Source organism: Panthera tigris, chromosome C2, assembly GCF_018350195.1.
Source record: "Panthera tigris isolate Pti1 chromosome C2, P.tigris_Pti1_mat1.1, whole genome shotgun sequence".
Taxonomy (NCBI): Eukaryota; Metazoa; Chordata; class Mammalia; order Carnivora; family Felidae; genus Panthera; species Panthera tigris.
Genome location: NC_056668.1, coordinates 104,583,913 through 105,160,628, shown reverse-complemented (window position 1 = coordinate 105,160,628; position 576,716 = coordinate 104,583,913). Strand labels below are relative to the sequence as shown.

General features: G+C 38.0%; 2 protein-coding genes, 1 long non-coding RNA gene and 1 pseudogene across 5 annotated transcripts; 2 read left to right on the top strand and 2 right to left on the bottom strand.

The window, feature by feature from the left end:
• Positions 1 to 36,474: 36,474 nt before the first annotated feature.
• On the top strand, positions 36,475 to 62,674 carry MFSD1 (major facilitator superfamily domain containing 1). 2 transcript variants are annotated; one of them, XM_007086256.3, is made up of 16 exons: positions 36,475 to 36,738; positions 39,000 to 39,052; positions 40,644 to 40,756; positions 42,654 to 42,696; positions 43,004 to 43,071; positions 44,601 to 44,709; positions 50,083 to 50,185; positions 52,374 to 52,472; positions 52,922 to 53,033; positions 54,370 to 54,426; positions 54,759 to 54,915; positions 56,331 to 56,428; positions 57,015 to 57,127; positions 59,260 to 59,307; positions 60,442 to 60,499; positions 61,807 to 62,674. In XM_007086256.3, the coding sequence occupies exons 1-16, from the start codon at positions 36,567 to 36,569 to the stop codon at positions 61,808 to 61,810; spliced, it is 1,407 nt and encodes a 468-aa protein (XP_007086318.1). In that variant the 5' UTR covers positions 36,475 to 36,566; the 3' UTR covers positions 61,811 to 62,674. The 2 variants fall into 2 exon arrangements, with proteins under 2 accessions (XP_007086318.1, XP_042855016.1); XM_042999082.1 differs by lacking the exon at positions 61,807 to 62,674 and having other exon boundaries at positions 60,442 to 60,503.
• Positions 62,675 to 72,539: 9,865 nt separating this feature from the next.
• On the bottom strand, positions 72,540 to 73,712 carry LOC102960931 (annotated as a pseudogene).
• A 22,202-nt stretch (positions 73,713 to 95,914) lies between these two features.
• Positions 95,915 to 554,157, top strand: IQCJ (IQ motif containing J). Its single transcript, XM_042998932.1, has 5 exons — positions 95,915 to 96,058; positions 494,662 to 494,726; positions 500,847 to 500,927; positions 514,035 to 514,170; positions 554,023 to 554,157. Exons 1-5 carry the CDS (start codon positions 95,996 to 95,998, stop codon positions 554,044 to 554,046), a joined length of 369 nt encoding a protein of 122 aa, XP_042854866.1. The 5' UTR covers positions 95,915 to 95,995; the 3' UTR covers positions 554,047 to 554,157.
• Positions 406,690 to 410,434, bottom strand: LOC122242016. Of its 2 annotated transcripts, none has more exons than XR_006222149.1 (3): positions 410,190 to 410,434; positions 408,112 to 408,222; positions 406,690 to 406,930 (listed from the first exon to the last, which is right to left on the bottom strand). It is a non-coding gene; the product is annotated as an uncharacterized LOC122242016 (long non-coding RNA). The 2 variants fall into 2 exon arrangements; XR_006222148.1 differs by having other exon boundaries at positions 406,690 to 406,916.
• Positions 554,158 to 576,716: the final 22,559 nt, after the last annotated feature.

Here is a 576,716-nt window from a genome sequence, read left to right as displayed (position 1 = left end):
GACCTTTTTCTTTGGCTTGCAGATAGCTGCCTTCTTGTGTCTTCACATGGTCATCCTTCTCTGTTTATCTATGTCCTAATATCTTCTTTTTATAATGACAGCAGTCATATCAGATAAAGTGCATCCATATGACCTCATTTTAATTTAATTAACTCTTCAAAGATCCTATTTCCAAATACAGTCACATTCTGAGGTACTAGGGATTAAGACTTCAACATATGAATTTTGGGGACACAATTCAACTCAAAACAACTGCTTTGGTGCTAAGTCCAACATATACTTTTCCACCCTTATGTCGCTTAATCTCTCAGCATCACTAGACAATGTTGTCTACCCACACCTACAAGTCTAGCTCCCTTGTTTCTGTGACTCCTGGTTTTTTTCCCCCACCTCTCTGGCTGTTTCCTCTTAATCTATGCCATAGATTCCTCTCTCTCTCACTCTCTCTCTCTGCTTATTTATTTATTTTGAGAGAGAGAGAAAATGAGAGCAGGGGAGGGGCAGAGAGAGAGAGAATCCCAAGTAGGCTCCATGCTGTCAGCAGAGAGCCTGAATGGGCTCCATCCAATGAACCATGAGATCATGACCTGAGCCAAAATCAAGAGTCAGATGCTTAACTGACTGAGCCTCCTATGCTCTCCCCATCTCTTTTTTAATCTTGCTTTTAAATATTGGTGCTCCTCGGGGGTTTGTCCTTGAATTCTCTTCTCCTTTTACATCTACTTCCATGGTTTTTGTTACCTTCTTTGTGCTGATGCTGTCCAAGTCCATGTCTTCAGCCCAGATTCTCTGATGAACTCTACACCTAAACACACAGCCATCTAATGGACATTTACTTGTCTCTTCTTGGCTGTTCTACAGGTAACTCAAATTCAACAGGTTCAAACTGAATCTATCATCTTCCTACCTTCTTCAAATCTGCTTTTCCTCTGTGAGCTCTAGCTCAGGGAATGGCATGTCTGTTTATCCAGCTGTTAATTCTAGGAGCCTGTAGCTTCATCATGAATCCCCCGACCTCTCATCCACCATATCCATTCTCCTCACAACTATATATTCTGTCTCCTAAAAGACTTAAATTCTGCTGTTTTTCTTCATCTCCACAGCTGCTCTGTTGGTTTGATATTTCTAAAAAAAATTTTTTTTAACGTTTATTGATTTATGAGACAAAGAGAGACAAAGCATGAACGGGGGAGGGGCAGAGAGAGAGGGAGACACAGAATTGGAAGCAGGCTCCAGGCTCTGAGCCATCAGCCCAGAGCCCGACGTGGGGCTCGAACTCACGGACCGTGAGATCGTGACCTGAGCCGAAGTCAGACGCTCAACCGACTGAGCCACCCAGGTGCCCCGGTTTGATATTTCTAAAATGCAAATGTAATTATGTTCCTAACCTGCTTAAAATACTTCAGTGACTTCCCATTTCTCTCAACATGAAGCCCAAACCTCCTAACATGCTTCCTCTGTGATGTGCCCCCTCTGTGATGTGTCTCTCACCCTCTCTCATCTCTTTTTCCTCCTTTTGCTTTCTCTGTTCCAGACTTAGCCCCAATATGTGACAGCATCTCTTACCTATGAGCCTTAACACATGCTGTTCCCCTGCTGGAGCTCTCTCCTGGCCCACCTGCTTTGGCCAGGTTTTAGTTCTTAGAGGACACTGTCCATGCTTGTCTGGGCCAAGTGTCCCTCTGGGTGCCCCACAGGACTCTAACTTCTAGCCTCTTCCATGAGACTACAAGTTCCTTAAAAGCAGAGATTGTGTCTGTCTTGTTTCTCACTGACACATAGTAGGTGCTCACCCCCCAGAGCAGAATCCTTAAATGGAGCATGGTGGTGGCTGACCTTCTTCCAATGAAATCTAAGGGGAGAAATCCAGCTGCTTTCTCCCACACAGAGATTTTCCTACACCACAAACCATGCTAACGAGCCTGTGCAGTTCACGGAAAATGGTAGCTGGAGCCCCATCCTCCTGGAGCTGGCCTCACAGAGGAGATTATTTGGAAGAGCCAGGAGACAGGCTTTTTTCCTTACACTTGAGACATACAGGCACTAGATTAATCAGCGTAAGCTGGTTCCCAGCCTCAAACAAAATAGGTAGAGTCTATGTAAGCTTGCAGGACGGCCAAGTATATTTGAAGAGAACACAAAATAGAACTCTCCAATGTTTTCATATTGTGGTAAGATAAGCTTATGGCAATCAGATGAATCATTCATCTAAAAATAATTATCCAGGGACTTTTTTATGCCAGGCTCTGTTGTGGATGCACACAGAAATGAGCACTCTACACACACAAAAGCAACCAGATCCTCAGAAATAACCATCCTATAGAGTTCAAGGGCCTTTTAAAAGTTCAGCTCCTCTTGTAATGATCTTATTTCCCAAAGGCAGGGACATTTAAATGCCAAGGGTATGCATTTTGTTAAAATGAAATATTTATAAAACTTAAAGAGTACTGTATCTCTGGATATTTCTGCAAAAGTAAATAATAGTAAAGTAGCCAGAGCTAAGGAAATGAAGACTTTATGTTTTGAGGTCTGAACCTCAAGTTCTAAGCCTCTAAATATGAAGTACAGAGTGAGACAAAGAATTCTCCTTTATTAGGTTATTCCTCCTAGGACATGGAAGGGGCTACTCTCGTGGGACCTGGTGGGGCTGGCAGTGGATGTGGTGCCATGGGAGGACACAGGAGTTGAGGCAGAGTTCCAGAATTTAGAAAAGACCAAAATGAGCTCAAAGCAGTGAAAGTTCTCTTAGTTACTCATGTATAATGGTTTGATCATTGTTCCATTGTTTCTTTGGGAAGAAATACCCCAAAGGGGGAAATCAATTGGCATCTGCAGCCATGGAGTAAGCAGAGCTGGAAAACAGCAACACCTCTGTCATTGCCCTCCTGGCAGCAAGACTGGTGATATTTCATCACCAGAGGAACTGTTATTTTCCTGCTTTAAAGAGAAAGCACTAAGGCAAATATGAGAATGATTGTAGGGCGCCAGCCAAATCTGTGCTTTGTTGACTTTTTTTTAGTATTTATTTTGAGAAAGAGAGAGCACTGAAGGGTCAGAGAGAGAGAGAGAGAGAGAGAGAGAGAGAGAATCCGAACCAGGCTCTGCACCATCAGTGCAGAGCCCTATGCAGGCTCAAACTCAGGATCCATGAGATCATGACCTGAGCCGAAATCAAGAGTCGACACTTCACTTAACTGACTGAGCCTCCCAGGCGCCCCAACGTGCTTTGTTGACTTTTGTCAACTTTGTTGACTTTTGTGACACTCTCTTCCCATCTTCCCATTTCCCATCTTCAGTGTGAGCAAAATACTTGGAAACAACTCTTTTCAGCTAGTATTGGGAAATTCATGCCTCCTTGCATCAGACCCTCATTCAGGTTATGAGTTCAAATCCCATAGTAACATCTCCTCTTGCACCCACTGTCTGTGGCTAATTATTTAAACTCATCTATTTACATTTTGCCTTCCCAAACAGATTGTAATATCTTTGAAAGCAGGAGTGTTCTTTGCACATTAGGGGTGCCCACTTCATATATAACAAAGCACACAACAGGCCATTAAATCTGAGTGAATCAGAAAGAAGCACAGAGGCAAAATAGTGTTGGTCCTAGTTTGTTAGGCATTCACAATGCATGAAAAATAATGAGTTTTCTTGTTCATTCATTCTTTCTTTCATTCATTCAAACATGTACTGAGTGCCCGCTATGGTGGGTAGCTAGTGAAGCCACTCATAGTTCTTCATGTTGATGGGAAACACAGATGTGAGAGGCTCAGGGAATAGACCTGCTGTGCTAACACCCCAACTATCTGTGTGGGCTCTGGCTCTTTCCCTATTTGTTATGACACTTTTGGCTTAGAAAAAAAGGATGAACAAAGTTCAGATGAAGTTCATTGTGTGTGTTTGTGTGTTCCTTAGGGCTTCTACTTGGCAAATCTCAAGGGAGTACTTTGGCTGAACTCAGTGAACTAGAGAGAAAGAATCACTAAAGTCTGGGATTTTTGACCAGAAAAATCCCCTGTGGTCTGACAGACTACCATTTCCCACATGGCCCTTCTCATCAGAGACACGGAAGTGTCACTTTCAACTAGCTAAGCTGTTTCTTCTGGATCTTTCTTCCATGTGTCTAAATAATATGCTTCCCTATTGATTTTTAAGATTTAGATATAAACTCTTGACTTCCTCCTATGAAAGATGAGGATTTAGCACCCTTGTTCTCCTCCTTCTTCCAATATAAATATATCATAATATTTGGTTAAATCACTCTTCAGTTAACACTGTTGTGATTATTGTAAGTATCTTCCCCAGTTAAGGCATGCAGCAACTAATAACAAAACATTATTATACAAAGGAAATCCCTGGATTTCAAAATAATCTTATGTCTTGGTTAATACCTGTCCCCAATGCTCTTCCAACTCTTTGTCAAAACCATTAATCTCATAATAGTTCAAATATGTCAAATAATCTGGTTATTTTTAAATTTTTATCATAATCCCTCTGGAGCCCACTGGCCTGTTCTGATGTATTATCTAACTTCCCTGTGTTGGATCCCTTATTCTTGGATCCTGTGTCTTCTTTTTTCCTGGTTTATTCCCTCATTTTGGTGGAGTACATTCTCAGGTAGTTTCTTTTAAAACATGGTTGGATTCTATTGAAAAAAATTTTCTTGTTTTTACATTTTTTTAAAACTGAGAAACATTTTTTCTACAAGCCAGTCTATTCTTTTTTTGCTGATACAATTATCTTTTATTACCTCTCTGAAGATACTGTGATTTTCCTGACAGTTTATTCTGCTCTTTGTGCTGTCTTGGTTTCCTCTGAATTTCTATATTTGATTAGGATTCCCAATAGTCATTGCCTGTAAGTTTTTTCTTTGAGGAACTCAGTTTCCCTAAGAAGGAAACTTTGAGGCTGCTGCCTCAGGTGTCCAAACTGGGCCACCAAGATTCTCAGAAGCAATGGGGAAGAGTTACTAGTGATTGTCACCATTCATTCAGCATGCCACCTTGCCCTCAGTCTCCTTCTCCAGTATGTTTTCTGTTGGATGAGGGAGATGCCTGGTTGGTGGGGTGAAGAAGTGATCTAGGGATCTCCTTGCATTTAGTACAGGCTTTGAACCAGGACCCCACTTCCTGAGCAGTTCCTGGTGCCTCTGATCCTATGCCTTTCAGGGGCTCTATGAGGCTGATCTGTTAGCTTTCTGCCTCCTCTCTGCACCCCATGCCCAGTCTCTGAGTCATTCATCATTGGCTATCTCTTTTCCAGTTGCCAACACTGTGTTCACATCTCTCTTTCCATTCTTGTTGCCTTTAACAAAATCTTTATATTGTAATGAGGTTTTGGGAGGAAATAGAGGCAAAAAAGTGTGTTTAATGCACCATGTTTACTTGGATGGTTACCCCATCCTTCCTCAATGGAAAAAAAGAGTACTTAAAATAGATTCTATGGAAATTCTACCCACTTTGAGAATATTATTAAACCTTCATGTTTCTAGTGCCCAGTTCACAACTCTCATAGAGCTGGTGTCTGCCATTTAAAAGGTGAGCAATTACTTTGAATGAATTCATTTGAATGAATAATATCAGGTGATCACTGATAGTGCTGCTAGTTCCTGGGGAAGCTAAAGGGCTCTGAACACTCAGAATAGGGGAGAGCATAGCAGGTGCAGTAAACTAGGGAACAGTGGCTTCCACATTTGGTTGCAAATTAGGATTGCTTGGGAAGATTCTAGAATTACAAATCCCTGGAGATCATTCCAGAACTAACTGAATCCTGTTCTCAGGGACTGGTTCTTGGGGAATCTGAATTTTTATGAAGCAACTGCCCACCTCTAGCCTTTTTGTTACATGAAAAAACAAACCTCTGATGTTTAAGGTACTGTTGATCACATTTTTTTTTTGTTGCTTAGAGCGGAGAGTATTCCTAACATATACAGTAAAACCTTGGTTTGTGAGTGTAATTCATTTCAGAAACATGCTTGTAATTCAAAACACTTGTATATCAAAGTGAATTTCAAGAAACATTGGCTCATTTGTGATCACGTGACATCCAGCATCAAGTATTACTCATATTGCAAGACATCACTCATTTATCAAGTTAAAGTTTGTTAGAAATCCTTGTTCATCTTGCAGAACACTCACAGAACAAGTTACTTGCAATCCAAGGTTTTAGTGTACATGGGGCTCATGAGAATCTCAAAACACTTAGTGGAAAGGGTGACCATTCAGGGGAGTATGAGAGCAAACATCTCCAGGGATATGCAGCCAGCTGAGGGCCTCCTGGGGGAAGGGGTGGTAATGGGAAATGCTCCAAGATGCTCCCCAGGTTTTGAGTGCTGACCTACTCTTTCCTGTGTGCTCCTCCCTGTCCCTCCCCTCACCCATCCAGGAGACCTACACTAGTGCCTCTAGAGACACCGGGATGTGGTTGTTTGACAATTCCTCTAGCCTCTCTCCTTGTTCCATGTTTCTTTATGTGCTTCATGACCCAAGCCCCACCTTTTGATTCTCAAAAGCTATTTCAGCATTTTGAGAATGCTGAAGTCACATTTGTAATGCTGAGTCACAAAGCTCAGCATTAACCATTCTCAGCTCTTCTCAGTTCCTCTCTATAAACTTTACTCTTCCATGGGGTCACTTGCTCACTGTACAAGGAAATGGGGAAAAAACTCCACAGATGAATATCTCAAGATAATATCTAGCCATGTTTATTAATAGCCTGCCCACTGTTGCACCCACCCCCCAGACCTACCCTCAGCAAGAGAAGCTGAGCTTACTCCCTGAACCACTAGAGGCAGATTATGCAGGATCCTACAGAGATGGCAGAAATACAAAGAATTCTGGGGAAAGGGGAGTGGCTAGAACCCAAGGGAGGTCCCAGGGACTAAAGAATAGTAAGGGGAGGAGGCTTTTTTTCCTTGGGTGAAAGGAAGTAGGTGAACTCCAGGATCAAAGCCCCATCTCAGAGAGGCAGTGGGAGAAGGGATACCCCAAAAGAATGGTCCCCATCTTTGAAGATTAAAGTTAGGCAAATGTAGCAGAGTAATTTACTCCTCCTGGGGAAAAAAGTTTTGATGCAGAGATTATGACCAATCACTTGAGAGTTTGCCCAAGTGGGCAATGTATATTAGGGTCATATGTGTGGGGTGACCACAGACAGGATCGAGAAGTCAAGGGATCCTCATGAAAAACAGCTCTTGGGGCAGAAATTAGTGATGACACAGGGAACTGAGTAATGTGCTCCTTACTGGGGAAGAGACCCACATTTTAAAATCCTCTACATATTTATGATCCTTTGGACCATAATCCTGGAGCTCTTCACTGTTATGAGTCTCTGATGAGGACTCCTGACGGGCCAGGTACCAAGATGCAACTGCACATTATGTTTATCTTTTGACAATAAGACCAGGACTGGAGAATCCTAAGGCTGGGACCTGGCCTGGTGATCTGCTGATATTGAATAGAATTCACTTAGAAAATTGCAGATGGAATGTAACAGTCTTGGTAAGGATGTAATATTTGCATAGTGTTTTATTATTTTATTTTTTTTCTTCCTTCATCTTCAAATAACCTAATCTTTCATTTGTTAAATTTCAGAGGATCTCTTTGAACAAATTTTGTGTTTAAATTTCATTTTTTTGAGGAATGTAAATTATTTATTTATTTTTTTGATGTTTTTACTTTTTTTATTTTTTTTCTCTCTGTATGTGTTTTTTATTTTTTTTATTTATTTTTTTCAATATATGAAATTTATTGTCAAACTGGTTTCCATACAACACCCAGTGCTCATCCCAAAAGGTGCCCTCCTCAATACCCATCACCCACCCTCCCCTCCTTCCCACCCCCCATCAACCCTCAGTTTGTTCTCAGTTTTTAAGAGTCTCTTATGCTTTGGCTCTTTCCCACTCTAACCTCTTTTTTTTTTCTTCCCCTCCCCCATGGGTTTCTGTTAAGTTTCTCAGGATCCACATAAGAGTGAAAACATATGGTATCTGTCTTTCTCTGTATGGTTTATTTCACTTAGCATCACACTCTCCAGTTCCATCCACGTTGCTACAAAGGGCTGCATAGTGTTTCAACTGAAGTGCTGGAGATGTTTTCTAGAGATCTCACTAAGCAAGAGATCTAGCAGGATGGATACAGCTCACTGTCCAGCTGCTGCCCCTATCCAACTGTCCCTGAGGCAACTTCATGGCCGACTGGTGCTTAGGCAAGTCATGTGCTTTGTGATAAAGAGTTCAGAATTAGTAGTAATTCACTCAGATCAGTTTTGAACTTAATCAGTGATTTCCTTCAGTGGATTTCAGATCTGTCAATTTTTCAATTTTTGTATTTTGAAGCTAAGTTATTGGATGTTCAAGGATTTGGGATTGTGTTATATTCTACTGGATTCACTCCCTGATCATTATAAAGTGTCCCTCTTTCTTTGGGGTGTGGCTTCTTGCCTCACAGTTTACTTTGTCTGATATTAGAATAGCTATACTAGCTCCTTAGGGTGAATGTCTGCATGATGACTCTTTTTCCAATATCTCAGTTTCAACATTTCTGTGTTATTGTATTTAAAATGTGTCTAGGGGTGGCTCAGTTGGTTAAGCATCCAATTTTGGCTCAGGTCATGATCTTGCAGTTTGTGAGTTCAAGCCCCGCATTGGGCTATCTGCTGTCAGCACAGAGCTGGCTTTGGATCCTCTGTCCCCTTCTCTCTCCGCCCCTCCCCTGCCCATTCTCTCTTTTAGTTGCTCTCAAAATAAATAAATAAATAAATAAATAAATAAATAAACTTAAAAATGTGTCTATAGTTGAATGAGAGGGTCCAACACAGGGATGTATAAAGACCCTGAACTCACCTCTCACTGACACATCAATTCTACACCTATTTCTAAAGCAATTCCTCCTGAAAAAGAACTGAGGTCTGACTGAATAGATTGTGCACAACAAAAGGTAGAGAGACCACATAGACAATGGCAAGAGAGATGGAGACACAGTAATGAAGGGAACCCCCACCCCTGATGCTATGAACTGCAGTGGTGAGGGATAGTACCTAGGAACCTTGAGTAGGTTCATCTGCCCTATAGCACAGGAAAAAAGAGCAGTTTAAAAGAGTAACTACAGTATAAAAGAACCAGCCCTAGAACCTTGCCAAATGGCAGGGGAGGTGCTGGAACTCGCTTCAGGCTCAGAGGGGCTGGCGAACACCAGTTTGTGTTCCTTCTCCACCTTAACAGTACACATGGGAACAGGGTCCAGGTGCCAAAGTCAGCCTGTCACCTCAGCAGCCCCTAGATCCGCAGTCTATACTAGCCCGGGTTGCTCTGGGGCACAGGAAAAAAAAAAAAAAGCCATGGTTTAAAAGAGCAAGTAGACCCAAAGCAATCTACAGATTTGATGCAATCCCTATCAAAATACCAAACAGCATTTTTTACAGAACTAGAAAAAACAATCCTAAAATTTGTATGGCACCACAGAAGACCTCAAAGAGCTGAAGCAATCTTGAGAAAGAAGAACAAAATTGGAGGTATTATAACCCCAGATTTGAAGATATACTACAAATTTTTAGTTATCAAAACTGTATGGTACTGCCATAAAAAGAGACAAGCAGATCAGTGGAACATGATGTATAGTCCAGTCATAAACTCATGCTTACATGGTCAATTAATCTACGACAAAGGAGACAAGAATACACAACGGGGGAAAGACAATATCTTCAATAAATGGTGTTGAGAAAACTGGACAGCTACATGCAAAACAATGAAGCTGGACCACTTTCTTACACCATATCTAAAAACAAATGCAAGCAGAGGTGCCTGGGTGGCTCAGTCGGTTGAGCGTCCACTTAGGCTCAGGTCATGATCTTGCAGTATGTGGGTTCCGGCCCTTGTCGGGCTCTGTGCTGACAGCTCACAGCCTGGAACCTGCTTCCGATTCTGTGTCTCCCTCTCTCTCTGCCCCTCCCCCACTTACAATCTGTCTCTCTCTCTCAAAATAAATAAACATAAAAAATGCAAATAAAATGGTTTAAGGGCCTACATATGAGGCCAGAAACCATACAACTTCTAGAAGAAAACATAGTCATCTCTTTGACACTGGCTTTAGCAACATTTTTCTAGCTTATCTCCTCAGGCAAGGGAAACAAAAGCTAAAATAAACAAATGGGACTAAATCAAACTGAAAAGCTTTTGCCCAGAGAATAAAGCCATCAACAAAGCAAAAGGCAACCTACTGATTGGGAGAAGATATTTGTAAATGAGATATCCAATAAGGGGTTAATATCCAAAATATATAAAGAACTTATACAACTCAACATCAAAAAAACAAAGAAGCAAACAAACCCAAATAATCCAATTAAAAATGGGCAGAACACCTGAATAGACATTTTTCCAAAGAAGACATACACAGATGGCAAACAGGCACATGAAAAGATATTCAACACCACACATCATCAGGAAATGCAAATCAAAACCACTATGAGATATCACCTTACACCTGTCAGAATGGTTAGAATCCAAAAGAGAAGATATAACAAGTGTTGGTAAGGATGTGGAAAAAAAAGGAACTCTGGTGCATTGTTGGTGGCAGTGTAACCTGGAGAACAGTATGGAGGTTCCTTCTCAAAATTAAAAATAGAAATATCATAAGATCCAGTAAGTCCACTACTGGATATTTACCTAAAGAAAAAGAGAACATTAATTGGAGAAGATATATGCCTCCCTCTGTTCATTGCAGCATTATCTACAATAGCTAAGATATGGAAGCAACCTAAGTGTCCACTGATAGATTAATGGATAAAGAGAAGTGATGGATAAAGAAGTGTATATATACATATATAATATTATGCAGCCATTAAAAAGAATGAGATCTTGTCATTTGTGAAAACATAAATGGACCTAGAGGGTGTCACACTAAGCGAAATAAGTCAAACAGAGAAAGACAAATACCATATAATTTCAGTTATATGTGGAATCCAGAAAACAAGACAAATGAACAAACAAAGCAGAAACAGATCGATGAATACGGAAAGCAAACTGGTGCCTGCCATAGGGAGGGACTTAGAAGGGTGGGCAAAATGGGTGGAGGGTAGTGGGAAGTACAAGCTTCCAGTTACAGAATGAGTAAGTCATGGGGATGAAAGGCCAGTATAGGGTATATAGTCAGTGGTGCTGTAATAATGTTTTATGGTGACAGATAGTAGCTATACTTGTAGTGAGCGTAGCATAACGTATAGAGGTGTCCAATCACTATGTTGTACAACTGAAACTAATGTAACATTGTGTGTCGACTCTACTTCAATAAAAAGAGTGTCTATTGCTTTTTTTATCCAGTGTTGCAGTTTGAGCTTTTTAACTTGGATTTAGAGAATTTATATTCATTATTGACTTAGTTGAGTTTATAGTGACTTATATTGTTTTCTAATTAACCCACCCGCTTTGTATTACATTTTTTTCCTTCCATTTTTTGGATTAGTACGTTTTTTTATTATTCCATTTTGCCCCTTTACTAACTTGTGATAGTCCTCTTTATTGACTATTTTCATTTCGTCAGTGCTGATGTCTGACAACATATTAAGGCATTAGTTAGAATCCATGTTCTGGATTCCACAGATTAAAGAGGAAAAGTAGCAGACTTTCCCAGTTCTAAAAGGTGAGCAGTAGATGGTTTAAGCTTAGAAATTAATGGCTGGATGGATAAATAAAGATGGAGGGCTGAATCTGGTAATTCTTTGGAGGGATCCGTGAGATACACGGTTTTATAATGGAGGGGACTGCATTTGCAACAACAGAAAACACTATCAATGGTGCTTACTACAGTTGATTCCTTTAATTTGTATTTTGGTCTTGATCCATATAACCAATTGCTACTGGAAATTGCCAGCAGATTACCTATGAGCATCTCAAATGCAACGTATCCTCCCTTACTCACTGCCCCAGCTCCCTCTCTCTCTCCTCTTCTCTCAGGCAACAGCACCACCATCCGCCCAGATCCTGGGCATCATATCTGACTTCTCTCTCTTACTCACCCATTTTCAGCACCAACTCTGATTCCTTCTGTATCTTAAAGGTTCCTCACAGTTACTCACATCTCTCCATCTTCACTTCCTCACCGACCCCACCTCTTCTCTGTTGCTTAACCACAGAATGCTGTGAAGTGGAGCGGTAACTCCATTTGCTAAATGAAGGAGCGTCCACGTCCACTACTGGCAGAAAACAAACATTTTAAGATACACAGTGAATACCTTCTAGCTCTATCAATTGGCCTTTTTTTCAGATGCTAAAGAGGCGCCCACAAGGGACTGGGGCCGAGGGGTGTGGGGGTGGGGGAGAGGCCAGATTCGGCAAGGTGGAGTAACAGAAGAGCATTGTAAAGGATTCAAGGTTTTAAATCTGTGGGTCCTATGCTAGCCTGTGCGCCTCTCTTCATGTTAGGAAACAGAAGATACTGTCTCTGGAGGTCATAATAACCAAAGTGAGCAAAACTCTGAAAGCCAATTTGCAATTCCCAAGTATATTGGCTATCTGGAATTTTCAGTGGACTTGATGGATCAGAGTAATGCAAAAATCAGGACCTCCAGCCTCAAGATTTTATAGCACCTATAAAACATGTTTTACAGTTTCGGCTCAATTTTATGCTGTTAAGCTAAACATTTGATATCATATGGCACTTTAAGCACATTGATTTATGGTAAGCCAGCAATTGCATCTGTAATAAAAAGTCCAAAGTATGGGTTTTAAAAGTAATCTACTGTATTTATTATTGACATAAACAGTTACCTGCAGTCCATTTGAACATCATCTTAGATTTAACTCATGTATTAAAGATATTATGTTTTCCACCCAGCAAGGTCATCACCAAGGTGAAAACTATATATGGTTGGAAATGAAAAAGATCAAATGGGTAATGATAAATATTTTAAAAATAAGTGACATATAGGATTTCATCTTTCTCCATTCCTGATTAATAATCATATTCTGTTTATTTTATTTTTTTATACCCACCTCCTTCCCCCATACCCCAGCTCTGGCAACCACTAATCTTTTCTTCATCTCTGTAATTTTGTTATTTCAAGAATGCTGTATAAATGGAATTATACAGTCTGTAACCTTTTGATATTGGCTTTTTCTTTTTTAATTCAACACAATTCCTGTGAGTTCTGTTTAATTTTATGTGGACTGTCTCATTCTTATTTCAGCATCATGGTTACAACTAGGGTGGCATAATTCAATTAATTTAAGAACTATTTCAATATATACCAAAGTAGAAGAGTCTAAAGTCAAACTAATTTCATAACAGGGAACATTATAGTTGAGTCCACATTAAAGAGTGAGAGATGTTTACTTTTAGGCAGTGTCAGAGCAGGTCTGGACAAAGTGCATCTGGTTCATCTAAAGGACAGTTGGCAGCATAATTAAAAAACACACACTTTCCCTAATGTGAATTTAAGAGCTGCTTTAGTTACACATTTGGAAAAATTTATGAAACGATTCCATTTTCACTTTACATTTGCAGAATGTATGTTATTCAGTTTGTAAGCATTTATTGAGTTCATCCTGTGTATACAGAGTAAGCCCAAAAGTCATGGAAAAACAAAACTTGCATCAGCTAGCGGCACAGATTTGTATTGCCTTCTATTTTTTTAAGTTTATTTATTTATTCTGAGAGAGAGAGAGAGAGAGAGAGAGAGAAAGACCAAGCAAGTGAGGGAGGGGCAGAGAGAGAAGGAAAGAGAATCTCAAGCAGGCTCTGCACTGTCAGCGCAGAGCCTGATGTGGGGCTCAAACTTTGACCTGAGCCAAAATAAAGAGTCAGGTGCTTAACCAACTGAGCCACCCAGGTGCCCTGTATTGCCTTCTTTGAATATTGTTCTTAAGATACAGTATGTGGGTTTATTTTATTTTGGGGGGGAGGGTTATTTTTGTTTTCACACACAAATTGAAAGTTTGACAAAGGCTCTTTCTTTTCAAATAACCCAACAAAGGGAAGGCTGCAATTTGAGGTAAGCTTATGTCAAGAATTGTTAGCAGGCCATGTCATGAGGTCCCCAAGACCAACCACGTTCAGTTATTCTCTAGGAGGACCCATAGGACTCAGCATAAGTCAGAGACATGGGTTTGATTTATTACAGAGAGAGGATAGACAGCACAATTAGCAAAGCAAAGGGAAAAGGTGCATTGGGTGAAGTCTGGAGGAAACCAGGCACAAGCTTCTAAAAGTCCTCTTCCAGTATAGTCACACAGGACACTCTAAATGCTCCCAGCATCAAGTTGTGACAATACATATATAATGTTGCCAATGAGGGAAGTCCATTAGAAGTCAATGCTTGGAGTTTTTCTTGAGGGCTGGTCACACAGTATTCTTTACCTAGCATATATTCAAATTCCAGACTACCAGAAGGAAAGCAGATGTTCAGCATAAGCTACATTATTTGCACAGTTGGGTTCAGTGAGGCACATTTATCAGTTAATGGGTGGGAACCCTCCTGAAATCTAAGTTCTAGATGCCAGAGAAGGAGCAACCTTGCAAGTTGGAGTTTTTCAAGGATAGTAGCTTAGGCCTGCCATGTTAACTCTTTTCTGTACATACTACTTATCATTCTGATCTCCATATGTCTAACTGCTATATCTTAGAACACAGGTGGGTAAGAGACAAAGGTTATCTGTTGACTCTCAGCTAAACTGTATAGCAGGGACAAATGAACATGTAAATGGCTAGGCAGACATGCCTCTTTCTCCCAGTGAGAGAAAAAAGAAAACCCGGCAACAAAAACCGACACACAAAACTTTTAGGTTAAGAATACTATCTGAAAAATGGACTGACATTTACTATCCTTATTGACAAAGTCTAAACTGTGACTTGAGATACTGATAATGATACAGGAGGTATCCAGCTAATCAGACATTTAAAATATTGTTTTCATTTTAAAATCTCATCCTTTAAAATTTTCTTTTTTTATTATTTACTTTGAGAGAGACACAGCATGAGGGGGGAGGGGCAGAGAGAGAGAGAGAGAGAGAGAATCCCTCTGCTGGTGCAGAGCCTGATGCAGGGCTTGAACACCCAAAGCTGAGAGATCATGACCCGAGCTGAAATCAAGAATCAGACCCTTAACTGACTGAGCCACTCATCCTTTAGAATTTTTCTTATGTGTTTGTTTATTACTATGAGATACCATAGTACCTATGAAATACCATTCAGCCTTACAAAAGAAGAAAATCCTGCCATTTGCAACTAGATGGATAAGCCTGGATGACATTATGCTAAGTGAAATAAGCTAGATACAGGAAGACAAATACACATGATCTCACTTATATGTGGAATTAAAAAAAAATGGAACTTACAATAACAGAGTAGAAGTGTGGTTATTAGAGGCTGGGGTGGGGGGGGGGAGAAAATGGGAGATATTGACCAAAGGGTACAAACTTTCAGTTCTAAGATGAGTGAGTTCTGAAGACCTAATGTACAGCATGGTGACTATAGTTAATAATAGTGTACTGTATACTTGACATTTGCTAAAAGAGTAGATTTCAAATGTTTTCACCACACACACACAAAACGAAAACTACGTGAAGTGACAGATATGTTAATTAGATCAATCGTATTAATACGTTCACAATATACACAAAATTCAAAACATCACATTGTATACCTAAATATATAGTTAGCCAAATCATAATTAAGCTTGGAAAAAAATAAGGAAATTGAAGCCTAAAGAGGTGAAGTTGACTTGTCCAAGGTGATGTAGAAGTTAGTTGTAGGGACAGGATAGAACCTGGATCATCCGTGAGCCACACAAGAGTATTTGACAAGGTGTGGGAAGCATGACAGCCACAGTTCTTTTGGGGAAAAGAATGAATGAGCTACATTTCTCCTTGTCTCTATTTTGTGTCATCTTGCGTTGACATCTTCTTTTTTTATATTCTTCCTCCCAGGGGTACTGACCTGTCACAGTTTGTCTTTTCTGGAGAGAGGGGACAGAGGGATTTATGCCCCCTTTTTTCTCTGGTGAGTGTGCATGGGATATTGCTAGTTAGACAATGGTTAGGAATATGTTAGCTCAGAACGTTTCATACTGCATTGTGTTAGATGTTATTTTACTCCTTTCCGAGTTAATAGGCTAGAATTAGAAAAAATTAAATTCGTCTGGATTAAAATTTTTTTTAATGTTTTATTTATTTTTGAGAGAGAGAGAGAGACAGAGTGCAAACGGCGGGGGGGTGGGGGGGGGCGGCGGGTAGGCAGAGAGAGAGGGAGACACATATTTGGAGCAGACTCCAGGCTCTGAGCTGTCAGCACAGAGCCTTATGCAGGGCTCAAGCCCACGAACCATGAGATCATGACCTGAGCTGAAGTTGGATGCTTAACTGATTAAGCCACCCAGGTGACCTGGATTAAAAAAAATATCAGTAGTAATAATCTCTTATGTTTTCACAAGTCTTCCCCAGTTACAAAGTATTTCTCTCTGTAGTATAAATTGGTTATTGCTTAAACTACTGAATTTTGGTATAGTTTGCATAATCAGAAAAGAATGGAGGGTGCCTGGGTGGCAGTTGGTTGGGCATCCTGCTCTTGATTCAGCTCAGATCATGATCTCGTTTGTGGGAAGGAGCCCAGTATTGGGCTCTGCCCTGACAGCCTGGAGCCTGCTTGGAATTCTCTTTCTTCCTCTCTCTTTCATAAAGAGAGAGAGAAAAAAAAAAAGAATGGATAAAATTATTGATTCTGTCCAGGAGAAATCAAGACTCAGAGATTTTGTTAAAAAAAATTTCTTTTTCTTTTTCTTTGTTTCTTTCTTTCACAGAGTGTGTGTACAAGCTGGGGAGGCACAGATAGGGAGGGAGAGAGAGAATCTTAAGCAAGTTCCATGCCCAGCATGGAGCCTGATGTGGGGCTCTATCTCACAACCGTGAGATCATGATGTTAGCCGAAATCGAGAGTCGGACACTTAACTGACTGAGCCATCTAGATGCCCCAAGATTCAGGAATTTTAAATGATGAATGTAGCAGAACTGAGTCCCAAACAAGGGCTTCAGATTCCACCCCACCACTACACTACAATACTTCTATGATTCTGCAGTATTAGTCTTTACACAGACTCTTACAAAAAGGGTGAAGGACTGATTCCAGGTAAATGATTTTATATCCCTCCTTCCTGTAATTTCAGTTTGAATTTTATGGTATTCTTATAACATAGGCATCCTTTGTATAATTTAATGAGCTGATTCTAAAATATATGTGGAATATCAAAGGATACAGAATAGCCAAAACATTTTGAAAAAGGAGAATAAATCTGTAGAATTTATGCTCCTAATTCTAGGATGTACAAAAAAGCTTCATTAGTCAAGATGGAATGGTTTTAGAATAAGGATAGACTTACAGATAAATGGAATACAATAGATAGTCCAGATGTAGACCCATGTATATATGTCCAATTAATTGTTTACAAATGTACTAGGGTAATTCAATGGGGAAAGGATTATATTTCCAATAAATACTGGAGCAATTGGATGTATAAAAAGGAAAAAAAAAAAAAAAGAACCTTGGCCCTTACCTCACTCCACATATAAAAAAAAGTTAACTAGAAATAACCCAGATAGATCTAAATATAGAGGCTAAGACAGTAAAACTTATGAAAAGAAATAAGAGGAGAAAAGTTTTGTGATCCTGAGTAAAGGGCAAGATGTCTTAGATAAGATACAGAAAAGCAGAAAGCATAAAAGAAAAAAAAATAGATTAACTGGGATTCATCAAAATTAAAAATATATATAATCTTAGAATATAGACGATGAGACTTCTGGAAAGGCCATGTGAGGAGGGGAGAAATAAACAATTCAATAATTATAGTTGGAGACTTTAATACCCTTCTTTCAATAATGGATAGAAGAATTAGGCAGAAAATCAAGAATGACATAAAAGATTTGAACAATAATATAAATCAACTAGATCTCAGTATCTCTAGAACACTCCCCCCAACAACAGCAGAATACACTTTCTTCTCAAGTGCATATGGTGCATTCCCCAGGATATATTATATAGTAGGCCACGAAGAAAGTGTCAGTAAATTTAAAAAGATTTAGGTCATACCTAGCATGTTTTCTAAGCAAATTTTCTAATAAAATTAGAAATCAGTAACAGAAGGAAAGTTGGGAAATTCACAAATATGTGTAAGTTAAACAACATATTCCTAAATAACTAACAGGTCAAAGAAGAAATCACAAGGGAAATTAGAAAGTCCTTTGAAATAAATAAAAAACATAATACAATATGTAAAAGCTTATATGAAATCAGTCAATGTGATACAGCACGTCAATAAGAGAAAGGATTAAAACATATGATTATTTCAGTAAATGCAGAAAAAGCATTTGACAAAGTACAACATCCATTCATGATAAAACTCCCCAACAAAGTAGGTTTAGAGGGAATGGACCTCAACATAATAAAGTCCTTATATGAAAAGCCCACAGTTAATATTATACTGAGTATGATATATTAACTCTCAGGAAAACTGAGAGTTTTTCCTCTAAGGTCAGGAACAACACATGGATGTCCATTCTCACCACTTTTACTCAATGTAGTACTGTATGTCCTGGCCACAACAATTAGACAACAAAAAGAAATAAAAGGCATCTAAATCAGTAAGGAAGAAGTAAAACTTTCATTATTTGCAGATGACATGGTACTATATACAGAAAATCCTAAAGACTCCACCAAAAATCTGCTAGAACTAATAAATGAATTCAGCTGCAGGATACAAAAATCAATGTACAGAAATCTGTTGCATTCCTACACATTGATAATGAAGCAGCAGAAAGTGAAATTAAGAAAATAATCCCATTTACAATTGTACCAAAAATAATAAAATACCTGGGAATAAACCTAACCAGAGGTGAAAGACTTGTACTCTGAAAACTATAAATCACTGATGAAAGAAATTCAAGAGGACACAAAGAAATGGAAAGACATTTCATGCTCATGGGTTGGAAGAACAGATGTTGTTAAAATGTCTCCATTACCCAAAGCAATCTACACATATAATACAATATCTATCAAAATACCAACGGAATTTTTCACAGAAGTAGAATAAACAATCCTAAAATTTGTATGTAACCACACAAGATCCCGAACAGCCAAAGAAATCTTGAAAAAGAAAAACAAAACTGGTGGTATCATAATTCCAGACTTCAAGTTATATTACAAAGCTGCAGTGATCATCTCCATTAACAAAATAGTTATTACATTGTGTTCATATGTAAATTACATACTAAAATATATTGGTGTATATTTAAATGGAGCAACAACAAAAAAAAGAAGACTCAACTACCTGCTGTCCAAAGAAACACAAATCCCAAGTGTGACTATTTTTTTTTTCAATATAGGTTCTTCAGCTTCATAGGCTTTGAGTGCTTTAAGTAGACCCTCCAGGTTTTCAGACTATCATGGTGCATATAGTTTTCTTCACTCAATCAATGAAAATACTTTTTTGTTAATAAGTTAACATTGTTTTATCAATACTAACTATATCTTGATTTAAAAAGGCAATGTGAACCAAAAAGATTGAAATGATCTCTTTTTAATAGAAAAATGTATTTCATTATGTACTGTAGCAAATTATCAAGGGCATATCTCATCTACATGACACAATGATCAGTCACAAAAGACTGAATTCTGTAAATATGTGATTTTAAATATGAACTGCTTTAACACTAATAATTAAAGAGTCTGGTTTTTGTTTTTGGGAATGATGGCATTTGCTGATAGATTAAAGTATTACAACTTTCCAAGCATTAAAAAAACTCAAAGCTATAGTAATCAAAACAGTATGGTACTGGCACAACATCAACACAGCAGAATAGAGAGCCCAGAAATAAATTATTATATGGGCAATTAATCTTTAACTAAGTAGGAAAGAATATCCAATGGGAAAAAGACAGCCTCTTCAACAAATGGTGTTGGGAAAAGTGGACAGCTACATGCAGAAGAAATAGGAAGAAATATAAGAGGATACCTTAAAAAACTGCATGCCAACGAATTAGAGAGATAAAATGGAAAAATTCCTAGAAAGACCCAAACTACTGAAACTAACTCAACAGAGAAAATCTGAATAGACTAACAATAAATAAAAGCTTAGTAATTAAAAAAATTTTTTAATGTTTATTTTTGAGAGAAAGAGAGAGAGAGAGAGACAGAGCACAAGCGGGGGAGGGGCAGAGAGAAAGGGAGGCACAGAATCCAAAGCAGGCTCCAGGCTCTGAGCTGTCAGCACAGAGCCCGACGCGGGGCTCAAACCCATGAACGGTGAGATCATGACCTGAACCGAAGTCAGACACTTAACTGACTGAGCCACCCAGGCGCCCCAAAGCTTAGTAATTTTAAAACTTCCCACAGGGGTGCCTGGGTGGCTCAGTCAGTTAAGTGTCCCACTTTGGCTCAGGTCATGATCTCATGGCTTGTGAGTTCAAGATTTGCATCGGGTTCTGTACTGACAGCTCAGGGCCTGGAGCCTGCTTTGGATTCTGTATCTCCCTCTCTCTCTGCCTCTCTCCTGCTCACACTCTGTCTCTCTCCCTCTCTCAAAATAAATAAACATTGAGTAAATAAATAAACTTTTCACAAAGGAAAGCCTAGGCCCAAATGGCTTCAATGGTGAATTCTACCAAACATTTAAAGAGTTAATAACTATCCTTCACAAACTTTCAAATAAAAAAGGATGGAATGTTTTCCAATTCATTCTATGAGGCCAGGATTACCCTGATACCAAAAACAGACAAAGACATCACTAGATAACTATAGACCCATATCTTTTATGAATACAGAGGCAAAAATCTTCAAAAAAATACTAGTAACCTGAATCCATAAACATATAGAAATAATTATAAATCATGTACATATGGGATTTATTCTAAGAATTCAAGGTTAGTTTAATTTATGAAATTTGATTAATGTAATATAATCTATCAATTGGATGAAGGGTAAAAATCACATGATTCTCTCAATAGACACAGAAAAATTTGACAAAATTAGTATCCTTTCATGACAAAACATGATAAAACATGATAAAAACACAACAACCAGGAAAAGAAGTAAATTTCTTCACATGATAAAGGACATCTACCAAAAAAATCCTACAGCAACATTATACTTAATGGTAAAACAAGACAAGGATGTCTGCTCTTCCCACTTCTATTCAACATTTTACTGGAGGTTATAGTCAGGGCAATTAGACATGACAAATAACAGGCATTCAGATTAGGAAGGAAGAAGTAAAATGATCTCTATTTGCAGATGACATGATCTTGTGTACAGTAAATCTTAAGTAATCCAGTAATACACACTAGAACTAGCAAATGAGTTCAGCAAGGCTGCAGGATAAAGTATCAGTTCTATATATAAAAATCAATTATACTTATATACATCAGAAACAATCTGAAAATGAAATTAAGAAAACAATTCTAATATCATCAAAAATATCATCAAAAATAATAGAATAGTAAGAAATACATTTAACAAGAGTACAAGATTTGTACACTCAAAAGTATAAAACATGGAAAAAATTAAATACAATCAAAATAAATAGAAAGATATCCCATAATCATGGATCAGAAGACAATATTGTTAAGATGTCAGTATTCCTCAAATTGATCTACAGATACTGTGCAACCACTACTAAAAATCCCAGATGGCTTTTTTTGTTTGCTTGTTTGCTTTACAGACACTGACAAGTTGATACTAAAATTCATACAGAGATACAATAGACCCAGAACAGCTAATACAATCTTGAAAAAGAACCAAACTAGAGGAGTCACACTTCCTGATTTCAAAATTTACTACAAAGAGTATAGTATTGGCAGAAAGATAGAAATGCATATCATTGAAATAGAATTTATAGTCTAAAAATAAACTCTTACATTTATGATCAATTGATTTTTGACAATTCAATGGGGGGAAAATGATCTTCAACAAATGGTGCTAGATAAGCTACATATAAAAAATGCAAAAAAAAATTAAGTTATGATCCTTCCTTGTATCACACACAAAAATTAATTCAAAATAGATCAAACACATAAATGTAAGGGGTAAAATTATAACCCATAGAAGAAAGTAAATCTCTGTCACCTTGTGTTAGGTAATGGTTTCTTAGATATGACACCAAAACTTTAAGAGAAAAGAGAAAAAGTTTATAAATTGAATTTCATCAAAATTTAAAACTTTTGTTCTGCAAAAAGTATGAGAAAAACCTACAGAATGAGAGGAAATATTTGCAGAGCATATATCTGATAAGGGTGTTATATCCAGAATATATAAAGAACTTTTACAGCTCAATAATAAAAAGATAATCCAATTAAAAATGGGAAAAGGCTCTGAAAAGACATTTCTCCAAAGAAGATGTATTAGGTCTAATCAGCACTTGAAAAGGTGCTCAATTTCATTTGCCATTAGGAAATGTAAAGCAAAGTAATATGACTTCATGCCCATGACGATGACTTAAAATAAAAAAGACAAGATAATAACAAGTATTGGCAAGGATGTGGAGAAATTAGAACCCTTATATATTACTAGTGATAAGTGAAAACATATGTCCACAAAAACTCTTATAAGAATGCTCATAGCAGGCTTATTCATAATAGTCCAAAAGCGGAAACAACCCAATGTCCATAAACTGATGAGTGGATAAAGAAAATGTAATATGTTCACGCAATGAATTATTATTGGCAATTCAAAGGAATGAAGTACTGATACATGCTACAACATGGATGAAACTTGAAAACATTTTACAAAATGAAAGGAGCTAATCACAACATATTACATATTACATGATTCCACTTGTATGCAATGTTCCAAATAGGCAAATCCAGAGATACAGAAAATAGACTAGGGATTACAGAATCCTGGGGTGGGGGTAATGTGGGATCAGTAAGGGGAAATGGGAGAGTGAATGCTAATGAGTACTAGGTATTTTTTTGGAGTGTTGAAATATTCTAAAATTGGATTGTGCTGATGCTTGCACAACTTTGTGAATACACTAAAATCCACTGATTTATATACTTTAAATGGTAAATTGTAGGATATGTGAGTTATATTTTAATAAAGCTATTTTAAAGGACTTCATTAAGAAAATGAAAATGCAAGCTACAGACTGGGAAACATTTACAAAATATAATCTGATTAAAGGACTTATATCCTAAATAAAGTAAAGAACTCTTACAACTAAATATTGGGAACACAAACAACTCAATTTTTAAACATGGGGAAAAGATTTGAACAGATACTTCACCAAAGAAGCTACATGCATGTCAAATAAATACATGAAAAGTTGTTTAATTAATATCAATGATCATCAAGAAAATATATAGTAAAATCACCATGAGCGCTTACTACACATCTATTAGAATGGCTAAAACTAAAAGAAAAACACCTGACAATATACAGTGTCTAAGAGGATGTGGATTTCTCATACATTTCTGTTGGAAATGCAAAAGACACAGCTAGTTTGCATAGTAGTCCTGCACTTCTTAAAAAATTACATATATACTTACCACACAACTCAGCAATCCTACTCATAGGATTTACTCAAGAAAAATAAAAACATATGTTTTTACTAAGTTTTTTCCAAGAATGTTCTTAGCAAGTTTATTCACAACAGCCCAAACTGGAAGGAACTCAAGTATTCATCAACAGGTGAATGGATAAACAGACCATTGTATATTCATTCAGTGGAATACCGCTCGGCAATAAAAAGGAGTAAACTACTGGTGCTCACAACAATATGGGTGAATCTTAAATGACTTATGCCAAGTGAAAGAAGATAGACAAAAAAGACTACATATTTTATGATACCATTTACATGAAAATTTAGAAGAGGTAAACTATAAAGAAGGAAACCAGATCAGTCAATGTCTAGTATTTGGGCTAGGGGTAGAGGAAAAGATTGACCGTAATGGATCATGAAGAAACTTTTTGGGGAGATGTCTATTTTGTCTTGATGGGGATGGTGATCACATAATTGTATAAATTTATCATGAATCATTGATTTGCACATTGACAAGGGATAAATTTTATTGAACGTAAATTATACCTCAATAAAGGTAATTACAATTTTTTAGAAAAAAATCAAAGAAATATGAGGTTTATTGTGGGACAGGATTTCTGTAGATTGTTTGCTTTCCCTCTAAAATTCTTATGTTGAAATCTAGTCCCTAATGTGATGATATCAGGAGGGAGAGCCTTTGGGAGGTTCTCAGATCAGGAAGGCAGAACCCCCACGAATGGGAGTAGTATCTTTACAAAAGATAACCATGAGGGCTCGCTTGCCCCTTCTGCCATGTAAGGCCACAGTGAAAAGAACCATGAGGTGGACTCTAACCCAACACCAAATCTGCTGGCACCTTGATCTTGGATTTGCCAGCTTCCAGAACTGTAAGAAATAAATTTACATAATTTTTAGCTACTTCATCTACGGCATTTTGTTATAGCAGCCCAAATGAATGAAAACAGGAATTAACAAGGGGTCTTTGGTGGCAACAAACTGAAATCCATTGATGTTAGCCAATCCTTATGTGAGGCATGAAAGGACTAAAGTCAAGATCCCTACTCCCAGAATAGAGATCTATCCATTATACTACATTTTCAGTTCTTTTTGGTTTGTATATTATTATTATATATGAATTCAAAGAATTTTTAAAAAGAGTGACACATTAGTAACTTTCAAAATCAAATATATTGAGTTTACGACATGATTACTGCCCAGTAATCTCAGAGGAGGAGCATACTCCAGGATTAGTATGGATTAAGTGAACCCTGACACAAAGATCTGAGGACAAGAAATTTACTTGGGATATCTCTTGTCCTCAGATCTTTGTATCAGGGTTCACTTTATGTGGATAAAAGCATTAACACACCAGGCCTAAGACTGCTATTCTGCTTGCAAAGTTGGCCCTTGGCTGGCATCAGGGAACTAGGATTTTGAGACGGTTCCCAAAACCCTGATAAGTGGCTCACTGTGCCTAAGTTGCATGTAAACAATGTGATTTGTGCTAAACACCTTTCCTTCTGGGAGTCTGGGATTTGGGCACATAGCAAGCAGAGGGTGTCTATATGATCAACTTTTGTTAAAGACTTTGGGCATGGAGTCTCTAGTGAGCTTCCCTGATAGACAGCTTTTCAAACACACTGTCACAATTTGTTGCTGTGGGAATAAAGCACATCCTGTGTGATTTATTGGAGGAGACATTTTGGAAGCTTGTTTCCTCTGGGCTTTATTTCATGCACCTTTTCTTTTTTGCTTTTTGTCCTTTAGCTGCATTAAATCATAACCATAAGTACGACCATATACTGAGCTGTGTGAATCCTCCTAGAGAATTACTGAACCTGAGAAGGGTGGTCTTGGAGACCCTCAACACAGGAGGTGATCCCAGAAGACACTAAGAAGGGAAGAAATGATGGCCCTTAAAAGGATATATTATCATATATTACTAGAATGGGCAATTAGAGCAAAATTCTTCTGGGGAATTTTGGAACAAGTGTAGAAGATGTACTTCAGAGTTATCCACTCAAGTGGCAAGAAGGATGTGATATTTATCACCCAACTAAAGAACTGGTATTAATTGTCTGGAATTTCCAGTCCACCCTTTGCACAGGCCCAGTGGGCTCTGGTGTCCATAACCAGCCCTGAAGCAAAGAGCTGCAGTTGGAGGTTGGATTTGCATGTATGGAAACTGTATACTCTTGTGGAGAATATGATGGGACACTTCTCCCACAGCCCCTAAAAGGCATGAAATCAAACATGAATTTAAGTTATTTCACATGTGACCCATTGCTTTCCCTAGGATGAGTTTCTTGTACCTTATTCCCATGAGGGAGGCTTTGCCTCCCAGGAGAGTCCTTTAGAAGTTGCAATCTGGCCCAGTATAGTGAGAACATAAGGGAGAGTTTGCCTTATCCATAGAAGACAGAAATAAGGTCTCTATTCTCCCCTCTCTGCTTTCAGGTCCTGGTCATAGGAAGTTCTGCTAGGGTTTCCTGTTTCTTTTGTTTTACCTCTTTACTAGCCCAGGCTAATTAGTAGGGTCGATCGGAGGCTTTTTCTCCCATAGAAGGGGCACCTAGCATGAACCTCTGGCTTTCTATCCTCAGAACATAGGCTCCTCCATTAGGCCACATACTCAGGGATACTCTTTTATCTGGGTATTGTGTAGGTCCACTGGGCTGATCCATCTTGCCTGCTCTTGGTAGAGTCCCTACATTTCCCAGAATCTCTGGATTACTTAGTTTCCTAATTCTACCTTTTATTACTTACATAGCCAGAAATACATCATTTATTTAAATTCTTTTTTTGAGTATAATTAACACAATGTTATATTAGTTTCAGGTGTACAATATAATGATTCAACAATTCAATATATTGTTCAGTGCTCATCGATAAGTGCATTCTTAATCTATTTAAAGTGTACCCCTTTATCTATTTCATCCATCCCTCCACTCACCTCCCCTCTGGCAACCACTAGCTTCTCTGCATTTAAGAGTCTGTTTTTTTTTTTTTTTTGGTCTCTTTTGAAAACTTTGTTCATTTGTTTTGTTTCTTAAATTGAACGAAATTGTATGGTATTTGTCTTTCTCTGACTTATTTCATTTAGTATTATACTCTCTTGGTCCAACCACATTGTTGCAAATGGCAAGATTTCATTCTTTTTGATGGATGAATAATATTCCTTGTGTATATATATTATATATAGTAGTATATGCTATATATAGTATTATATATAGTAGTATATAATATATATACTACTTCTTCATCCGTCTATCTGTGGATGGACACTTGGGTTGCTTTCCTATTTTGGCTATTGTAAATAATGCTGCAATAAACATAGGGGTGCATATATCTTTTCAAATTAGTGTTTTCATTTTCTTTGGGTAAATAGAGGAATTAATGGATCATATGATAATTCTATTTTTATTTATTTTTAATTTTTTAAAAAGTTTGTTTGTTTAATTTAGCGAGACCACAAGCACGAGTGGGAAGAGTAGAGTGAGTGAGAGAGGGTGGGAGAGAATCCCAAGCAGGCTCTGTACTCAGTGCAGAGCCTGATATGGGGTTCAATCTCATGAACCATGAGATCATGACCTGAGCTGAAATCCAGAGTCAGACTTTTGACCAACTGAGCCACCCAGGCTCCCCTGGTAATTCTATTTTTAATTTTTTGAGGAAATTCCATACTGTTTTCCACAGTGGCTACACCAGTTTGCATCGCCACCAACAGTGCATGAGGCTTCCTTTCTCCCCCCACATCTTCACCAATATTTGTTATTTCTTGTGTTTTTGGTTTTAGTCATTCTGACAGGTGTAAAATGTTATCTCATGATGAGTTTAATTTGCATTTTCCTTATGATTACTAGAAATTCATCATTTATAATATGAAGATATTAAAAGTACCTATCTCATAGGGTTGTTGTGAGGATTATGTCAGATAATACCAGTAAAGTGCTTAAAACTGCCTGGAACACAGTAAGCACTTAATATTATTATGTATGTATAAATAGTTGGCATATGCGTATTTATTAGAAAAACTGGAATGTCTAGATTGCTTCAACCTGCTCATTGAAATGCATTCGCAGACTAGAAAGGCAATAGATTGTTCAGGAACTCAGCTGATTTTCAATTTCAGCTTCTGAAAAATTTCAAGAGTTCTATGTAAAATACTATTCCTCTCAAACAGTTGTGAATGATTTAGCAGTTCAACTTCTAAATTCAAGGTTGCTAGGTAGACTTAGTGAAATTCTTGTTCAAGAAATGGAAGGTAATAAAATGGTAACTCTTCTAAGCTCACTGTCATCTTCTACCACCTATACAATTTAATCTTCCCTTTAAAAAAAGAGCTCAACATTTACAGAGCAGAAACTCCTCCTTCTATAACTGCTTGTGGGGAGAACATAGAGGCCATGGCCAGAAAACTGAGAATTCTCAAATTAGACACACACAGAAGCCACAGGGCCACACACAGACAAGGAGATGAGCCACTCCTGTGGTCATGTATGATGAGCAACAGACATTCAGCAAGCACAGTGGAAGGAAGAGGACACTCCTGGGAATTCCTTTTTGAAAACTGCACTTCAGGTGACCTTGGAATAAGAGCATAAGCAGGAACTCAGGACTGTGTGGCAACTGGAACACAGGCTGTAACACCCAAATGGTACTAAGCCAGCAGGTGACAGTGTGTGGCAGAACTTCCGCAGTGCAGAGAAATTCAGAATGGAGATGATTTCTTAGGCACGCTTGGCTGAAGGTTATAAGAGATTTAACTGTTGGTATTAGAACTCAGTGTGTATCATGTTGCCAGTTTTATTGATCATGGTTCTGTTTACTGAATATTGTGCTTATTTTAGGATGGGGAGTTTGGCTATTCTCAACTCATCTTTGGCGATCTTTATTAAGACTCTTAGAACCTTTTTTGATATATCCTCTAGTCCTATGCTCTCATTTTTCTGGTGGGACTCTGCTGATAAAATATCTATTTAAAAATACAATCTATATGACATGTGATTAATTTTGATAACAAATATGCCTGATAACAGCTCTAATCTGTGAACTTATATCTTTTCTTTTTGATTTGAAAATTACCTGCTTTTTGAAGTAATGAATATTCAAAATCTATAGTTTAACATTCTAGATTTGCTAAGATTTCTCTCTTCTCTTAGTCCACCAAGTAATGCAAGGATTCTCCGGTCCTTAAGATCATCCTTGCCAATTTTTCTTAATGCATAAATGCTTTAGGAATTCACATCAAGATCAATTTTATGAAGGCAGTGTTAGCAGAGGGAGTGCAAGAGCTAAGAAATTTGCATTTCATGTTTGGAGACTGTTCTAAGTGAAAAACCCATTGTGTTCGGCTGGAGAGGAGTCTGCTGAGTGAAGGTAAGGCCACCCTCTAGTTTTTCTGGACCTGTAGAGGTCATTTCATCAAGGACAAAAACCGCAACTCTGTTAATATTTATATGTATTAATGAGCCACACGATCACGGTTTAGTTCTCATTGCCCATGAATTTTGTTTTTAATTTAGCTAATTTTAGTTATTAGATCAAAACTTACCACACAGTTTAATCGGAACATGCTAAATTATTTTTCTTTAGCTCTTCAGAAAGCTTTTTCCTGCTAAGCATATTAATCTTGGGTTTTTTTAAAAAAGACTTATCCCTTGGAAACTCTTGCCTAGTTTATGTAGTGAATACATGCAGTGGAGTTTTAGAGTTACTGTCGTAAGATACCTGAACTTAGAGGGCTGTACCAGAATCTATCCTTTAAAGTAGCACTACAGTGACCCCCACTGGCCAAACAGCATTAGTGGCTGTGAGAGACAGCTTATCTCTGATGAGCAACAAAGAAAGAACATTGGGAGACAGATGCTCTAAATAGCTGAATATGCCAATCCAAAAGCAAATGATTTCTGCCTTTAAGAATTTATATCTACTACTGTATACATTTATTCATATTATTTTTATAAGTCTTGTGTTGCATACACTGAACCAGATAGGCAAAAATTCAAAAGCTTGACAGTATACTCCCTTGGTTAGGCTGTGGGAAAACACATATTTTCACAACACAAAATGTTACAACCCCTCTAAAGGGAAATTTTGAATATCTAACAAAACTATATATACACTTATCCTTTGATCAACAATTTCATGTTAGCCTGAACACAGACTTCCAACACACACTTCCAACGATATGAAAACATACACGCACAAGATTATTCATTGTAACATGATTTGTAATTGCGAAATATTGAAAGCTTAATAAATAACAAATACAGAATAGTGGTTGAATAAACTACAGTACGTATATACAATACAGTGTTATGCAGCTATAAAAAAAGAATAAGTAAGATCTTATAAGAACTGATATGGAGGACTTTTCAGGACATGTGGTTAGACAGGAACAACTTTTACCAATTGACATCAGTATCAATGCTTTTTTTTGACCTAACCCAGGTATAATTTAAATTTTTAGTAGTAGAAATTTGTGGTGAATCAGGAATGGTAGAGATGGATGAGGAAGGCATTTTAAGACAGGTATACCTGTCTTTGCCTTCCATGGGCCAGCCCTCCTGACATATTCACTAATGTACTCTATATGTGGCAGGTCACTTTCTTGCTCTCTCTTTCTCTCTCTCTCTTATTGTGATTTCCCCCCATATTTTTATTTAAATTCTAGTTAGTTAATGTACAGTATAATATTGGTTTCAGGAGTAGAATTGAGTGATTCATCACTTATGCATAACACCTACTGCTTATTATCACAAGTGCCCTCCTTAATATGCATTGCTCATTTAGCCCATCCCCTCCCATCAACTCTCAATTTGTGTTCTCTACAGTTGAGTCTCTTATGGTTTTCTTCCCTTTTTTCCTTCCCATATGTTCATCTGTTTTGTTTCTTAAATTCCACCTGAGAGGAATGATAAGGTATTTATCTTTCTCTGACTGACTTATTTTGCTTAGCATAATACACTGTAGCTCCATCCATGTCACTGCAAATGGGACGATTTCATTCTTTTTGATGGAGATCGCTTCTCTCAAAAAAGAAGTACATACATACACACACACATATATACATACATAGGGATCTGAAACAGATAATAAAAGTGTGTTTAGGCTTAGATGTATGAATTGAACCACACATGGACTCTGCCAATGTTGCAGTATTCACAGACAAATCACACTTGAATAGATGACAGCAAATGGCCCAGTGTCTAGTAAGTTTGTTCATTCTAAGATTTCACAATGATCTCTTTGACATAGGTGTGTGTTGATTTAAATTTCAACCCTAGAGTAGAGAAGACCTTATTACCTCCCAAATTATAAAATCTTCCCTGCTTCTGTACTGGTATGCTCATATGTCCTTATTGTTCTTCTAACAGGCTGGTTAATTTTTACTCATCCTTTTTTTCTTTTTCCTCTTTAAATTTCAGAGGTATCTTTGTTGTATACTTTTGTTACAGTAATAATTTTATAGATTTGTTCTATTAAGCTGCAGGTTCCTGGATATTTTTACCTGCGCTGCAGGAACCAGGTGCTGGAGAGGCTATGCACACACCAAGCCCTGAAACAAGCACATGCCAACTGCTGGCTAAATCCTTCCAGCTTGAGATGTCTCTCCTGCGCCATCTACCGGCAAAACCTCACATTGTGCGAGTTGAAATGGAAACATTTTTCTTTAAAAAAAACCTTTTTTTTAATGTTTATTTATTCTTGAGAGAGAGAGAGAGACACACACATATTGCAAGTGGGGGAGGGGCAGAGAGAGAGGGAGACACAGAATCCGAAGCAGGCTCCAGGCTCTGAGCTGTCAGCACAGAGCCCGACGCGTGGCTCGAACCCAACACGATGCAAGATCATGAGCCAAAGTCAGAAGCTTAACCGACTTAGCCACCCAGGCACCTCTGCAATGGAAACCTTTAAATTATCACAGACTAGGTGAAGACAATAAATCCACAACCTGTGTAAGGAAGGTCCGTATACATTTCCTATGGCTATGCCTCCAATAGCTTAATTTTAAAAATATTTTCTCATTCTTTGTCTTTCTCTTCTCCAATATGTAATTCATAATTATGTGCAAAGTTTTTGTTGCTTAGTATATATTCATGTATATTTTCCCAGGTTCTTTTGAGTTTTTCCCATGATAAAATTTAATATTACATATTCTTTCCTGAGCCCTTTCACCTGTTATGAGGAAAAATACGGTGAGTTAATTTTTGCAATTAGTCTATAAAACAGACTTCCATAACCATGGTAGATAAATAGATAGACAAATGTATAGGAAGAGGTAGGCATATGGATGAATGCATAGCTGGAAACACAAAGAAAGAGGAGAACATAGAAATAGGTTGAAAGAGGAATACATACATAGATTAAAGACAATTACAGTAAGATAGACATATTTTTATTAAAAATTGAAGTCTGTAGGGGATAAATGTAGTCATTGGCATTAGAAATTTAGGGAAATTTGGGATGGTCTCTCATCTTGGGCATGGTACCTATCTGTGTTCCCAATATGCCAGCCTTTCTCCTCTTCATCCTGACATACTTATGAATTTCATATCTTAAGGGGAGGTCCCTTCTCTTTAATTAGTTTTCAAAACATAATAAGAATGTACCCAATTGAGGGTCTTCATGTGAATAGAAACATATTTTTACTCTTAACACTTCACACTCCTGCACATGCAGCTCTAACAGTCACACTGGGATCTGAGGGTCAGTGGCTCTGACCTCTTAGTGTAAGAGCTCTCTCCTTTCCATTTTCTAATTTTCCCAGTAAGAAATCTCTTGTGCTTCTTTAGGGGCATGCTCATCTTTACTTTCTAATGCTGTTTTTCCATGGGGCTGATTTTGTTGTTATTAATTTCTTATATTTTCCTCTTATCTTGTTATTCTTTATTGCCTTTCTCTTTATTGTTTTGTCATATTGCCTCATATATTTCCAATATTTCTATAATTTTTTTATTTGTAATAAATATATTCATTCAGTGGAATAGCCACAAATATTAACACAGTAGCTTTTGTAATCTCTCCTTTTTTTAACCAGTTCTTTCAAGATAGCAATTTACTATCTAATTTTTGTTTACTTACTAATTTGTGTTGAAACCCCAGTGAATTATGTATTCTGCTCTTTCAGGACTCAAATTTGCCATAAACAAATGAGGAAAACAGGTAATAAAATAAATCTAAACACTTTCTAGGTGTTTTCCTACATGATAAAAAACATTATTTATTGAGCATGTAAGCATTCTTTCAGATCTTTTAAAAAAGTTTGACCACAGAGGGTCAGATCCATGAAGACTACTGTTTGGCTTTGGTTATTTTATGATTTTATTATTATTTTTAAAATATTTATTTTGAGAGAGAGAGAGAGCACGCACATGTGTGCACAAATGGAGGAGGGGCAGAGAGAGAGGGAGAAAGAACCCCAAGCAGGCTCCACGCTGCCAGCACAGAGCTGGATGCGAGGCTTGATCTCACCAACTGTGAGATCATGACCTTAGCCAAAATCCAGAGTGGGAGGCTTAATCGACTGGGCCATCGGCACCCCTAGGCTTTAATTATTTTAAATGCAAGACTCTGTATCTAAAAAACATTAAGATTAGTATTTACTGCTCATTGTCATTCATATTTTTTCCATATGAAGATGTTAACATGCTTAAAATTCTCACAGTCACCTTGACATTCAAATAAAGTATGCAGGGCACAAATATGATTTTTACTGATAGAAAAATTAAGGTGCAGAAATGTGCAATGAGTCCACATCACATACTGCGTATCTTTTCTCACTGAAAAATCATTTCTATTTCAATCAACTTTTAAAATCATGCTTAAGGAAGAACATCATTTCAACTTTTTTATTCTGGACAAAGGAAGTAGATATTGGGAATGGACTTCTTTGCAATCCACTGCTGAGAGAAATGTTAATGAATGAAAAAGAGCAATACCTGAGTCCCAGAGTTGAAAGGTGAGGAAGAGCTTTCTCTACACTGGAGACAGTCAAAGGCAGGTACCAAAATGTGTGGGAGACACAGATTCTCAGACCATAAATGGTAATGCCCCAAAATACCCCAAAAAACAACAAAAAAAAAACCCAAAAAGCTAAAGGAAGCAGGTAAAGAATGATTAGGAGATGAATTAGCCAAGGCTCCCCCAGACCTCCTAGTGGGTGCCTCCCCATTATCTGGGCCAGTAGTTTTGCCAATTCAGCTCTAAAATATAAGAGCAATTTTATCTTACGCTACTTAGTCCCATGGTTTAAATCAATGTAGTTATTTTTTACCAGACTTCCAAAGTTTTCATTTACACATCTTCCACACAGAATATAATGAAGCTGATATGGCAGTTGATGTGATTTTGTATCCCTTTCTTAGTCTTTGTATATGGTGTTGCTTTTGCTTTTTGCTGTAAATACTTTAACAGGGGGGTTAAGAGATCAAGCTCACTTATTACTGCTTTTGGGCTCCCAAGCAGAACTAGACACTCTTCACTCTTGTCCCACATTAGAAACTCACACTGCGAGGGAAAGGCGGCACTGAAAAGGACTATGGGATTTCCAGCTTGGCTTCCACATAAGATGGAGGTAAGAGGAATATTCTGAACCACACAGCCCTCTGGAGGAGTGGTAAGAAGTAAAGGCATGTGAAGGCTGAATCTGGACCTTAAGATTTTGAGAAAACTCTATCCTCTCTTTTTTCTGTGGGGCTAACTTTACTCTGAAGACTGCAGCCATCCCCACACCAATGAAAACGGCTGGTCAGTCCAACTGTGTCTATGCCCTCATTCTTATTTTTCCATCACTTGATAATTATAAAGTAAGTCAAATTACTTGACTAGTAAAAGGTCATACAGTAATATGACTCAGAAAACTTGTAACACTAATACAAAGAATTTCCATATATCTGGAACCAAGGTCCCCTAAATGTTAACATTTTACCACATTTCCTCTCTCTCTCCGTATACATATATGTGTGTAAACAACATACACAATTTAAAATTTTCTAGCAGTCATATTAAAAAAGGTAAAATTGTATTATTTGATCCAATATACATCTGTTATCATTTCAACATGTAATCAGTATAAAAATTAACAATATATATATATTTTTTCATACTAAGTTTTGGAAATCTGGTGTGTATTTTACAGGTACAGTACATCTTAATTAGATAGCCACACTCCAAATGCTAAATAGCCATACACAGTGATGGCTACTTAATGACCAGCACAGAGATAGTGATGATCTTTCAAGCTATGGGATTGGATGAGAGAAAGAGAGCCCAGGACTGAGTCTTGGAGCACTCGAAAATTTAGAATTCAAGCTGAAGAAGAGGAGCTGACAAATGAAACAGCAAATGAGAGCCCGGTAGACTAGTAGGAAAACAAGGCAAATGTAGGGTCAAAGAAGGAGACTGCCAACTGCATCAACAGATGCTGAAAAGTCAAGTGAGATGAGGACAGAGAATTGACCACCGTAGTTGGGAAGATGAGAGTTGTTAGTCATCTTGGCAAGACAGCTTCATTAGACTGGGGGCTCCTCTTTTGGAACTGAAGAGAGACTGGGAGGTGTTAAGTGGAGGCCTCATGTACAGCTATCTCCAAGGCAACAAGTTCCAAACGGATCTATCTCCTATGATACTCTCCTTCACTCTCTTCTCTTCTTACTTTGGATCTCTATTTGGGGCCTATGCTGGATATGCAGGAGACATTCTCCAGTCCTTCCTTTCTTTCAGACCTCATATGCTATTATTCACAGTGTCATCCCGATTTCACCTCCTAAATACTTATTCTGTCTTCTTTGCTCTATCCGTATTTCCCCATTGTAGGCCCTTGCCACCTCTTTCTAATCTTCCTAATACCTAGTAATCCTCACTGTAATTATACCTCTAGGATTGTCATCCTCAAAATTCTTTTTGCAAAGCCTGGAGACATGCAAAAAGGGGGCGGGGGTTAAGACTGAGTGATGTTGCCAGGTTGATTTTTTAAAAACACCAATCTTGTATCCTTGCTATTCTGCTAGAAAACTTTGCATGGCTCTTCATGCAACAGGTTCACTGTCCCTTCTCTTGAGTTCCTTCTCCCTTAATCCCAAAGTAACACTCTCTCTCTCTCTCTCTCTCTCTCTCTCTCTCTCTCTCTCACACACACACACACACACACACACACACACACACACCCAGTTCTGTTTCACGTTTGCAACGTTATTATCCCTCCTGCCCATCCCTTACCTCCCAGTAACCCATTCCCTGGAACCGGCAGCACTACTGGCTCATTTTTACCAATACTAGTTTAGACACCACCTTCAAGTAGCTTCAGCATTTTCCCACTCCCCCTATGGCCACTTTCTCCAAAACTAGTTAAACTGTGCACCTGTTCTCCTTTCCCAAATGCCCTTCCTGGGCATTTCAACAAAATTCAGGGCTTATTTCAGCCACTGTTCTCATCACATTCATCCATTCCTCTAGTTTTTTAAAGTACCAGTATTTGGCACTATCTCCAACTAAGCCGTAAACACCTTGAGGTCTAAGAGCTTGTCTCATTACATTTTGTATTCCCAGTACCTGGCATGTCACGGCACATCATTAGGCGCTCAATCAAGTATGTGAGTATTAAGAGCAGCCAAAGTGGCTGCGGAAAGCAATGCTGCGAGAAGGGCGGCTGGCTCCTCTTTTCGTGTCTCCAGCCCACATCCGATCACGCAAGAGGAGCCTGGCATCGAACTGGATGCAAGTCCCGCACTATCTCCCGGTGGAGCTGCGCAGAGTCTGCAACAACAGCAGGGCAGGAAACAAAAAGATAGCGCTGCCTGTGGTAGAAGGCCGGAGCTGAGCACCTCACACAGCTCCCCCGGGGAAAAGAAGCGGCGAAAACCCCACCTCTTCGTTTCCTACCAGGCCAGTTCTGCCCACCATGTGATCAGGGCGGCTCACGTGAGCGTAGCTCCACGTGACCTGCCGCGGTGTCACGTGAGCTATCGCAGTGAGCACATTCTTCACTGGGCTTTTGGCCGCGGAGCTTTATCTCGGAGTTACCACTCTAGCGTCGATATTTCCCCGGTTCCATGGGAGAGGACGATGAGGAAGCGCGGGCGCTGCTGGAAGGCAGCCCCAGTGAGGCTGGCAGAGGTGCCTCGGCCGTCCCCGCTGTCCCCCGGGCGCTGCCGGCCTTTTGCGACCCCAGTCGCCTGGCGCACCGGCTTTTGGTGCTGTTGCTGATGTGCTTCCTAGGCTTCGGTGAGCCTCTGGCTGGGTAGGGTGGGGCTGATAATCAACAAATTTCCGATTTTCACTCGGAGCCCGGAGATCCGCCCTGAGCTGACAGCCGCCACACGGCCTCAGCGCAGCTTCTGGCTTCCTTTCGCGCCCCTCCCTCCCCACGTTCGCAACCGAATTCAGTCCTGTGGATGTTGCCAGCTCTTCGGCATCTGGCTGGTGGGAGTCGGGACTGAGCTGGGCGAGTTTTGACCCACTCTTTTGCTTTGCAAGAAGTCCCAGAGGCTAGCAGCTCGCCTCCTGGGGCCATAGATGTGAAGGAATCCCTATGTCGTCCAAGCTTCTGTCGTTATACTTTTGGTTAAGAAGGGATTCAAAAAGATTTACCCACCCGTAAGCACCCACCACCACCTTTTAAATAATACGTTAGCAGTCTATTGTTTGTTTCTCACCGTCTTTGGGTAACATGTAGGAGTGTGTCTGGGTGATAGCTTCAGTGAGTAGATGTGTGGTTAGTCTTCCGCTCTGCCACTAGTGAAGTAATCCTACTGGAGAAGATTTGTGTGTGGTAGTCTTGGCGGTATTTGGTTTCAGTTACGAAATCTGAAGACTCTGAAAGCAGTTTCTTAAGATAATTTTTAAAACATCTTGTATTCCAGCAACTGATGTATTCCGTAGCATTCTCATGTCAGCTTGGTACGGAAGTAATAATGTGTTTTGCGGAGGGATTGGCTAAAACTGGTGTCATTGACAGGTTTAGAACATTATTATGGTGGATAGCTTAATGCTGCTGCTGGAATAGTAAACAGGTATGAAGGATGGTTTGGCCTTAGTTTCCTTGTAACTCTGTTCACCCCTCTCCCCACACTTTGTGGAAAGATGATGCCCATCAAAGCTTTAAAGCATGACACTGGTATCCTTTATCGCAGTTAAAGCAGGAATCACAACTTGCTGGGTTTAGAAACCAAAAAGAAGAACAATACAAAACACTTAGAATTGCCCCACTCAAGCAGACAGATTATTTTTGGTAAATTATGGTTAACTGCCTGGTTTCAGAAGCCAGATTCATATCTTTATACTGATAATTTGCTTTCTTTTGAACTGGTAGCTTCTAATGTGTACTTCTAGAAAGTGAAGAAGTGAACTCACTATTATCTTGTATCCCATTAAAAATCTGTTAGTTATATTACTTTATTTTTATTTTTTAAGTTTATTTATTTTGAAAGAGAAAGTGGGGTAGAGGTAGGGAGAGAAAGATGGGAGAGAGAGAATCCCAAGCAGGCTCCACACCACCAGCACAGAGCTCGGTGCGGTGCTTAAACTCAAGAACCATGAGATCATGACCTGAGCTGAAATCAAGAGTCGGATGCTTAACTGACTGAGTCACCCAGATGCCCCTAGGTATATTACTTTAAATCTGAGTGCATGTATATCAAACCTCTCTACACTTCTTTCATATCCATACAGACATTATCATCATGTTTTAATTTAGTCTTTTAGAACTCTGTTTCTTCTTCAATCCTGGTGCTGTATTCACTAAATTATTTGATCTTGGGTATTCTGTTTGCAGAGTTAGATTCTTACTTCAAACAAACAGAGTAGTTAAACTCCATTCCTGTGCTCTCATGGTAAGTGGTGAACTCAGGTAGCATTATTAGGAAACTGCTGAGGATTTTTGTTAGATACTGTGTGTGTGTTTTGGTAGCTTTAAATATGGAAAATATAGCTGCTTCATGAAAATGCTAAAAAAAAAATAGACATGGAGCATGATAATAGTAAAATGGAAGAACAATTAGTTGTTGATTAACTTCTTTTTTTTTTTTTAACGTTTATTTATTTTTGAGACAGAGAGAGACAGAGCATGAACGGGGGAGGGTCAGAGAGAGAGGGAGACACAGAATCTGAAACAGTCTCCAGGCTCTGAGCAGTCAGCACAGAGCCCGATGCGGGGCTCGAACTCACATACCGTGAGATCGTGACCTGAGCCGAAGTCGGATGCTTAACCGACTGAGCCACCCAGGTGCCCCGATTAACTTCTTAATCTAAGGTCCCAATATTTGCTATATATGCACATAAGTAATTTGCAAATGTTTTGGCATGTTTTCTCTGCATTGTTTGGCTATAACTTAAAAAATATTAGTGGAAAGGAAGTGGTCCACAGTGTTAATCCTTAAGCCCCTCATATAAACATTGAAAATCACCATTTGAGTAGTATTTGCAGCTTGAAACTTCTGTATGGGCAGTATTATCACCTATGAAACATTTGTCGTTTTTTATTCTAGGCAGCTATTTTTGCTATGATAATCCTGCTGCTCTTCAGACTCAAGTCAAACGGGTAAGTTGACTTTTCACCTCGTTTCTTTCCTTGGCTTTGGAATAAGTATTGTTGTTGAGGCATGGTCAGGTCTCAGATTGCCTAGTCTGAAACATTGTCCATTGAGTCCATGTTAACATCTGTAGTCAAATCCATATGTAGCAAGGAGTGTTCCTGAGTTAGAATGAGTGGCCACAAAGACTTCATTTATAGCACTTGTCGCTTGATATTGTTTTATACTTTAAATAAATAATTAAGTGCTATTTCCATAGAAATGCCAAAAAGTATTAGCAGATTTTTGTTTGCATTTCACTTTCCAGTTGCATAATCATCTGAATGGCAAATGATTTGATAGCAATAACTTTTTACTTTCTTAAATATGTCTTTGTTATTGTTCTTTCATTTAAAAATTTTTTTCTTTAATATTTAGTTTTGAGAGAGAGAGAGACAGAGTGGGGGGAGGCAGAGAGAGAGAGAGGGAGATACAGAATCTGAAGCAGGCTCCAGGCTCTGAGCTGTCAGCACAGAGCCTGACATGGGGCTGGAACTCCTAAGCTGTGAGATCATGATCTGAGCTGAAGTTGGATGCTTAGCCAACTGAGCCACCCAGGTGTCCCTGTTCTTTCGTATATTTTTTTAAAAATTTATTTATTTTGAAAGAGAAAGAGAGCAGGGGAGGGGCAGAGAGAGAAGGAGAGAGAGAATCCCAAGTACGCTCCACCCTGTCAGCACAGAGGCTGATGTGGGTCTGGAACTCACAAACCATGGGATCATGACTCCAGCTGAAACGAAGAGTCGGACACTTAACCGACCAAACCACCCAGGCTCCTGGTTCTTTCATTTTTTAAATGTGGATGCTGATTGCAGAGAATTCTGCATGTCAGTATTTTTAGTCTGGTTTTGTAAAAACACATTTGATATTTCCCTTTTCTTGTGTATTTAATTTTTTTAAATTTACTTATCTATTTTGAGAGAGGGAGAGCAGGGGAGGGGCAGAGAGAAGGGGAGAGAGAGAATTCCAAGCAGGCTCCACGCTGTCAGCACAGAGCCTGATATGGGGCTCGAATTCACAAACTGTGAGATAATGACCTGAGCTGAAACCAAGAATCGGGCATTTAACTGACTGAGCCACCCAGGAGCCCCTATTTTCTTGTGTATTTAGATTTCTGCCTTTGGACAGGAAGAAATAGATTTGCCCCTCACATTCTAGAATGAAAGGGAAAGAAGATAGGAGTTAGTTGGAAGGGGTATGGATAGGTTAAGATAATTTTTTTCCATGTGTTGGTGGGGGGCACCAATGCAGATAGTATCATGGGAATAAGAGTGTAGAAGATACAGGCAAATGCAGATGGAGGTGGTCCCAGTAATGGGGGATCTAATTAACCCTGGACACCATGAAGCCTCTGAAAAGGCATGTGGACCCAGGAAGTTCCCAGGGAGCCCACGTGTGACCATTTTTTCTGAGGCAGGGGCCGTAGCAGACATGAGCTTCTCAAAGCAGTTAGTGACTACGAATGATTAAGAAACGCCTGCCCTACACAAAAATAATGTTTTGATTTGTTGCTAAACTTAACTGTTTGGAAAAAAATAGTTTTATTTTCTTTTCATATAGGATATGCAGGTGAATACCACGAAATTCATGCTGCTGTATGCCTGGTATTCTTGGCCCAATGTAGTTTTGTGTTTTTTTGGTGGCTTTTTGATAGACCGAGTGTTTGGAATACGGTAAGCTTGAAAAACATCTCACCTGTGGGTAAAATATTATTAGGAAAACACAGAACTAGTTAAAATATTTCTAGGAAGAAATGAATAAAATTCTGTACCGACTATGATTTTATGATTTTTTTTTATGTCCCTGGAATTGACTTTTGAAATTTGGTTGGTATTTCAGTTAAGGTTGGGACTAGTAATGCTACTAATGGAATATGGTAACTCAGTTATCTAAAAGTGTAAATTATGTCCTCACTTGGGACCAGGCAAACCAAGGTCTGAATCCCATTGCTGCCACTTGCTCAACTTCTTATTGTGAGCTGTCCTGGCTTCCTGAGCTTTAGGTTCTTCATTGGTAAAGTATGGGTAATAATTCCTGCTTTACAGGGTGGTTATGAGGATTGAAAGAGATACATGTATGGCATTTGGCTCATACGTAGTATTTGCCTCTCCCAGTCCCAGTGATATTTTCTCTTTCTGCCTTTGGGCATTGAAATTTTTGTGGCCACTTCTGTGGCTGAGGAAGGAATAACATAATAAGCTTTGTCACTTTTCATCCTTAGGATTATGTATGTATTGTTAGTGGAGACTTTAAGGGGGATGTAGTCTGGGAATATTTTCAGGAGGCAGAGTGGAAAATGATGAAGGATCTTCCAATCGTATCTGATGGGAAAGGATTGAAGAGACTAAAAGTGTTTAGACTTGGGGACTTAAAAATTTTGAAAGATTAAGTATAAAGGAGAAATTAAATTTATTTTGCTTGGTAAAGGGATGGAATTAGCATGAAACTTCAGGGGGACAGATTCTACTTATTATGATGAAGACTTTGCTTGGTCAAGGTTGATGAGGGACCATGAATTGCATTGGGACCATAGCAAGTTTTCCAGTGCTAGAGAACATTCAGTAGATTGAGAGGGACTTGAGTTTCAGAAGTATGATTTCCTCATAGGATTTTTAGGGACTGTTATAATACTGGTGTTTTATTACTCTGGGGAAACATTAATCAGATATTCAAAGTGTAGAATGTGTAAGTAGGCCGATTTGTAATTGTATTAACTTAGCTGATATTTGTCCTTTTAAAAATAGTTATACTAAGTGGAATAAATCAGACAGAGAAGGACAAATATCATATGATTTCACTCGTGGAATCTAGAAAAAAAACTGACAAATAAATAAACAAACAAAAAGCAAAATCTTACCTAAACAGAAAACAAACTGATAGTTGCCAGAGGGGAGGGGGATGGAAGGTTGGCCACAATGGCTTAAAGGGAGTGGGAGATAAAGGCTTCTAATTATGGAAGGAATAAGTTACAGGAATAAAAGGCACACCATAGGGTATATAGGCAATGGTATTGTAATAGCGATGTATGGTGACAGATGGTAGCTATATTTGTGGTGAACGTAGCATATGTATAAACTTGTGAAATCACTGTGTTGTATACCTGAAAGTCATATAACACTGGGTCAAACTATACTAAAAGAACAAAACAAAACAAAACACAAACAGGAAACAAAATAAAAATAGTTTTAGTTATCAGGAATTGTAACCACTTAAAATTAATCTTGGAATAAATTCTAAACTATTAGTAGTAATTTTGTAAAGAATGTCCATTTTTAAGTGGGAACCCTGGGAACTTCTTAAAGATTATTTAACAAGTTTTGTTTGTTTAAGAGATGAAAATGGTTTCAACTAACATATGCCATTGCTAAAACTTCTGGAGTCTCCTTAGAAGTCAAGACTTCTGTAGATTAGTATTTAGCTGGGGAAGCTGCTCACTTAAGAGGCAGACCAGCACTTTGTTTTTCTTTCCTTGGAGGAAATGTATGGGGGTAAAGAAAACTGAAGTGAATTATTACTGAAGGACTTGGTGACATACTCTTAATTCATTCTCTTTCTCTCTGTCTCTAACAGATGGGGCACCATTATTTTTAGCTGCTTTGTTTGCATTGGACAGGTAAGAAAATCCAAAACATTCATTGATTATTTATTTAACAGTGACTTCTTGTCTAATTCTACCAGCAAAAATGTGTTTATTGAATGCCTGGCTTAATTAAGCAGGGTCCAGAAATGCTCATGTGGCATAATACCTGGTCCATTTTAAGCCTTGAGCTAGAGGAACATTAATATCTAAATTTCACGTATTTACTGAGAAGGGATGTTAAAACCATTATAGAAGTTGTTATTCATTGTAAGTTACTTATTTCTCTTGAATACTTGAAATTCACTTTTTCATTGATTCTACGTTATATTCTACGTTATAGGTAGTTTTTGCTCTGGGTGGAATATTTAATGCTTTTTGGCTGATGGAATTTGGAAGGTTTGTGTTTGGGTAAGTTATATATAATTTCATTCATTCTAATATATTATAGTTTTAGTGTTCACCTATCAATTTATTGAAGATTTACAAAAATCTATTATTGTCTCTTCTGGAGAATTACCTCAAATCCTCGAAATCTAACTACATATACACAAGACTGTTTACTTTTCCTTTAAACTAAGCAACAATTTTGAGTGGTCATTGTTAACTCTGGGGTTTGAATATTAAATAGTTCTCTAGAAATGATATTTTTGCTGAATGTTTTGTTTTTTGTTGTATTGAAGACTGATTTAAACCTCATTTAGAAAAGTATAGACCATCAATTTGTAGGTTGGTGATTTTGCTGTTTCTTAGTGGGTAATGTGTAGGTCCTTTTGAAACCTGTTAAAGAGGCTTGAATGGGCAAAATACCAATAGATTGATTATTCTTCATGAATTTCAGTGTCTGTTCAGTAACTCCATTCTGAGTCCAGCCTTGGGCTTCCTGCCCTGAGGATGCAAATGACATAACTTATTTAAGCTTTTAGAAGTACTGGAGACATGTAGACTAATGTGGCAATTCCATATGTAGACAAAGTGCTCTAAGTGAGAGAGAAGGAAACAAAATGTATATGAAAAAAGAAAGGGATTCAGAGATGGAAATGTGGTCAGAAATGGCCTCAGACATGAAGTATGTTTTGGCATCAGTATAGGATTTGGATTAGTAGAAGAGAGAGGGAAAATTTTGGATTAGGACAGAGCGAGGAGTCAGTATTAGGATATGGAGGAGAATCTCCTAACTGAAAGCCTAGAGGGGGCGTGGTCAATATGTAGAACTTACAGAAAGGAAAGTTAAAACCCAGGAAATAGGAAAATGTCGAATATGGAAGCGATTGGCCTGAAAAATGAATTTTTGTGTTTCCACAAAGTATGAACCACTCTTCCCACATAGGCATTTTGTATAGCATAGGTGGATATTTTATTACAGGTCATGGTTGTTATTGCAGCACACCACATTCCCCCAAATTTACCAGTGTCATACAGCAATTACAATGTGCTTGTGAACGTTGTGGATCACGTTGTGGATTTGGGCAGGATACAGCATAGATGGCTTGTCTATGCACCTGATGTCTGGAGCCTCAGCTTGAAACATTCATGTAAAGTTGGGGGCTGGAACCATCTGAAATCTTGTTGACTTATATGTCTAGTTCTGGCATTGGGATGACCTGAAGACTAGCACTGCTGGATGGAGTGCCTAAGTATGGCCTCTCTGTGTGGCTTGGCTTTCTTATAGCATGGCGTACTGAGGGTAGTTGGACTTCACACCAGGTGGTTCGGGGCCTCCAAGTGTGAATGAGTGAAAAGGCAGATGTCACCTTTGAGAACACAGCACCATTTCCACCATATTACGTTGCTTGAAGCCGTCTCAAGCTCACCTAGATTCAGGAGTGGGAACGTAGATCCCATCTTTTATTAGCAGGGTTTTCAAAAATTTAAACTTGGATTGTTCATTGTGGTATTTCCGTAAAAGCTGTGACTTTTCTTCCTTTCCTCATTTTTAGGATTGGTGGGGAGTCCTTAGCAGTTGCCCAAAATACATATGCTGTGAGTTGGTTTAAAGGCAAAGAATTAAACTTGGTGTTTGGACTCCAACTTAGCATGGCTAGAATTGTAAGTATGACAAACTAATGAAGCCAAATGCGAAGCAAGGGATTTAATCTTGTAGTTATCTCATAAAAATTTGTTTTTTTTTTTTTTTTTTTTTTTTTTTTAGGGGCACTTGGATGGCTCAATCGATTAAGCATCCGACTTCATCCCGTGTCATGATCTCACAGTTCATGAGTTTGAGCCCCATGTTGGGCTCTGTACTGACAGCTCAGAGCTTGGAGCCTGCTTTGGATTCTGTGTCTCCCTCTCTGTCTGCCCACCCCCCACTCACGTTCTGTCTGTCTCTCTCAAAAATAAACATTAAAAAAAAACACTTAAAATTTTTTTTAATGTTTATTTATTTTTAATGTTTATTTATTTTTGACAGAGAGAGAGAGACATAGCATGAGTGGGGGAGGGCATAGAGAGAGGGAGACACAGAATCCAAAGCAGGCTCCAGGCTCCGAGCTGTCAGCACAGAGCCGGATGGGGGCTCGAACTCACGGACCTCGAGATCATGACCTGAGCCGAAGTTGGATGCTCAACCGACTGAGCCACCTAGGCGCCCTAATGTTTATTTATTTTTGAGAGAGAGATAGAGTGCAAGTAGGGGAGGGGCAGAGAGAGACAGAGACGCAGAATCCGAAGTAGGCTCCAGGCTCTAAGCTGTCAGCACAGAGCCTGCTCGGGGGCTCAAACTCACAAACTGCGAGATCATGACCTGAGCTGAAGTTGATGCTTAATCAGCTGAGCCACCCAGGTGCCCCTGTAGTTATCTCTTAAAAATAACAGGATGAAGTATGTTTTTGCTTGATAAATTAGGTATTGATTTTTTTCTGTATTTCTCTAGACTACAGTATAGCATTTACTTTCCTTTAATTAAGGCATTTCTAACCTTATTTCATTTAGAAAACAGCGTAAAAAGACCAATTGAGTTTTCATTAGTTCAAAGAATCTGAGCATTGGGAGGGATCTTACAGGTTTTGTTATCTAATTTCTTTGCCTACCTTTGGCATCCCTGCTATGAAAGTCTTCACATATCGTCATCCAGACTCTCCTTGCACATTTCCAGTGATTGGAAGCTCACTGTATGATAGGGCAGCTCATCTACTTCAGTTAACTTTATAAAGTTCAATCTCATGTAGAGGTGAAATCTGCCTCCACAAGTTTTTTCTGATTGCTCCCACTTTTGGCCTCCAGTTAATGTTTATTTCCTCTACTCTGCACCAGACCTTTCTTGTAAAGACAGCTCTTAAGTTCTTGGTCAGACGTGCTCATTTCCTGTGGTTGTCTAAGCCACATCACATGGGTTTCAGCTCCCTGACCATGGTGCTCCCAGCTGCCTGGGCTTACTGCAGGTGGTCATACTTTTCCCAGCATTTGAAACCTGGAAATGTTCGTGGTGTTTCAGGTTTGGTTTGATGGGAAACATTATACTTTTATTAGTGCAACCTGTAAGGTGTTTGGCAGTCCCAAACCCTGTTAGGTTTTTTTCCCTCATAAACTCCTATGAATGGAAGTTTTTAAAAAAATCCTTGCGATTGAAAATCAAGGTTCAAAAGACCAAGGTTCCAAAAATGGCATGAAAATGCTTGTAATATATTCTTAGGAAAGAAGAAATCGAGTATACAAAAAGTTTTTAATGTACTGCTTCATTATATGAAGTGTATGAGACATATGTGTAATCTATAGAACATTTTTGTGATTTTGTGCATGCAGTTCTTTCTAATTTTTCACCACTATCAACAGTGCTGTTGTTGTGTGACATTGCGTAAAACTTGCCTGCATCTCTGATTGTTTCCTGAGACTAGGTTGCTAGGAATGAAATTGAGTCTAGAGGATTTGTTAGGGTTTGTTAGGACATATTCTCATATTATCCTTCCAGCGATATTTACATCCCCATTTATGGGATATGGAAGGATCCTTTTTGTTACAGCTTTGATAGTACAGACTATTACTACATTAAAAAAAGTCATTTTAGGGGCGTCTGGGTGGCTCAGTTGATTGAGCGTCTGACATTGGCTCAGGTCATGATCTCACGATTTGTGAGTTCCAGCCTTGCAGCAGGCTTGCTGCTCTCAGCGCAGAGCCTGCTTCGGATCTTCTATTCCCCTCTCTCTCTGTCCCTCCCCTGCTCCCACTCTCAAAAATAAATAAAACATTAAAAAAATTTTAAAAAGTCATTTTATCAAATTGATTAGAAACACCTAACTATTACTTTAATTTGTAATTTTACTTAGTGTGGTTTCCCATATTTAGACAATATCCACAAGGATATTCTGAGTACTTCATTATGTATCTTGTGCAAGTCAAGACATGTCTGTGGCAGTTTGTGGGACTTGTTGTCTAATAACTTGTCAAGGATGTAAGATGCAGTCTTTGTGATACCAGTGTGATTACTAGTGATCTTCAGGTTCTTTTCTGTGCAGTCCACTCAGCTGCAGTCTTTTCCCAGCTGCATTCTGAGGAGCCCCCAGTTTCTAGATAGGAATCTTAGGGGCTTCTAGGATGCAGGGTGGGGGTTATTGGAGTAATGGGAGGACCTGAGGAAGAGGTGGAGCAAGCCAGACCTCAAGCAGCCACCTCTTCTTCAGCCAGAATGGCTCAGCTTTGACCTGATTTCTGCGCTTAGGGTCCTTGTGAGATGCATGAGACCAAAGGATTCCATTACAGAGCTGTAGGGGTAGATGGAGTTTCGGTGTTTTTGCACTTCCCTTGTCCTTGTGCATATTCAGAATGGTCAGAGAGGTTCTGGCTTTACTTCTCCTTTTCTGTAGCCTGAGCTGAGTTTGTCTGGTTTTGGACACTTGATCTGTTACCATTACACCTTCAGGCCGTGGACTTTTCATTTTTATTATTTATCTCTTACTGGGGGTTGGGAGTCCAGCACCCTTTTGATGTTCATTTGTAATGTGTTACTTTTAAACTCATTATTTCAACAAATATTTATTGAGTACTTGCTAAGCCATGTCGTGTAAAGCATTTTAGAATTAAAGGATTATTAAGGTGACATCCCTATCTTCGAGAAGCTTTTATTTTCTACTATAATTCTAGGAATGTTTCCAGTTTTATACCTATGCCCCATTTATACGTTGTTGCTCATTTGAGTAATGCCATAAGCTAGCATTCTGTAAGAAGTAGCCATGTGTAGGGCACCTGGGTGAGCATCCTATCTTGATCTTGGGTCTCTCGGTTCGTGAGTTTGAGCCCTATGTGGGGCTCTGTGCTGACAGAGCAGGCCCTACTTGGGGTTTTCTCTCTCCCTCTCTGCCCCTCCCCCGCTTGTGCCTTGCCCCCCCCTCCTCAAGATAAATAAACTTTAAAAAAAATTAAAAAGAAATGAATAGCCATATGAAATTTGCTATTGTGTTTGCTGTGAGAATATTGTTGAGGACATATTCATTTCTCTGTCTTCAGTGTCTGACCTATTAACAGCATTTAAAACAGTTAACATTCCCCTTACCTTGATTTCTTCTCTTGGGTTCCAGGACACTGCATAGTTTCCCTCTTGCCTTACTATCTACTCCTGCATGTTTTGCTGGTTCCATTTCAGTCTTCTCAACTTGTAAATGTGGGAGTGCCCCAGGGCTTGGTTATTGGACATCTTCTCTTTTGACACCTCCTTGGTGATCTTATCTAGTTTTTAACTTTTTTTTTAAATACAAACAATAGCATTTATTTACCATTTTATTTATTATTATTTTTAATATAATCTGTCAAATTGGCTAACATACAGTGTGTACAGTGTGCTCTTGGTTTTGGGGGTAGATTCCTGTAATTCATCACTTATATACAATAGTGCTTCATCCCAACAAGTGCCCTCCTCAGTACCCATCTCCCATTTTCCCCTCTCTCCCACCCCTCCATCAACCCTCAGTTTATTCTCTGTATTTAAGAGTCTCTTATGGTTGGCCTAGTTTTGAACTTTTAAATAGCATGTCTTTGCTCCTGAATTTATATCACTTGTCCAGGTCTTTCCCCTGAATTCCACACCCCTATATGCAACTTCCTACTTGACATTTCCATTTAGATATCTAGTAGGCATGTCAGACCTGACATGGCCAAACCCAGCTGTTGCTTTTCTACCAGTTATCCCCCAAACCAGCTTATGCTGTAGTTTTCTCATCCTCAGTTATGAGCAACTCTTTTCTTCCAGTTGCTCAGTCAAAACCTTAGATATTATATTAACTTACTCCTTGCCCTTCAACACACATTTTCCAATAGCAAACCTGAATAGCTTTACCATCAAAATTCATCTATTTTCTGACCACTTCTTATGATACCCACTGCTAGACATCCTAGTCCCAAGACCCTTCATCTCCATTCTGGATTATTGCACTAGCCCTCTAATGCCTGTTCTTACTTCTGCCTTCATCACCCCTTGTAGTCTCTTTTGAATACAACAGCCAGGGCAAGTCTGTTAAAACGTATGGAATCCTGCCACTTCTCTACCCAAAACCCCAGTGGCTTCCCATCTCACACAGAATAAAAGCCAAAAGTCCATATTATAACCTATAGCCTGTCTCCCCACCATTTCCTCTCCAGGGATCTCATCTCATTTTCTTTCTTGTTCACTTACACTGTTCCAGTCTCTGCCCTTCCTACTGTTCCTTGAGCATGCCATGTGCACTTACTGGCGATTCCTTCTGCCTGAATGTGCTGTCCCTCCCAGTTCACCTGATAGCTAGCTTCCTTCAAGTTTTTACTCAAAGGAAAAAAAAAAAAACTCAAGTTTTACTTAGTGAGATTTCTGTTCTCCTTCCCTGCTGTATTTTTTCCTTATTTTTAGAAGTACTTTTCACAATTTAATATACTTCATATTTTCCTCTTCTACCCCACTGAAGTCTAAGCTTTATGAGAGCTGGAGATTTTTCTGTTTTATTCTTTATTATATTTGCAATATCTAGAGTAGTGACTGGTTCAATCAGGGCCCAGTGATTGCTGAATGAAGAAGTGAATGAAGATGATATTTTCTATATTTTTATATTTCTGTAACCTTTACTGTCTTCTTATGGACAGGATGATTTTTTTTTTTTTAGATGTCAATATCAGTAAAAGCTGTGCTTTTTCTGAGCTAAAGTTTATTTTATTCATAGGTACCGTATGAATTTTGTCACTCACTGTGTTTCATTTTTGCTTTGGCTGCTAGGAAATTCTAGCATTGTGTTGTTTTCCATACTAGCATTTTCTATAAACTGGCATTTTTTTGTGTGCAGTAATCTTATCTGTGGCTTTATCTTAGTTTGTTAGTTTTTTCCTAGTAGTGTTTAAAAAAAAATCTATCTCTTATTTAATCTGAATCCTGTTTTATCTGTTTCTCCTAGCCACCTCACATCCTTTTGGAATAAGGCAGAGTATATACAAGTGAAAATTACGTATTTTTTCCTTTTCTTTCAGGGAAGTACAGTAAACATGAACCTCATGGGATGGCTGTATTCTAAGGTTGAAGCTTCGTTGGGTTCTGCTGGTCACACAACCCTTGGGGTCACACTTCTGATTGGTGAGTGGATCCTGGTGTCCCACGTTTTGTCTCTTCTGAAAGCATGTCATAGGAAGTACTGTGGCAGAGAGGGAAGAACACTGGCATCAGGGATAGGCCACTTTGGTTATAGTTTTACCTGAACAGTTCCCTGGTTCTTGGACCTAATTAGAAATAGTGAATCCTTCACCCTTTCCATTTACTTAAAATGGGGATCTTGTCCCACCTTGTCTACTTTAATGTTGTCATGCTGAGCAAATAAGAGAGTGTGTCTGAAAACTCTGAAAACAGAGACTTTATGCTTGTAAGGTGTTACTAGTCTGTAGCAGAGAGATAATTACTTCCTTTTGATCAAATTCAATTGTATACCCATAGAGCTAAGATTTTATAGAAGTCAGAGGTAATATCATATGGTGGGAAGTCTACTAAGTTGGGAGTCAGGAGTCTGGGTTCTAGTCCTGCCTCTAACTAGTTCTGTCATCTTGGACAAGGAAGTTAAACTTTGTGTCTCAGCTTTCTTTTCTGTAAAATTGCAAGTGTTTGACCAAAGCTGTGTAGGTCCCTTCTGGCCCTAAGTTCCGTTAGCTAAGGCTTGGGTTATGCTGGTTGCTTGGTGGGTCACTGGGAAACATATGAGGCCTTCTGGAGTTACCACCTGTGCTTTTTCTCTGAGCAGCAGATTTTTGTAACTGAGCCCAGTGATGGGTAAGAGGTCCACTTTCAGAGCCCTACAAAGACTTGTGGGATGGTGAGGTGAACATTCTGTGCCATCTTTTATTCCTTATAATTCCTTGATAATAGCTTGGTAGAAAGAGGGCATTGGAGAGGAAATCTTGGACATGCAGCTTATACCTAGGGATTCCTCTTTTCCTCCCTGCATTCCCAAATCCCATGCTTTATTTAAAACTTCTTTTTTTGATGGGGGGTGGGAAGGAGGGGAGGGTGGGTGATGGGTGTTGAAGAGGGCATTTTTTGGGATGAGCACTGGGCGTTGTATGGAAACCAATTTGACAATAAATTTCATATATTTAAAAAATAAATAAATAAATAAAAATAAAAAGAATAAAACTTCTTTTTTACTCTCAGATGCTCTTTAGGATTCCTTCTAGTCCTCTCCACAATGGAGAATATGAGAATTTTAAAAAATTTTAAGCCAGGAAAGATCAGTGCCATCAAGTCAAAGCCTCTGATTTTACAAATAGAAGTTGAAGCTCTGAGAGATTAAGTTCTGTGTTGAAGATCATTCAGCTTGTTAGTGGCAGAAGTAGAACCCATGTCTACTGACTCTCATTTTAGCAATTTTCAGCTAGACCACATTATGAAACTAAAGATTCATTTATTTTACTGATCTTCTTTTTAAAAATCTTGAGAAGTATAAACTTTATTCACTCTTTATCCTGATTTGCTTAAATAATATAAGATTAGCATTAGCAAGTGATGCTGAGTATGCAAAGGAAAGAGAGCCTGGGTGAACTGTGCTGTGGGGAGGGTGGGCCCTTTGGGCTGCCAGAGGTAGGATCAAGGGTTACAGACTTGAGAAGGAATCTAGAGGAAGATGAGATGATCACAGAATCAGACTTTGCTTTTATAATTTTTTCCCTCTGGCATCTGTCAATAATCAGTGCTTAGACTGAGTTAAGGAATTAGTACTGATTTGCTAGTTGGTCATCCACTTTCTTAAGTCTGTATTCTGCTTTATAAGCCTAGACTAGTATGTTCTAGGCTTTTCCTTCTAGTGTCCAACCTTCTATTGGGAAATAATATTAGTAAGAGTGATTATTGTTTGTTGAGTTCTTACCACATGCTATTCCTTTTCTTTTGTCCTGATTTAGTACTTGTAGGATTTTCTTGTATGTGTCTAGATGCTATCCCTTTTAGTTGCTAAGTTTTCTGCTGTTAGGTAAGGTGCTGCCTCTTGGGAACCTTCAGTCTGATTCTCTTTTAAAAACGTCTTTTAAAAAATTTTTTCTGGGGCGCCTGGGTGGCTCAGTCGGTTGAGCGTTCGACTTCAGCTCAGGTCACGATCTCGCAGTCCGTGAGTTCGAGCCCCACGTCAGGCTCTGGGCTGATGGCTCAGAGCCTGGAGCCTGTTTCCGGTTCTGTGTCTCCCTCTCTCTCTGCCCCTCCCCTGTTCATGCTCTGTCTCTCTCTGTCTCAAAAATAAATAAACGTCAAAAAAAATTTTTTTTAAAAATTTTTTCTATTATAGGAGGTATAACATGTGTTCTTTCACTAATCTGTGCCTTGGTTCTCGCTTACTTGGATCAGAGAGCAGAACGAATCCTTCATAAAGAACAAGGAAAAACAGGTAGGTCTAAACGCAAGAAAAGTGGGGCTTTGGGAATTGCAGACCTTTGAGGATAATTTACAATGAGATAAGTTCCTAATGTAGTGTTATATCCCAGTGAGGCTTAATACATGTGTTTTTTTTTTTAATCTTTTATTTCCCAACGTATTTCTACTTGTCTAAATTTTGGGGTACATTTTTTTCCCCTTAAGCATTGACAGCATTTACATTCTTATATTTAAATGCAAAATGATGAGTGTTCTTGAAGGGGAGCAGGAAAGTAGACACTAATCTTAGATTTTGCTTTTTCTAATGTCTTTTTAAGTTTTCCCAGAAACTATGTTCCAGTAATTTACTGAGAAAAGTATTTTGTAAACTGAATGGTAAAGGTTAATCACATGATAAAAGAAAAATAATCTTGACCTAGATATGCAAAATTATGCTGATAGTTTCTTCCCTTTCTTTTTAAGGTGAAGTTATTAAGTTAACTGATGTGAAGGACTTCTCCTTACCCCTGTGGCTGATATTTATCATCTGTGTCTGCTATTACGTGGCAGTCTTCCCTTTCATTGGACTTGGGAAGTGAGTATTCTCTAGGATTCCATTTTTGTTGGCTAAATTATAATGAGAATTTAATCACATAAATGTAATTTTTTTAGCTATGAATCTTGCTTTTCCAGTTACAGTTTATATTTACACAGGAATTCTTTTACATCCTGGCATACAACTGATTTTCTTTGCTTTAAGATTTAGTATTTGGCTTAATAGTTTTATTTTTTTTGATGAAATACTTAATGATAGTTTTTGATTCATAATATAGCTTTATTTTAGTGCTTTATATTGGACTAGCATTCTTTTTTATTTCCTCTTTATTCCTTTGTTTGGAAGCTTTTTCTTGAAAGTGGAAACAGTACTTTGGCTCATTGTGCCTGGGCACATTTCCATTTGCTAGGATTATAATTACACCAGGGTTCAAAATCATCCTTTTTTGCTCTGTCACCTGCCTCTCCCTTTCTATTGGCAGCTGCTTAAACAGAGCAGTGTATGAGTGTATATGTACTGAGTGTCTTTGTAATCAGAACCTTTAAATTCAGACTGTCTATGTGACTTTGACACAAAGTCACATACATTATTTTGCAAAGAACCTATCCGGTCCTACTTTAAGGGAAAGAAGCACTCTTAATATCATGTAGTAATACAATTGATTTTCTGAAAACTTATGTATACTGTTTGCTGTATTTTTAAAATGAAAAAAATTGGGGGCGCCTGGGTGGCTCAGTTGGTTAAGCATCCTACTCCTGCTCAGGTCATGATCTCCCAGTCTGTGGGTTTGAGCCCTGCATTGGGCTCTGTGCTGACAGCTCAGAGCCTGGAGCCTGCTTCGGATTATGTGTCTCCCTCTCTCCTGCCCCTCCCCAGCTCATGCTCTGTCTCTCTCTCTCAAAAATAAAATAAACATTAAAAACATTTTTTCAAATAAAAATAATGAAAACAAAATGGAGCGCCTGTGTGGCTCAGTCAGTTAAGTATCTGACTTCAGCTCAGATCATGATCTCGCAGTTCGTGAGTTCTCTGCTGTGAGCACAGAACCTGCTTCGGATCCTCTGTCTCCCCCTCTTTCTCTGCCCCTCCTCCACTGGTTCTCTCTCTCTCTCAAAATAAATAAATACACTTAAAAAAAGGAAGTAAATAAAATACAATGAAAAAAATTGACATCAATATATTTTATTTAGTTAGTGAAGTATTTATATAAATACTAAAGCTTTAGCTCCAGTTGCTTGAAGATGAATGTTAAGTAAGATGGGAAAGTAGTATCAAGAAGGAAAAGTTGACTAAACTTGAGTTTTTATTTAGTTTAATTATTATAAACAATAGTTCACTCTAAAGTGCTTATTTCTCTCTCTCTCTTTTATTTTAGAGTTTTCTTTACAGAGAAATTTGGATTTTCTCCCCAGGCAGCAAGTGCTGTTAACAGGTATTTCATTAATTCTGTAAGTGCTTATTGTGTGTTTAGTGTGGGTCTATAATTATAACCAAATGTCCTAATAGATAAAAAAGACATGCGACTTAACATCCATAGTGTGAAACCAAGATTATATTGGTACTTGATCCTGAGAGGCCATCTTTGCATTAATGGAAAACCAAAGAAATCTTGGACCACCCTTTATATCTTTAAATTTCTGTTTGTTGATGACCATTTTAGAAGAATTCTAAATAAAATGAGCTAGGATTTGCTTTGTCTAGTGATTTTAGGGACTTTCTGGATGTGATATATTTCATTAAATATCTTTTATATTCTCTGGACAGTATTGTGTATGTCATATCAGCTCCGATGTCCCCAATATTTGGGCTCCTGGTGGATAAAACAGGGAAGAACATCATCTGGGTTTTGTGTGCAGTGGTTACCACTCTTGCTGCCCACATCTTGCTGGCCTTCACACTGTGGAATCCTTGGATTGCTATGGTAATATCATTGTTGATGTTTGTGGGGATCATGGCTTTAGGGAAGACTCTGTAGAGTGCAGGTCCGGAGCCACACTCAGCTCTTCTGATAGCAGAGCTTGTGACAGTGAGAAAAAACATGCCTTGATTTTAATTTCTACAAAATAACTATGTTTAAAGTAAATATTAATTATTAATGCATAAGGTATTTTTAATTTATTTGGCTTATTTAACAGTAATCTCAATGCTGAAATTGAATTTGAAATAAAGTAGTCTTATAAAAGCCAAAATGCATATTAGTTTCATTTATTCTTCTGTACTTTCATCATAGGTGGCAAAAAAACAAAGAAACATACAAAAAACCTATCAGCCCAGGATTCATGATTTTGCATTCTTTTGTCCTTAACTCCTAGAAGGTTAAAAAGTGACAACGAATTCATCAGATTTTTGTTATTGTTCTTTAGAATGTCATTTTAAAACTTTTTTTTTTAACTTTTATTTATTATTGAGAGACAGAGACAGAGCATGAGCATAGGAGGGGCAGAGAGAGAGGGAGACACAGAATCCGAAGCAGGCTCCAGGCTCTGAGCTGTCAGCACAGAGCCTGACGCGGAGCTTGAACCCATGAACTGTGAGATCATGACCTGAACTGAAGTTGGACACTTAACCAACTGAGCCACCCATGCACCCCAGAATGTCATTTTAAAGACCACAGGCTTAATGAGTGTATATGTTTGCACACTTAGTGAGATTTCCATAGGACAGATTCTTGGAAGTTGAAATGCTGTAACAGAGGATTTGTGCATGTAACATCTTGATAGACATCGTTAAACTTATCTAAAAAGTTTTTACCCACTTATAGCTTTACCAATAATACACAAATGTGTGTGTTTTTTAGTATCCTAGCCATGTTAGGTGCTGGCCATGTTTTAATCTTTGCCAGTATGATAGGTTTAGATGATCTTATTTAAACTTAAATCATAAGGTTTCTTTTTAACTAAAGAAAAGTCTGCATTAGGTGATAGATAGTTCTCTGCCATGCTGTTCAGGTAGGTGTTGGTTACCCAGAGGTAAGAAAATGGATTGTTGGTGTGATGTTGCCTTGATTGCTTAATTCGTAATTAATCAGTACTGGAAAATTAGCTTCCCTGAAACATTGGTAATAATTTTTTGCAATTTACCTTTATTTTATTATTTACTCCTTAATTGTACCCTGGGCCCAGTCAGTTATATAGGTATGTAATATAAAATGGTTAAGACTCTGTGTGTGTGTGTGTGTGTGTGTGTGTATCAAATGTGAATTTTAGCATAATTGCAATAAATTTTGTATGAATGTTGATATATTTGCTCTTATGTCACTCTAGCTAATCTGCATCAAAGGAAAATCACCTTTGGTTAATGTTAAGCTTTTTTCCTTTTTGGTATTGCTTTCTACAGTGTCTCCTGGGAATCTCCTATTCGTTACTTGCCTGTGCATTGTGGCCAATGGTGGCGTTTGTAGTTCCTGAACATCAGCTAGGAACCGCATATGGCTTGTAAGTGTTTGCACCATAATGTCTCTCTCTGCTGTATAAATTTAATTATCGTATATAAAACTCTACGTCTCCTGAATCCAGTCACCTTCAGGCTTCTGGGACAGCTCTGAACCTGGAAATCACTGGAGAAGTTGGTTTAATCTATGGGTGATATTGTGGCAACAGAAATGCTCCAAGCCTCCACAAGAAAGCTGGAGTTAAGCTAACCCATTAGAAGTGATTTCTGACATTGACATTGGCTGCCTGTTTATCTGAGGCCTTCTGAGTGAGAAATTGAGGCCTGGTCTCTGGCCCAAAAGGCAGAAGGGGGAAACTGCTCCCATGCTGGTATTCACTTAGCTCTTTCTTTCATTCAGCAGGAAAGTATTGAGTTCATACTTCACTTTATAAGACAGGCTCCCTTACCTTTGAGCATAACATCTAGTAGCAGAAACAGTCATGGGATAAAAAACAATTCTAATCAGGTCGTTCCTGGTTGAAAACATCTTTTGACACTAACATAGATACTAATGTTTAAAGTGAATTGTTATTCTGTGTGTGAAGACTTTCTAAATTGAAATGTGTTTTTATTTTTCTTGAATTGTAGCATGCAGTCCATTCAGAATCTTGGGTTGGCGATCATTTCCATTATTGCTGGCATGATATTGGATACTCGGGGATATTTGTTTTTAGAAGTTTTCTTCATTGCCTGTGTTTCTTGTAAGTGTGATGTGGCAACATTTAGTTTCTTATAAAGTGTAGCAGAATGTTTTATTTATAATTTTAGGTTTTTGTTGTTGTTCTCATTTTCCTTCTTTTAAACCAAATCCCTAATATGTACCTCTCAGATTTGCCTATTTCTTAGTTTGTACATCGAAGTTTTCCAGCCAGTGGTTTTCTAGTTCTATGAGGATTCCCAAGCATTTTTTAAGGAGATGCCTATTTTTAAAAGTAGTAGTGGAATCTGCTTCATATTCTGTTTTAAATACAGTTTTTAGGAAACATTATCCTCTTTGAAGTGGAACCATTTAAAGGGTGCCAGGTATGTTCCTGGTGTGAGTGTATAGAATTTGGTAGGATTTAGGTGTGAGTGCTCATGGTTTATTCATTAGGCAGCTTTTAATTGCTTTTATTCTTAGTCTTATAATTTAATTTTTACCTGTAATGATTTATTCGTTAAAAATAGGAAATACTAGGAAACTGTTGAAAACTACAAAAATAAACTAGTATTTTTCCTGTGGTAGGCTTCACCATACATATAGTTGTATTTACCTGAAAAAAGTTCTTATATAACATACCAAGTTGTCTATTATGCTTTATTTATTTTTTTCATCATGACATTTGTTTTTTTTTAATATAATTTATTGTCAGATTGGTTTCCATACAACACCCAGTGCTCATCCCAACAGGTGCCCTCCTCAATGCCCATCACCCACTTTCCCCTCTCCCCCACTCCCATCAACGTTCAGTTTGTTCTCAGTATTTAAGAGTCTCTTATGGTTTGCCTCCCTCCCTCTCTGATTGTAACCTTTTTTTCCCCTTACCACCCCCCACCATGGTCTACTGTTAAGTTTCTCAAGATCCACATATGAGTGAAAACATATGGTATCTGTCTTTTTCTGACTGACTTATTTCACTTAGCATAACACCCTCCAGTTCCATCCACATTACTGCAAATGGCATGATTTCATTCTTTCTCATTGCCAAGTAGTATTCCATTGTATATATAAACCACATCTTCTTTATCCATCCATTATGCTTTAACATGTGTTTAATTGGCAAACCCTAGTGATGATTTTTATCAGACCTCATTTACGGGGATTAAAGACAATTTATACTTGAAATGTGGTATTTGTAGATAATTGTTATGCAAAGCCTGACTATATTATATTATCTCATACTCTTAGAGTAAGCACATCATATTTTAAAAATGTATTTATTTGTTTTTAAAAAGTAGATGATACAGAATTCACAACTAGGTAATGAAAGTATTTTTGTCTGTTTTTGATGCTGCAACATGTGGTTTAATTTCAGTCCACAATTCCACATATATTTGATTCTCAAACCTGACACCATGCCATTTAAAAATGTTTTTGTTGCCATATTAACTTAAAGTAAACTAAGTGTGCCTCACCTGTTAAGGTAAAAAGCCAAGTCCTGACTTTCTGAGGTTTTCCCTGGCTCTGGGCTTCTGGGATTCAAATGACCACGTTCTCATGTTTGGTGAATTTGTAAAATATGTAAATTTTTTTTGGTGAATTTGTAAAATATGATGTTTTCAGACTAGAAGGATTACTTCTGTTTGGTTCTCTGTAAAAAGATAAGTAGGGTGCTGGCAGGACTTTTTGGAAGTGTAAGGAAGGACTACCACTTAAAAGGGAGAGGAAAGAGCTACAGGGATGATCCTTGGGTAGATCAGCCCCTTCTGTCTCAGCTTCTTTGTTTCTGGCCTGCCATGCCTGGTCTCATGTAGCCCATGGGAAAAAATGGTGTGTAAATAATTTTTAGTGATTTTTGAAAACTAATGTGAATAGTGTTTTTTTTTTATTATTTTTTTGAGAGAGAGTATGAATGCATGTATGGGGTAGGGAGTATGGGGGGAGGGGAGAGGGAGAGAAAGAATCTCAGCACCAATATGTGCTTAATATTATGACCTTGAGATCATGACCTGAGCTGAAATTAAGAGTCCGACGCTTAACTGACTGAGCCACCCAGGTACCGCAGTAGCGTTTGTATTTTTAAATGCCGGTCAGTAAAGATTTCTCTAAGTTTTACTTTGTAATTATGATTACATAGGAATCATTGGGAAGAAGTACATGTTTTTTAAGGACCTGTGTTTTTTCCACTTTCAGTGTCACTTTTATCTGTGGTCTTACTCTATGTGGTGAATCGTGCTCGAGGTAAGTAGAATTCAGACATTTTCTTCTTAAACCACCGTGGATCATCTTGTGGGGTCACTGGATTGTCTACATGCCTCTTTAGAGCCCAGTGCTTTAGTTATGTAATAATGACATTCCATTCGTATTGGAATAAACGATTTAAACAATTCATTATTTAACATATAATTATGTGTTCTGGAACTTCAGATTTATTAAAATTGTTGTCGTTTTCTTTCTGGCCAGTTTAAGTTTTGTAATATAACATTTTAGATGTTCTTTTTTATGTTAGCATAAAAAAAGTATGGCATTTTTAAAGTAACTTAAAGCCATTATTGTCTCATATTTTAAAAAAGTACACATATTTATAGCTACAGTTTGCATTTTAAGGTTGAAAGTGTTTGATACAGAATGAGGTGTTACACAATTTTTCTTTTGCTGTATCTTCTACATGCATTCATACTTCTTTTAAAAAATTTTTTTAATGTTTATTTATTTTGGAGAGAGAGTGAGAGAGAGTGAGCGGGGGAGGGACAGAGAGAGGGAGACAGAATCCAAAGCAGGCTCCAGGCAGGAGCTGTCAGCACAGAGCCCAATGCAGGGCTGGAACTCACGAACCTTGAGATCATGACCTAAGCCGAAGTTGTACGCTTAACTGACTGAGCCACCCAGGCACCCCATTTTCTTTGTTTTTTATAAGATTTTGATGTTACCTTTATTACTTTTTCTAACTTGCTTGCCCTGAAAGGTTGTTATGTACCTAGAAAAATGTGTGTACTTGCTAATGAAATTATTTTAGGTCATTTCCTTTAGTTTCTCTTAGTTTTCGCTATTATTGAATATTAATATAATGTCCCAGTTAACAAGATGTAATGAAATATGTAAGTCCAAGCTTAAAAAAAACAAAGCTCACATTATACAGTGATTATTTGTATTTGTATCATATAAAGATTCTTAAAGTACATTCCGCCCCTGCCCCCCCTTGGGAAGGTTCCAGGAGATAAACTATTTCTTTCTCATCTTCTGTAGCCTTTTGTGTTACTTTAAGGTATACCAATGTAAATGTGGGGGGTGTGTGTGTGTGTGAATGTGTGTGAATGTTTGAATTTTAATTTTAGTAGTTTTATAGAAAAGGTTCTGTGCTTATTTGTGTTTTAGGGGGGAACCTAAATTATTCTGCAAGACAAAGGGAAGAAGTAAAACTTTCTCATGCTGAGTAAGTATTAAAAGAGAAAAGTTGTTTTTCTTTTGCAAATCTCAAACGTTAGCATTTTATTTCAAAGTATGAGGTTTGGACTTTTAAGAAATTAGTCTTCTTGAGATTTGAGAGCTAGAAATTATCTGTGGAACTAGTGTAACAAAATTCTTACTTGTTCAGGAAATTTAAATAGGGTCGATGTCAAGGGTTAAAATGAAGGGGGATAAGAAGAATTGGGCTTTAAATTGCTTTCTGAGAGAGAGAGAGAAAGACTTGCAGTATTTGTCATTTATTGGAGGAAAGGTCTTTGTCCTAAGCTCTGGGCTTACCCTTCCATTCTCTCTGATGTTGTCTTTTTCTTAATTAGTTGAGATAATTTTTCATCTTCTGCTACTAACATTCTGTGTCTTCTGACTCATTTGGAACAGATTAAGTATATAGTGTGGTGTTTAAGTTAAATTAATTTTTTCCACAAGTGTATGCTAAAACATAACTGATTCTATTTCCTGTTACTATAATTTCTGATTTTTTAGATATTAAAATTTTTATGATTTAAAAAATGTACTTATAAACATATGCCATGTAATTATAAGTTTTGTGAATTTTGTATAGCTTAAAATCTTGTAGAACAAAGCTGTCTTTTAAGGAGGTGATTCTTGGCCATTTCAAATTCCCTTTTAACATAGTAATTCTACTTCTTGAAATACATCTTGAGAAAATAATCAAAACTATTACAGGTTTTAAATGTCTTTATGACAGCCTTGTTTGTTATATCAAACAGTTGGAAAGAACATGAATGTCCCAAGGTAGGGAAATGGTTAAATAAATTATGACACATCCATATAATATGTTGTTAAAATCATGTTTTAGAAAGAATTTAAAAGTCAGGATGACTTTTTTTCCGTCTCTGCACCAAGTCAGAGATACCTACCCTACCACATGTTAAGTAGGCAAAAGATTAAAATGAAAACATAATATCCAGTTTTGTTAAAGAAAAAGTATGCAGGCATGTGTATTTCTTACTTACTTACTTGTATATGATAGAAGAAATACTGAAAGGAAAAACCCCAAATACTAACAATTCCATTTGAATGGTAAGGTTACAGGCATACATTTTCCTTTATCCATATTTTCCAGATTTTCTACATTGATCTTATGTTACTTTTACAATCAAGAGGAGTTAAGAGATATTCAGCAAAGTGTGCGGCCTTCAATATTTGGCACTACATGTTTTGTAATGCTTATGGTTTTTATTTTGTAAACCAGTTGAGACCTCCTGTGTTTTCCCTCTCCTTTTTGATAACTTACTGCATTGTGTTTTGCAGATGAGAAGCTTAAATGACTGTGTCATGAGATGGGCTGCACACATCATTGGTTTGAAAACTTCTATTTTTTTTTTAAATCTAGAGATTAATCATTAGGAAAAATAATGGTGTGGAAGGTTTTTATATTTATATTTCAAAAATACCTAATTCAAAGTATATTTGTGATGACTATTTTGGCCTCTGTCTTATGAATTGTGTATTGCTGAAGAATTCTACTTTGGAATGGGCTAATCAACAGTGAGGTTTAGAAAGTTTCTCTGGTATATACAGGTGAACTTTAGTGAGGACAGTAAATAGTGGAAAACTTGGATCTTGTATTGAGATAATTTTCAGAAGAAGCATCTTTAAATCTTAAAGCAAAAAAAAAAAAGGCTTTTGAAGGGTAGAAGGGATATTTTATACAGAATAAACAATGGCATGTTCATAGGCATTCCCTATTTTGATAGGGACTATTTGAAAGATATTTTTTATGCAGTCTTTTCATTTTCACAAATAGCAGATTGAATTCTGCTCTCTTTAGTTATGAGAGGTTGATGAGCAGTGACCCTTTTGAACTTCTTTGTATCTCCATTACTCAGGACCCTGATCACTTAGAGATGTAATTTTGTGCTAGAGTTTTTTCTTACAATCTAATTAATTACTAAGCAGTATCCTTGAAATTATGCATATCTACATGGATTAAAACACTGCAAAAAGAATACTTGATGTCTTTTAAAACTTGATTGTTTAAAAAATATTAAAACACTGATTTTAACTGTTGATTATTTGGAAGATGATCTCTATAAGAAAGTCTAAGTTGGAGGGGCTCTGGGGTGGCTCAGTCTGTTAAGTATCTTGACTCTTGATTTTGGCTCAGGTCATGTACTCAGTTTGTGAGTTCGAGCCCCATATCAGGCTCTGTGCTGATGGTGTGGAACCTGCTTGGGATTCTGTCTCTGCTTCTCTCCCTCCTTCCCCAGGTTGTGCTCTCTCTCTCACTCTCTCTTAAAAAATAAATAAACAAACAAATAAATAAACAAACTAAAAAAAAAGATCTAAGTTGGAATAAAGAAAATTTGCTTAATTAAAGTCTTTATAAGTCAGTGGAGCACCTTTTTCTCCAGAGTAGGACTTTAAATCACATTTATATATTTCGGATTAAATATGGTTATAAAATTTCTTTGACAAACTTAAAAACTTTTTAATTGACTTAGTCTTAGCATATTATATGTTAAAGTCAAGAAATTTTTCATGTGATTTGCTTTTCAGGAGCATATAGATATTTTAGACAACTATTAAACTGTCATATTTAGCTAATTATATTATTTGAAATATATGACATTGTATGCTTGAAAGTTCTGGAACACATTGAAAATGCATTCCTGATTCAAGTTAAGTTTTATTTACATCAATTTTTCTGATTTACCGTTTATTGTGTCATTATTCATTTGTGAGTTCTTTAGGTTTTGATTGCCCTGTGACTGTTCTAGCCCGGATTATTGAATGTTGGCTTTACCAGTTGGTGAGAGTGGAGGAAGCCAGCTGCTACTGTTGCTGGAGGGTTTGTGTGGTCCAGCCTCTGCCTTACTCTTTCCACCACCTCTGTGCCTCAGCCACAGTTAGCTGCTTAATTACATTTTTTTAAATGGGTCGTGTTCCTCCCCTTTTCAGGGGCCTTGTCCATGCCGCTCCCTCTGACTAGAATATTTAACTCAAAATTCTCCACAGGCTGGTTTCACCTCATTCACAACAGAAAACCTTAGCCCCAGCTCAGAACCATTCTTCCTGTGGAAACTCTTCCAGGCCCTTTAGGTTATATCAAGTTCTTCTAAAATTTCTGTGATCTTTGAAAAGCCCTGTGCTTTTTCCTTCTTAGCTTACCTCAGCTTATAATGAAGAATTTGTGATAGTGTGGGTTTTGTTATCTACCTCTTCCTTTAGATTGTAAGCTCCATGAGGGCAGGGACTATGTCTATTATGTTAATTACGATTGTGTCAATAGTGCCTAGCACAAAGTAAGCACAAAATAAATATTTTTTTGAATGATGCATAAATAAAAAGGAGAGTAAAGTGGAATAACCTTTTTGGAGGATAAGTTGGCAATATGAATAAAAAGACCTGAAAAGGATGGTGATGGGCTCTGTGCCTTTTGGCTTAGCAATTTCATTTCTAATAATTTATCCCAAGGAAACCATTAGACAAGTACACACATAAATGTCTTTTAAGAAAGTATTTTCATTGCAAGATTGCTTGTAATAGCCTAAAATAGGAAACCACCCGTGTTTATAAGAATAGAAGTTTTGTTAAGTACTTGGTATCATGTGCTTAAAGTGAAATATTAAAGTAGTCATTAAATGGTTTCATTGGAGAGCATTGACATGGAATGATGGCATTATTATGTGAAGATTCAGAGTGCTGCTATTTTTGTAAAAACACACAAACGTGTCTGAAGGATATGTATGTAAATGTCTCTGGGTGATGACTTTGTTTTGGCTTATTTATGTTTTCTAATTTTTCAACAATAAACATTATATAATAAAAGTTGAAAGAAACCCACAAAAATCAAAATTTAGCACAAGTTTGAGTGCTACTTTTGAGAAAAGTGGAACTTGGTGTTCAGAAGGGAGAAAGGTAACAAATAGGTAGAGTTTCCCAAAGAACTTTGGGGATGTAGGTGGGAGTTAAACAGGGCCCTGAGTTAGAAACAGAATTTGCATTGACAGGAAAAAAATTGAATGTGAAGGGAACCTTGAGAGACAGAATAGAGAATGGGGTAAAGACTAATGAAATAACACATATTCTGTTCCCAGTAGTGTCAGAGAACAGCTTCAAATTGTCTGCAAGCTCTCCATGATTCTGGAATGCCTTCCCCTTCTTCATCCCCCTTCTTCCATTTGCATGTTCTTGGAGTGCAACATGGGAAAACTGAATTTAGGTCCTGAACACAGATTTGCTACCTAGAGGTTAATGGGGAAAACTCTGATGTTTTGTAAGAAATACTGAAATGTCCTTGACGTCATACAGGTAGGTGACAACCAAACTTATTACATACTTATTACCACTTACCCATGAGGTATTCCTATATAAGGTCACATACTCAAGTACACACTTCTTTTCCTTGTGGATCTTTATCAGTCCCACATCTTGTCAGCAACCCTGCTTAACTCCCTCAACTTCCTAAAATGTTTTTTTTCCCCGTAGGTTTGACTGCACATCAGTTGTGTAATGAAAAATCAGTAGACCTATGAGGCATTCCATTTGGGATTAGTGTGTACTTTGTAGGAATTTGTCTTTTTGAAGATCATCTTCCATGCTTGTCTTCTAAGTTTTACTAGGTTGTAGTTTCCTGTGCTTCCATTTTCTGATTAGCGAAATGGAGTATCACTAGAATTCCTTCTGGCACTCACGTACTTAATGTATGAAACATACAGATATAGTTTATTGCCACATGTTAGATATATATTCATTGATGGATGATCTAAGACACTGTCGAGAGAAATATCTGTCCATTCCTTGCATTTAGTTGATAGATTGGAGAAGATGGACTGTCTTACAATTATGCTCAGATTCCTTTGGACACTGTGGCAAATAAATGGAGCATGCTTGGAAATTTCTAGGGTATAGTGGGTTGTTTACAAACAGCTGAAATTGTGCACTGATGACACTTTCAAGCTTCTTGCAAGATTTGTCTAACTCTCCTGCCCGCTGCCCCAATATTGAGGCTTGTTCGTTTTTTTTTTTTTAAGGGAAATCTGATTATTTCAGGGTTCAGTGTCTTAGTATGTTCAGGCGCGACCCTATCTGCCCTGGGGAAGAGGTAAATAAAAGTGTCAGGACACAAGGTGAACCCTCTTCTCTTTTTCCCCTCCTTAATCCAATAGAGCCTAGATTTCACAGGGTATGGTGGACAAGAGGTGGACAGTTGATGGGGTGAGGTGGGAAGAGGATGAAAGAGGGGAGAGTCTGGGCTTAAACAGCCACTGGTTTGGGAGAGAAATGGCTGGAACATATGTCTCAGGCGGGGACATAGAGTGGGCAGGTGTGCCTGGAGAGAGGTTAGCTCAGATTTGAAAGTCACCGATCATGAAATGGAGAGTGTCAGAGGAGAAATAAGCATCCTCTTTGGGTATTAGTGGGGTCTGGGAAGGTGGAATCCAGGCTTGGTGAATGGAGAGTGGGGGGGATGGGTCTAAGAAGGCAGGCGTATTTAATGGATGTTTAGAAATATTTTCCATAGCTTTAATTTTATTTTAAAGTTCTATGAATTTTAATAGAGATTTGTGTTCAGACTACCACAGTTAGGATACAGAACAATTCCTCAATTATCATTTTAAAGAAAAAATATTGTAATATTTTAAGGTAATGTAAACGTGTTCCCTTCATTTAAGAGTTGTTTGGTTTATTTTTTAACACTTCAACTGCTAAAATGCTTTTCTAGTCTGTTGACTAAGTACATAAAGTTTTTATGATCATGTTACTTAAGTTAATATGCTGTATTTCATAGACTACAATATTTCATCTTTAATATCTCGAAATTGGGAGATATGTTTGATACCATCTTATAATTCAAAGAAAACCAGTTGTGGGAAAAACAAAGCAGGATGCTGTAATAACGTGATGATGCTTGATGATGTAAGATATGACAGACTTCTGTGTCATCACTTGTTTTTGGCATCACTGATCCTAAGGCTCTTCACTAAGGATGACGATTCAGAGATGTGGGAAATGTAGACCATCCCCCTCAAGGGTTGCATAGATGCATGGAGTAAACAGACAAAGGCTCAGTGATTCTGTGATTGTGATACAGTGTGATGAGCACTGTCATAGAGCAATGGCTAATGGGGTTCAGAGGACCTAGAATACTTCCAAGATTCCCGGAGGAGATGGTCTTTGAGCTGTATCATAAAGAATGAGTAAGATGATTCACCTAAGCAGGGGAGGAGTGGGGCAAGAATGGGGAGGACAGGAGGTCCCAGAGCTAATCCCGAGCGAGCTTGCTGGTTAATGAAAATGGCGTGAAGGGGTGCCAGGGGAGTTTAGCTTGAAAGTTTTGTTTGGTACAAGGCAGATTGCTGAGGCCCTTTCATTCCATGTTCAGCATGATGTTAATCCTGAAGGAAAATGGGAGGTTCTTTTGGAAGATTTTTCTGTTGGGGATTCAGATAGGGTTTACATTTCAGAAAGATGACCCTAGAAGCAGAAGGAAGAAAATGAAGTAGAGGTTGAGGGGAACAAATCTGGAGTCAAGAGGATGTTTAATAGGTTGGAGCAGTGGAGTTCACGAGAGGTAATGAGGATTTGAACTAAGGCAGTGGCAGGAGAGGACAAGTTCTAGTGATGCTTAGAGGCTGAACTGACAGCGTGATCATGATGTGATGTTGGGGAAAGGCTGGAATTGAGGACAACTCCCAGATTTCTGGCTTGAATGGACGGTGGTGCCATTTAACCAAGAAAGAGCAGCCAGCTTGTAATGATTTGGAATAGGAATCCAAGGTAGAAATTAGGATAAAAAAGGTAGCCTACTCTTGGAAGAAACTAGGTTATAAGAGAGAACATAAGGAGTCTTCAGCAGCTGTTTTTGTTTTTGTTTTTAATTGTGAGGTTAATGCTTTAGAAAGGTCTTGTTGTTAATGTGTTTTTCTACTTGTAGAGTGGAACATTCTCATACTCTGCAATTCTTTAATTTTCTTGAAGTGGCACTTTTTGGTTTCTGTTCATGGTTTAACCACTAAAAATTCCCAGCCACAGCTTGCTGCAAGAACCTAAGTTCTACTTCTCATCATGGATTTCTTCTTGAGGCCATTATCTTTGAAGTTTGATAACATTAAAAAAAACAAAACCTCTCAACAAAACAAAAAGTTGAGAAATTGAAATACTAAAGGAATTTGGCTTGTTTACAAGAAAGTAAAAGATAATGAGAATATATAACTTTATAAGGTTAGGTTAAGTTATGTTTAATTGCAAACAACTTTGTGAAACATTTCCCCTCTTTATTGTCTTTAAAATGTGGGCTGCAAAGTATGAATGCTTGCAGGTATTGTATATTCTGGAATTGCTTTGAATTGGAGTTGGTGAGTGTTAGAACAAATAAATCCCAGGCAACTTGTGATTTAATTTTATAGGCACACATTCATAAATTGGATTTAGGCAGTAATTCCAGAAAAGCATACACAGGAGAATCATTTGCTTTGTGTTCATTCTACAAAGATTTAGTGAGTACCCATACGTTGAAGCCTTTGCTACATCCTGTGGCAGGGGAAGTAAGAGGATTTAAACATTGCCACTCATGCTTGGTAGAAGGGATATGTGCTTGTGGCATGGATAATGGGTCAGAGAAGGGAAAAGATGTTCTGATGCATGATCAGGGAAGGCTTCTTGGAAGAGGTGGCAATTGAGTTATTTGCCGAGAGATAGCTGTTCATTCTCTTTGACTAGTCTGTTTCATGTGACACTCTTTTTAAATTTTTTTTAATTTTTTAATGTTTATTTGTTTTTGAGAGAGAGAGACAGAGTGTGCGTGGTGAGGGTCAGAGAGAGAGGGAGACACAGAATCCAAAGCAGACTCCAGGCTCTGAGCTGTCAGCACAGAGCCCGACGCAGGGCTTGAACTCATGAACTGTGAGATCATGACCTAAGCCAGAGCCAGACGCTTAACCAACTGAGCCACCCAGGTTCCCCTCATGTGACACTCGTGATTCATTACCCCCTTTCTTCAAACTGTTCCCTCATTTGATTTTCCAGTGCTCTATAATCCAGTACCATTTCCTCTCACTGTGTTACCTGTCAGGATTTTTATGGTTCCTGTATCTCCTAGGTCCTCTGTTCTTTCTCTTTCCTCCTTTCTCAGAGGTACCATTTACATCTGCAGCTTTGAATACTTTGCTGGACAGATAACTCTAGACTCAGAGCTGAGCCTAAGCTGTCTCTGAACCTCCATCCTGCATTTCCTGCTGAGGCCTCCCTAGCCACTCACATTTAATTTGTCTGAATCTGAACTCTCCCCTACAATGCACACCCTCCCTCCCTCTCTTTCTTTCCCCAATGACTGCTGAGTGCCTACCATGTGCTAGGTGCTAGTTTATCCTTCTTTTGATTTCTCAGACTTGGAGTCTCAGAGTCATTTTTGTTCTGTCTCCCTTACCACTCTTGTCTAAATAAGTATTTTATTTCTGTTCATTCTTTCCAATATGTTTTAAAATATTTTTAGTTCTACTCATGCCCATTATCTGTGTGCTTGGATCACTGCAGTGGTCTTCTAAATGTGGATTGCCTTCGTCTTCATTATCAGTGTCACCATTGCTTACTGAGTGTCTACTATGTTCAGAATGTTGCTAGCATGCCATGTTCTATAGACTGGAAAAGGGAGTACTGGGGGAGAGAAAACAGACCTGGGATGATAAAGGAGCCCGTCATTAACTCCAAGGTGATAAACCAGTGGGAGAGTCAGCAGTGCAGAGTGAGATGGGAGGCAGCTGGAGGAAGTAGAATCCAAGGCTTGGGAAGATGAGCACTTAAGCATGTGGAGAAGGTTTTGGGCAAGGTGTTGAGTGGTAAACATGTGAGGGCTAGAAATCCACATGGAGTGGTAGGAGAGCTGTGAGCTGAAAAGTTAAGCTGGGAATAGACTCTGATGGGTGTAGTACGCCCATATGGGAAGTCTGGGCTTTGTCCTGTGGAAGTGAGGGTATAGGAGGGGCATGGACAGAATTGGGGAGAGTGTGATGTATGGAAAATGCTCTTGTAAAGAAAATGTGGAGGTAGTGTGTAGGCTGGCTTTGAAGGGAGGGAATTAGGAGACCTCACAGAAGTCTTCTGTGACAGTTTGTTCCTCTTCCTTAATTCATTCAAAACACGGGAGCTGCCAGATTAAGTTCCTGAGTCACAGTTTTGATCATACACTCTCCTGCTCAAATGACCTCGAAGATTCTCTGTGCCTTGAGTGGTTCTTTGCTGGGTTTGGGGTGGCCTTTGTAATCACACTTTAGCCCACCTCCTCCCCTTCAGGAACCGACATTTGGCTCTCATACAGATTTTCCGTTTTCTTGAACCTGCGTGGGAAATTGTGCTGTTTGAAATTTCACCAATCTTCCGCATGCTCATAATGCCTTTCATGGCCTCTCAGCCAGTAGTATTCTTACCCCTGCTCGTGAAACTTCCCTAATACTTACTGCGTGTACTGTTCATTTTTGATTAATCAACAACTGACATTTCTTTTGTAGCTGCAGAAACTGTTTAATTAGCATTCATGTTGTTGTTTGTATGTTTTTGTTTTGTTTCTTCAACAGTCTGTAACATCCTTGACCCTTTTGTAGGTGGCTACGGCCATTATATTGGTATCTACTACTGCCCCAGTTATGGTATTTTGAACATGGTAATATTTGCTGACCTTCAGTTTTGTTTTAGCTTGTCAAAACAGCCAGGCAGATTATGCAAGATTCGTGGGGCTCAGGGCAATAACACATTTGAAGGTCCCAGCTTTTATCAGGGTGGTGGGCATTGAATGAGTAGATCTAGGAAGAACTTTCGTTTCTTCTAGTCTTCTTGTCCCTTTCTATAGATGGGTTTTCAATGACCACAAGGGAGTCAGGAACATCCCCTTGACTTATGTTGGGCAGTGGGTTCCCAGCTCCCCTTACAAGGCGGTCCTGTTTTCAAAGGGAAGAATCTACTTAGATTCTTGTCTTGAGATTTTTGTCTTGATATAATTGTCCCTGAAAACCGGGATTTAATATCAACTAAGTTAAACTTTTTTGATCCCAACTATCCAGAAGTAAGTTAAAAATGGATGCTTACACTTTGCTGTTAAGTAGGTCAGAAGGTCTGCAGAGCAAAATTAGCATTATATGGATCAGAGAAATAATTGCAAGCACCTAAGTTAACAAAGACTAATGGCTGGAAAACTTTGGTCAGGGGTGTTGAAACACTTGCTTTTTAGATGAAGGTGATATATTCTGAAGATTTTAGATTAGTTTTCTTCTCACCTCCAGGGTTGGCAGGCTGGTGTGCATTAGAGGTAAGGACTAAGTGGGGAATATGGGGTGGCTTTATGCTTTTATTGAGGAACCTAGTGCACCAATTTTCCATTAACATAAGCCATATTAATTTGTAGGGGTGATAATTGGGACTGTTGGCTAGCTGATTCTTCCCTGTGTGCTGCTATGCAAAGAAAGGGACAAAAATGAAAAATACAAGCAAGAGAACTGAGAGAATGTTCGAAAGAGCAAACAGTTGTAAGTTCTTTTAGCTGCAACAGAGGCACTTATGTGGAAACAGCTGACCTGCTAATTAGAAAACATCCTTGCCTATTCATTAAATTAATTATCCTAAGGAATTCTGCTAGGCAACACTTCGTCTAGTTCTAATTATTATGTGCCCTTGAAAGCAATAAACTGCACTTTTAGAATAAAATTTTATAATTTAGACATCTACATGGCTTACTCAGACACTTCCTGTAATTAGAGTAGGATAGTAATGAGGGGTTACATTTTGGTTTTTATTAAAAAGGCTTATCCACCTCTTCATAGGGAGAGTATAATGAATTATTAAATAATGTATGTTTAGATTTGAGAACTCCTTGGAGATCATTATTGTTCAAATATGAGAGGTTTTTAAGGTTATCTTTTTGGATTACTTTGGATCTTTATTTTTTTGAATGAACGTCATATTATGATTAAAGATAGTAGTAAAACTTTTCTGTCATAAACTGACATTATGTTCAAGTAAGAATAAGGTGAATTATCATTCATGCAGCCACATTATCCTGTTTTCCCCACTTTATCCTGCAGAGCGTTTTCTAACCTTAATCAGAACTCTGTAAGAAGTGTAGGAAAAGAACACCTACTGTATACCCCCAGTGGTCTGCCCATGAGAGCAATTCTGTGAAAGGTGAGCTGATCTAAAACAATGAGCTGGTGTTATTGAGGAGAACTTGGCTGGCTTTTGACCAGTGTTTGGATTGGGCCATATATGTTTCAGTCTTAGGAGTGTATGCTTCAGAGGTCAGTGCCTGGGTCCAAAGCTTCCATCTAGCACTGTGATCTGGGCATTCTCCAACTGGCTGACCTTGGACAAGTTACTTAAAGCTCTGTGCTTCAGTTTTCTTATCTGTAAATGGGGCTAACATTAGCTCCCACCTCCAAGGGTTGTTGTGAGGATTAAATGAGTCCCTTCATGTAAAGTGCTCTTACATAGTAAGGGCTTTATTCACTTATCCATCCATCCATCCATCCATCCATCCATTACTTATTCATTCCACTCCTATTTATTGTGCACTTACTGTGTGCTGGGCCCTGCTGTGGAGACTGGTGTTAGGGGTACAGGAGTCAAACAGATGAGGTCCCTGTCCTATTGGAACCTAAGTTCTAGGGGGAAGAGACACACTATAAATAACTAAAATTAACAAGTTCAGGTACTAAGTGTTAAAAAGACAATAGCTAGGGAAATAGAGAGTGACTGGGTTGTAAGGAGAGAGGTCATTGTTAACTAGGGTGGGTAGAAATGGCTTTTGAGGAGGTGATAGTTAAGCTGAGGCCTGAGTGATGAGATAAACATCAGCTTTGATTAAAATAAAAAAGTTTTCTTTTGTGTTGGTGGCTGTTTCCATATTCTTATTTTAAAATTTCTTAACATCAATATAAAATCCTTTGTAGCAGGACACCACTAGGAGACCTTGAGCCCCTCCTAGTAGCACATGACTGTGTTCAAACCAGTCATTGTCAACATCTTGGAGCTCATTGTCTCCAAACTTCATCTTGTCAGTACCCAGATCTGCCCATCCCTGGGTCTCTCTCCCTTGGCTCCAGCTGGGTGCTCACCCACCTTGTTATGCCTGAGTTCCTGAAAGAGCCTGACTCCATTGTTCCCCACTGATAGAAAGTACAGGATTGGGTTGAGGCAGCTGCTCATGCTCACCAGTGGTCTCCATAGCTTATAGGCCAAGCTGGCCACCATCAAGAGCTGGCAGTCCTCTGAAGATAGGAAGCGGAGTGTGAGGTAGAGGGAGCGTGTGATGTGGAAGGGCACAAAGCAGACGGTGAAGAGGCCGCACACCAGCAAGATGGTCCGGATGGACTTGGTCCGAGCTGCATTGCCTGTCCTCATGAGGGTCTCTCCTGGCTTGATCAGTCTCTTCACCATCAGCGAGTAGCACACCAAGATGACCAAAGAAGGAAAGACAAAGCCAGACAACGTTAGAACCATGCCGTAGGTGAAAAACCGATCAAAATTTTCAGGGCTTGTCATGTCGTAGCAGACCATCTGGCCGTCGATGTAGTCTGTTTGGGAGAAGAACAGTGTGGGCAGTAGCTGGAGGACCACCAGGGCCCAGGTGGTGGCAGTGCCCAGGAAGGCATGCCAGCGGGTCCGGTAGGGCAGTGAACGCAGGGGGTGGCACACGCCCAGGAAGCGGTGCACAGAGATGCAGGTCAGTAGCAGGATGCTGCCATAGAGGTTGGTGTAGAACAGGAAGCGCACCAGCTTGCACAGCAGCTCCCCGAAGGGCCACCTGTCACCCAGCGAGTAGGTGATGATGAGAAAGGGTAGCGTCAGCACATAAAGCAGGTCAGCTACCATCAGGTTCACCAGATAGATGGTGGCACAGCTCCAGCGCTTGCTTTGACGGCAGGAGAGCCACAAGACCATGACATTCAGGGGCAGCCCTAGCACGAGGATGATACTGTAGGTCAGGGAGAGGTAGATTTGCTTGTAGTCCTCCGAGAACTTGCAGAATCTCTGTTCCTTTGAGGCATTAGTATCCAGCATCTCCATCTCCTGGGAAGCTCCCTCTGGGACCATAACTGCTCCTGCTTGTGCTTCCCCTGGGAGGAAAGAAAATGGGCAGCATAGCATCATGACCTTGGCTGAGTGTCAGCCTCTCCCTTGATCTGGCATTTTACTCTGTGTTCCCAAAGTCTGGTCAGAGTCCTTGTTTGAAAGAGGCTAACTCCAGGAAAGAAAATGTAAATTCAAGGGCACAGCAGCCTTTAAAAGCCGAGCTTGTAGACTTACCAGATCCAGAGGGCTGGCCCTACACTATCTTGTATGCTTGCTGCTCTAGGCTGGGTTGTGACAGGAGGCTCAAACACACATGGTGCTTCCTGTCATTTAAACAGGGCATACAACCTGGAACAGTGTGACTGCTCCTCTGGCTAGAGTCTTTTGCATAGAGTCAGGAAATCTCCAAGGGGATTTTTATTTGTATCTCTTCCAGGATTTATTAACTGCCTATTTGAATACTGAGGCTGATTTGTTTATTAACCATCTCAGCATCCCGAACATCCAAGAAAACAGATGTGAGCCATGAAGCCAGGTGCAACTTCTTCCATATTCCCATTTCTGCTGACAAAGCAGACCTAATAGATCCATGTAGCTGAGGAAGCTGTGTGTGGAGCCTGCCGGTTTCTGTCCCATTGGGAAGTCAGTGGGTCAGTCAGCCAATCAGCATGGAGTCTACAGAAATGAAAAGTTTATTTCTAGGGTCTAACATTGAGAAAGATAAGTTAATACAAGGCAAGAGAGAGGTTTAAGATAGGTAATTTTGGGATAAATTGAGTGTTGCCTATATAACACATAGCTTTATTCACAACAAAAGGAGCAGAGACCTCATTCACTCTGTCAGTCAACAAACATTTATTGAGCATATCTATTGGGTCTGGCACTAGGGATACAAAGATGAGTAAAATATGGCTCTTGCTGTCCAGGATTTCACAGTCTGGTGGGGAAGACAGAAACCAATACAGCTAATTGTAACAGTGTAAAGAGTGGTCAACAAAATGCTGTGAAGACCAGCAGGATGCAGCAGTTCTCTGCTAAGGGAGTCGAGTGAAGGCTTCCTAATAAGGTGCCATTTGAGCTGCTTGGGAGAAGAACAGAGACAAAGAAGGGTAAGAGGCCTTCCCAGGGGGTGGGGGAGGCAGCTCATGAAAGGGAATGGAGCTTAAGAGCACGGTGTGTCCTGGGGTGGCAGGAGAGCCAGCGTGGGGGATGCCATCATAAAGAGGATGGATGTTCTTCAGCAGGATGGTGATGGGATAGGCTGTTTGAGGGAGATACCCAGCAGCCTGGAACTGGGCCTGGAGCAGTCGGGCTGTAAGGGACTGTAGCAACGCATGCAGGTGAGAGATGCTCAATACTCCCAGTGAGGCCGTGCAGCATGGATGGAGGGGAGGGACCTGTCCCCAGAGATGCTGCTGGGGCAAGAATGACAGGACTGAGTGGACTTGGGGCATGCACGAGAAGAGGAGTTAAGGGTGTCCCTCAGACTGGGTGAGTGGGCGGTGAGGCCAGTGTCTGAGCTGAAGCCTGAAGCTTGAAGGTTGGGACTGATGTTCTGAGGTTGCAGGACGGTGGCTGTCTATGCTGCAGCTTGCGCACGGGCTCGCCACCTTGCTAACTGGCTTTACAATCTACTTGAGCAAAGCAGAGCAAAGCTTTCTGGCTAGGTGAGTGAAAAGAATGTCATTTTCTCTCATTTTGTTCCCCGTAATCTTTCATGTGAGGTGGGGGGGGGGGGCTGGAAAATGCTTAGTTATTTCCAGCGAAGCTGCCTTCCCAGCTCGGTGTGGGCTCTCAGAGGGAAGCCAAAGAAGGGAACCAGCCTGGCTTAGTATAGGTTGGCCAGCCAGTTCACACTGTGATCTTACTTAATCCTCAGAATAACCTTGTGGATGAAGTGTTATTAGCTCTAGTTTACTGCTGAGGAAATTGAGAGTCAGAGAAGACACCCCTATAGGGCTCACTAGGCCCTCTAATCTAGTATGCTTGTTCCTGATGTGGATTGTGGGTTTCTGCTCCCTCAGAGCACATTGTAGTGTGGTGGAAGGTGCTCAGATCTGGCTCTCCCAGGAACTGATAGTATAGTTTGAAACAAGCTACCTTGTCTGTCTCAGCCCTGGTCTCCTCAGCTATAAGACGGGACAGTCTCTCTAGTGAGATTGCTGAGAATTAGCTGGAAGAAAGGCACACAGTCCCCACAGGCCTGCCACAAAGGAGGGATCTGATACATTTTAGTTCTCATCCCACACCCTCCTCCCTCTTGCCCTAGAGATTATGGTGCTCTGAAAACCTGAGCTCTATTGTTTATTTGGGAGGACGGGAGGGCAAGTGTGACTTTGCTACCCTGTAACTAGAGAAAGTGACTTTTCTTCATGGCTGTTACCTTCTGCTATGGTCTCAATTGTGTCCCCTACAAATTCATATGTTGACCCTTTAACTCCCACTGTGACTGCAGTTGGAATAAGGAAATGATTAAGGTTAAATGAGGTCATAAGAGTGGGACCTTAATTCTGTAGGATTATTGTCTTTGTAATGAAGGGCAGCAGAGAGTTTGCTTTATGTGAGGACATGGTGAGAAGATGGCCTGCAGGCCAGGAAGAGAGCACTCACCAGAAACCAAACCTTGCAGTTCGTTCTTGATCTCGGACTTCCAGATCTCGGATCTCAGTTTCCAGAATGGTTTCTCCTGTTTAAGCCCTTCAGTCTGGTATTTACAGCAGCTTGAGCAGGCTAAGACACCTTACTTAGACTTCAAGGCCAACCTGGTCTGGAGGGATAGCTGTTTAAGTGAGAGGATTATCATCTTAGTCAAGGCATAAGTGTAGAAAACTATAGTGTTTGGACTAGTGCATTACTGAGGTTGCTGTTGTGGAGAAAGAAAGAGGGAGAAAAAAGTCAGGCCATAAAGGGGTAATTGGCTTGGCAAAAGCTGTGACAGTCTTCACCACCTCCTTTTCCTTGAAGCTTCTCTTCTCTGGCTTCTGTCATCCGCTGGCTTTTCCTCTCCCTCCCTACAACGTCTAACTCTCTCCATTCACTGGGATGAAGAACTGAAGGGCTATGTAACTTCATAGAAGAAAGGAAAAGAGTGGAAGAGAGGCAGGTTGGGGTTTTGCAACAGAAGGGAACGTGAGGGACATTTGCCACGATGAATGGGATTCTAAGGAGAAGTCCACACATCTACAACATATGTATTGCATAATGCAGTTTCCCCTCTTTGTCGCCATTTCTTCAAGAACTTTCAACAAGACTGACACAATTTAGAGTTGGAATTTGTTTCTTTTAAATGGGCTCAGTGGGAAGATGGACCTCGTGAAAGAATGAAGCAGGAGTCCTCAATGTGCTATTAAATGGGTACCACAGTTTCTGACCTTGAGCCCAGGGTTCTTCCCACTGTGAGTCTCCAAGAGCCTGGGGCTGTTTCTGGCCCTGCTGAAACAGGGGCCTCAGCAAGCCATCCCAGGAGCAGTCGTGATGTCTGCAGACCACACTGGACATCTTCCAAAGGGGATGGGGAAGTCTTTGTCATCTCAGTAGTCTAAAATAGTTATCACCACCCAGGAAAATGACACACCTACAATGAAAGAAGTGTTCTCCTTCCTTTTAGTGTTTAGAAGTGTTTATGAGATACATATTTTAAGAGTTCAGAAGAGGGAAATTTATGAATAAATGTGAATAACTGCAAAGTGTTACTGCCTTTCAGTTGTGGAGGAGTGGTTGTTGAAAGAGAATATCTTTAAAAAAGATTTTGTGCCAAAGGAGTGGGCATTGCTCATTTTCATTTTAAAATGCCACTATTGGGGCACCTGGGTGGGTTAAGTGTCCAACTCTTGATTTCCACTCAGGTCATGATCTCATGATCACGTTGGGCTCCGAGCTGAGTGTGGAGCCATTTTTTCTCACCTTCTCTCTCTGCCCCTCTCCTCTCAAAATAAATAAACAAGGGCGCCTGGGTGGCTCAGTCAGTTAAGCGCCCGACTTCAGCTCAAGTCATGATCTCATGGTTCATGGGTTTGAGCCCTATGTTGGGCTCTGCTGACAGCTCATAGCCTGGAACCTGCCTCGGATTCTGTGTCTCCACCTCTGCCCCTCCTCTGCTCACACTCTGTCTCTCTCTCAGAGATAAACATTAAAAAATTTAAAAATAAATGTTAAATAAAATGCCACTATTGTATTATACATGTTTAAATCAGTGAATCGATTTTAAAATTTAATATTTTACCTATATTTGGAGACTTTTTGTTTAAATAGCTGAAGTTATGTAATGGAGTCTCAATGCCTTCAGGCAGTAAAAGTTCATTTATACAGGTTATTCTGAAAAACTGTTGATTAATATGTGTATTTCTTAATTTACAAAGATAAAGTCAGGATTTATTATTCATATCACAACATAATTATTTGATTTTTCAACAAGTTTTTAATTTTTTTTTAATTTTAATTTTATGTTTGGGAAATGCCAGTGGGGGGAGAGGCAGAGAGAGGGGACAGAGGATCCAAAGCAGGTTCTTTTTTTTTTTTTAATGTTTATTTATTTTTGAGACAGAGACAGAGCATGAACGGGGGAGGGTCAGAGAGAGAGGGAGACACAGAATCCGAAGCAGGCTCCAGGCTCTGAGCTGTCAGCACAGAGCCCGACACGGGGCTCGAAGTCACGGACTGTGAGATCATGACCTGAGCTGAAGTCGGACGCTTAACCGACTGAGCCACCCAGGCGCCCCAGCAGGTTCTGTGCTGACAGCAGTAAGCCTGATGTGGGGGCTTGAACTCATGAATCATGAGATCATGACCTGAGCTGAAGTCCGACGCTCAACCGACTGAGCCACCCAGGTGCCCCTGATTTTTTAACAAGTTTTTAAAATATGAGTCCCCTAGGTACATTTAATTAGGTGGTGGATTAAAGTAGTTGGAGGTTTACTTTGAATTGCTTTTCTGAAATGTTTCAAATTGGCTCAATAATTTGGTGTAATTTGGCCAGTAGACCACTGGGTGGCAGATGAAGACCGACAGGTTACAGGCTCCTCCCCCTCGCCCCCAAGGAATTAGGAATCGAGGTTGGGCTCACAACAATAGCAGTTGTGGATGAGGTACAATTCATCGAGGACATAGAGAAAACGCCACCAATCAAACCACCTCTTATTTTTGTCTTTTGTCTACAGTTAACGATGCTAGGTTCACACAATGATACAGAGTTACAGTCTGCCAAAAGCACCCTGTTATTGTGATTGATTTTTAAAAAGAGTGGCAGGCATTATTTACCCCATTTTACAGCTGAGCAAACTGAGTTTCAGAGAGACTCAGCAAAAGTCCTATCTGCTGTGATTTGGGGAAAGCCTGCATTTCTTTTACAGAGCAGAGACTCAGCACATTTCCAGATTTCCAGGAATGGTTTCTTACCTACGTACCTCCTCTTCCTGCCCCCAGGTCATAAAACACAGAAAGAAGACATGGAAATAAAAGAGCAGATCATCCCTGAAGTTCTATATCTAGTGCCCTTGCTATAAGTGATAGAGCCCCAGTTTAAACAGCATGATCTGAAAATAACGGTAAAGAGAGAACAGTGAATAGAAAAAACAAAACTATCAAGAATGGGACCTACATAGAAACCCTCTACCCGGTTTTAAACTATACCTTGGGTCTGAAGATAAAAGACACTGACATTAGCTTTTTAATGATTTTATGCTATATTTTTACAGTGTACTGACTTCTGCTATATACCTGGACCTGTCTCACGTATTTGAATTGTCTTAACACACCGGAGACCAAGGGCCTTCCCCCCTCCGTCCCACACTCAAGGAAAGCAAATTGGATCCTTTAAATAATTTAGAGGACTGTCTAGAGACAGTGAGTACTTAATTTCAATAATTAATTTGTATAGCGGCTTGCACATTTTTGTTTTCTGTTGACAAGGATCTGACATAATTGGCAGCTTTAAATTAGTGTAAACATGGGGAGTGATAGGGAAACATTGCTCTGACATTGTACCATCACAACAGAAAAGGTGGCTGTTCTGAAACTGATGGTACTTTGTCTAGAAAAATAATCACTGTTGAAAAAAATAACCTTTTACTCCATCTGCACAATTGTGTGATTGCTCAAACTGACTTTGAAATCCAAATTTTTAACATTAATGATGCAGTAAAAATAACTGTAGCTATATTGTCCTGTGGTTGTGGAAGTTCATCGTTGCCTTTGGGCTCCCAACCTTGAAAGGGATCTTTATGAAACTTTTCCTTTTCCTTTCATTTGGCATCAGACAAAGATCTTTAAATGCACCAGGACTGAATCTATCTTTCCCTGTGTTTTGTGTCAAGAAATGTAGAAAGCTGGTTTGGTTTGGGGCAAGAGCAGAGATCAGTAACAGAGCCTGGGGCTCTCTGACTAGTGGTAAAGTTGCCCAAGGCATCTGTAGAGTGGAGGGCTTGTGTCCCAGGATACCTCCTTCCATCCACTCTTACCCTCAGGCAGCAGGTTCCCTTCACAGCCTTCGCCTAAAATGCTGCTTAAAGCAGTAACGTGCAGACATGCTGTCCATTACCAAAGCCTTTCCTGTTGCTAGGGTGTTGCTAAGGTGGGGGGCAGTGGTGGAAACAATCCCCAGTGGCTCTGGACACTCAGCACATGGGGGAGGTGGAAGAATGCTGTTGTCTTAGCTTGAGTCACCGAGAAAGCAGAGCCGAGGTTTGGTGTGATACCATTTTATTAGAGGGTACAGTCCTAGGGAGCAGGAGTGAGGGACAAAGGAGAATAACCTGGTGAATGAGGGAGAACTAACAGGGGGACTCAAAGATGGGTCATTGAATTGGCCCCCACAAAAGGCAACTGAGTACTCAATCCCAACAGACTGTCATCTGAAAACCTGAATCAACTGCATCCCAAAAGGCCCTCCCCGGGCCAGAAAAAAAGTAGGCATTTGTCCACCAGTTTCTATCTCCCACTGGCCAGGTCATGCTGGTGGGTATGTCCTGTGAGCACAGGAGAACATCAGAAAGAGGAGACACACTGAAGAGAATGCATTTTCTCACCAAGCCCCATTTTTCTTTTGCCTTAAGAGGTGTTACCTCTTCCTTTACACACACTTCTGTGTTGCTTTTGCATGGGAGATGAGGGACTCCTTCTGTGTCTCATCCCCCCCATCCTTTTGTGTGAACTCATTCTGCAGTTTTTTCTTGCTCATTTTTTTCTATTGAGTTGTCTTGCTTTTGTTGTTATTGATTTTTAAGATTTAAAGAGTTAAAGAGTTTTTAAGATTTAAAGAGTTCTTTACATATTTTGGATAAGTCTTTTCAGCTATTTATGTTATACATATTTTTTTCTACTCTGTGGCTTTGCTGACTTAATGACTTGTATATAAGTGTGTATATATAGGTATGTATATATATGTATTTTTTTTAAGGAATAGAAGTTGTAAATTTTAGCATAGTTGCAATGATCAATTTTTCTTTTATGGTTTGTGATTTTTAAAAAATTTATTTTATTTATTTTGAGAGATATTTATTTATTTTGAGGGGCAGAGAGAAAGGGAGAGAGAGAAACCCAAGCAGGCTCCATGCTGTCAGTACAGAGCCCAACGCAGGGCTCAAACCCATGAACTATGCGATCATGACTTGAGCCTAAACCAGTAGTCAGACGCTTAATCGACTGAGCCACCCAGGTGCCCCAGTTTGTGCTTTTTGTATCTGGTTTAAAAATCTTAATTTGGTGCCTGGATGGCTCATTCGGTTAAGTGTCTGACTCTTGATTTTGGCTTAAGTCATGATCTCACAGCCCTAAGATCAAGCCCCTGCTTGTGTTCTCTCTCTCAAAAATAAAAAAAATCTATCTTGATATCATAAAGATAATCGTCTATATTAGCATGTGAAAGATTTTCCCAATTATATCTAATTGATTTTGTCCTACTAATGGATTTAATGTGTGTGTGTGTGTGTGTGTGTGCATGAAAAACACAGGAAAGCATGATTAGATCAGATGCTTTTTGGAGATTGGAGAGCAAGGGGCATTGCAAATTAGTTAGGAGGCATTTGCTCTAGTTTAGGAGGAAGAATATGGTAGCTTTAACTTGAGTCGTGAGGGGGCAATGAAGAGAAATGGACAGATTCAGTTGATATTTAGGAGGTAAATGAACATGACCTGGCAATAATTAAATATGGGAGTGAGGGAGGGGTTAAGGGTTTCCCCAGTGACTTTATTATCTCCTGCTACCAACCAATGCTTTCATTCTTTTGTCTATTATTTCTCTATTTTATTGCTTCTCTCTTTTTAGTTTCTGCTTCTTCTTTGCTTCTTCTGACTTGGCTTTCCCTCTGGGCATCCTTTGGCTTCTACTACTGTTGCAGATGGCTAACTCTGCACCCGGAAGCAAAGAACTTTTCCCGAGACTCTGATTCACCCAGGTATTTATCGTTATTCAGAAAGAGAAGATACACGTGTGAGAATGGGTTTTCTTTTCCACCAAACCCCATTTTTCTTTAATAATGTCTAAACTATGAACTTGCTTTCTACAATACATACTTATAATAGAAGCTTCTTATGACTCTAAAACAATTATGGTAGCAAATATAAAATTTGAAGCTCGTCTCCAACACAGAGTGTTTTATTTGTTAATAGTATGCCTGTCAGAACTTTGAGATATTTTGTTCATATGTAAACCTTAAATTTAAATTGACAGTCCTATTAATGATGGAATGCAGCTATGTATGTTTATGGTAAAAGAACATAGTGAATATTTTTGAACCTTATTATATGAAGACAGATTAAAAACAGTAGTCATAGAGAATGAAAACAGGCCTTGATGTCATGTTCAGTAAAACATGTCAGAAGTGATGTCTCAGAAAGCACTAGGGTGAAATACGAGGGGAAGATGTGAAGTTGCAAGGGGTTTCATTTAAACACGAGGCTCCTGTATTAATATTTTCATTGATTTATTTTCATGCCAATATGTTCTGACATAAATATGGTGATCTATAATGTATCGACCATAAAAGTCAACATTATTTTTAAAGCTGACTCAGGGAAATAAAACCTCATTGTTAGTGCTGATATATATGGTATGTTACCGTGTTGAAAAATTAACCTCTCCTGCTCTGCTCCCGATTGAGCTAATAGGAGAGATGCATTTCAACACTGCTGACCTTTTGTGCATGTTTTTCTTCATGGCCAAAGTTTAGTTTGCAGTGGGACTGGCCCATGGTGTGAAGTAAAGAGCAACGCATATTCATATTCGACTTCCTTCTGAAAAGAACTTTGACAAGAATGAAACCTAATCAGCAAGAATCTTTGCCTTTCAGAGGATCAAAAGGCCTGGAAAACTCTCTGGGTTAGATGCCTTGGAGCCCATACCTTGTATCTTCAGTAAACAGAGTGGCATGAGGCCCCAAGATGTAGAGGAACTTGGGGACAGTGTTGGCCAAGGGTGACCACAGAGGAGAGACTCAGTCTGGAGTGCCAGAGGCAGGTATACACCCTTGTGTTCTGTGCAAGCCAACCACAAGAGTGATAGGACCTTCTATGAAATGGTTCTACCAAATGGAGAGTGAGCCAGGGAGAGTTTAATTTAGCAGCAAAGGAGAGTATGCTTGTAAGACCTGAGTTCCAAGCCACTAAGTTCCAGAACAGAATAAAGTTTGCTGAAAATAAGAAAGTGCTGAGATTTTTAGAGCCAGAGGGGCCCCTGGGTGCCAGGCAGCTGTAGTCACTTGATAGATGAGGAAACTGTCAAGTGAGCAGTTTGTCCAAGGTCATATAGATGGTTAGTGGCCGAGCTGTGTCTAGGTTCCAGATCTTCTGATTCTCTGTCCAGTGCTCTTTCTGTTCCGTTTTATCAAATAGGAGTCATGACTGATAATATATGTTCATGGAGGATAGTCTACAGGACGTTTCGAATCTGGTTTCCAACCCACCACTGTACTGCAACTGATCTTGTCAAGGTTCTCAATGGCCTCCATGTTGCTACATCCTATGGAAACTTTCTGACTCCATTTAAACCTCTAATCAGCATAGGCCACATTCGTTGAAACAGTCTTCTCTTGCTTTCTCCATTAGTTAGGATTTCATTGCTGGTGAGGGAAGCCCGTACCATAGGGGGGACCAAGTAAAACAATAATTTATTGCTCATATAATCACTGTCCTGGTAAGTGTGGCTTTAGTTACAGATGTGCTACCAAGACTGCTTTCTCTATATTTCCTGGCTCCATTTTCTCCAAATTGGCTCCATTTTCATATGTACTCTTTTGTCATAGTGACAAGATGGCTGTCAGAGACTCTACTCTTTCATTTAATGATATGCAGATCCAGCAGGAAAAATTATGCCTCAGCCAGGGATTCCTAGGATTAGCACTGATTGGTCCTATTGTCTTGTTCTAAGTTCTGTGTCTATCTCTGAACCAACCACTGTGGCCAGGGGAATGGAATGCATTGATTGGAGCAGGCCTTGGTTAAATGCTCCAACCCTAGGACCCTGAGGAGAGAATTGGCTTCATCCAAATCCCATGTATTTAGAGTTGAAGGAGGGGTGGGTCTCCTAAAGCATAGTTGGGGTCCTCTTACAAGAAAGGGAGTGAATACCAGGCAGCAAAATTAACAAATACCTGCAACAACTTCTCTGATGTGACAGTGCCCTAATATGCCTCCTACTTCACTCACCTGCCCTCCTCAACTTGATCCTCAGGGCCCAGCTCCAGACCTTCTCCCCTTCCATGTCTATATTTGCTCTCTCAAGGTGATTTTATCCAGTCCATGGAATAAAATCTTTAACCCTGAGGCTGTGGTTACTGCAAAACTTGTTTTACATATTTGTTGTGGGGAATTGCATTTATTCACTATGTATCTATTATAAGAAATTGTATATATTAGAGTATGTCTGAGTAGGAGATTGGATTTATGCACCCTAAGGTGTTACAAGCCAACCAGCACTGTTAATGACCTCACTAACTTTATTCTATAACTCCATTTCTGCATAAATTCATAAACCCAGTTTCTAGTCAGGAACCATTAAAACCCTTTGTCTTGGCTTTCTTATTATAAGTTTACTTGAGAAAAATAAATTTGTGGCTCTATAAGAATAATTTCTAACTAGTATGTGAAGCTTGTTTTTTTCATGCTACCCATGTCTTGATAAGTCCCCAATCCATACTCACAGCTCAGTTCTGTGAGCTCCAGTCTTGTGTATCTAACTGACCGTTTGGCACTACCTGGATATTTACAGGTTCCACCAACCTAACCTGGCTAAAAGTGAGCTCCTGATTTCCTCTTCCCTCCCCACCACCCCACCAAATCTGTGTCTCTGTACAACATTCTTCGTAAGTTCAGTAAATAGCATTGTTTCCCCACAGTCCATTCCATTACTTTCACTCCGTCTGGATTATTCTGATGTTGAGTTTGGTCCTAGGACTCAAATCACAAGTCCATTTTTCTGAAAACCTGTGTGTTCTTTGATTGTATCATGCTCATTCATGCCCCAGAGTCTCTGCGATTCCCCATCCCCCTCCCTGCTTGGAGCACACTTTCCACAGCTCTTTCTCTGCATGGCTGAATTCATCTTATCCTTCAGATCTTAGCTAAAATGTCATGTTCTGAGAGGGCTTTGTATTATCTAAAACAATTTGTACTGTAATCCCTTACTATAGCGCCTTGTTTATATGTATATGTGTATATACATATACATATGTGTGTGTATACATATATAAATATACACATATATAAATATATTTATACCTATACATATGCACATATATGTGTGTGTATACATATATATAAAAATATATAATTTTTTTTTTTTTTTTTACAAAATCTTTGCTTATAGTTTTGCTTGGTTTTTGTCCATTTACCACTAAAATGTAAATTAATTGAAGTCATGGACTATGTCTGTCTTGTTCTTTATATCCTTGGGCCTAGCAGTGCCTTGCACATAATTAGCATTCAACAGATCTTAGTGGAATGAGGGATTGTTCTGTTTACTGTCTTAAAAGGGAGGGATACAAGTGACTTGCTCTATTGAGGGTGATGCCACCTTTCTCACCCCAGCAGGATGGGCTTAATTGCTGGATTCATACAGGTGGTGATAGGCTGGCTTCTAAGACAGTGGTTGTTGGATGACTACCATCATGGATAGGCATAAAGAGAAGTAGCTTGAGCCTCCAGCCCCCAAGGCCTTGACTCTGGGAGTGTTGGGCCTCTCTATGGCCTGTACTCTTTGGGCTCCTTTTTAAGAGCAAATGATGCTGAGATAGAACATCTTAATTTCATGCAAAGGTTTTGATTCCTTTGATATGAGATATGCATTCTTGAGAAAGGTAAGTAAAAAGCACCAGTAGTGATCCCATAACCAACTTTCAGCACTGCTCTTGGAAAGGAAGTTCTGTGCAATGTGGAAGTGAATACATAAGAGTAGAAAACATGAATTATGGCTTGTTCTCATCTTTGGAAATGGTGTATGAGGTTAGTTTCTCTATTCACAATTTTATGAGTTGTTTGTGATGACTGAGTAAACATTTTTGTTGTTTTTGCTTTTTGTTGGTAACTGTATCAGTCAGTTTTTACTAGGTGTGCTGCAATAACAAAGAACTCTGAAATCTTCCTGGCTTACAACAGCTAAGTTTTGTTTCTCACTCACAATGTGTTAATTGTGAGTCAGGTTCAGCTTTTCTTTGTGTCTCCTCTTCATCCTGGGATCCAGGTTGTAGGAGTAGTCCCAATCTGGGACATGCTTATCTTACAGCAGAGAGAAAAAGAGAGATAAAGGAAACATGAAATAGCTTTTAAAGCTTCTGTTTAGAAATAGCATGCTTCACTTCTTGTCACATGTCATTGGTCAGAGTAATTCACACAGTCAAGCCTGATACCAATAAGGTGGTTTAATCCTCTTGCAGAAAGGTAGAGCAAATGATTGGAAATGTTAATATAATCTTTCACAGGAGTTTTCTAATGAAGACCTAAAATACTGCTGCTGGAAAGTTTTGGCAATATGTAATGAATGAACATTTAGTAAAGAATGAATGTTTTTTAAAATCATGCTTTATATATTTTTAAATGTTTATTTTTGAGAGAGGAGAGAGAGAGCAAGCCAGGGAGGGACAGAGAGAGAGAGGGGACAGAGACTCTGCAAGTAGGCTCTGTACTGTCAGCCCAGAGCCCAATGCAGGGCTTGAACCCATGAACCGTGAGATCATGACCTGAGCCAGAACCCAAGAGTAGAACGCTTAACTGACTGAGCCACCCAGGCACCCCAAAAGAATGAATGTTTTTAACTGTTCTGATGTGTTAGCATTATGTGCAAGTCACATAATATAGGACAAAGAACCTGAAATGGAGAATTTGGAGTCTTTGTATACCAACAGTTTACTGTGTGAGCTTGGACAAGACATTTAGTATCTCTGGATTCCTATTTCTGCAAAACAAGGGGTTTAAATTAGATGACCTTCAAATTCATTATAAACAAAAAATGTCTATGCTCTTCTGGTTCCAAGTACATGATGAGTAGTGTGTCTGAGTGATGGCAGTATTGAAGGCTCAATTTGTGGGGTGTCTTAGGGCTGTTCAAAAGCATTGCTCTGCACTTTACTGGCAAGTGAGGATATCTAAGACCTTCACCCTCAGCCAACTTCGAGGGGATGGATCCTGTACCTGATTTCTTCCCACTGAAGTCTTGCCCCTTGCCCACATGAGATTACTGTTCAGTTTAAAAGGAATTTTCATTCTCAGTTCACTTAGCCAAAGGGCAAGTTCTGACAAGGTGGCTGTTTGAGTACTGTCGATGAGTGATGATGAAAAAATGCAGCAAGCAAGAAGATGTGAATGGAAATCCTGACTCTATCCTGGCCCTAAATTGTTAGTTTTTGAAAAGAAAAAATTAAGAAAAAAGAAACCTTGCTTTGAAAATCTCATCTATCTGCAGCTAATTCTGTATAACTCTTCATGTTGGATGAGCTTCAGGATTTATGGGAGACTTGTTCAGTGAGCAGCTAACCTGAACCTGTCAAGATTTTTTTCTCTCAGTACATCTATTCCTGTTTTTCCTTGCTATTTAGATCTAGTTGGCATATGTCTTAAATTAGAAACACTCAGCTCTTTTCAGCCAGGTTTTCAGCTTAGATCAGACTCTGTAGAGCTTCAGCCACTGAATTTAAAACTTGACCATTCTTGTTGACCTCTACATGCTCATTCATCTCAGTATAAGTGATTTCATACATTTTTGAATAGGTTTCCTAAAAATGGTGGCTTTGGACTATTCCCTGTAACCTAAACATATCGCTGACATTCTTGTCACCATAGCAGTTAGGATATTACTTCAATTTCGTGCACTACTTTCCTCTAATGTGTTAAAACTTTTTACAAAGATATTATCCCTCAGGGACACTCTCACACATGTGCATCAGGAGAAAGATAAGGCCAAGGATATCCACTGCAATATTGTTTGTGATCAGAAAAAAAAAAAGAATGCCCAAATATCTATCAACAGAAGAATTGATAAATATATTGTACTATAATCCTACAATATTCATGCAGCAGTTAAAGTGAATGAACTAGAGGGGCACTTGGGTGGCTTAGCTCATTGACTGACTCTTGATTTTGGCTCAGGTCATGATCTAGCCCTGCATCGGGCTCTGCGCTGAGGGTGGAGCCTGCTTGGGATTCTCTCTCACTCTCCCTCTGTCCCTTTACCTGACTCGCACGCACTGTCTCTCTGTAAAATAAATAAATAAATAAATAAAATAAAGTGAATGAACTAAAACTACATGTATCACTATGAATGTATCTCAAAAACATGTTGGGTTAAAAAAAGCAAGTTGCAGAATTATACATACAGTATAAAACCATTTACTTAACATTTAAAAACATAATACAAGACTACATATTATATATAGATACATTTATAATAAAACTAAAAAAATGTAAAATAAGGGTTCACAAGAATTTTGGAATAATGGCTACCTCTGGGGAAGGAGGAGAAGATATACACAGAGTGATCAGTTTATGTCTGTAATATTTTATTTCTCAACAAAAAAAGGAAACCTAAAATCTTGTAAAATGTTAACCTTGGCTAAATCTTGCTGGTGAGCATGAAGGTACTAGTTATTTCTTTATACTTTGGGTATATGGGAAATACCCCAGTTCATCCCCCTTCCCCATTATCCCCCTCTTCCTCCTACCAACCTCCAAGAGATGTAGTAGCATTCCATGTGAAAAACAACTTCTAGAGGACCGGATTTACTTCACGTGGTTTGGAGAAGGTGACTTCTTTCTGTTAAGTTTAAAAACATCACCTCAAACTCAGATTTGAGATTGGTTTTGAAAAAGAGCTGGACAGTCCGGGCCTTTTTGTTCACAGTGGTTTGTTGCATACATACCTGAGGCTCTTCCCCCACTTGTGCCGCCTCCATGCTCAGAATCCTCTGATGGTCTCCTCTTGTCCTCAGAATAAAGCCCCAGATAGTCTGCAGCCCTGCAGCATCCGGCCCAGTCTCCTCCCCTCCCTGTTGGGCATCAGTCTTCTCCTGTCACATTCCCTGTTCTCTTCCTTCAGTGTCTTCACAGGTCAGCAGCTCTGCCTGGCTTACTCTTATCCCTCATCTCCCTTCAGCTCTGAGTGCTTCTTTAAAGACATCTGCCCTGACCCCCTCTCTGGGGTCTGTGTTGGTCTCATTCTCTGCTCGATCCCCACAGTTCCTAGGACACATGATCAATACATATTTATTAACTCTCACTAACCTGAAATTAGAATTGTAGAGATTAAGTGAATCAGGTCGCACCCTAACACCCACTTATTCCTCTTTACGAATGGTGATATGTCTGTTTATTCTTGCTTCATTTTTGCTATCATAAGACAATAATAGGTATAAAGTTAATTATCTTACCAGATTAATAGAAATTCCTACCATGTTTTTTAGACATATCTAAATTTAGTATTACTTAGTAAGTGACACCTAATATAAAGGGAATCATGAATTCATGATTATGAATTATCTTTAAGTCAGTACCTGTAAAATAGATGTGTGCTCTCATTCAGGAGAATATATTGATAATAAAAAATCCTTAGAATTTCTCTTGAGTTTAATACCAGCATTGGCAAGCACTATGCATGGGAAAAAAGTCACTGAAAATTCTACAGGAAAGGAGAAGTCCATCTGAAGCAGACTTGTTCTGTTTTTTTTTTTTTTATCTTATTTTTTTAATGTTTATTTATTTTTGACAGAGAGAGAGAGACAGAGCATGAGCGGGGGAGGGGCAGAGAGAGAGGAAGACACAGAATCGGAAACAGGCTCCAGGCTCTGAGCTGTCAGCACAGAGCCCGACGTGGGGCTCGAACCCACAGACCGTGAGATCGTGACCTGGGCTGAAGTCGGACGCACAACAGACTGAGCCACCCAGGTGCCCCTGTTTTTATTTTTTTTTAATGTTTATTTTTGAGACAGAGAGAGAGAAAGCGGCGGAGGGACAGAGAGAGAGGAGGACAGAGGATCCAAAGCAAGCTCTGCACTGACAGCAGAGCCTCGCGTGGAGCCTGAACTCACAAACTGTGACATCATGACCTGAGCTGAAGTCCGATGTCAACTGACTGAGCTACCCAGGCACTCCATAAACCAGACTAGTTTTAAATCAGAGAGTTTGATTACTAAAGTAAAGATAATTTTTTGATGGTTTTATTGTATCAGGCAGTTCTTGGGAAGGATTCACAGGGTGGTGATAGAATCAGAATCTTTTAGCTAAATAGTGCAAGTGAAAATTTACGGAGTGTGTCTCTTGCTTTTGTGCAAGGGGCTGGAAGTCTGCAAATCTTAATAGGGTATGTCTAATAACATGTTAATAACTCACAAATTGCCAGCTTTGGACTACAGATCTTGAGTGAAAGGGTCTTCATAAATTATACATGTCTGACAAATAGGTGATACATTTTTCAAATCACATAAGCTCCTCAGAATCAAGTCTGCTCTATGGAGATAATTAAAGAAAATCGATGCGTGTTGATTGATAGATATTTGACTTGAAAACATTCTCCATGCTGCCTCAGACAATGAGACGCCCGAGCTTTAAGGCCGTTCTCTGAAGATGGTAGGAGTGTGGTGGAAGGCTTGAGCATGCTGGGTGTAGTGCTTATTACTTTACATGCTGAGTTCTCACCTCATTGCTGGCCCTGACCCTAACTCCCCACATTGCTGAGGGCAGCTGATTTGACCTATCTCTGTCTCCTTCCCTGAGTGAGAGTATGACTCTCTGTTTTAGTCTCACTGGGATGGTGAGGGGCTTAATTCATCAATGCTGGTAAAGTGCTAGGAAGATGAGAAGTGCTGTGTCCATTCTAAGCAACATTATTGATTCAATTTTTTCCTTGTGGTTAATATAAAATTCTCCACATATCAGATAATGGCTCAGCATTGCATAAACAGCCAAGAATTGCTGGAAGAAGAGATGTGGCCTTTGTTTTCCCCTAGGAAAACTGATGTCTGTAAAATGCCTTCAGTTTCTCTGAAAAAACATTATTGCATGATTTAAACTGATTATGTATTGTTATTGCATTTTTATTTGCCTATCAGAATATTTTTTTTTTATTTGTTTGTTTTGGTTTGCTTTTCAGTAACCATCTATAATAGTGTTGAGCCCAGTAAATGCTTTACATTATGGAAGGTCTGGATTGGTAAACATTTTGCTTTTCCACTCAGCATAATCCTGTTCATCAAATGATAGTGCAAGTATATATATATATATATATATATATATATATATATATATATAATTTATAATATAAAGTATATATATATATAATATATATATATAATGGTATATACGTGTGTGGTATATGTGTAAACATATATGTTTATATGAACATAAAATCTAACTTGCATTATCCATAGTGCATAATCCTGTTTATTAAATAATAGGAATAAATAAATACATATATCATGTTAATATCCTTGTATATATCTTTATTATTATTCTACTGAAGTAATAAATATGACAAGTAACCACTAATTGTAACATTTAGCTAATTCACCATTCTTGAAAAGATTTAGGAATTGTCTTCCTAAATGACTTTCCACAGGTATTTTAAAAAGTGTATGAGAAATCTAGGCCAGTTACTTTATCATTATATTAACAAATCCCTTAACTGTAATAATATTGTGATAATATAATATCATCTAGCTTATAATTTATCAGACTTGGTTCTGGATCACTTTTGCATGCTTCCAAATTCCAAATATCCCCTCAGAAGGTGGAAAATTCAACAGAATTGGTTATCGTAAAATGTAATGTGCAGGGGGCTATACAGACTGCATTGAAGATAAAGACTCTCATTTGGGTACATAGGGTCTGGTTTATTTGTTTAAAAAATTGTTTTTTTTTTTTAATGTTTATTCATTTTTTGAGAGACAGAGAGAGACAGATCATGAGCAGGGGAGGGGCAGAGAGAGAGGGAAACACAGAATCCGAAGCAGGCTCCAGCCTCTGAGCTGTCAGCACAGAGCCTGATGTGGGGCTCGAACTCACAAACTGTGAGATCATGACCTGAGCCGAAGTCAGATGCTTAACCAACTGAGCCACCCAGATGCCCCCCCCCCCAAATTCTGTTTCTAATGATATTATGATTATGGTGCTAGAAAAAGTCTTTATCTTTCCATGATACATACTGGAAAAAGAAATCCATCTCATTATCATATGGTTGTACTATTTACGTATAGCTCACCTATGAAAATAAAGCCTACCAAGGAATGAATTTGCTTGTTTTATTTTTTATTCATCAATTTATTTCCTACTTCATTTATTGGATGCTGGGTATGTATGAGATGCCATGAAATGCATTAAAGGGTAGAAGATAGTCTTTACTTTTAAGGAAGTTGTGATCTAGTTGAGTCAAAGAAAATGTTCTAGAGACAAGAGATTATATAAATTACTATGGACAGGGGCTGGTAGTTGTCCCCCAACATCTATTTTCCTCTTCTTTTTCAGTAACAGAATTCCTAGTTTTTAGTTGGGCACATGGCCACCCAGAGTAAAGATGCATCTCATCAGCCTCCTTTGCAGCTAGATGTGGCCAGTGCCAGGTTTGGACAGTGCTGTGTAAGAGGAATTGTTCTCTGGCAGTTTCTGAGACCCTCCATTATTTGTCCGCTCTGCTCCCTTTGGCCATTCTTTTTCACATCTTCTTGCTCACTGGATGTGTATGTAACTGTTGAAGCTCCTGTGACCATATTGGAGCCTGCAGATGAGGGCCTCACCTAGGGATGGAGGAGTGAAGTCTGGAAGGAGACTGGGGCCCTGTGTTTATGGGACTGCCATACTGCCCTGGGCACCCTCTCTCTGGATTTCTATGTGAGGAAGCAATAAACTGCCTTCTGTTATAGGTATTTGGTACTTCTGGCCAAATATAATCTTGACAGGCACATCCGGCAAACTGTGCATTTTAAGTGTGGAGGGGACAGCATGCGGAGCAGTAATCAGAATGGGGAATTGCGAGGAGGGAAGGCCTCCTGGAAGCGTTTGCTATCCCCGCTCCAACTCCTCTCTTAACCTACTCATTATTTCTTTCACCTCATCATTTCTTGAATGTGACAGCACTCTCTCACTTCCTTACCTTTGCTCATGCTGTTCCTTTTGCAATGCTTTCTGTATGCAACTTCTGCGCACTGAGTTAATTTTATAATTATATTAAATTACATAATCTCCATAGGCACTGAGCACAGTTAATTAAACTGAGTAAACACTCAGTACATTTAGCTGTTATCCTCATCGTTATTACTGGCCAGCTCAAATTTTGCCTATGTTCTAAAACCTTTTTTGAACACTCGCCCACTTTTCTCAGAAAGAACTGTCCTCTTGGTATCCTAAAACCTGGCACTAAACGATCGTCAGGGAACTAAACTGTTTGGGGGAAGTGACTGGCTAGTTATTTGTGTAGCTACCTGTCAGGAACAATGGAGGGGCAGGAGAAATATGGCCTTCCAGCATTCTTTCTTTGCATTCTGGCTGCTTCTTTGCCATTGTGTCCCCTCTGTATCCCCAGGTTGCTGCTTCTATGGCCACTTTTCAGAGGCAAGGCCATAGCAACACAGCTTCAGCCCTGCTTTAGTTTTGCCTCCTGGATCCTGAGCTTTGCAGACATGAATTCTTATCTTTGTTACTTGGGGGTCAGGAGAACAGATTAGAGTGTAGGGCTGGGGACAAGTAAGTATTTTAAGACCAACTTTAATACTATATTGTTCTGCTCTTTGGTTTTCAGGTGTTTCTTTCCAGGTGATTGCTGTGCCAGCATGACCCAAGTGTGGGGCTTACTCTCAGACACGCCACTGTCAGCTCTGCTCAGGTGTCCACCTTGTACTTTCCTCCTTGCAGCCTGTCCTGTTGCTGTCCTGCAGGGTGGGGCATGGTCACATTGGGGTCGGTACAGCTGAGCAGGCACTATTCTGAGGTCTTGGTTGGGCTGGCACAGAGATTTCTTGGTTAGTCTTTGGGAGTTCAAACACACTAAAAAAAAAAAAAAATCTTCCCATCGATGAGGGCCTTGACATTCACAGGATGAGGTGGATTTCACTCCAGATCATGGTCTTTAGAAAAAGAAACTAGTACTGTCAGATATGAGGTTTTCAGTCATTGAAAAAGAAGGGCTGATTTTGAGACTCATTTCCACAGTCCCTTCCCCCTTTCTTGGTCTTGTCTCTGTTTAGAGAACTGAGTGAAGGAAGATGTCTGTTCAGCTTCCCCCCATTGGTGCTGACATACCTATGCTGGTTACTTTTTGTACCATGTTCCACACTGGCATGTCTCACATCCCTGAGGCCAGCATACACAGGACTGTATTTCATTGTAATGGCCTATTTCATTGAGGGCTTTTTAATCTTACTTGCTTTACCCAGTAGGACAAATGCTTACTTTCTTTAAAAGCTGTCTTCTGATAATAGGTGATTATAATATATTCTTTTATTTTTTAATTTTTTTGTAATGTTTATTTTTGAGAGGAAGAGAGACAGAGCGCAAACGGGGGAGGGGCAGAGAGAGAGGGAGACACAGAGTCTGAAGCAGGCTTTAGGCTCTGAGCTGTCAGCACAGAGCTGGACGCCGGGATGTGGGGCTCAAAATCACGAGCCATGAGCTGAAGTTGGACGCTTCACTGAGTGAGCCACCCAGGTGCCCCGATTATAATATGTTCTTAATCTAAGCATATCCACCTGTGTTTCCCAAAAAGCAAAGTCTCCAGGTGAATATTGGCTACCTTTTTTTTTTTTTTAAATAAAGAGGCTGGGAACATTAAGTTCTAACATTTCTTTTAGTACTATTGCTTTTTGAGTCTACATTAAGAGTTAAGGGCATATTTTTAAAATACAGTTAGTCCATGATATATATATATATAGATAGGTAGATAGATATAGATATAGATATATATAGATATATATATGGCATAACTTGCACTTAGTAAACAATGTCATTTGAAAAGTGGAATGGAAAGTGTTTCTGGAATTGTTAAATTAGAAAATATGCTTTAAAAAATCCTGAGCATATAGTGTATAAGGAACCACCTAATAGCTGATGTTAGGGTGACCAGTGACATAGGTGGCAAAGAGTTGCACAGAGAGTAGCGCAACAAGCAGGACAATTAATTCACTCTCCAAAGGAAGAGAGGGGCCAGATGTCAAAAGAGATGTTGGCCCCAGCTTCTGTTGGGTAGGGCCTTTTAAAGTTTTTTTTTTTTTTTTTTTTTTTTTTTTTTCTCAAGGTTGTGAGAGGGTTGCAGCTGCCCATGAGGGGTGAAGGGAGGGGGTTGATTCTTGGCCAGGTAGAGCAGGAGGTGGCAGGTTTCTTGAGGGGCTCTGCCTGTGGGTTGTGGTCTGGTCAGAGGAGCATGTGTTTTGTTGTTGTGGTCTATTTTCTGATAATGAGGGGGGCACCATGACCTGGAAAAACAAAAGAGGGCCAAGTACAGACACCTGTGAGTTTTGTCTGCGAGCTTGACTGGTGAGGGGGGCTTTGAATAGAACCCTTTCAGCTGAAATGCAAACTAAGGATATCTGATGTATTCTTATATGGTTTTTTTTTTTTTTTTTAAACCTGGATTAAGTAGGGTTTACAGAGCCGGGGGCAAATCTGGCCTCCAAATACTTGGGAAATGCTTTTGAGTTTCACTGCTTAGATCTTACAACCTTGCACAGAAACCACATGATCTAAATAAACAGCTCTCCTGGTTCATCAGAACAGATAACACACACAAAATCTCTGCGTTTGTTACTTAGCGAACTACATAAGATTAGAGAAACTAATCATTTCCGTTTCCGAGGAAAGGCTCCCCCTTCGCGCAGTTGGAACTGGATGCTGTGCCCGGTGCGGGGCATTGTGGGAGTAACGAGGCAGCAGCCCGTGTGGGGGGCGGGGCTCACGCCCCACTTCCAGGAGCAACAAGCGCTTGCGGACTGGACGGAGAGCGCTACCACCTCAAAACTCTGTGACTGGGACGGAGTTCATGGCTTTAGCACGTGCGGGGTGCCTGTTTCTCTGGAAGGCCTCCTCCAGGACGGAAAGGCAGGTAATCGAGTTCCTTTTTTTTTTTTCCAATATATGAAATTTATTGTCAAATTGGTTTTCCATACAACACCCAGTGCTCATCCCAAAAGGTGCCCTCCTCAATACCCATCACCCACCCTCCCCTCCCTCCCACCCCCCATCAACCCTCAGTTTGTTCTCAGTTTTTAAGAGTCTCTTATGCTTTGGCTCTCGAGTTCCTGTTCGAGAATAAAGGATCCTCCCGGAGCAGGTGTGGTGTCGGGGTCAGAGGTGGAATGAACATGGTATTCTTAGAAACTGTCCCTTGTTGGATTTCGAAGTCCTCCCTACTTGCAGTGAAGTGAGGCCAGCAAGAGTTGAACCCGCCTGGGTTAACCTTGCCTGACCAGAATGACCCTCGAAGGTGACTTCGTTGGCACTGCCAGTGCACTGCCCTTCAGACCTGGTCTTTAATGAGACCTGAATCTCAGAGATTGAGGGGAAGGCTGGGAAATGCAGAAGATCTTAGTTCTTTGTTAGGAAGCCAGGTGGCTGGGGGCCGTGTTTGCAGCGGTCGTAGTTTTGTCGTCCTGCGTCAAAATACAGGGACTTGTAGGCAAGAGGTAATGGTACTACCCTAATCGGGGCCAAAGGCAAACACTGGGAAACTGCTTTCTCAGAGGATCGTGAAAACTGGCATTTTGGTCAGTCTTTTCAACACCCCTGCCAGAGTGTTGTTAGCTGTAGTTTACAGGCTGGCTATCTTTTTTTTGTTGTTTTGACATGACAGTAGAAAATGGCTGAGAAATAGCCTTCTCCCTGTGATTCGCTTTCTCTCCCCCTATCTCATAGGTTGGTATAATAGTGCTAAAGTAACAAAATGGCAGCTGTAGAATGGCATGTGGCCCACAGACTTGGTTTTTATTTGGCTTGCAGAGGATTTAACATTTTGGGGGGAATTAGTTCCTAAATAATAAGTGGGAGATTTCACATAAAAAATGATTTCCAACTTTTCCTGCAAAGTCAGTTCTCATTTGATGACAGCTAGCACTGGGTGATGGCTGCCTTTGTTAGCTGAGGCATTTGCTCACCACTTCAGCACGGCCCCCATTTGTCCAGTTTTGTTCATTGTCCATTCAGTCCCAGAAGGCGTTTGGGTTTGAGACCCTTGACACAGACTGCTCCTCAGCGTCCACACTTTTCAGTGTCCCCTTTGCTACCCCTGCTATCTCAGGAGCTCCCTCAATGAGCCTGGCCCACATGTCCCTCTATAATAGATCCTATACTGCAGCCTTCTGTTCCCATCCTGGGGAAAAGCTCCATGCTTCATTGTGCTGCAGACTTTGTTGCAGGTGTAGGAGTTGGGAAGCCAAGTGATGACCCCACGTAACTATTGGGGTGAGCTCAGTTACAACCTAAAATCAGGGGCAGAGAAGTATGTTTTTTTTGTTTTGTTTTGTTTGTTTTTTAATCCTCTTGGAGAAATGTGGACCTTCCCTCTATAAAGGTTATAATAATAATAGAATTATTATATATATATATATATATATATATGTATATATATATATCTAAAAAGCTTTTTATAAATCATTTCTTTACACCCGACTGTGACCTACTTAAATGAGGATTATTGTTGCCCCTGTTTTGCAGATGAGCCCTAGAGAAGGGTCAGAGCACCTGCCCCAGGTCTCAGTCACTCAGCCCAGCAGGGCATCAGAAGCCTTTTAACATTTTTTAAAAATTTAAAACTAAAATCTTTTATCTGTATCTTGCAGGGTCACAATTTTAACCTTAAATGTTTCTGTATAGAGAAATGTGTGTAATTTCTATGTATTTACATATATATGTATATATATGTATATATAGCCACAGTTTAGTGCACAGAAATTATCAGAATTATTACTCACATTCACCTGTCAATGAATACGTCATTAAGGACCCTAAGGAGGAAAAATCCCCAGGACTAATACCTATAAATTTCTCAATTTAAACTTTTGGTATCCTGAACTAAATATCAAAAACAAATGAACTTTTAGTAACACAAAAAGGCTTTGGCACTTCTAAATATTCAGAAATTTGCAAATCACCATCATTCCTTTAACCATATCCACATACTGTTATAGTCTTAAAATTTTTAAATTAAAATTGACACCTCAAAAGTTAAAAATGTGTCATTTTAAATTTGAATTAAAAAAATTAAGAATAGTCACATCTCAATAAAAATTGAAGTTAGTTTGCTAGTTATATTTTTTTAAATGTCCATGAAAATAAATATATAACTATTTATTTCATTTTAAGGTTCATTTGTGTATTATCTAAAATTATGGCACCTTTACCACCCTTTGGGAAACTCTGCTTTTGATGGAAAAAAATCATGCAAATTGTAGCTCTTTATATTTGTGTAACCACTGAGTTTCCCTGGCTCAGTGTTGGAAATATATAATGTATAATACAAGAGGCATGGAACAAAATCATTGGGGGACTTGGCAACATCTGTGTAGTTCTCACCATCTGTCACGTCTTCCTAGGATTTTGTGTGGTGATGGGCAAAGCTGGTGCTTTGGTGGATATAGGATGTGCTAGGCACCTATAATGACCTATATCCTTATGGTGATCCTGCCTCACGGGTGGGGACCTGCATTCTTCGCCTGGTTTTGTGGAGAAATCTGAGTTTATCCCTGGTTGGTAACCTCTATAAGAACTCATAATAGGAACTGTCATATGAATATTTATTTTCTCTAATCCAAATGTTAATTTGATTGATTCAAGAGATGGTAGGAAAATATTCCTCATGTCTTGAATATTGAATTTAAATGTACTTTAGAATTGTAGCAGTAATTCATTTATTTTATTTTATATATTTAGACTTAGAGCCTTTTGAACTCAATTAAGCAAATTTATGCACATCATAAGCTAGTTATTAATTTGAACAAAAGGTCCTGATCTTTTTTTAATAGATTTCAAGTACTGAAGATCAAGTGAGGAAATTTGTATGTATTTATTTAAAAATACTGAAGGCAGCACTAAAACCAACAGGAACTCTTGTGGCTTATGTGCCAGAAATTCACATTGCCTGGATCCCAGTGTCTTCCTAAGCACTTACTTTATTGAGTTATCTGTATGGTTCATATTGGTAGGCAAAGATGGGGCCATCTTACAAGATCCAGGAAAAATAAGAGTTTGGGAGATGCCCTTTGGGCTGCTTGTAAAGAAGAAGGCTCTGATAGCTCAACCTTTGTATATACCAGCTTAGCCTTTTGAAAACCAACAAAGGAATCACTGTATAACATTTCTTAATACAGTTTTTGAAAAGCTTATATTGTTCTTTAAATATGTTTACCCACTATAGTAGCCCTTGTAATCTTCTGAAAAATAATTCATAATTTGTGATTTTGGAGTGATTATATTTTTTAAATAATTTTAAATAATTCATCGTAATGATTATTTCTACAGGATACAACTGCAGGATTAAATGATAATTTTATTTGACTTACATAAAGGGGAATTATTACTGCAGTTACTTTTAAAGAGCTCCCTGGGTTTGCAGGGAGCATCTGAATTAACAGAAAATTGAGTACCATTACTTATTAATGGGGTCTAGCTGATTTATTGGTGGTATATCTGGCAATTAGCCATTCTGCATAGTGTCTTTTGTTTGGCCATTACTTTTTCCCTATTGAGTGCAAGCTCAGAGATGAGCGAGCACCTTGAACCAATGGGGAAGTCTGCCTGTCAACCTAATAGGGCCTTGCATCATCTTAATGGTGAGTTATGATCTGTCTTGAAGGATATTTGGACACACTTAGTATCTTCTGGATGACAACCATTGGAAGCATAAGTGAAAGTACATGTTGTCATTGAACCACTAAAAATCTTTATTCAGTCACTAGATAGCCATTATATTATCTGACTCTCTTTGGACATTTATTTTATTTCTTAAAATTACACAATTGCTTTTGGCTTTTGTGGCACTTATAGAATGAATTGCTGTGAGTGAACAGTAGCACAGCAAGGTATGGCTAATAGTATTTATTTGCAAGAGTCACTTTGGGGTGCCTAATTTGTCCTCAGGAGAAATATCTTTTTGCTCAGCCTGCAAAACGTTGTAATAAAAATTGATGATTGATGTTGATTATAAGATTAAATGGCTGGGCCACAGTGGCCAGTGTCATAAATCAAAGCAGCCCAAAGTTGTGATTGGCCACTAGAGAAGGTTCTAAGTAGGAGTGTTTTTTTAATGAGTCACTATATTTCAAGTCTGTATAGTATTGACTCCTACAGTTTATTGAAACTGTATTTAAAACATCATTCTACAGTGGTTCAAATAAGTTTCTAGTGCAATTTGTTTTTGCCTATCTATGCAGTAGTGAAAGAAAATAGACGGGAAAACAGTTTAAAAGATGGTTGGCATAATGTTGATTGTTTAGCGAAAAAATTGATCTTCTCAATCCACATTTGTTTTTTCTTATGTGTCGTGAATAATGCTCTTTGGACATTGAAAGGTAGAATACACAGTGTTAAAAGATGTGGAGGGCTTGAGATGGGAGGTGGTGTTTCAAGAATACTTCTGGCTTTTTGAAAGTGGTTGTGTTATACTTAGGGTCTTAGAAGAACTTCCCTGTGAATTTTTCAAACTGGTGTTCACAATTGCTGAGGAATTATTCTGCTCCTAGATGTAGCTGAGAGAGTTAATATATAAATAAATGTGATATCAAACAGGGGTTAGCAAACTATGGTCCATGAACCAAATCCGTCATGCCACCTGTTTTTGGAAATAAAGTTTTACTGGAACACAGTCATGCCCATTGATTTATATACTGTCTATGGCTGTTTTCATGATAAAATGGAAGAGTTGAATAGTTGCAACAGAAACTCCCTAACCCTTTACTGAAAGTCTGCTGACGTGATATAGAGCAAAATTGTTGTTAGGAATCATACTCAAAATGCTATGGAAACATGGAGAGAAATCAATTAATGGTGATTAGGTGAGTCTTCAAAAAATGGGAGCAGTTGAGTTGGATCTTAATGATATGATGAAAATTCGTAGAAGGCCATGGCCCTCTCCCTCTCTTTTCTCTTTTTTTCATGCTCTAGCCTTCTTATTCTCTATCTCTGCATCTCTCTCTCTATAATTTTGTTAAATTTGCCTTTTCAGTATTACATAAAGGTTTGATTCTGTATACTCCATGTTCTAGTCAGCTTGGATATGGAAGTCAGCAAAAGTCTATGAAGTATAAGGCCAGGAAGTGGTATTACTGTGGTGAAGTAGGAGTTCAGAAATTCTTCATTTCAGTAGGCAGATATCCAGAGAGGGCTCCAGAGTGGTATCTGGAAAAATGATCTGAGGGTGATGCTATAGCCTGTCCTTGAGTCGACTGTTGGTGCAGAGTTGGGTGCTATTCTTGGCCATGGTAGACCAGTACGGCTCCAAAATTTCTTGAAATTCGATGTTGTAGTACCTGCTGTAACTGTGTCAAATTAGTGAATCATTTCATTAACTGTATTTTTATAAGCCTGCTACTGAAGCCATTATCTAATAATTCTAACATAATTCCCTTTAGAATTTCCTTTCCACTTCTTAAAAAAATGTTTTTGATGTTTGTTTATTTTTGAGAGACTGAGACAGAACACTAGAGGGGGAGGGGCAGAGAGAGAGGGAGATGCAGAATCCAAAGCAGGCTCCAGGCTCTGAGCTCTCAGTGCAGAGCCCGATGTGGAGCTAGAACCCACGAACCATGAGATCATGACCTGAGCCAGCGTCAGACACTCAATCGACTAAGCCACCTGAGCGTCCCTCCTTTTCACTTCTAACAGAAGCCAGAAGGAAAGGTGACATAGCAGTGGTAGCTTCCTGGTCTCTATCTTCCCCAGGTACTCTTTTTCCCAGTCAGTGGGATAACTTTATAATCTTTTAGCAACGGAGAGAAAATTTTCTTCTCCCTTCCATCTTGCCAGGTGCTAGTTGAAATTTGCAGATAATTTAAGTACAATGGTTAAGTGTACCCATTAACCACTTCACTGAAGCTCAAAACTCATAAATGTTCAGAACACAAACAACTTTCTGTTATAGGGGGCCATATATCTTCTTAGTAACAAATCCAAGCTTAACCAGCATGTATATTTCCAAAACACATTCAGAAGGAGTTTAAACTTTTATAATAACAAAACTATAAAGAGCTTTCACCCCAATATATTATTATTTATCCCAGATTATACTTTACTTTTTTATCCGAAGCTGTCAGGGATTGAGTTCAAAGCAATAAACGGTGGGGTGATTTTCTGGAATCTGGAAGGATTATAAATAAGGTTTCCATAGGAAGGATTTTGTTGCCCTTCAGTTGCCACTTTGGGTTGTTATTTACTCATATCCAGGTCTTATTTAGAATCCCAAATGTTAACAGAGTAAAAATCCTATTGTTCATGCTTCCTGAATCAAATGAGAGAAAGCCACTGGAAAAACCCCAATGGTTCTGTGGCTCTACAAAAATAGAAGTTATATCGGTTAGAAAACCTAAGGAACAAAGCCTTTCTTTTCTTAGAACTAAACCACCAGTCAGTCTGGCAACAGCATATTCCAACTAGAAACAAACACATTTATCTTTTATTGTTGAAAACAAGGAAGAAAGCCTAGACTGCTGAAAAGTTTTCTCCCTCACCAAATGAGCATGCCATGTAGGTTAATCTGGTGAGCGTTTATGAATACCAGCTTTGTGCAAAGGCTGCAGTGGGCAATGTGAAGATGTGAAGGTGAGTCCCCTGTGAGTCCTGAAGAAGTTTTCTTAGTACATGGCTTTGCTTTGTGTGGTTCCTTACGAACCTGGGAAAAGTGAGAGGAAGGTCTTGGAAGTTGAATCAGTAGATCTTCTCTTTGCATGAAGAGCAAGTCAAATGTAATTTGGTGGCTTTGGTCTTAAGGGAATGGGACTGTCAGAATCATGACATTGGTCTGAGCAACAAAGCGAACTAGGCTTTCATTTAGCCTTGCACATCGCTTCTTCCAGTGCACTAATTGTTCATTGTGATTCATACATCGTTCTGACAAGATGGCAAATGGAAAATGTGGGAAGTAATTAAAATAAGTGTGTGGCTTAAATTATAATAATATATTGCCCTGAGCTGAATGCCATTATCAGGGGGAAAAGGGCTGCATTCAGGCATAGAGGACTAATAGTTTCTGGGCTTGTCTTTATAACAGAAATTCAACTCCAGGAAATGGACTGAAGAGAGACTTGGAGCTTAACTTGATAGTTCTTGGAAGTTGGAATAATAATTATATTTATTGGTTAAGATCAAATTTTCTAGGGTGTTATCCATGTATATAAACTGATTAGGAGGGCTATGATTGAATTTATACATGATTATCATATGACCATGTAAATTTTGGCTCTTATTGAAGTAATATTGGAATGTTGGTCTTGTAAATATTCCTTTTTACTTTTGTCAAGTTTTTATTTAAATTCTAATTAGTTAACATAAATGGTAAAATTAGTGATTCATATAATACCCAGTGCTCATGACAATGTAAATATTCCTTACAAATACAACTATACATCTTGGAAATTGTTTCCGATAGGCAAAATTTTTGGGAAATCAAATATTTGCCTATTTGGAAAGTTTGAAATGTGCTTTATTACAAATAGCTTATATTTATTATTACAAATATAACAATGCTTGTTACAGATATTTTAGGAAACAGATAACTGTACAGAAAAACATTTCTTTGCATTCCCATTAGGCTAACTTAATAATCTCTGTAAATTTTCTGGTCTTTTTTTTAATTTATTTTTTATTTTTTATTTTTTGGTCTTTTTATTTTTTAAAAGATAATGTGTATATGTGTGTTTGTATGTTTACATAATTATGTTCTACAATGTTTTGTATCATGATTTTTCTTTCCATTTCATTGAAACTTGTAGAAAAATATGTTTTTAATGATTATGTAATAACTGATTTTGGGTCTGGGCTGTAACTTATTCAACCTATATAGACATGTGGGGTTTGCCCATGTTTTTGATGCACAAACATTTGACTGCAACCTTATGGACTTCTCTTACATGGATTCTTTAAAGCAGAATTTCTGGGACAAAAGGTTTGATGTCATCACAAGAGGTTACTTTAGTACAAACAGACAAATGTTGAGCAGTTGAATTGAAGCCGATCTCATTTTTAGAGTCAGGGTATTATTTTTGGATTATTGCTCCTTTTTTTCTGTTCTGATTTGTTTTTCATGGTGCTAGAGTTATTGGGACTTTACCATGAAGGCCAAGATTCAAATTCTAGCTCAACTGCTTATTAGCTAATTGATGCTGATCAAATGACTTAGCTCCCCTGTCTAGTGTTCTCATCTATCGAATGGGGTCAGTAATAGGTTTTCTGTGAGGATTAAGTGCCTGTCTCTTGTTAGAGGCTCATGGAATGCTTGTTCCCTTTTAAAGGAGTATATGGAGCTGATAAAGATGTGAACATCAGTTGGAGGATGAGGGCACCAAAAATGCTTGCAGAGTGGTATTTTGAGATTTTTGCCTTATACCATTTAAAATTTACTCTAATATGAAAATTTACAGTAGACAGGGATCAAAACCATATATCATTCAATTTGATAACCCCACTCCAAGGAACTAAATAATTTGAAAATTCAACCTACTGATAAACACACCAGTTTACTCCACACTGCTTGACTTCTTTCAGAGGGAAGTTGAGTCTCTGGAAGTGATGAGAAGCAAAATTAAATGAGTATCTAATCAGTATCCTGTTCTTTGGGCTGTGAGGCCATCTTTATGACAAGTCTCATTTTAATGAATTATAATAGAAAATTATAAAACTGATAGTAATGCATTAACAAAAAAGAAAAAATGGTAACTGACTTCTGAATGATCTCATTCTTTCAGAGTAGACACTCATTGTGTTTTTTTTAATGTTTATTTATTTTGAGAGAGAGAGAGAGAGAGAGAAGCCTTGTGTGCACACGTGCACATGAGCTGGGAAGGGGCAGAGGGAGAGGGAGAGACCCTTTCACGGCTGGATCTCATAATCATGAGATCATAACCTGAGCTGAAATCAAGAGTTGGAGGCTTAATCAACTGAGCCACCCAGGCACCCCATGAGGTTAGAAGTCACAAGCCTTTTGACAGCTAACTCAAGGATTAATTTGGAAAGTTTTACAAATTTACTAAAAATGTATAAAGAAAAAATAAAATGCACAGTATTTCAAATATTATTTTCCGGTAATTCCTACAATGAACTGCGGCCTAGATAATGGAACTAATTAAGATTTCTCTAATTAAGCTTCATAAATTCACTATACAGAAAAGGGACAAAGCCTTTTGAAGAAAAAAAAAAGGCTTGGTAGTTGGAAGTTGAAGAAGAAGTATAGTATTTTAACCCCTAAGAAAGGGAAATGACTAGGGGTGAGAACAGAAATATCAATTATAGCCCCTTAGTTTTCCATCTATAGCTTTCATGTATGAATGAAATGTTACAAATACTGATGTTCTATGAGCAGAATCAAATAGTTTGGAAAAATATAAGGATTAGCACATTTTTAATCCAAAAATAGGTTGTATTCTTTAACATACTAAAAAGTATGATGAACATGTCCTCCAAAGATAAGGCATTTGTGTGTGCCTGGCTGGATTTGCAGGGTCAACCCAGGAGTCAGAAACCATACAGTAATTTGAAAAGGACAAGTTTCATATAAAGAATTAACAACTATAACAGAGGATTGGAGCAGTGAGGAATTGGTTAATAAGAAATAAATAGAACTCTGAAAAATTTGGGAATAGCAGTTCTAGAGGTAATCACTATATCCAGGATTGAGGTAGAATACCCAAGGAAGGTGCCCATCTAGCCCAAGAGCTGAGATACAGACTTCGTTGGAGAGGGAATGACCATGGCTAATGGATGCTAAAGTCACTGAGGTGCTGTGCTGGCAGAATTCACTGGAAATCTGCCCTCGGGGGTTCAGGAAAGCATCCATAGGAAGGGACCATATCTTGGAACTTGCCTTAGGTCACCCAAGAGGAGGTTGGGGAAAGCCATTCATGGACAGATGCCTTGCCACTGTGAAGCTGCCTGTAGGGATACTGTTGAGGGAAGCTTTTGGCCACTGGGAACTGCCAGATGCTGTATGTTCCAGGAGCTGGGTGCTGGAGAAGCTGCTTATGGTGCAGGAGTGGATGCTGGTGAGACTATGTATGCTGTAGGACCTTCATGAGAGGAGCACACCAGGCTAGAATAGGAATTCCTTCTTTCTGCAGTGTACCTCCAGCACCATCAGGTGACTTAGCCTATCAGTCCAGCTGGCAAAGGAGAAATATTTACACATCTCAGTACCATAGAGGAGGCAATAAAGGGTGGATCTGCCCCTCAGGCAATACGTTGATAATTGCCACAGTATAGGCCTTTGGTTACTTAGCTTCCATATACACTCTTCTACACACATTTGAATTTCTGTACAACAATGAACAAATCCTTCTTGCAAGGGAAGAAGATTTTATCCTTTTCCCAAAATGAGGGGACACACAGTCCCAACAGTCATTGTATCTATTGTTGGCTATATTAATTAGTCATCATTCTGTCAAAGACCCACAGCATATTTTGTTACTTACAAATGAAATTGTAAAGTTAACCTCTAACAACTTCTATATAAAATAAAGACGAGAAGGAGGTAGAAGGAGAAAACTGTTAGCATATGTAGATATACACATACATATAGCAAGCAAAGAGAAAATATGCAAATATACTATAGACCTTGTTTCTCTAAATGGTCAGAAGGCTTGTACTTGATATCAGTGGTTTCTTTTTTCTACTACCTTTCTTGTTACTTTCTGTTGGAACCACAACTGGTTGGGGTTTCTTATCTGATAGAGTAACCCACATCTCCCCAAGGGTCTGGCTCCTCAGTTCTCCTTCATTTTTTTTTTTTTTTTTTTTTTTGGTTGCTGTGATTTTACATTAAACTTTTACTGTTGTTTTTGGAAATACTGAGAGACACTGCAAAGAATCTCCTGTGTTCCAGAAATAGTTCTTTTTGCTCTCATTTGTACCAACAGCCTAATTTCCCCTTGGTAATTGGGATCAATTACTTCAGCCAGAAACATAAGTCTTTTTTTTTTTTTTTTCTTCTCCCTGCTTGTTGGTTCAGGGCATAGGTCTAAAATGGCCAATTTCATTTTCCAATCCAGTGGAATCATTGTTGTGCCCTCTGATTGAAGCATTGTCCCCTTGTGAACTAAGACCTCTAAACTAGCAGAGCTCAGGTTGCCAGGACAGGAAGCAACAATTCTTAGAGTGATTGATTAGCTATAATAATAGGTGGAGCCACTTCCATGTGCAGGGTCCTAACTGGTGTCATAACTGAGTCTTCAGTAAATCATTCCACCTTTCAACTAGCCAGTTTATTTTATGGGAAAAACCCATTGCTATACTTCCCTGTGGAATAAGTTCATTGATCAGAAGCAACGGTATGGAGATTGCTATGACAATGTATAACACATTCTTTGGGTTTATGGATGGTGATCTCCACTTCCCCTTCAGCAGGGCAGGCAAATCCTTACATATCCAGAATAGGTGTCTATTGCAGTGATAATGAATCTGTGTTCCATCCATGTTGGGTGGAGTTCAGTGTAATCAACTTGCCACGTGGTGGGGGTCTGTACTCCTGGAAATGGTGCCTTAACTGGGGATCAGTGCTGATCTCAACTATTGACAGATTAGTTACACTTAGCCTGGTCATTTCTAGGTAAGGTCTATGTTGTTGAGCACAAGCACAGCCTCCAGAGTCACTTTATCGATGGGCCCAGTGAGAAAGCACTGGGTGACTGAGGAAAGAGAATGATGGGCATTATTTTGCCATCTGATTACTAAGCATTTCCTCTGCAGCAGATAAATATGGGGACTCTTGTGGAACACAAGTATCTTTCTCAGTCACTGGTCATAGGAAGCCATGGATTGAGAAGCCATGGATTGAGCCATGGATTGGAGGCATCGCAACTAGAAACGTGTTGAAGGAGTCTGAGTGACTTGTTAATACAGCTTGTGGAGTAGAACACTGCAGTGTTAACCAATGCCAGGAGAAGACTCCAACTACATGGATGATAGCAAAGATCATCACAAACTCTAGCCACCAGGAATGGAACTCAAATAGTTCTACCCCAGTATATCTTAGCATTGGAATCACCAAGGAAGACATGACATTGTCACATACTGGATGGAACAGTGCTTTTCTTACATAAAGAAGAGACAGAGCAAGATCAATTCAAGATCAATTCTAGTAATGTGCTTTGGTCTCTCATCACTAGTGGGTGCCCTCTGGCAGCCAATGAAGGGCAGTTGGCTTATGCGCACCTCTGTCATGCCTTAGCACAAGGACTTCTCCCCAGTCACCATGGAATCTGAAATACTGAAAGCTAGGACCATGCCTTTGGGCTGTTAATGCACACACTTAAGGAGAACAAAGGAACACACATTGAGCCTAAAACAGGAGAAGATATTACCATATAAGGCAATTAGCCCAGCATAGGCTGCATGAGCTCTTTATCTCTTGAGAAGGACATGTTCTGGACCCAAGGCCTATTCTGACTTGGCTAAGGTGGGGTCAAAAGATTGTGCACATGAGACTGCCTTTCTCAGCACAACTTTTTCAGACCTTCCAAAGTTGCTTCATTTTTGTTTTATGACAGGTAGATTGTCTACTGCACGTGCTTAACCTGTGACTAGCTAGCACTAAGTTCATCATGGGAAGCTCAGGCCTCATGGTCACCTGCTTTCCCATGGTTAGGAGTTCAGTCTCTGTCAAGGCCCAGTAGCAAACCAGAAGACGTTTCTCAAAAGGATAATAGTTATCCATAGAAAAGGGCATACGTTTTCTCCATAATCCTAGTGGTCTGCATTTTGAGTCCCTGTTGGTACTTGTCAGAAGTTCTAAATAACATCTCTGTTTGCCTCGGAGATTTCAAGTGTCATTGAATTGGCTGGATAATAAAGGTCAAGTGGTAGAGAGGCTTGTACTGCAGCCTGAACTTACTGCAGTGTCTTTTCTTGCTCTGGTCCCCACTTGAAATTGGTAAACTTGTGCATGGCTCTCTAGAGGAGCTGAAGTAGCACACTCACATGTGTGTTGCTTCCAAAATTAAAAAAAGGCCTCTCAGTCATTGTGACTTTTATTTGGTGGTAGGTGGTATGAAGTGCAAGATCTTATTTTTAATCTTGGAGTATATATCTCAACTTGTTCCAGACAATTAAACCCCTAAAACCTTCACTGAGATGGTGGGGAGGAGTTTTAAAATTTTTAGGGTTTTATTGTCCATATGTTATACCAAGACATTAAGTACTTGTTCCTTCCTGCTCATTAGATCCCATCAGTATAATCTTGTCAGTAAAGTGTGAAGTTAGTGGAACATCAAGACAATTAAGATCTCTGGATATTATATTATGAAGAGAGCAAGAAAATTGATTGGGTATTTCCTTTTGTCTAGTATGCGGATACTCACTCTAGTCAATGGCCACATGTCTTCAGGGGAAGAATTGGAGAGGTATTTATAGTGAGAACTTAAGGTCTCTTTTGAGGCAAATTCCATCACAAATTTAAATAGATAAGAAATCTATAGTTGCTCTGAAGCAAGACGGTGAAGATATACTTATCTTCCCTTTGAAGAAAAACAATTTCTTTTTTTAAAGTTTATTTATTTATTTATTTTGAAAGAGAGAGTGAGTGGGGGGAGGGGCAGAGAGAGAGGGGGAGAGAGAATCCCAAAAACAGGCTGCATGCGGTCAGTACAGAGCCTAGTGTGGGGCTTGAACTCCTGAACCAAGAGATCATGACCTGAGCTGAAACCAAGAGTCAGACATTTAACCAACTGAGCCACCCAGGTGCCCCAAAACAAACTATTTCTGATGGTCTTTGCACATTACTATGGAAAGAAAGGCATTTGTTACATACCACATGACAAAGGCTATTTATTTGCTTAGTAAAGATACTACATCTAGGTCAGCATCTGCATTTATTGTCACTACTTGATTAAGATTGTGATACTCCACAGTCATTCTCCAGAATCGATCTGATTTCTGCACAGGCCAAATTGGTGAGTTAAATGCACATGTGATAGGTACAACCATCCTTGCTTCTTTCACAGCTTTGGTGGTGGCATTAATTTCTGAAATTTCCCCAGGTTTACTGCCTTGGTAGGGAGGGGAAGTTCCAATAGCTTTCACTCCATAGAGATATACTTCCAGTTGCCAAATGTGTCTATTCCAATTACACATTCAGAAATTGGGGAATAACTGCAAGCTAGGTCCATAGACCAGATGGGCCCACTGTAATTTGCAAATAATGTAAGACTCCATCTATCATGTGAGCACTGTGAACCCCTCCATAGCTCATAGTGATATTGTTGTTTTTTAAGAAATTAGTGTCAGCTCAGAGCCAGTGTTTAGTAATCTTTGAAATATTTGGGTATTTCCTTTTTTTCCCAGTATACAGACATTCTAATAAATGGCCACAGTCTCTTGGAGAAAACTTAGGGCAGTTTTTATAGTGAGAACTCATGGTCTCTTTTGAGGCAAATTCCATCACAAACTTAAATAGCTAGGAAGTATATAAGGATTAACATTTTTATCTGAAACTAGGTTTTATTGTTTAATTTATCAATAGCATGGTAAACATTTACTCTAAAAGATACAGCAACAGGAGAAAACATTTACCTGACTTTTCTAGCTGAAATGAAGGTCTGGGGCATTTCAAGGGCATCATCGCTCAAACCCTCGTTCTTTGCAGACTTACAGAATCATATTTATAATGACCTAGACCTGATATTAGAAACAATAAAATGAAAGCCAAAAGAATCATTCTCTTACAGACCAGAAAGCATCTGATTATTATGACAAAGGTCTTTGTAGCCAGCAAAGGTCGACTTGTCATCACCTTTGCTCTAACTGCAAATCCTGTCAACAAGTTGCCTTTGAAAAGTTACTTAGGACAATAGACCAAACGTGTTTCCTGACTATCTGAAAAGACAAAGCAACAGTGAGTGTAGACATTTCAAACATAAAATCTGACCAATTTAAGGTGAGCAAGATGCTCCAAAATGTTGCCGAGTTAAGGAAAACCTCAAATCCACACTTGATCCCTCAGTCCAGTTGAAAACTGCCCCATTGCCCATTTTACTAGTTCTACAAATTACACCTAGATAGCTTGGCTTGAGGGTGATCCTTCCCTTTCTGAATGTACACTGTTACTGCTAATGAGCAAGAACATAAGGATATGGCTCAAAGTGGGCAAGAAGCAAAGAGCTTTGGAGAAACCACAAACTAGAAAACCTGACAAATAATTGACAGTTTAGCAGCCTGTGCAAGCATTGTCCAGAAGCCTGTTTCTGCAGGTACAGGGGGCACAGCATTACTTTCCTGGGAGGAAAAGCAACCTTTAAAATTATGTGCTAGAAGCTTTTACAGTTCAGACAGGCTCCCCATTTGAGGGAATAGCTTACTTAAAATGGTTCATTTGAAATATTTTTTGCTAAGGTTTATGTGTCTAAGGTCTTTTTTTAAATATCTATTTTTTTTGAGAGAAAGAAAGAGAGAGAGAGCATGCATGGGAGGGCAGAGAGAGAGAGGAGAGAGAGAGAATCCCAAACAAGCTCCACACTGTCAGCACATATTCCAATATGGGGCCGGAACTCATGAACCATGAGATCATGACCTGAGCTGAAACCAAGAGTCAGCTGGTTAAGCTGGCTCCAGGGGAGCCACCCAAGCACCCCGGCCTAAGGTCTTTTTTAAGAATAAACTTGTTTCTAGTTTGAGATAATTTTAAAATCATTGGTTTCTCTTCTTTCCTCGAATTTAATAATAGATACTAATACTTATTTGATATTTTACCTGATTAAAGCTTAGGTCTGGCTTGCTTTCTAAGATACTTCCATGTATTTAAAAATAGTAAACATTGGTGATGTTGCATTACTGGAATTTTTTCCCCTTCACTCTTCATCTCTCACCACTCTCACTAATTACAAAATATGAAATGACCAAAAAAGATTAGGAAAATGAATTCTATGACATGTCATGCACAGGATGTTACACTTTAGAAACCCATTTATATTTTTAAGAACCAGGATCACATTAGAATACTATGGCATATAGCTTTAGTAATCAGCCTCTATTGATTTTGAAAATGATAATCATACAGAGACAGTTTTCTACACTTAATTTTTCTCCTAATATTTTCCAGGTAAATGTCTATATAATCTCTGGCCATAATGTATATTATAACTTTCAAATAATTCCATGTGTTGGTGCATTCATTTCAGAATCATATATTCAATAGCTTTGGACCTGTGCTTAATAAGATTTGTCACATATAATTCTTTCTTAAGAAATTTCTTTCTTTTGGCTTAGTAGCATTGTGGTCATTTGACTCTTATAGGGTAGAGGGAGGCATATCATAATAATATAAATAAATGATCAACTTGCTACTCAGTTATAGAAATGCCTTAATATTCATAATATGAGGCACTGTAAAATGCCATTTCCTACTTCAGGAGGAATAGGGATACTTTGGGGAACGCTTATGTGTGTATACAGGTCTCTGTAGAGATAATCGTCTTCAGGCGATAAATGGTAAAACACTAGCACAAGGAGAGCCCAAGATACACATGTGCACTCATAGATCACCTCTCAGTTACATTAAATAGGGTGTGGTCTCTAGGTTCTAGAAAGTGGCATCCTAAGTGAAGAAGGAACCTGCACAGGTAAACTGTTAATTGGAGAAGACTTGGGCAAACACCTTGGTTTCTGAGGTGGAAAATGGTAGATTCTGGACATGGTAGAATAGAACCAGTATAGATTTTCTAAGGAAAGTCTTGATGACTTAAACAAAACATTACCTAGCTATTAGAGGTGATTTCAGTTAGGTTGGATTGCATGAAATTGGTGATGCTGGGAGATACTTGTCTTAGAAAAAATAGTAATTTCATAAGATGCAACCTACTAACTACTGTGTTTTGTTATTAAAGCATTTTTAAAAAGTTTTCCAAGAGTGAGATGATGGAATCTCACCTGGGTTAGCTCTTTCAGCACTAGGTATGGCTAATGGCTCAGTGTCCCCTTGACTGGTGTCTCTTGCTGAGTTCTAAAATAAAGTGCTCTGACTTTGGCTCCAGCCTGTCCAGTGTTTTCATCAGTATCTTAGGTAAAGCTAAACAAAGCAGACTTATTAAATTTAGAGGGAACATGAATTAAGAAGTATAACTAATGCTGAGTTTAGACTGCAAATGACCTCAACTAACTGAATTTCAAGGCTGATTCAAAAATTAAGTAAACAGCAATGGATGGAGATTCCTAAATTGAGATTTGTTTAGTTCACTGGCTCTTATTGAATCCCTACCATGTGCTAGACACTGTTCCAGGTACTGACTTTATAGTGATGAACAACTCTGCTAGGGTCCTGCTTTGGAGGTTGGGCTGAAAAAAATAGACAAAGACCAAACTATCCCTTACCCAAAACAGTAAAGGAAAAGAAAGATCCTTAGTGCAGCAGGTTCTTGTGCAAAAATTTTGGAGGCTTTTGATTATCAGGAACTTCAGTGCCACAGACTTTCTGGATGTGTTAGGAATTGTACTAAAATTGTTAAGCATGTGGTATATTTGCTAGAAGAAAAAGAGCCAGTGAAATCTTAGGATTCGTTGTCATAAATGCAATGTTCAGCCCTTTGGAAGTGATTTGACCATGGTTTTCTGGGCCTTTCAGACCACCACAAGGGTCATTCAGGGGTGGGATAGGTGGGAGGGATAACATTTTAAAAGGAATGCTGACAAACGAGAGTGTACCTAGACAAGGGGAATCAGGATATCAGTGGATCTGGAAGTCATGTATTTTAAGAAATAGCTGAAGGAACTATAGAAAAACACACACTAAAGGGAGACGTGGTAATTATCTTTAAATATTTGAAGAGCTGACAAGTAGACAGGGAAGGAGCTTATTCTTTGTTGCTCTGCTTGGCAGAAATAGCATGAAGCAAAGGAAGTTTCAGGACGAGAAATTTTTATTTGATATTATAATGACACTTCTCAGATATAGAAGCTGTCCTTCATTGGGACACATGGTGCTTGAGGTAGTGAGCTTCTTGTCTCTGGAAGTATTTAACCAGAGGCTGGTTGATTCTTGGTCAGGGGCAATAACTTAGCATTCTTGCATTGGACGAGAGATAGGAGGAGATGCCCTGGCAGTGTATAGGAACAAAGATCAGTTTAAATTGGAGTTGGAAGTAGATTACCTCCAAGTTTTTGGGACCAGTCTCAGAGTTGGAGAGTCACTACAAATTAGGTATAGGAATGCTAGGAATGGGTGAGGAATGGGCCACATGGCTGTTGGCCACAAGCCAACTAGCTTGTGTCTATGATCATAACTGGGAGCAGGCAAGGCCCCAGTATAAAAAGGTGAGATTTTACTCTAGTTACCAGTCCTAGACTCTGGGGTTGAGAGTGGGATTCTGGTTAGGACTGCTGGTTGCCATAGACAGAAACCCAACTCAAATTGCCTTAAACTAAAAAGAGGTTGATTGACTCATATAACTAAAAAGTACAGGGGTTGATCTGACTTTAGGCTTGACTGAATCCAGATGCTCCAACCATCTGTCTTCCTTCTGCCCTCTCTTTTGTATTCCTGTGTGGCTTACATCTACCATCTACTAGGGTACCTGACAGGGTAGATATCTAACAAAGATTTGCTGAATGCATACATGAATGAGTCCGCCATCTTGGCAACCCTACTTAAAAGCCTCATAGCCAGAGTTCCAGATGGGCTTCAATTTGGCCATACTTTGGTCATGTGCTTGACTTTAAGCCAATCACTAGCATTGGGGAGGATGGAACACGCTGATTAATTAGGCCATTAGGCTAGACTGACTAGGCCTGGGAGTTAGCAATATCTAGTTGCATTTTATTCTCCATCTTCTGTAGGCTCATTAAGGGGAGAAGGAAGGCCCTCATACTTTTCTTATATCCCCATAGAGACTAGTACTAAGTGCATCGTTTTTAGTCAGCAAGTGTTTATGCTTTTCCTCTAACCCAGAATGGCTCTTAATAAGCAAAGGTACTGAAATAACTGAATTATGGCACCTTTTTTGAAAAAGGTACAACAAAAGATTTGAATGAATTCAGAATTTAATGTATTGCTTCCAGATAATTTTCATGTGCATGAATATAAGTGGTAAATAGGAATTCTGAATTCATTCCACTCACCACAGAAAGTTATCCTTTCAGCTTTTTTTTGTGCAATTAAAAGATTAAAATTGAGTGGATATTCCTGCAAAAGGAATAATTTTCATGGAAAAGCTTATCTTTCCATCAAGGGTATCTGACTTCTGCCCCTGGAACAAAATTAAGGAATGAGTTATTTTTTATATTCTTTCACATAATTTTTAGCTCCTCTAGTCAGGACCTGCCGCCGAGGGTGGTGCTGCCTTGTTCACCAGGAATAGGGCTGGACTGTATGGATACAAGAAAATGGTACAGAAAATGAACTTGAGCAGATAAAGAATACTTTACAAGTAGGATTGTTTTTAAATGTTTTGTGGGGGCAGCCACCCTGGCCTCAGGCCACCTTGCCCAGCAGCTGGGATAGTGGAGTCAGTGAGCTCTTTTTAAACCTGTGGGGAGCTGATTTTTCTGAAACACTGGAATGTTTCAGTGATTTGGTCTGGCAGGGATATGATGGAAAATATCCTGATACAGCATTCAGGGACTATCTTTTTGTAACAGCAAAAGGAAATGATTCTTTTTCCCTTCGAGAATCCTTCCATTTTATATTTGAAATGGCTTTGCTGTGATATAACAGAACCATAGTCTGTATGGATTCTTTTTCCTTCTGGTCTAATTTAACAGAAACTGAAATATACTCATGTGTGGTGGAAATTAAGTGTATTTGCAGTGTATTTATCCTACCTGATCTCTTTTTAGTTTTTTAATTATGTTCTTCCCTTGTCATTATTATAGCATTCTCTTCTGATACTATAAGATATATGATGATTAAAAAAATAAAACCCATGAGACTGACACCTCTAATGAGAACAGGCCTGTCATTATTTTATAGGCAGACCTAGTATTAGAGTGTCTGAGAATCAACAGAGACTACGTTGATAAATATAACTCTAGCATTCAAAATGAACAGATATTAAACATCATTTTACTTGTGTATATATTTATCTTTTGTTAAATCTTGTCTTTCTCTGTCAGCTTCTCATAATTGAGATCAGATAACTGTTGGGAGAGAATGAAAATGTGGATAATATTGTACTGCAGTATAGCTAGAACATGTTGGGAGAATTTTATGAATATTGTTTTATTTGTATTCTTTATTTGTATGATGGTGACAGATGTTATCACTATTCTCACCTATTAAGCCAGATGACATTTGTGGTGGAAAACACACCTATATCTATCTATCTATCTATCTATCTATCTATAATTAACCACTTGTAAATACTGTATCTGTCTTGTGTGTGTGTGTGTGTGTGTGTGTGTGTGTGTGTGTGTGTGCGCACGCGCACAAATAACTATTTTATAGCTAGATGGAAAAGTCTGGTTAACAGGTCTAAGTATCTTATAATTTTCTATTCAAAAGTCTAACTATCTAAAGAACATCAGAACCACTACTACCAAAAGAACTGAACAGGTTAAAGGCATGACTAGTGACTCCCTATTGGTTTCACAAATAATCTTACCTTAAGGAGCAGAGAAGCCTGTCTAGGAGATTGACTGAGCGGATTGCTTGTTCAAAGCTTCCACTTTTACGCTTGTAGCATTTTGGAAGGGCTGTCAAACGACACTTTCCACTTGAGAAAATCTTAGCTTAGTGCCTTCAGAATCTCTACAATAGCCACTTGGGCATTCAAATACTTTCCTAGCTGGATTTTAAGCTATCGGTGCAATAGGTGGAAAGGGGCAAACGGAACATTTTATAAACTTGAGCATTTGTTTTTTACAGTAGCCTCTCTCTGAGGATTTTTATTGTAATTCTGAGCATTAGATGCATCATGGTGAATTTTAGTAAATACAAAACACTGCTAGTTTAATTTTTGAATCATTCAGATACCCACCTTTCTCATATAGACTAAAACCAACACATTACTATTTGAAGCTTCACTGATCTCCTGCTAAATAATGAAAATTTAGTCAATATTCTTTAGCATTCCTCTTGCTTAGTAACTTGTATTCATTTGTGGCTTTCTGATGTCAACCGGATGGGTTTTGCATAATTTGGGTGCCTGTGCATCTTTTAGAAGGAAGACATGCTTTCCAGAATGTATTAATATTGATTGTCACTATATTATGGCCAGAGAGATTAATGTGCGCTTCTTAGAATTTCACCCAGTTTAGTCCTGGTTGACAGAAGTTGATTTATGTACAGTCATTGTAGATGGTCCCTTGCAGATATTATATGAGGGCAGTAGGAAAGTTCTGCCTAGAAATCTCTCCCATTTCTAGGATATCTGAAATTCCACTTTACATTATTTGCTACTTTGGGTTAAACATTGTCTTCTTTGGCTAATCCTTTAAAACTAAAAACTTAGTAGGAATTAATTTCTCCCAGTTGTATTTGTTTTAAATTATGGGAGCACATGTTATTTTAGGACTCTGAAGTGAAAAAGAAAAGTATATAGAAAGAGTTTTGCTGAAGGTAAATTCAGGGTACTTCAGAATTTTTGCTAATGGTCAACTTTGATGTGTGAAAGATTTTTTTCCAGAAATATTGTCTTTCTCATGTTTTCTAATTCCTTCTGTTTCAAAACAGAAGGAATACAAAACCAGAATAATCCCAATGTTGCAAAAAATAATAATAAAGTAGGTTAACAAATACTGCATATTAGAACAGATTGGTCCCCTTTTTTCTTTTTTCCCTTTTTCTGCAAATAAAAGAAAACTTCTTAATGGTATGAGATAGATTGAGCTTTGGGTGAACAGTGATAGAAATAATAATACACTGTATACTAGTTAAAGAGTAGCATTTCTAAAATAATATATAAAAGCATGTACATATCAGAGACCTCTGTCTTTCAGGCATACATAGTAGCCCAGTCATTCTGTGACAGTAAATCAATTTTCTAGTAGAGAACAGTTATGGAAATAATATTAATTTGTGGCTTGAGAGAGATGGCTATGAGTTGAGGTTTGAGGCACTGAGGGATAATGATGATGTTATCTCTGGCCTGGAGTGGTCCTGGCCTGAAGTGGATGGAAGCGAATGATGCTATGGTGGGCTCTTGATGGGGGTTGGAGGTGAATACAGCATTCATGAGAATGGTACTCAATGGTGGCCAGTGAGTAGAAACAGGGTCATGCCTAATTCTGGCTTTTATTGTCTGGACTATCTTGCTGGGTTCTTGAGAAAGGTGAAAAGGTAATTTGCTTACTGATAAATGGATGCTGAACAGGCTTCATCTGAAATAAGGACAGATCAGCTGTGAAATTGAGCAACAATACAATTTTATAGAAAAGCAACCACAGAATAGTATGTATTAAAAAATGTTTCTATTATTAAATAATTGTACCTCTTGTTGACTTTTTTTTTCTCTGTGATTTGGGATGGACCATTACTTCTTTTCCTTTTCTCCAGACTCCTGTTATTGTTAATTATGTGCCTAGTATAGACAACAGAGGGAAATGCACCAGAAGGTTTGCAGTGGTTACCTTTGGATAGAAGCATTATGGGTGATTTTTATTGTCTTTGTTTTTGTTTTTCTCCATTTTCCAGATTTTGTCATGAACATTAATTACTTTTGTAGTCTGTAAAATAAAAGCTGTAATAGTAACAGAGTGGTTTGATCTCAACATGAACATGTTTAATCTAGTTCTGCAAGCCAAGGAAGCTGCTTCCTTTGCACAAATTGGACTAGTGGGAAGACAGAGTTACAGTCTTCATAAATGTGTCAAATCCCTCTCCACTACTCTAATTGCTTCCCTAAAGGGCTGAAACTGTTAAATTATCAAATGCTTAATTTACTGCAGGGGGTAATTTACTTGCCATGTAGGATTATATCAAACAAACATGTTTTATAATTTGTATTAGAAACCTGGCCCATTTGTAAAAGACCACCTCACTGACATTTGGATTTAGAATTTTATTTATTTATTTTTTATAGTTTTATGGTTTTATTAATATAAATATGATGTGCACATAAGCTGTGTATTCATTTTCTTTGCTGCACAGCCTGGCATTGGAATTGGTGACTCTGATGGCCAGCTGGGCTGCTCTTTTCACAATGGTTTTACTGTTTTTGGAGTAAACATTGTGAGCAATCTCTACACAGTACAATTGTTGCACATTAGGAGCGCTTTAAGCTCCTTGACTTTGTGGACTAGGAACTTCTGGAATCTACTGGGCAGCATATGCTTTGTTTTCTTGTTGCCCCTGTAACTAAGGCATCAAGATCTGGCCCTTGAATAATCTGCAGACCTGTTATCACTGCTTCTGGGTTTCCTCCAGAAAATGTTGACACATTGGTCTGACTAGTGCCAGATGACGTTCTTGGTCCTCTTTTTAATGATTTTGGGCTTCATCAGAGGTCTGAGGGTGGCCATGATGGGGAGTAGGAGATCGCTGCCACCCCCAGAGGCAGCGCCAAGGAAGAGTGATTTAGAATTTTACAACACACTGATAGAGAAAAATTGAAAAAGGGGGAGGCTTTTCATTGTGTTAAGAAATATGACTTTTAAGCAAGTTAATAGTGTTAACTTAGTTTTAAAAAACTGTTTTAAAAGAACTTTTAGCTCACTGTTAACACAGATGTTTGTGTAGTCTCTGAATTAAAAAAAAACAGTGAAAGTGTTATTCTAGCTTAGGCAAGATTCTGCCAAATTTTATACAGATATGTATAAGTACACATATTGAAAAACTTCCTTTATAATTTATTCATATTCTGCTTAACTTTGGAAAAGGATTCGATGAAGGTTATATCTGCTTCCTATTGAAGGAAAGTTGTTTTACTTCTTCAAGCAAAGATGCAGTTAGTTTATTCTTATTCATATGCCAGAACTTTACTACTTTTAAGCATAAGTAGCCAGAAGTAGGATTACTGGGTCAAATCATGGGCTTACTGGGCAGTAGTTGTGGTTGTTTGTGTTCTCATAGCACAATCCGAGAGAGCATTTCTCTGATTTGCCATGCTAGGTATTACTCCGCTTACAGGTTTGTGCCAATTTCTTCACTGAACAAGAACATCTCACTTTTACCTAACTTGCATTTTTTGAATAGTGGTCAGGTCATTTTTGTGGCCATTTATTTTGTTCTTCTGCCACTTACCAAGTCATACATAGTTTTTGCCCCGTTTTTGATTACATTTTCTTCTTACCAATATGTAGTAGCCTTATGTATTTTATGAACAATAATCTGTTGTTGGCTATCTGGATTGTAGTCTTTTTCACTGCATATTGTTTGGGTCTTTTAATGGTATGTTTACTAAAACAAATAGTTTAATTTTTCTGTCATCAAGTATTTTCCTTTATGGCTTTTAGATTTCCTGTCTAGCTGAGAAAGGTCTCCTCAACTCCCAGTTTATAAAAATATTTTCTTATGTATTTTCTATATTTTAGAGTAATCTGTTAATTATATATATAAACATTTAATTCATTGGGAATTTATATTTTTAAGTGGGGTGAGGTAAAATTCCACTTTCTTTTTTTCCAAATGCATAACCAGTTGTGCCAGCATCATTTATAAATAAATCACTTTTTAAAAAATTTAAATTTAGATACTATCTTTATTATTCCTCAAGGGCTAATGCATACTAGAAGAGATAACACCTGTTGGGATGAGTGCTGGGTGTTCTATGGAAACCAATTTGACCAATGTATAAATTTCATATTTAAAAAAAAAAGAAATAATTAAAGCTCAGGCTCTGAAATATGTATTTTTTTTCCATCCAGTTGACTAATGCATTTTAATGGTAAATAAGATAAACATGCCTGTATATAGACACATTCTCCCAATATAACACTAGCACTCTCTTTTACCAGTTGCTCTTGAAATTTATATAATGCACATTGTTCACTAATGAACCTGGCTCACTAGTTTTTAATCCTGAACTTCCTGAATTATAGCTCGTCCAGAAAAGTTTTTTTTGTTTTGTTTTGTTTTGTTTTGTTTTGTTTTACTACTGGACACTTTTGGGCATAGTAGCCCATGTAGTATTTCAATCATAAATTTTTGTTGACACTATATGAATTTTAAACAACAAAATCCATCACCTAAGCACCTTAAAGGAGGGAATTAATGTCTTTTTTATTGCTTATGTATTTCCTTAATTTAGCTTTATCCAAGTTCATCAGATATATTGTACACAATTTGCTTTTGATTTAATGCTATTTTGTGATATATAGTGCTTCAAGTAAATGAAGTTGTATTGACAATATTTCTAGACATAAATATAACCAAAAGTCATGAGATTTTATAAACTGATAGAGGTTTATAAATGGCAGAATTCTTATTTACTGTAATATTCTTGATCTCATTTCAGAGGGTAAATTGACTTGAGATTATTATTTACACCACTGTAGCAATTGATTTAATGGACTGTTGTCCCACAGATTTATATATTACCCATGTGACTGGGTTAGAACAAGTCCTTAAAGAAATATTTCTAAAAATTAAGTAGGCATATATAGGATTTTTTACTATAACTTAAAAATCTTAATTTTATCTTTTTTAATTTTGAAGATAGGTAATATAAAAAAGTATAATTAAATGATTTTTGGTTGTTTATTTTATCCCCAATAACTGAGGAATAAATGAGATGAAAAGAAAGGACTGGAACTCTTTTTAAAAGTTTTTTTATTGAAGTATAATTAACATATAGTGTTATATTAGTTTTTATATTTATTACATATTAGTATATTAGTGTACAATATGATTCAACAGTTTTATGTATTACTCAGTGTTCACCACAAGCGTTGTCACTGTCACTGATCAACATAAACACAGTATTATTGACCATATTCTTTATGCTGTACTTTTCATCTTTGTGACTTATTTATTTTATAACTGGAAGTTTGTACCTTTTAATCCATTTATCTATTTCATGCATCCCCCTACCACCTCCCCTCTGGCAACCACCAGTTTGTTCTCTGTTTTTAAAAGTCTGTTTGTTTGTTTCTTTGTTTTTTAGATTCCACATGTAGGTGAAATCATACAGTATTGTTATTCTATGTCTTTCTTACTTGACATAGTATAACACACTCTAGGACATCCATGTTGTTGCAGGTAGCAAGATCTCATTCCTTTTTATGGCTGAGTAATATTCCTGTGTGTGTGTGTGTGTGTGTGTGTGTGTGTGTGTGTGTGTATACACACACACCACATCTTTCTTTATTCATCTCTTGGTGGATCCTTGGGTTGCTTCCATATATTAGCTGTTGTACTTAATGCTGTGATAAACATAGGAGTGCATATATCTTTTCAAATTAAGGTTTTCTTTGGATAAGTACCTAGTAACAGAATTACTGGATCATATGGCAGTTCTATTTTAATTTTTTGAGAACTTTCCATACTATTTTTCACAGTGGCTGTACTAGTTTGTAGTCCCACCATTAATTCATAAATGTTCCTTTTTCTCCACATCCTTGCAGTACATGTAAATGGGTGTAGCTGAATTCTAGCTTTTCTCCTGGTATGATGTTCAGTGGTTTTTCTGAATAAAGGTGTTTTCTTACCCCTGCATCCTTGTCATGAGCCCTTATGGTAATCATTGTTACTGCTACTTATAGACAGCCTACCTCTCCTCCTGCTGGATGCATATCAGGATCATCTTCTCTGGCTCTGTGAAATTAGGTGTTACTATGTGACTTGCTTTCACCAGTGAACTATGAATAGAAGTGACATGTTTACTTCTGGGCTAAGCAGGTGAGAACTGTGTGGCCACCATGTCCCTGTCCTCCATTTGACCAGAGATGTTTCTGAGGTTGGAGGCACTGTCAGCCTGGTTCCCGGAGTGAGGTTGGCATGGGGAAGAACCCCATACTGACCTGAAGTGGGCAAGGAGTGTGAATGGAAATGAAACCTTTGTTGCTTGAAGACTTTTAAGATTTGGAGGTTGTTAGTACAGCATAGCCTAGCTTATCTTTCTAGACACAAGCCTCTTATTAGTGTTGGGAAGCTTTGCAAGGCAATAGGTACATATTTAGGTTTCTTTCAAGCTCATTATGACACACTTTCCCTCATTCTGATCCCCATAGGGATGAGCACCTAACAGCCAAATTTTTCCTATTTGTTTGACCTCAACTTTTTGGCTATAGTTGATAGGATACCTCACCCAAAGCCGGGCCAATCAAATTATCTTTCCCTGAATTTAGAGCGGACACTGAGAGAAGTGCAGTCCTCGGTTTGGGTGCATGAAGGAACAAGTGACATTGACCAGGGGTCTGCTGGACCCTTGTATGCAGAGCAGCAGAGGGCAGCGGTTTCAGAGAAAGCCTCTTGAAGTACTTGTGCAGAGAGCAACAGGCCAAGAGACTCTGAGAGGGAGGAAGGCGAGAGGGAGAGAGGGAGAAGGAGGGAGAAAAGGAAAGAGACGGAGCAAAGAGAGAGAGGGAGAAGAGAGAAAGAATCTGAAGGAGAGGCTGCTGCTTTCTGATTGGTCTTGAGTTTCTAAGATTCTGTGAGACACATGTGTATTGTAGTTAACCCTCCTCCCCTCCCCCCTGTCCCCCTAAGATGGTTTGAAAGGGTTTCTGTTAGTCGAAACCAAAAATCTTTGGACTGTTAGGGCAGCCCATAGCAAGTGCTGCAGTCTAGCCCTTCTGCCAATGTTAATGTTCCGAGGAAGGTTCAAGGCAGCAATTTCCATTTCTATTTGAAAGTCTGCTTTTGTCCCTGAGTGAGGGTGTACCACTGTGCCACAGGGCTGCCAGTCAGAATGCAGTAGTAAGTCTGCTGATTGTGAAAACAAAACTAAAATAGTCTCTTAATAGTCTGGATTGTGAGGAAAACAGGGTGTGCCTGTTGCAAACAGTGAAGACTGTTGAGTTTTGCTACCTGTCCTCAATAGTATCTGAGAAAATCTGACTTGAAGACATTAGTGTTATAATACTGTCCTATGGCTTATAATTTCAGAAGACTCCTGTTGCGTGTAGGGTTTCTCATTAAAGGGAAAGGAGGGCATCACATGTACACTATATCCAACATAGACCCACAGAGTGGTCAGCTCCTTCCTGATACCGGGGAAAATTTGGGGGATTAGGTAGGGAAAGCATTGCTACCTGTAAGGTTAATTTCTACTAAGAAGGGCTGGAGGAAGAAACACGAGTATTCAGTGTTCAAATTGTGAAATAAATAAGATCCACGATGTCCTACCCAAATCCCAGTTGCATGTTTGAGGCCTTCCCAGAGCAGGTAGAAAAGTGAAGACTTTCCAGAAAGGTGGCAATAAAGCTGAAAGTGTATATTTACAGTCAGATCACTGATTGCTAATGTGTCGTGGGCCAAAATTAATAGTTTTTACTTTAAATTTTGAAGTAAAGGTGTACAACCCAGGAAGCAGGTGGGGTAGTTAACTATGAATGAAGTGGGGGCAGAGTAAGAATTGTAATTAGGTTTGATATTTCGAGTTTTGTAAAAACAAAAACAAACCTCAAAAAAACCAAAAACAAAACATTCATTGAAGTTGGGAAGACTGCAAGTAGATCTTACACTCTTTTTAGGACTGTTTTCAACTGAAACATTTTATAGTTAAATTAATTAAAATTTTTGTCCACTCAACAAGTTTTTGTTAAGCCTATACTTTATGCTAGATGCTATGTAGATCCTAGGATTATAACAGTTATGAATTCTTAGATCTTTTTTGTCTAATTTGAATACAAAAGCTATAAAATTATAGTCTGCTAAAAAGAGTTTACTTAAATCTATGCAGACCCTACACTGTTCCAAAAGGGATTTAAGAAGTCTCAGAAATTATTATAATTAGCTTCAGATGTGGACTGTATTTGAATTATTTAAGCTCCATTTATCAGAAGCAATGCAGACTGCTGTTCTAAACTTCCAGGCACATATGCTTGTCATCTAGTGGTGATAAATAATGAAAAAAGATACAGGATCTTTAAAATTCACAGAAGTCTTTGTTCTGACAATGTTCCCCAGTACAGATGATATCATATGACTATAGAATAAAAGTCTATATAATTGTGATATATATTTTTAAATTTACTTTTGAATGGGTAATGCAGGTGCATGCCACACAATTCTAGGTATAAAATGGCGTATAATAAAAAGCGAGTTTCCTACCTTCTGTCTCCCAGTTGCCTGCTTAATGGCTTGCTTAATGGCAATCACTTTGTGTGTGTGTGTGTGTGTGTGTGTGTGTGTGTGTCATTCTTCCTGAGATAATTTTTGCAGTTTACAAACATAGGTGTGTGGGTGTATGTATTAGTCCCTACATCAGTGATAGCAAATTTTATACTGTTTTGCACCTTACTGTTTTGTTTAATATATTTTGCAGACCATTCCTTAATACGTCATGCTATCCATTTTTTTTTTACATGGCTTCATTGTATTTCATTTTAAAGATAAACTAGAATTTATTTACTAGTTACCTATTATTTTTTTAAATTTTTACATTTATTTATTTTTTGAGACACATAGAACAAGTTGGGGAGGGGCAGAGAGAGAAGGAGACACAGAATCCGAAGCAGGCTCCAGGCTCCCAGCTGTCAGCACAGAGCCTGAAGTAGGGCTTGAACTCACAAACTGTGAGATCATGACCTGAGCCGAAGTCGGACGCTTAACCGACTGAGCCACCCAGGTACCCCTACTAGTTACCTATTATTGATGGATGTTTAGAGTTACATTTTTTGTTTCTACAAAAAAGATGTTTCATTAAAGATCCCTGTATAAATATCCTGCGTATAACTGCCTAGAAATAGAGTCAAAGGGTGTGTACACTTTAAATTTTATTACATATTGCTACATCATCTTCCAAATACGTTGTTTCAATTTCCAATTTAACTAAAAATGTATGGAATTCCATTTTACCCACACTGTCTTTAATACTTTGTGTTTTCAAATATGTTGATTTTTGCCTCTTTAACAGATTAAATGGGGTTTCATTATAGTTTTAACTTATATTTCTTTTAATATAAGTGAGGTTGAATATCTTTTCATATGTTCAAGATCATATTTCTTTTTAAGTGAGGTATCTGTTCATATTCTTTGCTTCTTTTTCTCTTGGTTTGCTGACTTTTTTATTGTTTATAAGACTTCTTTATTAAAGAAATCAATTCTTTGGAATATGAGTTGCAAATACTTTTCTCTAGTTTGTCATTTTTGAAAAATGTTGTTTAACAACTCATAAATTTTAGTATTGGTCAAATTTATTGCTTTTTTTTTTCTGGATTTTGTATCATGTTTAGAAAGATCATTCCCATTCTGAGACAAAAAAAAATTACCTGGGTTTTCTTATGCTGTTATGGTTTACTATTTCAGATTTATATCTTTCATCTATTTATAATCAATGTTATTAGAGAGTATATAAAATTTTATTATAATTTAATTAGAAAATTAAGTTTAGCAAGTGTAATGCCCCTATGTTCGTATTTTTTCCACTGTCTGGCTAGCCAGTGGTGTCACCATGCAGTACTTTGTAAGATGGTTTTAGAATGGTATAAGAAATTTTTATGGCAGTGAGAGCAAGTGGAAAGACACTCTGGAGGATCCATGTGATGAATTCCGACACTTTTTTTTCTTTTGCCTGGACTGTTTCTTCTTTTTCCTCCTGTTCCCACTTGGGTTACTCTTGATTTTTGTTGCTCTAATCTGATTTCTGAATATTTCTACAAGGGTCTCCTACCCTGAGGGTGAATTGAAGTAGCCTTTCTGCTTCCTTTTGGAAAAAAGGAGCAAGCAGTTACAGAATATACATATGTTTATGTGGTGAGGCTTGACAAAGCTGAAACTAAACCTAACCTACATTTGAGTAAATAGTACCTACTGTTTGACATTCAAGCTTCTTGGGCTTTTGAGTAGAGGCTGACTTCCTGAGGAGATCACAGAGATGCTCTTGAGATCGAAGACTCCATGTATTTTTCAGATCATTTTGCTATTGACCTAAATAGTTATTTATTATAGGACATGGTTTAGAAGTTGGTATATCCTATATTTAATGAATGTATTTGTATTATTTCTGTGTGCATATATTGTTTATCACTACAAGTAACTTGTTTTTTGGATTTTTAAATTCTTTGCATAGTTTTTAGTCAGTAGGGACTTGAAGTCAGTGCTGAGATTGACCTTATTTCTCTTGTGGCAGCAACTTTCCTAGGAAGGCACAGATGACTTAAAACAATAATTTGGGGACCACCTGGGTGGCTCAGTCGGTTAAACGTCTGACTTCAGCTCAGGTCATGATCTCATGGTTCATGAGTTCAAGCCCTGCATTGGGCTCTGTGCTGACAGCTCAGAGCCTCGAGCCTTCTTCAGATTCTGTGTCTCCTCTCTCTGCCCCTCCCCTGCTCACACTTTGTCTCTCTCTCTCTCTCTCTCTCTCTCTCTCTCTTTCTTTCAGAAATAAACATTAAAAAAACATTTTAAAACAATAATTTGGAAGAAAGCATGGCATAAAGCATGGTATCTAGAAAGCTGAAGCTGGCACCAGACTTAGTTCACCCATTTTTTCTCTTGGCACAGCACCTCCCACCTCCTTTATGACCCCATGCACAGTCTCTCATTCCCCTGAATCTGGAACCTTCAACCCTCCTCATCTTCATAGCTTCTACCCTTCGTTTATAAACACACTTCAAGCCCCTCATGTTTATAAAACAAAGATGTAAAACAACTGCTTTCAGTCTTTCCAATTCCCCTTTGAACTAGAGCATAATCTCTTATCCCCCTTGTTATTCAAATTTCTTGAAAGAATAGTCTACTCTTGTTACTTTATTTATTTATTTTTTTAATTTTTTTTTCAGTGTTTATTTATTTTTGAGAGACCGAGAGAAACAGTGTGAGTAGGGAAGGGGCAGAGAGAGAGAGGGAGACACAGAATTCAAAGCAGGCTCCAGGCTGTGAGCTGTCAGCACAGAGCCTGACGCGGGGCTCGAACCCACGAACCGTGAGATCATGACCTGGGCTGAAGTTGGACGCCCAACTGACTGAGCCACCCAGGCACCCCATACTCTTGTTACTTTTAAAAAAAAATTTAATGTTTATTTATATTTGAGAGAGACAGAGGATGAGTGGGGGAAGGGCAGAGAGAGGGAGACACAGAATCCTAAGCAGGCTTCAGACTCTGAGCTGTCAGCACAGAGCCCAACGCGGGACTCAGACTCACAAACTGTGAGATCATGACCTGAGCCATTGGATACTTAGCCGACTGAGCCACCCAGGCACCCCTACTCTTGTTACTTTCAATTACTCTTTTCTCAACCCACTGTTGTCCAGGTTTACCACTTTCATACCATTGATATGACTCTTGTCAGTGATTACATCCTCTAATTGCCAGATCCAGTGGATATTTTCCAGTCTCTATCCTTATGGAACATTCTCTGCTGGATTTGTATATTTGGCATTGCTCATTACCTCTTTCCTTTCAATTATGACATGTTCCTCTCTTTCTGTGTTTAGTCTTTGTCTTTCAAAGTTGGGCTTCTTTTCTTCTTCACACTTCTTAAATATCAAGGAGTCCCAAGGTTCTGGCCTCAGCTGTGGTTCTTACTGCTTCACATGCTCTTTGTGGGTGATATCATGCATGTTTGGGTACCAACTGTTATACAGTTGGGGAAAAAAACCCTTCTCTATATACCAGCAGACCTCTACTGTAAGACCTAGATTAAAAAATACAACCATGCTGGTGGTCACATAGGTCCTCAAACACAGATGATGACTGGACTCCTTATTTTCATTCTACATTAGCTTCTCCTCCTCCTCCTCTCTTGTCCATCTGATTCAGCAGCATCATCCTTCACTCAATTGCCAGGAACCCCAAACCAGAGGCCTTGTTGCCTCTTCTCTCTCTCTCTCTTTCACCCTTACATCCATTGGAGCAGCAGCCTTTGGCAGTTATGCCTCCCATGTTTTTAATCTTTTCTCTTCTCTGCCATAGTTCAGGTTCTTCACGTTCTTCTGGACTATTTTTAATTGGACACTTTGATTCTGGTCAGACCATTTTTCATACAGTTCCCACAGGGGTCTCTTAAAAATGCATATCTTATTAGGCTACTCTTCTTCTGTGGCTTCATACTGCTTTTGGTTAAACCCATTTTTGGGCTATTATCACAAGACCCTCTGATCTGCGCTGCCCAATTCTCCACAAAGCTCTTGCTACTCCTTGCCTGGCACTGCTTTCACATTCCACAATGTGGAATGGCTCTCTTCTCCTCTGGTCTCTGTTTGTTTAGGCTGTATTCTTAGTACACTATACTCTATCTTTGAGTGAAGCGATGTTTGTTCTCCCTTAGGATGGCTCAGGTGTCACCCCCTGGGAAAGTGTCCTCTTGAGGACTTCTCATTTTGTTTAGGTAGTCTTTATAGGAGATTCAAAATAGTTAGCACCTATCTCTATCATTGCATTTATCCTACTTTTTTTTTTCCTTCTGAATAATTAGTATTTAAGCATAGGGCAAAGATAAATGTTTTCATTTTGTATCTCCTGTGCTGAACTCAGAGCTTACCACATGCTTTAACATGTTGTTGAATTAATCTTGAATGAATAGATGATCGAATGACTGAGTGATTGAAATTCAGCAACTATTTGTATACAGATAAGCATCACATTGTTGACTTAGAAAATATCTCAGGAAGAATTTTCTATTAAAGCACATATAAATACAAATGCACATTTTTGCTCATATTTATCAAGAATCTGAAACAGAGAACCTTAGAGCCTTAGAAATACATTTCTCTGCCATTCCATTTTTTCATTGGCCTAATTTTCTTTGTAGTTGGTGTTTGTTGGGAACTGTTAGGCATACTTGTATCCTTTTATTGATGCTACTGAAAGATACAGATTGAGGGGAATGGAGATATCGGCAAATGTAGGTGGGGACAATGAAATGGTTTCTTTACAATCTGCTTTCAAGGCTGTTCTAGACCATTTTGACTGAAAAGTTAACCATCTTTTTTTAAAGCTTTTAAAAAAATGTCTACGTATTTTAATGCTAATTTGTTTTTTCAGGGAAAGAGAGAGGGAGGGAAGGAAGGAGGGAGACACAGAATCTGAAGCAGGCTCCAGAATCTGAGCTGTCAGCACAGAGCCCAGTGCAGGGCTCAAACCCACAAACCATGTGATCTGAGCTTAAGTTGGATGCTTAACCAACTGAGCCATTCAGGTGCCCCTCAGGTTTTTTTAAATTATTTATTTATTTTTTATTTTTTTATTTAAGTAATCTCTGTACCCCACATGGAGCTTGAACTCACTACCCTGAAATCAAGAATCACATGCTCTTCTGACTGAGCCAACCATATGCCTTAGTCAATCAGCTTTTTTAAACATCCAGAAGGCATAGATAGCTTACTCCAGTGACAGGTGATATTATGTGAAGGAAGGCACATAGCAATTGTGGTATCTGTGAGTTTCTCTGTGGAGCAATTATTCTGTATACTGGCCCAGCTCTTGAATTAATGTGTTACTAGTAGAGTCTCTTAAAAGACTATGTTTATTGATTGACGCTATAATAATAGTACTGCATGCCCAGTGGTTGATATACAGTCTTTGATCATTGTTCCATATTACTGAGCCTTCATCCACACTCAATCAATCATCCAGCACAGTCAAGTGCATTAGGAAATGAAGGCCAGCTTTTGTTCAGCAATGCATTTGATAAGTTCAATCTTCGAAACCTGGAACTAGGTGATGATATGGCTAGTCTGTGTTCAAATGGAGAATAATTTATTGTGATTTTTGGCATGCAATTTCACCCCTGTTGGTCCAGAAACTCATTACATGGTGGAGGTGATTGCTAATCAAGATTCCTGGGCTCCCTTCTGTCCCTGATAAGTCTTGGCACCCCTCCCACTCTTCATATTTTATCCCAATTTTCAGCTGATATCAGCATGTAGCATGTCTTGCCATAAGTAATAAAACATTAGGGAGGGTTATGTGATATTTTTAAATATTAGGGAATAGTTGTAAATCATATAAAGTGATTTTCCTTTGTGTTTTTTAATCATGACATCTCTGTAATGGGGAATGTCTGAATCTGAGGCATTGGAGTACTGAAATGGCCCATTATCTGGAGACCTTTTTTCTCATTGGTCTATAAAAGCTTGAAAGGTATGTTATCATGCCTATTCCATAGCCGTCCTTTAGCAGGGTAGCACTGGTTGGTATGGTACTGTGGTGGAAGCTGACATGGCATTTATGACTGATAACTGGTATGGGATATTTCCAGGGCATTGAGGAATATAGAGGAGGGGGGACATCTGAAATGGGATTTAGAGTGGGACCATATAGGAAAAATGTCACATGTATGTTACTCAGTTATTTCAGTCATTATTATTAAAAAATAAAAATTGAGATTTGTGTAATTTGATACTTAAATCCATTAAAATGAAATTAATAATAGTTAATCGTATTTCCCAGAGCACAATAACATTTATACTTTTGTATATTTTGCCTTTTTGTATAATATCCTTTTATTATTATCTTAAACAGCTAGTTATTTGGCAGATCAGAATGTGACTATTCTTTATACTTGGAGGATTTTGTTGTTTTGATACCTATGTTTTAGCAAAGTCTTAAGGAACATTATTACAGCTACATAGTGGGCGGATGGTGTACTCACCTAATACCTTAGCTGTGTGCCAGATTGTGTATTATATTTAAGTAATTTATTTTTAAATGTATTCAGAGAAAGTTGTTAAAGGAATCCTTAGTGAGATTTTTTATAAAGCAAATTCTCCCTAATCAGGATGTTTATTATGTGTTGGGTTTCCTTAAAGCAAGGCATGCAGTTATATGTAAAATTCAAATAGAGTTTTAGAATCCAACAGAAAGCATTTTTGAATTGTGGATAAATTCCAAGGTAAAGTTGTTTTGTTTTAATTCTCAGTAAGACTTTATAGCACATTCCAAGTGTTCCCCCCCACCCCCCCCCCCCGCCAATAGAAAATAAATCTGAAGTTGAGAGTCTCTTTAGATGAGAATATGGGAAGCCAATTCTCCTCTGAGAACATTGTGTGGCCTTTAGCCCTTGAGGCCCAGGCGGCAGGTCCCTTGGCACACACAACTGCACTGCCTGTGCCACGAAGCTTGAGCAGAAAGAAACCAGTTTGGATGTGGGCCTGTGACTTGCTGGGCCTTTCCCTCTGCATCCAGGAGCAGCACTTCTAGTTGTGGCTGCTTTAAGTTGAAATTTGAAGTCATAAAATGTTCAGGATATTTTCTTTTCTCAAGTTAAAATGTTTGCTCCAGGTTTTACCTAACCCCACAGAGAGATGTGCACGTCAGAAAGGCAGAACCACATCCAACTTCACTCAAGATGCTGCTTTGAACAGTTAAAAAAATAAGGGAACTCAAATTATAGTGTGAACACAAATGTCTCTCATAAGGAGCCAGCTGACAGTTCTGTCAGGGCTTTGTTGCTTTAGTAGGTGGCTGATGTCACCTTATTTGACATTTGCTAAAATGTCATTGCATTTATGGCAGACCACGTCCCCTCATCAGGCCCCATTAGTAGAGTTGCTTTCTGAATGGCCTTGCCCCCTCTCTCTGAGTTCCCTTATCCAACTTTCACTGTGGCCACATTTGAGGATTTTGCTAGAGTGTAGAAAAAATGCTGATTGGTGTGTATGATCCTCAGCCCCATGGAGGTGAAAGAGCCAAAGATACACAAAGGTATTATGTGTGTGTAAACTCATAATGAATGTTTGGTTGCCTTAGGATAAGGCAATATGATTTATTTACTATTACTACTTAGTGATATTACTCTGTAATACTAAGTTTCAGTATTACTTGGGAATATATGTACATATGTATGATTTATAAAACAGTAAAAGGTAAAAAAGCAATATGATAAAATGCTGGACAATTTAAACTGGAAGAAAATACATCATAAAAGCAACATGTTCCCCTTCCACTGGACTTTCCCAGGGGGCATGGAGGTTAGTGATTTAGGGCCCTTGCCCCTCAGAACAAGCCTAGCAGACAGTTTGCAGAGAACCTAGATTGTCCCTCCTGGATGAGGTCTTTCTCTAAATTTAGGTAGAATGAGAAAGCTAACCTCATGTTGACAAATGGCAATTTATTTTAATGATTGATGGAGACAATTTCTCTTTAAAACCAGTTATTCTAGGTTTGGAGTTCATGTATGGAACTAGGTATCTCTGACTCTTGAAATTTTATGCAAACTTTTGTAGGTATTTGTATTTGTGCATATTTCTGGGGATAGTTTTGTATGTGGGTACATTTTTCTGAGGATAAATTCTGTACTTTTTATCAGATTCTCAAAGTGGTGTGTGAACACTCCAACACTTGTGAAACAACTGTGTCCTAAACCATTCCAGGTTTTATAACATAGGAATGGTAGATTGTATTGTAAAAAAGTTCAGAACTTTTTTCTACACCTCCCTGTGACCCCTTCCTGCAGGAAGTATTGAGTCCCACCCCACAGATACTGGAGTTGGCCATGGATTTGCTTTGGCCAATGAGATGTGAGTGGAGGTGACACATTCCACTCCTTAGCAAAAGCTTTAAGAGCCATTGTGTGATTCCACCATTACTCTTTTACCCCTGTGTAAGACTGACACGTTTCAGAGAAGGGTTGTGCATACTGCCTGGGCTGGGAATGAAGATAGTAGAGCAGAGGTTAACTTCTGAACATGGTATGTAAGTGAGAAATAGACCATATTGTTGTAAGTCACTAAGATTTGGATAGTCTTTGTTGCTGGCAGCGTAATTTAGTCTGAGCTGACTACTCCAACAGGTAGAAGCCTGAGATACATTCAGAATCTAACAAGGCACACTGGAAATCCCTTGTATAATGAGCTTCCTCAAGTTTGATGCGTTTAGAAGTGACACATTTTTCCTATGGATTATGTGTGCTCCTTCAGGTTTTCCCCATGGAGTCAGAAAGAAGATTTTAGTTCTGTAGGATTAGTCTTTTAAGGGTCAGAGAGCCCATTCTGTGCAGTCAAAATCCTTCTTTCTGGAAGAAGGGAGCTACTCTGGGTCTGTTTATTTCACCTGCCCTGTGGTTAGTGTGTCCCAGGAAAGAATTACTGATACTAGGAGTGTCTGAGGTCAGGAGTAGCTCTCTGAAACATAATGCAAACCACCTAACACAGTAGATATGAACATATTGAAACATTATGGGGTGCATATCATTTGCGGTGTGACGTATAGTACAGATTAATTTTCTAAAATGCTCCCTTACTCCAGGCATGACAAGGATGAAGAATAGGTGTTACCACAATAGAGCTCAATGAAAGGCCACCCAAGAAAGAAAACAGATTTCAGAGGTGACTCATAAACAAAGTACTACCTTCAAGAAAATAAAAAAGCCATCCATTATCCACACAAAGTGCATAATAATAAGGACAAGTGCTTCATCACCTCCTGTTTGACAGCTAGAGGTCAGAACTCCCATAAGGGAGACACTGCAAAACCTCGTACTTTAGTCAGAATGAGCTGCACTGGAATCAAAGAGCTGTTCTGTCTTTGGACAAATTTGACTTACTCTCCACCTCCATCCCCTATTCTTAACTATGGTTACCTAATTAAGCAGTTTCAGTTTTTAAAAATTTTATTGTTTTTTAAAAAAACTGTACTAAGTTAATTATCCCTATTGACTTAAAAATGGAAGATTGATGGTGAGCTCGTAAAAGGTCTGCCCTGAAGCTTTTTTACTCAATGAAAAATGATTCTAGGAAATTATTTTGCTAGTGCAAGTGGGATAATTTCTTCCTAATCTAGTACATCTAAGAAAACATTCAACTTCTTTTCATTACAGATCATAAGACTTTATTTTATATTACTTTATGGTACTTATTCATTTATTTAACAGTTATTTATTGATTGCCTATTCTTTGTCAGGGATTATTGTTGGAGCTGGAGCTCAGCAGACTCTGCCCTCAAGGTGGTTGGATTCTAACGGGAGAAGATAGAAATTAAGTACCAACAACAAAAACAAATAACTATATAATATGTCATATGGTGACAAATGCTCTGAAAATAATAAAGCAGAGTAAGGAGAGATAATTAGGAGCATGGAATACTATTTCATAAGGGTGATCAGGGCAATTCTTGCTGACTGGGGGCATTTGAAAGTCCTGAGTGAACTGAAGGAATGGCCATGTAAAGTGTCTGCTGGTAGAGTGGCAAGTTGGATTTAGATCTCATTTTACTCAGATACATTCCTGACAAATGGTATGTGAATTAAGTTTTATTTTAAGCCTATTATGGGAATGTCTCTTAAATCTTTTTAAGAGTGAATCTGTCTCTAAAATGAAGATCCCATTGATTAAATGAACAATTATGTTGTAAAAGTAGTCTGCATTATAAGTACAAGTTTCCTCATATTGAATTCATTTTAAGCAGGTTACCCTTGTTTAGATTAAGATGTTATAGAGGAATAATGGAAAAGAAGAACAGTTTGAATGAATGAAAAGTCTTGGGTGTATATATTTTAAAAAACTTATTATTTTAAACTATAGTTATAAGCAAATCAATAATGTTGCATGGTTGAGGCTCTTACATTACCTCTTTGAATTAGTAATCAGAATGCTTTGTTATTAGCGTATGCAAGTCACATAAATGCTTTCAAAATATCTGAGAGCTCTTAAAAAAATGATTTCTATAGCCGGGTTAACATTCTCTTTGTACTTCTCTGTCCCCTGAGGATGCACTAGAAATACACATTTTTCAGAGATAATTCAGACATAGCTAAGGCCTTGGGCAGGTTATCACGATTTCCAAAGAAAGGTGTTTAAACCTGTAAGACTATGCTTTGCCCTTTAGGTGCACCCTTCCTATATTCACTGATTGCTTTGAAATAAAACTGTTAACAGAATACAGTGAGTCCAAACTTATCATCACCTCTCTTTAAAGTAACCCTTATGCATCACTCTGACTTTATAACAAAAATTGCGTGATCTGATGAAATTAAGACCTCAGGGAATATGAGCTTTGATTGCAGTTGCTATTTTAGAACATTAAGGTGGTTGTTAATTTGTAGAAGAGTGCAACTGTTGTGAAAGTGAGCAGTCAATATAAGAAATACAGTTCCTCATCCCCTTCACTCCCTGCAAATTTCCCTTTATTCCCTTTCAGTAAGTACAGTAAATGTCAGATGCTGAAGAGTTAGAATCAGATCTTACTTTTAGCATTTATGACCAGTGTCAGGATGGGACATTTCTGGGGGAGTGCTTGTATGACGTAGTCATTTCCCTCCCTTTCCCACCACAGAAGAACTCTCAGTGAATTAACTGGATTACTATGCTCTTGCTATCACAAGTTTACAATTCATAGGCATCTTTCTTAGGGGTTACCTGAGATGGCGTTTTTGCATGTATTTTCTCTGTTGAGTTAAATAACACAGCTGTTACTTTTAATATGTAAAAACATTTGTCTCTTCATGGTGGAATGGTAATTTATAGGCAAAATACTTCATCTTTAATTTACAGGTGTACCAGACCATGCTCTTTGTTTTAAAAAACGCTCAAACTCAGGGTGCTGGCAGGGTCATGCTCTTTGACAAGGCTCTAAGAAGAATCTTTCCTCGTCTCTTCTAGCTTCTGTTAGTTTCCAGCTACCCTTGGGGTTTCTTGTGTTGCAGATGTGTCACTCCAGTTTCTGCCTCTGTCATTGTGTATCTCTGTTTTCACATGATGTTCTTTTCTTTGTGTCTCTGTCCAAATTTCTCTCTCTTTTTTAAGTTCAACAGTCATTGGGTTAGGGCCCACTCTAATCCAGTGAAGACCTTGTCTTCACTTGATTACATCTACAAAGACCCTATTTCCAGATGAGGTCCCATTCTGATGTTCTAGGTTGGCATGACTTTTGGGGGACATTATTCAACTCAGTACACATGCCCAGAACTGTTCTTGCCCAGAGCTTGAACATGGTCAAATATAATCAATTCTAGTCTGAGGCTTTTCTTTTGGTAAATGTTTCAAATACATAGGATAATTCTCTTCTTTTTTTTTTTTTTGTAAACTTTTTATTGAGATTTAACATACATTCAGAAAAGTTCATAAATTATAATTGATTGAGGTTTTACAGAGTGAACAAAGTCATGTAACTACCACTTATATTAAGAAATAGAATGCTACCAGCACCCCAGAAGACTTCATCATGCCTTTTCTAGTTATTATCTCTCTAGAATAATTTCTGTTATAACTTCTCTGAGCATAGATTAACTTCATTTGTTTTGAAGTAGTTCATTCTCTTTGACATAGTATTCCATTCTGTGAAAATGTTGTAATTATTTTTCCATGCTATTGCTGGTAGACATTTGAGCTACTTACAGTTTTTGCAGTTATGAATAATACTTTGTGAATGTTTCTTTGCATGTCTTTGGATGCACATACATATGTGGCTGTGTTAGGTAAATGCTTATAAGTAGAATTGTTAGGTCATAGACTATTTATTTAGTATTAGCAGATACTCTCAATTTTCCAAAGTGGTTGCACCGGTTTACAGTTGTACCAACAGCATATAAGAGTTTCACTTGCTCTGTATCTTTGCCATACTTGAATATTTAAGGAAAAAATAGCCTTTTGTTGAATATATTGTGAGATCTCATTGTGGTTTTAATTTGCATTTCCTTAATGACTGGTGATGTTGAGTACCTTTTTATATGTTAATTTGCCATTTGGATGTCATCTTTAGTGTATTGATTTTTTAAGTCTTTTGCCCTTCATTTAATTGGATTTAGCTATCATTTTATTATTAACTTATAATAGTATTTTACATATTCCAGATATGAATTCTTGTCAGATATATGTAGTTTAAAAATCTCCCAGGCTGTAGTTTGTTTCTTATCTCTTAATGGTGTCTTTTGATGAATGTAAGTTCTTTTTTTTTTTTTAAAAAATTTTTTTTTCAACGTTTTTTTATTTATTTTTGGGACAGAGAGAGACAGAGCATGAACGGGGGAGGGGCAGAGAGAGAGGGAGACACAGAATCGGAAAGAGGCTCCAGGCTCCAAGCTGTCAGCCCAGAGCCTGACGCGGGGCTCGAACTCACGGACCGCGAGATTGTGACCTGGCTGAAGTCGGACGCTTAACCAACTGCGCCACCCAGGCGCCCCAGATGAATGTAAGTTCTTAAATCACATCAGTTTAACTTTTCCTTTATGGTGAGAGCTTTTTATATCTTGTTGAAGAAATCTTTGCCTCAGGCTCATGAAGATATTATCATATGTTACCTAATAGAATATTTGTTTTTACCTTTTACATTTAGACCCATGATCCATTTAGAATTGGTTTATGTTTGTGTGAAATAGAAATCAAGTTTTTTTGTGTGTGTGTCCCTTATGGATAGAATTGATTGATCACCATTTATTGAAAAGACTATGGTTTTCTACTTTTTATTGATAATAAGATTGTGTATGTGTGGGTTAGTTACTTGACTTTCTACTCTGTTTTATTTGAGCTAATAACTGTTTTATTTGATTTTTATTTGAACAGCTAATAAGCTGTTTTATTTGAGCTGTTTAACTTTTGAGCTAATAGTATTTTATTTTCATCACTATAGCTTTATAGTAAGTCTTCATACCTAGTTATAGTAGATCTTCAAGTTTAGTGTTCTTTTTGAAGATTATTTTGGCTATTCTTGGCTTTTTTGCATTTCAGAAAAATTTTTGAATCAGCTTGTGAATTTACAAAGAAAATACCTATTAGGAGTTTGATTTAGAGTTATTGAGGGTATGGATTAATTTGAAGAGAATTGACATCTTTATAATATTGTCTTCTATATCATATAAATGATGTATTCCTCTATTTCAAGGATTAGTGACATTTTCTGTGAAAAGTCAGATAGTAAATATTCGACTTTCTGGGCTATGTACAGTCTCTGCACATAATATTATTCTTTTTTTTTTTGTTTTACAACCTTTAAAAAATGTGAAAAGCCTTCCTATTTTGTGGGCAATAGAAAAATAGGCTATAGGCTGCAGTTTACCCATCCTTGCTCTTATTGTTTAGATTTTCTTTAATAGATCTTAATAATGCTGTATAATGTAGAGTCCTCAAATGCCTTTCATTGTATTTACTTTTAGATATTTGGTGATTTTTGATACTATTATAAAGAGTATTTAAAATTTTTAAAAATTATCTACTTATTTCTTTACTTTTGGCTTTTTAAGTGTTTATTTTAGTTCCAGTTAGTTAACGTATAGTGTTATATTAGTTTCAGATGTATAATATAGAAATTCAACAATTCCATATATCACCCGGGGCTCATCACAAGTATACTCCTTAGTCCCCATCACATATTTAACCCATCCCGATTCACCTCCCCTCTGGTAACCATCAGTTTGTTTTCTATAATTAAGAGTCTGCTTCTTGATTTGCATTCTCTCTCTCTTTCCCTTTGTCATTTGTTTCTTAAATTCTACATATCAGTGAAATCATATGGTATTTGTCTTTCTCTGATTGACTTATTTTGCTTAGTATTATACTCTCTAGCTCCATCCATGTCATTGCAGATGGCAAGATTTCATTCTTTTTTATGGCTGAATAATATTCCATTGTATGCAGTGTGTGTGTGTGTGTGTGTGTGTGTGTGTGTGTGTGTGTGTGTGTCTAGTTTATCCATTCATCAATCAGTGCACACTTGGGCTGCTTCCATATCTTGGCTATTATAAATAATGCTGCTGTAAACATAGGGGTACATGTATCCCTTTAAATTGGTGTTTTTGTATTCTTTGGGTAAATACCCAGTAATGCAATTGCTGGATCATAGAGTAGTTCTCTTTTTAACTTTCTGAGGAATCTCCATAAGGTTTTCCACACTGGTTGCACCAGTTCCCCTTACCACTATCAATGCACAAGGGTTCCTTTTTCTCCACATCCTCACTAATACCTGTTGTTTCTCAAGTTGTTGATTTTAGCCCTTTTGCCAGGGGTGAGGTGATATTGCATTGTAGTTTTGATTTACATTTCCCTGATGATAAGTGATGATGAGAATCTTTTCATGTGTCTGTTGGCCATCAAGATGTCTTTGGAGAAATGTCTGTTCATGTTTTCTGCTTATGTTTTAGTTGGATCATTTAGTTTTGGGGTGTTGAGTTGTATCAGGTCTTTATGTATTTTGGATACTAACCCTTTACCAGATATATCATTTGCAAATATCTTCTCCCATTCAATAGCCTTTTAGTTTTTTGATTGTTTCCTTTGCTGTGCAGAAGATTTTTATTTTGATGTAGTTACAGTAGCTTATTTTTGCTTTTGTTTCCCTTGTCTCAGGGGACATATCTACAAAAGTGTTGCTATGGCTGATGTCAAAGAAGTTACTGCCTGTGTTTTCTTCTAGGATTTTAATGGTTTCAAGTCTCACATATGGGTCTTTCATCCATTTTGAATTTATTTTTGTGTATAGTGTAAGTAAGTGGTCCAATTTTTTCCTTTCACATGTTGCTGTTCAGTTTTTCCAACACTGTTGAAAAAACTGTCTACTTTAAATGGAGATTCTTTCCTGCTTTGTCTAAGATTAATTGACCATATAGTTGTGAGTTTATTTCTGGATTTTCTATTTTGTTCTTTTGATCTATGTGTCTATCTTGTGCCAGTACCATACTATTTTGATTACTGCAGCTTTGTAATATAGCTTGAAGTCTGGAATTGTGATGTCTCTAGCTTTGCTTTTCTTTTTCAAGATTGCTCTGGCTATTTGGGGCCATTTGTGGTTCCATACAAATTTTACAATTGTTTGTTCTAGTTCTGTGAAAAATGGTGTTGGTATGTTGATAGAGATTGCATTAAATGTCTAGATTTTTGGGGGTAGTATAGACATTTTCACAATATTTGTTATTCTAATCTATGAGCATGGAATGTCTTTCCATTTCTCTGTGTTGTCTTCAATTTTTTTCGTAAGTATTTTACAGTTTTTTGAGTACAGGTCTTAGACTTCTTTGGCTAGATTTATTCCTAGGTATCTTATTGTTTTCAGTGCAATTGTAAATGGGATTGTTTTCCTAATTTCTCTTTCTGCTGCTTCACTATTGGTGTAGAGAAATGCAACAAATTTCTGTACATTGATTTTGTGTCTCAAACTGCATCTGCATACTTTCTACCTTCTTCTATGTGGCCTCTACTCTACCATTAGTTGTGGAGTTTGTTCTACCAGTCTTCAGGTCAATTTCTGGGATATTTAGGATTATTTGGTAGTTATCTAGTTCTATTGTGGAATAAGGTGAACCTATGGTCATTCTACTCTGCTGCCATCTTCCAACTTCTCCTATAAAGTATATTTTTTTAAATTTATTTTTCCAATTGTTTGTTGCTTGTGTTTAAAATTAAAATCTATTAAAAAAATTTTTTTAACGTTTATTTATTTTTTTGAGACAGAGAGAGACAGACCATGAACAGGGGAGGGTCAGAGAGAGGGAGACACAGAATCTGAAACAGGCTCCAGGCTCTGAGCTGGCAGCACAGAGCCCGGCGTGGGGCTCGAACTCACGGCCCGCGAGATCATGACCTGAGCCAAAGTCGGCCGCTTAACCAACTGAGCCACCCAGGCGCCCCTTAAAATCTATTTTTATATATTTACTTTCTGTCCAGTGATTTTACTAGGTTAATTATTTATGATAGTTTATTTGAGATTCTTTTGGAGTTTCTGAATATAAATAATGCCGTGTGCTAACTATAGAGTTCTTTATCTTGCTTTCCAAACTTCTTAGCATTTATTCATTTTCTTATATTGTACTGGCTAGGACTTCCAATATAAGGTTGAATATCGTGATGACTGTGAACATACTTATCTTTTCAAGAAGGCATTTAAATGTTATGTTTAAGTACAATAGTAGCTATAGGATTTTTGTATAGATACCTTTTGAAAGATTAAACATGATCCCCTCTACTCCTGGTTTGCTAAGAGTTATTTTTAAATTGTTAGTGAGCATTGAATTTTATCAGTTGCTTTTTTCTGCATCTATTTTGATGGTTATATGATTTTTCTTATTTATTAATGTGGTAAATTATACTTTTAAAGTTACATTTTAGTTTCAAATGTTACAGTAACCTTGAATTCTTGGGATAAACTCTAATCAGTAATTATGTATTATCCATTAATATCTATATTGCTGTTTCACTGGTGTGTATTTTCATGACAGAGATTAGACTGTAGTTTTCCCCTTTTTGAAATGTTCTTATGATGTTTTGATATAGAGGTTATACTAATCTGTTTTCTATTCTCTTTCTCTTTTTATTCTGTTCTCTTCCCTGAAACAATATGTGTAGTGAGTGAAAGAAACTGTTATGGTCCCTCAAGTCGAGTCCAATTGCCAGCTTGAGTACTAGTGAGTGACCTCAGTCAGTGCTGCATAGAGCAGACAAGTGTCTAAGCTTTGTCTGAATTCATTACCCACAAAAACATGAAACAATTATATGGTTTTGCTTTAATCGATTAAGTTTTAAAGTACTGGGTATGTAGTCTCATGGTAGTCTTAATTTGCATTTTCAAAATAGAATAATGATTTTGAGAAATTTAGCATGTATTCCTCTGTCATGCAGATATATTCTTGAAGTATTTATTCAAATTTGGTTTCCTTGGATATTTTGTTATTATTGAGTTTTGAGAGTTCTTTATATATGCTGGATACAAGCCTTTATCAGATATGCATTTTGCAGGTATTTTTTTCAGTCTGTGACTTGCCTTTTAATTTCCTTAATGGTGTATTACAAATAAAAAATTTTAAATTTTGAGGAAGCTCAATTTAAAATTTTTTTCTTTTACAGTTTTTCCTTTTGGGGCCTGTATCTAGGACATCTTTGCTAAATCAAAAGTCACAAATATTTTCTTTTATCTTCTTCTATATATTTTATAATTTATTAACATTATGGTCATGATCCATTATAAGTGGATTTTTATTTATGGTCTGAATAAGGTTTGATGTTTACATCTTTCCATATGGATATCCAATTGTTCTAGTATCATTTGTTGAAAACTGTCTTTTCTCTTATGAATTACCTTGATAGTGTTGTCAAAAGTGAATTGACACATCTATTCCTAGATTTTCTACTCTCTTCCACTGATCAATATGTAAAATTCGTAGTCAGTTTGTGTGGATCCTTCAGCTTTGTTCTTCTTTTTCAAAATTGTCTTGCTATTGTATGTCTTCAGTTTCATATGAGTTTTAGAATTGGCTTGTCAATTAAAAAAAATCCTGCTGGTATTTTGATATGGATTGCATTGAATCTATAGATCAGTTTGGAAAAATTTGATGTCTTAAGCCATGACATGGCTTACCTCTCTATTTAAGTCATGATTGATTCTTACAGTAATATTTTATAGTTTTATGTGTACAGATCATACACATATTTTGTTAAATGTATTTCTAAGTATTTCATGTTTCTTGATGCTATTGTAAATGTTAGTCTTTTAAAATCATAATTTTCAGTTATTCATTGATAGCATATAGAAAAAAATTGAATTTTGTGTACTGATCTTGAATCTTATAACATTGTTGAACTCATTTACTAATTCTAGCAGCTTTTGGTAGAGTCTTTAGGATTTTCCACATAATTTTTGCTTACAAAACATTTCAATTTTTTTTCAACAGTCACACGTATTTTTTAAGAACTTAAAGGATAAAAATGGTCTGTTTCAGGTGCCCAGATACTTGCCATTTTTGTTGCTCTTTAATTCTTGAAGTTCTTTGTTTTCCTTTGGTATGATTTTTTCTTCATCCTGAAGAAATTTCTTCAACGTTTGTTTTTTAGCAGATGTGCTGGCAACAAATTCTCTTAGTTTTCTTTCATCTTAGAATGATTTTATTTTGCCTTTATTCCTAAAGGGTATTTCTGATAGAATTTTGGGCTAACAGTTATATTCTTTCAGCACCTTAGAGATGTTGTTCTGTTCCCTTCTGGCTTTCATGGTTTCTGATGAAAATTTCTAGTCATTCAAATCATTAGTCCCCCCCATATGTGATGCGTCATTGTTTTCTCTTGGTGCAGTTTGATTATGAAGTATCCGAGCTTGATTTCTTGAGTTTATCCTGCTTGAAGTTCTCTTAGTTTCCTAGATCTGTAAGTTAGTATATACTTCCCAGACTGGAAGTCTTTTCCTTTTTGTTTTATAGTCCTTTTTGATCTATGTGCTTTATGTTGGGTAGTTTCTATTGCTATGCCTCTGATATTTTCACTATGTCACTAATATTTTTTTATGCAGTGTCTCATTGGCTGCTAATCCTATTCACTGCATTTTTCATTGAAGTTTATTGTCACATTGGTTTCCATACAACACCCAGTGCTCATCCACAAAGGTGCCCTCCTCAATACCCATCACCCACCCTCCCCTCCCTCCCACCCCCCATCAACCCTCAGTTTGTTCTCAGTTTTTAAGAGTCTCTTATGCTTTGGCTCTCTTCCACTCTAACCTCTTTTTTTTTTTCCTTCCCCTCCCCCATGGGTTTCTCTTAAGTTTCTCAGGATCCACATAAGAGTGAAACCATATGGTATCTGTCTTTGTCTGTATGGCTTATTTGAGCATTTTTATATCTTTTGTTTCACTGCTAATTGTGCTCGTGTTTTTTCCCATATCACTGAACATATTCATGAGATTTATAGCAGCTACTTTATTTAATATATTCGTCTGCAAATTTAATGATCTCTGTCATTTCTGATTCTATTTATTGGTAGAATCTTGTGGTTAAAAGTCATATTTATTGTCTTTACCACATGCCTGGTAATTTTTTATTAGATTCCAGACACTGAATTTTATATTGTTTAATGCCAGATTTTGTTTTATTCCTTTAAAAAGTGTTGGGCTTTGTTTTTGCACTTGCAAATTAATTTGATCCCTTTGAAACTTGTGTTTAAGTTTTCTTGTGGCAGGTCCAGAGCAGTCTTTACTCCAGGCCCTGCTACTACGGCATGACTTTGGAATATTCTAATGTTCTGTATTTTATGAAGTTTGTCGATTCTGTGTGATGGGAATGTGAACTATTCCCATTACTGGGTGATTCCAGGGACATTTTCAGCCTATTGCTTTCAGACTGGTCACTCCAGTCTCATGGAGTGCTTTCCCAGGCATATGCACATCAGTACTTGTCTGCAGACTTGAGGGGATTCCTTTGAAGATACCTGGAGCTCTCTTTCTCTTTAGCTCTTTTGAGTGTTCTGACCTACAAATTCTACTTACTGTGAGTGATTTGAAGTCTGATCTTTGTCTCTTCAACTAAATGAGTCTGCCAGATTGTCTTTGAGTTCCTGCTCTCTGAGCTGCAGCCTTGAAAATGTCTCCAGGCAGTCATAGCACTTACCTCATCATTTCCCTTCTCTGAAAGATCACAGTCCTGAGCTATCTGTTGCCTAATATCTGAAAAGTTGTTTTATATATTTTTCCCAAGTTTCAAATTGTTTATTCTACAGCAATCCCTGTAGCAATTAATCCTTTATGCATAAGTTAAAGTCTGAAAGGAGACTTTTGAGCATCTTTTACATACAGGGCACTGAGTTAGTTATAGGTTAAACATATACATTATTGTATTTGAATGCATGCCAAGTTGAGACATACCCTCTGATATGTTATCTGTATATTTCCTTTTCCCTGGGCTTCCATTTTTGATACTTTCAATTTGTTCATTCTTTCTGTAAAATTGATTGTGTTTTAGTATAAATGACTGTGGTTGTATGTCAGAACTATTGAAAATCTTCGTTATTTCATGGCTGGACTATTGCAATAAGGCAGTATTGCGGTCCTGACTGATCCTGGTTTTTTCAGTCTCGCTCTTTTCTACTCCTGTCTTCTCATTGTCTATATAGTGATTTTTAAAATACGTAATTTGGATAATTACAAACACCTACAGTCTCCCCTTTTGCTTCTACCATGCCCCCTCCTTCCACCACAGTCTGTTTTCAATGTAACAGCCAGAATGATCCTTGTATTTTTATTTTTAAATTTATTTTATTTTTTAAAAATATGAATTCCAGTATAATTAACATATAGTGTTACATTAATTTCAGGTGTACAATATAGTAATTCAATAATTCTGTACATCAAGTCATTACAATAAGTGTACTTTAATCCCTTTACTTACTCCATCCATCACCACCCACCCACCTCCCCTCTGGTTCTGTTCTGTATGGTTCTGTATGGTTAAGAGTCTGATTTTCTGTTTCTCAATTTCCTTGTTTGTTTGCTTTGTTTCTTAAATTCCACATATGACTTAAATCATATGGTATTTGTCTTTCTTTGACTGACTTATTTGACTTAGTGTTATACCCTCTGGATCCATCCATGTTGTTGCAGATGGCAAGATTTCATTTTTTTTTTTATGGTTAAGTAGTATTTCATAGTGGGTGTGTGTGTGTGTGTGTGTGTGTGTGTGTGTGTGTATACACACACACACACACACATGCTACATCTTCCTTAACAATTCATTTATTAGTGGACACTTGGGTTTGCAATTTTTAAGGAAGAATTCCCTGTTTAATAGTAACAAATTAAATATAGTTCACAGAAAATTGATTGTGTGCACACATGCAAATTATAGAAACATATCTATCATGTTGCATAAGAATGGTAGGCTTATTTTTTCCCAAATATACAAAATTCATTTTATTCCCACTTAGTATTTTTTTTTTAATTTAAATCCAGTATAGTTAACATACAGCATTATATTAGTTTCAGGTGTACAGTATAGTGCAACAATTCTACCCATTACTCTGTGTTCATCATGGGAAGTGTACCCTTAATCCCTTTCCCCTATTCACCAATTACCCACATCCGCCTTCCCTCTGGTAACCATCAATTTGTTTTCTGTAGTTAAGAGTCTGTTTCTTGTTTTGTCATTCTCTCTTTTCTTTTTCCTTTGCTCATTTGTTTTGTTTCTTAAACATAGGAGTGAAATCATATGGAATTGGTCTTTCTCTGACTGACTTACTTTGCTTAGCATTATACTCTCTAGATCCATCAATGTTCTTGCAAATGGCAAGATTTCATACTTTTTAATGAAAGTAATGAAAGTAATATTCCATTGTATATACATACCACATTTCCTTTATCCACTCATCTATCAATGAACACTTGGGCTGCTTCCATATTTTGGCTCTTGTAGATAATGCTACAGTAGACATAGAGATTCATATATCTTTTTTTCAATCTTTTTTTTAAAGATTAATTAATTTTAATTTGCATCCAATTAGTTAGCATATAGTGAAGTAATGATTTCAGGAGTAGAATCCAGTGATTCAACCCCTACATATAACACCCAGTGCTCATCCCAGCAAGTGTCCTCCTTAATGCCCCTTGCCCATTTAGCCCATTCCCCCACCCAAAACCTCTCCAGCAACCCTCAGTTTGTTCCCTGTATTTAAGAGTCTCTTATGTTTTGCCCCCATCTCTCTTTTTATGTCATTTTTGCTTCTCTTCGCTTATGTTCATTTGTTTTGTTTCTTAAATTCCACATAAGTTATGATATTTGTCTTTCTGTGACTAATTTCGCTTAGCATAATGCACTTTAGTTCCATCCACGTTATTACAAATGGCAAATTTCATTCTTTTTGATTGTTGAGTAATATTCCATTGTGTGTGTGTATGTATATATACATACACACATACATATATATATATATATGTATATATACATACACACACACCACATCTTCTTTATCCATTCATCAGTTAATGGACATTTTGTTTCTTTCCATACTTTGGCTATTGTCAATAGTGCTGCTATAAACATTGGGGTGTATGTGCCCCTTTGAAACAACATACCTGTATCATTTGGATAAATACCTAATTGTGTAGGTAGGGTAGTCGTATTTTTAATTTTTTGGGGAACCTCTCTACTATTTTCCAGAGTGGCTGGCCAGTTTGCATTCCCACAAGCAGTGCAAAAGTGTTCCTCTTTCTCTGCATCCTCGCCAACAACTGTTGTTGCCTGAGTTATTCATTTTAGCCATTCTGACAGGTGTGAGGTGGTATATCATTGTAGTTTTTGATTTGTATTTCCCTGATGTTGAGTGATGTTGAGCATTTTTTCATGTGTCTGTTGGCATTTGAATGTCTTCTTTGGAAAAGTGTCTGTTCATGTCTTTTGCCCATTTCTTCCCTGGATTGTTTTTTTTGGGTGTTCAGTTTGGGAAGTTCTTTATAGATTTTGGATACTGACCCTTTATGTGACATGTCATTTGCAAATATCGTCTCCCATTCCATTTGTTGCCTTTTAGTTTTGCTGATTGTTTCCTTTGCCATGCAGAAGGTTTTATCTTTATGACATCCCAATAGTTGATTTTTGTTCTTGTTTCCCTTGCCTCCAGAGACGAGTTGAGTCAGAAGTTTCTGTGGCCAAGGTCAAAGAGGTTTTTGCCTGCTTTCCCCTCTAGGATTCTAATGGCTTCCTGTCTTACATTTAGGTCTTTCATCCATTTTGAGTTTATTTTTGTTTATGGTGTCAGAAAGTGGTCCAGGTTCATGTTTCTGCATGTTGCTGTCCAGTTTTCCCAGCACCACTTGCTGAAGAGACTGTCTTTATTCCATTGGATATTCTTTCCTGCTTTGTCAAATATTAGTTGGGCATATGTTTGTGGGTCCATTTCTGGGTTCTCTGTTCTGTTCCACTGATCTGAGTGTCTGTTTTTGCACCAATACCATACTGTCTTGATGATTACAGCTCTATAATATATCTTAAAGTCCAGAATTGTGGTGACTTCAGCCTTGGTTTTCTTTTTAAGGATTGCTTTGGCTGTTTGGGGTCTTTTCTGGTTCCATACAAATATTAGGATTGTTTGTTCTAGCTCTGTGAAGAATGCTGGTGTTCTTTTGATAGGGATTGCATTGAATATGTAGATTGCTTTGGGTAGTATTGACATTTTAAAAATATTCTTCCAATTCATGGGCATGGAACATATTTCCATTTTTGTGTGTGTCTTTTTGAATTTATTTCATAAGCTTTCTATCATTTTCATTGTATAAATTTTTCATCTATACAGTTAGGTTTATCCCTAGGTATTTTATGGTTTTCAGTGCACGTGTAAATGAGATCGATTCCTTGATTTCTTTTTCTGCTGCTTCGTTATTGGTGTATAGAAATGCAACCAATTTCTGTGCATTGATTTGATATTTTGTGACTTTGCTGAATTCATGGATTAGTTCTAGCAGTTTTATGGTGGAATTTTTCAGGTTTTCCACATAGAGTATCATGTCGTCTGTGAACACTAAAAGTTTGACTTCCTCCTTGCTGATTTGGATGCCTTTTATTCCTTTGTGTTGTCTGATTGCTGAGGCTAGGACTTGCAACACTGTGTTGAAAACATGGTGAGAATGGACATCCTGGTCATGTTCCTGACGTTAGGGGGAAAGCTCTCAGTCATTCCCAGTGGTGGGTCTTTCGTATATGGCTTTTATGATCTTGAGGTATGATCCTTCTGTCCCTGCTTTCTTGAGGATTTTTATCAAGAAAGGATGCTGTGTTTTGTCAAATGCTTTCTATCTATTGAGAGGATCTTGTGGTTTTTGTCCTTTTATTGATGTAATGTATCACCTTGATTGTTTTGCCAATATTGAACTAACCTTGCATGTCAGGTATAAATCCACTTGATTGTGCTGAATAATTCTTTAATGTATTGTTGGATCAGGTTGGCTAGTATCTTGTTGAGAATTTTTGCACCCATGTTCATCAGGGAACTGGTATATAGTTCTCCTTTTTAGTGGGGTCTTTGTCTGGTTTGGAAACAAGGTAATTCTGGTTTCATAGAAGGAGTTTGGAAGCTTTCCTTCCATTTCTACTTTTTGGAACAGCTTCAAAATAATAGGTGTTAACTCATCTTTAAATGTTTGGTAGAATTCCCCTGGAGAGCCATCCAGCCCTGGACTCTTGTTTTTTGGAGATTTTGGTTACTGATTCAATTTTTTTACTGGTTATGAGTTTGTTCAAATTTTCTATTTCTTCCTGTTTCAGTTTTGGGAGTTTATATGTTTCTAGGAACTTGTCTATTTCTTCCAGATTGCCCAATTTATTAGCGTATAACTGCTCATAATATGTCCTTATTATTTGTATTTCTGCAATGTTGGTTGTGATCTCTTCTCTTTAATTCTTGATTTTATTTATTTGAGTCCTTACCTTTTCCTTTTTGATCAAACTGGGTAGAGGTTTACCAATTTTGTTAATTCTTTCATAGAACCAGCTCCTGGTTTCACTGATGTGTTCTACTGTTGTTGTTGTTGTTTTTTTTTAATTTATTTCCATAGCATTGATTTCTGCTCTCATTTTTAATATTTCCCATCTTCTGTTTTTGGCTTTTATTTGATGTTCTTTTTCCAGTTCTTTAAAGTGTATGGTTAGGTTATATATGAGACCTTTCTTCCTTCTTTAGGAAGACCTGGTTTGCTGTATACTTCCCTCTTATGACCACCTTTGCTGCATCCCAGAGTTTTTGAGCTGTCTTGTTGTCATTTTCATTGACTTCCATGTGCTTTTTAATTTCCTCTTTAACTTCTTGGTTAACCCATTCATTCTTTAGTAGGATGTTCTTTACAAGTATTTGTGGTCTTTTCAAATTTTTTTCTTGTGATTGATGTTGAGTTAATATAATGTTGTGTTCTGAAAGTATGCACAGTATGATCTTGATCTTTTTATACTTGTTGAAGACTGATTTGTGTCCCAATATTTGATCTCTTCTGGAGATGTTCCATGTATACTCAAGAAGAATGTGTATTCTGCTACTTTAGGATATGTTTTGAATATATCTGTTAAGTCCATCTGGTCCAATGTGTCATTTAAAAGCCTTTGTTTTCTTGTTGATTTTCTGTTTAAACAATCTGTCCATCACTGTAAGTGGGGTGTTGAAGTCCCCTACTATTATGGTATTATTATAAATGAATTTCTGTATATTTGTTATTAATTGATTTATATATTTGGGTGCTCTCACATTGGGGACATAAGTGTTTACAATTGTTAGATCTTTTGGATAGACCCCTTAATTATGATATAATGCCCTTGTTAATCTCTTGTTCCAGTCTTTATTTTTTATTTTATTAAAATTTTTTAATGTTTATTTTTGAGAGAGAAAGAGACAGAATGAGAGTGGGTTAAGGGCAGAGAGAGGGAGACATAGAATCTGAAGCAGGCTCCAGGCTCCAAGCTGTCAGCACAGAGCCTGACGTGGGGCTCGAACCCACAAGCTGTGAGATCATGACCTGAGCTGAAGTCAGACGCTCAACCTACTGAGCCACCCAGGTGCCCCTACAGTCTTTATTTTAAAATCTAATTTGTCTTATATACGTATAGTTACTCCAGCTTTCTTTTGGTGATCATTAGTATGATAGATGGTTCTCCATCCTCTTACCTTCAATCTGAAGGTGTCTTTAGGTCTAAAGTGGGTCTCTTGTAAACAGCATATATGTGGATCTTATTTTCTTATCCATTGTGTTACCCTGTGTCTTTTGATTGGAGCATTTAGTCCACTGACATTTAGAGTGAATACTGAAAGGTATGAACTTCTTATCATTGTGTTGACTGTAGAGTTGGAGTTTCTGGTGGTTTTCTCTAGTCCTTTCTAGTTTTTGTTACTTTTGGTCTTTTTTGTTTTGATTTGTCTTTTCTCCCTTCAGAGAATCCTCCTTATAATTTCTTACAGGACTGGTTTAGTAGTCACAAACTTGTTTAGTTTTTGTTTGAATGGGAAACTTTTTATCTCAACTTCTATTTTGAATGACAGCTGTGCAGGATAAAGATTCCTTGGCTGCATATATTTCCTATCAGCACATTGAATATATCCTGCTACTCCTTTCTGGCCTGCCAAGTTTCTGTGGACATATCAGCTGTGAACTTGATCTGTCTTACCTTGTAGGTTAAGGACTTTTTTCCTTGCTGCTTTCATAATTCTTTCCTTGTCTGTGTATTTTGTGAATTTGACTTTTATATGCCTTGTCAGTGGTTGTTTTTTGTTGAATCTGTTGGGAGTTCTCTGTACTTCTTGGATTTTGGTGTATTTTCCCTTCCTTAGATTAGGAAAGTTTTCCACTATAATTTGATCACATAAACCCTCTACCTCCTTTTTTCTCTCTCTTCATCTTCTGGGACTCCTATGACTTAGATGTTATTCCTTTTTAATAAATCACTGAGTTCTCTAGTTCTTGTATCTTGCTCTTTTGCTTTATTTTCCCTCTTTTTTTTCTGCTTCATTATTTTCCATAATTTTGTCTTCTGTATTGCTGATTTGCTGCTCTGCTTTGTCCATCCTTGCTGCCATGGCATTCAATTCGAGATTGCTTCTTGGTTATAGCATTTTTAATTTCATCCTGACTGGATTTTACTTCTTTTATTTCTGCAGGAAGGGATTCTGTGCTTTTTTCATCCCCAGCTGGTATTCTTATTATCGTGATTCGAAATTCTAGTTCAGACATCTTGCTTATATTTCTGCTGATTAAGCCCCTGGCTGTCATTTCTTCCTGTACTTTCTTTTGGGGTTAATTCTTTCATTTTATCATTTTGGAGGAAGAAAAAGATTAATAAAATTAAAAATTTAAATAAAAATATTAACAATAACACAAAAAGTTAGATAAAGGAAGCTAGATCCTGGGTGTGTTTTCATCTAGTTGTTGAAAGAAGCTTGATAGAATAGAGGAAAAAACAAAGGAAAGAAAAAAAAGGTAAGAAGAAGTTTAAAAATTTTAAAAATGTATACAATGAAATAGGATAAAATGAAATGAAAGTGAAATAGAATAAAACATTTACAAAAAAATAAAAAACATAGTTAAAAGAATTAAAAGAAATGTTTTTACAAAAGGGAAATAAAAATAATTTTTTCTCTTTTTGAATCCAAGAAAAAAGAAAGAAGAAAAAGAAAAAAAAACAATTTAAACAAAGACAAAAAAAAAATAGATGAACAAGCTAATAGAATGAAACCTGAATGAAGTTACATCCAGTTTCCCTGGAACTCAAACTATGAAGCACTCTGTAGTCTGTTCATTAAGCAGACAGAGAGACTCGTGCCGGGCTTTTAGGGCATGTGCTTTGAGGGCATAGTTGGGTGGGGCTTGATGTAATGGTTCCATTCTCCACTAGGAGCTTACTGGGGTGGATGGGTGGGCACCTGTGACATGCACACGAGTGAGAGAGGTGAAAATGGCATTACCTTGCTTCCTATTTTCTGGCACAGGAACTCTGCACTCTCACTGACCTGCATTCAAACGCCCCTCCTTTGTCTCAGGCTTCTGTCCACTTCCTGCTTCTCCGTTGTCCATGATCAAGCTGTCAGCCTGCTAGGTGGCACCTCCTTCCCAAATTTTATCTCAGATGGGGCTGTTTCCAAATCCCTCACTTGTGAGAACACTACAGCTTGGACCCTATCTGACTCTCTTGAGGAGGGTCTCAGTGAGCAATTGCTGAGTGCCAGCTTACCCCAGAGAATATGTGTGTGATTGTGCAGTGGCAATCAGAAATTGTAGCAAATCAGAACACAGCGTTAGCGCCATGTTTCACCGCACTCTGGTGTCTTTGTTCCAGTACCAGCAAACATGGCTGTTCTCTGGGGACCCCTGAGGCCTTTGCTTGTGGGGAGGCTATATGGCCTCTACCAAATGCCCTTCAGGCAGGGCAGCTGCTTCTCCCTGTGTGGCCCACGGACTCCTTGGACCTAACTGCCTGCTCCTGGGGATTTGTCCTTCCTCCCCACCAGAGCACACCAGCTATAGAGCTCCGAAATTTCCGACTCTGCACTGCTCTGTTTGTAGAGTCCTCATGGTATCAAAAACCTCTCCTTTCTCCCTGTCAGTGTTTTTGGGGAACAGATTTCTTGTTTAGTTCCTTGTGAGTGTTTCCAGTCTTTTTCTTTCTCTCCAGCTACCTTTGCGGGGAGTGCTTTTCCTTTACCCTCTGGATGTGCCACACTCTCCCTCCTCCCCTCTGTACTCTCTCTGCAAAAACAGCTCCCTACCCTCTGCAGCTTCTCTGTCCCCCAGTTCACCTCTCTGCACTGTGTAGTTCTTTGCATTGCTGAGTTCTGTGGCTCAAGTTATGCATATTGTTGTGTTAATCCTCAGATCAGTTTCCTAGGTGTGCAAAATGATTTGGTGCTGATCTAGCTGCATTTCAGGAAAGAGAGAAGCTGAGAACTTCCATGCTGCTCTGTCATCTTGGTCCCACCTCTACAAATATATTTTTAAATTAGTTTTCTCATATTCTTGGGCAAATACCCAGTATTAGAATTACTGAATCCTATGGCAATTTGTTGTAGACTCTGGGTCTAAAGTTCCTTCTTTTCCAGCAAGAAAGCGGGACACAGGATTAAAATGCAAGAGATGGCTAATGTCCAGTAGGGAACAACAGCCCCGATTAAGGGTCCTTGCTCTGTTTTTATTAGGATCAGAAGGCTTACAAACATGGTGATGGACGTGCACAAAGAGACAATAAATCTGTGAACATTAACTCATGGGTGTGAGGGAAAGAGGGTTTTGAAGATATACATTGTTAAGGGTTTGGGTCAATGTAAAACAAGATCCTGGTGCTGGGCAGATAGTTGTTGATGGCAGACATGAGGCTCCTGTTTATCTTAGCTAGCCTAGGGGATAAGACAGAGCATGCTACCTCAGGGTCAGCAAGGCACCTTTCTTTTGCTAATTAGCTCTGCTCTGGACAGCTTCACCCTTCAGCAGTCTATAGCCCTATTTACCTAATTTGGTTCTTAGTTCCTTTGAAAGCAGATTTCTGCTGTAGTACTAAATTGGGGGGCATATCTGCCCTGAATACCTAATCTTATTGATCTCAAAACCTTTGTATTGGGACCTTTGCCCTGCCTCTCTATACTAATTTACCTAATCTTGTTTACCAAACTCGGGTGTGACCATCCTATGGCTTTGTAATTCTTTATGCCTTGTTAACCCATCAGTGCAGAATAATTCTATTTGAAATTTTGTGGGAACCTCTGTACTTTTTTCCACACATTGCCATCAGTATGCACTAGGATTCATTTTTCTCCACCTGCTCGCCAACACTTGTTTCTTGTTTTTAGCTATTCTGACAAGTGTGAAATGTATCTTACTGTCGTTTTGATTTGCATTTCTCTCATGATGAGTGATGTTGATCATCATTTCATGTGTCTGTTGGCCATCTGTATGTCTTCTTTGGAAAAATGTTCATGTTTTCTGTCCATTTTTAATCGGATTGTTTGTTTTTTTCATGTTGAGTTGTAGAAGTTAAGTTTATTTTACTTTTTAAATTTTTATTTGATTTCTAGTTAACATACAGTGCAATATTGGTTTCAGGAGAATTCAGTGATTCATCACTTACATACAATACCGAAAACTCATCACAACAAGTGCCCTCCTTAGGACCCATCATCCATCTAGCCCATCTTCCACCTATCTATTTCCATCAACCCTCAGTTTGTTCTCCATTTTAAGAGTCTCTTATGGTTTGTTTTCCTCTCTTTTTTTTCTCCCCCCACTTTTCCATATGTTCATCTGTTTCTTAAAGTATGTTTATTTTTTATTTTTGAGAGACAGAGAAGGAGTGAGAGAGAGAGAGAGAGCACATGTGCATGAGTTGGAGAGGTACAGAGAGAGAAGGGGACAGAGAATCTGAAGTGGGCTATGTGATGACAGCCAAGAGAACTGATGTGGGGTTTGAACGCACAAACTGTGAGATCATGACCTGAGCTCAAATTGGACGCTCAATGGACTGAGCCACCCAGGTGTCCCATCATTTGTTTCTTGAATTCCACATATGAGTGCAATCAGATGTTATTTTGTCTTTCTCTTTTTTCGCTTAGCATAATACAATCTAGTTCCATCCACATTATTGCAAATGGCAAGATTTCATTCTTTTTGATGGCTGAGTAACATTCCGTTGTATATACACACCACATCTTCTTTATTCATTCATCAATCAGTGGATATTTGGGCTCTTTGCATAGTTTGGCTATCGTTGATATTGCTGTTTAAAACATCAGGGTGCCTGCACCCCTTTGAATCTGTATTTTTGGGTAAATAACCTAGTATCCTTTGGGTAAATCCTTTGGGTAAATAACCTAGCAGTGCAATTGCTAGATCATAGGGTAGTTCTATTTTTAACCTTTGAGAAACCTCCATACTGTTTTCCAGGGTTGCCACACCAGTTTGCATTCCCACCAGCAGTGTGACAGTGTTCCCCTTTCTCTGCACCCTTGCCAACACCTATTGTTTCCTGAGTAGTTAATTTTAGCCATTCTGACATATGTGAGATGGTATCTCATGGTGGTTTTGATTTTTATTTCCTTGATGATGAGTGATGTTGAGCATCTTTTCCTGTGCCTGTTAGCCATTTGGATGTCTTCTTTGGAAAAGTGTCTATTCATGTTTTCTGCCCATTTCTTCACTGGATTATTATTATTATTATTATTATTATTATTATTCGGGGGGGTGTTGAGTTTGATAAGTACTTTATAGATTTTGGATACTAACCTTTTATCAGATATGTCGTTTGCATATCTGATTCCTTGTCTTATTCCTGACTGTAGGAGAAAGCTCACAGTTTTTCCCCATTGAGCATGATGTTAGCTGTGGGTTTTTCATATATGGCATTTATAATATTGAGGTATGTTCCATTAGTCCCTACTTTGTTGAGGGTTTTTATCAAGAATTGATGCTCTATTTTGTCAGCTTCTTCTTCTGCATGTATTGAGAGGATCATATGCTTCTTATCCTTTTATTAATACGTATATCATATTGAATGACTTGTAAATACTGAACCAGTCCTGTAGCCCAGGAATAAATCCCACTTGATCATGGTGAATAATTCTTTTAATGTACTATTGAATTCGATTTGTTGGTATCTAACTGAGAATTTTTGCATCCATATTCATAAAGGGTATTGCTTGCAATTCTCCTTTATAGTGGATTCTTTGTTTGTGAAATCAAGGTAATAATGGCCTTGGGAAGTTTTCTTTCCATTTCTGTTTTTCGGAACAGTTTCAGAATAGGTATTAATTCTTCTTTAAATGTTTGATAGGGGCACCTGGGTGGCTCAGTCAGTTAAACATCCAACTCTTGATTTTGGCTCAGGTCACGATCTGACAGTCATGAAATTGAGCCCTGTGTTTGGTTCTGCACTGAACATGGGGCATGCTTGGGATTCTCTCTCTCTGCGTCTTTCCTGCTCATGCATGTTCTCTCTCTCTCTCTCTTTCTCTCTCTCAAAATAAATAAATAAACTTATAAAATATCAGTGTTTGGCAGAATTCCCCTGGGAAGCCATCTGGCCCTGGACTTTTGTTTGTTGGGAGATTTTTGATTACTGATTCAATTTCTTTGTTGGCTGTGGGTCTATTATAATTTTCTATTTCTTCCTGTTTCAGTTTGGAAGTTCGTATGTTTCTAAGAATTTGTGTATTTCCTTAGATTGCCTAGTTTGTTGGCATATAATTTTTCATAATATTCTCTTATAATTGTTTGTATTTCTGTGGTGTTGGTAGTGATCTCTCCTCTTTCATTTGTAATTTTATTTGGGTTTTTTCTCTTTTGATAAGTTTGGCTAGGGTTTTATCAATTTTATTCATTCTTTTTTTAAAGTTTATTTTGAGAGATCAAGAGAGAGAGAGAGAGAGCACGTGCGCGCGCACAAGCATGAGCAGGAGAGGGGCAGAGTGAGAGCAGAGAACCTCAAGCAGCTCTGTGCTAGCAGTGGGGCCCAATCCCATGAACTGTAAGATTATGACCTGAGGCGAAATAAAGAGTTGGGTGTTCAACCTACTGAGCCACCCAGGCTTCTCCAATTTTATTAATTCTTTTGAAGAACCAGCTCTTAATTTTGTTGATCTGTTCTACCGTTTTGTTTGTTTCTGTATCATTGATTTCTGCTCTAATATTTATTATTTCCCTTCTTCTACTGGCTTTAGGTTTTATTTGCTGTTCCTTTTCTAGCTCCTTTAGGTGTAATGTTAGGTTGTGTATTTGAGACTTTTCTTGCTTCTTGATTTAGACCTGTATTGCAATGTATTTTACTCTTAGGACTGCCTTTGCTACATTCCAAAGTTTCTGGACTATTGTGTTTTCATTTTCATTTGCTTCCATGTACTTTTTTATTTCGTCTTTTAATTTTTTTTTTTTAATTTTTTTTCAACGTTTTTTATTTATTTTTGGGACAGAGAGAGACAGAGCATGAACGGGGGAGGGGCAGAGAGAGAGGGAGACACAGAATCGGAAACAGGCTCCAGGCTCTGAGCCATCAGCCCAGAGCCTGACGCGGGGCTCGAATTCACGGACTGCGAGGTCGTGACCTGGCTGAAGTCGGACGCTTAACCGACTGCGACACCCAGGCGCCCCTCATCTTTTAATTTTATGGTTAACCAATTCATCCTGTAGTAGAATGTCCTTACCTCCATGTATTTATGGTCTTTTCAAAATTTTCTTATGGTTGAGTTCAAGTTTCATAGCATTGTAGTCTGAAAATATGCATGGTATGATATCATTCTTTTTGTACTTACTGAGGCCTGACTTGTGACCTAGTATGTGATTTGTTGTGGAGAATGTTCCATGTGCACTTGAAAGGAATGTGTATTCTCCTGTTTTTGGATGAAATGTTCTGAATATATCTGTTATATTTATGCAGCCTAGTGTGTCATTCAAAGCCACTTTTTCCTTGTTGATTTTCTGCTTAGAAAATCTGTCCATTGCTCTAAGTGGGGTATTAAAGTTACCTACTATTTTTGTATTATTTTTAATGGGTTTCTTTATATTTGTTATGAATTTATTTATATATTTGGGTTCCTCCAAGTTGGCATAAATATTTACAATTGTTAACTTGATGGGTAGATCCCTTAATTATGATGAGTGCCCTTTTTCATCTCTTTTTTTTAAAAAAAAGTCTTTTGTTTAAAATCTAGTGCACCCCTACGTTTATAACAGTATTATCAACAATAGCCAAATTATGAAAAGAGCCTAAATGTCCATTGACTAATGAATTTATAAAAAAAAGATGTGGGGTGTGTGTGTGTGTATAATGGAATATTACTCAGCCATCAAAAAAATGAAATCTTGCCACTTGCCATCTTTGCCATGTCATTATGTGGATGTAGCTAGAGTATATTATGCTAAGCAAAATAAATCAGTCAGTAAAAGACAAATACCATATGATTTCACTCCTGAAGCCAAGACTATATTGTATGGTAAGAAAACATATTCTTTCTTGTGAAGAAAACAGAAGAACACGGGAGGGTGAAAAAAGAAAAAAGAGAGAGGGAAACAAATCATAAGAGACTCTTAAGTAGAGAGAACAAACTGAGGGTTGATGGAGGGATATGGATAGGGGGATGAACTAAATGGGTGATGGGCATTAAGGAGGGCACTTGGGATGAGCTCTGTGTTATATGTAAGTGATGAATCACTGAATTCTCCATAAACCACTATCACACTATATGTTAAGTAACTAGACTTTAAATAAAAATTTGAAAATAAAAAAAAATCTAGTGTGTCTTGGGTGGCTGGGTGGCTCAGTCGGTTGAGTGTCCGACTTTGGCTGAGGTCATGATCTCGTGGTTCCTAGGTTCGAGCCCCGTATCAGGCTCTGTGCTGGCAGCTTGTAACCTGGAGCCTGCTTTGGATTCTGGGTCTCCCTCTCTGTCCCTACCCCACTTGCTGTCTCTTAAAAAATAAAAAAAAATATGTTAAAAAATTTCAAATCTAGTGTGTCTGATGTAAGTATGGCTACTCCACCTTTCTTTGGATGTCCATTACCATACTAGATGGTTCTCCATCTCTTCACTTTCCATCTACAGGTGTCTGTAGTCTAAAATGAATCTCTTTTAAGCAGCTTATTGAAGGGTCTTGGTTTTTTTTAATCTACCCATTTTATTGTCCTATGTCTTTTGATTGGAATGTTTAGTACATTCACATTCAGAGTGATTATTAAAAGATAGAAATCTGGTGCCATTGTGTTACCTGTGGAGTTGGTGTTTCTGATGATGTTCTCTGTCCTTTCCAGTCTTTGTTACTTTTGTTCTCTTTTTCCCCCAAAGAGTCTCCCTTAATATTTCTTTTAGGGTTGGTTTAGTGGTCATGATCTCCTTTAGTTTTTGTTTTCTAGGAAACTATCTTTCCTTCTATTTTGAATGACAGCTTTGGTAGATAAAGTATTCTTGGCTCTGTATTTTTCTCATTCAGCATGTTGAATATATCCTGCCATTCCCTTCTGGCCTGCCAAGTTTCTGTGGACAGTTCTGCTGCAAACTTGATCTTGTAGGTTAGGGACATTTTTTCCGTTGCTGCTTTCAGGATTCTTTCCTTGTCTGTGTATTTTGTGAATTTGACTATGATATACTTTGTTGATGACTGGCTTTTGTTGAATTTAGTGAGAGTTCTCTGTGATTCTTGGATTTTGATGTTTGTGTCCTTCCTCAGATTAGGGAAGTTTTCAGCTATAATTAGCCAAAATAAACCTTCTGCCTTTTTTTCTGTCTCATCATTTTCAGTGTCTCCCATGATAGGAATGTTATTCTGTTTTAATAAGTTATTGAGTTGCATAAGTCTACCTTCATGATCTATTACCTTTGTTTTCCTCTTCAGCTTCATCATTTTCTGTAGTTTTATGTTCTGTATCATTGACTTGTTCCTCTGCTTTGTCCATCCTCATTGTCATGGCATCCATTCAGGTTTGCATCTTAGTTATAGAATTTTAAATTTCGGCCTGATTAGATTTTAGTTCTTTTATTTCTGTAGTAGGGGAACTCTAGTGTCTTCTATGCTTCTTTCAAGCCCAGCTAGTATACTTATAGCTGTTTTCAGTTCTAGTTCAGGCATCTTACTTATATCTGTATTGATTAAATCCCTGGCCATCATTTCTTCCTGTTCTTTCTTTTGGGGTGAATTCCTCTGTCTTGTCATCTTGGGGGTCAAAAAACCTGAAAAATAAAAAAAAATAAAGGAAGCTAGATTCTGGGTGTGTTTTGGTTTGCTTGTTAAGAGAAGCGTGTTTAAAAAAAGTAGAGATAAAAAATTACTAGGGGCACCTGGGTGGCTCAGTCAGTTAAGCTTCCAACTCTTGATTTCATCTCAGATAATGATCTTGTGGTTCATGGGTTTGAGCCCTGCATTGGGCTTTGTGCTGGCATCATGGAACCTGCTTGAGATTCTCTCTCTCTCTCTCTCTCTCTCTCTCTCTCTCCCTCCCTCTCTCTCCCCCTCACCCAAAATAAATAAATATTTAAAAAGTCCACAATTAAATAAATAAAATAAAAGATTCCTTTTTCTCTATCCAAAACAAAAATTAAAACTAAAACAAAAAAAACCCAAAGGAAGCTAGATCCTGTTTCTCCTAAAGATGAAGCTTTGCAGCATTCTGTGAACAGTAGATTTGGTACTTGTGAATGGTCTGTGTTGGTCTTCTAGGGGAGTGGCCTGCTGATTCTCAGGTAAACTTCCTCTAGTGGAGATGTGCCTACAGGGCACAGGTGGGTGGGGCTTGATGTAAGCCGGTTAGGTCTCCACTTGGTAGTGCTGTTTTTCTCTCACTGAGGTGGGTCACTGCTGGTGGGTGAGCCCATTTTCACCCCACTCTTTTGTCTCCCAGAGGGGAGCTCGTGCCCTCCACTCTTCAGGAAGACCTCACAGATGGGCAGGCAATTTTCTCTCCTGTGTCCCTGGCCTCTGTCAGATCCCTGCCTTCACCCTGTTTTAAGCTTGGCTCAGAAAAACAGTCACGTGACTGCCCAGCGGTTGGAAATTTATGGTAAATCGCAACACATAGCCAGGGGTTGCTGTCCACAGTCAGTGTCTTTCCTTCTGATGGTGAAGGGAACAGCTCAGTGGCTCCTGCAGGTCCTTTGCTCCCAGAGAAGCAATTTCACCTATACCAGATGCACACCTGGCCTGGGAACTGCTTCTCCCCTTGTGACCTAGGGAATTCTCAGACCATGCTGCCTGGTCCCAGGGACCTCCTTCCCCACCAGAGCACTACCAGGGATGATCCTGGTGGTGGCAATGACCTCTGGAACTTTATACACTCTGCGCTCTGCTGTTTATAAAAAACTGTTGGTATTTAAATCCTCTCTTTTTTCTCTGTCAGTGTTTTTGGGGAATAGTTTTCTTGTGTATTCCTCTGCATGTGTTTTCATTTTTTTTTCTCTTTTCACTCTTTCTCTTGTTCTTGTTCCTCTCTTTGTGATCAGGGCTCCCTCCTATCTGCCACAATCACTGCTCTTTTCTCCCCCAAATCAACTCTCCACAGCTCCTACCTTGCATGGGTCACTTTTTCTGCCTGTAGGGTTGCAGCTTTGTTCTCTAAGACCTCCGATCGATTTCTTGGGTGTTCAGAATGATTTGATATTTAGGTGTGTTTTGAGAAAGGAGGCAGGCTTAGGGTTGCTCTACTCCTCTGCCATCTTAACCCTCTCCCTGTTCTTTATGTATTTTGAATACTAACCCTTTCCTAGATGTGTTATTTGTAAATATCTTCTCCCATTCAGTAGGTTGTCTTTTTGTTTTGTTGATTGTTTCCTTCACTGTGCAGAAGCTTTTTATTTTGATGTAGTTTCAGTTTATTTTTGCTTTTGTTTCCCTTGCCTCAGGAGAGATATCTACAAAAGTGTTGCTGTGGCTGATGTCAGAGAAATTACTGCCTGTGCTCTCTTCTAGGATTTTTATGGTTTCAGGTCTCACATTTAGGTTTTTAATCCATGTTTAGTTTATTTTTGTGTATGATGTAAGAAAGTGCTCCAATTTCATTCTTTCACACGTAGCTGTTCAGTTTTCCTAGCACCATTTGTGACTATCTTTTTCCCATTGCATATTCTTGCCTCGTTTGTTGAAAATTAATTGACCATATGGGGTGCCTGGGTGGCTCAGTCATTTTGGTGCTGGCTCTTGATCTCAGCTCAGGTCTTGCTCTTGGGATAGTGAATTCAAGCCCCATGTTGGGCTCCATGCTGGGCGTGGAGCCTAGTTAAAAAAAAAAAAAAGAAAATTAATTGACCATATAATTGTGGGTTTATGTCTGGACTGTCTGTTCTGTTCTATTGATTTGTTGTCTTTTTTTGTGCCGGTACCATACTGTTTTGTTTACTACAGCTTTGTAGTACATCTCAAAATCTGGGATTTTGATACCTCCAGTTTTGTTTGTCTATTTTAAGATTGTTTACTTGGCTTTTGTGGTTTCATGCAAATTTTAAGATTATTTTTTCTAGTTCTTTGAAAAATGGTGTTGGTATTTTGATGGGGATTGCATTAAATCTATATATTGCTTTGGGTAATATGGACATTTTAATAATATTGTTCTTCCACTCCATGAGCATTGAATATCTTTCCATTTGCTTGTGTCTTTTTCAGTTTCTTTCATCGATGTTTTATAGTTTTGGAGTACAGAACTTTCACTTCCTTGTTTAAGTGTGTTCCTAAATATTTTATTATTTTTGGTGCATTTGTAAATGGGATTGTTTTCTCAATTTTATCTTTCTGCTACTTCATTATAGAATGATCCTTTTAAAACCTAATTGAGATCAAGATACTCCTCCATGTCTCCCCTCTGCATATGTTAATCCTTCAGTGTCTCCCTAGTTCTTGATTTCATGAACGGTGAGGTAATGACCTAAACTAAAATCAAGAGTTGGACACTTAACTGACTGAGCTACCCAAGGGCACTCAAACGTAACTAGTAATTCCTAACCGATATGGGCTCTCTTACATTTCTTGGCAACATCTCAGACAGCACCAAATCCTTTATGGTCACTTTTAGTCATTAGAACAATGTTACATTCAGATGTGAACAAGTTCAGGCCAATTTAAACCCAAAATTTATGGTCTCATCCACTGTCAAGTTTCCTTCCCTTTCCCTGCCAAAGACAGGCTGAGGGACCTAGAGTGGAGAAAAGTGTGTGGTTTGCGTTTTCATTTTTTATCCTTCTCCTCACTATACTGCTCCTATTCTATCCAGAGTCCAGTGAAGAATGAAAGACTAAGGGTGGAGTCTGTCATTAACTGATTAGGTTGTAATCTGGTGGTACCTTCTCTGAGGCAGATACTCATGTACATGTTATACTCCCCTCCCCACAATTCAGGGACCTCTGAGATGCACAGAATCCTGATGTAGGTGAAATCTCCTTGAGTGACTTCTAGCAGGATGACCCACCTATAAGGTACCTTTGTGCTAGGATATTCTCATATTGGCAAAAGCCCTTTCATAATGTCTTGAAAGAGATGCTAGCTATAATGCTGCACAAAGAAAGACCTCCCACCTAAAGATAATTGTTAATACAGTTTATTTTATTGCTGTTATTCCTGTCTTGGGCCGTGATGCAATTAGGTAGAACCTAAGGAATGATTTGAATCTGTGGCCCCAACAGAGAAATGGAGATAGGTGGGACTCAGTCAGTTAATACAAGTTTCTAAACCTTAGTCTTCTTAACATTCAGGTGAACAAGTAAGTATATACACAGTTATTCCACCAGTGGTTAGCCATGCGAAGTAGCAGTTAATTCATTTCTGGAACTCACCATCATCATCCATAAAGTGATGTGGTTGAAGTTTTAAGTTAATGTTTAGCTGTAGTATCCTGTGATTTCCTTTGATTCTCTGTATGTATGTATATTTCTTGGATACATCATGGAGATTGTGCATTGCAAGGTGTGTTAAGCTCCTGTGTTTAACTCTTTCTACGACATAGCAGTTCTAGCACTCTGAAGCATTGGTTTCAGAATCTATATTGAATTATTAATAAAATACCATTTGTGGAGAGCAAGGCTAGAACACAGGGGAGAGGCCAAGAAGCATGGAAATCTCAAATAGGGAATAGTCCATCCTTTTCTCTTCCAGTGACAGAGTGGCCACTAGAGATGATGAGAGGGGCTTGGTGGTATGTGCCAGGCATGCCTGCCATGGGTCTTGGAAAACAGAGGCTGTTCAGTAGATGGGGGAGATATATCTTCTTGACAAAGCTCCTGCCAGAAGAGAATGTACATAACTCAGCCCTGAGCCTTTCTATGAGCTCTGCCAAATCCGACAGGCAGGTAACAAAACACTGAAAAGAAAGTAATGTCAGCCCTGCCTAGCGATGGCCAATACCGCACCTTAATTACTCTACCTAGTGACAAAAGCTATTTATCAAATTTGAAATAAAGTGGTTTTAAAGTCAGAAATTTATGTTCCAGCCAGTCAGGGGCTGTAATTTTCGGGGCATTGGCTTAAAGAGACATAAACTAAAATGAAAACAGATTAGAGAATTAAACAACTGTATATATGCACAATATCTCCATCAGTTTTTCTGGTTCTTCCTGATTTTTCTACCATGCCATTGCACCCATGTTTCTAGCCACTTACAACATTTCATTCCAGCCAAGATCCTACCCTGTAGCCAAAAGGATGGCACTCAGTTTTGATTCACTTACTCAACAACTACTTATTATATTTAATAAGTCTAGTTGAAGACTGAGGAGTCCTGGAGGAATTAATTCTTTTATTTAACAAACATTTATTGAGTGCCTACTATATGCCAGACATTGGCTGAGGGGCTAAGCATGGTGGTGGTGAACAAGACAGTAAAGACTTCTTCTCTCATAGAGCTCCCATATGTATAAACAAGAACACATATAAATAAATGAGGAAATATGGGTAGTGATAAATGATAGTGATTGGGGGAAGAATAAAAGATGCAAGAAGAAACGTGAAGATTGGGGAATAGAGAGTTCAAAGTGAAGGGAGCAATCCTTTACAAAAGGTCTAGAGCAGGAATAAATTTGGCTCATCTGAATGGGGAGGGGGGAAGGTCAGTGTGACTAGAGTGGGAAAGAGTAGAAACAGATAAGATTATAGAAGTAGGTAGTGGCCAGATCAGAAAGGGCCTTGAGGGCCTTGTGAGCCAATATGAGGAGTGTGGATTTTATTCTAAGTATAGTGTGGGCCATTGGAGAGTTTTAAGCAGGAAGCAATGATGTGACCATACTTCATTGAAAATGAAGGAGTAGAAAAGAATTTTACAAAAAAAGAGGCATTAATTACTTACTAGTTGAGTAATTAAATACACATTTATGAATTTCTCTATGTGCCAGGTGCTGATGACAGAAAAACTAGTAAGACACCCCTTGTCCTCAAGATGCTTAGTCTATTGGTGACAGTCATGTGCATGAATAAGAACATGGCAGTGGACATTTGGGTTGCTTCCATACCTTGGATATTGTAAATAATGGTGCAGTAAACATAGGGGGGTGTATATCTTTTTGAATCAGTATTTTCATTTTTTGGCAGGTAAATACCCAGTAATGGAATTACTGGATTGTATAGTATTTCTATATGTATTTTTTTTGAGCAACTTCCATACTATTTTCCACAGTGGCTGTACCAATTTACATTCCCACTAATAGTGTATAAGGGTTCCCTTTTTTCCATATACTTGCCAATACTTCTTATTTATTGTCTTTGGCAGATGAATTAGTAAAGAAAATGTAAAACACACACACACACACACACACACACACACACACACACATGCACGCACGCACACGGAATATTACTCAGCCATAAAAAAGAATGAGATCTTGCCATTTTTTTATTTTTTATTTTTTTTATTATTTTTTTAATATATGAAATTTATTGTCAAATTGGTTTCCATACAACACCCAGTGCTCATCCCAAAAGACGCCCTCCTCAATACCCATCACCCACCCTCCCCTCCCTCCCACCCCCCATCAACCCTCAGTTTGTTCTCAGTTTTTAAGAGTCTCTTATGCTTTGGCTCTCTCCCACTCTAACCTCTTTTTTTTTTTCCTTCCCCTCCCCCATGGGTTTCTGTTAAGTTTCTCATGATCCACATAAGAGTGAAAACATATGGTGTCTGTCTTTCTCTGTATGGCCTATTTCACTTAGCATCACACTCTCCAGTTCCATCCACGTTGCTACAAAGGGCCATATTTCATTCTTTCTCATTGCCATGTAGTACTCCATTGTGTATATAAACCACAATTTCTTTATCCATTCATCAGTTGATGGACATTTAGGCTCTTTCCATAATTTGGCTATTGTTGAGAGTGCTGCTATAAACATTGGGGTGCAAGTGCCCCTATGCATCAGCACTCCTGTATCCCTTGGGTAAATTCCTAGCAGTGCTTTTGCTGGGTCATAGGATAGGTCTATTTTTAATTTTTTGAGGAACATCCACACTGTTTTCCAGAGTGGCTGCACCAGTTTGCATTCCCACAAACAGTGCAAGAGGGTTCCCATTTCTCCTCATCCTCTCCAACATTTACAGTCTCCTGATTTGTTCATTTTGGCCACTCTGACTGGCGTGAGGTGATATCTGAGTGTGGTTTTGATTTGTATTTCCCTGATGAAGAGCGACGTTGAGCATCTTTTCATGTGCCTGTTGGGCATCTGGATGTCTTCTTTAGAGAAGTGTCTATTCATGTTTTCTGCCCATTTCTTCACTGGATTATTTGTTTTTTGGGTGTGGAGTTTGGTGAGCTCTTTATAGATTTTGGATACTAGCCCTTTGTCCGATATGTCGTTTGCAAATATCTTTTCCCATTCTGTTGGTTGCCTTCTAGTTTTGTTGATTGTTTCCTTTGCTGTGCAGAAGATTTTATCTTCATGAGGTCCCAATAGTTCATTTTTGCTTTTAATTCCCTTGCCTTTGGGGATGTGTCAAGTAAGAAATTGCTACGACTGAGGTCAGAGAGGTCTTTTCCTGCTTTCTCCTCTGGTGTTTGATGGTTTCCTGTCTCACATTCAGGTCCTGTATCCATTTTGAGTTTATTTTTGTGAATAGTGTAAGAAAGTGGTCTAGTTTCATTCTTCTGCATGTTGCTGTCCGGTTCTCCCAGCACCATTTGTTAAAAAGACTGTCTTTTTTCCATTGGATATTCTTTCCTGCTTTGTCAAAGATGAGTTGGCCATACGTTTGTGGGTCTAGTTCTGGGGTTTCTATTCTATTCCATTGGTCTATGTGTCTGTTTTTGTGCCAATACCATGCTGTCTTGATGATTACAGCTTTGTAGTAGAGGCTAAAGTCTGGGATTGTGATGCCTCCTGCTTTGGTCTTCTTCAAAATTACTTTGGCTATTCGGGGCCTTTTGTGGTTCCATATGAATTTTAGGATTGCTTGTTCTAGCTTTGAGAGAATGCTGATGCAATTTTGATTGGGATTGCATTGAATGTGTAGATAGCTTTGGGTAGTATTGACATTTTAACAATATTTATTCTTCCAACCCATGAGCACGGGATGTTTTTCCATTTCTTTATATCTTCTTCAATTTCCTTCATAAGCTTTCTATAGTTTTCAGCATACAGAGATCTTGCCATTTGTGACAACATGGTGGACCTGGAAGGTATTATGTTAAGTGAAATAAGTCAGACAAAAAAAATACTGTATGATTTCACTTATATGTGGAATCTAAAAACCAGAACAAATGAGTGAAGAAATAGAAACAGGTTCATAAATACAGTGAACAAAATGGTGGTTGTTATAGGGGAGGTAGGTAGTGGAGATCGATGAAATTGGGTGAAGGAGATTAAGAGGTATAAACTTGCAGTTGTATAATTAAGTCCTGGAGATGAAAAGTACAGCATAGGGAATATAGGCAATGATATTGTAATAACATTGTATGGTTACTACACTTACCATGGTGAGCGGAGTTAATATATACAGTTGTCAAATCACTATGTTGTATACCTGAAACTAATATAACATTGTATATCAAACTATTCTTCAGTGAAAACAACAATAACATGGCAGTAATGTACAGTGATGCCTTAGTGGACAAAGTCTTGTGCAGTCACTTCTGTTTATTAACAAACAGAATATGGCTTCTTAAAAGAGGCTCTCTGCATGTTAGTTTTTTAATATGAAAAGGCACCTACTACATTACAGACAAGCGATATGCCCCTAGGTCACCTCTCCCATGGGAAGTGCAAGTATTCTAAGAGGCCCAGTGGAACCACAAGGCACGAGACTGGGTTCTCTTCACTACGTGGCTGTGAGATGGGAGCAGACGTTACCAGGACTCTGGGCTTCGCTTCATCTGTAAGAGCTGAAACAATTGCTCTATAAAGTCTCCTCCAGCTCTGTTTCTGTACCTCAGAGGCTGCTTTGCCTTGATCATTCATTTTAAGCTCTGTTTTTGCCAGGATAATCCAGAAGACTAACTTTGAACTCCATTTAAGCAAAATGTTATCCATTCAAAAGAATTTCATTTTATTAGTAGACTTACACTGTAAAAATTGTACTCAGTTATGATTATTGTGTTTCAAGTTTCGTTAATATATTTTAGAAAGTTTTTCTCTCTTATATTTAAGTATTTCATATCCTTAGTTTGGGGTCATGGCCTGCGAAGACTGAAATATTTACTCTCAGGGTGATTCATATTTTAAGGCTAGAATACTGTGGAGCAGAGTGTTTCCTGGAATGAGATCCCTGAAACCCCATTCCTGCCAGATACTTAATGGAGAAGAGATTTCCATGGTCAAATAAAGACCCTGACAAGTCCTAAAGTAAGAAATAAACCAATTCGTGGCCATAGTCAAATGAAGAAACAAACCTGGGTCACTTTGTTTAACCCAGTGTTTCCATATGTGTTTGAAGTCATACCTTTTATTAGGTAACAACCCTTGGTTGAATTTTGAATACTGGTCATGAGCAGGTTCCCTCACACGCATTTCTGTGTGTTCTAAGAATGCACTCTTAATTTCAAGTTGCCTGCCTGTAATGTTAAGGAAGTCTATATTTATTTCAAATTATGTAGTCTTTCCCTTCTGGTGGACCAACTTTGCAGCAAATGGGGGAGCTACTCAGGCTGAAACAATGCTTATTTCTTCCAATCCTGAGAAATATTCCTTTTTAAGGCTCCATATTGTATGCCAGTTGGAGCAGAGCAGCCTCAGGATGAGGATATATAGATCTTTAGACAATGTAGAACATTTGAAATTGCTTTGCCTGGTTGTGGTGAGTGATTTGAACCAGTCATCTGCCTTCTCTTGCCTGGTTTATTCTGGATAACTCTTAACAGAGCACTGTCCAGCTTACTATGCTCCCTTGAGTTTCTCTGTAGGACAGCTACAACCAATGACAGCAACTTATAGTTCAGCCTGTGTTGTACAGGCCAGGCCTGTACCTGACTTCCACCTACCTTCACGTCAAGTACCACCATTTCAATATTAATAACCACCATTTCTTTTCATGAACCTCCTGGGTAGGTTTTGGCACTAGCCTTTGGCAGTGGTCAGTGAGTCACATGGAATGTATAGGGTCGTGCTCATCAAGAGGGCTTTATCAGCAGGTGTTCAACATCTGAGGCATAGACATTGGTTGAATGAATGAGTGAGTGAATAAATGCTGTTTAGCCCCAGACAGTTGTGTCCTGATGGGCAGGGGCTGTGCAGTATAGGGGTTCTAGACAATCTTTGTGCACAGGATTCTATATATAAGAGAAGACAGGACAGAAAAGTTGAACAGGAATAGGTTTGAGTTCCAGACCTACCAATTAACCAAGGTATCACTTTGATCAAGTTCTTTACCTCTCGAGTGCTACTTTTTTTTGTAAAATGGAGCAGTGATATCTATGTTGCTGCATTTATGTGATGATGAGGCTGCATAAAGGAATAGATGTGAAAGCTTTCAAGAATCTGGTATATGGCAAGCACTCAATGGAGCACAGCCGTAATTAAGAGATTATTAAGGATGGGAAGCATCATCAATCATTACCCTATACAGTCCCCTCATTCTACAGATTAGGAGACTTGGTTAGTATGGCACAGTTAGTGTGAGAGCACAGGTTTCCTTAGTCCTAGTTTAATGCTCTGTGTAGCACATTTCTCTCTCCAGTCATCCATTAACTGCTGATGGGAAAATCCTGATTCTAACCTTGCATATCCCTTGAAAATCCTGACTTTGCTTTGAGACTTAAAGGATGGGTGTCTGGCCTCTAGTGTGCATGAGTTGTACATTGTGACTTTTTAAGCACAAAGCTGAGAGAACATCGCCTTCCAGAAGGAATACATCTCTCCACTAGTGCCTCTCACATTGCCATGCTAGGACTTGGGAACACCAGGCTTACGGATGCCTCAGACACATGAGTGGGTGACTTGGCTTTGCATCAGGCCTTGGGGAAGGTGAAATTCCTTTGAACCAGTTGCTTCCTTCTTCTCTCTCTTTTTTTAATTCCAAGATTTTATTTAAATTCAAGTTAGTTAATATATAGTGTGGGGTGCCTAGGTGGCTCAGTTAGTAAAACTTCTGACTCTTGATTTTGGCGAAGGTCATGATCTCACTGTTTGTGAGATTGGGCCCTGTGTTGGGCTCTGCACTGGCAGCATGGAGCCTACTTGGGATTTTCCCCCTACTTGAGATTCTCTGCTCCTCCCCTGGGCATATGCTGTCTCTCTCAAAATAAAGAAATAAACTTAAAATAATATATAGGGGCACTTGGGTGGCTCAGTCAGTTAAGTGTCTGACTTTGGCATAGGTCAAGATCTCACAGTTCATGAGTTCAAGACCCGTATCGGGCTCTGCTCTGACAGCTCAGAGCCTGGAGCCTGCTTCACATTCTGTGTTTCTCTCTGTCCCTCCCCCACTTGTGCGTTCACTTGCTCTTTCTCTCTCTCTCTCAACTGTAAACAAATAAACATTAAAAAATATAGTGTAGTACTGGTTTCAGGAGTAGAATTTAGTGATTCATTGCTCATCATAAGTGCCCTCCTTAATGCCCATCACCCATTTTGTCCACCCCTCCAACCACCTTACCCCAGAAACTTCCAGTTTGTTCTCTATGGTTAAGAGCTGCCTTCTTATAACACATCTGTCTAGAGTGGGTCTGGCTAGGGCTTGGTAGGGTGTACAAAGGAGCCACCTGAGTCAACTCAGATGAGTGGCAACATGTCAGGGAGGAGAGAAGTGGTGGCAACAGAAGGGAAGAGAATGACAAGAGCACTTGCCATAGACTGGAGCAAGCAACTTTTTTTTTTCCCCTCAAGACAACATTATTATACCTGGTATCTAGATTCATTTCCAGGTAGACCCATCAAAATCCCACTAAACATTATACAGCACTTCCTATTCTGGGTATTTATCCAAAGGAAACAAAAATTCTAACTCCAAAAGATGTCTGTACCCCCATGTTCATTGAAGCATTGTTTATTTATAATAGCCAAGACATGGAAGCAACCTAAGTGCCCATCAATAGATGAATGGATAAAGAAATGTAGTGTATATACACAATTGAATATTATATACAATGGAATATTATTCTGCCATAAAAAGAAGGAAACATTGTTTATGACAACATGGATGGACCTTGAGGACATTATGCTAAGTGAAATAAATTAGACAAATACTGTATGATCTCAATTATATGTGGAATCTGAAAAAACCCTAAAACTAAAATACCCTGAACTCACAGATACAAAAAACAGATTTATGGTTGCCAGAAGCAGGGGTAGGGGGTGAGGGAAATGGGTGAAGGTGGTCAAAAGGTACAAACTTCCAATTATAAAATATTAAATAAGTCCTAGAGATGTAATGTACAGCATGGTGACTGTAGTTAATAAATACCATATTGTGTATTTGAAAATTGTTGAGGGAGTAGATCTTAAAGATACTCATCATACACACAAATTTGTAACTTATGTGTGGTGATGGATGTTAACTAGAGTTACTGTGGTGATCACTTTTCAGTATATACAAATATCAAATCCTTATGTTGTATACCCGAAGCCAGTATGATGTTATATGCCATTTATATCTAAATTAAAAATCCCATTTAGCACAGGGGCACCTGGATGGCTCAGTTAGTTAAGCATCCAACTCTTGATTTAAGCTCAGGTCATGATCTCACAGTTTGTGAATTTGAGCCCTGTGTCAGGCACTGCGCTGGCAGCATGATTCCTGCTTGGGATTCTCTCTCTCTCTTTCTCTCTGATGCTTGCTTTCTCTTTGTCTCAAAAATAAATAAATAAAGTAAAAAAAAAACCTATTAGGCACATACAGCATATGAACTATAATACTCCAGAACTAATAGGGCTACCTGGGTTCCTGTGACCTGACCTGGTTATCTGCCAACTCCGCATTATCATATTATTAGCTTCCATTTATTATTTTACTATAAAAATATCAAAAAGTATATGAAAGAGTATAAAATAAGTCCTGAGAATATGTAATATTGGTCATTTCTCATATTTAAAAGATGCTTATTAGAATCCAGCTAATTCATTTCTAGAACTCTGGACTCCCTTGTTGGGAATGGCTGCACTAGATCATTATTCTGGAGTCTTGTGTTTCTGCTTTTGGCGACCGTATTCTCTGCACCCTGAGTTTCACTGTGCTTTCTTGTCCATTGATTACTCTCTGTGTCTTATAATGAAAGCACAGTGAAGACAATAGCACAGTGCTATTTATAATTTTCTTCCTGGAGCCATTTCAATTAAAAGTTAATTAAATGTCTTCACATCATAATTTTAAAGTATTCTTTCAGTAATAGTGAGATAGTATGAGAGCTGTAAGAATCCCCAGGTCTAAAATAAACTTATGCAAATACCTCTTCAAAATGCTGCTATATGTGTAGACAGCATTACTTAAACATGATTAGTACTTTTATGTCTTTCTTAATTTTATTAAAGTATTAAGAGAGTGAGCCTGTGATTAGGGGTATTCAGTTAAGGCATTCTTGAGGTGTTGGATTATAGCATCGGAGTGAGCTGTTGACCCTTTTGTAGCCAACTTTGCTTTAGAGCTGTGGTTCTCAAAGTTCTGGCGGCTACAGGGAGACACCTGAAGAACTAACAAAGAACACAAAGGCCTAGGCTCATTGGAGTAAGGATTGAGCCTTTTGTATTTTTATTAATTTTCCCACATGATTCTTACCCACCAAAGTGTGAGAAGCACTGCTTTAGAGCATTAAGGTGTTATAGTAGTTTCGGGTTGATTCTGGATATGATAAACTAGGAGGCAAATGTATTGTGCACTGCTTTAGGTATGATACTTTACTCCCAGCATTCCAAGAGTGTGAGTATATTGTTTACAAAGTAACTAAAATCATCAGGGGCCTCAAAAACTTCATGCCTAGGAACACCTCATGCACCCTTTAAAGTTGAGCTGTGGAATTCTGGAGTTCCATTAATAAGACTGCAAATGTGTGGATTTCCAGGTGATATATTGGCTTGTGCAAAGGCAGTTCTCTTATTTCCCTGCCAAATGTATCTCCTGATGTGGCAGCTCCTAAGTCTATTTTTCTGTCAAGGACCAGCGGTGGCTGTAGGTGGGAGAAGCCTGTGTGGACCACCCAGGGATAGAGCCTTCTCAAACCAAAGGCAGCAAGGGTTGCTAACCTATGGTCAGGAAGGATAGGGTTTCTGCAGGGTTTGACACTTTTAGGGCCACATCTTATTTCTGTTGTAGGAGAGAAAGATACTCTTGGTTTTCCTAGTAATAGTAACTATTAATGAGTACTAAGCACTGTTTCAGGTGCTTCATATGTAATGATTAATCATAAATTAATATGTAATAATTAATCACAAATCCTACTGACAGTTTATTATCCTCATATTACAGAAAAGGAAATGGAGATACAGAGAACTTGCCCATGGCCACCCCAGCTAGTTGTGGGAACTAAGATTCAACCTAGGCTGTCTGGCTCCAGAGTTTATCATTTTAGCTATTGTGCTCTGCTATCTCCCAATCTATTGGGATTTATGCCCCCCCTTCCATTATACTGGCCTAGGAATCATAAATGGGGGTGACACAGAGATGAGATACTTCAGGTGAAGCCCTGAATATAATTGAGGAGTCTGGTGACAGGCAAGACAACAGAGATCTCCTAGGATCCTTCCTTCACCTGAGCAACCAGGACTGGGGGTGGATGGGGTAGTGGTGGGGAGCATGTAGGTGGTATTCAAGGGAAAGTCTGAAATTTCTCCTTTCAGGCAGCATCCATTCTGATTGGGCAGTTCCATGGCATACCTGTCATTGAATGTTTTAAATATTGCTCTTGGATGTATGTACCTCCCTTGGAGAGCTTTAACTGGCTTGGTGATAGGCTCCTGAATTATCATGGACCTTCTTCTAGGTCAGGAGGAGAAGGCCAGTTGTTTACTGGGGCTTTTCAGTTGCTCCTGATACCTGGGAAACCCCTGGGTTACCAGGAGGAAATGGGCCAAAGGCAGGGGAGGTGTGATGAATAGGATAGGTAACATGATCCAGGGCAGGATTTCTAAAATTTGAGTAACCTAAGGGTTTCTTTTCAGAGAAAGATATTGTAGCATATTTTTGGGTTAAGTGACATTAACCACATTATGGTATTACTTAAATATGTCCAAACAGAAAACTAGTTACTTATTCCTTGTATTTTTAGTTGTTGTACAGCTATAAAACCAAAACAATTGAGTAGAACCAAATAGAAACAAAATTACAGTAGGATAATAGTCCATTTAATGGCATTGATTTGTGATGGATGCTGTTTTGCTGAAACAGCCACAACTTACCACGTGTATGTGGCATTGATACTACAGGTTCTTTGGACATTGTGGCCTCTACTTCCTGTGTCAGTTACCTGTCATCTGCCAAGTATGTCTGGAGGCACGACTATCAGGCCTTTGTTTCTGTAGGGGCCTTGATGTCCTTTGGTTTCCACTAGGTGCAAAGATGTTATCAGTGAATTAGGTTGGCCTGTGCACAATTCCCTGGGGCCAAAGTGATCGCAAAACCAAGCTTGAGTACCAACACTGGATGGCACTTTTGGTGATAAAGAGATTGATTATACAGATGATAAAATGTGTACTTATTTTGATATTTTTGATATTGACTGGGGATTGCATTCCAGTGGAATGTAAGCTCTCATGAGAGCAAGGGCTTTGTTTTGTACTGTGCTATTTCTTGGTGCTAAGAATAGTGATGGGGGTTGGGAGGGAAGGGAAAGTAGGTCATGGGCATTGAGGAGGGCACCTCTTGGGATGAGGACTGGATGTTGTATGGAAACCAATTTGACAATAAATTTCATATTAAAAAAATAAAAGAAAAGAAAAAGAAAAAAAAGAATAGTGCCAACAATGGCTCTGTCCAGTAGAAATATAATATAACCCATAAATATGAGCCACATATGTAATTTAATATTTTCTGGTACCTACATTTAAAAAAAACTGAAAAAGGAACAGGTGAAATTAACTTTAATAATATATTTTATTTAACCCAGTATATTAAAAATATTTCAACATGTGATCAATATAGAAGTTATTAATGTGAGATTTTATGTTTTTGTTTTTGTGCTAAGTCTACAAAATTTGGTGTGTATTTTACATTTAAAGCACATCTTAAATTCAGACTGGCTACACTTCAAGTGCTCAATAGTCACATGTAATTAGCGGCTACTGTATTGGGCAGTGCAGGTATAGAAGATAATAGGCATTCAGTAAACATGTTTTAAAAAGAAGATTGCTGGATGACTTAAAAAAGAGCTTTTAGACCCTCAGGATACCGTTTTCAGGAATTCTGGTGCTTCCTCTTACATTACAGTGGGGGGAAGCAGAAGAAGAAGGGGCCCTAAGCTCTTTACCTCTCACTTGAATGAATATAGTATTCTCCTACCTGGTTTCCCTGTGTCCAGCCTTGCTCCTGTAATTGTTCACCTCAGGATAGCCAGAGTGCTTTTTCCTAAAATACAGAGCTACTCAAGTCACCCCCTTACTTAAAAGCCCTCTGGTGGTTCCTCTTCAACATTAAAATAAAGTCCAAGTTCCTTAGCACAGATTATAGGCCCTTGGGCCTAGCCTTGCTCTCAGGGTATTCTCTCCCACTGTCCTCCTTGAACTCTCTGCCCCAGCCACACTGAGCTTGTTTCAATCCTTACACATGGCAAGCTGCCTTCACATTTGTGTCTTTGTACATGCCACTTCCTATGCCTGTGACAGTCCTTTCTCCACTCTTCATCCCCTCCCATTTCCTGGATAACTCCTACATATCCATCAGGTCCGGGTTAATGTGTCAATTCCTTAAGGAAGCTCCCCTTGAACTGCGTGCGCTGTTTGGCTTCTGATTCCTGATGCTGTGCACTGCACTCGTTGAATATTTTTCACTCTCATATCTCACACCAGATCCCCCTTTTTGGGAGCTATGCCCCCTATCCTTTGAGACGTGGGACAACGTAGGGAGGAAAAGGACCAATTTGGATCACGGAAGCCTGGCAGATTTTATTGTCACAAAGTGTGGCCAAGAGTATTAGGAGAAAAGGACCAGAATACATCCTACCTGATTTTAAAATGTGCATTATGGACAAGGCTTAAATAAATTGCAGAAATCCTTTTCCTCATGATAACACTTGATAATCCCTTCCCTTTCATCACTTCCATCAAGGACCCTTCTGTCCATGATCAGGGGCTTATTCTAGTTGAGATCAGACAGTCACTGTGTCCTTTCCACATTTAGGAGATGTTGGTTATTGGCAAACTTGTGACTTGTTGGTCCTTGAATATTGAGAGTTTTTCCGAGGTGCTCCCCCTCTTCAATTAAAATGACTCGCATAGTAATTATATTTAGTGTACATGTCAATTAGAACAGTGGTTCTGAACCAGAGGAGCATTTCAGAATCATTAGGGAGTTTTCCTAAAGTACGTTGTCCAGTATCCATCCTCCCCCAATTCACCTACAGACCTATGAATCAGAATCTCTTGGGGTGGGGCCAACGGTGAATAGGCTTCTCAGCCAACTCTGATGTTTCATCTCTGGTGAAGAATCACTGGGCTAGGATAAGAAAAAGGCAAAATAGTCTAAAACCAAAGCCATTGCAGATTATTATGACAGGTGCTTCTTTAATGAGGCACTTAGTCGCCCTAAGGGTGCTGATATTTCTGACTCTCAGAGCACAATCTGGAGAACTGTTAGCCAGGGCAGAAATGGGCAGCCAGTATGAAAGCCAAGAGATTTCCAAACCCAAGTGATCAGGCTTTATTTGTTCCTGTGCAGTTTATAATCTTAACTTTTTATTATTACATAGTTGCCAATTCAATTTTACAATGCAAATAAAAGTCTGGTATGTTATGATGCTTTTCATTTATTGTTTACAATATCTGTTAAGAGATGGAACAGTTTATTAAAAATTGTTCTTAAAGCACATTCAAATGCCTGTTGATAAGCAAGTTAACATAGTAAAATCTGATATTTTATCTTCTGTTGGCCATGAGGCTGTGGAGCTAAGGATAAAAAGTAATGCCCGTATCTTTGGGGCAGGGGTTGGGGGAGACACACAGTCCTGGCTATTAACAGTATTTTATATTTATTCAGTAGGTATGTATTGAGGGCCAGTGATGTGCCAGATCCTCTTTCTAGCAGTGAAAAAAAATCTCAACCCTTCCCTATGGTGTACATTTTAGTGGAAGAGACAAAAATAAGTAAAATAAATATTTAAATTATATAGTACCACAGATGTTGTAATTGCTGTGGGGAACAAATAAAGCATTATTGTGTTTGGAGTGGTGACGGGCAGGAGTGGTGGTGGTGATATTTCAGCACAGACCTGAAGGAAAAAAGGGGTTGAACCATTCAAGTATCTGAAGATAAAGTGTGCTGCATGAAACAGTAAGTGCAAAGGCCCTGAGGCAGGCAGGAGCATGTTTGAAGTTTCTGTGGAATCATGAATCAGTGAGGGTAGCATGGAGTGGAGAGGGAAAGCATGGTAGGATGAGGTCAGGAGGTAACAAGGGGCCTGAGAGGGCATGGGAGGTTACGACAAGGAGTTTTGCTTTTTCTCTGAGTGAGACAAACAGCCACTATTGACTTTTGAGCTGAAGTATAGGAGACACAGTCAAAAAGATTATCCTGGTGGTAAGTGGAAACTATATAGGAACAAAAGTGAAGCAAGAATACCCTTTAGGAAGCCGTTGCAATATTCCAAGTGAATGGTAGAAGTGGCTTAGATGAGGGTAGCAGAAGCGGAGGCGGTGAGAAGGGATCAGCTTCTCAATATATTTTAGAGGTAGAGCAAGCAAGATTTGCTGGGTATGGGCTGTCTGTGAGAAGTAGAAGAGTCAAGGATGAGGTGGGTTTCTGACCTGAGCTACTGAAGAGACGGAGTGGCAGTTAACTGGGATGGGGAAGATCTTGGGGAAGCAGGGCAGGGACAGTGCCAGAAGTTGAGGGATTTGTTTTAGATCAGTTTATAAAATTATAACAAGTGTTGGTTCCATTGCAGCATCCGAGATTGCACAGAGTTGCTGACTCTAAGGTCTTAACGCTTCTTGTCACCTCACTAGCTTAGGTCAAATGACAGCCTTTGTTGCTTATCTTTGTGTGGGAAAATAGTTAAGAATCTCCCCCCAAATTTTTTGATCTACTTTTATTCTTTAAAAAGAAAACTCTTGTTTGTCACATTTTCTCTATACCCTGTATGATTAATTTCTTAGCCCCTAATTTGGCACTCTCCTTTATGTCTCATTTCATCTTTCTTTTCAAAGTTCCTGCTTCTAAGGAGCTGAGGCAATCCCCCCCCACCCCCACCCCCCCTCCTCGCTCTTGAGGTAATTTCTCTCTTAAGTCATTGCCTTTTTAGAGTGGTCCTACCCAGCTTCCTAAGTTGTAAGAAACAGATCTACTCAATGTTATACTTAGTGATGAGAAATTCATTGTAAGGATTTTATAGGGAGAGGGGTTGGGGTGAGATTTTCTTTAACATGATTTATTTCTATATTTTTTGCCTGTGTATATCATAGAAAGAATAGCCATAAGACTGCAGTTGAATAAATTAACAAAATATAAATCTATGGGCTCATAGTGACACTAAAAATTATATAAAAATAAATCTCATTGGTCACCATTGAAGGTTGCTAGGCACCAACTCATTCTGAAAACAATAAAATGGCAAAGAAAAAGAATCAGCATTTTAAAAAATTCTGCCTTCCTTATAATGACTGTGTTTGAAGTTAACCACATGTTAAGTAGGGACAGTTTCTTTTAGAAGAATTTCAGCTAAAATGCAGAAGGAATTATACAGTCATAAAATAAATGTAGGATCTAGGCCATGTGTATCAATGTGTGGTAAAAATATTGAGTGAAAGGCAGGTGTAGAACTTCATGGTGGATAGATGGGGCTGGCAATACCAGAATCCACTGATTAGTCCATCTCAGCATTGCTCGAGGTCTAACGCTAGGTGATAGGTGTAGAGGGTTCAGTATATTTTATTTTTATGATGTTTGACACTTTTCTTAATGTGTTTTAAAAGACAAAATGTTTACACATACATAAAAATATTTTATTTTTAATTTAACTACAAATAGGATTATACTCAATAATACCGCTCTACATTTTACTTTTATGCACTGAATTGACTTTTTGGGTTCAGTATTGCTTGACGAACTGGCTTCTAGACTTTCATAAAAGCGGCTTTGCTGAGGGTTTTTATTTATCAAGACTGGCAGTGAGTATAGGAGATCAAAAGATCAGGGACAGACCAGCACATTTTTTCCCCACATAGGCTTGCAAAGAGCACTCTGGCAAGGACCTCTTGAGTCCTAAGAGGTAAAAGGGGACCTTTAGATGAGCAGTGTTGGGGGAAATAAAAATATTCAAAACTGTTCTCTTTAGCAGAGAAAGGATGGATTCACAGACTGCTCATGATGCCATTTAGTGCATATAACCTTGGGAGCAGCTGGAGAGGAGGGCTGTTTTCTGATCTTGGGTCTGAAGCCCTCTCCTCAATATGTCCAGCTATGCTAGAGGCCAATCAGTTTAAACCCCTTTTCCCTGGGTTCTATCTCCAACCTCAGCAGTTCTTCCCAGGGAATTTGAATCTTTTGGTCTGGAGTCTGATATCCCAGAGGTTATTATATATGTGGTCAGATACAAGAGGCGAGGGCAGTAGATGGAAACCTAAAGAGGTAGCTCTCCTGGAAGATGTTCTGACAGATAAATGGGGAGAGCAGCCTGGTACGTGTGGAAAGAGCATGGACTTCAGAGTCAGGCCTGGGTTTAAACGGTTGTGTGTATGTGGGCAAATCATTTAACCACTCTGTGGTATTTTACTCTTCTTTAAAAATACTGACAAAAACCCCTTCTTCCTGTGGCTGTGGTAGGGCTCCATAACACCGTATTAACAAAGCCCACGACAGTACCTGGCGTTGGCAGATGCTTTACAAATGCCCAGTCCCCATTTCTCCTTCCTAAGAGCAGGGCCACTAGGTGTATCAGAAACCGTGCTACAGAGATTGGAGCCAAAAGGATGAAAGTCAAGAATCATGGTTTGGTCATTGAGAAATAGGGCTATGTGGCCTAAAAGCTAGTTTCTGAGAGACTGGATCCAGAGCAAGGCTTCTCGAGCTAAAGACCCTATTTCAGGGAAACTCCGCATTTCCCAACATCTCCGTGTATTGCTAGCTCAGTTGTGTCTAACTGTCATAGCCAGGATGCTCCAAAAAGACTGGGGCCTGGATGTCTCTTACTTGCCATGGTGTCTTATGGCACCTCACATGCCACGGGGACTTAATACCTCTCTGTACATGAGTGAATTAGTGTTTATGGAAGAAATTCTAGCAAATACAAATTGCAAAAAAGAAAAATCACCCCTAACCTAATCACCCATCCTTTCAGTCCCATTTGTTAAATTACGATGTACATTTATAATTTGTAAAACTGTGGCCATACAGTCTGCTTTGTGAAAATATATTATGAATGGTTTTCCTATAAAATGTTTTTAATGGCTGCATAGCATTTTTTGTGTATGTGTGTGTGTATGTGTATATATATATATATATATATATATGCCACATTTTTTGTAATGAACTAATCCCTTGCCTTTAGACATGTAGATAGTTTGTGCAGTATTTTGATGATATAAGCAGCATTGTGATGAACTTCCATGTAGCTAAATCCTTGATCAAATAACAGATTAGCTTCTCCATTTGAATACCAATTTTCTTTTACTCAGTATTTTGAGATAATTGTAGATTTGCATGTAGTTGTAAGAAATAATCCAGAGAGATTCCTCAAACCCTTTACCAGTATCTACCAATGGTCAGATAACATATTGCATAACTGTGGGACAATATCATGATCAGGAAATTGCCACTGATACAACCCTTCAATGCCTATTTTTAGGTTTTTAGTTTGCTTTGGTCAGATGTTGTAGACATGCTTTGGGGAAGGTCTAGTTTTGCATTTTCAAGCATGTTTTTTCTTCTTCGATCAGCACTCTCCTCTGCTTTTTCCCCTTCCTCAGCTGAGCTGTGTCTACTAGTTAGCCTACCCGGTTGGCAGTATTCCAGTGGTCTTTGCACAGGTGTGTGAGTTCTAGATTCACAGAATTCCAAGCACTAATGTTCTCCAGAGTCCCTGTGAGATAAGGTCAGAGAGTGTTTCTTCTGCTATGAAACTGTAGCCATCTGTTGGTTTCTACTCTTTAATACCAATGCAGATAGCATGCAGGGTATCAGAGCCGGCAGGCATAATAGATAAAGTCTGCTGCTGATCAGATTCACTAATTAAAACTGTGAGCCAGACGGTAAGGTTACATTTCCTTTGTTCTTCAGTTTGTAGAGTCACATTTTATGTGCATAGGAAAGTGTGCCTATTAAATATTAACAGAATTTCACCTTATGCACAAATGAAATAAACACAAGTATTTCAAAGGAAAATATCAAGAATTGGGTAATCTCAGACTAGTCTAAGTGAAATGGTAGCTGTGTTTAACTTTTGCTTCACAGGAGTCTCACTTCAGCCCTGTAAATGGTGAAACCTACCATGGTTTGTCAGAACAGGAACTTCTATAGATGATGTTGGTTACTGTTGTGCCTTTATCTGAATATTCACTATTAGTATAATTAATTGTTTTTTTGTAATCATGAAATAATCACATAACATGTTTTCATTAAGGGCGGTATTGATATTGGTGCTAGTTGTAAAAATATGCCTGAAAACCAGTAACTGAAAAGGAATGTAGATATGATAAAGCACTGTTGAAACAAACTAATGCTTCAGTATACTGTGTTGTTAATTTCCAAGATAATACTTTATGAAATAGTATAGACAGTGCTGAGGAAATAAAAGACTGCATTACAGCAAAATATTGCTACAGTGTTGTAGATTTATGTGGCAGCATCTTCATACTTTGTATTTATTCCAATGGGAAAATTAGTTGTGAATTATGCAAGTTTTGATTTATACAAGGTCTTCAGTAATTTATCCTGAACATAAAATACATTCCCCTGTACTGGATTTACTTTGTACTTTCCCCATGATTCAAGTAGTGTGCACATTTAAGATGCACATTTAAGACGGGAGTTTGAAACTTAGTCCTAGTGGAATTTATTTTTTATTCTTACAGATTATAAATGAGATTTTTAAGCCAGTTGCTTAAAATTCAAGAATATATTTCTCAAAGAAATAGTCACTAATAGGAACTCACATTTGTTGATTTCTTATTATGTGTGTGTCAGTGCTTCATATATTAGTTTTATTTTAATTTAGACCTTATAACAACTCTGGGGTCTGTCACCACCCTGAATTTGTAGAAGAGACTTCCCACAATTAGAGAGATGACGTCCAAGGCCCTACACCAAAGATGGGAGGGTCAGGATTCAGATTTATGTATGGTTACATAACCTATGTTTCATCTAGGGGCTCATGGACTCCTGGGAAGTTAATAGGTGGGATTGGGTTCACTACCCCTAAAATTACAGGCAAAATTTTATTGGCCTGTGTGTTCATTGTTTTGAGCAGAGGGTCCATGGATTTCATGTAACATTCAAGGAGCTTGTTGATCCTTTCTAGTGTTATACACCTCAGAACTACACCAAAATCCCTCCTGAATGACCACACAGCCCTACCAAACCCTAACCATGTATCAGCCATTGCAGGCAGTGATATTGGGTGTTAATTAAGCATTGATGTCTATATGAAAACATCTGACAGCATGCAGTACCTTTGGAAATAGGGTTTCTCTCTGCCCTACACTTCCTCTCAACAAGTTGAAGGGTGCAGTAAAATCTGTTAGCTGCAGATTGAAACTAATAATGACCCTTGCAACATTTTTTGCTCCCTGGGTTTCTAAGAGACTGGGGTCATTGTGCTGTCCTCAACATTGGGCATCCATTTGAATGTATACGATTATGCAAACAAGAATCCATCTTATTTCCTATAGCTTTTCATTTGTTTGTCTCTTGAAGATGTTTTTCACATACCATGTTGCCTTAAAATGATTATGTTCATGCTTCCTCTCCCCATTCAAATTAGAAGGATTCTGAAAGCAGGCACCACATTTTGTTTATCTTAGGGTTCCCCGAATGCCCAGGATCATGTGTGACAGGGAGAAAAAAAACACTAAAGTATCAGATTCACAGCAGTCTTTCTCTCCAGGTCCTACTTAGTGTGGAGTCCTCTTTGTTGCTGCTGTGGCTCCTGGCCTTTGTGGCATAGATGTGGCAATGGGCAGGAGGTGCAGAACAACATTGGTGGGGTAGCAGATCAACTTCAGCTCCCTGTGGAAAAAACGGAAACAACCAGGATGCTGGAAGAAAGGGGTAGGGCATGAAGCAATGTGGCACTGAGTCAGTGTGGGCTGGAGACTTGAAAGTAGAGTGTGGAGATGGGAGGTGCTGTGGCAAGGGGGCTCTGAGGAGAGATACAGCAGAGACTTATGCATCCTCCCATCTCCCACCCCCATGCTTCTATGTACCTTTCAGAATTTCATGGATTTTCAAGGCTTTTGGGGCTAGGTTTCTTGTTAGATTTAAGTGTGTACCTAGGCTCATCCTGATGGGGGACATACAGATTTAAGTTAATTACACATATCTTTGTTTTTTATTAATTTTATTATTTTTTTAAAATTTACATCCAAATTAGCACATAGTGCAACAATGATTTCAGGAGTAGATTCCTTAGTGCCCCTTACCCATTTAGCCCACCCCCCCTCCCACAACCCCTCCAGCCACCCTCAGTTTGTTTTCCATATTTATGAGTCTCTTCTGTTTTGTCCCCCTCCCTGTTTTTATATTATTTTTGTTTCCCTTCCCTTATGTTTATCTGTTTTTTCTCTTAAAGTCCTCATATGAGTGAAGTCATATGATATTTGTCTTTCTCTGACTAATTTTGCTTAGCATAATACCCTCTAGTTCCATCCATGTAGTTGCAAATGGCAAGATTTCATTCTTTTTGATTGCCGAGTAATACTCCATTGTATATACATACCACATCTTCCTTATCCATTCATCCATCGATGGACATTTGGGCTCTTTGCATACTTTGGCTGTTGTTGAGAGTGCTGCTATAAACATGGGGGTGCATGTGTCCCTTCGAAACAGCACACCTGTATCCCTTGCATAAATGCCTAGTAGTGCAATTGCTGGGTCGTAGGGTAGTTCTATTTTTAGTTTTTTGAGGAAACTCTATACTGTTTTCCAGAGTGGCTGCACAAGCTTGCATTGCCACCAACATTGCAAAAGAGATCCTCTTTCTTCGCATCCTCGCCAACATGTGTTGTTGCCTGAGTTGTTAATGTTAGCCATTCTGACAGGCATAAGGTGGTAGGTATCTCATTGAATTACACATATCATTTAAGAGCAGAATAAATATTAAACGATTAAGCAAATTGATTGGGTTAGCTTTAGTAAATGTGTTTGCATTTTTTTAATTTAAAAAACTTAGTTATAGAACATAGTATTTTCACATAATTTAAGCAATGATGAAGTAAGTAATACAAAAAATAAAATGTCTCTTTCCCTTCATCTCCCCTTCTTCTCTTCCTACCCAAGTAACTACCTCTGTAAATAATGAGGGTTTGTCTCACCAAACTTCTTTGTACAGTATTCGTCTTTCAGTGGACAAAGCCCTACAGATTTGGAGAAGAAAAAAAATCTCTTCTTGAAGTATATGAAGTGTGACTAGTGACAGCCATAGAATTTCTTCACCCAGTTTGACCAGAAAATATAATTGCTTCTTCTGTCACACTTGAAAGACCGCTTGTATCTCACTTGCAGGAAACCATCTGTGTGAGTAGGTCCAGAGTTCGGAATATGTGAACTCAGAGCATCACATAAGGAAATCCCTTAAGTCTTTGTTGCCCTCTCCTGACCACACAGAAATTGCCTTTCCCCACTGTCATTCATTTGGTTAAGCGACAGCTGTTTTTATGGCTGTTTTTTCTTTCTTCCTTTTTTTTCTTTTTGTTTGTTTGTTTGATAGTGCCCTCTCAGTCAAAATGTCTTAGCAAATGCTTTTCTTTGCTAAGCTCCCAAGGCCATGTCAAATAGAGCATCAGGAACATCTGAAATAAAAACAGCATCCGTCACGGTGTTGATGCTGGCTGTAAATCAGTGCATTGGCAAGGTTTACAAACCATGGCTAACACTTGTCAGGGGCTGCCCCCATACTAGGGTGCAGACTTCTTTACTGATTCTATACATTTTATAGATTCCTAGCACTGTTCCTGAGGCCTTTATGGAAGCTCATGTTTGGTTTATCTGGGCTTCTGTCTTGTTTCAACTCACTGCCTACATCCTGGTGAGGTCTTATGGTAGGGGTCTGTGTTTTTGCCGTAGGTCCTTTGAACCTGCTGTGTATTCCCTGGAATGCTCTTATCCTGCTGTCCCTATCCCCTACTTGCATACCTTTTTTACAGGGCCCACCTTAATGTAATTTCCTCAGGTTTTCCAAATCAAGTCAGCTGCCTTTCTTGTCCTCCCTCCACTTACAGTATTTTGTATTTCACCTAGCACTCTTCACACTTGGAATTTTTTGGTCAGTGTCTCTTTGCCTTGCTAGGTAGCAGTCTCCATAAGGGTAGGGACTGTGTCTGTCTCCATCTGCTACATCCCCACTATCTTGCCTAGAACTTGGCATAGAGGATATGCTTAATAAATAAGTTGTCAAATAATGGAATGAAGTGAGAACAGGGTTTCCCACACTTGCTTAATTGGAATCACCTTCAGAAGCTTGGTTGAAATAGAAGCCTTGGACTCTTCCACCTTAGAGATTCTGATAGTAAGTCTCAGGTAGGGTCCAAAAGTGTGTGTTAAAAAAATTTTTTTTAATGTTTATTTTTGACAGAGAGAGAGCACAAGCGGGGGAGATGCAGAGAGAGAGGGAGACACAGAATTTGAAGCAGGCTTCAGGCTCTGCACTGTCAGCACAGAGCCTGATGCAGGGCTTGAACTCATGAATGGTGAGATCATGACCTGAGTCAAAGTCAGATGCTTAACTGACTGAGCCATCCAGCTGCCCCAAGAAGTGTGTGTATTTAATAAGAATGCCTTCTGATCTTTGTGGTCAAACTAACTTGGAAGACTTCTGGGAGACCCTTGAAGAGGAACAGAGAGAACAGAAGGAACATTAGCCTGGGTATCTGAATATCTTTCACTATCTATCTTTGTGTGCTCTGGGCCTTGCAACAACCAGCTTTCTCAGCCTTCATCTCCTCATCTGTAAACAGAGATGTGGATTAAATAACCTTTGAAGTGCTTTCCAGCTCTGACAGTCCCCACTTCTAAAACCTCTGATGGACCTTCCATAAACATATATGTATATATGTCTTCTCCCATTCCCACCCTCCTTTCCTTTGGGAAATATAAATGTGAGGTGAGGCTTATAGATACAAGGCACCTAATAGCTTATCCACTAAACTGTGGTACAATCATTGGCCTGGGAGAAAGGAGCATGATAGTGCCTTACATTGGTCTGTTACAGACAAACGTTAATTTGACTCTCATGATCTCTGCTTTTTGGTGTTCATTCCCTTGCATAATCTTCTCTTTGTAAGTGTGACTTGCTTCTAACCAACAGACTATGTAAAGATGATGGGATGTCACTCCGGTGATGATGTTACATTAAAATACTTAAATGGCTTTTAAACCACTTGTTGTAAGATTACATCCTGCTAGAAGACATGCTCTAGAGTCTTTCTCTTCCTGTTGCCAGCTGTAAAGAAGTGTAAGCTACAATGAATCCTGTAGCTACAAAGAAATGAATTCTGTGAATAAGTTGAGGGAGCTTGGAAGTAGCTCTGATGAGAACCCAGCCTTAATTTTGTCTGACAACTTAATTTTACAGCTTTGTAAGACTCTAAGCTGAGAACTCATCTAAGCCATGTCTGGATTTCTGATCCACAGAAACTGAGATAATAAATATGTGTTGTTCTAGGCACTAAGTTTATAGTAAGTTGTTATGCGGTATAATCAGAAGTTGATGAAACAATGCCGCATAACAAACCACCACAAAATTCAATGAAAGTTTATAATGATAAGCATTTATTCTTATGCTTTTAGGTCTGCAGGTATACTGTCGCATGGCCAATGGAGTCTGTGCTGGTTGCTGAATGTAGATTATGTTGAAGTCTGCTCCATATATGTTGGTCCGAGGGCACAGGTTGAAGGGCAGCAGCTTATTCTCATGGTGACTCACTGGCACTCAAGAACCAAGACAAAATGTACAGATACATCTAAGGCTCATACTTGTGTCACATTCATTAGTATTTCTTGGCCAAAGCCAGTCACATGGCTAAGTCCAATATCAGTGGGAAGTGAATATTTTCTGAACAATAATCAAAAGTACCAAAATTTGTCTTTTTATTTTTATTTAAAGTACCCTCGTGTGTACTAGCTCATTCTCTTCTCCCTACAATCTTATGAAGACAGAAAAAACATTTTTTTTTTCTTTTTCGGAGGAAGAAAGAGAGGCTCAGATTGGTTGAATGAGATTCTCACTATCAGATGACTGGTTTCTGGTAGAGTTGGAACTACAAGGAAGGTTTTATTCACTCTTTGTCTAGTGTTCTTTCTGCAGCACTAGGATTTCTCAGATGTAGTTACTTTATGTTAATAGGGCATAAAAACATTCTATTTAAATGTTTTAAGGGCCTTGTAAATATTTTAAGCCGTTCTGAACTGCTTCATTTCCCCAAATATCCTGTTCCCTCATCCCAGGTCTTTGTACTGGCTATTTCCCCTTGTAGTGGCTTTCCCTGACTCTTACCAACCTAGGTTTAGGGAAACCTAACACCCCTACTTAGTATTCAGCTTTTGATCTCAGCTTAAAGTTTCACTCCTTTGACAAGTCAGCCTTGATTTGTGCTCTTCCCATCTTCTCCCATTGTGCTTTGCACTTCTCTCTATTGTAATAGTCAACCCCCTCATTACAGTTACCTATCTCCCCCTGTACTGTGAGTTCCCTGAAGTCAGGAGCTAAGCTCTGCCTTTCACCACCATGCATCATAGCATGTAGGATATAGTAAACACCTAGGAGGTATTTGTTTACTGATTGACTAATTATAATGCTTTCTACTCATGGCTTCAGAAGCCACAAATGCTACTATTTGTGACACTCTGCTCTAATGCTTTTACCTTATTTTATTTACTTTGAATAATGTCTTTATTCCTCCTTACCCCAGTTATTAAATAAGACTTGGATAATGAGGCGGACTAACAATTTTTAAATAACTTGCGACATCTCTTTGACAAAGAATAATAGAATGTTCAGTGCTGGGTATGGCATGAAAGTTCAGCTATCCAAATCCCATTATTTTTTGGCAAGAACCAGGGCCTTAGGCCAGATCATGAAAATCCTGTGTGGTCATATTCAGAAATTCAGATTCTCATCTGGGGGCAGTGGGGAGTCACTGTCGTTTTAAGAGGAGATCAGCATGATCCCATGAGTGTTCTAGATAGAACACTCTAAATGGATGTGCAAGGGTGAATATGAGGGATATCTATGAGAAGCTGTCGTTCTGCTAAGAGGTCCTGTTGGCTTAGACCAGGGTAATGGTGGTGGGAGATGAGAGGAGATGAAAGATTCTAGAAATAGTGAAAGATAATTACTAGAACTTGGTGACTTTTGGATAGGGATGTGGAGTCCTGCCTGCTTGAGGCATTTTGGGTTCTATTTAAAAATAAGAAGCCCAGTGCAGAAATCTGTGACCTAAAGAGGACAATTCTTACGTGTAAACAGAATGGCCTTTGGAGTTATAGATAAGTTACTTAACCTCTCTGAATTTCAGAATGCACAATGAGGAAATCAAAATGTCCTTCAAAATCAAACGAGACAGATACGTAAATGTGATCAGTGGGTGGTGACTGCCATTGAACATTCTGAAATATCACACCCCTCCACACACACACACACATACCTGTTTGTGTCTATTAAAAGTCTACTTATTCTTCATGACTCAGCTGAAATTGTCACCTCTTCCCTGACCCCTCCTACCCAAAGTGATTCCTACCTCAATCTCTAGAGTGTTAGCTGTACCTGACTCAGGATGCCTGTTTTGTTTCGCTTTGCTTTGCTTTGTGTTCAAGAGCAGAATTTTGTCTTAGTCCTCATATCTGATATTTTTGGTCCAACTGAGACATTCTCTTGCTTTATTTCTTTTAATCCTCTGCCTCTCCATGTCCTGTCACTACCCCGTCAGCAACTATTCCAGTGTGTTTTAGTGTATATCTTTTTGTTCAAATGTATTCTTGCAAAATGTCTATTGTGCTGTGAACATATACATTATTTTTAATTTATACAAGTGATACTGTGTTCTGTGTCTCATTTTCTTTCCTTTCCTCAGGACTGAAATTTAAAGCTCCATTCATGTTGCTATGGTGTACATCTAATTCATTCTATTTGATAGCTCCCTACTATTCCAGGCTGGACATCCCTCACATTATACTTATGCATTTTCCTGATGACAGACACCAGGGTGGCCAACTCCCCTTTTCACCAATGAGGCTACAATGAAAATCCTCAAGCATGTCCCCTTGTGCCAGTGGTTCTCAGCTGGGGAGGATTTTGCACTTTGAGGGACACTTGGCAATGTCTGGAACATGTTTGGTTGTCACAGCTAGGAGAAGATGCTATTGGCATCTAGTGGGTACAGGCCAGGGGTGCTCGTGAACATCCTGCAATGCACAGGACAGTCCCCAAAACCAGGAATTATTCAGTCTTAAATGTCAGTAGGCCCAATGTTGAAAAACTCTGCCTTATGGACATGCGGGAAGACTTCTTAAGGCAGGTTCTTGGGGGCAGGCTTGCTGGGTCACAGTGTATATGCATTTATTTCAAGTAGCAAGTAGCAGCAGACTGCTGCCCAGTGTGGCTGCACCAGGGTGGGCTCCCACTGCAGTGCAAGCTCTCGGTACCCCACATCCCAACCAATGCTGGCGTCACCCAGCTTTTACATTTTTGCCTCTAAGATGTGTAAAATGAGAATCATTGTTGTTTTAATTTACATTTCTCTGATTATTGAAGAGTTTGCCACCTTTTCATTATGGTATGGTAACTTGGGAGGCCAAAATAACACACATTTGAAAAACTTGGAGCCTTTTCAACTGTCATTTGCCTTTTATAAAGTTTTCGCCAATTACCTGGTGTCTCTGAGTGTCAATTTAGTTATGTGTAAAATCTAGAATAAAAATAGTAACTACCTTATAGAATTAATTGTTATCCCATAATTATCTCATCATCATAATAACATAATAAAAATAAAGCTTTGCATAGTAAGCACTAAACGAAAGTGGTATTATTTTAATGAGAATATAATATACCTTTCTTACTAAATTATATACCTCTCAGTACTTGGTACAGCAAAAGTGCTTCATATAGTGTTAATTGAGTAAAGAGCCAAAGGCCGAAGGGAGGAGAGAGGGGGAAGAGGAATAGGTACTCTTATAACCTGGCCCATTTTGGAGCTGGTGGTTTATTGCTTCCACAGAGGCTATGAATCTCAGGGCAGCCAAATTCAAGGATACAAGAGACAACTCCTTTCCTCTCATTTTCTGATGATTAACAGTCGCAAAGACAGAAGAGTTTGCATTTTAAGGGCACTTTTATTTATTAAATGCCTACCAAGTTTTATGCTTTTCACATACAAATATGTCATTCAGTCCTCATGCCTACCCTGTAAGGTAGATATTTTTATTCCCATTTCACTGGGAGCTTATGTAACTTGCTCAGGCCACCTTATCTTCGTAAGTAGGGAAGGATTTGAACTTGGGACTTTCTGATTCCACTTGCCATGTTCCCTCTGGTCCTGAGCTTAGGTGGGCTCTCAGAGAGTATGTGCTTTAGATGTGCAAGGGATCACACCACAGAGAACATGGCTGGGGAGTTGTACATCTTAAGATCTTTCATTTATTTGCAAATTTATAAGATGTGTCTGTGTGCAGGGGGAAGAACTTGTGGGAAACTTGTACCCCGAAATAAAGGTGTAAGAATCTATGTATGTTGTGACATGAATTCCTCTAATGGCTCCAAGCAAACACAATTCAAGAACAACAACATGGTGTATATTGGAGGCAAAGTTCTAATTCTGCTATGGTTTGTGCAGCTGTGTAAGAGATCTGAGTGTGGTTTTTGAATCATCTCAGATTTGATGCAAATTTCATGAACAATTTAGAAATAGAGATTAATACTATACATGGTTTGTACTCCTGATGTTCAAATTTCCTTCAACAATTGAATTTACAAAACACCTTCGTAATTCTGGTGGTCTGATGGAAATACTGTTTGCCTAATCTCCATAAAAATTGACTTCAAGAAAGGTTAATTCTGGGTCCTAAAGTGACCAAATCTTTTCTTTAACAAGCTTATTTCCTGCCCAACAAATATAATGAGCTAATTAATAAACATGAGCTCAATTTGGCCACTCTTCTGAAGCCAGGCAGTCAGAGTTTTACTTCTGAGAGTTGCAAAAGGACACGGAGAGCTTCATTATTAAGTGCTAAGTGGAGTCACCTTCCTTTGTGCCTGGTTCCTTGTAACTGTTTCTCTTATTTAAAGGCCAGAAGCTCAGATCTGACATCTGGGAAGTTGAGAACTTGGCGACAATACCAAAAGGAAAAAGGGATATTTAATTACTTTCTTGCACCTATCAGTTCCACAAGGAAGGCAGGCCCCAGGATAATGACATCGACACCCTGAAAATGGTGTCTTTGTGCTTCTCTTTGATAGCTATTAAATGCACTGACATGTTTCACTGCAAATTACTTCTTAAACCATTAACCATAACCTAATAAAGAGACATTTTGACAGAATAAAATGGGAGAGGTTATTTTTGTATAATGAAAAAACATTTATGAGTTGATATAAAAATACAGTTTAAGTGCATAACTTTGCTTTAGCATCCGGCATATATATAAAGCACGCTACTCCTTAGAATGGATTCAGCACTTTCAATTCATTTGTGACCTGACCTAGGATCAACCATAAATTTGTTTTAGCATAGGAGTTTTTTCAAAGACCCAAGTAGTAGGATGGCTCAGGATATAGACAATGAGGTGATAATGGAAACTTTCCCCACTTCAAAGCTGCCAGGGACAGTGGTCCTTAAAAACTGGAGTGTTGGATAAATATTTACCTCAACAAGGCTCTTAGTGGGTAGATTTTATTTCAGAATGGTTGGGCCTGCAGGCCTCCCAAAGGCAGAGACATTAGATCTACCACTTTGACAGCCATTTTGCAGAGGGCAGGGCCATGCCAGGGTGTATGGAACCCTGGGCAAATGTATTTTGCAGGGCCTTTACTATATAAACAAGTCTATTTAAAATGTCTTACAAAATTCACGAGTGCATGCGAGCTAAGTGACTTATCAATGAAGATTAAAAATAGAGGATAGAGAGGCAGTATTAACTTATGTATTGCTTTATTGTCTACTCTGTGCCAGTGAAGACCCTTTGTGGTGTCCAGGCACCATCTCTTCCTATTCACATCCAGAAACCATCTCTTTGTGTTCTTTATTGTTAATGCACTCTTCCTGGCTAATTTCATATCTCCCACAGTCAGGGAAAGGTAGTGATGGTATTATTGTTCGCACGGCTGTGACTCATCATAATCTGTCTGTTTTTGTGCCAGTACCATACTGTCTTGATGATCTTATTCTTATAACCGCACCTTCATTTCCCTTTAAGTAACCAGCTGTCTTCTCCAACTCTCAGTCCATGTTGCCAGAGCAGTGTTCAGCAGACTTGTTCTGTAAAGGGCCAGATAATAGTTTTGGCTTTGTGGGTCATATGGTTTTTGTTTCAATACTCAACTCTGTCATTGTGGGGTGGAAGCAGCCATAGACACATACGTAAATGGGTGTGGCTCTCTTCTAATAAAATTTATTTGCAAAAACAGACCAGATTTGGCCTTTGGACAATAGTTTGATGATCCTTTTAGAATCTAGGGTCTAAAGCAATGGCTTTCAAATTTTTTTGAGTGTGACTTACAGAAAATACATATTTTACCTCACTACCTAGTATAAACACATATATGATTGAAATAAAAGTTTATGAAACTCTGCCTGTCTTTTATTTTTGATAAACTCTGATCTATTCTCTTCCATTCCTTTCCAATTTACTCCATTCCATTGTCTCTCATATTTAAAACGTGTCAATTCTGACTTCCTAATTTGATTTCATGACTCATTAAAGGTCACAACCCACCAATTTGAAAGACAGTGCCCTGATAGGGTTGACCCCACTGGAGAGTCCAGGAATGGGCATAGGCCTGTCAGCACACTCTATTTGTGCCTACTACTAGGCCCTTTTCTCACCTATCATCTAGGTATTCTGAATTCATTTCCTTAGGGAAGGAATGCTGTACTGATGTGCTATGAGAAAAGAATCAATTCTTGGCTTTTGATATACAATCTAATTTAATGTAGATTTTGGAGATAGAATCTGATGAAGAAAATGCTTTGCAGGGCTGAGTACAGAATGAAATAATGAGATCCTTTGTTAAAAAATTAAGAATTTCAAGATGGCAGCAGCAGAGCATTAAACCAGTTGTGGGGCTCTTCCAAGCAGCAGGCCCTGTGTGTGACTGCACAGGTCTCACATATATTAAGCCAGCCCTGTTTGGAGACATAGTGAGTTATATAAAAACTCGCCAAACTGTGAGGAGGAAGTGATAGGAGAGGATGTGAGGTGAGAGAGGAGGAGATGAAGGGTATGGACATAGAACAATGTGTAAGTCAGATTGTTTCAAGTTCTCTGATCTCTCCCAGGTTCCTCTTGGGAAGTCCATGAGTAGAGCCTGAGTCAGTGCTCTGGAAACCAGCCTCCACTTGAGTGAACCCCATGCTTTGCCTATGTGGCTGAGCTGTGCGAGGTGCAGTTCCTGTTCGTATCAGGTGTAGACTTCTCTTTTATAGTAACCAGCATGTTGCCATTGGCCTTGGCTATGCAGGAGAGAGGCCCACGTGAGATAGAGGAGTGGCTTGGTCCTCTCACTTACCACTTGTTGGCAACAACCCCTTTAGCATTCCCAGATGCTAGTGAGCCCTGAGATGCAGGAGGTGCCTTGGTCACCCAGAAGAGTGGTGCCTATGTCTGGAAGGGTGAGGCTTGTATTAGTTTGCCAGGATGGCTGCAACAAAGTACCACAGACTGGATGGCTTGAATAACAGAAATTTATTGTCTCAGAGTTCTGGAGGCCAGAAGCCCAAGATCAAGGTATTAGCAGCGTTGGTTCCTTCTGAGGGCTCTGAGGAAGAATCTGTTCCATGCCTCTCACCCAGCTTCTGGTGGTTTGCTGGCAGTTTCGGCATTCCTTAGCTTCTGCTGCATCACCCCCATCTCTGCCTTCACCTTCGCATGATGTTCTCCCTGTGTGCATGGCTGTGTAAATTTCTCTCTTCTAAGGATACGTGTCATATTGGAATAGGGGCTTAGCCTACTCCAGTAGGACCTCATCTTAACTAATCACATCTGCAATGACCTTATTTCCAAATATAGTCATGTTTCAAGGTGTTTTGTGCTATGGCCTTAATGTATGAATTTGGGGGGGGCACAGTTCAACCCATAGAAGAACTGAAAGAAACCAGTTTTTCTTTTTCCTCAGCTGCTTAAATGGTGAAACATATCTCTATAACACTTAGGACAGTAACCCCAAGAAGGGCTGTGGCTGTTGGTTGTATGCCCAACAGTTACTTCCAATTTCCTTTTTCTTGCTGACTTCCCACTAGAGGCTGGGAAAATCATATATTATCCGAATTCTTAGCTTCCCTTACAGTTAGGGGTATCTGTATGATCTAGTCTGGCTAGTGCTGTGGAAGGGGATATCATCTGGTTGTGTCTGAAGAAGATTCTCTTCCCAAGTGAAAGCAGGGAGAGGCCAGTGGGGAGAGATTTTTTTTTTCTCTTGGAATGTTGCTCTGTGAAACTGATGCTTGATGCTGCTCTAGTTTTCTGCCACCATGAGGGAAAGGCCAACAATCACAGAGCTTCACAAACACAGCACTGTGACCTCCCTGAGCCCCTGGACCAAATAAGGAAAATCTTTGTCTGCACATCGTGATATGTGAACTTTGTAAGTATTTATGTTGTGTAAGACATTGTTGGCTGGGTATTGCCATTCACAACCAAAAGCATGCCAACTTCTATAGAAGTTATGCAAGAAGTGGTTACATAGATTAGGGAAAAGTTGAATATTACAATTTCTCTTAAAGCATGTTAGTGCATAAAAGCAACTCAAAGGCTTTAAAGGCATTCTATTAACTCAGTGTTTCCCAAATATTTTTAACTGTGAAGGCTTCTCTCTCTCTCTCCCTCTCCCTCCTTCCCCCCTACCTCCAATGGCATCTATTGATGTTACCATTGTCTTTTTTAGTATAACATCTCTTGGTGAAACTCATTTTGGAAAACATTAAACATATGGTATCAGATATGCTCAAACTCTTTGCTGCAGCCAAAGTTTCTGACTTTTTACTGCCATCCAAACCACCCCTGTTAAATACCACCTCCAGCATATCCTTCTTCCAAGAACAGACACCTCACTACCTTGCATGCCACTGTGCTTGGAGGAATGTGGCTGTACATGTTGCCCCCTAACTCGGAGAAGATGGCTGACTCTATTGTGGCACTCCTCGTGCCTCTTGAGTGATCTTCCTAGATGATGCAGGGACCTCTCAACAGCTCCTTTGCTATCTCACTGTGCTTCTCTCAGAGACAAGCAGAAAAATGTTGGAGCCAGAGGCTGTGCTTTAACTGTCAGCTCCCGAAGAGCCATTGTCTCCCTGGAGCTAGCAGAGACTAAATTCAGGGAGAATGTATGTGCTCCCTCTCCAGGAGACAGAATGGAACAGATGGCCTATTAGCCGGAAAGGAGTTTCATTAGCATCAGCTAAAACAACTACAAAGAAGCAGCTTTGGTGAAAACCACTGGCAGCTTCTAGGGGGACTTAATTTCTTGTTGACAACCCCCACCCCAATTTCCTATCTTATGTTTTATCATTTCTGACCTGGCAAGATGGAGAGTGAAGCTAGCTTATTCTGCTTTATATTTCTTTTACATTCCATGTATATGAAGCTATTTTTATCTGCTCCCCATGGGGAATTCTCTTTGCTATCCCCTCATTATGGAAAGGAAAATGTACCTTTTTTTTTTTTTAACTTTTAAGACTACCAAGATTAGAATTTGCGTCTTTTGAGTTTTTTAGTTTTTTTTAGAGGGGTACCTTTATAAAGCCACATCCCAACAATCTCAGAATGAAGTTCACATCAAACGCAGAGAGGCTACACTGAGTAATGGATAGCGATTCTTAATTTGTAATTAGACCAACCAGGCATGGATGCTGGGCCTCTAATATGTGATTTTCAAATTTTATTTAAATTCCACTGTAGTAAACACAAAGTGTTGTAGTTTTAGGTGTATAGTGGTTCAACAATTATATACATTACTCAGTGCTCATCATGATATATGTATTCTTAATCCCCTTCACCTATTTTTTTTTTAATTTTTTTTTTAACATTTATTTATTTTTGAGACAGAGAGAGACAGAGCATGAACGGGGGAGGGCCAGAGAGAGGGAGACACAGAATCCGAAACAGGCTCCAGGCTCTGAGCTGTCAGCACAGAGCCCTACGCGGGGCTCGAACTCATGGACTGTGAGATCATGACCTGAGCCGAAGTCGGCCGCTTAACCGACCAAGCCACCCAGGCGCCCCCCCTTCACCTATTTCAACCATCCCCCCACCCACCTCCTCTCTGGTAACCATCAATTTATTCTCTATAGTTAAGAGTCTGTTTTTTGGTTTGTCTTTTTTTTCTTTGTTTGTTTTTGTCTTTAAATTCCACGTATGAGTGAGATCATGTATGATTTGTCTTTCTCTGACTTATTTTGCTTAGCATTATACTCCTTAGATCCACCCATGTTGTTGCACATGGCAAGATTTCATTCTTTTTTATGGCTGAATAATATTTCACTACATATATACACACTACATACATACATACCATATGTGTGTGTTTGCGTGTGTGTGTGTGTGTACACACACACGCCTTATATATCTAACACATATATATACACCACATGTTTACCTATTAATTTATTAATGGACACTTGGGATGCTTTCATAATTTCGCTATTGTAAATAATGCTACAGTAATCATAGGAGTGCCTATATCTTTTCAAGTTAGTGTTTTTGTATTCCTTGGGTAAACACCCAGGAGTAGAATTACTGAATCGTGGTAATTCTATTTTTAACTTTTTAAGGCACCTCCATATTGCTTTCCATAATGGCTGTATCAGTTTGCATTCCCACCAACAGTACATGAGGATTTGTTTTTCTCCACATACTTGCCAACACTTGTTTCTTGTGTTTTAGATTTTGGCTGTTCTGAACAGGCGTGAGGTGATACCTCATTGTGGGTTTGATTTGCATTTCCCTGATGATGAGTAATGCTGAACATCTTTTCATGTGTCCTTTGGCCATCTGTATGTCATCTTTGGAGAAGTGACTGTTCATGTCTTCTGCCCATTTTTAGATTATTCATTTTTCAGTATTGAGTTGTATAAATTCCTTATATATTTTGGATACTAAGATTTTATCCCATATGTCATTTGTGTATTTCTTGTCTCATTCAGTAGGTTTGTGTTTTAGTTTTGTTGATTGTTTCCTTTTCTGTGCAGAAGATTTTTATTTTTAGTTTTGCTTTTGTTTCCCTTGCCTAAGGAGACATATTGAGAAAGTTTTGCTGTGTCCAGTGTCAGAGAAAATTATGGCCTGTGGTCTCTTCTAGGACTTTTATGGCTTTTAGGTCTCACATTTAGATCTTTAATCCAGTTTGAATTTATTTTTGTGTATTATGTGTATTGGGTAAGAAAGTGGCCCAGTTTCATTCCTTTATGTGTAGCTGCCAAGTTTCCCCAACACCGTTTGTTGAAGAGACTGTCTTTTTCCCATTGTTTTCCTCCTTTGTTGAAGATTAATTGACCATATAATTGTGGGCTTATTTCCAGGTTTTCTCTTCTGTCCTGTGGATCTATGTGTCTGTTTTGTGGCAGTACTATATTGCTTTGATTACTATAGCTTTGTAGTATATCTTGAAACCTGGGATTGTGAGCCTCCAGTTTTGCTCTTATTTTTTAAGATTGCTTTTTTGGCCATTTGGGTTCTTTTGTGGTTCCATACAAATTTTAGGAGTGTTTCTTCTAATACCGTGAAAAGTTCTGTTGGTATTTTGATAGGGATTGCCTTATTTCTGTAGATTGTTTTGAGTAATATGGACATTTAACAATACTAATTCTTCCAGTCCATGAGCATGGAATATCCTTCCATTTGTTTATACTGTCTTCAGTTTCTTTTATCAGTGTTTTATGGTTTTCAGAGTACAGGTCTTTCACCTCCTTGGTTAAGTTTATTCCTAGGTATTTTGTGATTGCTGATGCAATTATAAATGGGATTGTTAATTTTTCTTTCTGCTCTATCTTTATTAGAGTATAGAAATGTAATGGATTTCTGTATATTGATTTTGTATCCTGTGACCTTATCCTAGGATTTTCTGTACATAGTATCATGTCATCTGCAAATAATGAAAGATTTACTTCTTCCTTAACCAATTTGGGTGCCTTTTATTTCTTTTTGTTGTCTAATTGCTGTGTCTAGGACTTACAGTACTATGTTGGATAAAAATAGTGAGGGGGGACATCCTTGTCTTGTTTATTATGATCTTAGGGAAAAAGCTCTTAGTTTTTCCCCATTGAATGTGATGTTAGCTGTGGGTTTTCCGTATATGGCCTTTATTATGTTGAGGAATGTTCTCTCTAAACCTGAGGTTTGTTTTTTTTTTTTCATAAGTGTATATGGTGCTTTGTTAAATGCTTTTTCTGCATCTATTTAAACAATAATGGGGCACCTGGGTGGCTCAGTCGGTTAAGCGGCCAACTTCAGCTCAGGTCATGATCTCGGGGTCTGTGAGTTCGAGCCCTGTGTCAGGCTCTGTGCTGACAGCTCAGAGCCTGGAGCCTGTTTCGGATTCTGTGTCTCCCTCTCTCTCTGACCCTCTCCCGTTCGTGCTCTGTCTCTGTCTCAAAAATAAATAATTGTTAAATAAATAAATAAATAAATAAACAAACAATAATATGGTTTTTATCCTTTCTCTTGTTGATGTGATGTATCACATTGATTGATTTGCAAATATTGAACCACCCTTGCATCCCAGGAATAAATCCCAGTTGATTGTGGTGAATGATTTTTTTAAATGTATTCTTGGATTTTGTTTGCTAATATTTTGTTGAAGATTTCTGTATCTGTGTTCATTAGAGATAATGGCTTGTAGTTCTCTTTTTTTAGGGGTGTCTTTTTCCGGTTTTGGTATAAGAGTAATGCTGGCCTCATAAGGAAGTTTTCCTTCCTCTTCTAATTGTTGGAAATGTTTGAGAAGAATAGATATTAACTCTTATTTGAATATTTTGTGGAATTCACCTGCGAAGCCACCTGGTCCTGGACTTTTTTTTGTTGTTGTTGGGAGTTTTTGATTACTGATTTAATTTCATTGCTGGTATTGAGTCTGTTCAAATTTTGTATTTCTTCCTGATCCAATTTTGTGATGTTATATCTTTCTAGGAATTTATTTATTTCTTCTTCTAGGTTGTTCTGGTTATTCACATATAGTTTTGCATAATAATCTCTTACAATCCTTTGTATTTCTGTGGTGTTGGTTGTTATTTCTCCTCTTTCATTTCTCATTTTGTTTGAGTTCTTACTCTCTTTCTCTCTCACCCTGCTTCCCCCCCCCCCCCCCCCCCCCCCCCTTTTCATGAGTCTGCCTAAAGGTTTATCAACTTTGTTGATCTTTTCAAAAACTAGCTCCTGGTTTCATTGGTATGTTCTTTTCTTGTCTTTTCTTTCTTTTCCTTTTTCCTTTTTCATTTATTTCTGCTCTACTCTTTATTATTTCCTTCCTTCTCTTAGTTTTAGGTTTTGTTTGTTTTTCTTTCTCTAGCTCCTTGAGGTATAAGGTGAGATTGTTTGAGATTTTTTTTGCTTCTTGATTTAGGCCTATATTACCATAAACTTCCCTCTTAGCTTTTGCTACCTCCCAAAGATTTGGGACTGTTGTGTTATCATTTTCATTTATCTCCATGTATTTCTTGATTTCCTCTTTGACCTCTTGGTTGACCCATTCATTGTTTAGTAGCATTTTATTTACCCTCCACTCATTTATATTCTTTCCAGATTTTTTCTTGTGATTGGTTTTCAGTTTCCTAGCATTTTGATTGGAAATGATGCATGGTATGATTTTGATCATTTGAATTTATTGAGACTTGTTTTGTGACCTAATATGTGATCTGCTCTGAAGAATGCTCCATGTGTACCTGAAAGGAAGTGTATTCTGCTGTTTTAGGATGGAATGCCCTGAATATATCTGTTACATCCATTTAGTCCAATGTATCCTTCAAAGCCACTGTTACTTTATTGATATACTGTGTAGATGATCTATACATTGATGTAAGTGGGATGTTAAGGTCTTCTATTATTGTATTACTATTGATTACTTCCTTCATGTTTGTTATTAGCTGCTTTATGTATATGGGTGTTTCCATGTTGGGTGTATAAATATTTACAATTGTTATGTCTTCTTGTTGGATTATTCCCTTTATGATCACATAGTGTCTTCATTTGTCTCCTGTTATATGTCTTTGCTTGTTTTAAAACCTCTTTTGTCTGATACGAGTATTGCTCCCCTGGCTTTCTGTTCACTTCCATTTGCATAATAAATGCTTTTCCTTCCCTTCACTTTCAATCTGCATCTGTCTCTAATTCTGAAATGAGTCTCTTGTAGGCAACATATAAATGGGTCTTGCTTTTTTTTATCTATTCTGTCACTGTGTGTCTTTTGTTTGGAGTGTTTAGTCCACTTACATGCAGAGTAATTACTGATAGATATGTACTTATTGCCATTTTGTTACTTGTTTTATGGTTGTTTTTGTAGTTCCTCTCTGTTCTTTTCTTCTCTTGCTCTCTTTTCTCACCATTTATTGACTTTCTTTAGTGATATACTTGGATTTCTTTCTCTTTATTTTTTGTATATCTATTACTGGTTTTTGATTTATAGTTACTATTAGATTTGTATATAACATCTTTTGCTTATAGCAGTCTATATAAGTTGTTGGTTGCTTAAGTTTGAACCCATTCTTTACTCCTCTCTCCTCCATGTTTTATGTAAGTGGTGTCACACTTTACGTGCTTTTATTTTGTGAATCTCTTGATTGATTTTTATAAGTATGCTTAATTTTATTACTTTTGTACTCCTTTTATTACTCTACTTATGGTCTTTCCTTTCCACTCATAGAGTCCCTTTTAACATTTACTGTAGGGCTGATTTAGTGGTCATGAATTCTCTTAATTTTTGTTTGTCAAGCAAACTCTTTACCTCTCCTTTCATACTGAATGGTAGCTTTGCTGGATACAGTACTCTTCACTTCATATTTTTCCTTTCAGCTCTTTGCATATATCATGCCACTCCTTTCTGGCCCACAAAGTTTCTGCTGAAAAATCAGCTGATAGCCTTGTGGGGTTTTCCCCGTATATAACTGTTTTCTTTTCTCTTGTTGCTTTTATAATTCTCTATTTGTCACTACTTATTGCCATTTTAATTCCTATGTGTCTTGGTGTGGACCTCCTTGGGTTAATTTTGTTGGCGGATCTCTGTGTCTCCTGGATCTGGAGTTCTGTTTCTTTCCTTAGATTTGGCAAGTTATCAGCTATTATTTCTTCAAATAAATTTTCTACCCCCTTTTCTCTGTCTCTTCTTCTGGGATCCCTATAATGTGAAATTTATTATGCTTGATGGTGTTGCTGAGTTCTCTAAATCTATTTACATGTTTTAGCATTATTTCTTCTCTCTCCTGTTTAGCTTGATTGCTTTCTATTACTCTGTCCTCTAGGTCACTAATCTGTTCTCCTGCTTCCTCTAGTCTACTGTTTATTCCCTCTAGTGTATTTTAATTTTAGTTGTTGAGTTTTTCACCTCTGATTGTTTTTTTATGTTTTCTCTCTCTTTGTTGAGAGTCTCACTGAGGTCCTCCACACTTTTCTCATTCCAGTTCAGATCTTTATGGTTTTTACTTTAAATTCTCTATCTGGCATATTGCTTTTCTCTTTTTTCATTAAGCTTTCTTGGTGTGATTTTGTCCTTTCATTTGGGACATATTCCTCTCTGTCCTCATTTTTTCTTTCTTTTTTTTTTTTTAATTTTTTTTTTAACGTTTATTTATTTTTGAGACAGAGAGAGACAGGGCATGAACAGGGGAGGAGCAGAGAGAGAGAGGGAGACACAGAATCTGAAACAGGCTCCAGGCTCTGAGCTGTCAGCACAGAGCCCGACACGGGGCTCGAGCTCACAGACCGTGAGATCATGACCTGAGCCAAAGTCGGACGCTTAACCGACCAAGCCACCCATGCGCCCCTGTCCTCACTTTTTCTAACTCTCTGTGTCTGTTTTTATGTGTTAGGAAAGTCATTGATGTCTTCTACTTTTGAAAGTAGTGGCCTTATGAAGAAGAGGTTCTGTAATGCCCTGTTGTGCAGTGTCCTCTATTCATTAGAACCTGGCACTGCAGGGGTATCTCCTATGTGTGTTGAGTGCACCCTAGTGTTGTGTCTGTGCCTTTTTTGGCTTCAGTCCAATTGTTGTATACAAAGGCTCTCTTTGCTGTTGTGGGCAGGGTTTTGTTCCTGTTGTTAGTGGGCCAGCCTAGAGCTGCCTTGGACTTCATTTGAGTCAGCCCAGGCATTTACCAGAGATGCAATAGCACCAAACTGCAGAGTGATTTCCCTGTGTTGTCCCCTGAGAAGCTTTTTTGGCTGGGTGGGGCCTGTGGTCAGATTATATGTCTGCCCTAGGTCACTGCTGGTGCCTTATTTGGACTGGTGTGTGTGGTTATCTTCCTTTCTCCTTGGGGCAAAAGGTACTTTGGAGTGGTGCAGTCCCCTGTTGGTGCTGCTTGCACAGTTCCAGGTTTGTAGCACTGCTTTGGATGGACTCTCGCCAAGGGCATATTGGAAGGAGCAGGTCTGCACAAGAGGGTGGGGACTGGCCTCAAGGTGTTAGCAGGGCTTGGGTAGTTCTGCTGTGGGAGGGGACCTGGAGCCACTTTAGAAAACTTCTCTGCAGGACTGGGGAGAGCGAGTCCATAGGAGAGTGCAGGGATATCACCTATGATATAAGAAAAGTTTGGAAGGTCTGCCCCGGGAGTAGACCTGGAGCTGAAGCCTATCTTGAGAGAGGGCATGTCAGCAGGAGGATGCAGTGGTTGAGGTGGAGAGTGTAGGCACTGCGCTGGTTCTTGCAGATATTTGTGTATTTAGGCTACGGGACAGGGGAGAGAAATGGCATTTGCCATCTCCTTTGTTCCTGGAGAAGTTTCCTAAAGATCTCTGCCCCTACCACATGCTCTGAGATTAGTAAAAAAATCTCCTTCCTGTATAACCTCAGACATTTTTCAAACTGATGCTTCTGTGCTTTATCTCCATGGAGCTGCTTGTTGTGCTGTCTCTTTAAGGGTAGGGGCTCAGTTTCCTGTCATCTTCCAGGCTCTCCCAAAGCTGAGCTCACTGATTTTTAAAGTTCCAGGTGTCAAGCCCCACTGATTTTAGAATTCTTGAAACTCCATCCTTCTGATCTTCAAAGCCTAATGTTATGGGGAATTTGTCTTCCTTGTGTGGGTTCCCCCTGCCTGGGGTGCTTGGTGTGAGGGTTTGTTTCTCTCCATTCTTTGGGCCCAGGGCATCCCTTCCTCCTGTGAACAGTCCCAGGCTGCTTTAGCTCTTGACTGCATCTCTGCCCTTCCTACCCAATTTGATGTGGCTTCTTTTATACATTTATCTGTGGAGAGTCTATTCTGCCAGTCTTTGGGTCTTTTTTCTAGATTATACACACTGATGTTGGTGTCATCTAGTTATATCTGTGGGATGAGGTGAGCTTAGGATCTTCCTCCTTCACCATCTTTTCCAGAAGTTTGCTTACATGTGACTTTTAAGGAAGTGACTTGAGTTCTCTAAACCTCTGTGTTCCTTGTTTGTAAATTGGGAATGACAGAATCTGCCTTGACTACTTCATAGCATTGTTGTATGGATCCCATTGAGGAAGCAGTCTTTAGCTTTTGGCTTGTTCCCTGGCATGTAAGCAATATTCAGTAAATGTATGTTGAGTAAGAGAATGAATGAACAAATAAAGGTTACTGTTTCCCACCACACTTGTAAATGTTATTCCTAGCATGCATAGAAGTTTTTAATTATAGATGTAGTTGTTTGGTTTGTGAAATTATTTGTATAATATTTTGTTTTGACATTTGCTTAACTATAAAAAGGTATACAAATATAATACTGTTTTTATTATCTAGAATCTAGATAGTTAAAATGGAAGTTAAAAGATTCTAGACTCTTCCTCCCACATTTTAGTCAGTTGGTTGTCATAATATCACACTAATTCATGCCTTCTTTCTTCTCATATCACACTCACTGTTTTGTGTTTACTATTCAGTATATGAAAGTTACAGGGTATATAAAAGCTTCCCAAGTTTAGATTAGAAGATAGTAGGGATCGCAGAGTAACTTTTAGGATATATAACTTAATACTTTTGGGTAACATGGGAAGAAAGGAGTGGCAATATTTCTTATTGACATGAAGGTGAAGGTTGTTGCTATTTATATATTAAGAACTTCACCAAGCACCTTCTATGGTAGGCACTATGCCAGATACTGAGAACAGAATGATAAACAATACAGACACTCTTGCCTCCATAAAGTATAGAGTTTACTTCTGAAAAGCAACTTAAAAAGTGTGTGGAAATAAAACTCACTCTTTGCAAAAAAACCAAAAAACAAAAACCTCAAAACCGACAACAGAGTCCAGTGGGAGGATAAATATTAAACACATATTTGCACAAATAAGTCTATATGTATAAATTATATGTATATAATATACACAATTATATTACATCCAATATACAAATATATGCTAAGAAGGAAATTTAAACACTGCAGTTAAAAATTACAACGGAAAGAGAGATTTAGATTAGGGGACAGAGAGTGCTGGAGGGTTTCTATAAGAGACTAGAATAAACGGAGGCTTATAGAATCAATATATTAGGTAAAGAGGAGGGATAAGAGCATTCTAGGTAGAAGGAAGTGGCAAAAGCCCCAAGGTGGCCCCAGGGACATGCAGCAGGTTATAGGTGGTAGAAGTAAGTTGGAGAGGCAAACAGGACAGGTGATGCAGAGCTTCATAGGCAAAATAAAAGATTTAAGATTTTTTAAAATAAATTTTCACAGCTTTATTGAGATAAAATGGACATTTAACATTGTTTACTGTTTACAACATGATACATGTATAGAGTACAAAATGATGACTACAATAAAGATGATTAACATATCCATAATTAGTTGTGTGTGTGTGTGTGTGTGTATGTGTGTGTGTGGTGGTAACATTTAAGATCTACTTTCTTAGCAACTTTTAAGTATATAATACAGTAGTTTTAATTATAGTAACCATGCTATTCATTAGAGACCTAGAACTTACTTGTTTTGTATCTGGAATTTTGTATATTTTGACCAACATCCTCCATTTTTCCCACATCCCAGAACCTGGTAACCATCATTATACTCTCTGTTTCTATGAGGTTTTTTTTTCAGATTTTGCTTATAAGTGAGATCATAAAGTATTTGTCTTTCTCTGTCTTACTTCACTTAGTATAATTCCCTTATTGTCCATCCATACTGTCACAAATGGCAGGATTTTTCTCTTATTTTTATGTTTGAGTAATATTCCATTTTATATATACATACCACATTTTCTTTATCCACTTATCTGTTGATGGGCACTTAGGCAGTTTCCATGTCTTGCCTATTGTGAATAATGCTACAATGAACATGGGAGTATAGAAATCTCTTTGAAATGCCGATTTTATTTCTTTTGGATTTATGCCTAGAAGTGGATTATTGGATCATATGGTAGTTTCATTTTTAAGTTTTTGAAGAACCTCCTTACTCTTTTCCATAACGCCTGTACCAATTTACATTCCCATCAGTAGTGCACAAGGGTTCTCTTCTCTCCACCTCCTTGCCAATACTTGTTATCTCTTGCATTTTTGAAAATAGCCATTCTAACTGGTGTGAAGTGATAGCTTATTGTGAGTTTACCTTAACTGCAATTGAGAAGCTATTGAACAGTTTTCAACAGGGAGTAAAATTTACATTTTAAAAGGATTGTATTGATGGATGCATGGATAATGAATTGGGGTCAAGTAAGAGTAACCAATTAAGAGGGTATTTATATAAATTAGACAAGGAATGTTGGTGTTTTGGATGAGACAGGTGAGGGTAGAGAAAAATGAAGGAATTCAGAATGTATTTTGGAGAAACTCTAAGACTGGTTGATGTATTGGGCATTTGGTGATTGGAGGAGATAGTAGATCATGGAAGACTGCAGAATTTGGGCCTGATAAGTTAGTTGGATCAAGGAGCTATTTACTGAAATGAAGACAGTTGGAAGAGAAGCAATTTTATGAGAAGATTTAGAAATGTGAACTCAGGAGTCCTTTTTGCAGACAGGAGAAGGAGAGAGGGAGATTGAGAGCAGAGTGTTAAGTTGGCACAAGAAAAGCACTCTGCCAAAACCATTGACTGGGCAATTGGGAGGAACTGACTATCACAAGTTTTTGCAAAAGTGAAGCTCAAATTCTGAAGTGTTCAAAGTTTGCACCATTCACTGGAGTTAATCTTGGTGGGTGGCAGCACTCCTGGGGAGAAGGAAGTTCGGAGGCCTAGAAGTGGACAGCGGACAGCATGGTGTGGGGATTCTCTGGGTCACACTGGGAGAGAAAGTTCCCCTTCCTGGAGCGCATTTGGAAGAGGGTATATTGCCTCTCCAAGGACAAAAGACCTGGATGGTGCCTTTGAATGGCTGTTCATCACAGGGGAAAGAAATGTTCACAGAGGGCAGATAACCTGGTTGCAGCTTTTTGCTGTGCTTTACCATAAACTCAGGCATTGGCATGGCTGTGTGGATGATTTTCTGGGACAGAATGGCACCAGGAACAGTACTGCAAAGCTCTCTTCTGGAGGAGGGGAGCAATACATGCCTTGCTGGATCTTTTAAAATTGAGTTTTGAATCCCAACCATGCACCAGAGATAAAACCCAGGAGAGGTACCAGGCATGGTGATGACCTGGGCATGGAAGGGTTGAGGGCAGGGATCTGACAGAAGCCAGGGACAGAGGAGGGGAGACTGTTTGCTTATCCAGTGGGAGCTCCCTCTCTGGGGACAAGACAGCAGGGTGACGCTGTCTCCCCTCTGCCCACTGGCACAGTTGGACTTCAGTGAGTAACACAGTGTCCCCAGTGGAGGCTGGAGATGCTTACACCAAACCCTACTTCACTGCACCCTGCAGGGGCATCTTTACTAGGGCAGGTCTGACGGTGAGCTAGAGCATCGGGCCTCTTCCCCAGAGGACAAACACAGGCACCCCGCTTACATCAAGTCTGCTAATCATAGAGTGATCCAAAGTGTCAGCCTTAGTTCTGGTGGAAATAGGACCAAGTTTTTGTGTTCCTTTTCCTTTTCTCAGTTTTTGAATCAGGCTCTTTTTTTTTTTTTTTAATCAGTCTTATTTTAACAAACAAATCAAAGCACACCTAATTAAAGGTCCAAATACTCCCCACTGCAAGTAAGGAGGAATGCAGCAGAGGACTGACCTGGGGAAAAGAGTAGCCAAATCACACAGCAGAGTGAATACAGCATACATTAGAAACACTTCTTGAAGCACCAGACCCTGGACAGTGTCTGACCCCTTCTTAATATAGCATTACTCTCAGGAGCAGGAAACATAACAAGCTTACATAACATGCAAAAGACAGAAAAGTAGACAAAATGACAAGAGGAATTCTCCCCAAAAGAAAGATCAAGAAGAAACTACAGCCAGGGATTTGTTCAAAACAAATATAAGCTATATACCTGAACAAAAATTTAGAACAACAGTAATAAGAATACTTGTTGGACTTGCTAAAAGCATAGAAGACACCAGAGAAACCCTTGATGCAGAGATAAAAGACCTAAAAACTAATCAGACCAAAATTATATAAAAAATGCTATAACTGAGATGCACAACTGACTGGATGTAATTACAATGAGGATGGAAGAAGCAGAGGAACAAATAGGTGATACAGAAGATAAAATTATGGAAAATAAAGATGTAGAAAAGAAAAGGGAAAGAAAACTGTTAAGGCATGAATATAGACTTAGCGAACTCAGCAATTCCAGAAAGCACAATAATATATCCGTATGATAGGACTCTCCCAGAAGAAGAAGAGTGGGAAAAAGGGGGAGAAGGTTTATTTGAACAAATTATAACCAAGAACTTCCCTAATCTGGTGAAGAAAGACACACAAGTCCAAGAGGCATAGAGAACTCCTGTCAAAATCAACAAAAACAGGTCAACACCATGATATATCATAGTGAAAACTTGAAAAATACAAATATAAAGAGAGAATTATGAAAGTAGCTAGGGACAAAAGGTCATTAACCTACAAGGATAGATATATAAGGTTAGCAGCAGACCTGTCGACAGAAACTTGGCAGGCCAGAGGGAGTGGCATGATATATTCAATGTGCTAAATGGGAAAAATGCAGCCAAGAATCCTTTATCCAGCAAGGCTGTCATTCAGACTAGAAGGAGAGATAAAGAGTTTCCAAGACAAGCAAAAGACTAAAGGAGTTTGTGAACACTAAACCAGCTCTGCCAGAATTATCAGGGGGACCCTTTAAGTGGGAAAGAGAGACCAAAAACAAACAATGACTAGAAAGGAACAATCTACAGGAAAAGCAACATTACAGGTAATACAATGGCACTAAATTCATATCTATCGATTATTACTCTGAATGTAAATGGACTAAATGCTCCAATAAAAAGGCATAGGGTATCACAATAGATTAAAAAAAGAACCCATCGAAACGCTGCTTGTAAGAGACTTACTTTAGACCTAAAGACACCTCCAGATTGAAAGTTAAGGGGTAGAGAATCATTTATCATGCTAATAGACATAAAAAGAAATCTGGAGTAGCCATTCTTATACCAGACAAACTATATTTTAAACCACAGACTGTATCAAGAGATGAAGAAGGGCAATATATCACAATAAAGGGATTGATCTGAATAGAAAAACTAACAGTTGTAAATATTTATGTCCCCAACTTGAAAGGACCCGAATATATAAATCAATAAATAACAAACATAAAGAAACTCATTGGTAATAATACAATAATAGTAGGGGGCTTTAACAACCTACTTACAACAATGGACAGATCATCTAAGCAGAAAATCAACAAGGATACAATGGCTTTGAATGACACACTGGGCCAAATGGACTTAACAGATATGTTCAGAACGTTTCATCCTAAAGCAGCAGAATGCACATTCTTTTTGAGTGCACATGAATAGTCTCCAGAATAGATCCCATACTGGGTGACAAATCAGGCCTCAACCAGTACAAGAGATTAAGATCATACCATGCACATTTTTCAACCACAATACTATAAAACTTGAAGTCAACCACAAGGAAAAATGTGAAGGTTAGTTAAGAAACATACTTCTAAAGAATGAATGGGTTAACCAGGAAATTAAAGAAGTTAAAAAATACTTGGAATCCAATGAAAATGAAAACACAACTGTCTAAAATGTTTGGAATGCAGCAAAAGAGGTCATAAGAGGGAAGTATATAGCAATACAGGCCTACCTCAAGAAGCTAGAGAAGTCTCAAATACAGAACCTAACCTTACACCCAAAGGAACTAGAAAAAGAATAGCAAATTAAGCCCAAAACAAGCAAAGGATGGGAAATAATAGAGATTAGAGCAGAAGTAAATGAAATAGGAACCAAAAAACCCAAGATCAATGAAACTAGGAGCTGGTTCTTTGAAAGAATTGACAAAATGGATAAACTCCAAGCCATACTTATCAAAAAGAAAAGAGTAAGGGCCCAGATAAATAAAATCATGAATGAAGGAGGAGAGATCACAAACACTGCAGAAACACAATTATAAGAGAATATTGTGAGCAATGATATATTCACAAATTGGGCAATCTGGAAGAAATGGATAAATTCCTAGAAACAGATAAACTACCAAAACTGAAACAGGAAGAAATAGGAAATTTGAACACTCCCATAACCAGTAAAGAAATGGAATCAGTAATCAAAAGTCTCCCAAAAAACAAGAGTCCAGGGCTGGATGGATTTTCAGGGGAATTCTATCAAACATTTAAAGAAAACTTACTACCTATTCTTCTGAAACTGTTCCAAAAAATAAAAACGGAAGGAAAACTTCCAAACTCATATGAGGCCAGCATTACCTTGATTCCAAAGCCAGACAAACACCCAACTGAAAAGAATTACAGACCAATATCCCTGATGAACATGGATGCAAAAATTTTCAAAAAGATACTAGCATATTGAATCAAACAGTACATTAAAAGAATTATTCACAGTGATCAAATGGGGTTTATTCCTGGGCTGCAGGGCTGATTCAATATCTACAAATAGTCAAAGTAATACACCACATTAATAAAAGAAAGGATAAAGACCATATGATCCTCTGAGTAGATACAGAAAAAACATTTGACAACATACATCATCCATTCTTGATAAACATCCTCAAGAAAGTAGGGATAGAAGGAACATACCTCAACATCATAAAGACCATAAATGAAAGACCCACAGCTAATATCCTCAATGGGGAAAAACTGAGAGCTTTTCACTTAGGGACAGGAACATGACAGGGATGTCCTGTCTCACCACTGTAGTTCAACACAGTACTGGAAGTCCTAGCCTCAGCAATCAGACAGCAAAAAGAAATAAAAGGTATCTGAATTGGCAGGTAAGAAGTCAAGCTTTCACTATTCACAGACGACATAATACTCTATGTAGAAAACCTGAAAGACTATATTAAAAAATTGCTAGAACTGATAAATTCAGCAAAGTTACAAGATATAAAATCAATGTACAAAAATTGATTTCATTTTTATGCACAAATAATGAAGCAGCAGAAAAAGAAATCAAGGAATCAAGCCCATTCACAGTTGTACCCCAAACCATAAGATATCTAGGAATAAACCTCTGAAAACTATATAACACTTATGAAAGAAATTGAAGAAGACACAAATAAAAGGAAAAAAACATTCCATGCTCATAGATTTGAAGAGCAAATGTTGTTATAATGTCTATACTACCCAAAGCAATCTATACATTAGATGCTACCCCTATCAAAATAACACCAGCATTTTTCACAGAGCTAAAACAAGCAATTCTAAAATTTATATGGAACCAGAAAAGACCCCAAATAGCCAAAGTAATGTTGAGAAACAAAAGCAAAGTGGGAGGCATCACAATTCTGGACTTAAGCTATATTACAAAGCTGTAATCATCAAGACAGTATGGTACTTTCACAAAAACAGACACATAGATCAATGGAACAGAATAGAGAACCCAGAAATGGACCCACAACTATATGGTCAACTAATGTTCAACAAAGCAGGAAAGAATATCCAATGGAATAAAGACAGTCTCTTCAACAAATGGTGTTGGGAAAACTGGACAGTGGCATGCAGAAGAATGGACATGTACCACTTTCTTACACCATAGACAAAAATAAATTCAAAATAGATGAAAGACCTAAGTGTGAGACAGGAAACCATCAAAATCCTAGAGACAAACACAGGTAGCAAACTCTTTGACCTCAGCCATAGCAACTTCTTACTAGACACATCTCTGGAGATAAGGAAGACAAAAGCAAAAATGTACTATTTTGACTTCATCAAGGTAAAAAGCTTCTGCACAGCAAAGGAAACAATCACCAAAACTAAAAGGCAAAATGGGAGAATATATTTGCAAATTACATCAGATAAAGGGCTGGTATTCAAAATCTATAAAGAACTTATGAAACTCAACACCCTAAAAGTAAATAATTCAGTTAAGAAATGGGCAGAAGATACGAACTGACACTTCTCCAGAATAGACGTACAAATGAAAAAATGCTCAACATCACTCATTATCAGGGAAATATAAATCAAAATTGCCATGAGATACCACCTTACACCTGTCAGAGTGGCTAAAATTAACCACTCAGGAAACAAAAGATGTTGTCAAGGATGTGGAGAAAGGAAACCCTCTTACACTGTTGGTGGGAATGCAAACTGATGCACCCGCTCTGGCAAACAGCATGGAGGTTCCTCAAGTTAAACATAGAGGTACCCTACTACCTAGCAATTGCACTACTAGGTATTTATCCAAAGAATACAAAAATACTGATTCGAAGGGGCATATACACCCCAAAGTTTATAGCAGCACTATCAACAATAGCCACATTATGGAAAGAGCCCAATTGTCCATTGACTGATGAATGGATAAAGAAGTGGTATATACATATAATGGAATATTACTTGGCCATCAAAAAGAATGAAATCTTGCCATTTGCAACAATGTGGATGAAACTAGAATGTATTATGCTAAGCAAAATAAGTCAGAGAAAAGCAAATATCGTATGATTTCACGTGGAATTTAAGGAACACTACAGATGAACATAGAGAAAGGGAAGGAAAAATAAAGATAAAAACAGAGAGGGAGGCAAACCATGAGAGACTCTTAGAGAACAAACTGAGAGTTGCTGGAGGTGGGGAGATGGTGGAGGGATTGGCTAAATGCATGATGGATATTAAGGAGGGCACTAGTTGTGATAAGCACTGGGCGTTATATGTAAGTGATGAATCACTAAATTCTACTCCTGAAACCAATACTACACTATATGTTAACTACCTTGAATTTAAATAAAACTTGGATGAAGAATGAAGAAATATGAACTCAGGATTTTTTCTTTTATTTTTTATCAGGACTTTATTATTTAAAAACATTTTTTTAATGTTTATTTTCAGGAGAGAGAGACAGAGTGTGAGGGGGGGGGGCAGAGAGAGAGAGGGAGACACAGAATCCGAAGCAGGCTCCAGGCTCTGAGCTGTCAGTGCAGAGCCTGATGAAGGGCTTGAACTCCTGAACTGCAGGATCATGACCTGAGCTGAAGTAGGATGCTTAACCTACTGAGCCACCCAGGTACCCAAACTTACTTACTTACTTACTTTATTTGTTTATTATTTTCTTTATTTTTGAGAGGCAGAGAGAGAGCACGAGTGAGGGAGGGGCAGAGAGAGAGGGAGACACAGAATCCGAAGCAGGCCCCAGCTCTGAGCTGACAGCATGGAGCCGGATGCAGGGCCCGAACTCATGAACTGTGAGATCATGACCTGAGCTGAAGTCGGATGTTCAACTGACTGAGCCACCCAGGTGCTCCAAACTTTATTATTTCTTTAAGAGAAATTTTAGGGGCGCCTGGGTGGCGCAGTCGGTTAAGCGTCCGACTTCAGCCAGGTCACGATCTCGCGGTCCGTGAGTTCGAGCCCCGCGTCAGGCTCTGGGCTGATGGCTCGGAGCCTGGAGCCTGTTTCCGATTCTGTGTCTCCCTCTCTCTCTGCCCCTCCCCCGTTCATGCTCTGTCTCTCTCTGTCCCAAAAATAAATAAAAAAAAAACGTTGGAAAAAAAAAAATTAAAAAAAAAAAAAAAAAGAGAAATTTTAGCTTTCCAGTAAAATTGAGGGGACGTTACAGAGATTCTCATATAACCCCACTGTCACAAATATACAGTAGCTTCCTCCATTATCAACATCCCCTACCAGAGTGATAGATGTTTTGCATTGGTGGACCTACATTGACACATCTTAATCACCCAGTGCATATTTACATTAGAGTTCACCTTTGGTGTTCTACATTCTGTGGGTCTAGACAAATGTATAATAACATATATCCATCATTAACATACAGAGTATTTTCATTGCCCTAAAATTCCTCTGTGTTCTACCTTTTCATCCTTGTCCCCCATCCCACCAACTCTTAACAACCACTGATCTTTTTATTGTCTCCCGAAGTTTTGCCTTATGAATGTCATATAGTTGGAATCATACAGTATATAGCTTTTCAGATTGGTTTCTTTTACTTCGTAATGTGCATTTAAGATCCCTCTATATTTTTTCATGAATTGATGGCTCATTTCTTTTTAGCACTGAATAATATTCCATTGTCTGGATGTGCCACAGTTTATTGATACATTCATCTATTGAGGGACATCCTGGTTACCTCCCAGGTTTTGGCAATTATAACTAAAGCTGCTATAAATATCTGTATGCAGATTTTTGTGTAGACATGTTTTTAGCTTCTTTGGGTAAATACCAAGGAGCATGATTGCTGGATTATATGATAAGAGTATGTTTAATTTTGTCAGAAACCACCAAACTGTCTTCCAAATTGGCTATAGCATTTTACATTCTTACCAGCAATGAATGAGAGTTCCCATTGTTCAGTATTCTGGATTTTTATCATTATAATAGGTGTATAGTGGTATCTTGTTTTAATTTGCATTTCCCTGATGAACTATGATGTGGAGCATCCCTTTCTATGCTTATTTGCCATCTGTATATGTTCTTTGACGAGGTGTTTTTTGTAGTTTTTGACCAAATTTTTAATCAGGTAGTTTGTTTTCTTATTGAGTTTTAAGAGTTCTTTGTATATTTTGTATAACTTATAGTCCCTTATGAGATAGATATTTTGCAAATGTATTATCTTAGTCTGTGGCTTGTCTTCTCATCATCTTGATATTGTTATTTGCTGATTAGTTTTTACTTTTAATGAAATGCAGCTTATCAGTTATTTATTTCATGGATTCTGCCTTTGTTTTTGTATCTAAAAACAAAGATCATCTAGGTTTTTCCCTCCTCCCCCCCTTTTTTTTAGGAATTTTATAGTTTTGCATTTTACAGTTAGGTCTGTGATCCATTTTGAGTCAGTTTTGTGAAGGGTATAAAGTCTATGTCTAGACTAATTTTTTCGCATATTGATGTCTCATTGTGTTAGCACCATTTGTTTAAAAGACTGTTTTTGCTCCATTGTATTGCCTCTGCTCCTTTGTCAAAGATCTGTTGATTATATTTATGGGGATCTATATTTGGGCTCTCTATTCTGTTCCATTTATCTATTTTCCTGTTCTTTCATCAGTTCCACAGTGTTGTGGTTACTGTAGCTTTCTTTACAGTGAATCTTGAAATCAGGTAGTGTCAGTCATCCATATTTGTTCTTCTCCTTCAGTATTGTCTTGGCTATTTTGGGTCTTTTGCCTTGCCATATAAAGTTTAGAGTCAGTTTGTCAGTATTCACAAGATAATTTCCTGGGATTTAATTGGAATTGTATTGAATCTATAGATCAAGTTGGGAAGAACTGACATCTTGACAATGTTGAGTCTTCCTGTTCTTGAGCATTGAAGGATATCCTTTCTTTAATATTTAGAAACATATTTGGATTTTTTATATTCAACTTTCTATATTTTTGAAGCAGCTGCAGAATATATTTGTTGAAAAGGTAAATGAGATTTACATTTTTAGTCATCATGTTTTGGTTTTTATAAACAAACTTGTCATTAGTTGCGTTATATTTCTTAGTACCTTTGATGCAGATCTTTAGGCAGATAGGAATATGTTAATCACCACACATTCATTCTTTTGAGCTATGTCAGGAGAAGTGGGAAATCAGTTAATACTTCATAATGAGAGAAGGTCTACTTGGCATTACATGACAGGGATGCTGGTTAGATTTCTCAGGTTATGGGATATAAAGGGCAATTAAAGTGAAAATTTTTAATTACCTCTTCAGAATATAAGGAAGATTATTAAGAGTCAATCATATTGGAATATATTTCACAGTCAGAGGAAAGGTTAAAGGCAGTTGAAGTGTTCAAACCTGCCATGTTTTTTAAGGTCTCTGTTGAGATTTCACCAGAACCTTTTCATACTTGACAGCATTAGGCAAATGGCAGTGGGTTCCATTTATATAGGGAATTATTCCTTAGCCTCAAAAAGGGCTGTAAGCGCCTTCCCACTAAAATGTCTACTTGGATGAAGAATGGTTTATTTTAATTCTTAGTCTTTTATAGATCAGTGCTTACTTACTTGGTAGGGATAAAGTACATGTTCTTATATTTCGCATTAAAGTTTAGAAGATTTTACTTGGACAAAACCCATCTATCTTTTTATAGTTGCAGGCAAAGTGGTAGATTCAAACAATATCTTAATAAGAATCATGTACCTTCATTTATTTGCCCTACTTGATTATCTGTATCAAATGACATTGAAACACATTGCTAGTAATGCAATGAAATGTCAGAATTGGATACCAATCACCAGAAATTCCTGTGTCAACATATTTTGGATTATTTAATATAGTCCAGGTTTTCTGTTTATGGGTTACACATCAAAACATGTAGTTAAAAAATATCAAGCTTAAGATCTACTCTTCACCTATTTATGCAATGCAAAAGTTAAATCATCGTTAAAAATATTACATTAATTTGATATCTAATTGAGAATGCCATACACATTTAAAATGTCTTCAAGGTATTTAACATATGAAAATCCATCTGTGTTACTGTTTATGTAAAAAAGCTTTTCCTAGTTCCTTGGCACTAACAGTTAAGCTTTATTTTCCATGTCAAAACTTAATAATCACAAAATATGATGTATTTACTCAGTAAATTTACTTATGCAGAATACTGAGTCTTCTTTGATCAACTAATTATCTTTGAAACCCTCCTTTAGAAATTTCAGATTTCTGAAAAGCTGTTTAAGAAATAATAAAGTTAGAACATGGGAAAGAGAGTGTGGTTGTAGGACATAAGCCAAAGTAAAAAATAATTATGCAATTAACCAGTCCCTTAATGAGAGTAAGCAGAGGTAATTATACTCAGAAATGATAGAAAATATTTTATTTATCATTGTTACCTGGATGTATTACTTTCTTGGGGTTGCTGTAACAGAGCCCCAGAAACCTAGTTGTCTTAAAACAACAGAAATTTATTCTTTCATGGTTTTCGAGGTCAGAAGTCCTAAATCAAGGTGTTAGCAGGGTTGGTTCCTTTTTAAAGACTACTGGAGGATCCTTCCTTGCATCTCTAGCTTTGGTCAATACAGGTGTTCTTTGGCTTGTGGCAATTGGAAGTCAAATCTCTGCCTCTGTATATAGTTTCTTCCTTGTTCCCCTTCTTCCTGGGTCATCTTTTCTTGTAGAATACTTGTCTTTGAATTTAGAGTTCACCGGGCTAATCTAAGATTATCTCATCTTCAGATCCTTTACTTAATTATAGCTGGAAAGACCACTTAAAAAAAAAGAAGGTTACATCACATATTCTGAAGTTTCAGACTTGGATATATCTTTTTGGGGCTGCAACTCAACCCACGACAGTTAATTAAAGCATTGTGTAAGTGTTAATTTTCTGGTTTTGATAGTCGCACTAAGATTTCATAGTTGTACTAAGTCACAAGTATATGGTTTTTATGGATAAAAGTGGATGATACACCCACCAGACTTTTTGTGGTGGCTCTGGATTTCAAGAAATTTCTTGACTGAAACATATTTGAACTTAACTCCTTGTAAGTTTTTATTATTTTGGCAGTGCTGGAATTTACTTCATAATCTCTCATACAGTGACTTACGTTTACTTTGTTTTATGTAATGACCATTGACTGATTGTTTTTAAGGTAGAGTTGCAACCACTATAGAGAGGAGGGTAATTCTGTTTTCCTCTAGTTCCCAAATGGTAAGTTTTTCAGCTTAAATGCTTTGTATTGTAGGCTGTGTGGTACTTAGTCCTTTCAGCAATCTGATTCAGTAATTACTGCAATGACTGCCCTGCAAAGTTACTAGTTGGAAAGTGATTTTAAAATTCAGTAAGCTATTTTGTGGACTTGACATCAACATGGTAGATTAACTGAAGTTTTCATTTGAATAACTGAATTTCTTCGTTTTTTTTTTCTTTGTGACAAGTGATAGTAGTTTTGGTGTCTATAAGCTAAGCCTTAGTCTACTCCAGTGTTCACCATTTAAGTCCCCTTTGCCCCTTTTCAACTGCTTTAAGAAGACTTTGTCTGGAAGAACATATAGCGTAAGAGGTATGTTCATGGTTATTCAGTGAAGCTCTTCCCAAATCTGAGTGAGCCTCTGCATATGTATGGGCTGATGTGGGAAATTGACCAGAGAAAGTATATAAATATTAATATGCTTCCAGTACCACATCAAGGGATAAAGTGAGAGGAAAGAATAAAAGAACTTTGCCTGTGTACAGATGTGTGGATGCATTTTCTTCTTGGAGCATGAATTTAGTTCACAGCTAGCCTTATAATTGAGGAGAATGTTTGAAGTTAGAACAATAAAGATGAAAGAGGGTTTGGTAGAAAGAAGGAGAGTAGAGAGAGAATTGAGGGTGAAAGAAAGCAGGGAGAAGATGAACCTTCTAAGTTGGCCTGTGTAGTCCTACTGTGTGACAAACTCAATACCTTCAGCTGTATAAATATTTGAACCCTGCTTTTAAATTTCAGCCAGAGACTCATTAGTTACCTATATATTTGATCTATTTTATCACTCCTAAGATCACAACTTGACTTGTTGTTTTTAAATTTTTTTAATGCTTATTTTTATTTATTTATTTTTTTATTAAAAAAATTTTTTTAACGTTTATTTATTTTTGAGACAGAGAGAGACAGAACATGAACGGGGGAGGGGCAGAGAGAGAGGGAGACACAGAATCGGAAGCAGACTCCAGGCTCTCGGCCATCAGCCCAGAGCCTGACACGGGGCTCGAACTCACGGACCGTGAGATCGTGACCTGAGCTGAAGTCGGACGCTTAACCGACTGAGCCACCCAGGCGCTCCTAATGCTTATTTTTATTTTTGAGAGAGACAGAGACAGAATGTGAGTGGGTTAGGGGCAGAGAGAGAGGGAGACACAGAATCCGAAGCAGGCTCCAGGCTCTGAGCAAACAGTCAGCACAGAGCCTAATGCGGGGCTCGAACTCATGAACTCTGAGATCATGACCTGAGCCGAAGTCAGACGCTCAACTGACTGAGCTACCCAGGCATCCTGCTTGTTAGTTGTTTTAAATTGCCAGATAACAGAGTTCAGTCCTGTGTTTGAAGAAAATAAGCAGAAGGCTTCATAATTATCCTTATGGAACTTAAATTCTAATCATGAACTCTGCAACACAACACAGATTACAAGTAACAGAGTATTTTACTCACACAGAATACGCTGAAGTTGAGCATACCCTTTCCTCTGTGAGCCCAGAGTTAGTGGCTGTTGAAGTCTTATTCCATAACACAAAGCCTAGAATCCTATTGGGAGATTTATGGGGGTATGTTAAAAACTTAACTTTTTCAGGGTGCCTGGGTAGCTCAGTCAGTTAAGTGTCCAACTTTTGGTTTTGGCTCAGGTCATGGATGATCTCACAGTTTTATGGGTTCGAACCCCTGTCAGGCACTGTACTGCCTGCCTGGGATTCTCTCTCTCTCCCTCTCTCTTTGCCCCGCCCCAATTCTCACTGTCTCTCTCAAAGTAAATAAATAAACTTAAAAAAAAAAAAAACTTAGCATTTTCATGCCCATCAAGAAGTGATGATGTGTACTAATGATTAAAATTAAATCATGTTAACATGTTAACATTTTGGCTATGAATGTTGGCTTCTATAAAAATGGTAACTCATATTTTGAATCACCTCACATTAAATGTTACTCTTCTATTTATCTATTCCTGTAGCACACCTCCCCTCTTCTCTACCTGTCACAGTAACCTGCACATAGTAGGCACTCAGTAAATAGATGTTTAATTTAAAAAGTGATAACAGAAAACGTTTTCAGAACTTTTACCTACTACAAATATACAAGGCATATTTTTAGGGGGAAAGCAAGCAATTTTCTTTTTAGAAATTTTAGGTGTTCACTGAACTAACATTTACTATAAATTTGTTACATTCTAGATATTCCTAGGGAATCAATGATGAATGGAACATGAGCCTTGAGCTTACAGTCAAGTTAGGGAGATAAACATAAATGCAAGGCTATCACCAACTATGATCCCATTTATAGGTGTTTAGTTTGCTCAGTAAGTGCACTCTCCCCACTCCCTAGGGTTAATGTGGATTTCTCCCATCCTTGAGTGTTCAGGACTCCTTGCCCATTATGGGTTTCCTAGAGTGTGAGGAGGTTTGATGGGATGAGAACCAAGTAATGTCTTCTGGTGTGGAGTGTATTGGCAGTTGACACTAAGTTCACTCAGAACAGAGGTGAGGGGAAGGAGGCGAGTGAAGAAGGGCATCCTGTCTGGTACAGAAGAGGGATCAGGTGGCCTAGGTGAAGAAGATGGGAAATTCTCCTTGAAGATGAAAGCTGAGCTGTCCTTGGGTAAGAAATCCATTTCAACATGGCTTCCATTTGTTCTCAGGCCTAGGGACTCCCATCATTTTCCATCTCCTTCCCTGAACTTGCTTTCCTTTTCCTCTAGTCCTCTTGAGTCCCATGTTTCCCTCTGTATTCTGCATCAATTTTCCTGCATTTTCTTCTCTCATACACGAACTTATTGGAAAGATATTACCTACCCCCAATTTTTACCTAATGTTTCTGGAGGTCAGGAGTAAAATCTTCCAGTGCCCCCAGATAGTGAGGGAATATATTTCCTTTCATTCTACAATTGCAGCAAAAGAGGGGAAGAAAACATAACATTTACATATTAAAACAGGTTAGCATATTAATATTTACACTCACATAAATAGTTTCGTGAGCTTCAGTAGAGGCGTATAAAAAAGTGTGAGAACAAAGAGAAGGGAGCAGGAGGTGAGTGCAGTTTTATCTGAGGAAATGATGTTGGAGCTAGGCCTTGAAAGTTGTGTGGTATATCTGACGGAGAATTCAGGTGGAAAAAAGGAATGCAAGGAGCCACAGAGGTAAACATTTTGGAAAGGCTGGGATAGATTTGGTGGGGGAATGGTGGACTAAGGCAGGGAAGCTAGATATGAAGGAGCCAGATTGTGATCAGCTGTGTAAGATATGCTAACGAGTTGATCTTGACCTTCCAGGTAACGGGAAACTATTACCTAAAACTCACAAAGGCACCTTTTCCAACCCTCCCTCTAAATCAGTCTAGACGTTAATAGCATTCCTCAGCCTCACAATAAATATGGGGTCATCCTGCCAACTTGGGCTCACCCCAAGAAGCTAGAGAGCAGTTGTCATCTAGTAAATGAACCACATGTTTAGCAGGAAAGGCACTGCTTCCTCTCATTCCTCCCATCCTGTCTAGTTAATCAATACTTGTATATCAACAGAGAGCTGAAAAAAAAGAAAGGAAGATAAATTATAGTTGTTGAGTAAAACGGAGCCTTCAGATTCATGGAGGCCTTCCAGGGAAAAGCAAGGTCTAATCGGCATTTCTTATCTTCCTGGTTTGGGCTCAGGTGATGAATGAAAATGGATTCATGGACACAAGTGACAAAGCCTGATGCTCCCAGAGTGATGAACCCCTTCCACGTTTGTCCACTCACTTTCCTGGAAAATGAGGAGTTGCCTTCACTTTTTCCTTTGTTTTTGTTCTTACTGTCAAAAAATAAAAATCCATTAAAAAATGAAGTAAAGAGTTATCATTTATCATGCTGTGGTAATCAAAAGAGTAAGTTTAAATACAAAAGTGGTGTTAGGATTTAAATAATCCACTTAGAAGTAAAGCCAAAATGATTAAAATTTACCAGGAAAAACATACAAACACTCAAGTTTTACCTTTTTGGGTATCACCCGGGGCATATTTCTCCTTTCAGGTTTCCACTTTATCTACACAGTTTTTGTCTTGAAACTATCCTGGAACCTTGCAGGGCTGACCTGGTATATTTACTGTAGTGAAGCTTCTGTAAATCTGTTCTGATGATAAGTACAGCCAGCAATGGCCTGGGTGAATTATGTATGGAGAGTGAAAATTAACTGCTCACTTGAAGGGCACAAATGTTGGGAGTTACCTAAGGGCATTTTGAAAATAGCAAGTGTCTGTAACTGATTTCAAAAAGGACATCTCATCTAATTAAAAGCAGTAGACATCACATTAAAGTTGCAAATCATATACTTGGAGTTGCATTTGGAATTCTCCTTCAAATTTCATTTACCTGGACATTTGAATCTGGGTGAGGTGAGAGATGCCGCTGGACTCTAAGGACAACAATTCATCCACTCCCATTGTATTAACTTTTAAACTTCTCCCCAGCCTACTTTCTCCTGCTGACTTCTTTTCTCAGGGACTAGGGGACTGATGATATCAGCAGTAGGGTGCAGCCAAACAGGTAATTGGCTAATTGCCATCGTTGATGGTGGTGGGTATGAAGTCTAGGGGTAAAGAAAGAGGTATTGCTGTTTTTTGTTTTTTGTTTTTTTTTTTTTTACCTCTATCCCTTTTTCCTTTTTCTTCCTTCCTTCCTTCCTTCCTTCCTTCCTTCCTTCCTTCCTTCCTTCCTTCCTTCCTTCCTCTTGTTCCTCCTCTACTTCGGTAATAACATTCATCAAACTGAGTTAACAGAGACCTGATTCATAATTCTTGTGAATTGATGATGGTTTTTGTTGGCCTGGAAAGCCAAGGTTCATAGACTGCATGGATCTCTTCCTAAACAGAGTAGGAAGTGGGGTGTCATTTCAGGCAATGCATTTAGAATCCTAGCATCTTAAAATCTCACATGCCTGGACTCATGCTTGAGATTTGGATTCAGTAATTTTGAGTGGAATGCATGGAGCCACAGAGGTAAGAGTTTGGCAAAGGCTGGGGTAGAAATCTGATTTTTAAATATTCCAGGTGGTTTTAAAAATGGAATGTTATTTATTTAAGAAAATTTTAAGTAGCTACAAAAATGAATAAAATTGAGGAATGAACCTCTATGCACTCATCATCTAGTTCCAGCAGTTATAATTTTTTTTCATTTCATCTATGTCCCCATTAAAATTTTTCTCCTATATACTTTAAATTTTTTTTTAACATTTTTTTTTTTTATTTTTGAGACAGAGAGAGACAGAGCATGAATGGGGGAGGGTCAGAGAGAGAGGGAGACACAGAATCTGAAACAGGCTCCAGGCTCTGAGCAGTCAGCACAGAGCCTGACGCGGGGCTCGAACCCACGGACCGCGAGATCATGACCTGAGCCGAAGTCGGACGCTTAACCGACTGAGCCACCCAGGCGCCCCCCTATATACTTTAAAGTAAATCCAGACATCAGGTTATTTCATGAGTAAGTATTTAAGTATGCATCTCCAATAACTTTTTTGTTTTTGTATACCATTCTGGCATGTCACAACCAACAAATCAATAATTCTATATATCAATATTCAGTTCATTTTTATTTTTGTTTCTGTTATGTTTTTTGAGAGAGAGAGAGGGTGCAAGTGAATGGGAGCAGAGAGAGAGAGAGGGAATCCCATGAGGGACAGAGGTGGGGGGAGGGAGAGAGAGAGAAATGGGGCTTGCCTGATGCAGGGCTCATGCTCACCTGATGAGGGACTCGAACTCATGAACTGTGAGATCATGCCCTGAGCCAAAGTCAGGTGATTAATCGGCTGAGCCACCCAGACACCCATCAGTTCATTTTTAAATTTCCCTGATTATCTCAAAGATGCCTTTCTATGATTTGTTTATTTAAATCTATCCAAACAAGGGTTATACATTACAGTTGGATACTCTGTGTCATAAATCTCTTTATTTTTTACTGGTCTCCATTTTCTTTATGACATTGATTTGTAGAGAGATCAGACCTTATCTAGCTTTAATGTACATATGAATCACATCATATGAATCAGCTTTAGAATATTTTCATCACCTCAAACAGAAGCTCTATACACTTTTGTTATCATCCCCTTATCTGTTCATCTTTTATCCAGTCCCAAGCAACCACCAATCTACTTTCTGTCTCTATAGATTTCCTTGTTTTAGACATTTCATATGACTGGAGTGATATAATATGTGGTCTTTTGTGTTGGCTTCTTTCACTTAGAATAATGTTTTCAAGGTTTATCTGTGTTGTAGCATGTATCAATACTTCATTTTTCTGGCTGCCTACTATTCCATTATAGCACATTTGTATGATGCTTTTTATTTTTCTATATCATCATCAATTGATGGATATTTAGGTTGTTTTCATCTCTTGGCTATTATGAATAACACTGCTAAAAACAATCTTGTACAAGTTTTTGTGTGGACATGGGTTTTCATTTATCTTAGGTAAATACCTAAGAGTGGAATTGCTGGTAACTCATATATTAACTCCATGTTTAATCATTTGAGGACTGCCACACTTTTTTCCAGAATGGCTACACCATTTTTATTTCCACCAGCATGTATGAGGATTCTGATTTCTCTACATCCTTGCCAAAACTTAATTTCCAGTAAACTTTTTTTTATTATAGCCATCTAAATGGATGTGAAATGGTCTCTCATTGTAGTTTTTTCATTTACTTTTTAAAACATTGTTACTTATTATTGAAGTATCATTGGCATACAGTGTTACTTTAGTTTCAGGTGTATAACATATTGATTTGACAGTTCTATACATTACTCAGTGCTCACCATAAGTATGGTTACCATCTGTCACCATGTAATATTATTACAATATCCCACCTCCTCTCTGGCAACCATCATGTTCTCTTTAATTAAGTCTCTTTAAGACTATGTTTATTTTTTGCTTGTTTAGTGTTTTTTTTAATTTATTTTTTTAATTTTGAGACAGAAAGAGAAAGAGCGTAAGTGGGGGAGGGGCAGAGGTTGAGGCGAGAGAGAATCCCAGACAAGCTCTGTGCTATCAGGGCAAAGCCCAACTCAGCTCAGTATTTTGCACTGTGAGATCATGACCTGAGCCAAAATCAAGAGTCAGCTTAACAGACTGAGCCACCCAAGCACCCCTGTTTTTGTTTTTTAGATTCCACATATGAGTGAAATCATAAGGTATTTGTCTTTCTCTGTCTGACGTATTTCTTTTTTTTTTATTTTTTATTTTTTTTTAAATTTTTTTTTTCAAAGTTTATTTTTGAGACAGAGAGAGACAGAGCATGAACAGGGGAGGGGCAGAGAGAGAGGGAGACACAGAATCTGAAACAGGCTGCAGGCTCTGAGCGGTCAGCACAGAGCCCGACGCGGGGCTCGAACTCATGGGCTGTGAGATCATGACCTGAGCCGAAGTCGGACGCTTAACCGACCAAGCCACCCAGGCGCCCCTGTCTGACATATTTCATATAGCATAATATCTGGTGGGTCTATTCATGTTATCACAAACAGCAAGATCTTATCTTTTTTTTATGGCTAAATAATATTACAATGCATATCTATACCACATCTTAATCCATTTATCAATGAATACTTGGGTTGCTTCCATATCATAGCTACTGTAAATAATGTTACAATAAACATAGGACTGCGTATATCTTTTTGAATTAGTGTTTTCTTTTTCTTTGAGTAAATACCTAGTAGTAGAATTACTGAATCATATGGTAGTTCTATTTTTAACTTTTTGAGGAATCTCCATACTGGTTTTCACAGTAGCTGTCCCAATTTACATTTCCACTAGCAGTGCACGATGGTTCCTTTGTCTTTCCATCCTTGTTAACACTTGTTTCTTGTGTTTTTGATTTTAGCCTTCTGACAGATGTGAGGCAGTATCTCATTGTATTTTTGATTTGCATTTCCCTGAAGAGTAGTGATGTTGCACATCTTTTCATGTATGTGTTGGCCATCTGTGTGTCTTCTTTGGAAAAATGTCTATTCATGTCCTCTGCCCATTTATTAATTGGATTGTTTGTTTTTTGGTGTCAAGTTGTGTAAGTTCCTTATATATTTTGAGTGTTAACCCCTTATTGGATATATCATGTGCAAATATCTTCTTTCATTTATCAGGTTGCCCTTTTGTTTTGTTGATGGTTTTCTTCGCTGTGCAACAGCTTTTTGTTTTGGTGTAGTCCCAAATAGTTTATTTTTGCTTTTGTTTCTCTTGCCTCAGAAGATATATCCATAAATATGTTATTAAGGTTGATGTCCAAGAGATTACTGCCTGTGTTTTCTTTTAGGAGTTATATGGTTTGAGGTCTGACATTTAGGTCTTAAATCCATTTTGAGTTTATTTTTGTGTATGGTGTGAGAAAGTAGTCTGGTTAGAACTAGCTAGAACTAATGCTGTGTTGAATAAAGGGGTGAGAGTGGACATCCTTGTCTTCTTCCTTAGTGGAAAAGATTTCACTTTTATTTTTAAAATTTTTTTGTTTAAAAATTAAAACAATTTTTTTTCACTGTTTATTTATTTTTGAGAGACAGAGACAGACAGAGTATGAGCAGGGGAGGGGCTGAGAGAGAGAGGGAGACACAGAATCAAAGCAGGCTGTAGGCTGTGAGCTGTAAGCACAGAGCCCTACATGGGGCTCGAACCCATGAACTGTGAGATAATAACCGGAGCCAAAGTCGGATGCTTAACCCACTGAGCCACCCAGGCACCTCTTAAAAATTTTTTTTTAGTGTTTATTTATTTTTGAGAGAGACAGAGACAGAGGCATGAGCAGGGGAGGGTCAGAGAGAGAGAGACACACACAGAATCTGAAAGCAGGCTCCAGGCTCTGAGCTATCAGCACAGAGCCTGATGTGGGGCTTGAACTCACAAACAGTGAGATCATGACCTGAGCCAAAGTCAGATGCCCAACCAACTGAGCCACCCAGATGTCCCAAGAATTCACTTTTTTATCATTAGTATGATGTTAGCTGTGGATTTTTCCATATATGGTCTTTTATTGTCATGGAGTGTGTTCCCTCTAATGACACATTGTTGAGAGTTTTTATCATGAATGGATGGTGTATTTTGTCAAATGCTTTTTCTGCATCTATTGAGATAATTATATGGTTTTGTCCTTTCTCTTGTTAATGTGATGTATCATATTGACTAATTTATGAGTATTGAACCACGCTGTGTCCCTGGAATAAATCTCACCTCATCATGGTGAATGATCTGTTTAATGTATTGTTGGATTTGGTTTGATCATGTTTTGTTGATGATTTTTGCATCTATGTTCATAAGAGACATTGGCATGTAGTTTGTGGGTTTTTTTGTAGTGTGTTTGTCTGGTTTTGGTATCAGGATAATGCTTGCCTCCTAGAATGAATTTGAAAGTTTTCCTTCCTCTTCTATTTTTGGAATAGCTAGAGACGAATTTTTAACTTTAAACGTTTGGTCAAATTTGCCGGTGAAGTTATCTGGTCCTGGACTTTGGTTTGTTGGAAGTTTTTTGATTATCAATTCAATATTGTTACTAGTAATTGTTCAGGTTTTCTATATCTTCCTGATTCAGTTTTGGAGGATTGTGTTTATAGGAATTTATCTATTTTTTTCTAGGTCACCTAATAATTTTTCATAATATTCTTTTATAATGCTTTGTATTTCTGTGGTGTTGGTTGTGATTTGTCCTCCTTTATTTCTGATTTTATTTATTTGAGTCCTCTTCTTTTTTCTTGATGAGTCTGGCTAAAGGTTTAGGAATTTTGTTTGTCTTTTCCAAGAACCAGGTCTTGGTTTTATTGATCTTTTCTATTTTTATTGTCTCTCTTTCATTTCTTTCCACTGTGATCTTTATATTTCCTTCCTTCTACTAGGTTTGGGTTTTCTTTGTTCTTTTTCTAGCTCCTTTTTGTATAAGGTCAAGTTGTTTATTTGAGATTTTTGTTTTCTTTTTTTTATTCTTGATATAGGCCTGTATCACTATAAACTTGCCTCTGAGAACTCCTTTTGCTGAGTTCCAAAGATTTTGGACCATTGTGTTTTCATTTGTCTCCATATATTTTTGATTTCCTTTTGATTTCTTTGTTGAGCTGTTAGTTTTCTAGTGGCATGTTGTTTAGCCTCTATGTGTTAGTGGTTTTTTTTTCCATTTTTTCCTTGTAATTTATTTCTAATTTCATACCATTGTGGTTGGAAAAGATAATATGATTTCAGTCTTTTTAAATTTATTGACATTTATTTTGTGGCCTAATATGTGTTCTGACCTAGAGAGTGTTCCATGTTCACTTGAAAAGATAATGTGTTCTGCTCTTTTTGGATGGAATGTTCTGTATGTATCTGTTAGGACATCAGGTCATGTTGTCATTCAAAGTCAATGTTTCCTTGTTGACTTTCTGTCTGGATGATCTGTTGTTGACTTAAGTGGGGGTATTAAAGTTCCCTACTATTATTATTTTATTATTTTAATCATTATAATTATTTTACTAGTATTATATAATAAATAATATATTTACTATTATTTTATTATTTTACAGTCTATTTCTTTATGTCTGTTAATATTTGCTTTATGCATTTAGGTGCTTGTGTGTTAGGTACTTAAGATATTTACAATTGTTCTCTCCTTTTGTTGGATTGATGCCTTTCTCATTATGTAATGCTGTTCTTTGTCTTGCTATGGCCTTTCTATTTTGTCTGATGTAAGTATTGCTACCCAGCTTTTTTCCCCCTTCCATTTGAATAGCATATGTTTTTCCATCCCTTAACTTTTAATATGTATGTGTCCTTAGGGCTGAAGCGAGTCTCTTGTAGGCACCATATAGATGATTTTTTTTTTTAATCCATTCGTTCACCCTACGTCTTTTGGTAGGAGCATTTAGTCTATTTACATTTAAAGTAATTATTGATGGGTATGTACTTGCTGTTTGTTCACTGTTTTCAAGTTGTTTTATAGTTCTTTGTTCTTTCTTTTCTTGCTCATTTTGTGGTTTGACGTTTTCTTTAGTATTGTACTTGGATTCCTTTTTATTTATTTTTAGTGTATCTATTACAGGTTTTTGGTTTGTGGTTACTGTTGTGTTCATATAGAACATCCTCTGTGTATAGCAGTCTGTATTAAGTTGATGGGCACTTAAGTTTTAGCACATCCTAAAAGCACTAAATTTTTACTCCCGCCTCCACATTTTTTTTGTATATGATGTCATATTTTACATCTTTTTATTTTGTGTATCCCCTGACTAATTTTTGTAGATATACTTGATTCTACTACTTTTGTGTTTTAATCTACACATTGGCTGTATAAATGATTAACCTACTACCTTTACTGTATATTTACCTTTATCTGTGAAATTTTTTCCTTTCAGAATTTTCTTAATTCTAGTTATGGCCTTTTCATTCTACATAAAGAATCCCCTTTAACATTTTTTGTAAGGCTTGTTTAGTGGTGATGAACTTCTTTAACTTTTGTTTGTCTAGGAGAGACTTTATCTCTCTTTTTCTTCTGAATGATAACCTTTCTGGGTATTCTTGGTTATAGGCTTTTTCCTTTCAGCACTTAGAATATATCTTACCACTGTCTTCTGGCCTGCAAAGTTTCTGCTGAAACATCAGCTGATAGCCTTACGGGGCTTCCCCTGTATATAACTGTTTTTTCTTTTTTCTTCTCTTTTCTTTTGCTGCTTTAAAACTTCTCTCCTTAGCATTACTTTTTTTCCATTTTAATTATTATGTCTTGGTGTGGACCTCTTTGGGCTCATCTTGTTAGGGCTGTCTGTGCTTCCTGGACCTGGATATCTGTTTCCTTCCCTGGTTTAGGGGAGTTTTCAGGTATTATTTCTTCAAATAAGTTTTTGCCCTTTTCCCTCTTTCCTCTTTACAGGATATCTGTAATGCAAGTGTTATTACACTTGATGATGTAGCTTAGTTCCCTTAACCTATTAATGTTTTTTTTTTTTTTATTACTTTTTATTCTTTTTGATACTCAGCTTGGTTGCTTTCCATTACCCTATTTTCCAGATTGCTGATGCATTCTTCTACACTGTTTAATCTACTGTTGTTCACTCTAGTGTATTTTTCATTTCAGTTATTGAATTATTGAGCTCTGACTTTTTAAAAAATATTTTCCATATCTTTGTTGAAGTTCTCATTGAGTTAATTCATTCTTTTCTTAAGGCTAATAAGTAAGCATGTTTATGATCATTACTTTGAACTCTTTCTTTATCAGGCATATTGCTTATCTGTTTCATTTAGCCCTTTTACTGAGATTTTGTCTTGTTCTTTCATTTTGGACATACTCCTCTGTCTTTTCACTTTGTGTAACTCTTTCTGTTTGTGTCTATGTATTTGATAGGCCAGGTATATCTCCTGGTCTTGAAAGTAGTGTTCTTGTGGAGAGGAAATTCTTTGATGCACTATAGTATCTCCCAGGTCACCAGAACCAGGTGCTCTGGGATATCACTTCTGTGGTCTCTGTATCCTTCTGTTATGGCTGAGCTGCTTTTGCTGTGGGTACACTAGTGGGTTGGGATAGCCTTCAGCTCAGCTGGCTGCAATGACCCACTTTTCCTTCTGTGGTACACTGGGCAGGGTTTGCTTTCATGCTGTTGAGAGGCCTGGCTGCAGCCCATGGTTTGATGGTGGGTAGGGCCAGTATTCAGCCTAGCTGTCTGCAAGTAGCCTCTCTGCCTCAGCTGTAGGACTTGCTTCTTGTGCAGTCAGCTGAGAGGCCCAGCTGCAGGAACAGTGGGCACACTGGTATGTGGGGTTATCTGCCCTACTCCCCAGAACAGGAACTCACTTTGGAATTGGTGTCAGTCCTGTCTGGGGTTTCCTGCCAGGTGTGGTGGGGCAGAAGGTGCTTTGACAGGATGCCTGCTGAGGCTTTGGATTGGGTGTGGCAGGTCCAAAGGGGAATGTTTGAGTGGGAATGAACTGCTAGGAAGGTAGGTGGAGAATATTAGAACTGGATCCTTCAAGTCAGGCTATCTAGGCTGGGGGAGAGGAGGAAAAATAGTACCCGTCAGCACTTTTGTTCCTGGAGAAAACTCCTGCAGATCTCTGTGCCTCCAGCACATGTTCTAAGATTAATCAGTGAATCTCCATGTATACCCTAGGTGCTTTTCAAAACTGCTGCTTCCGTGCTGTATCTTGGGCCAAGAAGCTGGTTCTTCATGTACAGGGACTTGGTTTTTTATGGCCTTCTAGCTCTTCTGGAATTAAGCCCTGCTGGTTTTCAAAGCCAGACACTATGGGGACTCATCTTCCCAGCATGGGTCCCCAGTATTAGGGTGCCTGGTGTGGGGTCTGATTCTCTTGCTTCTCTGTGCTTGTGATGCCTGTCCGATTTATGGTTAGCCATATCGAGAGTTTGGTTCCCAACTGCATCTCTGGCCCTCCTTCCCTTTTATATGTGGTCTTCTCTCTATGACTAGATGTGAATGATCTCTTCTGCCTGTCTTCAGATAAGTTTTCAGAGTTTTTTTTTTAGAGACGTATCTGTTGCCTGATACATTCATGGGATGAGGTGAGCTCAGGATCCTCCACTCTTCCATTTTCCAGACTCTCATTGTGGTTTTGATTTGCATTTCCCTAATGATTAATGAGATCAGGTATCTCATTTGTATATCTTCCTTGTGGAGATATCTGTGGTCTTTTATTTTTAATATTTGGTTCTTCTTAAGCTTCATCTGTAAGAGGAGGTTGTAATGCCTAGTTGTTAATAGGATTAAGTGGAATGGTACACATAAACATTTAGCTTGTGTCTGGCTCTCAATTAATGATTCTAATTATTGTCATCATTCACATCTCTGAACCTCTGTTTCTTCATCTCTATTGTCCTGAAGTTCTGAAATTTTTTTCCTAATATACCAAAATTATAAAAGTAATCCCTAGTATTCAATATTAAACCATGTTCTGTGCCACATCCTAATGAAAAAAAGTATTTAATTTCTGCCAACTATGATCTTGATATTTGAGACTGACCCTTCCCAACCTGAAGCATTAACGAGAATGAAATTAAGGATATCCTGGGAATTCATTTGGAGGAACAGTGTGTAAACATCAGATTCCATAGGGTACAAGGATATTGTTAAAGGCCTGTTACTAGAATGCCATACCAAGAAAGCTTAAGAGTTAAGTAGAACAAAATCCATGGTCATAGTTCTGGATGAAAAAACAGTGCCTAACTCAGCTAACTCTTGTAATAATAAGAACAATCACTTGCATAGCAGTTACTGTGTGCCATGCCTTGTTATAAGCTCTCTCTACATATACTTATTTGATATGCACACAAAATATGGAATAAATGAAATTAACAAATAGTGCCTACCATGTTCCAGGTTCTGTGTTATATGCTGGTGAGCCAAGTGGTGAGCCAAAAGGACAAATTTCTACCTTTAGGGCCTGCATTGTAGAGACGGAAGTGACATTGCTCAAATAATCCCACCAATGAATGTAAATCACACTGGGATAGAAACCATGGGAGAATGGTCATGGTGCCATACAGATGTATGCTGGAGGGGAATTGCTTTTCTGGGGAAATAATAACTGAACTGAGAGGTTAAAGGAGTGCTTTGGTTGAAGTAGAGGAGTGAGATGCCAGAGGGAATAGCATGAGCCCGTGTACTGACGGGAGAAAGCAAGGTGAGGTTGAGAAACTGAAAGATCAGGGTGGATGGAAGACAGCAAGTAAGCGGGTAATTGCAGTGAGGTGGGCAGGAGCCCTGTAAGCCTCAAGAAGGATTTTGGTCTTTATTTTGAGAACAATAGGAAATTATTAAAAGATTATAATTAGGGGGATAACATGACCAGATTTCTGTTACTGTGGCTACAGTGTAGGAAACAAAAGGGAGGGGCCTGAGGAGATTGGGGACACCAGTATAGACAAAGACTTAAGTGAGCAAATTGGAGAGGTTGAAGTTAATAAGGTGGATGACTCTGCTGGCCTGAGTCATTTTTGTAAGGCTTGGGTATTTGTCTTCCCAGTCATGCTGCAGGCTGTCTTCCAGGTGCCAGCCAGGAAAAATCAATTTCACAAACACATCTGCATATGATCCACAGATAGAACCTGGAGATACTGAGCCCATAGTAGATGCTATTCTGTTATAAATCTTAGAATGCCTGAAATACAGCCCCTCGTTCAGTGCCATGTTAGCCCTAGGCATCCTGTAGGACTTAACTTTAAGTCCCTCTTGATTTCTTTTCCCAGCACTCCTCTGAATTTCTCTTGGGTTTTGTAATCTCTTTCTAGTTTGGGCTTTGCAAGGTCAGAGCTTAGTGTCTTTACTGTGGTTGGACCTCCTGCTGTACCCAGGTGAGTATACCTTCTTATGACCTCATGCTTCCAACAGCTGGATTCTCCACAGGGAAGATTAACAGCAAAGGATAGCAGTATCCAACTCCCCTAAATGATACCCAGAACAATAGGCATTAAAATTACTTTTTAAAAAATGTTTATCTATTTGTGAGTGTGAGAGAAGAAAGCACAAGCAGGGGAGAGACAGAGAGAGAGAGAGAGAGGGAAACACAGAATTTGAAGCAGACTCCAGGCTCTGAGCTGTCAGCACAGAGCTCAACATGGGGCTTGAACCCATATAAACTATGAGATCATGACTTGAGCTGAGTCAGATGCTTAACTGACTGAGCCACCCAGGTGCCCCTAAAATTACTTTTATTAGAATTACTGCACATATATATTAGCTTATATGAATAATCATTGAATTTAAATAGGCAGTTACTACTACCATTGAGAGAGATGCTTTTTTTTTTTGGTCTTTTCTTTTTTTTTTCTTTTTAATTTTTTTAGAGAGCGAGAGAGTGGGAGTGGGGGATAGGGGCAGAGGGGGAGAGAGAGAGAAAATGAGAATGAATGAATGAATGAATGAATGAATCTTAAGCAGGCTTCACACTCAGCATGAAGTCTGATGTGGGGTCAATCCCACAACCCTGGGATCATGACCTGAGCTGAAATCAAGAGTCAGACACTCAACTGGTCTGTTCTTTCTTTTTTCTTTTCTTTCTTTTTTCTTTTCTTTTTTTTTCTTTCTTTCTTTCTTTCTTTCTTTCTTTCTTTCTTTCTTTCTTTCTTTCTTTTCTTCTTCTTCTTCTTCTTCTTCTTCTTCTTCTTCTTCTTCTTCTTTTTTAACTTTTTTAATGTTTATTTTTGGGATAGAGAGGGACAGCACGAACAGGGGAGGGACAGAGAGAGACGGAGACAGAATCTGACGCAGGGTCCAGGCTCCGAGCTGTCAGCACAGCCTCACACAGGGCTCAAATTTGCAAACTGTGAGATTATGACCTAAGCAGAAGTCAGACACTTTTAACTGCCCAAGCCACCCAGGCATCCCTTGGTCTGTTCTTAATGCTATAATCCAAAAGCCTAGAAAAGTGCCTGGCATATTGTAGTTGCTCAGTAGATGTTTGTTGGATGAATGGGTGGATGATGAATGAATGAATAGCTGATTGGATGAATGGAAAACTTGGTACATGTCAAACACTATTCTAGGTGCTTAGCTTGGATAATGTCACTTAATCCTTAACCCTAGAAGTTATTATTATTCTGTAAAGCAGGCAGTGTGCAACAGAAATATAATGTGAACCATGTATAAAAGGTCAAGTTTTATAGCTACATTAAAAAAAAAAGGCAAGGTAAAATTATTTTTATAGTATATCCTATTTAACTTAATGTATCTAAAATATTATAATTTTAACATGTAATCAATATAAAAATATTAGTAAGATATTTAACACGTTTTTTTGTACTAAATCTTTGAAACTCAGTGTATATTTCATAATTACAGTGTATCTCCACGCAGAGTAGCCACATTTCTAGTGCTCAGTAGCCACACATAGCTGCTGACTACCATATTGCCCGACAGAGCTCTAGAACTTAGGATGGCTGAAAAGCCCAAAGTCCTCAGTTAGCAAGCGGCAGACCTAGAATTCACTTCTGGGCCACTTGGCTCTAGAATTGTTGTCTTAATCACATGAATGTTGTTTTTTAATAAGCTCTACTTCAGGGCATATATAAGGAATTAAAAAATTAAAGACTTCTGCTGAATTTCTTCTTGGAGTCAGCCTCTTTGGGGCTTGCTGCTTGATCCAGACTTTAGGTCAGCTTGTTGTTAAAGTTCTTCTAAGGAGATGCCTCAGGCACAGTTTCTTTCTGTGATAAGTACAAATGGTAAAAATGATCTGTTCATAGTGCTTAGACTGTTAGAAGAAAAGGAAAACATGGCCTTCGTCCTTCCTGGTCCTGACCACTGGGTCCCTGCTGGGTTCTTCTTGGCTCTGTGGTTATTTGCTGTATATTATGATCAAATTGGAAGGAGAAGAAAACTACACAGTTGCCTCATTGAGTGCCTCTTCCATCAGAAAGAAGTCTTTTCCTTTCACTTTGAATTTAGAGTTCTATCATTTCTGTATTTAAACTAAATAGTTCCTTATCAACTATTACAACCCTGGATACAATACTTTAGTTTTTTACAAAGGCTGCTTTTGAAAAGGGAGAATTTTTTTTTGATCTGTTATAAATTAGTGATAATATTTTGCAGATATGAGAAATAATTTACTCTTTCTACTCTTTATTACTTGGTCATTGTTCAGCTTTCTATTGTTGTGAAACAACCCCAGAATTTGAGGCCTGGAACATTTGCAGTATTTAATTCATGATTTTGGGGGAATCATGGAACCTTAGAAGGGCTTAACTGGGCATTTCATCTCATGATTGGGGAAAGATCTAGTTGCAAGAGAGCTTCTTCACTTACACATCTGGTACTTTTTGTACATTGTATCTCATTCTCCAGGGTTTCTCCAACATAGCTGGATCTTCACAGAAGAGTGGTTTTGTAGTGATTGCTGTTCTTACATGGTGACTGGGTTCTAAGAGGTAGGAAGCAGAAGATGCCAGGAAGTTAAGGGTTATACTTGGAACTGGCATTGTATCACTTCTGCCATATTCTATTGGTCAAAGCTGTCAGCAGGCCCAACCAGATATAAGGGTGTAGAAAAATAGATTCCACCTATTCGTGAAGATATGTTAAGGTTGTACTGTATAAGAATATGTGGAATGATATATATTGTTGTAGTCATTTTGGAAAATACAATCTGCCAGTTATATGCCATTTTTGATGATGTCCGTTTGTGTCATATCTTTTTTGTCATTGAGAGTATAGGCATCTTTTTTTTATAACTTCTCTCTTTTTTCCTTTTAAAAATTTTAATTAATCAATTAATTAATTTTAAAGTAGGCTTCATGCCCAGCTCAGAGCCCAATGTGGGGCTTGAACTCACAACCCTGATATCAAGACCTGAACTGAGACCCAGAGTTGGATGCTTAACCAACTGAACCACCCAGATGCCCCCTCTGTTTTCTATAGAGGACAACAACCTCATAATAAATACTAATTAATGTTGATTTTCTGATAAAGCATCCAGAAATAAATTAGTAGATGAAATTTTAGGAAAAAATATAAGTACCTAGTTATACCTTAACGGAAACTAGTTTTACCAGATGGTTTACTTAGTTGTGCAAATATATTTTGTGCTTTTTTTCTTATTGTACCTGTTCTTCTCATTACTTTCCACCTTTCTAAATCATCCTTCAAGGCTCATAGCCATCTCCTCCTGAAGGTCTTCTTCAACTAACTCAGCCTGCTGTGTTCTGTTCATTTTCTCTATTCTAGACATTTGTGCTCATTATGAAGATGTCTTCTCTTAGCTCCCAACCCACTCTTCTGTATCCTGCTTTGTGATACTGAGGCTGGCGTCCTACAAACCAGATTTCTCTTTTTTAGCTGTATTCCTATAAGGTTCCAGCAATAGGACATAATAGAAGGAGACTGGAAGATAAGAGTGGGATGTTACAGACTTGGTTCTTCTTGTTTGCTTGCTCTTCCTTGCCTGGTCCTCAGCAGTGGTTGTTCACCGTGGCAGCAGTAGCTAGTTCTAATTTCCAACTCAATTACCTACACTGTGACCCCTCAGAGGTACCATTTCCAGTTCGACAGTATGTTCTCCTTGGGAATCTGTAATCTAGCTCCACCAGGCCATCCCTCCAAGTTCCTATTACCAGCACTGGCAGATAGTGCCACCTCTCCTGGAGGTCTGGGTCTCAGATACATAGGTCCTCTCCGCCAAGTTTCTAGGTCTGATAATCTGATATCCTAACTGCTTCCTTTTGTTTCCCAGTCCTAAGGATGGTAGTTGCTTCCTGCAGTTATTAGCTCTGTGTTACATCAGTATTCCCTTTTTGTTTTCACCATCCTCCAGCAGCAATCTCTTATATTAAATTCTCTCTGTTGAAATACATAGAGTTCTCTCTGTGCCTGACTGGACCCTGACTGGTATACCATGCATAATCCTCATTTGATAATTGTTTATTACTTTGTGACATGTTCTATAGCTGCCCTGAGCTGTTGCTTACATTTTAATTACTATTTTCCCATATTGTTCTTGCTTTTCCACTTTATATTTTAAACTCCTTGAGATAAGAGACCATGCTTCTTTATGTTTTGCATAACACTTTATAAGGTATTTTGTACTTATTATTCCTGTAATAAATGTTTTATCATTTTTTTTAGTGGATTTGGCAATCAAGGATAGCAGATGTAAAATTCAAATCCTTCCTGAATGGTCAGGGCAACAGAACTGATTGCTCATGGAGATGGCGATGTTTTGCTACTGAGGTGTCATTAATTATGAGCTGATAGTGGATGGGACACAGTTACAGGACGCTTACCCCAGGGTTAGTTTGGGAGGTCACAGTCTGTGTTAGCTGAAATCCTTTAAACCAGTATTTGAAAATTTGAAGTAATTTTCCCTTCAAGTTGAGACAGTTCTTGTTGATGGAGTCCTAGGTACTGAAGTCCCACGTTTTATTTGTTCAGGTTAGTTTTGAAAGTAGCTTGTCTTCAGTACACACCTTACCTATGTTGTGAAAAGTGAACTTGTTTAAGTAAATTAAACTATTTAAATGTGGACTACTGAAGTGGATGCGGGTGATTTTTACTTTGACATTTGTGACATTGTCCTTATATGAACTTAAAGATTTAGGGAAAAACTTCTTTACATTTGTATTTAGTAGTCTTCTTTTAAGACAGCATATGTGATTGTTTATGCTTCAGTATTTCATGGTAAAGTGGAGGCTACTTTGTTAAACTATGTGACTGGTTTCCATCTTCCCCCCCAGGCAGCCCAAAACTTCCCTTTTGTCAGAGTTTAATTTCTCCATAATACTGCTTTCTTATGCTGAACTTTCAAAGTTTGGTTTCTTAAGTTTCTCCTAGGCTCTCACATATTTAATGTAGTTGCTGAACAGGTAACTCCTACTTGATTCTTAGCTTTGCTCACCTGAATGTGAGTTTTAGTAAAAAACAAAAATCAGACATTTAGTCAGGTGTCAGTGTTTGGAATGGAGATTTCCAGAATATCTTTTACTTTCTTTTTGGTCAGACAAATGTTTTGATTAATCTGGCTTTTGGTTATAAGATAGAAATTATCAGAATGAACTTCTCTTGTTTTTTTTTTTTTATTTATTTTTTATTTTTTATTTTTTATTCTTAATGGGTTCCTCTCTGGACATATGTGTCATTTGGAGAAGGATTAATGACCACAGTAGCATCAACACTAATTATAACCGGGTCACCTGATGAGGTGCTTCTCTGCTGAGTATCATCAGAATAAGCAGATAAAATTAAAAACTCTAACTCACATGGCTTTCTTGGTATTAAAAAGTACGAAGTTAATTATACCTTTCTTAAATTTGGCACTACTAAGAATCATGTTTTGTTTGTTTCATTTTGTTTTAATTACATTTTAACTTAAGGAATTATGTCCATGAAATGAAGTTGATTACTAGTTGTCATCATCCAATTTTATGCAGTTGACTACAAACCATCCCAGCACCTCTTCTGTTTGCCTGGAAAACTGATTCATTTTTTGTGTTCATTAATAATTTCTGTGCTTTAATAATGTTTGGTGCTTCTGGTTTTAGGGTGTGATTTGAAATAAATCTAATTTATTAAAAATTTAGGGTGCTTGCACAGTTGTTTGTGAATCAGGAATTAGTGTTTCCATGGAGGGATAAATCAAGGCATGGAAGGAAAGCCCATGGGCTATTTTAAAGTTAAGAAGGGATGCTTTTATAGCTTTCAAAACTGTTTGAAAATTAAATGTTTGATTTATAAGGGCTTGTGTGCACACAGGACTCAAATTATTCATGTATCATTTGGAAATGTAAAATGCTTAATGTTCTGACATTATGTGATAATTGCTATTCTAATATATAGTGTCTACTAAATCTTTTTGGGAGCTGGAGAGGGTGGCATTGATATACAGGAGCACATGCTTCATGTGCTAGTAAATCATTCTTTCATTGAATTAAGGCCAAGGAGGGAGCATTGAGTGGAACTTAAAGTGATATTATAGTATCTGGTGCTGTTCTAATCAAGAAGTACGTAGTAGTGCTAGTGAAAAATGGGCATAAACACATGAAAATCCACTAAGGAGAAAATGAAATCAGAAATTAATCAGTGATGTTTTTGGCAAAGTTTCCAGAAATCATGGTCATCACTAGATAGAGTTGCTTTTCAAGGTTGATGCCATCTTGGTTCTCTTTTGCATTGGTACTCCACTGAAGACATGCATTAGAATCTCCTCCAGGGGGGTGCTTATTAAGGAGTGAATTAGAGTCCCTCTGGCTCTGTCATTAGCCAGGGAGTTGAACTTGGACTTGGCTTCACTGTCTAAGCTTCTGTTTCCGTTATATTCATAGCTAGCTCATAGAATTAATATGAGTAAATGAGATAATTCATGTCAAGCACCTGGCACAGGGTTTGGCACACAGTGATCACTTGATATTGCTGTTATCACTATTCACCTTCTGCAGATACCTGCCCACAATTATTTTGACAAAAAGTGAAAGGATACATTATAAAAGACATTAGGGAAAGAATTAAGGAGGGACTATAGAATTGGTGACTTTATCCCCACAATGCCAGTATATGCAAATGGAGCTCTCCAAGTAAACATAAGGATATAAGATGCCTAAACCTAATGTACATAGGAACTAGTTGGCTAATTCCAGTTGTTTTTGAGTTGTAGAAAGGAGCTGCAGGCACACTTTTTTATATACTCTGGCCTGTATCAGGGAACTCAGTTTCTTCCCTTGACATTATAGAGCTCAGTACACAGGAGAAGGGGAAGTCCTCCTTAGCTACAGTTATTCTCTTTTCTGTCATGGAAGTCAGAAGCCAGGAAGACAGGCAGTACATCCCTTTTGAGGACAGTGGTATATAGATACGTATTATGGGTGTAGGGGTAAAGAGAAAGAGGGAACAAATTAGGCTCAGTACTCTATGTCAATATTAGGATGGTGAGTTCATTAAGCATCTTCAAGAATCAAATCTGTGAAGAGTGTTTACTGTATTAATCGCCAATATAGGAGAAAACTCAAAGATGGGGAAAAAATCATGGATCTCTTTTCTTGTGGATCTTACCACCTAATGGGTGGAGGTTCTCAGGTTCCAGAAGCATGAACATTTCCCGCCCCCCACACAGATGGAATGACCTACCTATGTATGGGGAAGGTTGTGACACTATTCACACCCATCTGGATTTCTTTGTGTTCCTTGTCTTTTCCTTGTCCTTTGGAACCAGGATTGTTGAGGCCCTGACTTGTTGGTCTTGGGCTGGTGCTAAGAGAGACCTGAGACTCCACTGAGCTAATGTTAGTAGCAGATCTTCTGAAATAGTGGTTCTCAAACTTTTTATCCTCAGGACCCATTTAAAGTTTTAAAATTTATGAAGGCCCTAAAGAGCTTTTGTTTATGTCTTGTATATATTGACATTTACCATCTTAGAAATTAAAATATTTATTAATTAACTTAAAATAGCACGAATAAGCTCATTACTTATTATGCCAATAAATTTTTAACAAAAGTAATTACATTTTTCAAAACCAATTGAGAAGAGTAGCTTTTTTTCCCCTCCAACTTTCTTTAATGTTTGGTTTAATAGGAGACAGCTGGCTTCTCAGATTGGCTTCTAAACTCAGATTGCAATCTCACACATTAAGTTAGTTCTAGAAAGCTCTACTGTACACTTGTGAGATGAGTACAAAAAGCAAATAACATCTTAGTTTTTGTTTAAAAATATTTTTTTAAGTTTATTTTTTTGAGAGAGGCAGAGACAGCATGAGTGCAGGAGGGGCAGAGAGAGAGGGAGACAGAGAATCCCAAGCAGGCTCCATGCTGCTAGCTCGGAGCCCGATGCAGGGCTTGAACTCATGAAACCATGAGATCATGACCTGAGCCAAAGCCGAGTTGAACACTTAACCGACTGAGCCACGCAAGTGACCCTTAAAAATAGTTTTGACCTCACAGACCTCCATGATAAAGGCTGGGAACACACTCCTTAAGTTAATTTTAAATGCAGGAAAAAGGGGATTATCACCTTATAGTTTGGGGACCATGGGAAAACTGGCAGGTAGTGTCAGGAACTGGAAGTAGGGCCATGGTTCTACAATTAGAGCCCTACTTCTACCACTTACTAGCTGTGCAAACTTGGAAATGTTATTTATGCCTCAGTTTTTCCATCTTTAAGGTGGAGTTCATAATAGGATCTGCCTCTAATGGCTTTTGTGAGGCTTAGTGAGATAATGCAGGCAAAGTGTTTAGCTAATAATGAGTGCTCAATATTAGCTTTGTTTCTTTGGTTTTTATTATTATCAAGGTGCCAATCCATTATCAACCTCAGTTTCCTCATCTACCAAATGAGACCTGTCTGGATGGTCCTGAAAGTCTTACCCAGCTCTAACATTCTGTGATTTTGCCCCAAAGTCTTCTTTTCCTACATTAGGCATGGGTAGTAGGGGGAAGGTATATACAATTCTAAGAAAAGCACTTATTTTTCTGCGGTTTTGGGTAATTAACCACCCTTCCATGTATGCCCCCCCCCCATAAATCTATTAAAAACTTTCAAAGGTTTTAAGAATAAAACTAGGTGAAAAAAATTGTTTCCTTGGGAAAAATTAAATTTAGCCCTTCCAATTGGAGCCAATATAGGAATCAGAGCAAAAAGAAATTTAAAAGTTTGTTTCCAGATCCCATGGTAGTTTCAGGTCAGAGTCATAATAAGGTTTATCTCATGTCTAAATTTAATTGAAAGGTAAATGAAACTATGTTTAAAAAATATTGCTGACTCCTCAGTTTACAAAATACACAGAGTAGGTAATAGCCTTTTAAATGGAAAAGGAAAGTAAGGACCTCAGATTCATGGAGACGGGATAGAGGAGAAATAACAGGTATGAAAAAGCATATTGAAAGGCAAATGTTAGTCCTGCAGTTTGATAGAGGACCCAGATCAAAAGAAATCAATATAAATGCTTTGGTTTATTTTTTTTCTCCATTTTCACTTAAGTAGTAGTCTCTAATACAATGAAAAGCAGCCACAAAGCATATTAGAAAGGAAATAAGACAAATGGTCTCAGAAGTAATAGGAAGTGCAGCACGTGTTGCAAAGTGCTTAGTTTAAATTTACTGGAGCCTTGTTACAAGAACCCTGTGGGAAAGCATGAAGATTTGCATATAAGGACTTTATTGGAAGAGGATTCTTTGAGGAAATCTTAAGAACACCACAGCTGAAGCATTATTGCTTGTCATGGCTCTCAAGGACAGTACAATAGTAAGGCTTGAATTTGGTGTGAAAATGTGCTAGAATCCAAATCACAGAAACTTATATTGATAGCAAGAAATAATATCATGATGACAAACATAATGGAATAACGCTAAAATCATATGCTTAAACATGGCTATCCAGATAGCAACTTTATAATTATAGATAGAATTATTTACCAGATATGAAATCATATTGGTAATTTTGATACTACTGACATTACTTGAGTGATGCTTCATGTCAGCTTTTCCATCAAAAGCTGTTTGATGCAATAATGGAAAGCATGAGGTCTTGCTCATACTGAGCTCAAATTGAACGAGCAAACCACTTCTGAGAAAGAGGAATGTGTTTGGGCTCAAAAGAAAAGGATAATAGCTATAATCAGATAGATTAAGAACTCTTTTACTTGTAATCACTGAAAAAATGAGTAATTTTTTTCATCTTTTTAAAAAATATATCGATATGAAGGAGACAAACTGATTTGTTGCCATTTGCAGCCTGCAATAATTATGTCCTATGTGGAACTAGAAGTCAGCCACTTGAAATTTGTTTCCTCATCAAAGCTGTTATCTGCCTAAGTCTCTCATCTACCCAGAAAGTATATGGAAAGAGTCCTAACATGGCACAGGGTCACAAATGCACAAATACATGGGTCCTTCTTTTTATACTGAGCAAATATGTTCCCACTTCTGGCCCCACACAGCACTCTTGAACTAGAGACACTACAACTCTGGCTGATACTTCCACGGAGCTGGGAAGTGGTTCTGTGGTACTATGGCAGATATGTGCACTGATGCTATGTCTGGGAGCAGGCATCCAGACAGAGGTCCATCAAAAAGGCAAGGGGGAATGAGTAGTGAGAGAAGCAGTAACACCTTTTCTCTCTAAAGGACTGGGTGAGTAGATCTGTGGGCAGACAAACCTCTATTGATGTAATTAAAAGATTCCTAAAATCCTTTTGGGCACACCTTAGGTGCTTAGGTAACAGTTTCATTGAAGTCCTCAGATGGTACAACTGAGTGAGACACATACATGTAATATATTTCTCTGATGATTAATTGAAAGAAAAGACTACAAACTGGTTTCTTTTCTCTATACAGTAGGCAGTCTACTTCAGGAAGAAATGATGTTTAAATTCCAGTACTGTCTGTCCTTTATGATAACTGGCACTTGAGCAAAACTCTGCTGAAATAGGAAGGGTTGTAAGTGTATTCACCTCCTTAAAACTGCTGGAGAGAATTTCGAGAGCAGGGTTCCCATTATTGACTTTGGTATGGATTGGTGAAAGTATCTTAACTTCTCTGTTACTCATTTCTCATCTTTGAAAATTAGATATGTTCCTCTGGGAGATATTTCCAATGCTCAGCTCACCCATGTCTAGATCTTTTCACCTTTTGGGTATGTGAAAGGTTTGCATTTCCCAACTTGTTTTACAGTTTGGTAAGTCCATGAGACCAATATTGGCCAATGAGTCAGGGTAGAAGTAGTGTGTGTCATTTACAACCAGAGAAGCTCATTGCTAGTGGAAGACCTCCAATATTCTTTTGCCTGTGTTGCTGCAACCAGGAATGTTCCAGATGGAGCCTCCATAAGCCTGGGTACTAGTGAGAAGCTGTGGAGCAGAGCTACCTTCCACCATCACCTGCACCACCATTGGTACCAGCTGGACATACAATGTGAGCAAAGATGAAAGTTTTGTTTCAAGTCTCTGTCACCGCAGCATAACTTATTCTGACTGATAAGTGCTCCTTGCTTGATTCTTCAACTAAATGATTACTTCATTAGTCTTTAATCCTTTTTCAACACACAGACCTTTGGTTCCCACCAAAGGCCTTTAGAATGCATCAGAATCACATCCTTTTTGTTCAGTTTGCAGGTTCCTAGGCCTTCTATAGGGTCAGAGCTGATATGTCTAGTGTTATTTCCAGGAATCTTCTTTTAAAAAACAAACGAACAAACATAAGGCTTTTAAATGACTCCGATTTCAGGAGGAAAGACCACATTTCAAGAAATGTTGTAAATATGTATCCTACTATAAAGACTCTGGATGTTATTTCTTAGGTTCTCCTAGTCAGGCATGTTCAGATATTAGTAAACGGTTACAGGCATTTAGGGCAGGAGTTAGTGTAATGAATATAAAGTTCACCAACTCTCTTTCAAGGTTGCATGAAACAATGATAAAGTGAAGACACAGAAGTAGTGATTAATAGACCCAACTACTTTCTAAATGAGAATTTTAAAGATTATAAATCATTTGAAGATTGAAGCGATGATCTGGGAAACAAGTTAAAATTAAGAAATCTCAAGTAAGAAATGGATTTGAAGAAGGGAAAGTAGAAAACATTGAGATAATTCCCTCATAGTTGATTTGGGAGGGAGGTGGAGAGCAGGAGCTGGAGGATGTTAGACTCTGTCAAAGGGCCAGAGAAGGCGGAAATTGTGTTTAGCTCCACTTCTGGGCTTTGTGCTATATCTAGAATTCTGAGGTTAACTCAATGCCTTGATACAGTACTACCATTTATAGTTGTAGTTTTTCTCTCGATCTAAGGAATTGTTTTGGGGCCCTCTGGAGGTGAGTTTTGCTGAGTTCACAGAAGGAATTTACTTCTCTAAATTTCTTTCTTTCTTTTTTTTTTTTTTTTTTTTTTTAATATTTTTAATGTTTATTTGTTTTTGAGGAGAGACAGAGTACGAACAGGGGAGGGGTAGAGAGAGATGGAGACACAGAATCTGAAGCAGGCTTCAGGCTCCAAGCTGTCAGCACAGAGCCTGATGTGGCGCTCGAACTTGTGAACTGTGAGATCATGCCCTGAGCTGAAGTCGGACGCTTAACTGACTGAGCCCCCCAGGTGCCCTTGCTCCTCTAAAATTCTAAATTAAACAGGCAGTAACCTCTTTGACCTAGGCTGCAGCAACTTTTTACTTGACGTGTCTCTGGAGGAAAGGGAAATAGAAACAAAAATGAACTGTTGAGAGACCTCATCAAAATAAAACGCTTCTGCACAGCAAAGGAAACAATCAACAAGAATAAAAGGCAACAGACAGAATGGGAGAAGATATTTGCAAATGATCAGATAAAAGACTAGTATCCAGAATCTATAAAGAGCTAGTATCCAACCTCAAAACTCAAAAACCAAATAATCCAGTGAAGAAATGAGCAGAAGACATGAATAGACACTTTTCCAAAGAAGACATCCACATGGCTAACAGACACATGAAAAGATGCTCAACATCACTCACCATCAGGGAAATACAAATCAAAACCACAATGATATATCACTTCACACCTGTCAGATAGCTAAAATTAACAACCCAGGCAACAACAGATATTGGCAAGGATGCGGAGAAAGGGGAACCCTTTGCACTGTTGGTGAGAATACAAACTGGTGCAGCCAATCTAGAAAACAGTATGGAGGTTCCTCAGAAAACTAAAAATAGCACTACCCTATGGCCCAGCAATTGCACTACTAGGTATTTATCCAAAGGATACAAAAATACTGATTCAAAGGGGCACACACACCCCAATGTTTATAGCAGCACTATCAACAATAGGCAAATTGTGGGAAGAGCCCAAATGTCCACTGACTGATGAATGGATAAAGAAGATGTGGTATGTGGTATATATATGTACACACACACACACACACACACACACACACACACACACACAAAATGGAATACTACTTGACAATGAAGAAATGAAATCTTACCATTTGCAGTAATATGGCTAGAACTAGAGTTCTACTCTACACTAGAGTGTATTATGCTAAGTGAAATGAGTCAGTAGGAGAAAGATCGCATATTATTTCACTTATATTGGAATTTAAGAAACACAACAGATGAACATAGGGGAAGGGAAAGAAAAATAAGATAAAACAGAGAGGAAGGCAAATCATAAGAGACTCTTAGAGAATAAACTGAGGGTTGTTGGAGGGAAGGTGGGAGGGAGGGTGGGTTAAACGGGTGATGGGTATTAAGGAGGGTACTTTTCAGGATGAGCACTGGGTCATATGTATGAGATAAATCACTGGATTCTACTCCTGAAGCCAAGACTACAGGGTATATTAACTAACTTGAATTTAAATTACAAAAACAGATATTTTTGATACCTGCCTCCAGCTATCTATCATTTCTCATACCTACTGTTGTTTGTAGATGTATAAATTTAGTAGCATGGCACAAATTCCATGAGTTCTGCTTTTGGTGGGATAGAATCATTTAGGGATTCCTTCCTCTTGTAGTTTATCATGGGTTGTGGGTGACTACTTACAACTAATAAAAGTAGCTGTGGAGTCAGCAGCATGTTGTTTTCGGGAGATGAGTACATTTGAACCTGTGGAGTCTACTTCAGAAATATGTGTCTAGAGAAGAACCAACCACCCATAGCAGAGCCATCCATAAGAAATAGAGAGGGAGGAGCTTATCAGGGTTAGCTTAGAGGAAAGCAGGAGGCAGTGCCCATCTGGGGCTTTTAACCAAGGAGACAGCCTAGCAAAACTGGAGGTGGTTCTGCCAGCCAATATTTGAAGTGTCCTGAAGTCATGGTCTTACACACTGAGCAATTAATCTTCTCTTTTCCTACTGTCTTCAAGGAAAATCATACAACTATCCACCTGTGCCCACCATTACTGATATGCTACTCAGTCTGTCCTTGAGTGATTTCTTTTCCCCTGTACGGCGGCCTTTGCTGTCCCTTATAAAGACATTTTATTTGTCTAAGCATCTGAGGATAGGGAGTAGAAGCAGTGGGCAGCAGGATTTGCTTGAGTTCCATACTGAATTTTGGCCTGGGTCTTTTACTGTACATCCCCTCCAACCTGAAGGAGTTCAGAGTATGTCACCCCAAAATATGCCTCTTTGGCCTAGGATTTTTTGAGCTGAAGGCAGTTGAGAAAAAGCAGACACAAGATAAATGCTCTGCCCTCCTCCATTTGCCTTAAAGTGGAACATAAATTCCCCTTGTGAGGGTATCGCCTTCACCCTCACTTCCCATACCAGAAAGAGGGTAATAGCCTTATCACTGGAGACGAGGTGATATTAAAAAATATCAACACAAACTTTACTAACTGTCCCTTATCTTCTGTCAGTTTCTGTATATATTTGCCTTCCCATAATTTGCCACTCCAGAGGCTCAGAGTCTTTGTCTTTTCACTTTTCTAAAAAATTATTGACCTTTGCTAAGATGCCCTATAGGCTCAAGTTCTAACCACCCCTTTGAGTTACTCATCACTGAGTGCTCCTGTGTGTTATGAACAGTGCACATGTTAATAAACATATGTTTATTTTTTTCTTGTTAATGTATCTTTTGCCATTCCACCTTATAGGGCCCCAGCTGGAGAATGTAAGGTGGGTTTTTTTTCCCTCCCCTAAAACCCTATGTCCTATTTTTTTCATGCCATAATTTTAAAGATTTTTAACTCATGTAATTTAGAAGGAAAGTTTTTGTTGCAAGAGAGAGGAATCCAAACTGACCTAGTATATGCAGGAAAAAAATATGAGTGCACATATATGCTGTGTGTGCATGCCTGTCTAAATGTCATATATCTGAAGAGTCCAGGAGTATCTGAGTTCAGTATGACTAGAGTTACATACTTACACAGTGTTGATGAATGTACACTTTCCTCAGTCCTGCTTTCTTCTTAGTTGTTTTCCTCAGTCATATTGTTCTTAAGAGATGGTAAATATTCTCTTCTTCTAGATTAGCTGAATCAGTGGAAGGAGAGTACCAATTTCTCTGGAATTCTAGCAGAAGTTCTTGGGTTGATGTCTGTTAGCTCTGATTGGCCTGTCTTGAGTCCTGTTCCGTCCTTGAATCAGTTACTGTTAAATGTTCAGGTGGACTATGCTGATTGGCCAGGTCTTGGCTATGTACCCACCCCAGAAAATTGAAGATAGGGTAAATTTCACCTGAATCATATGAAAGGAGACAAGGATCGGAGTGGTTACCCAAAGGAAAATCAGAATATTCTTAACCAGAAAAGGGAGAAATAGCTGCTGGTAGACAGAAGTTAAAACTATCCACAGCAGAAGGGATATGAAAGTCTCTTGGTTAAAAGTGAAAATTGAAGGTTTTAGATTCTAATAAATAGCCAAGAGAGGATGAGAATTGGATCTACTTCTTTCTCATTCACTTTATCAACCAGTCAGTACAGGAAGTAAAAAAAAAAAACAAAAAAAAAAAAAACAAAAAAAAAAATCCAGTTCTCAGGAGTAACATCCTTTATTTGACCTGATTTAGGAATCATGAAAGAATTTGCAAAATAGGATTAACGTTGCTTCTTATTAGTGCCACATAGGCTGAAGCTCTTTAGGATTTCTATTATAAACTTCTGTTTTACTCTAATATATCTATAGGGAAGGAAAACTTTTTGCTTCCTCCTTTCTAGGGTCTTTGGCTTATCTGATAATTAAATTGACATGAGACAGGAGAAAAATTTAATTTCAAGTGTATGGGAATTCATAAAAATATGAGACTCAAAGAAGTGGCTAGGGAAGGCAACTTTTACACGTTTTAAAGAAACAATTATTTGTGAAGCGTTAACAAAGGGATTTCAATTTGGGATAGCAAATTAATGAAAAAGTAACAAGGTTTGTTTATGCAGCTTCTAGGATCTGAATTCCCTATCTTCACCAATAAGGATGCCTTCTATACTCCAGGTTCAAGGACAGTACCCTTCATATGGGGAATTTATTTCCTGCTTTTGGGAGGCAAAGGGGGGTCGGGGGTGTCCTTCTTGCACCAGCTGTTTAAGTAACTTTAATTCAAAATGGTCAGCCTGCTAAAGTGGCGTATTTTGAGATGGCATATTGTGCTTCTCTTCATATCTAAACTTCTCAATTTGTTCATGAGATGTATATTGTCATATTCACAGTTCATTATGTCTTTCATTATTTTATATCTGGTATAAGATTCTTCACTGCTTGTTATAGTGAAAGACAACTAGTTGTGAAACAAGGTTTACCTTTATACTGAGAAAATTTCACTAGGAATAAAAACTCTATAGAATTCCTCTGTGACAGAATCTTTTACATTCTTAAGTTTAGTATTAATAAGGTGGACTCTGGTCAAACCTGAATGAGCTGGGTGACCTTGGGCAATTACTTAGCCTCATTTGTAAAATGGGATAAGATGGGAACCTTTCTCTTTGTGTTGGATGAGGATTAAATAAGTGAATGCATGTAAAGACTTTAAAACAGTGTCTGGCACATTGTTAGGATTCAATAGATATTAATCATTCTAACCTTTTAGATGGAGATGACCTGACTTGGTAATTCCTTTCGCACATCTCTTTGATAATTTTATGTGCAAATTAAATGTAGGAACTGCTGGTTTGAGATTTGCAGCCTAAATATATCTTAAATCATTTTTAAAATAACTTTTTAAAGTTTATTTATCTATTTTGTGAGAGACAGAGAATGGACAGGGGAGGGGCAGACAGAGAGGGAGAAAGAGAATCCTAGGCAGGCTCCACTATCAATGCGGAGCCCAATGCAGGGCTTGAACTCACAAACCATGAGATCATGACCTGAGCTGAAACCAAGAGTGATTCTGAACCGACTGAGCCACCCAGGCATCCCTCTTACCCCATTCTTTATAAAAAAATTCCACGCTGGGATTAAGTTTTAAGTGAAGCAAATCCCAACTTCTAACTAAATGGTTGTGGTTACCATGAAAAAGAGAAAAATAAAGTAACTATAAAAATTGTTTTTAAAAAAGCAGTTAATTCTTCATTATTGACAAAAGTAAATACCTAGGCATTTAAACACATAAGCAGTTGGAGAAACAAATTAATGAATATATTTAAGATACAAAACATTTGAAGGTATACATATTGTAAACCTCATATAAATAATTACTCTCAAGGGGGAAGAGGTGGAGGAGGAAAAAGGGGAGGAGAGACTATAGCATGCCAATTTGGTGCCTGGTGAAATCTATGCTGCTTGGTTTTTGTCACCCCAGATTCTTTTTTTGTTTGTTTAATAGTATTTATTGTCAAGTTAGCGAACATACAGTGTATAGAGTGTGCACTTGCACTTGACTTCGGGAGTATATTCCTGTGATTCATCACTTACATACAACACTCAGTGCTCATCCCAACAAGTGTCCTCCTCAATGCCCATCACTCATTTGACCCCCCCCCCCCCCATCAACCCTGTTTGTTCTCTGTATTTAAGAATCTCTTATTTTCTGATCCCAGTTTTGTGATCTGATGATTCCTTCATGTTTCCCTTTTCCACCTTCATGGTGCTGAACTGCTTCTGAGTCTGATTTACTCTGACATAACACCTTGGGCATGCACCCCAAAGTGGGTGTTTCAACCTAGGATCCAGTCCTGCTGAAACAAAGAGCACATTTGGTCAGTTCAGAGGAGGAACAAACTCCTTTTCTAGTTGCTTACCTAAATTGAGCTTTCAATCTAAGAGAATGGTAGGCTTGGTATTTCTATTAGGAAATAATCTTATGTGACCAATAGAGTAGCGAAAATACTGCGATTTAAGAATTCATCTATCAGCGCAGCATCACAATTGATAGGACCATCCTTCAGTTGGTTGGTTTAGTCAAAACAGTCGGAGTGAGTGTTTAACAGAATTGGCCCGTGTGGTGTTTATTTTTATCTCCCTCCCTCCCCCAAGATTTAATGCTTGAAATTTGTGGATTTTACCCAGGAGGAACATTTGATATGTTGGCATCAATGACCAAGTTACTACCAGATCTGTATAAAAGTAGAGCACAACCCAAATAATTTGTTAAAATAAAGCAGAATTATCAATGGGTCTCTAAATTTTTGGGTGGATAAATGATTCATAATATAGGGCAAAACTTAAAGAACTTTTCAATGGGCTTCAATTGTCATCTGTTCTTGCTTACTTTACCCTCATTTCCCCAAATTGGCTTTAAAAGGAAGCTTTTAAAAGTCATTTTTTAAGTTTTTTTTAAATCATAAAAGTCACAAACGTGGAACACTATGAAGCTGTTAGAAGCAACAGACAAGATTTGCACATAATATTATAGATAGATCTTAATATAGTTCTGAGTGAAAAACAGTAAAAATTTAATGAAAGTAATATCATAATACTAGTTATGTAATTAAAAATACACATATCAAAGCAACAGTGCATATTTTACTGCACAGAAGCATGGTTTCCTGTGGGAAAGGAATGGGAGTAAAAGTTTAAAAAACAAGCAAAGAGAGGCCTTGTAAGGACAAATAATGGACTAATAAAAAAAATTAATAAATGTGAGAAGAAAGCCCACATACCCAATCAAAAGAGGGACGGGGTGACTCAGAACACAGTGAAGTGAGGCTTAATCAATGTTCTTGCAAGAGTGGGTGTTTGACAGGCAGGCACACTTGGGGCAGTTACAGCAGACAGTTGATGTCCTAGCATGCAAATCCCTCCCCTGGTTCCTCATTGACTGAGTACTACAGAGGTTACAGCCTTACCCAGATGTCACCTATGCCCATGTAGGGCAAAAAGTAGCCTGATTGGAACAAATGTATATTCCCTGAGGTGATGCAGAGACTTTCAGTCACTCCTCCCTTTGTTGTCTGGTGCATGCTCATTGCAAAGCCCATGAAAATAAGCTGTTGAAATGGAGAGGGGAAAAAAAACCAGGGAGTGAATTGTCTAAGGGTTTGGGACTCCAGTGTGATTGGGGGGGGGTGGTGGATCATACATATTTCCAATAGGTTGTAAACCTACTGTTAACTAGATAGCATAGTTTTACTTAGTATGTCTGAAAATGAATCATCTCCCTTCTCATAATAAATACTATAAAAGGTAAATAAAAACATATTCATTAATTCTGCTCTATAAAGAGAATTGGCATTGGCATTTTAATCTATCCATTTATAGCCTTCTAATTTTTTTAAAGACAAAATTCTTTAAGGCTTTTTATATGGTTTTCTGAAGGACAAAAAGGTATAGACTTGTTCATGGCAATTTGAAATTTGTGCTTCATTCTATTACCTGTTTTCAGGTAACACATACAAGCTGCTTTACTGTATTACCTGTCTTCATCCCTTCCTAATTTACCATTTTCCCTTTTCTGTCTTCATTCAGAAATTTTAATGAATGGTTGGAAATATGGTTCAGAACTCAAGGGAAGGGCCTGGGTGATGATAATGACATGGGTGGTATCAGCTTTTAAATGCCATTCATTTGTCAGACAGAGAAAGACAAATACCAGGAGTTCACTCATATGTAGAATTTAAGAAACAAACAAAACAAAACCCCAAAGAAAACAAAGTAAACAAACAAACAAAAACAAACCAGACTCCTAAATACAGATAACAAACTGACAGTTGCCAGAGGGGAGGTGGGTGGGAGGATGGGTGAAATAGATAAAGGTGATTAAGAGGTACAGACTTCCAGTTATAAGATAAATAAGTCATGGAGATGGAAAGTACAGCATATGGAATATAGTCAGTAAGATTGTAATAATGTTATCTGGTAACAGATGGTGACTATACTTACCTTGGTGAACAGTGAGTAATGGATAGAATGATTTTATTTTATTTGTTTTTGAGTATAGTTGACATACAATATAACCTTAGTTTCAGGTATACAACATAGTGATTCGGCTAATTTATACGTTATGCTAAGTTCACCATAAGTGTAGCTAGAGTCTGTCACCATACATTGCTATTACAATATCATTGACTATATTCCTTATGCGGTGCCTTTTATTCCATGAAGTATTCACTCATAACTGGAAGCCTATGTATCCTACTCCCTTTTACCCATTTTGCATGTACACACACACACACACACACACACACACACACACACATATACCACTTTTTTATCCATTCATCTATTGATGGACACTTAGGCTGCTTTCATATCTTGGCTATTGTAAATAATGCTGCAGTAAACATAGGGGTCCATATTTCTTTTGAATTAGCATTTTCATATCTTTGGGTAGATACCCAATAGTGGAATTACTGGATCATGTGACATTTCTCTTTTTAAATATTGAGGAACCTCATGCTGTTTTCCACAGCAGCTGCACTAATTTAAATTGCCACCAGCAGTGTTCAAGTGTTCCTTTTTCCCCACATCCTAGCCAACACTTGTTATTTCTTGTGGTTTTGATTTTAGCTATCTGACCGGTGTGAGGTGATATCTCATTGTGGCTTTGATTTGCATTTTTCTGATGATTAGTGATGTTGAGCATCTTTTCCATGTATGTGTTGGCCATCTATATGTCTTCTTTGGAAAAAGAAGTGTATTCAGGTGTATTCAGGTTCTCTGCCCATTTTTAACTGGATTTTTTTTTTTTTGGTGCCAAATTGCATAAGTTCTTTATATATTTTGGGTATTAATCCTTATCATATATATTATTTGCAAATATCTTCTATCAGTAGGTTACATTGTTGTTTGTTCATGGTTTCCTTCACTGGACAAAAGCTTTGTATTCCAATAGTTAATTCTCTTGCCTTGGGAGGCATACCTAGAAAAATGTTGCTACAGTTGATGTCAGAGAGATGACTTCTGTGTTCTCTTACAGGAATTTTATGTTTCAGTTCTAATATTTAAGTATTTAATCCATTTTGAGTTTATTTTTGTGTACAGTGTTAAAAAGTTGTTCAGTTTCATTCTTTTACTTGTAGCTGTACAGTTTTCCTAATACCATTTATTGAAATGATTGTTCTTTCTCCATTGTATATTGTTTCCTCCTTTGTCATAGATTAATTGACCATATAATTGTGGGTATATTTCTGGGCTGGTCTATTCTGTTCCATTGATCTGTGTATCTGTTTTTGTACCAGTACCATACTGTTTTGAATTGCTTAGTTTTGTAGTTTATCTTGAAATCTGGGATTGTGATACCTTCAGCTTTGTTTTTCTTTCTCAAGATTGCTTTGAGTATTTCAGATCTCTTGTGGTCCCATATACATTTTAGGATTATTTGTTGTAGGTTTGTGAACAATGCTGTTGGTATTTTGATAGGGATTGCTTGAAATCTGTAGATTGCTTTGGGTAATACAGACATTTTAACAGTACTAAATCTTCCAGTCCATGAGCATTGAATATCTTCCCATTTGTTTGTGTCATCTTTAATTACTTCCATCAGTGTTAATGTTTGTCAGAGTACTGGTCTTTCACCTCTTTGGTTAAGTTTATTCCTAGGTAGCTTATTCTTTTTGGTGCAATTTTAAATGATGTTTTAAAATTATCATTCTGCTACTTTGTTATTGCTGTGTAGAAATGCTACTGATTTATGGTATAATTTTGTATCTTGCCACTTTACTGAATTTATTCATTACTTCTGGTAGTTTTTTTGGTGAAGGCTTTAGTGTCATGTCTTCTACAACTAGTGACAGTTTAACTTCTTTACAAATATGGATGCCTAGTTTCTTTTTCTTGTCTGCTGTGGCTGGGACTTCCAATACTGTGTTGAATGAAAGTGGCCAGAGGGGACTTCCTTGTCTTGTTCACGATTTTGTCTCATTTTTTTCCTCCATTGAGTGAGACTTAGCTGTGAAGTTTTCGTATGTGGGTTTTATTATGTTGAGGTATGTTCCTTTTAAGTCTAGTTCATTGAGAGTTTTTATCATGAATGGATGCTGAATTTTGTCAAATGCTTTTTCTGCATCTGTTGAGATATGATTTTTTATCCTTCCTTTAAAAAAATTTTTTTTATTTATTTTTGAGAGAGAGAGCACAAGCAGTGGAGGGGACAAAGAGAGAGGGAGACACAGAATCTGAAGCAGGCTCCAGGCTCTGAGCTGTCAGCATAGAGCCTGACATGGGACTCAAACCCATGAACCATGATATCATGACCTGAGCTGAAGTTGGACGCTCAACTGGCTGAGCCACCCAGGTGTCCCTATCCTTTTTGTTGTTGCAGTGTATGATGTTGATTGATTTGTGAATATTGAACCATCCTTGCGTCTCTGGAATAAATCCCACTTGATCATGGAGAAGGACCCTTTAAACATATTGTTGAATGTGGTTTGCTAATATTTTGTCAAGGACATTTGCTTCTATGTTCATCAGGGATATCTGCCTGTAATATTCTTTTTTGTGTGTGGTATTTTTGGGTTTAGTATCAGGATGATACTGGCCTCATAGATGTATTTGAAGCTTTTCTTCTATTTTTTTGGAATAGTTTGAGAAGAGGTATTATCTCTTCTTTTAGTGTTTGGTAGAATTCACTTATGAATCCATTTGGTCTGGGACTTTTATTTTTTGGTAGTTTTTTGATTACCAATTCCATTTTATTACTTGTAATTGGTCTGTTAGGATTTTCTATTTCTTCTTGATTCAGTTTTGTAAGATTGTATATTTCTAGAAATTTTTCCATTTCTTCTAGTTTTCTCATTTTTTTGGCATACAATTTTTCATAGTGTTATCCTATATAATCCTTTGTATTTCTGTGGTGTCAGTTATTACTTCTCTCTCATTTCTGATTTTATTTGAGGTTTTCTCTCCTTTTTTCTTTGATGAATCTGGCTAAAAATTTAGGAATTTAGTTTATCTTTTCAAAGAACCAAATCTTGGTGTCATGTCATTGATTTTTTTTTTTTTTTTTTTTTTTTTTTTTTTTTTCTGTTTTTGGTCTCTGTCATTTATTTCTGCTCTGGTCTTTATTATTCCTTCTTTCTGTTCATCTTGGGCTTTGTTTTTTCTTCTAGCTTCTTTAGGGGTAAGGTTAGATTGTTTATTTGAGCTTTTTATTATTTCTTGATATAGGCCTATATTGCTGTATATTTCCTTCTAGAACTTCTTTTACTTCTTCTCAAAGATTTTGGACCATTGTGTTTTTATTTTCATCTGGCTCCATGTACTTTTTGATTTATTTTTTTGGTTGCTTCATTGGTCCATTGGTTTAGTATTATTTGTTTAGCCTCCATGTGTTTGTGTTTTTTCCAGTTTTTTTCTTGTGACTTATTTTTAGTTTTATTCCATTGCAATCAGAAAAAATGCATGGTAGATTTCAGTTTTCTGAAATTTGTGGCCTAATATGTGATCTATTCTGGAGAATGTTCCATGTGCACTTGAAAAGAATGTGTATCCTGTTGTTTTAAGATGGAATATTCTATATGTTTGTTAGGTCCATCTGGTCCAATGTGTCATTCAAAGACAGTGTTCAAAGAGACTGTTAATTTTCTGCTGGATGATCTATCCATTGATGTAAGTGAGGGTATTAACATCCCTACTATTACTGTATTGCCATCAATTGCTTCATTGTTGAGTGAATGGATATTTACAGTTGTTATCTCCTCTTATTTAATTGGACCCTTTCTCATTATGTAATGCCCTTTTTTGGTCTCTTTTTATGCCTTTGTTTTAAAGTGTATTTTGGCATTTTTTTCACTTCAATTTGGATGGTAAATGTTTTTTCCATTCCTTTTCCATTCCTGTATGTGCCTTAGGGGCTGAAGTGAGTCTCTTATAGGCAGCATATAGATAGTTCTTTTCTCTTTAATCAATTCTACTGCCTTGTCTCTATTGATTTAAGCATTTAGTCTATTTACATTTAAGGTAATTTTGAGAGGTATACACTTGTTGCCATTTTGTTATTTGTTTTCTGCTTGTTTTTGTTGCTCTTTTCCTTTCTTCGTCTCTTGCTTTTTCTTGGTGATTGATGAATTTCTGTCATGTTTGGCTTTCTTTCTCTTTATTTATTTATTTTTTGTGTATCTATTTAAGTTTTGGGTTTTTGGTTACCAGGAGGTTCATATATAACATTCTAAGTAAATTGCAGTCCATATTAATTTTATGATCATTTAAGTTTAAACACATTCTAAAGAAAAAAAGAAAAAGAAAAAAAACATTTATTTAATAAGTTATAAAATAACTTTTTTCTTTTTCTTTTTCCTCTTTTTTTTCAAAAAAATTTAATGTTTATTTTAGAGAGAGAGAGGGACAGAGTGTGAGCAGGGGAGGGACAGAGAGGAATATCTGAAGGTAGGCTCCAGGCTCTGAGCTGTCAGCACAGAGCCTGATGTGGGGCTCGAACTCAAACTATGAGACCATGACCTGAGCCAAAGTTAAATGCTTAACCGACTGAGCCACCCAGGTGCCCCCTTCCTCTTCTTTTTTTGCTCCCTCCTCCATGTTTTATGTATAGGCTGTCATATTTTACATATTTTTATCCAGAATTTTCTTATGTCTTATTATAGCCATTTCTTTTCCACTTAAAGAAGTCCCTTTAACATTTCTTATAAAGCTGATTTAGTGGTGATAAATTCCTTTATCTTTTGTTTGTTTGGGAAACTCTATCTCTCCTTCAAATCTGAATGATAGCCTTGCTGAGTAGAATATTCTTGGTTGTGTGTTTTTTCTTTTCAGGACTTTGAATATATCATGCCACTCCGTTCTGGCCCACAAAGTTTCTTCTGAAAAATTAGCTGATTGCCTTATAGTTTTCCCCTTGTGGGTAACTTTTGTTTCTCTCTTGCTGCTTTTAAAATTCTCTCTTTATCTTTAACCTTTGACATTTTAATTATTCTGTGTATTGGTGTGTGCCTCCTTCAATTCATCTTGTTTGGAACTCTCTGTGTTTCTTGAACCTAGATGTCTATTTCCTTCCCCAGGTTAGGGAAGTTTTCGGCTATTATTTCTTTAAATAAGTTTTCTAACCCCCACCTCTCTTCTTCTGACACCCTGTAATTCAGATATTTTCTTCTTGATGTTGTCCAAGAGATCCCTTAATCTATACTCATTTTAAAAATTCTTTTCTCTTTTTGCTGTTCAGCTTTGATGCTTTCCATTATGCTGTCTTCCAGATTGGTGATTTGTTCTTCTGTATCTTTTCTACTGTTGACTTCCTCTAGTGTATTTTTAATTTTTGTTATTTTATTCATTAATTGTTTTTTTAAGTTTATTTATTTGTTTTGAGAGAGACAGTGCAAGCAGGAAAGGGATGGGGAGAGAGGGTGAGAGAGAATCCCAAGCAGGCTCTGTACTTCTAGTACAAAGCCAGACATGGAGCTCAAACTCACGAAACTGTGAGATCATGACTTTAAACTGAAACCAGGAGTCAGACACTTAACAACTGAGCCACCCAGGAACTGCACTGATTGGTTATTTCTTATGTTTTCTATCTTTTAATTGAAGAGCTTACTGAGTTCTTCCACTCTTCTCTCCAGCCTGGTGAGTATCTTTATGATCATTACTTTAAATTAATTATGAGGCATATTGCTTATCTCTATTTCATTTAGTTCTTTTTCTGAGGGTTTTTTTTTTTTTCATTTCTTTTGGGGCATATTCCTCTATGTCCCCGTTTTGCTTTACTTTCTGTTTTTGTGTGGATTAGGCAGGACAGCTACTTCTCCTAAACCTGAAGGAATGGTCTTGTGTGTGGTCATCCCTTATGTAGACTGTGTGGTTGGTGACTTTTTGCTGGCTGCCTGGAGCTGTGGCTGATGTGGACTGGGGGTCCTGGGACTTTCCATGTAGCTGTTATCCTATTAGGACAGCTAAAGCTGAAGTGGATACAGGCTGGCATGTACTGGGGTTCTATGCACTGAGGGTGCTCTAGCAGGACAGCTAAGGCTGAATATGCACTGAGGGTACCCTACCCTAGCAGGACAGATAAAGATGAGATAGGTGAAAACTGAGGTGTCCTAGGGCACTCTGAGCAAGGAGTCCCTTGGCAGGGAAGCTGGAGCTGATGTGATGTGTGGACCAAGAGGACCCTGAGCTCTCTGTGCAGAGGGTGCCCAGGCAGGATAGCTGAAACTAAAGTAGGTACATGCCAGTATAACCTGGGGCTCTATACAAAGAGGTCATCTTGGCAGAATAGCTGAAGATGAAGTATGTAAGCCAGGGTATTTTAGGACTCTCTACACAGAGGGTGCTCTGAAGGAGCAGCTGGCACAGAAGTGGGGTTCAGGGTAGGAGGTCTTGGGGTGCTTTGGGCAGGGTGCTCCCTGGCAGGACAGCTAAAGCTAAATGGGCATGGGGTGGTGTGGTCCTTGGGCTCTGTAGACAAAATGTGCCCTACAGGATAGCTGAGCTGAAGTGATTATAAGCCGGATTGTCTTAGGGTTCTCCACACTGAGAGCAGTGTGGGGGGACAGCTGAAGCTGAATTGGGTGTAATCCAGGGTGTCTCAAAAGTGTTCAGTGCAAGGGGTGCCCTGGTCAGACAATTGGAGCCTAGGCCAGTGCTAGGGGGAGTGTTCTGGGGTGCTCCACACAGGTGGTGCCCTGATGCTGTGTCTGAAACTGATGCAGGACACAGTTCTTGGGTTCTTGGGGTGCTCCACACAGGGGCATCCTGGAAGGGTGGATGGGTCTGAAGCAGATGTCATCCACAAGTTTCTGGAGCACTCTGCACTGCAGGTGCCCTAGTAAGCCATCTGAAGCCAAAATAGTGTGGGCCTGGAGTGTTCTGGGGTTCTTTGCACCTATGTCACCTTAGCATGAAGGCTGGGGCTGTAGTGAGCAGTGGCCAGGGGTGTCCTGGTGTGTATCACCCTCTGGTCATCTTGATGGGGTAGCTGCAGCTGGTGTAGTGTAGGGGCCCAGGGCTCACTAAGTCAGCAGGCCAGTTAGGGCACCCAGAATATGCATTGGTCTGTGATTTCAAGGTGGAGGGGGAGGTGGATGTCAGTCCTTGCCATCCTGAGAGTGTTCCGGCAGCTCCCCTTATTGTTTGGTGTGGTTCTTGGGATCTTTTATATGAGTTGCTCTTTTAAACTGTGGCTTTTTGATGAAAAACAAAAAACAAAAAAAGAAAAACATGAAAGAAGAAAAAAAGAGAAAAAAGGAAAAAAGAGGAAAGAAAAAAGGAAGAAAGAAAGAGGGGAAAAAAAAAATCCAAGGCTTATTTTCTGTGTCCCAGAGTGACTGGGGCTGGTGTGAACTTGGGAACCTAGGGCTTGCTAAGGCAGCAAGCTAATTATAGAGACCCAGCCCTGCTCCTATCTGCTTTTAAGGTGTAGAGGAAGCAGAAACCATGTCACTCTTTAACCTCTCTGTCCCAGAAAGCATTCCTGTAGTTCCTTGGCCCTTTTAAACCGCATCTTTCTGTGCCTCAGTGCAACCAGAGCTGGTGTGGGCTTGTGGACCCAGGGTTTTCTGAGGCATCAAGCCACTTATGATGGATGTCCAAACCCTGTTCTGGTCTGGGCTTTTAAGGTATAGGGGGGAATGTAAACTGGGCTCTCCAGTCCCTCTGACCTGGAGAAGGTTCTGCTGCTCCTCCTGTTGCCACTGCTATTTGGTGGAATTCTAGTGTGGTCTCTTTTATATTCTAGTTGCTCTTTAAACTGTGGCTCTTTTTCTGCACTGAAGGACAGAAGAATCTATCTCTGGTCTCTCAGTATTGTCCTTCCCCATTGTAGATTGCAGCATTGAGGGGTGGGAGTTCCCTTTGTTACCATGTCTGTGTCTCTCTTGCTGTTCTCTTTTGCCCATTCTCTCTGTCTTTGGTTGTGCAGAAGCTGTTTAGTCAGCCTTAAGTTCTTCTTCAGGAGAAATTGTTCTAAATATGGGTATAATTTGGTGTGTTCCAGGGAGGATCTTTCAGGGTCTTTCTACATCTCCATCTTGGACCAGATGTATGCCTGAAGCTAATACAACAGTGTATGTTAATTATACTTTCATAATAATAATAATAATAAAAACCTTTGGGCACCTTGCTGGCTCACTTGGTGGAGCATGAAATTCTTGATCTCAGGGTTGTGAGTTCAAGTCCCACGTTGGGTGCAGAGATTACTTAAAAATAAAATCTTAAAATTTTTTTCCTAATTCCATGTATGAAAAAATAAAGGAAGGCCATTCATTTAGCACATGGTTATTAAGCACTGAATTTATTAATTGAAACAGTTAATTCTACAGTTGGTTATTGAGAGCCAACTATGTACCAAGTACTGACCTAATAGAGGGAAATAGGAGAGAATTAACAATCCTGTAATTGGTTGATTCTTTCTAAGTATTTACCGTGTGATTGCCAGGTGTATAGCCCCTTAACTTGCAATACTTTTTAAGGTAACTTGCAATTTGTAAAGGTAAAGTATTTTTGAGTAAAGTAAATATTAAACAAGTCTTTTGCCAGGAGGGCATCTTTTCTGGTGCAGTAGTAACCTTCTGAATCCTAAAACACTTCAGTCTATAGGTGGGCCATAAGAATTCCCTTAAGAAACCTATGTAGACTTTCAGCTTTGGTCCAATTATGAAGAAAAATTTATGTGAGAAAAAATTGTCCTGTATACAAGATTGTGAGGGAATGTTTAAAACTACTTAAGGACATTTTTATGTGTCCTTTTATTATGTTTTTTACTGTGTGAAAATATGTGTAACATGAAAATTATTATTTTAACCTTTTTCAAGTGTATAGTTCAGTAGCATTAAATGCATTGACATTTTTGACCATCCATAACCATTATGATCATCCTCTATGTCTAGAGCTTTTTCATCTTCCTAAATACATTTCATATTCATTAAATAAAATCTTTCCATTCCTCTCTCCCCCTAATCCCTGGCAATCATTATGCTACTTTTTGTCTTTATGATTTTGGTTATCCCAGTGCTATAGACTGAAGCTTTTGTCTCTCCAAAATTCGTATATTGAGACTTAATCCCCATTGTGATGGGATTTGGAATTGAGGGCTTTGGGAGGTGAATTAGATCAAGAAGGTGGAACCTTCATCAATGGGATTGAGGCCCTTATAAAAGAGACCCCAGAGAAGGAGCCCTGTGAGGACATGATAAAAAGACAGTTGTCTGTGAACCAGGAAGTGGGATCTCACCAGCTGCCAGATCTGCTAATGCCTTGATCTTGGACTTTCTAGCCTCCAAAGCTGTGAAAAATAAATATTTGTTGTTTATAAGTGACCTAGTCTATGGTATTTTGTTATAGTAGCCTGAAGAGACTCAGATAACTAGGTACTTTCCATAAATGGGATCATACAATATTTGTCTCTGTGACTGGTTTATTTCACTTAGCATTTCACTTAACATTTTGTTGTATATACATTTTATTTATTCATTTATTCATTCATCTATTGATGGACATTTAATTGCTTCCACCTTTTGGCTATTGTGAATAATGTTGCTATGAACATGGGTGTTCAAATATCTGTTTGAGTGCCTGCTTTCTGTTCTTTTGGGTATATACCCAGAAGTGGAATTGCTGGACCGTATGGTAATTCTATGTTTAATTTTTTCATAAACCTCCATACTGTTTTTTCACAGTGGCTGTATCATTTTTACATTCCTATCAGCAATGCACAAACGTTCTAATTTTTCCTTGCCAACACTTGTTGTTAGTATTATTTTTTTAACTTTTTTGTTGGTATTTTTGATAATAGCTATTTTAATGAGTGTGCAATGGTATTTTATTGTAGTTTTGATTTGTACTTTCCTAATGATTAGTGATATTGAACATCTTTTTGTGTACTTATTGGCCATTTATATATTTTCTTTGGAGAAACATCTATTCAAGTCCTTTGTTCACTTTATTTATTTATTTATTTATTTATTTATTTATTTATTTATTTATTTATTTATTTTAATGTTTATGTTAGAGAGAGAGAGAGAGAGAGACACAGAGCATGAGGCAGAGAGAGAGGGAGACACAGAATCCAAAGCAGACTCTAGGCTCTGAGTTGTCAGCACAGAGCCCGACGCGGGGCTCAAACTCACGGACCACGAGATCATGACCTGAGCTGAAGTCGGATGCTCAACCGACTGAGCCATCCAGGCGTCCCCCTTTGTTCACTTTTAAATTAGGTTGTTTAGTTTTTTGTTGTTGAGTTGTAGAAGTTTTTTATTCTAGATATGAATCTCTTATATGATTTGAAAATATTTTCTTGCATTCTGTGGGTTGCCATTTCATTTGCACATCTTTCAAGAATCTTTAATACAGCTTAGAGGCATGTATTTACATTGAAGTATGCGACATTCATAGAGACACAGAGGCAGGATAAAGGAAGCTTTTGCCTTGCAAGTTCTCATAATCAAGTTGGAGGAGGAAACTAATAAACATAATTAGAAAGCAATGTAATAGGGAACATCAAGGGCTAGAAGAGCACAAAGAAAAGAACTCTGCTACATTAAGTGTGAAGTGTTTATATCTATTCATTAAAGATGTTACCCCAAAGACCTGCACTCGATTTCTCATCTAACCCAGGGTGTTTGTTGATACCATATGGATGGCCTATTAGGAAGATGAAAACCCAATTTCCTTTTCTAGACTGAACATCTTTTCCTAGATATCTTGCAAGTATGTCATAATCTTGTTCTGGCCAGTGTGAATTTTGTTTTATCAAAAAGTATAATGATTCACCTTTTCATCAAATTCTGACTGAATTTATTTTCTTTAAAAAAATCACTGAATTTTTCACTTTCAAGGTCATTTTTGTACCAAGATGATGCTTAGATAATACAGAATACATAAAAAGAAGTAATTTTCAGTTCACTTTGTCACTGTCATGTTTTAAAAGTTTGATTGAATGTGAAACATTATTCATACATGATATTTAGTATTTCAGCAAGAAGGTTAGTATAAATTTCCTACAACTTCAAGTGATTGCTTTTAATATTCTAGAAAGATTTTGATAGAGTAAATATTTCACTATTTTAAAAGGTGGCAAGAGCTGTTGATCAGAAAGAAAACAACATATGTAACTCCATTCTAAAGCTACACTAAATTTTTAATCTTATCTTTAATTTTATTTATTCATTGAACATTCATTTTGCCCATCCATTTAATAATTGATTTTGGATAGCATTATTCTTCCAAAGAGAACAAAACAGACTAGATAAGTCAGATTTTTCCAGTGCATAAGTGCTTTCCTATGAATATATTAGATGTTCAGAATCTATACAAATACTTTCTGTAAGGCTGCTTATTATTCATAGATGATAATAAAAATGATGACTAACAGTTACGTGTTTTTTATAGTTTATAAAGTGCTTTTGCATATATTTTCTCATTTTATCCTCATAGAAGGTTTGTGAAATAGGTGTTATTGTCAGCACTTCTACATTATAAGTGAGGAAATAAAGGCAGGGAGAATTTAAGCAGCTTGCTCAAGGTTACTGGACAAGAGCTTGGCTCTAACCCAAGCCTGCTAAATACAGATTGTGTTCCCTTTCCATCAGTTTCCACATCTCCTCTCATCTCTTTTGATACATGAGTTTGCTTTTCTTCAAAGTTTTCAGGAGCCACTACTGAAATCCCTTGTGAGAGCCTTCAAAGATGTCTCATATGAAGAGGTTGACCCATGTTACTCATAGGAGAAATTTGGTTATTATTGTAGAAGGAATGAAATCTTAATTCACCAGCTGAATTATTTAATTTCTAGTTCATAGTCACACGTTGCTTAATGTTTTCTAATGGGTAAAACTCAATCAATCAGGATAATCTATTACTTTGTTTTCTCAGTCAATTCAAGATTTTCTTCCACCATCATCGTTCTTATGAAGCCTGCTTCTAATTCCCAGAGACTTCCCACAGACTTTGTAGAGTCAGGGCATCTACGGCAAGTGGGGGAAGCATTAGATCTATGGGTTTCATTTGTCCAGGTTGGCATCTGCTAAACAGTACATTGGCCCATCTGGTCCCTGAGCATCATCTCTTTCTGCGAGCATCTGCTGAAATGTCTGAATTCCCAGCTGGCCTCTGGTAATCAGCCTCCTTTGGCATCTACTGTGATGTCCTTCTTATTCTTATAACAAGGTTCTTCAGATCTGCTTGCCTTCAGTGTTGTATTTGCCTGGCTCTTCGCCATAATGGGCAAAGGTCTTCTGCTCCTTAGATCCTGCTCAAAGGCTGTGAACCCCTGTATGCTCTCTGCACACATGGCTATGCAACTGTTCACCAGCTCTGCAATGCAAGGGAGCTTCTCTACAAGGCTTGCCCCTTTCTAAGCTGTGTTTGGAAAAAGTGTTGCCTTACCTAGTATTTCTTCCCCTATTTCCACTATAGGCCATGTCTGGGGGTGAGCAGTGTACAGGGGTGTTTTCCAAGGAACACTCACCATTAGCCATCTATCTTGCATCCCTAAGACTCTCTATTCCATTCTCCATTCCAAGGATTTATTTTTTCATGTATGATTTCCTTGAATGTTTAACTCTATCTATCTATCTATTTATTTATTTATTTATTTATTTATTTATTTATTTATTTATTTTTAATGTTTATTTAATTTTGAGAGAGAAAGCATATGAGCTGGGGAGGGTCAGAGAGAGAGGAAGACAGAGAACTCAAGCAGGCTCTGTGGTGTCAGCGCAAAGCCTGAGGTGGGGTTCAAACCCACAAACTGTGAGATCATGACCTGAGCTGAAATCCGACGCACAACTGACTGAGCCACCCAGGCACCCCTGTTTAACTCAATTTAATTCTTACTTAAGCATTAATTGTCGACTACTTATTTACTAAATTACTTAATGAATAATTTTCTTTTATCCTCATGACCTGTTCCTTCTCTCTCCTCCTTACTTATGGACAACCATTTCACCCTATTTAATGTGTAAGTTTTTGTTTGTATGTCTTCTTAAGTATGCATATTGTTTTAAGTGCGTTCATTTAATTTACATAAATTAACATTATTTATATAATAATACATAGTAATAACAATAACATTACAACTAATATTAAAATATTACCCTTATCTGTTTTGTCTTCATAGTAGGCAGGTACTGATGGGCGATTGGCACAAGAAGCAGACTGTTTCATTTTTGTATGTGTGAATATTGGAAATATTTTCACTTATTTGGATAATTTATTCATTTTTAAACAGATGTTGAGGGCGTCACATTAGCTGGACAATGGTGGAAAAACAAATGCAGCCATGTTTTAACAGCTTCTAGTCTTGAGGGCTTCATTGCAAGTGAGTGTCATGTTGAACCTCTGTGAGAAAAGCTGCATGGCCTGTGTCAGATCTCATTTCCAGAGGTGAGAGAGAAGCCAGGAAGTGTTGATTAGTTAGGTTGAGATGCGATGCCATCACAGCAGTATCTGCCGACCCTCTCCCCGCAGAGCCCTTGTGACTTGGTTGGTGTCAGAGCTGCTGCTACTGCCAGGTAAGGAAGCCAGCTAGTCCTGGAGTGACTTAGTCCTGGCTTACGTGAAAGAAAAGTATTCCAGGAATCAGCAAGAAATCTAAAAACGCGTATTGTAGATAAAAATTTTTCACTACACTCAAGCTTTATAAATACTAACCCCAAACTTGAAATCCATGTGCTTTTAGGTTGAGTGTATTCTTTTTCTGCTGCTGTGAATGACACTCCAAGGCCAAAAGTGAGTGTGCGGTTATTTAAGTGTTGTGATGATTAACCATTTTAGCTTCATTTTCTGACTGCCAATACAGTGGGGGTCAACATATGGCTCTTCTGTCTCTATTAACGTTAACCTTCAGCACAAAGATGGCCAGGCCAGAGAGCCAGAGAGGACAAATTCTTGTAAAATCCAAACATGTACATATGCACAGCCTAATAAGACAGAGGTTTGGGATTGGAACAGGGTCCATATGGGGTGGGGGTGATGAAGAGGTGGTGAAAAGAGGCAAGAATTGCTATAGTTTCATCCGAAGTCAATCTAGCTTCAGTCGTCTGGTCTTGGAAGTGTTTATTTTTCATTATTTCTTATCCTTGCTTCCTGGGTACTCCCATGCCACCCGACCCTCTGTGCCCCTCCCAGAATTTTGTGTGCCTGCATTCAGGAAGCACTTAAAAACACATGTAGACCCTGTCTTATAAAAATCATATTATTCCTTTTCTCCTTCTAGGAGGTTTTACATTATTATCTTAGGAAATGGGGATGCAGAGGCCTTGTTCTATCGTGATTTGATTTGCATAAAACTCAATCACTTAGACATTTCTGAGATATTATGCTCTGGTAAAAAAAAAAATAGTCTCTATTTGGGAGTGCAGGGTGGTTCCTGTAATATGTTTCTAAATTTCTTGAGAAATCCAATTGTGAGGCCATCTGGTTCAGGGGTTTATGTCCTTGTCTTGAGATAATTGTATTATCTATACATCAGCAGTGATATCCTCCTTAGCTAACTAAGTCATCTCACAATTGCTGAAAATATTTTGACTTGATCTTTACTTTCGATTAAAGGACTGGAGCAATGTAACCTTATCAAAGAATGTTCACAAAAGGGATTGAATATAGTATTTTTCTTGCTTAACTTTTTAAGTGGAGCTAAGGGGGATTTCTTTTGTTTTTGTTGTCCCTTCCCTTCCCTAATTATAATCCGTCAGAAAATTTTACTAGGGCATAGCAGAAATGCAAAGTGGTAATTATTGACCATAGGTAAAATGATCATTAAAAAAAATGTATAGACGAGTGTGGTGATAGGGAAAGGCTAGAAGAAGGTAAGGGGGTTTGCAATTCAGGCATTTAGTGAATTATGACTAAAAGAAAAAGACAAATGCGTGTATGTGTGTTGAGGTGACGAATGAATCACAGTGGACAGACTGGATAAAGGAGAGGTAACATGGAGGGTTAGGTGACGAAGGAAAAGACAGGGAGCAGAGTGAAAGTGAGGAGAGGTTAATATGAGAAGCTTGAGCCTAAAACATAAGGGAAAAATACCCCACAATGATTATAATGAAAATTTCAGTTCAGTGTTTGTAATTAAAACATTTATTTAATAAAAAGTTATGAAAAAGGAATGAGCTTGAGAAGGAAGTCAGAGGAGAATAAGTCGCCATAGTGATAGTCTAGTTATTTATTTATGTTTTTATTGGAAACACTGCTTTGGACCTGGTTGATGTGAAAACTAGTGACCTAGAGTCTAATGCCATTGTATCCAATTAGCAGTTTTTTAGTCATCTTAAAGAAAACCTGAAGTGCAAATGAACATGATCTACAATAGCCTGGAATGGTGAACTGAATGGGAAACTGAATGAGAAATCTGACCTGTTGAAATGAAAAAGCAGGTACCTCATCTGTTTTTCTTGAGAGGTTTAAAATTTGGCATGAGAAATGTGCATGTTGTCTGGATAAGTTGTTTGGGTAATGGTTTTGAGTTCTGTTCTCCCACAGTTTCAAAGAGTTTTACTTCTCACTCCTCCTCTACTATCCTTCCAGTGTGACTTTTAAGTTTTGCAAGCATTATCAATAAATATAAAAGTTCTAGCAATTAATTTTCTAGGATTTTATGTATTGACAAACTAGCACATACAGGCAAACATGTATGTCTAACCTTGCAGCATTACCTGTAATAGCACAAGAAAGAAACATGTAAGTGTCCATCCATCTGAGTAAAAGGGTAATGTTGAGAAAATTATTACTGTGTTTCTTTCTCTTTCTTCTTTTTGAGCCCATGAGCATCACAGTTATTCTGAGAAGCGTTTCAGCCTGGAAAGGGAGAATAATCAGTTTCTGACATGCAAAGTAAGATCATACAGCAAGGTGATAGCCTGGAAAGCCAGGCAATTGTCTTAAGAGAGGATTTTGCAAATATCAGTTTCTCTCCTTTGACATGGAAGCAACCAGAGATGATCCACCTGCCTATGACAGCAAAGTGATAGGGCTCTTTTCCATATCTTTAATGGTGGAAGGAACAAGGGAAATTGAGAAAATCCTGGCCATTTTCTACCCTGGGATATTTAGGGAAGAAGAGAGAAGGGAAGGAAGTCAGTGGAATAGAAGATATGCATCCCAGTGTTCGCCCTTCCTGATTTTTGCAGATGGGGAGTGGGACATTCTATAAGGGAGTTTAACACTGAGGTGAAAGGAAAGGTAGGATCTAGAGAGATTTACTGTGGGCCATGCCCTCATGCACCTGGGTGAGAACACATCACTTTGATAGCTCATCTTCAAATGCTACATGGTTTCAGCAAACAGGATGAAAATAACTGAAGTTTTGCTTTGTTTTGTTTTGTTTTTAAAGAATGCCTTAGTGAAAGTAAACAGAATTTGATGCTATCATTCTTATCTAAAAGCATTGTGCCCTGTGGCCAATGAAGCTGAACTTGGGTAACTGACCACTGATGTGAGATTTCAGAAAGAAACAGCAACCCTCCAGTCCTTATTAATGACTGTCAAGGCTCTTTACCTATGATTAAAAGGATTATCAAAGAGATATGGATGAAGTGCCTTCTTTTATCCTTTGGGATGGGGTGGGATGGGGTGTGCAGTAGTGATTCCAAAACATTGGGACTACTAATCCTTTTTCTCAGCTTCAGTTTGTCCTGAGGATAGCTGCCCTTAACCAGGACTCCTCCCCCACTACTCTCCCACAGCAGGCTGCACTGACATTGCTCCATGTCAGGGGAATGAAGATAAGTGACCACTTAGAACATTCCAGCTATTTAGAGCATCACCATTCTGAGTAACTAAAAGGTTTACACTTAGAAATAAATGTGGTTTATCTTCATTTTTTTCTGCTGTGGGATGGTCCCGGCACACAGGCCCAACAGCAGCTGCTCTCCAAATGCCTGTACCCAGGAGTCTCTGAGAGCTGGGCTCCGTGCCCAAAAAAGTACAAGCATGAAAAATGAAAATACACACTGAAGAAAGTTGGGCAGAAAACAACCCTGGCTTGGAATTAATGAGCCCCAGAAAATCCCTTTACTAACAGGAAATTTTCATGTCTTCTGTGTCTAGAGGTCTATTTTGTTTTAAAATAAAATTCTGATTCATTTTTAGAAGGGCTTAGAGATATGTATAATATGCGTGATATTTCTGAGTCTGGTGGCAAATCCTGGTTCCTTACTCTCTTTTTCTTATTTTTAATCAAATTCTTGAAATAGAGGAAAAGCACCTATCTCCCCTCTCACCCTGAGTTAAAACAGAAATATATTATACTATACATAGTATAATATAATGTTATTACTTATTATATATACATATATATTAAAGTGAGCACTTCATGATAAATTGACTGAGATTCTATTTGCGGATTTCCCATTATCTAGCTCTGTGACCTTGAGCAAGCCACTTAATCTCTGTGGGCTTCAGTTGCCTCGGCTGAGAAATGGGCATGGGTTTTAATGAACTTACTCCAAGATGCCTACTAGCCCTAAGAACCTTGGGATCCATGCACATTCCCCACTTCCCCTTTCTATGAACTTCTCCACCCTCTGAGGTGCCTTCTTATCTTTCCGGACATTCAGTAATCTTAGGCTTGGAGGCTGCACAGACCCCTGCCCTTCCTACCTCCATAGTTTTTTCTGTTCTCTATCCCCTCCCTCCCACCTGATCTCAGTTGGCTACAGAAGCCAGAAAGCATCTGAATGTGGATGACTCCTTATAGTATTAGTACTTACCTATTTCATTTTCCTTCATTGCAGTTTTTGCCATGGCCACCAACTGTAATCCTCTGTTTTTGTGACTGTGTACTTAATTACTGCTCACCTCCCTCATAGATAGTAGGCCTCATGCAGGCAGACAGCATGTGTCTTTAGCTTGCTCTGGCCCTGTATCCCTAGTGCCCAGCACAATGTGTGGTACACAGTTGTGGTTCAGTATATATTTGTGTGAATAAATGAATGGGTCCTGTTGAGGCAGCACATCTTAAATTGCATTTAGCAGGCAGCTTAAGGTGGACCTTATTGAAATCCTTGTTTGTTTATGTAGGTCCATCCTGAGCTCCTATCTAAAGTAGTCACCAGCTTTTCTCCCTCCCACCCACCCACCCACCCTTGGACTTTCTCCATTCTTTTATCCTACCTTATTTCATTTCTAGCACTGGATACTATCTGAATTTATGTATTCCTAGCTTTATTATCTGTCTCTTTTACTGTAATGTAAGATTTGTGAGGGCCAGGACCATCTTCACCTTATTCAAGGTTGTATCTTCAGCACCTGGAGTAGTGCCAGCACATAGTAGGCTTTTAATAAATGTGTGTTGGCTAAATAAATGAAAAATTACTTACTGTCTGTAGCCTATTCAAATGATAAGGACTCCCTCTAGTTCTATATCAGTTAGAAACCTCTGCCTTGCAGTGTCCCAGGCTGTTACCAGGTACTATTCTCCCTGCTGACAAGCCAACATGCTCTTGACGTATTTTTGTCATGTCCCCTATGAGGCCCAGAGCAGAAGCCATGTTCTTCAGTGACAGTTCAGAATAGACTGTTTTATCCTTAGCTTGCTTTAACCTCTTTGCCTTTATTTTAAAATTTTCAGAACTGTGAAAAGAAAGAGAACAAGAGACTTGAACAGAGTATACTAACTCCTCAATCGAATAATGTTTCCTTCACTAGGCAGGCAGGCATGCGTGGTACCCATGCCTCTCTGGTGAATGGGGAACATCTGCCCTAACTAAGCGTGATGTCTTGCAAAACACTCAAGGCTCCTAGTGGCTTCAAGCACAGTACCCAAGGTGCCCTGCCTGCTGTTACTGCTGCCTATTTGATGGTTGCTTTTTCCTTTCTTTGTGCCTTTGGGTGTATGTTTTTTGTTGTTATCTACAGAACCTCTGAGCTTTCTTATTGCAAAAGCCAAAAGAGGAATTGGAATAACAGATGTTTTTGTTTTGCTGTATAGAGAATTAATAACTTCCTTTCAATAAAGGCCATTTTCATACTGCTAAATATCTTGCTTAATTATGCTTTAAAACTGAATGTGTGTGTGTGTGTGTGTGTGTGTGTGTGTGTGTATGCGTGCAGGACAGAGGTGTTAGGGTGGGGACAGGGGCAGTGGAACTTTTGAAATGATTTTTCTTTTTTTGAGAGAGAAGGAGAGACAGAGCACGAGTATGTGTAGGAGAGAGGGGCAGAAGGAGAGAGAGAGAGAGAGAGAGAGAGAGAGAGAGAGAGAGAGAGAGAGAATCTTAAGCAGGCTCCATGCTCAGCACAGAGTCCGATGCGGGGCTTGATCTCATGACTGTGAGATCATGACCTGAGCTGAAATCAAAGAGTTGGACCCTCGAAATGACTGAGGCATTCAGGTGCCCCCAATTGAAATGATTTCTAAAGGAAAGACTTCCTGGCTTCTAAAAATATAAACACTTTTCTTCATTCTTCTAGTAAACTAATGTTTGTGTGGCAGGTACAGATGAACTTGAATTTAGCCCAAAGTGATTGACCCATGCTGCACCTTAAAGTTTGATAAAAATTTCTAAACATCAGGCAAGTAAGAGAATAGATTAGGGAAAAGAAAATGTTTATATTGTAAACTGTTTCTCTATAATGAGTTTGATAGAATTAGGAGTCATGCACTGACTGCTCTTCTTATTATGCTGGCCTTTAGTACTGGCTTTCTAGGGTTAAAGTAAGCTTTAGTTTGTAAAAACATTCTATTTATAAAGTATACTTAATTTCCATGAATGCTTAACTTTCTCAAAATGGGTGCTTTTTCTTAACAATAAAGTGAATATTGGAAACAGTTTCTCACTAATATGATGTGGATTTCATGAAAAAGGCATTGTTTCTGTAGACAATTTACTAACTCCTTAAAAAAAACCTTTAACCTGTTTACTCACTTGCTCTGTATTGGAATAGTAGCATATAAATTATTCCTACCAAGGATGTGCTGTTTTATATGACTTCATTGTTAGCCTTCTCCTTCAGATTTCTTATAGCTAATTTAGCAAAACTGCATTTAAATTAGTCCCCGATGAGAGGACCTGGAGTTCACATTTTTGCTTTTAATAGACACATTAGTCTTCCTACATGGTAAGATTTCATAAGTGGCTTCTTATTCTTTTCTTGGGAGATAGCTATTATATATCACTCAGTGCATTTCTGGTCTTACCTTAGGGAATTTACAGGGCTTGTCATTGCTTTGGCTTCAGCTGAAACACAAGATGTTTTAAATTAGATCTTGTATTTGTGTTCAGGATTGATAAAACTCTTCATGTACATTTTAACAAGAGTCCTGTAAAGGTTATGTTGGCTAAGCTAATTTGAATAACCAAATATTACTTTAATACTTAGTTCTTTGAAGGTTGCTTTATCCTTACCCCCAGTAAGGAGACTACTGGCAGGGTTCTTTACATATTGGCATTGGGGCATAGAAGCTGTGGGAAGCCATGAGTGGGGTATTATCCTGCTAGGTGAGAAGTTAGAGTAGATTTTTAAACATTACACAGTGTAATTCACATTCATATTAGAACTACAGATAATACAAATCAACAAAACTGAGAAAAAAGATCATTCATAATCTTTCCATCCAGAAATAACTACTGTTAAAATGTTGTGTATATCCTTTTTATGCTTTTTAAAAATGTTTGTTTGTCTTTTATGTTTTAACCACAAAAACGGGATCTTGTGATTCGTTAGTAAAGTGTTAGTGAAGTGTTCTCAATTAAAAATCTATACCCTTTATCTACTGCTTGTTAAATAACCCTTGCCATGTGCCACATAATACACATAGTGTTTACAAAAAGAAGAATAATGTGGCCACCACCCTCAGTCACCAGCTTCTCAATTGACTGATTTGAGATGAATTTGAAGAGTATATGGAAACAGAGTCTTCAGGAGAGAGAGCAATACCATGTGAAAGCTGCCTCAGTGAAGCCTTTAGTTAAAATGAAAACAGAAAATCCTGGTTGTGCATGTTCAGAAGTCACAAAGCAGGACTGGGACATTTGCATGAAGACTCATACACAAAATGGGGGAATGGACATTACAGGATCTGTAACCCTTACCTACTTGCCATTTGTCAGGATTTAGAAAGTGTCTGAGATTTGATCCTACTTGCAAGCTGGTGAATTAGCCTCCTACAGCTTCATGGATGCTGCCAGAAGGTACAAGATACCTGGATCAGAGACAAAGGACTTTGGCACAGACTTTTACTTATGGCACAGAAAGAAGCATGAGCTTAATGTTCATGTCAGTTTTCCTTGTCCCTGCAGTCTTATGACACAGAGAGGCCCAGGTGGGTGTCATCTATAAAAATCAGGCAACTCTTGGTTTGCACACCATGTGTGTCTCTTAAAACTATGCCTTACTCCTCCCCAACCCTCCGTCTCTGTACACCTTCACACATATTCTCTCCTAGTAGAATTTTCCCTACCTTAATAAAATTTTAGCCCTGGTAGAGCTATCCCTTAAAAAAAAAGTATTGTTAAAGTGTAGTTGCTGCTTTTCAAAACAGCTATCAGTTTTGAAGGACAGCTTTCCTAAACATCAGTGAATGCAAATAAAACTGGGCAAGTTCTTTCCTTGTTAAAAAAGAATGTGCTATGTATCAGATTTTGGGCCTCCTGCAGACTTTAGGGGCCTATTTCAGGCCTCACTTGGGGAGAATCAGTGATTAGGTTACTACTTAACAGGATACCAGATCATTAAGTCTCAGAGGAGACCTGGGTATTTTACATTTTAGGCTAACTGCTCCTTTTATGACTTTAGATGGCATCTAATTTGGAGAATAAACACCTTTGTAATTAGCTTAGAGGCATGGAAAGGTATTTGGTGTTTGCACCTTTGTTACCAGGATTGGCTCTGCCAGCCACAGTAAGTTTTAAAACCCTGAAAGTAAAGCCTGTATATATTTAGGAAGCTCTACTAGGACATCTAGTAATTAGGATTAATTTCCATCCTGGGTGTCCAATTAATATAATTAATATAGTATATTGTGACTTGGTCTGAGGATATGAATTGCAGTGTTTCTTATTTCACAATGTGAATTTGGGGGATCATGTAGGTTTGGGTGGGGCTTGGGAGGTGTGATTTCAGGCCTGGGGATATCCATGAGTTTGGGAATCATTAAAAAAATTGCTATTCAAGGCACCTGGGTGGCTTAGTCAATTGAGTGTCTGACTCTTGGTTTCAGCTCAGGTCATGATCTCACAGTTGGAGAGATCTAGTCCCATATAGGGCTTTACACTGATAGCATTGAGCCTGCTTGGGATTCTCTCCCTCTCCCTCCCGGTCCCTCCCCCTACCTCTCTCTCTCAAAATAAATAAATAAACTTTAAAAACTTGCTATCAAGCTCTAGTCATAACCTTCTTTCCCAGCCTTATATAAGTTCATTATTTCCAATGGAAGGATTTGCTCAGCCAGGCTGTCTGTTCTCTGGCTACAAAGAGTCGGTCATTCCCACCTTCACAGCTTCATCCATAACTTTTCCTTCCCCTCCTTTATGGAGGTAATTCTAATAAAGCCCAGTGAATTCCTGATCCTTTATAAACCTTCCTTTATTCACATTCCCTTTTCTTAAAACCCAAAGCATCGATTGTCTTTACTACTTTATTCACTCATTCATTCATTCCACAAGTATTTTGAGTCTGTTGTATCTAGGGAATAAGACAGATGCTAGTTCTATTTCTTTTATGGAGTTTATTTTCTAGTGGGAAAGATGGACTTTAAAAAAAATAAATATGGAAATAATTATTTTTGTCATAACTCTGAAAAGGAGAAAAACTGGACATAAGATCCTACTCATTTGGCACTTATTTGATACTATCTTTAGGGAAAGAAGATAGGCACTAGGCACATATTATCTCATCCCATCCCCCCAGTAGCCTTATGCATGAGACCGTGTTACCATTTTTCAGAAGAGGAGTCAGGGGCTAGCCAAATACAGGACTGTCATCTTGCTAATAAATAGTGGAACTGAAATTTGACTATTGCTTTTCAAAGCATATGTACCTGTTTGTTATTCTTGTAGGTTAGTTTCTTAATTCCCTCAACTAAAGAGTATAAAGTTTGAATACAGGAACTTCACCTTGTACCTTGCTTAACACACTGCCTTACTAATAAGATCTCAGTGACCAACTGGCTACTTGACTGAATTAAATCATGAAATGAAATAATAGTGTATAGCAGCTTGAGAGATTTAGGGGGTAATCTAGCAAAAAGATATGACCACAAAAGGGATTTAGGGGCTGATTTAGAACAAGATAGAACACAAGCTTTATTGGTGCTTGGATAGGGTTGCAGGAGAAGGAAAGTCCTCATATCCAGAGGCTTATGGTGAGGGAGGAGGAAAAAGTAAATTCTCAGGGAGAGGGGAATCAGAAAGAGGGCTTGAACATCTACATGATGTCCATCAGCAGTACAGTTTGGGAAATTTCTGGGTCAGAGAGCTCTGTAGGTCAGAGAGCGGTTGTTTGGGGTACTATATATAGAAGGCCCTGTCCTATCACAAGGTAACATTTATTCAGTGAGGTTTTGTGGGGTGTGCAAATCAGGCTCTGAATGCTAAAAACTTGCTAGTTTGGGCTATTTTCAAAATAACTGAAAGTGTTAAAATTTGAGCTTGGCACTGGTGGGCTTTTGAGCTAATGGGTCTCAGATGGCAGGGAAGAAATAAACAGCCTAGTAGCCAATACAAAAAACTTAAACTCCTTTATATAACATAGTAAAATGTGGCCCACATATCATTCTGAACTCAGATTTAGGCTAATTTGGTGGATGGTTTTGTGACAGGAGTTACTTACTCCTGCTGTTTCGTCTGCCAATAGCACCCAAAATTGTATTTTTATTTTTAAATTTTTAATTTATTTTTAATAAAAAAATTTTTTTGAGAGATAGAGTGCGCCCTTGCGTGAGTGTGAGCAGGGAGGGGCAAACGGAGAGGGAGAGAGAGAATTAAAATAGGCTCTATGCCCAGCGCAGAGCCCCATGTGGGACTGGAACATCATGACCTGAACTGAAATAAAGAGTCGGATGCTTAACTGACCCACTCAGGTACCCCCCAGAAAATGTATTTTATAAACATACAAACCTGAGCAAAGGCTTTGGCAGTTATGAACTGGTTCCTGGACTTGCCGTCTTTTATGATTACTCACTGGAGACTAAATGAAGGAAGAAGTGGGGTCGTTGTGGGCTCTGAAAGAAAACATCTGTTCTAGAGGTGTGAGTGGGTCAGTACAGTCCTGGTAGTGGTAACTGTGGGTGGCCCTGCTGTTACGATAGGCAGAGTACAACAAGGTTTGGTTGTAAAAGATTACTCTTCAGGTTGTTACCTATTTTATTTCTGGGCTTCTACACACTTCTCTATTTCAGGAGCTTGAGTAGGATAATACATTTGGCTTTAAAACTATAACCTCCTACCTTTTCAAACTCTTCTTCCTCAATCTTCTTTCTAGAATGTTAAGGTATTCTTGTTTTTGACGTTGCATTAAGAAATCTTCCCAATCTTTATCTTGTGTTTCTTCTGAGAGACATTAGAACTCAAGATAACAGTGAAGCATTAATAACATCACTCTGTGTTGAAATAGTCATTGGTTCTTTAAACAGAAGCATTAACTGAGTGCTCATCATTTCAGTCTTATTCCTCAGTACTCTAAGAATTCCTAAGGATCTATACCTACCCCTAAAAAAAAGTTAGGTGAAAGAATTTAATTTGTATGAACTTGCTAAACTACTGATAAACAAATATCATTTCCTCATATTAAAGGCAGTGGACCTAATCCTATTGCTGAACAAGAACTAAAATGCTCACCATCTGGAAATTAATTAATTCTTTATGTCATTAGTTTTTCTAATGTTATATCAAAATGTTATCTTTCGGGTATCATTTCATACACTATTCATTTTGGAAATAGGACTAGACTAGTAGTTTTCAGAAAAGATTTGAGGTGATGTTGTATGGCTCAGCCATGTGGCTTGAGTAGGCAAAGAGGTCTTCTTTTCTCTCAGATTTATCATTTTGTACTCATCAAGCATATTTCATTTTCTTCCTATTCAGTCCAAACTTCTTTTCATCTGCTTTCCCCTCCTTTTTCTCTCCTTTTCATATGAACTTCCTTCTTCCTAGTCGTCTTCTGTGCTGAAATTCACACAATCTCAAAATTAGTAGTTCAACTTTTAAAGGAAGAGAATGGTTAGTCCTTGTCCTTTCAGTATACCAAAGTGACAGGGGTAGAGGCTACTGGGGAGGTTGGAGTAGAAGAGGGTGACCCCCCCCTTCCTTTCCAACACTTAGATATTTTAGGAGATATCTTATAATGGCTCTCAAGGATGGCTGCCATCAGCCAGGTGGAGGAATGGGCTGGGAAGACTTGTCAAGGGCATGTGTGGACACAGCCTTGGCACAACCTTCCGTCAGCACCACAGTCTACTGAATTTTGACTTAAATTCCTATATTTGTGGATTAAAATGTCTTTGAAAAGGATGAGACTGTGAGGTAGCATTGAATTCAAACATTGTTAGATACAAGAAGTTGCTTATGCTAAGACAGTCAGTGACATTGAGGGCTGTGGAAATGGCCAAATCTCCAATTATGGGTTGCAGATTTTCAAAGCGAGGAGTCTGGGGAGATGGTTTATACTCCTAAACACCTATCTGGTAAGAACATCTCACTGGCTTTCAAGGGAAGCTGTTTAGCATTACATTAAATATACTCTTAAAAATGAAATTAAAATAGCATACCTTATTCACATTTGGCACTCTTCCTATATAGAGGTTCTGAATTAGTTTTAGCCATTTTCTAAGTTATATTTAGACTCAGGAAGACATGCTAATTTTTGTAAGCTAAGCCCAAGATTTTGATTTCTTCATCACATGAAAAGTTTAGCATATAGTTTTTTCATAGAATAGTCTTTTCCATACAATGATATCTGTATAGCTAATATTTGTTAAAGATTTATCAAACTTTACTTTTTAATTTAGGTATAACTTACATATAGCAAATGACACAAACCTTATACATAGCTGACAATTTATTCATATGCAAATACATACATAACCACATAAGATCAAGTTATAGAACATTTTTGGCACCCCAGAAGACTCCCCACAGAGTAATTACTATTCTGATTTTTACCACCACAGGTTAATTGTGGCTATATAAATTTAAGGATACCGTGGTTTCCAGTTTTGCATGTAAAGAGCTTGAAAGTTGCCACTGCATCCTAACATTATGTAAAAAGCTGAACAGACTGAAAAACTAACAATTTTTATAGGATTTGTAAGAGAAGTGAGGTCACAGGCAAACTGCTGCCCTAAGATTGGAGAGATAAACAGAGGAATACAAGAAATCATGGCTTATCAGAACAGAGACTCATGAGTGGAGACTGTAGTGGGACCAGTGCTGGGGTAGAAAAACCTAAGGTGTAATGGACAAATTAGTGGACACACAGTGTGGACATCTCTGAGAGTTTACTCCAGAGGGGGCCAGATATTGGGGGCTGCCATAATATTGTGAATTTTATCTCTAGCTCCATCAGGTTCTGGTAGTAAATATCAGAGAAAATCCCCTTATGCTTTTTGCAGGGGAGGGGAAGAGTAACTATTTTGAAATATTCCAGAGTATTCTATTCTTTTTTTTTATTGAATACAAAACTTTAATTAATTAGTTAATTATTTTTTAAATATGAAATTTATTGTCAAATTGATTTCCATACAACACCCAGTGCTCATCCCAACAGGTGCCCTTCTCAATGCCCATCACCCACTTTCCCCTCCCTCCCCCCCCCCCCCATCAGCCCTCAGTTTATTCTCAGTTTTTAAGAACCTCTTATGGTTTGCCTTCCTCCCTCTCTTTTTTTCCCCTTCCACTCCCCCATGGTCTTATATTAAGTTTCTCAGGATCCACAGGGGAGTGAAAACATATAGTATCTGTCTTTCTCTGTATGACTTCACTTAACATAGCACTCTCCAGTTCCATCCACGTTGCTACAAAAGGCCATATTGCATTCTTTCTCATTGCCACGTAGTATTCCATTGTGTGTATAAACCACAACTTTATCAATTTATCAGTTGATTGACATTTAGGCTCTTTCCATAATTTGGCTATTGTTGAAAGTGCTGCTATAAACATTGGGGTACAAGTGCCCCTATGCATCAGCACTCCTGTATCCCTTGGGTCAATTCCTAGCAGTGCTATTGCTGGGTCTTAGGGTAGATCTATTTTTAATTTTTTGAGGAACCTCCACACTGTTTTCCAGAGTGGCTGCACCAGTTTGCATTCCCACCAACAGTGCAAGAGGGTTCCTGTTTCTTCACATCCTCTCCAGCATCTAATCTCCTGATTTTTTCATTTTAGCTACTCTGACTGGCATGAGGTGATATCTGAGTGTGGTTTTGATTTGTATTTCCCTGATGAGGAGTGACGTTGAGCATCTTTTGATGGGCCTGTTGGCCATCTGGATGTCTTCTTTAGAGAAGTGTCTATTCATGTATTCTGCCCATTTCTTCACTGGACTATTTGTTTTTCGGGTGTGGAGTTTGGTGAGTTTTTTATAGAGTATTCTATTGTTAACAAGACTTGACCTTAAGACAAACTATTTTACCAGAACCTAACTTTCTGGATTGTTATCAGAGCCTAACTGACCTGGGAGTAGGGAAATACTGAATGCTAGCCCATTATGCTCATCCTGTCCCACCTAAAGGGGAAGAAAAATATCTGAGGAACATTTGTGAAGTTTACAGTCCGGAGGTATAGGCTTGCTAAGAGACTGAGACCTAATTATATGGCTGTACAATTCTTGCCTCCCAGCGCCTCACCACCACATTACTGAAGCTATTTGTAGTGGTTCCTTTTGCCCTGTACATTATATCTGGCTATTAAGAAAAGAATTACAAGGCATACCAAAAAGCACAATTTAAAGAGACAGAGCAAGCATCAGAACCAGACATGGAAGGAATATTGGAATTATCAGACTGAGAATTTAAAACAATTACGATTGGGGTGCCTGGATGGCTTAGTCAATTTCAGCTCAGGTCATGATATCATGGTTTGTGAGATTGAGCCCCATGTTGGGCTCTTTACTGACAGTGCAGAGCCTGTTTTGGACTCTCTCTCTGCCTCTCTCTCTGCCCATCTCCCACTTGTGCGCTCTCTTGCTCTCTCAAAAATAAATAAACATTTATTTGAAAAAAAGAATAAGAAAAATAAATTTTTCAATTTTACTTTCAGTTATTCCTTCTTCAAAGCTCTTCCTTTATATAGATCAGCATTTCTAAACTTTATCATTTTTCTTCCCTCTGAAGAATTTCTTTTAATTTTTTACAAGGCAGGTCTACTGGCAACAAATTACCAATTTTTGTTTGACTAAGAAAGTATTTCTTCTTCACTTTTCTATTTTTTAGTTTTTTTTTAATGTTTATTTTTCAGAGAGAGAGAGAGAGCTAGCAAGCAGGGGAAGGACAGAGAGAGAGAGAGAGAGAGAGAGAGAGAGAGAATCTGAAGCAGGCTCCAGGCTCCAAGCTGTCAGCACAGAGTCTGACATGGGGCTTGAACTCACGGACTGCGAGATCATGACCTGAGCCGAAGTCAGATGCTTAACCGACTGAGCCACCCAGGCACCCCTCTTCTTCACTTTTGAAGCATAATCTTGCAGAGTACAGAGCTCTAGATTGGTGATTTTTTTTCTCTTAATATTTTAAACATTTCACCCACTCTCTTCTTTCTTGCATGTTTCTGAGAAGTTGGATGTAATTGTCATCTTTTTTCCTCTATAGGTAAGGGATTTTTCTCCCTTTTGGCTTCTTTCAGGAGTTTTTATCTTTAGTCTTCTATAGTTGAAAATAATATTCTTAGGTACAGTTTTTTGGGGGAATTTATACTGCTTGGTGCTCTCTGAGTGTCCTGCATCTGTGGTTTTATGTCTTACATTAATTTGGAGAAATTCTCAGTCATTTTTTCAAGTATTTCTTCTATTCCTTTTTCTCTTTCTTCTCCTTCTGGTATTCTAGAAGTCAGATGCTTAACTCACTGAGCCAGCCAGGTGCCTCTATTTTTCTTATTCTTAATTCATCTAACAGGTAACAAGGTAACCTTTGGGAATAATAATAGCAACAATATATTTGATTATATACTCTTATGTATATATCCTATGTATTTATAAATGCATGTGTATGCTTATATATAGGTGAAATGAGTGATAATAATGAAACAGAAAGGGAGGGAGGAATTAAAAGTATTTTTATTATAATATACACTATCTGTGAAGTGGTAGGGTATTACTTGGACTTGGATTAGTTATAAGTGTATATTACAAACTCTGAGAACTACTAAAAAAATTAAAAGAAGAGGTAGAACTGATATGCTAAGAAAGAAGAGAAAATGAAATCATATAAAATTCTCATTTAAAATTTTTTTAAAAAGCTAAGTACTGCAACTACTCAGAAATTAGCTCAGAAAATAAATAATTCTTCTGTTCCTATATACAAAATGTCTCTCAGCCCAAGGAAGGAAGCAAAAGGGAGAGCACATATCTCTATAAAGACATCACCCTCTAACCTGACCAGGAGCCAACAGCATATGGCCTAGTACCAGCAGAGTCCTGGACAACCTGGGCTTGATGTCCCTCTCCAGGAAAAAACAGACAGAACAGATACACCAGCTACCAACTGAATTATTTTCATAAAAACAAATAAATGGCACTCTCATGTTTATGTTCAAAAAAGTAAAACCACAAAAAGAAAAAGAGTAGAAGACAAAAATCAAAACAAAGAACAAGGGCAGTCTATCAAAAAAGTAACAAATAGGGTATATATTAATCCACCTAGTCAATAATCACTTTGAACATCAATGGTCTAAATGTACCAATTAAAAGAGATTGTTAAAGTGGATCAAAAAACGAGCCCCAAATGTATGTTGTCTACAAAACCCCGCCTTAAATATAAGACACCTGTAGATTAAAAGTAAATGGATAAATATATCATGCAAACATTAATTAAAAAAAAAAACAACTAGGAGTAGCTATTAATGTCAGACAAAGCAGACTTCAAAGCAAGGAAACTTACCAGGAATAAAGAATGACATTACATAACGATAATGGAGTCGAGTCTCTGAGAAGACATAAAAATCCTTAATGTGTATGCACTTAACAGCATCAAACTACATGAGGCAAAAACTGATGGTAAGTAACTGCAGGGAGTAATAGATGAATTAATATTCTCTATCACAGCTGGAGACTTCAACACCTCTGTAATAGAAATGGAAAGACACATTGGGACAGATCCAGGTGATCAGTAAGGACATAGTTGAATTCAACAACACCATCAATCAACTGGGTATCATTGACATCAATAGACTACTTCTTTAACAATGGCAGGATACACACTCTTCTCAATTTCACATGGAACATTCACCAAGATAGACCACATTCTGGGCCATTGAACACAACCTAACACATTTAAAAGAACAGAAATAATGCAATGTCTGCTCTCAGGCCACAATGGAATTACACTAGAAATCAGTAACAGAAGCATTACTGGAAAATCCCCAAATAAGTGGAGATTAAATAATACATTTCTAAATAACACATGGGTCAAAGAAGAAATCTCAAGAAAAATTAAAAAAAATTTTGAATTAAATGAAAATGAAAACACAATTCATCAAACTTTGTGGGATGCAGCAAAAGCAGTGTTAGAGGAAATTTATAGCATCCAGTGCATATATTAGAAAAGAAGTAAGATTTAAAATCAATAATCTAAGTTTCTTTAGAAACCTTGGGAAACTAGAAAAAAGAGTAAATTAAATCCAAAGTAAGCAAAAAAAAAAAAAAAAAAAAGTGAAGGAAACAATAAAAAAAAGCCTACTCAATAGGAGAAGATATTTGCAAATGACATATCTGATAAAGGGTTAGTATCCAAAGTGTATAAAGAACTTATAAAACTTAACACCCAAACCCAAATAATCCAATTAAAAATGAGCAGAAGACATTAATGGATATTTTTTTCCAAAGAAGACACACAGATGGCCAACAGACACATGAAAAGATGCTCAACATCACTAAACATCAGGGAAACACAAGTCAAAACTACAGTGAGATATTAAGTCACACTTGTCAGAATGGATAAAATGAACAACACAAGAAACAACAGATGTTGGCAAGGATGTGGATAAAGGGGAACCCTCTTGCCTGTTGGTAGGAATGTGAACTGGTACAGCCACTCTGAGAAAGTTAAAAATAGAATACCCTATGACCCAGCAATTGCACTACTAGGCATTTACCCAAAGAATACACAAAAAATACTAATTCAAAGGGATACATGCAGTATTATCTATGATAGCCAAATTATGGAAACAGTCCAAGTGTCCAGTGACTCATGAATGGATGAAGAAGATGTGGTATGTATACACAATGGAATATTACTCAGCCATAAAAAAGAATGGAATCTTGACATTTGCAACAACATGGATGGAGCTAGAGAATATTATGTTAAGTGAAATAAGTCAGAGAAAGATAAACACCATATGACTTCACTCATATGTGAAATTTAAGAAACAGAACCAATGAGCAAAGAGCAAAAAGAGAGAGAGAGAGAGAGAGGCAAACCAAGAAACAGACTCAACTATAGAGAACAAACTGGTGGTTACCAGAGAGAAAGTGCATGGAGGGATGGGTTAAATAGTTGATGGGGATTAAGAAGTGCACTTGTTTGATGAGCACTGGGTTTTGTATGGAAGTGTTGAATCACTATATTGTACACTGGAAACTAATATTATACTGTATATTAACTAACTGGAATTCAAGTAAAAATTTAAAAACAAAAACAAAAGTAACCCCACAAAGTAAGGAAAAGAAAAAAAAAAAAGAGCACTAGAGCAGAAACCAATTTAATTGAAACCAGGAAATTAATACAGAAAATCAACAAAACCAAAAGCTGGTTCCTTGAAAAGATTAATAAAATCAATAAGCCTCTAGCCAGGGTAACAAAGGAAAAAGAGGACACAAGTTTTTGGTTTAAGGATATCAAATAAAAAATAATACCAAAAAACAACCAAGTTTTCATGTACTCCTTGGTTGACTATGTTCACGGTTCTTTAAGATGTCCATATGATAGCTTCTATTTCCATCCCAACTTCCCCTGTTCACTCAGTCTAGCTGGAAGGCAAAGGCAGGTAGTGTTTATGTTTAGAGAGTTTAGGGGGTTGCTTCAGCTGTGGAGTTTTCCTGCCTTTCATTATTTGATGCCTGGTATCACTGCAATGAAGTTTCCTTCTTTCAACTGAGTGAGTTGTGTCTGGAGGGTAGTGGTATCAGATTATTAGTATAAAGCAGCCTCTTCAGATTCTGTCTTTTAGAGAAGCCAGTCAACAGGCTTTGATAGTGAAGAAGTGAGGGAAAGTTGGGTGTTTAGCAAGGGCAATCTGGAAGGGAAGTGTTTCAGAAAGAGGAGAGAAGTTGAGAGTGAAGCTCGTCAATGGCTGACCAAGGGCCGCCCCTCCTCCCAGTCAGGCCTCCTTGCTTCCATCTCTGAGGATGCTGCCACAGGCCACCCTCCTCATGATCTTGCCTCCCTGTCTCTCCTTAGGCACCAAGCTCCTTCTGTTTTTGATGTCAGCGTAGCCTCATGAGCCGTCCAATGCCCAAGGCTCCTGTGCTCAGCTACTCAGGGTTGAAATGACTCAACACTACTAATCATGACCATGAAGATTGTGGCTGGTGACTTGTGATACTTCTATCCACAGCATCTGTCAGAACCACTGGGATGGGGAGATGGTTGGGGTGTTTCTGCCACAGAGTGAAATGATTTGAGATGACTTGTTTTGCTCTTCAGCTAAATGGATCTACCCTATTTATAGAGGATGTCTTAGTACTCTTTCTGATCCACGTTTTGTCTTACGGTATGTAGAGAAATATCCCTCTTTTCTGGCTCATATCACTGGACATTTTGGGACAGTTGAACTGTAGTTATGGCTATCCTTGGCTGAAAAGAAGAGTTAGGAAAATTCAGAATACATCCCTGTTTACTCTTCTCCCCCTTCCACTCATTTCCTTTCACAGTTTTATTTTCGTGAGAGCATATTAAAACCAAATGTAAAGGAAACAAAAACAAACAAAAAACCAAATGTGAACTGGAGGGGGTAAAGGATACCTCAGAAAGGTGTCAGACAGCCTAGTGTCTCACACTGCATGTGAGAGGAAAGAGAAGGGGCTATTCAACCTCCTCAGCACTCTTCTTGCTTGATTATGGAACATGAGCACCTCAAATCTTGCTCTTTAGGGAGACACAGAATCTGAAGCAGGCTCCAGGCTCTATGCTTTTATCACAGAGCCCGACGACGTGGGGCTTGAGCCCAAGAACCTCAAGATCATGACCTGAAGTCAGATGCTTAACTGACTGAGCCACCCAGGTGCCCTGAATCTTACTCTAAATGCAGTGAAAGATTCCTGGAGAGTTTTAAGCAGGGAACAGATGTAATTTGATTTGGATATTTTAAAAGATCATTCTGATTATTGTATGGTGAATGGATTAAGGATGAATGAGTAGAAGCAGGGAGATTAGTTAAAACTCATTGTAATAGTCTAAGATTAGAGGGTGTCTTAGATCAGAGTGGTGTGGTAGAAATGGAGTGAAGTAGAACAGTTTGGATATATTTTGGATGTGGGTCCCCAAGGTTGTTCATAGATGGAATGTGGGAGAAGATGGAAAAGGAGGAATCAATGGAAACTCTAATATTTTGGCTTGAGCAACAACTGGGTGGGTGCTAGTTAAGATAGAGAAAACAAAATTTTGGAGGGGAGAGGAGACTATAGGTACAGTCTATGGAAATAAGGAGTGCTGCTTTAATAATAAATATGTGACATTAAACACCTATGTGGAAATGTCATGTAGGCAGTTGGATATAGGATTTTGTGCTCAGTGATGTTATCAAGATTGATGGTAGATATTTGTGAGTCATTGGTATATAGGTGGAATTTAAAGCCTCAGAAATGGATGTGGTCTTGTAGGAAGAAAAGAGGGCTGAGATCTGAGCTCCAGCAATCTAGAGGTGAAGCAGAAGAGAAGAAAAGTAAGAACACTCAGCCGGAGAGGTAAATCAAGTGCTTAATCCACATCTTGGCATGTAGTAATGGTAGGTACTATTTCAACCACTACTACTGCCACTGCCTTTATAGAGCTAAAGTATATAAAATCTCTAATTTCACTTCTCCTTGTAGACATTGTCTTTGATTATACAGTGCCAGCATTTCATGCATGTTCTTTAATTTTCTTATTTGCCTTCACAGTTGAAGACACAGGCAACTGGCTTGAGTCCAGTGAGCTTCCAATTGAGCCTAAAGATTCACTGTGTTAAGCACGTAGTGATTTCCAAGTTTGTATCAATTATATTAACTTTATAAGAATTGTACTTCCTGTCACTAGTATCAACACTTTCATTTCTATATTTCACACTCACTTCATAAAACAAAAAAGACAAAATGTAATAAAGTATTCACATAGTTGCACAAATTGCTGTATGAAGATGGTGACTGCCAAAATGGAACTGGTTGCAAGCAGACAGTGCCATAGTGTGATAGATTTAAATATTTACTACTCAGCTGAGGTATGAAAATATGCATATGAAGGTAGTTTTTTGGGTGCCTATATATTATCTGCAAATGCATTTTTCTGCCAAAAGTCACATATATAAAAGACAAGACATGCTTGTATTTGTTCATCACCAGGCAGACCAACTTTTTTTCATACACCACTTTAGCCCCTTTCTTCACAGAAGACAAGGATCAAGAAATATGGCCTCCATATGTAGCAATGGTGCTTGATTCAGTAATCAATAGCTCAAAATATCATTTAGTTGAATAGTCCTCTTGCTTAATAAGGAGTTAGAGATTGGCTAACAAAAGACATCACAGATGGTAAGCAACAGACTTAAAGGGAGCCATGCCAGCCACTAATTACTAAGACATACTTGGAGAGCATTGGTACTTATCTTAACCCACAAGTGAGAACTTCCACTGCTTCAGACTTCCTTCCATTTCCAGCAGTGTTTAAAGCATGGTTTCAAATCAAATGCTTTAGCAATTGGCTTGGTTTTCCAAATGTCAGGCTCATTTTAATAAAAAAAAAAAAAAATCTTTCTTATTCCACAGAGATTAAAGAATTTTAATTTCTCTAAGAATTCTCCCCTCTCCCAATACATATCCCAAAACAGTGGTTGCTTACTGATTTTATTCAGTGCATATTTTCTTTGGAATCTTTACATTGATAAAACAAACAAACAAAAAACCACGTTTATCTTTGTGACCCATTTGTGAAGGCTGAATCATTGATCAGATTTATCCCATTTTACAAAATTTGCTGGATATTTCAGTATTTATTTACATCTAGAATGAGGAGATAACACCTTAAAAACTTTTTAAAAAAATGTATCACAGGGGCGCCTGGGTGGCTCAGTCGGTTAAGCGCCCGACTTCAGCTCAGGTCACGATCTCACGGTCCATGAGTTCGAGCCCCGCGTCGGGCTCTGGGCTGATGGCTCAGAGCCTGGAGCCTGCTTCTGATTCTGTGTCTCCCTCTCTCTCTGCCCCTCCCCTGTTCATGCTGTGTCTCTCTCTGACTCAAAAATAAATAAACGTTAAAAAAAATAAAAAAAATGTATTATATATATAATATAATATATATATATTATAGACCCATTCCCTGTTTAAAAAGGGGAGCTTCACTAAAGCTGGTTTTCCCCTTTTAATCTTGTTTTTCTAGCTGTGTCATCTTTATATTGTCAGAGCACACAACACTTTCATACTATTCTTTTGCTCTATCATCATCTTTTAACCTTAGTCTACAGTTAAATGTATTCAGTGTTCGATTCATTTTTTATATGCTGAAGTTTTCTCAGTAGTTTATTTGTCTGAAGCTCATTTTCCAGTATAATACTCAGGAAAACTTCTAGAATTAGTATCTCTGAGTACTTACATATTCATAATTGGTTGAGGCATTCATGCTTTAGAGATGGATGTAAAATCCGGCTTATAGTTTCTTTCTCAGAATAGCTTTTAAAATGTTGTTCCATTGTTCTCACCAGAAAATGTTGCTTTTGAGAAGTCTGATGTCAGTTTTATTTTCTCTCCTCATATGTGACCTGGTGTTTTGTTTGGATACCCAAATAATTTTTTCCTTTTCTTTAAGTTTAGTAGTTTCACTAGAATATATCTTGGTGTTAACTACTGTGGGATAATTTCCTTGGGCACATGGTAGGCCTTTCTTTGAATGAATATTTAAGTCTTTTATTTCAGGCATATTTTCTTAAATTATTATTTCAATTTTTTTATTTAGTTTTCTTTTGGGGGGCTCAAATTAATATGCAAGCTGTAAGTTTGAGCATTTTTTTGCCTATCATTACTTTCTTGGATCTTTGTTACACTGCTTTCTCTATTTTCATGTGATTTTATTTATATTTTCTCTGGGGTCTATCTTCTTTTGTGTTCCTTTTGATTAATTTTTTTCTAAACCTATCTGATTTCTTTTTTTACATTTCTAATAACAAATATTCTTGAATTTTGTATTTTTATGTAATGCTATTGCATTTTTTTTTTTTTACTGTTTCAAAAATGTTTATTTTTGAGAGAGGGAGAGAGACAGAGTGTGAGTGGGGGAGGGTCAGAGAAAGAGGGAGACACAGAATCCAAAGACACAGGCTCCAAGCTCTGAGCTGTCAGCACAGAGCTCGATGTGAGGCTCAAACTCACAAACTGTGAGATCATGACCTGAGCTGAAGTTGGCCACTTAACAGACTAAGCCACCCAGGTGCCCCATAATGTTATTGTTTTAAAGATAATTTGTCAATTGTACAATAAGATATAATTTGATTTTTAGTTCTTTGTAAGTATTTTTTTGTGTAAGTCACAAATTAGGAAAAAATTTTATTGAGTCATTTGTTCTGTTGGTAGGGTTGGTAGACAAGACAAAAGTTAGGTTGCCGGGGAAATTTAGTTTTTACACCACTTTATGTTAAGCTGTGCTAGAGAGTTCTTTTTTTTCTTCTTCTTCCTCCTCTTCTCCTCCTCTTCCTCTTCCTTCTTCTTTCCTTTCCCCTTCCCCCTTTCCTCCCCTCTCCTTATTCTTCTTCATCTTCTTTTGTTTTGTTCCCTCAACCTCTAAAACCTTGGGTACAATATGGAATCTGTAAAGACTTTGGGTAATTCAACCATGGAAGTATGGCTTATGTCTATAAAACTGTATAAAATTTGCCAAACTATTTCTTTCCAAAGTAAGGGATGGATCAGAAAAGCACAGATTCCCAATCTATTGTATTTTAGCTTTTGACCCCCTTCACTCGTGTTTTCTACCCACACCCCTTGCCTCTAGCAACACATAATCTTGTTCTGTACCTCAGAGTTTGGTTTTGAGATCTGTCTCTATATGTATGTATAGACACACACACACGTATGTTTTTATATATACACATATATATGTTTTTAGATTCCACATATAAGAGATCATATGGTATTTGTTTCTCTCTGTCTTATTTCACTTAGCATAATGCCCTTGAGGTCCATCCATGTTGTCACAAATGGCAAGATTCCATTCTTTTTTTAAAAATTGTTCATTCTTTTTTATGGCTGAATAACAGCCATATGTATATATATGTATATACATACATATATATGTACATACATATATATACATATGTATATATGTATCAGAGTTTCCTTACCCATTTATCCATTAATGGGCACTTAGATTGTTTCCATATCTTGTCTCTGTATATAGTGCTTTAATGAACATAGGGGTGTAGTTATCCTTTTGAGTTAGTGTTTTTGTTTTTGGATAAATTCCCGGAAGTGGAATTGCTGGTCATATGGTATTTATATTTTTAATTTTTTGAGAAACCGCCATACTAGAGGTTTTCCATAGTGGCTGAACCACTTTACATTCCCACTTCCAGTGCAAAGGGTTTCCTTCTCTTCAGATCTTTGCCAACACTTGTTTTTTCTTATCTTTTTGGTGCTAACCATTTTGACAGGTATGAGGTGATACTTCATTGTGGTTTTGATTCGCATTTTCCTGATGATTAATGATGTTTAGCATCTTTTCATGCACTGTTGACCATCTGTATGTCATCTTTGTAAAGATATCTATTCAGATCTTCTGCCCATTTTTTAATGGAATTGTTTGTGTTTTTACCATTGAGTTCTTTATACATTTTGAATTCTTAATCTATTTTGAGTAATAACTCTTAATCAGATATATGATTTGCAAATATTTTCTCCTATGCAGTAGGTTGCCTTTTCATTTTGGTTTCCTTTGCTGTGCTGAAGCTTTTTAGTTTGTTGTAGTCCCACTTGTTTATTTTGCTTTTGTTGCTTTTACTCTTGGTGTCAGATTAAAAAAAATGTTTGCCAAGACCTGTGTCACAGACCTCACCATCCATGTTTTCTTCTGGAAATTTTATGGTTTCAGGTCTTATGTTCATGTCTTTAATCCATTTTGAATTGATATTTGCTGTATGAGGTACGATAGTGGTCCAGTTTCATTCTTTAGCATGTAGGTGTCCAGTTTTCCTAATATTATTTATTGAAGAGACTGTCCTTTTCCTATTGTGTATTCTTGCCTTCTGTGTCATAAATTAATTGATCATATATGTGTGGTTTATTTCTAGGCTCTCTATTCTGTTTCATTGGTCTATATGTCTGATTTTCTGCTGATACCATCCTGTTTTAATTACTGTAGCTTGGTTATAGAGTTTGAAATCAGAGAATGTGACACATCCAGGTTTTTTCTTCTTTCTCAAGATTGATTTGGTTGTTCAGGGTCTTTTGTGGTTCCATACAAATTTTAAGATAGCTTGTTGTACTTCTGTGAGAAATGTCATTGGAATTTTGATAGGGAATACAAAGCAATCTGTAGATTGCTTTGGGTAGTATGGACATTTTAACAATATTAGTTCTTCCAATACATGAGCACAGAATATCTTTTCATTTATTTTTGTATTCTTTAGTTTTTTCCTTAATGTCTTATAGTTTCTGACATACAGTCTTTCTCCTCCTTGGTTAAATGTATTCCTAGGTATTTTATTATTGTTGTTATTTATTTATTTACTTACTTAATTAATTAATGAGAGAGACCACAAGTGGAGGAGAGGGGCAGAGGGAGAGAGAGAACGAGGATCCCAAGCTGACTGAGCCACCCAGGTGCCCCTTATCACTTTTGATGCAGTTGTAAATTGGATGGTTTTCTTAATTTCTCTTTCTAATAGTTTGTTATTAGTATAGGAAAGCAACAGATTTTGGGAGCACCTGGGGAGCTCAGTCGGTTGAGTGTCTGACTCTTGATTTCGGCTCAGGTCATGATTTCACGGTTTGTGAGACAGGACCCCACATCAGGCTCTGTGCTGACAGTGTGGAGCCTGCTTCGGATTCTCTCTCTCCCTTCCTCTCTGCCCCTCCCTGTCTGTGCACACTTGCGTGTGCGCAGTCTCTCTCTCAAAATAAATAAACTGAAAAAAAAAAGAAGCAGATTATTGTGTATTCACTTTGTATCTTGTAACATTTCTGTTCTGATTTCGGATGATTTTCACATTTCATTCTCTTCTTTGCTAGCCATTTTGTTTCTGATATATGCTGTATTTTTTAAATTATGTTTTCTGTATTTCTTTTAGCTCATTTGGACATATAATAGTTTTCATCTGTTTTGAGTCTAAATTTCTCTTGTTTGTTGTCATTGTGTGTTGGGATACTTTATAATTAATTTTATTCTGTTTTTCTGGCAGTAATTTAGTATGGAATTAGAGAGTATATTCCTTTCATACTTCAGTGAGATGGGTTTTCTTGGGCTATGAGGAGAAGGCTTCAGAGTGATGTGGGGATTGTCCAAAGTAGCCTTCAGAACTTTATAGCTTAAAGGCTTTCTTTTATATTGTTACTATAAGAGATTTAAGTATTGGCTTTTTCTGCACAACTATTGCAGGACAAAATCTAGTTCAGGAAGGTTTTCTGCTCCTAGCCCTGATTTTCCTGAGCTTTAAAGACCTTGTCTTCAAAAGAAGGGCTCTAACCTTTAGATGTGGTATTTTGCTCTTCACTATTTCTTGAGTTCTGCTTCCCCTGGACTCTTCCTCACTATATAGTATTTGAAATAATCTTCCTCCATGGCCTTCAGGATCCTACCTTGCTAACATTTTTTTTTTTTCATTTCCACCAATTTTTTTCTTGGATGAGACTCTGTCTTTCTAGGAGAGAATTTCATATATATATATATATATATATATATATACATACATATATATATATCTGAAATATATATGTATATATATATGAATATATATATGAATATAAATATATTTATATATATGAATATATATATGAATATAAATATATTTATATATATATGAATATATATGAATATATATAAATATAAATATATTTATATATATGAATATATATATATATTTATATATAAATATATATGAATATATATATATATATGAGAGAGAGAGAGAGAGAGAATACCATTTGTCTTAAAAGTCTCTCTCTCTTTTTAAACTGGTATTTATATAGCTACCTCAGCTTTTTCTTGGTCAGTACTTCCATGATATATCTTATTTTATACTCTATTCATCCTTATCCACAGGGATATGTTCCAAGACCCCCAGTGGATGCTCATAACCATGGATAGAACTGAACTCTTTATATATTATGTTTTCTTCCCTATATATACATATCTATAATAAAGTTTAAGTTATAAATTAAGCACAGTGAGATTTTAACAATGATAAATAAAAACTATATATATTGTGATAAAAGTTATGTGAATGTAGTCTGTATCTCTTAGAATATCTTGTTGCATTATATTTACCCTTCTTGTGATGACATGAGATGATAAAATGCCTGTATGAGATGAAGAAAAGTGAATGACATGGGCATTGTGACGCAGTGTTAGGCTACTAGACCTACTGTTGGTAAGACATACAGAAGGAGAAGCATCTGCTTCTAGATCCCAGTTGACCAAGGGTAACTGAAACCTCAAAAGTGAAACTGGGGATGAAGGAAGGACTGATGTACTTTTATTTCAACCTTTCTGTATCCTTCTCTTTTACGTAAGTATCTTATAAACAGGATATAGTTCCTTTTTTTTCCAGTTAGACAACTTGTTTTTGTAATTGCCAAATTAATTTTATTTACATTATTTTATTACTGATAATGTCTGGAACTGTTTCAGCTGTCTTGGCATTTATATATGTACAATTTTTACTTTTTCCCCCTCCTGTTTCTTTTTATGTTTTATTTTCATTTTACAAATTTCCCCCTCCACAGGTTTGAATTTATATACTGTATATTTTCAGTATTTTTTCGTTTGAAATCTTATCATGTATATTTAATAATCCAACAAAGTCTAAAGATCATTAGTATGTCAGACCCCCTCCCAAGATAAAAAACTACATATGCACAAAGATGGAATCTGGTCATTCCTCTCCTGACTGATTCCCATGCTAACATTGCCCATTATGTTATTTTTAATTTTTTGCTGTTAAACTGGACTTTACCTTTATATGTTTTTGTTAGTTTGATAGCTGTTGATAACTATCATTGTATCATTTATGTTTCTACTTTCTTCATTTACCATTCCTTCTTGTGACTTAGACCTTCTACTCAGATTGTTTTGTTATGCAGCAATAGATAACTTCACAGTATTTTTTTATCAGTTATGGAAACTCTCAACCATTATTTCTTTAAACATTTATTTTACATTCTCTATATTCTTCTTCTTTGGGACTCCAATTAAATGCATCTTATATGATCTTTATCTGTCCAAATGTCTTCTTTATATTTTTGACCATTAAATATTCAAGCTGTATTCTGTACTGTCTGCTTATCAATTATACTTCTCTCTTTAGCTTATCTTATCTACTATATGACTTCTCTATTAAGTTTTTAATTTCAAAATCAGTTATTACTCAGAAGTTTTTGTGTTTTTTTAAATTTCCTTAGTCATTTTGGTACTCTCTTATTCCTTGCTAGTTTTGTTATTCAAAATTTTAAAGCATTTTATACTCAAATATTTATTTTATATATGGTATCTAATAATTTCAACTTCAGATGTTCTTAGAGATCTATTTTTTTTTTTAATCTCTTGACTCTGACTGATGAAGGTTTGTTTTCTTGTGTGTTTGGTGAGTTTTGATTGTGAACTCATACGGTACTGAACTTACACTGTGGAAATTTTGAGGGCCTAAATTTTAGTTATTTTTCTGCAGAGAAGATTTCCAGTTGCATCTGGTAATATCTAGGAGGTGTTGCCAACTTGGAAAGATTTAGCTCCTTTTTTTTTTTTTTTTTTAACGTTTATTTATTTTTGAGACAGAGAGAGACAGAGCGTGAACGGGGGAGGGTCAGAGAGAGGGAGACACAGAATCTGAAACAGGCTCCAGGCTCCGAGCTGTCAGCACAGAGCCTGACGCGGGGCTCGAACTCACGGACCGCGAGATCGTGACCTGAGCCGAAGTCGGCCGCTTAACCGACTGAGCCACCCAGGCGCCAGATTTAGCTCCTTTTAAGAGTCCTTGCTTAATGTGGGCATTCAGGTTCAGCTCTTTCACATTGTGAAGGACAGATTGCTACGATCTTACCATCATTGGCTCTAGGAAAATCCTATGGCTTTGCTTCTTCATTAGTGTTAACTGACGGGCATTGTGCAAGATTCAGCTCTTCATTTTTCTTTTTTTTCCCTCTTGGTTCTTGAGGATATCTCCTAAGCCTCAAAATGCTTTATAAAATATATTTAAGTTAATCTGTGATTTTGTTATATTTCTTTGGAATATCTACTTTTGGAACTGGATGTCAGGATTACTGATCACTCACTTTTCTCCAAAGCAAATAATTTCTCCTATATGTAGTACTTTAAATATGTAAAATTTCGAGGGCAAAGATATGATCTTTTCTATTAATAAACAAAGACCTAATGTTAGGTCTTCAAAAGAAACCCTACAAATCAGCTCATAACATTATTTGGTCCTCTCTTCCAGTATTCTTCCATGGATGCTAATAATCATATAAATATGTAATAATATATAGTAAGATATAATTTTCAATTAGCTATAAATTATAGTTTCTGTGTAGTTTATTAAATAAACTTCTTTTGGTGTTACATTTGGGCATCATTCTATAAAAGCATCTATTTTCTAAATTTCTTGAAAATGTATTTTCAAATTCATCAAAGCAATAATACATGACAGAAAGTTTGGGGAAAACCACTGCAACTCTGCCTCTTCAACTTTCAGCTGAGAAATCCATAAAGCACAGGTAGAGATGAGCTAATAAGCCCTGAAACAAGGATTCCCCTGATCACAGATAAGTCTGCTGGGGCAAGTGTATGAGAAAATCCATGAAGCCAGGTAGAAGGCAGAGCCAGAAGGGAACAAAGGAAAACCTTTCCCTTGACCCATGGGGACCAAGAATGTCAGAATGTCTATTCCCGAATCCTGTCCCAGACTCCACCAACCAAGATCTGAATTTCTGACAAACTCTCAAAATGAAAAATTGTTTACAATTAAATTTTAGAATCAGTGGCCTAAAGCTTCCCACCGATTTTTTAGCAAGAAGAAATTAGATGTTGACATTAGACTCCTGACAGCTTTTGGTTGTTCTAATTATCTATGCTCAAGTTAATATGGGGTAGACATTATATAGTTCTCATTGCAGATTGTGGGTTCAGCCATCCTTAAAAACATTGCTTGATACATTATTAAGTGTTATAATTTTCATTTAAGTGTCATCTGTAATTACAAAATGATATAACAAGGGAAATAAATAATAATTTACTTATGTTGTACATTTAATCCATTTCCAACTTTTGGCTATAATATTTAATATTGTAATAAAACTTGAAGTGCAAAGACCTTTTTAAAGCCTTATTTCTTTGCACTTAGATATTTAGATTTGGAATTACTGGAAGTAAAAACATTAACACACTTAAGACTCTTGGTGAGGATTGCCAAACTGCTTTCCAAAAGGTTATACCAGTTCTAACTGCTGCTGGCAATGTAAGAATATATTTTGTAGCACTCTGGCCAGCATTGGACATTATCATTTATCTATTAGGCAATTAGTGTTCTTATTGATTTTTAATTTTCAGCTGTTGGAGTCCATGGAGTCTACTTAATGAGTCTTCAGAAAGGGTTGGGCTGAGTGATGAGTGAAGAGATGTAGGGCAGAGGGCATCCCAGTTGTTTGGACATTCTTCATAGAATCTAACCATATCTGTTTCCTCTTGGTCTACCAAAATTCAGGTTACTTCTTTTCTTTCAACTTCTGTTTTTTCATTCATGAAATAAAGGGGTGGGGCCAGCTACCTCCAAGATCCCACTTGGGTTCAAGATTCTGATCCACCTCTTGGTGTGAACTTCTAATTTCAAATCTGTGCAAATTTTTCTGGTTGTCTTGTCAGTTGCTGCAGGGATCTGTCTGTCCACCATCCATATTATTTTCTTTACTTTGGTGTCCTCAGTAGAATGTATTTTAAATTTTGTTCCTCCTCTGCTTCCCTTTCCAGTTTTGAAAATTTCAATAATAAAAAAAAGAATGCAAATATGGTATATGAATATTTAAAATGTGATTTGCATTTAACAAATTACACATGATCACATAATTCCCAATGTGATTTTGCATCAGGGAAAGTGAGAATATGTATTTTATATTAAATGCATAGCATTTAAATACTTTAATACAAACAAACTGCATTTGAATATTAATCTTTCCAAAAAAGACCTTGCCAGGCGCATTAAATATTTAAAACTTTTCCTTAATACAAAGTTCTGGAACCCCTTGAACATTTTCACTTTTCTGTATTATTTGTAAGTTTGGAGAATCTTATTTTTTTATGCATTTATTGTCAAATTTGAATCTCTACTTGTGAAATTTTTCCTCTACAAGGACAAAGGTAAATTAACAGGCTAAGAATCCCTCAGGGTAGAGAGTGTTAAAACTATTATGCTAAATGCAGCAGTGAGAGCTGACTGTGTGAAGGGGAAGGAAATTATCTCATAATAAGATGTTCTGCCTAAAAAGATAGAAACATTGATTCTTAATATTGCACATGACCTTAGAAGTCATCAAGTTGAATAATCTATCTAATGCAGAATCCATGTACCACATCTCCAGGTGGTTGGTCAGCTAGTTACTTCTTGAATATACATCTTCTGTGTTTGGGAGCTCATCACCTCACAGCCCAGCCCTGTCTTATACTATAATTGGACAGTGTTTGGGAAATCTCTTATTTGAGTTTAATTCTACCTCTAAATGAGCTACTGATTTTAGTTTATTCCTCTAGAGCAATTACATGTGATTAGGTAATTCCCTAAGTGATTTTGTACAAGATAATATTCTGCAAGCATGTTCACTGTTCTTAATAATGATTAAGAATAAGTTTCACAAAAAGGGATGATTTGTCAATTATTCACTGAGGAAATTGAACTCAAGAACAAATTAGGTGATCTTTTAGATTTTGCACCCAAAGCAAAGACAACAAAAGCAAAAATAAACAGATGGGACTACAACAAACTTAAAACCTTCTGCAGAGCAAAGGAAACCATCAACAAAATAAAAAGGCAACCAACTGGGAGAGAATATTTGTAAATCATATATCATTGTCAAAAAGACAAAGAGTTAACAAGTGCTGGAGAGGATGTGGAGAAAAGGGAATCTTTGTACACTGTTGTTGGAAATGTAAATTGGTACAACAACTGCAGAAAACAGTATGGAGCTTCCTCAAGCAATTAAAAACTGGGGCGCCTGGGTGGCTCAGTCGGTTAAGCGTCCGACTTCGGCTCAGGTCACCATCTCGCGGTCTGTGAGTTCGAGCCCGGCGTCAGGCTCTGGGCTGATGGCTCAGAGCCTGGAGCCTGTTTCCGATTCTGTGTCTCCCTCTCTCTCTGCCCCTCCCCCGTTCATGCTCTGTCTCTCTCTGTCTCAAAAATAAATAAACGTTAAAAAAAAAAATTAAAAAAAAATTGAACTGCCATATGACTCAGCAATTCTACTTCTGGGTGTATATCCAAAGTAAATGAAATTACTGTCTTGAAGAGATATCTGTATCCTCATGTTCACAGCAGCATTATTCACGATAGTCTAGACATGGCCACAACCATCAATGGATGAATGGATAAAGAAAATGTGGTATATATGCACAATGGAATATTGTTCAGCCTTAAAAAGAAGGAAACCCTGCCATTTGCAACAACATGGGTGGGCATTGAGGGCATTATGCTAAGTGAAATAGAGAAAGACAAGTACTTTATAATCTCATTATATGTGGAATTAAAAAAATAGAACTCCTAGAAATAGAGACAGATCTGTGGTTGTCAAAGGCAGATGGGTGTGGGAGTGTGGGGGCAATGGATAAAGGTGGTCAAAGTGTACATACTTCCAGTTATAAGATAAAGAATTCTAGGGATGTAATGGTGACTAGTTAATAATGTGTATGTGAAAGTTGCTAAGAGAGTAGATCTTAAAAGTTTTCATTGCAAGAAAAACTGTTATAACTATGAGGTGATGGATGTTAACTAAATTTATTATAACCATTTCACAATATAAACAATATCCAATAACTATTTTGTATGGTTGAAACTAATACAGTGTTATATGTGAAACACCGTGGGGGAAAAAGATCAGAAGTCAATAAAGATATCTTTAAATCGGTGATCACAACATACTAATAACCGCCAGCGGTTTGTTAGCTGTTTACAAGCACAGTACTTTATCATAAATAAATACTTATTTGGTTTATTTAAAAAAAAACTAGTTAAGACTTAATAATGGTAACAACAACAAACATTTAGCACATAGTGTTTCTTCTGTGCCAGGCAATACTCTTAAGTACTTTACATATTTATTTACATATTTATTGAATCTTTACAGCCATCTATGAGGTATATAGTGTCATCTCCATTTTACAGATGAGGAAACTGAGACATAAAGTAGTTAGATTTCCCAAGTTATAAATGACAGTGATTGGTTTTTAACCACTTTGATGCAGTTTGTCTTATTATGCTACACTTAGACTATATAATTTATCCTTCAAATCAAGACACTCTGAGAGTGAAAGAGGGCACTAATAATAACTACTCCTAGACAACACCACAGCTATACTGCTTTCCATTGACAGTCTAAGAACATATCGAAAGCTCTCAAAATAACCATGACGGGCATATCCAAGTTTTCTGGAGCCTGGATGTTATGCAATTTTGAGCATCCTCCTTCAAAAAAAAAAAAAAAAAAACATGATGGCTATGAATACATTAGATATCAAAGTGAATTTTTTTTGATGAGAGGGAAATCACAGCAAATCAGTGGAATCTTGGGGATTCAGGTCTCTTTCTTCTGAGATCTGTTTGAAAAATTTACCAGAAGCTCTTGATTTCATCTTGGCTTCCCTCCCTGCCTCGAACATTCTACAACTTCCAGATTTCATGGGGATAGTACAAATCAGACATCTGCATTAGGTTCATGGTAGGTCTGTCTCTGTTCACCATTTTCAGGTCACTTAGAAAATAAGTTGGGCACCTAGAATGTTTGTGGTGCTTACAACTTGGTAAGATAAAATAGTATTTTAAAATACATGTCCAAGAGTGATCACAGACATGTCAGAGTGGCCACTTTATAGTTACATGATCCCAATAATGCACCATTTAGATCCTCTGGAACCTGTGAGAACAGTTCCTGCCTAGGCAGGTAGTGGGGTGACTTTTGGTGAATGGGTTAAGCTACTGGTTAAGAGTTTCTGGTATGGGTTCAGGCTAGCCAGTGTATTATTTTGACTTGACCTCCCATCTCTCCCTCTCTCTATTGATATCTTTGACCCTGTCTCCCGGGTCAGGGATGACTTCATAATCTTGAGTTTCCAGCCTTAGAATACCCATTTTGTAAAGAAAACTTGAGTGATTCTGCAAGGTCTGGTGCCCCTTATATCTAGAAATCTCATAGTGCCATATACATTTGCAACATTAGATTATCAGTAATAAAGGATAAGAAAGGCAAGTACTCATTTATTTGTAGTCATGTATAGATTTAAATGCTCTCAGATATAAATTAAATTCTTATTTATGTTCTACTATGTGGCCCCACCTCCATTCTCATTCTTTTCCTCTTCTCCTCCTTTATCTGTTCTCTCCTTTACCCATTGTCCCTTAATCTTCTAAGATAGCCAGTGTGGAAATTTGGGTTAGGAAAGAAAGAAAACCTATTTCAGTTGTTGTTGTTTTTTTTTTTTTTTTTCTTTTTTGCGGTGAGGGGAGAGGTAATGTCTGTCTCGTCTTACATAATTTTTTTCCTATGATCCACCCCCATTGTTTCCTTGCAAAAACAATTATTAGACATAGGAATTGAAAAAGTTCCTTCTGACTATCCTAGTAAAGGACAGGAAGTCTGAAATCTGAAGCCAGCTACTGCCTGTCAGGCTAAGTTGTTCATTATATTCTTGTTTGTCTTGTTTAGATTATACATCCCCTGGGCAAGAGGCCGGGTGGTTTTATTACAGTACCCATCGGTCTGTCAACACCATCTAAATTAAAGCAAACACTCTACTCAAATGGTGCTTTTTGATCATGTCTCCCTATGTCTCAGACTGCTGAGGACTGAGAGCTTTGAGTTAGCTATGACACCATTAAAATGGACTGAACCCAAAATGACGGGGCTGTTCTTGAGAAAACTCATTTTCTCATCCTGACATGGACTGCAGAAGACACATTGAAGCTGTAAAACACAGCTTAGAAATGACTAGACTAATTTTAGAACCCGTTTACACAGCTGCTCCACTGAAAAGCTGACTTTCATTGTAATTCTTGCTCTGGGAGGGCTTGCCTTTTATTTAATTAAAAATGATCGGCAAGGCAGGCTTTTGATATAGTACTGTCCAGAGTAAAACTGCAAGGTGAGTGTGGCTGCAGTAGCTCTCTAACATTCTGCTTTATTGGATGTCAGCTTATAATTAAAAGTTTGAGTGGCAGAACTCTGGGTACCCAGCAAAATGGTTTTGAGGATCTTAATTATTTCCAACCATCTTACTAGCAAATATATGAGACTGTGAGATACAGCATGGAGGGAGACATTTGGCATTTCCCAAATACTCCCTTTGAAAAATGCAGAAATAGGAAATGCTCTAGGGTTTAGAGCCCAGGAGAGGAAAATTCACATTTTGAAATGCAATTGAAATCATCCCCTGCTAGGTGAAAGAGTTACATGTTTGAAGCAATAGATATTAGAAGCAAAACAAAGGGAGTCAAATATCCTAGGGAAAGACATCAGTCTTGGTTATGAAGTTAATTAGAAAAATAAAAGTGCTTTTCCCTTCCAGTTATGCTTGTTATTACTTATGCCATGATATTCATTTTATGGGAATGCTTTTTAGAAATACCTAAATTTTACTGAAAAAAGGTTTTGAGTTTTTTTTTCCATTTGGAAAACTAATATAACAATACACTAAACTTTGGGACTCATCAAATGCTCTTTTATTTTGTGACACCGAGGTGCCTAGAACTGAATCACAGTCATCAAATGTTCTTCTCATAAGGGCTATTTATATATCTGAAACTTCACACTTCGTAAGTGAGCCAGTTAGGAATTTCTGGGGAACCAACCAACTCAAGTGTTAATCTTATTAGCAAATTACATAATGTAATAGTCACATGTACTTTATATTAATATACTCAAGGCTACTTGCAATTTACTTCTAAGCTTGCTATGTTCAATACTACCACATTTTAAAGATCAAGTAGGTTTAGCAATAAGACTGTCAGCAAGGTTGCAGTTGAATCTGTTAAGGCTGTTTTAGTGGGTCAAAGTTAGGTTTGTAGACATCATTACGACTTGTTAGTTAGTACTATTTAATAAAGGGACTTATTAATTGATAAGCAGAAACAATGTAAAGAGAGATTGCATGTTCCAAATGACGGTCTGTTTTGATGGTGGGGAGTCTTTGTTTACATCCCTGTTTTTTAGAAGGAAATAGTAGCAAACAAAGAGAAAACATCCATTTTCTGTTGCCATCACATTAACAGGTCGCTGAAATTTCTGAAAACTAAATTTTAAAACCAAGTTCAGAAAATATTTAGCCATATTAGTTTCTAAAAACCTCAAATTGGAAGGTTTTTAGAACTGTCTGCTAATTTAAATGTGAGAGGTGAATTACAGATTTAAATGAAGTACATGTGGTGTTTGGAGATGACTTTTTTAGTATGCAAGTTCTCCACTAATTAGCTCCCAGGAGGTGAATGAGAGTTTTTGTTGTTTTTCTAGGTTCAGCTTTAAGCAAAGTGACCCAGCAAAGTTAGCCACCTACAGGCACTTAAAGTATTGTTTGAAATACCATACCTTCTGATCCCTCCAAAAGAGAGAATGTTATATAGGAGATAAACTAACTTTGGTTTACAAAATGTACTTTAAAAATATTGTGTTTATTATAGCATCTTCTTAAAATCATCATCTCATTTTCAGAATCATGAAGTTAAATTATGTATATATTTTTAAGTCTGATGGGGCCTTTCAAAATACTTTCAGTAAGGGGTAATTTTAAGTTGCACCATGTTTTGGGAAACAACCTATGTGAATCTGAGGTGAAGGCATTATGAAGGCTGAAGAGACTATTAAATATGTTGATAGAGAATGTCTCAGCTGGCTGTTGGAGAACAATGTTCCTCATCAAGTCCTTATCCAAATTCCGTATTGTCCTAGCCAGCTTGGCTAAGTCCTTCTCCTCAGGTTAATTAGTAGTGTTGAGAAAAATAAAGAGCTATTGAAGAAATTATTTATCTTCTACAGTGTGTGTATGAAAGATCAGATTCAGGGCTTTAAAATTCTTGGCACAAATCGATAATGTTCTATGCAATCCCTCTTTCTTTTTGGTTTTGTTTTTTCTTGATACACAGAATGTGTTTTATTTTTCTTAATTTATTAAACTTTTAAAAATGTTTTATTTATTTTTGAGAGACAGAGTATGAGTGGAGAAGGGGCAGAGAGGGGGAGACACAGAATCGGAAGCAGGCTCCAGGCTCTGAGCTGTAGCACAGAGCCTGACGCAGGGCTTGAAACCATGAGCCACGAGATCATGACCTGAGCTGAAGTTGGCTCCTTAACCGACTGAGCCACCCAGGCACCCCGACATAGTATGTGCTTTTAAGTTTCCTTGAGTTCCATAAAATAAGACTCAAACCCTATTGGGATGAGTTAAGCCTTTTCCTTCCTCTTATAATTTTAATGACCACATGTGGTAGTGTATCCTTTAAAGTAGTTGGGCTGTATATTGATGAGAATCATTGTAGTAGTATTGGTCTGCTAATGAATTCATTCAAGGAGAGTGTTAAGGTCCAACTATGTGTTATGAATTGTTCAAGGTTCTGGAAATAAGAGTGAATAACACACAGTGCATTTTAAGGGAACAGTGAGTCAGGGCGAGACCTGAAAATAGATGAAGACAATCCAATGTAGGAGTGCTACAAATGATAGACAGGAAAGGACATGTATTATGCTAAACGGACTACTATAGGCACTTACATGTATTAATGTTAGTATAGTCCCCAGAAAAGCCCAGTGAGTCAGGTACTATTATTAACCCCATTTTATAGCTGAGGAAAGTGAAGGAAAAGAGGCTAACCAACTTAACCAATGTCACACACTCAGTAAGTAGCTGACCCAGGAAGCCTGGCACATGAATTACTTTATTTCTGCTCAGGATGACAATGCCTCCATTTTGAACCCCATAATTTTTGGTGCTTCAGCTTCTCCCTACTCCCCACCCCAACACATGCAACAAGCCATCACTCTGTAAGACCCATAGGAGTGTGTAGTTCCTGTACTTTCATGAATTTTCTTGTATGGCCTGGCTTTTGGATGTCCCCATCCCTTTTTCCTTTCAACTGATTTTGTATCATAAGAACCAGGTTGGCAGATTAGAAATATGGATATCTACCTTTTATACCTTCTCTATTGGATGAAGAGAATTCATGCCAGTAATATCACTTTGAGTTACAGGTTTGAGTTTTCAAATAGTATTGGAATGCATGGTTTTGGAGGAACTTGAGATCTGAGACAGTGACTGAAAGATTTATGTTTCTAACATTCCCAAGGGTAATCTATAAATGGGGAAACAACCATGTATGCTGATTTAAATTTAAGGCTCTCTTTAGGTCCAGAAAATCCTTATATAAGAGAAAGAAGAATCCATTTATTCATTCTGTATACATTAATGAGATACATTTTTCCTGGCTTTGAGCAATTTATTATTTCTTTTGGGGAAACAAGACATATATACATTAATTCAATAATAGAACAATTCCAAGACTTAACTTAGCAACTAAATGGAATAGATAGTGTTTCAAAGTTTGCCTTGATAGTGGAGGCAAGGTTTCTGATCATTGGCTTATAGTTAGAATGGGAAAGGATCCTAGAAATAATTTAATTCACCATTTCTCCATTCTGTGTAATTAGTACCTATATATTATTTAGTTAATATTTTTCCTTAAATCAACTTCCTGTTTTTATTTAAATATATTGTAAATGAAATCAGTTTTATATGCCATATATTTTAATGCAATAAGGGCAAAAAAACATTTTAATTCTAACTAAAAACTGCCTTTGCAAGACTCTAAATTTAAGGTGTACCCTTTGTTAAAAAAGGAGATTTGCTTGTTTTAGGGAAGTGTCAAAGCTATACTAGCATGAAGCTAATAAGACTTTCTCCTTGACCTTGTTAGAAAAGTTAAAAAGAGAATTGAAAGGAAAATAACTTTCTTACTTTGGGATTCAAAATTATTTAATACTTTTAACTAACTCATCTATTATTTCCACTAATGTAGATCCCAAACTTTGGGACACATTAATTCAGTTGCATCTTCTTAATTTTCAAACCAGAAAGCCTAGATTCACAAAGAGAAATTATAGCCCAAGTCAACACTGGAACCTGGGTCTCCTGATCCACAATCTTTTCCCTGCCCCATCTCCCTGCAATTAAAAAAAAAATGGTTTGGTTTTTAGAGGTGACCTGTCAACTTTGGGCATGAAGTCTCTTGTAACTAGTTATGGTTGCTGCTTTTAGTAATGAAGTGATCATTGTTTTTCTGCCTTCTTTAAGTAGATGTACTATTCCCTTTACATATCTGCTTGCTTGTTTGTATATACTTATTTATATTTAAACACATGTATATGTGGAATTTGAATTTTGGAGTTTCTCGAAATTAAGAAACTGGATTAAACTCAACCTCAGCAAGATCCTCTCCTCCCCTGCTGCCCCACTATATTGCCTGTGATGAAGTGATGAACAGCTGGAATTTTGCTATTACCCTGGGAACAGTTTATTTTGACTTTGTCACAGTCTACCTGCTTGCTATTCCTAGTATAGTACCTCTTCTCATTAGAGAACTGGAAACAAACATTGTATTATGCTTTTTAAAATTCAGGCTGAAGTAGGGCTTAGGAAAACACCGAAGCAATACACTTGGGGGCGGGTGGTGCTAAGGCACATTATTTTCTCTAAGACACATTTCATCACATTTTTCTTAATATATTTTACACTTTACACCTCACTGTGAAAGAAAATGAACTCCTAAGCTGTCCAAAAAGGGCAGATTTAAAATCACATAAATGTTTTTAAGTTTTAGGGTTTTTTCCCCCGAAAATGAATACTATCCTATTCAGGTCTTCTTGTTATTATTACTTTTGTCGTTCTTGGTTTTAGTTCACTTTTTTTATTGATGCTGAAACTAATTTTTTAAAAGTATATATTTTGTTTCCTTTTTTTAATTTTTTTTTTAACGTTTATTTATTTTTGAGATAGAGAGAGACAGAGCACGAACGGGGGAGGGTCAGAGAGAGAGGGAGACACAGAATCTGAAACAGGCTCCAGGCTCTGAGCAGTCAGCACAGAGCCCGACGCGGGGCTCGAACTCACATACCGCGAGATCATGACCTGAGCCGAAGTCGGCCGCTTAACCGACTGAGCCACCCAGGCGCCCCTTTGTTTCCTTTTTTAAGTGAACTTGAGGTTAATATCAAATAAATAGTATAGACATTTTAAATGTTTGGCCTTTGTATATTGAGATATTGCTGCTACAAAAAGTTATCACAATCTTGATGTGTTAAAACAACACAAATTTATTACCTTACATTTCTGGAGGTCAGAAGTCTGACACAGATCTCACTGGCTAAAATCTAGATGTCAGCAGACCCACATTTCTTTTTGAAGCTGTAGGGAAGAATCCATTTTCTAGCTTTGACAGCTTCTAGAGACTGCTTGCATTCCTTGGCTCATGGCCCTTCGCCTCCATCTTCAAAGCCAGCAGTGGCTGGTGACATCTTTCTCACATTGTATCATGTTGACACTAATTCTTCCTCCATCTTCCACTTTTAAGGACCTTTGTGATTGCATTGGACCCACCTGGATAATCCAGGAAACACTCCCTATCTTAAGGTCAATTGATTAACAAACTTAATTGCATCAGCAACCTTAATTCTCCTTTGTCATTTAGTTGCAGTTTCAAGAATGTAGACATCTTTGGGAGACCATTCATGCAGTCTTTTCTTGAAGGTTATCTCCTTATTCATTCATTCTTTCTTTTTCTTTCTTTCTTTCTTTCTTTCTTTCTTTCTTTCTTTCTTTCTTTCTTTCTTTCTTTCTTTCTTTCTTTCTTTCTTTATAGTTTTTTAATGTTTATTTCTGAGACAGAGAGAGACAGAGCTTGAGTGGAGGAGGGGGAGAGAGAGAGAGGGAGACACAGAATCAGAAGCAGGTTCCAGGCTCTGAGCTGTCAGCACAGAGCCTGATGCGGGGCTCAAACTCACAAACTGTGAGATCATGACCTGAGCCAAAGTCAGTCGCTCAACCGACTGAGCCACCCAGGTGCTCCTCCTTATACTTTAAAAAATAAAAAATATATTTTGAGCAAAATATGAATCTCTTGTAAGTTGATTATTAATTAATTCATTTTAAAATCAAATATACCTCGTCACATAGATTAACATTTCCTGGAGACATACATTTTAAAGGTTTAAATTAGGGGCACCTGGGTGGCTCAGTTGGTTAAGCTCTCAATTCTTGGTTTTTGCTCAGGTCATGATCTCACAGTTCCTGACCCCTCGCTGGGCTCTATGCTGACAGCATGGAGCCTGCTTGGGATTCTCTTTCTCTCTCTCTCTCTCTCTCTCTCTCTCTGCCCCTCCTCTGCTCACAATCTCTCTCTCTCTCTCAAAATAAATAAATAACAATAAATAAAGGTTTAAATTCATTATGAAATCTTTAGTTTTTTGCAATTAGCATGGTATCATTAAAAGTTTGATGACCATTCAATATTTGTGTGTGTGTGTTTATTTTTTAGAGAGAGAGTGCAAGTTGGGGGAGGAACAGAGAAAGAGAGGGAGACAGAGAATCCAAAGTAGGTTCCGTGGTGCCGTCAGCACAGAGCCCTACGTGGGGCTTGAATGCATGAACCATGAGATCATAACCTGAGCTGAGGTTGGAAGCTTAAGCAACAGAGCCACCTAGGCACCCCTGACCATTCAATCTTAAACTTTTATATGTTTTTGGCATTTGGATGTGAAGTTTACAGAGATATTAGTCAACTCTTTGGTAGATAGATTTTTTGAAGTTTGGTTGTGATGTGCTTTTCAGCCCACTGGTGTTTCTTTCTCTCCCTTAGTCCATTCTCTCCACATTATCCCTGTATTTCCTTCTACTGAAAGCTTGTCCAATAATTACTGATAAAAATCAACCTCAACACTTCCAACTTCAGATCCTCAGTTATAGAGAGAAGACTATGTTCTACTGTGGATTTACTTTTAATTTGTTTTGGCTTAATCTAAAAAAGATTCAAGGATTCTGAATTTATTTGTTATTATAATATTATGATTTGGCACCTACAAAAGTGTGCAAAGTGCTTTTAAAAAAATTAAAACATATATATGTTTTCTGTTCTCAGAGTGGCAAGGTGAAGAAATTAAACTAGAATAAGAATAATATATTAATACAGATTGACAAGACAAGAACTGTTACAGGCTGCACATGATCAATGATTAATTGGCAAATCAGTGGACAGGAAATAAATATAATGAGTTCTGAGAAAGATAACTCTCTTCGTATTGTGTGTACCCCATGCCCATATATTACCCATTACCACTTAATTAACTACATCAAGCTTGCCCCGAAGTCACAGCAATTCTCCATATTGTCATTAACCTGTCCTTGTAAAAGGAAAAATCTTGGTACTCTGTGCAAGTTGTAAAGCTCATGCCCAGATGTGCAGAAATTATGACTATTTTCAGATATCTGGGGTTCATAGGGTTATTTGCAGGAGGTTTTCAGAATAAAGTACTCATGGTGAATGCTCAGCAAATATTTATTAAAATAAAATTATATGAGTCAGATCTTATTATTTTTTCAAGTTGATAGACACTTCACTGAATTTTTGCTTTGTATTATTTTAATCTTTTCATGACTTTCATTTAACATTTATTTTGGGAGGATTTTTCAGTTATTATCTACATTACTCAATTAAAAATCCATGGTGAATTTAATTTACGTGGTATTTTCTGGTCATTAATGAGTATTAAAATCCAGCCTAATATCATTTTAAGTAATATTTTCTGTCAAAGGACCACTTTTTTCATCTCAAATCTTGAGATATTATCCATGTTATGTTTTTCCATGCTTTTGATATTATTGCAGATATTTGTATGGGATGGTTGCATTTGATGTTAATCATATAATTTAGTCCTATCCTAAGAATTTAAAACTGTAGAAGAATATTTCTATAAAAAAGGCATTTCTAAAAAGCATTTTTGCCTTGTTAATTCAAGATAAGGGTAGAGTTTTCACACCATAGATTTTTTTCATTAGTGATTATTTACATACTGATTCTCTGGTAATCATGGTTGTCATAGATAGATATTACTTTTGAACATTTTGATTGGACTGTTTTTGCTATTGAAAAAGATTTTTTCCAGAGTAATCCAATTCTATTGTATGACTCTAATTTCTAGCCTCCCTAACACCGATATTTTCTTTCTGTTATTTGTAATTGCATTATATATGGGGGGGAGGGGGAGAGGGAGATGGGGGCCATGACAAGGATGTGGATACAGGAATGGGGACGTATTGGAGCCAATAATTTAATCTATCACAATTGCTACGGATTATATTAATAGATAGCCCTGAGAGATGTATATATCAACAATGTGTCCAAGTTAAACAATTGGCTTCAATAAATTAACAACATTATGTGCTATCTGTCTATCCAGAGTACATTAAAAAGACCTCTATCTAGTTATATAATTGCATTTTATAACAACAGTAATACCTAAATTTTATTTTTGCATATATAATCTCCACATGATCCTCACAATGATCTTGCTGATGTGAGATGCTGGAGTGAGAAAATTCAGAGAGCAACTGGTTCCTGGCTTGCAGCTGGAGCTTGTGAACCAGTGGAGGCAGATGAAGTGGGGTTATGATATGATTTTCTATCAATGCAATCTTCCTTCCTCCTCATAACACATCTCTATTTGATCCTTCACTCCATTGTAGGTATCTTTCTCTTGTATTCCCATCTCAGTAAGATTAAACTACTTGACAGTAGAATGTGTTTTGGCTGGCAGCAGATAACTAGGAATTCTATCTCCTGTCTTATATTATTGTTAGTGCCAACTCTGACTAATATAAAGACCACTTTATAGAGAGCATTATTTTCATGTACACATGTGCAAAGGAAGAAAACATAGGTCTAAAAGGAAGGTGACTTGGCTTGGTAGAGCCTCACTAGCTGCTCACCACATCCCTTGTCCTCATATTCCTGCTGAACTACATTTCTCATTCTCCTGTGTAGTAGGTGATAGGTGACTAAATTGTAGTCAGCGAGTGTGAGCAGAATTCATGTGTGCCACTTCCAGGCTTGGCCTAATTTATTATAAGCTTCTTAAATGTGATCCTCCATAATGTCTTCCTGTCAGATACACTGAAGATTTTGAAGATGGCAAAGACACAATATGGAAGGAGCCTGGGTCCCTGAGTCACTGCTCAGACAGTGCCCTGCTACTCTTGTAACAGGATTCTCATACACACAGTCGTGACACAAGGCTTTTCTTTCCTGAAAGCAACTTTATTCCTGCCAGCGTGGCTCAGTTGGGTTCGTATCTGAAGAACTGAGCCCCGAACACCATGTGGCATACTTTTTTGTATATTTTCCACTTCTTTGTCTCCCATGTATGGTAACATACAAACATGTAGTCTGATTAAGTGGTCTTATGTTACAAGGTCGTGAGGGATGTTGTCATGTACTCATATAACCAGGTTGCCTTGAGGTTTTTGTTTTTTTTTTCTTTCCTTAGGGAAGGGACCCTACCACACTCTGGTATACTGGTATTGTAAACAAGATGTATACTTCTCTTTCATTTGAGTATATGTTCATTTTGTTACAGCAGCTAAAATTAACTTAACTGATATACTTTGGTTTTCCAAAGTTATTTCTCTAGGCCTCAGTTTCCTTTTTTATAAAATGAAGGAATTTGCTAGACTGACCTTGCCTTTCCCCAAACACACAGAACATTTGGGACTTCTGCACTTGCTGTTTCCTCTGCCTGAAAACTCTTCTCAGAAATTCACACTGCTTGCACCTTCAATCCTCAGTTCAGCCTAAATGTGACCTTATCAGTGAGGCCCCCTGGGCACTCTAAGTGTTATAACATTTCTCCTTCTCCATTACTCTTTTCTTCTCTTATCTTGCTCCAGTTTTCCTTATAACACAAGCACCAAAGAATTATTTATTTGGCACCTAGTAAAATATTTGTTGAAGAATTGTGTGAAGTGCTCTCCAAGGTGCCAAAGAACTATAAAAGATTATGTTTTCTATATTCAAGAATTTGTGATCTGAGGGGGGAAATAAAATGGAATTAAAAATCAATTTTAGGGGCGCCTGAGCGGCCCAGTTGGTTAAGCATTTGACTCTTGGTTTCAGCTCAGGTCATGATCTCACGGTTTGTGAGTTCAAGCCCCACATCAGGTTCTGTGCTGATGGCACAGAGACTTCTTGGGATTCTCTCTCTCTATCTTTCTCTCTGTTTCTTCTCCACTTGTACTCTCCCTCCCTCTCTCAAAATAAAGAAATAAACTTAAAAAAATGTTTTTTAAAAAGTCAATTTTAAATACACAAAAGGCATGTACACTTTTCTTCATTATATTGCCAAATATGTACGGGAAGATAGGAATTATAAAAACTATTAAATACTTACTGAAATTTTAAAGACATTATTTTGTTTGGTGACTCTGCAAAATTAGCATTATTTTACCCATCTCATAGATGAGGAAACAGGGTAAGAGGGTTGGAATGGGAGCTTCGTAAGAGTAGGATCACATCTGTCTTATTCTCTGGCATTTAGCAAAGCTTCTGACAGATAGCAAGAAATATTTTTTTTTAACAGAAAATGGGTTGCATAACTTGTCCATGGTGGATCAGTTGAGATTAGAACAGGTATTTGCCTAAAAATAAAGTCCCTGCTTTTTTTCACACTCCTAGGATGGCAGTTATGTTTCACTCTGATCTAATTCCTGACTCTGGGCTGCAGCTTTTTCTGTTTCCTCTCATGAAAGACTGTTCCCTTAGTAACCACATGTCTGAGTTGTTTCCATTTGTCAGGCCTCTGCCCAGCCATCACCTCAGTGGAAAGGCTTTTCAAGCTCCACCCAGGCCTACTGTACCAGAACTTGCATTTTAACAAGATCCCCAGATGATTCCTGTACATATCAAAGTAGGAGAAACCTGACTTTAGGAATATAGATAATACCAATCAATTAGCCTTGGCAAATAATAAGAACCCTCTTTACCATCTCTGTACTTCTCTGTTATATTCATCTAGAGCTAGAACCCTAACTTTGGCATTATTATATATTATCTAGAATGGGTAGGGCTGAGTGGAAATGATGTGGAAATATTTTGAAAAGATGATCTTCAGGTGTTTAAAAATAAAAAAGGTATTTGGTTTGCTAAAACAGGGAGAGATGCATTCTGGATCACAGGAAATTGAACAAGTACTTTTGGGATCAGTTCACTATGGCAATAAGTAAACATCTATGTACAGAATTGGAAGGATACTTGGTCTAGAGCAGTACTTACCTTTAATGAATGGATATAGGATGAAGGGAAATTAGTGTAGTGGCAAAAGAAACAGATGAAAGTAGCATTAAAAAGGCACAAGGATAGAACAAGGCTAGATAGGGTCTAGGTGAAGGATGATGTTAGCAGCTAAAAGCAAGAGGAGAGAAAAAAAACTGCCAGGGAGAATTAAATTTGGTAAGATGAAAATTATGAGTGTTCTTACAGAAAATAATTATACTAGGTAGTGAGGACAAAGGTTATAATGTGAGAAGTTGCAAAATCAAAGGCTTTAATAAAAAAGAGGCTGATGAAAAAGTGAACCATGAATATAGATCATTTATTTATCAAATTTACCATTTAAGGAATCACAGAAAGAAGAGAGTTTATTTTTTTTATTTTTTATTTTTGAAGTTTATTGCCAAATTGGTTTCCATACAACACCCAGTGCTCATCCCAAAAGGTGCCCTCCTCAATATCCATCACCCACCCTCCCCTCCCTCCCACCCCCTATCAACCCTTAGTTTGTTCTCAGTTTTTAACAGTCTCTTATGCTTTGGCTCTCTCCCACTTTAACCTCTTTTTTTTTTTTTTTTTTCCTTCCCCTCCCCCATGGGTTTCTGTTAAGTTTCTCAGAATCCACATAAGAGTGAAACAATATGGTGTCTGTCTTTCTCTGTATGGCTTATTTCACTTAGCATAACATTCTCTAGTTCCATCCACGTTGCTACAAAGGGCCATATTTCATTCTTTCTCATTGCCATGTAGTACTCCATTGTGTATATAAACCACAATTTCTTTATCCATTCATCAGTTGATGGACATTTAGGCTCTTTCCATAATTTGGCTATTGTTGAGAGTGCTGCTATAAACATTGGGGTACAAGTGCCCCTATGCATCAGTACTCCTATATCCCTTGGGTAGATTCCTAGCAGTGCTGTTGCTGGGTCATAGGGTAGGTCTATTTTTAATTTTTTGAGGAACCTCCACAGTGTTTTCCAGAGTGGCTGCACCAATTTGCATTCCCACCAACAGCGCAAGAGGGTTCCTGTTTCTCCACATCCTCGCCAGCATCTATAGTCTCCTGATTTGTTCATTTTGGCCACTTTGACTGGCATGAGGTAATATCTGAGTGTGGTTTTGATTTGTATTTCCCTGATGAGGAGTGATGTTGAGCATCTTTTCATGTGCCTGTTGGCCATCTGGATGTCTTCTTTAGAGAAGTGTCTATTCATGTTTTCTGCCCATTTCTTCACTGGATTATTTGTTTTTTGGGTGTGGAGTTTGGTGAGCTAGAAAGAAGAGAGTTTAGATGGAAGGGTGATCGGTTCAAGAATTACCTCCTGAGGCCTGGACAATCAGGGTCCCTGTGCTGAGCCCTGTATCTTAGCCTAGCTTGTATCCTTCTCTAGCTTGCCCTTTCCTATTAGGTCAAGGATCAAGGAACCCAGGAAACCGCTCCCCTGGTTTCTCTTGCCTCCATTTGAGAGCATGGTCTCAGATTCCAGAAGTGCCTACCTAAATGACTCCAGAGTCATTTCCAGGACCCTTGAAGACCTCTTTCTTTGGTCTAAAATCTTGAGGGCAGACTGCCTAACTAACGTGCAAATATCCAACAAGGGCTATGCACTGGGGGTGTTTGTAGCCATGGGTTGGGAGTGATCTGAACAGAGCTTGCACTTGTCTTCTGGGTTGTCCATACACATGCCTATGAGGCCCCACATATTGCTTAATGGAGGTGGGGATGTGAACAGAAAGGGTCTAGGGCAAGGGGTGGGGGTGGTAGTTTTCAACTGCATTATTGCCCCAGGCTGGTGTTGGATTCGAGTGAAGCTTTCACTCAGTTCTGTACTCCATGAATCCTCTTTTCCCTGTAGGAGAAAAGATGCCTTCATAATTTAGAAATTTAATTAATTTTGATTGAATCATCAATTAAGGGAGTTGAGTGATACACAGCTGAATGCAGTTATATTTACTGATTCTTCAGACATTCAGAAGGCATCAATATGGTGACTTCAATAAATAATTCCACTCTCAGTGCAGATGTGGGACTAATCAGAGTGCTATAGGGGAAAATATAGATTGGATTCAGCCCCTATTAGTAATGCACTTCCATTTTTAGAAAAGATCTTTTATCCTGAGAGCCATTCCTACTATACTAAAATTAACTACCATGTGATTGTAGCATTTACTGTAACATCATCTGTGTTTGTCTCCCTGTTAATTCCTCAACCTTTCCATTTATTTTTCATGTTCACAAAGGTTAATTGACATCGACTACTGTTTATATGAGGAATTCCTTGGTGAATCTTAGTGGTGGTCACTTTGTGAGGTTTCAGTTCAGTTGAGCAAGAATTTTGATAGTCAATCTACAAGGCTGTCTGGAAGCCTAGCACTTAATTGAAGTGCATTACCCCTGACTGGGCTGAATTGTTAGGCATGGGTGGCCGGGGGGGGGGGGGGGGGGGGGGAGTTTGATTTTCTTGTCTCTTTCTTATGGCTTAATCCTCTATACACTGACCCCCTCTTAGGGTTTTTATAGGTGCTTGCTCCCTTTGCTAAGACATTATGTAGCTAGAACAGTAATTATTTATTAGTGATACTCTGATGTCTTGGGCTGAAGTAGGGCAGTAAGACCACAATACATTTGTATGCTCGTTTGGATTGGTATATAGATGGGTCTACTTGGTGTTGTGTTCCATACCTCAACACTATCAAGTAGCCTGGGCAGACATAATCCCAGCTATACTGATGGGAGATCTGCGGCTCAGGTCACAGTGCTCAGTGATGGAGCAGCAAGTGAGATTCTGGATCTTCTGACTCCTGGTCCAGTGCTTGTCCCCTGTACCACATGGCACATGGGCCCATTTAATTTGAAGTGATGACCAATTGTGCTTGCTGTGGAAGCCCTTCATACTCTGTACATTTTGAGAATCAGTGCATAGATGTCACCTCTTGATTTTGAGTTGGCAATTGACTCCTCGTCACTCACTTTCCATTTTTGGATTTCTGTGGGTGATGCTTACACACTGTTCTCATTTTGTTCCACTGGCTGGCCTTTCAGGGCTTGAAAGATTGTCATCTGCTGTTTTCACTTAAAGAATATGATAACAAATATATAACAATATAACAATAAATATAGAATTATATGTGTGTGTATTATATTATCTCTTAGATTTTGTATCTACTATCACCAGATTGAATCAATGTAAAAAGCTTCGTTGGGCCTAATTTAGCCTAATCATTGATGCTTTACCAGAGGGGGAAATCATGTCAATTTTCCCTTAGGTAAATTAATTTTTAGGGTTGATCTGTGTATCTAGTGTGGCAATGTCTATATCCTCTCATAAAATCACTTCTTGTCCTTTGCCATTTGGGCCCAGAGAAGTAACACCCATAATGTCAGGGAAAAGTGGCTAATATCACCACCCAAGCTTTCTGTTCCAGTCCAGTAATGGCAACCAGCCAGCACCTTGGCTGATGCTTCACACAGACCCATGGAGGTCTGCCTCTCAGTTGTCTGTGCAGGGCACCATCTGTGGTTGCTGGCCCCATGGCAGTGCTATGCCTCTGGGGATGGGTAGACACCAGAAGCTCCAGGCTTGAAGCTTCCAAGCCTCTGGCCCTTCTGTTGAGATGGTCTTCCAGCTCCTACCAAGTCTTCCACTAATGCCTCAATTTTATAGGATCTAGGGACCCCTAGGTGGGCCCAAAATGAATATGGGTGCATTGTTGCCTGCACTGCAGTGGGTATAGGCAGGTTTGTGGAGACAGCTGGGTGGCTTTGAAGCTCCCTTTCTTTAGCTTCTGACTGGCTTGATGTGTGGGAATTATCAGGGATTTTCCAAGCAGTAAGCATGAATTTACAAAAACATAACTCATAGGTAGAATAATTTGCCAAACTGTCACCTAGGATACTGTCATCTTGTTTTATTTTAAATTCCTTTACCTATGAGTATGAGTGGCATGGAAGTGCACTATCCCACATGGTCTCACCCTGCATTAGGTATATGGTAGACTTCTGCTAACCACCACTTGCAGAAGTTGAATTCTTATCTAGTGCTGTTTGCATGGAGTCTTGTAGCCAAAGCCTGGAAATCAAAGGAAATCATCAGGGAGAACAAAAGGTAATCTTCTGCCTTTAAGAGACAGGTCCTTCTGTTGTTCTATTAACTGCCCTAAATATCTGAATGATTTAACCAACTAGAGTACATTGGTCTCCCTGACTCTGTCTTCATTAGGCAGGTTGAGCATTAAACACACATGTGTGTGTATACATGCACACGTGTACACACATAGATTCTGTAGTCAGGTTCTTGTGAGAGTACAGCCCATGTTGCTATTTATCATTCATCAAAATATATGAGATTTCTGTTATGAAATGTTCTGTCTCCAAAAACAGATATTTCTTCTCTTTTAGAAAAATATCTTTGGCTGGATCCCTGGAACTTTAATTAAAATCCCGGTTGCTCTTTAAAAAAACGTTATTGCATTTCAGACAGCTTGGATGTAAAACAGGGAGTCCAGGAACCAGAACGTTTTTGCCAGTGGGATGGAAGGGACCATGAGGACAGATCAAAGTGTTGCCTGGGCTAGCTAGCCTGACGGGTCTCAGGGGATGGCTCCTGGGCTGAAACCTGCCACTTAATGAGGACCAGCCCATTAGCCCAAGTCCCTAGGTTTGAAGGTAATTATTGGAAGCAGTCACAAATTTTCCTTCATTTGTGTCCTTGACATTGTCTGGGCTGTTATATATAAAAAACTAAGAAGATTATGATTAACTAATTAGTTAATTCATTTATATAGTGTTACGGACTGAATATTTGTGTCCTTTCAAAATTCATACATTGTAGCCTTAACACTCAATGTGACTGTTATTGGAAGGGGGACCTTTGGGAGGTGATTAGGTGTAGATGAGGTCGTGAGTTTGGAGATCCCAAGATGAGATTAGTGTCCTGGTAAGAAGAGGAAGAAACACCAGAACTTCCTCTCTCTGCCATGTGAGAATACAAGGCGGCTATCTGCAAGTCAGGAAGAGGGCTCTTACAGGAACCAAGTCTGCCGGCACCTTGATGTCAGACTTTCCAGCCTCCAGAACTGTGAGCAATAAATGTCTGTTGTTTAAGCCACCTGCTCTATGGTATTTGTTGTGGCAGCGTGAGAAGACTAAGACATATCATTTAGTTATTCATGATGCTTGTTTAACTTTTGTCTCCTTCAATAGACTGTGAGTCCCATGAGGGCAGGAACCACTTCTGTCTTGCCCACTGCTGTGTCCCTGGCACCTACTTGGGAATGTGGGAATGACAGAAGCTCGAAAAAAACTTATAGAATGAATGTGGAGGCACATGGCATACTAAGTAAGAGGAATATGAAAATGACTAAAACATAGTCCCTGTCTTTACAGGCTAATGGTGTACTGAAGACAATTGGATAATTTTGATTATTATAACATGAGTTACTATTTCTTAGGCAACTTATGCATCAGGAACTTTTCATATTTTAACTCTCAAAATAACTGGATATGGCAGATACATTTTCTTTTACAGAGGAAGAAGCAGGATGAGGGAATTTAAATGGCCTACTCAAAGACGCATAGCCCCTAGGTAGAGAACCCTGTCTTCAAACTCAGGTCTGCGTGTCTTCAATATCTCTGCAATGCTACCATCTTTGGACATTTGTGGTATTCTTTCTCTTTGTGCTTCAAGATCAAGCTTTTCTCATTTTCTTAACTGAGGACTAGAAGATATAGAAAACATTTACTTTTTGGTAGAATTACTACAAGACGAGGTTTATATTTTAGTTGGTCACTTGAGCTTTGTCTGAAAAATATCTGCTAAGGTTGGTTTGGTTTCTTCTTGAGTGAATGAAGGTGGTGCTGAGCACAGGGTAGTCAGTTGAGGAAAGAGGCTGAGTGAACCTTCCCCTCTGAGCCATTCTTATTGTCACTGTAGGTGGGCTTGTGGGGCACAGAGTGAGCTGTGATGAAAGTCAGAGGGTGGTGTGGGCAGGCAGACTGGTCTGAGGGTGTTGTGGCCATATTCTCTTACATCTTTGAGGAGTGGCACGGAATACTCCTTCACAACCACAGATTAGAAGTAGAGCCTGGAGGAGCTGCTCTCATAAGCCCCAAACTCACCATCTCAGGCCCTCACATTCATTTGAAGGGGATTGCCATGAGGAATGGGGTCAGGTGGTAGCCTGGCCTCTGTTGTGTGACCATTTGCTTGAAGGTTCCAGGATCTGTCATTCACCAGGGGGTCCTCCAGGCTGAAGCTGAGGCAGTTGCTGAAGCAAAGGGTGGAGTTGGCAGGTAATATGCTTGCTTTCACACTCTGAATTCCTCAGTGATCCCTGCCATGGGGAAATGGAGAAGGAGTATCCTATAATGCTGGTCCCCAGCTCCTTAGGCTGAAGGTTCACCCTCATGAGATTTGATCTGCTACTAAGTACATTATTGAGCAGTAAGATAGAAGTTGGGAATTCTGAGTTTTAACCTCAGTTGTGCTCGTGTGTAGGTGTCAGTGTGGCATGGAAATAAATGGCTTTCTCAAGTATGGTACTCATATATTCTGGCAGAGAAATTAGAGACTCAAAGCCAGTCCTGACCTCTCATTTTTAGATAAGGAAACAGCCCAGAGAAGTTCTCTGAATGTACCAAAAGATTTGAGCTTTATTTTTCTTTGCCTTTAGCTTTGGCTTCCAAATCCAGTGAGAACCTTGCAGACTCAGGCTCTGGGTCACATTGATCAAGTATGGGCCTTCCCCAAGGTAGAGTGATGAGCAAAGAAATAGAAGTGTGGGTCAGCTGGAGTAGTTGTATAGTTTGAGTCTACATGCAGCAGTGGATGGGATACACTCCTCTGAGAGTTTATCTCCTCCACTAGAGGGCTAATTAACAATCGTCTTGAATTGCTGCTAGTCTTACGGAGTGGAGGAGAGGATTTAAATCAGAATCACCTGGGGAGATTTTTTTTAAATGAATGTTTATTTATTTTGAGAGAGAGAGAAAGAGAAGGAAGGACAGAAAGAAGGAGAGAGAATCCTAAGCAGGCTCTGTACTGTCAGCACAGAGCCCGACATGGAGCTCAGTCTCACAAACCATGAAATCATGACCTGAGCTGCCATTAAGAGTTGGACACTTAACGGACTGAGCCACCCAGGTGTCCAAACAGATTTTTAAAACACACATACAGACTCTGCTTGCCTCATTCCACCAAAAGTGAATCCAAAATAGAAGAAATGGAGGTGAGCATGGGTATTTGTAAGTAATTCTGATGTGCCTATCCCTTAGTGAGACCCACTGTGTTACTGGCAGTGGTAAGCTCCCTGAGGGATGATCTCGTGGTAGGTGTCTTTGTGTTCTCCACAGAATTGGGTGGAGTGTCTAATTCACTGGATTTTTTCTGAATAGATGAAGCAGATGGCAGTGGAGAGATAAGAAAAAATCCCCTAGACGAAAAAGACTAGGCACTGGAATGTGAGGAAGCCTGGAGGCTATTTAGTCAATACATGTTTATTGAGCGTGCTTAAAGGTGAGCCCAGCCATCTTCAGCTGTCTCGCTATCGACCTTCTATCAATAAACATAAACACTGTTTTGCCCTTGACCTCAAGAGTTAAAATAATAAATAGCTTAATTGGTCATTATTAATTCCACTTTGAATTTATTATAGATAAATGTGGCCTTGAAAAGAATCACTCCCACATTCAGCCCATGCGTTTTATCCTTGAGCCTCCCAAAGGTGTGTGTGTAGTAAAACAAATAAAATCGGCCTCCCACCACCACCCTCCCATCGACAGCACATTTGCTATTGAGTCCAGGCAAATGGCCATTTGCAAGGCTGGATGAGTAGTTAAGCCACACAGGCACAATGTAATATGACAACATTCTTCATGGTAATACCGTCTTTCTCCTCATTACATTTGAATATAGATTGCCAGTGTGTGATGCTTCCAACCTCACACTCTATTCTTGAGCTGTGGAATTTTTCAGACAAGGTGAAGTCCACATGTGCTCCCCAGACATTATTGACTTATTTGTAAGCCTAAATAAAATCACAGCTATTGTCTCTAGGAACTTAATTTGCCAAAGCTCTTTTCTTCCTACCTTTAATTATGTATATATTTATAGACTTGAGCCACCTGCCTGCTCGGTGCTCGTGTATAACCGTATCTCTTATGTACCACTTAGTGGCTCAGGGCTTTTCCTTTATACCCTCTTCGCTTCAACTCAACATTTAAATATCTGTACTCAGCTCAGCTTCGGAGTATTAAAACATTTTTTCTTTACTTCCTTGAAAAGCTGCAAACAAGCCTTTTAACATTTTATCTGGACCAAACAGTAGTGGTCTTACACAAGAAACGAGAACTCTGTAAGTAAATCTGTGTATTTATATGACTAAAGTGCATTATAAAAAGAAGCAGTAAATCCAGTTTTCTACATAAAAGGAATTAGATTTTCCAGTTTACCTCTGCTCTGGGATTAATAAAATGTGCAACAAATAGCTGATGGAATGATCCATTTGAAGTTTGTAAGGGCATCTTGGGAAGCTGGCTGGAGTAGCTTTTTTATTTTTTCAAAAAACGATGCCTGTTAATTTTTTGATTCAGTCTTGTTCATGAATGACTGTTTTAAAACGAGCCGAGAGAGACTGTTACCTGCCCATTTCTGCATGGCTGAGCAAATTCACCCGTAAATCCAAGTTTCTCTTCATTTCCATCACTATACGTCTCCAAATTAAGGAGAATTCATTCCTGAGCTGGAGAGGTGCCAGAAGTTTCTCATCTACTGTCTGTGGGCTGCCTTTTTCTTTCCCCTTTTTGAGGCTTTCTGATGCTTAGAGTGAGCTCAACTCAAAGGTTTCCAGCCTCACACTCGCCTCACATTCCCCCACAGTCACACCGAGCTCTGTGATTCTGAGGAATACCGTGTGCCAGCATCCGATTCACAGTCTCCTTTTACCTGCAGGTGTTCCAGAAACTTCAAAATGCGTCTGGTAATGTATTTGCTCCTCTAAACATGCCACTTTGGCATGTATTTTATGCAGCTGCTTATTATTGTTTTTTTAAAAATCTGTCTTCTGAATAACATGCATGCTAAAAAATGTCAAAGGGGGCTTATAGAACAGTGTGGGCTCAATTATTGGTCTAGGTCTGCATGTGTGTGTCCTTGTTAATGTAGGCATGTTTGCATAAATATGTATGATTTATGTACGCATATATGTCTGGACAGGCAGATTTCACTAAAGGAATCTCATTGAAGGCACTACTTTTTATGTACATACAGGTTTTCTAATCAGATCTGTAAACATCTTACACAGCAGCAAGTAGAGGAAAATACATTTTTCATCCCCTTGCAAATGGCTTGTTTTAGGTACCTATTTGAAAAACCCTCCTTTCTTTCTTAAAAAAGGGTGAGAGAGAGAGAGAGAGAGAGAGAGTGTGTGTGTGTGTGTGTGTGTGTGTGTGTGTGTGTGTGTGTAGGGTGTGGGAGTGTTGGTTTTTGAGAATTTGGAGAGAAGAGTTACCTTGCTGCTGCATGAGAATTTCTACCCCATGTCACCTGCCTTCTTAAAACTCACTAATCACTGAGAAGAAGAGATGTGGTTCTGCTTAGGAATAACCCCAGGGGGACAGTGAGCCGCAGTGTTCAGCAGGCATTATAGGTATTCTAAATACTACTGCTTGAATAATAAGTAGATGGAGTAGATTTGCTATCGCCGAGTACTGCTATGTTTCCTGGCTTATAGAAATCACAATCACATTGTACATTTAGGATGTGCATGTGTTTATTGAACTCTAGGAAAGCAGCATGAGAGTCTGGGCTCATAAATCACATTATTTATTTGTCAGTGTTGGGTGCTAGATTCTAAAATTAAGAAATTACTTAGCAATTAATAATACATTCAGCATCCCTTGTCTCATTGGGTGAGATTTACATCTTTGGAACTTGCTCTTCTAGTTATAGAGACGAATGATTTAAGGTTCAGACTTAATTGCTATTTCAAATCTTTAAGCTAGAAAGATGGTTGCAATACTTTATTTAAAAGACTTATTTTGGAAAATGTGTATGTATATTTCTAACTGTGGTGGTGAGCTAATTATGACTATAATGTGTTGTATGTTTAAGATATACAACTTGAGTATTACCTGATAATAGAAATTTTATTTCTTGTCTTCATAGTATAATAATTCTTTCACTTTGCATGATGTTCTTGTTCTTGAGAGATCAATAATTATTGTAAAGATGAGAATAATGTAGCAACTCAGTATTCAAAGAAAAGTAGGTTGAACTAGCAGTTTTCTGAGAAATCAAATAATAATAGATTTTTACAAGTAAGTTTTCTAAATGTACAGTGAGTATTGATATTAGAAAATGGAAACATCTCAAATGTAAACTTGTTAAGTGGAACAGACTAGAATAATATTTATGCCATCTTGTTACACTTCCTCACTATATTTAAAACAAGGTAGTAAACAGGTTATTTTACATTGGCTATTAATTACTTTTGCTTCATGATATTGATTATAAGACAAACGATTTTTTACTGGCTTTGAATTTGAGATGTTGTAACTTTGGTAAAATAGTTTACTGAATTATAACAATAAAATGTATATTCTTGAAAATCAGTGTGAAAACTATTGTTGCTTTTTAGCTCTTAAGAGCTAATATTTTATCACTTATAGAGCTGGGTACTTACAGAAGATTGTGTATATTTCAAGAAAATTCCCAGCTTTTAATGCTGATTTTTATCAACCTTTGTGTTCAATTTATGATTACTCAAAGCATCACAGTAAAAATACATTTCAATATGTATGAATGGTTCCTTGAAAGGGCATATTATATTAGGAGCCATTAAAAAACCCATGTAGGCTATTAATGTTATACTCGTGTATTGCTCTGTGTGTAAAGGATTTTTGTTTTAGGTACCATTCATGTCCAGTGTCTAAATACACCTAAAATTGTGACCTATTTGATGTAGGAGGCTTGGCTTTGACGTGAATATCTTGATGAGGATTTCAAATTGAAAGTATAGGATGACTGGAGATTTAGTAGCACTTTTTAAAATATGTGTTTTACAATATGCATTATTGCATATGTACAAATATTGGGCTATGTAAAAACATTGCTTATATTCAACTGTATCACAAAATACTTTCACCTTACTTTTGAAGTTGGTTGTTTTGTTTGAAGTCAGTTTCACAGGTGTAAAAAGAGGTTTTATTTTTCTGAGCCTATATGGCACTGTGTACTAGCAGGATAACATTCAGTGCCATTTTGTAGGGAATATAGCATACACTAAATAGTGAGAGGAAAAATGCCATGTTTCTGTTTCTAATTATGATTTCATAATGCCTTTTAGATGCAGTATAGACCAGGCCTTTATTTTATAAAACAGATTTGTGTTACCTACAATACCTGAAATGATTGTAAAACACTTCCTCCATACATTAGTTTCCCCATTATATGACTGAGATTGTTTTATGAAGCATTTAATTTTTTAAGGCTCACATGTAGAAAGAGGATATAAATATATAATTTGTAGACTGACCATGCATCTACAATGGAAAACATTCATGCTTAAAGTAAGCATTTGTTGAGCATGGCTTTACCAAGCCATCCTCTATCCTTGAGCACAAGGGTGGGTGGAGGAAAGGAGTTCTTATCTAAAGAAACACGAGATGCTATTTCTGCTGTTTCATCGTTAACAATTGTTTATGGTACAGACACTTTTTAAAAAATTTTTTTTTTTTTTGTAACGTTTATTTATTTTTGAGACAGAGAGAGACAGAGTGTGAACGGGGGAGGGTCACAGAGAGAGGGAGACACAGAATCTGAAACAGGCTCCAGGCTCTGAGCTGTCGGCACAGAGCCCGACGCGGGGCTCGAACCCACGGACCGTGAGATCATGACCTGAGCCGAAGTCGGACGCTTAACCGACCGAGCCACCCAGGCGCCCCAGTACAGACACTTTTAACATAGCTTGAGAATTTTACGTACATTGGTGTGATGTGTTGTGGTGTGGGTTGTGTGTGTGTGTGTGTGCGCGCGCGCACGTGCATGTGTAGTTTGTTTGTTCTACTTAGTTTCAAAATGATACCATTCTAGGGTTTGCCTGTAGAAAGGGATGATCACAGTTGGGGTGAGTAGAGCAGGCAGGCTGAATAAGGAAATTCTGGAGAAGATGAGTTCTCAACCAAGATTTGGAGGAGATTATTAGCAGGCACTGATGGAAAGGGGAGGAATAAGCATTTGGGGTGAATGGGAAAGAAAGATGGGGAGAAGAAATTCAGGTCAGGAAAAAACAAGGTGATGACATTGCATGGAGAAGAGGTACCATATTGGGAGTAACAGGAAGTGTAATTGAAAAAAATCACAGAGTTGGGTTTGAAATATTTGAAGATTGAATAATTTGAAGATTAAATTAATCTTCATTAGCTTTATCATATCTTGTGGAAAAATTTGCAAAAGTAAAAATTTCTTCCATTTTATCATAACCATTTACCTCTCTAAACAGCATTTCAAATTCTATTCAATAACATTACTTAATATTTCATGAGCATTTGCTATGGGTCAGGCACTGTGCTAAATACTTTCAGTACATTATCTTGTATAGTCCTCATTTACTATTAAAATCCTCATTCTACAGATGAAGAAAGTGAGGTACTGAGAAGCTATATAGCTAGTCTAAGATTGTACAAAATCAGAAGTGGCTGAGCTGGGATTGAACCTAGACTCTGGAGCCCAGCCTTCTAACCACTACGTGACAAGGCCATTGAATTTTGTGCCTTTATCTCTAGCTCCAGGTCCAGATTGGTGTGATCAATTGCTTACTATTCATATACATGTCATTTGTTCCCTTTGGGAACAGATGTTGAGAGAGAATTACTGAGCAAGGAGTTTATTGGGGGTGGATGGGAATGGGGTAAAGATAAAAGGGGAGGAAGCAGAATTGGACAGAGAAAGACTTTGGACCACAAGGCAGATGTGGCAGTCTCAGCCAACTCAGTGGTGACCTTCAGAGGGAGGATTGTCTATTAAAGGAGCCCCACTTGGACAGAAATTGCCAGGCTGAGTATCCCTAACCTACTCAGTTTCTGACTAGGGGTTCCTAGGAAAGACATGGCTGTGACTCAAAAGCTGAGACAGATCCTGAATGTTCTGTAACTGGAGGCTCTTAGCTAACACACTTTTTGCAGCTGAATAGCAAGTCCTTTCTTGAAGGGTGTTCTGAGTGGTGTACCTCCTTAGCTGCCAAGGTGATATCTCTACAAAATCTACAAAATCTCAGGGTGAGGCAAGGTAAGCACTTAGGGTAGAGAATTTAAGAAGGCACTCACAGTGCACCAAGTGCTGACTGGACACTTGGGAAGTTAATTTTGCACTGCCTCACTCTAATCCTCAGACCCTCAAATTCAACACACTTAGAGTTTTGTTCATCATTTTCTTTCCCCTAACACATGTCTTTTCAGTCTTCCCTCAGGCAGACCCAATGGCCTGGGTCTTTCCATCTCTAGTTTCTTTGCTCCCATCCAGTTCAGTCTCCACTGCTACAGCATCATCTGAGTTAAATGCAACTCTGATTTATAATTTTAATGCTTAATACTCTTCATTGTTTCCATATATCCTAGAGAATAAATCGCAAACTTCTTTCTATGGGCATAGAAGGACCCTGCATGATCTGATTGTCTGACAATCTGGACCCAGGGGTAGAGGAGTTTTAATACTACAGCTAAATGCTTACTTTTATAGGTAGAATAAGTTATATTTAATTTGGGGGTTGAATGAGAGACAGGAATTTGTAGAGTTGAGAAGAACTCATGGAGTTCCTTCACATGGAGGAAGTAGCCTGAAGTAATTTGTGAGAGAATAGAGGGAATGGGCAGTTTATCTGGAATTTGGAAAATTCATAGGAGGTTAATGTATATGCCTGGAAAAGTAGATCAGAATTGATCACAAGACTGTAGCTCGGGACTGTGTAAGTTTTCATCTGAAGGTTTGGGAGCAGAGGAGTGATATGATCAAAATGGTCTTGTTATGGTCATGATGTAGAGGCTGTACTGAATGGAGAGCACTTAGGAGTCAGGGAGATTAGTTAGAAGGCTGGTTTGCTATTTTAAGCAAGAGGAAATGAGATCTTGAACTAGGTGTGTAAAGAATAAAAAAGATATAAGAAAATATGCTTTAAGTGTGAATAGGATTTCAGGACTGATTAAAGGAAGGAGATGAGGAAGGAGAGTACTCAGGACTTAAAAGTTTGAATTAGGTAACAGGAGGCTGGTGTATGAGAACCAGAAAGGGACAGAAAGAGATTCTTTTCAGGGAAGATAACAAGAGTCCAAGAGGTATCTGCAGATGGGCCATCTCATTTATTTCCCCAAAGGAATGACATACAGATCTTCTCATTTTTCTCTCATGCCAGGCACTGCTTATTCAACTCCTCAAGTTTTGCCTGATTTTAACTCACTGTCTTAATCTCTTGAGTAAATGTTAAGGCATAGAAGACAAAAATTATGTTTGTAGACACCAGCCATTCTGGCAGAGCTTAGGTTCTTTTTTCTAAATTCAAAACTATACCTTTTTTTGGATCACACAATTTCTAACTGCCAGTTTGAGTGAATTATTATTATGATTAATTTTCAAGAAGATACTTTTGCTTCATATAGACCCAATCCTGGCTAGCAGAGCTTGGCAGGAGTGGCCTATTTCATTGAAGGCTTATCTCATGAAGTAGGTAGAAAAGTTAACATTGTTATCGTGAGATGCAGAAAACCTGAAGAAACTGCTTCCCGCTGCCCAACTAACAAAGGGACAGACGTAATTGATTTAAAATGTACAAAAAGACTAAATTTCTTGGCAAGTAAAGATCCATATAATATAGGATTGTGATGTATAATTGAAAACACAATTTTCAGTGAATGACAAAGACTTAATGCTACCTGAGCTTTAGGTACAGAAATGAATAGTAAGTTTTTTACGGATTTGCAATGCAATGAGAGAAGCTCAAAGCAAATATTTAATTACTCTCAAAACTGAACAACACAATGGTAAAATTTGCACGTTCTTCCAGGCTGACTTGTTTTACTGTATAGTACAAGAAGACACTTGTAGTAATATAACATTAGCATCCATGGTGTACAAAAAAAGTAAACTTTTAAGAGATGATCAAATCTCCAAAGCCTACTAAGCAACCACACATTGTTGACAATGATAACACAGATCTGATGCCCCGTTACAACTAGGGCTGCCAGACACAGAAATACGGGAGTTGCACCCTCTGACCTTCAGGGTATAGATCTATCATAAGAAGATGAGTAGAAATCTCCTTTGCAGTCCCAGACCTAAGCATAGGACAGTATGTTTTTCTGATTGCATTAAAACAAAAAAAACATGAAACATTGAAATATGAAGGCAAAGTATCCATCTGGGTGGGCTTGGATGATGCTGTGCTTCACCCTCAACCTTCAGGGAAATGATCTGTGCTACAGTAGAAAATATTTAATCTTTATTATAGACTAATGTTGTTGATACTGTTATTACTACTTTTATAGATGAGGAAATTGGCTAGAGAGGTTTAGTAACTTGCCCAAGGCCACACAGCAGGTAAGTAGCAGAGCAAATTTGAACCAAGGGCCTGAAAAACTCTCATGCACTGTGCTGGACGCTGGGTGTAAGCAGAGCCGAAAGAAGGCTTTCCTACCTAAAAGCCTCTTCTCTGATACCCTCCTTCCTCTTGCTGCTCTTATCTTCCTTGGGCCCTCCATCTTTTCTGTGTACAATAAGGAAATATTGTTATAAATTCAGGAGCCAGCACCAAAGCTGTTTTTTTGAAGGACTGAAAATTATTTGCTCAGTGAGATTAAAAATATGTTGCTACCATTTCTTGTGATTTGTATCTCTGCTGTGAGGGAGTCTACCTGCTCATCCTCACCTAGCTATGTTGCTGTTCTTAAAGGGCTTTTGTTGATGTTTAGAATTAGACAATAATTCTGCCTTTAATTTTGGCTCACTTTAGACAGTTTGAACCCACACTTTATGGGAGAGCGCAAATTGCCACTGTCTGCTACTGTATAACCACATGCATGTGATTAAAAATACCTAAGCATTTTAACTTTATAGAACTTTGGTGAAGGAAGAATCAGGTGTGATAAAACTCCTGGTAAGTTCTGTTTGTTGACGGGGACAGCTCTTATTTAGACTTCCTTATATATCTCATTCTGAAGACATGATTCCCTTAACTGTAAAATGGGTATTACAACAACTAGCTTCTATATAGAAGTATGGTGCAGTAGAATAAATAGAAGTTTCAGAATTAGATGTGCCTGGGGTGCCTGGGTGGCTCAGCTGGTTGAGCTTTCAACTCTTGATTTATGCTCAGGTCATGATCCCAGGGTCATGGATCAAGCCCCATGTTGGGCTATGCACTGAATGTGGCATCTGCTTAAGATTCTCTTGTTTTCACCCTCTGTCCCTCTTCCCCTCTTGTACACACACACTCTCTCTCTCTCAAAAAAAAATTATAATAAATAAATAAAATGAATTAGATATGCCTGGGTACTAATTCTCCCTCCTGTCACTTTGGGAAGCTGCTTTACTGCCCCTGAGGAATAGGGAGAATATTTGCATTGCTTTCAGGATAAGATGGTTCATGTGTTGTTCTAGGCATGGAATAGGTATTCAGTAAATATGTTTAGTACATCAGTAGGAGAACAGAGACATAAGTGGTTAAAAGCACCTGACTCTGGATTCAAACTTCCTAGGTTCAAATCTGAGCTCTATCATTTATCACCTGAATGACATTGAGAAACTTACTTAACTTCTTTGTGCATAGTTTTCTTGTATGTAAAATGAGAATGACACCTCCCTTATAGGATTGGCTTAATGTAAGTAAGGCACTAGGAATAGTGCCTGGCACATAGTAAGAATGAGTGTTAAGCCCCTCTTTGTGAGATTGAGTTCACTGAAATCTTGTTTCTTTTCAGAGTGAGGAGCCTGGTGATTCACAATACACCGAAGGCAAGAATTTATAGTTTCTTGGTATTTGACACCTAAAACTATTTATTTTCATCTAATGTCCACTGAGTCATTGATATTATATACCTAAGTCTAACAGTTTCTTGTATACTCTATACTCATTGTTGGTGAAGGTTGGGCCCCTAGATACCAATTGTTTTCTTTTACTTTTAGATGACAATTTGCAATCTCTCTCACCATTTTATTTTAATATTTTTATTTTATTTCAATTCCAATGTAGTCAAAATGAAGTGTTACGTTAGTTTTAGGTGTACAATATAGTGATTCAACAATTCTATATATTACTCAGTGCTCATCAAGATAAGTGCATTCTTAATCCTTTTCACCTATTTCATCCATCCCTCCACCTACCTCTCCTCTGGTAACCATCAGTTCTCTATAGTGAGAAGTCTGTCTTTTGGTATTTCTCCTCCCACCCACCCCCACCTTTGTTTCTTTTGTTTCTTAAATTCCACATATGAGTGACATAGCTAGAAAAATGTTGTTACAGCCAACTCCTGTACTCTCTTCTAGCATTTTTATGGTTCCAGGTGTCACATTTAGGTCCTTAATCCATTTTGCATTTATTTTTATGTATGGTGAAAGAAAGTGTATTCTTTTGTATGTAGCTGTTCAGTTTTCCCAACACCATTTGTTGAAGAGACCATCTTTCTCGTTGCGTATTCTTGCCTTCTTTGTCAAAGATTAATTGCCTATATAATTGTGGGTTTATATGTGGACTTTCTGTTCTGTTCTGTTGATCTGTGTGTCTATTTCTGTGGCAATACCATATTGTTTTGATTACTACAGCTTGAAATCTGGGATTGTGATACCTCCAGCTTTGTTTTTCTTTTTCAAGATTACTTTGGCTATTTGGGATCTTTTGTGATTCCATGCAAATTTTAGGATTGTTTATTCGAGTTCTGTGAAAAATGCTATTGGCATTATCTATCACCATTTTAAATGCACATCTCTTTTGACCTATCAATTTTACTTCTAAGAATTTTCCGATAAATGTACTAACATAATTGAGTAAAGATGTGGTGGAGTATTTGCTTGCAACTTTATTTATGATAATAGAAGTCTATTAACAACTAAATATATGTCCAGAAAGAAACATTTAAATAATTTATGGTATATCCATGCAATAAGAATACTGCAGAGGAGATTGAAAAACTTAGAGCCATAGTGAATATGAAAAACTGTACAAACTTTTAGGAGAAAAAAAGCATTTTTTAGAGCAATCTCTACAGTACAGTGATACTGTTTGTGTTAAAAAATAGATATATTAATATCCATTTGCTTATTTAAGCATAAAAATACTCTCAAAATATATATGAGAAACTGTCGGTAGTGTTTATAAAAGAGAAATGGAAATGTGCATTGAATAAAGTACTTTTACCTTCCACTATACATGTACTGTTTGAATTGCTTAACATGGGCATATATTGCTTTTATAATTTAAAAAAATGGTCAAGAAAAATACTTTTATTTCCCCTACCCATGGATGTTAGTTTTTGAAAAAAAATATTCCATCGTGTAAGTATAATCCTAAGCCTTGGTATAATATTTTTGAATTATTGAGCCAAGTATTATCCTAAGTTAAAACACAATGTGTAGCAGCTCAGTGCCAAAGCTCCAATTTGTTCCCAGGGAGCAGAAACCAAAATTACTAAGGAGATTTCTTAACATCAAGTCACAAGAGAGTCTTAAGTCCTGTGGCAAAAATTCCTGTTGTTCTAAAGTTCATGCACTTAGAGAGGAAATATTAAATCAAACAGCATTAGGTAGGAGAAAGTAACATCTATTCAGTGACTTTTCCTCAGGACCTACTTAATTGAATGCTAAACATGGGCAAGCATTACACATGGGACTTTTCTTACATTAAGGTTTCTCTGTATTTCTAAAGCCCCTCATTCAGTCTTTTGCAAAATGCTATATAAAAGTTACATTGCTTTTGGGTTTTGAGCATGGAAGTAATTTGCATGGAGAGGTTAATCAAGATTTTTTGCCCTTTGTACTTTTAAAAGTGCTTACACATACATTGTCTCATTTGATACAAATGAGGTATTTAGGAGAAGTATTATAAAGCTCATTTTCTACATAAGGACTTGAGGTTTGGAGAGGTTAAGTGACAAGCTTAAGCAAGTCAATGTGAAGCTGACACAAGGACTTTTGGTTATGTCTTGGCTGTCCTTGCCATTGGTAGCCAAGGGCATGACTGCATAACAGAGTCATTTCTACAGTTGTAATGTTGATCTAGTATTTTCTTGGAATCACACTGATTCTGATTTAGAAAGACCCAGCCATGACCAATTGAACTTTCTCCCCAGTGTGAATTATAAACAAGCTCATTTAAATAGCTAAGGGACATCTAATGAAATTTAGATGAATCCTGGTTCCCATTTTGTACTCCTTACTAGCCATGTAATCTTGGGCAAATTGTTCTCTCATCTATAAAATGGGAATAATGATAGCATCAATCTTCCAGAGATTCTCTTAAGAGTTTACACAAAGTAATGCTTGAACAGTGTTTTCCAGAATGCATGGAATATATAGCAAGGGTTAATAAACACCAGCTACAAAAATAATAGTAATGAATAATATTATAAATAAGTGAGAGTCTAGGTCAGTACAGCACACATGACTGTGGTAGAGACCAGAGTTTTTGTGTACTTGGAGATGATATCCAAGAGCTTCATCCCAGGGTGGGCACCAATCAGTTTCTTTCTTTTTGGAGAAAGCTTCCCTGGAACCACAAAGAACTAAGTACAGGCAGAAAGGTTGCTTAAAACTTCACTGAACCTTATTGCAGGGGCTTAGGAATCTTTGACCTAAGAGACCACCCCATCCAGAAATATAGCTCACCAATTTTCCAGTTTATGGTCAATAGTAAGGTAAGGTAAGTGAGTCTCTTAAATGTCAACTTCTTAAATCAGATTTGGGGGGAAATCTGAGAAGCCAGAGCTCAGAATCCATGTAAGGAATAGAGAAGGGATTTATTTGCTATTTAGCTTGAAAGTACTTTACTAATTCTTTTGAGTTTTTTTTTAAAACTTAATTTTCTTTACTATACAATTATTAATACACACTGCCAAAATACACAAAACCAAAACAGAAGAAATAAAAGTTCTTAGAAGGCAGCATTGTTCATATTTATTTTGGTATGCAGCTTTTCATACTTTTATAAATATATTTTTAAAGCAAGATGGTAAAGCACCCAGTATATAGTTTATGGCCTTTCAAATCCCAGCACTATATCATGCACATCTTTTCATGTCAATAAATGCTTTTCTAGAACGTAATTTTAATGATAGTGTAGTATTTCTTTGTATGCATATTTCATAATTTAGTGCTTATGTTGTTTTATTCGTGAAAGAAAAATTCTTCTTGAAAAATAATTGTACAGATTCTTAATTTTTTCTTTAAAATAAATTCCTAGAAGTGGAATTTCTAGGTCAAAGCATACATGTATTTTTAAGGATTTTAGTTTCAAATTGTGTTCCAGTTAAATTTCACCAATTTTATCCTAATTAGTACTCAAGTGCAACTAGATCAATGAATATTTAAGTAAACATAACTTCTGTTCATTTATTGTAAAAGGTTACAATACTTTTATAATAGCCTATATTGCTCTGCCAAGAATAAAGAGTATTTCTTGTTAATGCCAACTTGCATTTTTGTTTTCATACAACAAACACAATATATCCATAAAATAGTGTGTTCATTTTTCTGGGGAGGTTGGTAATGATATCAGCATAACATGATTAGTTTTTGATGGAATGAAACAAAATTTGGTAATAATTTGGAGGAAAAATTACTACAAGCACACTTCCACTGTAGCCTGTTAATTCCACTCACATACCCTTTTTTAGGTGTGAGAATAAAACAATCAAGGGCGTATAAACCCTTCCACTGTGGTTATTGTCACATCAATTTTCTCTAGGGTTGAAAGTAACCCTGTCTGATCCCTTCTGCACCACACTAAGTTTCATAGTAGAAATGTTAAGATTGGAACCTTTTCAGTAGAAATTACTCTTGATGACACCAGCTCTGCTGTCAGAGTAACTCCTACTAGAAAGAGGGTGTTTTAATTAATGGTCTAATAAACTGAGTTAGTGTTTCATCTTGGCAAAGGATTAATTAGGGGGAAAGCATGTAACATTTATTTGGGTTCTTATTTGACAAGTCCTTTATTATTACATTACTGTGTTTACTACTCCCTATAAACCTATAAGGTAGGTATTACTGTGGGCATAATGAAGCAACTGAATAAATTGTCTTGCCTAAGGCCATACAGCTGGTGAGCTGCAAAGGTGGGATTTGAACCCAGGTTCCCTGCTTCTGGAGTCTGTACTGTTTATACTGCTCCTTCTTACCAGTGATATAGCAAACCTGTTTTCTCTTCTAGAATATTCATTTTAAGTATGAATATACTGTTAGCCAACTAAACTCATAAAAATCATCATGTCAGGCAGGCTTAGAGACTGGATCCACTTATAAGTGCGGTGTCAGGATACTTTTGTAGGCCCTAAACAGAAAACCCACTATCTTGCTTAACAAGATATCCTGAGGCAGAGGGGTGTCAGGTATTTTCAGAGGCTTGGTGATTTCATTAGGGACCTAGGTTCTTTTCTTCTTGCTGCTCTGCCACATTTAGTGCTGGCTCATATTTGCCTTTTGTAGTTGTGTGGTAATTTCAGGAGCTCCGAGTACATCTTCATAATATAATATTCAGAGACAGAAAAATGGAATGGCTCCTTCTCCCACACTTTTTTTTGTTGAAAGAACAAGAACAAGACAAACTGCCCAGCAGATTTTCTCTTGTGCCTCATGACCCATAACTGTGTCATGAGCCCCTTCCTAAACCAAACATTGGCATGGAGAATGGCTTAGGCCAATCAAGATTCACCCCCAGGACTGGAAAGGGTGATCCCAGAAACCAGAGGTAGTCATGGTTGGAGGAAGAAACAAGTGAAAATGTTACTGACACTGTTTGGGGGAGATTTGGGGACACACTGAGGTTCTTCAATGGAAGAAAACTGTATTGTTAATTTTCTGGAGTTTTATTTTTATATAACTACCATCTGCAAATGAGCATGTCATTCTTTCAGTGTAGTCCACCAAAACCTTCCAATTTCCATCACCTTTCTGTAGTAGAAAACTAGGTAACAGGTATACAATATCTCTGTGTATTTTTTCTAACAACTACATGCAAATCTTTATAATTATCTAAAAATATAAAGTAAAAAAATGTGAGAAAAAATGAGTATACTAGAAGATTCATTTGGAAATGTTGAGTTTGGGAGTCTAAAGAAGCCTAGTATGATGTTTATAGGACAATTCCAGAGTTTAAGGACAATGTTAGGGGTGACAGGGGTTAATAAATCTGAGGGTTGTTTGCATGAAAACAGTTAGGGAAATCTTTGATGAGATTCTGGAGTGAGAATAAAGCAATGATTGTAATGAGAGCACATATAATTGATGAACTACTAAATGCCAGATATTTGTGCAACTGCTTTAGACCTATAATGTAGCTACTATTAATATATACATTTCCAGATGAGGAAATTAAGGTTTAGAAAGGTTAAGTAACTTTACCAGGGTCACACAACTGGTAACCAGAGGAAATAGTCTGTATGACTTCAGAGGTTACCCTGCCTCCTGCAGTATAGAAGAGCCCTGGGTGAAAGCATAAGAAACATGATCATTGCAAGTCTTGGCAGGAAAAGAGAAGCTCATGAAAATTACAGAGATGGTAACCCCATTTCAACCTAGTTTCTGTATCCTGAGCTTTAATGAGGTTTTTATTCTAGTCCTGTCCCTCAGCTTTCAGTTAATCCTAGCGTGTTACCAAGGGGGAACGGATAGATGCTGGGTGCATGAGATTGGTAGATAGGCAGATTGGTTCTTAAAAGCATGTGGTCCACAGAGCTGGTGGGTAGGGATGGTACTGAGTCTCTTACTGTAGTCAGTGGACCCCCAAGGGAGGGAAGTAAGACCAGTGATCAGCAGACTTGGCCCAGGCTGAAAATCAGGAAACATACAGTGGCAATATCATAATGGAGGAACTGGGAAGAAAGGAATGAGGGGAAGTAAAGGTCAGCTGGTCAGTAAAGGTCAGAGGAAACCAACGTGCAAGTGGATGAAATGAGATGATTCTGGAGCTCAGTCCAGGGCTGCAGACAACCTGTAGTGACCTTCTTTTCCACAAGATCTCAGATAGCCAGGGCTCTTCCCTTGAAGAGACAGAGCTGGGTCTGACATAATCCATTTGTCTGACTTAGTCTCAGGCTTCCTATCTTTTCTTTTCACTAAATTGACCAATTAGAAGGAATCAATCAAATTGATCAATTATGTGGTTTCATGTGGGTATAACATAAAAAAAGCCCCACTAGCTTTTAGGGAAAAGGAATGTCTTAGTTTCTTGTGTGCTCTGATTTCACCAGTTGATTTGTATTTTAATTCCTAAAGATGTAGCTTAAAAATAAACAAAATCCCTAAAGTATACTGAAAAGAACTAATTGAGGAACTTTCAAAATTATATTGATAATTTTGACACACAGTAACCCTAATTTGAATTTTTTCTAGTGTATTTCTGAGTACTTCAGCACTATCATTTTATAGGTCATCAGTTCACCAGTTTTTACTATAATAACATTGACTAAAAAGAATACTCCTATGATAAATGGATGATTATAGGAGGAGAGGAGTGAAATACAGGTGATCCAGAAATCAAGGCAGTTCTCTTCCTGATTTCAAAATGTATTACAAAGATATAATAATGAAAGCAGTATGATTTTGGTATAAAAACAGACATACATATCAACTGAACACAATGGAAAGCCCAGAAATAAACCCAAGCATTTAAGGCCAATTAATTTTCACAAAGACACCAAGAATCCACAATGGGGAAGGGATAATCTCTTCAATAAATGTTCCTGGGAAAACTGGATATCCATATTGAAAAGAATGAAATTGAATCCCTATCTTACACTATACACAAAAATAAATTCAAAGTGGACTAAAGACATACATGTAAGACTTAAGCATATAAAACTCCTGGAAGAAAACAGTTAAAAGCTCCTGGACATTGGTATTGGCAACGGTTTTTTTGGAGTTAGCACTGATACCAAAAACAAAGGCAAAAAATAAAAAATAAATGCATAAGATTAGATCAAACTAAATCTGCACAGCAAAGGAAACAACCAACAAAATGAAAAGGCAATTTGTGGATTGGGAGAAAATATTTGCAAACCATGTATACAATAAAAGGTTAATATTCATATAAAATTATATTATTTAATAAGATTAAATTATTCTATTCTACTCTATTATATATATGGAACTCCTGCAACTCAGGGGCAGAAATCCAAATAACTCAACTGAAAAAAGGGCAAAGGACCTGAATAGAAAATTTTTCCAAAGAAGACATCCAAATGGCCAATAAGTATATGAAAAATTGCTCCACATCACTAATAATCAGGGAAATGTAAATCAAAACCACAGTGAGATATCACTTCATGCCTCTTAAGAAGTCTACTATCAAAAAGACAAGAGATAAACATTGGTGAGGATATATGTAACAGAGAACCCTTGTATATTGTTGGTATGAATGTAAATTGGTACAGTCATGAAAAATAGGGAAGTTCTTTACAAAATTAAAAATAGAACTATATGATCCAGCAATCCCACTACTAGGTACATGTCTAAAGGAAACAAAAATCACTGTCTCAAAGAGGTATCTGTGCCTTCCCATTTTTATTTCAGGATTATTCACAATAACCAAGATATAGAAACAACCTAAGTGACTATTGACTGATGAATGGATAAAGGAAATGTGGCATATTTATACAATGGAATATTATTCCATCTTTAAAAAGAAGGAAATTCTGTCACTTTTGACAATATGGATGAACCTAGAAATATAGTAAGCCAGACACAAAAGGATAAATACTGTATGGTATCATTATATGTGAACTCATAGAAATGAAGAGTAGAAGGATGGTTGCCAGGGGCTGAGGGTGGGGGAAGGTAAAATGGAGAGAGATTGGTCAAAGGGCACACATTTTTAGTTATATGATGAATAACTTCTGAAGAGCTATTGGACAGCATAGTAACTATAAGTAATAATACTGTATTGTTTATTTGAAATTTGCCCAAGAGGGATCTTAACATTCTTACCACAAAGAAAAGTAAATGTGTAAAGTGATGGATGTGTTATCTTGATTGTGCAAATCATTTCACAATGTATGCATATATCAAATAAGCAAAATATATTACAGTTTTCTTTGCCAATTATATCTCAGTACAACTGGAAAAAAAGAAATCAAGGAAGTTCTGAAAACCTAAAAGTGTCATTAATAGACACACACATACAGAGACACACAAGTTGACTTGAAGGAGTTCCCTTTGGCATATTTTGGGACAATTTGAACATCAAAATAATAATAACACTGAAGGACTATAACTCATTAAATAAAAAATTTCAAAGGTCCATGGGTTCATAGTGATACTAAGAAGATAGAGGAAGCAGGAAAGAGGAGTGAGGAAAGCTGTTCTTCATAGAATTTCAGCTAATAAATGAAGAAGCAATGATGGAATTAGACAACCACTAGTTTTTAAATTTCTAATAAAGTAGTCAAAGATTATCAGTGAATAATCAGTGGATGTGAAAATAATTTTGGGGATCCAGGGCATTTTCATAATCTTAACACATCACCCCATAGATAACTTAAATGATTACTGAAGGAAAAATGTGCCTTTATAGTGGAGAGATCCAGAGGGCACAACCTTATCCAAATTAGCATTGCTGATGGTGAGATAAGCTAACATTACCACGCATAGGAAGAATACAATATCACCTACATAGTACTCTTGATAAAAATGTTAAATCAGAATATAATCATAAAAGTAATCTGACAAGTCCAGAATCCATTTTGTAAGACAAGTGGCTGGTATTTAAAAAAAAAAAAAATTCCAGGGGTCCCTGGGTGGCTCAGTCAGTTGAGCGTCTGACTTCGGCTCAGGTCATGATCTCACGGTTCGTGGGTTCAAGCCCCACATTGGGCTTTGTGCTGATGGATCAGAGCCTGGAGCCTGCTTCAGATTCTGTCTCTCTCTCTCTCTCTCTCTCTCTCTCTCTCTCTCTTTCTCTCTCTGCCCCTCCCTTGCTTGCTCCTCTTTCTCTCTCTAGATCTCTCTCTAAAAAATGACTAAACATTAAAAAAAAATTCCAGTACAAACCATAAAAGACTCTTAAAAACTGAGAACAATCTGAGGGTTGATGGGGGGGTGGGAGGGAGAGAAGGGTGGGTGATGGGTATTGAGGAGGGCATCTGTTGGGATGATCACTGGGTGTTGTATGGAAACCAATTTGACAATAAATTTCATGTTAAAAAAAATTCCAGTGTAGTTAAAATACAATGTTATATTAGCTTCAGATGTACAATAAAGTGATTCAAACATTCCATACATTACTCAGTGCTCATCGTGATGAATATACATTTAATCCCCTCTACTGATTTCACTCATCTCACTCCACCCACCTCCCCTCTGGTAACCATTATTTTCTCTATAGTTAACAGTCTGTTTCTTGGTTTGCCTCTCTTTGTTTTCTTTTGTTTCTTTAAATTGCACATATGAGTGAAATTATATGGTACTTGTCCTTCTCTGACTGACTTAATTTTGTTTAGCATGATACTCTCTAGCTTCATTTATGTTGCTGCAAATGGCAAGATTTAATTATTTTCTATGGCTGAGTAATATTCTATCATGTATATAGCATGTCTTCTTTATCCATTCATCTATCAGTGGACACTTGGGCTTATTCCATAATTTGGTGATTGTAAATAACATTTCAGTATACATAGGGGTGCATATATCCTTTCAAATTAATGTTTTTGTATTCTTTGGGTAAATACCTAGTAGTGCAATAACTGGATAAGATAAGTTCTATTTTTAATTTTTGAGGAAGCTCAATACTGTTTTCCATAGTGGCTATACCGGTTGGCATTCCCACCAACTGTGCATGAGGGTTCCTTTTTCTCCACATGCTCTCCAACACTTGTTGTCTCTTGTGTTTTTATTTTAGCCATCTGACAGGTGTGAGGTGATATCTTATTGTGGTTTTGATGTACATTTCCCTGATGATGAGTGATGTCGAGCATCTTTTCATGTGTCTGTTTGCCATCCATATGTCTTCTTTGAGAAATGTCTATGTCTTGTGCCCATTTTTAAATTGGATTATTTGTTTTTTAATACTAACCCTTTATAATATATGTCATTTGCAAATATCTTCTATTCAGTAGTTATAGTTTTATTGTTTCCTTCTTGTGCAAGAGCTTTTTATTTTTATGCATTCCCAATAGTTTACTTTTGCTTTTGTTTTGCTTGCCTCATGAGACATCTAGGAAAATGTTGCTATAACTAATATCAGAGAAATTATTGCTTGTGCTCTCTTCTAGAATTTTCAGGGTTTCAGGTCTCACATTTAATTCCTTAATTCATCTTGAGTTTATTTTTGTGTGTGGTGAAAGAAAGTGGTCTAATTTTATTCTTTTCATGTAGCTGTCCAGTTTTCACAACACCATTTGTTGAAGAGAGTGTCTTTTTACCATTGCATATTCTTGCATCTTTGTTAAAGATTAATTGACCATATAATCGTGGGTGTATATGCGAATTTTCTTTTCTGTCCTGTTGATCTGTGTGTGTGTTTCTGTGCCAGTACCATACTGCTTTGATTACTGTAGCTTTGTAGTATATCTTGAAATCTGGAATTTTGATACCTCCAGTGTGTTACTCTTTTTCAAGATTGCTGTGGCTATCAGGGTCTTTTGTGGTTCCATTCAAATTTTGGTATTATTTGTTCTAGTTCTGTGAAAAATGCTGTTGGTATTTTGATAGGGATTGCATTAAATCTATGGATTGCTTTGGGTAGTAAGGACATTTTAACCATATTTGTTCTTTGAATCCATTAGCTGAAATATCTTTCCATATGTTTGTGTCATCTTCAATTTCTTTCATTAGTGTTTTATAGTTTTTAGAGTATAGGTCTCTCACCTCCTGTATTAAGTGTATTCTTAGATATTTTATTATTTTTGGCTCAATTTCAACAGGATTATTTTCTTAATTTCTCTTTCTGCTACCTCATTATTAGTGTATAGAAATGCAATGGATTTCTTTATATTGGTATTGTATTCTGCACCCTTACTGAATTCATTGATCAGTTTTAGTCGTTTTTTGGTAGAGTTTTTAGGGTTTTTTATATATACTCTAGTGAAAGTTCTCTTCCTTACCAATTTGGATGCCTTTTATTTATATATTTTTTTCTTGTCTGATTGCTGTGGCTATGACTTTCAGTACTATGTCAAATAAAAGTGTTGAGAGTGTCATCTTTGTCTTGTTCAAGATCTTGGGGAAAAGCTCTCAGTTTTTCACCGTTGAGTATGATATTAGCTATGGGTTCTTCATATATGGCCTTTATTGAGAACGGTTCCCTCTAAGCTTACTTTGTTTAGAGTTTTGATCATGAATATATCTACTTTTTCAAATGCTTTTTCTGCTTCTATTGAAATGATTATATGGTTTTTATTCTTTCTCTTGTTGATGTGGTATATCATATTAACGTGTGAACATTGAACCACTTTTGCATCCCAGGAATAAATTTCACTTGATCATGATGAATAATTTTTTAACGTATTGTTGGATTCAGCTTACTAATATTTTATTAAGGATTTTTGCATTTATATTCATTAGAGATATTGGCCTTTACTTCTCTCCTTTTGTACTGTTTTTATATGGTTTTGGTATCAGGGTAATGCTGGCTTCATAAAATGAATTTGGAATCTTCCTTTCCTCTTCTATTTTTGGAATAGTTTGAGAGAAATAGGTAGTAACTCTTCTCTAAATGTTTGATAGAGTTCACCTATAAAGCTTTCTAGTCCTGGACTTTTGTTTGCTGGGAGTTTTTGATTACTGATTCAATTTCATTCCTGGTAATTGGTCTGTTCAAATTTCTACTTTGTCCTGATTCAGTTATGGGAGGTTGTGTGTCTAGGAATTTATCCATTTCTTCTAGGTTGTGCAATATGTTGACGTATAACTTTTTATAATATTCTCTTACAATCCTTTGTATTTCTGTACTGTAAATTACTATTTTTCCTCTTTTATTTCTGAATTTGAGTTCTCTCTCTCTTTTTTGATGAGTCTGGCCAAAGATTTATCAATTTTGTTTATTTTTTTTCAAATAAGCAGCTCCTGGTTTCATAGCTCTGTTCTATTGTTGTTGTTGTTTTCTATTTTGTTTATTTCTACTCTAAACTTTATTATTTCCTTCCTTCTACTGGTTTTGGGTTTTGTTTCTTCTTTTTTTTCTAACTCTGGTAGGTGTAAGCTGAGATTCTTTATTTGAGACTTCTTGCTTCTTGAAGTACGCCTTTATTGCTATAATCTTCCCTTATAGAGCAGCTTTTGTAGCATCCTAAAGATTTTGGACTGTTGTGTTTTCATTTTCATTTGTTTCCATTTATTTGTTTATTTCCTCTTTGATTTCTTGGCTGACACATTCATTGTTTAGTAACTTGTTATTTACCTTCCATGCATTTGTGGTCTTTCCATATTTTTTCTTGTGATTTATTTCTAGTTTTCATAGTGTTGGGTTGAAAAAGATGCATGGTATGACTTCATTCTTTTTGAATTTGTTGAGACTTGTTTTTTGGCCTAATATGTGATCCAGATAATGTTTAATGTGCACTTGAAAAGAGTGTATATTCTGTTGTTTTAGTATGAAATATTCTGAATATGTCTGTTAGATCTACCTGATCCAATGTGTCATTCAAAGACACCATTTCCTTGTTGATTTTCTGTTTGTATGATCTATTCATTGATGTAAGTGGGGTGTTAAAGTCCTCTACTATTACTGTATTACTATTGATTACTTTCTTTATGTTTGTCATTATATTACTATAGATTACTTTTTAATGTATATATGGGGTGCTCCCAGGTAGGGTGCATAGATATTTACAATCATTATATCTTCTTGTTAGATTGGTCCCTTTAGGATTATATAGTGTTTTTCTTTGTCTCTTTTTACAGTCCTTTTGTTTAAAATTTATTTTGTTGGATATAAGTATTGCTACCCCAGTTTTCTTTTCACTTCCATTTGCATGATAAATGCTTTTCAGTACCTTCATTTTCAATCTTCAGGTGTCCTTAGATCTGAATTGAGTCTCTTGTAGTTAGATATAGATGGATCTCACTTTATCTATCCTGCCACCCTATGTCTTTTTATTTTGGGGGGGGGGAATGGAATCCTTATTCCATTTACATTCAAATTAATTATTGACAGATACTGACTTTTTGACACATTGTTATTTGTTTTATGGTTGTTTTGGTAGTTCTTCTCTGTTCCTTTCTTCTCTCGCTGTCTTCTCTCACAGTTTGTTGGCTTTCTTTAGTGATATACTTGGATTATTTTTTTGCATATCTATTACTGGTTTTTGATTTGTGGCTACCATTAGCTTTATATATAATACCTTATGCATATACAAATCTGTATAAAGAGTTTTAACCCATTTTCTTCTTCCCCTCCCCCACATTTTAGGTAAGTGGTGCCATTCTTCATATGCTTTTATCTCGTGAATTCCTTGACTGATTTTTATAGATATACTTATTTCTACTGCTTTTATTCTTCCTACTTTTTTACTTCTACTTACGATCTTTTCTTTCCACTCAAGAGTTCCATTGAAGGGTCTCCTTTAACATTTCCTATAAGGCTGGTTTAGTGGTCATGACTTATTTTAACTTTTGTTTGTGTGGTAAACTCTTTCTCTCTCTTTGCATTCTGAATGATAGCCTTGCTGGATAGAGTATTCTTGGCTGCAGGTTTTTTTCTTTCAGCACTCTGAATATATCATGCCACTCTTTTCTGACCTGCAGAATTTCTGCTGAAAAATCTGCTAATAGCCTTATGGGGTTTTCCTTGTATGTAACTGTTTTCTTTCTTCTTGTTGCTTTAAATTGACTTGTCACTACTTATTGCCATTTTAATTACTATTCAGTAGCACCAAACTGTAGGGCACTTTCCCTGTGTTGTCCCCTGAGAAGCTTTTGTTGGTAGGCGAGGCTTGCAGTCCATCTAGATGTCTTCTGTCAGCCCACTGCTGGGGCCACAATTGGACTGGTATGTGGGGTTATCTTCCCCTTTCTCTGTAACAAGAGTCACTTTGGTGTGGTACTGGTCCCTGTGTATGCTACTTGCACATTGCTAGGCTGTGGCACCTGGATGGGCTCTGGTCAAGGGCATATGTGAGGGGGAAGGTCCACAGGAGAACACAGGTCATGGTGTGCTGTGCCAACAAGTCTGCACTGGTCTACTGCAGGAGGGGACCCATGCCCAGGGTCTGAAGAAGGCTCGGTTGGAAGGGGTAGATCTTCAGAAATGCACAGGGATAGGGTATCAGATGTTAGCAAGTGTCTGCTGTGGGACTGGACCTGGAAATAGGCCTGGCTGGAGCAGATGTGTCAGCAGGAGAACATGGGGTTAGGCACCCTGTTAGGTAGCATTTTTGGTGCTGTGCTAATTCCTGCAGGTGTCTGTGCATCTAGGCTGGGGGCAGGGGATAGGAGGGAACTTGCTCTGCCAGCTTCCTTGTTCCTAGAGAAGTCTCCCAAAGATCCTTGCCCCTCCAGCACATACTCTGAGATGAGTAAATAAATCTCCCTCTTGTATACCCCAGGCATTTTTCAGACTGCTGCTTTTATGCTGTATCTCCAACCCCCACTTTGTGCAAAGGCTGTAGAAAATGTTTTAGAGAAAACAGAGGAGATTTAAATATGGACTGAATATAAGAGAATATTGAATGAATGTGATTTTTCTTAGCTGGGATTTTGTATTGAGGTCATGTAAGAGAATACTCTTAAGATATATATGCTGAAGTATTTAGGGTTGAAGTGTCATTGTCTTCAATATCCTATCATACATATCAAGATCTACTTTTAAACAACTAAATTTTTATGGACTTAAAATCTGATGTGATTTGTTTAGGCCTTTAATTTATAGTTATTAATTTGGATTTTTCTCATTTCTCAAAGTTATGACAGTTTAAAATCCCTCTATAGTAGTTCATACTCTGTCTCCCATTTCATTAGCTTTTTGGTTTCTTTTCACTTTCCTAGCTTCTCAGCAATGATGGAGCAAATGCCTGGATTTGTATTAATCTGCTATGTCCTTTAGAATCTTTTCCCCACCTCTCAGTCAGCAGATATACATTGGCATAGTAAGCTTGCATGATCCTTACCATTTTATTAGATTCTTGCAACAATTTTGCAAAATGCATTTAGGTCTTTTCCCTGTTTCCAGTTAGCCTTTGTTTGAAAATGAATCTAGCTCATTAGTTTCCTAGAGAATAATCATTTAGAGAAAAGCCAGGGACTTTTATATTTCCACTTCCAGTGCCTTTTGTTGACTAATTATTTGATAATAAAAGATACATAGGAAAATTTTACGTATTTTTTAAATCAAGATTTGGCTCTCCCATTTTTCATAAAATGCCTCACCTTCATATGGCAGCCACAGTCAACTGCACTGCATACTGCCTTCCCAATGGACCTTCACCAAAACCTGGTGAGGCTGGAAGGACAGGGGCCACCCTCCTCCTCCTCCTCCTCCTCCTTCTTCTTCTTTTTTTTTACATAGTAGGTATTTATTTATTTATTTTTTAATATGAAATTTATTGTCAAATTGGTTTCCATACAACACCCAGTGGTCATCCCAACAGGTGCCCTCCTCAGTACCCCTCACCCACCCTCCCGTCCCTCCCACCCCCCATCAACCCTCAGTTTGTTCTCAGTTTTTAAGGGTCTCTTATGTTTTGTGTCCCTCCCTCTCTAACCTTTTTTTTTTTTTTTTTTTTTTACCCTGGTGGTCTAGTGCTTAGGATTCAACGCTCTCACCCTCCTTCTTTTCATGATGGGGAGGTGGAGGCTATAGATGAGCTGTGCGACACAGGTAATTTGTGGTTGAGTTATGGGAACCGGGTCTGAACCTCCTGGTACTTTGGCTGAGGCTTTTTCTTCTTTACACACTTCTCCGCAATGTCCCAATCCTGTGCTTTTAGCCATTCTTGCAATGGTATTTCTTTTCCTCACAATTGTTGACTGAGAATCTACTGTACGTCCAGACCAGGACTGGACATTAGGGACAAAGACAAATATGATCTCAGGCCTCAAAATGCTATTATATGATGAAAAGAACTAGATATTAGATATAATATGTAGAAATTAGATATTATATTAAATATAGATTAGATATTATAGAAAATGAGGGTGGAGAAGTTGGTTTGAGGCACCTCTGTGGTCTTCAGGATTTTATTTATAAGTCTCTGGAGTTTTCTAGAGGGAATCTACTATTCCTTTGAACTAATGGGTATTTCTATTCACTATTGGGAATTGTGGCTAAACATTGACTTATTTTTTTAATGTTTATTTATATTTGAGAGAGAGAGAGAGAGAGAGAGAGAGAGAGAGAGAGAGAGAGAGAACAGAGCAGGGGCAGAGAGAGATGGAAACAGAATCCAAAGTAGACTTCAGGCTCTGAGCTGTCAGCACAGAGTCCGATGCAGGGCTCAAACTCATGAGTGTGAGATCATGACCTAAGCCGAAGTCAGATGCTCAACCAACTGAGCCACCCAGGTGCCCCTAAACATGCATTTCTGATTATTCTTTTGATTCTAGAATCAAGCTCAGGCCTGCAGAAGTGTCAAAAGAACAGATACCATACCATACCTCACACCGTCCCTTCCTTCACTGTTACCTTTCTTTGCACATCTACAAAATGGAGAAAGCCAAATGTGTCACCACTGGATGGGTTCACTGAGGAGCAGAGAGTGACAGAGGAACCTCTTGTGAACCCTTAGAATAAGAGGATGACATTCAAGTAGCTAAAAGAGATCTAATAATTTAAGTTTTTAGAATTGTGTTTTAAGAGATAGGATTTGATCTTGGATGGATCAACTCATAATGATATTTTAAAGACATTTTCCTTATTATCAACTGCTTGCTGATGTTACTCATTTTAATTGTAACCAGGTTGGTATTTATCTAATATGCACCTGTATAGCAGGGCCAGTTCTTACAGTATTGACATACTTCCACATCACTTGGTAATAATTATTTCTGTGTGAGAACTCTCACCTCTGCTCTCCCAGCAGCTTCTCCAAAACTGACTCAACCATCTCCACCTCCAAAATACATCAACCAAAGGATCAGTGCTTCTTAGCACAGCAAGTAAACTGGTTGTTACATATTTTGAATATCTTTGTTTTCCTGGTAATTATAGTTTGTTTATTTCATGCCCATCAGTCATTCAGTTTTTCCTTTAAGACATTCTTATACTTGGGGTGCCTGGGTGGCTCAGTCATTTAAGCATCTGACTCTTCATACAGGCTCAGGTCATGATCTCACAGTGGTAAGACAGAGCCCTGTGTCAGTCAGGCTCCATGCTGAGCGTGGAGCCTGCTTGGGATTCATTCTCTCTCTCTCTCTCTCTCTCTCTCTCTCTCTCTCGCTCTCTCTCTTGAAATAAATGAAGTTTAAAAATATTATATTCTCATACTTTAGAATGGGAGAACTTTTAAAACTATTTCAAAATCATGACATTAAGTGAAAACTTGGAGCCTTTGTAGTTTTCTAGTTAAAATAGTAAAAATAATTGTGTATAGACAGTGTTCGTATTCCTGAATGCTTGATAGAGAAGATGTGTCTTTTTGGAGTATACAGAACATCAGCCAAGAGGAAAATTAAGATGGAGCCAAGTGCGATGTAGCTTTATATACCGGAGGTATCATATGCATGTTGGTAGGTCATCCTATAGGGAATGAGCCTATTCTGTGGAGAAGAGAGAGCTAGTCAAGGGATATCAGCTATCATATCAGTGTGTTTTGTTATAAAGGCAGCCTTCCCCAGTTATTGATTCTCCTTGATTCCATCTTTGTCCACAAAACTCCTTGTAGTGATCTCCAGGAGCTGACCTTAGCTATCCCCCATGATGCTTTCTCTTGGGCCATGGCCTCAAACCCATTTAATGTCTCCTAGACCTGGACTCTCTTGTCTTCTGGTTTCACCAGATACAGCTCAAATCTTTCTGGGATCAACACTTCCCTAATGCCAATACTTCTGTCCCTAGCTCACATTCAGTTAAACATTTTTTTTAAAGGTGTAGGAAAAGCTAAATTCATTAACATATTTTATAGTTCAAGTGAAAATATTTCTATCCAGATCTCTATGAGAGTACGTTTCTGTATACGGTTTCATTTATCTACTATTTATACATAGCAGCTGCACATATTTAGCTACTGGGATGTTAGATTGCCTTTCAGATTCAGAAAAAGTAACTGCAGCTGACATGAGATCTGCACAATGGCTGTCTTTGACTATAGTTTCTCTAGCTCTTTTGCTATGATGAGTGTCATACCCATAGCCAGTTAAAAGCATGTTTACCTGAAATGGTTCTTTTTCCAAACGGGAAACATGACTTTGAGTGCTGTACATCAGTTGCCAAGCTAATAAGATAATCCTCTTTTCATTTCAAAGTCTATACTCTAATCTTAAAACAGAAGTCTCCTTTTCTCTTTGCAACGGTCACTGGATAAAGATTCTGTTATCGTAATCCTATTAAAATGTATTCACTTTTGCAATACACCTTGATAATAGTATTTATTCCTCTAAGCACCTAGGAAGAAGAGTGATAAGACAAATCTATCCAAAATTTCAAGGAAAACTAGGTTCAGAGGGAGGGCAGGTATGTTAAAAGCTTAGAAATAAGTAGTAACTAATATCCATCACAGGAAGAACAATCATTAATTTATGAATTAAGTTTCTATTTAGCCTGTAATTGAGAAAGAGTAATTTTCCAATTGAAATGCCCTATACTGACCATATGTGTCCACACAGGCACAGTTTATGTTAGATAAACTGAATTTCCCGAGCACTGAACTAGACACCAGTCGTCACCTATGGCATTTCTAATACATCACCCTTTATAGACAATGAGTTCCTAACACCATTTCAAAAAATAAACAAATGATTAACTTTGACAGGAGATGTGCAAACAGAGCTATAATTAGTGAATTGGTGCTGCTAAGAACATTAACTGGTACTGTCTCTTTAGTTGATACAGATATTGTGCTCTTTTCTTGATTTTGTATGGGAGCAGTTTAAATTTCTGGTGACTTCTGACATTTATGCCTACAGTGAGGAGGTCTCCCCTCCCCCCACTTTTTTAGAGGATCCAATAGTAGTAAAGTTTAGTTGTCTATTCCTGATATGATCATCTTGTATTACTCCAACTTCATTTATGTAAACAGTACATAAAATGATTTGCCATTTCCATAGGTTTTTCTCTAAAAACCTATGAATTTTGTTTCAAATCAAAGTGCATTTCTAAGCATCTGTGTAGTTTACATCTAGCACTAAGCTTTTCATTTATTTTCATACCAGAGTTTAAGCTATTTTGTATTAGTGATATATTTCAGATATATCTGTGGTCAGAAAATTGAGAAAATATCCACTTTTGTTCACAAAGGTTCCACCTGGAAGTTACTAACAAGTTAGTATAAACTTAATGTTTAATATTATTAAATTCCCTCTCAGTTGCAAAATGTGTACATAATTATAAATTTGCAGAAAATTTAGTGTCCACTATATATATATGTATATATATGTATATATATATGTGTGTGTGTGTGCATATATATATATATATATTTAATATAATTTATTGTCAAATTGGCTTCCATACAACACCCAGTGCTCATCCCAGCAGTGTCCTCCTCAGTGCCCATCACCCACTTTCCCCTCTCCCCCACCCCCCATTAACCCTCAGTTTGTTCTCTGTATTTAAGAGTCTCTTATGGTTTGCCTCCCTCCCTCTCTGTAACTTTTTTCCCCCCTTCCCTTCCTCCATGGTCTTCAGTTAAGTTTCTCAAGATCCACATATAAGTGAAAACATATGGTATCTGTCTTTTTCTGACTGATTTCATTTATAATACCATCCAGTTCCATGCATGTTGCTGCAAATGGCTGGATTTCATTCTTTCTCATTGCCAAATAGTATTCCATTGTATATATAAACCACATCTTCTTTATCCATTCATAAACAGTGTGAAGGTTCCTCAAAAAATTAAAAATAGAACTACCCTATGACCCAGCAATAACACTGCTAGGAATTTACCCAAGGGATACAGGAGTGCTGATGCATAGGGGCACATGTACCCTAATGTTTATAGCAACACTTTCAACAATAGCCAGATTATGGAAAGAGCCTAAATGTCCATCAACCATTTTATATTTTTAAAACCTGGAGAGTTACTTCTTTTGTAGATAAATTGACTTGACTAATTCTTTCCATTCTTAGGCACTGACATGATTTGATTGACATTTATAAAGCTTCCTGAAATATGCCATGTTTCACTCTTGAGGAATTTGGTGATTAAATTTAAAAAATGGAGACATAATAGCTTATGGATTGATTTAAGGGTGTTTCAGGATTTATATTTTTCTTGACTAAGGAGCAGACATATAAGGCAACTATTATCAAACATTAAGGAAGAAATTGACAATGATACAATATTAGTAGAGGACTTTGACACCCCACTTACATCAGTGGCTAGATCACCTAGACAGAAAATCATCAATGAAACACATTGTGGCTTTGAATGACACATTGGACCAGGTGGACTTAACAGATACATTCAGAACATTCCATCCCCAAAGAGCAGAATACACATTATTTTCAATTGCACATGGAGATTGCATGTTAGATAACATGTTAGGCCACAAAACAAGTCCCAGTAAATTTAAGTAGATTGAAATCATATCATCCATTTTTCCAACCATAATGCTATGAAACTAGAAATCGGTCACAAGAAATCTGGAAAGAACACATATACGTGGACGTTAAATAACATGCTGCTAAGAAATGAAACAGTCAACCAAGAAATCAAAGACAAAATAAAAAGATACATGGGGAAAAATGAGAATGAAAACATAATGTTCCAAAACCTTTGGAATACAGCAAAAGCTGTTCTGAGAGACGATTATAGCAATACAGGTCTTCCTGAAGAAGAAAAGTCTCAAACAACCTAGCATTACACCTAAAGGAGAAAAGAAAAAACAAAGCCCGAAACCAGAAGAATGAAGGAAATAATAAAGATTAGAGCAGAAATAAATGAAATAGAGACTAAAAACAATAACAACAAGAACAAAATGCAGTACAACACATTAATGAAGACAGGAGCTGGTTCTTTGAGAAGATCAACTAAATTGATTATAGTCAGACTCATCAAAAAAAAGCAGGAAGACTCCAACGAAATCAGAAATGAAAGAGGAGATATAACAACCTATATACCACAGACATAAAAAGAACTGTATGAAAATATTATAAAAAGCTATATGCCAACAAATTAGACAACCTAGAAGAAATGGACAAATTCCTAGAAACATATCACCTTCCAAAATGAATCAGGGGATGTCTGAGTGGCTCAGTGATTAGTGTCTGACTCTTGATTTTAGCTCAGGTCATGGTCTCACAGTTCGTAAGATTGAGCCCCACATTGAGCTCTATGCTGACAGCATAGAGCCTTCTTGGGATTCTCTCTGTCTGTCTGTCTCCCTCTCTCTGCCCTTTGCCTGATTGCATGCTGTAAAAATAAATAAACACTTAAAAAATGAATCAGGAAGATAAAGAAATTTTGAACGGACTGATTACTAGCCACTAAATTGAATCAGTAATCAAAAAACTCCCAAAAAACAAAAGTCTAGCACCAGAAGCCTTCACAGGTGAATTCTACCAAACATTAAGAGAAGTTAATACTTATTCTTCTCAAACTATTCCAGAAAATAAAAGAAGGAAGCTTCTACATTCATTCTACAAGGCCAGAATTACCATGATACCAAAATCAGAAAAGACACTATGAGAAAAGAGAACTGTAGGCCAATAGCTGCTGATTAACAAAGGTACAAAAATCCTCAACAAAATATTAGCAAGTGGAATCCAACAATACATAGCAATCAACATAGTCTATCATATCAATAAGAGAAAGGATAAAAACCATATGATCATTTCAATAGATGCAGAAAAAGCATTTGACAAAATACAACATCCATTCATGATAAAAATCTCAACCAAATAGGTGTAGACTGAACATATTTCAACATAATAAAGGCCATATGTGGAAAACCACAGCTAACATCATACTCAATGGTGAAGAACAGAACTTTTCCCCTAAGTTTAGGAAGAAGACAAGGATGTCCACTCTCACCACTTTTATGCAACATAGTACTGGAAATTGTAGGCATAGCAATCAGACAATAAAAAGAAATAAAAGGCATCTGAATTGGTAAGGAAGAAGTAAGACTTTCACTATTTGCAGATGACATGTTACTATATATAGAAAACTGTAAAGACTGCATAAAAAAACTACTAGAAATGATAAATGAATTCAGTAAATTCACAGGATACAAAATTAATATGCCCTCATATACAAAACTACTATACACTAATAATGAGGTAGCAGAAAGAGAAATTAAGAAAACCCCTTTGACAATTGCACCAAAAGTAATAGAATATATAGGAATAAACTTAACCAGGAAGTGAAAGATCTGTATTCCAAAAACTATAAAACATTGATGAAATAAATTGAAATTATAGAAACAAATGGAAAGATAGTGCATGCTGATTTATTAGAAGAAACAATATGGTTAAAATGTTGATACAACCCAAAGCAAACTACAGATTTAATGATATGCCTATCAAATAACACCCAACATTTTTCACAGAACTAAAACAATCCTAAAATTTGTATGGAACCACAAAAGACCCCAAATAGCCAAAGCAATCTTAAGGGGGGAAAAAAAAGCTGAAGATTTTATAATCAAACAATATGATATTGGCAGAAAAACAGACACATAGATCAATAGAAAAGAATAGAGTCCAGGAATAAATCCATGCTTTTGTGGTCAATTAATCTTTAAAAGGGAGGCAAGAATATACAATGGAGAAAAGATAGTCTTTTTAACAAATGGTGTTGGAAAACTAGACAGCTATATGCAGAAGAGTGAAACTGGACCACCTTATTACACCATACCGTAAAATAAACTCAAAAGGGATTAAAGACCTAAATGTGAAACCTGAAACTATAAAGTTCCTGGAAGAAAACATAGGCAGTAATTTTTTTTATATCTGCCATAGAAACATTTTTTCTAGGTAGGTCTCCTGAGGCAAGGGAAACAAAATCAAAATTAAACTGTTGGGACTATACCAAAATAACTTCCTTTGCGCAACAAAGGAAACCATCAACAAAAGAAAAAGATAACCTACTTAATGAGAGAAGATATTTGCAAATGATATATTCAATAAGGGGTTAATTTCCAAAATATGTAAAGAACTTAAGCTACTCAACACCAAAATAAACCAAAGAATCCAGTTAAAAAATGGGCAGAAGACATGAATAGATGTTATTTCAAAGAAGGCATACAGGTGGCCGGCAAACACATGAAAAATCCTCCAAGTCACTAATCATCAGGGAAACGCAAATTAAATCGCCATGAGATATCACCATACCCTTGTAATGATGGCTAAAATAAAAAACACAAGAACCAACAAGTGTTGGCCAAGATGTGGAAAAGAAGGAATCCTCATGCACTGTTGTTGGGAATGGAAACTGGTGCAGCCACTGTGGAAACCAGTATGGAGGTTCCTCAAAAAATTAAAAATAGGATTACCATATAATCCAAAAATTCTACTACTGGGTATTTATCCAAATAAAATGAAAACACTAATTCAAAAAGCTATATGCATCGCTACATTTATTGCAGCATTATTTACAGTAGTGAAATTATGGAAGCAGCCCAAGTATCTATTGATAAATGAAAGGATAAAGAAATCTTGGGGCGGCTCAGTAGGTTAAGTGTCCGACTTTGGCTCAGGTCATGATCTCAGGGTTCATGAGTTCGAGCCCCACGTGCGGCTCTGTGTTGATAGCTCAGAGCCTGGAGCCTGCTTTGGATTCTGTGTCTCTCTCTGCCCCTCCCCCAATTGTGTGCATGTGCTCTCTCTCTCAAAAATGAATTAAACATTAAAAAAATAAAAAAGTAAAGAAATCTTGCCATTTGCAACAACATGGGTGGACCTAGAGGATATAATGTAAGTGAAATATGTCAGAGAAAGACAAATACCATATGATTTCACTCAAATGGAATATAAGAAACAAAACAAAGAATAAAAAGAGAAAAAAACCAGACTCTTAAATAGAAAATTAAATGAATTTTCTTAAAATACTGGTGGTTGTCAGAGGGGTGGTGGGCAGGGTGATGTGTGAAATAGATAAAGCAGATTAAGAGTACTTATCTTGATGAGCACTGAGAAATGTGTGTAGAATTGGTGAATCATTATATTTTCTTCTTGAAACTAATGTTATGCTGTATGTTAATTAAACTTGAATAAAAAAAATAAAAAGAAGAGCAAATATATTTTATAGAGTAATTTAGGGCAAAAAGTCCAAATTAAAACTTGCCATTTTGAAATGAAATATTTATGAAACATGTTTTGTATTTCCCTTTTTTGGGCTAAGTCTAAAATTCCATAATGCTGGTATTTCTTATAGAAGTTTGTGAGGGATCTTCTGAGAGTTGACATTTAATCACCCACTTGTCTGCAGTGTTTTATATCTAAGTTGGACAAATGCATCCCTCATTTCTCTTTACATCAGACAGGGACACTTTAAATTTTTGGTAACTGTTTATGTTTAAATGTGGAATTTTTTTTTTTTTTTTGAGAAGAAATAGTTTCAGTTTCCCATTTTTGAAATGGAAGCCCTGCAGTGATTCAATTTCACATATATTAAATTTGCACGTACCTACATGGGTTTCTTTGTTTCATTTCAAGGACAAGCTGGTAAGACAGAGAGAGCCTGTCCAGTCTCTGTGTTTCTTGGCCAGTAGGACTCAGCAGGGCTAGTTAGTGGGGAGTTGATAGTTTAGAAATGAACTAAGCAAATGCTGCCGGTCATCTCAGGAGGATGTCAACCCACACAGGACCATTTGCTCTTCCCCAAGCGTGCCTTAAGCATTCTCTCTTTGGTATCCTGGAGAGCTAGTTTTTGGCCTTCTCCCATTCCATCCCTCCTTTGATTGTTTCCCTTTGGATTGGATTCAGAATTGAGTTAATCCCACTTCTCGGTTCATCAGACACTACCGTCAGCAGTCTATGCAAGATCCCTTTTTGTTTTATGAATTTATTTTCCATTTAATCCCTGATCATCACACTTCATTCTCCCTAAGACATTCACTTAAATGTGTTTGGTGTGTGATTCCTTATAAAATATGCTGTCTTTGTGTGTTTTTAAATTTGTGTAAGTATTATTGTGTCATAGTTCTGATTTTTTCTTACCTTTTCTCCTCAATACATTTTGCAATGTGTTCATGTACATATAGCTAGTTTACTGCTTCTAATTCTGCATAGGTATTTATGGTATAAATTTATCGTATTTTACTTGCCTATTCTCCTAGAGCTCCTGCTCACCTCAGTGGCCTTCCATCATTTCTCAATATTCTGAAGTTTAGTCAGATTAATTTCTTTATATTCCTCTAAAGTAGCAGAAGTCCTTATACTCCTGTTTGGTTCCCATGCCCACCACCTAGATAATACCTATTATTATACATTCTTTATATTTCTCCTTAAATGTAATTTAATTTGGGGCACCTGGGTGGCTCAGTCAGTTAAGCATCCGACTCTTGATTTCAGCTCGGGTCAGGATCTCACAGTTGTGAGATTGAGCTCTGTTTTGGACTTTGCACTGAGCATGGAGTCTGCTTGGGATTCTCTCTCTCCCTCTCTCGGTACCCTTCACCTACACAAGTGCTCTCTCTCTCTCTTAATAATAAACTTTTAAAAAATGTAATTTAATTCAAGAAGTCAATCTTGATCTCCTTTCCAGAATATGCTTAGGTACCCATTCCATGTTGATTGCATTTCCCTTTTTGAAACCAAAATGGCACTTTATTATAATGCTCTACTATTCAGTAAGCTCATAAGGGGCTGGATCATGTCTGCTGTGTTCACTGTTGGATAATTAACTTCTCAGTAACTAGGTCAATGTCTAGAACATGTTAGATACTCTATAAAAATGTTGATTGAATGAACAAATGCATGAATAAAATTAAGACATGACCACTGAATCCAAGAACTCTTAATGCTGCTAATGACACAGCCAGTTAGTAATAGTATCTCCATTTTATTGGAAACTGAAGATTAAATAAATTGATTATTATTTATTTATTCACTTACTTAAATTCAAGTTAGTTAACATACTGTGTAATATTGGTTTCAGGATTAGAACCCAGTGATTCATTAATTACCTATAGCACTTGCATATAACATAGCTCATGCCAACAAGTGCCGTCCTTAATGCCCATAACCTATGTAGCCCAACTACCCACCTGCCTCCCTTCCAGCAACCCTCAGTTTGTTCTCTGTATTTAAGAGTCTCTTATAGTTTTCCTCCCTCTCTGTTTTTATCTTATTTTTCCTTCCTTTCCCCTATGTTCTTCTTTTTTGTTTTTTAAATTCTACATATGAGTGAAATCATATGGTATTTGTCTTTCTCTGACTGACTTATTTTGCTTAGCATAATACACTCTAGTTCCATCCACGTTGTTGCAAATGGCAAGATTTCATTCTTTTTCATTGCTGAATAATACTCCATTGTGTGTGTGTGTGTGTGTGTGTGTGTATATATATGGAGATATATATATATATATATATATATATATATATATATATATATATATATGGATATATACCTCACATCTTCTTTATCCATTCATCAGTTGATGGATGTTTGGGCTGTTTCTATAATTTGGCTATTGTTGATAATGCTGCTATGAACATTGGGGCTTCCTCAAAAAATTAAAAATAGAACTACCTTAATACTGAAGCAATACTGAAGCAATACCAGTTATTTAGCCAAAGGATACAAAAATGCTGATTCAAAAGGGCACATGCACTCCAAGATTAAATAAATTGTTAAAGTTATATGCAGATGAGTCATGGAGATGAGATTCAACACCTATTATCTTTGTGTATGGTGGTGTTTTAGATTCAGAGACCTTTGGGGACTAGTCTATGACTTTTTATCTCTGGTGATTTTATTATGTTGAATACTCTCCTAACTCCAGATACCTAATCCACTTCTTTTAGAGCTATCAGCTGAAGGGGAAGCACATTGATTCATTAGGACATCCCTATTGAACTTCTGCTGTATTCCAGGCACTGTCTTAGGAGCTGAGAATACAGTGGTGGAGATAACAAGCAAAATCTCTCTTGCATTCAAGTTTATATTCTTCTACAAGAGACAATGAACAAATGAGCATATACTTCCAGGTAGTATTAAGGGATTTGAAAGAGACCTTGTGTTGGTAATAGGTACTTTAGATTGGTTGGTCAGGACATTTAAATAAATGAGAATGAGAACAGTCCAGTCACAGAAAAATCCAGGGCAAGAATATTTCATGCAGAAGGAAGAGGAAGTGTGAATGCTGGGAGCGGAGAACAAGCTTGGTGATTTGAGGAACCAGTAGGCGGCCCCTGAGGTTGCAGCTTGGTGAACGAGTGGTGGAGATGAGGTGAATGGTGTCTTAGTCCATTTGCTGGGTGGCTTATAAACAGTAGAAATTTGTTACTCACAGTTGTGGATGCTAGAAGTCTAAGATTAGGGTGCCAGCATTGTTGGGTTCTGGTGAGGACCCTCTTCTGGGTTGCCAGCTGCTAACTTTCATTTTATTCTCACGTGAACAGGTGAGAGAGCTGTTTTAGATCTCTTTTATAAGGACATAAATTCCTTTTGTGAAGGTAAAGCCCTCTTGATCTAATAACCTCTGGGGTTTCACTTTTTTATATCATCACCTTAGGGGTCAGGATTTCAGCATATGAATTTGGGTGGGGGAAGGACAAAAATGTTCAAACTATAGCAGATTGTTCAGCAGGTGACACTTTACACAGGTCGTATAGGCCATGATGAGGGCATTGTGTGTCAGGTAGGTTTTAATCCAAGAAGTTATGTGATCTGACTTATGTTTTAAAAAGATCACTTTGGGTTATTATAGGGGCAAAAAAAGTGAAAGGTGAGATACCAGTTAGGAGACTATTGCTATAGTCTGTAGGAATGGTAAGAAGTGGTCAGATCTGAAATATATTTCAAAGTATTACGGATAAGATTTGCTAATTCATCGAATGTGTGTATGGGGGAAGGGAGGTGATTAGGGTCATGGATATGAGGGAAAGGAAGGGACCAAAGTGGGTTGCCTGTAGGAGATGATGGAGCCACTGACTGAGAAGGGAAATACTAAGGATGGAGCATATTCCCAAGTGAAAAGCCAGGAGCTCTGTCCTGGACATGCTTGGTTTGAGGTACTTGCTGGACATCCAGAGGCCTTATCAAGTAGGGCTACAGCCCAGAGCTTGGAGGAAAGTTCAGGCCAAGAGATATAAATGTGTCTGTGTATAGAAAGTTTTAAATCTAGGCTCAGGGAGTAAAGGAAGAGAAGAGGGTGAATGATTGTAGCTCCTTAGTACCTCAACATGTGGAAGTCAGGATGAGGAAGAATGCCCAGAAAAACAGACTGAGAAAGAGTGACCAGTGAGGTGGGAGGGAAGAGAGAAAGTAGAGGAAATGTTCAAGAAGGAGAATATGATAGGCGGTTGAAAGGACAATGGTCACTGGAATTGGCAAAAACCAGGCTCATCGATGACTTTCCCAAGACCCACTTCCCACAGTGTGGCTGAAAAGCAAATGTACATGCTTTTTGCTTGTTGTTCATGTTTTTATAAATCAAGTTCTGCTTTATAGGTATCAGAGGATCCTATTACCAAAATGACTTTACAGAAGGGAGTCCTTTTGTGAAGTCAGCCATCCTTTTGTACTGCAAATTATCACCCCCCTAGTTTTTGTAAGAGCTGTGATTCATGTAGAGATGTCTTTTCTTTTTTTTTCTCAAGTAAAACTCTCATTATTTTACCTGATATACCTAACTGCTTGAAATCCTTAAAGCCTTTAAACTTGCTTTCTGAACAATGACCATCTACCAGCTAATGAAGCTTCTGTCCAGTTTGCTTAAGAACAGTGGAGATTGAGTCTGATAGTAATATTTATAAACTGATAAGTTACAGTAATAAGTCTGAAAGTAATAATAATGATAATAATATATTAAGCATTTACCATATGCCAGGCAATATTCTAAATGCTTTCTATTTATCTAGTTATTTAATTCTCACAACAACCTAGGTACTGTTATTACTTTCTTCTGTGGATGAATAAACTGAGGCATACAGAGGGTAAGCAAATTGCCAAAGGTCAGGCATCTAGTAAGTGGAGGTCCTGAGGAGCCAAAGCTTGAGCTTTCTAACCACCAATGTAGGTTATCTTCATTTATTCACTCTTTCATTGGGTGTTCTTGAGTGCTGGGCACTCGTGACAGACAGGGATGAAAGGTTTCTACACACTAAGAACTCACTGTCATCCTCAACTCCTGCTTACAAGGGTTGTCCCAGAATAGCTGTGAACTGAGACTGTGCATGTTCCATCTGTGGTTTAAAAAAAAAAATTAGAAAATAACTTAATGGGCGTGAAAAGAACTTTAATATTGGTTTGGTGAAGATGACATTCATCTCTAGTTCAAGTAAGTGAATTGAAAACTTGCATAATGTAAGTGCCTTCTAGGAGCCCAGAGAAGCTGCCATTTTGATTGCTGTTTTATTTAGAGACTGTAAATATTGACAAATTGAGATTAAATTTCCCAGCTCCCCTTTTCTGTCAGCAATAATGACACTGAAGATCTGGTTAAAATTAATTACTTGATTGGTATGCATTTTGTTAATTGTTCATTGCCTCCAAATCTGAAAATGTTCTAGTCTTATAGAATAAAATAAAATAATTAAAGATGGCAACAAGACTAGAAGAGATAGAGACTTACATTTATAATAGTGTTCACTGATTCAAAAGTTGAGGCAATTCTTTGTCCTCTTAGGTGTTTAATTTTTTGGGGTCAAAGAGGAATTTCTTCTTCCCTACATAAAATAGGTGATAAAGAAAACAACAAAGAGATTCGGGGTAGGTGGTGGATTTGTTTGTAAAAATACCTTATATTCTATTTGGTTATTTACATTGAGTCTTTCTTTAAAAAAAAGAATTTCAAACAGTGATTTACGTAGCTGTATTAGTTGTGAAACTGTGCTGCAATAATTTGTTGGTGAATTTTATGCCCCAAGATGGAGCTCAGCCATAAATCCCCATCATCTTGATACCCTCTCACGCCTGCCACTCATTCACGGAAGCAACTATTTGAAGTCACAAAACATCAAATAATTATGCTATACACTTGTGTTTTATTGTTTTTTATTTTTGTCTTCAGATTTCTAAGAAACTACTGTAATGAAAAATGGTGTCGTTTGGAAATCCCCACGAGATGGTAGGAAGCAAATTGAGTTCATATGGGAAGAGGGTTGGGATCGACAAATACTGGATGCCTCCTGGGTCCCAGGACTACTAGACACTCTGAAGCATTATCTAGTTTAATTCTCCCAACAACCCTGCAAAGTGGTTATAATCACTCTTGATTTATCAGCAACAAATACTGAGCTCAATCAGAAATCCTCAGACATGGGTGTTTCTGCCTGTCTCCAGTCTTAAGGCAGCCTTGAGCTGGGTAGAAACTGGGTAGAATGAATCTAGCACCTGGCACTTACTGAGTAGGTTGATGGAAAGTGGTTTCCATGCCTGCTGTTTTTGTTATGATTTTTCCCTTTTGGAGGGTAGAAGGGATTAGGTCCCCTACAAGGCCTTTCTCCAACTGTGTAATTTAAATACGTAAATCCACCCTTTCTATCAGACTCACTTGAGGAGAGCAGGTTAAGGAAATGATCCTACAACCCACAACTGTTAACTCTTGGTTTACCAAGGAGCCTTATGTTAATGATATTTACTTTCTTTCAACTAGGGAGAAAGCCTCACTTTAACTCTCAAATAGCCAAATTAAAACAGCAAATACAATTTATCAAAGGCTAAGAAAGCACATAGTGCCATAGGCTTTCTAATTGTATTAAACAAAAAACATGCCAGTTGTACTTTTGTGTTGTTTGCCAATGAAAAGCTCTACTTTTCCAGTACCAAGTAATCATATTCCCTGTTATTTTACTGGTTTCTAGAGATAACCTCAGGTTCTGTATTTGGTGTAGCTGGTGTATGTGTGTGTTGATTTCTAAACATGGAATTGGGACATGCGGACTAATAAAGGATTTTGTCTAATTTTTGATTTATTTACATATGACTATCTTATGAAGATGTTCATCATACCCACTTAAGTATTAAAAATAATAAGTAAACAAATAAAAATCCACCTTTGTGTAACCAAGATCTCTAATACATATAAACATTAATGACATAGTTTGTATACAAGCATCACTCCTATCTTTTGCAACAACATTTGAGAGGAATTTACAACATTTTATTGTCATGCATGTAAATGTTGATAGCAATGTAGTATTCTAGCAATCAGGTATGTTTTTTTTCCCTCTGCCTTCTAATTCATGCTTTAGCAATATCAGACTATTTATAGCTTTCTGAAGAGTAGAGCATAGAGGTGGAAAATGTAGGCCGAGAAGACTTTGTTCCAGGTTTGACCTCAACTTTGCTACTTATTAGCTGTAGGATCTTTGGCAGATGAATCTCTCTAAGGCTCAGATTTATATCAATAGAATGGAGATAAAACTGTTGTGAAGATTAAATGAAATAGTGCACTTAAAGTGTTTAACATAGTGCCTGATGCACAGAGCCACTCAGTGAAGGCTAGCTATGTGATTCTCCTCAGCGTCATTACATTATACTGTTTTATCTTTACGTGTCTTTGCATCTGTGTTTCCTCTGCATCTTCTCCCATTTGGTCTTCTTTCTAATGAACTCTTTTTTTATTTTTTCAAAGACTGGCTAGAGTCATTTCTTCTAGGAAGCCTTTCCTCAGCTCCAGCCTAGGCACAGTGATTTGTTCCTTTTCAGTGCACCTTTCTACCTCGTGCTTGATTCTGCTGTAACATTAGATGCCCTGTCATGATGGTTACTGAGTTGATGTCCTCTCCTTGTCTAGACCGTGACCATTACAAGGAACTATTCTTTCTTATTCATTATGTATTCCCAGCACCCAGTGCAGCACCTGGCAGACAGTGGATGCCCCATAGATGATTATTCAGTTGAATTTCTAACAGATACAGGCTGTGCTGCATTGGTATAAAGGAGTTCAAGGACTGTGAATCTGAGAATTGAGGGTGCGTAACAGTAAATATTCTTCTCTCCACCTGTTGCATCAAGTTGAAATCTGTTTTCACATCCAATAATGTCCAACCTGAAACTGTGGTTAAAGGAATTTTAGTGCAACATTGTACACAATGAAATTTAAAAGAAAATGACATGCATAAGAAAATGACTGCGTCCTTTATGATAATAAAAGAGGCTTACAGCAAACCTTATTTATGTGGTTTTGTAAATCATAATTCAAATGCTTTGCCCAGGACCTCACTGCTCTTGCTGTAGGCCTCCATGCTGCTGATATTCACACCTTGTGGTTTAGCCTTACTAGGGACTTATGTGTAACTGCCACATAGTTTTGATTTACATTTATGATTTTCATATTTCCAGTAAGCTCTAAGACAAACCTTTGTTCTCTAATCTCTTACTAGAAAATTAATGGAGTACATTCATGGTAGTGGGTAGAGTTCAGGTATTACAATAATGTTCTAACTTGAAATTATATAGAACTATCCAGTAAATATGTTTTAATCACATGATATTGAAAATATTTCTCTTTAAGCCAGCCTTCTACTCCAGGATTTTAAACATTTTTAAAAAATGTTTACTTATTTTTGAGACAGAGACAGAGCATGAATGGGGGAGGGGCAGAGAGAGAGAGAGAGAGAGAGAGACAGAATCTGAAGCAGGCTCCAGGCCCTGAGCTGTCAGCACAGAGCCTGACATGGGGCTTGAACCCACAAACTGTGAGGTCATGACCTGAGCTGAAGTCAGACACTTAACTGACTGAGCCATCCAGGTGCCCCACTACTCTATTATTTTAAATGGAAAACAGTGAAAAAATAATTTAAAATGATAAATTGACCAGTATCTTTGGTCTGGGGCTATATTCTTGAGGCTGCAATGCATATTCTATGACAATCTTTAAAATTAGGTCTTTTGTTTTGATGATAGTCTGAAAATTAGTCCAAACATCTTCTGAGCCATCCTATAACTGAACACTGGGCTTGCCTACGTGCTAATGTTGGTGCCAAATGACCCCAACTTCCTGTGACTAAGGAGGAAGACCAGAAATTGGCCAAATGACGTCCCTTGTACACAGGGAAATGGGCCTGCTCAGGCAAATAAACTTGTGCCTTAGCAGTCAGCACCACATTCACATTCCCAAAGGTTATTTGGTTTTGCAAAAGCATATAAATTTGTCACATTAAAGTAATGCTATTAATTGGATTGTATTGGTTTTATAGTTTTATTTGCATTTAATTTTCAAATTTCTTCTGGTTTGATAGTTGGTTAAAAGAACAGTAAGCATAAGGGATTTAGTTTTACATTTATACATATATATATATATATATATATATATTTATTTATTTATTTATTTTAGAGAGAAAGTGCAAGTGGGGGAGAGGGGCAGAAGGAGAGAGAGAGAAAGAGGGAGAGACAGAGAGAGAGAGAGAGAGAGAGAGAGAGAGAATCATAAGCAGGCTCCACGCTTAGTGCAGAGGCTGACACGGGGCTCAATCCTACAACCCTAGGATCATGATCTGAGCTGAAATCAAGAGTCAGGCACTCAACTGACTGAGCCACCCAGACACCCTTACATTTACACACATTTAAATAAAATTTTGGGGTACCTGGGTGGCTCAGTCGGTTGAGCATCCGACTCTTGATTTTGGCTGAGGTCATGATCTCACAGTTCAAGAGTTTGAGCCCCACGTTGGGCTGTGCACTGACAGTGCGGATCCTGCCTGGGATCTCTGTCTCCCTCTCTCTCTGCCCTTCCTCTGCTCATGTTCTCTCTCTCTCTCAAAAATAAATAATAAATAAACATTAAAAAATAACATTTTAATTTTTTTTAATGTAATGCAACATTGTATCTTGAGGTTTATTTTTCTTCCAGTTCTTTGAAAGGAAACCATATAATTAGTCCATTTTGAGAAATACTATAATGGGTCCTACTTATTTTGCTGATTTTTTGGGAAGTTTGTCAGTGATGTAAGAGCCCCTTGTATATGGCATACCACATGCCGTAGGTGCTCAACAGTTCCTGATTACCTGAGGAGAGTCCTGGGTTCTTGCTCTCCTTCTGCTGCCTGCTCTTTGGGCAACTGTGAACAAGTTACAGAATCAGTTTCCTTATCTGAGTTGGTACTTGGATTTAAGGATCTTTTTAGCTCCTTCCACCTCTAACATTTGAGCCTATCCCACAGGTTTCTGCCATTTGTTTACTTTTCTACCCCATCACCCAACCTGACCTATAAAATTGGATTTTTTTTTTTCCAATTTCTTAGACATCACTGAAACACTGACATGTTTCAGTTCATTCAATCAGTTTTCTTGAAACATGAACTCACTTTTCTTACTGGAAGTTGTAAAGTCGTTTTTTTTTTTTTTTTTTCCTTGAAAGAAAAGAAATATAAAAGGAAAGCACTTAACCCAGACCTTTGGACATATGGAACCAATATATCCCCTTTGAAAGGACTTTAATATTTCTGACAAAGGCTGCTAAACAGAATGGGAATGTTAACTGTTCCCTCTCCTCCCGTGGATCCTGGGGCCATTGATTCTCTTAATTGGTATGAAATCTCTCCAGCAATATGACAGACATGGGACCTGGTCCATAATTCTACTCACCCTTGCACTGGGGCTCTGGGGGGTAGGGCGTGACTAGAACAACTCAGCCATGGGCAGCACAGTTGTGGTGCCTTGGACAGATCTTATGCTTAATGAATGGGCTAAGCTTCTTTGAGCAGTCTTAATAGAGACCCAGATTATTAACTTCCTTAGTCTCTCTGGGGTGGGACCTGCAGGGCTGGAGGGAAAGTAAGGGAGCACTTTCCCAGTGGAGCCCTCCTCCTCTGAAGAGTTCACCTCGTCCCAACTAGAGGCCTAAATCAACCTTCAGAAGTTCCTGAAGAAATGGCCCACTTAAGAAAATTTATCTCTAATGTGTGATTAATTCACACTATTGTGTGCTGGGTGGCAGATTGGAAAAAGGGGAAGCTAATCTTATAATAACTTTTTGGTTGATGGGCTATAGGTGAAGTCAGGTTTGTTTTGAAGCAAAAAAACATGCCATGAAGAAAAATGTTTATAGTTGCCATTTGGTTTAAAGAGCCCTGGGGCTCCCATCTTTGTTATGAAATACAGTCTTAGAACAAAAATATTTAGCTGCACTTCTGTAAATTAAAATCTAGTTTCTCCTTAGGCTTATGATTTGAAGTCAAGTTTCTGACTGAAGTGAGATAATTAAAAGGAAAACAAAGCAAGAGGATGATAGATGTGGCCCACAGCCTTGGCGTACAGAAAAGCCCCAGCTATTTTTCTTCAGCTCAGCGTAGACTGTAGATTTATCATCAGGACAGCTAACATATTCAAGGGGAGTAAAAGAAAGAGAAGTTACATATAAGCTTTTTGACAGCATCTGTCACAGAGAAGCAAATGAATATTCTTATAGGGACATTCCATTTAAAGCATTGCTTTTTATTGTCCTCCAAGTTGCTTTATGTTCATTTAATAAGCAACACTCAGTTCAAAGATAGCTCTGACCTTACGACGCTGGCGATGTGACGATCCTTGGCACCTCGATACGGTAGGCTGAGATAGTAATTACATCATTGGTACCTGTCAGAAGCTGGGCACCCAAGTGGAGGTGCTGGATGGGGAAAGCACTTAGGGATGGAAGACTCGCAGCTCTAATTAACTACTTACTGCTTACTCAGTGATCTCTGACAACATAAGTTGTATGGACTTGATGGAGCCTGAAGTAGTGTATAAGATGGATGGTGCCATAATAGGGGGGAAAGTCGAAAAACATTTATTTTTATGCATTGAAAAATTAAGAGAGTGACAGCTTAAAAACAGATGTAAATATTTGACAGCATAAGCATGCTAGAGACAATAGAAGGTCAAATAACAGTTCTGGCTGATTATTCCTTTCAGTTCATACTTGGCTGCTGAGGGTAATTTTGTTATTTCCTTCTCCTTCTCTCCACCCTGAAGAAAAAGAAGAAATTAGTCAGAGGTCTGTGTACTTGAAATTGGTACTTGTTAATTCGCTGACCTCATTTTTATGAGGTGAAGAGTCATTGAAACAGGCTCCAAGTTCCCTGAGTGCATTGGGTTTCTTGGGTAGTCTTGCCAAAGAAACAGTAAACTGTATCTTCTGGGGTTCTTTGTCGTGTGAATAATTCTTTTATATTTCACACTTATCAGTAACATAGGTTTAATTTCACGCAAGACTTCTTGTTTCTAGATGGTTTTGAGTAGTTTCTTTGGGTAGTTCACATTCTGAATGCCTGTGTACCCTTAACCTAGTGAAAGAGGAGCTGGGATGGGCCTTGGCCTCTGCTTGGCCCCTTTGTGCATCTGCAAGGAGAAGCCTGAGATGTTAAAGCAGCTGCTGGTTTCTCAAGCTGCCCAAGAAACACCATCCCCTTTTCTTAGTTTTGCCATTTCCTCTCTTTTCCCCATACTCCTGCTCTGTTCTTGCAGTGTAGATGAAGAAGAAGAAATTTCACAGTAGAACCAAACAAAGCTAAATGGTCATGTCTCCCAACATGCTTCACCCTGGAGTAAGAGCCAGTGTATAAGTGACCAATTCAAACCAATTCAAATCAAGAAACATCAGACTAGAGATGTATCAACCAGAAGGGTCTTTAAATGCTGTTCCATAGATTCTATATAACATGATTGCTTAAAAAATTAAGCAATGTGATCCTCTTTCTAATCAAAGTCTTGTGTAAAATTTCAATGCTAACACTTCTGTTCCTTCCCCTATGTAGCTTCATTTCTTCTGGGGTGGGGCTGAGAGGGATGAGATTTGGGGTTCCTACCCTCATTAATCACAGTAGCAATGCCATCAACTCTTTCTCCTGTTGGCTCACATAGAAGCTGTCATTTGAAGAATGAGTTTTGTGTTTTAAAAATGCTTTAAAACCAGTGCTCTAGAACAATGACATTCAGATTTTTTAGATTTGTGCATCCCATTTAGTGAAAAGTTTTTTGAGCATACTTTCAATATAAGTATATTTATATAGCACTTTGTCAACATTATGTGCATTTAAAAATGGCCCAAAATTGGTTAATTAAAAATGCGGTTGTAATAATTTCACCCTGTACACCAGCAGATGATCTTGCATACCTCCTGTAGTGCTTGCCCTCCTCTTTGGAAACCGTTCCTAAAGTTGTATTCATAGTAGGCTGACTTCTGTAACAGCAACCTCAAAATCTTGGTGACTTGCACAATAAAGGTTACTTTTTATATGTGTCCTTGTCCAGCTTCGGGAGCGCAGGGCTCTGCCTTCTGGGTCAGGGACCCGGGCCTCTTCCTTTGTGTGGCTCTGTCATTTTCCAGAAGCCCTTACTCCTTCACATTCAGCTGGAGTATGGGAATAAAGCTAGTGTGGTAAATTGCAGAGGAAGGTTTTAATGCGCCAAATCTGCAAATGGCTACATCACTTCCTTGCCTGTTTCACGGGGCAGAACTCAGCCACATGGCCACATCTGGGGAAAACTGTGAAATGCACTCAGGAGTGGGACCAGGAGGAAAACAGGGTTTGGTGAACATCTGCAATGCTTCTGTCACCATAATGAATGCTACCCTGAAGGGGAAATTCATTATCTTCTGCCCATTCTTCCTGGATTTGAAGTCTCAATTTTACTTTTAGTTTGTTGAATGAGGCATTTAGAGAGAGGGGTATGTGCCTATTTTTCAGTTAGGGATTATGTTCTGCTGAGTATAACAGAAACCTATCTATAGTGGCTAACTGAAAAGGATTTTTTTTTTCTCATGTCATAAAAAGCATGGGGGTGGGCAGTCCAGAGCTGGTGGAACTGCTTCAGGGAGTTGTCAATTACCAAGCTCTTTCCAGCTCCCTTTTCATTGTTCTTCTCTCTGGTTTTTATACTCATTCCCAGACGGTGCTGGTCTTTCTCCAGATATCTAGTTTGTTTTCTAACAAGATAAAGGATGGAGAAAAAAAAGTGCAAATGTGAGTCCAGTTTGTCCCATTTAGCAAGCTTCCTAGAGGCCCTTCTGGTAGAGTTTGCGCATATCTCCTTGTCCATAACTGTGTTCCCAGACCAACATATCCAGCCATTGCTGCAAGGGAGTCTGGAAATTATTTTAAGCTGGACATATTGCTAACCTGAACAAATTAGGGGTTCCCCTACTTAGAAAGAAGAGAAGAATTACTATCTGTAACCATTTGATAATTCAGAAATCTCAGTTCTGTGTAAGTCCATCATGGTTGAAAAGAGGTTGGTAATGCTACCAAGCTGAGTATATACCAAGGCATAACTTATGCTTTGCCAACTTTTTGTCTGAGTTCAAGTTGGCTGCTGAGACCACTTATAAATGGCATTATAAAGTAAGCCATATTTTCTTTGAGGTTTAAATTTTTTACATGTATATTTCTTTTTAGCGAACTATAATATAAACCTTTTGAAAAACATTTTCTAGTTAACAGGAGTGCAAGTATTTAAAGCTCAGTGTTGTATTGTTTCCAAATGCTCCTGGGACAACTGATATGAGACAGAGAGCATAAGGGACTTTGATGTTGATCCTTGCAACAGTCCTGTTCTTCAGGAAGCTTATGCTTGGCATTAGATTATTCTTCACAAACACATCTTCTTGGTACACATTCAGATTATATGCAGGGGCTAGTAATGAAGAAATTTTTGCAGTCCTTAACATTGCTGCTTGGAGGCACTGTTTGATATGACTTTGGTGGCAGGTGGAATTGTGTCTCTTTTAAAGAATTAAGAATATGCTCCTTGCAAGCTTTGGAAGATATATAAGCCTCCTCACAGTTCTTTTTCTTTCTTTCTTTCTTTCTTTCTTTCTTTCTTTCTTTCTTTCTTTCTTTCTTTCTTTCTTTCTCTTGGCTACTGGGACACTCAGAGCTAATTTATTACTCATGAATAAAGTCTTATTTCGTATTCCTGATAAAATTATTCCCATTTTTTCTCTAAACAGCTTCTGATATCTTTTTCTTAACTTCACTTTTAACTATCTGCTATTGTGTGTGAATTTTTAACACAAACTGCCTTTTGAAATATAGAATAGAAATGAAAAATAAAGTAAAAATAAATGAGGAAAATCCAGATTGTTTATTAATGTCTTATTGTATGAAAACAATTTCCTTTGGTAGGGAGTAATTTAGGCTGTCAGATTTGTCTAAAGTCTTTGGAGTGTAGTATGGCACTTTGACTTTGGAAGTAAATAAATAAGCTACATTCTTCAATCTGTTCTTCTTTCTGCATTTTAACTAGAGTTTAAATCTTGAGGGGGGTTGGCATGAATGGGTAATTACCACCAAGATGAATGGTGATGATGTTTATTATTATGATGATTTTTCTTTTATTTGAACTTTCAGAGGGAAGTAGCATTTATCTCAGTCAGTCCTTGAGTTTGGGAAGATAGGGGCATTAAATTTTTCCCTTCTTTCAAAATGGTAAATTTTAAATGTGACAGGCAGTAAGTTCTGCTCAAAGCAATACAACAGTGTATTGTTGTTAATGGGGAATGTAACTGACATAAAGCAAGCACCAGGTAGGAGAAGCGTTCTCACCACCCACCTGGAATATATGTTCCTGTTATACACCTTACTGTAGATGTCCAGGACCCTGGACACTCCTGCCCAGTTGGGTTCTGGAATCTGTGTGGGAGTGGCCAAGGGACAGCTGCTTTTCTTGGGGGTCACAATGGGGGGTGGTTTGGAGCTTGAATGAGTGGCAGTCCATCATGGCACAGGGTAGGTTTGGGGGTGGAAATAGAAGGGGTGGGCAAGTCAGAGGCTGAGGACCAGGAGCTAAAGGCTGACTTTCCCCACATGTCTACATTCAAGTACCAAACTCTGGAGAGTCTGAGAAGTCTAAATTTTAACCTTCCAGCCTCAGGTTCTTTTAAAGAACCTAAAGGGCAATGCTAGAGACCTCTTGAGGGTAGAAGTTGCCTGTTTTTGAGTTATGGTAAAGAAAAGCTTTAGGACATGTAGAATTAGGAACTCCATCTAGATTCTTGCCTGGGCCATGAGAATGTTAGGGCAGGCCTGCCTAAAATATTCCTGTCTTTCCTAGGTTCTACTGTACAATGTCCGGACTCCTTCAGGTGGTTTTTAGGGTCCTACTCCACCTGGCCCCCATTCTCTTTTATACGCTTGCATCATCCTTTCATGCACCCTGTGTTTCCTACTTGTCTTCCTTCAGTGTGCACTTTCCCTAAATATCACTGCCATCTGATTCCCCAAGACAGAGAAGTAGAGTCATGCTCCATAGTTCTGGTTCCCTCATTCTCATTCCTGATCTGGAGTCCTACCTCTCATTTCTTTGTAGCCATCTGTCTGGTATGAATTGCTATCATTTTCACTTGGATTACTGCAGAAGCGTGGTCACCCCACATCTACTCTGACCTCATCCAATCCTGACTCCACTCTGTCACTAGAGTAATTTCTTTGATATTTGATATTAAATCAGGTCACTCTTTGTTTGAAAGTCTGCAAAGGCTACTGTGGACAAATACACAAAGTTTGGTCTACAAGCTCCATCTGGTCTGGCTCTGCCTTCCTGTCCAGCCTCCCATCATATTACTCTGCTCTTCATTCTCTATACCCTAGTCATACTGCTCTTTTCACGGTTGCTTCCTTAGTCATGTGTATCACAGGACTCCATCTTTTAGCTGCCTGTTCAACTGTCTTTCAGAGAAGAAATAAGTAGGTTCCCCTGGAACATACCCTTATAGCACAATGTGACTTTTCATCATTGTACTTGCTATTATTTAGAACTATATATTCATTTGGGTGATTACTTCACTAGTCTTTCTCTCTGCTAGATTGCACTACATTCTATAGGTCAGGGGTTGTATTTGTTTTGCTCATTGTAACCCTAGGGTCAGGACAGTGCCTGACATATGGTAGATGCTCAAAGCATCTTTGTTGAATGGATGAAGGAATAAATGTATGAATAACTATTTCAGTGTGCTTTTCCACAGGGAAGCTGGTATAAACGGAAAGTAACAAATAGAGTTTTCTTTTTAATTTTTTTAATGCTTATTTATTTTTGAGAGAGAACGAGTAAGCAGGGGGGGAGCAGAGAGAGAGGGAGACACAGAATCTGAAGCAGGCTCCAGGCTCTGAGCTGTCAGCACAGAGCCCAATGTGGGGCTTGAATTCATGAACTGTACTGTGAGATTATGACCTGATCCAAAGTCAGACGCTCAGTGGACTGAGCCACCCAGGTGTTCCAATTAATTCATCTTTAAATGTCTGGTAGAAATCTCCAGTGAAACTACCTAAGTCTGGAGACTTTTTCTGTTGTTGACAGCTTTTTAAATTAATTTTTTAATGTTTATTTATTTTTGAATGAGTGAGTGAGAGAGAGAGAGAGAGGCAGTGAGAGAGGGAGACATAGAGTCAGAAGCAGGCTTCAGGCTCTGAGCTGTCAGAGCCTGATGAGGGGCTCAAACTCATGAACTGTGAGATCATGACCTGAGTCAAAGTTGGATGCTTAATCGTCTGAGCCACCCAGGTGCCATGGTAGTTTTTAATATTTACTGTTTATTCTGTGTCAGGCACTATTCTAAATGTCTAATACCTATTAATTCAATATGTACAACATATCTACAAAATATGTCCTTTTATTACCCACAGTTTTACAGTTGAGGAAACTGAGGCACAGCAAGGCAAAGGGCCCACTCTTGTAGTGTGGACTACATGTAGTGACTTTCTTTTAAAGACTACAGTATGGAGAAGGGAGAACAAAGAAATACCTTTGCAGTCGAGAAACCTGACAAACACTACCTCACACAGGTGATCAAGCTGAGCATCAACAGTCATCAACATGAATAAGTCATATTGATAGTATGTTCCCTTGATATGATGTGATGAAAATGGTGCTTTACTTCTGTGATCTTCCTGTTTGAAACACAAGACTAATCATGAAAAAACATCAGACAAATCCCAGCTGAAGGACGTTCTACAAAATACCTGATTAGTCCTCCTCAAAACTGTCAAGGTCATTTAAAACAACAACAAAAAAGTCTGAGAAACTGTTAGAGCTAAGAGGAGCCTAAGGAGACATAAAGACTAAATGTAGTATGGCATGCTAGATGGGATCCTGGAACAGAAACAGGACATTAGTTAGAAACTAAGATAATCTCGGGGCGCCTGGGTGGCTCAGTTGGCTGGGCGTCGGACTTCAGCTCAGGTCACGATCTCGCAGCCAGTGAGTTCGAGCCCCGCGTCGGGCTCTGGGCTGACGGCTCAGAGCCTGGAGCCTGTTTCAGATTCTGTGTCTCCCTCTCTCTCTGACCCACCCCGTTCATGCTCTGTCTCTCTCTGTCTCAAAAATAAATAAACGTTAAAAAAAAATTAGATAATCTCAATAAAGTATGGGCTTTGGTTAATACAAATGTATCAATATAAGTTTATTAGCTGCAACAAATGATTCATATTACGTAAGATGTTAATAATAAGGGTGTGGGGTATAAGGGAACTCTGTTCTATCTTAAATTTTTTTTTTTTTTTTTTTTTGCTGGACCTAAAACTACTCTAAAAAATAAAGTTTATGGTGCGCCTGGGTGGCTCAGTCAGTTAAGTGTCCAACTTCGGCTGAGGTCATGATCTCACAGTTTGTGAGTTTCAGCCCTGCTTTGGGTTCTGTGCTGACAGCTTGGAGCCTGGAGCTCGCTTCAGATTCATTCTCTCTCTCTCTCTCTCTCTCTCTCTCTCTCTCTCTCTCTCTGCCCTTCTGCCACTCATGCTCTGTCTCTGTCTCTCTCTCAAAAATAAATAAACATTAAAAATGTTTAAAAGTAAAGTTTATTTTATTTTTTTAAAAGTCAGAGTCACAGAGCTGGTAATGAATATAGCCAAAATTCAGTCCCCTGTTACTGACCATATACCCTGTTTTAACCTCTACATTCAAAATTCCAGTGTTTAAATTTGGCCCACTCAATACAAATCTGTATGTGATTCATGGCAGTTTGACATCCACAGAGGAACAATTTGGGGGACCTTCAGTTGTAGCAGGTCCATAGGTGTGCTGTAAGAACAATATTTTCACCAGGTTGAAGCAGGATTATAGGCAGTGATTAATGGGGAGTGGAGGCACTCTCTATACTCAGACTGGGTTTGTATCAGGCTGCAAGTTAAGGTAACTTCCCCAACAACTTAGCTAAGAGAAAGGATGGGCTTATTGCTGATACCTGGACAGAATGTTCCTCAGTCTCCTTCTTTTGAAATCCTACATTTAATCTCTAATACCCCTGTCATCCATAAAGCTATTCTGATCCTCTCATCAAAAATTAACGCCTTGGCAGTGTGACATCAACAGTGAAAGAGCATGGGCTTTAGAATGGGTGGGCGGGCATCCTGGCTCTGTTGGCCATGGTCATGTGACCCTAGGCCAGGTATTCAATCTTTTAGAGGCTCAATTTTTTCCTCTAAAATAGGGATAGAAATTCTTACATTTTAGGATTATTGTGAACAATAAAAAGAAGGGGGGATGTAAAAGCCCCTAGTTCAGTACCTGGCACATAATAAATGTTAAGTAGGACTTAATTCCTCTATTTCCTTCCCATTGTCCTCTTTATGGGGTCAAAGCACAGTTCTGATGTCATTATTAAGCCCTGGTTTTAATGTCTCCTATTAGTTCTAAAAATGACTCTGTCACTACAGGACCACAAACTCCTTGAAGGGCAGAATCAAGTTTAATTTTTTTTTTTATGTTTCAAGTTTTTATTTAAATTCTAGTTAGTTAATACATAGTGCAATATTAGTTTCAGTAGTAAAATTTAGTGATTCATCACTTACAACACCCAGCACTCATTACAAGTGCCGTCCTTAATCTCTATCACCCATCCCCCTGCCCACCTCCCTTCCAGCAACCTTCAGTGTGTTCTTTATAGTTAAGAGTCTCTTTTATGGTTTTCCTCCCTCTCTCTTTTTTCCCGCCTTTGTTCATCTGTTTTGTTTCTTTTTTTTTAATTAAAAAAATTTTTTTTAACTTCTATTTCTTATTGAGAGACAGAGAGACACAGAGCATGAGCAGGGGAGGGGTAGAGAGAGGGGGAGACACAGACTCTGAAGTAGGCTCCAGGCTCCAAGCTGTCAGCACAGAGCCCGATGCAGGGCTGGAACTCACAGACTGTGAGATCATGACCTGAGCTGAAGTTGGACACTTAACCGACTGAGCCACCCAGGTGCCCCTGTTTTGTTTCTTAAATTCTACATATGAGTGAAATCATATGGTATTTGTCTTTCTCTGGAAGGCCTATTTTGCTTAGCATAATACACTCTAGCTCCATCCATGTCATTGCAAATGGCAAGATTTCATTCTTTTTTGATGGCTGACTAATTACATTTTATATATATATATATATATATATTACTTCATTCACTACATTATATATATATATATATATATATATATATATATATATATATATACACACATACACACACACTACTTCTTCTTTGTCCATTCATTAGTTGATGGACATTTGGGCTTTTGTCATAATTTGGCTATTGTTGATAATGTTGCTGTAAACATCGGGGTGCATGTGCCTCTTCGAATCAGTATTTTTGTGTCCTTTGGGTAAATACCTAGTAGTACAATTGCTGAATCATAGGATAGTTCTATTTTTAATTTTTTTAGAAACCTCCATACTGTTTTCCAGAGTGGCTGCACCAGTTTGCATTCCCACCAGCAGTGCAAGAAAGATCCTCTTTCTCTGCATCCTTGCCAACATCTGTCATTGCCTGAGTTGTTCATTTTAACCATTCTGACTGGTGTGAGGTGGTATCTCATTGTGGTTTTGATTTTATTTCCCTGATGATTGATGTACATTTTTTCATGGGTCTATTAGCCATCTGGATGTCTTCTTTGGAAAAGTGTCTATTCATGTCTTTTGCCCATTTCTTCACTGGACTATTTGTTTCTCGGGTGTTGAGTTTGGTAAGTTCTTTATAAATTTTGGATACAAACTAACCCTTTATCAGATATGTCATTTGCAAGTATCTTCTGCCTTTTGGTAGGTTGCCTGATTTTTCCTGATTGTTTTGCTGATTGTTTCCTTTTCTGTACGGGAAGCTTTTTATCTTGATGAAGTCCGAATACATTTTTTGCTTTTGTTTCCCTTGCCTCCAGGGACGTGTCTAGTAAGAAGTTGCTATGGCTGAGGTCAAAGAGGTCACTGCCTGTATTCTTGTCTAAGATTATGATGGTTTCCTTCTCACATTTAGGTCTTTCATCTGTTTTGAATGTATTTTTGTGTATGGTTAAGTGGTCCAGTTTCATTCTTCTGTACGTCTCCGCCCAGTTTTCCCAACACCATTTGTTGAAGAGACTGTCTCTTTTCAATGGGAAAAAAATGGGTATTCTTTTCCACTTTGTTGAAGATCAGTTGACCATATAGTTGTGGTTCCTTTCCAGGGTTCTCTATTCTGTTCCATTGATCTTTGTGTCTGTTTTGTGCCAGTATCATATTGTCTTGATAACTACAACTTTGTAATATACCTTGAAGTCTGGAATTGTGGTTCCTCCAGCTTTGCTTTGCTTTTGCAAGATTACTTTGGCTCTTTGGGACCTTTTGTAATTCCATACAAATTTTGGATTGTTTGTTCTAGGTCTATGAAAAATGTTGGTGGTATTTTTATTTGGATTGCATTAAGGGGCACCTGGGTGGGTCAGTCAGTTAAGCATCCCTACCCTTGGTTTTTGGCTCAGGTCATGATCTCACAGTTCGTGAGTTCAAGCCCCACATTGGACTCTGTGCTGACAGTGCAGAGCCTGCTTAGGATTCTCTCTCTCTTCCTTTCTTTTCTCCTCCTCCTCTCTCTCTCTTTTCCTCTCTAAATAAATAAATAAATAAATAAACAAACTTTTAAAAAAGATATATAGATTGCTTTGGGTAGTATGTATATTTTAACAATATTTGTTCATCCAATCCATGAGCATGGAATGTTTTTCCATTTCTCTGGGTCATCTTTAATTTTATTCAAAAGTGTTCTATAGTTTTCAGAGTGTAGATCTGTTACCTCTTTGGTTAGATTTATTCCTAGATATCTTATGGTTTTTGGCTCAATTGTAAATAGGTTCGATTCCTTGATTGCTCTTTCTGCTACTTCATTATTGGTGTATAGAAATGCAACAGATTTCTGTTAATTATGTTAAATTTGTAAATTATGTTAAATTGTTAAAATTATGTTAATTTTGTATCCTGTGACTTTGCTTAATTCATGTGTAAGTTCTAGCAAATTCTTTTGGAGGAGTCTTTTCGGGTTTTCTACACAGAGTATCATGTCATCTGTAAATAGTGAAAGTTTGACTTCTTCCTTGCCAATTTGTATACTTTTATTTCTTTTTGCTGTCTGAATGCTGAGTCTAGGACTTACAATACTATGTCAAATAACAGTGGTGAGAGTGGACATCGCTGTCTTGTTCTTGACTGAAGAGGAAAAGCAGTCGGTTTTTACCCATTGAAGATGACATTAGCTGTGGGTCTTTCATATATGCCCTTTATGATGTTGAAGTATGTTCCCTCTATTCCTCTGTTGTTGAGGGTTTTTATCAAGGATGGATGCTATATTTTGTCAAGTGCTTTTTTTTTTTTGCATCTATTGAGAAGATCATATGGTTCTTATTCTTTCTTTTATTAATGTGGTATATCATGTTGATTGATTTGTGAATATTGAGCCACTCTTGCAGCCCAGGAATAAATCCCATTTGATTGTGATGAATGATTCTTTTAATGTACCATTGGATTTGCTAGTATTTTGTTGAGAATTTATATATCCATGTTCATCATTTTAGTGGGGTCTTTGTCTGGTTTGGGAATCAAGGTAATGTTGGCTTTGTAAAATGAATTTGGAAGTTTTCCTTTCATTTCTATTTTTTGGAACAGTTTGAAAAAAATAGGTATTAAATATTCATTAAATGTCTTTTAGAATACCCCAGGGAAGTCATCTTCTAGGACCCCTGGGAAGGTCCTGGACTTTTGTTTGTTGGGAGATTGTTGATTACTGATTCGGTTTCTTTGCTGGCTATCAGTTTGTTCAAATTTTCTATTTCTTCCTGTTTCAGTTTTAGTAGTTTATATGTTTCTAGGAATTTATCCATTTCTTCTAGATTACCCAATTTATTGGCATATAATTTTTCCTAATAGTCTCTTATAATTATTTGTATTTCTGTGGTATATGTTGTGAACTCTCCTCTCTCATTCATGATTTTATTTATTTGAGCCCTTTCTCTTTCATTTTGATAAGTATATCTTGGGGTTTACTAATTTTTTAATTCTTTGTAAGAACCAGCTTCTAATTTCATTGATCTCTTCTACTGTGTGTTTGTCATTGTTTCTATATAAATTCTTTCTGCTCTAATCTTTATTATTTCCCTTCTGCTGGTTTTAGGCTTCATTTGTTGTTCTTTTTCTAGCTCCTTTAGGTATAAAGTTAGGTTGTATATTTCAGATTTTTCTTGCTTGTTGAGGTAGGCCTGTATTGCTATATACTTCATTCTTAGGATTGCTTTTGTTGCATCCCATAGGTTTTGGACCATTGTGTTTTCATTTGTTTCCATGTATTTTTTAAATTTCTTCTTTAATTTCCTGGTTAACCCATTCATTCTTTAGTAGGATGTTCTTTAACCTTCACATATTTGTGGTGTTTCCCAATATTTTCTTGTAGTAGACTTCAAGTTTCTTAGTGTTGTGGTCAGAAAATATGCATGGTATGATTTCAGTTTTTTGTACTTGTTGAGACTTGATTTGTGACCCCGTATGTGAACTCTTCTGGAGAATGTCCCATGTGTACTCAAAAAAAATGTGTATTCTGCTTCAGGATGAAGTGTTCTGAATGTATCTGTTAAGTCCATCTGGTCCAGTGTGTTATTCAAAGCCATTGTTTCATTGTTGATCTTCTGCTTAGATGATTTGTCCGTTCCTGTAAGTGGGGTGTTAAAGTCCCTTACTATTATTGTATTATTATCGATGAGTTTCTTTATGTTTATTACTAATTGTTTTATATATTTGGGCTCTTCCAAGTTGGGTGCACAAATATTTACAGCTGTTAGATCTTTTTGTTGGATAGACCTCTTAATTATGATATAGTGCTCTTCTTCATCTCTTGATACAGTCTTTGGTTTAAAATCTAGTTTGTCTGATACAAGTATTGCTGCTTTGGCTTTCTTTTGACATCCATTAACATGATAGATGGTACTCCATCCCTTCACTTTCAATCTGCAGGTGTCTTTAGGTCTAAAATGAGTCTCTTATAAACAGCATTTTGAAGGATCTTTTTTTTTTTTTAAATCTTTTCAGATACCCTTTGTATTTTGTATTTTGACTGGAACAGTTAGTCCTTCTACATTCAGAGTGATTATAGATAGATAGAAATTTAGTGCCATTGTATTACTTGTTGTCATTTCTGGAGATTTTTTCTCTTCCTTTCTAGTCTTTGTAACTTTTGGTCTTTCTTTTTCACTCAAAGAGTCTCCTTTAATATTTCTTGCAGGGCTGCTTTAGTGGTCATGAACTCCTTTAACTTCGTTTTTGTCTGGGAGACTCTTTATCTTTCCTTCTATTCTGAATTATAGCCTTGCTGGATAGAGTATTTTTAGATGCATATTTTTCCCATTCAGCATGTTGAATATACCATGCTACTCCCTTCTGATCTGTAAGTTTCTGTAGACAGATCTGCTGCTAACCTTACTTGTCTTCCCTTGTAGGTTAGGGATTTCTTTTCCCTTGAAGATTCCAGGATTTTTTTTCTCAACTCTATTTTGCAAGTGTTACTACTAGATGTCTTAATGTTGGGTGGCTTTTGTTGATTTTGATGAGAGTTCTTTGTGCCTCCTGGATTTGGATGTCTGTTTCCTTCCCCAGATTAAGGAAGTTTTCAGTTATAATTTCCTCAAATAAACCTTCTGGTTTTCTTTCCCTTTCTTCTTATTCTGGGACTCCTATAATACAAACGTTATCTGCTTTATAGAATCGCTGAGTTCCTTCAGCCTACATTCATGATCCAATATTTTTCTTTCCCTCTTCTTTTCAGCTTCATAAAAAATAATGAAGCTAAAAATTGTAAAAAATACAATTTTATCTTCTATTATAACCTATTCATTCCTCTGCTTTTTTCATTCTGTGGTCAGTATATCCGGTTGGTTTTGCATCTTAGTTATAGCATTTTTTATTTCAGCCTCACTAGTTTTTAGGTCTTTTACCTTGGTGGTAAGGAACTCCCTGGTCTCCTCCATGCTTTTCTCAAGCCCAGCTAGTATCCTTATGGTTGTTGTTTTAAATTCTGGGTCAGGCATATTACTTATATCTGTTTTGATTAGGTCCCTGGCTGTGAATTTTTCTTGAATGAATTCCTCCATCTTGGCATTTTGTCTAGGTCTCTGTCTTCTTCTCTGTGTTAGGAAAGCCTGTTATGTTTCCTGCTCCTGAGAATAATGGCTATATGAAGAAGAAGTCATATACTCTCCAGGGCCTAGTGCTTTAGGAAGTGTTTCTGGTGTTTGCTGTGTGCACTCTGCTGCTGTGTTTTGGCTACTTTTCCCCTCCAGTCAGTTCTCTGCAGGGGAGTGTCTGGACCTTGTCCAGAAAGTGGTGAGTTTTATTTTTTTTTAATTAATTTTTTTTAACGTTTATTTATTTTTTGAGACAGAGAGAGACAGAGCATGAACAGGGGAGGGTCAGAGAGAGGGAGACACAGAATCTGAAACAGGCTTCAGGCTCTGAGCTGTCAGCACAGAGCCAGACGCGGGGCTCGAACTCATGGACCGCGAGATCATGACCTGAGCCGAAGTCGGCCGCTTAACCGACTGAGCCACCCAGGTGCCCCGCAAGTGGTCAGTTTTAACTAGGTGTGTTCTGGTCTCCTTTTTACAAGGCCTGATGCTGTTTTCACTAGAGCTGAAGTTCTGCGGCAATCTGTGGTCAGTAGACTTGGTATGGGTGGAGGGTTTGTGCTGGTCTTCTGGGGGAGGGGCCTGTTGCTCTGGTTCTCAGGCACACTTGACCTAGTAAAGAAGCACCTGCAGAGAGCATGGGCATGGAGATTGGTGTATGTGGCTAAGGCCTCCACTGTTGGCACTGTGCTTCTCACTGAAGTCAGTCCATGCTAATAGGTGGGGGGGAAATGGTGCCAAACCTTTCCCTTGTCCCAAGAGAGGGGAGTTCACACCTGCCACTGTCTGAGAAGCCCTTACAGAAGAGCAAACAATCTCCCATCATGTGTCCCAGTCATCCCTCAGTTATCTTCCTTCACCCTGTCTGTGTCCTGGCTGTCTCCCCACCTGGCAGCACACAGTGCACCTGTATTTTATCTCAGACACACCGGATGAATTTCAAAACTCCAAACTAGATACCTGGTGTGGCACAAACCCATGCTGGTCCTTGTGGGGGAGGGTCTCCCACACTGGGGCTAGTGCAGTTTGTCCCAGAAAGGCATTTGCACCATTGTGCAGGAGCTTTGAGTTTAAAGTGCAGCAAAAAGCCTGGGTCCAGGTTAGCCACCCTCAGTAGATGTCTCTGCCCCTATGCTTAAGGGATGGGGGAGCACAGTGGTACCCATTGGCTCTTTTGTCCCCTGAGAGGCCATGCCACCTCTCCCAGATGCACCCCAAGAAGGGGGAAGCATCTCTCCCAGTGAATCCCAGGGGATCCTCACATCATGCTGTCCACTCCTGGGCCTCTCCCCTCCTTCTCCACGGGAGTGCCTCTGTGCCCACCAGGCTCAACACCAGCCAAGGTGTGGACTTCTAAAACTCCGTTCTTTGAGTGGTGCCTGGGTGGCTCAGTCACCAGTGCCTGGGTGGCTCAGTGGGACTGAGCCAAAAGTCCCACTTTGGCTCAGGTCATGATCTTACAGTTTGTGAGTTAAAGCCCTGTGTCAGGCTCTGTGCCGACAGCTTGAAGCCTGGAGCCTGCTTCAGATTCTGTATCTCTCTCTCTCTCTGCCCCATTAAAGTAAAAAAAAATTAAAGTAAAACTCCATTCTTTGAGCTCTGCTGATTGTAAAAACTCATGATAATCAGCCCCTCTCATTTTCCCAATGGCTTTGACGAAGTGTTTTCCTTGTGTAATCCTCTGTGTGCTGCTCACTCTCCTACCTTCCTCTCCCACCCTGCCTCTCTGTGATCAGGTCTCCCTCCCCTCTGCGGCATCTGAGTTCCTTTTCTCCCACAGATCACATCTCTGCACCTCCTACCTTCCATGATGTGGCCTCTTCTTTTCGTCTTTTGTGTAGTCTGTTCTGTCAGTCCTCAGATGGGTTTCTTCAGTGTTAAGAATGATTTGATATCTACCTAGCTGTGTTCAAGGAACGAGGCAAGTATAGGGTCCTCCTACTATTCAGCCATCTTAACTCTACAACAGAATCATGTTTAATTTCTTTGTGTCTCTAATGCCTGAAACAGAGCAGTGTATGTTCTGAACAAATGATCAGTTTAACTAAACTGAATTGAATTGAATTGAATTGAATTAAGCTGATTGAAAAGGCTGGATGTTTTTCAAGTGATTCTTACTGTTAGGGAATTAGACACAAGTAGATAAACCCACCCAATGACCCTGGGAGCTACCTAAGACTTTCTGTTAATCTAAGTAGGTATTGTCTTAGCCAACATACTGATGTTTATTTTTCATTGGTTCACAAAGGACTTTGATCATCAATTGTTAATAAAATGGTTTCAAGTTAACAGAAATCAGCTCACCACTGCTTAATGTACCTGTTTCAGCCTAGGCTGATCCTACTTGGAGGGCAGAAAACTAAGGAAAGCCAAATACCAATGATTAACACAGGAGGGGTCAGGCTTTGGTTGATGAACCCTAGTGGGAAGCTCTGGGCATATTCACTTGGCCACTGTCCACTCTGGGCACTGGCCTCTGTGTGGCACAGATTAGGGGGCACCAAGGTGTGGCAAATGGACATGATGCTGACATACTTACATTAATTTGGTAACAAGGAATTCCATGCAATTAATAAGCATGTTTTGAGAGCCTGTTGTTGGCAGAGTATCATCATCAACAAGAGAATGTGATACTATCCAAGCCATGGTTCATCTGGAACAAGTTACTGCCTTCTTCATTTATATAGTGAATTGGCAAAGTTTCTACCCTACAGAAGGAGTTGTAAGGGCACAGGCTTTAGGATTCTGGTTCTACTGACCAGCTGTGGAACTTGGACCAGGTAGCTAATCCCTCTATCTATTTATGCATCTATATATTATCTTGATTCTTATTTGCAATGAGTCATCATGACAATGGTTATAAAGGCTCCTAGCATAGTGCCTAGTACAAAAGAAGCACTTAGGAAACTATAGTTGTTTTAAGTCTTGGCAGTACTTATTCTTTTAATCATAAGGTAATCTGTTTGCATTTCAAGACTGAACTTCCCAGTTGTGTGTTATTCTCAGGGTGAACATCAATTTCGCATGGTTTGCATTTTTTAAACTCTAGAAATGGAAAGACTGGTTGTTCTTGGACACACAAGGCGTAATAAATCTAGTTGTGTTAGTGGAGAAGAGGGTGGCAATTAGAGAATTTTATCAAATCTATTATCAGTAATTACAAAATATAGCTTGAACTATTATTATCAAAACTGTAAAGGAAAGTCACATTATTGATAGCATGCTTATTAACTCAGTGGGAATGACACTTAATTAAAAACCAGTAGGGGGTTGCCTGTGGGTTTTCTGTACACTGTGTACCAAAGATTTTGCTGCAATGCGGAAGTGTAATAAATGCTTCTCATTTAATCTGGGAGTTCTGTAACTCCACAGTGCTTATTTATGTGATAAATGGTTATCATTGATCTCTCATAAGTTATTACTGCTGTCTATTTAAAAAGAGACCTCGGTCGCTTTTATTATAGTGTATTTGAAAGGCTGTAGAGGGAAATATTGGAAATCATTGCTTTCTGGTTACCATCTTCATAAACCTATAAAGTGACTTGGAATTTTTTTTTTTCATTTCATTTTGGCTGAATAAACCATAGTCTAGTGAGATGGTTCTATTTTATTATCAGGCAAAGGTACATGTTAAAATTCATTGGATAATAAGTTGAGATTACCAAAGAAGACATTCATAAGAAAAATTTTGGAGGCTGTGAATTTTAAGTACATTCTAGGACTGAAAATTAGTAATAACTGAGATTAGAATTGGCTGTGGATATATCTATATATGAGCCAGAGGAATGGATAGAAATCTAGACATCGAGAATTAATTTCAGACTGCCTATGTCATTTCACCTAGTATAGACAAGAATATTCTTATCCATCTCATAACAGAATGGATGTTAGAAATATGTTTTTTCTTCTCTTGTTATCTGGGAATACACAAGCAGAGTCCACAAATATTTTTCTAGTAATGCCTGTGGGGATTTTCCTTCTAAAGTATGAGTTTCATCTGTACATTTCACATTTTTTTCAGTGTTGGCACATTGTCCCTTGTTTTTAGGTTTCCCTCCCTCCTCGTTATGTCTTGCCTGGACTCTGGTGGGAGAGAGATCTTTCACTGCCGTTCTCATCTTCCAGTCTACAAATGTTTCAGTCCATCCTGTGTAGTCAAATCAGCTTCCCCAAAGCTCCACTCTGAATACATCATTCCCCCTTCTCTCTCTCAATACACGGAACGCTTCTTCCCACAATGTCTTATGAATGGATTTCTTCTTCTTTATGATACAGACTGACTCACCTTTTTCTACCCACCTCTCACACATATTCCTCCATGTTCTATCTAAATGAGGTTCACCTTGTTTCCTGAACATACGTGCCCTTTGTGCTCTTGCCTCTGTGTTTTTGTTCCTCCTAATCCATCAGCCCTGAAATGCCTTCTTTCTTATCCCCATCTTCATCTGCTAATATCCTATTCATTGGCAAAAATAACTGGAAGTGCCAACCCATAATACATTCAATGACAACACATTTTTTTTACTTTAATTAGAAAAATCACTAAAACAATATTATGCTAATTTGGAAAATAGAGAAGAAAAAATTACAACAAAGTCTATGATGTAATTATTAACATTTCCATTAAAAATTTGAGATAATAGTAGATTCTCATGCACTTCTAAAAAGCAATACAGAGACATACCATATACTTTTCCTGCACTTTTCCCCAATGGTAACATCTTGCATAGCTACAGCGCAAACAGGAAATTGGTGTTGCTACAATCCACTGACCTTATTTGGGTTTCACCAATTTTGCATGCCCTTATTTGACTCTTTGTATCTGTGTATACGTGTGTGCTTTGTGTGTATGTACCCATGGGTATATTTAGTTCTATGCAATGTTTTCAAATGTGTAGATTAGTGTGACCACTGCCACATTCAAGACCCAGAACAGGTCTATCATTAAGATCCCTCGTGTTGCTCTTCTGTAGCCACAGCCACCTCCTTCCCCTGCCCTCCATAACCTCTGGGAACCACTAAGCTGTTCTCCAGCTCTATAATTGTTATTTTGAGAATGCTATACAAGGGGAATAATAAGGTAAACAGAAACCTTTGATAGGACTTTTTCAGTCATTTGCTGAGAAGTTTTGTTATGTAAGAACTTCCATTTTCCTTATGTCATCTTCAAGACAGGCTGTGCTGCATACTGTTGCCTTTACAACCGAGGCCATGCAGAGACAGGATGTGATGGAATGCAAATTCCTGGAAATTGGCAGATGTTTTAGGGAGAGCTTTGATTTTCAAAGACCACAGATTTGGTGGATCTTTGAGCCCCTCATACCTAGGTCTCTGAGGGGCAAGAAGGGCATACATAGCCCACATTTGACATGGAGTGCATTTTGGTCACAGCACTTGCTAGCTTTGTATGATGAGCTTCCTCATCTGTAAAATGCAGGTGATAATAATGTCAACCTCTTAGGGTTGAGACGGGGATGAAATATATACATTGCATACCTTTTCTGGCACATCAAGTTTGAAACATAATAGCTCTTCAGGTGTTATAGAACATCTGTGGTATGCCAGGAAGTGCCATGTCAGGTAAAATGGTGAGCAAGGCTGGATGGACCTCTATAGAATATCCACTTTTAGTTAAGTGGAATGTGTTTTCAGATGACATATGGAAGCAGGACTAGAGCATAATGTAGTCTGATTTACTTTTCTACAAAAGTAGAGGTTTTAAGTAGAATCATACTTCTCCTGGTTAAGATCTTTTATATAAAAAGTATCCTTCCTTTGTTACCATTTAGCAATCCCTTTCATGTTGTAAATTGACAAAGATTGCAATCCTTTGCTCGTAAAATGCTAGAGAATTAGAAATAGTTTTGTGTCACACCTTTAACTTTATGTAGTCTACAGCTTTACTGGGTGATCTTTTTTTAGGAGGTATGCCATTCAAATAGCACTCAAGTAGCTAGATGTTAATTCTTAACTCTGTTTATAAATTCTTAGGGAAAAATAAAATTTAGACTAGCAATTACAGATATATACAAACTTAATAAGAATTATCATAACAAATACTTGTTAGTGCCTTTCTCATTTTAGATTTCACATATTATCTGTCAGTGCTTAATCTTTTCTATTTGGCTAACTTATGTACCAGGAAGCCCCCACACTGTATTACTTATTCCCTTCTCTTGTTTGATCAAGGACATTAATTATCACCTACTTTTTAGAAGAAAAGTGTTAATTGCTTCTTTGATCTTTAGCTGTTTCATCTGTGCAATAAAACTGAAGTCTAACTTTCTTACCCCTCAGGATTTAGGGAATAGATATGGTAAAGTATGTAAAAGAATTGGTAAGTAGCAAAAGGCTTGCAGATGTGGGGTATCATGAGAGTAGCAAAGAGGAATGAGCACATCCTTGGAACCAGAGATCTGGGTCCAAATACCAGCCCTGCCATCTTGTATAGATTGTGTAACTTGGAACAAATAACTACTCTGAGCCTTAGTTTCCTGACATATCAGACAGGAATGCCATTACTTAAATATGTCTTTCTTAGGGTTGTGTCTTGTTACTCTCCATACCCTCTTCCTCACAGCCCCTATCTTTTCTCTGCTTTTCTCTATGCCTGAACATCTGTTACTTGTGAATGAATCATGTAGACTCACTTGCCTTAAGTTTGGCCAGTGGGAGGCACTGGCGGATCAGACAGTGATAGGAAAGAGAAGCTGGGCAGTTCTTTGCTCTCTCCAGCTTCCGTGCCTAGTCTCTGGCAAAGATTGTATCCTTCCTTGAACTCAACACTCTGGACAACCTCTCCCCTAACAGTTCCAGTTCTCTCTGTGCTCCAGGAATGCCATCTTTTTCTGGGGTTTGGTAACAGCTTCCTAGTGTTATTAGTCCCTGGATACCTTGCCACCCCTTATTAGTTCTATTGACCCCATATGCACCTCTGTACCCTTCATTAAGTTCTGTTCCTTTGAACCAGCTGTGCTGATTATTATTCTTGTTGGGATCCCAATCTGTATATGTGGGAAGGGATTAAATTTAAACATGAATGAACGTTATTTAGCCTTGGATCTGGCACATAATAATAAACATGGTTCTTGGGCTTTCATTTGTCTACACTGTTTTGCTTCATTTTTGTGCAGAGAGTAACTTCTTTTTAATTCTCATGGCTTACGTCAAATCTACTTTTTCATGCTAAACACGTAAAATAAAGTAAACCTGATTTTTCATACAGAAATTATGTTCTCATGGATCCTTTTCTGCCAGCCCTTCCAGCAAATTCCCAGGCCCTCATCCCCAATCCTGGTTTGTTGTAAACTATAATTTTTTGTACTAAGTGGGCTAGTTATCCAAGCTTCTTCTGGAGTTTTTATAGCCTGTATTTTGATAGAGAAAATTTTGTTGTTGTTGGTTTTAAGATTTAGGCTCAGAACTGGAAGCTATCTGGGGGTCATCTCCTTCAGCTTCCCTTCTATACACAGTCTCAACAACACTCATGGCAGATGGGCACCCAGTCTTTTCAAGGTAATTAAGGTAATTAAGGAATATGATATGAGGGAAAAAAATTTAAAAACTCAACCCCTTCCCCCATGATATCTAGGCATAGATTAAGATGCTACCATTTGAATATCTTTCTGGTTAGATTTTTCTTCTTTCCTTAAATGATTGAGTGAGAACAATTAATTTTACAAATCTCTTTTGGTACTTGCAAGTGATTTTTTTTAATTATAGGATTTCTAGGAAGAAAAAGATATGCAGATAATGAAGTTTCATGACCAGAGACAAATAATATGATTGCCAGTATTCAGAGTCTAATTCAAGTATATTTCCTGCCTTTGGATGTTTAGATTCCTGGGATTTTAGAGCTGGAAGGAGCCTTACTGGTCACCAATCAATTTCTACTTCTTACAGACAAAGCACCTGGAGCTTAAAGTTAGAAACTGACTTGCTCATTTGGAAAGACATCATTTATAGTTTTTTTTTAGGGGTAGTTAACTCAAAAGCATAATCTAAGTATTGCTGTTGACCTCAGCCCCTTGAGTATAGAGAGATGTTCCCATGTCCACCGACTCTTTTGGAAAGAGTCATAGAAATTTGAGAATGCTGACCCACTATTAAATTAAGAAAATCAGATGCCTGTGTGTATGTGTGTCTGCTCATATATGCGTGCTTGCTTTCCTTGTTTTTGTTTTTCTCTAACAACCTCTAAGAACTGTAATCTTTGGTTCCAGTTTTTCTGGAATTTGTATGTGCACATTCTTTTCTTCTTAACTTTTAATAGCATTATGTTTGACCTATGCATGGCATTTGCTTGTGTGAAAATTTATAAATGTAATAAATAAGAAACAAAGTATGCAAGCAAAGCAGGGCACTTTTACTCATCATATAGTCCTGTCACATAGTCCAGGTCACATGAGGTTCTCAGGGAACAACAGAACAGATTGAGACTTGAGCAAGAAATAGTTGACTCTAAAATTCTTAGGGAACCCTTCAAAAATGAAATTAATAAATATTTAATTAAACATCTCCTAAAATAACATTATGTCAGCTTCATTAAGTGTTCAATTTAGTATGTATAAAAATTTCATTATATTGTAAAACATTTGAAGGTGAGATGTTCTCCTTTCACAAGTTCCCAGGTATGCATGATAATTACCACAAAATCATTGACATTCTAAATTAAATGAGTTTTTGAGCTAAATAATTTTCAAGGTAAAATTGTAAATTAAAAACGTTCTTGTTCATTTTCCTGCAGAGAAAATTATATTTAATGTGTCACGTGGGTGCATTATGATATTTATGTGATGTGGACTTTAGCTTCCTAGACTTTCAAAATACATGGGACCTTTAAGGGACTTAAAATATGGCCAGGGATGACAAGTGGGAGAAACATTTTATAGTTTGTTAGAATATAGAATATAGTTTGTTAGCAGTGCCCTGCTAATGTAGCATTAGCATAGTAGAAGGCAGTTGTGGTCACTGTTTCTGTTAACAGACTGTATTAGTTATCTCTTGCTATGTAACAATAAATTGCCACATACTTAGTATCTTAAAACAACACATTAATTATCTCACAATTTTTGTGAGTCAAGATTCACGGCATCATTTGAACAGGTCCTCTGCTTAGGGTCTTACAAGCTGCAAAGTGTCAACCACGTTATGTTCTCATCTAGAGCCTTGACTGGGATAAAATCTGCTTCTGAGCTCATTCAGGTAGTTTGTAGAATTTTTCTTGTGGTTGGATGGGGTGGAGGGCCCACCTTCTTGCTAGATGTCAGGTGGAGGCTGCCCTTTGCTTTTGGAGGTTGCCCACCATTCCTAGAGACTGCCTTCTGTTCCTTGTCATGCTGGTTTTCCCAGTACAGCTGTTTACTTGATTAAAGTCAACAAGGAGAGTCTCTAGTGTAAGTCTGATATGATAGCAAGACATATACCGTAATGTAATTGTAAGAGTGGCATCCCATTACCTTTGCCATTAGAAGCAAGTCATAAGTCCCTTCTACATTCAAAGGGAGATGATTGCACAAAAGTGTGAACACTTTCTACAGGCTTCCAGTTATGGAATGAATAAGTCATGAGGATTAAAGGCACACTATAGGGAATATAGTCAGTGGTATTGTAATAGCATTGTATGGTGACAGATGGTAGCGATGGTAGCTACACTTGTATTGAATAATGTACAGAATTGTTGAATCACTATGTTGTACACCTGAAACTAATGTAACATTGCGTGTCAACTATCCATCAATTAAAAAAAGAGTATGGTGGGGTGGGGCACCTGGGTGGCTCAGCTGGTTAAGCGTCTGACTTTGGCCTAGGTCATGATCTTGTGATTCCCAAGTTTGAGCCCTTGTCAGGCTCTGTGCTGACAGCTCAGAGCCTGGAGCCTGTTTCAGATTCTGTGTCTCCCTCTTTCTCTGCCCCTCCCCACTCACACTCTGTCTCTCTCTCAAAAATAAACATTAAAAAATTAAGAAAAAAAAGGGGGGTGCTCAGTCGGTAAAGCAGCTGACTTGATCTCAGCTCACATCATAATGAATTTGGGCTCTGTGCTGACAGCCTGGAGACTGCTTGGCATACTATCTCCCCCTTCCCCCCTCGCTGCCCTCCCCCCTCAGGCACAATTTTGCACGCTGTGTTGAAATAAATACACATTAAAAAATAAAGTGTGAACACACGGAGGTAGGGATCATGGGGCAGCCACCTTACAGGCTGTCCAACAACAGAGAATGCTAAGAATCTATTCATTTGCATGAATTGGTTTGGTCTCTTTGATTAGGTATTTACAACAGTTCTGCTTGTGAACAGTCAGAACAAACTTTAGAGCACCCAGAACCACGTTTCTACCAAAAGCTTATACATCCCTTGTTCAGTATTGGCCTCTTCTGTCCTTCCTGGCACCCTCGGCAGAGGGCTTGCTAGCCCCCAAATAAATGGTTAACATTTCCCCCAAAAGTGGCGTACCCAAACTTGCCTTTCTCTATATCTGTCTAAGCAGGAGATGAGCCCCAGTCCCATCAGCAAAAATTACCCACACCTCACTCCATTCTGTTGGGTCCCTATAAGCAATTGCGAAACTGTTCTTATAAAGTAGCAAAACTCAGGTATTCAGAGTTGATTATGACCTTATTTGTTATCCAACACAGATTGCATTTTCATGCTAATAGGGGGCAACACTGTGTCAGCCCCGGGTTGTGAGAATTGAAAGGATTTTAGTCATTGAGGCAAGCCCAGCTGGGAAGATATTTGGGCACATAATGACAAATGCAGGCCTAGAAAATTATACCTCTAGGACAGTTGGCTTGTGCTCATGGGAACAGGAACTCTGGCAAAAAAGAAAAAGGAAAACGAATGTCTTCTAAGGAATTGTCAGAAGCCAGTTGGACCAACACTTGTCATGCCTTTGAGCAGCTTTGCTGACTGCAGCCATCTTTCAACTTATACTGTGTCCTGATTTTTGTGCTTATCCTTTGGATTTGACATTTCTTGCAGGGCTTACTTAGTATTGGTCCCTGGTCTCTCCATAACTGTTTTCCTTTCCAGATAAGGTTTTTCTGTATCACCCATGCTTTCCTGGCATCTGATCTCAGCTGAATCCCGGTTTTGACTGAACCATCCCCTCTGAATGTTATAATGAGTTTACCCCAGTATGCAGCCCCATGCAGAAAATATTGAAGCATGTGATTAGGATAGCAGTGCTCGCTGCCCAAACAAAATCTCAGGAGCATAATACAATAAGAATGTATTTCTCATTGACAGAGCAGGATAATGCAGGCATTCTTGATCAGGCAACTCTTCCATAGATACAATGATGCTGGGACCCAGGCTCCTTCCATCTTGTGCCTCTACCATCTTAAACACACAGCTTCCGCCGTTACTTTGTTTATCTGAATTAAGCCATGGAAAGGGAAGGATTATGGAAGGTTGTGCCTAGGATTTATGGGATAATATTGCAGTAATGCCAATCAGTTCTCACTTTCACTGGCCACACCCAATGCAAAGGAGTCTGGGAAATGCGATGTATATGGCCAGAAAGAAGGGGATATTTAGCTAGCAGTTTCTGTTACATAGATTGTTTTGGCAGCCATGAACTTATGCCCATATACATGTTGGGAAAACATAGCTAGGCAGTGTCTTTGAGGGAAAGGACAATAACCAGTGGTTTATTTATTGAACATTTATGGAGAACTTCATATGTTTCAGATACTGCTCTAAGTATTTTTTTAAGTAATAAGTCATTTAGTTCTTATACAACCCTGTGGAGTAGGTCCTATTATTATCCTCATTTACATGGGGATGGGAAAACTAAGGCACAGAGTAGTTTGGTAGATTGCTTAAGGTAGTAGCACCAGTAAGTGTCAGGAATGAGGATTTGAACCCAAATATCCTGGCTTCAGAGTCCATGTTTTTACCAATAGGCTATATGGATTCTCCAACTTCATCAGTACTGTGACTCTTTCATCACAGTGAAATCTTTTTCTTCATAAAGAAATTGGGTATTTTAGTACAGCCCCGTGAGGAAAGGAAGTATTACTCCCATTAAAGTGATAATGTAATATAGTCCACAAAAGTTGAGGAACCTCCTCAAATCACACAGAGAGTAAATTGCCATGTCTCTGTGAGAATAATTCCATTTTGAATTAAGTTTGACATTTCTCATGGCCACATCTGGTTTTTGTTGGTGGAGCTGTAAGGGTGCTCCCTTCAGAGAGCATTTTGGTGCTACTTTATAAGCAAAAATGGGAAAGCTTCATCTGAGGTAAAAGACTCACTTAACCCAACCAGGGTAGGGTAAAGACAGGATTATGAATTAACTTCAGATCTTGTCACCTCCAAGCTGTTTTGTGTTCTTCAGCGTCGTAGAAATTAACAGCACGAATATCACGAATGTTTCTGTGTCAGGTGATGCTAGCAAGTGCAGTATTAAGGACTGCATTAAAGCTTTAGAAAATCCTCTGACTCAAGTTTACTTATTGTTGAAAAACAATACCTAGAGCTAATGATGTGATCTTCATACTTCTTTGTGAGTGAAGGTTACCAAGAGTATTAATGAATATTCCACAGCAAGTGATCTGATCTTTGTACTTCATATAGCAATCTATGAATAATACCTAACGATTTGTTTTTTAAACATTTTTCCCTTGAATTTTCATATTTTTATCAAGAATATTTCATATTTTTATCAATTTTTTTATTAGCAAAAAATTTGGGACAGTATCTCTGATTTATCTTTTAATTACACTTTTGAATTCTAGAATTTTGCCATTATTTATTTTTGACTTATTGACTGTTAGTCCACACAGGCTTCTACAATAAAATAGCAGTGACTGGTAGCTTCTCAAGCACAGACATTTATTACTTACATTTCTGGAGCCTTGGAAGTCCAGAATCAGGGTGCTGGCAGATTCTATGCCTCGTGGGGACTCAATTCTTTATTGATGGCTCCCTTCCTTCTGTACTCCCATGGCAGGAGGGGCAAGGGAGTTCTGTCAGACCTCTTTTATAAGGGCACTAATCCCATTCATGAGGACTCCATCCTCATAAACTAATCACCTCCCAAAGACCTCACCTCTTAATACCGTCATATTCGGGGTTAGGTTTTAAAATTTTGGGTGGACACAACATTCAGACCTTTTCATTTTAAGTTTCAAGACCACATGCCTAATCTCTGGATTAAGTTGTGAGCTTATTAGTACCTTTTTAATAAATGACATGATTCTAACATCAATAAGAAATGACTCTGTTTTAGGGAGTCTTTTTTTTTTAGTCTCTCATGTTTTCAATGTAAAAAGTATAATGAGTCTCTTTAAAAAAACAACAAAGTTTTGGGGTGCCTGGGTGGCTCGGTTGGTTAAGAGTGCGACTTTGGCTCAGGTCATGATCTCGAAGTTTGTGAGTTCGAGCCCCACGGCGGGCCTCTATGCTGACAACTCAGAGCCTGGAGCAGCTTCTGATTCTGTGTCTCCCTCTCTCTCTGCCCCTCCCCAACTTGTGCTCTGTCTCTCTCTGTCTCTCAAAAATAAATAAATGTTAAAATTAAAACAACAACAACAAAGTTTTCTTAACCTTAGCAATATCACTTCTCGGCCTTTTGGCTAAGATCAAGTGTTAACCTTAACAATATTTTTTAAAGGCAAACTTTAAAAGCAAAACAGATGGCACAAGATTTTTATCATTCCAACTTAACTCCTGGTGTTTCTATGTATCTTCCTTTTGTTTTTATATATACCAAAAATCACAGTATTTTCAGAGTACAGTACTTTGAAATTTGGAGATTAATTTCATAAACAGCACTCATTCAATATTTTCATCACAGTTGTGGGAAGTAAATATAATTATAGTCCTCAGTTTACACATAAAGAGGCAGAGGCCTGAGATGCTGGGGACTTGTCATGTCCCACAAACACAACTGGCAATGTGAGGCCCGGTTTCTTCACAAGGATTTAGAATCTGGATTTTCCTGCCTCTCTCTGAGGGCAGAGAATTAATGTGGATGTTTTCTTGGAAATGTCATTAGCTGAAGGTAGGCTAGGAGGTAAGGGCCTTCTACATGTTCCCAAAAATCTGCCAGGCATTCCACCCTGCTCATAAAGAATTTCATCCTCATAATAGCACTTTGGAGTCAATGTTACTATTGTTTGTTTTCTTTTTTAAAGATGAAAACTCCTAAAATTTAGAAAAAGTACCTGATTTACCCAAGTGTTCACAGTTAATCACAGTGAAATCAGAATTGAAGCCTGTGTTCATATAGCTCAAGATATTCTGTGCTTACCTGTATTTCTTCCAAAATAAAACCTTGTTCTGAATACTCTGTGTGTGCTTAGACCTATTAGTATTGAATTTAACAGCAAATTAGATAACTGGATTCTGGTACTGGCTGGAGTCTAAACCAATACTTGATTGGGCAGTTGGTCATTAGTATAGGCCCATGTCAAAGTTGTATGTGTGCATTATATGATTGGGTATGTTTATGTTCACCTTATATTCCTCCTAGCATCTAAGTTAACCTGGTAGGTATGTTCCAATGCTTTTAGGTGAGACTATCTTCTTTTATATTTGAGATTGATACTATAGACTTGATATTTCATTTTTGACAGTATCCATATTTGTTGGTAGTACTCTTTAATAAGAAGTAATTTGGGAATTTATTCATAAAACAGCTATTGATTCTTATATGAAGAGCAGTTATTTACTTCCAAGAGCGAGATCCTGAAAATAAGATCTAGGATCTGTTTGTCACTTGGCCTAGAATCAAACAATTATCTTTTCTCTAATGCCTTGAAACAATGCCTTTCTTGTCTTAAGAAACCTAACTAACATTTAAGTAACTCTATACATTTGCATTCATATCTTTGTATACAAAATAGGTTTTTCCTGAGTAAGGAAAGGATATGAAATCAAGGAACATGTTTTTTCTTCCTTGAGCTCTGCTTTGTAAGCATGTTGGATTTTTATTTAACATTTTTATTTATATCTGTACACTGGCATTGGCATATTATGAAAAAGTGAATCCTAAGTTCTGTCAACACTTTGGCCCCGAAGTAACAATTAAAAAAATAAATCAATTAGCTATTTTTGCATGTATTTACTTTTTATAGAACTATATTTGAAAATAGTGTAGTTGGAAAAAATACATTTTATATAAAAGCATGTTATTAGCCCCTTTACCGTGAGACTGCAACTTGGATGCATCTCAAATTCTCACACCTGTGTCATGGAGTTTCCTTTTTTCTGGTATTATTTATACATATCTTTACGGTCAGGCTGATAACTGATCCCCTCCATGAGGCCTGTTTCCACCATTCTTCCCTGAAGGCTAAAGTCTACTTGCCAGAGTCCTGCTTGGCTGCCTGACCCTGCTCGGTAGCTGGGGATAACAGGTTGGCAACTGTTGGAGTAATTGCTGTGGAGAAAAGTAGGGGAAATGCCTGATGGACTTGCTAAGGATCCCAGGAGTCCAGCAGCAATGGTCAGGAACACCCATTGAGAGGCAATTCAACAGAAAGATCTTTCTCACGTACTTACCCCTACTTGAAGCAACTGCCAATGAGGCAGGCCTTGAAAAAATATTTACTGAGAACTTACAGTCTCTACTTGAGCTTGCACTCAGTGCTTTCCTAAAGCTGTATCACAGATCATGTGAGGATTAGAATTAAGATGCTGTATTAGGGCCATTTTACTAATGAAGTTATATCACAATCAAACACATGTTGCTTAAAGTTTCACATGCAGTGATGAGCACCCAAAAGCCATATTTTTTGAAAATGGTAGGATAAAGTTAAACATTTTGTAAATAAACTTTATTTTTCAGGCAATTTTAGGTTCACAACAAAATTGAATATAGTTTCCCCTGCCCCTGCCTGCACACACAAAGCTTCATTATGAACATCCCCCACCAGAGTGGTACTTTTGTTACAGTTGATGAGACTACATCGACATATCATTATTACCCAGAGTCCTGGGTTTACATTATACTAGGTGTTGTACATTCTGTAGATTTTGACATTCATCTATTGTATTATACAGAATAGTTTCACAAAGTTTTAAAAGGGCAACAAAAAATATATTCTGACTCCCAGTCTGACTCCCATTGATCAGCAATGCCAGGAGTAGAAAGGGAAGGCCTGGAAATGGACAATTGTGGATGGACTGCTATACAGATTGTATGCAAAGGTCTGTGGATTACATGCTGAGCTTGTTACGGACCTCAAGAATCTTTAGTTTTTTGAATAGTACTATACTTTAAAATTTTTGGCACATGTCCATAATGCTAAATCATTAGGTTGTTTCCATAGAGACATCTAAGAGCAAAGCATTAAATGTGAAAAAAAGAGTTCAACACAGGGGCAGGAATATATAGGGTTTCCAAGTGCAGGCTCCAGAATGAAAGTACTTGAGTTTCTCTCTTGCCTCTGCCACACACTAAAAGTGAAACATTAGGCATATTGTCTACTGCCCAGTGCCTCAGTTTTCTCATCTGTAAAAAGAGAATTATGGTGCCTATCTCTGTCAGTTCCCCAAGATTGCTATAGCAAAATAGCACAAACTAAGTGGCTTAAAACAACAGAAATTTATTACCTCACAGTTCTGGAGACTACAAGTCTGAAATCAAGGTATTGGTAAGGCTATGCTCCATTTCAAACCTGTAGGAGAAAATCCTTCCTTTATCTTCCCAGTTCCTTATGGTTTGCTGGAAATTCTTGACATTTCTTCCCTATGATAGACCCTGCTAGAAGTCCTTAAAGACATCCCATACACTCAGGCTTTAATTATATGAAGTCATGAATGTGTCTACTTTTTATAGAATAAATTATGATGACATATTAGAACATGTCCCATTGCCCATTGATTACTTTGAGTGTGTACGATTTTAATCAGTTCTAGTTGTACCTCTTTGTTATTGCTAAAAAAAAAATAAAGGATCAGTGTCCTTTAAGTGTTTGTTCCTCAGTTGGTTTGAGTAACTTGAGGTATGGAGTAATCACTTACCTTGCATTTTGCAGGACTTACCAGTCCTGCCTCTGTAAAGTCTGACTACATTATTATTGTTTCCTCCATTTGAATAACTGATTGTCACAATTCCTTGAAATGGAGGATTAATATTTGATTCAATTTTGTTTTTTTAATTCATAGTTTTAGTCAAAAGCCTATGACTTTCAGTTAAGCTGATCATGGTTTAGTCTAATTTCCTAAAGCCTCCTGAGGATTGTTCAGAGGTGACAACTGCTTGTTTTTAGCACCCCAGGAGAATGTGGGATCTTGTGTTCTTTACAGTAGATATCCAGGGCCCTAAGGGCAATCAGTGAGAGGAGTGTATTGTTTAGGTATTGATGATGGTAGGTGCTAAGAAGGAAGCTGTCACCCAAAGGCCATGCACTGAGGAGACAGGACTTTTATTTTATTTTGTTTTTAGAACGTAGTGCCGGGGTGCCTGTGTGGCCAGTCGGTTAAGTGTCCGACTTCAGCCCAAGTCCTGATCTCGCGGTCCGTGAGTTCGAGCCCTGTGTAGAGCTCTGTGCTGACAGCTCAGCCTGGAGCCTGATTCTGATTCTGTGTCTCCCACTCACTCTGCCCCTCCCCCCCACTCATGCTCTGTCTCTTTCACTCTCAAAAATGAATAGATGTTAAAAAAATAATAATAATAAAAAGAACGTAGTGCCAAATGATGGCTCCATGTCTGTAATACTGGCTTTCTAATATCCCATTGAGTCTTTTAATTGTCTTAATATTTTGATTACTATAACTGATTTCTTAAGTTACAGACATGCAGTATCTGGGGCTACTATAATTGTTGTATACAAGCCTTTGATATATATATTTCTATAATGATATATATTAGGTTTTGTTAGTTTAAGTGGCCTTGTGTTTGTCATCATTGTGCTCAAAATTATTTCCATGAAAATGTAAGAGGCAATCGCATTTGGACAAACTGGGTATATTATTTTGGGTATATTATTGCACACATCAACCATTAGACTTATGCAGCATACCCATACACCAGCTCTTGAGAAAGGAAATTTATGTTTTTAGAACAAAGCACTGAAGTCACCATCTCAATGTCACATAGCCAAATGGTGAGGTTTGAAGAAGTAACTCATAGCATTTGGTATGTAATGCTTGTAAAGCTGTGACTCACATGGTCAAGAACAGGCTACATTTAAAGAATCAGCTCCTAAGTAACTTCTTCATTTGTATTTCTCTCATTTAAAGAAGTCCACACAGATTCTTAGTGTTATTTCTACTATGCAGTAGCCTCAACCTTCTGATCCTACCCCCCATCCCAGAAGAACCTCCTTTCTCATGTATGCTGATTTTTGTTTTTATCATTTAATTATTCTTTCTTTTATTGTACTTTCCTGCAGAACAAGTGTTCTGCTCCATGGACACTTTTTCTCCTCAGAGATACAGGATAAAGGTTGGGGAAGAGAAGTTAAACAGTAGTTGCCTAAGTGGTCTTTATAGGTTGGAGGAAGAAGAGTATGAAATGTAAATAATTATCTCTAAAATAAGTAGGAGAAAGCATTTTGTTCGAAATTCTAACCAGTTAATTCTTACTGTGCTCTACAGCAATAGTGGAGCTGGGAACTATACTAGAAATCAGAGAGGACATTGATGCTGTCATAGTTGAGGTGACCCATGCAGGCTTGCATATTTATTCACTTGCAGATCCAACAGTACAACCGAAGCCTCTTGATACTTCACTTTTACTATGATTATGCAAAAATACTTATCTGGAGTCTTCAGTGGTGTGCAAGCATTCTAGATTTGAAGGTTTTGTGGATGTAAAGTATAGAACAGCCAGCAAACTTTTGGCATGATTTAGGAATCATAAGGAATTCTGATACCAGCCATAGGTGGAACACTGTTTTGGTGGGCAAATACTTTCATGCACATTATCTCACTAGTCCTCACAACAATCTTATAAGCTGACAGATAATATCAGTCTTATTCATTGATGAAATATTGAGGATCAGAGATGCTACATGACCTCTTCCTGGTCACATTGCTGGGTAAGCGACTGAGCCACAACTAATTCCCAGATCTATTGACTTCTGGTCTATTTTCAGTCTTTCTGCTAAACTCTATCTATGGACACACACACACACACACACACACACACACACACACACAGTTCCTATTGTACAATGAATAGATCTTAGCAGGATCTTGGTATCTTCTTCAGGAAGAAAAGATAACCTCACTACCTGTAAGAGGAAATAAATCAATGACTTATCATTAAAGGAAATTTCTTTATCTTTAAAGAATTGGATATGAAGAAATGAATGGCTTCATGTCAAATAATGAAAATGTTTATCCTCTTTTTTAAAATTTTTAACATTTATTTATTTTTGAGAGAGAGAGAGGCAGAGCACAAGGGGATAGAGAGAGAGGGAGACACAGAATCTAGGCTCTGAGCTGTCAGCACAGAACCTGATGCAGGGCTCGAAGCCACAAACCACGAGATCATGACCTGAGCTGAAGTCAGATGCTTAACTGACTGAGTCACCCAGGTGCCCCATTTATCCGTTTTTAATTTTTTTGAAATTATTTCCACCTTTTCTTCCAGCATTGCTCACAAATGATTAAAAGTTTCTGTAGAAGGAGGGACACCTGAGTGGCTCATTCGGTTAAGTGTCCGACTTTGGCTCAGGTCATGATCTCACAGTTTGTGAGTTCAAGCCCGTGTTGGGCTCTGTGCTGACAGCTCAGAGTCTGGAGCTAGCCTCAGATTCTGTATCTCCCTTTCTCTCTCTGCCCCTCCCTTGCTCTCTCTCTCTCTCAAAAATAAACATTAAAAAAAGTGTAGAAATCTTTTTAAAAAAAATTTTAATGTTTCTCTTTTATTTTATTTTTGAGAGAGAGAGACAGAGTGTGAGCAGGGGAGGGACAGAGAGAGGGAGACAAGAATCCGAAGCAGGCTCCAGGCTGTCAGTCCAGAGCCTAACATGGGAGTCGAACTCATGAACTGTGGGATCATGACCTGAGCCAAAGTCAGATGTTTAACTGACTGAGCCACCCAGGTGCCCCTCTGTAGAAGCAAATCTTAATGATCATATTCTTTTCTTTTCTTTTCTTTTCTTTTCTTTTCTTTTCTTTTCTTTTCTTTTCTTTTCTTTTCTTTTCTTTCCTTCTTCATTTCTTTCTCCATTCTCCCACTCCTCCTCCCCCCCACCTTTCTTTCCAGCTGACTTACTCTGAGCTGGAAGCAATGAGAAACTTCTGGTTCCTTTCATTGGTGTTATTCAGGTTAGTAGAAAATTCTGCTTCCTTCATCTGTCAAGATCTTCAGTCTTGTGCTTTCTTTGAAATCTGACCTCTGAACAAGGCTGTAACATCTGGAAAATAGTAGCTGAATTGATTTATTTCAGATTGTTGCTATGGTGATTCCCTACCAATATAGATAGAAAATGAAGAAGGGAAATGAATATGTTGAAGAGAGTGATGGAGAAGCTGGTCAGACTGAGGAAAAGGCATGCAGGGCTGAGGAGGGCATTTATGATTGATCTACTCAGGGGTAGAGTCATCTTATAAGTTTGCTATTAAGTCATCCACAGTGATCACAAATAAGTCATTTGCATTTGAGAAGAAGCAGTGAAATGTTTTTGTTACATGGGTAGCAAAAAATGTCCCAGACTTAAAATTCCCCAGAGATTTTCTTTTCCCTCTCTAGGAACAGGACAGTGAATATAAATTGTAAAAGAAATTTTTGTGACAGGGAACATTGTGAATCTTGAAATAGTTCTCAGCGTTGTGCTTTATTAAACATATTTTTTGAAATGATAGGAAAAAGACTTATCTGGAGAAAAAGTATATATATCAATTCATTTTTATGTATTTATTCATCTGTTCATTCATTTCTCCAACTGTTTATCCATTCTTTAATTCAACAAATTTGTATTGATCCTTTATACCAGGCTCCAGATATTTTAGTAAATTCAATAAATATCAATAAACTCTACATATATTTATGAGGCATTAACTACACACAAGATAACCTACAGGTTGATGTGAGTTGTATAATCATCAGGGCCATTGAATAGCTGTTTCTGCCTCAAGGTTTGATGAAGGAGATATTTGGGAGAAAAATAAGGGCAAGAAGGATCTTGATAGGTGTGTGGAGGTAGGATAGAGGGAAGAAAAATGTGAGGGAAATGCATACTATTGTGATTAAAAAGAGTTGATTACATTGGCCATTTATAGTCTTAGAGATTGATACCATATGTAGAAATGCTCTTCACTCTTCACTTACATTATTGACCTTTGGAAGGCAGGAGCTCAACTTGACATAGCTTAGAGGTATGTCAAATAGACACCTGGGTTTGGGTGTAGGTGATGTTGGGAAGGCTTTGGAAATAAACATTTGTAGCTGCTCAAAATCAGAATGTGAAAAAAAGGAGGAAGCAGTATAAATGCGGTAGAATCAAATACCAAGCAGGGTACAACCACTTTTTTCACAACAGGTGACACAGGGCCTCCTTGCCTGTTGTGACCCTTCAGGTTTTAGATTTCAGTCATATGGGGTTCCTGGGTGGCACAGTCTATTGAGCGTCCAACTTTGGCTCAGGTTATGATCTCGTGGTTCATGAGTTCAAGCCCACATCAGGTGCTGCTGTCAGCACAGAGCCTGCTTCAGATCCTCTCTCCCTCTTTCTCTGCCCCTCCCCTGCTTGTGCTCTCTCAAAAAATAAAACATTAAAAAAATTTCAGTCATATGAAAAAATGAAGAGAGGTGAATTCTACTCTTTATAATGCAGCCTTCCAATCCTGCTCCCACACAGGATTGGTGCCACAGTGAGGGGTCAAAGTCAAGAGTATGAACATACAAGTTTTGAACCTGGCTCTGACACGTACACTGTGTTTAACCTTGGACAAATCCTTTAACTTCCTGGGACTTTAGATTTCTCATGTCAGAACAGAACAACCTCTCAGCCAAGTAGTTCATAAGAGCATAATATTAGAATCAGAAAGGGCTATAGTGGTTTAAAATATATATTTTCAGCTGTATAAATAAAAGCCTGAGATGTAAAAGAAATATGTTAATTCTTAACTTCATTAATTCATAAGCTGTGTAATTCTCCCTAAGAACTTTGTGATTCCATCACATCTTTCAGCCAAGATTAGTCAAGGGCTGTCAGGTGGGCTCAGCTTCCTAAGACTTCATTATTATTAAAAATACACTTTGAGGAATTATCATAAATAATTAAAATAAATGTCAGTTATTTAAATAAATGAACAGGGGTGTCTGGGTGGCTCAGTTGGTTGAGAGTGTGACTTTAGCTCAGGTCATGATGGTAAGGTTCGAGGGTTCGGGCCCCACGTGGGCTCTGTGCAGACAGCTGAGAGCTTGGAGCCTGCTTTGGATTTTGTGTCTCCTTATCTCTCTGCCCCTCCCCTGCTCATGCTCTCTCTCTCTCTCTCTCTCAAAAATAAATAAACATTAAAAAATTTTTTTAAATAAATGAGCAAAGACTATATTCCTGTTTTTGCACAGAGTTTTCAGCATCTGTGAATTAAATAACATTCCTCATTCAATGCTGGGATTTAGCCTTGAGTAAATTCTATTCATTGTTCAAGTGTGTAATTTCCCTTTAATATGTCAATGTAGAATTTATGCTAATTTTTACTGGAGTTAAGTGTTCATAGCAAAATGAGCTCTTTTTGAGCTCTTTTAATTTAATAATGGGAGAATGCACGGAAGCAGTTATTTAGTGGAAAGGGGCATTATTTATTTGTTTCTGGAATTTGGACTTTTCTTAAAATATTCATTATAGCATAAGGGCTATCATTTGCAGCAGGATGTAAAGCATGTGCTCAGCTGAAGCCCTGCACTTTACTTTGCATCTGCTACCTTTGCTTCTCCCCTTCTTCATGGTATCTTGAGACAGAATAATAGGTGATGTTTTCACATCAGGACAGAAAATCCAAGACCTCCGAGTAACAAGTATCAATTTCATTGACTTTATCTGTTCTCCTTCTCAGAACGTTATGCTCTTGTTAGGGATTGAACTTGACCTAGGTTCTGAACATCCTGCAAACAGACTTGGTGACCTTACACAAATCTCAGTCAATCCTTCTACAACTTGTCTTTTAGAAAAGTTAGATTGGTTAGATTGGGGGTGGGTTATTAAGAAGAGGGATGTGATGTAAGCATTAATGTTATGAAATAATTACTGTGATTGAATTTTTTATCAAGTGTCTTGGTTTATTCCAAGATAACCAATATATGAATTCTTGTCTACACAATTTTTACAACTGGATCTCTCTCTGAAACGTACAAGAAAGGGCATGGCATAAAGTCTCTAAGGATGCTAACTATAGTGAAAGAACTATAAAATGGCAAATCCATTTATGCTATGGTTCTCAGAGTGTGGCCTCTGAGCCAGCAGCATCTGGAGGACCTGGGAACTTGTCCAAAATGCATATTTTTGGCCCCAGTCTAAACCTACTAAATCAGAATCTCTAGAGGTGGGATCCAATAGTTGTGCTTCTCTAAGTTTTCCAGGTGATACTTAACAAGCTATAGTTTGAGAACCATTAATTTATAGCATTCTACATATTCTGGTATGTTCTTTTGTTGAACTAAGCTGAATAACATCTGACTTGGCTATATTGTTACATTTACTTTGTTCTTCATTTACTGGTCTTTTTTCTCATGGGTTCTGTGACTCTTATAACTAATCTTAAAATGAATGTTTCCTCTTAAAATAAGTGTTTCCTCCTGAAAATAATATTTCCTCTTTATCTTTGGCTGCTAGGAAGCTCAGAGCCAAATTTGAGGCCTTGTACAAGATCTCACGGCCTCCTTCCTAGTTCTCTTTTTATTTTCTAACCTTATTGTCCCTTTGCCCCAATTTCCCCACACTATTACGTTACATGTTGAGTATTTTGAAAGATCATGATTAAATAAGCAAATTTATTAGGTGACAGGAGTAATAAATGCATATATCTGATATGATCCCCTGGTGTCAGTTCTCAGTGTGTTTATTTTATGTACAAACTGAAAACTTCATTTGGGATATTCTTGAGAGAATCTGTAAGATGCAAGCTTAAATATCCAGACTCATTTTATCTGATAGCTCCTACATATTGACATCTTTCTAGTACGAAGTGATCCATTAACTTAAATACATTGAAACCGAGAAGTCCTATTTACTTCTTAGAGGCACTAATGGTAGTGAAATTTTTCATCAAGGATTCTCTCGCCATCAAAGTCATTTTTTTTTGACATTGCAAAATCACCTCTACCTAATGGCTTTATTAACACATTGAGAGCCAAAATGTGATTGTAAAAGAGGGATTTTTCTTACAAGTGCTTTTACTTAAGATGGGTAATGTTAAAGGTTGTATAGAATTTCAGCTTTCAGGGACATTCACACATACAGCACCCACTGCTTGGGATGGCTCTGACACATTTTGGCAGCAATGCTATAATTAACAGAGTCAGAATGGAGCCTGATGTCAACCATATAATATGGATCACCAAAGCCACCCCCTTTCATTTAACATATAGGTGTCACTCACCTCTAGCAGTTCTTAATTATGTCAGATCTGTGCAGCAAACAACAAATAGTTAGGGGAGGATTCATCCTCCTGTAAATTTTGTAATGAAGCTTGTGAGCCTGCTAAATAATTAAAATAAACAAATGAAGACTAATTTGCTTACTTTTAATTTTTACCCAATCTACTTTAGTTAATAATTTACAAGGTAAAAATGAATAGAAGATCAAAATGACTTCCCTTCCGGCTCCCATGTCGGCGTGATGGTGGAGAGATTCTGCCTTATTGACTGCTCATTTGTAGTAGAAATAACCCCAGAGAAAACAGTGTTCAATGTGAACCAGGCTTTAATAAAAGGAGCGGCAGACTCCGGAGGTTTTTTTCTATTTCCATATAATCCCAGGATCATTTGTCTGGAGCTGTTTTTGAATTATTCATACCAACAGTAGCTCTTTCAAATATTAGATGTGAACAGTTTCTATGGTACAGTTTCACAGGCAGCGTCTTTTTTTGCTGGCATTTTAAAAATAGAACTTTTTTTTTCCTATTCCAGATTGCTCTTGGGTGCTTCCAGGTGGGGTTGTATTATTAGCAAAACATTAAGAGGCTGTTTGGGGGCTAATTCTAAGACTTCTCCAGGTGAAAGAGGAAGAGAACAGAGAACTATAATGAGAATGTGATATTTCTGAGAAAGTGTTATTCATTTTAACTGGGCTTTTGAAAACCCTAGCACAGTCCTGTTGTAAGCATTGTTCAGAAGAGTGGAGTTACCATTTATTCTCATTCACTGCACTCTTAAATAAATTGGATTGAAGGGATTTATTCCGCTGATCCTATTGTTCTTATGCCCCATTTGACCCCAAGCTTTGAGTCTGTGTTTTGCAGGAGAAAACAAGCCTCTTTACGGAGGTCTCACAGGGCAGGGAGATGCTCTTTCTCCTACTTCTCCTGTCACTTCTCCCCACCCTTCACTTTATACCCCAGCCATTCCAAAGTCCCTTAAGTTCTCCAGTCACCATGAAAGTTCTTTTGGTATCTTTTCTTTGCACTTGCTATATTTGCCTAAAATGCCAGCATGTCTTACCCACTGACACCTTGATTCTCTCTACTATTATGTATGTCCTCATTCTTTAAACTTAGGTTAAAGTGCTCATTTCCTCCCCAGAACTGGTAACTGATTGCCTGGATTAGAGAATTTCCCCAGAAATAAACTCTGAGTCAGCAATTTGAGTGCAAGTAGTATTTTGGGAAGTGATTCCAAGAAGTACTGGTAGGAAAGTGCATGAGAAGGAAGTGAAGGAAGCCAATGGAAGGTATATTATAAGCAGTTTACTGTGGGCAATTGAGACTGGAGCCTGCTTCGGGACTCTGGGAGCCAGTGCAGAGTTAGGCCACACAGGGAGAAGCCAGCTGAATGATATCCTCTTGTTCCCATCTGTCACTGGCTGAGGACAGAGGACTGCTCCTGGAGGTACTGAATCCTTGTCACTTCTGGCCTGTGCCTGGCTGTGAAAAGAAGACTGGTGGAGAATTGCAGATGCATTCAGTAGAACGCATAGATATGTGCTAGAGCAGTGAGAACCAAGGGGATATGTGTTAGGAACCAGTACATCTATTGCATTGCCCTTGCTACACACACACACACACACACACACACACACACACACACGTGCTGTGTTTCTGTATGTTGAGGGTAAGGAACTGCTTCTTATTCATCTCTGTGCCTTCCGTATCCTAGTATAATGCCCAGCACACCATAACTATGCAGTGAACATTTGTTGAAGCAGCAAGTGTGGAATGATCGAGTGAGTCTATTAGGCAGACCCACCCTCAGCTTTTATTTCTGATGCCTCCTTATAAGCACACTCTACCCATCATTAAGGCACCTTCCTCTCCTGCCTACCTACTCAGTCCTCAGAGAGAGTCACTCCATATATCAAACAACTACCTTGGTGCTTTTATAGTTCTGCTTTTAGAGGAATATTCCATCCCCTACTCTGAGATGTGCTTACTCTATTAAGGTCTTTACTCTTTTTTATATGAGAGAAGGTGGAGGAGAGAGGGGGAGAGAGAGAGAGAGAGACAGAGAAAGAGAGAGACAGAGAGAAAGAAGGAGGGAGAGGGAGAGAGGGAATGAAAATCTTAAGGAGGCTCCACACACAGTGCGGAGCCTGACACGGGGCTGGGTCCCACGACCCTGGGATCATGACCTGAGCTGAAATCAAGACGCAGATGCCCAACTGACTGAGCTACCCAGGTACCCCCTCTGTCAGGCCTTTTCAAATGAGGTAGTGAAGTGGTGGGGGAGCTCTATGGGAAGATGCTGGGGAGTAGAATTGGTGCCAGGGTTTTGGTTCCCATATTGCCTTCCACTTTCTTCCTCTCACACACCAAAGTTGGGTGGCAGACACCCCCAGAGCCCTGCTCTTTTTAAAGGAGCAGAATCTCTCTTCCATTAGGAGGTTTGCTCAAATTCAGGGCAAAGAGAAGAGGTCCCTTTCCTGAAAACAGTAATCTTAGCCTAGTGGTCTGGGAAGCCCACACCCATCCTCTGTATGTGTCCTTCCTGAATGCCAGTCCACTTTGTGTTTTGGGTGGAGGGTCTCCTGCCATGAGTTCTGGATCCAGCCTACTTGGCCTATGCCTTTTAGTTTGGTCTGATTGGCTTGGTTCTGTCTTCAGAATTTCTGTAGCCACCCACCTGTGTTTTCTCAAAGCACTTTCCCCCACTGTGATGTCCAGCCTATCTTTGTCTCTCCATCTTCTTTGTAATCCTGAGAACTGGGGGGAATTCTGGGGGGACTCCAGAAGCCTGGGGGGAGGAGTGCAAAGAATAAATAGGAATAATCTCTCCCCAACCCCAATTTCCATTATAGTAAGGAAGATAGAAATAGAAATAATTACATCATAGTCTAGTAAATCCAACAATAGCTTCAATGAATTAATAATTTGCTTACAAACAGCATATGGAAATTTCAATATTTCTTTATCTCCTACCTTGTAGAAAAGAATCTATTGCAAAGAGATGAGATAAGGCAGCATGTTGTAGGTTACTCATTTTTGGAGAGCTGTCAGGGCCATTTTGTGCAAAGGCGTAAAGGTAGGTAGTGAGGTGGAAGAGACACCAAACTAGGAACACACAGGTCTGGGAGTTAGTTTTGGCTTTGCCAGATTTCAGCTGTATAAATATTGTAAGTCATTTACTCACAATGAGCCACATCAAATGTAAAATAGGATGTCTGTTCTTTTTCTCATAGTACTGTAATGTAGGTCAGTACAATAATGGTTTGATAGAGTTATGAAAATTATGCATTATTGGATATAAACTTTAAGGAAAAGAAAATAAAAATCTTACCATGCATCCTAAAAGTCTATCCCTTAATGGCAGAGTATAGAAATTTTCTGTAGAATATCTCTTAATTAATTTTTCTTTAATCAACTCCCCAAATAACTGTAACTCTCTACTTCCTCTATAAAATAACCTAACAGATGCCCACAGCACAGTGAAGATTTCAGGGTTATAATGCCTATGAATGTCTGCTACAACCGTTTGAGTTGTGTGCTCACAAGAGTCCTGGTTACCATGTCTATTCATTCCAGTTCATTCTTTTATTCAGTAGATACTTGTTGATCATCTACTCCAGACTGGGTATCGTTTCAGGTACTAGAGATGTGGCAATGACCAGTGTCCACTGTATTCTAGTTGTATTTAATATTATAATTATGTAATTTAGTTAAAATATTTCATCAACTAACTAATGAAAAATAAGTGTGAAAGAATTGCTGATTTTTATGAATATTCGGTTAAAAAGTTATAATGGGCATCTGTCCTACTATCCAAGATCTTTTAAATTCCTTCTTAAACTTAAAAAAAGTTTTTAATGTTTATTTATTTTTGAAAGAGAGAGAGAAAGACAGTGTGAGCAGGTGTGAGGGGCAGAGAGAAGGAGACAGAGAATTTGAAGCAGACCACAGGCTCTGAGCTGTCAGCCCAGAGCCCAACGTGGGGCTTGAACTCGCAAACCATGAGATCATGATCTGAGCCAAAGTCAGACACTTAGCCAACTGAACCACCCAGGTGCCCCTAAATTCCTTCTGATGTTTCCATTTCTCTTGTGACTTTGGATGTGCCAGTCAGGTGCCCCTGTAACTAATGGACATGAGATTGGGTGTGGGGCATCTATTTTGTGTTGAGGTTCCAGAGTTAGCTGTGGTGTCAGTTTCCTCAGCTCAGTTCTGTAGCGTAATTCCTGAAAATTTGGTTTATAGCTACTTGTATATCTTCTCCCTCTCCAAATTCTGCGTCTCCAAATATCTCTTAATAAATTCCTTTTCTTAATGAATCGGTCATAATGAATCCTGTTGTTTGCAACTAAGAACTTTACTCATTACAAATCCTTTGGAAAGATTTTTAAAAACTAAGCTTCAAAACATACACACACACACACACAGAGTCAAATTGGTTGTAGGCAAAACAATGTGCAACATTAAGGGGATGATAAAAATCATTAGAAATATTTCACTCTCAGATTGCTTCACAGTTTTTTTCTTATTAGTTTTGGTCCCACTTTAAAGAAATCTAAATTGGAAATCAGTGCTCTGGCATTGTGGGTGTGGGACTCTAGTCAGTGCATCCATGCTCAAAGAAAGGCCTTTACTCACCATCAAGGGGTAGAATATTGATGTATATTGATAAGTTTTTATTTAAAATAAAATATTTAAATTATTCATGAATCACTTTTGATAATTTTCAACTTTTGATCACTTTGATCCACCAACCTTTTGTCAGGTACAGAGACTTCTATACACTTTGAGGCATGTGAGCTTGGACATCATGTCCAAGGAGGAGCCTCCTCCTTACGCCCCACTGTTGGCTTCTTTGGGCCTCTGCCTCTCAGGCAGTTCTAAGGGCTTGGCCTATGTCTTTCAGCAAGGCTTCCTTAAACTCCAAGATGCCCTTTCAGGACTGATACCTCTGGTAGCTCCTTTGGTTGAAAATCTCTCTGAAGCTATAATGAGGTCAGGTTGTCTCTGGACAGGGTGTCATTTAGCATTGTGGTGTCATAGGTGTAGCCAGTGGCCATGTTAAGCACTCACTGTCCTCTAATACATAAATAGATTTCTTATTTCCTCACATCTTTTCCTTCTATTGTTCTTTCCTCTCTCTGTCTTCTCTCCTTTTCCTTTATCTCCCTCTCTTTCATTTGACTTTCTCCTTCACATTTGTCTCCCTCACTCTCATTTCAGCCTTTCCCTCCTTGTTTCCACACTTCCCCCCTTTCCAAGCCAGTGCACCTGAGATCCTGGTAGGAAATGAAGCAGAAATTCCCTTCATTGAACACGAGGGTACAGTTTCTGTGGTAATCTTTGCTGAATGATGCTTCTGTCTGCTGTTCAATGAAGGGCAGCAACTAATCCATCATTTCTTCTTGCCAAACATTTAGATAATATAGGTCCCACCTTACACCTCCATGAACTTTACAGAAGACCACATGTACTCCTTCTAAAATATTAACACTGTCTTTGTGTAGTCTTTGATGGTATCACAGAAGAAAAAATTTGAATTTTTAAACTAGATGGTTTTTATGTAAACTTTTGACATGAGAAAATAAATTGTGTGGATGAATTTCCAGTCACTCAGGCAAATTTTAATGTGCTAATTTTAATTTGCCATTTTAAAGGATTACTGTAGAAACTGAATATCTTAAGGCTTTAAAATACACAAATCACTTGAAATTCTATAAAACAGCTAATATTTTAGGTAAAATAAAATAATAATTAATTTATAGTTTTTTAAAGTAACATTATTACACATTTAGCCAAACTAACAACAGTACAGACACCAGACTGGTACTCAGTGAACATCTACTACATGATTGTAGATCATCTCTGAGGTAGTGAAATTTGCCTTTTCTGGCTAGTGTTAAAATTACCCAACCTATTTTGAAAATTGAGCTGTAGCCATACATATATACCTGAAAGGAATGCCAGAGACACTGAACACATGCCATCTCATTTCTAAATATATACACATATTTAGCACTCTTTATGCATTTTAACAGCCTCCTGATTTTATCTAATTCCCTACATGTTTTCATCAAATATTTCTTAAGCCCTGCTATGTGCTAGATCTTAGAAATGAGAGATATCTAAGACAAAACTGGATTCTGCCTTGGAGGAGCTTCTAATATTATTGGGAATATTGAATATGTTTGCAAGAAATGAATAAAATGGCCAGTTCAAGTGAATGTCACAGAGGTGTGAAGAAGTAAGAGATAGCCGTGAAGATTTCTTGAAAGAAGTGGGCATTGACAGGGGCCCTGGGCTGGGGTTAGAAGGTATTGAAGGTTCCAGTGCTAAAATAAAACTGCAAAAACCAGTGCCATGGTCAACAAAAAGACGTGCAAGGATTTTGAGCCCATCCAGGAGTTGGTAACTTATAAAGACTCATCTCCCAACCTGGCTACCAAATGGAAGCTAGCAAGTGGCTATTTCCCATTTTCTTTTGTCTAAATAGCAAAAAAATTTTTTAAACTAATAGATACTTTCTACCAACGGACTCAGTGTTTAAACTAGCAGATAATCCAAAAGTCAGTTAAAATTTGGCTTTGTACTGTGCTGCCAGATCTTTGCAGTGGCAGATTTACCTTCCTAATTGTGTTTTGCTTAGTCTAATGTTGAACTTAATTTGTATTCCCTGAACACGCAAAGGCTGGACAGTTCCAGAGAGGAGGATGAGATTGAGGAGAAGAAGTGAAGGGAGAAGGGTTGTTGTTCAGGGAAGCTGGCTCAGAATTTGGAATTTGTCACACATCGTTTGCACAGTGGACCATCCTCTCACAGGTAATTACAATCAACTGACCAGAATTGTTTTACAAGTTGTGGTAGTCTGTTCAAAATCACTTGTTTATAAGTGGCTTTCTTCAAAATTTATGAGTCTAAGTTTCATGTCTCTTGCCTCTGTCCTGTATATGCTTATTTCTGATGATTGTCTTTATTTTCTTCAGTAAAAACACACATTTTATAATGTCTCTGGTCACAGGAAGCCTTAGGCAATATTATTGTGTAAGCAAATATTTATCTTTATACAATGTGAGTAATGAACTCATTCTAACCTATTAGTAGGTATGAGGTAAAACCATGCAGGCATTCTCTGAAAGATTTTTTAAAAATAGGTGTTATAGCCATATAATCTTAGTTTATATATATATATATATATATATATATATATATATATATATATATATATGTCTATGGGAATTTATATAGATATAAGTATGTATAAAGGTAAAAGATAACAATTTCTCTCCTGTCCTTGTCTACCATCTGCATGATCCCTGTGGCGCCTCATACAAATAACCACTGTCACTAGGTTTTTGTGTATTCTTCTGATTCTAAACAATTACAAGAAGTCTTGTATATTCAGAGTAGTGAAGCTTCCCTAGTGATGTCATTAGCCTTCCTTCCTTGGTGATTGTCTACAAGGAAAGTTTCAGGAACTCTTAGAACCCAAATCTGACCTGAGTTTTATAATGAGTAAAACAAAAAACAAACAAATAAAACAAAAAAAACCCAGTTATATTTGTTTACATGAGTTCTTACTTTAGGATGCACAGATCGTAGAATTCAGGGATCTTTGAACTTAGATGGGAAATACACAGTTTTATTTTTACTAACTTCTGTCTGAAATTAAACATTCTCTTTAATTGTGAATGTAAGCAAAACCATAGTAGAATTGGCAGTACCTGTGTCTTTGTTACTTAAAAAAGCATAAATATAATCCATAAATATAAGCATAAAAAAGCATAAATATAATGTCACATTATAGCCATTGCAAATATTCCAAAACATCATTTATACTCATCATTATATTGAAATGATGAAGTTAATTATATCTACTGCTAGTGTTCTAAAATTTGTATCCAGGATTTATTTTAATCCAGTATGGTAAGACACACAGACGTCGAAATGGCTGTCATAAAAGAATAAGTTTATGCTCACCAATCTCTAGTAATAGAAGGCATGCCACACCATGCAGGGCCATATGTGGAACATCTGGATTGGTTAGGAGGCAGAAGGAGAGAGGGGAGAGCATGGCCCAAAGCCTTTATTGGGGTTTTTAAGGGAAAGGATGGGCAAGGCAGGGATAGGTATACTGAGTAAATTTAGGATTGGATAGCTTGAATAATTTTAGCAAGCTCTGGGCAATAGAAGCAGTCCCTAGTTGTCTTGTACGTGGCCTGGGGTTATTTTGGGTAGGGAGAATATTGGCTTGGTGTGTGATGGCTCCTTGATAAAGGAGATGGTTGAGGGTGTTGGCTCTGGATTGGTTGGCTTGCATATCAAAGTTGTGCTTTTAGGGGAGTACTTTGCTATCTCTAGGAATTACCTAGCCCTGGAAAGGGCTCTCCAGGATTAAGTTCCCAAATGCCAGAGCATCAAAAATACAGAAAATAATTACACTCAATACAGGTAAATATTTATTATTTAATGTGGTAATAATGAAGCACAGGTACTACATAATTACAGTTGTGCTTTTAAAAATATTTTAGTGATTATATATCATTCTAATTAGCTTCTAAGGACCCTCTGTACTTTATTTTCTGTATCTATGAACACCGTTCTCAGGAGATCATAGTCTTCACCAGACTGTTAAATTGTCCACAGCTCAAAGATGTTAGGCTCCAAAGAGAGATTGGGTTCTTAACTTACTGATTCTCCTGCATGTTCTATTTTTCTTTCTTGTGGATTTAAGTTTGTCCAAACTTAGGACTGGAACAAGTAATTGAAAGAGATGCTGCCTTGGCCCTACCACCAAGACCCATACCTTCACCTGCTCTTAACCCTCCCCTACCTGACCTTGTGCTAAATGGAAGAGAAATTCATTATGGTTGTGATTTATTGAACACTTGACACATGCCCAACACAATTCTATACATTTTTATGTATTATCTCATCTGCTTCTCATGGCCATTCTATGAAGTAGATATGGTTATTGCCATCATTTTACAGGTGAAGAAACTTAGGCATGGTGTACATATAACCTGCCCAAGGTCACACATCAGTGACAGAGCCATATTTTTTTTTCATTTTTTTAATTAATTAATTAATTTATTAATTTATTTATTTATTTTAATATATGAAATTTACTGTCAGATTGGTTTCCATACAACACCCAGTGCTCATCTCAAAAGGTGCCCTCCTCAATACCCATCACCCACACTGCCCTCCCTCCCACCCCCCATCAACCCTCAGTTTGTTCTCAGTTTTTAACAGTCTCTTATGCTTTGGCTCTCTCCCACTCTAACCTCTTTTTTTTTTTTCCTTCCTCTCCCCCATGGGTTTCTGTTACGTTTCTCAGGATCCACATAAGAGTGAAACCATATGGTATCTGTCTTTCTCTGTATGGCTTATTTCACTTAGCATCACACTCTCCAGTTCCATCCACGTTGCTACAAAAGGCCATATTTCATTTTTTCTCATTGCCACGTAGTATTCCATTGTGTATATAAACCACAATTTCTTTATCCATTCATCAGTTGATGGACATTTAGGCTCTTTCCATAATTTGGCTATTGTTGAGAGTGCTGCTATAAACATTGGGGTACAAGTGCCCCTATGCATCAGTACTCCTGTATCCCTTGGATAAATTCCTAGCAGTGCTATTGCTGGGTCATAGGGTAGGTCTATTTTTAATTTTCTGAGGAACCTCCACACTGCTTTCCAGAGCGGCTGCACCAATTTGCATTCCCACCAACAGTGCAAGAGGGTTCCCGTTTCTCCACATCCTCTCCAGCATCTATAGTCTCCTGATTTCTTCAGTTTGGCCACTGACAGAGCCATATTGAAGTTGGAGAGTGTGGCTGCAGTTCCCACATCTTGTACACTGAATACATTATGCTTGAGATACAAGCAAGATTGTGATCCATGCTCTAAATATGTGTACCAGAAAGAGTGTTTTCTCTTGCCACGACGCCATACTGATTAACTATTGGAACTTACAAAAGCTTGGAAGCCAATCTCAGTGCAAGTATGGAAGTAGTTAATTGTTGGGTCCAGGAGGCTTTAAGTCTATGATAAATATTCAAGGTGATTTAGAAAAAGAAAATATGGAAATGAATTTAAGGTGTGATTAAACTATGTTTCTCAGTGAATTAATTGGCAAGCTAGATTCACCCTTTGAACCTCTTTGAAATTTACTCCATATAACTTACAAGGGCCATAAAAGTTCATAGTAACTGAGTCATATCAAAAGCTTGTCCCTGATTGCTCTATCAGAGTCATGATCACTTCTGGCTTTTTTGCTACAAAAAGAAAGAAACCCCAGTCTCTAGCCAGACTTTTTGCTTCCTTACTGACCTGCCTTTTACAGTATTTGATTTGTATAAATCAGATATTTGTAAAGTAGGCAGTGTCCATTTATTCTTTGCTACTGAGGTTCAGGTACATTGTATTATTGTTTTGAAAGTATAAGGGGAAAGTACGTTCATACTCTTTCAATCAAGCTTTGCCTTATTGTATCAGCCTACTATAATTAGGCTGGGATTCAGCTACATGAGTCAGAAAACTCAAAATAATGGTGTGTTAAATACAATGGAGGCTTATTTTTCTCTAGTCATTCCAAAGAGGTTTTGGAGTGTACACTGTTTATGTATTTCTCAGATTTTGGTTCCACTATCCTTACATTTGGCCCTTGAATTTAGGGTCTACAGTGGCTGCTAAAGCTCCAGCAATGACATCTTTCTTCCAGGGAACTGGATGGAGACAAAGAGAGCAATGAGTGTCTGCAAGCAGTGTTTTAAATGAAATCTATTGCCACATAATACTGGTGCTTACATCTTTTTGGGAAAAATTTGGCTCAAGTTCACTTCTAATCAAGGGAGACTGAGAAATGTACCAAGCTGAAAATTAAGTGTTCTACAGCTATAGAAGAAGGGGAAATGGATATAGGCATGCAATTAGCAGTCTTTGCCATATATACTATTTGGATGTCTTCATTATGATTGAAGCATCTAGGGCAGCATACCCTAAGCTCAACTGCCTTGTGAGGAAAATAAATCTTCTGGACATACATGTGCAAGCCCAAATATATAGTGTGATTATAGCACATATCACAGTGTTAAGGTGTTAGCCCTCCAGATAGCACATCATGTTGACAAGATCTTCTGAATATAAACTCGCAACTCAGGGACCACCTCCAAGGGTAGTAATTCTGGGTACTGTGTGTCAATGGGAGGTTTGGGGATGGCAGAACTTTCTGGGTTATCCCTCAGATTTTATCACACAGGCAATTACATATTCTGTCTGAACACATTTTCGGTTACAATAGAAACTATACTGAAACAGCCTCATTTTGGGAAGAGTGGGCTATTGTTAAATTTTGTTAAAGTACATTTTGTAAAATATAACATCTATTTGCTTTGTTATATTTTGCGTACGTGTCTTTGGAAGTCTTTGGAGTTTTACAAGTGTCTCATGCATTCATTTGAGTCATTGGCTCATTTTCCCACTTTTCTGATTTGCAAAGAAATAATTTTATTGATGCTTTACTCCAGCAGGTGGAAATCAAAACAGCATCATGCAATGCAGGAAGGAGTTGCTAAGCAACCATTTTCAGTGTTAAAAAAATTCCAAACAAACCTTCCTTTTAAATGTCTGCAGCATGTAAAAAATTAGACAACTTTCCATCCAACTTTAAATGAACTCACACAACTTATAAAAATTACATCATACTTTCCTGTTTCCTACGCTTGTAACTTTCATCAACAATGCCACAATCTTCAAAGGTGCAGTTTTAGACCTGGGTCAAACTAACCATGGAACACAGAGAATACAGTTAGAATTCCTTAGCTATGGCTTTTCCAATCTGACATCCATCGGCACAAGGATTCTTGTAATCCATTTTCTATGTTCTTTGAGTTAAAATTATGTTAGCACAAGTCTTGGGTGCTTCTGAAAAGCGGATTCTTTGCTGGCACCGGATTGTAGTTAAACTTTAATGTTAGCTCCCTCACTTCCCAAAATAAATTAAGTGGTCTGATGTGAGAGAATTAGTTCAGGAATTTGGAAATATTACTCTTCTTAGCACCAAGTGCAACACATAATTGGGGGGCATTTATATATGTATTTATTAGTTCTGCTGCTATGTGATGGCAGGTGGATGGTTTCTTAGGTTTCCAGGAATACTTTATGCAAAGGGAGACTGAATGACTCCATCTAACCAGTCTGTAGTTGATTTTAAGACCCACAGAGGCTCAGCATTCTTCCTAGAAGATGGAAGAATATTTTGATACTCAAGATATGCTCCCCTGGCATGACTTCCTAGAGGTCATTGGAAATGTCTCCTGGAAAGTTGGGGCGGATCCTGGTGCCAAGAGACATGTGTATGATACATGTGAAAATGATGGGAACTTACCCCTAACCATACCATAAAATTAAATTCCGTAGGAGGCAACCACAATACAGTAAAATCTAGGTTTGTGAGCATAATTCGTTCCAGAAACATGCTTGTAATCCAAATCACTTGTACATCAAAGCAAATTTCAAGAAACATTGGGTCAATTTTGATCATTTGACATTGGGCATCATGTACTACTCGCATTGCAAGACATTGCTCATTTATCCAGTTAAAATTTATTAGAAATGTTTGCTCATTTTGCAGAACACTTGCAGAACAACTTACTCACAATCCAAAGTTTTACTGTATTTCCTAGTCTGGCTGATGGTCTTGCACATACAGGCAGCCTTTGGTCAAACTGGGAAGTGGCAGAGTTCATCTTTGACCCCTGTTTTTTTCCTCTGTTTTATCAGGTGAGGACATTCTGGTTGCCTAAAATCCTAGCACAGGTATCTCTTACCATCTAAACATAAAAGTCCACTGGATCCAGCTAGTGAGAAATTCTTGTATATCCATAGCTCTTTATAAAATGAGTTTTTACATTCCTTATGTCGTTTGCTTCAATAGCAATCCTGTCAACAAGGCAAGCCAGAATACTTTCTTTACATTTTTTAACAAGGAAAACAGGTCATCTATTTGATGGAGCTTGAATTCCCCACTTTCAGTTTAGAGTTTTTGCCACAGCATTGTAATTCACAATTTCTCTGTCTTTTGTCTCTTTCTCAGTGGGCTCTGAATTAATTAATGCATTAAAATAAATATATTAGGTTAATTAATACATTAAAGCTTATTTTAAAAATTGAGTTAAGTTTTCAGTGGGTCATAACTTAAAGCATTGTCCTTACAGGTAACATTTGAATCTCAATCTTGCAATATAATGCCATGCTTTAAAAAAGCCAATAAAGGTGAGAATTTCAGGTGTCATGAATTCTTTAGAAGACAGAAGATGGTATTTTCAAGCAGAATTCTTGAATTCATTAATCAGTCAATATTAATTGAGTTTCCTTCATGTGACAGGCCCTGGTATTACAATAGCAAACAAAACAGACATGATCCCTACTTTCATGAATCTTATATCTCAGGAAGCTCATTTGTGTTCACAAAACAAATTTTGTCTTCATCCAAAGCTATCTCTGATGTGAAGGCCTGGGTAAGATGATTGGATCCTGGTTATGACAGAGAAGAAGAGGAGAAAAGACAAGAGATAAAACTTTATTATACAGGGCTCTAAACTATTTTGGGATCATTATTGTTTTCAGAGAGGTTTTGCATTACCTGGATGGAATAGAGCAGGCAAGACAGACAAGGAAGACTGGTGGATGCTATCAGTAAAATCCTTAGGCATAGAGAGAGAATAGCCTTTTAGTTCATTTTATTTTTTTCATTCTGGAAATGTGCATGGCCTCAGAGAAGAGGATGCAGTGCAAGCTAGAGGATGTCGATCTTCTTGAGGGAACAGGTTGTGAGACCAACCAGTCCTGCTTGAGGCCCATCTGTAGAAGATGCCTACTGTTTTGAATCCCGGCTTACTCATCTCCTTTCACTGTGTACTGTGAGCTTGAGTGGGGATGCTTCAGAGAGGAAGATTAGAATGAGAATGAACTTGAAGAAGCTTTTTGAAGGAAGTCCTTCTAAAACATGAACCAGCAAAGAGCAGAGACTCCCACATATAGTCTTCCTATAGTGTACACACTATTTAATTTGCAAGTGATTTACAAGTGATTAATGGTTTTAAAACCTTTTGTCAGTTACACTTTTGATGTAAAATTTTATAATAAAAACTCAGGAAATATAACTGTGGTTCCCCATCTACCACAACCACCAGTACAAAGTGATCTTAGAAATGGTTTCATTGGTCATAGCTGACTGTACATATGTTTTAACAAAACCATCAGATTTTGAGCAGACATATAAATGACTGACTTTTTCACAGCCTCTAAGTGCATTTGTTATTTCATCCATGAGATTAGTAATAGCACACTCTGCACATCTACCTCTCATTGTTGCATGAAATAGCTTATTTCTAACATTACAGACAGTTGCTGGCTGAACTATTAGTTTGATTTATCTTCAAATAACCTGTTGGTTATTACTACTCTTAAAATATTTTGAAGCCTTATGTTAAAAACAAAATCCAAACACTGCCCCCCCAACCCCTGCCAAAAAATTTTAGTTTAACAGAGTCAGTGGATCCAAATAGCTGAAGTTACTCTTGCATGAGGATTATTCTCAGTGCCAGGCTGGCCAAGCTCTCACAATGATCCTGATAGTAATTATGGTATAATATCCAACTTTTACTTTAAAAAATACTCATATAACATTTTCCAAGGACACTGTGACACTGTACTGATCTCTTTTCATGCATTACTTCATTCAGTCCTCATTTTGGCTATATAGCAGAGATACTTTTGGTATTCCTGTCTTATGATTGAGGAACCAAGGCTCAGATGGTTAAGAAAAAAAACACCTCGTTGCAACTTGTCAAAGAACATATAATTTAGAAATAAATGTTGAATGTGAGTCTAAATAACCCTAATGCCCATGTTTTTAATCACATCATAGCTCTAGCAAGTTGTTAGAATAAACAGGAATAAAGACAGGCATTGGGAGCTTTGGCTTGTTGCCCCATTACCTTTTAAGGTCCTGAGTCTAGCTTAGATTACTGGGGCCCAATTGTACTCCTTGAACTTGATGGTTATTTAGGGAGTTAGATTCAGTGGATATATAGAGCAAAGGAGGGAGTAGCCCTGAGGTGTTTAGCTATCTTCAAATGTGGTTTAGAGAGGGTAAGATATGAAAATTCCAACCTGTTTGAGATCATCCATTGTCAGGCCAGCACACCTCAGCAGCTCACCATCTGGTTCAGTATTTACAAGTAGATAGTTTTCCACCATTTCCAGAACTGACTTTCTGAATGTACTTTGGAGACTCAATTCTAGAAGGAAGGTTGCTTTATGTCAGCAAGTGGTTAGCAACATTTCTTGGTGCCCAGATATCTTTGATCATCTGATATACCCTGTGATCTGCCACCTCAGAAAAAGATCCATAACACGCTTACACACAACTTATTATTTATAATGTTAGGGCATTCAGAGACCATGTACAGCCTGTCCATACTTCCACTGAGAGGTCCAGGAACCCAAGTTAAGAAATCTTCAGGTATGTCCAGTGTCAAAGATGGATTTTTTTCACTGTATTTTTGAAGATTACTAGGTAAGTTAGAAAGAAAGGAAAAAAACAAAGGGATGGAGGGAGGAAGGGAAGAAGGAAGGAAGGAAGAAAAGGAAGGAAGGAAGGAAGGAAGGAAGGAAGGAAGGAAGGAAGGAGCAATGAGAAACAATATGATCCCTCTTCTCCCTGCCCCCGCAGGGAGAATGGTCACTTATGTAAATAACTTGAGGACTTGTCTAATTGGGGTAGTTCTAATGACTAAGAGGGACATGAACAATTTTGGCCAGTTTGCTATTTTGATATGAGACTACAGCCAATGAGCCCTTTATATTTTTTAATGGATTAAGCAAAAATTTAGTAAGTAACAAGATGATCTTCAGAAAATGAAAAGCCAGGCGTCCCTCCTGACTCCTAGCCTGAATGCTCTTTCACTCTCCCTTTCCTGTTTCTTCCCTTTTGCTTTTTCTTTCCTTTTGTATTTTAACTTGTCTGTGGTGGTCTGAGTCAGAGATCATTCCAACTGGGATAAGGTGTTGTGACTCTTCTTGCCACTATAGATGAGGGAGGCAGTGAACCTTGGATGTCCTGTGCCCATTGGCAGCTTGGCCCAAAAGCCTTAGCTGTGGATGCCTCATCAGCCTTCTCTTAAAGCCCAAGTTAAAAAAAAAAAAGAGCAGTGAAAGCAAAGTCACCTGTCATTTTAGTATCATCTAATATTAGCTTTCCAGTCTCAGTTAATAAAGGTGCAATGTCTTCCTCATTCTCAAGGCATGCTTGTATTTAAATAACTTTACTGATCTCTCCTTATGCTTGTGGAAAGTTTTGCCTCCCTTTTCTTTATAAGTTAGTCATGTAGTAATCAGCCAATTCTTTTTTAAAAACAGATTCTATAGCTCAGAACACCCCAACTTTATATTTAAAGTAATTATTCTTAGGAATCAGTAGGTGAACAAATATGAACCATGATTAGTTTAACTAATTAAAGAAATATGATAAAACTAGCAACGAGTTACCATTCAACATCTCCCCCCACCATAAAATTAACCAATACTTATATTTCTCTGTCTTGGTCTTTGTCCATACTCATGTATTTATATATTTATATACTTTTTGGTTTGATTACATACATGAATGTGTGTGTGTGTGTGTGTGTGTGTGTATACACACACATCTCCAAGAGAAGGTAATTGATATTAATAAGTTAATTTTACATCCTCATAATGGAATAGTCATTAAAAATGATAGCTGTGAAAAGTGGCAATGTGGAAAACTGTTGTGATTTAAATCCAAATAGAAAATACATAAGTGCTATGATTCCAACAATGAATATCTGAATATTATACACACATGCACACATAACTGTATAGGCATTTGTGCACCAGAGCCACTGGACTGTTCTTTTCCAAGCAGACCATTAGATAAGTGGTTCTCAAACTTTAATGTCTATTAGCATCATCTGGAGGGCTTGTTAAACACAGATCCTGGACCCCATCCCAAGGATTCTGGGGTGAGGCCTGATGATTTATATGTATGTGTGTATACTGGACAATTAAATCAGAACTTCTGGGAATGTGTCTCAGGCTTCAGTAGGTTTTAAAAGTTCCACAGGTGATTCTTATGTGCAACTAAAGTTGGAGGCTAGTGGTTTTAAACCAGTGGTTCTCAGACGTGGGTGTGCATCAGAGTTGCCTGGAGGGCTTTTTGAAACAGATTTCTGCCCCCACCCCCAGGGTTTCTGATTGAGTAAGTCTCTAGCTGGCCAGGGAACTTCCATTTCTAACAAATTCCCAGGTGATGCTGATGCTGTTAGTCCAGGGACCATCCATTGAGAGATACTGCTTCAAAGTTTAGTCTCAAGATCTGTGCTGGTCAACTGAAACATAACACTCCCACTGGTGTCACTGAAAATTGTAACATTTTTGGAATGGAGCAATAGATGTGAAGAATCATAAGTACCTTCATGCCTGTTGGTCTGGTAATTCTACTTTGGGGAAATCTATCCTAAGAAAATAGACTAGATATGGAAAACAGCTATAAGCTTGATGATCGCAGAACTGATTTTTGTAATGGTCAAAATACTGTAGCTAAAAATGTCCAAAAGTAGGTGATTGGTTTAATAAATCATGGTACATTCCCATAATGGAACAGTTATTAAAAATGATAGCTGGAAAGTGTCGTGATTTAAATCCTCATAAAAATGTATAAATGCTTATGATTACAGCCATGAAAAAGTACACATAGGAAGAAAATATCAGAAGGAAATAAACTGAAACAATAAATGTCATGTCAAGATGATGGGATTTTTTTCTTTCTTTCATTTCCAAATTTTCTATGACTGTGTTTATCAATTTTATAAACATAACCATAGTTATACATATATACATTTTTATATTTGGCATCAAATTACTCATTACCACTTCCTTCATGATAATGTGGTTTTATCTTGGTTTGAAGTAAAATTTCTAAGAATTTTGCATTTGTCTGCAGATCCTAATTGCAACTTTTCCTAAGTGACAACACATGGTCTGTCTCCTACAGCTTCTGTTCAGATATTTTCTGAGTGATGTTAATTAACCTCAGAGGTGACACAGAAAGCTTAAAGGTTCTTATTAGACAGAGAGCAGCCAAAGAAAGAGGCAGGGGGCATGTTGATGTTTCCTTTTTATGATAATTGACAAAGCATTCAAATGAAACTCATCTCTATTCATTATGCCTGCAATATCTAAAGGATTTATAAGAAACTCCAATTATAGTCTTTGGTACTGTGCTGGTTCACCGGAGAAGTTGAGAGTTATTTTTCTAAGTCACTGTATAAGACAATATATAACACATCAAATCCTATGACTGGGAATATAACTTCAGGAGATTTCTCACTATCATTAAAATAGATTTAAGACGTACATGGCTTAGGGCAATCTTGCTTTGCAGACCTTATTAAGATTAGATCACCTGCCATAAACACCTCTACCATCTTTAGGACCAGACTGTGGATAGCCCTTAGGATGGCACACGGATCTCAAATTGGCAAAAATGATTATATTCCATGTTTAGTCTTTAAGCATTTCTCTTTTTTCTTTTTTCTTTTCTTTCTTTCTTTCTTTTTTTTTTTTTTAATTTTAGAGAGAAAAAGAGCATGAGAGGGGGAGAGGGGCAGAGGGAGACAGAGAGAGAATCTTAAGGAGACTCGGAGCTCGATCCCAGGACCCAAAGATCATGACCTGAACTGAAATAAAGAGTTGGATGCTCAACAGACTGAGACACCCAAGTGCCCCTAGTCTTTAATCATTTCTTAATTCTAAGTTTTTCTTTTTTAATTGTACCTGCTGTTTTTATTATAGTTTCTTTTCTAAGCTATTGACATTAACACAGTGTTCAGAAATGAGATGTCCTTGGAACTCAACATGATTTTTATATCTTTAACCTAAGTGCTTTGTCTATTTTTGGAGGATACGTTTTCTATTATATTATTATTTATAATAGAAACATTTCAATTTGTAAGTAAATTTTACCAATTTCTTCACTTACTGTTGTCCCTTTTATTTCATATTTACATTCCATGATAATTTCTCTTCTTGCTCAAATGCATCCCTTCTTTCAGATATCTGTGGGTAATAATTCTCACTTATGCACCTAAAAATATCATTATTTCTACTCTCTCTGCTTAATTAGGGTAAAAAAGTTCTAAGTTTTCCTACCCATACTTTGGAGATATTCTCCGTTGTCTTGGGCTTCTTTTGTTGCTGATGAGTTTGCTGCCAATTGATTTTTCTTCTGAGCAACCTTTCTTTTCTGTCCATAGCTCTTTTTCATTGATTTTTTTTTTTTGCCATTTTACTACAGGTATGTATGGATACAAATCTGACTGTATTTATTCTGCTTGTGTATTGTGTGATCTTTTCAATTTGACAACTCATGTTTTTTCTCCAGTTCTGGAAAATTCTTAGCAATTACTTCCTTCTGGAAGTTCCAATAGACATATCTTAAAACTTCTCAATAAATCCTCCATATATCTTAATTCTCTTCTATAATTTTCCTTCCTTTATATTTCTCTGCTGCCTTATCTGGGATCTACTCATTTCTAACTTCTAATTCATTAAGTCTCTTTGTACCTCTTTTTAAATCTACTCATCTACTGAGTTTTAAAAATTTCAATCACTGCATTTTTCATTTATAAAAATTTTAATTGCTTCTTTTTTTTTGTATCTCCTTGTTCTAGTTTTATATTCTCTTGTTTTTGTTTCATAAGCTCCTATTTGTATTTTATGGGTACTATCTTCTTGATTTCTTTAAAGATTTTAAAGAACAAAATTTTCTGATTCCTCAAGTATTTCTCTTTCCTTGAGTATAAAATCTCCTTTGGTTATAGTTTTTTACCTATGTTTTGTGGTTAAAGGTCATTTTCAAAATTATTTTTTAAAAGAGGTTAGAGTGGGAGGGAGCCAAAGCATAAGAGACTCTTAAAAACTGAGAACAAACTGAGGGTTGATGGGGGGTGGGAGGGAGGGGAGGGTGGGTGATGGGTATTGAAGAGGGCATCTTTTGGGATGAGCACTGGGTGTTGTATGGAAACCAATTTGACAATAAATTTCATATATTAAAAAAATTATTTTTTAAACAGGAATCTATTTCCAATGTATATGTAAACAGAGATTAGTACATATTTATACTCCAGAAATAAAAAATGCTAAAATTTGGTTGTAAATGTTTCAGATAATTCTAAAAGTAATAAGCATTATAGATACTTAAATTTTATGTTTAAATATGCTTAAAATATACATTTATCCTCAGTTTCCTTCTTCTGCCTTATAAAGGCTAACTTCTGTCCTAAAGTTGTGAGTTATATTACTTACACATATTTATGAATATATTTTACACAATAATGTTTCCACAGTAATATTTAATATTGTTTGATATTTCTCAAAATTTACAAAGATAATTTATTTTGCTATATTTCAATATTCTTTTTTTATTAGTCTTAGTCATGTTTTTGAGATCTGTATTGATGCATATGGGGCACACATTCGTGTACATATCTCACCGTGTAGTTAAATGTAGTTAAAGTGGATTACCTAGGTCCTAAGGTGGTGCTATGGTTCTATGGTCTTAGGGTTCATTGTCAACTTTACTAGATAGTGTAAAATTGTTATTTAAGTCATTGTACAAATCTATACTCTCATTCACCAGGGATGTATGAGAAGTCCCATTTCTTCACATTGTCATTGATAATTTTTTTTGTGATTTAACTTTAAAAAAAATCAGCTTTATTTTCAGTGAGTTTTTTTTTTTAATTTTTTTTAACATTTATTTATTTTTGAGACAGAGGGAGACAGAGCATGAATGGGGGAGGGTCAGAGAGAGGGAGACACAGAATCTGAAACAGGCTCCAGGCTCTGAGCTGTCAGCACAGAGCCCGACGCGGGGCTCAAACTCACGGACCGTAAGATCGTGACCTGAGCCGAAGTCGGCCGCTTAACCGACTGAGCCACCCAGGTGCCCCTCAGTGAGTTTTAATAGAGATATACACCCTACTACAATTAAGACAGAGACATTTCCATCGTGCCCAAATGTCATTTCTTGCCCCTTTTGATCACCCCATGTTCCTACCCACAGCCCCTGGTCGGATTTCAATCATTAGCATTCCTTTTCCTAGAATTTTGCTTAGTATAATGTGTTTTGAGATTCATCTAGGTTGTTACATGTATCACTAGTTTGTTACTTTTTGTTGTTGGGTAGTGTTCCATATAGATAAACTATTGATGGAAGATTGATGGAAATGTAGGCTGGTTCCTGTTTGGAGCTATTATGAATAGAAGTAATATTCATCTATAAATTGTTGTGAAGGTTGGGTAAATACCTAGGACTAGAATTTCTGAGTTGTATGGGAAGTATATGTTTAACTGTGTAAGAAACTGTTAAACTGTTTCCCAAAGTGGCTACACCATTTTGCATTCCTACTGCTAATACATAAGAGTTCCAATTGCTCTACATCTTTGTCAACACTTGAAATTAAGAAATGTGAGTCATTTAAGTAGGTGTATGCATTGCCCTAATGAGTAATGATGTTGAGCATTTTTCATGTGCTCATTTTCCATTCATGTAGGCTCTTTAGTAAACTTTTTATTCAAACTTTTTGCCTGTTTTGAATCAAATTATCTTTTTTTTAATTTACATCCAAGTTAGTTAGCATACAGTGCAATAATGATTTCAGGAATACAATGCAGTGATTTATCCCCTGCATATAACACGCACTGCTCATCCCAACAAGTGTCTTCCTTAATGCCCCTTGCAAATTTAGCCCATCCCCCCCCATTAGCACCCCTCAGTTTGTTCTCTATATTTAAGAGTCTCTTATGTTTTGTCCCCCTCCCTGTTTTTATATTATTTTGCTTTCCTTCCCTATGTTCATCTGTTTTGTATCTTAAATTCCACATATAAGTGAAGTCATGATTTTTGTCTTTTTTAGACTGCCTAATTTTGCTTAGCATAGTACATTCTAGTTCCATCCACATTGTTGCAAATGGCAAGATTTCATTCTTTTTGATTGCTGAGTAATACTCCATTGTATGTATTTTGTGTGTGTGTGTGTGTATAGTGTGTGTGTATGTATGTATATATATATTCTTTTATATTATATTATATATTTATATTATATATAAGAGAATACACACACACACACACACACACACATACACATACACACAACACATCTTTATCCATTCATCTGTCGATGGACATTTGGACCCTTTCCATTCTTTGGCTATTGTGGATAGCACTGCTGTAAACTTTGGGGTGCGTGTGCCCCTTCGAAACAGCACACCTGTATCCTTTGGGTAAATACCTAGTAGTGGAATTGCTGGATCGTAGGGTAGTTCTATTTTTAATTTTTTGAGGAAACTCCATGCTGTTTTCCAGAGTGGCTCTACCAGTTTGCAGTCCCACCAGCAGTGCAAAAGGGTTCCTTTTTCTCTGCATCCTCACCAACATCTGTTGTTGCCTGAGTTGTTAATTTTAGCCATTCTAACTGGTGTGAGGTGGTATCTTATTGTGGTTTTGATTTGTATTTCCCTAATGATGAGTAATGAGCATTTTTTTCACGTGTCTGTTAGCCATCTGGCTGTCTTCTTTCGAAAAGTGTCTATTCATGTCTTTTGCACATTCCTTCACTGGATTATTTGTTTTTGGGTGTTGAGTTTGGTAAGTTCTTTATAAATTTTGGATACAAACTAACCCTTTATCATATACATCATTTGCAAATATCTTCTGCCTTTCGGTGGGTTGCCTTTTAGTTTTGTTAATTGTTTCCTTCTCTGTATAGGAAGCTTTTTATCTTGATGAAATCCAAATACATTTTTTCTTTGGTTTCCCTTGCCTTCAGAGACATGTTGACTAAGAAGTTGCTGTGGCCAAGGTCAGAGAGGTTATTCCCTGCTTCATCCTCTAAGATTTTGATGGCTTCCTGTCATACATTTATATCTTCCATACATTTTGAGTTTATTTTTGTGTATGGTACCATAAAGTGGTCCAGGCTTATTCTTCTGCATGTCGCTGTCCAGTTTTCCCAGCACCATTTGCTGAAGAGACTGTCTTTATTACATTGGATATTCTTTTCTGCTTTGTCAAAGATTAGTTGGCCATATGTGTGTGGGTCCATTTATGTGTTCTGTATTCTGTTCTGTTGATCTAAGTGTCTGTTTTTGTGCCAGTACCATATTGTCTTGATCATTACAGCTTTGTAATACATATTGAGGTCCGAAATTATGATGCCTCCATACTTGGTTTTCTTTTTCAAGATTGTTTTGGCTATTTGGGGTCTTTTCTGGTTCCATACAAACGTTAGGATTGTTTGTTCTAGACCTGTGAAGAATGCTGATGTTCTTTTGATAGGGATTACATTGAATATGTAGATTGCTTTGGGTAGTATCAACATTTTAACATTTGTTCTTCCAATCCATGAGCATGGAATATTTTTCCTTTTTTTTGTGTCTTCATCAGTTTCTTTCATAAGCTTCCTGTAGTTTTCAGTGTATAGATTTTTCACCTCTTTGGTTAGGTTTATTCCTATGTGTTTTATGGTTTTCGGTGCAATTGCGAATGGAATTGATTCCTTGATTTCTCTTTCTGTTGCTTCATTATATTATTAGTGTATAGAAATGCAACCAATTTCTGTGCATTGATTTTGTATCCTGCGACTTTGCTGAATTCATGGATCAGTTCTAGCAGTTTTTTGGTGGAATCTTTTGGGTTTTCCACATAGAATATCATGTCATCTGCAAGAGTGAAAGTTTGACTTCCTCCTTATCAATTTGGATGACTTTTATTTCTTTGTGTTGTCTGATTGCTGAGGCTGGGACTTCTGAGAATGGACATCCTTGTCATGTTCCTGGCCTTAAGGGGAAGGCTCTCAGTTTTTCCCCATTGAGGATATTAGTGGTGGGTCTTTCATATATGGCTTTTGTGATCTTGGGGTATGATCCTTCTGTTCCTACTTTCTTGAGGTATTTTATCAAGAAAGGATGCTGTATTTTGTCAAATGCTTTCTCCACATCTATTGAGAGCATCATGTGGTTCTTGTCCTTTCTTTTGTTAATGTGATGTATCACAATGATTGACTTGGGGATATTGAACCAGCCCTGCATACCAGGTATAAATCCCACTTGGTTGTGGTGAATAATTCATTTAATGTATTGTTGGATCTGGTTGGATCTTGTTGAGAATTTTTGCATCCATGTTCATCAGGGAAATTGGTCTATAGTCTCCTTCATGTGGGGTTTTTGTCTGGTTTTGGAATCAAGGTAATGCTGACCTCAGAGAATGAGTTTGGAAGTTTGACTTCCATTTCTATTTTTTGGAACACCTTCAAAAGAAGAGGTATTAACTCTTATTTAATATTTGGTAGAATTCCCCTGGAAAGCCATCCGGCCCTGGACTCTTGTTTTTTGGGAGATTTTTTTATCACTATTTCAATTTCTTTACTGGTTATGGGTCTGTTCAAATTTTCTATTTCTTCCTGTTTCAGTTTCAGTAGTTTATATGTTTGTAGGAATTTGTCCATTTCTTCCGGGTTGTTCAATATATTGGCAAATAATTGCTCATAATATTCTCTTATTATTGTTTGTATTTCTGCAGTGTTGGTTGTGATCTCTCCTCTTTCATTCTTAATTTTATTTTTTGGGTTCTTTCCTTTTTCTTTTTGATCAAACTGGCTAGGGGCATATCAATTTTGTTAATTCTTTCAAAGAACTAGCTCCTGGTTCCATAGACCTGTTCTACTTTTTTTTTTTTTTTTTTTTTTTTTTTTTTTTGGTTTCTATAGCATTGATTTCTGCTGTAATCTTTATTATTTCCCATCTTCTGCTGGTTTGGGGTTTTATTTACTATTCTTTTTCCAGCTCTTTAAGATGTAAGGTTAGGTTGTGTATCTGAGAACTTTCTTCCTTCTTTAGGAAGGCCTAGATTGCTATATGCTTCCCTCTTACCACTGCCTTTGCTGCATCCCAGAGGTTTTGAGCTGTCATATTATCATTTTCATTGACTTCCATGTACTGGGAAATTTTTAATTTCTTCTTTAATTTCTTGGTTAACCCACTCATTCTTCAGTAGGATGGTCTTTTTTAAAAAATTTTAATGTTCATTTATTTTTGAGAGAGAGAGAGAGACAGAGTATGAGTGGGGGAGAAACAGAAAGAGAGGGAGACACAGAACCCAAAGTGGACTCCAGGCTCTACACTGTCAGCACAGAGCCCAACGTGGGCTTGAACTCACAAACTGTGAGATCATGACCTGAGTTGAAGGTGGACACTCAACCGAATGAGCCACCTAGGCACCCCAGTAGGATACTCTTCAATCTCCAAGTTTTTGTTGTCTTTCCAAATTTTTTCTTGTGGTTGATTTCAAGTTACATAGCATTGTGGTCTGAAAATATGCACAGTATGATCTTGATCTTTTTAAACTTTTTGAGGGCTGATTTGTGTCCCACTATCTGATCTGTTCTGGAGAATGTTCCATGTACACTCAAGAAGAATGTGTATTCCACTGCTTTAGGATGAAATGTTTTGAATGTATCTGTTAAGTTTATGCTGTCCAGTGTGTCATTCCTTGGCAGTGTTTCCCTGTTGATTTGTTGTTTAGGTGATCTGTCAATTGCTGTAAGTGGGTTGTTGAAGTCCCTACTATTATGGTATTATTATTATTGAGTTTCTTTGCATTTGTGATTAATTGATTTGTATATTTGGGTTCCTTCATGTTTGGAACATAAATGTTTACATTTGTTAGGTCTTATTGGTGGATAGACCCCTTAATTATGATATAATTCCCTTCTTCAATCTTGTTACAGTCTTTATTTTAAAATCTAGGTTGTCTGATATAAGTATGGCTACTCTGGCTTTCTTTTGGTAACCATTAGCATGATAGATGGTTCTCCATCTCCTTACTTTCAATCTGAAGGTGTCTTTAGGTATAAAAGGGGTCTCTTGTAAACAACATATGGATGGATTTTGTTTTGTTTTCCATTCTGTTACCCTATATCTTTTGATTAGAGCATTAAGTCCATTGACATTTAGAGTGAGTACTGAAAGATATGAATTTATCACCATTGAGTTGGAGTTTCTGGTGGTGTTCTCTGGTCCTTTCTTGTCTTTGTTGCTTTTGGTCTTGTTTTGTTTTATCTTTTTTCCCCGCAGAGAATCCCCCTTAAAATTTCTTGCACTGCTGGCTTAGTGGTCATAAATTCCTTTAGTTTTTGCTTGTTTGGGAAACTCTTTACCTCTCCTCCTATTTTGAATGGATGCCTTGCTGGATAAAGAATTCTTGGCTGCATATTTTTTCTGATTCAGTACATTGACTATATCTTACCACTCCTCTCTGGCCTGCCAAGTTTCTGTGGATACATTAGATGCAAACCTCACCTGTTTTCCCTTGCAGGTTAAGGGCTTTTTTTTTCCTTTGCTGTTTTCATAATTCTTTCCTTGTCTGTGTATTTTGTGAATTTGACTATGATATGCCTTGTTGATATTTGTTTATTGTTGAATCTAATGGTAGTTCTCTGTGCTTCTTGGATTTTGATGTCTGTCTTCCCCAGGTTAGGAAAGTTTTACACTGTGAATTACTCACATAAACCTTGTATCCCCTTTTTTCTCTCTCTTCATCTTCTGTGACCCCTATGATTTAGATATTTTTCCTTTTTAGTGAATCACTGAGTTCTCTAATTCTTATATCATGCTCTTTTGCCTTAGTCTCCCTCTTTTTTTCTGCTTCATTATTCTCCATAGTTTTGTCTTCTATATCACTGATTAGATGGTCTACTTCATCCATCCTTGTTGCTGTGGCATTCTTTTGAGATTGCTTCTCAGTTATAGCATTTTAAATTTTGTCCTAACTAGATTTTTCTTCTTTTATCTTTGCAGAAAGGGATTCTATGCTTTTTTTCAAACCTAGCTAGTATTCTTATTATCGTGATTCTAAATTCTAGTTCAGACATCTTGCTTATATCTGTGTTGATTAAGTCCCTGGCTGTCATTTCTTTTTGTTCTTTCTTTTGGGGTGAATTCCTTCATTTTGCCATTTTGGAAGAAGAAAAAGAATTAATAAAATAAAAAATAAAAAATAAAATTAAAAACAACACAAGAAAGGAAGCTAGATCCTACATATGTTTTGATCTGATTGTTGAAAGAAGCTTGATTGAATAGAGAAAAAAGGGAAAGAAAAGAAAGAAAAGTAAGGAAATGTTTAAAAATTTTAAAACATGTATACAGTAAAATAGAATAAAATGAATTGAAGAAGGTAAAATAGAATAAAAAATAAGTTTACAAAAAATAGAAAATATTATATAAAATTACGAAAAAAATTCTTTATATAAACAGAAAATAAAAGTAAATTTTTCTCTTTCTGTATCTAAGAATAAAAAAAGAAAAGAAACTGAATAGATGGACCAGTGAACAGAATGAAATCTGAATGAAATGACATCTAGTTTCCCTTGGAAGTCAAACTATGAAGCACTTTATACTTCGTACACTAAGAAGGCAGAGAGACTTGTGATCCCTTAGGGCTTGGTTGGAGCAATTGGATGGGGCTTGGTGTAATGGCTCCATTCTCCACTGAATAGCACTACTTAGCTTACTGGGGTGGATCGTTCTGGTGATTGTATGTGCATGTGTGGGAGAGGTAAAAATGGTATCACCCATCTTCCCAGTCTTTAGCACCAGAACTCTGTGCTCTGACCGAGGGACAATCAACTCCCCTCCTTTGTCTCCAGCTTCCATCCACATCCTGCTTCTACACTGTCCACATCCAAGCTGTCAGTCTGCCAGGCGGTACCTCCCTCCCGAATTTTATCTCAGATGGGGCTGTGTTTCCAAACCCCTTCCTTCTGAGGGCCCTGTGGCTTGGACCCTCCCTGACCCTCTGTAGGAGGGTCTTGCCAAGCAATGGCTGGGTGCCAGCTTATCCCCAGGAACGTTCCTGCAATTGCGCTCCTACAGAGGCTCAGAGGATGTGGCCAGATGCCAGCTTGCCCCAGAATAAGTTCCTGTGATCACATAGCCACAGCAGTTCAGGGATTATGGTAAATCACAGTACAGAATCAGTGCCAGGTTCCACCACACCCTGGTGTTTTTGTTCCAGAACCAGCAATTGTGTTCTCCTGGATTTGCTGGGACCTTTGCCTGTAGGGAGGCTGTATGGCCTCTACCAAATGCCCTCCTAGTAGGCATTCTCCCTGTGTGTCCCACAGACCCCTCAGACCTTGCTGCCTGCTCCCAGGGATTAACCCTTCCCACCAGAGCACTACGAGGTATAGAGCTGCAGAATTTCCAAAGCTGCTCTATCCTCTCCTTTCTTCTTTCTCCCTTTCTTGTTCAGTCACTTGTGAGTGTTTCCCCTCTTTCTCTTTCTCTCCAGCTGCGTTCAACAGAGGGTGCTTTTCCTGTACTCCCCCAGCTCTGTCCTCTCTCCACAAGTGAAAACAGCTCCCTGCCCTCTGTGGCTTCTCTCTACCCCAGTTCACCTCTCTGTGATGTGTACCTGCCAAGCTCTGTTGCTCAAGTTATGCAGATTGTTGTGTTAATCTTCAGATCAATTTTCTAGGCGTGCAAAATGGTTTGGTGCTGATCTAGCTGCATTTCAGAGAGTAGAAAAGCAGAGAACTTCCATGCTGCTCCGCTGTGTTGGCCCCTCCAACCAAATTATCTTTTTTTTATGTTTATTTATTTTCGAGAGAGAGAGGGAGGGAGGGAGGGAGGGAGGGGCAGGGCAGAGAGAGAGGGAGACAAAGAATTTAAAGCAGGCTCCAAGTTGTCAGCACAGAGCCTGGACACAGGGCTCGAACTCGGGAATGGCGAGATCATGACCTAGGCTAAATTCAGAGGCCTAACCGACTGAGCCACCCAGGTGCCCCTAAATTTTTCTATTTTTAACTTTTAATTTTATTTTTACTGTTCTGGTTTTTGTTGTAAATTTATTTTTAAAAATATTTTTCTTTATACATTTTATGTTGCTGTATCTTTTTTAGAAGAATATATAGAATGAATGAGTTTTAAAAATCTAATATTTTGTTAGTAAATATCTAACTTCTCTTGCTACACTTAATAACGGTATAAATTTATTTTAAAGTAACACTAGAGGGATGCTTGGGTGGATCAGTTGGTTAATTGTTGGACTCATGACTTTAGCTCAGGTCGTGATCTCACAGTTTTGAATTCAGGCCCCATCTAGGGCTCTCTGCTGTCAGCTTGGGATTTTCTCTGTCCCTTTCTCTCTGCCTCTCACTCACTTGTGCATATTCTCCCTCTCTCTCTCTCTGTCTCTCTCTCATTCAAAATAAATAAATAAACATTAAAAAATAAAAGTAACACTAGATATTGAAATGCCTTATAGATGTTGAAAATGTAACTAAATTTTAATTCTATTTATTAATAACAATAGTCTTTTCTTCTATAGCAGTATTGCCTAACAGAAATGTAATACAAGTCACATATGTAATTGCATATGTAACTTATACTTCCCTAGTAACTACATTAACGAATTAAAATTAAAAAGGTGAAATTAATTTTAGTAATATATTTTACTTAACCCCAATACATCCCAAAATGGTATCATTTAAACATATAATCAAAATGAAACATAATGAGATATTTTAGATTCTTTCATACACTACTTTAGTTTAACATATTAAAATGTGGCACATGTGACCAGGGGTGTGTCATATTTATTGGTCATTACAATTCTAAAGGACAGGCAAAATTTATTTCAATTTAATAATCTCCTACAGTGTACACAGTGCTGTACAATGTGTTGATAAAATATATGAGATTCAGCTGGGTAGCCAGGAGAATATAAAAAAGCAATTTCAGCTTTGACGATCTTGTGGAAACACCACTGGGTAGTTTATTAAAGCTCTATATGTTTATTACATCCTGGAAAGTGGATGTAGGTCTCAAAAATCCTGTTAGTGACAAGAATACTTTTACCATTAAACAGAAAACAGTAGGGAGGCTTTGGTTAGACTGCACACTCAAGTTTCTTCCTGCAGGCAAAGGAATTAATAGTTTATCAGTGTTATTGTTCAATGACCCATATCAATGGGGCTGCCTCTGAATGGTCTTCATTGGTTTAATTATCACAGAATTCCCACACTATATAAGAATCTGGGTGTGTGCTCTTCTTTCCTCCCCCTGTTCAGCAATACACACATAACAATTTACAAGGTCACTGCATTCCTATTAGAATGCCTGGTGAAAAACAACAATTAAAAATACCTAGTGCTAGAAGGGACATGGAGCAACTGAAACTCTCCTGCACTGTTGGTGAGAAGAGAAAATGGCACGGTCACTCTGGAAAACACTTTCTTATAAAGTTAAACATATAATTACCACCTCACCCAGCAATCCCACTCTGAGGTATTTACTGAAGTGAAGGAAATTTTGAGTTTTCACAAGTCAAGGATTTCTAGAAACTAGAGATGGAGTGAAGGCAATGGCTATGAAAAAGCACAGGAGAATTTTTTGACATGACTGAACATTTCTTTATCTTGATTGCATTGGTAATTACATAATTATAGGCATTTGCCAGACTCATAGAGTCATACATAAAAAAGAGTGACTTTTACTATAGATGTCGCTAAAAGAAAAATGTATTGGGTCACTAGTAAATGCTAGGTCCAAAGGAGAGACAAAGGTAAGAGAGTATAAATATGATACAATACCAATTCATGCAAAGTAATGGAATTTGACCTGGCAACCAGTTTTGCTTTAGGTTAATTCAACTCAGTAAATATTTATTGCCTACCCTGTGTCAGATACTGTTCTTGGTCCACAGATAGATAGTAAGACATCTGCTGACTTCAAGAAGCAGTGTTCTTTTTTCTATGACGTATGCAGACATATGATGGACATTTTTGTAATTTGTTCTCCTCCAAAGTTAAGTAAATACAGTTTAAGCATGTTTGCTGTAAAGCAAACACAAGGAAACTGTTCAGAAAGGATACTAGGCAGGGGGTGCCTGGGTGGCTCAGTTGGTTGGGCAGCTGACTCTTGATTTCCACTCAGGTCATCATGATCACGGGGTCATGGGATCGAATCCTGTATCAGGCTTTGCCCTGAGCATAGAGCCTGCTTAAGATTCTCTCTCTCTCTCTCTCTCTCTCTCTCCCCCTCTCCCCCTCTCCCCCTCTCCCCCTCTCCCTTTCCCTCTCCCTCTCCCTCCTTCCCTCCCTCCCTCTCTCTCTCTCTCTCTCCCCCTCTCCCCCTCTCCCCCTCTCCCCCTCTCTCCCTCTACCTTTCCCTCTCCCTCCTTCCCTCCCTCTCTCTCTCTCTCTCCTCTGCCCCTCTTCCCCCATCATTCTCTCTCTCTCTCTCTCTCTCTCTCTCTCTCTCAAATTAAAAGAAATAAAGAAAGAAGGGATAGCAGCTTTTGAAATATATGTTCATTTCTATTCCTTATCATGTTTGGGATGTCAGTACCCTTTAAATGAATTCACTGGAAAGTAGGTAATGTTAAGTAGAAGTGTATCTTGCTACTAGCAGTAATAGAAAAAAGCCCATCATGGGAAACAGTGTGCTAAGATATATCATACATTTCTAGTGCTGATGACTCTGTACAAGACTCAACTTGAGTGACAACCACTTAGTCCTGGGTGAGTGACTTTTTGCCTAGTAATGAAACACTCACTCTGATGATGGAAGCCATTGAAATCCTGCAGTCAGCCTAATAAAATCATTCCTGATGGGAATGAAGTAGGAGTCTTGGCACAGTGAATATTCAGAGAGCGACAAAAGCATTATCTCACAGTATAACACCTTTTGGGTGGCTTAAGGTTATACCTACATGTGCTTTACATCAACACCATTTTTCTTTATCTGCTCCTCATGTTCCACTCCTCAGTTGTATGCTGTCTCATCTTTCCATTGTGTTCCGCTCTGAAGGGAGTAGGCCTGTCGGACATCCAGGAAGAAAATAACTTCTATGTTTGCATAGTGTTTAATGGCTATAGAGCACTTTTAATTTAACTCAAACAGCTCTGTATGGTAAATAAAGGCAATATTAATAGTTCAGTTGCAGGAAGAAACAGGAGTCCAGTTGGGTTGTAAGTTGTCCAAGTTGCCCAACAAGAGTGGGATGGAATCAGTTCTCAAGTCTGAATCTTCTGATCCCTAGCCCAGTGCACTTACACCTCTATCATGATATCTTGTTACTAATTGTGCTGGCTTTTGGTTTAAGAAGCTATGGGCAGATGCGGGCGCCTGGGTGGCTCAGTTGGTTAAGTGTCCGACTTCAGCTCAGGTTATGACCTCACAGTTTGTCAGTTTTAGCCCCACATTGGCCTCTGTGCTGACAGCTCAGAGCCTGGAGCCTGCTTTGGATTCTGTGTCTCATTCTCTCTCTGCCTCTCCCCCACTGTGTTCTATCCTCTCTCTGTCTCTCAAAAATAAATAAAAATGTAAAAAAAAAAAAAAGCAGCAGCTATGGGCAGTGACGTATTTTTGTTTTGTTTTAATTGATACTCTGGACTACAGAAAACAGATCCCACAATGCCCAAATTATCTCTGGCACAATGCCCATGAATATGATATATATATATCATATATATATATGTCATATATATATGATATATGTTAAATGAGGGAATTTGAGTTCCTTCTTTGATCCAAATAATGTATAACAATTGCCTTGCTGGTAGGCTTGTAGAAATACTGATTTTAACCAGTGCAAGTCATAGTTACCATGATGCTGTTATTTGAGGGGAAAATGGAAAGGCTCTTGTAGGCTTGAACTGTCATGTCACCGGAATATATACCTGTTCTTAAAATCCTCACATTTTTTTCTTCTTGGCTTAAAATGTCTGCTGTAGGTATGGGGGGAAAGATGTGAGATATTTGGCCAGTGTCCATTATTAATGAGTCAGTGTTAATTAAACAAGTATTTTGTATATACTTCTATGAAAAGAGACTATTATAATTACTATAACTACCTCTTATTAAGTGATTAGTAAAGATTAACCCTTAATATATTATTTTCTTTATTCCCACAACAACCGTATGAGGAAACTTTGAATGAGGAAATGAGACTTACAGGTTAAATGACATGTTCAACTAAAAAATGGAAGAGCTGGATTCCAACCCAGATTTTCCTTAGCTGTGATTTTGTGAGCAAGACATAACCCTTGTACTCAAGTAGATGCAAGTGTATAAGGGATCTTGAGAAAAGGCTAAGCAAGTGGAGAGAGAACAGTTCATGGCAGATATGATGGGATCTGTAAGAGGAAAATGAGCAAATTTCAAAAAGAAGCAAAACTCTCACCTGGGCTAAAAGCAGAAGAGGGATCATGGAGGATGCGTCATATGAGATGGGCTTGGAAGGAAAGATAGTGGCATATAGGGATGTTTACCTGTAGACTGTAAATATGCTTAAGTAGACATGTTGATTCTGCATTATCAGTAGAGAACAAAACATGAAAATTCTGGCTCCTGAAGTTTTATTTGAAATCCTTTATTCACCCATGGGTCAAAACTCAGAACTAGTGCCCTCACTAGTTTGTTCTCTCTCTCTCTCTCACACACACACACAGAATAATAGTGATTGTGTGTATACATATACACTTAGTATAATTAGTATGATTTAAAAAGTTATCCTCCTCAAAATGTCCTGGTTCTCAGGAGGAATATTTAAAGGTGAAATAACATGATGTCTGCCACTTAAAGTGATCCAACAAAAAAGAGTGTATATATGTATTATATATATTATATGTGTATTATTCGTTTATATATGGACCATTCTTAAGGAAGAATAAAGTAGAGTGTATGTATGTATGTATAGATATAAAAAGGGGTGAGGGAGAGAGGGAAGGGAAGAAAGAGAGGAAGAGAGACAGAGACAGAGATAGAAAGAGAGAAGAAACATCTGAAATATGTTAATTAGTACATATGGGTTCTAAGTGAAGAGTATGTGGGTGTTCATTATACTGTAACTCTTCTTTGTTTCATATTTTTCATTAAAAGTTAGGAGCGAACAGGGAACATATAAAAATAGCAAAAGAAGCAAATAAAAACCACCTATAACCCCCCAGTCTGATATAGCCACATTAACACATTAACAGAATGAATTCTGTTTCAGTCTTTTTCTAGATGTATGGACCTTTTTGCATAATTTTGTCATCAAGTTGTATATACAGCTCTACAACATGCTGTTTTTCATTTAGCACTGTAACCCAAGCATTTTCTCACATCAGTAAAATCCCTAAGTCTAGTCCCTTCTCAAAGGGAAAGGAATTAGGTTCTGCCTTTGAAGAGAAAAGTATCATAGAATTTGTGCGCATATTTAAAAATCACCACAATTACCTTTGCTCATCAAGAGGTCACAGATCAGGGGGATTGTCAGGATGGAAATAATTCTACAGTAAATGTTGATTCAGTGAGGGCTAAACTTTTAGGGTCTAGAATAGATCTGATGGATCTAGGTCAGCCTAAGTAATTACATATCCCCAGCACCTTACACCATGTAAACACTATAATACATGGTAGACATATTATGAATGTTGAATGGATAAAGGAAGGAAAGATTGATTAGATATGGGTAGATGATGGCTGGATGAAAGAATCTCAACTTTTAGGATCCCCAGCCGTAATAAACTAATCCTTCAAATACGGTAATTCAGTGGCCAATCTGGTTGCATTTGGTTCAGAAGTACTTCCTTAACAATAAGACAACTTATCTCAAAACAGTTCACATAAGCCAAATGTTGTGGAAAACCAGGTTGAAACTCTCATGTGTATGTTATTCAGGATTTCTAATCAGAAAATAGAACCTACAGTCAAGAGCAAGTCAGTAGCCCCACATGCTCTGATATTATTAAGGAGACAGCCATTGTTTTTGAGCAGAAGAAAATGTTCTCACCCTCTAGGCTTAGCAAATTCAGATGGGAAGAAAGGTGACTGTTACTGTTCTATATTACTTTCCTTTTTCACCAGCTTGAATCACTTGCTATTTTTGAAAAGTTACTTCCTGTCTAGCAAGATGCAGTTAATGGCAGAGCAGCAAATTTCTCACTCATCAATCTGAACTAGCAGGTCTAAACCAGCATAGCACTTTTGAGAGAGCTGTTGAGAGAAAACGGAATGTCATCAGATTGGTTATCTTCGAAAGGTTTTCGTGAAGCACATGGCTAGTTTTCTGAAGAGTGAAAAATAAGCCTCAGGGTGACAGTGTTCTATTGTTCAGGCAAAAAGTTATGAAAAATCCATTGAACTCCTCTTTAATGTTGTTATTGAGTATCCAATCTTGGGACTTGCCTTAAAGTTTCTGTTTTGAAGACCCTGGATTAGACATGCTGTTAGAATATTTTTTTTTAATCTAGGGAAGTTATTCTACAGGTAAATAAAGGCAATTTGTAGCAATTTATTCAGCATACATTTAATGAGATCTTATTAGACACTTGCTGGTGTGCCAAGCCCTGGGAATACAAGGTGAACAAGAGACAAAGCGTGCCTCCCTTCATAGCCATTAAGGTCCAGCTTTTTATTCCTGAATGAAAACTCAGTATCAAACTCCAGTAAGGCCTGAACTTTTGACATTTTCATTGTCTTGCCCAAAAGTGGAGAACTTGATTGTGATAGACTTTTTGAAACACTTCCTCTAAGGGAGTTATCATGTTGTAAGGGCAATTCAAGGAGCTCAGTGGAGAAGACCACATGGTGAGGAACCTCCAGCTATTAGATGAACTTGGTTCTACCACAGGCCCAGTGACTTCAGCACGGAAGAAACTTCTCTCTAGAAGGGTGTACCCTTTTCTGCTTAGTCAGGTGGCCACCATGGGCAATACTGTGAACTGTATACATCTATAATTTTAGTTTGAACTTTTCATATTGCAAAAGGCAGAAGCTCAAACACTGTGCTGTCCTCAGGAGCAGTCTTAGGGAAGTTCAAACAATGGCACCAGGACAGGTTTCTCGGCTCTGCTTCCTCTGGATATGAGCTGTCTCATTGCATCCCTTGGTTTTATTCTCTTCATGGTAACAAGATAGCTGCAGCCTCAGAAGCATCATATTCTCACACCCTGCTCCAGAGGAAGAGTAAAAGCTTTTCTTTCCAAAGGCCTCAGTGAGCAGTTTCTGGAATCCTACTGCTCTGATTGGTTACATGCCTATTTTTGAACCAGTCACTGTGGGTGGGATATGCTAATTGGCTTAAAACCAGTCAGAACTCTTCACTGAAGCTGGAATGTGATCAATGTCCCTCAAGCTGCCCACTGAGGGTAAGGGACAGGTGATTTTTTAAATGATATTCAGGCATTAATAGGAAAAAGAGGGTCTATGCATGCCTTTGCCACTGTCTTTGATGTTCTCAGCCTTATTTTAATTTCTTTTTAAAAATAGTCTTTATTTTTTAGAACAGTTTTAAATTTATAGAAAAATTGTAAGCTAGCACAGAGGGTTTCCAACATACTGCAAACCCAATTTCCCCCATAATTAACACCTTACGTTAGATGCTACATTTGTTGTAACTAATAAACCAATATTTGATACAGTATTATTAAGGTCCCTAATTTATTCAGATTTTCTAATTTTCACCTAACTTCCTTCTGTTTCTGGATCCCATTCTGGATACAACATTACAATTAGCTGTCATGTCTTCTTAGGCTCTTCTTGGCTGTGGCAGTTTCTCAGACTTTCTTTGGAATCCCACTCCTTCACCTTGTAACTTAAATCAAGTGTTACCTTTATCAAATCAATGTGTCCAGCTCATAGTAGGAGTTGAAGAAATTACTTGTTGGATAGTTGAATTAAGAAAAGCTGGTTTTTATAGTCCCAGTTCCTTTTTATGGCTTTAGAAATTTTCCCTCTAGGGGGATTTGCATCTTAAACTGGAATTTAGTTTAAATCAGAGTAGATGATGCTCTAAGTATGAAATTACAAGTTCAGTTGGGGGAGGTGGTGATGATGGGATTGGGGGAGAAGGAATATGTTATTTAGCCATTGAGGATTTCATGGCACATCTGAATTAGGTGTATGTAAGGTCTCATGTCATGGGTAGAACTTTGACATAATAGAGGATGGGATTCAGAAGATAACAACTTGGGGCTCCTGGGTGGCTCAGTTGGTTAAGTGTTGGACTTTGGCTCAAGTCACGATCCCAGTTTGTGAGTTTGATCAAGGCCTGTGTCAGGCTCTGTACTGACAGCTCAGGGTGTGGAGCCTGGTTCAGATTCTGTGTCTCCCTCTCTCTGCCCCTCCTCCCCCCTCTCTCAAAAATAAATAAATATTTAAAAAAATAGCAACTTGTAGGATGTTTGGGAGGGAAAATTATTAGTCAAGGAAATAACAACTACTACAGGTTATTTGCTTTATTGTATCTAAGGAAAGGTAAATTTGGAAAGGGAGGCTGGGGCTCTAGAAGATGATAAGAGGTGATTATTTATTTACTTTATTATTATTTATTTATACAACCTTCATACCCTGAGGCTAAGGAGAAATGTTGATAATTTTTTTAGCCTAGTTTATCTATCTGTAATTAACAAGTTAATGTTTAGTCCTTCAGAGTCTGCTAACAGCCATCTGTAACCTTTAGCTGTGAGACATCTAAGACCAGGATGGTTCTAGCAAATCATGGCTCTTTTCATCATTTAATGCTGCCCATATTCATCCTCTGGCTCTAGAGGGTGATAGTGACAGGCAGTTCCTAGAACAGAGAACCTGAGTGAAGCTCTAAATACTAATTGTGTGGTATTTGCTGCCCTAGGTCAGTGAGTGTTTAGTCTTGGTCAAGGGTAGGAGTTTTTTAGTCTCCTACAAGAAGACTCAGGTTGGAGTAAGACAGGGAGGGTGTCAGTGGCTTCCCACTTCCATAAACATGTATGGAATCTTATAATCGGCCAATCTCAGGCTCAGACAGACCAACACTGAGTAAGTAATCTGATGAAGCAGGCAAACTGGTGTTCCATGTCCCAGCTGTTCTTTTCCTAGCCCTTTCCTCAATGCTGATTCTGATCCCACCCTCCTCAAGCTGTATGGCCTTTATGCTAAGGTTCTCACACTCTCATATTTCCCTTTAAAAACCCACTCTTAGGAAAAGGCATTAACAAACCCATTTATATCAGAATGTGAATATCTGTAAATGCTCAACCTTTGTCAAGGAATGAACATTTAACTGTGGAATTTCAGGCATCATATAGTATGCCTAGGGTGTGGAGGGTGGATACAGTTTCAGGTAGGATCCCTGCTAGCCCAGTGCTCCTGAAATGTGGCCTTAAGTACCCAGATCCTACCCTGTGTAAGACCAGAGCTGGGAAGTGAGGTCAGGCGTAGCAAGCACCCTGCTCAGCTGCAGTGAATTGGAGAAAGGCTCTCTTTTCCCAAGTGAGATTTTTCTGTTTGATACAAGAGTCTTGCAATCCTTTCATTGTATTATTGAAGAAAACAGCCATTTGTCTCACTGCTCTGTGTTTCAGGCGAATGTGTTTTGTTCAATAAACATTTCTTGAGCACCTACTTATTCCGGGTGATGTATGAAGCTCTGAGCTAGGTCAGGTGGCATTGACTTCCCAGGGTTATGGTCTCATCTGGGATGCCTATACAGGAGCATGTCATTCTGTCAGGAGGCCCATTAGGGAGTTCATTCTTCTCTGGTTATAGAAGGACAAAGGGAAGCTGGGAGATGAGGGATGAATCCTAACTTGGAAGGGCTGCTTCAGAAGCAGCTGGAAGTTTAGGAGTGCCTTGTTGGATTTGGCAGGAAAAGATGGAGAAAAGGAATGTCATTCCCAACACAAAGACTAGTCATATGGTGGATAAACTGGTGAGGCTATAGCCTGAGAAGCACAGAAAAGAAAGAAAGGGAAATAATCATCAGCAAAATCTTGGGGCCAGTTAGGTTCCAGAACTGAACTCAGACAGACCTGGGTCCCAGGTGTGGCTTCACTATTTACCAGCAATATAATTTTGGACATTTTGCTAAACTTTTCTGTGCCTCATTTTCTTATTTGTAAAAATGGGAATAATAGTAGTAACTAGCTTATAAGCTTGATGTCAGGTTTAAAAGAGATATCTAGGATATATTCTTAGAATGGTTTATGATACATGGCAATGGCTCAGAAAATGTTATTGTATAGTTAAAGTACCATTAGACATTGTATCAAATAAACCTCCAAATTTCAGTTCTTAATACAACAGAAGTCTATTTTTCACTTATATAATGATCCTATGGGGATGCTCCTATTCTCAGGGGTTCTTCAATTCAGTGATTTTTATCATCCTTTGGGATCTAAGAGCCCTTGGCATTTAGTCAGCATATAGAGGTGAGAAAAACACAACTCTTCTTAACCCTTACCCAGGCCTGAAGGCAACACATATCACCTAGTGAGAATGGGTCCCATAGCCCTACCTGGCTGGCAGCTGCTTCACAGAACAATTCTATGCCCAGGAAGAGGAACCTGGATTTTAGTGTACAATAAGCTTCCCCTGCCTCTGTTAGTTAGATGATGAAGAAGAGGAGGAGGAGGCTGGGGTCTAATCAAGGAGCATCTTGGCTCTAGATTGAGGATCAAGATTTTGCCCAAACACATCATGGTTTGGAGGAAGCAGTAGTGATACCCCATCATACATCTGAAATTCTTTGCTCAGTTTCTCATGTTCCCTCAGGTAGGAGCCTTACACTACTGAGGCTCAGGGAGCAAGTGGTCATCTTGTTTTCCCTGTCATCGCCGAAATGAAGTGGGCGATGGGATTTATGGTTTATATAAGGCTTTTCAGTTCGTTTATTAGAGCGAGTTCATGCAGAGGGTTAGCCAAATAGCCCTCCAAGTTGAAAAATAATAACACTGCAGCTTTATCTCTGCTTTTATCTGAGGAGCTACAAAGCACTTTACAAAGCCTGACAGCATCCCCCTGAGGTGACTAATATTATAGCTATTTTAACAGGGAGATTTTATCTCTATTACAAGTTGGTATAAAGCTGTTCTGAAAACACTTTGGCCAAGGTTAAAAATTCTATTCAGGAAAAAGAAGCAGTTGGACACAAGCTCTGTTTTCCATTCTTCCCATTAGGGACTGTGTAGAGGTCTATATTTTATCATTATGATGATTTTCTTGCCTATATCTCTGGTACAGTTCTCCATACAGGAGACCAATGGTGCCATCGAAACTCTTTCAGACATTTTAGGAGAAAATTATTTCCCTTAAGAAGCCAAAATTTCCTCCCTAGAGGAGTGACACTGTTCTATGAGTCCAAAGGGGCGAGAGCAAAAATCTTTCCTCCTAACTAAGCTCACATGTGAATTTATGCTGAAAGCATTAGGAGGACTTTACTGTTTAAGGTATCTTGGTAGATGCTCTTTTTTGGGAAAATCAGAATTTTGGCTGCTATAGGCATACTCTTTCTGAGATCTCTCTTTAATAATTTTTATTAATAATTACATGCTTTGGAAACAAACATCCTTTAGAATCCTGGTATTGCCATTCTTATTGAGGGCAAATTTGGGGTGGAGAGAGTTTCTTTTTTATCCATTAAGTACAGAACCTTTATTCTGATGCTGTAGATCCAGTGTTCAGACTCTGAGATGGATAGTTGCATGTAAGACATTTATGGGAGAGTACTCTCATGAATCACTTTTATGAGGAAGTGAAGGAAGTAAGATTGGGCACAAGGAGAAGTTCAGCTGTGAAGCATTGTAACAAAGCCTCAGCCAGTACCACTGGGAACTTGGGAAATAGAATGGTCCATCGGAGTTGTCCAGAGATGAGGTAAAAGGAGCCTAGTGTTTTTTTTTTTTTTAATTTTTTTTGATGTTTATTTTTGAGAGAGAGAGACAGAGTGCGAGCAGAGGAGGAGAAGAGAGAGAGGGAGACACAGAATCTGAAGCAGGCTTCAGGCTCTCAGAGCCTGACACAGGGCTCGAACCCATGAACTGTGAGATCTGAACTGAAGTCGAATGCTCAACCAACAGAGCCATCCCAAAAGCAGCCTAGCTTTTATATCCCTGCATTGACCAGCCATTGGATGTGGACTGCTTTTGGGAGGCAGGATAACATTGAGCAAGGAAGCCCTCTCAGCCAAGAACAATTCCTGGGAGGAATTCTTATGTGCACCACCACTGGCCAGCACTCCTCACATCCAGGGGAATGTGTGTCTTGTTTCTGAAAGGCAGCCTGGGCAGTATACCGTAGCATCTACTATAGTTCACCTCTTGTGTGCTCAGATCCACTGCCTTCAAATACTAAGTTCATTCTATTTGGGAACAGGTCCTCAAGAATTCTGGCTAGCCTCTTTCCTGAGAGAACTTATAAGAGGAAATTTAGAAGATAAACCTCAGCTCCAATTACCGCAGTTGGTCTCAGGGCCACATTGACATTTATTGTTTCCCTTTTCTGCTACCCACCCCTCACCCTCAAAATTGTTGCAGTCAAAGTAGCTTATCTTGTGAGGCAATCCAGAGTCTCATCCCTAAGGGGTCTCTGGTCACCATGTCCTTCTATGTGTGTGACTTCTATACTTGACCTTCAAAATTGGGCAAGAGAGTACCAAGAGATACCCTAATAAGTACCTGGTCAGAGGGAAATACTACCTCTCTGCAAGCCAAGATCTGTAGACCTGAATCACCTAGAGCTGTGAAGATGAGAGGCACAACTTCCCCAAGTAAGCACTAGGAATAAGGATAGTGGGGCCACTCCTACTTTCACCCCTTGATTCCAGATGCGTGTATTTTAATTACTGGTAGCATATTTCCCTTGAAAGGTGTCATCTCCAAACTGATATCTCAGCGAGCCTCCCAAATGCCAGCTGAGTCTGGAATCCTGTGAGTTGTATAGCATGTGATAAAGAGTGCTAGATGGCAATGCTCATATGCCCTCTGCTCTACCCTCTTTGCTCTAAAGTGGGTTCTTTGGTTCAGTGTGATGTTATGTGTGATTCTGTATTGGTGGATCAAACATTCTGTAAACCCTTGGATAATAATGTAGGATGAGACCCTATGGATAGAGAAAACAAATCCATACCCAGAATACATGTCAGTTATAGTCAAGATCAATCACTTTTAAGCAGAAGGAATTTAATGTAATCAACTTGCCACAAAGTAGATATTTGATCTTTTCAATAAAGATCACTTCACTCCCTCCTCTTTCCAGTATGGAGGCCATTGGGCTTGTTTACTGGAAGATGAGACATTTGTCAGCAATGAAATCTAGGTAAGACTTAGTGTGAGGTTTCCCATGATGTCAGGCCCATGTATACCTTCCATTCCTGCCATCATGGCTACTTTGTTCATATGGTCATCGTGCCCAAACTGGCATGTCCAGTGACAGAGGCTGGTTGTCATCAAGTGCCTGAGTCATTCTATCTACTTAGCTGTCAAAGGTTATTAATGTCCACAGTCCTCAAAATATGTTAATTTTTCACTTTACTCAGTGTATGGTTACCTGAGTAAATGGTCATAGATCCCACTGGGGAGCACTTGCCATGGTGTTCCAAGATCTTTTCTCCTGGTAACTTAATCTCTCCTGTAGCCTATGGGCTAAAGGTCTGAAAACTTGCTCAGATATGAAAAATGTATGAGGAATTAAAAAAAATTATTGAAGAAAAACCCTAGGCTTCCTGATAATCCATCCTTAATTTGATTGTGTAAGCTATCCAGTACCCTGGTGAGATGCCCAACTCTCTTGCCCCTGGAGACTTTGTGTCCTATTAGCCATTTCCATAGCTGTCTGTGGGTTAAATGTCTCTGGAAGCCACTCTGACTTTCCGTTTACTGGAATAATTGTACCTACTTTCTTTCTGATGGCTGAGTGTCACTACCTGGCCTCTACTTTTTTGGAAAGCTATCAAGTCTGTTACAATAAAGGAACCCAATTCTGTAACAACATCTCCTACCAATAGCCCTGGACTGCAAAGGATGTCCACTATTGAACTTCTCAGTGATGTTGGTATCCTTATCAGCAGCACATTCCTTATCATTTTTGACATTCAAAGTGACCTGTGAGTTCTCTGAGTCTACCCGAATACATTTGACTGAAGGGTTTTCTAGCTTTATATACTATACCCTTTTTAGCATGCCACTGTTCTCAGCCCTTTGATCTTTCCTTTCATCTAACAATTATGGCATGACTTAGTATGAGCCATGAAAGCTTCCTTGAGCCATTCTATTAGCAAGCTAACGCCATCTGTTAAAGTCCTTGTCAGGGTTTTAAATCTTATATCCTTGGAGTATGTTCCTATGTAAACTCTATAAACTCTCCTTTATCCAATTTTATTTTCTTCTCCTTGAGCCAGCATCCTTAAGACCCAGGCTGTGCATCCTCTCTTGAATCCTGCTGGTACATATTGCTAGGTCCTTTCCTCCATTAGGAGGCCCAGTACTTCCTCAGCTGGTTAGTTATAGCTCGATCCTAGTTTTTGGTTTGTTGGCCAATAGGGGAGGTAGGGGTCCACTCTGAGGAAGCACATATTGTCTTTCAAGTCAAAGTTCTTTGTAGTATTATCATTAGGCAATGGGGGAATGATAGCTTTCAACAGGGAGGGTTGGGCCTCTTCTGTAAGCCCAAGTGGTTCAATGGGATGAGGGGTTTCAAGTATTTTTAAGTATGTCAAATTGGAAGTCCCTAATCCAAGTCTCAAGGTCCTATTCTATCTCAAATTGGGCATTAACCTTTCTTAGCAGACTTGATAGGGTAGTGAATTCAGCCTTCTCTGGAACTCTGCTACCATTATGATTAAGTCCCCAGCCTGATCTTCAGCTTATTCTGACCTCCCTCCTCTTTCCCACTATCAACTACCCTGGAGAGAGAATTCTTTTTTTATGTTTTGCCCAGGAGGCCCTCTGAATTTTATACTTCTCCTTAAATTAGTAGTCAGTCACCCTTGGTCTTCATGTTTACTGTCTTAGCTCAGATTCCCTGGGAAACAACTCTGAAATGAAGGTCCTTGTGCAGATAATGTATCTGGGTATGTTTTCAGGTACAATGCCCATGAAGGAATCATGGGAAGAAGGGAGAGGGGAGCAGTGAAATAATTGGCACAGAGGTTTCAACTGATCCCACTGAGAACTCTGGAGTGCTGCTGTACCATCGGAGATATCTTAAATTGATGCAAAGGAATTAGGGTTTTGTATCCCTATGTTGATCAGCCATTGGATGTGGATGGCTCCCTGAAAGGATGTGTGATCTTGGTGAAAGCAGTTCCTCTTGCCAAGGACAGTTCCTAGTTGTGAGCCAGCACTTCTGGCATTAGGGAAATGAGTGGCTTGATCCTGAAAGAACATCCCAGGAATGTATTACAGCATCCAGTGCACCGGGTATAGACCAGCTTAAAGCTTCCTAGTTAGGCCTGAGACACAAAAGTTGTCACCTCCACACTGAAAATAAGCATCAGACTCATAATTTAAAGGTCTTTATAATAATGCATTTACGTGTGTGTGATAACTCTGTGTGATAGTGAGATAATTCTTATTTTACAGATGAGGAAATTAAAGCACAGAAAGATACGTAACTTTCTTAAATTCACACAGCCAAGTAAATGGTAGAGCTGTAATTTGAATGAAGGACTAATTTCAGAGCCCTTGCTCTTAATCAGTACATTATTTTTACTCTGATTTCTGGTAAATAGTATTTAGATACTATTTTTATTATATCTTTGTAAGTCATGAACATACAGTAGTGTTATAAGAAAAGAATTATTGGAATTTACATTTAAATGTACATTTTGGTGGATGTAGTCCATTTTAAAATGAGAAATCCTACATCTTTTGTGTCTTCCAATAGGAATGTAGTTCTCAGAATTGGCTATAGATTACAATCACTTGAGTAAAAATTTTAAAACTCCCAACACTCAGGCCACATACCAGAACAACTCAATCAGCATCTCTGGTGGTGAGATCCAGACATTAGTATTTTTTTGGAATTGCTCCAGGTTTTACAATATGCAGCTACATTTGAGAACTGCTTCCCTAGGGCTCCATTTGTCTCTCTGCCTCCAGAAGGGCTCTGCATTTGGCTATCTTCCCTCTCCATTGTGTTCCCGAGGAAACACATCCTTTGTTCATGCCTTTTATGGCTCATATCTCTTTCTAAGGTCCCAGACTCATTCCTGTATTGCCATTATGAAGTAGGCATTGCCAATTCCCATTTTTCATAGGAAATCAAGGCACTGAGAGGTTAAATAACTTACTTACCCTACCAGGTAGGAAGTAGTACAGCTAGGATCCAAACCCAGCCATTCTGGTTCTAGAGTTCACGTGATTGAATATTATACTGTACCACTGGACATCTCTATCCATTATTTGAATCTTGCCTGCCAAACTAAACCCTTTAACTTCCCCTACCTCCAGCCTTTTCCCGTGTCCTACCCTCCAAAAAAGAAAACCAACAGTGCCCATTCTCTTGCATTGTTTGTCTTCATTAAAGGCACCTACCATTTAAGATTCAACTTTGATGCCTCCCTTTCCTTTGGCCCTTTTAGTTAAGAAACCTATTAGAAAACTAGCCAGGAATTAGAAGATGACCAGAAGAGTCTGACTAACCTGGGGAGTGTGGGTATGGAAAGTCCAATGAGATTCATGGAGGAGGTTAAGGGTAAAAAAATACCCAAATCCAATCAATTATAAGCTCCTATTGATTCTGCCTCCTCTCAAATCTCCCACATCTGGCTGTTCTCCATTGCTGTAGTTCAAACCACCACTTCATCTCTTCTAAACCATTGCCTTTATTTTCTAACTCTTTTCTCCCCACTACAATACATCTTTGATCCAGACAAAACTGGCTGAAACACCGGTTCGGTCATGGCATCTAAGCCCACTGGTCAGAGGTACATTCTCAAATGTGGGCATGATTTTCATAGAATATTATAAGGCTGAGAAAATAATGTGACTTGATCCAACAGATTTTCACCTGAAGGAACAGGAAATATGCAAGTAAAAAAACGTAGTTATGCCTTACAGACCACAGAACTCAGAAAAGAGGCATAAAGTCATTTGCCTACAATAGCTAGGCAGAGAATATAGGTAAGCATCTGGGTAGATGAGGTGGGGAGCTGAGACAAACAAGAGTTTCTGCTCTGTGCTAAAGGAGTAGCTACTCTCAACTGAACACATCTTTACCTTGGGTGCTATGGGCCTGGTCTGTCCAGCCTTTCCCAGTTCTCTCCATAAGCCAGAAATTCAAATTTAATATGATATCTCTTGGCTTTTAAATGTTGGAAGCAAATAAAATTTTTTGCTAGCATAGTATAGACAAACAAACCATGCCTATGGGCTGATGTGTTCTGTGGCCTCTAGTTTGCAATTAGTGGTCTAGGGAAAGTTGTTTTCTCCTCCATGTACTCTGACTCTGTAGTTGAATTGTAAATACCCTAAGGCCTTGAATTTTAAAAGTAGGTCCTGTAAATCCTAATGAAAAGTACTCTCCAGCAATCTCTGAAATGAGCTTTATCCTATTAAACAAAGAATGTGTGGCAGAAATGGAGACATCTCCTCAATGGTTATAGGGTAACTAGATGGACTGTGAAATTTTAATCAAGTAGAAAAGCATATGTACTTCACTGCACCAACATTTCCTCACACAGTCATGTTTCCCTGATTCTAAACAAATGGAAAATGGAAAGAAAAAAATGGAATCTAACATTACTGAGCATCTTTAATATACAAAGCATGCTGCTAGGTATGATAACTAGAGTATTAGTTCTCCATATAACCTTAGAAACACAGCTAGGTGAACACTTGCTTCCCCTGGGCACACTCTCCATGAGAGTAATATTTGACATGAAGATGTTAAAACAATGATGAAAAGCTATTAGCTTTGCCAGTAAGATATCAGTGGTTAGACTGTGAGATACATGGAAAAATAACCATGGGTAAAGTTTTCTTTTTTTCTTGAAAAAAAAAAAAAAAGTAGGGGTATGTTCAAAGAAATAAAGTAACCCACCAGAGATTAAATAGCTAGTAAGGGGATAAACCCAGGATTCAAACACAACTCTATTTAATGCTAAAATCTGTGTCCTTTCCATTGCACTCCACCATTTCTATCCTTTTTACAAAAGGAGTCTTAAAGTTGGGTGGCACTGTTCTGAAATAAGTGATCTGAAGAATACTATAAATGGAAAATCATGGGATCTTATAATCCATGAAAAGAGGCATAGCTCCAAGGTACTTTCTACTACCTTCTAATACAGATCAGAGCAAATGGAGCAGTTGCCCTAGTACTCACTCTCACTTTGATGAGCTGATAAGCCAAACAAAGTGAATATTCTCCTCTTCTTTCTGAAAACAGAAATAAACTACATTCCCTAGCCTCTCTTGCAGATCTGTATGGAAATATGACTCTAAGTTCTGACCAATAGAGTTTGAGATGAAGAGGACTGTGCTATTTCTGGGCCAAAAAACTTAAAGATGTGTCAGTGCTTCTTACGTACTTTTTTTCCCTTTATGTGAGATGGATGTAAGTTGATAGCAACTAGGACCTGGGAAATGATGGCAGGGCCACAAGATGGAAAGAACCCAGGCCACTGAATTATCTCACAAAAGAAAACCATTCACCAACATGGAACACTCACATTGGCCTGTGTCAGCAAGAAATTAACTTTAATTGTGTAGGAGACCTTATACCCTTTGAGATCTATTTGTTACAACATTTTATATTACCCTGATATAGAAATTGGTACCATGAAGTGAGTACTGCTGTATAAAAACCTAAAATATGTGGTTCTAAATTTGCAGTCAGGCAGTAAAGCAATAGATATTTCAGGCGGAGAAGTTGGAAACCCAGTGGCAGAACATTTGGTAATGGTTTTTCTTGCTTCATTAGATAAGATATTCAAGTAAAAATTGGCTAGTTTGAGATTAAAAATGGAAGGTAATACGGAGAATCCAGAAATCTGGGGCTTCACTGGGCTTGAAAAGCCAACTGCTTTTGAATTTAAACACTAAAAGATAAACTAAAGAACTCATTGAACAATAAAAACTCATACAATTTTTGTAGTTAATCAGAGGGAATCCCAACTTGTGATTTCCCCTTTCTCTGGGTGTCTGCCTCCTCCATGTTTGTGCCACAGTCAGAGGGAGAATTAGCTCCTTTAATAATTATCTATTTAAAATAGTCCAAGAAATGCAGAATCCCCTTCACTATTTCTGGACTTAGATATCTCAAGTATTTTCCATTGCTGTAGTAGGTTTGGCTGCTTTCTATTCAGACTATGATTATGGGAGGCATCATAATGTCAACCAAAGTTTTCTACCTCTTAATCTCTGGAACCTGTGAGAATGTTATTTTACATGACAAAAAGACTTTAAAGATGTGATTAAGAACTTTGAGATCAAGAGATTATCTAGGTTGGCCTTAAATGTAATAACAATTGTCCTTAAAAGAGTCAGTGAAGGTATGATAAGCAAAGCAGAACATCATATTCAGAGAAAGATTTGAAGATGCCTTACTGTTGACTTTAAAGTTGGAGGAAGGGGTCATGAGCCAGAAGTGCAGGAAAACTCTGCAAGCTGGAAAAGGCAAGGAAACAAATTGCTGCCCCCCCCCTGCACACACCCCCCCCCCCGCCCCAGCACCTCCAGAAGAAACACAACCCTGCAACACCTTGGCTTTAGTCCAGTGAGACCTGTGTCATACTTCTGACCTCTGAAACCATAAGATAACATACGTATGTTGTTGTAAGCCACTAAGTTTGTGGCAGTTTGTTACAGCAGCAATGGGAACAGACAGTTAAGGTGAAGATCACAGATATGGCAAGAAGAGAGCTTTTCTCTCTCTTGATTGGATAGGCTATGAGGGCATCACTCAGAACATTTATTGGGAGCTGAAGGGAGTGACAAAGATCTTTCGGATAGGGCTAAAGTTTAAAACAATCACATGTGGAGCAGTCCTGGACCCTTCACAATAGTCTACAATTAGAGTATATATCTCTTCAAAGCAGAAACTAAGTATCCTTTTTTCCCCAAAATGTTTATTTTTATTTTTGAGAGTGGGTGGGGAAGGACAGAGAGAGAGGGAGACCGAGGATCTGAGTGGGCTCGCACTGACAACAGAGAGCCCGATGCAGGACTTGATCTCACGATCATGAGATCACTACCTGAGCCAATATCAAGATGCTTAACTTAACTGAGCCACCCAGGTGCCCCAGAATTAAGTCTCCTTAACATAGGCCAATTATAACTGAGAGAAAAAGACTCCAAGACCCAGAAAGACAGCATAGTGAAATAACTGAGAGCACATATTCTTCAGATTTTCTAGGATGAAGCTACTTCTTGTCTGTGTGACTTTGAGAAAGATATTTAACCTCTCCACGACTCACTTTTCCATCTGAAAAAAGGGGATAGCTGTAGTATTTTCATAAAATTATTGTGAGGAGGAAATGATTGTATATCTAAAGCACTTAGAACAATGACAGGTGCACAGTAAGTGCTCAATGAGTGTAAGCACTACTACTTGCTACCTAGAGGATGAATAAATATCACTGAGACTCATAATTGTTATTGGCACAGTCAGGGTCAGTATCCAGATATCTTGGCTCCTGGTTGAGGGAATTCCACCCCCACCCCCCCCTCATTGGACAGAGTGACTTTCTGAAATAGTTGGTAGAAAAGAAGCATTTAACCATCTCTTAGTGGTATGATGTGGCTGTGGTATCAGAGAGGAAGTGAAGTGGTCTGTTTTAGCCTGCTCCCTGGATTTTTTTATAAATCGATGAAGGTTCTTTGGTTGCAGCCACAGAAAACTGCTTTGGCCGACTTAAGTGAAAGGGAGCTGATTGGCAGGATTGATGGTGGTTAGGGGGCTCTCAGGATTGATGGGAATGCTAGAGACCCCAGAAACAAAGGCCTAGCCATACATAGTCTTCTGGCAGGAAGGTCCAGGTTAGGGTGGGACCAGTAAGTGAGTCTGAATCTTTTGTCCTTGTGTCCGTTGCTCAAGGTTCAAAGTCCTGGAAGAGAATATCTGATTTTTTGAGCTCTAGCTACATGCCCTTCTCCTGGCTATACTGTGGCAAAGAGGAAAAGGATCTGGCCTCTGGCCTCCTCATCATATCAAGACTATATTCAGGACTACACCACATCTTTACTGACTTCTAAAAAGCTTCATGGACAGATAAGGGGAGAAAGCTGGATGAGAGGATCCTGTCTAGGCTGAGTTGGGTGATACAGAAATATGCTTTGGGGAGGTTGTTAAAGAAGCAAGTGTAGGGAGTTCTTTGTTCTGACAAGGAGTTGCCACGGTTTAACAGCAATGTGAAATCTGTGAGTGAAGAGAAAGATAAGTGTAATAAAGAGGTGAAGAAGGAAATGAAATAAAAAGAAATTCATCGTTAAGGAGGTCTGAAAATGACCTGTTTGAGTTGCTATGAAGTGAAAGAGGTGGAGCACACATGTTTTTGCAAGAAGAAAAAGCATTGGTATAGAAACTGAAGAGTAATAGCTTGATTACATTTAATAATTGTGTGAGGACCGGTGCTTATTATATGTGTGTGTGTATTAAAATTAAAATTAATTTTAGCCTGATTGAGTAATTCTACAGAGACCACTCTGTTAACTTTTGAAAAGTGGAACTTTGGATTTTATAGTAGTAAGATCTAGAAAAACCTAACCAAAGGTATTTTGTGAACAATTAAGCATGCCAATGGGGAAAAATATCTAGAAAAAACAACATCATTAGAATATGATTCTAAGATATATTTTATGCCACTGCATTTATGGAAGTATGCTGGGTAGTACTTTATGGATGTATGTACATATGTGTGAAAAATCATTTATTTTGGAACAAGTGAAATAGAAGACCAAATCTGCCAAGAGTTACAAGTGTAAAATGCCATTTTAAAAAACAAAACTGTTGACAGTGGTTCTAAATCTGATTTTTTTTTTTTTTACTCCACCAGTGAGTGAATGAGTCAATTATGGTCTAGGTTGAAAGTAGAACCACCATGGTCCCTGCCCTCATGAGGCTTATAGTTTGGCTGACTCAGCTGGAAGACTGGTTTTCCAATGCATAGAATGCATTGGAAGCTGGGAAATGTAGGTTCTATACTAGTTCTTTTTGAGTGGCCTTGGGAAAATCACTTTACTTCTAAGACTTCCTAGGAAACTCCTAGGTTTCCTAAAATTGTATGTAAAATATTTGTGTAAGTTCATGTTCATATTTTTGGGGGGAGAATGTCCATAGCTTCATTAGCTTCTCAAAGATCCATTTGCAACTTGAAAGACCCTTTAAGATTCTGGTGGTTAAAACTAATTCTCATCTATAAACCCTAGTTTTCCTTTTAGGATGTTCCAAGCCAAGAATAGTTCCCAGTCTGAGAACTAGAAGGGAGGATAACATCATTTGATGGATCAACTTCATTTTCTAAACATGAAAACTAAGGGCCAGATGGTTTATCAAAACAGAAGCAAATCGAAATATAAAGATTTGATTTTAACAGCAGGTTTCTCAGTTTATGTTCCCTGAGGTATTTCCATTCACTTGACTATATTTCCTGGACGCCTCATGCAGATCCCTTCACAGTCTTTCTGACAGGTCCAACGTGATTTTTTTCTCAAAACAGATAAGGATAAAACAGTTGCTGTTCTTCATGGTTTTTCTTGATCCTGTTGGCTCTCCGCACTAAGTATCCCAACTGCCAAAGCAAAGGGAGGCTGTATGGTGGCGAGCTAAGCAAATTGTAAATGCCCAATCACCACGCTTGTTCTGGGGCTGTCTAAGCAGCAGTAGACCATAATTGTGCAGATTGCTGTGTATGGCATTTGGAGAAGGAGGGAGCTGCCTCAGTCAGCTTTCTTTTTAGCTCAATAATCACAGCTGAGCTCACAGACAAGTAACACAGATTCTTTTTGATAAGGTACAATGGGTTTTTAATTGACTCTTACGTTTCTAACTGCTTTTTGACCCATACCTGATAGTTGTTAGTGGGTCTAGGATTCTAGGAAATGTATCATTAACTAAATCCCTTTCTGCTGGCTGTTTATTCTTATGCAGAAATTAAATAACTTATGAAGACTTTTCCTCCTTAAGCTCCCAGCATCACTGAGTGAGTTGAAGAGGGTGTTTTTGCTTCCTTTTCACTGGTTATTTAGTATAGGGTTGTTACTGAAGGGACACAAGACACTAGATTAAGCATTTTAACAACAGTCATGGAGGGTACAGTCTGTGGAGCGATTTTGCCCACTTTAATTAAAAAAAAAACAAAAACCAACTGTACTTCTGTGGGGAAAGGCCACTGGTCAAGTTCACAGGAGCAAAGAATGGACCTTCTAGGTGTTGATTTTCTGGTTTGATGTGTGTTCCTTTTGTTACAACATGGCCACAGACATCACTCTCAACCCTGACTCATTTGCCCAACAATCTAACCCATCACCACCCTTTCTCTCCTCCTAAGGAGTCTGAAATGGCTATCATTAGAAGTAACTAATACATCAGACTCCAAAGGTCACCTCATGGTCTCTACAAGGCCACTGTTAAGTGCTAGTTGTAGCTGAAAAGAGAAAGACAATGTATGAGGGAGCTGCTTGATCCTGTGTGTGTGTGCATGATAGAGATGGGTGGAAGGATGGAGGAAGTGGGGAGAAGACTGAATGATCCTGTGAAAGATACAGAGACAGAGAGAAAGAGGCATCTCTGAGCATGGAGGTCAGGCCATCAAAATGAGCACCACTCTCCAAGGGGGCATAAGAATGTGACCTTCCAGGTGTGTGAGAGCTCAGTCCCCAGATGGGAGAGGACTCAATCCTTGTGTGTGTATTAATGACAGTTTTATGTGGGTATTAGAAGGTTTTATCCTTGTATATGAAAGAGCTTTGTTCATATGTGATGAGAGGACAGGGTTCTCAGGTGGGAGAGGGTTGAATTCCTGTGCATGTAACAGGGTTGGTTCTCTGTAGCTGTGAGATGGTTACAGCTCTGCATATGAGAGAGAACCAGGCTCCTAAGGCATGAGAAGGTAGAGACTCATGTATGAAAGACTGGGCCTCATTTATGAAGGAGTGCTATAATTATCTATTGTTGTATAACAAACTTCCTAAAACTTAGTGTCATTAAAAAAAAATGACCCTTTTATTATATCTTACAGATTTGTGGGTCAGAAATCTTTACAGGACATAGCAGGGATAATTCATCTCTGCTCCTGCATGACTGTGGCCTCAACTGGGTTGGCTGAAGTGACTAGATGACTAGAATGGCTTTACGGGGTCCTGTGTATACCCTCTCAGTTCCAGCAGTTTGTTGCTTCTTTAGATTGCATTTTGCGATGCTGGAATGTTCAAGAGGGCTTCTTCATGCTCATGTTTGGCACCTGGGCTCAGCTGGCTGGAATAGTTGAGACTGCCCAGTCATCTTTATAAGGGGGTTAGCTTGAGCTTCTTATGGAGGGGACTGGCTTCCCCAGATCTAGTGCTCTAAAAGATAAGAAGTTGAAGCTGTGTTTCTCAAGGCCTGAGCCCCAGAAATGGCAGTGTCACTTCTGCCATGTTCTTTTTTTTTTAATTTTTAAAAAATGTTTATTTATTTTTGAGAGAGAGAGACAGAGTGTGAGCAGGGAGGGGCAGAGAGACAGGGAGACACAGAATCTGAAATAGCCTCCAGGCTCCGAGCTTCCAGCACAGAGCCTGATGCAGGGCTCGAACTCACAAACTGGGAGATGATGACCTGAGCCAAAGTCGGACACTTAACGGACTGAGCCACCCAGGCACCCCTGCCATGTTCTTTTGATTAAAGCAGTCACAAAGCCTGCCCAGATTCAAAGAGATGGAACATCCCATCTTTCACTGGGAGAAATGTCAGAAAATTTATGGCCATTTCAATCTGCTGTAATTATGGATGAGTTTCTGTGTGTATACAAAGGCTGGATCCTCGGGTATGTGAGAGGGCAGGATCTTTATGTGTGTGGAGAGAGGGTTTCTGTTGGGTAGACTCCAGAGATAAGTGACCAATGTAGGTGTGTTGGAAGTAGGAGAATCTGGCAGAACAAGGTTTCTGAAAAGGACTGAATGAAGGCCTTGCCTCTGCATTCTGCACATTATAGGTTGCACCTGTCATTTCTGGCAGTCTTGAGTGGCAAACAGATGTGGTAAAGGGTGGCTTGCCAGGCAGGGTCTGCTATGGATCTCAAACTAAAAATCACCAGATGGCAAATCTTCCTTAGCTTCCACTCTGGTCCTGCTACCCTGGTCTCATATGTTTGTCTCCAGGTTGACAAGCAGGAAGCACTTCTGCAATTTGCAGTAAGCCTCTGTAGGGAGTTTTGCCAACCCCAATTTTAATAGTTTGTTAGAAGGACTCACAGAACTTACTGAAAGCTCTTACACTCATGGTTATTGTTTATTACAGGGCAAAGCATACAGGTTAAAATAAACCAAGGAAAGAAGCACACAGGGCAGAGAAAGGGAAGTGTCAAATACAGAGCTTCTACTGTTTTCTCCCTGTGGAGTTCAGGCCATGTTGTGTTCCCATCATTAATGTGTGGCAATACACAGAGAGTATTGTCAACCAAGAAAGCCCGTCTAAGCCTTGGTATTCAGAGTTTTTATTGGGATTCTGTTATGTTAGTATGATTGATTAATTTTCTGTGTGGTTAATCTCAGTCTCTAAGTCAGCTAATATTATATGATCCAAAGTCCCCACCCTAAATCGCACTGATGATCTTTCTGGAATGGCTAGCCTCCACGCTTATTCATATTGTTAATAATTTGGCTAGCTCAAGGACCACAACTAAGGATGATCTTACAGGAGCTGAGAGAAAAGGCTAGACATCTTTTTCAATAAGATTAAATTCTTTACTACACAATCTCATGTAGAGAAGGCAGCCAGCAGTGTGGATGGGCACCTCTCACCTACAGAATACTCTGGGAATACATCAGAGAAATACTCTAAGTAAAATCCAAGAATTAGGATGACATTTTACTCTGTAGTATGTGAATTCTGGCAACTGTAATGTTTTCTGCTACAAAATTATAAAATATTTCAGGTTTTCGTTTCTTTTGTTCCCCAATGTTCTCTGCAGCACCTGTCAACCCTGGGCACCACCTTTTACTTATTAGAAATATTGAGGAAATGAACTGGGTAGGCAGTGCCTCAACTTCTCTCTGCCACAAGATTTTTCTTCTCCCCTTATTTTCTCTGTTCCCTCCTTCCTAATTCAGAGATGGGAGTGTTGGCCTGGGCCAGTTCCTCCAACCTCGAGAGTCTGTCCCCCAATTACTCCTCTGGATTCTCAGACCTCATTTATTACCTGTTTATCACCTATTTTCAGTTTCAGTTTCTCCCTCTTCAGTGGAGTGTGCTCATACCCATCAACTCCTCTAGCCACTAAAGTTTTCTATATCTTTCTAAATTCCAGTTTAAACTTCCAGTTTAAGTATTTTCCTACTTTTCCTTCCCTGCATCCCCTTCCCTGCCTAATTCTCTCCACTGGTAGGGTCATAATGATTGCACCTGGCCTTTATGTGGTGCTGTGTAGTTTACCTAACACTGTTGCATACCATAGTGGGATCCCTTGTTTTGTATGCCTAGTTAGCTGTTCCCCTTCTGTTAGGTAATAACACCCCAATTTTGCAGAACAATGTCTTCCCCATTAAGGGCTAGCAATCTGCTAGGATTGTCAATCAAGATTCCCTCTCTGTTCTTGCTAAGGAGTTGTTTTGTGATCCTGGTGAGTAAGTCAGGTGCTCTGAATAGGAATCTTACCTGAGTAGTACAAGATTGAAAGTGGTTAGCATTCGTTCAGCCCTGAGACTGATGGAGACTGATGCAGACCATTAGATTCTGCTACCTGCATCCTCTAAACTTACATTGGTTCATGTCTTTTCCCAAGACTGAGTTCTTCAGCTTTTCTTTTAATTCTATTATCTTTTTTGATAAATTTTTCCTTTTCCCCTAAGTTAGGCTGTCAGTTTCTGCTTCTAGCAACCAAAGTACCCTGATGGCACATTTTGATTCTCCATTAATCTTATAAAGTACAAAGAGAAGGGAAGCTAATATTTACTGAAAAAATTTTCTAGTTTAGCTAATTTAAGTAAATTTATTTGTTTTAATTTTTTAAAATTTGAGTATGGTTGCCATTCAATGTTACATTAGTTTGTGGTGTACAACATAGTGATAATTTAAGTAAATTTAAATTTGGAAAGGTTACGTACCTTGTCAAAAGTCCATATAGTTTTAGCACTCCCCAATTTCCTGAGACATCTGTATTTGCTACTCCTCTATCTACTCCCCTCTCAATTCTTGAGCCCTAATAATTTGGTTTCTCTATTTTGCTCTCCTAAAAGACCCCAAGATACTATTACTCAATGCCCAACTTCATAATAAACTTCTGTAACTCTATAATTACTGTACAAAGGCTTTGAGCCCAGCAACTGTGTTCTAGATGCCATTCTAGAAGACATGATTACACACACAATCTATTTATGTGCCCTATTTTGTAATTCCTTTTTGCTTTCATGTCATAAACCTAAAAGGTTAAGTTCATGGTTAGTATTCTGTTATTTTCTTCTTGTTTCAGAACCTTACTTCAAAACACAAGTGGATATAGCATTCAGCTGTGCATAGTCATGAAAAACAGTAGATAAAGGCTTTGTTGTTTTATTTTCCATCAACTTTTTCCCTTATTAATAAAATATGATTGTTAAAAGCTATGGCACTTCAAAATGAAGAGCTGTGGGGAAATTCAGGATTTTATAAAATGATCAAAGAGAAAAATAAATGTCCAGTACACTGTTTTTGAAAAATAAATAAAAAGATGACTTTGAAAATCACTGTTGCATTGATGGGTTTCAGAATATTGCTGCTCTGGTGTCATGGGGGTAAACAGGCCTAAAGGAGTCATATTCTCACTCACAGAAGTTGTAAATAAGATTCCTGATCATTCATCAAAAGTTGATAAGAAAGGAAGTTCAGTGTTTGGGGAATATAGCAAACAAGGCTAGGAAGTTGTTTTTGAAAAAATGTATCTTTTTGGGAAAATTTGTGGTAGTTATTAGAAATCTAGCTCCATCTGGTTGGTGTTGGGAGGGATAATAACTAACTTCATCTTGAACCTTTGGGGCACTTTGAAAATTGCACTGATTTTTCCAGTATGCATCCCCAGATGAACAAGCTGAAAAACAAATACAGCCAGATCTTTTGACTTCATTTGTACACGTGCTAAGAAAGCAAGCATACAATAGTTTGGAGGCAATTAGGGCTGTGGTGCAGAGCAGCATTATTTTAAAATTTACCCTTTAGCACAGTTGTGACAAGATAATGAATGTGCATTTGCTACTGTGGGAATGGAGCAACTTGGAAGGAAGGAAAAATGAGCTCATTGAGTGTTCATGGACCATCAAGTCCAGAGACCTTTCAGTGTGAAAAAGCCCTTTGTTAAATGCTTCTGGGGAGCTCCTGACAGATGATAGGAAAGGTCCCAGACTATTCTTCAAGGAAAGGCCACCCCCAGAACAACCATGCCATGCTCAGCCTTTGCTCCCAATCTCACCTTGTCCAGCTACTCATACTGAATGGCTTGTGGTTTCCATGCTGCTTTACCCACTGCCCTTATAAAAGAGACCAGCTCATGCACTAGCAAGGGTCACAAATTGTCCTGCCCACTCATAGTATTCTCTGTGATACTTCTGGCTCCCATTACTGTTCTTTGTGGGGACACCAAGCACAAACCTAAGCCTCTTTTTCTTGGCCTCTTCGGTTCTTGGTATTTTTCGGTCTCTTTCCAAGGCACTTGGCCCCAGGGCAGAATTCTTGGCCAGTGGGCTGAGATCTACTCAATATTTAACAATCCTCATTTTACAAAAAGGACTTCTCTTTTCTCCAACATCTTATTTGTGGGAGGTTCTTAGCTTACCAACACTGTCACTACCTGTAAGTATGTTGAATAATGGCCCCCCAAAAGATTATGTTCATATCCTAACCCCAGGAACCTGTGAATGTAACCTTATTTGGAAGAGGAGTCTTTACAGATATAATTAAGGATTTGGAGATCTCTTGAGATGAGGCCATCCTTGATTAGGGAGGGCCCTAAGTCCAAAGACAGAGGTCCTTAGAAGACACAGACATGAAGAAGAGAAACACAGAAAGAAGGCCGTGTGTAGACAGAGAAAGAGATTGGAGTTAGCAGATACAAGCCAAGGAATGTCTGGAGCCATCAGAAGCTAGAAGAAACCAGGAAGGATTCTCCACTGGAGAATATGGAGGGAGTATGGCCCTGCTGACCCCTTGATTTTGGATTTTTAGCCTCCATAACTGTGAAAGAATAAATTTTTGTTGTTTTAAGCCACTGAGTTTGTGATAATTCATACGGCAGCTCTAGGAAACTAATACATTGTCTGCTTCAGCCAGGGATGGGCTTGGATAAAACTAGTCAAAGCTAACTTGGAACTATACCATAATAGCTGGAAGTGGGCCTTAGTGATGACCATAAAACAAATTAAACAATTGAAGTCTAGTGAATTCCTACTCTGAGGTTGAGAGGGATGAATCTGCCCCCTCCTGGGGGAGTTTATGTTCTAGTTTCTAGCATTATATCTAAACGTGCTTTTTAAAATTTCACGTTATTACATTGCGAGCTATCTTAACTGTAAAGACAGACACAAGACACACCAACATAAACTGAAGAACCTAAGGAAAAGCGGGCCAGAGCTTAGAGAATGGACTGAAAGGGCTGCTATGGTCTTATGGAAGCAGTGCCTGACCAAGAGTGGGCCAGTGGGAGCAGTCTACCCAGTGCAGACAATGAGTGCATAGTCTGTATGGAATTAAAAAATAATATAAAACCAACTAAAAGTCAGTCTGCTTTTTATTATCACCATGGGACAACAATTAGAAATTATGTCAGTGACACAGTGCCCCTCCCCACAAACCTTTCATTGGTATAAGTTTTAAATAATTGCTACAGTACTGATGTCTTAATATTATATATGTATGTTTCAAAATGGCACATTTTTATTACTTATCCTTTAATAAACATTGTATTTTACATTGAAGTTAATTCAAGTTATGCAGTTGACCCAACATACAGGGTCAACTGTATATACTTGTTTTGAGAGTCAGTGTATGTGGTGAGGAATTGTTTGAGGTCACTTTGGGCACAGTTCATGTCTCCAACACCTGGTACTACATATTCTTGCATATAAGTACTAAATTCATAAGAAGCAGTGATAGCACATGGATTCTAAAGGCAAAGGTACAATTTGACTTACTTCAATTCTATTACTCTGTGCAACTACTTTGAATTTTTACTTGTGATTGAGTTTAAAACAGTGAAATTATAAGGTGTACTACTTTTGTTTGGTAAGTTCAAATTGTATTTCCTACATGAAATATTTTACTGAATTTGAAGATCTTTAAAATTGAAATGAATGGTTTTTAATTATTGTTTAAAAGTTAAAAATAAATCTAGAAAACATGGTTATTACTGATTATCAAATGGTTATTTCTGAAAATAAATTTTATTGTATTGGCAAGGTATTGACAAATAATGCATTTTGGGTGTCAGATAGGTAAGGAACATCACTGTGTGAAATGAGAAAGGGAGTTGTAAATTTAAGGAATGGTGGTTTTTAAGTCATTCTTCTGAATTTAAATTTGTTGCTTAAAATTATCCTGGTCAACTGGAACATTATTTTAACAAATATTTTACAGCAAAGAATGGGATTATGTAAATAATTAACCATATGACCATATGTCCTGGTTTGCCTAGGACACCTCTGGTTTAAGCCCATTACCCAGCATCATAGTGAATAAAGCTTCTTTCCACTCTCCAAAATCTTCCTATTGGTTATCCCTTTGATGAGGGGCAAGTTGTGCTCACACAGAACAAAGTTTAGAATTGGAAGTATTATTTGTATTTCTACATAAATGGACATTAAGAACCATCTACTAATAAGAGTGGCAGTTGGGGCACCTAACTGGCTCAATCAGAAGAGCGTGCAGCTCTTGATCTTGGGGTCATGAATTAGAGCCCATGTTGGGTGTAGAGATTACTAAAAAAAATTAATAAAATAAAATAAACTTTAAAAGTACCATCATTAAAAAAAAGAATGACATTTGAAAATTTTACTCTCAATGGTGGGTGATAAATATTGAATGGTGAATAATGAATTATGAGTCCATTTAAATGGCAATCAACCCAACTCCTTTCTTTGGTTGGACTTTCAGATGCACTGGTACCAGTGCATCATCAAATTTCTGTTTCTTTGCTTAACAGTTTTGGAAGGATGCCAGAGTGGTGAAACACAATCTAGACAGAAGAGTTTAGGGGTAAAATTTGAAAATTGTCAGATTGGAGTCAAGTCAGGCAAAAAAGAAGGGAAAAGACAATAGAAGTTGTTAAAAAAGGCAAAGATGTTCCGTGGTGGACCATGTGGGTATTGGCAGCTGGGGTTCAATAGAAAAATGTCTGACTATTGAGAGAATAAATCTACAAACCATTTATTTTTTTTAATTTTATTTTTTTAAATTTACATCCAAATTAGTTAGCATATAGTGCAACAATGATTTCAGGAGTAGATTCCTTAATGCCCCTTACCCATTTAGCCCATCCCCCCTCCCACAACCCCTCAAGCAACCCTCTGTTTGTTCTCCATATTTATGAGTCTTTTATGCTTTATCCTCCTCCCTGTATTTATATTATTTTGGTTTCCCTTCCCTTATGTTCATCTGTTTTGTCTCTTAAAGTCCTCATATGAGTGAAGTCATATGATATTTGTCTTTCTCTGACTAACTTCACTCCAGTTCCATCCACATAGTTGCAAATGGCAAGATTTCATTCCTTTTGATTGCCGAGTAATAGTCCATTGTATATACCACATCTTCTTTTTCCATTCATCCGTCGATGGACATTTGGGCTCTTTCCATACTTTGGCTATTGGTGATAGTGCTGCTATAAACACTGGGGTGCATGTGTCCCTTCGAAACAGCATACCTGTATCCCTTGGATAAATACCTAGTAATGCAATTGCTTGGTCGTGGGGTATTTCTATTTTTAGTTTTTTGAGGAACCTCCATACTGTTTTCCAGAGTGCCTGCACAAGCTTGCATTGCACCAACAATGCAAAAGAGATCCTCTTTCTCCACATCCTCCCCAACATCTGTTGTTGCCTGAGTTGTTAATGTTAGCCATTTTGACAGGTGTAAGGTGGTATCTCATTGTGGTTTTAATTTGTATTTCCCTGATGATGAGTGATGTTGAGCATAATCTACGAACTGTATTTAAAATAAAAGGCATAATCTGAATTAGATAGCAGATAAGATTAGGATGACATAAACCATGAGAGGATTTTTTCCCCAGGGTAGTTGTAAGGGAAACCCAGGATAACTGTGCATGTGCCTCCACATTTCTTTGTCTTACTGCTTGCCCTTTCTTGGAATAGGAATAGTCATTCCCATCTCATCCAAGGAACAAATTCCAAGCTGTCTTTTAAAAGGCAGTGTATAACGGTGGTTTTAAGCACTAATTTTTCAAGCAGAGTTCCTGGGTTCAAATCCCAGCATTATCACTTTCCAGCTGTGTGTTCCTAGACAAATCAATCTCTGTACTTCCTTCTCATGTGTAAAATGTGGGTCAGTGGGGATGCTGTGATGGTGAAATGAGTTAAATGTTTAGTGTCTGGAATGGAAGCTGGCTCCTAATAAGTGCTACATAAATTAACTATTGTTATTTAAAACTCAGTTCATGAAATCAATGAAGTACTTGGGAGTACTTCCTGATTCCACTTCCAGGCTCTTACATAAGGCCCCATGGACAGCCTGTCTTGCGCTGTAACTATTTTATTTGAGTACTCGTTTTAAACCCCTTGTACTAAAGATTGGATATTATAGATTCCTACATGCCACTGCCTAGCAGTGCTTGTAGTAGTAGGTGCTTGATAAATATTCATTGAATGGAGGAACGAAAGCTTGCTGGCAATTCGCCTCTCTGAGTTTTTGAAAGGGATGATACTGTTAGGAAGAAACTAAGCCAACTCTAGCAACAGGGCTCTGGAAAGAGGAATTTACTTCTTAACCACTGAAATCTGGCTTTTCCTCTCGATACTTGACTAGATCACAGAAGTGAACCTTACCGTCACCACAGACAACCTCCTACTTGTCAAAACCAGTAGATAGGTTTGATCTACTTGATCATTGGTGGCTTCTTATTAGAAACTCCTAACTTTTATGACCCCATTTTCTCCTCCTATTCACTGGCTGCTGATTTTCAACCTACTCTGTGGGCTTCCCTTCATCAGGTCATCCCTTAAATGTTCATGTCCCTCAGAGTTATCTTTATTTCTCACTTATTCTTACTCGACACACTTTCCCTGGAAAATCCCATTCTTCCTATTACTACCTGTTGATACCCAAATTTCTTTCTCTCTCCTGTACCATCCCCTGAGTTGCAAACCTGCCTTCTGGACATATCCACTTGGACCTCAAATGCAACAAACAGAAACTCAAAACCGGACCTATCATCACCTCTATCCCCACCCAACCTGTTTTTCACTCTTTTTCTCTATCTGTTCTTATTAATGACATCTGTTGCTAGAGTTAAAAACTGAGGAATTATTATAGACAACTCTTCCTCTTTCCCTGATTTTATCAGGGGCTAGTCCTAGCTGTTTGACCTCTCAAAGATCTCTTGGCTCCATCCTGTCTTCTCTAGATCCTCATTTTGTCATTGTCCAAGTTCACCTTTCAACAGATCTTGCTTGAACTATTTCCAGGTATTTCCATTAGGGTCTTCACAGGGTTCACTGGTGCTGCATGGTTTTTAAGCTTAGTTTCTTGGCTTGAGAAGCATTCATCAAATGAATGCTTCAAGTTCAGGCCTCTTATCTGCATAGCAGGCTTCAGTCCCTACCTGTTCATGATGATTCAATTATTCCATGATTTCCCCTCACCCATACACATATATCACAACTTCTTTCTGGCTTCCATCCCTATAGGAAAGACCCTTTCTACCTTACCACCAGGTACTGGTGGTAAAAACCCACCTGTGAGGTATGCACTAACTCAGTGTTTCTGTAAGCTGCAGGATTTCAGCTCCGGCTCATAACTGTGGTTTTTGGTGACTTCTTTGTTTCTGGCAGCTGGAGATTTTCCTTTCTTAGTTTTGAGCATGGCTGTGTATGTACGCTTGTTTTTAAAAAGTTTATCCAGCAAGCCCATGTGTTTGGAGACAGAGGGGTTATTGCTATCCATTCTCAGTCTGCCACACTGAGGGGAAGTCTCCTGTTAAAAAATAATTTCAAAAGAGGATAAAATCACAATTCTCTTATGGAGCTGCAGATCTATGTTAAGGATTTTGTTTAACTCATTAATGAGAAAGCCGGCAAAGATGCTACACCAAATTAAGGAAAAAATTGAAAGCCAGACCCATTTATAGGCCAGGAATATTGAAAGGAAGGTGCAAAGAAAGGTAAAACTAATCTCTTACATAGAGGAGAGAGAGAAGTCAGTTGAACCTCCACTGGACATGACAAAGTTTGCATGTCTGTAGGCAAGGATTATTTTGCATTGTTACCATTCTCTACAATTTACAGAGTTGTAAAATAGCTTAGAGGCAATGAATAGCTAGACCAGATGACTCAGAGGATGTGCTGGATTTAGATAATATACAGTTTTCCACTGAAGCACAATTTCCTCCCTATACTATGCTGTAATTATTTGTTTCATGTCTGTTTCAATTTCTCTCAGGAATAGGAGTTGTGTTCAAGACATTGCTACATACCCAGGGCCTAGAACCTCTTATGTTACTTGGAAATGCCTCACTAACTGCAAATGGAATGAATGAAAGCTAAGTGTCCCTTGTAGAAACTGGAGGATTATCTCACCTCCCTTAAAGAGGGAGAATTTGGGAAGAAAAAAAGAGAGGGGAAAAAAACCTCATGTGTGTGTACACACACACACACACACACACACACACACACACACACACACCTCAGAAGAGGAACTGAGACACTTTTGTCCTCCACTTTTCTCTCTTGCCAACCCAGGCATTGGATAGGCTTGCTACTGATTGCACAGTATCACTGCATCATTGATGCATCACACTGTTGTAGTGAACTCCAAATAAAAGATCTCTCTTTTTAAATTATCTGTCATCAGGTCTAATTTCTTAAGGCATTTTGCCAAAGTATCTTTATTTTGATGAATAATGCCAGCCCTTCTTGGAATACATGTACATAAAATTCTTAATTTTCTTTTCAGATGCTTCTGTATCTAAATTGCTTAATGGTGCTGCCCCTTAGGTCCTACCTTATCAGGGGGATCTTAGGGGCCTTGCCAGCAACACCATCAGTCAGGTAATTTACATGAATAGTTCTTTAATAAACATCCAGCCCCCTTATCACTGTTCCCTGCAGGATCCTCATTAGTCAGTAACCTAATTCAAGCTTGATAGATTTCCATTATGTTGCCCTTTGTTTCCTGCCCATTGCCTAATTTTCTGTTCAGCAGGACATTTTTTTCTGCAGCCTGCGACTTGTTTCTTGACTGACATACATGTATTTTTTTCTTCACAATAAATGAGTGCGTAAATGCACACAGTCCATTTCCTATTAATGGTGTGTTCAGTTTGGCAATACAATAAATAAAATGTCAGAGGGATATTATTGAAACAACCCCTAATGTCATCTTTAAAAACAAAATAAAGTGATAAAAAAAAATAGAAGTCAATAACCTGACTGTGAGTATACATGAAGGTACAAAGACAATCCAAACCACAAAATCAATTTAATCATTAAAATAATAGCTCCCATTTTACCAGTTTAAGAACTCAGTCATCTCTACCTTTTTTGCCTTACAAATTTGGGTCGAAACAGTAATCTAAATTGGAATATATCACTTAATATGAAAGTTTAGGATATTTCAAAACTTTTAAAAATTTTACAGATAGTGCTAAGTCAGTAATTTTCATTACTGACTGCACATTATCATCACCTAGGAAAGTTTAAAAACCTGCCAATAAATTGGTCCTATTCTTAGATATTCTGTTTCAGTTGGTTTGAGATGAGACCTAGGAAAAGGTAGTTTTCAGAAACTCCCTAGGTAATTCTAATCTCTAACTAGGGTTGAAAAACCTCTAGATATTTTGCTCTGTAGAACTCTTATAAATAATGTTAAATTGTGATTTTCTTATTTTTGGATGACTCAGTTGTCATCTAGATTTCAAGGTGGTCTGTCAAGACATTTTTCTTTAGAAAAAAAAATCTTTTGTATTAGCTGAGCATGTATGACATGCTTGGCTGTGTTTAATCGTGGTGGCCTGAGTTTGTGAGTTTGTATAATTCCTGTTATGTAAGAATCAGAAGCGTGGATTCCCACTCAATCTCTATGATTTGGGAATAATAATCTTGAATTTGCATATTGTACTGAAAACAGGATTCAATTTGCAGGGTTCTGGTAAATCAAGAGAGTCACTTCCAACCCAAAATATATGGTCCTTCCTGCACATCCTGTCCATCCTATAGGGAACATCCTTTTATTAATTCCCACTGCTCAGAACCTCTTGTTTTCTTCTTTTTATGGTGATTCCACAATACAACCTCCTCCTCAATTCCTTCATTTACCCGTCCAACTCCTTCTGTTTTCTAGGTCTCAAGTGAGGAATTACCTTCTTAAGTGGCCTTACCTAATTGTATCTACCCCCAGGTTCTGCATCCCCCTATGTGCTCCCAGAGTCTGTCCATTGAGGCATCCACCCTGAGTCACACTGAACTCTTTTCTTACATGACTCTCCCACTAGGAAGCTCCCTGATGACAAGAGCTGTGTTGTCTTCACTATTGCAGTATTGGTAACAGTTGCTGTTCCAACTACTTTGTATAATCTCTTCATATAAGTCTCATAAACAACCCTTTCTGATAGTTATTGCTATTATTCTCATATTAAACATGATGAAATAAGGCAAAAAAAGGAAATTAATTTGAATATTCAAATTCATACAATTTAGGAAAAAGAGTTAGATAGATTTGAACCCACAAAGTCTGGCTCCAGAGTCTGAGTTCAATAAACATGCTGAATGATTAAGTGTATGTGAATGAGTACAGTCACAGGGGCCTAGGGGAATGATGAGTGTTAACTCCATTTAGGTGTGCCTTAAGGGATTATGCTGAAAGATTGGGACTGTGATAAACACATTTCTCAAAAAAGAAATGTAAGTGGGGTGGAGTAGGGGATGGGGAGTAAGAGAGAGAAGGAGAACATATTGTCAAAAGTTCAAACACACAAGAAAGATGCAAGATTATGACAAGTCAGTCAATGATATGTCTGGGATGGGGCCAGGGGTCAAGTCAGAAACATAAAAATGCAATACTGTGTCAAAGCTTTTTGAACCAGTTTGTCTTTGTCTTCTATATAAGAAGAGAGAACATGAAGTAGTGTCATAATCTACCTGTGGCTTAATTGGACCATTTGAAACTCTCTAGGTGACCTGGCATGAGAAAAAAGATTTGAGAACAAGGCTCAGAATGGTTTATATCATCAGTGGGGTAAATATAAAGCAGGCATTTTTATTTTTTTCTTCAAGTTTTTATTTAAATTACAGTTAGTTAACATACAGTGTAATATTAGTTTCAGGTGTAGAATTTAGTGATTGAACAGTTCCATATAATACCCAGTGCTCATCATGACAAGTGCACTCCTCAATCCCCATTACCTATTTTAAACCATCCCCCCCACCACCTCTCTTCTGGTAACCATCAGCTTGTTCTCTATAGTTAAGTTGAATATGAGTGAAATCATATGGTATTTGTCTTTCTCTGACTGACTTACTTCGCTTAGCATAATACACTCCAGCTCTATCCACATTATTGCAAGTGGCAAGATTTCATTCATTTTTATGGCTGAGTGATATTCCACTGTATACCAAACGATCCAGCAATTGCACTACTCGGTATTTTCCCAAAGAATATAAAAATAATAATTCAAAGGGATACCTCCACCCGATATTTGTAGCAGCATTATCAACGATAGCCAGCTTAAGGAAAGAACCCAAATGTTCATCAACTGATAAAGAAGAAAGGGTACACACACACACACACACACACACACACACACACATGCACACATTACTCAGCCATAAAAAAGAATTGTCTATTTTAAACCCTCTTTGGAGACTATATAGATTGAATCTTTCTATTAGTTTTCTGTTGCTGCTGTAATAAATTATAAACTTAGTGGCTTAAAACAACACAAGTTTATTTTCTTACAGACCTAATGGTCAGTGGGTTTCAGCAGGCTAAAAGTAACTGTATGGAAGGCTGCATTCCTTCTGAAAACTTTAGGGGAGAATCTACTTCCATCTTCTAGAGAGTGCCTACATTCCTTGGTTCCTGGCCTCTTACTCCATCTTCCAAGCCAGCAGTGTATCATCAGCAGATCTCTCTCTTACTCTGACTCTCCTCTCTCCCTCATATAAGGACTCTTGTGATTCCATTAAGCCGTTTTGGGTAATCTCAGGTAATCTCATCTTGATATCCTTAATTTAACCACATTTGCAGTGTATCTTTTGCCATGTAAAGAAACATATTGACTGGTTTCAGGAACATCTTTGGAGGTAGAGGATATTATTCTGTTCTACTACAGTCATTAATAATCTCCAAGAAAACATGTCTAGTCAAAGGACACCCCCATATGTTGTATCTAGTTGAAAAGTCTGTAGAAAAAAAAACCCAAAGATTCAGAATTTTTTTCAGTCTTGTAATTTAAAAGGAAGCTGCTCTTTATAAGAATTCAGTTGCAGGAAGGATAGAATGGAGTCTTCTTCAGCCAGAAGCTTGGAACTACCACATCTCAGTTCTGTACATATTAAAATTACTAGCTTTCCTTTATGCATGAGTGTAGTGTAGGAACCACCTCCTTCCCCCCGCCACTGCAACCCCCACCAGTAGTGACCAATAGTCAGGAAAGAGAACAACCTCTTGATACCCAGGAGACACATGACCATTTGATGCTCAGCAAAGGAGGTGAAGATAAATTTTGTAGTCATAAATTAGCAAACTTCAAAAAGGTTATATGAAAAAAACCCCACCAATTCCAGATCTTTCAAAATGATCACAATATGTTCTCAATAAAACATTAGGCCTCACCTTTGCTATGTATTTTAATGTTTTCCTTCTAAGTGTATTGACTTGTATCCATGCCTTCTTATGAAGTGGATGGTCTCATTAGGAGACACATGTAAACTGGCTCATTTTGCTGTATTTAAGAAATGATTTCTGGTCCAGGCTAAAAAGACTTCTTCATAACTTCCACTTCATGTTGAAGTCTGCAGTATTCTCCTGTTGTCCATCCCATTGGTTTCCATGACATGTGCTCCTTGATAATTCCTTTTTTTATTCTCACATTGTCAGCCTACTGAAGGCAGTCCCTGCAGCAATGTGACTGCATTTGGAGATAGGATCTTTTAAAGAGATGATTGAGATTAAAAGAGGTCATAAGGTCGGGGGCCCTAATCCAATGGGATTCATGTCCTTGTAAGAAGAGGCAGAGATACCAGGGAAGTGTATATATAGAAGAAAGGCCACATGAGGACACAGCAAGAATGCAGCCATCTGCAGGCAAAGGGGAAAAGTTTTAGGAGAAACCAGTCCTGCCAGTACTTTGATCTTAGACTTCCAGTTTCCATAAATGTTTGTTAGTTAAGCCACCCAGTCTGTGGTATTTTGTATGGCAGCCCTAGAAATCCTCTTCTTTATAGCCACGGGGACTGGAAACACTCCAAATGGTGGCTGCTTCATTGGCCAGAGGCCCCACATCAGCATAGTTAAGCTACAGCACCCCAACAGTGGATCTGTGATGAACATGGAACATGAGCAAACATTAACTTTGTAGTTTTAGAACACTAAGACTTGGGGGCTGCATATACTGATTGCTGACTATGATTGTTGTTATTTTCATCTTAAATATTAGTAACCAAGTTGATAGTTCAAGGTGATTTGCCTAAGGTCTTCTGTCCCCTAAAGCTTCCATTACTGTGATCACGCTATTTACACACCAGTTGTCATTTACATGTTTTCGGGTGGGGAGGGAAAAATATTTTGCCTCTATTCATCTTAGGTTCTCAGGTTGGGGCCCTGTATATTAGCCTGACAAAAGAAAGATTAATAAGAGAAAAACAAACAAATTGATTAACCATGTGTATGGCATATACACATGGGAGTGGTCTGTGGTGAGTAACTCAAAGGGGTGGTTAGAACTTGGGCTTATATAGCATCTTAACAAAAGAGTAATATGTTTTTAGAGAAGTGATAAGACAGTGGAAAAGAAATTTGAATTTCTAGGGCAGCAAGTTTTAGGAAGGTAAGTATATGGGAAAATTAGTGGTAGATAAGGGCTAGTTTTAGTAAGATGGGTTAAATAGATTCCTCTGGTAGTCAATGAAGTGATAGGGTTCTTAACTGCTGTCCTTTCTGGTAGAGAGGGAAGGGTAGGCACCTTTGTATATTTATGTCTTGCTTTTAGGGGAATAGGGGAAGGACAGAGAGTTTTTCTTATATTTCCTTCATCTGCACTGCCTTCAGCTCAAAATAATCAATATACCGAAGTAGCATATTTTTGGATGGCATATTCTGCTACCCTTCAAGTTCTTTCAGAATCTGAGAAGCTTAATGATATGAAGGAAAAATCTGTTATGGAAAGGATAAGTCAGGTTGCCAGCATTTGAAAGATAACTTAGAATAAGACATCAGAGAGCAAACAAATCAAGAAGTCAGTGGGGAAAGAACAAAACCTTGGTTTTTGCTTTTTTTTTTTTTCAAATTTCAAACAGAAAGTAACATTATTTATGTTAGAACAAGCCTATATTCAAATGCTTACTCTTCTGTAATGCTAGACAAGTACTTAAACTCTCAGATTTTTAATTTCTTCTTTAAAATGGTATTGATTAAAGTAGTCTCATGGGCTTATGGGGGAGAATTTAATTGTACAATAAATGTAAGGTTTCTGATTTAGAGTAGATACTCTATCATTTCCAGGCCCCTTCCATAACACTGCGGATGCTGACAAGAGACCTTCAAGGGTTAAGTAATGCTTTTCTGAAAAGCTGTTCTTAAAATGATCTCTGCTGCAGTCCTAGATTTCTGGAGGAAAGGGCCTGAAGGTGATTGTCCCTGAGTGTTTTCCTGCAGAGAATGAAGTCATTATAAATTACAACAATTTTCTTTAAGTAGGGGCAAACACTGTGGCTTTAAAAGGCACATAATGTCCTGCTCAACATTTCAAAGATTTCATGGAGATTTGAATATAGAATGCCTGTCAGCTTTGTGCTTAGTCCAAATTCTTCCAAGTGGCAAAAGCCCCTGCTGTCTTAGTCCCTTAAGACAGACCAAACTAGCTTTTAAAAGAAGTTTCAACTGCATCCTCTCTTCCAATCTGGTAGGCTTATCCTAGAGTCAGCCTCTCTGCCAGGGAAGTGACAGAAGCCAAGAAAGAATTAAGAATGAAAGAAAGAAAGAATTTTAGAATTGAACACTGAACTAGAAGACACACAAGAGTGCATAAACACACAGTGCCTTCAAAGATATAGATGGTGAAAAGGAGGACAATACTTAAAATAAAAAAGAAATGAATAGAGATTTGAAAGAAGACATGCAACATATTCAGTCCCTAAAGAAGAAAACAAATGAAAAGGAACCAAATAGTGTAATTACAATTCATCAGGAAAACTTTCTGATTTGAAACTACATATTGAAGGAGGACCCTGTGTATCCAAGACTGATCAACCCAGAATGACAAATACCGAGACATATTCTAGTAGCTTTTCAACTAAAAAGAAAAATAAAAATAGCCATTAGATATCTAGGCAAGAAGAACATGTGACTTATAAGGGGAAAAAAAGTTAGATTACCTTCAGATTTTTCATTAGACACAAATAAAATGGAGTAACATATTTAAAATACTTGAGGAATCGGGGTGCCTGGGTGGCTCAGTCGGTTAAGCGTCCGACTTCAGCTCAGGTCATGATCTCACAGTCCGTGGGTTCGAGCCCCACGTCGGGCTCTGTGCTGACAGCTCAGAGCCTGGAGCCTGTTTCAGATTCTGTGTCTCCTTCTCTCTGTGACCCTCCCCCGTTCATGCTCTGTCTCTCTCTGTCTCAAAAATAAATAAACGTTAAAAAAAAATTTAAAAAAAATAAAATACTTGAGGAAAGAAAACATATACCAAAGATCTTACATACTTGAAAGCAAAACTTCCAAAAGAGCAGTGTAGGGGAGGAAAGACCTTACACACCTAGGTTTGATACCTGGGCTGTGAAGTAAACTGACAACAAGTAGATGAATGTCAAAATGAATATGATAAATAAAATTGTATTAAATTTTAATATTACATGCATGCGGGCATCATAGAGGGGAAAATGAATAGCCAAAAAGGCCGTGAGATTTGAGAGTTTGTGTATCATCATAGTAGGGGAAGGAGAGGATGCAGGCAACTTATGGGAGAGCAAATGATTTTTAGGAAAGGTGAATGAGCCCTTAGAAGAATAGATAGGAGTTATGATTGTTTGTGACAAAGTATGTCTGGGAGGGGTATGGACCTCTAGTCTTCTGTCCTATAGTAAGAATCCATCTTCCTTGGTTGATGAAACTCCTGGGGAGGGCATTTATGGGTTCCTTTTGGGAAGGTATATCTTTTGACAGATAAGAGGAGTTCAGAGAAAGTCTGTCGCTGCGTGTGCTGTTTTTCAAGTGCTTTCAGCTCAAAAAAACCAAAATACCAAAGCAACATGTTTTGGGGTGGCATGTCCTGAACTCCTTCCATGCAAACTCTTATAGACATCTAAGAACTTAGGGAATTTTTCTTCTAAGAGTAATTCACTAGAGAATAAGCCTCAGGCAACCAAACTGACCCAAGAGACATGAGCTGATGTACTGGTGGTACCTGTTAAATATGTGCTTACTGAAACATTAAGATTAAATAAGGGTCAAAAGAGAGAGAATATAGCATATAATGGCTGTATGCGGCAATGTAGAAGTAATGAAACTGTTTAAAGAAATGAGGAATAAAAACTGAGGATAGCATATGTAAAAAAATTTAATTAACTATTTTGAATAACTTCAGTGGGTGGCAGTAGTATTAGCAATGTTACATGTGTGTTCTTGTGTGCATAATATAATTTTGGAATGAATGATTATATAATATTCTAATTCTCTTACCTCATATGTCCTTGAGAACCAGGACTTTAACGTGAAAGATGGAGATACAGACATACTATTAAAAAGGTTAAGTTAAAACTCTGCAGTCCTGAAATTGAATTGGAAATCTCACTATGAGCCCATGAAGTATTTTATTTTGTATCCTAACTCTATCACTGAGAAACCTTAGAAACAATGACCAGTGCAGTGATGATGAGCATTCCTACTGCCCAGATTATGCTATGAAAATACCATTGCCCACTAAAAGAAATGAGGGCTTCTTAAAATAATGGCTGATTCCTCGTTTGTGGCAGAAAATATATAAGTTTGGATCATTTTGTCAGAGCAAATAATAGCCGGGAAGTTATCAGAGACTACAGGGCTTGTATCAAAAGGACTCAACAGCCATCTTAAAGACACTCTCACTGCCCCAAAAAAGAATGATTTGAGTTTCAGTGATAAGAAAAATAATAGGAATACCTACTATTTAATAAGGAGAAAAACCAATCAAATTTGTTTATATGCATAAATTCTTAGTGATGTTAAAAAAAATGGGCCACATGGGGCGCCTGGGTGGCGCAGTCGGTTGAGCGTCCGACTTCAGCCAGGTCACGATCTCGCGGTCCGTGAGTTCGAGCCCCGCGTCGGGCTCTGGGCTGATGGCTCGGAGCCTGGAGCCTGTTTCCGATTCTGTGTCTCCCTCTCTCACTGCCCCTCCCCTGTTCATGCTCTGTCTCTCTCTGTCCCAAAAATAAATAAAAAACGTTGAAAAAAAAAAAAATGGGCCACCTTTGCAGGATGACAGAGAACTACTTTATCTTGTAAACTGCTAAAAGAAAATAATCAAGGTTTATCCTGTCTCTTTTAAATGAATGTACTACTGGGTAAGCCAATAGTAAATAAAGTTTTTTATGAAATTATTTCATATAATAAATACAATAAAATTATATAATTAGCACATAACCATCTTGCACCTCCCACCCTCAATTAATGGATGTAATCATTGAGCTTCAATGGTCTGTCATCAAAGATACAGAGACCACCTGACTATTATGAGTCTTTGAAAGAACATGCCTCCATCTTGCCAAAGGAGTCAAGCTAAAATCTGATCAAGCTTCTAGAGCCTAGAAGCTAGAGAACTTGAGCATGAACTTCACCATGGACCTATAAATCAGTAAAATCCAGACTAGGAAATTCTATAGTTCAATTTGTCTGGGTTTTCAACAAATTTATTTTAAGAAAAAGAAAAAGATTGAAGGGGAATGTGTAAATTAAAAGAAATTTAAGTACATATCAAAATGGTGAAAAATGGGAAACACAAAATACTAGTAAGGGTGCAGAGAAACAGGTTAACCTCTGTATTGCAGGTGGGAATGTAAAATGGTATAGTCATTCTGGGAAATAGGTTAATAACTTCTTCTAAAATTAAAAACTCACTAACCATGTGACTCAGAAATTGCATTCTTTGGCATTTATCCCAAAGAAATAAGAAGTAAAAAGTTATGTTTAAACAATCATTTGTATATAAATGTTCATAGCAGTTTTATTCATAATAGCCAGAAACCGGCAACAACCTAACATTCTTCAATTGATGTCTGATTAAATAAACTGATACATCCATAAGCGAAATACTAATCAACAATAAAAAGGAATGATACTATTATTACAGACAGCAGTGTCAGTGGACCTCAAGGAAATTATGTTATGTGAAAAATACATCATGTATGGATCCATTCTAGAATATTATTGGAAGAAGTCTTATAGAGATGGAAAATAGATTAATAGTTGCCAGCATTAGGATTTGGGAGAAGAGGCTTGTGGCTATAAAGAGGTAGCATGGGGGAGCCTTGTAGTGATGTAACAGTTTGCATCTTGATCATGGTTACACAAAGGTACACATGTGGTAAAATTGCCTAGTACTATAAACACACACACACACAAATGAGTGAATATATAATTGATGAAATTCCAGTAAGTGAATTGTGTCAATGGCCGTTTCATGGAGCTTACAGTATAATAGTTATGCCAATTGCTAATATTGGGGGATAAGGAGTGAAGGATGAGTGGAACCACGGTATACATTTTCCACAACTTTCTCTGAATTTATAATTATGTTTTAAGAAATTTAAAAGTGGGCAAGGCTAAACAATAGTAGTTAAGAATGCACAATTGGGTGAGAATATGGGGCATGTGAAGGGGCATCTCACATATTTGGCGAAGTTCTATTTCTTGATTTAGGAAATGGTTATAGGAGATTACCTTATAATAATTCACCAAACCACACATTTTTTTTTCACGCAAGTGTTGTGTGTTATGTGTGTGTTGTGTAAGTACATGTATGTGTACATTTTCTAGATTTGCTTTTGTTTGTGGAGCAGAAGAAAAGGTGAACAGGGCCCGTTTAAGCACACACAGTAGATTGCTTTCAGCTAATACTAGACAGCTGCTGAAATCAGGAGGCTTAATGAGCTGGTGCAATGCTCTTAGGTTTATGTCTTTGCATTAACAGGGAAAATCTCCAAATGATCCAGGTTTAAGTAATGGAATGCATTCTGAATTGTTAAAATTAGACTATTTTGGTAGCAATGAGCATAGACAATGCCATGCTTCACCTTGAGAATGCATGTTTTTAAAGATATCAGGAAATCCATAGGTTTGGCTGTAATGAATTATAATCTAATGAATTTGTAATTATCATAAATTATTAAGCCACCACAAAATTGTAGCTAATTGGATTCCGAGGTCTATTAAAGCTTATAACCACTTATATTGATATTTTCGAGACCCTCTTACATAAAGTGAGCATCTTTATTATTTTGTGTGTGGGCTGCTGAGAGGATGAAATATCAGGACTCTTTTCTTTAAGGAAATGTCCCAGAATCCATTTGATCTTTTTCACCTTGCATCTGGGTAAATGCTGGGGTAATAACGACCTTTAAATGTGGCATTGTGGATTTGATGGCTATCTCCCTGCCTTAGCACTTCAAAGCTTCTGGTAGCAGAAAATTGCCAGGTCCAGAGTAGACTCTAAACAAATATTAGCTGGTTGGAGTCTATTGTATGCATCAGAGTTGTTTTTTTTTTGGAAGATTCTGGCTGGCAAGATTACCCAAAGGGGATTCTGCCAGATTTCCACATGGCAAAGGAGAAACATTTACCCAAATGTTTTATCAAAGGAATGCATTTTCACGAGAGCTTTCCAATATAGGTGAGAACATGGATGTTACAGAGCAGGTATAAGAACACAGTTTAAGAACACAGTCTTGGAGAATTCAGGATGAAATCCTCAATTTGGAGATTTTACAGATGTTGAGAGTGACAATTTCATATTGAATAGAGGAGTAAGTAATAGGTGGTAAGGCAACTTGATGTGAATAGGGAGAAAAGAGAAGAGTAGTCTAGTCACCAGCCTGGGGATAAGAGCTTCAATGAACTGAGCACAGGGGAGTTAATAGCACTCATGAATTTAGCAATCCTGAATAGTAGAGAATGCTATTCCATGTTTTGTTCCAATAACTTATTATCCTCCCCTTTCTCTTTTTACTCATCCTCTACCTTTAGAAAACCACCTATTTTCCCCCTTGTATATTTCTACTTGGCTTTTAGATAACAGTTGTGTCACTATATCTTGAGTACATAGAGATTGCATGTCTAAAAGATACAATAGTAGTTTTAATAACAGAGAGCTCAACCGGGGTTTAATTTCCTCTTTGTAACTTCAGCATTCTTTTTGAACATTCTGCTATAGCTATCTGAGGGAAAAATATCAAATTTAACATACCTTGGTTTAGAATAAAGTACTTCTTATCAAGATTGTTCACCTACTTGTTATGAAGCAATTTGAGCAATCACTAAAATCGTGAAATCTAATGATACAAATCTAATGGGGAATTTCACATATGAACAGAATAAAGTCATCTCATTGAGAATTCTTGTTGGTTTTGAAAAGTGATGCCCTGTTTATGTAAACCTAGTATTTTCCCTTCCCTGTAGGTTTTTCTATTCATGAAAATTAACCCTTGGTTTAGAATAGATTGTCCTTACCTTGGTGAGAAATGTGGCATTGAGTACCAAGGAGTGGGGGTTGGGGAATGCTTTTTATGTGCGTTTTTCCACCTAATGCTAAGCAGTATTTTTCATATGTGGTCACTCATTTCTAAGATAAAAAGAAACATTGCCCTCCAGTACACACACACACACACACACACACACACACACACACACGAGAAAGACTTACTCTTCTGCATGATCTGCCTTTGATGTTACTAGACACATCTGGTAGTCAATTTTTAATAGATAATAGTATGCTGGGGGTAAATAGGTATTCTTATGTTTAGTGATGTCATGGCTCATCACAGGACAAAGCAGATGTGGACACACTGTCTTTTGTTCTCTTGTCTGCCTGCCTTGTTCTGTCTTCCTCAATAAATGTCATTCTTATTGAATAAGCCTCTAATCCATACTTGGGATTTTTTTGCATTTCAGTTTGGTGGTGTTTCCATCACCTTTTCACATTCTGCACACAGGCAAACCATTCTAGTCAATTCTAGCAATTGTCCCACCATGAGCACATGGATTGACAAATTTTTTCTTGGCCCTCTCTAGAATATCATCTTTCAAACCGACACAGGAGTCCAGCTAATTTGAGTGATCTGCATTCTCTCCTGAATGGCAAAATGTTTAAGCCAGTTATTGAATGAAAACAGTCATTGATAACTCCTTGGCTGCTTAAAACTCATCTTTCCTCATCTGGTTGTATTGGGCTTTTCAAGCTGCAGAAGGACAGGGCTATGCCTGCTTATTCTTGCCTCTGTCCCCATTATATACTCATAGGACAGTGCTTAACATATATGACTATATTTTTGTTAATGAATGAATGGAACAATGAATAATGATGAAAGAAAAGTTTGCTGACTTGCAGCGCTTTTTTTTTCATGTTTTCTCAAGTTCTTTCAATTTCATACTTCTGTGTTATGGCCTCCATTTAACCTCTAAGTGTCTCTTTCTTCTTTTAATGAATGTTATTGATATTTCTTCTTAACACCCACGTTATTGCTATGTGTCCAGAATTATGCTGGATGCTAAAATTTATCATACTTGATGTGCCCATGAGATCGTAATCCAAGCTCAGAAAGCTCAGCATCCACTAGGTCTGGTATGTAATTAGGTGTAGAAGTGAGTTTTCCTAGCTTTATACCATTGTGGTTAGAAAATATACTTAGTATGATTGATTTCAGCCTTCTTAAATTTGTAACATTTGTTATGTCTCTTTTTATGTGATTTAACTAGGGGATTCTTCTGTGTGTACTTGAAGAAAATGTGTATTCTATTTTCCTTAGAATGTTTTATATATATCTTTTAGAACCATGTATTCTGAAGTATCCTTTGAGTAAAAACTGTTCTAGTTGAAAAAATAACTTTAACTGAGGGTACTTGTTTAAAATAAAGCATATCAGAGGGAAGAAGGGTGGGGGATGGATGAAATAGGTGAAAGGGATTAAGAGTACACTTATTATGAGCACTGAGAATGTATAGAATTGTTGAATCACTATATTGTACACCTGAAACTAATATAATATTATATGTTAACTATACTGTAATTAAAAAAAAAACTTGGGGCACCTGGGTGGCTCAGTCGGTTAAGCGTCCGACTCTTGATTTCGGCTCAGATCATGATCTCATGGTTTGTGGGTTTGGGCTCCACATTGGGCTCAGCAGTGGCAGTGCAGAATCTGCTCGGGGTTTTCTCTCTCTTCTTCTCTCTCTCTGCCCTTCTCCTTCTCATGTTCTTTCTCTCAAAATATAAATAAATAAACTTTAAAAAATAAAATAAGGGGTGCCTGGGTGGCTCAGTTGGTTAAGCATCCGACTTCGGCTCAGGTCATGATCTCACAGTCCGTGAGTTCGAGCCCCGCGTCGGGCTCTGTGCTGACAGCTCAGAGCCTGGAGCCTGCTTCAGATTCTGTGTCTCCCTCTCTCTCACCCTCCCCCGTTCATGCTCTGTCTTTCTCGGTCTCAAAAATAAATAAATATTAAAAAACTTTTTTAAATAACATAAAATAAAATAAAATAAAATAAAATAAAATAACTTAATTAAAAAAAGGAAGTGAGTTTTCCCTTCCCTAATTAGTAATGTCTACTTCATTTGCTATTATGTGGATAGGCATATATGGATTCCACCTTCTTCCTCCACAACCAATGAGTTCCATAAAAGAGACAGAAATAAACTGTGGCATTGAAAAAAAGAATGTTACTCTTACAAGTATAAAATGTTTTTAATTTATGCACTGTTGATAGAAATCATACTATTACATACTTTCTTTTTCTAAAAAATATTTATTTTTGAGAGAGAGAGGGATAGGGAGCACAGGTGGGGGAGGGGCAGAGAGAGAGGGAGACACAGAAACTGAAGCAGGTTCCAGGCTCTGAGCTGTCAGCACAGATCCCAATGCAGAGCTTGAACTCATGAACTGTGATATCATGACCTGAGCTGAAGTCCGGTGCTTAACCAACTGAGCCACCCAGGTGCCCCTCTATTACATACTTCCGAGCAATCTTAACTTTAAAAATACCTGATATTCACTTTCCATCCTGACTAGGGTAGGGCTTATCAAATTCTCCACCCAGAAATCTTGAAGGCAGAGAATAGCATGTATATTATTGTTGGAGGGGTATGGGAAGAAATAACCATATGTAAAGCTAAGGATCGTACCCTGTAAGATCTTACCCTGACACCCCTGATACCCTACCACTAAGATCCTTGATCCTTGGGCGAGTTTTAGGGACTGTGTGAGAGGTATTTGGGATACAGAGAACTAAATATCCAGATATGGAGACATGTTCCAATGTATAGAGTTTTCCAATAAACCATTCTCCAGATAATTGAGACAATGCTGTCTTTATTATTTAATGATAACATATACACTGTAATGCATTATTAATTGTTTCTGTTTCAAAAAATTCTTTATCTCTGTTTGATTTAAATTCATACATGGACTGATTCATTCCAAGTATTTGAGCACCTGATCTTAAGTCAGGGTTTTTCTGACATGTTCATGTTCCAAGAGAATTAAGTGGAGTGGGGGTGGGTCTGTCAGAGAAAAGGGCTGGAGGGACAGATGGGACAGGTTACATAGAATCATTACATACATACATCATATGAGGTCCTGCCAGACGCAGGGGTTTAGGCTCTAACTTCTAGGTGAAGGGAGGCAAGAAGGGTTTCAAGCAAGTGACTGACCTGATGATGAGGTGGGCATTTTAGGTTGCTCACTCTGGCAGGCAATAAATTCTTAACTAAGGACAGTGCAAACAGGGAGGGTATGCTCTGGAGACAATTAGAAAATAGAGTTGGCAGAACTCGGTGAGTAATGGAAATGAGTTTAGAGTAAGCTGGGAGAAGATGTCTGGGTGTACATCCATGTTTTGGAGAGGCTAGAGAGAGATGATAATAAAAAATTAATAATAATGAAAATAATGAAGGTTATTGAATACCTACTATGTGCCTGGTGCAAGACTGAATGATTAACAGGAATTTTTAATCATCAAACAGCTTGGCAATCCTTGGAATTTGGTATAGTTAGTGTCCCCATCTTAAAGATGATGAAACTGGGACTCCAAGGGGTTTCCCAGCCCAAGATCACACAGCTAGAATGGAACAAAGCTGGGTACCACAGAAACAAGTGAGACGTAATTGCTGTCCTCAGTAAGACAGGCACTTAAGGAATCTCCTAGTGGGTGGCCAGTACTTTATTGTACAAAAAGCACTTTTAAATATGTTATTTTAGTTGATCCTCACATAACACTGTGGAGTAGGCATGGTCATCACCATTTCACAAATGTTGAAACTGCAGCCTAGAAGGGAGTTAATTGTTTAAGATGACACAGCAAGTAGATGACAAGCCTGGTTCAGATACGAAATCTCAGTACTTTGCAGAACACTAAAACTTCTTCATGGACCTCATGGGTAAGTTACTGCCACTGCTCATGCCGTTGCATGTTCCATGTCATTCATGGGCAAAGAGTGGAGAGGATAAAGTTTAGATTCTGGAATTGGACTGCTTAGGTTGAAATGCCACTTTCCTTATAAGACCTTGGTCAAGTTATATAATCTTTCTCAGTCTGTTTTCTTATCCAGGTAATGGAAATAATAATTGCATCTTTTGCTATTTTTATGGGGCTGCAGTCATAATTTTAAAAAGATAATTTATACAAAGTGCTTGGGACCTAGTAAAATTCAATAAATGTTAGTAGTAATAACAGTAGTTCAAAGAAGTGACATGACATTAGCTGTAGAAGGAAATATTAAAATGTATAAAATTGCATTTGAGGTGAACTTTGAAGGATTTCAGAAGGGGTAGAAGAAGCAATAGTGGGGTTACAGGATTAAGAGTATTTTTAATCCTGAATATTATTTTTGTTTAGAGTTTATGAGTAGGAGAGTTAAATTATTGGAAATGTATATGAAGAAAAACAATTAGGTAACCTATGTTTGGTTCTGGTGAGAGTCACTAAGGTCCTGGACACAGGTGACAGTAGAAGAAATGGAAAGGAAGAGAAGGACAGGTCTAAGGTATAGCTCTAAGGAAAGCTCTTCCCAGCATGTATTTGGGTTGCTTTCCCCCAGTATCACTTGGTGGCTACATAAGAACTGCAAATTCATTTTCGAGTTGGACTAAGAAAAAATCTAATCTGGATAGTATTTGCTAACTATAATGAAATGCATTCCAGAATCAAGCATTAACAATTTGGGAGTTACATGATGTTCTGATTGCCTGCACTTTGCTTTCATCCTTTGACACAGGAAACCAGGAGTTGGTGTATGGATTCACTAATCTACCTTTGTTGTTGTCTGCATTCTGAGAGGTGTTTGTTTGATGGCTTGTATGCTTATGTATGTGTGATTTTCAGCTTGAAGCATGGTATCTAGGATTTTGTTTTTCCAGAATACAGAAATGTATAAGATGCAAAAATATCTCTACCCTAGTGGTTGTACTTAGTATTTCAGTCTCAGTTTTCACTATTGTCTAGCTATTTAGCTGAATTAATTTTGAGTAGCATGATTACTTTAAAATTATTACTAATAGTGTTTTAATTTCTCATATCCTAGAGTGAGTAGCAGTGGATTAGACTTCTTGTAATGAGCTGAGTATTCATTTTATAATAATAACTTTAGAATGTCTGTGATCTAAAACTAGCAAAAGTTATTGAGACCATGCATAATCTCAGGGAAAGGAGAAGGGCAACATTTAGAACCTAAGTGTTATTTTTTCAACATACCTGTCTGACAATCCTGGATCCACTGGGGCCATGCAGTGTAGCCCGATGAAATTATAGGTGCTTATTCAGATTAGGGCAAGGGCTGACTTGGGTGGTCTGGTTGTCTATATCCCCTTCCAGATGAGTATCCTTCCACACATCTACCCCAGGAGAATCTCAAGGTCTGAAATAATCTCAGATCCAAGGTGACCAATGACTTATACAGTCATAAGTGGGTTTTTACTTAATGTGTTTCTATTTGGCATCTGTTCAAATGAGCTCAGGTGTTTGGCACTCTCAGAGTTGGCATTCAAAGGGATTTTTTAATGTCCTAATGCTTATGAGTATAGCCTGGTTGGTCAAACAAGAATAAAGAATGAGCTGTCACAACAATTCCCATTGCCATATCTCATGTTGGAAAGTTTGTAAGTTTTACTATGTATGAGGTAGCAAATAATAATGCCACTGAGAACTGGCACAGTGAAGCCTAGAATGACCTCACTCAGTGATTGTCACTATAAAATCACAGCCCCTCTGCATCTCATTGGACATTCAGAATGTCCTTAAAAAGTGCTAGAAAGAGGCAAATCTCTTTTTAAGTCCACTACCTCATATATGCCTCGTGTGCCCATAACTTACCTGAATGAATCCTTTAAATGAGCTGTTGATGTCCTATTAGCCATTTTTTCCTCCCAAAGAAATTCATGTTCAGCTGCAAGATAACTTCCTGTGTGAAATTTACAGGTCTGTCAGCCATAAAAAACATTAATGCATAATACATAAACAAAACGTATGCTCTTTTTGCAAAAAAAAAAAAAAAAAAACGGCAAAAGGAAAAAAAAAAAAAAAAAAAGGAATTTAGTCTCTGCTTTCCAAAGGGAGAAAACATGAATCTTGCATTTTTATTTTTGATGCCGTTTTGCCTTTAAATATATGAGATTACTATTAATGCCCATATTCACAGCAGGAGTAGAAGGGAAATGACAGTAAATTGTAAAGCACATTTACATTATAACAAGGCCCATGGAAGCATTGTAATTCACACAGTTATTTCAACAGAGGTTTGGACTCCCTCCAATTTAATTTTCTGAAGTTGGGCTGTGCAGCTGGGTCATTCCTGGTCTAATCTGGGAAATGTATCTCTTAAGGCTGTGGATCAGAATGCCAGCCTCCCAGCTGTCACCAAAGAGCATCATTTACAGCCACTGAGGTCCGAGGGCAAAGCATCAGAATCACTTTATGTGGACACAGCAGCCTAGCTAGCTTCATAAATTCTGTTGTAAAGAGCAATAATCAATATTTCATGTTTAATGATGCAGAGCTAAAATTAGTATAGATTTTATGTCTTCTACTTTTCCAAATTATGCAAACATTAGTAACTCCTTTTTTAGTGCCCTTATTACATTTCCATTAAAAAAAGACCAGGTTGGGGGGTTGGGCAGTGAGGAAGCTTGATGATGTTTAATTGAATGATTGAACTGTCAAAAGTGATTTTGACTCTTAATTTTTGTTAAATAGTTACCTTTAGGTTAACATAAAATTATTTCCAACGCAAAAAAAAAAAAAAAATGATGTGTGTAAGTGGCACAGGCTTTGTCACACAGTGGAGTAAATTACAGATTGTTTCCATGATTTAAGTTACTTTAAATACTCAGGGATACGCTGGGAATAAAATGGCCATGGCGTAAGTCAGAAAAGTTAAAAGGTTGGTGTTTAGGCACAGGTGCACTTTAGAGAAAAATTAGTTTTGAGTGGGTTTCTTATTTTAAACTTGTTCAGGGAACATACCCTGATTCTTGAGATAGTAGAAGTGGCAGGGACAGAAAAAAAAAAAAAAAAGAAAGAAAGAACAATGTTTTATTATTGGGCAAGTTAAGGGTCTAACTAAGTGGCCACAGGGATGAGCTGTCTAACTTTTTAGCTATATCCCTCTGTTTGTGACAGGAGACAAACCTGCTGGAGTAAGGTAAGAGGGACGGCCAGACACAAAAGAAAAAAAATCCAGCATGTGCCCTCCAGGCCACATGTTCACACCCAAGTCACTTCAAAACAAGTCTTATGACAGTGGAAAGCATGGGCTTTGGCAAATAGTCAATCAATTATTCCCCCTAACAGTACAGCCTGTATTTCATAGCTACTTATAACACAAGCTTCATTTGGGAAAATGGGATTAAGGATATGCAATTGTCTGGGTTATGCTTGAATAATTCAATTTGTATTTTGCAAAGGGGCTTAGCCAAAATTTCAAAAAGCCAGAAATTAAATAGAGCATGGTAGAAATTATCTCCTTATCTAGTGAGTCAAACTGAGCCAGAAAATTGGAGCTAGACCTTTCCGTTGGGACAACTTCTATAGAGTCAGACATCAAACAGACGTATTCTTTTGTTAATTAATATGATCAATTAATTGATTAGTTGAATTTGTTGGATTATAGAAAAGGAATTGCAAGGATGGGGCAAGCAAAAACAAATTTAGGGTTCTTGAGGCATGTCAGCCAAAGTCCAGTGAGAAGACAGATGACTCATTTAAAAGGGTGATTGACAGAGTTAATGAAGTGAGTGCATAGATATGGGTAGGGTATAGGGAAAACCACAAGGGATGGTGAAGTATCTGAGGCCATCAACGGCTGGAAAGGCAACAATAAGGAAGGGGAGGGAAGTGAGGGAAAGGAATAAAAGGAAAGAAAGACCTTGGAGGGGTGAGAAAAGGGAGCAGTTATGGGACTATGGCAAGAATCACCTTGTGGGTGAGGCCACCCCATGGGAGCTATGGCCTCTAGTTACACCAGTGTGTGCTTTAGTACCAGGAGAAAAGAGAATACTCCAACTTCTCTCTTCTGCTAACCTCTGATCTTATGCAATGCCTCCCACTGCTCAATTCTTATCCAAAGCCACAGGATAGAGGGGCCTGGTTGATAAAGCCCAACATCCTGAGCCTCCCAGAACACAGAAGAGAGTGGAGATGAGTCAAGAGTATGAATAGAGAGATGTTGGTTAAGCGGAACAAAGTTTCAGTTATGCAAGACGAGTAACTTTTAGAGATCTGATGTACAACAGTGTACAGTTAACAATACTGTAGTGCATAATTAAAACTTGCTAAGAGGGTGTATTTTAAATATTTTAACCACACCAAAAACAAAACCAAAAAAAATAAAAGAAAGGAAGGAAGGGAGGGAGGGAAGGAGGGAAGAGGAAAGGAGAGGGAGAAAGAAAGGAGAAAGAAAGTGGTAACTATGTAAGGTGATGGATATGTTAATTAGCTTGATTGTGGTGATTATTTCACAATGTTTACATGTATCAAATCATCAGGTCATACACCTTAAATATGTACAATTTTAAACTGTCAATTATACCTCAGTAAAGCTGGAAAAAATAAAACATCAAATAAAAAAGCTACTGAATGATGAAAGAAAAGTGTGTTGGGAGAGGTAGAGAAGAATCAGCAGAGGACATACAATTTCTTGGGATTTTTTGGGGCCATTAAGCTACTAAGATGTCTTTTCACCTCAGTCAGAATAATGCATTCAATTCATTTGTAATTCATTTATTCAATAATTATATATTAAGTACCTGCTGAATGCCTCATTGGGGAATAGCCATCTTGATGTGAGCAGGTCACCATCCCTGACTTCAAGGATCTTAGTGGTAGCGTATCAGGGGTGTCAGGTAGAGAGGTAGTGCTAAAATAGGGATCACCATGGGTTGCTAAGGAAGCAAGGTGAGGTACCTGACCTTCCTGTTGAGTTTGGAAAGCTTTTATGGTGGAGGATAATGTTGGGGGCTTCCTGAAGGAAGAGTAGAGTGAGCCAGAAGAATAATTGAGGACACACTGTCATTGAATGTCCATTAAGAGAGAGTGTGAGTTCCAGGATTGTGTGAAGTTTCATATGACCAGACTTAGGGAGGAGGTGTGTGGGCCATGGCCTGTGAGGTGGAGTGGGGAGAGACAGATGGGCCCTGTTGCATCAGACCTTGGCTGAGGAGTTGGGAATCTATCCTCAAAGCACTGGGGAGCTACTGTTGGTTTCTAATAGGGAAATGGCACTGCCAGATCTGAAATCAGAAACAAAAAGGACTAGTGGGAGAAACCAATGATGTAAAAGGCCAATTTGTATATGTTTTTAATGGTAAATTGAAGCAAAACTTTCTTGGAAAGTAAAACTCCAAGTGAAGATCTGTTGAGCAAGCAACTTCCTTATCGATTTCCAAGAAAATGAGGACATGGTTTGGAACTTCCAGGCCCATTGAATTGAAGTGTTTTTGTATAGTTAGCTTAAATAACCAAATGATGAAATCAATCCTCCAAATTGTCAGCAGAGCAGCTGTTCAGAAAGCTCTTGTTAGTCATTGACCTTATGTTTAATATGATTTCCTAGAACGTGGATAGTCAGATTGAATAAAGTACTGCATCAAAGCCCTCCCCACACAGCAAGCTCTCTGCAGTGAAAGAACCAAGGAAAGGAGAGTGGCTGGCACAGAGTGCAAAAGCCCTTTATTTCCTGCCCCCCAGATCCCCCGGGAAAAAGAAAAGAAGAAAGCACGCCACAGGCACATCTTAGAGAAGAAAGTGCTGGGACTACCAACAGCTCAGTCTCTTTCCTAATCATAATGCAGGGGGTGAAAAAGACCAAGTTTATGACCTAAAAATCCTCCAATACTCCTCTGATTTTCAAGAATAACTATGGATCTTTTCAACCTATTTTCTCTCTGTATAACAGCTGCATCTATTGCCTATATCACTGGAGGTGGAATGGGATATGATGATTAGGTGGGAAGGTTGGAGGTTTGGGGGAAAATAGAGGATAAATGCAGAGACTTGTTCTTAGAATTAGAAACCAGCCTCTATAGTGCTGAAGAGTTAGTTTTACCTTGAAAATAAAAAGCTATGTATAAGAGTGAAAAGGATGCTTTATCAATCTATCTACCTACCTACCTATCAATCATCTTTATCTTCCTACCCACTTACCATGTATACACTCTGCCTATATCGTACTGGCTGCCACTTACTGTGAAAAGCACACATGTAAGAGTTAAAATAAAAATAAAGACTGTCACACATCATGTACATGTAGTGAAAGAGGGGGATATAATTGTACCAACAACATGGAAAAAGTAGTTCTGACAACTGAATATTTAATTTAGCTTAAGCTTCAAGGAAAAATAAACAACCTCTGTAAGACTTAAAAAGTTGTTGTTGATGAAAAGAAGTATACTGTTATATCAGAAGGGGAAAATATCCCTTAGTAGTAAATCCTAAAATGTTATTCTTTTGTATGGAAGAACCTGTAGCAAAATGTACAATGTCTTATACAGCAGTTTTGCAGAAGATGCAGAAGTATTCTTCATATGAGGTTTGTTATACGAATATTGGATATAAAAGCAGCAGCCTTTAATAAAAAAGAACTGAAGACCATGACCTGCTTCATCCATTATTCTCCTGAATAGCACTTTTTTTTAAAGAGACTGACAAAACAAAATAAACAACAACTGCCCAGTTCTGAAGTTTTATAGTCCCATACTTCATCTAGTTAGGGTTTTGTATACAGTAGCCCTAGGTTATTGCTTAGACTGTCACTTCTGAGTTTGAATTCTTTCAACTGAAAGAAAATAGAAACTCAGCCAAAAGTGCCTTAAGCAAATGGGAGAATCTATTGGCTCATGAAACTGAAAAGTCCATCAATATGCTGGTTTCAAGTTCCAGTTTGATCCAGAAGTTCACAGTATCATTAGGGCACTGGCTCCTTGTCTGTTTCCTTGGCCTCTGTCCGTTCTGCTATGTTATCTTTTTTCTCCAGTTAGTAGTTCTTACCCCATAGCAGACACTTACATTGCAGTTCCAGGGTTCTTCACTTCAAAATCTTTACGTTCTTAGAATTCAGAGGAAAAAAAAAAAAAAAACAAGTTATTCCCCAGGTACCAAAGTGAACTTTAAACAATTAATATTGGTTGAGCAACGAATTTCAAAATATAATGCTGAGTGAATTAAACCAGACATGAGAGAATAATTTTGTATGCAGTTCTAGAACAAACCAAACTAATCTATGGTGATATAAATCAGAACCAAGGTGCCTTTGAGAGAGGAACTTTGTAGAGAGAGATAATGTTCTTTATTTCATTTTGGGTGGTGGTTCTACCAATATACGTCAAAATATTTTTGTCAAAAGTCATACTGTATATTTATAATATGTGTATTTCACACACTTAAAAATGAAAGCCTAGGTACTAAAAGATCATGCTGGCTGATATAAGGACAATTGACTGAAGTAGGCTAATATGGGAAACAGAGACAAGAGACTCACAGTTGGCTTAGACCACACTGCAAAGCAGTGGTCAGGTCCTGGATGTATTTTGAAGTTGAGATCAATAAGATTAGCTGATTGATTGTGTTTTGTGAGAAGAACAAAGGTATAAAAGCTGACTCCTAGGTTTTAACTCTGTGTATCTAGGTGAATAGTGATACCATTGGCTAAAATGTGGAAGAAGTGGTAAAGAAGGAAGTTTGGGTGGGAGGGTAGAGGCAAGGAAATCAAGACTTTGATTTTGAACTTGAGATGCCCATTATAAGTGCATCAAGTAGGCAAGTGGATATAGAAGAGTGGAGTTTAGAGGAGAGATCAGGTACAAATATAAATTTAAAACCATGGGATGGGTTTTAAGGAATGGATCCTAAGGAATAAGGATTGATAGGGAAGAGGACAGAGGCATAGGATGAACTACTGGCATGTTTCCAGAGGAGCTAAGATTTTATAGGAGTGAGGAGGACCTGGAAGAAGCAAGGAGGAGAAGAAAAGGTCCCATACCTCCTTCAGACCATGCTGGATATAGCCTGTGAGACATAAATGGCCACCTCTTAAGCACGCTGCAGGGGAGATGGTGTGTTCAAGGACTCAGCCAAGTTTGTCATCAGCAAAATCCTCTATATCCTAAAACTCTTTTCTAAATGATCCTTTGATTTTCTTGCTCTAACAAAAATTTAGCTGTCTCAGAACAGCAAGGCAAAGTACAGTCAGAATAAGTTGAAGGATATGTTCAAAGAAGTTGAGGAGGTAGAGGATTTTGCTAACAACAGACTGAATTCCAAAGGGCTCAGTGGAAAGGTTGGAGGCACTGGGGAGAGGTTAGTGACTGGGTCAAATTCTGGGATGCACAATACAGTATGAAGTTAAAGAAATTGAATAATGGGGATTGACCTAGGAGACTTGGATGTCTGGTAGCTTAGAAGCATGTTGAGACTAGTCCTGCTGGTCTTTTAAAGGGACAAATGTATGATTAATTCTAACTGGGGCTTCCTCTTGGAGCTTCAGCATTTTTTGTGATGAGCCAAGTAGTGGCCTCTGTCCTCTCCCTGAATCACTGTGGCCTGAAGAATGGGATTACAGAGACTATGGAAGCCTAAAATTCAGGTAAGTTGTGTGTGTTTGTGTGCGTGTGCACACTTGCACATGTCTGAGCACTGTGACTCGGGGATGAGGTTACCTAGAGTTCCCAGGAGACAGGAGAGGATGGTTGCTGAATGGCCAAAGCCAGCACATACTCATTAGAGCCCTTCACCCAGCAACCAGCAAACTTAATACTGTTGACAGAGTAAATTTGGGAAGAGAGTGAGTGGATCCGTATAAAAACATCCCCACTCTGGAAGAATAACAGGAAACATTATCTTTAGTGGCATAAAAAAAAATCACACAATTTGAGTGGCAGTATTGTATTCTAATTTGATCAAGGATCAAATTGAATTGTATGTCTAAGCACTTACCCATTGCAAAGTCCAGAACTCTTAACAGTGTGTTATCTCAATTTTGCAAACAATTGCAGTCAAATATTATTACCCACAAGTACATGGGGTCAATTTGTTAAGATAATTCTTTTCTTTTTCACAGGAAGAAATGAAAAGATTGCAGAATCCTTTAGGACAAGTTAATGATGGAAAATATTTACTTGAAAAGTAAGTAAAAAATACCAAAGGAAATTAATTATGTTTGAGGTTTAAAAGCTTGCATGGGGAAAAAAAAAACCAATCAAACACCTGGCAAGGCAAAAATGAATAAATAAATTTGACAGTTTCTTATGATATCATTGTGGTCAGGAACCCAGAAATGTGGCTCATTTGATATATAGTTAGATAGATTTATGGCTAGTTGAGCTATGATACACAAGCTATACTGATTAACAGATTAGTATGATGCATGGAGATGTCTTGGTGATGTGTCTGAGGGCTTAAAACTTAACAACCCTGCCCTCTTTTTGCCTTTTAATCAATGGAGTGTATAGAAGGTAGTCCTAAAATTTGTAAAAAGTTTAAGGGTAACACTAAGACTAATAGAATTAACATTAAAGTAATACTACAGAGGGGTGCCTGGGTGGCTCAGTCAGTTAAGCCTCCAACTTTGGCTCAGGTCATGATCTCATGGTTTGTGGGTTTGAGCCCCGCATTGGGCTCTGCACTGGCAGTGTGGAGCCTGCTTGGGATTCTTTCTCTCAGACTTTCTCTGCCCCTCCCCCCCTCCCCCCTCCCCACTCCCGCACTCCCCCATTCCCCTACTTTCCCACTCATATGCTCTCTCTCTCTCTCAAAATAAATAAATAAATTTAAAAAAACAATACTATAGAATGGAACAAAATTGAGCTGAAAAAAAACCAAGAAAGATGAAATTCAATATGAGTATATTTTTCATTTAGATTTTTAAAAAATTGTACAATCAGATACATCAGAGATATATTCTGATTTCAGTTTGTGAGTAGATGCTTAGAGGTTTTATCTGATGTTAACACAAGACCATGATTTTATATGACTTCTAAAAATATTACCACAATATTAGACTGATAATAGGCATGCATTGTCCAGATAAAAGAAAAAATGAACTATCATTTACTGAGCATTTATAATTATCTTCCATATCAGTGAATGCTTACAGATGTTTCCTCATAGAATTCTGATTATAGCCTTTTGACATAGGGATTATTTCCATTTTACAGATAAGGAAAGAGGCTCAGAGAGCTTTCAGCACTTGTCTACTAAGAGTAGTGAGGGTGAGAATCAAAACCACTCATGGATGCCACCAGAGCTCCTGATCTCAAACACTGGCTAAGTCTCAATGCCAAGCCCTTGTGAGTGTCACCCGTGGCTCTGGGTATCACATTTAAAAAGCCCGTAGACCTTCCCAAAAGCATCAGAGGAGGTCAGTTAAAATTGTGAGTTTCTGGGACCATATGAAACTACTACAGAGAGTTGAAGATGTGTCCTGGAGAAAAGAAATCTCAGAGGGAGCATAATGACTTTCCTTAAAGATTTGAAGGAATTTTCCCATTAAAAAGGGGCCAGGGGCGCCTGGGTGGCTCAGTCGGTTGGGCGACTGACTTCAGCTCAGGTCACGATCTCACGGACCGTGAGTTGGAGCCCCGCGTCGGGCTCTGGGCTGATGGCTCAGAGCCTGGAGCCTGCTTCCGATTCTGTGTCTCCCTCTCTCTCTGCCCCTCCCCCATTCATGCTCTGTCTCTCTCTGTCTCAAAAATAAATAAACGTTAAAAAAAAAAATTAAAAAAAAAAAAAAGGGGCCAAATTGCTCTTCTTGCTCTAAAGGGCATAACAAGAATCAGTGAGCAGGATTTACGGAGAAACAGCTTTGTGACTCAGAAAAAGAATAACTATTGTAAAAATTCAGCCTGCCCAACAGAATGGACTTCTTTATTAAGGAATGAGATGACAGACACTAAAAGTGCCCATCTGAGATGCTGTTGAAAACATTCCTGAAAATGGAAAATCTTGAATATGATTCCTTTCTCTGATTTTATCCTAGCTTTGTGAGTCTGAACAAAGTATTTAAATATCCTGAACACAGTTTCCTGTGCCGATAATAACACTGACTTGACAGTCTTGGTGAGGGCCTTAAATAAGACACCCACAATAGCCCACTGGCTGCAACGTCAGCCCCTTCTCTTTCCATCTGGGTGGCTGTTTGGACTAGACGCATTCAGGTTCATTCTATCTCCGTGATTCTAAGAATTTGCCGTGTCATCACTTGGAAGGACAGTTTTCAGCAGTTTGATCAAATGAAGTTTCTGCGTTATCTTCAGATTGAATTTATCCTTATTATGGTGTGCCCTCACCATTACCATCACTAGAAGTATATAAATAATAACTAAAAAGTTTTTGTGTAACTAGAAAGATTTTCCTTTATGGAGATTAGTGTGGTAATGACATTAGATAAGTGATTCTTCATCCTGGATGGCTTTAGAATCACCTGGAAGTTAATAAAGATGGCATAAGCCTTGGCGTAAGCTCCACCCTAGACGAATTGAATCTGAATCTCTCAGGATGAGATCTTGAAATTAGTATTTCTCAAAGTTCCCTCCATGTGATTCTAATGAGGAGCTGGGGTGAGAACCAGTGGTCTAGGTACATTTTAGATTCCTTGTGGTTATTCAGTAATCTCACCGTGGCTTAATTTTCTTAGGACACACTTTCTCTGTGACGTTCAGCCCTTTTGATACAGGGCTGCTGAGCCCATCGTCAAGAATGAATTCTTGAGATGTTTTTGGTGCAAAAAGTACAGGGACAGGACCCATGGGAAGAAGGAGCTGTGCTATGATTGTGAGGAATGATTGATTATATACTTCTAGGTTGGGTGTGGGGGCAGATAGAGATAAAGGAAGTCATTAAAGAGATTTCCATATGTTAAAGAAGACTACAGGATCCTGGAGGTCTGGCTATTCTCAAAGGTTGCTTTTACTCTCTAGCAAAACATCAACATTAAGGCAGCCATGAGTTCCTTGAGGAGTGTCACGCCCTGCATGTCTCAGGTATTTATCAATGGGCTGCGAGTTGTAAGGAAATTTAATTTTATCTATATTTCTCTTGCCTTTGTTCTCCTCATCACTTGTATCTATTAAGTTAGGTTGTGCTGGTATTTCATTATTGATTTTAATGTAAAAAGTGAACTCCAGAAGTTTTTTTCTTGCTAATTGATCACAACTCTGTATTGAACTTCTCGCTAATCCCAACATGTATCTTTCCCAGCTTTCTGCTCTCAAGAAGATTTGTGAAGATTAATGGCATATATGTGGGCTTCTGCCTCCTCTTTCCTTCCCTATTCTTTCCTTCTTATTGTCCAGAAGCCTGGGAAAGCTAAAAGCTTCTGGAAATGGCCAATCTGCTTTGCATGCTTATTTTTCCTTATCATGATTGAGGAATTCCAGAGATGGGAATTAAAGTCTCCTCTCAAAGCACACAAGCCTGTGGGGTAAGCTTCGCTTTCAAGTTTGTCCAGGACAGAGAGAGAACAAACAATGGCTGCCAGCCCTAACGGCTATACCCATTTGCCTGTAATTCTAGAGATTTTCCTGCTTTGCTTCGGGGCAGGTCTGTGTCCTTGAAAGCTGTCAAATTTGATTGAAAAACTGGTGTGCTCTGAGTGAGCAGTTAGGCATTTCATTATAGCTGTAGCTGACTTAGGTGCTGATGTAAATCACCTCAGCTACTTGAAATGGCCATAAGTTAAGTGATAGTGGTGTCATAGCAGTTGATCAGTTATTCCCCCTTGGAACATTACATTTATTCTGAATGCTCAACAGGGTTTTGTGGTAGACAGCGTGAAGAGAGGGGGAGCTGCAACTCTGTTCTCCTTGAGACTATGCGCAGGGCCAGTCCAGGTCATTTGTACACACATACGTGCACATATTCAATAACGCTTTCTATGTGCTCATAAACAGAAGAGTAATTAGTAATGCCATTATTTAAGAGCCTGCTTATGACTCTGTTGTTTTTGATAATCATTTATTAACTTAAGTAAGACCTTAGGGTGACTGCTATTTGTTGTAAATATTGAATCAAGCTGGGTTTCTGGTGCGAAATATATGATTGCAAGCCACACATTCACCTCACATATAATCATTTTATTACCAACAGGTAATTATTGATGGAATGAGATAAAGCTATCCAATTAAAACCTACGGTATTCATCGTTCATAGTTTGTTGAGGATGTATAACTGCAAATTGTAATTTATTATTATAAAATTTTTTTTTCTGTTTTTGAAAACTTGAGTTTTGCCTTTGGTTGCTGTATAACTAGAGGTCCCACAACACCTCACATGTATCCCTATTGCCCAATTTACCAATATGCTATTAAGGGGGTTAGTTAACAAAATCTTAAAGTATCTTTCTTATAAGGCTTTTGTCCCTACAAGATCATAAAATTGCAAAAACAACACTTTCCATGCCAACTGACCCTGCATTAAGTCCCTCTGTTTCCCCTTTAATAACATCTGTCACTCTTGTAATTGCTTGTTTAATATCCACCATCTCTTAGATTGTAAAACCATAGAACACGGAACATGTCTAGTGTTTTCACCATTGTGTCACTTGTGTTTTGCATCATTTCTGACACATAGAAGATACACAATATACTTATAAATGAATGAATAAGGATGAATTAATAATGGACTCAGAATACCAGTGGCATAGAGCAAAATGAGTACAGCACTTTTTTCCTTGCCCCTTAATATCCCAGCTAGGCCACCACAAGGCTATATTGTGCTGATGGCACCACCTACTGGCCAAGTAGGAATTTATCTAATCTATATGTTTCTCCACCTTTTTTGGTTATTCCTTTATAAAGAGGAGAAAGTCCTAGAGATACTTACAGCTCAATTTTTTTCTTATCTTTTTCCTTTCTTTACTAGAACCACAACCTGGTCCTCATTATCAGACCAATTTGAATACCCTTCTAAATATTTTTTTTCCCCTTCTAAATGTTTTCCATCCCTCTCCTTGTCACTGCTATTAAAAATCACCCTTAAACATCCCATTCAACTTTTCCTGCTCTAAATACTTTGTTTCCCTGCAGCAATGTTTTTCAAACTATAGATAACAATCCACTGATGGTTTGTTAAATCAGTTTGATGGTTCACCACTGAAATGTAATATAAAAAATCTGAAATATAATAAAAGATATCAGCATACATTACATGTAGTTGGGGAAATAATATTTCTTGAAATTTTTGTTTCAGTTTTAATGAACACATATGTATACACACACATCCCCTTAGCACATGCATGTGTCTTGGATTGGGATGTCAAATATTTGACATATGAAAACCACAGTCAGTAGCATTAAGTTGAATAAGTATGATATTAAAATCCTTCAAGCAGTATTTTGTGGTTATGAAACTTGAGTTTCAATGTGGTTTCTGCTGTACAGTGACTTGAGCATAACCTCTTTGAGCTTCAGATTTCTCATCTGTACAATGGGGAAAATACATACTTGGTAGAGGCTACTGTGAAAATTTAATAAGATAATACATATAAAATGTTTATGACAGTGTTTTGTATATATTATGCGGCCAATGACTATTAGTTTTCTGCTTATCCAAACTTATTTCCTACTTTTATCCTTGACTTTCACCAAATTGTTCTTTGTTATCTAAAAATAGCCTGAGTTTTTTCACCTCTAATCCTTTGTTTTAATATCTGTCTCATATGTATTACCTTTCACATCTTAACCTAATTCCTGTCCATTCTACAAAACCCAGATCAACTACCACCATCTCCACAAAATCTTAGAAGCAGTGATCATATATCTATGGATACAGAATTTTCCAGGGCAGAGATTCATGCTTTGACAAAGCTTACAGAATGAAAGAAGGAAAGGTTCAATGGCAGTGGCACCATTGAAGGGTGAGAATGAATGAGCTACATTCTCTACAACTTGGTTAATTCCATGGGATTTATAACACCCTCCTTTCATTTTTTTCTCCCCCCAAAGTGGCCCAATATTCTGCTTTTCTCTTTGCTTAAAGGAAATGACTCTCATGCCTTAAATATGAATGTTGAGCTAAGGAGTAAAAGTCAAAAGAATAGCAAATGTAAAAAAACAACCTTTTCTTTTTATGGTGTGGTTATTTATCCATTATCTATCAATAGGAGACTTTAGGACTCTGTGAATTCATTAAAATGAACAAAATTGGATATATATCTGCTTTTTCAAATAAATACAAATTATCAATATTATTTTTATAAAGGTTAACTCTCTGTATTCAACTATATTGAGGCATTATTTCTGTTTCTAGTCACCAGATGGCCATGGATATGGAGAATAATGTTGAAAAATATCACCTCAATCTACAGCCCCTGGAATCAAAGGTGAAAATGTAAGTTATTTCAAAGTTTACATTAAAACATTACAGTTCTCATTTTATGAACTTCTACACTACTCTTGAATTTGGGGGTATAAGAATTAAACATTTACTTGTTTCACATTTATGTGTTAAACATTTCTGTTTTGAACAGCAACAAAGCCGTTTTGGGCGAATAGCACCATCTACTGGATGGTGTGGGGGAATTATTATATTGTCGTCCCATCATCATTTCTTGGTTTTCCCCTTTTAGACAGAGTGCATTTTCTGCTGTTTTGTCTTAGTAACTTGGTTAATTCCACCTTGGAAAACTTGGTTATTTTTATATCATGCCATTTCTTTTATCACACACACATGCACGCACACACACAGGTTAATGCTCTGAGAAGCATGTATCCAAGAATTTTAACATGTCTGAGCCTGGCTAGGATCACTGATAATTTACAAAAAAGCCCAAAGAGGAATCTTTTAGAAAAGAAGTCACCCTGAAGAAGGGAGACTTCAGGTGTACAGCTTTAAAGAACAGTAAGCCATGGATTTGGGAACTGAGACAGAAATGATGCAGATATATAATATCCTGCTGCATAAAAGCAAATATTAACATAAACCCTTGTAAATCTACATTAGCCCTGGATATCAGTAAAAAGCTTGTATCTGAATGAGAACAGTGGGATACCTTCAAGATAAAGTTCAGACATGGCTTCTGAACCTGTTGGGTCCCCCACTATAGGAAGCCCTATGTCATGCTTACTAAATGAATAATAAATCAGGCTACCAAATTTATGCAAGCAATGTGTCAGCCTCACTACACAGGATGTTAGTTTTCAAACATAGGTTGTTTTATCCTTAGGAATTTTCTCATTAAGATAACGTCCTCTTAAATGAAAAAGTGCTGGAATGGAAAGTTGTTTGTGTGAAAAATTAGAGTGTTTAATTTGAATGCTGAAATGAAGCTAGGAATCCTCCCTGGTGTTATTTGGTTTTCATCATTTCTGATATGTATAGGCAGAGGGGCAGGTGCCAGGAGGAGGAGCAGGCAAAGAAAAAAATCTCTCTGCCTGAGATTCCAGCCAGCTCGGAGAGTCTGGGACTTAATGCGTAGCTGGCTTGATGGAGGAATCTTAGGTCAGTGAGGTGCAAAAAGAATGGTTTTATCTCTTCTAATAACTCTGAACCCCATTTCCACTCACTGGAGGGGGATGAGGGAGAGAAAACTTAATCTTGCCCAATAATGGAATTTGAGTCCCATCAGAGAATTTAGTCCAGTTCAGTGACTCTTGTCTAATCTGGTTATTAAATTCTTAACTCTCATGACAGGTTGAACATCTCCCCTCTATACACATTAGACTTTTCCTGTAGCTGTGCAGCCTGCTGTCCTCTCTAGTCTCTCCTCTTTCTAGTTGTCCCTTCTCCTTGTTATTCCTCTCCCACCCCTCATGTGCCAAACACCCAACTGCCCCAAGATTTTCATTAATGGTAAACATTTCGCTCCCAGGCAGTTGTTTCCTTAAAAATAGGGGTCGGGACATTGTGGGAAGCGCATTTCATCTCCCCTGAGTCTTCCACCAATGGTGTAGGCTGTGTTTCTCATTATGTCCCTTGCTCTGCTGGGACATCTCCCTCAGGCTGACCTTGGCATCCTCAAGAGGGTGAGTTTTGGCATACCCTCCTCCCCACTTCCCAAAGGATGTTCTTTAGACCTGCAGAGCACTGGGTATGAAAGATGGGACCTTGTCCCAGGTTCAAGAGTCACTGTCACACTGCATAGGCTTTCTATTAAGGTCTTCTTTTGTTGGGGGGAACCTGCTGAACATCTGTCTTCCTGTGGTAGGTAGAGAGAAGTAGGGAAAGCGATGGTTACTACACTATAAAATCCGCTTTACTGGAAGCTCTCCTCTCCCTTCTCTGATGAGGAGGAGAGAGGGAGACTAAGTTCCATTGAAGGTTTTCTGGACAGTCCAACCTCTGCAACCCCTGAGGTGGGATGCATTTTGGCAGGCCAGTCTCTGAGTGTAAAAGATAATAAGGCAAGATGAGAACTGTTCTCAGGTGTGGGCTGCCTCCATTTTATACCTGCACTGATGGGAACCCAAGGTGGAGGTTGGATGGGGCAGGAAAGACTCTCAGTTGTTTCCTCATACTCAGGCCAACTAAAAAGAAAAGGATTTGATAAGGAAGCCTAAACCTCTATGTGGAGCGCAAAGTATCAGTGGAAGTAGAGACCTCCAGGGAAAGGACACATGTGAGTATGTGGATGGAATTTAGAGGAAATGTCAGGAAGGGTGCATTACCTGGTTCACGAATGTGACCATTAACAGGTAATTTTGAGTTTTAGAGTTGGAGGATCAAAGGACTGCATTGAATGGGCAAAAGCAATCAAGATTGCACAGCTATTAATAAAAAGTAATTTTGGGGAGGTGAAAGGCAGGTTTTCTGAGGATCGAACAAAAGCAAGCCTCTCAAGTCAGAAAACCTGGTGAAAGCAAAAGTAATAAGTGAAAGCACCACAGTGAAGGCTCTCAATGCAACTCGAAGACTAAAGACAAATATGTTAGGAGGCAAGGCTGGAACGAGGGCCTGAGGAGGAAGGCTCACATCAAGGAGTACATGCTTTAGCACAGAGGCCTGACTGCAAAGGAAGGAAATGGACTCTCCAGACTCCATAAAACTGCTACCCTTTACATGGGGTCACATCTTGGATGTAATAAGATCCGAAACCCACCTCCTAAATACAAACTGTCCCTTAACAGTTGTTCGTTAAGTGTGTGCAATCCCTGTCCTGATGTTTTAACCGTATATTTATTTTATTATTGAACAACATAGACATCTGTTGAATACATATCATCTTTTGAAAGTCTGCTCATTAAATGTGCCCAATCCCTCTCCTTATTTTTTATTAATGTATTTGATTTAGTGATAAAACAACCTTTAGATTCTATAAAAGACAAAGAGAGAGACAGACAGACACACTGGAGGGAAAAGACAATTCCCGAAAGAATTTAAAAGATATTTCTCAAGGAAGCCTTGTTAGACTGCATTTGTTTGAGAGTAATGCCTATCAAGTTTAGTCAAAAGCTTAATTAAAAGAAGATATGAGAGGAGAATGGTTGAAAGCATAGACTTTGGAGTTAGAGCAAATAAGGCAAATCCCAGCTCTGCTCCCTACCCACTGTGTGACCTGGGAGCACTGCTTACCTGTCTGGGCCACAGTTGCACTTCTCTATACGATGAGAACACTACCCGTGTCTTAAAGGATTGTAGTGAACTTTCAATGAGAAAATCCTCCCTGCCAAAATTCTGACCGAATGCATCTTTTCCATGGGAGTTACACTGTTCCAAACACGTTTTGTATGCCAAACTGGGCTAAGAAAGTATTGCCCATAAAGATCCTCAGGAATCCAGCTTATCATATCAATGTATGTGATTAGCACACATTGCTTAAAAATTTTTGAAAGTGTTTGATTTTCTTAAGTGATTATAATGATTTATCTAGGGCCTCTATTGGTCAAGTTTGAGGCTGACTTAGATACCTCATCCTTGACTCCTTGCAAGAATTACACAAAGGTTATTGTTATTCCTGTTTTTTGGGGTAAGCATAATGTAGGCCAATAACTTTAGTGCTTTGCCCAAAGGCCACAGCTAATGAGAAATAAAACTGAGCAAGAACCTACATCTCTCTAAACGTACTGAGTTTCTGGGGGGTTCCAGTTCAGGATGGCTATGCAGGAAGATCTTGAACTCACCTCCTCCCACAGGCATTACTGACTCTATAGCCACATATGGAACAATATCCCCTGAAAAAAAAACCTAAAGACTGGTGGAACAACACCTTTACATCACGCAAATGAGAGGGAAACCACATCAAAACAGGTAGGAAAGGCTAGGACATAATCTTGCAGTAAACCCCACGCTGAGCACAGTGACTCACAGTCAGGAGGGAATTCAAAACACAGAGCTCCTTCCTGCCTGAGGAAAGAAGGATTGTACTCTACACCAGGCACCCCCACTACTAAGACCAGCACCTGAAAGACGAGCCCTCAAAACATACGGCTTTGAAGACCAAAGGGGTTCCAGTGCCTGTGAGACCTACAGGTCTGTGGCCAACTGAAGACGGCTCTTAAAGAGCCCGCATGCATGGATTCACCAGTCCCAGGGCCCCATGCAGAAGTATCCCTTTGAAAAGTACCCAGACTTTATGTGAAAAGACTGGTTTCCTAATTTTAAAGTATTAGTCTGAGAGGCAGGGGCCTGCTAGGATATTCTCTGGGGTCAGAGAATGGTGGGAGCCGTCTTCCTGCTCTCTGCCTTGCTAAAGCTGGTGGGTGCCATCTTTTTAATTTTTTTCCTTTTTATTCTTTACCTTCTTTCTCTTTTCTTTCTTCTTCTCTTTTCTGTTTTTGGTGGGTGCCTCTTGGCATTCTCCGTCTTTCTTGCTCCAGCCAGTGAGCACCATCCTGTACTCTCCGTCTGCTGCACTCCAGAATACCATCTCCCAGATGACAGCTTCTACACAGGTTGGGGGCCTGGTGTTGGTGACTGTCACCCAGAGAACACCCCTTATCACCTGGCTCTGGAGGCCAAGGGGTTTGGATTCCTGGGTTCCATGGAGCTGTGGCAGTTAGACAGTTCTTGGCAGACCATCATTCCTGAGACACTGCATAGACAGCAGACTGAAACACACATTCACTCTTTCTGAGAAAGAGGCCTATTTACTGGTCCACGAGCTTTGGTCTGAGTGACAGGCTTCTGGTTTCAAGCATATCTCGGGTCCTACAGAGGAGTCTCAGGTAATGGAGGCCAGTGAATGCAATCTCCGTGCTCTCCCTTGCTCCAGCTCACTGGAGTCTTAGAGAAAGGAGCTTATACCTTGTCTGGTGCCCTGACTTTTGCAGCTGCTGCCAGGGTATATCTCCCCACTGCCTGGCTCTGGTGTGACTTTCAGGTGTTACTTCAGGACAGTCACCAGTAGACAGAGTCTTTAACAGCTACAGCTACCAGGGTACAGCAAGAGGCTACAGACCCAGGAGCTCACTACGATGTAAAAGAGGCCTATCTTATCATCATAGCTTATCATCATAGCTGCAGCCTGAAGCACAGGCTTTTAATTAAACACACATTGAAGGACTGACTATAAACCTTTTCTAAGACCTCGGAGGCCAGCTACTACCTTTAAACTCTCCCTCTGCCACACTCCAGAGTACTAACATGTCTTGGACGGGAGCTCTTATATGTGTCTGGTATAAGAGCCAGACTTTACATCCCAGTCTGTAGATCTGGTAACCTGATTTTTATGGCTGCTGCCCAGGAGATACCCTTTGATCACTTGGTTCTGGTGACCAGGGGGGCTTACATTCCTGGGTCCTATGGGAATGTAACAATTGGAGAGACAGCAGGCTTCCACCACAGGGCCCTGAATAGACAGCAGATGGAACACACCCTTAGCCACTCTGTAAAAGAGGCCTACTTGCTTGATGTGGAGCTTGGGCCTTAGAGGGCAGACTTCAGATTTGGCACACATCTACAGGCTACAGATATGCTCTTAGGGAACATAGGCTGGGGGATACCGTCTTTGTGCTCTCCTTAGGCCTCATTACAGCTCAGCCAAATCTCCCAGAAAGGAGGTAATACACTTACCTGCAGTCCCAAATTTTGCAACTGCTACCCAGATCAACTGGCTGTGGAGGCCAACACAGTTTACAATTGCAGCCCCACGGCTGCAATTTTTTGCTTACTTTGCTTACTTTGTTTACCTTTGCTTACTTTAAAAGCTTCTGCCTGAGGGTCTGGCTTCCAATCGGCCTGAATTTTGGTGCTGATTAAGATCCTCCCCTTTAGGGAGATTTTAACATAGCTTCCACTACTGGGAGCTATTAAAAATAAAATAGGCTGCTTGGACAATCACAAAGGTTTGAGAGACAGCCAACAGCTAAGGCAGGTTGAACAATAAGCTTTATCTGCTGCATAAGGCTGACCATTTAATACTCCAAGAGGTGACTGTTTCATCTAATGCATAGAAAGTGGCAGTATCAAGGAAGATGAAGAAACAGAGGTATGTGTTCCAAATCAAAGAACAAGATGAAACCTCAGAAAAAAAAAACCCTTTAATGTGGGGCGCCTGGGTGGCTCAGTCGGTTAAGCGGCTGACTTCGGCTCAGTTCATGATCTCACGGTCCGTGAGTTCGAGCCCCGTGTCGGGCTCTGTGCTGACAGCTCAGAGCCTGGAGCCTGTTTCAGATTCTGTGTCTTCCTCTCTCTGACCCTCCCCTGTTCATGTTCTGTCTCTCCCTGTCTCAAAAATAGTAAAACGTTAAAAAAACAAAAACCTTTAATGTAACAGAAATAAGTAATTTATATAATAAAGAGTTTAAAGTAATGCTCTTAAAATCACTGAACTTGGGAGAAGAATGGATGAGCACAGTGAGAACTTCAGTGAAGAGAGGGAAAATATAAGAAAGTTCCAAATAGAAATCACAGAGCTGAAGAATGTAATAAAAATGTTTAGTATCTAAGCACACTTCTTCAGGAGGTAAAACCTTATCCTCTTTGAGGATTTATTGAGTTATTTCTGGGACCCAATGTTAGGAGAACATATTTGTTGATCACCTACTTACTGTATTTCTAGAACTGTGGCAATATGGTGGACATGTGTAGTCACTGCCATCAAGAGATTCACAATCTAGTGGAGGAAGAAGACTTGTTGGAAAAGAGTTGTCTGGATTAGCCTAATCTTCTTTTTGAACATTTAATATCTTCCAGAGCTGCTATTCTCTTTCATGGACTCAGTAGTCTCTGTGTGCCTTATTTCTAAAGTGCCTCCTTAACCTTCATAAAGAGTGTTATAGAGGCAAGACCCAAGTTGCTCAAATTCCCATCTGTGAGGGAGTTAGGGGTTGCTGACTCTCAGGATGGTTTGGTGAAGGAACCTGCAGAAAGATCCAGAAGAACGTAGGTCCCTGATGCTTTGGAAGTACCAACAGTCAAAGTAGGAAGTACCAACAATCAAAGGAAGTCAGGAGTTACAAACTAGGAAGAAACTGGAATGGAGTGGAAGCAGGCTAGAGATACAGGCAAATGCTGTGGGGAACGTGCCTATTGTGTGCAGCGGCCCGTTCCTGGCATTTGGACAGGTTTGTATCAGGATACAGGGTTGAGGCAGACACCAAATAATGAAAACATGGTACATCTGTTAGGGTAGTTTTAAAACACACATAGAAAATTTAACTAACACTTGCTGAAGAGACTGTCTTTATTCCATTGGATATTCTTTCCTACTTCGTCAAAGATTAAACTGGACAGCTACATGCAGAAAAATGAACCTGAACCATTTTCTTACACCATACACAAAAATAAACTCAAAATGGATGAAAGACCTAAATGTAAGACAGAAAGACATCAAAATCCTTGAGGAGAAAGTGGACAAAAACCTCTTTGACCTTGGCTGTAGCAACTTCTTAACGTGTCTCTAGAGGCAAGGGAAACAAAAGCAAAAATGAACTCTTGGGACCTCATCAAAATAAAAAGCTTCTGCACAGCGAAGGAAATAATCAGCAAAACTAAAAGGCAACTGACAAAATGGGAGAAGATATTTGCAAACAACATATCAGATAAAGGGTTAGTATCCAAAATCTGTAAAGAACTTATGAAACTCAACACCTAAAAAACAATCCAGTGAAGAAATGGGCACAAGACATGAAAAGACACTTCTCCGAAGAAGACATCCAGATGGCCAACTGACACATGAGAAAATGCTCAACATCACTCATCATCAGGGAAATACAAATCAAAACCACAGTGAGATGCCACCTCACACCTGTCAGAATGGCTAACATTAACAACTCAGGCAACAACAGATGTTGGTGAGGATGTGGAGAAAGAGGAACTCTTTTGCATTGCTGGTGGGAATGCAAACTGGTGTAGCACTCTGGAAAACGGTATGGGGTTCCTCAAAAAACTAAAAATACAACTATCCTGCGACCAACCAATTGCACTACTAGGTATTTATCCAAGGGATACAGGTGTGCTGTTTCAAAGGGACACATGCACCCCCATGTTTATAGCAGCACTGTCAACAATAGCCAAAGCATGGAAAGAGCCCAAATGTCCATCAATGGATGAATGGATAAAGAAGATGTGGTACATATATACAATGGAGTATTACTCGGCAATCAAAAAGAATGAAATCTTGCCATTTGCAGCTATGTGGATGGAACTAGAGGGTATTATGCTAAGCAAAAGTAGTCAGAGAAAAACAAATATCATATAACTTCACTCATATGAGGGCTTTAAGAGACAAAACAGATGAACATAAGAGAAGGGAAGCAAAAATAATATAAAAACAGGGAGGGGGACAAAAACATAAGAGACTCTTAAATATGGAGAACAAACAGAGGGTTGCTGAAGGTGTTGTGGGAGGGGGGGATGGGCTAAATGGGTAAGGGGCATTAAGGAATATACTCTTGAAATCATTGTTGCACTATATGCTAATTAACTTGGATGTAAATTTAAAAAAATTAACTAACAGGCTTAAATAGGGGTTCTATTTACCTACTCAAAGTCAGCATGTGACAAGCCAAACCCATCATCTTGCTCTCTTCTCCCTTTCTGCCTTTTGCTGAACCATGAAGCGGTAACACAATGTAATGGGGAGACAGGGGATCTGGTCCAAATGTTGTGTCTGTCAGTTAGCTCCCATTTGTTCCCTGAAACTTGTCGAGGACTCCTGTTTGCAAGTAACAGATACTCAACTCAAAGTAACTTACAAATGAAAAAGAGATTATATTAGATCATCTAACAGAAACATCCAGGGGCTGATGTGCTTCAAGCACAGCTAGATACAGGGGATACAGGGAGTCAAGCATCGTCAGATATCTCTGTGCTCTTTTTCTGTAAGCTTTGCTCTACACATTTTGCTTTATTCTTGTGTGGGCTCTCCCAACATTGTTGGCCATGGGTTGGTGGGTCCCCAAAGAAAAATGAGGCTGAAACAAAAAAAAAAAAAAAAAAAAGGAGAAATTAATGTTGGGCAAGCAAAACTACCACTATGTTAATAATAGCATCTTCCTCAAAGCCCACTTGTGGTTAGGATTGAATGGGAGACGTGAAAGAGCTATGTGTAATTAGATGCTATCTCCAAAGATATTCAGACTTGTGGCCTCTTTGATGGTGCCTTTTTTTCCCATCCCCAAATTCAGCCCTACTTGAGTCATAATGTATTTTGAAATTGTAAAAATTATTTGGTAACATTTAAGAACTAGTAACTTTCAAATAAAAACCCAGATTTCTGACTATCCTTGATAAGTAGTAAGTCCTGGCCAGGATCAACTGTGTCAAGATGGGGTTCCCCCTCACAAGGAGCAGATACTGCGCAGTCTTCCCCCAGCCTAGCCCCAGGAGACATCTGGGATCCTTTCCTGTCTTCACAGCCTGATGTCCTACCACTTTTCTCTAGGAACCTCCTGCCTTCTGCCTGGTACCCACACTTCCAAGGCTTTGCCCAAAGACCTTTCCTCTTCCTTCCTACCAATCTAGATCCCATATATCCTACAAGTCTAATTAAAGTACCAGGACTCCCTCAAATCTCCTCTAAGCATTCTAGCTCTGTCTTTGAGATAAGAGCTAGATAAGAGCTTTGTCTTTGAGATAAGGACATCTTCTATGTAAGGGCATCCAGTGACAACCAGGACTGCACAGGCTGTGAGTCCCAAAGTGGCTGTGAGTGCACGGGGGAGCCACTGGCACTGTAAAACAGACAGGGATGTATATAGAGATGGCAGAGGTAGGCGATTATTCCTGAGATAGAAGATAAATAGGAATTGACCAAGCAAAAAAGTTATTGAAAAATTTATTTATCATCTACTTTGAAATAAACCTCTGTATTTATAATTCAAAATATAGGAACACACAAAATGTGCTCCTTTACTGCAACCAGCCTTTGAAGAATTATATTGATAGCACAGCTTAGTTTTAGAAGTAAAAATGTCAAGGTAGTTGGTGGTGTTCAGGGTTTACTCTGCAGCCTTAAAGGAGACTCGTGAGTAGGAATTGTGGTACAGCTGTAATAAGAAGGATGAAGAGTGATTTCCCATGACTGATGGATGAGGGCTTCTACATTTTGTTTTAATTCCCTCTTATGGTAAAATAACATTTGGAGATTGTATTTAGAGAACTAATATTAGAACAATTTAATCATCAAAGGTCTCATCGGTGTGGTCAAATGGGAGTAAATAGTGTGTGATGTAAACAGTTTCCTATGATTCAGGGAGTAATAACATGATTCCACACGTAAAAATATCCAGGGTCACAATTTAGATAATAGTGATGTGGCTGGCCTCTCATTTTTAACTTCTGAGTTAAAAAGGAAGAAAATATAGTATAATATACCTTCAACTAAGTAAAATTGTTTCCATATATGTGGACAAGGATGGTGAGACAAATATTCAAAAATTAAATTAGATTTTTTATTAAGGAAGTGAGGAGGCTTATAGGAGTTTTTAATACATATTTTAAAAGTATTTAATCTCGACACATTCTCTGTCAACTAAAAGAGGATATCCATCCACTAGGAATAAAGGAATACTGTCTTCTTAAGGAACATTGTCTGACTATAAGGAAAACTGATATGTCACTTTCCAGATACCACAGAACTTGGAAGGGAAAGGGGATGGTTTAAGTGCAAATTCACCTTGCAGATCTCACATCCGTTTGCCCAGCATTATTTGGTTCTTTAAAGGTGTCACACTGCCCCCTAGTGTTCAACAAACTACAATATAATATCTCAAATGGCTGCTACAGTTTTTTTCTATATTTCTAAATAATCAAGATGGTAATGACAGAGAGTCAGAGAGAGAGGAATGTCTTGAATATAAATTTGTGGGTATTCTATGGCTTATCATTTCATATTTTTAAAATAGCCTATAAAAATATCATGTTTTTTAAGCCCTTAATGGGCAGGTTTATGGACTTTAGGTGCCTTCAAATGGCAGAACTTGTTGGCAGGACTCTGGGAGACCCCAAACACTTCAGATGATGTAGAAATTATTAACAGTTTCCAAAAGTATGCTACTCCTAATAAAATGGGTCCCTCACTGAAGAAGCAACAGGACTACATAACCCTTGCAGAACTTTCTCTGAGATTCTGTTTAAAATCCTTAAATAAATAAGTTAAGTAACTAAGTAAGTAATTAAGTATTTTGAGCAAGCATTGTGTAATAAAACAGTAACCACATATAACCCAAGGCAGGGCCATATTCTGCTTTAATAGGGTCTGAAGTATATACATAATTTAGAGGATACTTACAAAAACCCTAAAAGATATCTACTTTTGCAATTTTATGCAAACCATGAAGAAATGCTCACAGGGTCTTAGAAGAAACTTCCGGCCCATGAAGGCTCCTGAAGCTTATGTTTCATAGCTTTGGGGGATCTTGGCCTCTTATTTCAAGATATTGTTTAGCTGCAACTTCTGGATTTTACTTTGAGCATTATAATTTAGAGCCTTAATAAATTAGGGAACATATACAAATTCAATAGCGTGGTTGCATTTTTGTGTCCTTTCTATCCTCTGGCTACTGAGAATTAATGGTCTTTGAACCATTCTAGTCAAGTGAAAATAAATCAGTTTGTTTACACAGAAACAACTTTAACCGCTTTATGTGTGGGAAGAATTACAGAAGATCAGATACTTCTAGAAGTCTAGAAGAGATAGTAATGGAATTAGTACATCTATTTAAAACTATCTTGGGGCGCCTGGGTGGCTTGGTCGGTTAAGCATCCGACTTCAGCTCAGGTCATGATCTCACGGTCTGTGAGTTCGAGCCCGCGTCGGGCTCTGTGCTGACAGCTCAGAGCCTGGAGCCTGTTTCAGATTCTGTGTCTCCCTCTCTCTCTGACCCTCCCCCGTTCATGCTCTGTCTCTGTCTCAAAAATAAATAAACGTTAAAAAAAAAAATTAAAAAAAAAAAAACTATCTTAAATGGCTGAATCTTGACAATTGGTCTTCGTGTTAGGCATTATAATTCCCAGAAGAGGATGGATTGTGTTCACTGATCACCTATGTAAAACTACATGTTAATCTCAAAGATTAGAAACCAGTCCAAGTGGAAACAAATTACTTAGCTTTCATAAAGAAGTTTTCTGTTACCCAAAGCAGAAGATGACTTGGTTTTGATACTAATAACAGGAAATAAAAAGCTTTCTTAAAGGGTAAAATCTCAAATAGCTACCTAATCATGTGTTAATTTTTTGAGTACTATGTAACATCTTCAGATATTCTGTCTTCTCTATTTTTTTTTTAACGTTTATTTTTGAGAGACACAGAGAGTGTAAGCAGGAGAGGCGTAGAGAGAGAGGGAGACACAGAATCCAAAGCAGGCTCCAGGCTCTGAGTTGTTAGCACAGAGCCTGACACGGGGCTCAAACTCACCAACTGTGAGATCGTGACCTGAGCCGAAGTCAGACACTCAACCAACTGAGCTACCCAGATGCCCCATATCCATTTCTTTATTTACTTATTATATACCATCTGTTTCCTTCCACAGTATGTAAAAATGCATGACCCAGGGCTTTTGACTGTCTTGTCCCAGAACCGGGCCACTGCATTTGGCCATGTAGACTACACTGTGTAACACGGGATTCCCTTCATTTTGAGGTCTGTGTGAATGGCACCCCCTAGGGCTACATTGCAGTCACTGTCCAGAGCCTAGGGCTGACCTTGGCACAGAAGAGTCTCTCAAGAATGCTGTGTTAGTGAACGAGTAAGAGATATGTCAGCTTATTTATTATTCTCATTTGAAATATAGGATGAGAAATTGAAAGATTTTGGGTCCCATAAATCAAAGTACATTTATACATGCAAACTAGTTTCACTTCGATGACTTTTTTTTTTGCTAAGATTTTTTTTGACTAAGCCTGAGAGACTGATTTAGCTTAGTCAAGTCTGTGAATGTCAAACCAGTAAAATAGAGAAACAGTACAGGTCTTCTGATTTTCTGTTACATTCTATGTGTTACATTTTCCCTGTCTCCAAAGCCAATTCCTTCAGACTCCTTGTGCTTTTCTGAGTCTGTGGGCTGTGACCAGGGAATGACAGTGCATGTGCTTTTATTTATTTATTTTTTCCCCCAGCATTCAGAGAGCCTGGCGTGAGTACGTGCAGAGGCAGGACCCTCTGGAGAAGAGGAGCCCGTCCCCATCCTCTGTGTCCTCAGAGAAGCTGAGCAGCTCTGTCAGCATGAACACCTTCTCAGACAGCAGCACACCTGTGAGTGCCATGTTTCCTTTTTATGGCCTGACTGGCCAATCATTTGATCACCAGGTCTTTGATTCCAAGAAAGGAATCTCAAGATGTGAGCAGGTGGTTCATTGATAGGAGGATCTACATTGTTTATTTGCTATATTTGAACCCATGGTGAGGGTGTTGTCATCTCAGAATGAAGACATGATTCATAAGCACTACTTCATCAAGTCTGAGAGAAATCAGTTGCATTTGACCTCAACCTAAACTTACTCATATGTGTGTTTGCATTCCTCTGTTACCAAGAATATCTTTTTCCTTTCCTTTGTAACAGTATGTTCCCTTTAGTCTGTGCTTCTGGTAGAGTTTTGTGGTGCTAATATGATAGAAGATTAGCTTGGTTATAAGGATTATAGAGAGATGTTTTACAGGAAGAATTGAAAGGGGTCACAAACTCAGGGGTTGCAATTCAAATGCCTACTGGGGCCAGGTGGCTGATGTGGACGAGGTTGTCACTGGCTACTGAAGAGCACAGGCCTCACCTAAAGGGGTAGCCCCACTTGACTCCTGGATGTGCTGCCATGTGAGGATGCTGGACAGACATTGCCAAATGTGGTTTCTTCTTTCAAGGGATGTCAGAAATTCAAACTTTTTAATGTTGGCAACTAGTAAGAGAATTTAAAATGTAACTAGATCCTGCCTGCAGATCACAGTTGTCCCAGAGGCCAGCTGTTTAAGAACCCCAGGTACAGGGTTTAGGAATGGAAACATCTGCTGAAAGTCTTAACAGCAACAACAACAACAGACAGACCAAAAAAAACATCCCAAATGTGGTAGTAAATAACTGATCAGGCAACTGTAATGCAGAGTTTTGTGGATATGGCCCTTGTGATCATTATGACAGCCACTGGAATACACAGAAAGAAGTTAGGAAGAGAAATGAAGTAACTATACAAGTATATTACTAAAAAAAATATTTCTTGACTACTTTGTAATCATGTTTATTCAGTGGTAAAAAGGCTTCCCAGCGGCCAAAATAATGTATTCACATTGGGATCAAGCAAAGGTTGCTTTGACATGTTTTCAGATGATTATGTTGCATGTATTTTAATATAAGGTTTTATCTAGTTATGGATTCTAAAGGCGAGCAGCAAGTTGAGTTTGTAGCTGTGCAGAAAACAGTGGCAGAAGATCTGTTTTTAGCAGACAGTAGAAAGCAAATAGTGAATCTGTACCTTTTTAAAGCCATTTTTAGAGGGAATGAATTGTCTTAACTGGTGTCACTGTCACGAGAGGGCGCTGATGAGCCACACTGGAAAATGTTTAAAGTGTGTGTTTATCTCATTGTTTGCAAGTCAAAAATAATATGAAAATTGAGTGTTTAGGATGCTTTTGCTGTCAACAACAATAGAATTAATTTAATAGAAATTCAATGACTGAAGATTTGATCTGAATGATGAAAGCTAAATATCAGAAATCATTCTGCCTCTGAGTTAAAAGGTTTGCATTTACTGCCTTTGTACTTTCTGCTAGTCCCAGTTCCTGAGAGTATCACCCATTGCTGTGTCCAGTGTTACCTGATGGCTTTAGTATTGCTGTAGGGTGGTTAACCTTTTGACTTTATTGAAATTCTGAAATAATCTATTTTTGTTTTACATTTACCCTGCCACACCACTTACATCCTAGCACCTTAAGAATCTTTGCACATAAATGCACATTCTTCCCTCATGGGTCATCACATAAATGTGATGTGAAATATCTTTTGCACAGCTTTGCTAACAGTTCTACCTTATTTAATTTACCCTGGCCTCCAGGTCCCCTGATGTTTCTTAGTAGAGCAGATTTCCTCTCTCAAATGTCCCCAGCAATTTTGTTTCCTGTAAAGTGTCTCAGAATGAATTGGGAGTGGCATCCTGCTCCACCACCATATCATCGTGTCTTATCTCTGTGCTCCTGGGACAAGGATAACTCTCTTCATTGTGTGGAAGTCTGGTTCATTCCCGATGGGCTAAATGTTTTGTGAGAATCAAAACATTTTCAAAAAACATTATCAGAATTAGCTTCAGAAAGCAAACAGACCCTGCCCAGAGTTCCAGTAGAGGTTATTGATTATAACAACTGTGGCATTGATAGTGGTGGTGGCATGACACTAAATATGCAAAATAAAATATGCAAATATAAGTTGTTGGGGCACTTCCAAGTGTCTAGTTTGTCAGGCAGATAAAATTTCCAATTCATAATTCTTAAAAACTTCATGCTTAGTTGTTTGGACTGGTATGTCTAGCTAGGGTCTTATTCCCCACGATCATCACTTTGCTGGGACCTCTTTCGGAAGATTCATTTGTACATTTTTTGATGGTCATAACCCCATGAAAGGAAAGTGACTGTGCTCCACCTTGATCAGCTTACCAGACCCACTGGGTTCATATATACTCTCAGGGAGTTCCAAATAGGAAGACTTGGTTTTACTACTCTTTAATGAGTAGACCTCAAGTTTATGGAGGGGATAAGGGTGAGTGAGCTCTGGACCACTTCGGCTAAGCCTGTCATAAAGAGATGAGCTTCCTCTAATAACCAGTGAGTCCATTTGGAATTTTAGGGGTAAAAGCCTTCAGTCCAAGTCAAATGCTCTCAAGGAGATATCTCCCTGGCAGATTTTCTGGGACCCTGACTCCTACCAGATACCTCCAGCTTGCTGAACTCAGCCCTCTTTGGGCTTGATCTCTCACTATTGCTGCCTAGACCATTGTATGTCTTCGTGAATTTGATCAGCTGCCTGTCTTGTCCCAAGTGCTAACCCTCTACTGTCCTCCAACACAGCCTCAATTGGAGGCCAGTCTGCCCTTGTCTAACCTGTGGGCCTTTCCAGCTGCTCTGCCTGCCCCATGTCTATAATAACTGCAGTTACTGCCCACAATAGCTGTCTGCCCCAGGCAGGTGCTGCATGGGAAGCCAGCAACCCGATCAGGGTGAATCCCTGTGCTGAGCTAAGAATGATTCTCTTGTATGCTTTTGCTCTGTTTTGGCTAAGCATAATGGTTAATATAGTTCTTAGAATATTTCTGCTCTAAAATATATAAGAACAGTAATATTTCAGTATGAGCTCTCAAAATCATCATCTTAATAAGAGCTGAGCACTTGTTATTTGACAGGCACCTTGCTAATGCTTTCCATAGATTATTTCATTTAATCCTTTCAATGACCATAGGAAGGAGGTGCTATTATTATCTCCATTTTACAGATGATGAAAATGAGACCTAAAGAGATAACTAATTTGCCTTGAGTTACTCATTGGGCTGAAGCCGTCATGCTTCACTAGTCTACAATATTGTACCACTTGAAAATAAGCCTGAATTTAGACATGGTCAAGCAGAGGAAGAAATAATCAGTGCATCAATGCATTTCTAAGACTATTCTACAATTTAGTAGGTATAAACTCTGAAGGAAATAATTGAGGAGCGCCTGGGTGGCTCATTTGGTTAAGCTTCCGAGTCTTGATTTTGGCTCAGGTCATGATCTCATGGTTCATGGGATCAAGCTCGTGCCTGGCTCTGCACTGACAGCATGAAGCTTGCTTGGGATTCTCTTTCTCTCTCTCTGCCCTTCTTCCGCTTGTGTGTGTGCTCGCTCTCTCTATCTCTCGCTCTCAAAAATAAATAAACTAAAAACAGGAAATAATTGAAAAAATAATCCTCATTTCATTTTATAAATTGCCTCATTCAGTGCTCTTTGCTTAAAACCTCAAGCCTCAGCTGCTCAATGCCAAATTAAAGAGCAACATGAGGGAAGATATATTGTTATGTTAGCAATTTGCATATTAAATCTCCTTATCCCACACTGTATCATGAGGTAACAGAAAAAATTGTTTTAGAAATAGCAATTTTGAGCAGCAAGTTATTGGGAAGTGGAGCTGATGGGTATCAAAATGAGAAAAAAAGAACTTTTTATCATAAAAATATTAGTTATTGCATAGAAGACAACAGTAGAAAATTATTTGTGTATTTTATTAACCAATTTCATATTACTTATTCTTTTAGTTCCCAGCTTTGAAAAATCTGTAATTTGTCTAATAGAATATCATGTAAAGAAACTGTAGAATGGTACATTCTAAATGACTTGATAACCTTTTCACAAGTCATTAGCATACCCCTCGGATAAACCCAGAAATATTTTTGGATTGTTTGGAGACATTTTCAGTCCTGTTTGGTTCATTCTGCCTGGATCTTCCTTCCTGGCCACGCCTGCTTACTTCCATTGGTTCCTGTGTTATTATGGTGTGGCCTACAGGGGGCTCTGTGGCTCATGGAATGAGGCCCTGGCTTAGTAAGGGACCATAACTAAATAGCAGCTCTGCCATAGTTTTTTTGAGTCTAAGATGTACCACTTGAGAAACGATTCTTCATCTGCAAACTGGAAATAACACCCACCTTAGAGATGGGTTGGTATCGCTGTGAAGGTTAATTGGCATTACCTATGTGAAACATAGCACAGAGCCTGGGACCCAGAAGTCTCTTGATAAATGTCAGTAGATTCTGATTCTGCTCTTGAAAACACTCTATGTGTTCAAAACAATGCAAAAGTTGTGAACGGCAGGAGTGGAAATGTTAACTTGATTCCCATTCAGGGGCACAGCGCCTGCTTCTGATTCACCAAATGAATCCATGAGAATTATATATATGTTTTTTCCTCTAGGATTGGAACTGTACATTACAGAAGTAATACATCAAGCATTTGTTTTAGTGTTGCTTCTTTTAAGATTAATATTCAAGGTCCAAAGTTAAAACTGGGTTGAAAGTTGTTTTGCTTCTCAGTGATTAGGCCTCTCCTGAGAGACCACGCCCATGTACACAAAAAAAGCCAGCCTAGGTCACTCTCCTCCCTTCAGATTTGGGAAAAAAGAAACAGAATCTGCAGGATGTTGGGGTGAATGGGTTACTTGTCCTCACTTCTCAGACAGGTCAATGCAACACACGGAACTCTAGCCACACAGCCTTACTTCACTCCTGGTGAGGAAGAATTACAGTTCTGAGCAGGTTCAAAGATTAGTGTGGTCTGGGCCAGCTAAAGACCCCATTACTTCATTTGTCCTGAAGAGAAGTCCATGGAGCCCTCCTGTGTTTGGGGCTGCTGGGGTTGCCCTAGATTTTAGCAAGAGTAGCTGGAAGAGTTAGCAACAGGCAGCCAGGTGACCTGTCACACCTGCCCAAGTATGCTACCAAAGGCCAGTCCTGCTTCTGCCTGCCAAACATGACCTGTACAGCTACATTCAAACTGCTTTATTACCCTCAAGCTTTATTGCCCGTTTTGAGATTTATAACTTCCAGGCTTTAAATATATCAGGAACAATCTTGTGACTAAAAGGATAAAGTCTTCTTAGAAAGTCACACTTGTTTTGGGGGGAACCCATACTCTAAAGGAGGATTTCTGGGGACGTCTTCCAGTATAGTCTTGAAAGCTGCGAAATGATAGAGAATGTAAGCCTTGTGCTACTTAATAATTTACTAACCTAGATTCTCCAGGTCAGGGACAAGTTACAATATTATGCCCAGCTGTTATAAACTTAAGTCCATGAGTTTTAATGTTCAGTACTCAAACTCTATCTCCCACCCAGCCTCTCAGACCCCCAAAATAGCACAAATTATAAGTCTATTCATCCCAAAATTTTGGTTCAGTGAATATAGGAGTCATATGTAAAAAGAGACTTCTTGGTACTTGCATAAAAGTAGATCTGGTTCTCTTTTCGTCAAACCAGAGTCTTAGAGAACAATTTTTTTTTTCTCAAAGCTTTAGAAATTACATTATATAATATATGACCATATGTGACAGTTTGAATGAATATATTTTTATAAATTTTTTAATGTTTATTCAGTTTTGAGAGACAGAGTGTGAGTGGGAGAGGGGCAGAGAGAGAGAGGGAGACACAGAATCTGAAGCAGGCTTCAGGTTTTGAGCTGTCAGCATAGAGCCCGATACAGAGCTCGAACTCATGGACTGCAAGAATGTGACCTGAGCTGAAGTTGGCCGCTTAACCAACTGAGCCACTCAGGTGCCCCAAATAAATTTTATATAAAGATATTTATCTTCATGCCAAAACACTCCTTTATATATCTTTGAATATTGGTTGATGTTATAGATTCTTTTTCTCAAATTATCCTTTTTTAAATGTTTATTTATTTATTCTGAGAGAGAAAGACAGTGCGAGTGGGGGAGGGACAGAGAGATAAGAAGAGAGAGAATCCCAAGCAGGCCTTGCACTACAGCACAGTTACAGAGCTCATCTTATAAACCGCAAGATCAAGACCTGAGCCTAAAGTAAGAGTTGGACGTTTAACCTACCGAGCCACCCAGGTGTCCCACAAATTATCCTTTTAATAATGATTTGAGGACATTTTTCTTAATAGGTTTAAAAGTAAGCACGTTGTTTCAGTTTGGGGATCAATTTTTTTTAAAGGACTACTAATAGCAATCATTTTCTGGGTTCCAAATGATATACAAAATGACAGTTCATTGTTTGATAACTGACTCATCCATAGCAATATAATAAGTCCTCCTAGATGCATTAAGCATTTTACTTTTGATAAAGAGAGTTGAGAAGGAACTTGTTTCCTTTGTACTTTACCTCAAGTCCAGTCTCAGCATTTGTCCTCACATAGATCCTGTCCATATTCTACAGCTTTGGTGAGATACAGTGTCAAATCCCCTTGTTAGACCCAGAGTGTACTCTTTGTTATAAAATCCAATTTTAGTATTACAAATCAGTGTTTCACTCATTGGGTGAGTATGAAAGATGCTTTAGGATCCAAGGAGAAGTTGAATGTGATAGAACTAGAGTGAGATCTATTATTGTGTTCCTTTTATTCTGGAAGCTCTTTGGCCTAAGGCTCTTTCAGACTTCCTTTCTTTTTGTAAGTAAGACATCATTGGGGATGGGGTAGTTATTCATATCCCTGGATTAGGTGTACATCATCTGTTCACTTATTCAACAAATATCTGAGTGCCTGTGTGCTGGGCCTTTGCCGAGCCCTGGAGACACAATCACCCAAATACACACAACCCCTGCTCTTGCAGAATTTACATAATTCCTCAGTCATGGTTGGCAACTCTTCTCACAGATGCACTGGTAACTTATAGGAGATAATAACATTTTATTGATTAGTTGTATAGAAGGTTGAGGTATTATTATTAATAAAAATCTGCTGAAATATCTTCTAGAGCAGAATTTCCCATGATGTGGTGCCTGGAATATTAGTTTTATAGGATATTGATGGATGTTAATTGGAGGAAGGGTGAAATAAACCCATTTATTTACTTCAGGACCTCTTAGAGCCTTTGTAAGCTAATACACATTTTGAATTTGCAGGAGGGTAGGGTACTGTTTTTCATGTTTTCCAAACTTCTGTGACCATGAAACCCAATAAGAGTCACATCTTATTGAACTATTAATCCATGGAACACTCCGTAAACACTGTTCTCGAATTAGTACTTATTGAAGAAAAATTCCAAGAGCTGGAGTTTCTAACTGGCTCAATAATAAAATTAATATGAGTTGAACAATGCATTTTGAGAACTTCCAATGAAATTTTTACACTCCTTTTTATAGGCCTTTATCACAGAATTGTATTACGCAAATGCAAATATTATTAAGTTACTTCACATGTAAAACTGGTTACATTAACTGGCTGGCAGGGTTTAAATAAAAAGGACGAGTGTCAGAAGATGTAGTTTTAGGGAGCCAATAAATAACTCCTTTTCCCTTCTTGATTTGGAAACTTATTTTGAAAGGCAAGAGATTTAGGAAGAGTGATACCCAAATCTCATCTTTACTTACTGTCAAACTTGGATTTGAGGGTGTAACTGACTTATGGCACCATTGAGCTGACCTTTGTAGGGAAACTTACCAATCATGGGAAGCACTGAAAACTGTCAGACTCACCCCACAGATCTTGCACAGGGAGTTGGATCTCATAGAAAAATGGAGAGAGAATGATCCTGGGCTACCCAGTCCCTTTGCCCAATCCTCCAATCAGGCCTACCTTTCTACCTTCATGGAGAGGATTGTGGTGTGGAAGTCAGAGGCTAGAAATATTTAGGAAAGTGCTTCCTCATGGAAACCTGAGGACATGAGAAGAAGGGTCCCTCCCAACATTGGATGCTTCATGTAGCAGCAATTTGGCCTTTTATTATGATAAATATCAAATTTTTTTTTTGCCTGTTGTGATTTTTTTTTAAAGATTGTGTACATTGTACTATATCAATTATTGCAATGTTTTCCAAGTAAGAATTACTTTGGGAACTTTTAAAAAAATACAGATTTCAGAACCACAGCAAATATGTTGCATCAGAATATCTGAGAAGGGTCCTGAGATTCTGTATTAAAAAAAAAAATGTTCCAGGCAATCCTCCAAGTAATATTTTTTTGAAGTATAAAAAGCACTATGTTATAGGAATTGCAAAAAAAAATAACATTTTATTTAGTAAACTTACATGACCAGAACATCCAGGTGATTAATATTTCTTCCAATTTTTATTTCAATCATGGAGAGGATTATAGCATGGCATCAATACACTTGGGGAGGTGTTGAAGCAAATTTTTCCTGATCTGATACCATAACAATCGCTATTGTTTTAATGGAATTTTCCCAGTGGCATTAGTTGTGTAGAAAATTCTGTTTTCTCTTCCTCAGTGTACTGTGCTCTTCAAGGAAGGTTTCTGTTGTTTGATCCATTTGGGTTTTTATTGAAAGGTGATACATTCAATAAACTGATTAGATTAGTTTCAGAGTACTCTTCACATTATGAAGATTATTTAGTTGGCATAAAGGGGGGATTCAATGACTTAACTATTAGCTGACAGGAATGTCAACTATGACTGAAAATCCTAAAATGTGTGATGTGTGACTACATAGTTGAGAAAGAGAAAAGAAATACATCACCTAAAGTGGAAATGGGCATTTCTCATTATTACACATTTTTAAAAATACTATGTATATATACCATCACCAGTTACATGTACGGGTTAGTTATAGTTAAAATTTTAACTGTTACTTTATTCAGAGTTGAAAAATATCTAAAAGTAATAAGTTAAAGTTTCCTGCCAACATTTGAAAACGTACTCAGATCCTTTCAGGTAGTGAAAGGATTTTATGTCTTTGAAACATCTTTAAAGTTTAGTTGCATAAAATGGTGTCAGAAGTTGAAGACAGTTGAATTAATTTTTATTCTGCCATTTTCATGGATTGATTTTAAGAAGAATAATTTTTTTAACTTGCTAAAAATTCTGAAAAGTGTTTTAGGGGTAAATTCTGTGTCTCTACAGTTTGTCTAGCTCCCGTAACAGCTCCTTCTTCACTATATTTGCCATGAGTTAATTACAATTATTCATTTCCTAAAGTGGCAGCAGAAGCTGGTTTTAACTTAAACAGACATGCTGCTTCACATGTAAGCAATAAATTGATTTTCTCTTTATGCCAGTATTTTGATAGGGTTACGGATATTGATAGAAGACCATGCTATTGAATGCAAGTAGATTTTCAAGAAAATCACTATGCCAAACACTTCACTAGAAGGACTTCATCTACATACAGCAGCAACTGTGACCTGCTTTAGAGATGACATCATTGGGTGTCATGTGGCTCTTTATACGTTTCAGCCTCAGAAAGAGATAATCTGTGAAAGCCACAAGAGCCTGATTTCTGCTGTGATAATCTTCAGCAGACAGAAGCTAAGGCTACAGTGAGGCATATCTATTTACATAGTGTGTGCAGTGCCTTGTCGAATTCTGAGCTTTATTTCATTTTACTATTTTTTATCAAAAAGTAGATGCAATGATAGGATGAAGTGAATTGGATGCTTTGGACTAATGGGAGCTTGTTTTCTGCATTAAGATCAAGAACTTTTCGGAATCCTCTGTTCTCTGGGTAGCCTTGTATTCTGTGTGTGTGTGTGTGTGTGTGTGTGTGTGTGTGTGTGTGTTTTCAATTTGAAGAACACTGAAGAAAATCAGCAAACTTCATCTCCCAAAGAGCTCTCTCTCTTTTTTGTCAATACTTGAAGATTTCTGCTCCAAAATCTTCTTTGAGCTGTCTGAGCATCGTGATTGATAACTGAAGGGCAAAGCATCTCCTTTGTAGTATGTGTTACAGAAATTCTTCAGATAACTTTACTTGCTAACACAGGCGACTCTTTATGGATTTCTTTCAAAACCAGTTCGAATAAATAACTCTTCCCTCTCAAATGGGCAAGGGTAGCTCGTCAGCACCATGGAGAGGTCTGGGCAGAGTGGGACAACGTGGGACTGTGACCAGGGCAAGCAATCTGACAGTGTAAGTTTCCCAAATATGTCATCTATTTTATGTGTATTATATTTTTCATACATAGAAAGGAAACTCTGAAGTCTAATTGAGCTAGGCTACTGTAAAAAGTGGTGACCTTTATTGCATTTCAAATTCAATATTAACCACTTAAAGATATTGTATTAGGAAGTGTTAATATATTAATTTGAAAAAGTTACTTTCTCATCACAACAGTTGGTATGTGAATGGTGCTTTGAATTTTGAGAATCTAAGTTTTTGTTTTAATTTACCGTAAATTAATTGCATTGCAGTTGGAGAAAACAATTGCTTTGGAAATAGCATTTCTTTATACACATTTAAATAATTCCAACTTTGCAGTTTGTTGCCATTTGTAAAAACAAGGCTCTTTTTGAAAAGTAGTTTCTGATTTGTGTTTAGAAGGGCAGTTCTAATTTTTTAAATTGCAGCTCATATTTCTGTTACCAAAAAGAGCAAATGTTTAGGTATTCTAATATTGGGACACATAGGGGACATTTAATAACTTATGAAAAATTTAAATTTACAGGATAAAATATATACAGTAAAAGCCTATAGTAGGTGGAAAGGACAGATGCTTTTATAAAATGACTAAAGATAGGGCACTAAAGACATACTTTTAGGCATCATTGGAAATATTTTATTAGTTTCAAATAGTCTAATTTAACTGTTCAAACCAGAAATGTAAAAAATGGTTTATTCAAAAACATCTTTAAATACCCTCCTTAAAACTGTCAAAGGTGTTAGTTCTATGATATGATATCACATAACCAATGAAGAAAAGATACTTCAAACTGCTACCAAGAATGATCCCAATAGATATTTTGATGAACTATTCAAATTTGTCTAAGAGAACATAGTGTCATAAAAAAGTAATATAACAAATAATTATCTTTTCTCAGGTCAGTTAAGCGAGGTTTGGAACATTTATTTATAATGAACCATTTATTTTAAAGTCTACTAAAACTATCTTTTTATATTATTGTAATATGGAATTTATTTCCCTCAATAGTTCTTCTCATGTAAAAACCAGTAGTAAATGTAATTTACTTAGCTAAAACCCTGCTTCAAATATAACTAATTCTTTTGTTATAGATAATTTCCAAGTGAAGTTGTTGTTGCTTCTTAACTCATTAGTAATTTGGCATTTGATTTTTGGATAAATTACATTTACATTTTGACAGTGTAAGATTTTGGAGGATGTGACTTAATTTTAAATTAAGGAGATCTTGTTATACTTTTTTGCCTGCTTGGCTTAATAGACCCACTGATGATTTCTTTAATTAGTGTCAATAGTTAAAAGAAACCACTTTTTGAAGGGAATGAAACGTAGATTTATGATTCCAGTTCTTTTAGCTTCATTTCCCCAAATTTTATAATCCTGCTTTGATTTTTACAGATGAATAAGGAGTGCCTTGCATACTATCAAAATACTGTTGAGTGCACCTCTGTGATTTTAAAACTTTATTTCTTTATGATAAACTGCATTCATTTTCTGCTGGTAGTGGACTTTGGACAGATCATTCTGGTTGATTATACTGCAACATTCTAATTTAGAGGATTTGAGGCTCATATCACAAAACACATCTGTTTTATATCCTCAAATGGGGGGGAAATGTACCTGATTCAGAAATTTATTCTCTGCAATATTTGTCTCAGTATTTGTCTCTCAAGGATGTCATTCAATTATGATATTGTCAGAAGTGTAGCATTTTATATTTCGTTTTGCACACATTTTAGTGATGTATTTATAATAACAGCTATCTAGTATTATCCATTTTGTAGTTGAGATATGGTTGTCTGTGTATTTATTTAACCAAAAACTGTTGCTGTATGATACACCACAAACATGTTTTGGCTTCTGCTTTGATAGCCTTTCAATCATTGTTGAAATAGCATAAGTCATCTGAACAATAGAAATATATTTAGAGCTATTTAGACTGTGAACCATTCACATTTCTTTCTTTCTTTCTTTCTTCTTCTTCTTCTTCTTCTTCTTCTTCTTCTTCTTCTTCTTCTTTTTCTTGTTTATAACATTCTGGTGGTAGCAGATGTGTGTGAACAATCTTAAATTTAGTTGAGTGACATTTTTGTTTTCTTGCCAATGCAAAAATATGCTCATGGATCTCTTTTTCATGGTCCACCCACCATTGCAAAGGCTTGATAACCTTTGATTAGAAAAGATTTAAGGGCATATTTACTTAGTTGAAAACCACCCTAGTTAGGATGCTCTTCAGGGTGGCTGAATATAGGGAGAGCTGATTGACAGGTGTGGTTCTTACAGCTATTTTCAACCTATTTTTGGAAGTAAGAAAGTTAAGTTGGTTTTGGAAATTATTCTTACATTTCAGGTAGTCACAGACTCATTTCTGTTGCCTCAGTTTCCATCACAGCTTCCAATCAGAAGCACCTCTTCTAGCTAGAGTCCCAACAGGACCAGTTTCAGTAGGGGAGAGACTGAAAGTGGAATGTATTGTAAGAAAATCCCAAAGGGTAGTTTCTTAGAAGGAAATAGGGATTCTTGAGACTATTTTAGTGAAGCAGGACCCTAATTGGTTCCAAATGGATTCTGGGTTTTAGTAAATTTCTAGCATTATGGATAGGGTGATATCAGGTGCCCAAGGGCAGTTCTTCAGCTTCCTGGAGAATCACTCTGAGTTGATGCTTCTGCATAGGGATTTCCATCAAATGATTTTTGTTTTTAGTTATCATATTTTACCATCAAGTGTTCCTTCACTCTCCCAATTTTACTCACAAGACACATTCTTACTTTATGTCTTACTTTATGTAAGACACCCTTTATGTCTTACTTTATGTGTATGTTGGGCCTAAGTAGATATGACCTAACTGATGTGAAATTTATATTAAATATTACTAGAAACTGTAGGGGTAATCTGAACTGTTTCAGAGAACTGAAGAGAGCTTAGAGACTTTCTAAGGAAGCTATCCAAGTATCTGAAAGAACAGAAATATCCTCCAAAGAGAAATAAGTCTGAATACCATGCATTTCTCATTTTAGCTAGTCTTTTAAATCCCAGCACCTCTAAATGAATCTGGCTCCCTCCCATCAGTAAGCTCAAACCAGAGCACAGAAAACACAACCGCCTACCTGGGCAGCCAGTTACCTAGGATGAATTCAGGTCATTTTAATCCTGCCTAATTTGTTGTGTGCTCTTAATTTTCATCTTACTTGTATCTTTGGCATCATCTCATTGGCACTTCGGCACTCAACACACTACGTTTCATGGTGCCTGACATCAATAATAAGACCCATCTTGGTGGAAAACCCATCTTGAATTCAACATTCTGCAGTGATCTCAATAGCATATTTCTCCAGGATGCTGTTTTGGTGCTTGGTCTCTGACCCCTGTGCACCACAGTGGCAGGAAAGAAAGATTTCTCCACCTAGGTCTTCATTTTGGGTGCATTGGAACTAATGGAACTATATCGGGCTGATCATAGTTTTGGCATAGAGAGCAGGTCTATTGATAATCCATGATATGGTATCTATATATTGTAATAATTGCTCAAAGATAGACTCAGCCTAACAATTTGAATTAGAAAAGAATATCAAACTTCAGTGCCTTAGAGCAAGTCATACAAATTTACAAATTTTAAGTTTTATTTGAATTACTGGGAATATTAATAAAGGCATTGTATCTGGACTTCAGTATGACTTTGAAGTTTTTTTTCCTGATACCTTTGAGAAGATAAAAAACTGTGGATGAAATAATTATACAAATTGGTACATGTTTTCTGGTTAAGTAGCCTTATCAAAATAGTGTTAACTAATGATTAGAGTTAGCCTAGAGATAAGTCTCCAGTGGTGTGTAATAAGTTTCTGTTATTTTTATCAACGATTTTAAACATTATTTGTTTTCCTACCTCTCATTTCATAGTTGAAATTTCATTCAGAAGAGGAGAAACAGCTTGTCAAAGGTCAGATAGTTGATCAGCCTCAAAGTTAGAACTGAAAAGCAGGTTTTTTATTACCAGGCAAGGGAATTTCTATGGGGTATGTGGCCTCGAAGGACCCCCAATGCTAAGCAATCAGTGAAAGTTTTAAGGAGAATTTTTTTAATTTAAAATAAGTACAACTTATGGGGCACCTGAGTGGCTCAGTTGGTTAAGTGTCGGACTTTGGCTCAAGTCATGATCTTAACATTCGTGAGTTTGAGCCCGTGTCAGGCTCTGTGCTGACAGCTCAGAGCCTGGAGCCTGCTTCGGATTCTGTGTCTCACTCTCTTTCTGCCCCTCCCCCACTTGCAGTCTGTGTGGCTCTCTCTCTCAAAAGTAAATAAACATTAAAAAATAATTTCAAAAATATTTAAATAAACACAACTTTATAAACTATCGAGCTGTCCTTCAGTAGTGTAAGCTTTCTTATAAAGCAGTGAGCTTCTCATTATCAGAAATATGTATGCACAGACTAGATATTCTACATCAGAGATGATGTAGACTGAGACCGTGTGTGTGTGTGTGTGTGTGTGTGTGTGTGTGTGTGTGTGTCTGTCTAGTAGTTGGACTAATTGATCTCTAAGATCTCTTTCAACTTGAACATGGAAAGAGGACATTAGTGCAATGTTGTCTCCTTAAAATAGAGAATGAGAATAATGTCTTCATTCAACAAACATTTATTGGGTACATACTCAAGGCATTGTGTGATTCTAAGAACTGATATGATTACCAAAATATGACTGATCCCCATGAGAAACTTTTCATTTGAGAACGAGTAAGAAAGAGGAAAATTAAGAAATGAATTAAGATAGAGGATGGGGAAAAAATCACCCAGGAGGAAGGGTAAAATGCATTATTTGAATCTATTTGGGAAGGGAAAACTAGGTTAAAAGGGAAAAAGAAGAATCAGAGTTATAATTTATCTCTTAATTATCTGTAGCATGGAGATACTTCAATGTATTAAAAAGAAACAAAGATTTTAAATTTGTTGATCTCATAAATTCTGCAGTTCAGGATCATCAAATCTTTAATGAACCTTTTTGCTTGCATCCTTTCAACTTGTATAGCTGTAGCTGCAAATCTACCTTTAGAGATTCTATCCCAACTGTCATCTGTTTTTTTCCTAATTGAGAGAAATTCCAAATCTGTAGACCATCAGTTCAAGGACTCAACATCTTTTATCCTACCTCTCATTTGATAATTAATAAAATAACAGCCTTTCCTTTGGTTCTGCTCTGATTTTGAATTTTTTCTTGACCAACTGGGTTTTTACCATACATAGTATGTTTAGGCTATGCAACAACAAATAGCTCTCCAAAAGTATAATAGCTCAAACACAGTAGTAGTTTATTTCTTGATTAGGTATCCATACTGGACTGGTGAGCAGGTCAGTGGGGCAATCCTTCTTCATATAGTCATTTAGAGAACACAGGATGTTGGGGGTTCCACCATCTTCAACAGGTGGCTTCCAGGGTCACTCTAAAGTCGTCTACATTCCAGCAAACCAGAAAGGGAAAAAGAAATGGAGCAACATATGTGGAAGTTTTTAGTGGGACAGGTCTGAATGAGACACACGTCACTCAGCTTACATTCTTTTTACTGAACTCAGTCAGATGACATACAGGGGAGACTTGGGAAACATAGTCCTATAGGACACATAAAAATAAGACAAGAGAACAGATTTTAGATCATTTAGTACTTTCTGCCATACCTGTACTTCCTCCACCTGGAAGGAAGTCTTCCAAACCACTGCTACAAACTTGACATATGCTGCTGGATTTGCTTGATGATGTTTCTCTACATCCTTGGCCACTGCCTATTTCAGTCTTCCAGGTTACAAACTACAGAACCTGACCCAAGTTAATTGCAGCTAAAAATGAATTTATTAGAATAATAAAATTTACTTATTAGGAAAACTTATTTTATTATCAGCTATCTCACTAAATTGACAGGAAAGTCTAGAGCATCATACTCAGAAGAAAAGGGGACACTAAAGGAACATGGTTGACCAGAACCTCAGGCAAAGGCATACATGCAGGACAACATTGTTCAAGTGCTGCTGGCCTCATGGGACATTGGATACAGTGGTCATAAGGAGCTCTAAAATGTTCCTTGCTTCCTTGAGATACTTCCTCCAGATTCAGAGTCCTGAACAGGGCCATCCCCTTGACTGATTTACATCATATGTTCAAAATCAGATTGCTAGGACTCAGGGAAAGAAAGTTACTTTTGTCTTGTAGTGGGGAAGTGGTGGTAGAATCCTGTTCCTTATTGTAACTTCTGTAACAGTAAATTCTTTTTTTTTTTAAATTTTTTTTCAACGTTTTTTTATTTATTTTTGGGACAGAGAGAGACAGAGCATGAACGGGGGAGGGTCAGAGAGAGAGGGAGACACAGAATTGGAAACAGGCTCCAGGCTCCGAGCCATCAGCCCAGAGCCCGACGCGGGGCTCGAACTCACGGACCGCGAGATCGTGACCTGGCTGAAGTCGGACGCTTAACCGACTGCGCCACCCAGGCGCCCCTGTAACAGTAAATTCTATAATTATGGGATGGGGGCTCAGATGTACCAAAAAAAAAAAAAAAAGACAAAAATCCACCATGCCTGCTGGTTTAAGATGATACTAATTCTACCTTAGATCTGCTGATGGCCTTCACCAATTCTTACTGATTGTAATTTGCCCCATGCCTAGACTGTGCCTTATTGCTATGCCTAGACTATGCCTTGTTATTCTTCCTAGGATGTGTTCTGATCACTTTCACCAGATATTACCCCAACCCACCTTGTAGCCTCTGTAAGACTTGCTCTAGCCCTTTTTGATGTTAAACTTTTCAGGTTCTTTCTTACAACACTTCGGCATTGTTTTGAGAACTAAATCCAGACCCGGGACCTATGTGATAAGTCTGCGTGGCCAGGGCCCAGATACTTGACGCACCTTCTGTGGGATTTTCTCATCTATAACATGAATAAGTCGGCTCAATTCCCATTAGTCTCAAAGGGACACCAAGAGGCTTAACAAGATGGTGCTCTGAGATATTTGGAACACAGGGTGGCATTATCACATTATTATTTTCACAAGCTGTTCACCTGAAGAGAGAAAATAAAAAGTGGAAGTTTAATGCCAGAGAGGTTTTTGGCACTTTGTCAATTCGACATTAGCTTTGAGGGCTTTTGGAATTTTGCCTGAAATTTTCAGTACCAAGCAGCTAAAAGCTATGTTTTTCTGGGCTTATGATATTTCTGTCCCCAGGGATGGCATTAAGCATTTGTGAGGGATGAACTGTGCCAGGCCCATTTTCCAATGTCCCACCAACAGACACACAAAAAAGCAATGCACACTCTGTAAATTGCTGCTCATGCCCATGTTTCACACTTGGAACAGCACCTCTGACTTGTGCCAGTAGAAAAGGGATGGAACATATACATGTGTTAAGGAAGCTCCCCGTCTGACACATAGGCTGTTTACGGCTGGATGGCTTCTATTTGAATGGTCACATGGCCCTACTGAAGGCCCACAGAACCTTTTTTAGACCTTTGAAAATCACTCCCATCACAGTCTTTGAAAGAGAGCTATTGGTTATGCAAATGTCACTTTTGCCAATTAAACCAAGTAGGCTAATTAGAAAATAGGGAGGAGAAGTATATACTTTTGGAACTTCTGTTAGTGACTTTGGAAGGAAGAGAAAGGCAGGAAAACTTATTGGAATCCAGGAAGTATTTATGTGACTGAATTTTAATCATACAGAAAGGTTCTAAATGGTTTTCTTTATTTGAATAAGAATCATTTTCAAATACATGGGCTTCTACATATGTACCTAAAATACATGTTTATGTATATTTTTAAAATAGTAATATGCCATTTATACATTCAAATAAAAGAGGTTGATAGGAATTGCTCAGTAGCAAGAGCTAAAAGGTTCAGCTTCAAATCTGTAAATATGTTTCGCATTTTTATAAAGATCAACAAATGTGAACTTTGTTAGGAAGAATGGTGCTACTTGCATATTAAAACAAAGTACAGTCACCACTAGTTTATCTAAAACAGGAAATGAGGCTTCTACTTAAATGAAATCTACCAATAAAGGCAGGTTACCTTTTTTGTTTGCTTTTCATATTTTCAATGACAATGTTTTTGAATTATGTTATAAAATTCTCTATCTTATTTTATAGCAATGCTTATTTATTTCTAATTATAATGTATATCTATGCTCATTTTAGAAAAAATAGACACTTTAAAAATATATCCAGTAGACAGAGACTAACCATTGTTAATATTTTGGTGAATTTCCTGAGAGTTCTACATATACACTAGAAATTTTATATATGTGTATACCTTAAGAAATATTTCCAATATTTTGAGCTGTGCCTTTTAAACTCAATGTTTTAATTTATATGTCACTAAAATTCCTCAAAGTCTGATAAATGTTTAATATTAAATCACATAGATATATGAGCTATAATTAATTGAACTAAGCCACTCTTGATATCAACAACATCAATATTGTGTGTGTTTATGTATTTTTAAATTTCTGTTTCCTTATAAGAGATTACTATAAGTAGAATAAGTAGTAGATTACTATAAGATTACTATAAGTAGTAAAATTTTTATAAGATTTTCTAAGGATCTTGATATATATCAATATATATCAGTTCTGCCAATAACATAAAGATGATAGATTGAAAGAAAGCATGTTTTAAATCAGATTTCTTTTTTTTAATTTATATGTATCTTTTTTTTAATTTATATGAAATTTATTGTCACATTGGTTTCCATACAACACCCAGTGCTCATCCCAACAGGTGCCCTCCTCAATGCCCATCACCCACCCTCTAGTTCCTCCCACCCCCCATCAACCCTCAGTTTATTCTCAGTTTTTAAGAGTCTCTCATGGTTTGGCTCCCTCTAACTTTTTTTTTCCTTCCCCCCTCGCATGGTCTTCGTTAAGTTTCTCAGGATCTACATAAGAGTGAAAACATATGGTATATGTCTTTCTCTGTCTGACTTATTTTACTTAGCATAACACTCTCCAGTTCCATCCATGTTGCTACAAAGGGCCATATTTCATTCTTTCTCATTGCCACGTAGTACTCCATTGTGTATATAAACCACAATTCTTTATCTATTCATCAGTTGATGGACATTTAGGCTCTTTCCATAATTTGGCTATTGTTGAGAGTACTGCTATCAACATTGGGGTACAAGTGCCCCTATGCATCACAAAAAGCTTCTGCACTGCAAAGGAAACAATCAACAAAACTAAAAGGCAACCAATGGGATGGGAAAAGATATTTGCAAATGACATATCAGACAAAGGGCTAGTATCCAAAATCTATAAATAACTCAGATTTATTTTTAAAATTTTTGTGGTTTGACATTTTCACATGTTTTGTGGGCATTTAAATTTATTTTGTGAATTGTCTGGTTATGGTTTTTGCCTATTATATTGAGGTTTATTGTTTTTTTCAATTATTTCTATAAGCTCCTTAAATATTATGTATATTAATCTTTTACCTTCATATTTGTGGAAAATATTTTTTAATTGTATGCTTATTTATGCTTATACTATTTTAATCTATACAATTTTATTTTTTTTTTTTAAATTTTTTTTAACGTTTATTTATTTTTGAGACAGAGAGAGAGCATGAACGGGGGAGGGGCAGAGAGAGAGGGAGACACAGAATCGGAAGCAGGCTCCAGGCTCTGAGCCATCAGCCCAGAGCCCGACGCGGGGCTCGAACTCACGGACCGTGAGATCGTGACCTGAGCTGAAGTCGGACGCTTAACCGACTGAGCCACCCAGGCGCCCCTAATCTATACAATTTTAAATAATTGTTTCAATAAAATAAAGTCTACATAGTATCTCTTTTTACCTTTATATATAGTTTTAGGGTTTTTTTTTTAATGCTTTCATCTTTAATGCTTGTCTTGTCATTTGAAATTTTGGCATATGATAGGAAGAAAAGCAATAATTTCATTTTATTCCAAGTTAGTTTACCCATTACCTTAGCACCATTTACTAACCAATCTTTTGTTCTCTGCTGGTATGTGACATGATCTTTATCACATGTTAAAAACCTATTAGAATTTCTTTCTGAACTATTTTCCTGGTTACATTTGTCAGTTCTAGCACTTGTATCAGACTGTCTTACATATTACATCTTTATCATAGATTTTAATATCTGGTAGAGAAATTATCCACTTCATTTCTCTTCATGTTCTTAGTTGGCCATATCATTCCAGATAAACTTTAAAATTGTGTAGTTAGCTTCCAGACACATCTTTGGCAACTTTAATTGTAATTGTACCAAATCTTTAAACTGATATAATAAGAACTGATATCTTTACAAATTTGTTCTTGCTATCTAGAAATATAACATATGTAGATAGGTAAAGATATAGGTACAGATATCAGGAAAGATTTGAAATTTCACTATAAACATTTCTTCCTTTTCTTATTAATTATTCCTATTACAAATTGGCTCCTTTTTTCCTTTTTCCACCTCTAAATGGTTATCACTAGAATATAGGAATAAGTTTTTGTATGTTGATTTGTATCTGTTCACCTATTGAAATCTCTTATTAGCAATTACAAGTTTTTAGTTGATTTTTGGAGCATTTCTAAGCATGCAATTTTTTCATCTGCAGAAAATAATAAATGTGCCTCCTTTCCAGTAGTTATAGTGTATTGACTAAATAATCCATCCCAAACAATGTAGGTTTTCTTATTATCTTTACTGATGTGATGAGTTATATTTTGGAAATTAAACATTCTTGCATTATGTTATCATCACTGTATTGTTTTAATGGGTGGTTTCCTCATAAGTTATTCTTTATTTCAACTTTCTGGTATGTTAAGTTTTCACAACTCTTCTAAGAAAATGAAATTCATCTGTAGTTTGTGATATTTTTCTCAAGTTTTCAAATAGGGCTATGCCAGCTTCATAAAATGAACTGAGAAAGTTCTCAGATTTTCCTTTGGCCTCTAATATTTATGTAGCATGGTGATTACGTGTTCCTTGAAAGTTTGGAAAAAAATTTTTAATAAAACTGTTAGTACATGAAGTCTTTTATTATAGTCTTTTTAAAATAAAATTTGCATTTCTTCCCTAGTTATTGGATATTTAGGCTTTCTACATTGTAAGCTAATTCTGGTGCTTAATTGCCAAGACATATCAATGAATACTTTGAGAGTAATTAGCATATTATAAATGTTATTTTTGTTTTAGAAATTTCTCTACATATGTTCTTTTATTAGTTTTCATATTTCTAATTTTGTTAACTTAATTTTTCTCTTTGTAATAATCAGCAATTGTATTAATCAATTCTGTGTTTTCTAATAATACATTTCATTGTTTAAATAGTATTTACTTTGCCTGTTAGCTTTGGGGACATTTTGTTGTTCTATTTATTATTTCTTGAGCTTAATGCAGTTAACTTATTTATTTTAATGGGTTAATATTTTAACAACAAAATTAAGGTTTTGAATTTGCTTCTAATTCAGTTTAATCTAATTAACAGTATCTTCATTTTCTTTATCTTCTAAAGATTTTCTAGTTATATATTTTTCCTTTGACCCAATTATTATTTACAAAAGTAACCTTTATTTTTAGACTACAAAGAGTTACTATATTAGTTAATAATTAGTAAATTATTTATATTCTTTATCCCTACTTAATTTTTATGTTTCTTTGATAAATAACAGTAAGAAACTGGTTCTCAATATTTCTGAGTCATTTTTATTTCATTGATCATTTTATAAGCAGTATGTAGTTGAATTTTGTTTTAAATAGTAACACAGACTTTTTCTTTAATGAAGCATTAATTACAATAACCATAATAGCAAATATTTTTTAAAATGTTTATTTTTATTTTTGAGAGAGAGAGACAGCATGAGCTGGGGAGGGGCAGAGAGAGAGGGAGACAGGAAATCCCAAGCAGGCTCCATGCTCAGCACGGAGCCCGATGCAGGGCTCTATCTCATGACTGAGATCATGACCTGAGCTGAAATCAAGAGTTGGATGCTTATCGCTCCTTATCAGGGAAATACAAATCAAAACCACACTCATATCACCTCACGCCAGTCGGAGTGGCCAAAATGAACAAATTTCAAATGAACAAATTGTTCATTGTTCCAAATGAACAAATTTGGCCAGTCGGAGTGGCCAAAATGAACGATAGATGCTGGAGAGGATGTGGAGAAACGGGAACCTTCTTGCACTGTTGGTGGGAATGCAAACTGGTGCAGCCGCTCTGGAAAACAGTGTGGAGGTTCCTCAAAAAATTAAAAATAGACCTACCCTATGACCCAGCAGTAGCACTGCTAGGAATTTACCCAAGGGATACAGGAGTCTTGATGCATAGGGGCACTTGTACCCCAATGTTTACAGCAGCACTCTCAACAATAGCCAAATTATGGAAAGAGCCTAAATGTCCATCAACTGATGAATGGATAAAGAAATTGTGGTTTATATACACGATGGAGTACTACGTGGCAATGGGAAAGAATGAAATATGGTCCTCTGTAGCAATGTGGATGGAACTGGAGAGTGTGATGCTAAGTGAAATAAGCCATACAGAGAAAGGCAGATACCATATGTTTTCACTCCTATGTAGATCCTGAGAAACTTAACAGAAACCCGTGGGGGAGGGGAAGGAAAAAAAAAGAAAAAAAAGAGAGTGGGAGAGAGAGCCAAAGCATAAGAGACTGTTAAAAACTGAGAACAAACTGAGGGTTGATGGGGGGTGGGAGAGAGGGGAGGGTAGGTGATGGGCATTGAAGAGGGCATCTTTTGGGATGAGCACTGGGTGTTGTATGGAAACTAATTTGACAATAAATTTCATATAATTAAAAAAAAAAAGAGAGTTGGATGCTTAACCGACTGAGCCACCCAGACGCCCTACAAACTATTATTGTTTCATTTTCCCTTGCCTTGTTTTTTGCGTTGTGTTTCTCATACTTCATTGTTTTCTCTCTCATGTATGAATGGATTATATTTTATTGTATGTATCATCAAATGAATTAGGATGTGCACATTCCATTTTTATTCTGTTGGTGTGTAATTATATATTTAAATTCAAAAATAACAACTGAAATTGCACTTCTACGATATTGAATGAATGTTCAGTCATTCAATAAATATTTATTGAGAACCTACTTCTTGCTAGGCACTGAGGACTTCTTGCTAGGGACTGAGCTAGGCACTGAGCTAGGGCACTAGCATTAGTAATACAGTAGAAACCAGGATAGTCAGTGGTTCATATTCTTTTTAGTTTTTCTCCTGTCTCATTATCCTCTCTCTCACTTCTCAATCTTTATTAATAATCGGGGTTCCATGACCACCCAGATTATCGTTTCTGTGGTTTTTAATTTTTTGAATGTTTGTTTGTTTGTTTGTTTGTTTATTTATTTATTTATTTTTGAGAGAAAGAGCGGGGGCAGGGGCAGGAGGGTAGAAAAGAGAAGGAGACACAGAATCTGAAGCAGGCTCCAGGCTCTGAGCTGTCAGCACAGAGCCTGACATGGAGTTGGAGCTCACGACCTTGAGATCATGACCTGAGCCAAAGTTGGATGTTCAACCAACTAACCCACTCAAGTGCCCCCTCGTTTCTGTGTTTTTTTTACATATATACTTTAAAACTTATCTTTCAAGAGTTATCTTTTGGAGTGCCTGGATGGTTCAGTCGGTTAGGGTCCAGCTCTTGATTTTGGCTCAGGCCATGATCTAGCAGTTTGTGAGATCCAGCCTGGCGTTGGGCTCCATGCTGACAGTATGGACACTCTTGGGATTCTCTTTCTCCCCTCTCTCTCTCTCTGCCCCTGCCCCCACTCAAGATAAATAAATAAACTTTAAAACAATGTTCTCTTTTGACATTTTCATTTAGTTTTATAACCTTTTAACAATTAGACCTTTTAATTAATTAGATTTAGTATATATTTTATATTTTCATTAATTTTTTAACCATTGTTTATACTGAAGTTTATTCATTCTTATTTTTATTTTTATTCTATACTAATTTTTTGAAATAGGCAAAAAGATTCTTTATTTACTTGAATAACAGAGAACATCTTTTTTAGCTTTTGTGCATGAATTCTAGTCTAACATACTTTCAGTTTAAAATGATGCCTCACTAGTATCCTCTCATGTAATTGCTTCTATTTTTACATTAAAATACCTATGAAGTACCAGTAAAATATGAAAATGCACATCAACATTGAAAACCCCCATTGATAGACAGCTTTTTGCTGAAATCTTAGAGGAACCTGCATTAACAATAGAATCAGTGAGGGTGGACAACGTTGAAGGCTGACACTTGCTTCACCTCACAAGCAAAGCTTGTGAACTATCAAGGAAAAAAGGGAATGGTATCTCTGTGGGAAGGGTGTTTCTGCTTGGTAGCTGGAGCATTGTTGAACCCTACCCCTCACACATACACAGACCATACTATCTTTCTGTAATCCTGTCAATAGCCTGTTTCTCCCTCAGGCTTCCTCTGTCAATAAATTGTCACTGAGATGGTCAGGAGAGAACACTGGAAGTCATCCTTGATTCCTTCCTTTCCTTACCGCCACCTTGTCTTTTTGTCTACATGTAATCTACCAGGTTTTGAGTCTACCTTCAAAAATGTCTCTTCACCTATTTATCAGTCAATGGAATTTGGGCTTTTTCTATAATTTGGCGATTGTTGATAATACTGCTATAAACATCAAGGTGCATGTAGCCCTCTGAATTAGAATTTTTGTATTCTTTGGGAAAATACCTATTAGTACAATTGCTGGATCACGGGGTATACAATGGAATATTACTCAGCCATCAAAAAGAATGGTATCTTGCCATTTGCAATGACATGGATGGAGTTAGAGTGTATTATGCTAAGTGAAAAAAGTCAGATATGTGGAATTTAAGAAACAAAAGAGATGAGCATATGAGAAAGAAAAAGAGAGGGAGGCACGCCATAAGAGGCTTTTAACTATAGAGAACACACTGAAGGTTGTTGGGGGGGAGGTGGGCAGGGGAATGGACTAAATGGGTGATGATTATTAAGGAGGGCACTTGTGATGAGCACTGGGTGTTATATGTAAGTGATGAATCACAAAATTCTACTCCTGAAATTAATATTATACTATATGTTAACTAGAATTTAAATAAAAACTTGAAACATAAAAAAAATTTAAAATAAGGGACATCTGGATGTCTCAGTCCATTAAGCGTCCGACTCTTGATTTTGGCTCAGTTCATGATCGCATCGTTCGTAAGATGGAGCCCCACATTGGGCTCTGCACTGGCAATGCAAAGCCTGCTTGGGATTCTCTCTCTCCCCCTCTCTCTGCCCCTATACCACTTGCATGCTCACTCTCTCTATCTCCTTCTCTCTCAAAAATAAACATTAAAAAATTAAACTGTAAAAAATAAAAGTGTTAAAATGTCAAAGAAAATCCCAAAAAGCAAACAAAAGCAAAAACAAAAATGTCTCTTAATTTTTCATCACTGCTGCCGACACCTTGGCCTAAACTGCCATCATCTTTCATCACCATAGCTTCCAATGTTGAGTCTTTCTCCTGCTCTCACCAATCCCCACAAAGCAGCCAGTACAAAAATCTAAATTTATTAAAACCTAAATTGTATCACACCATCTCTTTACATCAGTAGCATCCATTTGTACATTAAATAAAATGCAAACTCCTTACCCTGATCTATAAGTCATAATGTTATTTTTTGCTCTGGCTTTCACCTGTTCCAATCTATGGTCTGAAACTACACTGCAATTCTTAGAGGTCCTTGTTGACAATACCAAGAGGTAGTGTGTCTGGAAGAATTATAAATAAGGCAAAGAGCAGGTGTTTAATTCAAAAGATATCTCAGACAAGTAGGAGGCATGTGTCTTTTCTCCCTCCATACCTCCTTTTCTCTGTTTGTTGTCCTGGATATCAAATTAGCTGCTGAGCTTTCGTGAAAGCCTATTATTCTCAGGATATCATTTAGACAATTTGACTTAATAGTTATTGAATGGAAAATAATACTCTCTCTCTCACTCTGTGGGAGGGAGGGAGGTGAGAGGGAAATAGGAAACTTCTTTCAGATAATTATTTTCTTTAGGGGAAAATTAAAGTAACACAGAGGATTTCCAAGAACCATAGGGCACAAATATTAGAGTTAGATACAAGGTCAGAAACTACAAGGCAGTGATCATGGGTCCATCCTAACTCCAAAGGCAGTACTCTGTGGGTACCATGTCTCTGGGGCATTGTGATCATACATCTTGAATGGATCACATGGTGCTGAACAATGTGGACAAGTTATTTAACGACTCTTGGACTCAGTTTCCACATTTATACAATGAGGAGGTTGATTTAGTTGCTTATTAGTATATTAGCCTATTAGGGTGGCTTCATGTACTAGGGCAAGTAGCATGCTCCCAAACATTTGTTTTAGCAGAATATGATAAATATGGTTTAGTTTTATCTTACTACTAGCAGAATGACTATGTAGTCCCATCTCTCCATCAACAGTAAATGACAAATACTGATCTTACCAATTTGATTTGGGATTTTCAATGGACTCTCATAAGCTGGAACTGCTAATGAGATGCTTTAAAATATCCTCCTTTGTGTGTTGAAATAACTTTGAAAATTATAACTTGATAATCTATATTTATTTATAGCCCACCTTTTGGTTGAGATTTGAGATGACATTTTTTCTTTCAACAAAACTCTCAAGTGGCACACCATGATTTATAATTTTATTTGGTTATTGTCTGCATATGCTGCAGAAAGCTGAAAAATTATTCAAATCCTGCCAAAAAGTATTGACAGTTATTTTTTCTGCTACTGAAATTTCCACCTTCAAAACATTTTGAAGTCTTTATATAGAATCAAGGTTGGGCTTTTAGAGAAAAAAAGAAAAAAGAATGAGAAGAGCAAGTTTTTGTCTTTACCCAGAGAAACCTGAAGTAGATTTTAGAGTCTTAAACTACTGTCAAAAATCTAGAGTGGCAACAAATTTCTGTTTAGCAACTTGAACTGCCCAGTCTCCATAGGTACTTTATGCCTTTGTGCTGCTTGTTCATAAGAAGTAGAAATAATTTTTCTAAGCATCTTAGAATGGATCAGAAGCAGACCATTCATGGAGGGAGAAAGGTAGTTTTCTCCTGGTTATCTTATTTTATCAGGATGTCTTTTTGCCAGCTGACCCAGTTTCAGGCTTTGTAGATAGAAATGGCATGTATCCTGTAGCATATTTCTATTACCCTATATGACTCAAGATAGATGTCATACCCTACATAAAAGAAGCATCCAATAAGGAAGTTTACAGCTGTCCCCAAATTGTTCTTCTCATTCAATTTCATTTCTGGTTTCAGAATAACTAAGAAGATTTGCCTATTTAAAAATAAAATCTTCAGTACCCTGTACTCTCCTTCCCCCTTCCTTTCTTTTTTTTTACTTTTGCCTCCGGCAGGGATCCTTTCCCAATGTGCCTGAAGTGTGCACCTGGAGAATACGTCCTTTCATCAGGCAAGGTCCACTTTCAGTTTTAGTTCTAACCTCTCATCCTCTAAGAAATAGCACTTTAATACCCCCTACCCGTGTGGCACTTACTTTATAGATCTCTATTTGCCATGTTGCCACTGCCGTGTTAGAACTGTACATGCTTATGTTTTTCATTCTAGGTGGCAGATGTCGTTGGCTTTGACCTTTGTATTTTTCTCAAGATATTTATACCAAAAGATATCCCTTTTTTTTGAAGTAGGTTTTCACACCCAATGCAGAGCCTAATGTGGGGCTTCAGCTCAAGACCCTGAGATCAAGATCTGAGCTGAGATCGAGGGTTAGCTGCTTAACCCACTGAGCCACCCAGGTACCCCTCCCATAAAATTTTTTGAATTGAAATAACTAGTATGTAATCTTTCTTAATATATCATTAATATTGTTCTCATACATGTCAGTGGTAGGGGAAAAACACTAAAAATGAGGTTTAAATGTGAAAAGGATAGAAACTTCAGGGATTATCAATGTTCGCTTTTCATACTGGGTTGCACAGTTATGTTTCATTGTCTCAAACCTCAATTTCCAATAATAAATAATGTCTTTCCTGACACAGGAGCCAGTAGGGGGTGGAGGGAGGGACTGCTCTTGGTGCTCCAAGTCGGGCATTATCATTCTCACTTTTTTTAACGTTTTTATTTTCATTCCAGTTAGTTAACATACAATGTTATATTGTTTCAGGTGTACAGTATAGTGTTTCACCAATGATTCCATACACTACCCGGTGCTTATCACAAGTGCATTCCTTAATCCCCATCCCCTATTTAACCCGTCCCCCACCCTCTCCCCTCTGGTAATCTCTGTAATTAAGAGTCTGTCTCTTGGTTTGTCTCTTTCTCTCTCTGTTTTTCTCTTTGCTGGTTTGTTTTGTTTCTTAAATTCCACATATGAGTGAAATCATATGGCATTTGTTTTTCTTTAACTGATTTTGCTTAGCATTATACTCTCTAGCTCTGTCCATGTTGCTGTAAATAGCAAGAGTTCATTCTTTTTTATTACCATTCTTACTTGTAAGGGAGATTCAGTCACTTGCTCAGCCCCTCACAGTCAGTAAAGCCTAAAATCAGAATCTGAACTCAGGGCTGTTAGAAAGCAAAAGCATGGTGCTCCCATCATGCTGCACTCACTGCCTAAACAATGATGACTATAAAATATTAACAGTGAAAAGAAAAATTTGCACACTACCATCAAAGAAAACCCATCTTTCTTTTGTAAGTTTGCTTCCACATTCCACAGGCCACAAACTGTAAATTTGAAAAGTGTGGTGATGGCTATTTCCAATCAACTTATTCATATCATGAAACCTTATGGTAAGAAAGACTTTTCTGATGACTCTATAAATTAACAACCCATCCCTGTCCACCAAGCTCTATTCCCTACAATGGGGAATTCCTCTATTCCCTTCTTCATTCATCTCCATCTGATGCATTACGGTACATTTGTTTCCTTGTTTAGTGCCTGTCATCTGCTTACTAGAGCCTACGCTCCATGAAGGCAGGGACTTTTTTCTGCTTTGTTCATTAATGTATCCCCAGCACCAAAGACTGCCTGGCACATGGACATGGCAGACTTCTCGCAGATATTTCTTGAAAGGTTGAATAAACACAGAAGAGAGGGTTCTACATTTCACCTAACTGATTCAAAATAGTGCTACTCTTTTGGGATGAGCACTGGGTGTTGTATGGAAACCAATTTGACAATAAATTTCATATATTAAAAAAAAAACAAAATAATGCTACTGATAGCTCCTCAATGACTGGAAAATCTGGAGTCTTTTTTTTCCCCAATTTACTTTTCTACAGTCTAAAAGATTTCTGCCTATGCTCACCATCCTGTTTCCCAAATTATTTCCTAGAATTCGTTTTCTCTTGTTTTTGCCATAGGCAACTTTTATCACAAGTCACCCACATAGACCTAAAGATGTTAATACTTATTGCAAGATTTCTTGCATTAAATCATATGTGTCACCCAGGGACTCCCCAGTGTCTTAATGATACTACTACATACAACTCAGCACACACTTCAGAGATTAATAAAAACTTTAATTGCCAAGACTTCTCCCCATTTCTACTCCCATAGCTTTTCTTTACTACTCCAGTCACTTATGCTGAAAACATTTATTATGGGCCCTTTATGTTACATATAGATAGAACAGTGAAAGAAATGGGTGCTCTCTCATTGCTTGTGGAATACACCAGTCCTAATCCTGTGGACCAGGTCTGCACCTGAAGCCACTTGAACACCTGACACTCAAAGCCAAGGAATTGCAGAAACCTTAATGGAGAACAACATGGAAGTGTTTGGAAAAGACCACAATGTTGAAAGGCAAGCACCAGAAGTGGTGATGGAGACTAAAAGCATAGGAAATAAAATCTAAAAATTAAACTTCAGTCTTTTAAAATAAGCCTGATTGGCCTATCCGCCTCTTTTTTGGAATTAAGCTAAATGGGCATTTTGTTAAAGTTAATTTTGAAGACTTTTTTATATTTACCCTCAGCTCATCTTCTCTGACACTCATTGCATTTCAGTAAATGTCACCACCAGCATCTGCCAGATGCTTTAGCCAGAAACCTCCAGTGTCTCTACCTCTCTCTGCATTGTGTCCAATCACCAAAACTTAGGTGTTTCTTTTTTTTTTTTTTTATTAAAAAAAATCTACTTGGCCAGTACCCTAGGAAAAACCTGGATTACTTGTTTTTAAAACTTGTAATTTGGTCATCTCCCATTGTTACAGGCTGAATTGTGTCCACACAAAAGATGTTGAAGTCCTAACCCCAGTACCTGTGAATGTGAAATTCTTTAGAGATAGGTTCTTTGCAGAAGATCAAGTTAATATGAAGTTATTAGGGTGAACTTAATCCAATATGACTGATGTCCTTATAAAAAGGGGAAATTTGGACTCAGAGACAAACACAACAGGGAGAACTCCATGTGAAGATGACGGCAGAGATCAGGGTGTTCCTACTAACCACCAAAGAAATGCTATTGGCTGCCAGCAAACCACCAGCAGCAGGGAAAGAGGCATGAAATAGATCCTCCCTGATATCCTCAGAAATAACCCACCCTCCTGATACTTTGACCTCAGACTTCTAGCCTCCAGAATGGGGACTCAATAAATTTCCATTGTGTAAGCCACTCACTCTGGTACTTTGTTGTGGACACCTTAGGAAACTAAATCACCTATCTTCTCTTCTGTTACTATTTCAAATTCTACTTAAATTTTTAAAACTTTTTTTAAAGTTTAATTAATTAATTAATTAATTTAGAGAACACGAGCAGGGGAGGGACAGAGAGAGGGGGAAAGAGAGAGAATCCCAAGCAGGCTCCACACTGTTAGTGTAGACCCTGACACAGGGCTCAAATTCAGGAACCATGAGATTATGACCTGAGACAAAACCAAGAGTCAGATGCTTAACTGACCGAGCCACACAGGCGCCCCCTACTTAAATTTTTAAAAAGTTTACAAGAAATGTATTCTCCTTATAAAAACTTTACATTTATTGAAAGCTTTCTTTATGTGCCAGACACTAGGTGCTTTATATGTTATTTAAATCATTTAGTCCTTATATCAGCCCTATTATCATCTTCATTCTACAGATGAAGACACTGAGGTGTAGAAGGCTGAGTAACTTGTCTGTAGTCACATGGGACTGAGCTGGGATTCAAAACCACATGGTGTGGTTCTAGAGGCTGAGTACTCAAACACCATGGCATAACCCCTTTGATTACCACATGGTGCGCTCCCCAATCCCCTGAGAGTAATTGCTGTTAGCTTTTTTGTGTAATGTGCTACATTTACATGTTTGTATATGTACATGCATATGCGTATATCAGTATCTCTATAAAAAGTATGCAGCCTTAAAAATACCTAAAAGGATCACACGTATCTTCTTGTAATTTGTTTTTTTCCTACTTAATTAATTTATCTTAAACACCCACTTAAATAGCATATATATTCTTTCTGTATTGTTTTATATCATGAATGTTAATACTTGTGTACTAAGATGGGGGCAACAGCTTTTGATGTCCATGGAATGCCTTCCGAACAGTCAGAGGAGCAGGAAGACACATCAATGTCTGTGAGATGGTGTTGTTGTTTTTTTTTTAATGTATATTTTTGAGAGACAGAGAGACAGAGAGACAGAGAGAGAGAGAGAGAGCACAAGTTGGAGAAGGGCAGAGAGAGAGGGAGACACAGAATCCACAGCAGGCTCCAGGCTCTGAGCTGTCAGCACAGAGCCCGATGTGGGGCTTGAACTCACGACCTCTGAGATCATGACCTGAGCTGAAGTTGGATGCTTAACTGACTGAACCACCCAGGCACCCGAGGTGGTGGTTTTTGGAATTGAGAATTGACTCTGGGAAAAAGAATATGGGCCTGGAAATCTCAGTATTTGGTATTTATATTCAAGTAGGTTTCATTGGTTAAGTATCATCTCAGCTTTATTTATTATATTTATAAAAGCAGAGGTAATAGTTCCTGTCCTACCTTGTCATAAGATTTCTGTGAGGAAAAACTTAAATGAAATATAAAAATGTCTTGCAGTCATAATTGATGTTATGATTATCATTACCTTCATACTGTTTTCGCATACTAGATATCAGAAATATTGGTTTGTAGAGGCTTTGAAATACCACTATATGGGATAATTTTTTTTTTTTTTTTGCTTTTATGGGATTGTTGTAAGAATTAAGTGAAGTGATGCATGTGAAAAGATTTCAGGACAGTGTATGGAATATGGCAGGCATTGGTGAAATCTAAATTTCCTCTTTTTTCTCTCCCTTTTTTCCCTGTACATTCAGTGCCATGAGTGTCCTTACCACTGTCTTGTTGAAAGTTCTAGGATCTACTTTTCCATGATACAAACTCTAAAATATTTATGACTCAGAAATTTTTCAAGCCTTCTAACAGAGACAGCATTAAATCACTAATTATAAAAACACACAGTTTAGTGAATTTTTCATTGATTTTACATACAAGATTATTTGGCTGCTTTGTGTGTGTGTGTGTGTGTGTGTGTGTGTGTGTACTTTGCTCTCTCAAAACTGTCCCATTACTTGCACAGAAGCACACACCTTTTATGTCTTGGTCATTCCTGAATGATCTATCTCCTTTATCTCTGATAGTCTGAGCTTCAGTAGGGCCTGTTTTTCTTTTTACCCACGTGAACATGAATAGGGAGTTTGTACAGATGCTGCTTTGAGTAATAGAATTCATAACAGACCCAGCCTCTGTTAGCCCAAATTAAGAAAAGGGTACACATGGCTCTTCGAATACAATAAAAAATTAAAGCAAATGAGTAAAGTTTGAAGAGACATCCATCAAACTATGGTGATGGCCTCACATAGGCATTTCCCACACCATGAGGAGGTTCTTTAGATTGGTTGTCAGAGCTTAATAAAAATGTGTGTTTTCCATTTTCCTGGCTCTGCAGCTGAGATCCTTGACATCTTTGTTAAGGTTCCTATTGCCATTGTATTAGTTTTTCATACAGCGTAGTGTGATCTGTGTAGTGTCATCTTTTTCTGGCTGAGTGGGTCCCACCATAGAATGAGGGTTCCTCACCGTGATCCCTAATTGTCTGCAGGCCACTCCTGATCTACACCATGTGTTTCCGATGCCCACAAATTACCAGAGGATAGTTTCTTCCCTGAAGTGGCCTTGGCTACCCTTTTGGGGGCGTGAGCTCCCATACGTTCAACCTCAGAGAACGTTTAAACTTACATTCAGGGGTTCGGGTGATAATTGCAAACCCATGGGAGAGGATAGGAGAGGTATAATTGTCTGATCTAACTACCCAATCCCCTTGTGCCTTGCAGTGAAGGAAGATCTTGCAAAGGTGAGGGTTGAAAGCAGGAGCTTCAGAAGATGACTATGGGACTATTTTCTTCTTCCCTGAGCCACCTTCATGCCTCATTTTTCTGCAGCCCTTTCGCTTAATATCCTTCCCCTCTTCTAAGAAATCTGCATTTTTAAAAATGTGTTATTTCTTTTTGAGAGAGAGAGAGTGCAAGCAGGGGAGGGGAAAGACAGATGGGGGCAGAGGCTCTGCCCTGCCAGCAGCAAGTCCAATGCGAGGCTCAGACTCACGAACTGTGAGATCATGACCTGAGCTGTAGTTGGATGCTCAACTGACTGAGCCACCTAGGTGCCCCAAGAAATCTGCATTTTTTTAAACAATTTTTTTTAGTGTTTATTTATTTTTGAGAGAGACAGAGCATGAGCACGGGAGGGGCAGAGAGAGAGGCAGACACAGAATCCGAAGCAGGCTCCAGGCTCCAAGCTGTCAGCCTGATGCGGGGCTAGAACTCATGAACCGTGAGATCATGACCTGAGCCAAAGTCAGATGCTTAACTGACTGAGCCACCCAGGCGCCCCAAGAAATCTGCATTTTTAACCAACACCATAGTCGATTGTAAAGACTCTGAGAAGATAGACACTTTGAGAAATGCTGGCCTATATAATATAAAGCCTAGTTCCATGGTGTGATGTTGGTGGACTTCCTGGTCTTTCCTGGCCTCCCTTGGCCCCTCTCTTCAGCTTCCTCTTCTGCTCCTCTCCTGTATTCTTTCACCCAACCCTCAACTCCATGAAATTGACATTTGGCCAAAACTGAATTCTTAATTTTTCAAACACATGGAGTTACATAAAAATTCCAAGCTTTTGTGGCTGCAATGGCTTGCTCTCATCGTTAGCTCTCAGAGTAGTACTTACCCTGAGAGAGCCAGTGAGGAGACATCTTGTCAGATGATTCCCTCAAGGTCCCCTTCTTGTCCCCTTGTGCCCCCTCGGCCCTCTTCCTCCTCAAGTTGTAAAACTTCATCTCCTCCTCTGTTTGGTCGCTTCTGTACTTTGCTTATATTTCTCTTATCATCCTTATCACACTACTTTAAAACCCAATTTGAGGTGCCTGGATGGCTCTGTCGGTTAAGCATCCGACTTGGGTCAGGTCATGATTTCACGGTTCATGAGTTCTAGCCCTGCATCAGGCTCTGTGCTGACAGCTTGGAGCCTGGAGTCTGCTTTGGATTCTGCATCTCCCTCTGTCTCTGCCCTTCCCCGCTCTTGCACTCTGTTTCTCTCTCTCTCTCTCTCAAAAAGAAAAAATAAACATTAAAATAATTTTAAATAAAACCAATTCACCTCCTCTTTAAAGTTTGTCCTGCTCTCCTGAGATATTCTCTTTCTTAAATATCCATTGCATGTCATCTTTTTTTTTAATTTTTAAAAAAATGTTTTTATGTATTTCTGAGAGAAAGAGAGAGAGAGAGAGAGAGAGAGAGAGAGAGAGAGAGAGAGAGAAAGAAAGAAACACAGAATCCTAAGTAGGCTCCAGGCTCTGAGCTGTCAGCACAGAGCCCGATGCTGGGCTCGAACTCATGGACCATGAAATCATAACCTGAGCCAAAGTCGGACGCTTAACCGACTGAGCCAACCAGGTGCTCCCCTCGCCTGCTCTCTGCCAATTGCATGTCTTCTTAAACTGTGTCCATGTCACATTCAGTCTTAAAATTCATAATAGTACATGCATTTATAGCACCTGCTATGTGTCAGGCCCTATTCTAAACATTTTATATAAATTAACTCATTTAAGCCTCACATCCTTCTACAGAAGTTGGTTCTACTGTTATCCCTCCTTTCACAGATAAGGAAATGAAACACAGGATGAGTGACTTATGAAGTCCCCCGCTACTAAATGGCTAAGCCCTAGTTCAAACCTAGTCACTCTGGCTCAAGAATCTGCTCTATATGCCTTATATTTTGTAATTATTTGTATAAATATCTTATGACTTTTTTTCTTCCATCTCTACATACCTGTGTCTCCCAGTACATGGTAGGCATTCTCCAGATGCTTGAACAATAGAATTATATGGGAATGACTTTTTTCAGGAATTCTAAATTTTGGGAACGCCTTGGGAAAAAAACCTCCAGTATATCTGATAATGGAATTTCTAGTGGTGGTAAAGGTCAAACCATAAATCCCTTTTGGCAGGTAGCATTTTCTCAGGATTTTTGTTCTCCTACATACCTTTCCAGGCAGTTTTCCTTTTCATTTGTTTTACTTTTTCTTACGATATGTTCACACTTATATTTTAAATGATGGAAAGAAAAAGATCACTTGCAAATGCCAACTGGCAAAGTGTTTATTTTAAACACTGCTGTTCCGGTGCACCAGCTGCTGTTGCTATGCTTGCATATTGGTTGCTAGGGGTAGTGAGGAGAGTTAAACTTGTGATGTTGAGATGACAAGGTGCTTCAACCCAACGTTCCATTGGCCAGGATTTTTCTGAGATCAGGAATCCTCAACTCCAGGCAATTAGAAAGGTACTTGGTTTTAACTTGCAGAACTAATTTAAAGGACAGAAAGAATTAATTATAATCTAGTCATTTTCTAAGTGTGGAAGGAAATGTGGCAGTTTGTACAGATTTAGAATTTGGACAAGAGTTTTAAAAAGTTTACTTCTCCCCAAATGATGATGTAATCATTACAGACAGCTAATAGTGTTGTAGAATAAAAAAAAGGAAAAGCTACTCTTAATCTCAGGATATGTTATCTGTCCAAAAAAGGATTTGTTTAAATATATCAGTTGTCATAACACAGGAGAAGAGACCTCACCATTTTAGAAATTGTCCCACTGTGAATGCAGATTTATAGATTTATATTTATATGGAAATATTTGTGTGTGCTTATCATCATTTTGCTTATATTTTACATACAGACCCATTCAATAAGAAATCCTTAACCACTTACTACATGTAAAACATTTTCTGAGGCATCAAGGCAGAATGACCAACTGTCCCAGTTTATTTGGGATTTTTCCCAGTTTTAGCACTAAACATCTCATGTCTTGGGAAACCCCCAAGTCCCAGGCAAACATAGACAATTGATCACCATACAAGGAGGAGACAAAACAAGATTAAAATCGTCTCCAAAAACTTCCATGTGTCTAGGAAAACAAGTTGAACGGCCAAGTAATCAAGGGACACAAACAATGAAAGCTTGCATTTATCAAGTGTTTGTAAGGTAAATTCTATCATTATCTCCACTTTAAAGATAAGACCTTGCTGAGACACAGCAAGGGGAAATAACCCAGTTAGTGGAGGAGTCAAAATTTAAAGCCAGGAAGTTTGGTTTGAGACCACATACTATCATTAAATACTGTATGGAAAAGCTCTCCAAGGGGAGAGATTAATAGAGCCAGGAGCACTGGGGAAAGCATCACAGAGGAGTGAATGGCTATACCTTGACTCTAAAAAGTGAGCAGGAATAAGGGAGGAAAGCATCATTAAAGAGAGGAAATCACACAAGCCATGGTCTGGAGTAAAGAACAGGCTAAGTGTTCTCTCTCCAGAGACACGGCAGAGTTAGCCTAGGAAAGAGGACAGAGCCCTTTGTCTGATATTGCAGACAATTAAATGTAAAGGGAGAGAGAGAGGGGAAGACAGAAAGAAAGTGGCTTTCCCTGGAGAGATTTAGCCTCTGTGGTCAAAGGCAAGGTCACCTACTAGATGAGGAGGTGGGATTGAGGCTGGGAGAAGGGAGTGAAGATTTGCAAGCTCCTTTCTTGAGCTATTTTAAGAAGTCCGCAGGTGTCCAACAAGAGGATTCCTGAAGAGTAAGAAGGAGTTGAAATAGAATGTTGATAATTCTTAATTTTAAAATAGTCATACAAAAAATTCTGAAAAATAGAAAAAAGAGAAATCATGAAACCCACTATAACGTTAGTCTTTGTCTTGTTTGTTTCTTATACACTTAGAATCATGGTGTGCCTGTATAGCTGAATCCTGCATTTGATTTTCCTTAATTTATGATCACAAGTATTTCCCATGTTGTTCTATAGTCTTTATAACCATCATTGTAACAACCAGACAATATTCTGTCCTGGATATATTCCACAGTTCCCTTAACCTTAATTTTAATTAATCTTAACTTTTTTAAAAAATTAACTTTAACTTTGTTGATGTTCAAGTTTCCAGTGTTTTCCTTTCATAAATGTAACTAGAATGAAATCTTCATGCTTATATCTTCTTCCCATTGTCTAACTAGTTCTCATATGTTTTTATTTTTTTATTTTTCTTTAGCTGCCGTGAGGCTATGAAGCAACAAGATTCATTTTTTACACAAGCGTACACATGCTAACACATCCAAGTGCATGTTGTTTTCCTTAAAAAAGCAAAAAGTGGTGTTTTTTGGGGGGAAGTATTGACTTATTTCACTGACATTTCTAATTACTTAAACGTTTGGATTTGTTTCCGTTTTTTGTAATTCCTTCAGAAATAGCCTGAATTGCCAACTCCGCCCCCCAACTGCTGGAAACTAATCTTGTATCTTATCTATAGTTTCTTATCTCATTTATAGCTACATATCTTATAAGTGCCCAGCTTTCAAAGAGGACTTGGCTCTGAATAAACTGGACTGGACCCAAACCAGAAGAGTTACTTGTTACTACCCAGAAGAGTTAACCTCAGAAATCCCTGCCTCTGACTCACAGTTTCTGCAAATAGCCCATCTCCCTCCCCAGTTCCACTGTGCCTCTTACCTATCCCTATCCCTCCATGGCTGTTGCTCTTTGAGCTCCATTTAAATCTCTGGTTCCTTGATTCATCCCCTTTCTTCAAGACTTGAAGTCAGCTCTTGACTTCCTCTCTCGTACCCATCACTTCATCCTCTCTTGCAGCAGCCTCCTCTCTTGCCTGCCCCTGCCCTGCTGATTCTGATTCCTGGATTAATCCAGCTAGGCACCTTCTTCATTCCCACATCTGGCCCAAATACCTTCTGGGGTCAGGTAGAAGATGGTTATCTTACAAATGTGATCCTGCACCAAGCTGTATCCTCAGGGCTACTCCATACTCCTTAACTAATGGTTAATTGAGTGCTTAGTAAGTGTTGTGCACCATTCTAAGTGCTCAGAGGTATTATCTTTGTTAATCCTATAGCACATTATGTCCATGAAGAAGCTGAAAGATTAAGTAAATTGCCCAATAACATGCCATTTCAGTGTGGGGTCTGGAATTGTACTAGGCACCTAAAAATGCTATCTTTATTGTAAAATACACAAATGTGTGACTATTTGAGCCTTCTTTATTTCTAATAACATAGAAGAATCTGGTTAGAATTTTGTCATCATTAAAATAAATATGTAATTTTCTACCTTAGTATAGACTTAAGTCCAGGAAGACAGGAGTCTGATCTTCTGGTGTTTTTGTATCTCTAATGTTTAGCTCGGTGCCCAGCATGTAGCAAAAACTCATAAGGAATATTGAATAATGTAATATAGTAATTCTTAGCCCTTCATTAAAAGTTCTCTAAAATCTCTATAAGGTATGTAAATGTATTTAAAATAATTAAATATTTTATGTTTATATCCCTTGACAAAATAATACCAGTCCTGGGAATTTATCCTTAGAAACTAATTCAAAAGGAGGAAGGAGAAAAAGCATTAGGCAAGGAAATGTTCATTGCAGTGATGGGTACACAAACAGAGAAATAAGACATACATAAATATACAAGAATAGTGCAACAGTTAAAGTTATGATATATTTCTTAAAATGAATTTTGTGCAACCAATAAAAAAGATAAGTTCATTTAACATGAGATGGAAAAATAGAGCAGGATAGCCCACCCCACGACTTGATCACATAACACAGCAGGCCATATTACAGAGTGACCAGAACTCAATTCTAGGATCTTTCAAGTTGCCACACAACCTAAGGCAAATTGCTGAACTTTCGTAAATCTCAGTCTCCCCTGTTCCATGGGGCTGATGCTCTCAGAGTCATTGTCGGGATTAAATGAGCAAGCGTGAACAGTGGCCAGGACATCATCTGGCACACTGATCTGGCAACCATGCATGTGGTAAGGACTGGCAGAAAATATGGGCAAGGAAAAATAGTTGATGCTTTCTGGTGTGTGTGTGTGGGGGGGGGGGGAGATTGTGGATCAGTCTTTTTAATTTTTAAATTTTATGACATATGTGAAATAAATAGCAACTAATAGAAAAATTCAGTCACTTATAAAATATCCTACAATTAGTTTTTTCTCTAATTTAGAAAAACTTCAGTCCAAACAAGTGAATTGACTCAACTGTGCTCCAAGGCTCCTCTCAGAAACCTCACTAGCAGGACTGATGCTTCTCCACTCCCTGCTGCTCATGAGCTGGTTCACTGGTTCATCACCATTCACTGGTTCACCCAATTTCCACCAAACAGATGTGGAATTAGACTCATTTTCATGCTACAAAGATATAGAGAGAGTCATGCTCATCTGATAATGACAATGCTGTGGCCTGGTCCTTTGGTTTCCTGTTCACGTGTGGAAGGTATCTTGTAACCTTACAGGTTATCAGCTCACACTCTACTATTTCTCTTCTTCCTCCTTGTTTGTCTTCCTCTTATCAGACTGAAATTGGTAAAGATGAATTAAAGGTGCCTGCGTTATCCCTCAACCTGCAAACAACTTGGAATGTTTCAACACCTAACCTTTAGTTGTAATAAGCCTTATTTAGTTGAACACCTTGCCAGATCCACAGTACAATATTTGGATTACAAATATACTCAAAGCAAAATTGTTGGGTGCAAAATGTATCTGAAGGCATCATGACAGAGTTCCATGTAGCAAGAATCAATAATAATTATCTTGGCATAAATTATTTTCATTCTTTACGACCTCAGGATTCAGAGAAATTTTTGAAAAGAATAGTCTCCTGCATCTTCAAATCAAGCAGAAATGAAATCCGGAGTTCGGTGTAAGCTCAAGGCTTGTCACCACCTGCTCAAATGTGAGAACGGCACTTTAGGCATGTCCAAGTCTGCTTAGCTTATTCTTATTAGTAGGGGCATTTAATTAAACCAAGACAGTTTCTCTGCCTGACCAGGGCAACTACTGATGAGAACAAAATTGATGGGAGATGAACAGTTAACAGCAGGAGATACATGGGAACAAGAAATAAAAGAGCCATAGTCAAACTGAAGAATATTGCTGTAGTATATTATATTTGACATTTACTGCTGTGTCTAATAATGCATCCCTTACTTCTCTCCAGCAGCCATGTTACTTCATTATTTTAAATTTTGGGAGCTTTTGTTTTTTGAAAAATGACAAAAGTCTCAGTTCTCCATTCCTCATTAGGGTGCATATTTAATTGTATTCCTCTGTTCATTATATTTGAATGTTGCCATTCAACCAGAAGAGTGCTGGCAAAGATCATGTAAATGGCTATGCCTGGTTTTTCCAGGGTATTTAAAATTCTGTCGTTGTTTCCATAAGCCACAGACAGTGGGTTATTTTTCATGGACAGACAGTGCATTCTTCTCTTGGGGTTTTTATGGACAGACTGTATAAAATGATAACACAACGAATGGGATTCCAGCTCTACTATATCAAGGGCTTAAATCAGCTATTTCAGACAGAAACTCAATGTGGTAGGGCACGTTTCAAATGGGTTTGCAGGTACAGGCTATAACACAAAAATTTCAACATCTTTTGTGATTAATTCTCATGAAAGGTTAATGACATTTTTTTACAATAAATTAGAGCTAAGGTGAGGGAGATTTCGGTAATGTAGGTTCAGGTGGCAACCTGAATCAAATCGATAAGATTTGCATGCCAGAATTAAAACAGAGATGCAATCTATCTTCAAAATGGCTAGGGTTTGGATTATTGTGGAAGACATAGCACAGGTGTTTCTTCTACTTGCCTGTGCATAATCCCTTCCATGTCACGTGATAGTTATTATGCGTTTATAATACCATATTTGCTGTAGTTCATTTCACACTCTCCTGAAAGAGAAGTTACTTCACTATAATTGCTTAAAAAGAAACTATTTTTATTTAAAAAAATTTTTTTTAACATTTATTTATTTATTTTTGAGACAGAGAGAGACAGAGCATGAACGGGGGAGGGTCAGAGAGAGAGGGAGACACAGAAACCGAAACAGGCTCCAGGCTTTGAGCTGTCAGCACAGAGCCTGATGCGGGGCTCGAACTCACAGACTGTGAGATCATGACCTGAGCTGAAGTCGGACGCTTAACCGACTGAGCCACCCAGGCGCCCCCCCCCCAAAAAAAAGAAATTATTTTTAACGTTAATTTCTAATTAACCCCAACTTAATCATAGTCCTTAGAGCTTCCATTTTGTTGTTTCTTTTTTAAACCTGTTGTGAAAAAATGGTCTAATTTCTTAAAACTGTCTCTAAGGAGTGTGAAGAAATGTCTGTTTGCAGCTAATGATCCAGAAAATCAAGAATTACCCCCAGTCTGCCAATGAAGGATATTTTTTATTGGTTTGAAATTCTTTATAATAGAAAAATTTCACATGGAATTAATTTTTAAGCATAGCCTTTAATGCAAACTTAAATTCCCAGCTACCCAGGTGTGACATGTGATCCAGATCTCTTTTCTTGTTATATTTCTTCTGAGAATCCTAAGTTTGTATGTAGAGCCTCTATCCAAACTATTATGGCCACAGTTTTACAATTATTAGTATGTAATAAATGGATTCATTACTCAATACATTATAATAATATTATGTAACAGACATCAAAATAGTTTGGTTTAAATCACTGAAAGAATTTCAGCATTATATTCTACAGCCTTCCCACTTAATCTTTGTCTAATAATTAGGATTGATAAACTTGTGAAGAGTTGATTTCTCTCTCACTGGAGAGAAAGTACCATATTTTTGGCTATCTAAAAAATAACAGGGGGAAATGCAACTGCAAAAACTCATAAAATATTATGTTCTTCATGATAAATCCATTTTATTTATTCCTTTATGTCTCATTCACTCCCATCAAGAATATAAGGAGGCTTTATCATTAGAGTGACTATATAATTTATCATCTAAACTTTTGAAAGTGAGAGGGTTAATATCAATCATCATACTGAGGCATAGACATAAACTAGCCCTATCCCAGAAAAGCTGGAACATATAGTTAGTCCTCCCAGTTACCAAAAGCTCAATACAATAAACCTATAGCCGAGACAAGACAAGACAAAAGGAAAAAGAAGGAATAATAAGGAATTGATAGTGAAAAACCATTCAGTCTTTTCAGGAATGCCTGCCTGACTTTGATCTATCTAGACAGAACATATATCACTTAACAGGTTGAAAGTTGGGAATCTCCTATATCACTTTACTAAATCATAAAGAATACTATATTAGTCTGGGCAGGCTAACTGCTATAATAAAGAAATCCAAAATCTAGGTGGCATAAGACAATAAATGTTTATTTTTCAATCACATTACCATTCAGTGTAGATTAACAAGGAAGTGACGATTTGTGGGCATGGCTCAGTGGCCAAGGCAGACAGAAGCACCCTTCTCTTGAACTTGGGACAAGCAAGATAGCCTTGGATATAAATACCCATCCTTGAGACAGGAGAAGAAAGAGAGTGTGGAGGATCAAACTTTTGTCATGTGCCAATTCTGAAACTTATGTGCCTCACTTTCTCCTACATTCCATGGCCAAAACTCAATTGTATGACCCTCCACACTAGCTTCAGGGGACACTGGGTAATGTGGACTGGCTGTCCACCAGGAGGAAGTGAAAATGGGGTTTGGTAAACACATAACCATCTCTATCACTCTCCAGCATTCTGGTTACCAAGTACTCATTTCACTCTTCTTCCTATACACAGAATAAGGAAATCTCATATGTAGTTTCTGCATGGAGTTCAAACTCTAGAATCTCTGGGAGGTGCCCAGTTCTCATCAGCTTCTTATGTGGCTTCTTATAATATGCTGACCTATGAACTAGAAAGGCAAATTATCAGCTCCCTATCATTTTTCTTCATACATTCAGTAAACCATGGTGGAATAGGGATAAACACCATGGTTGACATTTCTGTAGGGAAAGATAATAATCAACTAGAAGGCATTTTTCTTACCTTTGCTTTTATAGAACCTTGCATTATTCTTTAGCTTCCATTAAAAGTGTCATCTTCTTTCCTTTTTACCGTTATTCCTCTTGAAAAATCACCCAAGTATTTGTGTCATATTAAGAATATATTAAATCTGTTCTCTTGTAGCTTAGATTAGAAACTATGCAGCTGCTAAGTAAGACCGTCTGCAGTCCTCATTCCTTAAAGTATATAATGGAGTTAATAACAGAAAGAGCTTCTTATCAGTGATTAGGAGGATTATGGAAGAAGATTTATAAGCACTAAAAGAGTTGAGAAAATTAATTCTCAACCAAGATATACAGGAGAGGAGGAAATTATATACAAGCAAAGTTATCAGTTTCCTGACATTCAAATTATTGTTAACTGGATTATATCTTTCTGTGTACCCCTAGACTTGGGTACTTTCTATTTGTTTTTATGTTTAGTGCCTAGTAACTATAAAGATCCCACTTCATTTTGTTGGCACAAACATTACCACTGTAGAGAACTGGGAAAAAAAGTGAAAGTCTGCTAATATTTATTGAAGATTTTGAATCCTAAAATAAAAATGGAAGAATAGCAAATAAACAGTTTCTAAATATTTTATTTCAAAATAATTTTAGACTTACAGAAGAGTTGCAACCATTGTATAGAGAATTCCTGTATACACTGCACCTAGTTTCTCCTAATGTTAACATCTAACATAACCATGGTATAATTTTCAAAAGTAAGACATTAATTTGGTATAATACCAAACCACAGACTTTGTTGGGATCTCATCATTCTTTCCACTAATGTCCTTTTTGTGTACGAGTATCTGATCCAGGATCCCATGTTACCTTTTGTTATCATGTATCCTTGGTCTCCTCCAATCTATGTCTGTTACTCAATACTTCCTGTCTTCCATCACCTTAACTTTTTGAAGAATATTTTCAAGTATTTTGTAGAATATTCAACAATTTTTATTGTATGAGGGTTTCTCATGGTTAAATTAAGGTTATGGAATTTAACAAAGAATGTCACAGAAGTACCTGCTCCACTGTATGATATAGGGAGCCATATTGTATCAAATGGACTTATCACTAGTGATGTTATCTTTAATCACTTGGGAAAGTGATACCTGTCAGGTTTCTCTATTTTAAAGGTACTATTCTTCTCATTAATAAGTATTTTTGGGGAGATACTGTGGTCAGTGTTTGTGTCTCATCTCTCATTGCAGCCATCTGCTTTTCCCTGGATTATGGGTGGTTAGTTGCCCTGTACCCTCAGCGCACGGGTAAGAGAAAAATTGTGAATTTGTGTTTGTTCAGCATTTTTGTTGTAAGTTTTAGAGTTTGTTGTTTCCACCCCTCAGCAGAAACCAAAAATCCAGAGTTTGAGGTTTAAATAAATACTCTTAATGTTAACTGTTACTGTTAGTTGTCATGTTGGTCAATATTCCAATATCCATTCCATTGCATAAGATCAGTCTTAGTCAAATCCCATCAGCCCATTTCCCCTGCCAGTGATTGACTTTGGAATTGGTTGTGACTCCCTTTTGGCCAATGAAATTTGAGGGAAATTGTGCTATGGTCCTTCTAAGGAAAAGTTCTTTTCTTCTAATATAAGAAATACGTAAAAGATAGTTTACCTTTTACCTCTGGATGTAACTATTTCTGGATATATTGTCTGAAACTTGACCACATGATTGACAATCATATTGTTTCTTGTACAAAAATGTAGCCAACACTGAGGACACCAGAACAAAAAGAACCTAAACCTGGTTGCTTACTGGCATATTTCAGCTGCTATTCTAACTAACCATGGAACCGAGCTTATCTATGTAGTTCTAGTTATGTGCAATAGTAAATTTCCTTATTGTCCCAGCCCAATTTGATTCTTGTTTTTTCAATTACTTGGATCCAATGTCTTGTAACTTACCACCACTTCAAGTAAATTATGATTTTTATGCAAATATACTACAAGCTCTCTATCCATTCTACTCTTCGTGGGTATCCAGGTTGTTTCCAGTTCTTAGTTTTAGGAACACTGATGCTATAAATGTTTTAATACGTGTCTTTTGGTGAATATGTCCACATTTCTTTTCAGTGTATGCCTTAGAATGAAATTTCTCAGTAGTAAACTATGTGCACGTTCAACTTTAAAAATAGATACAACCAAGTGTGTGTGTGCGTGTGTGTGTGTGTGTATTTAATATGAAATTTATTGTCAAATTGGTTTCCATACAACACCCAGTGCTCACACCAACAGGTGCCCTCCTCAATGTCCATCACCCACACTCCCCTCCCTCCCACCCCCCATCAACCCTCAGTTTATTCTCAGTTTTTAAGAGTCTCTCATGGTTTGGCTCTCTCCCTCTCTAACTTTTTTTTTTCTTCCCCTCCCCCATGGTCTTCTGTTAAGTTTCTCAGGATCCACATAAGAATGAAAACATATAGTATCTGTCTTTCTTTATATATTTCAACAATAGCCAAATATGGAAAGAGCCTAAATGTCCATCAACTGGTGCAGTGATAAAGAAATTGTGGTTTATATACACAATGGAATACTACTTGGCAATGAAAAAGAATGAAATATGGCCTTTTGTAGCAACATGGATGGAACCAAATATATTTTTTAAAGGCTGTTTCAATGGGGCGCCTGGGTGGCTCAGTCGGTTAAGCGTCCGACTTCAGCTCAGGTCATGATCTCGCAGTCCCTGAGTTTGAGCCCCGCGTTGGGCTCTGTGCTGACCGCTCAGAGCCTGGAGCCTGTTTCAGATTCTGTGTCTCCCTCTTTTTCTGATACTCCCCCATTCATGCTCTGTCTCTCTCTCAAAAATAAATAAACGTTAAAAAAAATTTTTAAAAAAATAAAGGCTGTATCAATTTACCCTCTTGTGAAAAATTTGTGAGAGTTACAATCGCTCCATATCCTTATCAACACTTGGTATTATCAGTCTTCTCATTTAGGCATTTTAATGAATGTATATGTGTAGTTGTATCACACTGTGATGAATTATATTTATATGTGTATTAATATTTATATTCATATCCATTCTATATCAATTTCTATATTTGTTATCATTTTAGAATCACAACCTGGATACAAATTGTTGAGAAACTACCAAAAGACAGTTAATATTCATGTAAACTAAAAGTCTTTATACTGTACCTGGAAATAAGGTGGCAAAAAGGGAGCAATGTTAAGCTTAAGTGTGCATTGTCCAGTGAACAAGCTCTAGTCCATTTCCTTTTTAAAAAAATATTTGCTTATTTATTTTGAGGAGGGGGTAGGGGCAAAGAGAGAGGTAGACACAGAGTCCAAAGTAGGCCCAGCCCTGTCAGTGCAGACCAGACACAGGGATCAATCTCACAAAATGTGAGATTATGACCTGAGCTGAAATCAAGAGTCAGACGCTTAACCAACTGAGCCACCCAGGTGCCTCTCTAGTCCATTTCTAAGGATAGAGTTGGTTTTGTAAAGTAGAATAGCAAGATTAAATAAAATACAGAAATTGCTTCCACTTATAACATGTGAGAGATGAAACATATCAATGGGAGAGACATAAAAAGGCATGATGCAAAGAAGGGTTTTAATCAAATCATTTACTCTTTTTGGACTCACTATAAAGTGAAGAATAGATATAGATGATTTCCATATTTTTCCTTCCATCTATAACATTCTATTGTTTTTTTATTTTCTCCTCAAGAATATTATTTATACTCTTCTAATCCAAATATTGTGTGCTTGTCACCCACATAAAACCCTGAGACCAGTTGTGGGGTCAGGAGGGCTCCCTGAATCTCAAGTCATTGCCCATAACCCCTGGAGAACAGGTGCCTTGATGGAAGGATCTCCTTGATTCACATTTGCATATGGGCAGTGGTGATATGGACGCTTCTGTGGAGAAAAAGTTTCATTTTCTCTATGTGCTGAAACTTGTACTTGTGAGCAGTTGTAAAGGTCAGTGCTCTAAAAGTTGGAGCATGAAAAGCTCTAGTTGTGGTTTTGACTGGAGAGAGCTAATCATAAGATAGACAAATAGCTATTGGGCTTCAAAACCCTGACGAAAGCTTATCTGCCTGTAGGTAATCTAAATGCCTTAATGAATATCTGTGCAGGTCTCTGTGTCTATTTAGGGTGTACTTGTAAGCCCATGGATTGTGGCTGAGAACTGGGCCAGATCATTTGTGCAGTGACTATTTTAAAGTTCTATTACAGTGGGGGCAACTTTTTCTTGGGCAGTGATGTTAATATTTAAAGCGTGCCTGTTTAAGCAGTTATCTTCTCTGACATCAATGCCTCATTTTCAATTTGCTTTGAAATCTATTGCTTTTTTTTTGAAAGCATCCATCCACGTGTTTGTTTCTAGTTTTCAAGTGTAATGAATGATAAATGCATTCCCTCTTCTTTTATAATCATGGTTTACTCTTCATTTGAATCTGTCAGGCAGTACTTAATGTTGGCCAATTAAGTGTTTTAGGATGTCACATGTTTGCTCTGTTGATACTCCAATAGCATCCCCCTGTGGCACAGATAATGAGACCTGAGTTTGCTTAGCAACCTGGTTCCAGTAGTTCACCTCTGACCATCATTCTAATGCAGGGTCAGAGTCTCTTGGCATTTTGTACTCAAGGGCCATTTATTTTGGGAATATGGTAGTAAGTCCTGGTTTTTCTTTAGAAATAGTATAATCTTGATCATTTCTATTTGGGAAGTACATTTTTTGTTTATCGGATACTTCTTAGTATGTACAGTTTTCAAAAGTGTGCGAGGGCAGCATGGAATTATACACCATGGAGTATCATAGATGTGGTTCTAATGCCAGCTTCCTTATTTGGCAACCTAGTGGCCTTTGGACATTTCTTCAATCTCTCTCTCTGCCATCTGAAGAATAAAAAGAAAATAAATAAACCTGGGAGGGATTTTGCAGATTAAATATAATAAATGTAAAGTATCTGGCACACAGTGAGCAAATCCTTGGTGGTTATTCTAATTGCAAGAAACACCCCTCTTCCTCATACATGTATTGTGTCCTTAGTGACAGTACTCTCCATCTCTCTTCAGTGACATGAAGATTTCTTCATTTCAATTGGATAAATAACTGGTAATCTGAGAAATGAAGACTAATGATATTCCAGAGATAGCTAAACATAAAGATATGTTTTGCTGCTTTTATGAAGCATATTCTGTTAAGGTAAATACTTAGATATAAAGAAATTGTGCCAAATGATTTCTTCTTTCAGGCAAAAATTGAAGCAGAAAAAGTAGTTTAAAAAACTATACTTTTAGTTTTCTCTTAAAAAAAACTTTACTGTTTGAAGAAGATAAAGTCATCATCTAATCAAATAAACTAAAAGGGACATTTCTATGGTTTCTAGCTAATGGCATGTATCCTAAACATTGTGATCCTAAACAAACTCTTTATTTACAGTGGTGTGATTTTGATGTTATACTTACTTTTTGATAACAGGGAGATATATTATTTAATGAGCAACTTTTTCTAAGTTGTATTTTTATATATATTTTTTTATTTTAAAGACAGAGAGAGAGCATGAGTGGGGGAGAAGGGCAAAGGGAGAGAGAAAGAGGAAGAGAATCTTAAGCAGGTTCCACGCTCAGCATGGAGTCTAACTCGGGACTCAATCCCACAACCCTGGGATCATGACCTGAACTGAAATCAAGAGTTGGATGCTCAACTGACTGAGCACCCATGGCACCCCTAAGTGGTATTTTAGTCAGAGAATACATCAATTTCTTTTGCTTTAAATCCCTTTTCCCTCTGTGGAAAGTATTATTCTGGGCTATATATTTGCCACTAGTCCCTATCACCTTGTCCAGGCAGAAGACATCAAAGTTGTATATCATTTGGGGCAGAATTAGAAGACTAGATTTGAGCAGTTAGTTAGTAGAACTTGAATCCATCTTCCTAACCCTGAGTGTGAGACACTAGGCTCCTGAATTGTCTAATTTGTATTGGGCACTTATAACTTCTTTTAACAACACCCTCTCCCAGTGTTTCCCTTGCACCAGTAATTGTGATGCAGGGCATCTAATTGATGTTTGAGAAACATTTTGGCTCTCTTTTTTGCGATGGGGAAAAAAAAAAGCTGGGAGTGTACCAAAGTTCCCTTGCAGTAATATGGTTGTTATTAGACAGATATGAGGTTATGGAACTCTGTTCTGAATGTAAAACCTAGGAATACGAGGGACTTCTGTCTATAACTCCTGACACTTCCATGATTACCAGAATTCATTTGGCCAGTATCCCCATTGTCACTGACTGCTCCAGCTGTAACTGCTCCATTGAAAAGATAACATTCTCATCAGCGGGGGACTGAGAAGCCACACTGGTTTTGATTAACTTGGTTCCCCACTCAAAGGATTAACATTAAAATTAATTTTGTGACACATCGCTGTATTTTTAAGGCTGGAAATCATATATCAGTTCAAACGCCTTTATGAGAAATTGGCCCTTCTGCTGTTATTCCAGGTATTGCAAAAGTTAGATTTTTAAAAAATTAATTTATGTACTCAAATAGAAAAGTCATGAACAAAATCAAAAGAAACAAAAGGATATACGTACACAGTAGTTTACACTTCATCTTTATTTCTCAATCCTTCAATTCATCTCCCCTGACCAACCATTGTTAGCAGTTTCTCGTGAACTGATTTAGATATATTTAAGCATATATGATTATATACTATACACATTGTTGGCATCTTTTTATTTATATATTTTTTCCTTAATGATATTTTGGGGGGTTTTTTGGTGATTGGTCCTTGTACACACATATATATCCACCTCAAACTCTCTCAATATTTGTACAGTATTCCATCTAGGGATGGGCCATAGTTTGTTTTATCATGCTCCTCTAGATGAACATTTGAGTTGTCTTCAGTCTTTTGCTCCATAAAGCAATGCCAGAATAAATATTCTTTTACATACGTGTTTGCACACTGTTCAAATAAAAACAAAACAAATGAGAAAAGCAAAGACTATTTATTCAGTCTTGCTATAACTAAGGAGTCAGCCACTCTCACTTGCGTTTTGGCAGAGACTCAAAGGCAGGCAGAAGAGTGGGGAAGCTTTATAGTGTGAAAAGGGAAAGCTTCAAATGTGCCCTGATTGGAGGCTGTTGGCATGGGGAAGTTGGAGGTGAGTTTAGTAGGGCATCCTATGTAATTGGTTAGGGGAGCATATTTGCCTTTTTCTGATTGGTCTTAAGTTGGAAGTGGAGACAAAAATTAGGGAATCTGTCAATTATTAATAAAATTTTGAACTGATTATTACAGAACCTATTGTTTAGCTTCCTAGATTATTACTATAGACAGCTAATCTAGCTTTCTTGCAAGTCTGACATATAGCAAGCTGACTTCTTGGGCAATTTATGGCAGATAAGGAGTTGGTTTCCTGGGTAGGTTGCTTCGGGCTGTGGGTCAAAGTTCTAACTGTTCATTTGCATATTCAGTCTCTCAACACATATGCAAATACATCTGTAAGATAAATTCCTAAAAGTAGAATTTCTGAGTCAAAGATATATGCCATTTAATTTATAAATATTTTGTCAAGTTGCTTTGCATAAGTTTTCATGAATTTATGGTCCTTATAGCCTTGTGGGGATATAACAGGGTGGATTACCAAACTTTTTTATCTTTGCAAGTTTGATAGGTAAAAAAAAATACTATCTCAGTGTAGTTTAATTTGTATCTGAGGTTGAGAATTCTTTTTCACGTGTTGCCATGTTTTTCTTTCTCTGTGAGTTGTCTATTCATGTCCCTGGTATCAACATATTTTTAAGTGCTCCCAGGCCAAGGTATATATATAGAGAGAGTATAGAGAGTAAGTCTCTGGAATTTGAAATTATCACCTTGAAAATTCAACCTAGAATCAGGACAGGACATGAGATCCACTCTCTTAGCAAATTTTAAGTACACAATAGAGATTCATTAACTATCATCACCATGGTGCACATTACATCTCTAAAACTCATCTTTATAATTCAAACTTTTTACCCTTTGACCAATATCTCCATATTTTCCCCACCCCAGCCATAGGCAACCACCATCTATTCTCTGTTTTTTTTATGAATTTCACTTTTTTAGATTCCACATTTAAGTGAGATCATATGTTTTTTTTTTTTTTCCCATGTCTGGCTTATCTCAGTTAACATAGTGGCTTCAAGTTTCATCCATGTCATTGCAAATGTCAAGGTTTCCTTCCTTTTTATGGCTGAAAAATATTCTATTATGTAGATAGCAAATATTATATAGATAGATTGATAGGTATGAAGATACGCACATATCTTCAGTATACTTCATAATTTTTTTAATCTATTCATCCATCAACAGACACTTAGGTTGTTTCCAAGTACATGGGCTTTGAAGTTAGGCAACTGAAGCTATATTCCCAGCGCAGGTATTCATGGCCTTAGGGGAAGTAGTAACCTTTCTCATCCTCCTCTTTCTCACTGGTTCAGTGGAAATGTTAATACCTATTCAGGAGTTCTTGTGTAGGGGGGTGATTTTTAGCATACTTCCTGGAATGTTGGAAGTACCCAGCCAATTGTTGGCTCATGTACTCTTCTTTGGTATCTAGTGAACTTTCTAGCCACTTGGAAATTGAGGCAATACTGAGATTATTAGCAAAAATTTCAAGTCAAGCCCTCATGAACAATAGTAACAGATGCTAAAGCTTTCTAAGTTGGCAGGACTTCTTTAAAGAGTCCTAGTTAATACTGGAGTTGGGGGGGAAGGGATGGGAGCCATGGTGGATGTGTGTGGTGTAATTTTGTTGCAAATGCAAATTAGTTTTCCTGTCATTTGCTAGCAAGCCCACTGTTTATAATAACTGTTCATAATGAATCAGGCTGATATTTTGTTCATACATTTTCCCGTGAGGCTTTAATAACTCTGCTTCTGTGTTTTATGGTTACACATTGTGGAATGAGACTCTGGTGGAAATACAATCCTATTTTATAGCCTCTGTAGAAATGAAAGGCAGAAAAAAACAGCAATGGAAGCAAATTAGTGGTCAGAAAGAGTTCCAAGAAAGAGAGGGGTGCTCTTCCAGCCAGGCCTGGAAAGTGTATGGGAAATATGAAGGATGGTCTAGAAAGTCTCCATCAATGAGGTGGCTGAGAGGAATTTAAAAATATAGCAAAGGCTCTTAGGCTTGATTAGGTGGAAACCTTGGGTGACCTAAACTGAATGGCTATACAATTCAGCAAATAGTTACTGATACCTACTGTGTCCCAGACCCTTTATAAACTCTAAAGCTGTACTATCCAATATGATAGCCATTAGCCACATATGCATATTTGAGTTTAAATTACTTAAAATTAATATGGTTTAAAAATTCAGTTCCTCCATTGCACTAACCACATTTCAAGTCATGGGGCTGTGACAGAAATTTGTCAACATACTGTTGTGGGGGCTGACGCTAAGGTAAGGAGGCTTAAAAAGGATAGTGGCCAAATATCAGAGGATGAAGGAAGAGCAACTATTCAGAAAAGGCTTCGTAGTGGGTGGAGAAATGACTGAGTCTTAAAGGTGAGTGGGTTTTCTCAGGTAGACAAGTGTGGAGGAGAGCATTACAAGCAGAAGAGGTAGATAAGCAAATCAAGGAAATGTGAACCAGTGTGGACTGTTCAGAAAAATGCCCATAGTTTAGTATGGCTGGAGTGTGCAGCCAGAACTAAGCTTATAGAAGTGGGTGGGGAGGGTTTAGGCATTATACCAAAGGGTCAGGATTTTGTCTTTTGGGCAATGAGGAGACAGTGAAGAGTTTTAAACAGGAGAGTGAATTATATGGTCAGATTTACACACATTGGAATGGAAAAAGTTCAGAGTTTATTGTCAAAGTCGTGATGTTTTAAATGCTACACATTTCACTGTATCTTTGGCCAAGTCATTTAACTCTTCTGAGTCTCAGTTTCCTCATGTATAAAATGAGGCTTATCTCCACCTCACAGGGATGATAAGAGGATGAAATAATGTAGTAAAGCAGCCTGTATGGTCCCTGGCACACAGTAAGTGTCCAACAATTCTTAAATCCTTTTCTTTTGGCCTATTGTTGCAAAGGAAACAAAATGACTGAAGCCTGTCTGTGCTTTCAGAGATACATTAACGTTTTAATTAACTAATTAACCAATGTCCCTTAATGTTGAGTGGGAGTGGGAATATGTAGATGAATAGGAAAAGGGCACAAGTAACTACTGTATACCCCTCCAAACACAATCTCTCATACCCAAGTTTATATTCTAAGGTACAGGGGGGTATTGGCATCAAGTAATCTGTGTATGTGTGTGGGTGTGTGGGAGGGTGTTTGTTGGGGATTAGTTTTAGTGAGGGATTGGGCATGCTTAAAAGCAGAGGATTGATTGAGCCAAGAAGGTTATGTTGACATAAAGAAAGAAAATAAAGATGGTCCCTAGTACAATTATGAGGTAGAAAGAGATGAAGTCTATAGCAAAACACCTACTGAGCTTCCTCCCCTAGAGACTGTCCTTTGGGGCTCCACACCAGAAGGTTGGATGAAGGAAAGGCATGTTGGGTTCTGTGTGAGGGTTGCAAGTCTGGAATGTGGAGCACTGTCTGTGGAGTCAGTTGGATTTTCTATTTATTTATGAAAAACCTTCTCTACTCCAATTTTATAACAAATCCTACCTCTTTCTGTGACCATCATCTCATTTATGTTTTTCCTTTCCATCATTTCCTGTTTTCTCTTAACAGTTGAAGATTGCATTTTGACAGTATATTAGGGCTCTAGTTCTGATGGTAAATCTATGACAGTGTTTCCCACTTTAAGACCCTCAACTCTCACATGCCAGTGGAAGAAAAAGTGAGGGCACAAAGACCCTTAACATTAAAAAAAAATCCTTTGGCTAGAGTTCTGTCAAAACAGGGTGATTGCTATGGTTATATCCTATTGATTGAAAGTTCTGAATAGATTTGCTTAACTCTTATTAACAAAGCATTGGAAAATTAATTGTCAATATGTGCAGTTTAATGTATAAAATCTTTTAAAATAGCTGGAGAGTTGAAAGGGATATTAGGAGGTGAACAGACCAGCAGTCACTGGCCTACAGCAGGACTGTTGTGGTGCGTGGAAAGATAAAGCCAACTCATCTTTTCTTTTCTTTGAGATTGTTGAAGGATGATCACAATTTTATACATTTTCTGCTGATTGTGTGGGTAGACTTTTATCAAAGTATGCATAGATCAAGAATGCCTTTTTCTATTTCTATGTGTTATTTACCTATGTAATCGGAGAGATGGTATCCCATAAGATTGCACACTAGTCTAGAAATTTTTTGTCATGAGATATGTAGTGAGAATGGCAGATAACTCTGAGATCCATAAATGTAGGAGATCTGTTGTAGTCTTATAATTCCAGAGCTAAATTTTCAAGTCAAATTAGTAATTTGTTTCTGTTTCTTCTTTTGGTGCAGTTGAGGTATTTTAATAAATATTCAACTTAGAACATTCCACTTAAAAATTTTAATCTTTGTAGATTTATAGTATTGCAGTTCCGCTGTCAAAATGACAGATACTGATACGTATTTTAAGGTAATCTTATATGATTATTTTTCAGTGCTCCATATCAGTCAATCCCCTGACAGGTCATAAAATGTTACAGCTCATAAAGAACCAGTAAATACTCAGTTTTCAAGGTACTGCAGAAGAACTATAAATTAAGTTGATTACATAACTATAAAATAATTAGTCCAGTATTTCCAGATAACTTTGAGAACTTCTCTGCCACAGATCACTATTTGAAAATGAACTGGTACTTACTAATTTTATTCAGTTTCACACACTGTGCTTGAGTTTTTTTCTTTTTTCTTTTATGTCCCAATATCTCACCTCTTCTCCCTTCCTCAAGATGAGTTAATTTCTTCTTCTGGCTTCAACAAATTTATTTATGCTGATCTTTTCTAAATTTATGTCTCCTACCCAGACATCTCTTTCGCTCTACAGATTCATATGCCCCAGTGCCCACTGGGCATGGCTTGGATGGGATCTCCCCTTACAAGCAGACCCTGAGACAAGAGTTTGAGTGCAAGTAGTTAATTTGGGAGGACGGCCCAGAAAGCTCCAGCAGGGAAGTGAGGAAATGATACAAGAATCAAGAAGCAGAATACTACTTGTGTGCAACTGGGCTTCATTCCTGATGGGGCACTCTGGGAGACAGTATAGAAGATGTCTTAGATTTATCCCCCCCCCCCCCCCGAGGAAAAAGGGAACAAGGTGTGGTATATGTCCTTCAACTGTCTCTGTCATGGCCAGAAACTAGCTTCAGAGAATAACCTTCGTGTTGGTTTGTATGCCTATGCACAGGGGAGAGAGGAAACTCAGGTACAAAGTCCATCAAACTCTAGACATCCCAACCTGGTTCCCTAAACTTGTTTTTCCTCCACACCCTGAGGAATGTGCTGTAACTTACTCCTTTATCCAAGCAGGGACTGATACCATTACCTCCTTCTCAGGGACTGAATCTTACCAGTTTTACCTGAGTAGATCCTAACTGTCTGTTTTTTTCCCTCAGCACTGGGTACATTACTTTAGACCCTGATTATTTTCCCCATGCTTACCTGTGTTAGCCTTCTAACCAGTCTCTCTACTAGTCATATCCATCTGCCAGCCTTCTTCCTTCCAGATGTAAATGTTCCAAAACAAGCAAACAACAACGAGACATCCAAACATACGTCTGACCTTGTCTTTTCTCTGCTTAAAATTATTAATGACTGTCCAGGGTGAAGTTTAAACTCCCGTGTTCTCCTTGTGAGGCTGTTCATGGTATCACCATTCTCATCCCAAGTCACTCCTTCACTTCACCATGCACCCAGGCCACAATGAACTGCCACAGCTTTAGGATTTTGGCATAAGCTCTACTCAATCCCAGCTCATCTGTGAGGTATCCCCTTCAGAGGGTGCCTTGTCCTGACTCTTCACCTAGCAGTGGCTGCACTTGCTCACATCCCTTAACATTAGTGTTACAGACTACTTATTTGTCCATCTCCTCAACTCAGTTCTGAGTACTCCAAAGACAGAGTTTCTCTATTAGTCTCAATCTCTGGCACCTTGCGCAGTATCTCCTCATAATAGGTGCTCAATAGTTGTTGAATTAATTATTTTGCCAAAATTATCTTCTTTACTCCTCAAAGGGGTTCTATGAGATTGTATCCTTATCTTTTCTTTATAGATTAAGATTTTGCAGTGAGGTAGATTAAACATCTTGCTCAAGATCACAGAGCTAATAAATGATCAAATCAAGATTTAAATTAAAATCTGCTTCCAAGGTCCATATTCTTTGCATTAAATCATGCTAATTTTCACTATTGCAAAGCACTAAACAAATTTCTTTATTTCACTCTTTATGAATTAAAAAACACCTGAATTTAAATTTTTTTTCTGGAAATGAATGTATTCACAGTTAGCTTCTTCTAGAAATGAAATATTCAGCAATCAGGAATACAAATCCTGCAAGGTTCAGTGTAGAGCTTATTGAGAGTAGACAGTGACTTTGTATTGGAACTTTTATGTATGGGGGTTAGATCATAGAAATGAATATCCATGGTTAAATTGTGATGCCTCTGAGCTTGTGAAATTTAAATAATCATCAGTCAGTTTGACAGTCAAGAAGATATATGCGAGGGCCTGGGGGTGGGCAGGGTGAGAAGATTTGGAAATATAAGCAGTAAATTTTCATACATCACTGATTATGGAAGTGAAATGATTATCCATTAATTACAAAGCAGTTAAATGGATATGTTTTCTGGGTTTTTACTGCACTACTTATGGATCCTGGTCTCTTGCAAGAGCTATTTATGCACCACAGCCCGTGCTTGACCGTCTGCATCAGTGTCAGTGTATGTTGGAAGCAGAGTGCTCATTGGATTTAAAAATAAATAAGCCACAAAAGAAGGGATGCTACTGAAAGAATGTTACTTTTGAAATAAAACACACACCTTGGAAATTATAAGGAAATAATTTTCCAAGATAAAATTAGGTCAGACTCACATGAAGTTTGTTTTTGCTTTTATACTGTGTAACTTAAAACATAAACTTACTTATTTGCAAAAGGTATTAAATTATCTATAAATCCAAAGTTGCGAAAATATGTTTTCATTACATTCATTTAAGCTTTGAGTCAGTTGGATCCCTGGTGCAAAATGTAACACTTGGAAGATTCAAGTATTATATGAGAATTTATGAGAGGAAATAAATGAGAAAATGAATGTAAGACATTTAATATAGTACATGGAATATAGCAAACAATAAGTGTTTGCTATAATTATTATTAATACTATTATGAGAGAAGACAATTGCTGAATGAAAAGTTATTCTTCTGTGATGCTGATATTAGTCAATGTCCACCTATTAGCAACTACACTCTCTCTTTCACACACACACACACACACACACACACACACACGCCACTGACTCTTCCTATGAGACTGAAATTAAATTCATAATTTATCAACTGCTCACAATTCAATCCTAAAAGAACACAGCAGACACAAATGACACATAGAAGATACTAAAAACTATTCTTGCACATATGGACCTTACAATACCTTTAAAGATATTTGTCTGATCCAGATGGCTAACAGACACATGAAAAAATGCTCAACATCATTCATCACCAGAGAAATACAAATCAAAACCACAATGAGATACCACCTCACACCTGTCAGAATGGCTAAAATTAACAACTCAGGCAACAACAGATGTTGGTGAGGATGCAGAGAAAGATGAACCCTTTTGCACGGCTGGTGGGAATGCAAACTGGTATAGCCACTCAGGAAAACACTATGGAAGTTCCTCAAAAAAGTTAAAAATAGAACTATCCTGTAACCCAGCAATTTCACTACTAGGTATTCATCCAAAGGATAAATAGGAGTGCTATTTCGAATGGGCACATGCACCCTAATGTTTATAGCAACACTATTGATAATAGCCAAAATATGGAAAGAGCCCAAATGTCCATTGTCAGATGACTGGATAAAGAAGAAGTGGTATATATATATATACATAGATATATGGACATAGATATATATCTATATATATATAGATATAGATATAGATATATATATAGATATATAGATATATAGATATATATGGATATGTATAGATATATATATATATACACACATACATACATACATACAATGGAGTATTACTTGGCAATCAAAATGAAATCTTGCCATTTGCAACAACGTGGATGGAACTAAAGTGTATTAAGCTAAGTGAACTCAGTCAGAGAAAGACAAATATCATGTGAGTTCACTCATGTGGAATCTAAGATACAAAACAGATGAACATAAGGGAAGGGAAGCAAAAATAATATAAAAACAGAGAGGGAGATAAGCCGTAAGAGACTCTTAAATACAGAGAACAAACTGAGGGTTGCTGGAGGGGTGTTGGGTTTGGGGGATGGTATAGATGGGTAAGGGGCATTAAAGAGGGCACTTGGGATGAGCACTGGGTATTATATGTAAGTGATGAATCACTAAATTCTATTTCTGAAATCGTTACTACACTATATGTTAACTAACTTGGATTTAAATTAAAAAAAAATAAAAGAATAATAAAAAAATAAAGATATTGGTCTGAATTCAGCCTTTAAGTTGAATGTTTATAATAGGCTGATATCACCAACATGTGATAGGATCCCTTTTCCTTCCACTCTGTCTGTAAAAAATACATCATATTAAATTGGAAAGTACAGGGGCACCTGAGTGACGTCAGTGTCTGACTTCAACTCAGATCATGATCTCGCCGTTCATGAGCTCGAGCCCTGCATTGGGCTGTGTTCTAACAGCTCAGAGCCTGGAGCCTGCTTCAGAGTCTGCGTCTCTTTCTCTCTCTGCCCCTCCCCCACTCACATTTTCTCTCTCTCTCTCTCTCTCTCTCTCTCTCTGTCTCTCTCTCTCTCAAAAATAAATGTTAAAATAATTTTTTAGTTTTAAATTGGAAAGTACAGAAAGCACTAATAGCCATGGGATTTCTCAAGTAAACATTAAAATTTAAGAATTGATTAATAGGTCTTTAGTCCTGATAGGCAGGACTGATGGCCCAAATGCTTAATTCTGAGTTCCCAGAATCAATGACATCCTTCTAGTGGGCTAAAAAAGACAATCAATATAAAAGAAAGCAAGTGTTAAAAGCACATCTACCAGTTTTGAAATATGCACTCAATAGTAAGCTCAAATACATTGCCGAAGATCATGTTCTGTGGAAGAAGAAAAGAAAACACGATATTACATACCCACAACAGATTATATCATTCAAGAATCAACTTCATCATGTGGAAATATTGCTTGATAATATATGCCCATTCTAAATTGGCCTTCCAGATCATCTGAAGTGTATAAAGAAGTTGTGGGTGAGACTATCTCACCAGTTTTTGCAATGGTCCAGGGGAGAGGCAAGTGAAGACAATCTATAAAGATCATTTACCTAAAAGAGACAACTGTATATTGGGTTTGATATGGCACCCTCTAGGCCTTCAGCCTTGCCCCAGCACCAGTGCCAGCAAATCTGCCCTTTTAAAATTTTTTATTTAAATATTTTAAATTTATTTTTTAAATTCAATTATAATTAACATACAGTGTTATGTTAGTTTCAGGTATAATATAATGATTCAACAATTCTGTGCATTACTCAGTACTCTTAATCCTCTTCACCTATTTCCCTCATCCCCCTGCTCACCTTCCCTCTGGCAACCACCAGTTTTTTTCTCTACAGTTCAGAGTATGTATTTTTGGTTTCTCTCTCTCTCTCTTTTTTTTATTCATTTGTTTTGTTTCTTAGATTCCACTATGAGTGAAGTCACATGGTATTTGTCTTCCTCTGATTGACTTATTTCATTTAACCTAATACCCTCTAGATCCATCTATGCTGTTGCAAATGGCAAGATTTCATTCAATTGTGTGTGTATACATCTTATCCATTTATCTGTGGATGGACTGTTGGGTTGCTTCCATATTTTGACTACTGTAAATAATGCTGCAATAAACATAGGGTATGAATTAGTGTTTTCATTTTCTTTGAGTAAATTTCCAGTAGTGGAATTACTGAGTTATATGGTATTACTATTTTTAGGTTTTTGAGGAACCTCTAATACTGTTCTCCATTTATTTTGTAAGTGGTTGCACCAGTTTACATTCCCACCAACAGTGCATGAGGGTCCCCCTTTTCTCTATATCCTTGCCAATACTTGTTTTTTGCATTTTTGATTTTAGCTATTCTGACAGGTGTGAGATGATATCTTATTGTGGTTTTGATTTGCCTTGACTTTTTATTTTTTATAGCTGACTGTTTTAAATTAGATGCCACATTTTTAGTATATACTTCTATGAGTTTTAACACATACGTTCAGGTAACCATCACCACAATGAAGATACAGAAGAGTTCTCTAATACTGCCTGTTTGTACTTTTCCATCACCGTTAATCCCTGGTAACCACTTATAGGTCCTTCATCCTTATGCTTTCTTTGCAATGTCATATATATGGAATTATCCAATGTGTAGTCTTTTGAGACTGACTTCTTTTACTTAGTATAATACTTTGAGAATCATTCACGTTGTGTGTGTCAGTAGTTTGTTTCTTTATATTGTTGAGTAGTATTCCATTGTAGGGATGTATCTCCACTTGTTTATTCCCATTTAAGGACATTTGGATTGTTTTCAGCTTTTCACTACTATGTATAATGATGCTATAAACATTCATGAACAGTTGTTTTTGTTAATGTAAGTTTTTCTTTGGGTAAATAACAAGGTGGAATTGCTTAGCCAAATAGTATATACTCTGGTTTATAAGAACCTGCCAAACCATTTTCCAGAGTGGGTGCACCATTTTGCATTCTACCAGCACTGTGTAAGAGATCCAGCTTCTCCATATTTTCTTCAGCACTTGGTATGGTTAATCTTTTTTATTTCAGCCATTCTTTTTAAAAATATTTTTTAATGTTTATTTTTAAGAGAGAGAGAGAGAATGCAAGCTGGAGAGGGGCAGAGAGAGAGGGAGAAACAGAATCTGAAGCAGGCTCCAGGCTCTGAGCTGTCAGCACAGAGTCCAATGTGGGGCCAGAACTCACTGACTGTGAGATCATGACCTGAGCTGAAGTTGGACGCTTAACCGACTGAGCTACTCAGGCGCCCCTGTTTTAAAGCCATTCTTAATAGCTTCCCTGTCTTCTAATGATCAAGTTTCTATTTCCAGTTCTCTGTACCATCAGGAACCCACCAGTGGCAGCCCAAATTGTCTGTCAAGAAATCTTGGGACACATTCTCTAATTTAAAATATTGGCCTCTTTTCAATTTAAAAAGTATATAGTGGCATGAGATACTTCTAAATACTGTCATACATTGTAAAATCATCTACATCCTATGACAACTAGAATGCTTTCACATCGATAGTAATTAAACATCCTCTGCCATTATGTAGATAAACATTTATCTTTGTTTATATTAGGCCTAGCTTAAGTGCTTAACTGAAAAATGTCAAAGAACACTTAACAACACTTTACATATCCTTTGCTCTTATTTTTTATTATCATTTGTGATGAAACAGAAGTTTATTTGCTTTCTCTCTAGCAACCTGCTTTCAGCAAATATTTGTTGAGTTCCTTCTTTGTGCTAGGAACTTTACTGGGTACTGGGATACAGCTGGAAACAACACAGACAGAAAAACTTGCCCATACAATGCTAGGTTTTTAGAGTGGGTTAGGCAATAGAAAATAAATAGTTGATATAGGTAATATTGTAAATGCAAAGTGCTATAGAAAATAAAACAGGGAAAGAGCTTGCAATCTTAAATAGAGAGGATAGGAAAAACTTCAAAGAGAAGGTCATGTTTGAGTAAAAACTTG

Excerpts from the sequence above, each read along its gene's own strand:
- MFSD1 (XM_007086256.3), top strand. The coding sequence starts at position 36,567 with ATGGGAGAGGACGATGAGGAAGCGCGGGCGCTGCTGGAAGGCAGCCCC. Across the intron at positions 42,697-43,003 it reads GCTTTGTTTGCATTGGACAG|GTAGTTTTTGCTCTGGGTGG; the intron begins GTAAGAAAATCC and ends TCTACGTTATAG. Across the intron at positions 54,916-56,330 it reads GGAATCCTTGGATTGCTATG|TGTCTCCTGGGAATCTCCTA; the intron begins GTAATATCATTG and ends TGCTTTCTACAG.
- IQCJ (XM_042998932.1), top strand. The coding sequence starts at position 95,996 with ATGGCTTTAGCACGTGCGGGGTGCCTGTTTCTCTGGAAGGCCTCCTCC. Across the intron at positions 96,059-494,661 it reads CCTCCAGGACGGAAAGGCAG|GAAGAAATGAAAAGATTGCA; the intron begins GTAATCGAGTTC and ends TCTTTTTCACAG. Across the intron at positions 514,171-554,022 it reads TCTCAGACAGCAGCACACCT|AAAAACTTCAGTCCAAACAA; the intron begins GTGAGTGCCATG and ends TCTCTAATTTAG.